The sequence below is a fragment of the Lepus europaeus genome, chromosome 2 (assembly GCF_033115175.1).
Source record: "Lepus europaeus isolate LE1 chromosome 2, mLepTim1.pri, whole genome shotgun sequence".
Taxonomy (NCBI): Eukaryota; Metazoa; Chordata; class Mammalia; order Lagomorpha; family Leporidae; genus Lepus; species Lepus europaeus.
The window spans coordinates 119595243-120171958 of record NC_084828.1 but is presented as its reverse complement, the minus strand read 5'-3'; the positions used below and the strand labels follow the sequence as shown (position 1 = coordinate 120171958).

Below are 576716 nucleotides of genomic sequence, written 5' to 3'. Positions count from 1 at the left end.
CCTATGACTTCGTAGATATACAAACTATTATTGGCATGTGCAGATTTTACATTTGTAGCACTACCTGCCCAAGAGTGTCCCTAAAGTATCTTGATATGTGAGTTTGAATGGACCTGACTGTGGTGGTGTGTAAGCACGTCTTCTCTTTCTGTGTCTGCATTTCTTCACTTATCTCACAGGTAGTAATATTCACTAAGAGCCTCAGGGAATCACTTGCTTTTTAAATGTATATTTGTGACATCTTATGGGAGGAATCACATGCCTGGTGGAATACATGGGCTGCAGATCATGCCCCTGCTGAGACTAAACTCTTTGCCAACGTCAGATTTTCACTAAGTAACACGAATCTTATAAGATTGGACTGACTTCTTCTGTCTAATTCCATGTAAGCAAATACTGTGGCGTTCCATCCCATGAAATGTCATGCCCCATTTATTGGAAGGTTTCATCACCACATCCAGCAATTTTTCTTTCTTTTTCAGATACTATGTTTTCTTAATGATATTCATTAATGTTGTTGTTTAATGAGCCAAATAGAAAAATTTTCACTCTTAATTTAATGATTTATTCCCTCCAGAAAAATTCCATTTGAAAGTTCTGTGAAAGGGAAATGAAAGACTTACCTGAGGATATTTAAGTACTCTTCCATCAGATACTATGAAATTTTTTTAAAAAAGATTTATTTACTTATTTGAAAGTCAGAGTTACACAGAGAGAAGAGAGGGAGAGAGAGGGAGAGAGAGAGATCTTCCATCCGACGGTTCACTCCCTCATTGGCCGCAACGGCCAGAGCTGCGCCAATCTGAAACCAGGAGCCAGGAGCTTCTTCCGGGTCTCCCACGTAGGTGCAGGGGCCCATGGACTTGGGCCATCTTCTACTGCTTTCTCAGGCCATAGCAGAGAGCTGGATTGGAAGTGGAGCAGCTGGGTCTCGAACCAGCGCCCATATGGGATGCTGGTGCTTCAGGCTAGGGCGTTAACCCACTGTGCCAGAGCATTGGCCCCAGATACTATGAATTCTTAATCATAGATGGCTAGAGCATTCTCCAGGCCGAAGCCAGGGGCTAGGAGCTTCTTCTATGTCTCCCACATGGGTATAGGGGCCCGAACACTTGGGCCATCTTTTGTTGATTGAAAGATTCTGACAAGGGAATGAGAGAGAAAATGCACAGATGGACATCTCTAAATTGTGCCGAGAACAACTGTGTATCATGTAGATACCTGTCAAGCAACTCCTTCTGCAGACAAGTGGACAAAATAGTCTTACCCCAGAAATCCAAGTGTTTGTTCAAAAGGCTCATTTAAAGTCTTCACGTGGCAGGGAAGAAGATTATGCATAGATTAAAAATTGGCTTCCCCTACTGGGCTGATTTGGTTACTTCAAATACTGAGTTTCTAACGTAACTGCATCAGTTATTAATATCAGTGCCCTGTTTCCACCCCTGCATATCAACCAGCCATCTAGTGGCCTTGAGTATATAGGCCTCTGTTTTCATCATGCTTTTCCTCGCTGTTACATGTCAGTATTTCTCATAGGTAGTTGTAAATATTTGTTTTCCCTGTGTGCCAAATTTTTACCTGTATCACTAGCCATGGATCTACAGAGTCCCTAATTCATTGATGTCTCATTAACCATTGCTTTTGCTTGGAAACTTGCTTACTAATGAATGAAGTAAAACATCAGCTAATATTATTGAGATTCATTGGTCATATTGTGTAGCCCATCACTCAGAAGTGAATGGGTTTTTAGAATGGTAGCAGGTCCTTTAGGAGACCCAGTAAAAGTAATAGATGGAAAACATTACCTTGTGAGGCTGTAGTAATTCTTTTTAAAATTTTTGTTTTATGTATTTGAATGTCAGAGAGTAAGAACAGATTATGTGGGGCTGGCGCTGTGGCACAGTAGGTTAACGCCCTAGCCTGAAGCACCAGCATCCCATATAAGCGCTGGTTCAAGACCCGGCTGCTCCACTTCCAATGCAGCTCTCTGCTGTGGCCTGGAAAAGCAGTGGAAGATGGCCCAAGTCCTTGGGCCCCTGTACCTGCGTGGGAGACCTGGAAGAAGCTCTTGGCTCCTGGCTTCGGATTGGCACATCTCCGGCTGTTGCAGCCAAATGGGGAGTGAACCATCAGATGGAAGACCTTTCTCTCTCTCTCTGACTCTCCTCTCTCTGTGTAGCTCTGACTTTCAAATAAATAAATTAAAAAACAGATTACATATGTATGTGTGTGTATGTGTGTGTGTGTGTGTGAGAGAGAGAGAGCAAGAGTGAATGAGAGAGTGATTTTCCCATCCTCTGGTTCACTCACCAAATGCTCACAATAGCCAAGGCTGGACCAGGCTGAAGCCATGAGCCCAGAACTCAGTCTGGGTTTGCCACTTGGGTAGCAAGGACCTGAAGACTTGATCTGTTATCTGCTGCTTTCCAAGGTGCATTAACAGGAAGCTGGAATCAGAAGCAGAGCTAGGAAGCAACCAAGGCACTCTGATATAGACTCAAACTCAGGTATGCTAATATGGGATGCAAGTGTTCCAAGGGGTATCTTTTTTTTTTTTTTTTTTTTTACAGACAGAGTGGATAGTGAGAGAGAGAGAGAGAGAGAGAGAAAGGTCTTCCTTTTTGCCGTTGGTTCACCCTCCAATGGCCGCAGCGGCCAGCGCATAGCGCTGATCCGAAGCCAGGAGCCAGGTGCTTCTCCTGGTCTCCCAAGGGGTATCTTAACCCTGCACCAAATGCCCACCCTGTGATGTTGTAAATCTATCAACTAGGATGTAGTAAGTGTATATCTTCCATGGCCTCAATACCCAAGTTCAGGACCAATAGATATGAAGTACAAGTGACATGTCTTACTAATAAACCTATTGACCTACTCCCCAAATTTTTGCTTCCTGTCTGCAATTTTTAATGTTTCTGGTCTAACAATCTAATTAACCAAGTGAGGAGTGACTCCATCAGGGACATAAAGGTGGTTACATTGAACTGAGGGTTGAGACTTACAGCTAATCTTTTTGGACTCCTCATGCCTTGTGAACAAGGGAAGAAAAAGATTACATACATTTGCTGGAGTGCTTGATTCTGATTTCAAACGGTAAATGAAGCTTCTACCACACAGAAAGCAAGGAGGAGAATATTTGGAACTCTAGGACATCCTTTGCTTTGTGCTACTACTATGCCTAGTGGTAAACAAACAGTGTAAAACCTTGGAGACCTACTCGTGTGACAGAGTACTAAAAGGATCAGAGCATTTAGGAGGAGGGTTAGGTCACCTGGGTCACATAATCAAGTGAATAATTCCAACTATTTAAGCTTCTGGCTGAGGGAAAAGGGAGCATATACTAAGCAGTGGAGGAAGGAAGTTAGAAACACAGTAATAGCCTCAGAACTTGTAGTTAAAAACCCTTATTTTCTTCCTTGCTATGTTCTTTTTTTCTTACCCTTTTCACTTGTGGTTAACTTCATAATTTAGTCCATAGATTTCAGGATATCAAGACAGAGTGATGACTTAGAAGAGAAAAAAATCACTCAAAGATAAATGAAGTTATTGATGAAATTCTGTGTCTCAAAGGGAGAGAATGAATGTAGCTTCTTTTGTTCAAGGAGTAATTATTGCAATTTGTGGTTTGAAATTTGAAGTATGCCAAGAAGGGTGAATGGATGCTGAGCAGTAGCAAATATTACTGATGGGCTCATTCCATACCTTCCCATTGTGGATTGATGTCCTGGGCTTTGGAAGCTGCACTGCTAAAGACTGTAGTTCCAAGACTCCCATGAAGTATAGCTAGCATAGCTCATGCTTTCTGCCAGGCAGAAGCACCCCTACCAGACTTGGCAGACAGAAGTGAGCATCACAAGGCAGAGGCCACCTTGTTCTTCTGGCAAGCCCAGCTGTAGAGGCTTTTGCTTTTTCTACTGAAGCTCTTATAGATGTTCTTGCGACCAGATCCTGGATCCATGGGTATCAAACAGGAGGTTGTGGCAGCAGGGACATATCTGCTGGAAAGTTCCCATGCTGTGGGATGATTACGCTGTTCCCATTGGTCATTTCTCCTGGCTCTGTTGTTAGTGGCTGTGCAGGATACAGCTGTAAGCTAATCAACAGCTATAAGAAAAATCTCTTTCTGCCTAGACAAATGAGAGTGTATTCTGTTGTCTAAAACTAGCACTGTAATTAATATGTTTATATTGAGTACCTCATTTAATCATCACTACAGCTCTATGAAGTAGCTTCTATTATCCTAATTTTATGGATGAGGAATTTGAGAAATAGACATATCATTAATTAACAGATATTTGTAAAGGTGTATGTATTTGAAATAGAACTACAGAGAGAAAGAGAGAGATTGATCTTCCATTTGCTGGTTCATTTCCTAAATACCTGCAACAGTGAGTTCAGCTCAGGAAAAAGCCAGAAGCTGGGAACTCAATCCAGGTCTCCCACATGGGTGGCAAGGAACCAAGTATTGGGCCCTCGCCTGCAGTCTCCCAAGGTGAGCATTAGTGGAAATGCTGGAATGGGGAGTGGAGGGAGGACTTGAATCTAGGCATTTAAATATGTCCCAAGTGGTGTGTTAAGCTGCTATGCCAAATGCCCACCTCAATTCACAGACTTTTTTTTCTCCCCCAAAGGAACCTTTTATTTAAGGAATACAAACTTCATGCATTTCTTAAGTACAACTTTAGGAATATAGTGATTCGTCCCACCATACCCACCCTCCCACCCATACTCATACCACTCCTCCTCCTCCCTCTCCCATTCCCAGTCCTATTCTCCACTAAGATCCACTTTTGATTAACTTTATACTCAGAAGACCAACTCTAAACTAAGTAAAGAGTTCAACAATTTGCATGAAAAAAAAAACTGTTCTTCAACAGTTGAGACAAGTATTATTCAAAGTCATTGCATTTTGAAGTTAATTTCACTTTTTTTTTTTTTTAAGAAACTTAATTAACTTTAAAGAAGCACTCAAGAATGATACTTCTTTTGTGAGCACTTAGACAATACAACTCTTTGAGGACAGAGGTCCTGCAAGGGAAGTTAGTGCACAGTGACCCCTGTTGTTAATTTAACAATTAATACTCTTATGTACTCTTGATATGAGCTGCCTAGGCTATGGAAGCCTTTTGAATCCACAAACTCTGTCAGTATTTAGACAAGACCATAAGCAAAGTGGAAGCTCCCTCCTTCCTTCAGAGAAAAGTTCTCCCTCTCCTTCTTTGATAGCCACTTCTTTCCACCAGGGTCTCACCGACCTCTTTCAATTCACAGACTTTTAAAGACTGGTTGAAAAATGCCTGAGTAATTCAGTTAATGGAACTCTTCATCGTACTGACAAAAAAAATCCAGCACAGAAAGCAGGCTGTGTCTTATGAAAAATCATCCAACTTATTGAAGATAGGAGATCTGGATTCACTGGAATACAATGGAAATGACGGGGTGTCTACTTTCAGGGGGAATTCAGATATGATGTTGCAAGAATACTTAGCCCCGGGGGGAGCTCCTGCAGTGAGAAACTGAGACCTCCAGCCTCATGTAAGTGAGCCATTTTGGAAGTGTATCCTAAGGCCCTGATCAAGCCTTCAGATAAACTGCAACTGACAGTTTGATTGCAACCTCAATGCAAAATCCTGTGCCAGAGTCACCCAGATGAACCACTCTCAGATTCCTGACTCTCAGAAACACAGAGAGAGCATATTTATTGTTACAAGTTGGCAAGTTTAAAGTCATTTTTATACAGAAATTGGCAATTAATATCACCTTATCCCACCCCTATAGGGCCTTAGAAGACACTCAAGCGACAGGCCCTGAGGTTTAAGTTGACCTCTGTCTGCACTAATGACCAAGTCTAATAGGTGGCTGCAGCAGAGATAGCTCATTTTTCCACCAAAATTTGTCCTTTCTTCCACCACAGCTGTAGCTAGGTCGTACTGTCAAGCTACAAGGCACACTGCCTAGCCTTCTTTGCAGCTAAGTGTTTCATGTGACTAAGCTCTTGATAATGGAATGTGAACAGAAGTGGTATGTGCCCTTCTGGAATATGCTTACAAGACACTGGTAAAAGGGCTTATTTCCTCCTTCTCACTGGCCAGATGGTAAACAGAATGATCTTGGAGGCCACATGCTGGTGACAACTTCCATCCAGCTGAGTCTCCAGTTGACTACATTGGGCAGAGCCTCTACACCTTCAGTCTGGAACACATTCCCTCGACCATTTTGTTAAGAGAGAAATAAGCAGGCCAGCCCTGTGGCGCAGTGAGTTAAAGCCTTGGCCTGCAGCACCAGCATCATATATGGGTGCTGGTTCTAGTCCTGGCTGCTCCTCTTCTGGTCCAGCTCTCTGCTGATTCGCCTGGGAAAGCAACGGAGGATGGCCCAAGTCCTTGGGCTCCTGCACCCACGTGGGAGGACCAGAAGAAGATCCTGGCTCCTGGCTTCTTATTGGCCCAGCTCCAGCTGTTGCAGCCATCTGGGGAGTGAACCAGTGGGTGGAAGACCTCTCTCTCTCGCTCTCTGTTTCTACCTCTCTCTGTAACTCTTTCAGATAAATAAATAAAATAAACCTTAAAAAAAGAGAAATAAGCTTTTATTGTTTTTGACTGATGATCCTTTAAAATCTACATATTAAAATGTGTTAATGTACTCTGATGATTACAGTTATATTCTTCAAATTTAAGACACTGTATCCCCTCCCAAAGTCTAATCTTGAGGTTCCTGGATTTATTTCTTTATTTGTTAGTTTACTAACTTTTCATTCTGAAAATTTTCAAGCATACAAAGTAGATAGAAAATTGTATAATGAAGTCTCATGTAGCCATAACTCACCATTTCTGTTTAATATCTGTTTCCATATCTTAATTTCTACAAGAGTACTTCATAACACTCACAGAAAATGTGCACCATATTTGAATTTCATCTTCGTGAACTTTTGGAAGTCCCCTTGTATGTGCTATTTCCTACATATATGGGGCCATTCTCATCTCTTTGGTACCTGTGTCCCCTTGTGCCCCCTTTAGAATTATTTTAAAGTAATATTCAGAATCTCAAACATTATATCATGTTGTTGGAGAAGTTTTTTTGTTTTTGTTTTTTTAAGATTTATTTATTTTTAAAGGTTTATTTATTTATTTGATAGAGTTATACAGAGAGAGAAGAGGCAGAGAGGAGAGAGGTTATCATCTGCTGGTTCACTCCCCAATTGGCCGCAACGGCCAGATCTGCGCCGTTTTGCAACCAGGGGCCAGGAGCTTCTTCTGGGTCTCCCACATGGGTGCAGGGGCCTAAGCAGCTGGGCCATCTTCCACTTCTTTCCAGGCCATAGCAGAGAGCTGGATTGGAAGTGGAGTAGCTGGGACTTGAACCTGCACCCATATGGGATGCCAGCACTTCAGGCGGTAGCTTTACCTGTTACACCACAGCACTGGTCCTGTTTTTGTTTTTGTTTTGTTTTGTTTTTAAGATTTTTAAAATTTATTTGAAAGGCAGAGTTACAGAAATAGAGGGAGAGACAGAGATTCTTTATCTGCTGGTTCACTCTCCAATTGGCCACAATGCTGGTGCTGAGTCAGGTTGAAGCCAGGAGCCAGGAACTCCTTAGGGATCTCCAATATGGAAGGGCCATCGTTTTCCATGTTTGTTAGCAAGAAGTTGGGTTGCAAGTGGGACTCGAACCTGCACTCCTATAAGGGATGCTGTGTTGCACATGGAGACTTAATCCACTGTGCCACAATACCTGCCCCATCAGAAAAGTTTTAAATATCATATAAGAAATCTCTTCCACTTCCCTGAAACTCAGTGCCTTTTGTGAAGTTATGGGAAGGCAATTCCCATTGCTTGACAATGCATGATGAGGAAAGAGAGCTGCAAAGTTAAGCTCATGGGCTGATGTGACAGGCACAATGTAAGCCTCTACTTTCATCCAATTCCAGCTGGAAGGTTTGAACTTATAAAGTGACTGGCAGTACCAGGCAGGCTGAGAGTATGGAGCGACCTGTGTGGAAAGTCATGGGAAGTGTTCGGTAGGGTCAAGAATTGAAGCCAGGTAACTGGACTATCTAGTTGTATGCCTTTCAACCACTTAATTACTCAGATCTTCAAACCTTCTCATTTACAAATTGGAAATAATCTATACTATCTGCCTCACTGGACTGATAAGAAAGCAAAACTAAATTTTTAACATTATATACACTTTATATGATAATCAGTTTCTAACATGAAAGTAAACGTCAGCTAAGTTTTAAATTCTTATTTAATGATTGCTTCTAGAGTAGTACTTGGAGTCACTTAAGCAACAGGGACCTATTAAAATCAGTGTTAACAGTGGGAGTGATTATTTCTCCCAGGTAGGTTTTGGATATGAATCAGCTCCACCATCTGTGAAAGGGAAAATGATGCTGCAGTTTGTGGGTATTTCTGAACATTTCATTTGAGAAAATTGGACAGGGCCATGGTGAGCTCCCAGTGGGGAAAGGCAAATAAACCCTTATAGGATTTTCTCCTGAGGGGCTTGCTTGGCCTCACCTTCCAGGGGACGGATTTTGACCTGGAAAGTTCTGCAGAGACTGGGATAAAGAGAGGAAGCACACCCCACATTTCCGTATTTTAATGATTTTCCTCAAATGTCAGAATGTCTCTTTCTGGAATACTGAGCCCATTGCCAACTGGGTCACGGTGGTGGGTGAGGCAGGAGTTGCCTGGGAAAGAGGCTGAGCGTGTTGTTTGCTCACTGCACTATGGGCTCCCGGGCTTGCTGTGCCAGCTGGGCAGCTCTGAACTCTTACACGATCTTAGCTGCCTTCACCCTAACCTCTGACCTTGCTTGTTACTCTTTCTCTTACAGTGTTGCAGTAGTGTTATCATGGAGCTATTTTTACAGAGGAAGTGTACTATAATTAATATGAAAAGTTGGCGATTTTTTCTTCTCTCCAGCTGAGTCCAAATGAGATTGTTTCTCCTTTTTGTCTTTTATTTTTAACTACATTTTAAGCATCTGGTAAGTTAGGACTTTTTTATTTTTAAATCTTAGCATAATTTTAGGTTTATAAGAAAATGGAAAGATAGTACCAAGAGTTTCCATACATTCCTCCCTCAATTTCCCCTACTGTCAGTATCTTACATTATGAGATAACTTTGTCACAACTGAGAAACCTCCATTGTTCTATTGTTTTTATGTAAACTATAGATTTTATTTGTATTTAATTTTTTTTCCCAGTAGTATCCTGTTTTGGGCCCTATCTAGGATAGTGCATTGCTTTTGGTCATCATGCCTCCTTATCTGCTCTGATCTGGGATAGTTTTTTTAGGCTTTCTTTTTTTTTTTTCATGTCCTTGATATTTTCAGGGGTGTGGTCAGATATTTGTAAGAATGGCCCTCAATTTGATTTTTTTTTCCTTTGGTTGGATTTGGATGATGAGTCTTGGGGAGGATGACTACACCTTATCATCAAGATATCTATCTATCTGACTTATCACTTACGTTAACCTTAGTCACTTGGCTAAGGCATTGTTTGCTAGGTTTCTCAACTCTATAGAAACAAATCCCTGAGGGATTCCAAGATGGCTGAATAGGGAAAAGACATGCTGATTTTGACCAGGGGGAGATAGCAGAAGAACAGCAGAGGAAGTGGATTCCCAGGGAAGAGCGGGAGAGAAGAGTGCAGTGGAAATTCTACAGAAAAGAATTCTATAGAAAGAAGAGGGACGCTGTGAGGCAGGAAGGAAACTGCGGATGCACAGGAGAAAGCGGGAACGCCATGGATGATTCGATGATTGGCACAGCCGGGGGCTGGAGGAGAGGTAAGAGCAGACCGCCACAGCCGTTGCGCTGGTGATTCTGCCTGAGGGAGAACCTTGAGGCCCACACTGACTGGGGCCCTAGCCGGGGGCAGGGTGCCCACCTAATCCAGCAAAGGAAAAACATGTTTCTTTCTCTTCATCCCCCCATAAGGGTGCCCCACAACTGGCAGGGAGAAGACACCATCTTGATTCTAGCAGAGACTGCGGCAGCTCTCGTGCACACACGTATGACCAGGGAATCTTACCAGAGAGAAAACTCTGCATTTCCCACTGATTTGGAGTCTAGCTGGAAGGGTTGGCCGGAGGCTGGACACTCACTTAGGACTGTAAGTGCTCCCATGCCCTCAACCTATCACAGGCTCTCGGGCTCAAACTGCCGAGGCAGAGCACCCCCAAGCAGCTGGCTCTGGGAATGTTCCCGCTTTCTCCGTGGACAGGGCGGGGCTGAGGGTCGATCCTCTGTATCCTGTGACTGTGGGAGCCTTGCACGCTGTGACTGCGTGAATTCTGTGACTGCACGATAGGACTTGGGGTGTAGCTGGGTCTCTGAGAAATCACTGTGGCTGGCTTCAGAGGTGCAGAGCTCTGTGACTGCCTTGGGTGTGTCATTGCAGAGGGTTCCATGCTCACACTGAGGACCAAACAGATCCTTTGTGCAGTTCATGTGCCTGTAGGTGGGGGGTTGCTCCACTGTGGGCTGACCCCAGGCACTGATCACATTGGAAGAGAGTAGGTGGGGTTGTGCTGACACCAATAGGCATGATCATACCTCTACACTGTTGACAATAGAAAAGATCTGTTTGAACACTGATCCTTGAGCACTGACCAGAGCTCCATGGCTCAACCCAGCACAAGTCTCTAGATATCCACTGAGGGAGTCAATGCTCTACTCAGCCATGGAGGCATAGCTGAAAGATAAAACCCATCAGAGGAGAAATCCAACAAATGTTTCCACATATCCCTAAAAATAAATGCAGAAATAGAAGAAACAAGAACAAGGAAGACAACATGACTCCCCAAAGGAACACAACGACTTTCAATATGAGAATGTGAAGACAAAGAGATTGATGAAATGCCTGAACATGAATTCAAAAGAATGATCATAAAATTACTCAGAAACAGAGAAGCTGTGGCATAGTGGGTAAAGCTACAATCTGCAGGGCCGGCATCCCGCATGGGTACTGGTTCAAGTCCCAGCTACCGTATTTCTGATCTAGCTCCTTACTAATGCATTTGAGAAAGCAACAGAAAATGGCCCAAGTCCTTGGGCCCCTGAGCCCATGTGCGATACCGGAAAGAAGCTCCTGGCTCCTGGCTTTGGATTGGCTCAGCTCTGGCCATTGTGACCATTTGGGAGAGTGAACCAGCAGATGGAAGCTCACTGGCTCTCTCTCTCTTCCTCTACCTCTCTTTCTCTGCCTCTCTGTAACTCTGCCTTTCAAATAAATAAATAAATCTTAAAAAAATGAAATCCTGTCTTTTTCAACCAAATGGATACAACTGAAAACCATTATAGTTAGTGAAATAAGCCAGTCCCAAACAGACAAATATCGTATGTTTTCCCTGATCCATGGAAAATAATATAGTATAAAAAGTAATGTATATGAGTGAAATTGACATTTTGAAATTTGATTATTATTTACAGCCCTTGTTTCTATAGTTGAGGAACAGTGTTTTTTTTCTGCTTACTTTTTATTGAATTCTTTACTTAGTTGAGGTTTAGGCTATAAAATAAACTAAAAGTATGTCATCATAATGATTAAAAGAAAGAATAATAAAGGAAGGTGTGGGGGAGCGTTCAGAGCTTGGGTGGGAGGGAGGGTAAGGTGGGAAGTATCACTGTGCTCCTAAATCTGTATGTATGAAATTTGTCCACCTTATAAAAATAAAGAACTATTAATAGAAAAAAAAGCAGCAAATCACTAAGTCCAGTCCACATTTAAGATAGAAAGAGGGATTAAGCTCTACCCTTGGAGGGAGAGCACTTACAAAATTATTTGAAATTCCAATGGAAAGAAGACTTGTCTCTTTTCCCTTGTTTGTTTATTTATTTCTTTATCCAATTGTTTATTTACATAGCATAAATTTGTTGGCATTTATTTGAGTTAGAATTTAGTACTGCATTGCTTTTGCCCCCAAATTATTGCAGGTTTGTTTTAGGAGGTCTTTTAGATTGGCTCCCCCACACTTTTTTTTGACAAGTTCTTGTTCCTGTGATTTTTGGTCATGATAGAATCCTTCATCTTATATAAATATTTTCCCTGCCCCACCCCTGAAATCAGCCATTTATTCAAGGAGTCCTGGTTCCATTTGTTAGGGATGTTATTAGAATTCACAATCTGGGCACTAAGAGTGCTGTTACTCAGAAGAATTTGTATATGTGCTTGTTTCATACCAACCATTTGCCTGAACTCTATAAACTTCATGGTGAAAACCCATAGATTTAATCTGTGCATTAAAAATCTGTGTATATTATGCTATAAATCTGTATAAATATAGCCATAAAAGCAATTTCCCATTTTAAAAAAAATTATTTATTTATTTATTTGGAAAGTAGGGTTACAGAGAGAGCAGAGAGAGAGAGAAAGAGAGAGAGAGAGAGAGAGAGAGAGATTTCATCTGTTTGTTTGCTTCCCAAATGGCAATAACAGCTGGAGCTGAGCTGCTCTGAAGCCAGGAGCCTAGAGCTTACCTCCAGTTCTCCCATGTGGGTGCAGGGGCCCACGGGCATGGGCCATCCTCTGCTGCTCCTCTAGGCACGTCAGCAGGGAGATGGATAGGAAGTAGAGCAGCTGATACTTGAACTGGCGCCCACAAGGGATGCGGCCCCACAGGCAGCTGCTTCACCCACTACAACACGGCACCAGCCCCTATTTTTAAAAAAATCATAGCACTAAATCTCCTAAATACATTTAAAATATAATTCAATTTCACAAAATTTAATTTGGGCATGACTTTTCATTAACAAATTTCTCACCCCAGATTCCCTAGCAGACAAAACCTGAGGCCAATCTTACCTGCTAAAGGTTTATTGTGAACACAATCCCAGGGCAGCAAGATAAAAGGAAAGGAAAATGAACAAAAAAGGAAATACAAAAGACAATGTGGTAGTTCATCAAGCTGGCCACAGACCCGCAAAGAACACAAATTGCTCATTTACATGGGCCAGCTATGGGGAAGCCATATAAACCCTTGGGGCTCAGGATGGACCATGGCAGAAGGAACCTGTCTGTTGATTCCTTCTTTTTTTTTTTTTTTTTTTTTTTTTGACAGACAGAGTGGACAGTGAGAGAGAGAGAGAGAGAGAGAGAGAGAAAGGTCTTCCTTTTTGCTGTTGGTTCACCCTCCAATGGCCGCCGCGGTAGGCGCGCTGCGGCCGGCGCACCGCGCTGTTCCGATGGCAGGAGCCAGGTGCTTCTCCTGGTTTCCCATGGGGTGCAGGGCCCAAGCACTTGGGCCATCCTGCACTGTACTCCCTGGCCACAGCAGAGAGCTGGCCTGGAAAAGGGGCAACCGGGACAGGATCGGTGCCCCTACTGGGACTAGAACCCAGTGTGCTGGCGCCGCAAGGCGGAGGATTAGCCTGTTAAGCCACAGCGCCGGCTGTTGATTTCTTCTAACAGAGACTGTGGTCACCCAGGGGAATCTGAGAGGTTGATAGTGGTAGGAGATGGCAGAAATGGTGGCAGGGAGGCAGGTGGGGCCAAGTAGATTTACTGAGGTGCATAGCTGGATCTAATAACGCATGTGGAGCAGAGCAAGTCACCTAGATGTATTGTGTGTTAAAAGGCTGGAAGCAGAGGTGGCATTTAGCACGGTGGTTTTGATGCCTCTTGGGACTTTCACATCCCATATCATAGTGTCTGAGGCAAAGTCCCAGCTCCACTTCTGATCCCAGCTTCCTACTAATGCAGACCCTAGGAGGTGGCAATGATGGTTCAAGTAATCCCTGCCACCCACATGGAAGACCTGGGTCGAATTCTTTACTCCTTGGTTCAAACTGGTATAGGCCTGGCCATTGCAGGCATTTGGGGAGTGAACCAGCAGATGTGAAGTCCCTCATACCCCCGTGTGTGTGTGTGTGTGTGCATGCATACGGGAAGGGGACAGGAAGGAGGGGGAGCGGGTTTTGGTGCAGTGGTTGTCTGGATCTTTAATACAGCTTCTTGCTAATGTGCATGCTGGGAGGCAACAGAGGATGATTCAGGTTCTCGGTCTCTGCCATCCATAAGGGATACCTGGATGCAGTTCCAGGCTCCTGGCTTCAGACTGGCTTAGCCCTGGTTGTTGCAGGCATTTGGGAAGTGAACCAGCAGATGCAAAAATCTCTCTGTTTGCCTGTCTGTTTCTCTGTCTCTGCCTTTTAAATAAAATGAAAATTTTTAAAAAGCCAGCTGCAAAATACATTTAACTTTGTCATCTTAGACAACTGCCACTTCCATATCAAGACTACTACTATTACTAATTTCTTACATTTGTATAGTCGTTCTTGTTCAGTTTCTAAGGATCTTACTCTGGCTTAACTGCTAGTCTCAGCCTCAAATAAGGAAGTCATAATACAGGATTACAATTCAGAACATGAACTTTAGAATTACATATACTTTTTTTTTTGACTGTTTAAAGTAATTTAAAAATGTTTATTTTGAAGTAAGTTGCAAAGATAGTGCAAGAAAGGTTCCATGTTGAGAGGGTCATCTTGTTTCCCCTGTGAATGTATCTTTTGTAATTAGTGATTGTACAATTCCATAATTCCATGGGACATTGATTTCAGGACTGTCTCTCAGATATCAAAATTTGCAGATGCTCAAGTCGCATGTAGAAATTGACGTAGTATTTTCATATAACCTTCTACTATCCTCTAAGATACTTTAAATCATCTCTAGATTATTTTAATACCTAATACAATGTAAAAACCATGTAAATAATTATACTGTATAGTTCAGGAAATAATGACAAGAAAATGTGTCTGTAAATGTTCAGTACAGATGCAATATTTCCTGAATATTTTCCCTTTTAAAAAAAAGAGTTATTTTGTTTATTTGAAAAGACAGAGTGATAGAGAAAGAAGGAGAAATAGAGAGAACGAGATCTCCTATGTGTTGGGCCAGTCTAAAGCCAGAATCCTGGAACTCTATCCTGGTCTCCCAAATGGGTAGCAGGGACCTAGGTACTTGGGCCATCTTCCCCCACCTTGCAATGAGTGCTAATAGGGAACCAAATCTAATGTGGGGCATCCAGGACTCAAACCTGTGCTCTGATATGGGATGCTGGTGACTTAGGTGGTGGCTTAACCCACTGCACCGCAACATTGGCCCCTCCTGAATATTTTTGATCTGCAGTTGGTGGAATCAACAGATGAGGAACCCACAAGTGTGGAGGACCAACTGTAATATCTTCCCCATAGCTTCTTCTGAGGATTAGTGGGATAACATTTATAAAACTGCCTGGCACATAGGAAGGACTCAAATATTAGCAATTTTTATTGTAATAATTATTTTCATTATTACTATTACTTGTGTAGGTGTTGCACTCTGGACAGAGCATCAAATTTGGGATATAAAACCTGAGTTCAAATTCTTACTCTCACTTTTGCAATGCTGTGACCTTGGATGAGTTAGTTTACCAAGTCTTTGTCCTAGACTATCATCTATATTGTTGTAGGAGTTAAATGAGATTTGTGGATAACTCCAACACACCCAGGTGCCCTAATATTTTCATTTTTTATTCTGAGTCTACCAAGGAAAGAGGTAAACAAAACAAAACAAACACAAATGGATGTTTGTTTTGTACTCCTGAGAAAGATAATGGTGTGAGTTTCCAGACAGACCATGGCAGCAGAGCTCACAAGATCAAGAGAGCAGGATTAGAAACCTGAGAAATATTCCCAGTAATTAAAAAAATACATATGAAGATCCATAGTGTCCTACAAGTGACTGAGGTATTCTGAATTAAATTGCCTGGGAAGGCCTGAAGAGTAGCTCTCGTTGGATGTGCTTGGCCTATTACTCCTGCTCCATTTCCCCTGGCCCTTGAGGGTTGTCAGTTACAGTGCTCCATTTCACCCCACTCCCTCCCTGTTTGAAACAGACCACATGATCAAGAATGTCAGTCACCCCTTAGCCCTCCATGTGGAAGAGATGCTGTATGCAACAGGAGAGACTGAGGCAGGTGGCTGTGGAAGTCATGGCAGGAGAATGTTGCCTGAGCTCCTGACCTGGAGCTGCGTTAACTACTCAGACCCCCAAATCTCATGAGCCAGGTCAGACCCTGGTGTTGCTCATAATTACTTGCGTTGAGTTTCTGTAGCTACAAGTGTGCTGAAGAATACAGGGACTTTTGCAGAATGAATGAATGTGGGCTCTAAGTCTGGAGTTTCTAATGTAGTAGATCACAAATGGCACTGAAGCATATGGCTTTTTAACATTTTTATAAACTCTACCTTCTTTTTTGTTCCAGTTGAGAACTATCTTTCTGATGTTTTTAACTTCATGTTTTTAATTTTGAATTCATAGGAGAGATGTGATAATATTCAGTTTATATCATGTTATTATCATTGGTCCATGCAATGTACCTCTCTCAGTTTGTTAATTTCACTTTATTGCCATACTCTTCTCCTATTACCACTGTCCTTACAGACCATCATTCCAATGTATGTATTGAATATCTTCCCTTTAAATGTGTTCTTGTAAAATGCATTTTGTTGTTTTTGTGCATACATTTCTCAATTATTAAAAAAGCATTTTATTATATATTCCATTCTGTTCTTTTTACTATTTTAAAAATATATATTTTATATTTTGGAACCTTTTAGGTTTACAGAAACATTGAACAGAAAGTACAAAAAGTAAAGCCCCCTAAACTGTAATATTCTGCGTTATTAACATGTTGCATTGGTAAAGTACATGTTTTATAATTAAAGAACCCGTATTTATATAGTCATTAAATGAAATCCATGGTTTACATTAGGGTGTGCTGTTTGTGTTGTAGTATACTTCTGTCAGTTTTGACAAATGTAGGTCTCATATCCATCATCACAGTACTATGCAGGATAGCTTCACTGCCGTAAAATCCCCTGTGTTCCATTCAGGCATCCCTCTCCCCTTCCTCCTTGGCAATCACTGATCTTTTTACCATCTTCTTAGTTTTATCTTTTCCAGAATGCCACGTGAGGGGCATTTAATTACAATTCCATTTTCCATGAACTTTTTGAAGCCTTTTTGTATAGTTGGAATTGTGGTATTTAGTTCTTTTAGATTGGCTTCTTTCATATACATTTTTGTAATATACAGTTTAGGTTCCTGCATGACTTTTCATGCCTTCATGGCTCCTTCCTTCCTTCCTTCCTTCCTTTCCTTCTTTCCTTCTTTCTTTTCTTTCTCTCATATTTATTTATTTATTTGAAAAGCAGAGTTACAGAGAGGCAGAGGCAAGGCAGAGAGAAAGGTCTTCCATCCACTTGTTCACTCCCCAAATGGCTGCAATGGCTAGAGCCGGGTGATCCAAAGCCAGGAGTCAGGAGTCAGGAGCTTCTTCCAGGTTTCCAACATGGGTACAGGGGTGCAAGGACTTGGATCATCTTCTACTGCTTTCCCAGGACATAGCAGGGAGCTGGATAGGAAGTGGAGCAACTGGGACTCAAACCGGCACCCATTTGGGCTGTTTGAAATGCAGGCGGCAGCTTTACTCACTACACTGCAGCGCTGGCCCCAGCTCATTTCTTTTTATTGTTGAGTAATATTTTGTTGTCTGATGTGCCATAGTTTGTTTACCCATTTGCCTGTTGAAGAACATCTTGGTTGCTTCCCAGGTTTTGGCAATTACAGATAAAGACACAATAAATATTTGTGTGCAGGTTTCATTTTCTTTCTTTCTTTTTTTTATAAGATTTTATTTGTTTATTTGAATATTAGAGTTACTGAGAGAGAAAGGGCATGACACACAGAGAGAGATCTTCCATCTGCTGATGCACTTTCCAAATGTCAGCAACAGCCAGAGCTGGGTCAGGCCGAAGCCAGGAGCCAGGAGCCAGGAGCCAGAAGTTTTTTTTTTTTTATTCATTTGACAGGTAGAGTTATAGACAATGAGAGAAAGAGAGAGACAGAGAGAGAGAGAAAGAAAGGTCTTCCTTCTGTTGGTTCAGCCCCTAAATAGCCATTACGGTTGGAACTGTGCCCATCTGAAGCCAGGAGCCAGGTGCTTCCTCCTGGTCTCCCATGAGGGTGCAAGATCCCAAGCACTTGGGCCATCCTCCTGGGCACTCCTGGGCCACAGCAGAGAGCTGGACTGGAAGAAGAGCAACCGGACTAGAACTGGTGCCCATATGGGATGCTGGCTCCCAGGCAGAGGATTAACCAAGTGAGCCATGGCACTGGCCCCAGAGCCAGAAGTTTAATCTGGGTCTCCCATGTGACTTGCATGGGCCCAAACACTTGGGTCATCTTCTGCTGCTTTTCCCAGGCTTTTAGCTGAGAACTGGATGGGAAGTGGGGAGCAGGGACATGAACCTGCACCCAAATGGGATGTGGGCATTGCAGGAGGTGGCTTTACCCAATATGCCACAACCCTGGCCCCTCCTTGCAGGTTTCTGTACTAACATTAAGTTTCCAATTCATTTGGGTAAATATTGAGAAGTGAAATTGCTGTACTGTATGGTAAGAGTATGTTTAGCTATGTAAGAAACTGCCAGCTGCCTTCCTAAGTGGCTATACCACTTTGCGTTTCCTTCAGCACTGAGTGAGTTTCTGCTGTCCACATCTTCTCCAGTATTTGTTGTTGTCAGTGCTTTGGATTTTAGCCATTCTAATAAGTATATAGTGGTATCTCACTGCTGTTTTATTTTGCATTTCTCTAATAACATAGCATACTGAGCATTTTCTTCATATCCTTATTTGCCATCAGTATATTTCCTTTGTTGAAATGTCCAAAACTTTTGTCCATTTTTTAGTTGAGTCACTTGGTTCATTATTATGGAGTTTGAGAGTTCTTTGTATACAACTCCTTTATCAGACACATAGTTTGCTAATGCTTCCTTCCAGGCTGTCACTTTCTCCTTGTTGCTCTTGTTCTTCTTTGTTGTTGCTGTTACTCTTGTTCTTTTACAACGTCTTTCACACAGTAAAAGTGTTTCAGATTTTTTTTTTTACTTTTATTTAATAAATATAAATTTCCAAGGTACAGCTTTTGGATTACAATGGCTCCCCCCTCCCCATAACTTCCCTCCCACCTGCAACCCTCCCATCTCCTGTTCCCTCTCCTATTCCATTCACATCAAGATTCATTTTCAATTATCTTTATATACAGAGAATCAATTTAATATATACTAAGTAAAGATTTCAACAGTATGCACCCACACAGAAACACAAAGTGTAAAATACTGTTTGAGTACAGGTTATAGCATTAATTCACATTGTACGACACATTAAGGACAGAGGTCCTACATGGGGAGTAAGTGCACAGTGACTCCTGTGGTTGATTTAACAATTGACACTCTTGTTTATGGCATCAGTAATCACCCTTAAGCTCTAGTCATGAGTTGCCAAGGCTATGGAAGCCTTTTGAATTTGCCAACTCTGATCTTATTTAGACAAGGCCATAGTCAAAGTGGAAGTTCTCTCCTCCCTTCACAGAAAGGTACCTCCTTCTTTGATGGCCCGTTCTTTCTACTGGGATCTCACTAGCAGAGACTTTCATTTAGGTTTGTTTGTTTTGTTTGTTTGTTTGTTTGTTTGTTTTTTGAAAGAGTGTCTTGGCTTTCCATGCCTAAAATACTCTCATGGGCTTTTTAGCAAGATTTGAATGCCTTAAGGGCTGATTTTGAGGAAAGAGTGCTGTTTAGGACATCTGACATTCTTTTTTTTTTATTATTATTATTATTCATTTATTTGAAAGTCAGAGTTACAGAGAGAGAGAGAGAGAGAGAGAGAGAGAGAGAGATTTTTTGGACAGGCAGAGTTAGACAGTGAGAGAGAGAGACAGAGAGAAAGGTCTTCCTTCCATTGGTTCACCACCCAAATGGCTGCTATGGCCAGCATGCTGCACTTATCCAAAGCCAGGAGCCAGGTGCTTCCTCCTGGTCAGGCCCATGTGGGTACAGGGCCCAAGTGCTTGGGCCATCCTCCACTGCAATCCTGGGCCACAGCAGAAAGCTGGACTGGAAGAGGAGCAACCAGGACAGAATCCGGTGCCCCAACTGGGACTAGAACCCAGAGTGCTGGCGCCGCAGGCGGAGGATTAGCCTAGTGAGCCATGGCGCCGGCCAGGGCATCTGCTGTTCTATGAGTCTGCTGTGTATCCCGCTTCCTATGTTGGATTGTTCTCTCCTTTTTAATTCTATCAGTTAATATTAGCAGACACTAGTCTTGTTTATGTGATCCCTTTGACTCTTAATCCTATCATTATGATCAATTATGAACTGAAACTGATCACTTTGACTAGTGAGATGGCATAGGTACATGCCACCTTGATGGGATTGAATTGGAATCCCCTGGCATGTTTCTAACTCTACCGTTTGGGGCAAGTCCAATTGAGCATGTGCCAAACTGTACATCTCCTCCCTCTCTTATTCCCACTCTTATATTTAACAGGGATCACTTTTCAGTTAAATTTAAACACCTAAGAATAATTGTATGTTAATTACAGAGTTCAACCAACAGTATTAAGTAGAACAAAAAAATTACTAAAAAGGATAAAGTATTTTTTTTTTTGACAGGCAGAGTGGACAGTGAGAGAGAGACAGAGAGAAAGGTCTTCCTTTTGCCGTTGGTTCACCCTCCAATGGCCGCCGTGGCCGGCGCGCTGCAGCCGGTGCACCGCGCTGAGCCAGGTGCTTCTCCTGGTCTCCCATGGGGTGCAGGGCCCAAGCACTTGGGCCATCCTGCACTGCACTCCCTGGCCACAGCAGAGAGCTGGCCTGGAAGAGGGGCCACCGGGACAGAATCCGGTGCCCCGACCGGGACTAGAACCCGGTGTGCCGGCGTCGCGAGGCGGAGGATTAGCCTGTTAAGCCATGGCGCCAGCCAAAAAGGATAAAGTATTAAGCTGTTCCTCGACAGTCAGGACAAGGGCTGATCAAGTCACTATTTCTCATAGTGTCCATTTCACTTCAACAGGTTTCCTTTTTGGTACTCAGTTAGTTGTCACCAATCAGGGAGAACATATGATATTTGTCCTTTTGGGACTGGCTTATTTCACTCAGCATGATGTTTTCCAGATTCCTCCATTTTGTTGCAAATTACCGGATTTCATTGTTTTTGACTGCTGTATAGTATTCTAGAGTACATGTCCCATAATTTCTTTATCCAGTCTACTGTTGATGGGCATTTGGGTTGATTCCAGGTCTTAGCTATTGTGAATTGAGCTGCAATAAACATTAATGTGCACACAGCTTTTTTGTTTGCCAATTTAATTTCCTTTGGGTAAATTCCAAGGAGTGGGATGGCTGGGTTGTATCGTAGTCCATATTCAGGTTTCTGAGGAATCTCCAAACTGACTTCCATAGTGGCTTTACCAGTTTGCATTCCCACCAACAGTGGGTTAGTGTCCCTTTTTCCCCACATCCTCTCCAGCATCTGTTGTTGGTAGATTTCTGTGTAGCCATTCTAACCGGGGTGAGGTGAAACCTCATTGTGGTTTTGATTTGCATTTCCCTGATTGCTAGTGATCCTGAACATTTTTTCATGTGTCTGTTGGCCATTTGGATTTCCTCTTCTGAAAAATGTCTGTTGAGGTCCTTGGCCCATCTCTCTCTCTCTCTCTTTTTTTTTTTTTTTTTTTTTTTAATTTTTGACAGGCAGAGTGGACAGTGAGAGAGAGAGACAGAGAGAAAGGTCTTCCTTTTGCCGTTGGTTCACCCTCCAATGGCCGCCACAGCCGGCACGCTGCGCTGATCCAAAGGCAGGAGCCAGGTGCTTCTCCTGGTCTCCCATGGGGTGCAGGGCATCTCTTAAGTGGGTTGTTTGTTTTGTTGTTGTGGAGTTTCTTGATCTCTTTGTACATTCTGGTTATTAATCCTTTATCTGTTGCATAGTTTGCAAATATTTTTTCCTATTCTGTCGGTTACCTCTTCACTTTCCTGACTGTTGCTTTTGCAGTACAGAAACTTCTCAATTTGTTGTAATCCCAAATGTTAATTTTAGCTTTGACTGCCTATGCCTCTGTGGTCTTTTCCAAGAAGTCTTTGCATGTGCCTATATCTTGCAGGGTTTCTCCAATGTTCTCTAATAATTTGATGGTGTTGGGTCGTAGATTTAGATCTTTAATCCATGTTGAGTGGATTTTTGTGTAAGGTGTAGGGTAGGGGTCTTGCTTCATGCTTCTGCACGTGGAAATCCAGTTTTCCCGGCACCGTTTGTTGAATAGACTGTCCTTGCTCCAGGAATTGGTTTTAGAACCTTGATCAAATATAAGTTGGCAGGCCGGCGCCGCAGCTCACTAGGCTAATCCTCCTCCTGCAGCACCAGCACCCCAGGCTCTAGTCCCGGTTGGGGCACTGGATTCTGTCCTGGTTGCTCCTCTTCCAGTCCAGCTCTCTGCTGTGGCCTGGGAGCGCAGTGGAGGATGGCCCAAGTGCTTGGGCTCTGTACTCGCATGGGAGACCAGGAGGAAGCACCTGGCTCCTGGCTTCGGATCGATGCAATGCCAGCCGTAGCACCCACTTGGGGGGTGAACCAACAGAAAAAGGCAGACCTTTCTCTCTCACTGTCTAACTCTGCCTGTCAAAAAAAAAATAATAAATAAATACATAAAAAATATAAATTGGCTGTAGATGTTTTGATTGATTTCTGGTGTTTCTATTTTGTTCCATTGGTCTATCCATCTGTTTCTGTACAAGTATCATGCTTTTTTGATTACAACTGCCCTGTAGTATGTCCTGAAATCTGGTATTATAATGCCTCCGGCTTTGTTTTTGTTGTACATGATTGCTTTAGCTATTTGAGGTCTCCTGTGCCTCCCTATGAATTTCAGCATCATTTTTTTCCAGGTCTGAGAAGAATGTCTTTGGTATTTTAATTGGTATCACATTGAATCTATAAATTGCTTTTGGGAGAATAGACATTCTGATGATATTGATTCTTCCAATCCATGAGCATGGAAGATTTTTCCATTTTTTGGCATCCTCTTCTATTTCTTTCTTTAAGATTTTGTAATTCTTATTGTAGAGATCTTTAACGTCCTTGGTTAAGTTTATTCCAAACTATTTATTGTTTTTGTAGCTATTGTGAATGGGATTGATCTTAGCAGTTCTTTCTCAGCCATGGCATTGCCTGTGTATACAAAGGCTGTTGATTTTTGTGCATTGATTTTATATCCTGCTACTTTGCCAAACTCTTCTATGAGTTCCAATAGTCTCTTAGTAGAGTTCTTTGGATCCCCTAAATAAAGAATCATATCATCTGCAAAGAGGGATAGTTTGACTTCTTCCTTCCCTATTTGTATCCCTTTAATTTCTTTTTCTTGCCTAATGGCTCTGGCTAAAACTTCCAGAACTATATTGAATAGCAGTGGTGAGAATGGGCATCCCTGTCTGGTACCAGATCTCAGTGGAAATGCTTCCAACTTTTCCCCATTCAATAGGATGTTGGCCATGGGTTTTTCATAAATTGCTTTGATTGTATTGAGGAATGTTCCTTCTATACCCAATTTGCTTAGAGTTTTCATCATGAAAGGGTGTTGTATTTTATCGAATGTTTTCTATGCATCTATTGAGATAATCATATGGATTTTCTTCTGTAATTTGTTAATGTGGTGTATCACATTGATTGATTTGTGAACATTGAACCATCCCTGCATACCAGGGATAAATCCCACTTGGTCTGAGTGGATGATCTTTCTGATGTGTTGTTGCAATCTATTGGCCAGAATTTCATTGAGGATTTTTGTGTCTATGTTCATCAGGGATATTGGTCTGTAATTCTCTTTCAATGCTGCATCTTTTTCAGGCTTAGGGGTTAAGGTGATGCTGGCTTCATAGAAAGAATTTGGGAGGATTCCCTCTTTTTCGATTGCTTTGAATAGTTTGAGAAGATTTGGAGTTAGTTCTTGTTTAAGTGTCTGGTAGAATTCAGCAGTGAATCCATCTATTCCTGAGATTTCTTTGTTGGAAGGGACTTTATTACTGATTCAATTTCTGTTTCAGTTATGGGTCTGTTTAGGTTTTCTGTGTCTTCTTCGTTCAATTTAGGTAGGTTGCCTGTGTCCAGGAATCTATCAATTTCTGATAGATCTCCCTGTTTCCATTTCTGATAGATCTCCCTGTTTGCTGGCATACAACTCTTTTAGTAATTTCTTTCTTTCTTTCTTTTTTTTAATTTTTTGACAGGCAGAGTGGACAGTGAGAGAGAGAGAGACAGAGAGAATGGTCTTCCTTTTGCCGTTGGTTCACCCTCCAATGGCCGCCGCAGTAGGCGCGCAGCGGCCGGCGCACCGCGCTGTTCCGATGGCAGGAGCCAGGTGCTTCTCCTGGTCTCCCATGGGGTGCGGGGCCCAAGCACTTGGGCCATCCTGCACTGCACTCCCTGGCCACAGCAGAGAGCTGGCCTGGAAGAGGGGCAGCTGGGACAGAACCGGTGCCCCGACCGGGACTAGAACCCGGTGTGCCGGCACCGCAAGGCGGAGGATTAGCCTAGTGAGCCGTGGCGCCGGCCAGTAATTTCTGATGTTTCTTTTTATTTATGTGGTGTCTGTTGTTACATTCCCTTTTTCATCTCTGATTTTATTGATTTGGGTCTTTTCTTTTTTTACTTAGTTGGGCCAATGGTGTGTCAATTTTGTTTATTTTTTCAAAAAATGAGCTCTTTGTTCGGCTGATCTTTTGTAATTTTTTTTTAATTCAATTCTTTTGATTTCTTCTCTAATTTTTTTATTTTATTTATTTATTTTTGACAGGTAGAGTTAGACAGTGAGAGAGAGAGACAGAGAGAGTTATAGACAGTGAGAGAGAGACAGAGAGAAATGTACTCCTTCTGATGGTTCCTAATGGCCACCACAGCCGGCGTGCTGTGCTGATCCCAAGCCAGGAGCCAGGCACTTCCTCCTGGTTGGTCTCCCACGCAGGTGCAGGGCCCAAGCACTTGGGCCATCCTTCACTGCGCTCCCGGGCCACAGCAGAGAGATGGACTGGAAGAGGAGCAACCGGGACCAGAATCTGGTGCCCCAACCGGGACTAGAACCCGGGGTGCCGGGGCCTCAGGCGGAGAATTAGCATAGTGAGCCGCGGCGCCGGCCTCTTCTCTAATTTTAATTATTTCTCTTCTCCTACTAGTTTTGGATCTGGTTTGCTGCAGTTTTTCTAGATGCTTGAGATACATTGAAAGCTCTTTTATTTGGTGATATGGATATACTTTTATGCAGCTTGATTTCCTCACTATGCAATTGGTTTCTTTCTTCACTATGCCAATTGATAACTCCTACTCTATTTTTGATTTTAAAGCAATTATGTCTCCTTTTTTTAGAACTTAAATTTTAAAGTAAAATCTACCCTAAAAAGAGATATGAAGATAATGAAGATCTACATATAATGTTTTCTCTAAAAGTCATTGCCAACCCACCCAAGAGTTCCTAGGTTTCCTTCTATGTTATCATCATAGTTTTTATAGTTTTTGTATGTTACTTTTCAATCTATGATATATTTTATTTCTTAACCTTTTCATGATTTATTACATTGTTATGGTTTAGGATCCACCTATTTTCTTATATGCACATTTCATTTCAGTATAGACTTTTATGGTGCATATTTGCGAGTTCACCAGTCCACATTCCCTGTGATAGACCTCCAGTTTCCCTTCAGTTTCATGTAATCATAAGTAGTGCTACAGTAAACTCCTCAGAATAGAATACTCCAAAGTTTGTGGAAAAATGGGATTTAAAGATGTGTATTATCTTTACTATTGTACAGGATTTAGGACCCTATGAAAATTCTTTGGAACCACGCTCAAGGTTGGAATTACTGGGTCATGGAATATAATTAATTTAACTAAGAAGAGACAGGGTTTGTTCCTAGGATGACTATATCATTCTGCACTCTTACTTTCAGCTACACATTCCTGTCACATTAAAAAGCATGAGTCAGCTTTCTAATTTTTGCCAATCTAATACTTGTAAAATGTCCCATTGTCATTTAAATTTGTATTTATGTGGAGTCATTGATTTATTGCTGTTCTAATTCTAAGATAAGGTGATATAATGCTATAAAACTTATTCATTCAGATAATTACTGGCTCACTTGTATTTACATTTTAAAAGTACAAAAATATTACTTTATTATTGCAGAGGCCTCTAGGTAAAATACCAAAAAAAAAAATATGATAACTTGAATAGTTCCTTCTTACCTAAGAAATAAAATTTAAAGGACAAATTTCCCAGATTTACTTTATAAATAAACATGAAGAAAAAATTTTCAATGTCCCAGTTTAAGAGCCTTGCAACTCAACTCAGTCTGGTAATTAAAGGAGCCCAGTTGCTGTAGACTTTCAAAACAATATTTGAATGAGAGGTAACCTTTTAAAGCAAACAAATTTCTAGGTCATATAAAGGTTAGATGGCTGACTTTTGAACATTGCTGTTTTAGATATGAAGAGTAAAACAGTGCTGCCTGGAAGGGAACTTCTTTTTTATGATTTTAAAAAACTTTTCTCGGTGTGTTTTATTAATTTAATAGTAACTGGGCTCAATACAAGTAATTTTGTTAGCTTTATTGTTTCTAAACCGGAATCAACTGACATTTGCACACAGGCTACTTTATTTGATTGACTTCAGTTTCTTTTTCTTTCCTTTCTTTTTTTTTTTTTTTTTTTTTTTTTTTTTACCCAGACACCTTTTATTTAAGGAATACAAACTTCATGCATTTTCTAACTACAACTTTAGGAACAGTGATTCTTCTCACATTCCCACATTCCCAACCTTCCTCCTACTTCCTCTCCTATTCCCATTCTTATTTTTTACTAAGATTCATTTTCAATAAGATTTATACACATAAGATTAATTCTATACTATGTAAGAGTTCAACAAATAGTATAAAAAAAAAAAAAACTGGAGAACTTCTTGTCCCCAGTAAATAACAGCACTTTGCTATGAAAACAAAGAGATATCTTGGGATATAGAGACAGATACCACAAGACTCCTGATTGTTATACGAAGGGAGTATGGATCATTTTTTGCTTCTGATTTTAAAACTTTCAACTTGACTTCAAGGTGAAAAAGAATGAAGTTCAGTACAAATAATCATAGTAAGGTTGCAAGTTCTTTAATTTTACACTTGTGAGAACTAGTTTCAAAGTAAGTTCCCAATCCAATTCTTTGAATGAAATTGACCCCCCCCCCAAAAAAAAAAAAACAAAAAAACAACTGTACCAGAAAGAGAGAACATCTAAAGAGAGGTACTTGCATTTCTTCTAATGGTGACTGTCATGTGAAGATATCATAAATTCCTGAGACATTCACAGTAGAAAGAAATTTCTGTCTCTGTGAGGCTGTGTGAAAACAGACACCTTCATGTTTCTGGGAAACATTGATACAAAGCCTTTGAGAGTCATTTTGGAAATATTTGTCAGATTTCTATGTGCATCTACCCTCAGGTCCATGGAAATCCTGTTCAGTGTGGACTCAATCTGGAAGTTATTTCTTTCAAAAAAGGAATTAGATACAAACCTCAATGAAAGCCCAAGTGATGAGAAAACATAGACACTGGTCAAAGGCAGGGCTGTGCATCCGCAAGACAGTGCTGATCTTGAGGAGCAAGAAGGTGGTGGCAGTTTAGCACAATGTTTTCAAGAAAAGCTAGATCTAGAGCCAGCATTGTGGTGTAGCATGCTAATGACTGCCTGCAACACTGGCATCCCATATGAGTGCTGGTTCATGTCCCAGATGTTTCACCTCTAATCCAGCTCCTTGCTAATGTACCTGGGAAGGCAGTGGACAATGACCAAACTACCTGGGGCCCTGCGCCCATGTGGGAGACCCCAGAGAACTTCCTGGCTCCTGGTTTTGGCCCAGTGCAGCCCCTGCTATTGAGGTCATTTAGGAGTGAACCAGTAGATGGAAGATCTCTCTCTCTCTCTCTCTCTCTCTCTCTGTAACTCTTTTTCTTTCTTTCTTTTTTTTAATGTATTAATTAGAAAGGCAGATCTACAGAGGCAGAGAGAGAGAGAGAGAGAGGTCCTTCCATCTGGTGGTTCATTCCCCAAATGGTTGCAATGGCTGGAGCTGGGCCAGTTGGAAGCCAGGCATCTGGATCTTCCTCCAGGTCTCCCACATGGGTTCAGGGGCCCAAGGACTTGGGTCATCTTCTACTGCTTTCCCAGGCTGTAGCAGAGAGCTGAATCAGAAGTGGAGCAACTGAGACTCAAACTGGTGCCCATATGGGATGCCGGCACTGTTGGCAGCGGCTTTACGGCTTTACCTGCAATGCCACAGTGCTGGCCCTGTAACTCCCTTCAAGAGTAAAATAAACAAATCTTTATGAAAGAAAGAAATAAAGAAAGCAAACAAGTAAGCAAAGCAAAGCAAAGCTAAGCTAAATCCATTGGGGCCAGGGAGATATTTGATTGAAAATCTGATTTTATGGGTGGGGGTTGGGCAGAGAGATTAAGTTGCTGCTTGGGATGCCTGTATCTTATTGTAATGTCTGCTGTACTTCTGATCCAACTTCCTGCTAATACACACTGTGGAAGGCAACGAATGATGGCTCAAGTAATTTGGTTCCTATCACCCACATGTGAGTCGGGTTCAGTTTCAGGCTTCTAGTTTCAGCTTGGCACAGCTCCAGGTGTTGCAGGCATTTGGAAAGGGGGGTGAGGGGAGGGAGAGTCTTTCTCTCCTCTCTCACTTTCAAATAAAATGAAAATACGTAAATAAGAATTTTTAAAATCTGATCTTTTGAGCAATTGCAGATGCCCCTTTTGAGAATTTTAAAATATGGTTTTTAAGGAAGCAGTCATTCTGAACAAACAGGTGTGTGACAAGAGCAGAGTATGTTACCTGTAAGAATTTCAGTAAGGCCTGGGTGATGTCAGAAATGAAATCCAATTGAGAACAGAATTCTTTCCTAAGAATTGCCTAATACTTTCCAGCATTTCTTTGGTGAGGAGACATTACATGTGGCACCAGAATGCTCCGTGCTGTATTTGGTGAAATACTTGGTGTGGAAATAACTAGGGAACTGCTTGTGTTTCCTTTTATACTGTGATTCAGTTTGTTTCGATTGGTCCTTGTGTTGTTTTTATGATGCCCCACACTAAAGAACCCCTGCAGAGTTGTTATGTAATGTTAGGTAATGGTCAGGGATGGGTGGATCTACGTCAACCTGTGCCGTCAGTTGTTCAAATGAGGTGACCAGGTGGACTGTGGCTTTGGCAATGTGCCCAGTGTCCTGTCTGATGTGCGGCCTACTCCAATGATATGGGGCAAGAAGTGACGTTCATTATGGTGACTGGCCCCACAAGAAAAGATGACTTAATGTTTGGTACATTCTGTTGCAGAAAGCAAGAAAGTATGTAACTATTATAGAAATAGTTTCACGTACTGAAAATTTTTTCTGACATTTCTATGCTGTAAAACAATGGTTCTCAAACATCACCATGCACCAGAATCACCTAGAGTGCTATTAAAACACAGATTTCTGGGTTCCATCCTAGACTTTCTGATTCAGTAAATTTGGAGTGAGGCCCAAGAATTTGCATAGAAGGGAAATTTGCAGGATAAGCAAGGTTATCTGGACATGCACATGATGCCAAACACTTAAGATATATTGCCAAGTGATGTAAAAGGCAGGGTGCTCATTAAGACCAACCTTATTTTTCCCAGCATTAAAGTCTCCTGGGACTGTTCTGCACATTCTCCATCCTTCCAACAAAGCCAAACCTCAAAATCTGAATCTAAAATGGGAGACCTGTTTTGACTTTCACCCTTTATTAATTGCTGTCTTCACTTTCTTTTATTTCCTTCACTATACATGTGAAACAATTGTGAATAATACATGGCAGAATATAATTGAACAGTTGTGTTTCCAGAGTTCAAAGAAAGGAACAATCAGGACAGCGCCGTGGCTCACTAGGCTAATCCTCTGCCTTGCGGCGCCGGCACACCAGGTTCTAGTCCCGGTAGGGGCACCAATCCTGTCCCAGTTGCCCCTCTTCCAGGCCAGCTCTCTGCTATGGCCCAGGAAAGCAGTGGAGGATGGCCCAAGTGCTTGGGCCCTGCACCCCATGGGAGACCAGGTTAAGCACCTGGCTCCTGCCATCGGATCAGCGCGGTGCGCCGGCCGCAGCGTGCCTACCGCGGCGGCCATTGGAGGGTGGACCAACAGCAAAAGGAAGACCTTTCTCTCTGTCTCTCTCTCACTGTCCACTCTGCCTGTCAAAAAATAAAAAAAATAAAAAAAAAATAAAAAAGAAAGGAACAATCAACAAAGACCATGGTGGTATTGCAATGTAAGCTTGACCTTGGCAGAAGGGTGGCTTTTGGTTGGTTAGTCAGACAGGAGGTGGCATACATTTCAGACCAGAGGCAGGGCAGTAGAGAGATGAGAGGAGGGTGTCCTGGGAGTACAAAGAAGGAGGAATGAATAGGAAGGGTGAGGCTAGAGAGCCAGGCAGAGGTCACAGTTGGTTTAGTAGGACTTGGGAAGGTGCTGAAGGTGGTAGGGTAATTAAAGGCCTGTTTCAGGCACAGTACTTGGGCAATGGACTGTGCGAGGTGGCTCGACAGTGGAGGCCACCTAACAGGCTGTTCTGGAAATTCAAACCTGTTCAAGCCAGCACAAGCCTCCTTAACAACATAAAGTGTGTCTAAGGCACAACCCAAGACATCCTAGATATTATTGCCTCAGTGCATCTGGGCAAGCTGGGCCATATCATGTTCTCATTTTCTTAAACTCTCAAAACGTCACTTTCATTCCCAGTGTTGCATTTAATTTTTCAAACTACTCTATTATCTACAATTATCTATCATCATCTATCTACGTATCATCTAACTATACCTATATCACTTACAGCATTGCCTTTTCAAGTTAAAAACCTCTTTTCATTTCACAATGTTGGTTTATTATTTCCAAGCTGGTCTTTAATTTTCTTGTATTGGTTTTATCATCCCTCCAAACTTGCTTTCCTGCCACAGTAAATTTTCTCTTCAAATGATAATCCAAGCCCGAACTATCTCTGTTCTTTTTCCACCTGGCTTAGTTTAGAGGTAAGCATTTTCTTTGGTTGCTTGATGATCAAACTCACTAAAATATACAGTGACAGATGGTTCTCTACCCTCCCCCCATGTTGCTTTAACTTAATTTATGTCACACATGATTCATAGATCACCTCAGAATAAAACAGGATATTTTCCTCACTTGAATAAAGGAATAAGAACACTGTCCCCGGTGTTAAATGTATAACTCATGTTTCCCTAGGCCATGTTGACAAAGCAGCAGTGTGTGTGGCTCAGTCTTCATCAGCAAACTATGGAGATTCCAGACCTCAGAGCCTCTAAAAAACTCTTAGAGTGCCTGATTCAGAAGCTATCTCCCCATTTGTCCTGCCCATATCTGCCATGTGATTCCTACAGCCCTAAAATCACTCTCCAACGTCAGGGTGTTCTCAGTTGCTCCTCAATTCAGTTCTCAATGGCTGTCTTGCCACCCCTTTCTCCCAGCTTGCTTTCTTCCTGGGCTCCAGAGCAGATGCATTTTGTGCTCTGTGATTTACGTGGCTCTGTTCTTTATTATCACCCCTTTCCAGGAACAAAGCATGGGTTCAGAGGCTGGGCTGAGCAGCAATCACGGAGACACTTTGCTGTGCTGCCTTGGGCCATCCTCCCTTTGATCTCTTCCAGTGTGCCCAGAACTAGTGTGTGTGCCCTAAGTCTCCTTTCAAGGGACAAACAGAATCAGGAAGTACGTTGTATGATTTATGCAGCTGATTCATAAACTGTGGGCAGTTTTAACATGCCTTCGGCAACTACAAAACCTTATCTTTGGGAAACTTGGGATCGTTCCCCAGCCCTGCTGTTTCTTACTCTCTCTGCAGATGCTGTACAATGGCCCCAGTGTATCCGTGTGTGTGGTCTGAGGTCCTTGTTAAAAACTATCAGCTGTCAGCACCCAAATATCACCCAAATGTTTAGATTTCCAACACACACAAATGAGGTCCTATTCATCATCAAAAATATACTTTTTGAGCATCTACTCTGTGTCAGACATTTTTCTCAGCACTTGGATTATGGCAGTCAATGAGACAGACACAATCTCTGCTCTCAGGGAAGGTATGCTTTTATAGAAGGGCGAATAAATAAATTCAGAGAGTGCTGAGTGCTGTGAAGAAAATAATACAAGGCGATATGATAGACAATGATAAGGATGCAGAGGGAGTCCTCTCTGAAGAGGGAACACTGATGACAAACCTCTGTGATAAGCAAGAGGCAACCATAAGATGCCACAGGCAGAGAATATTCCAAACACAAAGAAGATTAATGGTAAAGGCCTGTGTTGGAAGTGGGAGCGCATCAGTGAGCCTGGAATGTAATATGACTAGGGGATAAGGAGTGAGGGGAGGGATGGGGGATGAAAGAAGAGGCAGATAGGGGTTCATATCATGCAGGGCTTTTTAAGGAAAGAAGGTTAGACTTTATTTGAGTGCTACAAAAAGCCACTGAAAAGTTTAACCAAGGGAGGAGCATGATCTGATGTAAGTTTCTCATTAACATTTTTTTAAAAATTGAGTTGTAGAGGACAGTGCTGTGGCACAGCATGTTAAACTGCCACCTGCAAAGCTGGCATTCCATTTCAGAATGCTCATTTGAGTCCCTGCGGCTCTGCTTTGGAGTCAGCTCCCTGCTAATATGCTTGGGATGATGGTCCAGGTACCTGGGCCTCCGCCACCTGCATGAGAGACTGGTTGGAGTTCCAGGCTCTTGATTTATGCCTTACCCAGTCTTGGCCATTGTGGCCATTTGGGGAGTGAAACAGAAGATGGAAGATCTCTTTCTCTGTGTCTCTTCATCTCTGTCACTCTATGTATTTCTAATTTATTTCAAATAAATTAATAAATCATCTTTAAAAATTGAAATTGAAATTTAAAAAATTGAATTAATTCACATCACATAAACTTCACCATTTTAAAGGGCACAGTTAGTCAACTGTTAGCATTTCACAATGTGAACAACTACCACCAAAAATTCCAAAACATTTCCACCACGCCACAAAGAAACCCCATAGCTGTTAGTAGGTTCTCATCATTTCCTCTTTCCCTGGTAACCACTAATTTATTTTTGTCCTCTATGGATTTGCCTATTGTGAACATTTCTTTTTTTATTTCTTTAATTTTTAAATTTTATTTATTTTTATTTTATTTTATTTTTTGACAGGCAGAGTTAGACAGAGAAAGAGAGAGAGAGAGAGAGACAGAGAGAAAGGTCTTCCTTCTGTTGGTTCACCCCCCAAATGGCTGCTACGGCTGGCATGCTGCACTGATCCGAAGCCAGGAGCCAGGTGCCTCCTCCTGGTCTCCCATGCGGGTGCAGGGACCCAAGTACTTGGGCCATCCTCCACTGCCTTCCCAGGCCACAGCAGAGAGCTGGACTGGAAGAGGAGCAACCGGGACAGAATCCGGTGCCCCGACCAGGACTAGAACCCCGGGGTGCCGGCGCTGCAGGCGGAGGATTAGCCAAGTGAGCCACGATGCTGGCCATGAACATTTCATATAAATAGAATCATAGAGCCTATTGCATCTGCTTTGTTTTGTTTAGTGTAATGTTTTCAAGATTCATCCATATTGTTTCATGTAATAATACTTCATTCCTTTTAATTTCATAATTATATCCCATTGTATATATGAGTATATACCACATTTTGTTTATCCATTCATCAGTTAATGAGCTTTTGGGCTGTTTCACCTTTTGGTTGTAATGAATAATGCTTCTGTGACCACTCATCTATAAGTTTTTTTTTTTTTTTAATGAACATATGTTTTCATGTCTCTTGTGTACACAGCTAGGAGTGGAATTGCTAGGTTATATGGTAATTATTTGTTTAACTTTCTGAAGAACTGCCAGGCCCTGTCATGGTGGCTGTACCATTTTATATTCCCTCTACTAATGTTTATGGATTCCAGTTTCTCTGCATCCTAGACAACACTTACTGCTTTATGAGCTTATTGGCTATTTGCATGTGTTCTTTGGAGACATGTCAATACAAGTCTTTTGCCTGTTTTAAAATTGTATTTACTTCTTTATTGTTGACTGTAAGGGTTCTTTTTACATTCAGGATAGTTGGCTTTTACATGACTTGCAAAAATTTTCTACCATTCTGTGAACTGTGTTTTCACTTTCTTGACAGTATTCTTTTTAAAAGATCGCTCTGACAGCTATATAGAAGATGGACTCTTGGAGATGAGAGGGGTCCTAGGGACATGAATTAGGAACAATTTCATGCTTGGTTGGTAAATAGGTTCTGGTTTTAAATTATTGTTGCCAGCTTTAGGTAGGCAGTGTTATAGCAGATGTATGGAATTTTATTCCATTTCATTAGGGAATCTTCAGAAGTTTGTGAAAATGGTACATTATGAACAAACTATGCATGGATTGCAAAATTTTTTACACCAAAATAAATATCTTTTAATTCCATTTTCCATGAGATTTTTGAAGTGCCCTCATATATTGTTTTCATACTAAGAGAGAAAATTGTGACACAACACATGTATTTTGACTTTAGACTCAAGAATCAGCCCTAGCATGTGGTGACAGTAGTTCTGGACTTGTTACATAAATTTTGACCATGATTTTAGATTTTGATAAATTGTATTATTAAATTCATAGGCAGGAACGAAAGCTCTTATGGTAAAGAGAGCACACTATTTTGGGGGGATGAAGTAGAAAAAAAGGGCCTGTGCTTGGACACTCCTTCCCCAGCAAGGAAGTTTTCTTGGGAAATCAAAGAGGAAATTGGGATGATTTGAAAGAGGAAGAATGGAAACAAAGAAAAAGAAAACAATTAGCTGCAGGGAGCATGAACTTAGGAAACAGAATGGGCTCTTCGTGAAGCGACTAGACATGCTCCTAAAGGAAGGTCAGGGCAGATATATGTGAAAAGAACAGAGGCATACTCAAGTCCACTTAGAAAGGTAAAGATGTTTTAATTAACATTAGTGACGACTGGGCCCAATGAAAACAAATAAAAAGAAGAAAGACCATGGGAGGAAATCTTCCCCTGCCTGCAAGAAACCAGATCCAGGAACAAACAGAGAAGACCCTGTGAAAGTGCAGATAAAGAATCCACAGTAAGTTGGCCAGCGTCGCGGCTCAATAGGCTAATCCTCCGCCTGCACTCCGGGTTCTAGTCCCAATTAGGGCGCTGGATTCTGTCCTGGTTGCTCCTCTTCCAGTCCAGCTCTCTGCTGTGGCCTGGGAGCGCAGTGGAGAATGGCCCAAGTGCTTGGGCCCTGCACCCGCACGGGAGACCAGGAGGAAGCACCTGGCTTCTGGCTTTGGATCGGCGCAGTGCGCCGGCCGTAGTGGCCATTTGGGGGGTGAACCAATGGAAGGAAGACCTTTCTCTCTGTCTCTCTCTCTCTCTCTGTCTAACTCTGCCTGTCCAAAAAAAAAAAAAAAAAAAAAAAATCCACAGTAAGAGCAATTGGAACAATTTTGTGTGTACGCACCCTGACCTCCCAGAGCCCTTGCTGACCTCCTGTGTGAGCATGTATAGTGTCTCCACTAAGCCGTCATTCTGTTTCCTAAGAAAAGTGTACTGACCCTCTAGCTAATTGTCTTCCCTTGTTTTGTTTTTATTCTTCCACTCTTTCTGTTCTGATAGACTGAAGCATAACTGGTGCTGTTAAGCCAAGTGGTCAAAAAAATTTTGGATGGATTTGAGAGGGGAAGACCTGGTAGATAGGCTTACAGTATTCAAATGGTTGTTAACACAGGCAGGATCAGACAGAAAACTAAAGCAGGTGCAAGCAGGTTTTGCCTGTGTCTTGAGGGCGTGTGTCAGAAAAGCTTATGGAGGTGGCATTCTAAGGGAAGGTGCAACAGAGATGAAAAATATAAATGGAGAGCCAGACAGAACAATCATCATCCAACACTAGGACCAGAAGGGATGTTGGTTTGATGGTATAATATCTCCCAAGGAGTCTCCCATGTAGGAGAAGGTGGACAAATTATTTTAGCAGTATAGCTTTTGGTAGCCTTAGTCATTTTTTATTTCATCTGTTTCACAAAGGTGGACTCCTACTCCTCAAACCTAGAGGAATAGGCTAGAAAAAACATTTTTAGGCAACTTCCAGCCTTACATGTATAGAAAGGGAAGGAATCAATTAATAAATAGGTTAGGGGTGGGTATTGTGGTGGAGCGGGTTAAGCTGCTACTTGGGATGCCTGCGTCTCATGTCAGAGTACTGGTTTGAATCCAGGCTATTCTGCTTCCAAGATCCCCACTAATGTACCTGGGAAGCAGCGGATGACAGCTCAAGTGTTTGATTTCCTGCTGCCCACGCGGGAGATCTGGATGGAATTCCTGGCTCCTTGGCTTCAGCCTAACCAGGACCTGGCTGTTGCCACCATTTGGGGAATCAGCAGATGGAAGATCTTTCTTTCTTCTCATCAAAGAGTTGGCTCATGAGAGTTAATTGTAAAAGTTGATTGCGAAGGTGTACCTCATTTTAATCTATTAAGTGGAGGGTCTTATCTATGTCTCATAAGCTATAGCAACATCTAAGTGCTTGCAAAAGATGCACCATTCTTGGGTTCTTCTCCAAAGTTAACTCTTGAAAAAAAAATATACATATAGAGAGAGGGCCACTGCTGTGAAATATATTTTAAAGCCGCCGCCTGTAGTGCCAGCATCCCATATGGGCACTGGTTCGAGTCCCGGCTGCTCCACTTTGGATCCAGCTCTCTACTATGGCCTGGAAAAGCAGTAGATGGGCCAAGTCCCTGGGCCCCTGTACCCGCATGGGAGACCCAGAAGAAGCTCCTGGCTCCTGGCTTAGGATCAGTGCAGTTCTGGCCCTTGTGGCCAATTGGGGATTGAACCAGTGGACAGAAGACCTCTCTCTCTCTCTGCCTCTCTGCCTTTCAAATAAATAAATCTTAAAAAAATAGATAGGTAAGTCAAACCTCAGAAAGGTTTACTTTTAATGAATTAAAAAGTAATTTCCTTATTGTAAAAATAATCTTGTTGGTATTCTATTGCATAGTAGGGTAATAAGAGTTAACAATAACATACTGTACTTTTCTAAATAGCTAGAAGAAAAACTTCTGAATGTTCACACTGCAAAGAAAACTTGAATATATGAAGTGATGGATGCTAATTATCCTAATATGATCATTAAAATGTATGCATGTATCAAAATATTACATTGTGTCCCATAAATATGTACAATTACTGTTTGTCAATAAATAAAGGAAATATTCACCTTTTCATCATCAAAAAAAATCTCTCTCTGTCACTCTTTCAAATATATACATATAAATGTTTATATATATATATATATATATATATATATATATATAAATGTTAAGAAATGTTAAGGGGCTGGTTCTGTGGCATAGTAGCTTAAGCCTCTGCCTGCGGCGCAGGCATCTGATATGGGCGCCGGTTTGTGTCTTGGCTGCTCCTCTTCCCATCCAGCTCACTGCTTATGGCCTGGGGAAGCAGTGGAAGGTGGCCCAGATACTTGGGCCTCTGCAACCACATGGGAGACTGGAAAGAAAGTTCTGGCTCCTGGCTTCAGATTGGCTCAGCTCTGGCCATTGCGGCCATTTGGGGAGTGAACCAGCAGATGGAAGACCTTTGTCTCTTCCTCTCTCTCTCTGTAACTCTACCTCTCAAATAAATAAATAAAATCTTTAAAAAAAGGAATGTTAACATTTTAGAAATCAACTGAGTCTGGAAGGAACAGGATAACAGCAGAAGGAATGAAGCTCTAAAAGCACATACTTCTATTTCACTGAAAGACATTGCAGGCATAAATGATACTCAAGGCCTGCAATGTTCAACGGGGAAGAAAAATAGTGAATCTCCATTGGAGAGGAACAACTGATTCTGATAGAAGACTAAAAACACAAGCTCTGAAGCATCAACAGTAATTCGGTTCAGAAATCTGCTAAGGCTGATTTCTTGGCTGAATTAAATATGACAACTAGTTGAAAATCCCTTGCACAGACAGATTTTACAGTCCTAGGTGATTTCATAGTAAGAGGCAAGAGAAACACCCCTTCTGGCTCAGACTTGAATATGTCTGCTCATGGGTTTTATTTACTTGATTGTTTATTTCAAAGACAAGGGAGAAACAGAGACATAGCAAGAGTGAGAGCAAGAAAGATCTTTCAGGGGGCCGGGGCTGTGGTACAGCAGGTTAAAGCCCTGGCCTGAAGTGCCAGCATCCCATATGGACACCAGTTCTAGTCTCAGCTGCTCCTCTTCTGATCCAGCTCTCTGCTATGGTCTGGGGAAGCAGTGGAGGATAGCCCAAGTCCTTGGGCCCCTGCACCCACATGGGAGACCTGGAGTAAGCTCCTGGCTCCTGGCTTCGGATGGGCGCAGCTTTGGCCGTTGTGGCCATCTGGGGAGTGAACCAGTGGATGGAAGACCTCTCTCTCTGTCTCTACCTCTCTGTAACTCTGTCTTTCAAATAAATAAAATAAATCTTAAAAAAAAAAAAGTAAGGTCTTCCATCCACTGGTTCATTCGCCAAATGCCTGCAGCAGCTGGGACTGGTCCAGGATGAAGCCAGGAGCCAAAAGCTCGGTCTGGGTCTCTAATGTAGGTGAAGCCCAGTACTTGGGCTGTCACCTGCTTCCTCCCACACTGCATGCATCTTATTAGCAGAAACCTGAATCAGAAGTGGAGGCAGGACTCAATCCCAGCAGCAGTCTGTTTCTGTGCCACAACGCCCGCCCCCTTCTCACAGATGATTGATGAAGCCTACATAAAATTCCACACTAACATCCCAGAAACATGGAGTTCAAAGGGAAAATGAAAAATTAGAGATTCTGAATAAATAGAAAGGCAGAGGCACACACACACACAAGCCTAGTGAATGGGCCACAACCAAGTTCAGTTTCTAACTTTAGAAGATTGTAAAGTCTCAAATGCTACTATCTTAGAAAGAACCTCCACCGCCATCCCCCTGCGCCCACAGTTCCCCAGCACTGCCCCCTGTGCACCCCCTCACCAAGTGCCAAATTTAGCCACTGGCTAGGAGGTTGGCCCTGATTCAGCGTACAGTAGTCCTTCCGCGTCTGAGCTTTCACTTCTCACAGTTTCGGTTACCCAGTTTTGGTCTGAAAATAGTAAATGGAAAATTTCGGAGATATACAATTCATGAGTTTTAAATAATTCTATTCCAGTGTATTACTATAATTATTCTGCTGCTATTGGTTATTAATTTTCTGTGCCTAATTCATCAGTTAAACTTGTCACCGGTTGTATGTAGGGAAAAACATAGTACATGTAGAGTTCAGAACTACCTGCAGTGTTGTCCACTGGAGGTCTTGGAATGGGGTTCCCTGTGGATAATGGAGGAGTTCTGTAAATTTAGATTGTGGACGTCAGGGAACCTTCCCATAGTGGCATCCTGGAGGGGTTAAACCAAGTTACTTTCTTAGTCTGACTTCCTTCCATCCAGTACCATTGAATCTCTTTGCTGTGATCTTTGGCAACAGTAATTTGGGGGTACTCTGGGAACATAATTTTACTTATAATGACAAGATTGTCTTACTCTAGATTTGGTGGGTAAGAGTCTCATACTGTGATAGTGTTTGTGTTCTGTTAAATCTTGGAGCTTTTCAACCCTGGCAGTAATAGAGACCAACTCAACTTCCAAAGTCCTAAAGGACCTATGTCCATTTCATAGGAGAAAGTCCAGGCTGCAGATACCCATGTTTACCAGGCAGCATAGGCTCTCCTAGGCAGAACGAGAAACTGAGGAGGATAAAGTTTGGACTTCAGTTTCTCTGGATTTTAAACTTCCAAGCATGTGAGAATGTGATTTTGGACTTCCACTCTTTTGATCTCTAAAATATATGCACTAATTTTTATGGAGGCTTAAATTATAACCTTAATTTCCTCCCAGGAAAATCCATGTTAAAAAGGCCATTAGTAACCAAATCTGGGACTTTGTATGTTTGGGCATTTTTATTATTGGAGTGTTTTTATGTTGTTATTTTAATCTCATTGCCAAACTTTTGATGAACCATGTTGGACTATATATTGGACAGAGCATGGGAAGGGAAATAGAGAAAGATTTTCTAGCTTTAGATGCAGGTTTTTAGAATTAATTTATGTACTATTCTGAACCATTTTACAGCCTCCTAGGGCTGAAAATAAAACGCTTCCCCAGTATCCCAGAAGAGCCATAGTTGGTGTTGGGAGAATCAGGATTGCGAGCAGATTGCCCTGGACCAGGACTGCCCTGGTAGAGTTTGAATCTTGTCCCTCAAGGAGGGCAGCCAGCCCGTAAGGGTTAATGGTTCACCGATGGCAGCAGGAGAACAAAAATCCAGGGAATGTTGGAGGAGGGGAATCTTTTCTCCTGTGATTTGCTGGTAACTTTCCTGCCTCTTTCTTCCTCGTCATTTTCTCCTCCCAGAACTTGTCAGACTGACAGCTGGGCAGGCAGGGCTGGATAAGGCATGCATGCTCCTCCCACCCTCTCCTGCCTTGGATCTGTCTGCTTGTAAACTGGAAATGTGTATCTTGCCCGGTTCTTCCACTCCGTAAATATTACAGGAGCAGGCCCTGTCTATCCTGCACAGGAAAGTCTGCATTGGCCCCTGTCTCCTGGATTGGGTACGAGATTGTCTAGCTGTAAATGCCTTCTCACCTGCAGAGAGACGAATAAACCATCCCTGTTAGCTCTATTATCAGGTAGTATTTTATAAAGATAACATTCTGACCTCCACTTGTCTGACTTCTATGTCTTTCAGTTGATTCTTACTCAGGGTTGGGAACAGAAGTGTCAATTATTGGGCTCTCTTAGAATTACTATACATTTTTGGAGGAAGAGCTGACTGGGTTGCTGATTAATTAAGTTAGAGTATAAAGGAAAATGACAAATCAAAGATAATTCCCAGGTTTCTGGATTGAATGACTAGATTAAAGTGGCACTATTTTATGATATACTAACTAGTATGTATTGGGGGGAATGATTTAGTGAGGGGAGCTATACAAACACAGTAGTTCTCTCTTATGCACTTATGATAGTCAACAAGAAGGGTGAGTGTTAAGTTAGTGAGATAGAGAAAGAGAGACCACATTCACATACTTTTATTACAGTATATTGTGTTTTTTCTTATTATCAAATTTTTCTGTGCATAATTTATAAATTAAACTTTATCCTAGGTATATATGTATAGAAGAAAGCAGAGTATATATAGGGTTTGGTACCATTTATACTTTTAGGCATCCACTGGGCATCTTGGAACATACCCTCCATGGATAAGGGGGGAACTGCTGTAATGTGAATGACATAGCAGAGGATGGGATGGCTTTGTGGCAAGAAGAGGAAGTGGGAAAGAGGCTGATGATACAGCTTAGGAAAGACATAAGAGCTTCAAATAGGATACAGGGTTAGAGAAGGGGTATTAATGTCAGAGACATTTAATGTAGAATTAATAGAATTTGGTGACCATGGAATGGGTGCTATTAAGCCACCTCTTTGGAACATCCACATCCCATATCAAGAGTGCTGTTTTCAGTCCTGGCTACTCCACTTGTGACCTAGCTCCTGCTAATGCAACCTGGGAGGCAGCAGATAAGGATTTAGTGCTTGAGTCCCTGATACACATGGAGAAACCAAGATTGAGTTCTTGGTTCCTGGCATTGATCTGGCCCAGCCCTGGCTGTTGTAGGTATTTGAGGAGGGAGCCAGTAGATGGATGATCTCTCTCTCCATCTCCCTCCACCCTTCTCTGTTTCTCTGCCTTCCAAGTAGATGAAATTAAATAAATAAACAGTAAAAAAGAATTTGGTGACCACTTAGGTATGAATAGATGGATGTGGACAGAAGTTTCAAGTTTGTGGACCTGTCTAAAAAAATCAAACTTTAGATAGTGATGTAACAAAGACATAAGCCTCAACCATTCTCACTCATTACCCAAAACATAGATAAAAATTTATCCCTTGCCCCTGAATCTCAATTTGGTCTCACAGCCCCTATTATCTGTACACCCCACCCCACATTCTTCCCTAGGTTCTGAAGCCCTGTGACCACTTGAAAGAACTGTGTGGAGGAATTCACCTCTGCCTGCTGCCCCTATCTCTGCCCCCACCCCAGCCCTCCTAAGATATAAAAAAGCCCGGTCCCTGGGGTCTGGGCCTTCTGCCACATGTTCCATCAGTCGGTGGTTGGTCACCCACCTCTGTGGATTTATTTTCTCTGGATAAATTCAGACTGCTTGCAAATCCGTACTCTGCTTCCTCTCTGTTCTGTGCCTCTTTTCCTTATATTTTGGTGCCCCGTGTGAGGAGGCACCAGTCTGCACTCTTTTCCTTACAGATAGTAACACAAAAATTTTATATTATAGATTCTGCCATTTTAACTATGACAACACTTGTAACCATAATAAGGGCATGCAGGAAAATGGAATGATAAAATTTTCTGGAGCCTAACTCTTCTGTTCAAGAGAAAACAAAATAAAAAGCCTGCAAGTGAGGCAGGAGTTTTAGACGGATTAATTCACTGCTTGTGGTGCTCTCATTCAGTATTAGAGTGCCTGGTTTGAACCCAGCCAGCTTTCTCCTAATGTGTACCCAAGGAGGCAGCTCAACTACTTCAGTCACTGCCAACCACATGGGAGAGCCGGATTGAGTTCTGGGCTCCTGGCTTTGGCCTGGCCCAGCTCAGTCGTGGCTGCTGTGGACATTTGGGTAGTGAACCAGTGCTTGGAAGATCTGTCTCTGTCTCTATCTCTTTCTCTCTGTGCCTTGCAAATAAAATAAATTAATTAAACAAACATAATTGCATTTTTAGAAAGATCTATTTTATTTTTATTTATTTCAAAAAGTTACAGAGAGAGGAGGCGAGACAGAGAGAGATACCTTCCATCCACTGGTTCACTCCCCAAATGGCCACAATGGCCAGGGCTGGGCCAGGCCAAATCCAGGAGCCCAGAGCTGCTTCTGGGTCTCCACATGGGTGCAGGGGCCCAAGTAATTGGGCCATCCTCCACTGCTTTCCCAGGTGCATTAGCAGGGAGCTGGAGCGGAAGCGCAGAAGCCGGGTCTCAAAGCGGCACCCATATGGGATACCAGCATCACTGGTGCAGGCTTAACCTGCTATGCCACAGTGTTGGCCCTGACCACACATAGTTGTATTTTTAAAAAGCCCACAAGTATCCAAAACCCTTTGAGCAGCAACTAAAATAAATCCTTTTGGTTGGGGTGATTTTGCTTTTAGATTTGATACACTATACCAAGGGGATTGGCAAACTTTGTCTAGGGAACCAGACAATAAATATCCTAGAGTTGGTAGAATATGGTCACTGTTGGGGGCAGCACTGCGGCACAGAAGGTTAAGTCTGAAGCAGCAGCATCTCATATGGGTGCCGGTTTGAATCCCTGCTTTTCTCTCTCTCTCTCTCTCTCTCTCTCTCTCTCTCTCTCTTTCTCTCTCTCTCTCTCCTTTCTCTCTCTGTAACTCTGAGTTTCAAATAAATAAATGATTTGTTTTTAAGAAAAGAATATTGTTACCCTTGCAACTACTCAACGTTGCCATTTTGAAGCAAGAGAAGAAACAAACAACAGAAATATGAAAGAACATGGCTGTGTTCCAGTAAAGCTTTACTTATAAAGCAGGAGGCCACAGGCTAGATTTGGCTCACAGGCTATTGCCACAATTGTAGCCTTTTGCAGCTTCACGTGTGGTGAGGTTGCCTTTCCCTCGGCTATCAGCAGAGAGTAATGACAAGTCAGTGCAAGACTAGTGTGTAAAAAGAAGCCATACAATGTTGCACAAGATTGGGAAGAAATCAGTGCTCTTTTTACTGGTAAGTTACAGTAGCAAGGGGGATATGACTCCCATGTACGCACCTGTTGAGAGATATTAGCTCTCTCATGTAAGATGTCTGAATTTTTTAAAGGATTGGCCAAAGCAGAGCAGGGGAAGACAAGCACAAAAAGACAAATCCTTCCTGTCCAGATGCTGTGATTTATCTCCACATTCAGCATATAAAGCTCCTGTCTCCTCCTCCCCAGCAGCGGGAACAGGTAGGAGTAAAAAAGGTTGTGAGCCCAAGCCCCTGCCTGGTACTGAGAAGAGTTCCAGTCCACAAGAGGACGTCTAGGGCCACTCCTGGAGAGGGAAGTTAGGCATGAAGAGGGAGAAAGAGAAAGACAGTGAAAGCACATGGAGGATAGAGAAGGGGTGGTGTGATGAGAGACCGGGGTCTTCGAGAACACTTCCCATTGCCAAGGGAACATCAAGAGGAACACTGTCAGGTTTGGTCAGCGAGTGAAATGCTCACAGACTATGCTCAGAGATGAAGCAATCTGATAAGGAGGGAGGCTTACACTCAGTTTGGACTCTCTCAGAATGTTTGAGTTCATAAATTGTTTGACCCTTGTGTGTTTGTGTGTGTGTGTGTGTATGTGTTCACTTGGCCAAAGAAGAAGTATGGGCCATTCTCTAGCCCCACCAGTCAATAATAGGTACCAGAGACATTGAAGATATGAATGAAAACAAGAGAAGCCAAGAGAATTCTGATATGATAATTGTCTCAGGATTGTAAAACCACAGATCGTGAAAGACTATGAGAGAGTATCTGAACTAGGCTTACGTCTTTAGAAAAGCTAGTCTTTCTTGTTAATGTGCCTGACCAAAGATCAGGCCTTCTCTCTCAAAAATCCTTTCCAATATTTTTTCATTCTCCCACTTTAGAAGTCCTTTATATCCAATAGAAAGCTCTCCTACTTTACTCCCATTTTCCTCTTATTTTAAACCTTCAGTAGTATAGACAAAACAAGAGCAAGTCTTTCAGGAACCTTTTATCATTTTTTTAAGATTCAGCAGAAGCCGGTGCAGCGGCTCACTAGGCTAATCCTCCGCCTTGCGGCACTGGCACACCGGGTTCTAGTCCCTGTCGGGGCGCTGGATTCTGTCCTGGTTGCCCCTCTTCCAGGCCAGCTCTCTGCTGTGGCTCGGGAGTGCAGTGGAGGATGGCCCAAGTGCTTAGGCCCTGCACCCCATGGGAGACCAGGAGAAGCACCTGGCTCCTGCCATTGGATCAGCGCAGTGCGCTGGCCGCAGCGCGCCAGCCGCGGCGGCCATTGGAGGGTGAACCAATGGCAAAAGGAAGACCTTTCTCTCTGTCTCTCTCTCTCACTATCCACTCTGCCTGTCCAAAAAAAAAAAAAAATCAGCAGAAGATAATTTATTAGGGCATTCAAACACTAGGAACTTCCAAACAACAGAATTGTGATGATCATTCCCTCTGCCAGTGTTGACCCAGTGGCCCTGTCCACTGTGTGCAGATAGAATATGGCAAATTATAATAGACAAATAGGCAAATAACCTTGTCAGTGGCCATTTAAGGTGAGAAAAGTCTTATACATGTTATAAAATAAAGGTCAGTTAGCATTGAACAGAAAAAACTACTCCTGTACAGGCCAAAAATGGCATTCCAAAAGGAAAAGAGGCACAAAGCTAGCAGACATTGATGAATCTGTTCAAACAAGTGTTGCATTCACATCTCCTTTAGTTTTGCCAGAAACAACTGCAGCAAATTATGTTGGCAATTTTCTCACACTTCTCTCTGCAGACGAACGACAATTTCATGATAAATAAAGATGGTTTACTTTTTATTATTGCATACTGCTTTTGAAATTGGAGATGACCCCCTAAAATCTATACAAAAATGTGGTCCTTTAGAGTTCCCCAGAAGTGTTATCTGGGGTGCCACATATGCTACCGGAATTTGGGGTGCCATATGGTATTGCTATATGCTTATTAATAAATCCCCAATATTAATAAGCATGAGAGGGTTCTTGCCTAATATTTAGAGAAGAATTCTAAATACTGGCATAGATAAACAAGGCAGCATGGTACATTTTAGGCTTTTATTTAGTGCGAAAGGTGCCTAGGAAAATGAGGGCTTTAGTTCAGTTTAAAGAGAAGGGAAAGTCTGGAAACTAAGGTAGCGTCCATACCAAGGAGAGCAGGCCAAAAGCCACGTGCAGCAAGCGCCTTGAGCTGCTATCCACCGCTTATCACCAGCAGCAAAGCAGAGGCAGAGAGCCTTTTGGGACGCTCCTTGCCTTTTATATATTTTCCACAGGGGAGTGGCTTGTGGGCAGGTGGACACTCAGGTATGGTCAGGTAGAGCCTGATGTCACATGGGGGCGTGGTGAGGGTATTAGGTAGGATGTGAGGTCACACAGGGGCATGGTGAAGGTATCAGGTAGGGCATGAGGTCACACAAGGGCGTGGCAAAGGCATGGTCTTTCAGCTCACAAACCTAATCAATTTCAGCCTGTATGCCTGCCTACTTCACTTTGAGGGGAATTGTATTAAGGAAACTCTTATGCATCAGAAATTTTTTTCTTTTCATGTGAAAATTGAAAAGTGTAATCTATGTGTTATTTTTAAACATTATTAAATATTTAGATATTTCATAATCTGCTACATTTTTTGTCACTGTTGTTGCTTTCAGGTAAACTCTGATATTTTTGATTAATGCAAAGTGACAACAAATCCTTAATCTATTCTTTGTTTGATTTGTGTTCATTGAATAAAATGTTCTCTAAGACATAAAAAGCTTTACATTTATTTGTTTATTTTGGTTGTTAAACACATTTCATTTTAGAAGTGATTGTGTATTGATCAGACTATAGTAGAGTATGCCATATAACAAATTAACTCCTACATCTCAGTGGTCTAACATAGCAGGTTTAGTTCTTACATTATATGTTTTATTTGCATCTGTAGGGGGCTGTTTTTCATGCAGTCTCTCAAGTACCTAGACTGACAGTGACTCTGATACTTTTATAACCATGTCATCTGGAACATGGGACTTCCAGGGTTGCTACAGCAGGAGCAGGGGGAGATGTCATCACACAGCAACTCTTGAATGCTTTGCCTTGGAAGTGACACTCATGGCATTTACTCATCAAAGGTTTTTTTTTTCTATCACAATGTCTTTTTGAAGTTAAGATATTTAAAATTGTGACTTTCACTTACGTCAGAACCTTCTGGTTGAATTATGTCACCCGTCATTCACCTTTTCTTAGGCAATCTCCAGTTTTGTAAGATTTTTCTATCAGCATTTTCTTTGAGAGAGAGAGAAAGATTCAGCATGCTTCCCTCTGCTGGGTCACATCCCAAACGTGCACAATAGAATGCTATTCAGGTCTCCCATATGGGTGGCAGGACCACAATTACTTGAGTCATCACACTGCTTCCTAGGGTCTGCATTAGCAGGATGCTGGAGTCAGGAGCCAGAGCCTGCAATCAAACCCAGGTACTCCAACTTGGGACATGGCCGTCTTAGCTGCTAGGCTCAACACAGCTCCCATATCTGTCAATATTTCTAGTTGGAGACAGAAAGCTCAAGTCTAGTTTTTTGTTTTTTTTTTTTCAGTTGGGAAAGGAATTATTAAGGGAGCTTAGCAGGTCCAATTAGTACTGGAAAGGCTCGAGGAAGAGATTCTAAGTGGAGCCACCACCAATCCCATAACCACACTTTTTTTCCCACAGGGAAGCTGCTGCTCCCACTGCTGACCCCAGAAACATGACACAGAAAGCACCTGTGCCAGCAGAGTAGATGTCTGGATCCTTCCTGTTCCTCAGGTACTCTAGAGTCTGGAAAGATTAGGGTATGTTAAATTTTAGAATTTGCTTTGGGATGACAGCTAATAAACTATCAAAATGTAGGGTTGTTTTCAGAAGATTTGGGAGTGACAAAAATAACAGATGTTCATTATATTTTCTTTTATAGAACTTGTTTACTTGGATGTAAAGAATTTTTTTGTTATGGAAGTAATACGATTAGAGATAAGAAAGAAATGCTTATACTGATATCACTCTAGCAGAGTTATTGTCATTATTCTGGTATATTTCCTTTTTCTGTGCAGAATTCTTTCATATCAAAGCATATGACAATGACCATCAGTTTTCTAGTAAAATATTAGAATATAAACATTTTCCACATGTTGTTACATGATAGTCAAAGTCATGAATTTTCATGGCTGTGCAATATTGTGACAGTGGGAAGGGTTACTATGTAAATATATTGTGATGCAAGCTGATGTATATGACTTTTCTGATTATAGTTGTGAGTTATCATTGCCTTTATACTGGAATCAAACTAGCATCTTATGGTTACCTTATTTCCCAGTTTTTATCAAGATAAAGGACCTTCTAAGATATAGTCCAACACTGAATGTAGATAGGGAAAGGAACATGAAAATTTCAAGCAATTGCTTTGTAAGTACAAGAACCTTATTTTTCAGAGTCCACTCATATGAGATACCCAGAGAAGTGAAATTCATGGAGACAGAGTGTAGAATGGTGGTTATCTGGAGCTTGTGAGTGGGGGAGTGGGGAGGGAAGTAGGAATGGGCAGTTACTGTTTAACAGGTAGAGAGTTTCCATGTGGGAAGATGAAAACTTCTGGAGGTGGATAATAGTGACGATAGCACAACATTGCAAATGTCCTTAATGTCACAGAATTGTTCAACTAAAAACATTTTAATGTTAAACTTTATGTTATATATATTTTACCATAATTTAAATTTTTTAAAATAAAAAAAACTATAGGCAGAAAATAAACTAATAAAAGGCTAAAAACTCTTTCATTCTTTTGAAAAAAGAACTTTCAGTATGTATCATCCATGCAGGCAATCTGTCTTCCTTTATATAATCTCAGATAATTTTTTTTAAATTCCAGATAACATTTCCATTGTTCATTCACCTATGTCATCAAAAGTCTAGCATAGTATCTAACCACCATAGAGAGAAAAATTCACTTTTTGTCAAACTGCCAAAATAGAAAAAGAAAAAAATCATGCACACTATAGCCTGAAAAAAAAACCATTCATTTGAGACATATACAATGGGAATTCACCATGTCAAAGAACTTTGTCAGGCCGTGTGTGAACACCAAGATGTATAACATATGATTCTGATGCCGTCCTGATTATTAATATTTTTCAACGTTAATAAGCCTGTGGGCTCTTGCCACATATTCAGAAAATAATTCTGAATACTGGCTCAAATAGACAAGACAACATGGTAAGTTTTTAAGGATTTTATTCAGTGAGAAATGTGCAGGAGAGTGAGGGCTTTATTTAGGGAAGAAAGAGAAGTCTAGAAGCTAAGCTGGGTCCATACCAAGCAGAAAGCAGGCCAGGAGCCACGTGGAGCAAGTGTGCAGGCAGGAAAACAGGGAGCCACGTGCCCTGAAGACATGGGGCAACACGGGCAACTAAAAAAGGAGGGGTCCTCTGGGGTCCAGGCCTTTTATTTACTCCCAAAGGGGAGTGGTTATGTAGTCTGATTGGCAGGTGGGCATACAGGTGGAGTGAGGTAGGGGCATGAGATCACACAGGGAGTGTGCTGAAGGCGTGGTCTTCCAGCTCACAAACCTAATCAATTTTATCTTATCTGCCTGCCTACATCAATTCTGCTAAGGAGATATTTACAAACGCTCATTAGGATTTTTTTTTTAAGCAACAGCGTGTTGCCTGCCTTTTAAATTTTATTGAAAGACACTAGAAAGACATTGGATTTAGTCAGGAGAGTTGACCTTTATTCACAATTATTTGGATAAGTTACCCAAACTCTCTGGTCTCTGTTTCCTCGTCTGGAAGAAGAGGTTCTTAGACTAGAGCTCCAGATTTCTCATCTTTAACACCCTGAAAATACATGGAACACCCCACAGGCTGTCTGTCAGGAGGTCTTTGCCAATGGATTTAATTAAAAGACAGTAGTTACTATTTTTGAGAGCCTAGTGGACTCAAAGCCAGGCCCCGAACAAGACAGCCCCAAATGCATGTTCATTTGACCCTCTTAGCAACCCAGTGAGGGAGGTGTCCTCTTGCTTCGCAGTGGAGGAAACTGAGTTTCAAGGGCAAAAGAACCTGTTGGAGGCTTACCAGTGGCAAGTGGCAGAGCCAGCTTTTCAACCCAGGTCTTCTGACCCCAGAGGCCTGTGCTTACCATCACAACCTGTTTTGTAGACTTCTGTCTGGACTTAATTACTATGGACTATCCTCTTATTGTAATAATCATACCTTATCTGAACTAATTTCTCATATACTGGTCATTACTTTTGGGTGTGGTTGAACCCAGCAAAATCATATAGAGAAGTGAGATGATTCTCCAAATAATTCACGTTAAAAAATTTCTAGAGTTCTTTAAAAATTTATATATTTTTTAAATTTGGAAGGCAGCATGACTGAGAGACAGACAGTAAGGGCGAAACACCAAGAGTTGCAGTCTGTTTGTTCACTTCCCAGATGTCCATACTGGCCCTGAGAGGTGGCCTGAAACCCACACTGGGACCTGAATCCAAATCTCCCGTGAGGGTTTAGAAACCCAGCTACTTGACCACTGCCTTGCAGGGTCTGCACCACCAGGAAGCTGTAGTCAGGAGCTGGAGGTGGGCCTTGAACACAGCACCACTGGATGGGATGCTGGCACCTTAACCGGCTTCTTGGCTACCAGGCCAAATGCTCACCAAATGCCCCCCCAATACTTTCAATTACATTATTTGGATATTTTAAGCAAACCTTCCTTTTTTGGAGGGAGTGTGATTCTAAGCTACTAGTAAAACTCTTGCCTCAAAAGAAAGCTAGAATTATTTAAATCTATATTTATTATATAAAACATACTATACATAAATAAAATAGATAATAAATAAGTAGATTTTTATCCATAAGTCATTTCATTTATACACTGTTCTGTCCCTAATATCTTTCAGAAATGAGGTAAAGAGCTTTCCCTCCTGAATCTTTAGCTGCTCAAGAATATTCCAAAGTTTGAGTCTCAGTCATTATCAGATGAATCCTAATGTAGTTCTTCTCTTTCTAAGTTGCTTTTAAAGGATATCCTTTTTTTTTTTTTTTTTTTTTTTTTTTTTTACAGGCAGAGTGGATAGTGAGAGAGAGAGACAGAGAGAAAGGTCTTCCTTTTGCTGTTGGTCCACCCTCCAATGGCAGCCGCGGCCGGCGCACCATGCTGATCCGAAGGCAGGAGCCAGGTGCTTATCCTGGTCTCCCATGGGGTGCAGGGCCCAAGCACTTGGGCCATCCTCCACTGCACTCCCGAGCCACAGCAGAGAGCTGGCCTGGAAGAGGGGCAACCGGGACAGAATCCGGTGCCCTGACCGGGACTAGAACCTGATGTGCCAGTGCCGCAAGGCGGAGGATTAGCCTATTGAGCCGTGGCGCCAGCCAAGGATATCCATTTTTAAATCATTTTTATTAAGCATGCAACTAGTACATGAAGCTTGCAAAGCTTTTACAAGTATTATCTAATAAATTCTTCCAACAGTTTCTGGGGAGACCAACAGTTTACCAAAAAAGTGAAAGAGGACACAGATTTGCTTTATTTAATTTACTTGGCCAGATAGACACAGTGACTTTTTGCATACATAGTCGTGGAAGAATCAAAGTTGTCTTGGGTTATGGGGACAGAAACTCTGCTCCTTGAAGGACAACATTTAACAGATGCACTGGTCCTATAATCGCAGAATAGCCCACTTCACCTTGTAAATGAGCCAGGGATAGAGGTGACTTGAAACCGAAGTAGATTTCCCTATTTACTACCCAGAATTGATTTCACTGGTTTTCCACTTACTCTTCTTCAAGTGTTTGCCCTTAATTTAATTGGTAAAAGGCTGTGTTAGTTCTTCATTCTTATCTTTAATTTTAGCACTGTTTGAAAAATGAGACACAATGCTATCCCAAGCGAGTAGGCTTCCTTTCTACTATTTTAGCTTGCTGCTTTAAGTTCCTTATTAATATGAGGCTTGATGCTAAATAAGAAATACGAGAGAAGTCGCAGCTCTCCCCATAAACAGATGCCCTTATGTATCTGACTTCTAGCCAGATTCACCTGAGCATAGGTCCCTGTTATTAAATCAGTATTTTCTGATTCATTTTCCTGTTCAATCTTGGCAATGGAAGCTTCGGTCTTTTAACCTTTCTGATGACTAAGCTGAATGTTTCTTTGGTTTGGATGAATAATTACATAGTTAAGAGAAGATGGTAATTCTTTGCTCTATGGCTAATAAATAAGACCATGCTATTTTATATCTGAATTGGGTTTGGAGTTAATTAGCAGACTCTCCAGCATCATATTTCAAGTGAAATATTAGCTGTATTTAAAATTTTATGTTGGGCCATATGATAATTTGACAATAATTTTGAATAGCTACAAAGGAAATGAAACACCAGCAGAATCTATTGAATAAAGCTGTGTCATCCTGTACATTTATAATCAGAAAATTAAAACTCCAGTAATAGAAGCATTAACACCTTTTATTAGGTAAAATCTGATCAACAGTCTTAGATTGACATATTGGTAATTTTTAGATGTTGCTTATTACTTTTTCTGAAGTATAAACTTGGAAAGTATAGAAGAAAAATGATTTCATTATTTGACAAATACTGTCAGTTCCCCTTGCAACTGATTTTTCTCTGAACTGTCCTTTAAGGATATCGTCTTAAAGTTAATTATGAAGACATTTTGTTTGGTTAGTTTAACCAAACTTTGAATTAAATTACCTCTTTCAAAATATTGATGGAAGGCCAGGTTGCTTAGGAAATCCAGATTAAGTGGAACTGAATTTATGGAGCTGAGAAATATAACATATAGATACACAAACCATACATAAACATGAATTCAAGCCTTTCTGTTCAACAGCTCTATCATGACGGGCATTAGTGTTTATTGAACTAATTGGGAAAAGAATTGAGTTAATAAAAATGATGTTTCAGCCTCCGGCTTAGTCAGGTGACTCATTTTTTGGCAGAGGAAACGAGGCTGTCCATATGAAGTAGCCACTGGACTGGGGACGCAGAATGACTGGGTCCAAATCCTTCGCTGTTGACGAAGAGTCACTTCACCTGTGCAGCAGATCCCTCCTTAAAGTGCTGGAAAGATATTTTTAGACTTGGATGGATAGTGAAGAATTTTTAATCAAGTGCTTATAAAATGCTTTGAAGTTTACAGATCCTGAATGTTATTAGACTACAATATTTAAGATAGGTAGGGCATTTAAAAGCTGCTTTCCCATCACTGTCATGTCTGAATGGGTTTCTTGGGATTGGGAAATGTACTTAGCTAAATATAGAGCCTTGTTGCTGGCATCCAGAGGAAAACTGCTATGTTGGACTCACTATGCAATAGGAAGCCTGTCTCTAATGCAGCTTTGATGTAGACTTACATATCCTACTGGACTTTACCATTTAGACCTCTGGAGATGTCATCATTTTAACTTCAAGTCATTTATTTTAATATTACTCTGGTCCCATTCAGTCCTTGAGGGCAGGGAGATACTTGCTTGAACCCAATCACAGAAGCATAAACAGTTTTGTTATATATTGGTTTGGTCATGGCTCTTTCAAGCTGACCTGAGTACATGTATTTTACCATTTTCCCCAACAGGTAACAGTACTGGGAATAACTTTTCCTCTCTAAACCACCATTACAAAGATAGTTTAATTAATAGCCCACAGAGAATTTCCAAAGTAAAACAAAGAACAAATACAAAGCCTCAAAATCTTGAATATTATCAGGCATATTAAATTATATATGATCAGGTGTGGGCATTTGGCCTAATGATTGAGACACCTGCATCCTATATAGAGTTCCTGAGTTGGATCCCTGGCTTGTTCTCCACTCTAGCTTTCTGCTAATAAGCACCTTGAGAGGTAGCAAGTGATGTTTCAAGTAGTTGAGTCCCTGTCATTCTTGTGGGAGACCTGGATTAGGTTTCTGGCTCGTGGCTTCAAACCAGACTAGCCTTGCCTGTTGCAGGCATTTGGGGGAGTGAACAAGTAATTGGAAGCTTTCTCTGTCTCTGTCTCTTCTATCCTGTGTCTGTCTCTCTCTGCCTCTTGATGAACAACAAAAATTGTATTATCATTAAGGTCCCTTCTAGCAATAGGTCCAAAGTGCTGTAATTTACCTGCCGGCAGTTTCTACCAGTGGAACCACCAGGCTGTTTTGCACAGATGCATGCCAAAGTGCAACAGTGTGTGCGTGGAGAGCTGTGGGGTCCTGAGGCACAAACCATGCAGCTGCTCACAATAACAGACCACAGGAGCACCCAGCAGCGGGGAGGAAGCCTGCAGATCTAGGCCAGGGTGAATCTTGTGAGGCACCTGGGGCTAAAAGAAGCGCTCACTGCAGGGAGCAAGTTGAGAGCCAGGACTTCTTAAACTTTGTACCCCAGTGGCTCCAGTCCTGGGAAGAGATCTCAACAAGGTTTATGCCATAAACCAGCCACAATCAAGGAAGGGAATGCGAGCTGGAAAAGCCAAAATCAAGCAGAGAGCTAGGAGGCAAAGGTCCTTGTGTTTTCTTGTGGTCAGCCTCTGACTCAGAGTGCTAAATTCTAGCAGTTTCACTGCAGCCCGCCTCCCACCCTTCCAGAGCACCCAAAGAGGAAGGGCTACTTCTTGGGGTCAATATGGAGACAGCAGAGAAGAAATAAGGTGGCAGAAGGGAAGCAAGTCAGTGAATTCTGTAGATAGGTTTGACCGCGGGGTTCCTAGGTCCATATGCCCTCCGCTAGGCTGGGCGTGAGTCCATGAAGGAGTCCTCCCTGCCCAATGCTTTAAACCCTGCCTACTCTTTGTGAAACCTTCCCACCCTTTTCGAGTTACTGCTTGCCTTTGTACAGATCCAGGGTAGCCATACTTGGCTACAACAAATAAATACATTTAGCAAACTTATTTAACAAAAATAACTTTTTACAAATAAAAAAATTAATTAATTTGAATGCAGAGAGAAACACACATGCACCACAAATATCAGATTGAGAGAGAGATCTCCCATCTACTGGTTTACTCCCAAATGCCTGCAGCAGCCGGGGCTGGGCAAGGCTGGGGTCAAGAGCTTAGAACTCCATGCAGTCTCCAGTGTGGGTGGCAGGCACCCAGGTACTTGAGCCATCACCTGCTGCCTCCCAGGGTGTGCATTAGCAGGAAGCTGGAATTGGGTGGGGAGTCAGCACTAAAATCCAGGTACTGCAATGTAAGATGTGGGTATCTTAACTACTAAGCCAATTGTCCACCCCTAGACTTGTGTTTTCAGTCCACAAAACCAAACTTAAAAATCTTTAACTGAACTTGAATTTCTATTTCAAGCTTCTATTTTGTCTGACAGCAGAAATGTAGTTCATTAGACTGCAGACAAACTTACTGTTTTCCCCACATCATTCTGGAAAACCTCGTGGGTTCACAATTTGCTTTTTATTGTCTGTCTCCTCATGTGGCATCTAAATTCCCGGAAATGTGTGGTGATGCTGACTGCCAGTGCCCCTCCAGGCTGGCATTCCCTCGTGATATGCACATTCCCATCATCTCCAGTCATCACTCCCAGCCCTGGCAGCTTCCTCACCTTGACTGTGACCTCTCTCCCTGAGCCACGTCCTTGGCCCTCTTGGGAACATGAGGAACTGCTGGATGTTCTCCATGCCACTCTGGAGGATTTCATGGGGCGGCTCTCTCAGACACACTTCTCTTTTCCATCTCCCCTGGTCCCATATGAGAAGTGAGACAGTAGGCCCCTCTGCTCTTGGACCCCCAATCTAATCTGAGGATTCTCTTAGGCCTAGTGACTCCCAGCTCAGCTGCCCTTCCTTGGAGTCTCAGCTACATCTTCTAGTGATTCTCTCTCCCCCTCTCATTTGACCTCTCTTTCATCAGCTTGGAAAATTTTCTAATAGTACAGACCAGCAATACAGTAGCCACTAGTCATGTGTGGCTATTGTTCCTTTGAAATATGGTTAGTTCACATTGAGTTGTACTGAAAGTGAGAATGTACACAACTGCAAGTCTTACTATAAAGAATAGATTGTAAAACAGAGATGACTTTAGTATTTGAGTGTTTCTTGTAGCAGTTAGGTTGCCCTTTGGGTTGCTTGCATCCCATAAAAAAGGGTGCCTCAGTTTGAGTCCTAGCTCTGCCTCCAGTTCCAGCTGTTTGCCAATGTGCAACCTGGGAAGCAGCTAGGGAGGGTTCAAGTATGTGGTCCCTGCTACCCACTGGGAGACCCAGTCTCCTGGCTTCAACCTTTCCCAGTCCCAGCTGCTGTAGACTTTAGGGGAATGAACCAGCAGATGGGAAAATCTCTCTTTATCTGTCTTTCTCTCTCTGTGTCTCTGCCTTTCAAATTAAAAAAGTTCATAGAAAAGTGGAGTTAAAAGATAAGTTAATTTTAAAAAATTTAATATAGCTTACATGTCCAAAAATATTTAGGAAATGTTGAATGAAGTAAAATATAGTATCAAAATTGATTTCACTTATTTATTTTTACGTTTTAAAAACATGACTACTATAGAAACTCCAATTGGACTGTATTCCTTTTGGAAAAGCTGACCTAACAAATTTAGGAAGTGGTAGTGACTGAGTTGTGTCCTGTTAAATTCATTTGTTGGAGTCCTAACCCCCAGAGTGACTACACTTGGAACTGGGACTCTTAAGGAGGCGATTAAGGTTAGCTGGGGTTATAAGGATGGGATGCTAGTCCAGTAAGACTGGTGTCCTTAGAATAAGAGGAAGAGATAGCAGGAGCTTGTACACTGGGGAAAAGCCATGTGGGACACAGCAAGAACACATCTGTCTGCAAGCCAGGAAGAGAGGCCTCACCACAAAACAACCTCACCAGCACCTTGATCTTGAACTCTCAGGCTACAGAACTGTGAGGAAACAAATTTCTGTTGTTTAAGCCACCTGGTTTTTGGTATTCTGCCCTGGTAGTCCTACCAGATGAATACAGAAAGGAAAATTCATTCTGATATTATGCATTCTTCCAAGATCAAAACGCTTATGCATTAATTTTAGCTTTGATCCTCAACAAACTATTATCTTAATCTATTGTCTGTGCCAGGAGTTTTTTCAAAATTCTATTTTGAAACTCAAAACCTAAGAGAAAATTGGCAGTTCTCTGTTGTCTGTCGTGACCTTCTTTTACCAAGGCTATAGAAGCAGCTGCCCTCTGAGCCTGGAATTGAGGGAAAGATCACAGAGCAAGAGGGAGATATAGAGAATGAAAAATACACTGGTTACCATCAAAATATCAGTCTGCTATTGCAGTTACATTTTTTTCTTTCTTCATTCTACCAAAACTTGAGGGAATCTGATTTAATTTATTTTGCCAATCATTAACTTGTTCCATATTTATTGCCTGCAGATGGATTTTGTATACTTTAGTGGAAGTTGTTTTCAGGCAGCATTTGCATTAAAAACTTCAGGTCTTTAATTTCATAATGAGAGATATTGTTCTTTGTTGAATAAAGAATAGAAGGTATCATAGACACTGGGTGTTAGTGGTAGAGGGAGATGGTTGAGGATACTAAAGTTCTGCTGTCTGTGTCTCTACAGTTCAGGAAATTTTGTTAGCTAAGGGAGAGACGTCAGTGCCCACTTCAGCACAGGTCCTACTTTCCCAGAAACTCTGCAGTTTCTCATGTAGTTCATCTGGCGCACACAAAGTCAGTCTTGGCATCAACCAAGGCAGTGTACCAGGGGAGAGCAGAAGGCCAGAAGAGTCTTTCCCTTGAAGGGACGCGGTGGCTTCTCCCACCTTTTGTACTCCTCTGATTCACCAGACACAGTTGGGTCTTACGGCCGATCTTGCTGCACTATGAATGTCTGGTTACTTCTCTGTGAATCCCCAGAGGGCAGGGACGTATAACTGTCATCCCCAAATGTTGCTCTGCACAATGCTGCATATACGTAGTGGGTGATTGATAAGTTTTTGAAATTTTACAAAATGAATGCCAAATCCAACACAGTCTGCCCTCAGATCCTCACTTCAGGCTCTCTCACCACGCATCTCCATTGGCCTGGACCCAGCTCAGACACCCTCCTCTAGTCCCTTTAATTGGAGCCAATCTGTCCTCTTCTTTATAAAAACTATCAAAATAGATACAGTTCTGTGTGAGAATATGTGTGTGTGCATAATACATACACAAATGAAATGTCATTTAGGTTAATATATAAACATATGTATGTATTTAATCTAAATAATTTTATGCTGCTGTATGCAATTGTGCAATTTCCTTCTTTTCACTTAACCTGATACCTGTGACTACGCATGTTTATCCCACCTTTTTATTCTCCTTTCTAAGATTTATTTTATTTAGAGTTCGGTGCTGTGGTATAGCAGGTAAAGCTGCCTGAGGTGCTGGTATCCCATCTGGGCACAAGTTAGAGTTCTGCCTGCTCCACTTCTGATCCAGCTCCCTGCTGGTGTACCTGGGAGAGCAGCAAAATGGCCCAAGTCCTTGCGCACTTGCACCCACATGGGAGACCTGGACCAGCTCCAGCTGTAGCAATCATTTGGGGAGTGAACCAGTGGATGGAAGATCTCTCTCCCTCTCCCCCTCCCCCCCTCCCCCTCTCTCCCTCTCTTCCTCTCTCCCTCTCCCCCTCTCTCCCTCTCTCCCTCTCCCTCTGAAACTCTAACTTTGAAACCACTGATTCACTCCCCAGATGGCTGCAACAGTCAAGCCCCCAGCTTTTTTTTGTTATAAATAGCCAAGAAAAGAACAACCATCATATCTGTGCTTCTTTAGACATGTTCAAAGCAATTTTTTTTTTAAATGATAGAGCCTTAGAGCACGAGTTACTGGGTTAAAAGGTAAAGGTACATGTAGGTGTAGGGAACAATCCCAAGGAAGGGACTTTCTTGGACATTAGTCATACAATCTTTTCTTATTTGTAAGCCAAAGGACTTTGCAAGACTGTACTAAGACAGGAGGCGCAGCAAGACCTAGATAGTTCCGGATGAAGGGGGATCGTTTGTGTAAGCTATGTGATCCTAGGATAGATGACGAGGTCCTTCAGCATCTCTGGCAATCTTCTCCCACTTCTCAGCAGCATGAACACTATCCTTTCAAGTTCTTTCCCATGCACTTGCATTATGTCTCAAGGGCTTTTTTATGCCTGCTGCTTTGCAATACGTCTGCAGTGAATAGTATCTTCTATACTCTAAATGAGGAAGGAAATGTTATTAGGTGTCATTGTCATTGCTGTTTATCATTTTGTTCACAAGGGGGAGGTGGATCATTTCAAAAGGAGCAGTGAGCAGGTGATGTCAAGGGGACAGATCTAGACTTCTGTCTGCTCCGTGGATGCAGTTCACTGGTCAACAAGGACACTCCACATCTGGGTGCTGATGAACCAGAGGGTACAATATGTGAAGGTTATCTTGAGAAGGTAAAAAATGGACTTTCCTAAAAGACTTTTCTAATTGATACCTGCCTCTTTGAGGTCAAAACCCTTTCACTCACTGATTTAAAGGAAGAAATTATTAATTACTAGGAATTTGGCAGCAAGATGGTCTCTCTTTTAAGTACTGGCTCAAAATATCCAAAATAATAGGTTTAAATTTTTAATCAATGTATTTGCCAAACTGTACTCTGAAAAGTCTGTATCAATTTGCACTCCCACTAATAATGAATGTGTCTAGCATATTATCAATCTTTTAAATTGTCATCTGATAGATAAAAGATGATCTCTCACTATTCTAATATGCATTTATCTGATAATCATGACATCTAGCATTTTTTATACACTTTTTGGCCATTTGAATATTTTCTCCTGTGATTTGTCTTTAGTATGCTTTGTTAATTTTCAAATTGGTGTTATGCAATTTCTTCCTTGTATGAATTCACTATAAATATAAAGTGTACATGACTGACTCTGTCATTAAATATTAATTTCTCTTTTCTTTTAAGATTTTACTTACTTATTTGAGAGGCAGAGTTACAGACAGAGAGAGGGAGACACAGAGAGAGAGGTCTTCCATCCACTGGTTTACTCCCCAAATGGCTGCAATAGCCAGAGCTGGGCTGTTCCAAAGGCAGGAGCCAGGAGCTTTTCCTAGGTCTCCCACACAGGTGCAGGGGCCCAAGGACTTGGGCCATCATCCATTGCTTTCCCAGGCACATTAGCAGGGACCTGGATTGGAAGAGGAGCAGCTAGGACATGAACTGGTGCCTATATGGGATACTGGAACTGCAGGCAAAGGCTTAGCCCACCATGCCACATTGCTGGCCCCCAACATTTTATTATGTTTTAAATGTATTTTAAGGGCTGGTGCTGTGGTGCATTGTGTTAAAGCCCCTACCTGCAATGCTGGCATCCCATACGGGCACTGGTTTGAATCCTGGCTGCTCAACTTCTGATCCAGCTCCCTGCTAATGTGCCTGGGAAAGTAGCAGAGGATGGTTCAAGTCCTTGGGCCCCTGCACCCATGTTGGAGACCTGGAAGAAGCTCCTGGCTTCAGAATGTTTCAGTTCTGGGTGTTGTGGCCATTTGGGGAGTGAACCAGCAGATGTAAGACTTCTCCTGTAACTCCATCTTTCAAATAAATAAAATACATTAAAGATAAATAAATAAATGTATTTTAAAGAAAATTTTTAAATGTAAGTGCATTCTCTTAAAAATTACAACAATTTTTAGTAATATGATGAACTAGGCCTTTAAGTAAAATACTTTCCAGTATGGCATCCTTAAAAATGCAGCATTTAGGGGTCAGCACTGTGGTGTAGTGGTTTGGGGCAGCAGTGGTTACCAGTTTGAGTCCCGACTACTCCACTTCTGATCCAGCTCCTGGTTATTATGCATGAGAAACCAGTGGAAGATGGCCCAAGTGCTTGGACCCCTGCACTCATGTGGGAGACTGGAATAAGCTTCAGGTCCCAGGCTTTGGCCTGGCCCACCCCTAGCCAGTGCAGTCATTTGAAGAGTGAGCCAGTAGATGGAAGATCTCTCTCTCTCTCTCTCTCTCCCTTCATTCCCTGTCTCCCTCCTTCCTCCCCTTTGTAACTCTGTCCTCCTCCCTTTGTAACTCTGCCTTTCAAATAAATTTTAAAAAAATTTAAATTGCAGTATATGCTATTAAAATAAGCAAACAAGAAAAAATAATCTGTAGTGTTAGGCAAAACCCTGACTAAGTTTCTGTAGTTGTTAGTGGCCACCAGCCTCAGCTGTAATGAGCCCATTGTGCCAGGGCTGAAGACAAATCCTGAGCCTCAATCAAGGCAACAGATAAAACAGGGCACCTTGAAGGATGACCCTTTCAGTGGTTAACACTGTGTGTCACTTTGACTAGGCCAAGAAATGCCGGGATTACACCTTATTGCTAGGTGTGTCTGTGAGAATGCTTCTAGGCGAGATTAGCATTGGAAACCGTGGACTCAGTAGATTGCTTTCCCCAGTGTGGGCGGGCATCATCAGATAGACACCTAGACATATGACAGTGAAATTTTAGACTACTAAGAACAATGAGACTATATTAGAAGTTTCTAGAGAGACAAAAGTTATCTAAAAAAGAACTATATTTAAATGAACAGATTTCTTAAGAGCAGTAAGGGAAGCCAGAATGTAGTGGAATGATATATTTAATGTGCTGAGAGAAGGTGAACTGTAGTGTTATATACAGCAAAATAACCTTTCAAATAGTAGATTAAAATAAAGTAGTGGGTTTTTAAAAAATATTTTTTCTAAGATTTATTTATTTATTACTTGAAAGACAGAGTTTTATTATTTGAAAGGCAGAATTACAGAGAGGCAGAGGCAGAGAGAGAGGTCTTCCATCTGTTGGTTCACTCCCCAAATGGCTGCAACCGATCCAAAGCCAGGAGCCTGGACATTCTTCTGAGTCTCCCACATGGGTGCAGGTACCCAAGGACTTGGGCCATCTTCTGTTGCTTTCCCAGGCCATAGCAGAGACCTGGATCAGAAGTGGAGCAGCCGGGACTCAAACCAGCGCCCATATAGGATGCTGGCGCTGCAGGTGGTGGCTTTACCCACTATGCCACAGTGGTGGCCCTGAGATTGTTTTATTTACTTGAAAGTTAGTGTTACAGAGAGAGGGAGAGAGAGAGAGAGCAAGAGCGAGAGCAAGAGAGAGAGAATCTCCCATCTGCTTGTGTATTCCCTAGATGGCGACAATGGCCAGAACTGGACAAGCCAAAGCCAGGAGCCAGGAATTTCATGGCATTGGAAGGGAGATGGGAGATGGATTGAAAGTGCAGCAGCAACCAGTTTCCATATGGAGTGCCAGTGTTGCAGGCAGATTTACCTGCTATGCCATTTTTTTTTTTACTAAAAACAATCAAGAGCCTTTATTAACAGTAAACTCTTATTCTAAGATCTATAGAATGTGCTTTGGGATGATGGATAACAGATCTAGGGGAAAATCTGACTGTAAGAAGGAATATAAGCAAAGACACGATAAACTGGGTAAATCTAAGCAAGAACTTACCGAATAAGAGGATGATGATCCTGTTTACTTTATGGGCTAAATAAATCAAGCCAAATATACCTGGACTACAATAGAATTCATAAAGAAAGAGTGATAAAACCCTCTAAGGTCCTGTATTTTCCTAAAAGTGATAATGCAGACAGTAGGGTTCATTTATTCAAATGGCTGCAATGGCTGGGACTGGACTAAGCCAAAGTCAGGAGCCAGGAGCCAGGAATTCAATCCAGGTCCCTCATGTGGGTGTCAGGAATCCAAATACTTGAGCTCTCACCTTCTGCCTCCCAGAGTCTGCATTTGCAGGAAGCTGGAAGAGTGAAGAATCAAGTCCGTGCACTCTGCTATGGGATGCAGTCTCTTAACCACTAGCCAAACATCAGCCCCTAATCTCCCTTCTGATGGACTCAGAGCCTACCAATGTGAGACCTTAATTATATCTTCAAAACTTCATTTGCTGGACTTCCTGCAAGATGGCAGCTAAATTAGATGCTTGGGTGATCACCCTCTACAGACACCAATTTGAGCAGCAGTTTTTGCACCATGTCACCTTCACAAGAGCTGTAGAAACCAGGAGAGAGACCACTTGGTTTTAGATAATAATAAGAAAAGTCTCATTGAAGAAAGCAGGAAGGAAAGAGCTGCTTGTGTCACCCTGTCCCCAGCTCCAAGCAGCTCAGCGTGGACAGAGATGTTTTGCTTCCTCTAAGAAGAGGGAATGAATTAAGTTCAGACCTTAGACTTGAAGTTCAGTGCTAGACTTGCCGCAATAAAAACCGGTGCTCAACAGGGCCCATAGCCTCTGCCACCACATCCTTACCTGCAGACTGAGATTTAGACTCTCCTTAGAGGCTAAGGGACAACCTCCATCACCTGTCTCCCAACCTCCAGCAGACAGCAGCACAGGACTCCAACCCCTGGGGAGAAGAGCAGGAAAGGGAACAAAGGACTTTATCTTAGAGCTCAGAGCTGGACCTACAGTGTTGAGACCCAGTGTTTGATAAAACCCAAAGACTTCTATCCCTAGGCCTGTGCTTGCATATGGAATATTTTGGGTGGCCCCAGCATTGGAGATCATGGTGTATTTCTGCTAGTCTTGTCACCGGAGGAAAGACCATGTGGGGTTCTTGTCTTCATGCAAGAAAGAATTCAGACGTGAGACAGAGTGGAGGGATAAGGCTTTATTGGGGATAGGGTATCCATCAGAACAGAAGGGACAGAGAGAGAGAGAGCCCAATTGCTCGGACTGGGGAGAGTGAGTTTACATGGTTGAATGGAGAGTACACACCTGGGCAGGCCAGGTGGGTGGCTCAGTGGAGAGGCAGAGGACTGAGTACCCCATCCGTTTGGACTCCCTAGGGTTTTTTTTTAAAGATTTATTTATTTGCAAGTCAGAGTTACACAGAGAGAGGAGAGGCAGAGAGAGAGAGGGAGAGAGAGAGAGCGCGAGAGAGAGGTCTTCCAACCGATGGTTCACTCCCCAATTGGCCGCAATGGCCGGAGCTGTGCTGATCCAAAGCTAGGAGCCAGGAGCTTCTTCCCGGTCTCCCATGCGGGTGCAGGGGCCCAAAGACTTGGGCCATCCGCCACTGCTTTACCAGGCTGTAGCAGAGAGCTGGGTCAGAAGTGGAGCAGCCAGGTCTCCAACCAGCGCCCATATGGGATGCCAGTGCTTCCGGCCAGGGAGTTAACTGCTGTGCCCTAGGTTTTTAAAGGAGTTTGTTTACCCATCTTCCCCTCTCCTCCAGGACAAAGGATGGGAAGTCCTAGAGGAAGAGTTTGCTGGGTGAAAATTAGCACATTCCTCCCCAGAGTGCTGGCACCTGGGCAGAGCAGAGAGGCTTCCCTTAGGGTGTCTGTGAAGGTTTTATTGCCCCATGTGATGAGGTCAGCTAACCCATTTGGTCCTGAGGAGAGAATTCTCCTGGAAGCTTTCTTTGGGGGAAGGGCTGACCCCACCTGGGAGGTTATTAGGGTCTGGGCAGGACTTTGAAGAGCAGGATGCTGGGCTTCTGGAGCTTCTGCAGTAGGTGCTGGTCTTCAGGCCTGTCTCCACACACACATAGGCTAAATTAATTCTGACTTCCTAGCTAACAGTCTCACATGGGCCTGTTGTGCACTGCTGAGGTTGCACAGGGCCTAATGATTGTGAGACCAGTTGTGACTCAGCTTAATGCCAGCCTGAGCGGCCACGAGGCTGCCTTTATCACCCTTACTTGATCTTTGGGCAAACAACAAAGAATCATGGGGCTGTGCCTTAGGACTCACAACCAGCCAGGCTGTTAAAAACTAACATTGGACAGAACCTAATGGTTCCTGACCCAGTCCAGCACTAGTGGACAGAGCCTCTGGACCTACCCCTGTTGCTAACAGGTCCTATGGCCTCAGTTGATCCAACTTATTTTCCACTCATCCTCATTTGTAGCTGTTTGCAGTGACCTTGGGCTGTGTGTCCATCTCAGTAGCATGTAGACCATAGCTATGTGGACTTTGGTCCTGCTCCCACGCTGTGCTGGGCTGGATGGGCTGTGGACTCTGAGTATGATCTAGCATTGCAGTATTGGTGGCTACACGACTGGGTGCCCAGGGCCTGCCCTGGCCCCAGGGAGGCTCATAACGACCTCCCCAGTTCATTCTGAGTGGCACACCAGCTGTGGATCGGGAATGAATCTGAGGATGTCACTGAGGCAGTGATGGTGCCTGGGGCAGTGGACTTGCAGCAGACCTCAACTTAAGGTGCCACCTAGTGCTGGGGTAGCAGAAGTGGCCATCAAGAGAAAACAAGTGAATGACTTAGAATTTCCGGAAGGACAACCACAAACAAAGCCAGATTGCAACAACTGGGGAAAAATAAAAACATGATCCTTCAATTCATAGAGGACATCTTATGCCAGCAAGTGTGAAGAACTCTCAGGGTACTATGGGCTGACCTAATGAACAAAATAAAGCACCAGAAACCAACTACCTTGGATCTGACATTGGAAGATGCTTAGATCAAGATTTAAAATAGCAATTTTAAAGAAACTAAATGAACTTCAAGAAAACACAGAGAAAGAATTTAATACTCTAACTTGTCCACAGACTTGACAGAGAATAATTTAAAAAATCAATCAAAGACTGAGCATTTAGGCTAATGATTAAGACATTGTCATCCATTTTGGAGTACCTGGGTTCAGTTCCCAACTCTGATCCTAGCTTCTTGCTAATGCAGATCCTGGGAGGCAACAGTGATAGCTGAAGTAATTGGGTTCTTGACACCCACAAGGGAGACCTAGCGTCCCAGCTCCTTGCTCCAGCCCTGGCCATTATAGACATTTTGGGAGTGAATTGGGTGGGGTGAGGGTGGGGGTGTCTCTCCCTGTCTCGCTATTTCTCAACTAAATAAATAGAAAAAATTTTAAATTGTACAGAAATATTTCAAATGAGACCTGCATTAAGAGAAATTAAAAATGATAGAAAGCATCAATAGCAGAATAGATCAAACAATAAACCATCAGCTTTCAGATCGGCTATTTGAAAACACATAATTGCAGAAGAAGAAAAAAAGAATTATGCAGAATGAGGAAAGCTCACAGGGATTTTGGGACAGCCTATAAGAATAAAATATCCCAAGTTGTTAGCGTTCAGGAGGGACTTAGGGATGCCAAAGGGGGTAAAAGCATCTTCAAAGGATGGTAGCAGAAAACTTCCCACACCTAGACAGATATACCGCCGTCCAGGAACAGGAAGGTCAGTAGGTCTCCAGTCAGATTAAACTCAACTAACTCTATCTCAAGACATATTTTCACCCAGTATCTGCAAGGACAAAGATACAAAGTAGATTCTGAAAAATTCCAGAAGAAAATGAAACAAATACAGACTTCTCAGAAACCTCATAGGCCAGCAAAAAGTGGATGAGCCTCTCACATTCCCAAAGGAGAACAATCCTAGCCAGGAGTACTGTACCAAGCAAAGCAAGCCGTGGAGATGGAAGAGAGAGACATACTCAGGTAAACAAAGCTGAGAGAACTTGTCATTACCAGACCTGTCTTACAGGAAATGCTAGAGGGAGTTCCTCAAACTGAAAGAAAGATAAGCTAATCAGAAAGAAAATATCAGGAGAAAGAAAACTCACTGATAAGGGTAAATATATACACAGTTTCAGAATTCTATACTTTACTAAACATGATACATAAACTATTCACACTTTAAAAAGTTTAATTTATTTGAAAAGTAGGGTGGGGGCTAGTGTTGTTGACACAGCAGGTTAAACTATTGCCTGTGATGCTGGGATTTTATATCAGAGCACTAGTTTGAGATCTGGCTGCTCTGCTTCTGATCCAGCTCCCTGTTAATGCTCCTGGGAATGCAGTGGAAAATGGCCCAAGTACTTGGGTCCCTGCGAGTACATAGGAGACCAAGATGGAGTTCCTGGTTCCTGACTTTGAGAGCTTGTTTGGAGGTTCTAGCAGGGGAGCATGGCTGCTTGTATACCCTTGACTGAAGACTGGTCCTCCTCTAGTGGGGAAGGTTGTCCTCTTCTTTGACAGAGAGCACAGCTTTGAGAGGGATGCACATGGAGTGGTGAGGGAAGAAGGAGACACCTGCCCAGCCAGCCAGGTCAGCCGAATCAACCCTGGCAATCAAAGGGGTGATAGATGTCACAGCCAGATCACCCTCACATCTGTGGCTCCTTACTTTGGCTTGGATCAGTTCTGGCTGTTGTGGCCATTTTAGGAAGTAAACCAGTAGATGGAAGATCTTTCTCAATTGCTCTGCTTTTCAAATAAAAAAAAAATTTTTTAAAAGAAAGGTAGTGGGGCCAGCATTGTGGCATGGTGGGTAAAGCTGCTGCCTGTGATGATAGCATCCCATGTGGGTGCCAGTTAGAGTCGCAGCTGCTCCACTTCTGATCCAGCTTCCTGCTAATACATCCAGGAAAGCAGCAGAGGATGGCCCAAGTGCTTGGACCCCTGCACCCTCATTGGAGACCTGGAAGGAGCTCCTGGCTCCTGGCTCCTGGCTCCTGGAATCAGATCAGCCCAGCTCTGGCTGCTGTGGCCATCTGGGGAGTGAACCAGTAGATGGAAGACCTCTCTCTCTATCTCTGCCTCTGTCTCTCTCTCTTTGTACCCCCGATTTTTGAATAAAATAAATGTCTTTCTTTTTCTTTTTTCTTTTTTTAAAAAAGGGACCTAAATGTGTGAGTCATGAAACTTTGAAACTACCTGAAGAAAACATAGGGGAGATGTTTCAGGACAGTGGGATGGGCAAGGATTTTTTGGATCAGACACCAGAAGCATAGGAAACAAAAACAAAGTAGACAAATGGGATCTTATCAAACTAAAGAGCTTCTACACAGTGAAGAAATCAATCAACAGAGTGAAGAATCAATCTATAGAAAGGGAGAAAATATTTTCATGTTATAGATCCAACAAGGGTTAATAACCAGACTATATGAGGAACTCAAGCAACTCAACAGCAAACAAAGAATCCAACTAAACATTTGCAGTAGTCCTAAACAAATATTTCTTAAGGCAAAAATATACTATAGTTGCATAAAAAATGCTTAATGTTACTAATATTCAGGGAACTGCAAACCAAAACCACAATAAGATAATTGTCTCACTTTAGAATGATCATTACCAAAAGATAACATTCACTGGCAAGGATATGGAGAAAAGCGAACTCTTGCATACTGCTGATGGGAATGTGAATTAGTATAGCCATGGTAGAAATAATAAAAATAGAACTACAAGATGATCCAGCAGTCCCACTATGGGGGATATAGCCAAGGGAAGTGAAAGCACTCTGTTAGTGAGACATCTGCACTCCCACATTTATTGCAGCATCATTTATGGTAGCTAAGAAATGGAAGCAACCTAAGTATCTGCCAACTAATTGAATGGATAAAGAAAATGTGGTCCATATATACAATGGAATATGACTCAGTCATGACAATGATGAAATCTTATCATTTGCAACAACATGGATGGGACTGGAGGTTATTATATTAAGTAAAATAAGCCAAGTACAGGAATACAAGTACTACAGGATCTCACTTATGTATGGAATATAAAAAAGCGTATGTGGGGGCCGGCTCTGTGGCGTGGTAGGCTAAGCCTCCACCTGCGGTGCCAATATCCCATATGGTGCTGGTTCATATCCTGCTGCTCCTCTTCCAATCCAGCTCTCTGCTTATGACCTGGAAAAGCAGTGGAAGATGGTCCAAGTGCTTGGGCCCTTGCACCTATGTGGGGGACCTGGAAGAAGCTCCTGGCTCCTGGCTCTGGCTGTTGTGGCCATCTGGGGAGTGAACCAGAGGATGGAAGACCTCTCTCTGCTTCTTTCTCTGTCTGTAATTCTGCCTCTCAAGTAAATAAATGAAATTTTTTTAAAAAAAGTGTTTGTCATAGAACGTAGGAGTATAATGGTGGTTACCAGAATCTAGGCAGAGGAGGGAGGAGGGAGGTATAGGGAATACTTGAGTATCAGGTACTAAGTTGTAGTTAGGAGTAAAAAGCTCTGGATATGTTTACTCTGATTGCACATTATGCAGAGTATACATGTACAGAAGCATCACATGATACCACATAAATATACAAAATTTTATGTGCCAGTTAAAAGTAAAAATTTAAAAAGTCCTATGTTTTTGTCATATAATTTAACCATGACAATAACATCTGTTATATGTGCAGTCCCATTTGCATTCAAAGGGAGGGAACTACAAAGCAGGGGGTGGGAATTTATGTAACTCAGAATTCTGCCTATCACAGTAACTATTGAAAAGTAGAATCAGATTGTATCATTTCCAAACCCAGTAGCGGTCCCCCTCCCCCCAAAAAAAGACAATGGAAATGTTGTAGGCAGGCATATGAGATAAAATTGATTAAGTTTGTAAGCTGGAAGACCATGTCTTCACCATGCCCCCCGTATGATCTCATGCCCCCTACCTGGCCACACCTGTGCGCCCACCTGCCAATCAGACTAATTAACCACTCCCCTTTGGAAGTGGATTAAAGGCCTGGGACACAGTGGGACCAGCTCTTTCGCTCTTTTTGGTCATTGCAGACCTTTGCTGCCTCTGCGCCTTCGGGGCTCTTGGCTTTCCTGGTCCATGCTTCCCGGCTTGCATGCTTCTCCACATGGCTGGCTCTTGGTGCTCAGTATGAATCCAGATTTCCCTCTCTCTTTTAGATAGGGCCCTCACTCTCCTATGCATTTCTCTTACTGAATAAAAAGCTTCAGACTTAACCTGCTACCTGGTCTATTTGTGGCAGTATTCAGAATTCTTATCTGAATATGAGGCAAGAACCCACACAGCTTATTAATTTTAAATTATTAATAAGCAAATCAGTAACAGAAAGATTAGAATAAAGGTAAGGGTAAAAATAGAAAATACTGAAAAATTGAGGAAATTTATAACATAATACAAAAAGATATATAAAATACATCATAAATCACAACCTTTGTTAAGAAACTATATTTCCCACATATGTCAAATTGAATTTTTAAAAAATGTTCAATTCTGTAATATTAACAAGAGACACATCTAAAACCTAAGGGCAGGAGTGGGGAGTGGTGCAATGAGTTAAGTCTCTGCTTGACATGCCTGTATGTCATATCAGAGTGCCTGGTTCAAGTCTTCTTTACTCTGCTCTGATCCAGCTTCCTGTTATTGCACATCTGGGAGGCAACAAATGATGGCTCCACATGGGAGACCTGTACTGAATTCTAGACTCCTGGATTCAGCCAGGCCCAGTTTTGGCCATTGTGGTCATTTGGGAATGAACAATGGATGGAAGATTTCTTTGTGTCTATTTTTGCCTCTCTTGGTCTCTGTCCTTCTGCTTTACAAATGGAAAAAAAAGAGAAAATAATAAAACATATGGACAGAAAATTTGAAAGGTAAGTCATGCAAGCATTAACCAAAAGAAAGTTGAGGCAGCCAGGCTACTACCAGAAAAACTCAACTTTAAGGGAAAAATATTACCAGAGATCAAATGGATCACTACATATTGAAAACAGTGCAATTCACTAGGGATAGATAATAATTCTATACTTGTCAGCACTTAATAAAATAGTTTCAATCTATAGGACACAATAATTGGCAAAAGTACAAGAAGAAATTATCATTTTACCATTAATTTGCGAAGGTTTACTATTTCTCCCTCTTTATCAATAAATCAAGCAGACCAGATCTGAATCAGCAATGATCACACTTGGTTTAAGGATCAGATACAGAATACTGTATAAGGTACACATTCTTTTCAAAGACATGAAATTATTTATAAAAATTGATTATATACTAGGCCAAGAAGCATCTACATACCAAAGAATCAGTGTCTTTGACCACATTCTTTTACCAAAATGTGGCTAAGTTAGAAATAAATAAGTAAACAATAACTTAAAAGTTTTGTACTTTCATAAGTTTGGAAAAACTGATAAATAACTGATGATGAAAGAAAATATTGTAATGGAAATTAGAAGATATTTTGAAATAATAATGAAAGAATACTGAATAAAATAACATGTGGTAAACAGTATGTTAAAGTAATAAATGTGTATTTAAAGGAATGGCTTAACTGCATTGTGCTGGTTCAGGGTCTCTCATAAGGTTGCATCAAGTTCTGAATTGAATTCCTGGCTCCCAGCTTTGACCTGCCTCAGTCCAGCCAATTGCAAGTATTTGGGGAAGCAAATCAGTGGAAGGGAGCTTTCTGTCTGCCTCTCAAATAAATAGATAAAGGTTTTTAAGAAATGACTTCAGCTGAGGCTGGGGGATTAACCTCCAGGATGGATCCATCACTTACCCGGCTGCCAGATCAACCCTGCCTGTTCATGAGAGGCCACAGCTTCTTCTCACATGAACTTCCCTGTACTGCGCCAGAGTCCTCATGAGGTAGCAGCTGGCTTCCTCCATAGAAGTGATCCAATAGAGAACAACGCAGAAGCCACAATTTCTGTTATAGCCTGGACTCATCCTGTCGTTTACATGATGTCCTTTTGGTTACACCAGTCGGTCCTATTTGGTATAGAGAAGGCTTGAAAGGATGTGGATACGAGGAGGCAAGGGTCTTTGGGAACTGTCTTGGAGGCTGATTACTACAGATGTACAATAGCAACAAAAATGTAAAAATAAGAATCTAACCAAAGGTTTGCAAGATACTTATGAAAAATTTAAAACCTTATTGAGATATATTTATGATATAGTATAAAAATTTAAGAATATGATGAAGTAAATGGAGAAATATAGTGTGTCCTCCATGTTAAAAACTATCAATTCTCCCCAATTAATTGTGGATTTGATGGAATTTTACTTTTTTCAAAGATTTATTTTATTTATTAGAAAGACAGAGTTACAGAGAGGCAGAGGCAGAGAGAGAGAGAGAGAGAGAGAGAGAGAGGTCTTCTATCCACTGGTTCACTCCCCAGTGGCTGCAATGGCTGGAGCTACGCCGATCCAAAGCCAGGAGCCAGGAGCTTCTTCCAGGTCTCCCACGTGGGTGCAGGGGCCCAAGGACTTGGGCCATCTTCTACTGCTTTCCTAGGTCATAGCAGAGAGCTGGATCAGAAGAGGAGTAGCCGGGACTAGAACCGGCTCCCATATGGGATGCCGGCACTGCAGGCTAAGGCTTTAATCCGCGGCACCACAGCGCATGCCTCATTGATGGAATTTTAATCTACAACCTAACAGGTTTCTTTTTTTTTAAAGATTTATTTATTTATTTGAAAGATAGAGTTACACAGAGAGGGAAGGAGAGGCAGAGAGAGAGAGAGAGAAAGAGAGAGAGAGAGAGAGAGAGGTCTTTTATCCACTGGTTCACTCCCCATTTGGCCGAAACAGCTGGAGGTGTGCTGATTCGAAGCCAGGAGCCAATACCATTTGACTTAGTGCTTATGACAGTTTAGGATGTTTACATCCCATATTTATGTGTCTGGATTCAAGTCCCAGTTCTATTTTCCATTCCAGCTTTCTGTTGGTGTGCACTCCAGGAAGGAGTGGTGATGGTTCAAGTAATTGGGTTCCTGTCACACATGTGAAAAACCAAGATTGTGTTCCTGGCTCCCAACTTCAGCCTGGTCCAGACCTCACTGTTTGATTGATTGATTGATTGATTGATTGCTGGGTAGAGTTATACAGTGAGAGAGAGAGAGACAGATAGTTACAGACAGTGAGAGAGAGACAGAGAGAAAGGTCTTCCTTCCATTGGTTCACTCTCCTAATGGCTGCCATGGCCGGTGCTGCACCGATCCGAAGCCAGGAGCCAGGTACTTCCTTCCAGTCTCCCATGCGGGTGCAGGGACCCAAGCACTTGGGCCATCCTCCACTGCACTCCCGGGCCACAGCAGAGAGCTGGACTGGAAGAGGAGCAACCGGGACTAGAACCCAGGGGTGCCGGCACCGCAGGTGGAGGATTAGCCAAGTGAGCCATGGTGCCAGCCCAGACTTCACTGTTTTAAGAATTTGGGGAGTGAATCTGTGGGTGGGAGCACTCTCTGTCGTTCAAAATATATTTAAAAATTAGTAATTTCATTATTAAAAGATATCATAAAGGCAGTGAAATGACAAATCCCAAACTGAAAGGAGATGTTTGAAACACAAGCAACAAAGGGTCAGTATCTAACACACACACACACACACACAGCATATATGTTAGCAACTCTTGCATCAGTAATAAAACAACAAAGAACTGAACAGAAAAGTAGATTGGAGACATGAATCGGCAATTCACAGAAGGGGAAATATGAGTGGCCAATAAATATTCAAGCTGAATCGCAATTAGTAATCAGGGGAATGCAAATTAAAACCAAAAACTTTCATATAGCTTCACCCCCCACTAGAATGGCAACAATTGAAATTTTTTTTTGTTTGATGAAGATGTGAAGCAAGAGAACTCTTATACATTGCTACAGAGTATAAATTGGCACAATCTCTTGGGAAGAAATTTGGAATTACCTAGGAAAATTAATTAATTAATTATATATCCTCTGATCCAACATCCACTCCTGCATGTGTGTATATAATAAACTTGAAAATGTATAGTAGGGTATATGTACAAGTATATTTGTAACAGTATTATTCATAGTAGAAAAAAACTTAACAAAGTCCCGAATATTCATTAACAGTAAAGTGAATAAATACTGATATAATATTCTGGAATGAAAATGAATGGACTAATTTACATGAAATATTAGAGGTTACTGTTAGGAATGCAACTGTGAATCAAAAAGGAATTATATTTTAATTCATTTGTATAAATTAAAACTCATAAGTAAGTAACATTGCATATATATATGTATACATTTTTTTCTTCCTTTAGGAAAAAAGACTAGCGCCAAATGAGTGTTACTCATTCCAGGTTGGTGGTTGTCTTTCTGGGAGACAGGGAACCCTATAGACATTCAGAGCTACACAGAGGTCTTCAGTGTTATTGGTGCTGTTCTATTTCTTAAGCTGAGTTGTAGACAGACTTGTGATTATTTTAAGTTTTATATCTCTTCCTTAAATGTACAAATATGGGGCAGGCACTGTGGCATAGTAGGCCAAGCCTCTGTCTGCGGTGCCAGCAGTTAGTAATCAGGGGAATGCAAATTAAAACAAAAAACTTTTATACAGTTTTTCACCCCAAACTAGAATGGCAACAATTGAAAATTTTTTTTTGTTTGATGAAAATGTGAACCAGCACCATATGGGTGCTGGTTTGAGTCCTGGCTGCTCCACTTCTGATCCAGCTCTCTGCTGATGCACCTGGGAAAGCAACAGAAGATGGCCCAAGTGCTTGGGCCCCTGCACCCACATGGGAGACCTGGAAGGAGCTCCTGGCTTCAGCCTGGCCAAGACCTGGTCATGCGGCCATTTAGGGAGTGAATCAGCGGATGGAAGACCTTTCTATCTGTCTCTCCCTCTCTCTCTCTGTAACTCTGATTCTCAAATAAATAAACAAATAAAATCTTTTTAAAAAAATGTACAAATATGAAACTAGTGTTGTGGCTTAGTGGATTAGGCTGCCACTTTTGGCACCAGCATCCCATGTCGAGCCCTGGCTGCCCTGTTTCCAATTCACCTTCCTGCTAATGCACCTGGGAAGGCAGCAGATGATGGCTCGATTACTTGGGCCCCTGCCACCCACATGGGAGACCAAGATGGAGATCTGGACATCTTGCTTAGGTCTGGACCAGCTCCAGCTATTGTGGTCATTGAGGAATGAACCAACAGATGGAAGATTGATCTCTCTCCCTCTCTCTGTCATTCAGCCTGTCAAATAAATAAGAACTTTTTAAAAAAAAAATTGGAATACACTATAGAATTTCTTTCATATTTGTGATGCTTCATTTTTTAAGTTGTAAAATTCAAAGTCCACAGATAAAGCAAAAGAAACCCTTTTAGCCAAGCCTCCTCCAGAGGTAACTGCTCTTATCAATTTTATGTATATCTTTCTAAATTTTTCCTATGCATTGACATATATATGTCTGTAGAAATGCCTAATTTGTTATTTGTGGTGTGGTAGTTAACTTTAGTGGTATTATACTGAATGCACTTTTTTAAAAAGATTTATTTGTTTATTTGAAAGGTGGAGTTACAGAAAGAGAGAGAGATCTTTCATCTGCTGGTTCACTCCCCAAATGGTTGCACCATCTGGGTCCGGGCCAGGCCAAAGCCAGGAGCCAGGAGTTTCTTCCAGGTTTCCTATGTGGGTGCAGGGGCCCAAGCACTTGGACCATCTTCCAGTGCTTTCCCGGGGCATTAGCAGGGAGCTGGATTGGAGAAGAGCAGCTGGGACTCGAATCAGTGCCCATTTGGGATGTTGGTGTTGCAAGCAGTAGCTTAACCCTGTGTGCCACAATGCCAACCACTCTACTATTTTAGAATTTGCTTTTTTCCTTAAAACTCTTAGCAAGCTTGCCACATAAGTACATGGACACTTATATCATTAGTTTTATTTTTAAAAATTTATTTGTCTGTTTATTTTCATTTTATTTGAAAGGTAAAGGGACACACAGAGAGAGACAGACAGACACAGAAATCGTCTATTTGCTGGTTGACTCTCCGAATGCCTGCAACAGCAAGGGCTGGGCCAGGCCAATGCTGGGTACCGAAAACCCCATCCAGGTCTTCCAGCTGGGTGGCAGAACCCAAGTACTTGAGCCGTCATTGGCTCCCTCCCAAGTTGTGCATTGGCAGTAAGCTGGATCAGAAGCAGAGTAGCCAGAACTGGAACAAGACATTCCAATATAGGATGCACTGGTCCCAAGCAATGATGTAATCCCTGAACCAAACACCCACCCTTATCTTATTATTTTTACCTGCTGCACAGTATTATATGATTTGGGGACATTCTTTAAAAGACCGGACTCCTTGCATCAGTCAGAATAAGTTAGGTTATGTAATAGTAGCAAATAACTCTAGAATCTTGGAGACTTAAAACAAGAGCTGTTTATTTTTGTGTTCATACTACTTCTCTACCATGAGTTGACTGAAGCTCTGCATCATATTTGCTTGTTCTGGGACCCCGGCTGATGGAGCAACCACTCCAACAAACATTGTGGCATATGGGTAAGAGTGCAGAAGAGTCTAACTGGCAATTAGATACTTGGGCCAGAAGAGTGTGCCTACTAATTCCACTCAGCTCACTGGCCAAAACCAGCAGCATGGTCCTAGCCAGCCTTAAGGAAGTAAGAAGTGCAGTTCCAGTCTGTGCCCAGAAAGGGAGCAAACTGGATCTAGCAGTCAAATAGTACTAACGACCACATCACCCTATTGAGGATCTCAGATTTTTTTTTATCATTCTGCTTTCTTAAATTTAAATCTAAGAAATTTGTCTGGAATTTATCTTATGCACCATATGATTGATTTCTAAATGCACAGTAAATTTTTCCAGCAATATTGATTCAAAGTACTCTTTGTTAAGAATTGTTTTTGGTTTCAAGCAATAGAGACCAAAAATCTTCCAATGGGTTGGCCATATGAGAGGCTTTATCTGCTTTCATATAAAGAATCTAGAATCTAAGGGAGGCAGTTCGGAGAGGGAGGCTACAGTGTCAGCAAACACTCAGCATTTTCTCACCGTCTTTAGTATATGGTTACTTCTATCAGCAAATGAGAGTTGAAGATAGAGAGATTAAAACAAAGGTCATATTGTATTCCCCCTCCAAGTATATCTCTGTGTGTGATTGTGTGTTGTGGCACAGCAGATTAAGCTGCTGCCTATGATGCTGGGATCCCATATGAGCACTAGGTTCGAGTCCTGGATGCTCTACTTATGATCCAGCTTCCTGCTAATGTGCCTGGAAAAGCAGCAGAAGATGGCCAGAGTGCTTAAGCCCCTGCCACCCATATGGGAGACTTGGATGAAGTTCTAGGCTCCTGCCTTCAGCCTGGCCCAGTCCCAACTGTTGCAGCCATCTGGGGAGTGAACCAGTGGATAGAAGATCTCTTTCTCTCTGTTTTTCCCTCTCTCACTATCACTCTACCTTTTGAGAAGTGAAAAGCATGTTTACCCATGCTGTAATATATTATAAAGGTTCAATACTTAAAATGGTAATTGCTCCTGGCTACTATTTTTTCAGTGACCTAACCTAACCAAATAGAAAAGAAAAAAGAAAAAAAAAAGGAGTACGACAAATTGAAAAGGGGAAAGAGAAAGGAGGAAAGCAAGGAGCTTGGAGGAGGGTAGGGGAGTGAAAAGAGGAATGAGAGAACCTTAACCCTGACCAGCATCTCCCCACTGCTGCCCCTTCTCCTTGGGGGCAGCGTGAAGTCCTAACAAGCCCAGCAAGCACACATCACTGCTATTACCCTGCTGTGTCTTTTTACCACTTGGGTTTCTGATCCTCCAGAGAGACTGGAAAGGAGTATGACATTCATGTCTGAGAAGTGGCTGTGCAGACCCAGCTCTGTCACCTTTCATCGCTGGAGCTTCCTCTCATGGAGGGGATGAGTCTCACGTGGCCTGAACCAGGGTGGCTGCTCCACCTTGCTTGCCCAGGTAAATCCTGCTTGCACCTCGTTGCTTGTATACACATTGCCACTCCTTCTGCTTTCCAAACTGTGCAGCTTTGAGCTCCCCATGGGGAATCAAGTTTGCAGGAATTGGAGTAACTGCCCCCTCTGCCTATACTCCAGAATCACAGAGCTGCTTCTAGTTCCCTGGATACAAACTGCTGTTTTGCTCTCCTTTTTGATGACTTCTGTGCTTCCTTATGGGCTATTACCTTATTTACAGTAATGTTCACACCACATTGGCATCCATCTCCTTCATTAGACTCTTAGCTCCTTGAAAATGGAGGCTGTTTTGATAATGCCCACGTCACCGTTGCCTTGTAGTATACACATATTACATGCTGGCTGGAGGCTTGGCGAGTGAATGAGTAAAGCATGTAAAAATTATACCTAACTTTTTTTTTTTTTTTTTTGGACAGGCAGAGTGGATAGTGAGAGAGAGAGAGAGAAAGGTCTTCCTTTTTGCCATTGGTTCACCCTCCAATGGCCACTGCGGCCGGCTCATCGCGCTGATCCGAAGGCAGGAGCCAGGTGCTTCTCCTGGTCTCCCATGTGGGTGCAGGGCCCAAGCACTTGGGTCATCCTCCACTGCCTTCCCGGGCCATAGCAGAGAGCTGGCCTGGAAGAGGGGCAACCGGGATAGAATCCGGCGCCCTGACCGGGACTAGAACCCGGTGTGCCGGCGCTGCAAGGTGGAGGATTAGCCTGTTAAGCCAAGGCGCTGGCCAAATTATACCTAACTTTTAAAAATGCTTATAATGAAATCTTCCTTTTCTAAAATAGCAAACTATGTATAAAATATTTTTTAAAGGTTTTTAAAGAAAATGGTTCCCACTGGCACTGTGGTTTAGCTGGTAAAGTTGCTGTCTGCAGTGCCAGTGTCCCATATGGGCACTGGTTCGAGTCCCAGCTGCTCCACTTCCAATCCAGCTCTCTGCTATGGCTTGGGAAAGCAGGGGGAAGGTAGCCCAAGCCCTTGGGTCCCTGTACACATGTGGGAGACCCAGGAGAAACTCCTGGCTCCTGGCTCCAGATCGGCCCAGCTCCTGCTGTGGCAGCCATTTGGGGAGTAAACCAGCAGATAAAAGATTCTCTCTCTCTTTCTCTCCCTCTGCTTCTCTGTAATTCTGCCTTTCAAATAAACAAATAAATCTTTAAAAAAATAGGAAAATGATTCAACCCATAAGAGTGAACCTCAGTTATTCAGAAAACAGCAGATAGAGTGCGCTTATTAGTAAAGTTGAATGAAGAATTACAGACTTACGGTGAATCTGAAGAGTGATGATCAGCTTTTAAGAATGGAGACCTATGCAAACCATTTGGCTTTCTTTCCACTGGAATGAAGAGGGGCCCAGGCAGGTTGACGGTTGCACAGTCCAGTGCTTTGGGGGCTTCCTTGCTCTTTTCAGAGGTTCAGCTGTGGCTAGAGGCAGATATCAGAATCATCTGTCCCTGAGCCCTCTCTGTTCACCAAGACAAAGGAGTGTGGCTGCCCTTCCCGAGCTCCAGACCTGGACTTCAGACCACCCCTCAGTGTTACATTATCCTCCCATTCTTTTTAATATCATGAGGTAGAGAGAGATAAAAATATTGGATCACTGGGGAAAAGTCCAGCATCCTGTGGTTTATCCTCCCCAGTGAATATACTTGTCATAATGATGAAATTGTTCTTCATAAGCAAAAAGTTAAGAAGCATGGGTATCTTTAAATGTTAGTTAATGCACAAGAATTGTGAGAAGAGAGGAAGACTCTAGTTGTGTGCCAGGGCCTGGGGGATGTGTTTCACATTTATTTTATGTGATGTGATTACCACAGCATCTCTGTTTTTTATCACCACTCAACACTTAGTGAGTGCCAGAGGCTAGATTTGAACTCAGATGTGCCATGGACCCACAGGAAAGAAAAACCATCCACCTTTGGTGGCGGTGTGAAAGTAGTGTTCTGTCTAGGAGATGGCACTTGGTAAAGCCTCATAGTCTGGAATATTTCATCCTTCACAGCACCAAAGAACCTCAGCTAGGATAAACAGTGACTGTCTTTTGGAAACAAATTATATTCCTTACAATTGAGTGTAAAAACACTTGATGTCTGCATTTTTATTTATAAAAAAAAAAGAAAAGGAAAGTGAGAAAGCCTGGACTCAGCAGTGGTTACATGGTATTTTCAGTTTGTGATAACTCACTGAAGTATATGTTTATCATTTTATATATATCACTTTATATATATTATATCATCCTTTATATATATACTTAGTAAGTACAGTACATAGTTGAACTTCTTTTTTTAAATATTTATTTATTTATCTGAAAGTCAGAGTTACACAGAGAGAGAAGGAGAGGCAGAGAGAGTCTTCCATCAGCTGGCCCACTCCCCAGTTGGCCGCAATGGTCGGAGCTTTGCCGATCTAAAACCAGGAGCCAAGAGCCTCTTCTGGGTCCCCCAGATGGGTGCAGCCCCAGGCCATAGCAGAGAGCTGGATCAGAAGTGGAGCAGCCGGGACTCAAACTGGTGTCCATATGGGATGCCGGCACTGCAGACGGCGGCTTTACCTGCTAGCCACAATGCCGGTCCCATAATTGAACTTCTAATTTAGTACTTTGCCTCTCATCTTCATGGTAAAACATAGAATGCACATGTTTCTTTCAATCCTGTGTTTTACAAAGAGATTCCCCGTGACACCAGGAATCCTGTCAGTAGCCCACTCACAATCCTGTCTTTCTTTGCATTATCTTAAAATGATTTACAGAAAACAAATGCCCTGACTTTCTTCAGGTTTCACTAGGACAGGTGAATCCACAGATGTTTGGCACAGTGGGAAGGATGTTGAACCATTTGTAGACTTTCAAAAAATTAACATTGAGAGAGAAATTATTTTACTCTCTTTCACAAGACAGAGAGTCTTATTTTCATTTGTATATAATAGTCATCCAAGATTTAGCCCCTACTTTGTTTGGTTATCCTGAAAACACGGTGCATTTGTTCAGATGGGAAACGGGGAAGAAATATATATGTGTGATCATCTTCATAAATAGATCAAAGGATGCCTCCGGTACCAACAATAAACATATCATTGACTTTATTTTTTTTATTTTTTATTTTTTGACAGGCAGAGTGGACAGTGAGAGAGAGAGAGAGAGACAGAGAGAAAGGTCTTCCTTTGCTGCTGGTTCACGCTCCAATGGCCGCCGCGGCCGGCGTGATGCAGCCAGCGCACCGCGCTGCTCCCAAGGCAGGAGCCAGGTGCTTCTCCTGGTCTCCCATGGGGTGCAGGGCCCAAGCACTTGGGCCATCCTCCACTGCACTCCCGGGCCATAGCAGAGAGCTGGCCTGGAAGAGGGGCAACCAGGACAGAATCCGGTGCCCTGACTGGGACTAGAACCCAGTGTGCCGGCACCGCAAGGTGGAGGATTAGCCTATTGAGCCACGGCGCTGGCTATCATTGACTTTAATATGAAATAAATGTTAAACTTTTTGTTTTACAAAAGGAAGTTATCAAAAACATGAGTTAGGGAAGAACTTACGTGGTAGTGCAGTCAGAGTCCCTAAATTTACCTTTTTTTTTTTTTTCATGATTTTATTTATTTATTTGAGTGGTAGAGTTACAGATAGTGAGAGGAAGAGACAGAAAGGTCTTCCACTGGTTCACTCCCAAAGGGCCACAACGGCCAGCGCTGAGCTGATCCAAAGCCAGGAGCCAGGATCTTCTGGATCTCCCATATAGGTGCAGGGACCCAAGGACTTGAGCCATCTTCTACTGCTTTCCCAGGTCATAGCAGAGAGCTGGATTTGAAGAGGAGCAGCTGGGACTAGAACTGGCACTGACATGGGATGCCAGCGCTGCAGGTGGGGGATTGACCTATTGTGCCACAGCACTGGCCCCCCTAAATTTACCTTTATGAGTACAGTCTTCCCCTGTATGTAAGCTGATTCCTTGCTCTATATTACTATGGACTGTAGCCCAGTTTGGTTTGCTTATTTCAGTTATATTCTGTTTTCTCCCAACATGTTATTTAAAAAATTTTTAAACCTACAGGAAAGTTAAAAAGCAATACAATGAACACCTAATCCCCTCATCTAGATCTACCACTTGTTATCTATCGCGATATTTTCACCAGTTGTTCCCCGGCATGCTCCATTTGCTGATTCAACTGAAATTAGGTTGCTGATATCACTCCTAAGGACTTAATTTTTTATTTGTTTTCCTCTTGTACAGTATTAGGAGTAAGACTCTTTTTAATATTATTTATGTGAGAAACAAGGAGACAAAGAGACAGAGACAGAAACAGGGGGACAGAAACAGAGAAAGAACTCCCTCCTGCTGGTTTATTCCACAAATCCCCCAGTGGCTGAGTCTGGGCCAGGCTGAAACTTGGAATCAAGCACCCTTCAGGTTTCCCACATGGGTGTCAGGGATGAGGCATTAGCAGGAAGCTGTAATAGGGAGAGGAGGGGAAAATTGAACCCAGGTACTCTGACGTGGCTTGTGAGTCTCCTGACTTGGTACCTTAATAGCTAGGCCAAATTCTTGCCCCATTCCTAAGTACTTTAGCACGTATCTCTGTACACCAAGGATATCCTCCTATACAGCAATATCACCAATGCATTTAAGAAATTTTATAGGGGATTGGTGCTGTGGCACAATGGGTTAATCTGCCATCTGCAGCACCAACATCCCATATGGGTGCTAGTTCAAGTCCCCGCTGTTCCACTTCTGATCCAGCTCCCTGATAATGTGTCTCGGAAACCATCAAAAGATGGTTTAGGCCCCTGTACACACGTGGGAGACCTGAATGAGATTCCTGGCTCCTAGATTCGGCCTTACCCAGCCCTGGTCGATATGGTCATTTGGGGAATGAGCCAGTGGATGAAAGACTTCTCTCTCCCTCTCTCTCTGTCTCTTTCACTCTGTGGCTCTTTTGAGGAAATAAAGAAATCTTTAAAAAAAGAAATTTATCATTGATAAACAGTATTATCTAATACCAGCTCATAATCAAATCTTTCCAATTTTCATGATCATTTTTATAATTAATATTTTGGACACATGATTTAACCAAATATCACAAAATATATTTAGAAATCATGTCTGTTTTAATTTAGAATTTCTTCCTTCTGTTTTTTTCTTCTGTATTTCACACCATGGACATATTTTGAAAAAGAGTTCAGATCTGTTGTATCATGTCCTACAATCTAAATTTATTTGAGGGTTTTTTTCATGACAGTTAAACTCCTTTACAGGAAGAAAGACTACATATGCTGTTGGTTTTCCACATACATCCCATGTTTTCTCATTTCTGAGACTTTGCTCACACAGATCCCTCCCGTTTAATGTACCCTCTATCCTCCACTGAATCTCGACAAGACTAGTTCAATATTTAACCTTCTTCAGAAAGGCTTCTCAAATACTCTCCCTCCTTCTCAAGAAATCTGTGAATATCCAGAATACTTTGGATTTTCTTTTCTTACAGCATTTGTAATTTTTTATTTAGTATTATGATTAATTGCTTATATATCTTTTACCTTTTCCTGAATGAAAGCCATTTAACACATAAGTGTATTCTATCTTTATACTATCCTTGGCATTTAGCACTTGGTGGTTCACACAGTAGACAATCTGAATGAATGAATGAATGAATGAACAAAAATGGTATCTCTGCTTTCAGAGATATAGTGAGTTGATTAAGAACTTCATTTTTAAAAAGGTTTACCTAATTTTGTCACAATTGTTCTCTCTGCTTTCAAAATACTTAACCTAATTTTTTAAAATAATTTTTTAGGTTTAACTAAAATAAAATATTGATCTTATGTGCTTCAGTATAGCTGTTTTAAAAATCATATTATTAAGCATTGAGGGAAGACTTTCAACCTGAAGAGTTCATTCTTTTAGTTTAGAAAATCATCCCATATTACTCGTTGAAAAATCTCGATTTGGGATAACTCATTGAGCTGTACATTGTTTGTTTGATAATTTCTTCTTGCATATTGTCCATTCTCTGGAATAAAGTCCCATAAGTCTTATCTTGAAACTTATAAGTTAATCTAAATAATCTTCTCTTTCATATTCTCTCTTCTACTTTCTGGAAGATTTCTTCAACATTGTCTTATAACTTATTATCAATCTTTAACATTTTTGGAATTCATATTTTTAATTTTTAGGAGTTCTGTTTTTACTTTCTGATCAGTCTTTTTCCTCATTTAAAAATATTTTATTTATTTTTATTGGGAAGGCAGAGTGACTGAGAGAGAAGCAGAGATACAGAAAAAGAGATAGATCTTCTGTCCACTGATTCACTCCCCAAATGCCCACAACAGCCAGAGCTGGGTCAGGCCAAAGCCAGGAGCCAGGAACTCCATGCAGGTCTCCCACATGGGTTGCAGGAACCCAAGCATGGTGGCTATCATCCACTGCCTTCTGGGGCCCATTAGCAGGAAGCTGGATTGGAAGTGGAGGAGCTGGGACTTAAACTGGGTGTGGAGTCCCAAGCAGCAGTGTAATCCACTGTGCTACAGTGTCCACCACAGTAATATATTTTGTCATAACCAAAAGTGTCCCCTTGCAATTGCTTCTCTGAGACAAGCAATATGTGAGGAAAAATGTGATTCATTTTATAAAAGTATGTTTGTTTATAAGTAACTTTTCAGGAATAGTTCTTCTGCTTAAGACAGGAAAAGAATTGTATTTACAACACAGATCTGAAATACCTACATGCTTTTCTGTATAACAGAACATGTTTTTGGTTGACACAATGTTTTATCTTCATATTTGAGCAGGAATTTATACATAGGTCATTCTTGGTATTTTGGCCAGAAAGATTTAAATATTGGCTTTGTTTTAGGGGAATGTAACAGCACAAAATATCATGCTAATCTTTCCAGTTTTTCACAAGCACATAAAAAACTACCCTCTGAAGTCTTCTTTAATTCAATTTTCAGTTTTATTTTTCCCCTGGTCTTCTACTGGTTTTTATTTTCTGCGTCCAAAATGTTTTCATCATCCTTGCCATGGCTGTTCAATATCCACTGTAGCTTCTTACTCTCTTCCATGAATTTTTTGGCAATCTTGTATTTTCTGCATGACTTTGAAGTACTCCTTTGTTTGACAGTTTTTTTTTTCCAGCTCAGTAATAAGTGTAACCAGAAGTCTTAATACTAGCCCCCAAAATAATGAAAATCCAGAAATGTAAAGATTTCTTTGAGACCTGAAACATTTTATCAGTGTATGTTCATAGCCACCAGGTCTGGTGGCTGAGCCCTTCCCAATGGCCTGAGCAGAAGAGTATTACCTTACTTCTTTCACAGCACCAGGAATCGAGAATCAATAGGATTGTAAGAAAGTTGCAATTTTACTGGAGACATCAAGTGAAAACAAAATCCTTTGTCATCTGTGAGGAGGAAGATTAAAATGAGTCTTGTTTCAGTATAGAGGAAAGTTGCAGCCACTTCCCGTTGGATTGTCATTTTTTTTCCTCTTCATAAGACTATGAAGGCATAAGACTACGTACGCCTGTGGCCCACCTGGCTCCCCAAGCTGCTGCCAGCCACTGACCTGAGTAGTCTTTAAATAGCTTGTATTTCTTGTTATGTGGAGGTAATGTTTCCTGAAATCTCTACAAAATTATTAATTAGGACTTGATGAAAAGTTCTTTTATACCCTCCATTACATCTGTGTAAGCTTTCTTAAGGCATTCTTATTTTTACCTTGGCCTCAGGTGACTGTCATTCATATGGAAGGTGCACTCTATGTTAAGTAACTTATGTGCACTGAAAAGTCCGTTGGTAACTCTGTATACATGTAAGGTTTGCTAACTACCAAGTTGGCTACAGTTTAATTGAATGTTGAGTTAGGCCTTATACTATGGAAACTCCCAACTTTCAAAACATGGTGGTCTTTTTTATCTGGGATCATTCAATTAAAACAAAAACAAAAAACCTTCAGTTTTTTGCCTGGTGTTTAACCACCTCATTAAGAGTAGTGTGTGTGTGTGTGTGTGCTGTTCCTTACGTAGACTTTCTGTTACACCTCTCTGTTTAGTCCCTTATTTCTCCCTTCTCTTTACTGTTCCTGACTTCTCTTGTCTGTCTCCTATGTACCAGCACCCCAGTCTCATATCCTCCTACTCTATAATCTTCCATCTTCCAGACTGTTAAAATCTCACTGATGGACTCCCTTACTCATCTTCTTATGAATTTATGTTCTTTTTATTTCTTTTAAAAAAGATTTATTTATTTTACTTGAAAGGGTTATACAGAGAGAGGAGAGGCAGAGAGTCTTCTATCCACTGGTTTACTCCCCAGATGGCCGCAACAGCCAAAGCTGCAGAGCTTCGCCAATTGAAGCCAGGAGCCAAGAGCTTCTTCTGGGTCTCCCACACGGATGTAGGGGCCGAAGGACTTGGGCCATCTTCTACTGCTTTCCCAGGCCATAGCAGAGAGCTGGATCAGAAGTGGAGCCGCTGGGACTTGAACCGCTGCCCATATGGGATGCCATTGCTGCAAGCGGCAGCTTTACCCCGCTACACCACAGTGCCGGCCCCTGTGTGTTCTTTTTAGTCTCCTATCATTATTTTGATGGATACTTAAGAAGGAGTTAATTGTATCCAATTTGTGATCTTTAACCAGACTGCTTGCTTTAAAAGTGTTGTAATACAAACATCCCCCTGAAAAGTTGGTGTTGTGGATACTGCAAATTCTCTACCTAGAAGATTAAAGACATAATAACCTGATTGTGGGAGTCAGGTTCAGATATCATACCCTTGGCTTGTTTAAAGTTCCCTACTGAGTAATCCGGACAAAGGGAAAGTACTTAAGATACTAAGGAGGGAGTGGAGATAAACACTTTCTTCATGATAGAAGAAGCCTAGTTACTTATTTACTATTAGGATAAGATAGCCGACCAACTAGAGAGGTTCTACAAAAAGTTCAAGGGAAAACTTAAAGTTAAAAGTTCAGTTAAAACAAAAAGTTAAGTTTCATTGTGCTGCCAGGTCTTGTTGATGTGCATGTTGTCTGAACCTTCAGTTTCCTCCTGATTCCTAGCATCTGCCAAGGAACAAAACTGCAGCATCACCTGGACAGGCCATGCCCCACCACACTCACTCACAAAGAATTTCCCCTTTGAGCCACTATGACATTGGCTGGTTATTCACACCACGGATTCCTCAGGATTGGCTAGGACTACAAATAAAATTCTGTTTGCCTATAATCAAGTTGATAAGCCACCATATAAATATGGGCAGGATCCTGTTCCTGGAATATAGCATGAAGCATTCGCTTTCTTCTTGCCTCACGTGAGACTCGGAAACAACATATTGTCTCACACCAAAAGAAAAAGGTCTTTAAAGAACGCAAAAGCCCAAAATGGGTCTGCTGAGTTCCAAAAACCTGAGGGCCAAGCAAGCCCAAATTCTGCTCCTGGGACTTGATTCGGCTGGGAAGTCGACTCTCCTTTACAAACTAAAGCTTGATAAGGATATTGCCACCATCCCAACGATAGGCTTCAATGTGGAGATGCTCGAGTTGGAGAAGAGTCTCTCGCTCACAGTCTGGGACGTCGGAGGACAGGAAAAGATGAGAACTGTCTGGAGCTACTACTGTGAGAACACTGACGGGCTGGTGTATGTTGTGGACAGTTCTGACAAACAGCGCCTGGAGAAGTCCCGCAAAGAGTTTGAACACATTTTGAAGAATGAACACATTCAACACGTGCCAGTTGTCCTATTAGCCAACAAACAAGACGTGCCTGGAGCTCTGAGCGCCGAGGACATTACCAGAATGTTTAAAGTGAAGAAGCTCTGCAGTGACCGGAACTGGTATGTTCAACCCTGCTGTGCCGTCACGGGGGACGGGCTGGCGGAGGGATTCAGGAAATTAGCCGGATTTGTGAAAAGCCACATGAAACCAGGAGGAGACACATTAGCATTCTTCAAGCAAAAATGAGACTATGAAAAGGTCCACGCCTCCAAAGAGACTGAGGAAGTTGAAACGGTAATTTTTTTCCCCATGTCAAGTGGGACAAACAAGTTATTGAATTGGCCAACTTCTCCTGAGATGTTATTTCACTTAAATTCAGTTCAACAAAGAATTAGATATAAAAAATATTTTGTTTTTAGCCAGGAACCTTTGCTAACTGTGTGATAATGATCCTGGAGAATGAAAAATTTATAATCTGTAAAATTTGAACACGTTGGATGATTCAGAATAGTCATATTTGCAATGAAACTAAATCTTGCTTTATTGTGACTACTAGAACAAAGCTAAAGGTAGCTGTCAACAAACAGAGACATAATTCTTTCCAGTTATTTCCAGCTGTTACAGGCATTGAAATGCCACCATGCTTTTATGTAATAACCAAGTGGTGTGAAAAATGAACTTTAAATTATAGAAAGAAACAAGTTTGATGTTAAAATTTTGTAAATATTTATTACCTAAATTAAGCTTTTCTTCTGGATTCCTGATAGCTGTTTGAAATCTATTACTGGGAACTTTGTCCAATGTGTCTTGAACAACAAACTGTCAGAGAGAGCACAAACGTCTAACTTAAAACTCTGGGGAGCAGGTTAGCGACTTAGGGTAAGATCTACTTCTAGGGCTCAGCTCTAAGCTGCAGCCCCAAGACCTGCTTCAGTGGAATTCAGTGTAATAGTCATTATGTGGGCACCTCTGCACAGCTCATTGTACTGATCCAACAGGAAGCAGACCCAGACTTTGCTCCCTGAGAACTTGCAGTTCACAGGAGGAAACAACATAAAGCTAGGGCTCGAGTAGGGCAGTAAATGCTCAGACTATTGCAGGAGAGACTGTTTTGATCTGGAAGGACAAGGAATGCTAAGGCAGGAGATGGCGTTTAAGCGGTCCCTAACTCCCAGGGACTAAGAGGAACCCTAACTCCCTAACTCTCAGGGACCCCCATGAAGGTGCTGGTTAGTCACTGGAAGTTCCCATTGCTAGGAATCTCTCTAGAGGGCTGTGTGACAAGGGGAGGGGAAGTGGGCAGAGGAACTGGAGAGTGAACTGGAATTCCCCTAAGAGGCTCAGGACACCCAGAGGGGCACAAGAACTAACAGAGAACACTCTTCCCTGCTACCCCACATCTAGCAAGGCTCATTTGAGCTAGAAGCAAGCCTCAGACCTCATAGCAGCCCCCACAATCCCAAATCTTAAGGTCACATAGGAAAATAAAAGTACACTTAACCGAAGGTGCCAGCTCCTGGATTTCTCTCATGGTTTTCTTCTCTCATCTTAGCCATACTTTTTTTTTTTTTTTTTTTTTTTTTTTTTTTTTTTTTTAGCAAAGATTTGAGCACTTCCTTCAGTGCTACATGAATTATGATTCAACTAATAAAACAGACATACACATAATAATAGTTATCATGGGTTGAATACTTGTGTTTGCCAGTTATTGTGCTAAGCGCTTTCACATATCTTCTCATTAAATGTTCACAACTACCCTGAGAAAGGTATGGGGGAATTTTGGGTAGTTTGTGGAAAAATGGAATTAAAAGATAGGTTGATTTTGGTGTAAAATTTTGGAAATCTGTGGCTAGTTTTTTCAGAATATGTATTTTCCGTGAACTTCTTGAACACTGCTTGTATGCATGGGTTCCCAATTATTTTGCACCAAAGTAAACCTATCTTTTAATTCTATTTTTCCAGGAACTTTTTGAAGAAGCCTCATAGTTATTACTATTTCAGTTTTACAGATGAGAGTTCTGAAACTAAACAAGGTTAAACAACAACAACCACACAAAACTCCTTGGCATTTTAACTGAGGAGCAGCAAGGCTAAGATGCAAATTCAGGTGTGTCTGACTCCAAGGCCTGTGCTGTTAATTGCCATGATACTGTTTTACAATAAGGTATAGTATGGTGTCTGTCTTCAGTGAGCTTACAACATAAGAAAATTAAGCCCAGGCAAACATATATTACCCTTACAATAAAAACATTCTTAGAAACAAATAAGCCAGGCAGAGTAAATGAAGTACAAATCGTGATGTAAGAAGCATGTAGACAAACCTTCGAGTGGAGCTGATGCTGAAGTCAGAAAGATCTGCGGGAGTCACAGGGTGAAAAGCTTCGGAGCAGAGTTTTTCCTAAATTTCACCAAGATGATTAAGACCTCAAATACACATCTTCCCTTACAATTTCTGTATTTTTTTTTTTGACAGGCTGAGTGGATAGTGAGAAAGAGAGAGACAGAGAGAAAGGTCTTCCTTTGCCGTTGGTTCACCTTCCAGTGGCCGCCGCAGCTAGCACGCTGTGGCCGGCACACCGCGCTGATCCAAAGGCAGGAGCCAGGTACTTATCCTGGTCTCCCATGGGGTGCAGGGCCCAAGCACTTGGGCCATCCTCCACTGCCTTCCCAGGCCACAGCAGAGAGCTGGCCTGGAAGAGGGGCAACCGGGACAGAAGCCGGTGCCCTGACCAGGACTAGAACCCGGTGTGCCAGCGCCGCAAGGCGGAGGATTAGCCTATTGAGCCACGGCGCCGGCCTACAATTTCTGTATTTTTAAAAATTGAATCTACCTAGTTAATCTCAGAATTAGGAGTCACTAACTTCCATAGAGGATGTCTCCTGGTGTTCCTACCTGTTTTGGTATATCCAAATTTTCAAGGTCTTTGTGGCCTAGTCTCCCTCTGCCCCCAAAAGAAACCTTTTATTTAATGAGTATGGATTTCATAAGTACAACTTTAGGAATATAGTGATTTTTCCCACTATACCGGCCCTCACGCTCCCACTCCCATCCCATCTCCTCCTTCCTCCCATCCCCAATCCCATTCTTCATTAAGATTCACTTTTAATTAACTTTATACACAGAAGACCAACTCTGTACTAAGTAAAGATTTCAATAATTTTCACACACACACAAAACTATTTGAGAACAAGTTTTACAGTTAATTTTCATAATACAACTCATTGAGGACAGAAGTCCTGCATGGGAAGTAAGTGTACAGTGACTCCTGTTGTTAATTTAACAATTAACACTCTTATGTATGACATCAGTGATCACCCGAGGCTCTTGACATGAGCTGTCAAGGCTATGGAAGCCTTTTGAATTCACAATCTCCTTCAGTATTTAGACAAGGCCATATGCAAACTGGAAGTTCTCTTCTACCTTCAGAGAAAAGTATATCCTTCTTTTATGGCCACTTCTTTCCAGTGGAGTCTCACTCACAGAGATCCTTTATGTAGGACATTTTTTTGCCACAGTGTCTTGGCTTTCCATGCCTGAAATGTTCTCATGGGCTTTTCAGCCAGACCAGATGCCTTAATGGCTAATTCTGATGTCAGAGTGCTATTTAGAGCGATTGTCATTCTATGAATCTGCTGTGTGGACTGCTTCTCATATTGGAACATTCTCTCCTTTTTAATTCTATTATTACCAGACACTTGATATTATTTATATAATCCCTTTAACACTTAATCCTATTTATATGACCTCTTTAACACTTAATATGATCACTTTAACACTTAAGATGGCATTTTTACATCAGGCTTAATGGGATTTGGGGGGGTCCCATGGCAAGTTTTAAAACTGTACCCTTAGAAGTAAGTCTGGGGTCTGGTGCTGTAGCACAGTAGGTTAATTCTCCGCCGGCGGCACTAGCATCCCATATGGGCACTGGTTCTAGTCCCGGCTGCTCCACTTCCCACCCAGCTCTCTGCTGTGGCCTGGGAAAGCAGAAGAAGATGGCCCAAGTCCTTGGGCCCCTGCACCCATATGGGAGACCTGGAAGAAGCACCTGGCTCCTGGCTGTGGATTGGTGCAGTTCTGGCCATTGGGTCCATTTGGGGAGTGAACCAACGGACGAAAGACCTTTCTCTCTTTCTCCCTCTCACTGTCTGTAACTCTACCTCTCAAATAAATAAATAAAAAAAATTTTTTTAAAAAAGAAGTAAGTCCATAGGAATGTATGCAGAACTATACAGTTTTTTAGTTACAAACTTCCTCCTCCCTCTCTTATTCCTCTTTATTTTTTACTATTTTCATTTGATCTATTTTCAATTGACTTTATACATATATGATTAACTATGTTAAGTAAAGAATTCAACAAACAGTACTAAGAAGATGAAAAAAGAAACTGTTTCTCGACAGGGCTGTTCAAGTCATTGCTTCTCAAAGTGTCAATTTCACTTCTACTGATTTCCTTTTAGGTACTCAGTTATCACAGATCAAATGGCTCAGTCTTAACATGATATAAAATTCAAAGAAAACAGCTGGGAAAAACAGCTAAAGTAGTTCAGATTTTTCACTTCAGAGAGTCCCTGGGTGGATGCAGAGGGCAGATATATACATTATACACACACACACACACACATTTATACATATATATACATATATATTTAAAGGTTTATTTGCTTTTTGCTTTGAAGGAGTTACAGAGAGAGGGAGAGACCATCTGTTGGTTCACTTTCCAGATGACCACAACAGCCAGTGCAGGGCCAAGGAGAAAGGAGCCAGGAGCTTCATCCAGTCTCCCTCAATCATTCACTACTTTCTCAGGCCATTAGCAGGGAGCTGGATCAGAAGTAGAGTAGCTGAAACATGAACTGGCAACCATATGAGACACCTGCATCATAGGCAGTGGCTTTCCCTCCTATGCTACAGTGCTGGCTCCAAGGGCAGATAACATTCTTATTGTAGAGCAAAACTTCATTTTTTTAAGGTTTTATATATTTATTTGAGAGGTAGTTACAGACAGAGAAAAGGAGAGACAGTGAGAAAGATCTATCTGCTGGTTCACTTCCGAAAAGGCCACAATGGCCAGAGCTGGGCCAATCCGAAACCGGGCGCTTCATCCAGGTCTCCTGTGTGGGTGCAGGTGCCTAAATACTTGGACCATCTTCTACTGATTTCCCAGGCCATAGCAGACAGCTGAATCAGAAGAGGAGCAGCTGGTACACAAACCAGCACCTATATGGGATGCTGGCACCGCAGTTGGAAGCTTAGTCTACTATGTCACCGCGCCGGCTCCTAGATTGTGATTTTTTTTTCCCCAGAAACCTTGTATTTAAGGAATACAAACTTCATGCATTTTAGAAATACAACTTTAGGATATAGTGATTCTTCCCAGCCTCCCACCTACGAAACTTCTAAAGTAGACCTTTCCTCTGATTTCAGTGTCTGTCCCTATACTACGAGCTGCTCTTTACAATCTCTGCTAATGTTCTCCCACAAACTTGTGCACTCTCATTCTTTCCCCCCTTTTCTCCTTGGGATCCAATCTGTTTTCTTGCATCAGTTACTTATTCTCTTTTTGAAGTTAATTTCACCAGTATTTCCTTTCTCTGCCATTTCCCTCCAGCTCTCCCCAGCATGTTCCTCTCTATCCTTAAACACACGCAGGTGCGCACACACACACACACACACACACAGCCACCTGAATGCTCTTTACCCTGATCTACTAACAAAGCCCCAAATTGAGAGAAGGTAAACAGACCAGATAGAAAACAGCAAAATATGAGTGTTCCTTAGCAGGTGACAGGAAAAGGCCATGGATATTCATATTTTGCTATTTATTATTTTCATAAATTTAATTTTTGTACATTCCTTCCAGGCATTTCACCTGCATATTTTCATTTTTTAAAAGCAAATCTTGTGTAAATTTGAGGTTTACAACATGTTATGAACTACATACAGACAGTAAAATGGTTATTGTAGTGAAGCAACTTGACATATTTATCACCTCATAGAGTAACTTCTTGTGTATGTAACATTGATACTGATTTGTTTATTAATATTCTGAAATTAATAAGCTGTGTGGGCTCTTGCCATGAATTCAGAGAAGAATTCTGAATACTGGCTCAAATAAACCAGGCAGGAATGGAAGTTTTTAAGCTTTTTATTTAGTGAGAGAAATACATTGGAGAGTGAAGGCCTTAGGGGAGAAGGGAAAGTCCGAAGATTAAGTTGGGGCTATACCGAGCAGAGAGCAGGTCGAGAGCCATGTGCAGCAGGCCTTTGGTTAAGAGCAGCTATTGCTAACAGCTTATCACAGGCAGGGAAGCAAAGGCAGAGCAGGCAACAAAGGTCCCGAATGGTGAAAAAGGGTGAGGAAGAAAAAAAAGGGCCGGGCCCACTTTAATCCACTTCCAAAGGGGAGTGGTTATATAGCCTGATTGGCAGATGGGCATACAGGTGGGGTCAGGTAGAGGGATGAGGTCACACAGGGGTGTGGTGAAGGTGTGGTCTTCCAGCTCACAAATCTAATCAATTTTATCCTATCTGCCTGCCTACATAAACATGAGCCCCCAAAACCTCCTTGTTTAACAAAAAATTCCAAACACTACACAGTCGTATCTTGCCATTTATCTGTTCACAAGACAAATTTTTATCGAAACAATATACTGCCATGGAACGGACAGCAACCACATGGGAGACTTTATAGAGTTCTTCGCTCCTGACTTTGGCCAGGCCTACCCCAGACTGTTGAGGGTATCTGGGGGAGTGAACCAGCAGATGCAACATCTCTCTCTTTCTCTCTGACCCTCTGCTTTTCAAAAAAATAAAACTTAAAAAATAAATAAGTAAATAGGATGCCCTGGCCAAGTCCCTCCCCTCAATGTGTTATAGCAGAATGAAAACAGGCTTTGGGACCAAAACTGAGTGGGAATTCTTTCTTGTTTGGGCTTTGAACTGACTGCCTCTGAGTCAGTTTTCTCAAATAGAACAAGAAATGAACTTCTGTTGTGTTAAACCACAGAGATGTGGAAGTTGTCACAGCCCCCACTGCTGAATCACTCTACTAAGCTAGGTTGATGCCCCTTGCTGCTCCCTGTGTACCTAAGCCCATGTCTTTTTTCAGTCTTTTCTTCCTCCTAAATTACTTCTTACCTGTCTCTTTACACCCCTTCTAGTACCCTCATTTGACTTCTCTGAGAATAGGCAGGAAATAGGACATTTAATTTTTCTTCAACTTTTTTTTGAGAATTTCCAAACCTTCATAAAAATTCAAAGTGTAGTAAAATTAACCCAGATGTACATTTCACTTAAATTCCTTATGATCATTTCAAATATGTTGCCATATTTGAGCTTTTTCTATTTTTGATTCTTTCTCTGTCTGTGCCTCTCATCACTACTGTCTCATGGATACTTTTTTTATTTTTTTTTGACAGGCAGAGTGAACAGTGAGAGAGACAGAGAGAAAGAGAGAGAAAGGTCTTCCTTTTCCGTTGGTTCAACCCCCAATGGCCGCTTCAGCCAGCGCACCACACTGATCCGAAGCCAGGAGCCAGGTGCTTCCTCCTGGTCTCCCATGCGGGTGCAGGGCCCAAGCACTTGGGCCACCCTCCACTGCACTTCTGGGCCACAGCAGAGAGCTGGACTGGAAGAGGAGCAACCTGGAAAGAATCCAGTGCCCCGACCGGGACTAAAACCCGGTGTGCCGGTGCCGCAGGTGGAGGATTAGCCTATTGAGCCGCGGCGCTGGCCTCATGGATACTTTTTAAATTAAAAGTTTGATCACACAGTGCTGCTTAACTTTGCTTCTTGGAGCAACATCACCAGCATCACCTGTTAAGCTGCTCAGAAGTGAAAATCCTGTCTTAGCCCAGAATGATGAATCAAAATCTCAGGGCGGACCTTGAGGTGTATATTCAGAAATCTATGTTGTGACCAAACCCACTATGAGCTGTTTCTGTCATTGTATTTTTGATGCTCAAATTGTCCCCAAATTTCCCATAAGTTCCTTCAAGCCAGCTACTATGTCCTTTTAAAAATTAAGGCTTTCTTAGTCTTTGAGTACTTCAATGTTTCAGGGAACACAGGGTTTTTTCTAGGTTTGGTCTTTCCTTAGACTGCCTCACACCTGTATTTAGACTTTTATTCGAGGATCCCCGATTCCTTTGAGGAATGGTATTTTTGAATTTAAATAATGAATGCTAACTGTGCTGTTACTAAGGTGTCACTGCTTATGGGAAATGTGGGAGTGTTGTAGACAAAGCAAGGAAATACATGTATATTTAAAATATGTTTATCCCTTAAAGGATTCTGTATTATTACTTTAAATATGTATATTTAAAAAAATACTGACACCTCCAGATGAATCCACGTCATAGTTGTTTCTTACCCATCCACCCTGTTCCTTCTTTGCATCTCTCTTCTACCAGTAATCACCTGTCCCATCCTATTACACAATAACATATTTTCAGAATCACTAGACCAATACCACAACCTCTAATAAAACCGTTCAGGAAAGGTTCACAATTTCCTTTGAGTTTTTTCTGCTCTGACTTAGAGTGTTGTGTTAAAAAGTTACTTGAACTGATTTTTGTGATTAAGTTTCTAAATATACTGTCAGTTTCAGGTTGTTTTTTTTTCTGTTGGTATTTTAAGAACTTCTTACTACTTTTTAATATTTATTTTAATTTTTGAACTTACATGTCTCAAAAACCAAAACTAAATTAAAAAATATATATATTCAGAGCAGTCTCACACATCCCAAGCCATTCCACCTAGTCCCACCTATAACCACATCCAGTAGTTGTATTATTCCTTTGCAAAAAATAAAAAACACATAATTATACTCTTATTTTCCCTTCTTTTTAATCCAAAAGTCCACTTTTGTACACAAAGAAGAAATAGCCGTAAAAAAAAGATGCTTCACTTATTTCCTTATTAAGGAACATGAAAGTCTCTTTAGTACAACAAACTGATTCTCACCCATTCCTCTTTAAGTAAAACATACCGTGGCATTGTATTTCTAAGAGTTTAATTTTCTTTCACTTTAAAGCATTGTTCCACTGGAGTTCAATGTACGTACTTAAGTTGCCTATTAGTAGGGAGCATGAGAGATTTAGTGACAAGATACCATCTTCAGTTTACCATTAGATAACCCGTATTAGTCACTTAGTTTTATTTCCACTCTTATTTTCTTTTTCTTTTCAGTCAAAAGCTTTATTTCCATTTGGTCCATGGCTTGGGAGAGGGCTCCAAGGTTGTTGACTAGCTGCCTAGTGGCTGGAGAGAGGCTCTGATTAGCAAGATCCAGAGAGCCCCTAGAGGCCGCTCACTTTGTGAGCCTTTCAAAGAGATACTGGTCCAGCCCTGCCTGGGGGCCTACCAGCCTGCGGAGGTTGGTCAGGTGATTGCCCATCTTCTCCTGGAGTTTCACCTCCTCATCCAGGAAGTGGTTCTCCAGGAAGTAACGGAGATGATGGTCTGTGTGGGCAGAACCCAAGGCTTGCAGATCCAACAGGGCCTCGTTCAGGTTCTTCTCTAGGGCCAGGGCAGCTTCCATAGCGTCTAACGGATCCCCCCAGTCATCTTGCGATGGTTTCTCCACCTCTGGGAAGAGGGCGTGACCGCCGCGCTGATTTTGCATCTTGACAAGACGCTTGGCGCCCTGGCGTTTCTCCTCAGCCAACATGCGGAAGAAGTGGCCCAAGCCTTCCAGAGCCACATCGTCGCGGTGGTAGTAGGAACCCAGAGAGAGGTAGGTATGGGAGGCCCGCAGGTGCAAACTGACCAGGCGATTGATGGCAGCCTCCACCTCCGTGGAATAATTCTGACGAATCAGGGAAGTCATCATTGGTCTGCAACAAGATGACCACAAACGCGTTCTCTGCTCCCAGAAGCAAAAGATGGCGGAGAAGTGGGCCCGGAAGTTGCAGCTGGAGACGGCAATCAGAGGTCACTCGAAAGCCGGAAGTCAGAAGCCGCATGAGATAGAGCCCCTGGGCCTGCACAAACATAGTTGGAGCTAGAGACAGGTCAGCAGGTCTTCAAGTGCACTGCTGCTTGTTTTCTTTTAAAAGCTATTTTTTGACTTGAGAGGAAGAGAGGGCGGGAGAGGGAGCGATCATGAGCACTTCTGTCGAAGGGCATTCACTTCCCAAATGTCCACAATGGTGGGGCTGGGCTGGGCGCCAAAGATGGATCCAGGAACTCAGTCCAGATCTCCCACAAGGTGGCAGGAACCCAATCTCTTGAGCCATCACTGCCACCTCTTGGGTTGTGCTTTAGCAGGAAGCTGAAATTTGGATCCAGAGCCAGCTATCAAACCCAAGTATACTGACATGGGATGCAGGAATCTTATTGGTGTCTTAACATCTAGGCTAAACACCCACCTCAAGGCTCTAGTTTTAAAGCAGAAAGTACATTGTACATTTAGTCTGACATTTAATCTTGTGTAAAAGATCCACGGACTCCACTTTGTAAAACTCACATATCTATATACATATAAATGTAAACATACATAGAAAATATAGAATATACTAAATGTTTATGGGGCTGGTGTTGTGGCCACTCGGGTTTCTCATATGAGCGGGGAACTGTGTCCTGGCTGTTCCATATCTGATTCAGCTTCCTGCTAATGGCCTGGGAAAGCAGCAGAAGATGGCCCAAGTGGTGGGACCCCTGCATTCAAGTAGGAGGCCCAGAGGAAGCGCCTGGCTTCCACCTGGCCCAGCCCTTACTGTTGCGGCCATTTGGAGAGTAAACCACGGATGAACGATCCTTCTCTCTCTCCCTCTCTCTCTAACAATGCTCCCTCCCCCCAGAAAGAAAAGTATGTTTGCATTATAATGACTAGGATTCCATTCAGTCCTCAGTGTTTTCCAGATTGTCTTCAGTGAGCATATGCTTTTATATTCACAGATAAAAAACAGTTTTTAAAAGAGCTTTCTAATCTTCATAGCCTATATGAAACAAATGCACAATGACAGTGCTGCAAGAACCGTCATTTCAAAGGCTGAAGACCATACACATTACAATGTTTGGACACATGGGGGCACTGAAACCAAGTTTTAATAATTTAAGAAAAAAACGAAACTCAAAAACTGAAACAGCTGACTTGTGTTAGAATTCACTGAAGGCCAGGTTCTAGTCTAAGCATATATATGTTATCTTTGCATTTAATCTTAACATTAACTTTGTGGGACAGTGCTGTGTCATCCCCATTTACAGAGAAGAGCTCCGAGACTCAAAGCCATGCAGCTACTGAAAATTGTGAAAAGCATTTACTGTGGTCTTTGCCTATAATCATGCTCCTACTTGCAGTTGTTTGGTGAGAATTCTATACTATACCTCTGAGCAAAGGCTTAATTCTCTCTTAAGCCATGACCTACTTCAAATTATCAAAAGCTTTATCTCTGTATCTGAGTGTAAAACACTTCCAAAGTAGAGAATGGATATATAATAAAAGTTAGCTTTTCATCAGAAATATATCATAAAACTGAAATGGATGTTTGGCTTAATGGTTAAGGTGCCAGTCAGGACTTTTGTGTCAGAGTGCCCGGGTTCAATAACCAGCTCTGCTGTTGGCGCCAGCTTCCTGCTAATGCAGACTCTGGGAGGTAGTGATGGTGGTTCAAGTACTTTTCTTCCTGCCACAAATGTGGGACCCAGATTGAGTCCTAGCTCCTGGCTTTGGCCTGGCCCTGTCCCCGTTGTGACAGGCATTTGGGGAATGAACCAGTAAATGGAACTACTTCTATCTGTCTCTTTCAGTCTGACTTTCTGCCTCTCAGATAAATACAAGTTTTCAAAAATCTATTATAAAATTTTGGGAAGTAGGGAAAATTAGCATTTTGCTTTATTTTCTCAGTCCTTATTTTTTCTCCAATGTGTATATATATATATATATTCAGTATAAAGTCTTTTGAGATTTATTTTTAAGTGGCAAATATTGTATATATTTATAATATGCCATATTTTGAAATGGCATAGATTGCCCAAATCAACCTAATTAAATGAAAAATGTTTCAGCTTCTTCTTGCATTAGAGAAACACAAATCAACATTACATTTTGTACCTATCCTGTTTGTAAAAATGTATGTTTGATAATATACTCTAATTCTATTGGTGAGATGGTGGAAAAATGCATACTTTCATACAATCCTGGTGGTATGACTCCTACTATGATTTGAATATTGTTTATCCCCGATGAGACTCATGTTTAAATTTAATACCCATTATTGAGATATTAAGAGATGTGACTAAGTGAGATCTTTAAGAGGTAACTAGGGCTCTACCTTCATGAATGGATTAACGAGTTATCTTAGTAGCAAGCCAGTTTGGCTGGGTCTCTTGTACACTCCCTGTCTCTCACCCTGTGATGCCTTGGAACTCTGCCAGAAAGTGGGCTATCACCAGATGTGGTCCCTTCGACTTTGGACCAAAACCTTGAGCAAAAATAATTCTCTCTCTTTTTTAAAGATTTTATTTATTTATTTGAGAGAGTTACAGACAGTGAGAGGAAGAGACAGAGAGAAAGGTGTTCCATCCACTGGTTCACTCCCCAAATGGCTGCAATGGCCGGCTCTGAGCCAATCTGAAGCCAGGAGCCAGGCACTTCCTCTGGGTCTCCCATGCAGGGGCCTAAGCGCTTGGTCCATCTCCTACTGCTTTCCCAGGCCATAACAGAAGAGCTGGATCAGAAGAGGAGCAGCTGGGACTAGAACTGGAGACTGTAGGGATGCCGGTGCCACAGGTGGAGGATTCATCTATTGCGCCACAGTGCCGGCCCCTCAATCTCTTTTAAAACTTACCTGACCTGTGGTATTGTGTTATTAGCAACGGAAAATGGTCTAAGACAACCTTCATGGAGAAGAATTTAGCAAAATCCAACAAAGTTACCTTTGCATTTACTTTTAATCTAACACTCTTTCTTGGGTCAATTTTCTTTGAAGATACACAACCATAGACCTGAAGCAACACATATGCAAGTTATTCATTGTCTCATTATTTGTAATGGCAAAATATTGGAAAGAACCTAAATGTTCTTCCATAGAAGACTGACTGTAAAAGAGGTGTATTTCCAGAATGAAAGTGTTTAACCAAACAAAATCATGAGGAAGGAAATTTGTCAAAGAGAAACTAAAAGGGTTAAAAAGGTAGTGACTTCTAGTAATAATGAATATACCTAAAGCTCAAATCTTGGTTTCTAAATATTATAGCCCCTTCAAAGAGACCACAGTTCCTTGGAGAAATGGCATTTGAACTTTGGGACAGGTAAAGTATAAGGTGAGATTAAAATATCCATGCTGAGAAGAAGAAAAAACTCAGAGACTGATGGAGATAGTTTAAAAGGTTAAAGCAGCAGCTTAATGGGAGTCCTACTGGCTAAATCTGAGACAATTTAAGCATCAAAAAAGAATACAGACAGTAATGGATTACAGCATAGTAAGTAAAACAAACAAAAATAAGTTTATAGTGATATTCATTAAGGATAAAGCAAGAAAAGGGAAAGGAAAGAAAGATTTAGAGATAGTGAGGAAGCCTCTTCTATGCAGAGAAATATATACAGAGGATGTAATAGAACTGGAAAGCTGCTTTCACAGATATACACTAATAACTGCCTCTGGGCCCAAGATTTATTTATGTATTAAGATTGCAAGGTGATTTCCTAAAATATCAGACTTGGAAATGGAAAGCCTTGATCAGATATGGAAAAAGCTGTGAGATCTTTACTTTAGTATGTTTTTATTTCACACCAAAGCTGAAAATTACCTCTTACAAATCTAAGAGGTAGATCTCTAATTTCCTTACTTGAATTTTTAAAAATCTTTTTTTATATGGTTACAAAGACATACTGGAACTATGTACTAAAAGAGGCTTCATCACAAACAAAATCAAAAGATAAATGTCAAACTGAAAGTTAATATTTGCAATATGTATCATAAAGGTCTAATTTCCTAACATAAACAATTCATTGTTTATATATCCTTAAACTATGGAAGAAAAAGGTTCTTCTTAGTCTCTTGGACCACATATCTTATCCATAGCCTGAAGCATGAGTTTAAAGAGAAAAGTAAAGCCTTCCAGTATCTTCCCCTTGATGCCTCTCTAAGAGGCCTGGCTAAAGAATGGCGCAACACACATGTTGCAGCCAACTCATGGTAGGCTTGCCACAGAACACACACTCGTTTCATCTTGCTGCTTCTGGTCAATCCTGGTATAAATGGTAATAGTGCTCCCTTTCATTATTAAATGTCTCAATTTAAACAATAAATTATATGGTTACCTGCCATGGGTTGAATACGATATGGCTCTTGAACAGAAACAGATATTTAAACCCCGAAGTCTAAGCAGGTGCAAACTTAATCCAGTTGTGGTGGATTAAGACCCGGTGGGAGGTCTTTGGAGGTGTGCCCTCAGGAAGTAATTCTCATGAGGGGATTCGTTATAAAGGCCGGGTCAAGCCCACCCATTCGCTTTGCTTCCTGCCTTGCCATATTATCCTTCCTCTGTGCATGCTCTGCCATTGCTCTCCTCCAGCCTTGCTAAATACCCAACCAATGGGACCATTTTATCTTGGGCTTGAAACTCCAGAATCATGAGCCAAAACAAACCTTTTTTGCTTATAAAGTTCGCATCTCTCAGGTATTTCACTGTAATAATGGAAAGCTGATTAATACATTGTTTCTGAGAAATTCCTGCTGCTTTTTAGAGAAGTCTTCATTTGGCTGATGTTGAGTAGGTAAATGCCAAGCTAGCCAGGGAAGCAAGGAAAGACTTTGGAATCTGGTAGACAGAATCCCCGCCCCTGGGATAAAATATCCAGGACAATCTCCCTATCTCAACATCCTTAACTACTTTTTCCTGGATTTTCCACGTAGGTCCAATCTAATCACATGAGTGCTTTACATCAGAGAAACTTTCTGACAGTTAGGAGTTAGAAGGAGATGTGACTATGAAAGGATGCTGCGGTTTGCAGGCTGCTTGGAGAGATGCCACATTGCTAGCTTTGAAGATGGAACATGAGGACCATAAACCTAAGGAATGTGAGCAGCCTCTTGTGGAAATAGATTCTCTTTTATATCCTCCAAAAAGGAATGCTGCCCTGTAATCACCTACAAAACTGCACAGTAATAATTTGGTATTGTTTGAAGACATTTATTTTGCAGTAATTTGTTACTGTAGCAATGGAAAACTGATACATGGAATTAATAGCATTTTTAATGAACCTTGAAGGATCCCAATGAGCTATTATTCATTTAATAAATATTTAAGTCCTTAAAGTGTATATACCTGACTTAATGGGGAAGAAGCCCTGGAAGAAGATAATCACTGAAGCATGTAATTAAGATTGTGACACGTGTACTAAGATTTATAAAGGATGGCGTGAGGTATCTAACATGCCCAGGGTAGTAAGGCAGGACATGCAAACATGGGCAGAAGGCATCCCAGGTTAAATGTATGATGTAGAAGGTTTTCCAAGGGACTGGAAAGCATATGAGTTAAGGCAGTAAATAGCCAGCAGGACAGTTTGGCTGGACTAAACAATGAATGGAGGTGGGGAATAGAACCTGAGTACAGTTCGAGACCAGGTAGAAAAGAGCCTAGAATACCAGTCTATGAGTTTAGACTTTAACTTTCAAAGAGTGGGAAGGTATTGACAGTTTGAAGGCAGGTAAAGGCATGGTCAGATTCATGTTTTATGGGGATTGCTCCTGAAAGAAAACAAATTTGGTTTTGCTCAGCAATGTAGGCATCTACAGAGGCCACTTTGTGCTATGGCAACCACAACCCCCGAGGTCTCTGTGCCTTAAAGGAATTTATCTTTCCTATGGTACACGTTGTTCACGGATCAGTGCAGCGGCTTCTCTCATCCTGACCATGGAGAGATGCTGCCTGCTGCAGCTACCACTGTGTAGAGGCGACCTGCTGCCAGGCAGGCAGGAAGGAAAGAGCTCTGGAGCTTCTTCAAGTGGCAACCAAATGCTGTGTCTGAAAGAAGGAGTGTGTGTGTGTGTGTGTGTGTGTGGTGTCACAGTGGGTCACGTACACTCCTGTTTCCTTGACTGGGGCCTGGCAGTATAATTCGCATATGCAGGGAAGGGGTAAAATTGGAAATGCTTGATTAACTAAGCAATTACTAAACATCAATAAATATTAATCGAACAAATGAATCAATTTGAAGAAGTCAGAGGTCATTTGATGAGGCTGTATCTAGGGGAAATTAGTCTAGGAAAGGGGCCGGCACTGTGGTGTAGTGGGTAAAGCCACCACCTGCAGTGCCAGCATCCCATATAGGCGCTGGTTCGAGTCCTGGCTGCTCCACTTCCCATCCAGCTCTCTGCTATGGTCTGGGAAAGCAGCAGAAGATGGCCCAAGTCCTTGGGCTCCTGCACCTGCGTGGGAGACCTGGAAGAAGCTCCTGGCTCCTGGCTCCGGATCGGCCCAGCTCTGGCCGTTGTGGCCAAATGAGGAGTGAACCATTTGAAAGACTTCTCTGTTTCTGCCTCTCCTCTCTCTGTGTAACTCTTTCAAATAAATCAATAAATCTTAAAAAAAAAATGTCTAGGAAAGAATAGGAGATGGAGGCAGCATCAAGGCAAGAAAGAGCAGTTTAGTAACAGGTTTCAGTCTGAACGAGTGTGGGAAGGATGCCCGTAAAAAAAAGAGAAAAGGCAATTTTGGGTGTATGCCCATGTGTGTGCTTGGTGAGGTGCAGCCTAGACACCTACATTTGGCCTCACCTCTTGCTTGAGAGGATCTGTCTTGGCGTCAGGCTTTTTGCTTAGGGTACTCGGTTTTTCTTTCGTGTCAAGGTGCTTGGCACCCCGCCGGAAATCAGAACTGCTCCTTGCTGGAGTGGATGGACAGACTTACAGGGTTAAGAAGGGCATGGAAGGATTTTAGTGTCATTTACAAGTTTTACATGCATCACGTTAATCTTTAAAATATTTTAAGATATAATTATATCCTTTTCATAAAAACATAATACTATGTAGAAGCTAGTTCTGCTGTGTAATCTAGCAGAAGTTACTTCTACTCTCTGAGTCTTTGGTTCTTCCACTTAAAACGCGAATACTTTTCCACACCGAGTGGTAAGGACTACGCGCAGCTGAAGGGACTTCACCACGCCTCCCTGACTTCTCGTCGCACCTGCCGGGGCGACACAACGAAGGCAAGAGCGGCACCTGGTCCCGCCCCTGGCCGGCGCAACAATGTGACGTCACGCCTCGTCTTTCCACATTAGCGCCGCCGCGGGCACGCAAAACCTGGGAGACACCACACGGGGCCCGCGCGGCTCACTGACGTCCAGCTCTCCCGCCCTGCACTGCGTGCTGACGTCACCCCGGCCGTTCTGGTCCCCGGGCATCGCGGAGGTTTCATTCGGTAAAAGGACGTGCTGGCGTTGATGGCGATGGGGTGTACCTGGAGTCAGTGTGATATCAGCCTTGGTGAATGACGGCTTCAGTCATTCAGTCCGAGTCAAGGGAACTCCTTTGAGTCAGGGGGATGCCTACGGTTGCGCTCAGATTGTATGCTGTAGGGGTTGGGTAGTCCTCTATAGCAAATCAGGCGCTTTTTGGCAGGGAATAATGGGGCAAGAACTTGACCTCTAGTCCAAACCTTTTTTTTTTTTTTTTAAACAGTTGTATACACGTGATGCCTCTACTGATTTCCCATTCTCTTCAATAATCTTCACTTTAGTCTCACCATCTCAGTCTGAGCCAAATCACCTGTGGACCTGACTTCCTGCTTTCCAGTCAGTCTCAACTCCACACACACCTTGAAATCGGACATGACCCCCTAAAATTTACACCAAAATGTGGCCCCTTAAAGTTCCCTAGCAGTGCTATCCGGGGTGCCACATGTGCTACCAGAACTTGGGGTGCCATACAATTTCACCATGAGCCTATTAATAAATCCCCAATATTAATAAGCATGAGAGGGTTCTTGCCTAATATTTAGAGAAGAACTCTAAATACCTGCACAGATAAACGAGGCAGCATGGTACATTTTAGGCTTTTATTTAGTGAGAACGTTGCATAGGGGAGTGAGAGCTTTATTTAAGAGAGAGAGGTGAATAGGGGTTCATACCAAACACCAGGAACCAGCCACATGGATGAGCATCTAGGCCAGGAAGCCTAGAGCACATGGCCCGAAGGCCATGCACCCTGGAGGTGCGGGGCTACAGCAAGCCCCCTCCTGGCAAGAGGTCAGGGAAGAAGAGCAGAGCTGGCCCACACCATGTCCCGGCTTTTAACGCACTTCCAAAGGGGAGTGGTTAATTAACCTGATTGGCTGGTGGGCACCCAGGTGTGGCCAGGTAGGGGGATGAGGTCAACAGGGGCGTGGCAAAGGTATCAGGGCATGAGATCACACAGGGGCGTGGCGAAGGCGTGGTCTTTCAAATCTAATCAATTTTAGCCTGTATACCTGCCTATTTCAACCCCACTCCAATCTACTCTCCACAGTTTCCAAAGTGATATTAGAAAAGAAATAAAAGGAAAATAAAACTCTGTCATGTTGTTCCCTATAGAGCCAGGAACACTTTGACACAAGATTTACTCAGTTGTTTATTGTCCATCTCCTCACCCTCAGTTAAAATGAAACTGCATACATTCAGAGAGAAAAGTCTGGTCTATGCTGCTTAGTACTGGATTCTAAGCTAAAAGAACACTTAATGAGTTTAGCATGTTATCATCTCTTAATTGGGATTTTACTTTTTAAATTAAGTGGTTAATTGTTAAAAGATCTAATTATTTAAAACAAATGTTATGAGATTATGTCTACAAAATATATTGAGTTTTTAACATGAAAATTACTTTGGATTAAAGAAAAATGCTGTTAATATTTTTTGTGCTTGATTTCCAAAGGTTACTATTAAAGATTTTCATTTCATGGATGCTAAGAGTCCTTTTTATTTTTTTAAATAATTGCTTAAGTCAATTCTAAAAAAGAATTTCAGTTTGATAATCCAATCTAGTTGTCTTAGAATGAAACTTTTCAAAACTCACTTAACAGACATTGTTAAACTCCTGCCTCTGCCAAAGTTCTGTGTTGGATGCTTACACCAATGTCTTGAAGTATTTCCCTTATTTTTCTTTGGGCAATTTTGTAGTTTTAGGTCTTATATTTATACATTTGATCCGTCTTGAGTTGATTTTTATATATGGTCTGTGACAGGGACCTAATTTAATTCTTCTATGCATGTATGCCTAGTTTTGCCAGCACCATTTCTCTAATGAATATTTTTGAAACTTTGTTGAAAATCAGTTGGCTCAATGTTTATTTTATTGATTCTAGTTTGTTCTTCTAGTTCTAGCTTATTAAGGTGTAAAGTTCTGCTATTGATTTGAGATCTCACATTTTTTAAAAATAGGTGCTTATAGTTTTCCCATTAAGAACTGTTTTCACTGTATACACCAGAAGTTTTTGTATGCTGTGTTTTTGTAACCCATTTGAAAATATTTTCTAATTTCTTTTGGAATTTATTCTATTTCATTGCTTATTATTGTGTTTTTACTTTCCACATTTGTGAACTTTTCAGTGTTTCTCTTATTATATGCAAGTCTTTTAGTGCCTTGTTAATCTTCTGTTTAGTTCCATCCAATATTGAAAGTGAGGTATCAAAAACTCCAACTGTTAATCTTGAAATCTCTATTACTTTTTTTTTTTTGGTGCCAAACATCACAGTTTATTCAGGAGTTGAACATCTTTATGTCAAGTACTCAGCCTGCATTTGCTTAACTCCCTAAGAACCATGTTCTAGAAGGTTGAGGTTCCCTATGTCTAAGCTGAGCAGTAGTAGCTGATACCACATGATTTAATTTAAAATAGGCAATGAGCTGGGACCAAACATTTTCCTCTTGACACCATCAATGACTGTAAAATCAGTTGCATAGTTTGCAAATAATTTCCCCCATTCTGTTAGTTGCCTCTTCACTTTCTTGAGTGTTTCTTTTGCTGAACAGAAACTTCTCAATTTGATGTAATCCCATTTGTTAATTTTGGTTTTGGCTGTCTGTGCCTCTGGGGTCTTTTCTAAGAACTCTGCCTGTGCCAGTGTCTTGCAGGTTTTCCCCAATGTTCTCTAATAATTTGATGGTGTCAGGTTGTAGATTTAGGACTTTAATCCATGTTGAATAGATTTTTGTGTAAGGTGATAGGTAGAGGTCTTGCTTAATACTTCTGCAAGAAGTAATCCAGTTTTCCCTGAACCATTTGTTGAAGAGCCTGTCCTTGCTCCAGGGATTGGTTTTAGCTCCTTGGTCAGATATAAGTTGGTTGTAGATGTTTGGATTGATTTCTGGTGTTTCTATATTGTTCCATTGGTATATTCATTTATTTTTATACTAGTACCAGGCTGTTTTGATTATAACTGCCCTGTAGTATGTCTTGAAATCTGGTATTGCGATGCCTCCAGCTTTGTTTTTGTGGTATAAGGTTGTTATAGCTATTCAAGGTCTCCTGTGCCTCCATATGAATTTCAGCACCGTTTTTTGTAGATCAGAGAAGAATGTCTTTGGTATTTTGATTGGTACCACACTGAGTCTGGAAATTGCTTTTGGAAGAATGGACATTTTGATGATACTGATTTTTTCAATCCATGAACGTGGAAGATTTTTCCATTTTTTGTATCTTCTTCTATTTCTTTCTTTAAGATTTTTGTAATTCTCATCATAGAGATCTTTGACATCCTTGTTTAAATTTACTCCAAGGTATTTGATTTTTGTAGCTAATGTGAATGGGATTGATCTTAGAAACCCAATCTCCCAGGCAGGTAAAGCCACCGCCTGCAGTGCCGCCATCCCATATGGGTGCTGGTTTGAGTTCTGGCTGCTCCACTTCCAATCCAGTTTTCTGCTATAGCCTGGGAAAGCGGTAGAAGATGGCACAAGTCCTTGGGCCCCTGCACCCATGGGGAGACCCAGAAGAAGCTCCTGGCTCCTGGCTTTGGATTGGTGCAGCTCTGGCTGTTGCGACTGTCTGGGGAGTGAACCAGTAGATGGAAGACCTTTCTCACTCTCTCTCTGCCTCTCCTTCTCTCTGTGTGACTCTGACTTTCAAGTAAATAACTAAATAAAAAAAAAGAAATTCAATCTCAGAGCTGGCATTGTCTGTGTATACAAAGGCTGTTGATTTTTGTGTATTGACTATATATCCTGTTACTTTACCAAACTCTTCTATGAGTCCCAGTAGTCTTTTAGTAGAGTCTTTTGGATCCCCTATATATATAGAACCATGTCATCTGCAACTAAGGATAGTTTGACATCGTACTTTCCAATTTGTATCTTCTCTTTGATTTCTTTTTCTTGCCTAATGGCTCTAGCTAAAACTTCCAGGACTGTATTGAATAGCAGTGGTGAGAATGGGCATCCCTATCTGGTACCAGATCTCAGTGGAAATGCTTCCAAATTTTCCTCATTCAATAGGATGCTGGCCATGGGTTTGTTACAAATTGCCTTGATTATGTTGAGGAATGTTCCTTCTATACCCACTTTGCTTGGTCTGGGTGATCTTTCTGATATGTCATTGGATTGTATTGGCCAGAATTTTGTTGAGTTTTGCATCTATGTTCATCAGGGGAATTGATCTGTAATTCTCTTTCTCTGTTGCATCTTTTTTAGGTTTAAGAATTAAGATGATGCTGGCTTCATAGAGAGAATTTGGGAGGATTCCCTCCCTTTCAATTGTTTTGAATAACTTGAGAAGATTTGGAGTTAGTTCTTCTTTAAATGTCTGGTAGAATTCAGTAGTGAAGGAATCCAGTCCTGGGCTTTTCTTTCTGGGGAGGGCTTTTATTACTGATTCAATGTCCATCTTGGTTATAGTTCTGTTTAGGTTTTCTGTGTCTTCATGGCTCAATTTATGTAGGTTGAAATTGTCCAGAAATCTGTCCATTTCTTCTAGGTTTCCCAGTTTGTTGGCACACAGCACTTTGTAGTAATTTCTGATTATTCTTTTTATTTCTGAGGTGTCTGTTGTTACATTTTCTTTTTCATATCTAATTTTATTGATTTGGGTCTTCTCTCTCCTTTTTTTGGTTAGTTGGGCCAATGGTATGTTAATTTTGTTTATTTTTTCAAAAAGCCAGTTCTTTGGTTTGCTGATTTTTCATATTGTTTCTTTGGATTCAATTTTGTTGATTTCTTCTAGTCTTATTTCTTTTCTCCTACTAGTTTTGGGTTTGGTTTGCTGTTGTTTTACTAGATCCTTGAGATGCATTGATAGCTTATTTATTTGGTACTTTCTAGTTTTCTTGATGTAGGCACCAACTGCTATAAACTTTTCTTGTAATACTGCTTTTGCTGTATCCCATAAGTTTTGATATGTTGTGTTGTCATCTTCATTTATTTCCAGAAATTTTTTGATTCCTCTTTTGATTTCTTCTATAATCCACTGTTCATTCAGGAGTGTGTTGTTCGGTCTCCATGTGTTTGCATATGTTCTAGAGATTCCTGATTTGCTGATTTCCATCTTCATTCCATTGTAGTCCAAGAAGATATATGGTATGATTTTGATTTTTTTGAATTATCTAAGACTTGCTTTGTGGCCTAGCATGTCATCAATCCTAGACAAAGTTCCATGCACTGGTGAGAAGAATGTGTATTCAGAAAAGTTAGGACTATTTGATCTGTAGTGTCAATTAACTCTGCTGTTTCCTGTCTGATTTTCTGTCTGGTTGATCTATTGCTGAAAGTTGGTATTGAAGTCCCCCATTACTATTGTATTGGAGACTATGTCTCCCTTTAGATCCCCTAACATTTCTTTTAAATAGCCAGGTGCATATATACATTATAATAGTCACATCTTCCTGTTGAATTGTTCCCTTACTCATTGCATAGTGCCCTTCTTTGTCTCTTTTAACAATTTTTATGTTAAAGTCTATTTTGTCTGATATTAGGATGCATACACCAACTTTTTTTCAGTTTCTGTTGGCATGGAATATCTTTTTTAATCATTTCACTTTAGGTCTGTTTGTATCTTTGTTAGTGAGATGTGTTTCTTGTAGGCAGCAAATAGATGGGTTTTGCTTTTTAATCCATTCAGCCAGTCTGTTTCTTTTACCTGGAGAGCAGAGGCCATTTACATTCAAGGTGACCATTGATAAGTAATGACTTTGCCCTGTCATTTTCCCAAAAATATTACTATTTTTTATTTTGAATTTCCTTTGAACTTTTTTTTTAGAATTTATTTGACAGTAGAGTTAGACAGTAAGAGAGAGAGAGACAGAGAGAAAGGTCTTCCTTCCGTTGGTTCACCCCCCCCCCCCAAATGGCCGCTAAGGCCGGAGCTACGCCGATCTGAAGCCAGGAGCCAGGTGCTTCTTCCTGGTCTCCCACACGGGTGCAGGCGTCCAAGCACTTGGGCCATCCTCCACTGCCTTCCCAGGCCACAGCAGAGAGGTGGACTGGAAGAGGAGCAACTGGGACTGGAACCCAGTGCCCATATGGGATGCCAGCGCCTCAGGTGGAGGATTAACCAAGTGAACCACGGTGCCAGCCCCTCCTTTGAATTTTTGCTGAGACATTCTCTTCCTTTACCATCTTTCATAGTGATGACCATGTTTCTGTGTTTCTGTGTCCAGCACATCTTTAAGCATCTTTTGTAGGGCTGGATGGGTGGCGACGAATGTGTTATGGAAGGTCTTTATGTCATCTTCATTCATGAATGAGAGCTTCTCAGGGTATAGTGTTCTGGGTTGACAGTTTTTTCTCTTAAGACTTGGACTATATCTCGCCATTCTCTCCTAGCCTGTAGGATTTCTAATGAGAAGTCCACTGTGAGTTTAATTAGAGATCCTCTGGCATTTCTCTTGTGCACATTTTAGAATCTTCTCATTGTGTTTTACTGAGGGTAGTTTGATTATAATTTGTCGTGGTGAAGATCTTTTCTAGTCATGTCTGTTAGGAGCTCTGGATGTCCCTTTTTCCAAATTAGGGAAGTTTTCTGTTATTATTTCACTAAAAATGTCTTCTAATCTTTTCTGTCATTCTGTGACTTCAGGAACTCCTAAACCTGTATGTTGTGTCATTTGGTAGATAGTATCCTGTTGGTTCCAAATAGTGTGTTTTAGTTTTCTAATTTCTCTTCTTGTTTTTGGGTTGACTGAATGAATCCTGTGCTTCATTTTCTAAGTCCGATATTCTTTCTTCTGTGTCACTGATTCTGTTGTTATGGCTTTCCACTGCATTTTTTATTTATTCTATTGAATTTTTCATTTCATTTTTATTTCTCTTAAAGGTCTCAATTTCATGGGAGAAATTTTCATGTCACATACTGATTTCATTAGTTTGTGCGTTTGCTTCTGATTACTTCTATGTAATCTTATAACAGTTTTTTGAATTCCATTTCTTTCATTTCTTCCATCTCATCATCTTCACAGTCTACTGTTGAAGTGTTGTGTTCTTTTGGGGGCATCATATTGTCTTCCTTATTCTTGTTTCTTGAATTGGTGAGGTTTTTTCCCCCCAGCATTTGTGGAGATACTCATTTCTCGTTGGTTTCTTCTTTATTTTTGTTTTGTTTTGTTTTTTGCTGTGGCGGGTTTTATCTTTGTACTATGCCCTTGTAGATAAATGGAGTGTCTGCTTTCAGTGAATATCTAGAGGCTTGTAGTCGATGTGACCAGGGAGCTCTGTTCAGTTCTCCAGGGTGAAGGGCATGTCTAAAGTGACACACCCAGGTTTGGTGTGGTAAATCTCCTTTTTTTTTTAAAATCAGAAGGAAAGTTTATTCTGCTCTGCTGAACTCCTCTCCTCAGACCTATGCCTGAGTGCTAGCCTCAGTGGGTATAATATTTGTCTGCTCTGCTCCAAGGACCATACCAAGCATCTATGCAGTCCTCAGTATAAGTTCAGATTCCCCAGCAATGTCCCTTACCAGGTAACCAGGAAGCCCTGAGCATATAGAGTCTCCCACTATTACTGCCCAAAGTCTCAGCCACACTGTATCCTCCCACACGGCCTCAGTTTTTTTTCACAGTACTGGCACAGAAGCCTGCCATAGTCATGAGCTCCCAACTTTATTTGTTCTCCCCATCAGAGTAAAGAGTCTCCACATGGCTGGTTGCTGAGCATGGACACGGGCTGGCACAGCTATTACATATGTCCAAAATGGTGCCCACTCTATCAGCTTGTTACAGGATGCCATTGTAAGGTGATCAGGGAGGGAGAAACGTGTCCCTCCTTTTTATTTTTCCTCCTCTAGTTTCAGGTACATTATCCCCCACAGGGCTCCAAGCCAGGTTCCCTCTAGGCTCTTCCTGCAGCTTTATTGCCAGTGTCTTGGGCTGCTGAGGTCTGGTGTCACCTCACTTTCCAACACTGGCGTGTAGGCCTCGGCTGCTGGAGTCCTGAGTCGTAGGCATCCATGCCCTCCATGTAGGTCCACTGTGTCCCTCTAATGTGTGTATAGTTTCCTCTGCTGTTTTCTCCCTAACTCTTCCCTGAGATTGCACTCTCCCCACGTTTCTTAAACTATCTTCTCCTGGACTAGAGCAGTAAGCTCCCTCCCTATTCTGCCATCTTGGAACTCCCCCAAAATATAAATTCTTAGCAATATGCTTTAGATGATAAGTGAGTTCCCTGGTAATTGGTGAATCCTTGCTAGGATATATTCTCCATCACCTTTCATTTTGTTTTGTTTTCATTGTAGAAATTCCAAAGCATGTTTTCCCTTAGATATATTTTTATAATAATATTTTTAGCTAAGGAGAAATAAGGAGTAATCACCTTAAGATAAAATTGGAAGCCTTGTTCACTCTAGGGAAACTTAGCCAATTAACAAGAGGTAAGGGCTGAGAAAGAGCAAGAGAACAATAATGACTATTTCTTTTGAAAAGTAAAACAATAACCCCTGACCCAAACAAATCCTTGGAGAGCAATAGACAATGCTCTAGCACTATGGACCAATCAGTAACTTAACTCCATTTTTAAAAAAGATTTATTTATTTGAAAGGCAGAGTTACAGAGAGACAGAGGCAAAAGAGAGAGAGAGAGAGAGAGAGAGAGAGAGAGAGAGAGATAAAGAGAGGTCTTCCATCTGCTGGTTCACTCTTCAAATGGCTGCAGTGGCCAAAGCTGGGCCAATCCAAAGCCAGGAGCCAGGAGCTTCTTCCATGTCTCCCACATGGGTGCAGGGGCCCAAGGACTTGTGCCATCTTCTACTGCTTGCCCAGGCCATAGCTGAGAGCTGGATCGGAAGTGGAGCAGCCAGGACTCAAACTGGTGCCCATATGGGATGCCGGTACTGCAGGTGGCAGCCTTATCTGCTATGCCATAGTGCTGGACAAGTAACTTAAGGAAGTCTTATCCAGTATTAGGACCCATACTTGGGGAAGGAGGAAGATGGAAATGGTGAAGGGAAGCCTTCAGCACATTCCCTAGATGTGACTACACTCTTCTGCTCTATCTCTTTCCAGATGTTTTCTTCTAAAAAATATTCCTCTGCCAATGTGAACTCCATCTCCTTGATACCTTAAATTTGTATAGGCACTGTAAAGATCCTGTAAGGGCTATTTCAAGAAAACACAGGAGCAGCAATATTGAAGTTGGGTGATTTGGGACTGGATCCTTTAAGAAGAGGAATAACCACTTGAGTGTCTGCTGTGGTAGATTTGTGGATCTGTTTGAATACTGAGAAAAATTTAATCAGACTTCCAAGTGTTGGCCCTTTGGGCTGTAGAACAACATTTTCTTATACTTCCATACCCTGTATTAGTCAAGGTTTTTGTTTAACTAAAATACCTGAGGAGCTTATTGTGGCTTAAAGATTGAAGGTTCACAGTCCGAAAGCAGATCGCTCCTGGTAAGGCCAGAGGACAGTAGAGGGAAGATCACAGGTGAGTCAGAATGCAGAGACACAGTAGCACTCTCTTCCTCTGTCCTGTCTATAGCATCTCCTTATAAAGCCATCATAATTCAGTGGTGGAGTTCCTTTCTACCAGCTTAATCCAAGCCAATCACTTCCCAAAGCTCCTACCTTGAGACCCAATAACTGGATCAAGCTTCTACCATAATACCTAAACTATTAATGTAAGACTTCGGGGTTTAAATCCCTGCATGAGTTTGGGGAACAAAATTGTGTTCAAACCATAACAATTCTCCAACCTCCCCCTGTTCTTCTATCCAAAATCTAAAAAGAGTCTCATGGGCTGGAATGCAAGCCCTATGCAAATGACCTGTGCCCAGTTATGGAAAGGGTGTTTTTGGAGGGTAGTCAGGGTGGTATGGGTATAGATTATAACTGGCACCAGCACCAACAGACCCCTAGCACCAAGCTAAGGTTCTCATTTGGTGAGGACAAAGGCGTTTCCCAACCCATGACTAACTTTGTAGCTCCAAGGCCCTGAACCTCCATGACCACTGTTTATCCCACCCCTAATGAAAGTTGTCAGTGTCAGAAGTGGCTTTTTCTATTGTATTAACTTCTATGTAAGCTATTATTCTTCCACCAGTATTTTCTGCTGTTTCTTTTCCAGATGAAAATAACTGTAGTAACTTTTGCTTATTAATGGTTTGTTATATATTGCAATAGATCATTTTTGTATGTACAATCTCTAGTTCTCCAAATAATCCTGCAAATCAGCTAAAGTTAGAAACTGGCACTTGAACAGCATAAACAGCTCATGGGTTGCCTAGCCAAAATTTGAGGATAGTTGGATCCTACAGAACAAAATGAGTCCCCAGTAGTGCCTGTCGCAAATTCTGGTCTTTCCCAGTGGCCCTTGCTCCTCCCTGTACCCTCTGCATTTGTGCTGTTCCAATCTCCAGCAGTCTTCTATAGAAAGAGATAATGCCTTTGCCTTCCACATCTAAATGTCTTCAAGTCCTGGCCTGGAAGAAAGCAAAGTCCCAGAATTGTGCCATGGAAACATTAAACCATAGCCCAGGCGAATGTGGCCATAGCCAGCTTACTTATTAATCACAAGCTGTATTCTCACTAGTTTAAGGCAGAGACTGTGTACACTGAAGCTCTAGTGCAGTGCCTGGCATATAAATATTTGTTGGAGGAAATGAATTAATTATATACAATTTTTTGGTTTGTTCACATTAGGAAACAAAAGCATGTGCATCTTTAAAAGCATTAGTATGTATTAAATTATTAATGATAAAACAAGTTGAAAATTAATTCACCAGCAGCATTCTATTATAGACTAATAAATTCTCTATTTCCAGTGACAGAGTCACATGCATATAGATTCCTTGATACATTCATGAAATCTTGCAAGTAGAATAAGCACAGGTTACATTTCTTTTTAAAACTATGTAATATGGCTGGCGCTGTGGCTTAACAGGCTAATCCTCTGCCTTGCGGCGCTGGCACACCGGGTGCTAGTCCCAGTTGGGGCGCCGGATTCTATCCCGGTTGCTCCTCTTCCAGGCCAGCTCTCTGCTATGGCCCGGGAAGGCAGTGGAGGATGGCCCAGGTCCTTGGGCCCTGCACCCGCATGGGAGACCAGGAGAAGCGCCTGGCTCCTGGCTTCAGATCAGCACGATGCGCCGGCCGCAGTGGCCATTGGAGGGTGAACCAACGGCAAAAAGGAAGACGTTTCTCTCTGTCTCTCTCTCTCACTATCCACTCTGCCTGTCAAAAAAACAAACAAACAAACAAACAAACAAACAAAAAACCCCCAAAAAACAAAAAACTATGTAATACATGCTTACAGTAATAATTCAAAGAACTCAGAAGTACATATAGCCTTCTTCAATATCACCCTCCCCATCTTACTTTCATCACAGATAAGTTCTATTAATAAGATTTAATGTGTTTATAAATATGCATAGTGATTTTACATAAATAGGATTAAGATCTACATATTGTTCATCATTTAACATTTCAAGGATCAACTTTCCACTTCACTATTATTTAACTTTACTGATCCAGCTCTCTGCTATGGCCTGGGAAAGCAGTACAAGATGACCCAAGTCTTTGGGCCCCTTCACCCACATGGGAAAACCCAAAAGAAGCTTCTGGCTCCTGGCTTCAGCTCAGCTCAGCTCAGCTCTATCTTTTGTGGCCAACTGGGGAGTGAACCAGCAGATGGGAGACCCCTCTCTCTCTCTCTCTCTCTCTGCCTCTCCTTCTCTCTCTGTGTAACTCTGACTTTCAAATAAATAAATAAATCTTTTCAAAAATAAATAAATCTTTGTTTAAAGAAAGTCATGATCCCTTTTCCTAAGAGATAATTTTCATATTTTCTGAATTTACCTAAAATTTCTAGTGTAACTGTGTCCTCCTGTGCCATACTTGTAAATATAAATATATTTTGTTTTCTCTTTTTAATTAACAAATAGAAATTTGAACTTGAGATAGAAGGAAATTGAAAACAAGGGTTTGGATTACCATTTGATGTTTTGTGATTTTTAAATTGCTTCCATTTCCATCCTCTGAATGTTTTGTCTTGATTATAAGCAGTGCTGAATGTTGACTCATGTATCATGTTTAAAACAAGTGAGTGAGGTTAGCGACCCTGTACTAATGATAATGACCACTTGGAAAGTGATTTTTGCCACATGATTACCTTTATGGATGATATCCCAGTCTTGAGGAAAATATTTCATTGATCATGCCACCTTGGCATCTAGATGTGACATTCAGATGCTTCTTATTTCTCACATCTGTGGCTGAATGTGTCCACATGGCGGTGTTGCTGGCCGGGTTCCTGTTCTATGGCTTCTTGTCTCTGAATCTGTTAACCATTGTTGATTGCCCTGCAGAGAAAGGGAATTTAATTCCTTCCACTCTTTATATTCCCTCTTTGTTTTCTGCCCTTCTAAGAAAATTTCTGCCTTGACTGTCATTTTCCTTAAAATTTAACTTACTCTTTTCTTGAGAAATTTCCTCTAACCTCACTTCTAATATCTCTCGCTAGACTCTCTCTCCATTTAGCAGCCTTGTTTCAAGGAGAAGCTCATCTGTTCCTTTCCTGGCTGTATTCTAGTACATGTGAGCCTGGGGAGGTGATAAAGTCAGGCTTCCAAGTAAAATTCCAAATTAAAAGTGGTCTTCATTCATGAGTTTATGAATTCCTTCTTCATGCTTCCATTCATGTTTTCACACAGGTGTCATTCATTTGGTTATTATGCAATTATTCATGTATGAAAGAGTAATATATTCTACATGTCTACATTTGGTTCTCAATACATTCATTTCAACACTCCATTCATTTATTCATCCACTCATTTATTTGCTCATTCATTTGTTCATACCTTATATAGTTATTGAGTCCACCCATTAATTTACATAGAATTCATATATTCAATCATTTTTTATTTATTAATTTCTTATATATCAGGAAGTCAGAAACCAATTAGTACATTCAAACTAAGATTGTTTTAAAATACTGATTTAATTATTTGAAAGCAGAATTAGAGAAACAAAGAGATCTTCTATCCTCTGATTCACTCCCCAAATGGCCACAATGACTGGAGCTGAGCTGGTCCAAAGCCAGGAGCCAGGAACTTCATCTGGGTGTCCCTACTGGGTGACAGGGGCTCTGGGACTTGAGCCATCTTCTGCTGCTTTCCCAGGCATATTACCAGGAGCTTGATCTGAAGTGAAGCAGCTGGGACTTGAACTGGTGCCCATATGGGATGCCAGAGCTGCAGGCTGTGGCTTAACCTACTGCACAATAGCACTGGCCCCTACGATGATTCTTTAAAAAAAAAGATAATGTGACTATTCTTTTTCAAATATGAATTATTTATTTACCAAGTAGAAGGATGGAGAGGGAGACAGGGTCACACACACACACACACACACTTGCACACACAGGGAATGCTCCCCTCTGTTTGTTTATTCCCTACATGCCTGCAACAACCAAAGATGGGTCAGGCCAAAATCCAGAGCTGGGTACTCAATCCAGGTCTCCCACATGGATAAAAACAACCCAACTCTTTGAGCCATTACTGCTGCCTCCTGGGGTCTGCATTAGCAGGAAGCTGGACTCAGGAGCCAGAGCTGGAGTAGAAGCCAGGGGTTGAACCCAGGCGTTCCAGTGTGGAACATGGGTGTCTTGACTGGCTAGGCCAAACACCCACCCCTAAACTAAGATGATTTAAAGAGATTATTTACAAAGGTATGAGTAGAATGTACAGAAAGCATAAGGATAAATGCAGCACAGAGGGCAAGGAGCATATGTGCACTGTTACCATGTCTGGTCTGAAAGGGGAAGGGGAAGGATAAACGGAGGCCTTTTATTGAGGCAGTGAACCACACATGACCTGGCTGGGAGGGAATTTGGGTATAAATACCATGATCTAACTTCATCTTGCATACCTCCTGCCCATGCCTCCTTACCCCCAGTATTGTCTGAATGGAACGGGTAGTCAGTGCGCAAGAGAGTAGAGGCGGTCCATGCTGGTCACCCTTCTGGGGCCTAGAGCAGTGAGAAGCAAAGGGCATATTTCATGTATCCTCTGAGCTTTCAAGGCTGGTCAGCTCTTTGTCTTCTCTACTAGTGGAAAACGAGAAGCAGGGAAATCCTGCAAAGGAAGCTGTTTTCACAGTGGAAAGCCACGTACAATGGAGTCAGCCTGGCTATCCATGAATCTCTGAATTATGCCCTTTGCGGAAAAAGTATTTTGGGTTCTTCTACTGCCTCCACCCAAGAAAGCTGCTCTCTTCTGTGACAGTATATTTAGCAACATTTTGTGTCTAGATGACTGTACAACATACCTTGAGGACATAGACTGTGTCTTCCTTAGGTCTCCAGAGCCTAGCCAGGGGCTGGCATAAGGTATGTTGAATGAAAGCATACGCAAATGTGTGAATGCTTGAATGAGGATGCTAAGTTCAGGGAGATAATAGAATCTTGACTTTCCTTCACTGTCCCACAAGGTGGCAGCAATTACCATCGTCCAGTTTTCTTTCAGCTTTTGGGTGTACCTCTTCATTAAAGTCCTTATGAAAATATCTGTTTTTATAACTGAACGTTTGCTAATATATAAATACCATACATAGATAAGATAGAAATGGTAGAAGTTTTCTTTTAAAAAAACATTTAGAAAACACCCATTTCTAAATTTATGAAAGAAATAAAAATTTTCCTTGGGTGCAAATGTTTGACAAATTAATTTCTCTGCACTGTGTGGTGTCTTTATTACTTGATTACTTCAAAGGCCATTTGGCCAAGTTCTTTCTACACACCTAGACTTGTTTCTTTTTCTTTAAAAAAATTATTCATTTTATTTGAAAGGAGGTAGGGGAGAGAGTGAGGAAGGAAGGGAGACAGAGCTTCCATGTGCTGGTTCACTTCCCAAGTGCTTGCAACAGCCAGGACATGGCTAGGCTGAAGACAGGAGTCTGGAACTCCATCTGGGTCTCCCAGGTGGGTGGCAGAAACCCAAGTATTTGAGACATCATGTGCTGCCCCCAGGGTACACATTAGCAGCAGGCTGGATTGGAAGCAGAGGCACTCACACCAGGCACAAATGGATACATATACATGCACATATGGATACACATGGGATATGGATATCCCAAGTGGTGTCTTAACTGCTGAACCAAATGCCCACTTCTGCCCTTACTTCTCCATCTCCCATTTAAAACGTTCCACAGATTCTAGTTTTCAGGCAGCTTGATCCTTTTCTCTCTTCTTTCTACCCTGTGCAGGGACCATACATTGTGCTTCATATCCTGAGCTGTGAATGCTTGAATTCATTGCTCTTTCGGGTCATATTAATTCTGAAAAGGACACATATTTAGAAAATTTTCATTTTTAGAAAACTGCTATTTTGTATAAGCTCAGGCATGATGGTGTCTTAGTGAGAGCAGTAATCCCTTAGTTTTCTTGGAAGTACAATCCCTCATTGTCTTAGAAAACAAGAACCTCATTTCTGCATTAAAAAAATGTCTTTGGAGAGATCTTGCTTAGATTTTTTTCCTACTTTTGCACCATAGCAAAGATTGCCAAGATTGCCTTAGAATTTACCACTATTTCTGGATGTAACATAAAATTTCTCCTACACCTTTATTTAATTTTAGCTCCCACGTATAAGGGAGATCATGTAACATGTCAAAACTTATGATGAGGCCGGCGTCGTGGCTTAACAGGCTAATCCTCCGCCTTGCGGCGCTGGCACACCGGGTTCTAGTCCCGGTTGGGGCGCCGGATTCTATCCCGGTTGCCCCTCTTCCAGGCCAGCTCTCTGCTGTGGCCCGGGAAGGCAGTGGAGGATGGCCCAAGTCCTTGGGCCCTGCCCTGCATGGGAGACCAGGAGAAGCACCTGGCTCCTGGCTTCAGATCAGTGCGATGCGCCGGCCGCAGCGGCCATTGGAGGGTGAACCAATGGCAGAAAGGAAGACCTTTCTCTCTGTCTCTCTCTCTCACTATCCACTCTGCCTGTCAAAAAAAAAAAAAAAAACAAAAACAAAAACAAAAAAAAACTTATGATGAGGTACACCAAAAGCAGTGTTAAGAGGAAAGTTTATAGTAATTGGTGCCTACATCAAGAGATTGGAAAGGTACCAAATAAATGAGCTATCAATGCATCTCAAGGGTCTAGACAAACAAAAACCAAACCCCAAACTAGCTTTTATATGTTGTATTGTCATTTGCCCTTGCCTCTCGGTAACTCTACCTTTCAAATATATAAATAACTAAATCTTTTAAAAAAGATTAAGAAAAAGAATGTTAAACAAACAAACAAAAAGACTTTATAACCAAGGGATCACTTCAGACGACCTATAAGAACCCATGGCATAGTTGTCTGGGCTAGGAACAAATTCCTGGGTTAAGGGCATCCACTTTAGTAATAGAAAAGAACAAAAAGGAGAAGAAAAATTGAAGACAATAAAGGAAAAAAATGAAGTATGTGACACAGGTGCTTTGATGTTTACTGGCTCCTTGGCAATGGAAAGAATGTCTAAGAGGTTGCATCTCCCAAACCTCCCATGGTTTTCTTAACCACTAAAGAAAAACTCAAACTTGGCTGGTGCTGTGCCTCACTTGGCTAATCCTCCACCTGCGGCGCCGGCACCCCGGTTTCTAGTCCTGGTTGGGGTGCCGGGTACTAGTCCCAGTTGCTCCTCTTCCAGTCCAGCTCTCTGCTGTGGCCTGGGGGGGCGGTGCAACGGAGGATGGCCCAGGTCCTTGGGTCCCTGCACCTGCATGGGAGACTGGGGAGTACGTACCCAGCTCCTGGCTTTGGATTGGTGCGGTGCGGTGTGGCGGCCATTGAGGGGTGAACCAAAGGAAGGAAGACCCTTCTCTCTCTGTCTCTCTCTCTCTCACTGTCTAACTCTGCCTGGCAAAAAATAAAAATAAAAAAATAAAAAACCTCAAACTCATTTAACACCTACCATGCCACAAGAACCAAATCTTTTAAATTAAATCACTTAAGCTTCCCTGTGGTTCCAAGCCAATGTATAGTATTCAAAAAGTTGAACACATGGCATATGAAAATAAAATGAACATGTCAAAAATGTACTTCATTCGCTATAGCAAAGCTGATGCCCAAGAGGTATTTGAGGAACATGGGCTTATTTGGCCAACAGGAAAGGAATTTCGAAAAGCAAAAGGATGTCCTACAGGTAATACAGTTACAACCTTTGATACTAGACAAATCTACAAATCAATATGTAGCTCCTTAATGGAGCTGTGATCCAATAGCAAATGGCAAAGTCAAACAAAAAGTACACTCTCCCAGGGAATCAAACTCTCCTTGAGCAGGCCTGTTAAATAATGACCTAGCATGACATTGGAAGGACATGAAGTCCCTTTCTTTATTTCTTATGATCTCTTGTTTGACCTACTTTTTTCTTTCTAGATTGAAAGCTTCACGAGGTCAGGGGCTGGCTGTAACTTTCTCACCATTGTGAAAAACATGCCAATAGAGTATGTGTAGTGACAGGCACTAAGCACGCATGAATAAATGTTTGGTTTGCAGATTTGAATGGAGTTTTGGAAAGGTTAGTAACTTGCATAAAATCAGGCAGTAGGTAAGTGTCAGATTCCCTAAAATCTCTTAAAACCTCTCAATAGGGAGGTGTATTTTCCTGGGGCTGGTGAAATAAATGATCAGAAACTAGGTACCTTAACACAGCAGGAATTCATTCTTATAGTCCTGGAGGCTAGAAGTCTGAAATGAAGCTGTTGTAGTGCTGTGATATCACTGCAGGCTCTAAAGAACAGTATTTCTTCACCTCTTCTAGCTTCTGGTGGGTGCTTAGAACCCTTGGCATTCCTTGCCTTGTAGGTACCCTTACTTCCTGCCTCTGCCTTCACATGGTCTTCTTCCTTCTATGTGTCTGGCTCTCTTATAAGGACACCAGTGATTTGATTTCGTAGTGTCTCTAGTCCAGTCTGACCTCATTTTAAGTTATATAGTATTAAGCCCACAAAGACTATTTTCAATAAGGTTACATTGACTGGGGATTAAGACTTGAGCACACACACAATTCAATCCATTACAGGAGGCATTGGAGTCAGGAGGTGTTGGATTTGAATTCTTTAAGCGAAGATGATCTCTCAGCTTTGTCTGTAGACTTTGTGCTTCCTCAGGTGCTGAGGAAAACTGTTCTTCTTAACCAGACAGAATTTCAGGAGCCCTAGGCATTTATCATGTCTATTTTACATCAAGTTCCCTTGTTTTGCTCTTATATGCCTTGCACGACTAAGAAATCCCTTTCATGTTCTCTGGAACAAAGTGCCTGCCTTTTGCCCAGGTTCTTTTAAGTGGATTCTTATCTTTTCCCTGCCATGTCTGAGGTTTTGGAGTCTGTCCAGACCAGTTTTCTGGAACCTCGTCCATAGTCTGCTCTTGCCAGAGTACCCCAGTGTCATCAGTGGTTGATGAGCAACATGAATTACTAGAGATCCAGGGAGGGAACAGACACTTCACTCTGATTGGCAAAGAGAAAACTGGCCTGGGGTAGCCTGCTCCTTTTTGGGGCTGGCCTGGCATTCAGCAGGGGTGGGGGTGGCATGTGTCAAAAAATTTCTAGGGACCAGCGCTGTGGTGCAGTGGGTTAATGCCCTGGCTGAAGCGCCAGCATCCCATATGGGCGCTGGTTCAAGACCCGGCTACTCCACTTCTGATCCAGCTCCCTGCTATGGCCTGGGAAAACAGTAGAAGATGGTCCAAGTCCTTGGACCTCTGCACCTGTGTGGGAGACCCAGAGGGAGCTCCTGACTCCTGGCTTCAGATCAGCACAGCTCTGGCCATAGCTGCCAACTGGGGAGTGAACTATCAGATGGAAGACCTCTCTCTTTCTTGCTGCCTCTCCTTCTCTCTGTGTAGCTGTGCAACTCTGACTTTCAAATAAATAAATGTCTTTTAAAAATACAGAAAAAAAGACAAAAAATTTTCTAATCCAGGAGGCTGTCAGTGACCCAGGCATCCCATCCCCATCAAGGTGTCAGATAGACCTTTGGATATTTGGGGGAAGCAACAGTTTTCAGCACCTTGGGCTGTAGAGAGCAGTAGTCTTTAAGCTTTTAGCTTAAGCACTTCTGGGGATGTACATTTGGTGTAGCAGTTGAAATGTCACTTGGGGTGTCTGTATCCCATATTGAAGTATTTGGACTCCTAGTCCTGGCTCTGTTCCTGATTCCAGATTCCTACTAATGTACACCCTGGGAGGCAGTTCATGGTTCAAGTACAAGGGTCCTTGCCACATTGAATTCCTGCTCCCTGGTCTCAGCTTGGCGCAGGCCTGACCATGTGGACACTTGCGGAGTGACTGAGAAGATGGGAGCTCTCATTGTCTGTCAGTCTACCTGCATTAAAAACAAACAAAAATAAACATTCCCAGTTAATTTGGGAATTCCATGAGTACCTTCACATATATTTTTTAAAAGATTTATTTATTTGAAAGGCAGAGTTACAGAGAGGTAGAGGCAGAGAGAGAGAGAGAGAGGTCTTCCATGCTCTTGTTCACTCCCCAAAAGGGCACAACGGCTAGAGCTGTGCTGATCTGAAGCCAAGAGCTTCCTCTGGGTCTCCCACATGGGTGCAGGGGCCCAAGCACTTGGGCCATCCTCTATTGCTTTCCCAGGCCATAGCAGAGAGCTGGATTGGAAGTGAAACAGCTGGGACTTGAACCAGTGCCCACATGGGATGCTGGCGGTGCAGACTGGGGCTTTAACCCACTGCACCACATCGCTGGCCCCACATGTTATTTTTTAAATTGGCATCTGAGTTTTTTAATCTTAGGTTAAATAATTGCAACAGATTTCTTTTTTGACATTTTAAATCTCTTAACATTATAAAATAAAATTTTAAAAATTTTCCAGTGAAATCTAAACACATAATGATTGTATATTTACTACTTTATGTATTTGTGAACCAGTTTATTAAAAATGGTTATAATTTTGCATAGTTATTTTTTCCTTCTCAAGCTCTTATTCATATTTTATTTCTTCCACAGAATTTACCCTTCATGGAATAAATTTTTTTAGCATATAAGATCTTTTATTGTTTACTGTGCCCTACTTCTCTGCAAAAACAAAAACAAAAAACCTAGAACATCACATTTTATAATTGTCTTAATATTTGATTTTAAAAATTTATTTATTTATTTATTTGAAAGGCAAAGCAACAGAGAGAGAGAGAGAGAGAAAGCAAGAGCAAGCTTCTATCTCCTGGTTTACTCCCCAAATGGCTACAACAGCCAGGTCTGTGCCAGGCTGAAGGCAGGAGCCAAAACTCCATCTAGGTCTCCCATGTGAGTAGCAAGAGCCCAAGCACTTGGGGTATCTCCTGCTGTGTTCCCGCAGAATATTAGTAGGAAGCTGGATCAGAAATGGAACAGCAGAGACTTGAACTGGAACTCTGATACAGAATATTGGTGTTGCATTAACCAGCTCCCCCCCAATGCCGGGCCCTGTAATTGTCTTCTTGACAACAATTTGAGGTTCTGAGGGCTAACAAAATTTTATTTGGTTTGAGTTACTATAACAATTATAATATTATATATAGTATTATACATAACCAAAACAATATAAATATAATAAATTTTGATGCATATTTGATATTTAATAAAGATTAAATAGGGCCAGTGCCGTGGTGCAGTGGATTAATCCTCTGCCTGCGGCGCCAATATCCCACATGGGCGCCCATTCTAGTCCCGGCTGTTCCTCTTCCAGTCCAGCTCTCTGCTATGGCCTGGGAAAGCAGTGGAGGATGGCCTAAGCCCTTGCACCCCTGCACCTGCATGGGAGACCCAGAAGAAGCTCCTGGATCCTGGCTTCGGATTGGCGCAGCTCTGGCCGTTGCGGCCATTTGGGGAGTGAACGAATGGAAGGAAGACCTTTCTCTCTGTCTCTCTTTCACTGTCTGTAACTCTACCTCTGAAATAAATAAATAAAATCTTTAAAAAAAAGATGAAATACAAAATTTTACTGGAAATCCAATATCTAATGAAATAACTGCCTTCTCCCATTAGTTTGTATGTCTATAAATGATTATTACTTATTGCTGGACAGAGACAGTTTTATGTTAATTCTACTACTTTTTCATTTTTGTAGATAAAATGCTAAGAAATATTATTTATACAAATAAGTAACAAAAATCTAAAAAAATTACACAACAACAATGTCATTTCTTCTATTAGATTCTTGAATTATGTGCCAAAATAATGAGTAATTGTTTAAACTCATCTATTATCTGGAAATTTAACTAGAGCCTCTTTTAGATTAGTGAAATTAATTGGAAACCACATGACTTTACAAAATGATTTGTTGCCCATTCATCAGAAGGCTTTGTTGCACAAATTTCTGGAAAATGTATCAAAACAGCTGTACTAAGTCCTAACATGATATTATACTTATGACTCTTACTCTGATACACCTTGATTAACTCAATATAACAAAAGAAGATTGGGAAAATTGAAATACTGTTATTTCTTATACCTTTGCCAATTCAATGTTTTATAAAATGTTTTTATATTTTCACATCATTTAATCATATTTTCATCTAAAACTTGGAGATAACAGTTTTCTTCATTCAGGGAATGGAGGGAGTTGACTGCCTGGCAGGTCAGTCATTTTTATTAATCCCACCAGCTCTCATCAGAGTTATTGTCTATCAAAAAAAGTATGACCTCATTTCCAATTTAAATATATGTGTTGTGCCTTTTAAATACTAGTATAAAAATTACTGAAATAAGATTATAGGATACATTTTATAAGATAGATTACTAAAACCAAGCAAGTTTAAATGATGTATCTAACATAATTAATTAATATTATAACAAGTTATACGAAGGTAATAAATCAAATTGCTATTTCTGATTACTTAATTTATAGTGATATATTTGTACTTTAAAATGTTACTTATTTATGAGAAAGAGAGTATGATAAAAATATGCTCATAATGTTAGTGTTCAGCTTTTGGGATTAACTAAATATGAGTCATATATAAAATTGGAATTAACTCCATTAATTTTGTTTGACATCATGATCAAGCTTTTAAAAAACTATATGTTTGAATAAAAAGAAATGTAAATAGTCCTGTTAAAAATAATCAGTTCAGGGGCTGGTGCTGTGGTGTGGTTGAGTTAGGCTGCCACCTACTGTGCCAGCATCCCATATGGGCACCAGTTCAAGACCTGGCTGCTCCACTTCTGATCCAGCTCTCTGCTATATCCTGGGAAGGCAATGGAGGATGGCCCAAGTCCTTAGGCCCCTGCACCTACGTGGGCGACCCAGAAGAAATTCCTGGCTCCTGGCTTCGGATCAGCGCAGCTCTGGCCATTGCGGCCAATTGGGGAGTGGACCAGTGGATGGAAGACCTCTCTCCCTCTTTCTGCCTCTCCTTCTCTTTCTGTATAACTCTTACTTTAAATAAATAAATAAACCTTTAAAAAATTAGCTCACCACTTAACTTTTTAAAAAAATAAATAGAAAATATTAAACATTTAAAAAGATGAAATAAGAACAGAATTATGTAAGTGCAGTAAATATTTCATTGTGTGACTATACAAAAATAGATTGTGACCCCATTTTGAATAATATACACCAATTCCATAAAAACTATAGAGTTTCATGTGTAATTTTTATCCACTAAATCTTTTTTTTTTTTAGAATTTATTTATTTGAAAGTCAGAGTTACACAGAGAGAGGAGAGGTAGAGAGAGAGAGAGAGAGAGAGAGAGAGGGGGGTCTTCGATCCGCTGGTTTACTCCCCAGTTGGCCACAATAGCTAGAGCTGGGCTGATCTGAAGCCAGGAGCCAGGAGCTTTTTCCAGGTCTGCCACGCTGGTGCAGGGGCCCAAGGACTTGGGCCATCTTCTACTGCTTTCCCAGGCCATAGCAGAGAGCTGGATTGGAAGTGGAGCAGCCAGGCCTTAAACCAGCGCGCATATGGTATGCTGGCACTTCAGCCAGGGCGTTAACCTGCTGCACTGCAGCGCCAGCCCCCCACTAAATCTTAAAAAGTTAGGTAGTTCAGCCGGCGCCGAGGCTCAACAGGTTAATCCTCCGCCTTGCAGCGCCGGCACACCGGGTCCTAGTCCCGGTCGGGGCACCGGATTATGTTCCGGTTGCCCCTCTTTCAGGCCAGCTCTCTGCTATGGCCCGGGAGTGCAGTGGAGGATGGCCCAAGTCCTTGGGCCCTGCACCCCATGGGACACCAGGAGAAGCACCTGGCTCCTGGTTTCGGATCAGCGCAATGCGCCAGCCGCAGCGCGCCGCAGTGCGCCGGCCACGGCGGCCATTGGAGGGTGAACCAACGGCAAAGGAAGAGCTTTCTCTCTGTCTCTCTCTCTCTCACTGTCCACTCTGCCTGTAAAAAAAAAAAAAAAAAAAAAAAAAAAGTTAGGTAGTTCAAGAAAAATTTGAGTTAAATTAAGAGTCAGTTACTATCTCTTTAGCATCTAAGGTGACCCCACGTGATCCATGATTTTATGTAATTCCCTTCCTTAGTCCTAACCACAGATGACAGCAAAGGTGATGGGAAGTGATTCTGTGATCACATAATTGAATAGAACCCTTTTGCTAGGAAGTTCACTCTAGAGCCTTTCCTTGCTGTTCAGATGAGGTAATTGGCCATGTTGAGGAAGGCCATGTTGAGGAAGTTGATGTGGCAGGGAGCTGCTAGTAGCCTTGAGGAGCTGATTATGGACCCACAGAGCTGAGGCCTGTTGCCAGTAAAGAGTCAGCAATCAAAGTCCTGTGTCCTGTAACTGCTAGGAAATAGATTCTGCCAGTAACCTGAAAGAGATTGGATGTGAATTATCCAGACGCTAATGCAGCGCAGCTAACACTTTGATTGTAACTGGTGAGATGCTAGGTAGAAGATGTGGCTAAACTTTGACCAGACTCCTGACATATACCAACTGTGAAATAACACATGCATGTAATTGTGGCTGCTGAGTTTGCAGTGATTTGGGTGTGTCAATAGATAATTTGCATACTAATATATTAAGCTTTGGCATTTTGAAATGCTTTTATTTATAAATAATTGCATGTCTCAGAAACAAATATTAAGAATAGCTAGATGGACAGGATTTTATGTGATGGTTAAGATGCACTTAGGACACCCACATCCCATGTCAGGAGTGTCTGGGTTTGAATCCAAGCTCGACTTCCAATTCTAGCTTCTTGCTCATACACAGCCTAGGAGGTAGCGGATGATGGTTCCAGTAATTGGGTCCCCACCACAGAATTGAGTTTCAGGCTGCTGGTTTCATTTTGATTTAGCCATAGCTATTGTACGCATTTTTTTTTTTTTTAGATTTTTAAGTTTTCTTATTTAAAAGGTAGAAAGAGAGAGAGAGAGAGAATTTTCTATTCACTGATTTACTCTTCAAATGGCCACAATAGGCAGGTCTGGGCCAGGCTGAAGCCAAGAATCAGAACTCCCACCCTGGGCTCCCTGAGTGGCAGGAACCCAAGTACTTGAATCATCTCTTGCTGACTTCCCAAGCAAATTAGCAGGAAACTAGATCAAAAGTGGAGCAGCCAGGACTCCAACAAGCACTCAGATATGGGTGCAGATATTGCAAGTATAACACTAACCCTGTATTGTGGGCATTTGGAGAGTAAACAAACAGATGGAAGATTTTTCTCTCTCTGTGTATCTCTGTCTTTCAAATAAATAAAGTTAAAGCAACAACAACAGAATAGTTGGAAAGAATTGCTTAGGTTTAGATATGTGAGAGGGGGCTTTTTTGGAAAAAGCATTCAATATCCTTCATTGGTTGTTTCTTTGCTTTGTTCCCATGAAACTCAGAGAAATCCTTTTTATGTTTTAATTTTTATTTTTTGTCAGCAGATAGAAGATTGAAGAGGTAAAATTTTTAAACCAGAATTTTCGTTATTCCTACTACTTCCCTGGAGTTAGCAGAAACTCTAGGTCAAAATGCTGTGTTTAGGGGCAGGTGTTTGGTGAAGCAGGTCAAACCATGACTTGAGACACCCACATTCCACAATGGAGTGCCTGTGTCCAAGCCTTGGCTCTACTCTCCAGTCCAGCTTTCTGCTGATACAAACCTTGTGAAGCATCAGGTGAATGGTGCAAGTTCCTAAGTTCCTATGGCTGCTTATGTGAGAGGTTCACATTGGGCTCCAGGCTCCTGGCTTTGGCCTGGCCCTGCCTTAGCTGTTAAGCGAACCTGTAAATTGGAGGTCTCTCCCCTTCTCCCTTTCACATAAATAAAATCAATGAATAAATTTTAAAAAGTTAATGTTCTGTTAATAACCCAGTGCTTTATTCTTTTTATTATTATTATTAATTGACAGGTAGAGTTATAGACAGTGAGAGAGATGTAGACAGAGAGAAAGGTCTTCCTTCCATTGGTTCACTCCCCAAATGGCTGCCATGGCTGGCACTACGCTGATCTGAAGCCAGGAGCCAGGAGCTTCTTCCTGGTCTCCCATGTGGGCGCATGAGCCCAAGCACTTGGGCCATCCTCCACTGCCCTCCCGGGCTACAGCAGAGGGTTGGACTGGAAGAGGGGCAACGGGGACCTGTCGCCCATATGGGATGATGGCGCCGCAGGTAGAGGATTAGCCAAGTGAGCACTGCACCTGCCCTAGTGCTTTATTCTTAACCAAAATGTGCATATGAGTGGAAAGACAAGAAGCTCTAAGGATTTATGGTGTCCTGATTAACCATTAAAGGAATCTACCCCTTTGTTTTGTCCTCTGGAGGATTTTGCACTCAAAGAAATGCTTCATTGAGAGACTTGGTATGGGTGTGGTATGTGCCTTTATATTAAAAAGTAAGAGAAGGGCTAATGCAAACACAGACATACTGTCTAGGACTCTGGTTTTTGGGAAAGAGTTCCTCTGATAAGTAAACATCTGGAAATTGATTCCCCTTGCATTTCCTCTGCCAGCACACCCCTTGGAAAATTTTAGGTCTGTAAGATTAACCAGAGGCATCACTAACAGTACAGGGATACTGGGGCTTAGAGCAAGGCTTTAGTTCTCATGGGTAAGACAAAACTAAAGGAAAGAAAAAAACTCTCTACTCTCCTGAAGACTGTATCTTGGTGGGGGGATAAGTTATGTTGTATGTTAGGAGAGAATACATATTAGTGAAGAAAATAAAGCAATGGGTTGGAGGTGATGTTAACATTTCTCTTTAAAGAATTGGCCAAGGGAGCTGGCATTTAGCATAGCAATCAGGATGCCCACATCCTACATTGGAATACCTGGTTGTTTTTCCTGGTTCTGGCTCCTAACTTCAGCTTCCTGCCACTGCATACCCTGCTGGGGGTGGGAGGTTGTGATGACTCAAGTGATTGGGTTCCTGCAACCTATGTGGGAAAACGGGGTTGTGTGCCCAGCTCCTGACTTTTGCCTTGGCCTGACTCTTGTTATTGAAGGGAGCAAACCAGTGGATAGGAGGGGAACTCTCTCTCTCTCTCTCTCTCTCTCTCTCTCTCTCTCTCTGCTTTTGAAGTCAATATATTATATTTAAATGAATGAAGAGTTGGATAAGCAAGTCTTCATTGAGAAGATTAAATTTCTGGAGAAGGTGAGGGCAGGAGCTATGTTAATATCTGGGGGAAGAGTATCATATAAAGCAAGGTGAGCCTAATTGGTATTGGACTTATTATCCAGTAACATTATGTACTTGAAAATAATGGGTCAAAAAAATTTTTTTAATTAATTTATTTGAGAAGGGAGGGAGGGAGGGGGAGTGAGAGAGAGAGATCTTCCACCTGCTGCTTCCTTCCTCAAATATCTGTAACAGCCAGTTCTGAGTCAGGCTGAAGCTGGAAGCTGGGAGCTCAATCCAGGTCTCCCATGTGAGTGGCAGGGTCCCAGTTACTTGAGCCTTCATCCACAGCCTCCCAAGGTATGCATTAGAGGGAAGTTGGACTTGGGAACAGAGCCAGGACTGGAGCCCAGGCATTCCAATATAGGATGTGGGTGTCCCCATTGGTGTGTTAACAACTAGGCCAAAGCCTGACCCCCAATTTTTTAAAAGATTATGAACTGTATCTTTGGAATTCTGTACCCAGCTAAGTCATCACCATTTGCATATGGGGAATGATAAGGCAACTTCATATATGTCAGAACTTATGTCTACTTTAAGAAAAATATACTTAAGAAAATTATTTAAGTAAAATAAATGTAAGTCATAAAAGTTATTCAAGAAAAAAGAAATATGAGAAGCGGTGAGTGATAAAACCATTATAATAAGATCTACATAATTGTTGAGACTGTGGTTGTAGAGTTTAATCTAGTCATTTAAGAAGAGTTTTAAATGTAAGGATACTATGAAAAACTTGAAAATAAGTGTTGGTAATTTTAAATTCAGATTTTCAAAAAAGGAAACCTTGGAAATGGCACAGTCAATAAGTGGGGAGAACAGTAGAAAAGGATCAAGTAAATGTATTCTAAGATTTTTATATTCCTTAGGAAAAGACAGAAACTTTAATTCTTGACTTTTTTAACATTTAAAGCTTAATACAATCAGAATAAAGATTGGATATGAAACAGTAGCCTTCCAATGAAGGGCAAAAGGAGTGGCACTGAAAAAGATTATTGCCTTACCTTGAAGCTTCATGTTGCAATAATAGTAACCAGTAACTAAAAGAAGGCAGAGAAAATGTGAGTGAATGTGCATGAGTTAAATGTACACACAGTGTCTTAAAATACCACCAGTCATGGGCCATCAGTTGGAAGTCTTTTGTGGAGCACCTTCTCTTTGAGTCTTTCCTTTTTGTCTCTGGCTGCACTTGGCCACAGGTGTGTCAGCTGGCTGTGTGCATTGCTGAGGAAGGGTCCAAGGACTCAGGTGATTTTTTCCAGGTTATGAAACAGAAAGGGCAGTAGACCAGCACCTCCTTGTCAGTAATCATGGGTGGTAGCAGCAGGAGAAAATCAGACAGGAAAGAGGTCACCTACTCACTGGTGATGCTGACCTGACACTTGGATGCAGCAGACCTGATATTTCTGCTTGAGTAAGACTGGGATTCTTTGGCGAAATGAGGAGCAGAAGGGGCGAAAATTTCAGGAGGGAGATACTGGGCTTTCTGCTAGTAGGAGCATACAGGGGCCCAGGTGATTAAAGGGAAAGTAATAGATGTTACTGTGGTTGAACAACAATCTGTTGAAGTGGGCCAGGTCTGTTGCATTCATTTCTAATTGTTTGACTTTAAAAGTAATGTTTAGGCCAGCGCCATGGCTTAACAGGTTAATCCTCCGCCTTGCGGCGCCGGCACACCGGGTTCCAGTCCCGGTTGGGGCGCCAGATTCTATCCCAGTTGCCCCTCTTCCAGGCCAGCTCTCTGCTATAGCCCGGGAAGGCAGTGGAGGATGGCCCAAGTGCTTGGGCCCTGCACCCGCATGGGAGACCAGGAGAAGCACCTGGCTTCGGATCAGCGAGATGCGCCGGCCGCAGCGGCCATAGGAGAGTGAACCAACGGCAAAAAGGAAGACCTTCCTCTCTGTTTCTCTCTCTCACTATCCACTCTGCCTGTCAAAAAGAAAAATAATGTTTATAATGACCACATTACTTTTGTGACAGAAAAGAGTATACAAAAATTTCCATGCATTTCATGAATGATATTGTCTCCCTCATGTGGCCTGGATTCATATATCTTAGAATTTTTGATGAATGTAGAATCTGAGAGTGAAGAGACCATGGATTACCTCAACCCAGGGGACATGTCTTTAAAAAGAAAGGGAGAGTGGGATCCCATACATTATTATCCTTTGGCTGTATTTCCCATGACTCCAGTGGCAGTAAATTGGTAACACATGCTCTGCGTGTATGTTGCTCAGGACACTCCTGAATGAAGGGATAACAAGACCAACACATACCTGGAAACAGGTGCATTCAAACTGTGTAATCTCAGTAGTGTCAGGAGCTGGTGGACTGCCCTGGGAATTCTGGCTCTGGAGGGAGGATTTGTAGCAGAAATGAAGCATGGGTGCTTTATTCAGTTTTTCATGTTAGACTCCTCTTCCTTTTTCGAACAAAGGGATTCAATCTAACATAAGCGTGAACAACATATACTATTTATGAACAAACTTGTTTAATATTGAGAGAAGTGTCGGATGAATGGAACATATGTTACTGACTCTCTGACAAGGGTACACAGGTCAAATGTGTGATTCCTCAAAGTCTGCTGAAGGAGAAGGAGCTTACTGGATGCTGGAGAACTCTCACATATCACTGGATTATATAATTTCCAAAAAGCTGATGGAAATGCATATTATGAAAAAACTAAGGATACCAAGGTTTTTTGTATCAAAATAAACTCATTCTGACTTGTTATATCATGTCTGAACAGGATCTAGTTGGAGTTACTAAAGAAGGTAAGACATCAGTTAGAAAAAAAGCCCCTATCAGAAAAATATGAAGTCTGTTAACACTGAAATAAGAGTGAGCATCAAATTTATGGTAAGGTTGGGTAAAGAATGGTGAAATCATTGACTATTTACAGAAATATTACAAGGACAATGACCTGAAGAAGTCAGCAGTTTACAAATGAAATTTTCAGTTTTAAAAAAGATTTATTTATTTAAAAGAGTTAGAAAGAGAGGAGAGACAGATAAAGAGATCTTCCATCTGATGGTTCACTCCCCAAATGGTCACAATAGCCAGAGTTAGGCCAATCTGAAGCCAGGATCCTGGAGCTTCCTCCGGGTCTCCCAGTTGAGTGCAGGGGCCCAATGACTTGGGCCATCCTCTACTGCTTTCCCAGGCACATTAGCAGGGAGTTGGATCAGAAGAGGAGCAGCCAGGAATTGAACCAGTGCCCATATGGCATGTGGGCACTTCGGACTGCAGCATAATGCTATAGTGCCAGTCCCTGAATAATTCATTTTAAGAAGGGATTGGATAATGTTGAAGATGAAACCCACAAGTGGTAGATCATCCACATCAATTTGTGAGAAGATGAATCTTTTTCAAGCCCCAAATGAAGAGGAGCAATTATTAATGGCAGAAATTAATGGCCAACACCGTGGAGATTTCATTTGGTTCAGCTTATGCATTTCTGTCTAGAGCAAACTTTCTGCTCAATGAGAGCAAAAACTGTTGTGCTCAAGCCAACTTCAAGCAAGAGCAGAACTTTCAGTAGAAATTTTAGGTAGGTGGGGTCAAGATCCTGAATAACTTCTTGGAAAAAATTGAAATAGGAAATGAAACATGACTACATCAGTATGTCCTGATGACAAAGCACAAGCAAACCAATGCCTAACACAAGGTGAAAGTGATCCAGTCAAAGGCAAAGCAGACTGGTCAAAAGCAAAGGTGATGGCAAGAGTTTTCTGGAACTCTTCTGAGACTGCACACCATGAAGACACCTGTCTCCCAGGCAAATGTTATTCCTGTTGATCCTTCAATTCAGCAGTCAAAAATAATACAATCTCCAAGCACTATATACTCTGAGCATTCATTACCAGTTTATGGTTTAAGGAGGGCCAAAAATGATAGCATCTGCTTACTAGGAGAGTATTCTGAGAAGTGAGCCAAAGCTCTAGCAGAAAAATGTCAAGCAAAACTTTTCCAGAGTGTCCTCTACTGTGACAATGCTTCTGCTCTTTCGTTTCATCAAATAAGGGCAATTTTGCAAGAGTTTTGATGGGAGATCATTGGGCATCTACCTCACAGTCCTAATTTGGCACTTTCTCACTTCTTTTTGTTTCTTAATCTTTAAAAATTTTTAAAGGGCATCAATTTTTCTTCAGTTAATAGCATATAAAAGACTTCACTGACATGGTTCAATTCCCACTTCTTTAGGGATGGATTAAATGGCAGATATCATCACTTATAAAATGTCTTGAACTTGATGGAGCTTATGTTGAGAAATAAAGTTTGTATTTTTGATTTTAATCTTTTAATTCTGTTTTTCCCCGCAAACTCTTTGAAATCTCTATACATCACTGCAAATGTAAGAAGATGGAAAAAGTCTATACAAAATACTTCTCTGGGAGAGATGACTCTAGTCATTGGAAAGCATTCATTCATTTGATCATTAAATATTTGCTGAGAGCTTTCTGTTTGCCTCACATTGTTCCAGATGCTGGGGTAAGCAGTGAACAAAAGAGAGCATCTGCTCTCGTGGAGACTACATTCAGGTAGAGAATACAGGCAGTAAAGCATAAGTATATAACATGTCAAGTAGCGATGAAGGCCATAAAAAGTAAAGCAGATTAAAGGGACAGAGTGGGGGGCTAGGAGCATTTTGTACAGTGTGGAGAGGGAAGACTTCTGTTACGGTGACTTTAAGTGGAGATCCGAAAAAACTGAGGGAGCAATGGGGAAAATATCCCGGAAAGAGGAGGCAGAAACACAAGCCATGTGACAGGAGCTTGCAGGGCAGTTTGAAGAACATTAAAGAGGTCAGGGTGGCTAGAGTGCAGTAAGACAGGAGAGGGAGGTAAGGTCAGGATACTTTAAAAACGTGCGTGTGGGACAGATGACCTTCAAGGAAGCTTGCTCAAGGAGCAGCAACAAAATATGTTCTAAAAATGTGCAGCTCTGTGTGCTTGTTTTTTGAGTGGGGCTGTTGTTTAACTGAATGGGGCCTGAGGGGATCCTCACTGAGCGTGGAAGCCACATAAGCCCTGCCACCAGGCACTGTCCCTCTGTACCCTCCCTGCACATCACTCTCAGTCTCTCTAATCAATACTGAAAGAATAAAGATTTGAAGTATTTTGAAATTATTATTCTGCCTAGATGCCTACCACTCCAAAAATAATTTTGCTGATGGTCATATGAGCTGAGAAAGGCCTGAAAATATAGACAAAGCAAATTCCGTGACTCGAGCATCCCTCTGTCTTCAAAGCCAGCAGTCGTGGACGGCTCTGTCTCTGGGAACCTTCTCTTTGACTCTGACTCATCTGTCTTCTCTTTCCCATTTAAGAACTCCGAGATTACGTTGGCCACCCTGGATAATCCAGGATCATCTCTGTACTTTAAGGTTGACTGATTACCAAATCTAATTCCACTTGCAATCTTAATTCCCTGTTTTCATGTAACATGGCACATTCACAGGTCCTAGGGATTAGCATGTGGACATTTTTGTGGAATCATTAGTCTGCATACCACCATGATATTCCATAGATGCAAAGTATTCATTTTCTATTTCAACATTAATTTTATGTTCTTTAGTTTTATATTTATATTACATTACATTTATATTTATGTTCTTTAGTAAAAGCTGCCTTTTTTGAATCTAAGGCAACTAAAATGGGCCTCTGAAATCGAAAAAAGATACTTGGTCTTTTCCCTTGGCTCCTGGCATGGAGTTTCTAAAACCTTGGAATCTCCTAAGTAGTAAGGGTGCCCTGCTGTGCCAATGGGATGACTCCTGATTGAGGGCTCCTAGGTGGCTTCAGCATGGGGGCTGGTCATCAGAAACACCAAGTCATAGAGGGTTGGAACTTTCCGCTTCGGCTCTACATTCAGGGAGGGGACGGGGATTGGAGATTGAACTATCATTCACCAGTGGTCAATAATTTAATCAATAGCGCCTACATAATGAAGTCTCCATAAAAACCCCTACATGAAAGAATATGGAGAGCCCTCAGGTTAGTAAGCATCTCAAAAGTTCTGGGAGGGTGCCAAGCCCTGAAGAGGGCATGGACACTCCGTCACTGCCCTGTTCCCCCCTACCTACCACCTTGCCATGTACATCAGTTTCATTTGGCTATTTAATTGTGGCCTGTATAATATATTGATGGTAGTAAGTCAAGAGGCTTCCTGATTTCTGTGAGCTGTTCTGGCAAATTATGGAAGCTGAGGAGGGGCTGTGGGGATCCCTGGCTTATAGTAGGTCTGTCAACAATATTGGTGACCCAGAACTTGTGATTGGTATCTAAAGTGGGGGAAGTCTTATGGGACTGAGCCTTTGGCTTGTGGGGTCTGAAATTAATAGTGTCAGAATTGAATTGAGTTGTAGATACCCATTTAGTGTCTGGAGTGTTGGAGTATTGGTTGGTGTGTGGGAAAAACCCACACATTTGGTATCTTAAAATAGTTTGACCTTTATACCCTTAACAAATCCTATTTTTGGACAGATTATGTGAGTATGGTGGTGGAGAAGCCAGAGAGTTGCTAATGGTTTTCAGCTTACTCCATTCTTACCTGATTGTTAAAACAAAAGGAGTGAGGCAACTGCAAAAATGTGAGTTGATAACCTTGAACCTCTTTTTCTCTCTATTTTTTAGAGCTGACAGTATATTTGCCAAAATTCTCAATGCACATTTCTGGGGGCGGGGTATGAGTTGGTTACCATATTAATATTTATTTGTGTTTAACAAGTTGCCTCAAGACTTAGAGGCTAAAAACATAAAACATTTACTATCTCATCATTTCTCAAGTTACAGCTTGGATGTCAACTACAGGTGTGACTAGAGGAGGATCCATTTCCAAGGCCAGTCACGTGGTTGCTGGCAGAGCTCTGCTCCTTGTGGATTGTTGGACTGAGTACCCAGTTACTGTCTGGCAGTAGACTAAAGGCCTCATTTCCATGCTACAGGTTGCTCACAACCCAATAGCTGCTTCTCCCAGAATGATAGATGTTGTGAGGCGGGAGGGCCCAAGATGGAAGCCAGTGTCTTGGCCACCTAATCTCAGAAGCGGCATCTCCTCACTTTTGCCACTTTCTGTTCATTAGCAATGGGTCACTGGGCCCTGGCCACCATCAGAGGGAGGGAATTTCTCAAGTGCATGAGTACCAGGAAGAAGGCATCAGTGGCAGCTATTTTAGATGCTACCTACCACAGCCACCATCTGAGAATTTTTTTGGTGAAACATGAATTTTAAAATGTCATTTAAAACATTTACCTGAGATTGTGGCATTCAAAATTTTGGAATGCATCCAACATGTAGACACAAAAAAATACGTGTCAGTTTAGTCCCCATCAAAGAGAGATGAATGTGGAGGATGGGATTAGAAAATGCACCCCAGAAAGAATAAGTTGTAATTTTTTTGCTATTAAACTTCTGATTAACAAGCATAAACTGAGTTATATGAAACAGCGAGAAGTCACAGTACAATCACAATATAATTACAGACAATTTCTCAGACCTATTTTTCCCCCCACAGAATTTGTAATTGGCATTATAAACAACAACAAAAAAAGGAAGGCAGGAATTGAAATAAGTGGAATCTATGAGCATGTTATTAAAAAGTGGAAGTATTAAATAAACCAAAGTCAACCTCTCCATTACTAGAATCCATTCTGGGTAGCAGGAAAGCCACCATATCAGTAAAAATAATAGAACTAAAGGAAAATCATAAATCAGAACATGCATAGAAACCCACAATATATATTTGATTACTGCTGGAATGATTTAATGCGGAATAAATAATAAAGTGTGACATATTAATTTCTCTAGTGGCATGTTGATACTATTAAAAAACTTCCAAGAAATAAGTATTATATGACTATAGTAGTTCTGAAAGCATAGCTATCACTTATATTTAGTTGATATTTTTGTAGGGGTACACTCCATTTTTGAAAAATATTTTTACTGCTCTCCTTTTAGTTTTTTTTCTCCAGTTCAGTTTCCTTTTTTCCCCCCTATTTAATGTTTTCTATCTGACATTGCTTAAGTTATTGATCGTTAAACTTTGCTTCTGGTCTTAAAAATGTCAGCAGTTTTTTAATCTTCATTTTCTTTGAACCCCAGAGAGTAGACAGACATACAGCAAAGAGAGATCTTCATCAGCTGGACCACTCCCAGATGCTGGCAGCAGGAATGAGATATGTGATGAGGAGACATGAGGGCTGAAGCAGGGCAAAGCCAGGAGTCTGGAACTCCTTCCAGGTCTCCTGCATGGGTGGTAGGGACCCAAGCACATGAGTCATCATCTGCTACCTTCCCCGGGCGCACGTTAGCAGAAAATTGAATTGGAAGCAGAGCCAGAACTGAATATGGGATGCAGGCATCCAAACCTATATTAACTGCTGTGCCAAATGCCTGTCCCATCATCAAGTTTTACATTAATTTACTTTGAATCACAATTATATGCAACAAATATTTTACTTACTCTCCAGGCCCCAACTTTTTTCCTCAAAAGAAGGTATTGAGAAGATACTAACTTCTGCATCTGATATACCTTGCCTTCCTAACATGTTACCTGAACATTTTTTGTCTGTTTAATAATACCTCTAATGTTTAATTCACCCAGTTCCAGGGCTTTGTGTTTTAATATCAAAACATTGATCAGGTAAAATGGTTATGTTTCTACCTGAAATAACAACTTGAGAGGCTGGCACTGTGGCATAGTGGGCTAAAACCTCTGCCTGTGGTGCCAGCATCTCATATGGGTGCCGGTTGATTCCTGGCTGCTCCTCTTACAATCCATCTTTCTGTTTTGGCCTGGGAAAGCAGTAGAAGATGGTCCCTGCACCTGTGTGGGAGATCCAGAAGAAGCTCCTGGCTCCTGGCTCTTGGATTCTGATTGGCCCATCTCTGGCTACTGTGGCCATTTGGGGAGTGAACCAGAGGATGGAAGACCTCTCTCTCTCTGTCTCTCCCTCTTTCTATCTGTAACTTGACCTCTTAAAAGAAAGAAAGAAATAAACAGATAACAGCTTGAATACTTTAACAACTTTATTGCAATATATTTGACATATAATAACCTGAAACTAAAGCTTGAATTTTAACGTCACTTTTTTCCTTTTACTATATGACTGCACTTCTAACATTTTCACAGAAAAACTTCTTTTAAGGAATAATATAGGCATATTTGGTTTTATCTATGTGTGGATATGCCTATATATATATGTATAGTTATATATTTGGTATATATATTTCTATTATATTAGTGACTTGTCTCTTTTTTAAAAATCATTTATTTATAATTTTATCTGAAAGGTAGAGATAGATAAAGAGATATATATACACACAAACACAGAGATCTTCTATCAGCCGCTTCATTCCCTAAATGCCTGTAACAGCTGGAACTGGGCCAGGCCAAAGCCAGAGCTGGGAATTCAATCTGATTCTCCCATTTGGGTGGCAAGGACCCAAGTACTTGAACCATTATTTGCAGTCTTCTATGGTGCACATTAGCAGGATATGGAATCAGAAGGACAGCCAAGACTCAAACCCAGGCACTCTGATATGGATGTGAGCATCTCAAGCAGACTTCTGAACTGTTACACCACCGTCCACGACCGTACTAGATCCCTGTATGATAACCTTGGTGATATGGCAGATGCTATTAGTTGCCAATGCAGCCTTGTTGAAAACCCCAATTTTGTTCATATTGTAGGTAGTAACGTGTACAATGAAGGTAGGATCTCTCCTGAGTCCCAAAATATGAATTTAGATTCATCCAGTCCCATTTATTTTTGCTTTTGAGTGGACAAGTGACCCAGTTCTGATCAGGAAGATGTGAGGTAATGTTTTCTTCTGAGAAAAATTTTTCTCCCTGTAAACCATCTTGGAAGTATAAGAGACCAGGCCAACCTACTGTGGATGGAGAATGAAAGGATGGAAAAGTGTAGGTCTTTAAGGATCTTGGTGAGTTGCTAAATTAGCCAACCTGCATCGGTCCTACTTCTGAGATTCTTGTTAGTGATATTATAACTAGCTTTAGAAAAACCTCTGTGCTATGTAACTCCCAGGAGGTCCATTCATATTTTGTGTCATGGTGGGTCCTGGATATTATTGTTTAAGCCACTTTTAGACAGATATTCTATTGCTTGCAGCCAGAAGCTTCCTACTTTCTAGAATGAGGCAGAGAAGTTTCCAATACTAAGAAACTTCCTTTGCACTAGTTTACACCTTGTAAAAGACTATCATTACAAAGTCTTTTGTACTGGCAATTCTTGTATTTTTAAAACATTTTCTTTAAGCTATACAAATTTCCTGTATATCATATATACAGATTTAGGAACATAGTGATACTGTACACCCTCCCCTTCCTCCCCCACATGTTTCAATCCTTCCTCTTCCCTCTCTGATTTCTACCCTTAAATTTTTTAAAAAAGATTTATTTTATTTATTTGAAAGACAGAGTTACAGAGAGGTAGAGACAGAGAGAGAGATCTTCCATCCACTGGTTCACTCCCCAGATGGCCGCAACAGCCTGGAGCCAGGAGCTTCTCCTGGTCTCCCACGTGAGTGCAGGGGCTCAAGAACTTGGGCCATCTTGTACTGCTTTCCCAAGCCATAGCAGAGAGCTGGGTTGGAAGAGGAGCAACCGGGACTAGAACCAGTGCCCATATGGGATGCTGGTGCTTCAGACCAGAGCGTTAACCCAAATGCAGCACACAGCTCTGGCCCCTCTACTCTTAATTTTTACAAAGATCTACTTCCAATTAACTTGATGAGTATAAAGTTAACCCTACACTAGGTAACATAATTCAGCAAATAGTCTGATGAAAAAACAAAACCAAACCAAAACACTGTTCTTCAACAGAAGAGAAAAGGGCTGTAAACCATCATCAAATCTGAAAATGTCCATTTCCCTCTGATAAATTATGTTTTAGGTATTCTATTAGTTACCTCGGATCAGGAAAAACATAAGGTATCTGTCTTTTGGGGACTGGCTTATTTCACTAATTATGATGGTTTCTAGTTGCATCCATTTCATTTCAAAAGATAGTATTTCATTTTTTTACAGCTGAGTAATACTCCATAGTTTATATATACCATAATTTCTTTCTTTCTTTCTCTTCCTTCCTTCCTTCCTTCCTTGCTTCCTTCCTTCCTTTTTTAAAATTTTATTTATGTATTTGAAAGGTAGAGTGAGAGGGAAAGGTCTTCCTTCTGCTGGCCCACTCCCTAAATGGTGTCAACAGCTGGAGCTGCACCAATCCGAAGCCAGGACCCAGGAGCTTCTTCCGGGTCTCCTACATGGGTGCAGGGGCCCAAGCACTTGGGCCATCTTCCACTGCTTTCCTAGGCCATAGCAAAGAGCTAGATTGGAAGAGGAGCAGCTAAGTCTAGAACTGGCACCCATATGGGATGCTGTTGCTTCAGGCCAGGGCTTTAACCCTCTGCACCACAGTGCCGGCCCCAATAATTTCTTTATCCAGTCAGAAATTGATGGACATCTGGGTTGATTTCATATCTTAGCTATTGCGAATTGAGCTGCAATGCACATGGGGGTACATATAACTCTTTCATATGCTGATTTCTTTTCATTTGAGTAAATTCCCAGGAGTGGGAAGACTGGATCATATGGTAGGACTATATTCATATTTCTAAGATATTTCTATACTGTCCTCCACTGTGGCTGTACCAGTTTACATTCCCACCAATAGTGGATTAGGGTACTTTTCCCCCCACATCCTAACCAGCATTTTTTTTTTTTTTGACAGGCAGAGTGGATAGTGAGAGAGAGAGACAGAGAGAAAGGTCTTCCTTTGCCATTGGTTCACCCTCCAATGGCCGCTGCGGCCGGCGCACCATGCTGATCCCAAGGCAGGAGCCAGGTGCTTCTCCTGGTCTCCCACGCGGGTGCAGGGCCCAAGCACTTGGGCCATCCTCCACTGCACTCCCAGGCCATAGCAGAGAGCTGGCCTGGAAGAGAGGCAACCGGGATAGAATTCGGCGCCCCAACCGGGACCAGAACCCGGTGTGCCGGTGCCGCTAGGCGGAGGATTAGCCTGTTGAGCCACGGCGCCGGCCCAGCATTTTTTTTTGAAAAAATTATTTTATTTATTTGAAAGACAGAGTTACAGAGAGAGGTAGAGACAGAGAGTGAGAGAGAGAGACAGGTATCCCCTCCACTGGTTCACTTCCCAAATGGCTGCAATGGCTGGAGCTGAGCTGATGCAAAGCCAGGAGCCAGGAGCTTCTAGGGCTCCCATGTGGGTGCAGGGGCCCAAGGACTTGGGTTATCTTCAACTGCTTTCCCAAGTACATTAGCAGGGAGATGGATTGGAAGTAGAGCAGACAGGGCTTGAACTGGCACCCATACGGGATGCCAGTACAGCAAGCCAGGGGTTTAACCCAGTGCACCACAGTGCCAGCCCCAACTAACATTTGTTGTTTGTTGATTTCTGTATGAGAGCATTTCTAACTAGGATGAAGTGAAACCTCATTGCGATTTTTATTTGCATTTCCCTGATAGCCAGTGATCTTGAGCATTTTTGTAAGTGTCTGTTGGCCATTTGAATTTCCTGTCTTGAAAAATGCCCACTCACGTCCTTTGCCCTGTTTCTTCAGCTCTTTATAGACTCTGGATATTCACCCTTTATTAGTTGTATAGTTTGCAAATATTTTCTCTCATTCTGTCAGATGCCTCTTCATTTTGCTGAGTGTTTCTTTTGCAGTGCAGAAGATTCTCAGCTTGAAGTAATCTCATTTGTCAATTTTTATATTGATTGCCTGTGCTTCTGGGTTCTTTTGCAAGCAGTCTTTTCCTATGCTTAAGTCTTGCAGAGTTTCCCCAATGTTCTCTAGTAATTTGATGGTATCAGGTCATAGATTTAGGTATTTGATCCATTTTGAGTGGATTTTTGTGTAAGGTGTAAGGTAAGGGTTTACTTTTTTACTTCTGGACATGGAGCTCCAATTTCCCCAGCAACATTTGCTGAAGAGACTCTCCTTGCTTCAGGGATTGATTTTAGCTCCTTTGTCAAAGACAAGTGGTTGTAGATATGTTGATTGATTTCTGGAGTTTCTGTTCTATTCCATTGATCTAAATGTCTGTTTATGTGCCAGTACCAGGCTGTTTTGATTATAACTGCCTTTGTTTTTGTTGTATAAGATTGTATAATGACTTTGTTTTTTGTGGTATAAGATTGATTTTGCTAATTGTGGTCTCTTGTGTTTCTTATAATTTTAGCATCATTTTTTTCTAGGTCTTAAAAAATGTTGTTGGTATTTTTATTGGGATCACATTGAACCTATAAATTGTTTTCAGTAGTATGGACATTTTGATGATATTGATTCTTCCAATCCATGAATGTGGAAGGTTTTTTTCATATTTTAATGTTTTCTTATACTTCTTTCTTCAGTGTTTTGCAATTTTCATCAGAGATACTTCACATCTTTGGTTAAGTTTATTCCAAAGTATTTAATTTTTTGTAGTAATTGTTTTATATCAATTGTTAAGAGTTCTTTCTCAGCATAGCATTGTCTGCATATACAAAGGCTATTGATTTTTGTGTGTTGATTTTATATTCTGCCACTTTACCAAATTCTTTGATGAGCTCTAATAGTCTCTCAGTGGAGTCTTTTGGATACCGTATATATACAATCATGTCATCTGCAAATAGGGATAGTTTGACTTCCTCCTTCCCAATTTGTATCCCTTTGATTTCTTATTCTTGCTTAATGTTTCTGGCTAAAACTTTCAGGACTGTATTGAATAGCAATGATGAGAGTCAGCATCCTTGTCTGGTTCTGTATCTTAGAGGGAATGCTTCCAGCTTTTCCTCATTCAATTGGATGCGGGCCATGGGCTTGTCATAAATTGCTTTGATTGTGTTGAGGAATGTTCCTTCTATACCCAATTTGCTTAATATTTTCATCATGAAGGGACATTGTATTTTATCAAATGATTCTCTGCATGCATTGAGATAACCATATGGTTATTATCTTCAATTTGTTAATGTGATGTATCACATTGATTGATTTGTGAATGTTGAACTGTCCCTGCATAACAGGGATAAACTCCACTTGGTCTGGGTGAATGATCTTTCTGATGTGTTGTTGGATTCAATTAGCTAATATTTTGTTGAAAATTTTTGCATCTATGTTCATCAGGGATATTGGTCTATAGCTCTCTTTCTCTATTTTTTTCTTCTTCTGGTTTAGGATTTAAGGTGATGCAGCCTTCATAGAAGGAGTTTGGGAGGATTCCCTCCCTTTCAGTTGCTCTGAATAGCTTGAGACAAATTGGAATTAGTTCTTTTTAAATGTCTGGTGGAATTCAGCAGTGAAGCCATATAGTCCTGGGCTTTTCATGGGAGGGTCTTTAATACTGATTGAATCTCCATTTTGGTTATTAATCTGTTTAGGTTTTCTATATCTTCATGACTCAATTTTGGTGGTTTGTATGTGTCCAGGAATCTATTCTTTTTTTCTAGGCTTCCCAATTTGTTGGCATACAGCTCTTTGTAGTAATTCCTGATGATTCTTTTTATTTCTTTGGTTTCTGTTGTTACTTTTTAGTTCATCTCTGATTTTATTTATTTGTATTTTTTTGGTTAGTTGTGCCAATGGTGTATCAATTTTGTTTATTTTTTCAAGAAAAACTCTTAATTTTGCTGATCTTTTAGTTTTAGCTTGATTTATTTCTTCTCTAATTTTAATTATTTTTTTCCTCTTACTCATTTGGGGTTTGGTTTGTTGCTGTTTTTCTAGATTCTTGAGATGCTTTGATAGCTCATTTATTTGGTACTTTTCCAGTTTTTTCATATAGGTGCCAATTGCTATAAACTTCCCTCTAATACATATATGATGATTGTCATCTTCATTCATTTCCAGAAATCTTTTCATTTCTCTTTTGATTTCTTCTATGAACCACTGTTCATTCAGGAGCATGTTGTTCAGTCTCCATGTGTTTGTGTATGATCTAGAGATTCTTGAGTTGATTTCCAGCTTCATTCTGCTGTGGTCAGAGAAGATGCATGGTAAGATTTTGATTTTTTTTAAACTTTTATTTAATGAATATAAATTTCCAAAGTACAGCTTATGGATTACAATGGATTCCCCCTGCCCCCAAACTTCCCTCCCACCCGCAACCCTCCCCTTTCCCACTCCCTCTCCCATTCCATTCACATCAACATTCATTTTCAATTCTCTTTATATACAGAAGATCAGTTTAGTATATATTAAGTAAAGATTTCAACAGTTTGCACCCACATAGCAACATAAAGTGAAAAATACTGTTGGAGTACTAGTTATAGCATTAAATCACAATGTACAGCACATTAAGGACAGAGATCCTACATGATATTTTTTAAAAATTGATTAATTTTCTATGTAATTTCCAATTTAAAACCAAGTTTTTTCATTTTCAATTATCTTTATATACAGAAGATCGATTCAGTATACACTAAGTAAAGATTTCATCAGTTTGCACCCACACAGAAACACAAAGTGTAAAAATACTGTTTCACTACTAGTTATAGCATTGATTCACATTGGCCAACACATTAAGGACAGATCCCACATGATATCCTATTACTATTTTTTAAGTTTATCTTTTTTTAAAAAAGATTTTATAAAAATTTATTTGAGAGGTAGAATCACAGACAGAGAAAGGGAGAGACATAGAGAAAGGTCTTCCATCTGCTGGTTCACTCCTCAAATGGCTGTAATGAAGCCAGGAACCAGGAGTTCCTCCAGGTGTTCCACAAGGGTGCAGGGGCCCAAGTACTTTGGCCATCTTCCACTGCTTGCCCTGCCCATTAGCAGAGAGCTGGATCAGAAGAGGAGCAGCTGGGACTCGAACCAGCACCCATATGGGATGCTGGTGCCACAGGAGGAGGCTTAGCCCACTCTGCCACAGTGCTAGCTACCCTACTCCCCATTACTATTGTATTGGAGTCTATGTCTCCCTTTATATCCAATAGCATTTCATTTAAATAGCCAGGCACCCTGTAATTAGGTGCATATACATTTATTATAGTTATATCTTACTGTTGAATTGATCCCTTAATCATTACATAGTGTCCTTCTTCTCTTTAATAGTTTTTGAGTTAAAATCTATTTTGTCTGATATTAGAATGATGACATATGCCCTTTTCTGCTTTCCATTAGCATGGAGTATCTTTTTCCATCCTTATACTTTCAGCCTGCCTGTATCTTTGTTGATGTGTTTCTTGTAGGCAGAAAATAGATAGATCTTGTTTTTTAATCCATTCTGCTAGTCTTTATCTTTTAACTGAAGAGTTGAGTCCATTTACATTCAAGGTGACTTGATAAGTAATTACTTGGCCCTGCCATTTTCCATAAATGTTCTTATTGTTTACCTTGGATTTCTTTTGTACCTTTACTGGGGGATTTTCTGCCTTCACATTCTTTCATAATGATGGCTATCTTTCTGTGTTTCTATGTATAGCACATTCTTAGGCATCTTTTGTAAAGCTGCATGAGTGGTCACAAATTCTTTCAATTTCTATTTGTTATGGAAGGTCTTTATTTCACCTTCATTCATAAATGAGAACTTTGTAGGGTAAAGTATTCTGGGTTGACAGTTTTTTTTTCCTCTTAAGACTTAGACTATGTCTTGCCATTGTCGCTTAGTCTGTACAGTTCAGATGAGAAGTCACCTGTGAGTCTAACTAAAGATCCTTTAAAAGTAACCTGATGTTTTTCTCATGCATATTTTAGAATCCTTTTTTTTTTTTTTTTTTTACTATTGAAAGTTTGCAGTGTGTCGTGGTGAAGATCTTTTCTGGTCATGTCTGTTAGGAGTTCTATATGTTTCCTGTACTTGGATGTCCTTTTCTTTCTCCAGATTGGAAAAGTTCTCTGTGATTATTTCCCTAAATAGGCCTTCTAGTCTGTCTTCTCTTTCCACACCTTAGGAATTTCTAAGACCTGTATGTTATTTCATAGAATCTCATAAGTCTTCAAAATTGTTTTTTAGTTTCTAATTTCTTCTTCATTTTTTAAAATTTTTTTTGTGTGACTGAAAGATTCCCAGATGTTTGTCTTCTAGTTCACATATTCTTTCTTCTGCCTCACCAAGTCTATTTTTAAGTCTTTCCACTACCTTTTTTTCCTTTGATCTATTGAATTCTTCATTTCTAATATTTCATTTTGATTTTTATTTAAAATCTCAATTTCATGGGAACAATTTTCATTTATGTCATTTACGGTTTTCTTTAGTTCATGGATTTGTTTTTGAGTAATCCTATAATTCATTTGTTGAATTCTCTTTTGGTGTTTCCTCAATTTCTTCATCTTCACATTCTAATATTGAAATGTTGTTGTGTTCTTTTTTGAAGGGGTCATGATGTCTTCCTTATTCTTGTTTCTTGAATTTCTGTGTTTATTTTTAGGCATTTGTGGAGATAATTGCTTGGTTTTTTCCTCTGGTGGCTTTTGTCTTTGAACTATACCTCTATGGCTTAGTGGAATGTCTGTACTTTCAGTGAATAACAAGAGGTATGTGGTGGGTGTGGCCAGGGATTCCTGGTAAGTGCTCCAGGGTGGGGCGAGTATCCAGGATAACACCCAAATTCTTCTTGTCAACAGAAGAGGGGGAATGGTCATATCTGTTGGTGTGATTAGCCCCTCACCTCCTCTTTTCTAAGCTGAGCAATGCCTGGGTATTAACCCCCAGTGACTTCAATACTCATCTGTGCCACCATATGAACTACACAAATGATCTGCATAGTCCTTATTCTGAGTGCTGTTCCTGTTGCAGTGACCTGCCCCAGGCAACCAAGGAGCTCCTGAGTGTGTGGAGCCACAACCAGTGATTGCCCAGAGACCCAGCTACACCCTGCACCCTCTCATGCAGCCACTGAGTCCCCACAGTTTCAGCACACAGAGCTCCCACATTTGTTGGGTACAGAGGTTCCACTCTTCCCTGCCAGCCTGTTGAGTCCACAGAGAGACAGATGTTCCCTTAGGCAGCTCTTCCTAGTTGGCTTGAGCCCTGGAACCTGAGGTATATTTAGAGGCTGGCTGAGCCTCACAGTCCTACATGGGTACCCAGCCACCTGTCAGTCCTCCCAGCCAGGCTCAAAGTCAGTGGGGTCTGTGGATTTTTCCCTCTGCTAGAATTTCTTTTCTTTTCTTTCTTTCTTTTTTTTTTTTTTTTTGACAGGCAGAGTTAGACAGTGAGAAAGAGAGAAAGACATAGAGAAAGGTCTTCCTTTTTCCATTGGTTCACCCCCCAAGTGGCTGCTACGGCCTGCGCGCTGCGCCAATCCGAAGCCAGGAGCCAGATGCTTCCTCCTGGTCTCCCATGTGGGTGCAGGGCCCAAACACTTAGGCCATCCTCCACTGCACTCCCTGGCCACATCAGAGAGCTGGACTGGAAGAGGAGAAACCGGGACAGAACCTGGTGCCCCAACCAGGACTAGAACCCAGGGTGCCAGCGCCGCAGGCAGAGGGTTAGCCATGTGAGCCGTGGTGCCGGCCTCTGCTAGAATTTCTGGATCACACGTATATACAAGAGCCACTGGCTGAATTTTGCTCTCTTCCCACCACTGCTGCCGGTACTGCCGAGAAGATGGTGTCCTCTTTCAGCCAGATGCTGTGCACATGCACAAGAGCTTCCACAGCTGCTGCCCAGGCCCAAATGGCACCCACCCTCTCAGCTTGGCAGCAGGCACCATTGTGGGGAAGATGGGGTGAGATAAATGTGCCCCCTTTACTTCCACTGGGTCCGCAGGTAACTGCTAGCCCCTAGGGCTATAGGCCAGGCTCACACCATGCTCTCCCTCCAGCAGTATCACCATGGGTTGCTACAGTCTGGTCTCATGTCCATCTCCAAGTTGCCACCCACTCCAGCTCTTGGCTGCTGCAGTTGTGTGTTGTGTCTGGGTTCGTGCTGCACGTCCGCACCTTCCACACAGGTCATGACATTCCTCTTCCTTTTGTAGAATTTTCAGTGCAGTGTTCTCTCAATTCTACCCTGAGAGTGCATTTCCTATGCTTTTTTTTTTTTTTTTTTTACTATTTATTCCTAGCCTAGTGCAGTATGTCATTCCCTATTCTGCCATCTGTGCTTACAATTTAAAAGTAACAGAAGCCACAACTCAATCCTAAAATAAAAGAAATTCCATGTCTCACATCAGTGAGAAGTATGGAGGTAGTGCAGGCTTCAAGCGGTTTGATATCATCAGTAATCTGCCTTTTTCCCTCATGATTTTTCAACTCTGTCTTCCCATGTGTTGGCTTCTTTTTCAGAATGATTTTCTTTATGGTAATAAAAACATTTGCAGTAGTTTCAGGCTTCATGTTTCCACACTGCATCCTTCAAGCTCTGATTGAGTTGTCTGTTTGGTCAGGGAGTTGAAATGCTCTGGTTGGTTTAACCTGAATCACATGCACAACTCAGGAGCAAGCATAAAATCAGATCACTGGGAAGTTCACGAGTCCTTAAACGTAAAGTAGAAATGAAGTGCTGGGACCCAACTCTGAGGTGTCTGCTCCATGGGCTGAGAATTATAATGGAAAGGGACTTTTTGGATTTTGTTTTTAATGCTCTACTTACTGTCCAGAGAAGGTGAGATGGTGATAACCAAAGATGTTAGGTCTACAGCTCACCGTTAAAGCCCACGATTCAGTTAGCTCTTTGGAATCTAGGGATAGACCTACTTATCTAAAAATCTGTGCTAAGTCATGGTTTGAACACTAGTGAGATAGGAGTTCTGTTTATTTCTAGAACTAGATGTCAAGGCAATCAATAGCGACTTAAAGCAGCTGCTTTGGGAGAAATGTCAAACTCTTTGCTCTTTCAAAATGTTAATGGGAAATTTCAAAATCTGTGAACTCTTTTCAACACCTTCACTCTTCTGAAATCCAAAATTACTAGTATAAAAAAAGAATGCAATGCAATTCAGTTAAAGCCACAGACACTTACTGGCACAGCTGTCATTTGCACCAGAAAATGAAGCAGAATTGGCAGGATACACAACTAGCTATTTACAGAGGCACTTGAAATCTACAGCCTATGTTTGCATGGATTCCTGGCACATGATGCTGCAGAGCAAACAATGGTCATCGGAAAGCCTGGCTTCAGTACTCATCACTTCATAAACCATACATTTATTTCACACCTGCTTTTGAAACCTAGCAATACTGCCAAGTTGTTTTCCCAGTGGATTTGGCAAAAATTCCTGTGTACTGTACATTATAATCAGAGTAAATCTACTTCTCAAAATCATTGGATATCTGGAATCAGTAAAAAACAAAAACAAAAACCAGCGATGTCTACTTCAGAAAGAATCTGATGCCCTGGGAGGCCCTTCTCATCTGGCCAGAGCAGTGCCATCTAGAAATGGAGAAACTGTGAGCCCAGGGGTTGCTTGCCCTGGATTCTCCTCTCCAAATCAATGCCGGGCCAGTGAGACTATCCAGTCCCAAAGCTATAGAGACTTTGCTACGTTCTCGAAGAAAAACCATCCCACAAGCTAATTGCTTTTATTATGGAAATATGTTCCCAAACTGAACTGCAAGGGTGATTTTGAAAATTCAATGTGGTGCAGTCTGTGTATAAATAAGCTGCTTAGGAGGGGGAAGAAATGAGGCAGCCATTGATCATTCCGTATTAATGCTTTGAAATTGTCCATGGTTTAAGCAATTAACCTTTTAGTTTTTTTTCTTGAAGTTCTATAAAAGACAATTTGGGCACTTTGAACAACCACAGCAATGGTATGGTCACCCTGTAAGGAGAAAGTGCAAGTAATGGAAACATCAATATTGCAGCTGCTATAAACTCCAGCTTTTCTCTTTCATGTACAAACAAGGCATATTAGGGTAGTTGATAAGAGCTTGGGTCTAGGACAGGCTGCATAAACCCTGTGTCTGATTCCTGGTTCTACTGTTAGTTAATTGGGTGACAACTTCTGATAGTTCTCTGTGCCTTGTCTTCTTTATCTGTGAAATGGGGACAATATTTGTACCAGTGACAAAGGACTATTAGAGATGAAATGAGTTTACATGCATAGAGCATTTTGAATAGTAAGCCCAATGTAAATATCAGCTGGAGTAATTAATAATGTCTTAGATACATTTACTGAAGGAAGTTTTATTGGAACCCTGAGATAATTGAATATGTCCTTCTTCCAAACTATTTCTGTAGATAAAAGTATCTTCTTTGACTAGGTTCCTAACGTTGTATTTATGAGATACATACTAGAAATAAAGTCACTTGAAAAAAAAGTCATTTAACTGCTGGTGAGGATATGGGGGAAACAGTACCCTAATCCACTGTTGGTGGGAGTGTAAAATAGTACAGCCATTGTGGAAGACAGTATGGAGATTCCTCAGAGTGACCCAAACATCCCACTCCTGGGAATTTACCCAAGGAAATAAAATCAGCATATGAAAGAGTTATTTGTATCACCATGCTTATTGCAGCTCAATTCACAATGGTTAAGATATGGAATCAACCCAGATGTCCATCACCTGATGACCAGATAAAGAAATTATGGTGAAAATATATATATATAATGAAATACTACTCAGCCATAAAAAAGAACAAAATCCTGTCTTTTGCAACACAATGGTTGCAAGTGGTAACTTTTATACTTAATTAAATAAGCCAGTGCCAAAAAGACAAATACCATATGTTTTTCTTGATCTATGTTAATAGAACACCAAAAATGTAATGTATAGGAATCAAATTTACCTTTTAAGATTCAATAATTGTTTACAGCCCTTGTCTCTACTGTTGAAGAACAGTGTTTTTCTTTTCTTTACTATTTGTCGGGTTCTTAATGTAGTGTAGGGTTAATCTTATGAGTATAAAGTAAGCAAAAAGTAGATCTTTGTAAAAATTACAAGAGTGAATAAGAGAAGGCGGAGGAGGAGGAAGGGTGGGAGTGTGGGCAGGAGAGATGGTAGGGTGGGAAATATCCCTGTTCCTAAATCTGTATATGTGAATTACATGAAATTTGTTTACCTGAAAAAGTTAGAAAAGTCATTTAGCTATTATATTAAAAATGAATGGCATACTATTAAACATGTTTTAAACTATAAGTAGTATTCTTCCGTACAAACATTCCAAGATATATACTTTCTGAAGATTCTACAATTTACTTAATAAATATTAAGCACCTACTATGTGCAAGGCACTGTTCTTACATGGAGTTGATGATGTGTGAGTCTGTGCACATAAAATCCTTGTTTACATGGAACTTAAAGATTTTTAGTAGGGCACACAGTAAATAAATAAATAACATATAGATGGCCGTAAACTCTAGGCAGAAATATAAAGCAGAGTCAGGGGTAGAGAGGGATGGAGAGTAGGTGGGGAGGTCCCTCTGTCAAAGCCACACTTGAGAAATGATCTGAAGAAGAGAGGGAATGAACCATGTGACTGTTTGAGGGAATAGGTATCTTAGATGAGGGAACAGCAAGTGCAACAGCAAGTGTGGTATGTTTAAGGAATGGCAGTGTGGAATTTAAATCCAGTAAATCCAACTCCAGCGCTCACATTCCATATTCTCACATTACCTTCTGTACTTTACTGCATAAACTCTGCTTCAGACAGGAAGATTATAGGAAGAAATGACCATCATAGTTAAATATAAGCTATACAGTCTGATATCTGGCATTTCTGTTGATTTTATTGGGTTCTAAAGAATCAGCATTGCCAACAAATTTTACTTTCCCTGCCCAAAAGCAGTTTAGACTAGGGAGCTAGGTATATAAAATTAAGAGCAACAAGTAGGACATCCTCAAATACATTAGAAAGATCCTCAACCTGGGGGTTTTGCATACAATTTTACACATCTGTGTCCTTTTGTGGGGTGAGTGCTGAGCCCCTGTCTGAAGAGTCTGAGGTTAAGAATCACCACCTCGGGGCCAGCACTGTGATGTGGTGGATTGAGCAGACGCCTATGATGCAGCATCCCGTATCAGAGCACAGGTTCAAGTCCTTGCTTCTCCACTTCCGATCCAGCTCCCTGCTAATGCATCTGGGAAAGCAGTGGAAGATGGCCCACATACTTGGGTTCCTGCCACCCATGTGGGAGCCCGAGATGGAGTTCCAGGCTCCTGGCGTCAATCCAGCCCAGCCCTGGATGTTGTGGCCATTTGAGGAGTGAAGCAATAGATGGAAGATTCTCTTTGTGTCTATCTCTGTTGCTCTAAAATCTAAGGGAATTACCATGTCAACAAATAGCATTGTAGAACCTAATTTTTTTTTTATAAAAAAAGGCTCAAATGGACAAAACTATAGCAGAAAAATAAGCATACTTTTTCTTCTCTTAATTTGTAAAGGGAAATATGGAGGAAAAAAAAATTTTTTTTTTTGGACAGGCAGAGTGGACAGTGAGAGAGAGAGACAGAAAGAAAAGTCTTCCTTTTGCAGTTGGTTCACCCTCCAATGGCCGCCGTGGCTGGCGCACCGCGCTGATCCGAAGCCAGGAGCCAGATGCCTCTCCTGGTCTCCCAAGCGGGTACAGGGCCCAAGCACTTGGGCCATCCTCCACTGCACTCCCTGGCCACAGCTGAGAGCTGGCCTGGAAGAGGGGCAACCCGGACAGAATCCGGCGCCCTGACCGGGACTAGAACCCAGTGTGCTGGCACCGCAGGTGGAGGATTAGCCTATTGAGCCGCGGCGCCAGCCGAAAATAGTTTTTTAAAATAGCTTTGTGGATATAGCATCATTTAGAAAATAGTTACAAATTAGTTGAACTAATGCTGAGGAGGTAAGTCTGGAAGAACTGATTTTGAGAGCAAATTTTATACAATAACAGAGAACTTCCTAGAAAAGCAGCCACCTGGCTAGAGGAATATTCTGAAAAACATGTACAATGGAGTATTCTAAGCTAGTTCAGAAGCAGTGCCAAAAATTCTGAATAAAGAGAGTCTAAATCAGTGGTTCTCAACTTAGAATGTGTTATTCTGGGGCCTTTTGAGAATCAGCTACCAAATTGGGATTCAACATGCAAGGATTTTATTAGGGGAAACACCTGTGTGAGAGCAAGCAGGGAGGAAGGCAGCCAGGCTGGGCGAGCTGGTGCACCATGATCCGAGTCTGACTGTGAATGGAAGGTGAGAGGGAAGCACCCTAGGTCACTGAGCTGTCTATGGCAGAGAGGAGGGGGTCAACAAGGCTGTCAGGGAGCCCTCAAGCCACAGTCTCGTGTCAGAGCAGTCCCATGTCTCCTGGGACAGGGCCTGCCTTTGTAACTTCATGCTCCTGCAGCGTGAGTCTTGGCTGGGAGCATCCACCTGAAGGCTGGGCTTGGCACAACTCGGAGGCAGATGGTGATGCTGGCGGTGGCCGGTCCTGCTAGGGTTGAAGTTGGAGAGGTGCAGACTCATGAGCACAGGGCAGACCTTGGAATCACTTAGGGAGCTCTCTGTGTCTTCTATCACATGGACCGAACGCCAGCCCCTCCACTCCCAAAGATGTCACTAGCAGGCATAGGAGTCTGCTGCTTGTAGGAGAAGCCCTTCCAGGCAGCCAGAAACTGGTGGCTACGTGTCATGTCCCTCATCTGTGCTAAGACTGCAAACGGCTGGAGATCATGGGAAACAGCCAAATGTCTACTGTTTGGAGGTTTATGTTATAAATGTGTTTTTTAAAAAAGATTTATTTATTTATTTGAAAGTCAGAGTTATGCAGAGAGAGAAGGAGAGGCAGAAAGAAAGAGAAAGAGAGAGGTCTTCCATCTGCTGGTTCACTCCCCGATTAGTCGCAACGGCTGGAGCTGCGCCGATCTGAAGCCAGGAGCCAGGAGCTTCTTCCAGGTCTCCCACACAAGTGTAGGGGCCCAAGGAGTTGGGCCATCTCTTACTGCTTTCCCAAGCTATAGCAGAGAGCTAGCTGGATTGAAAGTAGAGTAGCTGGTACTCAAACTGGTGCCCATATGGGATTCAGGCATTGCAGGCAGTGGCCTAACCCATTAGGCCACAGTGCCGGCCCCATAAATGCGTTTATAGAAAGACATCTTTTGTAAAATGGCTTACAAAGGATTTGTTTCAAAGTTACTTATTAGTTGATATTTGGCTATGTTTGTATTTTTGATTTGTTCTAGGCATTTAGAAAAGAGAGTAGATCAGGAAAGAGCTCCCATGGTTATGTGGACAGAGCCCAGTCTTTTTTTTTTTTTTTTTTTTTTTTTGACAGGTAGAGTTATAGACAGTGAGAGAGAGACAGAGATAAGGGTCTTTGTTCCGTTGGTTTACTCCCCAAATGGCCGCTTTGGCCGGTGTGCACCAATCCAAAGCCAGGAGCCAGGTGCTTCTTCCTGGTCTCCCATGCAGGTGCAGGGGCCCAAGCATTTAGGCCATTCTCCACTTCCCTCTTGGGCCACAGCAGAGAGCTGGACCAGAAGAGGAGCAACCGGGACCAGAACTTGGTGCCCATATGGGATACCGGCACCGCAGGCAGAGAATTAACCAAGTGAGCCACGGTGCCGGCCCAGAGCCCAATCTTGTGGAATCCCAAGACATCTCAGCGAGCCAAAGACAAGTTTAAGTACCTGTCAGTGAAGAGCAGCTCAACAAAATGGCAGTAGCAGTGAACGTCTCAGAAATACATCCCCAGCACACCTCAGTCTTGGCCTCCTCAGCTTTCAGAGAAACACTCTCCTCTGTGGCTATAGCACAAAGGTGCCTCTTAAGCAACTATGGGATCTGACCTAGAGTACAGCATTTGGTTAAATGTAGGCACCTCCCTCCAATCATGAGTACTCCACTGCTGAAAGGCAGATATTAAATGCAAACAAGCACCACAGGGTTTCTACTTGCCATTTTTTGAAATGAGAAAAACTGTGAAGGCTTACAGCATAACACAGTGAAAAGTCTGAATATAATAAACAAAATGTACATGCTGGGATGTAAGTTGTTCAAGCCATTGCTTTGTCATCACTAAAAAGATTAATGCAATTGTTCATTATTGCTTTGTATGCAATCGTGTGCTCAGTTTGCATGTCTCATGTAGCAGACACAAATTTAAAGTTTAAGAAACTCCATCATTGGGGCCGGCACTATGGCATAGTAGGTTAAGCCTCCTCCTACTATGCAAATAACTCATATCAAACTTCTAAGTAAAGAACATCAGTTGATCACTTTAAAAAATTCTTTTCCGAGGGGTCAATGCCGTGGCATAGTGTGTAAAGCAATCACCTACAGTGCCGGCATCCCATATGGGTGCCGATTTGAGTCCTGGCTGCTCTACTTCCCATCCAGCTCTCTGCTAATGACCCAGGGAAGCAGTGGAAGATGGCCTAAGTGCTTGAGCTCCTGTACCCATGTGGGAGACCCAGAAGAAGCTCCTGGCTCCTGGCTTTGCATCAGCCCAGCTCCACTATTGCTGCCATTTGAGGAATGAACCAGCTGATGGAAGACCTCTCTCTCAGTCTCTCCCTCTCTCTGTAACGCTACCTCTCAAATAAATAAATAAATAAATCTTTAAAAAAACTGCATCACATTAGAAAACAATTATAAGTTCAAAAAAGTTTCTCTAGCATGCACAATATTTTCTTAGAAATTAGAGCCAATAAATTAAATAAATTACAGAAAAATAATCTCAAAAGCAAAGTTGTAAAACTCAACAAAAATTTGGCCAAAGAAATTGTATTTAATGTGGGACATGGTACATTTATTTATTTAAAGATTTATTTTATTTATTGTTGTTGTTTTTTTTTGTTTTTAATTTTTGACAGGCAGAGTGGACAGTAGAGGGAGACAGAGAGAAAGGTCTTCCTTTTGCCGTTGGTTCACCCTCCAATGGCCGCTGCGGCCGGCTCATCGCGCTGATCCGAAGCCAGGAGCCAGGTGCTTCTCCTGGTCTCCCATGCAGGTGCAGGGGCCAAGGACTTGGGCCATCTTCCACTGCACTCCCTGGCCACAGCAGAGAGCTGGCCTGGAAGAGGGGCAACCGGGACAGGATCGGTGCCCCGACCGGGACTAGAACCCGGTGTGCCGGTGCCGCAAAGTGGAGGATTAGCCTACTGAGCCGTGGCGCCGGCCCGATTTATTTTATTTATTTGAATGAGTTATAGAGAGAGGTAGAGACATAGAGAGAGAGGTCTTCCATCTGCTTGTTCAGCTCCAAAATGGTTGCAATGGCCAGAGCTGAGCTGATCTGAAGCCAGGAGCCAGGAGCTTCTTCCAGGTCATGCATGCAGGTACAGCATCCCAAGCACTGGGGTCATCCTCCACTGCTTTCCCAGGCACATTAGCAGGGAGCTGGATCAGAAGTGGGGCAGCTGGGACTCAAACTGGTGCGCATATGGGATGCCGGCACTGTAGGCTAGGGCTTTAACCCACTGAGCCACAGTGCTGGCCCCTTTTTAATGTTTTATATGGTGTGGGATAGGATCTCAAAATGTAAGTCTTTGCAGATTATAACAATTTTATTTTATTTTGTTTATTTTTTAAAAGATTTATTTACTTATTTGAAAGGCAGAGTTTCAGAGAGACAGAGGCATAGAGAGAGAGAGGTCTTCCATCCACTGGTTCACTCCCTAGATGGCTGCAAAGGCTGGAGCTGTGCTGATGTGAAGCCCAGAGCTAGGAGCTTCTTCTGAGTCTCCTACGCGGGCACAGGGGCCCAAGGACCTGGGCTATCTTGTACAGCTTTCCCAGGCCATAGCAGAGAGCTGGATCGGAAGTGGAGCAGCCTGGACTCGAACTGGTGCCCATATGGGATGCGGGCACTGTAGGCAGAAGTTTTAACCTGCTACTCCACAGAGTCAGCCCCAGATTACAAAGCAACCCAGTTGACCAGGATCTTAGGCCATTTGGTGATCTTGCCTGCTTGGTGCAGATCTCATTTGCCAGGCTTTGTGCCCAGGTCTGCTCACCTACGGTTACACACTGGGGCTGTGTGTATCTTTTGGTGGTGGCATCTCCTCCCTCTGTCCTATGCTTGGGCCCCAGAACCTGACCTGGGCTCTGAAGGTCATGAACTTGGTGGTTAGTCCTCAGGAATTCATATGACCCTTTCCTTCCCTCCAGGTGCCCATTGGTGTTCATGTTCTCTGGAAATCCTCTGTCCCATTCCAAATTTCAGGTCTGTCCCTTCCCATCAGTATAGACCTTCCACATCAAAGTGGAATGTCTGCCGGGCAGCCTCGATTCCACTGAATGAGCTCTGGGGGCCATCCTGGGGCAGGGAATAGAGGTCTCGAGAGTGCAAGGGTCTTTTTCCATTTTCTTTTTTCTCCATCACCTTCTTCTTTCCTTTTTTTGTCTGCCAAGCTTCCTAGAGCAAAACATAAAAAAAGAAAAAGATGGATAGACTTTTTTTTATGAGTTTTGACTTCCTCCTCCTCTTCTTCTTCATCTTCCTCCTCCTCCTCTTCTTCTTCCTCTTCCTCCTCCTCTACTTCTTCTTCCTCCTCTTCTCCTCCTTCTTCTCCTCCTTTTTCTTCCTCCTCTTCTTCCTCTCCCTCTCTCTCCCTCTCCCTCTCCCCTCTCCCCTCTCTCTTTCCTTCTTCCTCTCCCTTTCTGTCTTCCTCTCCTCCTCCTCCTTCTATTAATGTATTTATCTGAGAGGCAAAGAAGAGAGAGGGAAGTCTTCCATCTGCTGGTTCACTCCTCAAGTGGCCACAACAGCTGGAGCTGGGCTGATGCGAAGCCAGGAGTTTCTTCTGGGTCTCCCATGTGGGTGCAGGGGTCCAAGGACTTAGGCAATCTTCGACTGATTTCCCAGGCCATAATCATGGAGCTGGAATTGAAGTGGAGCATCTGAGACTCGAGCCAGCACCCATATGGGATGCTGGCACTGCTGGTGGCATCTCTACCCACTATGCCACAGCACCGGCCCTGCATTTCTATTTCTAAAAAAAAGGGGAGGCTTAAAAATCTGTCTTGTTAAGCAGCATCCCCCCCTTAATTGGGCTTTTCTTTCTTTATTCCTCTCTTCTTTCCCCCTTGCTCCCCCACGAGAATCATGTTTGTGCAGGATGAAGCTTTATTGTTCAGTAGTTATGCACCTTTGAGATGAAACCCAAATAAGAATAGACTCCCCTTTTGAGCTCCTAAACCACTGGATGTACTTTTGTCTTGGCTATGGATATTTAAAAATTAGATTCAGACATAATCTTAGCAATCAGGCCTTCTCTCCACCTTTTGCCTGAATTCTCATGCAGCAAGCATGGATTGGTCTCCACATTTTCATGGAGTGGTGTTTTCAATCACAATGTAGTGCTATTTTGTACTTGCTTTATGTTTGCTTGCAGCTTTCTCTCTCTGAGAGTATAACCATGATTTCAACATCTGTGCTAAATGCAGTCATATCATGTTCGGATGCCACAAGCACTGAGTTCTGCTGCTTCTTATTGTCCTTATAGATGCTCTGATACTAAACTCATATTAGTTCAAGCGTGACTTCCATAGAGCTTAAATGTGGAGGTGTTAATTCCAGATGTTATCAGTCTGCTTCCAGGGAAGACTCATGTGACACTACCTGTATGTGACTGAGCGTTGATTAGGTTAACAGTTCTTTCAAAAAAGACTCCATGTTAAGAAATGCTGAAGTCACCAACAGCAAAGAATAAGTAAATATTCTTTGCATTGTGGAAAAAAACACATAATAAAATTTACCATCTTAGCTTTGCGCAGTGGCAGTATCATAGCGAATGAGGTTTATCCGAGGCACGATTATTGCTAATTGAAAATTTACCATCTTAACCATTTCTAAGTGGTTCAGTAGTGTTATGTCTAGTCACATTGCTGTGAAACAGATCTCTAGAACTTTTTCATCTTAAAGACTTGAAACTCTATACTCATTTACTCATTGAACAGCTCTCCATTCCCTGCCCCCACCCCAGGTAGCCACTATTCTACTTTCTTTTTCTATAAATATACTTCAAATACTTGCAAGTATTAGCTCCTCATTACTGGAATTAATGACCTGAGAGGAGCTTCTTGGGAAGGAAAATGGCTGTGGCTTACAATTTGGAGGTCCGTAGTTCAGGCTCAGATGGTCCTATTAGTCTGATATCCGCTGGAGACTGGCATGGCAGAGCAGGTGCAGAGGAGCACTCACACAGTGAGCCAGGGAGCAGGAAGGAAGCTAAACTGAACTTAGCTTAATGAAGCAACCCTCTCATGAGAACTATCTTCTGAAGGCATGCTTCCAATGATCTAAAGAGTTACCACCAGACTCACCTACCAGAGGCCATTATTAGATGAAGTCTCTACCCTTAATCCATTAACCATTAACAGACTTTAGGGTTTAAGAATCTTCACAAGATTGAGGAGCCAAGTTCTGTTCAATCTCTAACATCAGATAAACAGAATCATTCAGTATATTTCTTTTGATAATTGGCTTATTTCACTTAGTGTTCAAGATTCATTCATGTTATGGCTTGTGACAAGATTTCCTTCCTCTTTACGTCTGAGCAATATCCCATTGTATGTGTATACCACTTTTTGTTTATCCATTCACCTGTCAATAGACCTTTGGGTTGCTTCCTCCTTTTAGCTATTGTGAATGGTGCTGTTATGAACATGTGTATGCAAATATAAGGTCTAACTTTTGAGTATCTTTTCCTATAATGATGATGGATTTGAGTTAATTTCATCATCCTTTCTTAACCACACTTCTGATGTTGTTTTTCTTTAAAATCTACTACTTTATATGTATGGCCAATGAAATAATATAAACTTATTCAAAGGTCTTCAAAATGCAAAGCCAACTGATTAGTATTACTCATTTCCTGCTAGTTCTCTAAACTTTCCTCTTTCTGAAGCAATGTAAGCAATCAAAATGAATGTCATTCATTCTTTCTTGAAGTCTACTTCCACTACTCCAGAGTTCTTTTTCTGCATGTCAAAATCCTCCTGTCTCCAACTCCCCCACCCCCTCCTTCATGAAATCTTCGTGTTCCTTCTAACCTGATATATTTCATTATTCTAAAAATCCTCACAGTGCCTTGTGCTATACAGGATCCTAACATATTCTTCCCCATGTGTAGAAGAGTTACCTATAAACTTGTACCTATGCATCACCTCCAACTAATAATATTTCACTAGTGCCAGACACTGTTATAAATACCTTGTGTATATTAGCTCATGTAATCTTTACAGTAACCCATGTGATAAACAACAAAAACCAAAATCAAATGGAGTTCATTTTATTTCAACTCATAAATAATGGAAAGGTAAGTGACAAGGTGGGGAAAATATCTACTCTCTAAATGATAGTCTTTACACACACACACACAAATTTTTATACTTCAGATAAAAATAATATAAGCAATAATTATATCCATTTTACAGAAGAGAAAATTGAGGTAAAGAAAGATAACTTGCCCAGTCACACAATATGTATGTGTGATTATTTTTTAGTAACTCTAGGTTCACAGCATAACTGAGCAGAGGTACACAGATTTCTCATATATTCCCTGTTCCATACACAGAGCCTACTCTATCAAACTCCTCACTGGAATAGTACATTTGTTACAATCAATGAACTACATTAATACATCATTATCACCCAAAGTACATAGTCTATATTAGGGTGCATTTTGGGTGTTGTGCTTTCTATAGGTTTGGACAAATTTAAATGACATGCATCCACATTTTAATATCATACAGAAGAATTCCGCTGTTTTTAAAACCCTCTGTGTACCACTTGTGTATCCTTTCGTTCTCACTGACGCCTGGAGACCACTGATCCTTTTACCGTTTCCATAGTTCCACCTTTTTAAGAATATCCTGTTAAGCCCCAAGGTCTGAAGTGGCTGCTGAGAGCCATCTGGAGCCATCTTTGCTGCCTATTCTCCCAGGAGGCCTGTGGTAGCCAAAATGGCAAGGGCAGTTCTGCACCCAGCCAGACATGGGCTAACAATAAAACTCTATCCCTAAGCCTCAAAAAAACAAAACAAACAAACAAAAAACCCAAAAACTGTTAAGCCTGTTAAGAGTGACTTCTTTTTATTTATTTATTTATTTGACAGATAGAGAGAGAGAGAGACAGAGAGAAAGGTCTTCCTTCCGTTGGTTCACCCCCCCCAAATGGCCGCTACAGCTTGCACTGTGCCGATCCGAAGCCAGGAGCCAGGTGCTTCCTCCTGGTCTCCCATGCGGGTGCAGGGGTCCAAACACCTGGGCCATCCTCCACTGCCCTCCCCGGGCCACAGCAGAGAGCTGGACTGGAAGAGGAGCGGCCAGGACCAGAACCCAGTGCCCATATGGGATGCTGGTGCCACAAGGTGGAGGATTAACCAAGTGAGCTACGGCGCTGGCTCCCAAGATTGACTTCTGCTGAGAAATATACATTTATATTTTCCTTATATCTTTTCATGGCTTGATAGTTCATTTCTTTTAGCTGTGAATAATATTCTATTCTCTGTATATGTCAATTTAGCAATTCACCTACTAAAATGACATCTTGATTGCTTCTGTGTCTTGGCAACTATGAAAAAAAATCTAAAAATTCATGTGCAGGCTCTTTTTTTTTAAGTTTTATTTATTTGAAAGTCAGAGTTAAGGAGAGAGAGGGGAGAGCACTAGAGAGTGAGAGAGAGAGATCTTCCATCTGCTGGTTTACTCCCCAGATGGCCACATCTGGGCCAGGCTGAAGCCAGGAGTCAGGAACTTCCATCAGGTCTCTCACAAGGGTAGCAGGGGCCCAAGCACTTGGGCTGTTTTCCACTGTTTTCCCAAGTGCATTAGCAGGGAGCTGGATTGGAAGTGGAATGGCCAGGACTGAACCAGCACCCACATCGGATGCTGGCGTCACAGGTGGCAGTTTTACCAGCTATGCCACAATGATGGCTCCTTTGTCCAGGTTTTTATGTGGAAGTAAATTTTCAGTTAACTTGGGTAAATACCAAGGAGCATAACTGCTGGATTTTTATGAGAAGACTGTTTACTTTTGTAGGAAACTGTCAAATTGTCTTTCAATGTGACTGCTGCATTCTGCATCCCTACCAGCAATGAATAGAAGTTCCCTTTGCTCCACATCCTCTCCAGCATTTGGTATTGGGTTTGGATTTTGGCCATTGTAATTGGTGTGTTATGTGCCTTGAGTGGTGAAGAAGGGCACGTATTCAAGATGCTGGGGTGGACATACATGAGAGCAATAAGGTGTAGTTAGTAAACACTGGCCTATCCAAGAATGGCAATTTCTTCCCCTATAGTAGGACTGCCAACCCCTTTTTTTCTACTTTATATTTGGGCAAGTTGGGACAATCACCATAGAAATTACCTTCTACATGCTTGTATTAACATTGGCCAAGATATAGTTGTGTATGTATGAGTGGCAGATGTTGACGGTCTGTGTTTCTCGCTGCAAGTTCCGTGAAGATAAAGATTGTGTCCCTTTTGCCTGGTTTCCTAGTATAGTGCCTGATACATAGTAGGTATTGAATGACTGACAAGCATATAAATAGATGAATGAGTGAGTCATATCCTGTAGTATATTGGGCCTGGTGGGAAAAACAGCTGGGGGATGTACCCTTGCATCCTAGCAGAATGAAAAGCCTCCTTCCCTCCTATGCATGATATAAAGGGCATAGATTATGAAAGCAAAGGTAGAATTGAGTTTACAATGACAAAATATAAACAACAAAAACCAAAATCAAAAAAGCTAATTTCATTCCAAAACTCATAAACAATGGAAAGGTAAATGGCAATGTGGAAAATACTTACCCTATAAATGATAATCTTCACACATATACACACACAAGTTTTTATACTTCAGAAAAAAGAATATAAATATCCTAGTAGAAAAATGGACACTATTTCTTATACAGAATTTCCATATGTATGTAGTGTAAGCATGATATTAAGGTGAACATGTTAAAAATAAAAATAAATCTGTATAGCCTTCAGTGTTTTCTAGCTGCTAGTAAAATCAGTTTTCAACTATCCATGGATGATTATTCTTTTACTTCTCTTTTATTTGTATTGTTATTATTGATTTAAGATCACATTGATTAGAATCACTAATTATCAGCAAGAGAAGAGAGACTTTGAGACTAAAAAGACAATTTCAGAATAACAACATTCGTTTGGTTACACGTATGGAGAGTAAAACAAGATACTGGGAGTGGGTGAAAACAGACGTTAATTTAAAAAATCATAACAAATACATATTTACAATTTGGATGAGCATGTTGAAGTACAAGTACAGATTGCCATGAAAGGGGGCAGGAAAGATCATACTTACATGGATCAATTGTGAAAGAGAGTTGAGAAAGTGATACATGAATTGAGAACAAAGAGGTAATAGTTAACAAAGAAGAATGTGGCAGGAGAGTGGGCTTGTGAAAGTGTGCCTTCCAGTGCTGCGGAACTTCAGGAGAAGAAGGCATTGTGTTGGAAGAGAACTTGGTGTTTTATAGGAACTGTAGGAAGGCAATATAACTGAAGAGGATGGGCTGAGGTAGCAGGTGGCACGGAGTAAGTCTGATAAAGAGAGAAGGGCCTTCATAAAACCTTTTTGTCTTTATTCCAAGAACAATAGCAGTCATGCAAGTATTTTAAGTCAGATTGTTGCAGGATTGAATTTTTTACTTTAAAAATCACAGGTTTATGATTTTTCTCTTATTTTTTATACAGCACACTCATCCCCCACCTTCCCGTCAGCTCTCTTCCCTGGCTGCTGTATGCATAGGGAATTGAAAGGGTGTAAGACTGACAAAGTATGAATACACTGGAAGGTTATGGCAGTGTTCCAGATGGGAAATGATGGATGAGAGTTAGGGCTGCAGTAGATTACATTAGTGTTATAGCAGGTCAAATAGACAGGATTTGGTGATTTGGATATGACAGAAAAGAAAGAAGAATCAAGAATAACTTCTAGATTTCTGGCTAGTGCAAATGGATACACAGTGCTATTTGCAGAGGGAAAGAACACTTGAGAGGGGCCATGAACTTGGTTTTGAATGTACTGACTTTGAGGTGACTTTTTGCAGAAATGTTGAATGAGTAGTTGGATGCAGAACCTCAAGGAGAGATGTGACTCCAAATGCATTTAGGAACCAATACTGTAAGGAGGGTAACTCATGTCTTAGCCATGGATGGAAACTTCTAGGGTGACAAATGTAGAGAGAATTTTTTAACTTTAACCAAATATTGAGAAAAATTCCAACTCTATTATTACCTCTATTTTTATTATGTCCTTTTATTTTTTACTATAAAACTAAAATTGTTACTTTTTATTCTCACAATTGAGCTAAATTTCTTCAAAAATTTTTCAATTTTCTCTTATTGCTATGATCTCATATTGCTCCCACCCCCCATCTCTTCCTCCAAATAAGTTTCCCCTGAGGTGAACTACTTCAAAATTAGGCCATTCATTTTTGGATTAAGATCATTCAGTAAATTATCTTTGGTTCTAACTTATTTGCATTGGTTTGATTCCATTGGTTGAAATAAAATAAAAATCAGTAAATTAATCTGCAAGGTGAGCAAAGAAGTGGAACATTTAATTGCCCATCCATAGGCTTCTTTACATATCGCATTGCTTGAGAGACTTTGCTATCCTCTGAATAGAGATTGTGAGAAACATTAAAGCATGATGAGCCTCCACAATGTCTATAATCAGACGATACAGATGATAGTAGCTCAGTATGAGCAAACGCATTATCAGGCACAAAGAGAGCAGAAGGAAATGATAAGGGAAGACTGGTGGAATAGCTGGAAACATATATAATGGTTTTTGCCTGCAAGATAATTACATGGGTTTTGTTGGCTGAAACAGAAGACTTCCTTCAGGAATGAAAACTGTTCTGTGGTCAAGAAAAGGTTGGAAAAGAGACGTGCTAAGGCTTGCTGACTAGAATGGGAAAACAAAACAAAATATATGACTGGAAGAGAGACTTGAAGAAAAGGATAAAGTCTATGAAGATAAAAAGAAAAGATGTTTGTAGGAGAAGAGTGAAAACTAGATTTTATCTCATAACAATAACTTCTCCATTTTTGTCCCTCCTCTTCTCTCCCTGGCCCCCTGACAAAATAAAAAAAATGCATATAAATAGATTTATATTGTAGGAAGTAATTTCTGAAAAGAAATTTTTAAATAGTGTATGTAGTAGAATCACAAGGTAAAGCCCATGATTCATTTTTCTAGGTACCCTTAAAAGAAAATAGCAATTTTGTTTGTCTTCCTCAGAAATGGGGCATTCCAATAGACTAAAGAATTGGTATAAATTAAAAATAAAATAGCAAAAAATGATTAGCCATTCTTCACTCTCAGGCTTCTGATGTTATAAACAGTAATAATAGAAGTGAAGAGTTGTTATTTTCCTTTTCCTTCCACTTAACTGAGCATTCCTTTCCTTGACCTTTCCAGAAGGATCTATTGAAAAAAAATATAGAGTAGTAATTGATTTATACCACAGCCACATCTCAGGATGCGAATGAAATGTCAAGTAACATTAGAGAAAATTTAGAATGAAAAACCATATAGGGAAAAAGATTAACTAGACCTGTGCTGGTGATTATTTTGATGCTTCCTTTGAACGTCCTATAAAGAAAACAAGCAGACACCACAGGTACGTGTTCTGTGAGAATTCAGTGCAACAGTCAATGAAACACCTCAGATACTTCTAGGACAATGACTTTTTTTTTAAGATCCACCTATTTATTTGAGAGGCAGAGGCAGAGGCAGAGGCAGAGGTCTTCCAACCGATGGGTCACTCCCCAGATGGCCGCAATGGCCGGAGCTTCGCCAATTCGAAGCCAGGAGCCAGAAGCTTCTTCTGCATCTCCAAAGCAGGTGCAGAGGCCCAAGGACTTGGGCCATCTTCCACTGCTTTCCCAGGCCTTAGCAGAGAGCTGGATTGGAAGTGGAACAGGTGGGACTTGAACCAGTGCCCATATGGGATGCTGGCACTGCAGGCAGCGGCTTTATCTACTACTCCATGGCACCAGCCCTGGAAAATAACATTTAACACAAGGAATTAGATACTCACAAAAGCATAGTAAGGTCCTGGGTAGCTGAAGTCAGGGCCTGTCATTAGGCAGCTTTCTAGCTTCCACAAAACTGCAAACTTAGATCATCTGGGTTGGCCACTCACTCGGTTTACCAGAACTTGAACATCAGCTAACAGAGCTGTAAGAAGAATGATTTTTGACTCTCTTCTGCCTTCCAGATCTCAAACAAGATCATCTCACAGAAGGTCAGTAAACCCTAAATTACTTTCAACATTCTGTCTGCCAGAGATCCTGGGAAATACGGTTTTTATTTTTCCATTTCCCATGATTAGAAGGAAGAGAACTTAGAAGAGTGTCGAAATGATGTTAAAGCTCAACAGGCAATATCTAGAACACACATATTCCCCCAGCAGAAAATTCCCCCAGCACCAAACACAGGCACTATTAAATTTTATAAACCTATAATTAAGTAAACTATACTGAAAAGGTAGTAATCACACCAAACATCAATTATTTACTGAATTCTTCTGTTATCTATGCTCTTAAAGTTATTTACATCCTTTGAATCCTTGGAAATAGTACATAATAGAGTCCTACTGAGAAACTCTTTCCAACTTTATGTTCAGTGGGGTAGCTTGATATCAGCCATGATTAGAATATTTATATCACAGAAACACACCAGTCTTAGTTCTTATCTCCAATCTAGAGAGCAAGTGGTTAACATTTACTAGCATATCACTAATATAAGAAGAGTTGTTAATAAGGAGAAAAATAAGATAAAAGGTTTTAAGGTATCTGGAAATATGTGAGTCATACAAAAAATTGAGAAGTAGAAAAGAAATATAGATAATTAGAATTCAGTACAGTAAGAACTTATTATACTTGACCCTGACTAATGTCTGTCATATGGAATCTTAGACACTATAATATTTAGTCCAAGATGTAGATTTAAGGTATGTGGTTAACTTCTGGGAGTTCTAAGCCTGCAAAGGGACCAAAGAGTCATCTCCATCATTGGGATAAGTATGAGGTGTTTGTAATGATTGGAATCTGTTAAGATTATATTATTTGGGAAATATTTGTGGCAGTATAACACCTTGGAGGGCTGAGTGAGAAGAGAGGAGTTTTTATTTATTTATTTTTTTAAGATTTATTAGAGAGTTACAGAGAGAGGTAAGTCTTCCAATTGCTGGTTCACTCCCCAAATGGCTGCAACAGCTAGAGCTGAGCAGATCAAAAGCCAGGAGCCAGGAGCTTCCTTGGGGACTTGGGCCATCCTCTGCTGCTTTCCCAAGTGCATTAGCAGGGAGCTGGCTTGGAATTGGAACAGCCAGGATTTGAACTGGTGCTCATATGGGATGCCAGTGCTGCAGGCTGGGGCTTTAACCTGCTGTGCCACAGTGCTGCCCCCAAATGGGGAGCCTTTTAAGGAGTTCTCATCAGCACAGGTATGGCTGGAGACAAGAGACTGACCAGCTATTTCGCAAGCAAAGCTATGATGAATTAAGGTCATGGTCACAGTACAAGAAGCTATTATAGGCAACTTGCGTTCAGGTAGCGATGAAGAAACGTTGGAGGTTACTGAAGCACCAAAAGAGCCAGGAAAGAGGAACTCATTTGAAATTACCATGGAAATGGACATATGTCCTACCTACCTTTACCTGTATGTAACCTTAGAGCACATGACTTTTTGGGTCATAAAAATCTCTACCTGGGTCCAGCGCTGTGGTGCAGTGGGTTAACGCCCTGGCCTGAAGCACTGGCATCCCATATGGGCGCAGGTTCGAGACCCAGCTGCTCCACTTCCTGTCCAGCTCTCTGTTATGGCCCGGGATAGCAGTAGAAGATGGCCCAAGTCATTGGGCCCCTGCACCCACGTGGGAGACCCAGAAGAAGCTCCTGGCTCCTGGCTCCGGATTGGCACAGCTCCGGCCATTGCGGCCATCTGGGGAGTGACCTATCAGATGGAAGACCTCTCTCTCTCTGCCTCTCCTCTCTCTGTGTAACTCTGACTTTCAAATAAATAAATAAATCTTTAAAAAAAAAACTTTACCATATATAGATAGGAATAAACTTTATCATATATAGATAGGAATAAACCCTCAAGTTATTGTGTAAATAGAGATTTTCTGGTGAGCTATCAAACATCCTACCAAGAAGAAAGCTACAGGAATGTTTTGTGAATAATCTTATATTCAGTGTACTCAGATTTTCACATTTAGTCTTTTTTCCAGTGATCTCAACATAAAGAAAGCGTTTTGAATGGAAACCATGTAGGGAACACAGGAAAACTGAAGCAAATCCGAATCACTCTCGGGGTGCATAGGTAAGCCATCACAATTTGGAATATAAGAATTTGAGTTGATTCTACTAGTTAGGTGCCACTTAGGATGCCTGCGTACTGTATCAGAGTCCCTTTTGGAGTCTCAGCACCTCGACTTCCAATCCAGCTTCTGGCGACTGTGTCTAAAAAGGCAGTGGATGATGATTCAGGTGCAGGGGGCCCTGCCATGCACGTGAGAGATACAGATGGAGCCCCCAGTTATTGGCTTCGGCCTGCACCAGCCCTGGATATTTTCGGCATTTGGGAAATGAACCAAGGGTGGAAGATTTCTCTCTCTCTCTCTCTCTCTTTCTGTCAGTCTGACGTTCAAGTAATTAAATCATAAGAATAAGAATGTAGGCATAAGAATGGGATATTAAGCTTAGTCTATCTTGGGCATCAAGCTTGAATTAACTGCAACAACTCTCAAGGGCCCTATTCTTACTTTACTTCAAGACTACCAGAGTTACTTGTGTTCTTGAGTTTGACTATTATTTTCTTCCTTTTGAGTTGCTCTAAAGAAAAAAAAAAAAATCCCTACCTCCCTTGGGGAGAGAAGCAGAATTTTGTTTTCCTACCTATGCTGTATTTTGTCATCAGTGGATCCATCACAAAACAATTTTTCCCAGTGTTTCACAGTACAAATTGTCAAGAATATTGATGTCTGTTGATTAGCATATAAAAATACATGAAATGCTTTAGATTAACATTAGAATTTAGGAAGCATGCTTGATGATTATCAGAGAGAAGCCTAGGAAAATTAAATGAAGGATTCTAGGGAATGGGTAGGTACGGTTTATGTAAATAGATTTGGTACAATAATATAAAAGTTTTACTCAGAAAACAACTATCCTTGATATATCTCTGTAATTACTATAAAAACCTGAGTTGCAGAAAGCAACATTGGGCTGTCATGTTAGTTTTTCATTTTACAGAAAATTTGAAATATTAAACTAAGTCCAAATTGATATATTATTGTATTTAAATAGATCAATTTATTTTCTTAGCTGTTCTACTAAAGCATCCATTTTTCATGCAAGGGACATTTAAATTAGAAGACTATTAAATTTTGTATCTAGAAAGGTTTTATGAGAAGCACTGAAGATTTAATATGTTTTAATAATCATGATCATGGCCAACCATTTATGGAAAATACCAATATTTAGTAACATTTAAGATTGAATTTATAAGGTCCCTTACATTAAGAAACTTCAATTATACTGTTGGTGGGAGTGTAAATGGGAATAATATATTCTCAAAAATAATTTGGCCCTGGCTGGTGCCGCGGCTCACTTGGCTAATCCTCCACCTGCAGCGCCAGCACCTGGGGTTCTAGTCCCGGTTGGGGCACTGGATTCTGTCCTGGTTGCTCCTCTTCCAGTCCAGCTCTCTGCTGTGGCCCAGGAGTGCAGTGGAGGATGGCCCAAGTGCTTGGGCCCTGCACCTGCATGGGAGACCAGGAGGAAGCACCTGCCTCCTGGCTTTGGATCAGTGCAGCGCGCCGGCTGCAGCGCACCCCGGCCGTAGCGGCCATTTGGGGGGTGAACCAATGGAAAAAGGAAGACCTTTCTCTCTGTCTCTCTCTCTCTCACTGTCTAACTCTGCCTGTCAAAAAAAATGTAATTAAAAAATAATAATTTGGCCCTAAGTTTTAGGGCTGAGCATTTCATAATAGCAGTTAAGATCTCTGCCTAGGACACTCCATATGCCATTTTGGTGTGCTTGGCCTTAAATTGTAAAGTGGAACATTTTTATTCTGTACTACCCAGAATTTTTACTTGTAGGTTTATAGCTTAGAGAAACTTCTATTTGTGCACTGAGATAGTAAAAAAAAAAAAAATCATTCATGGGATCGTTGATCATAATAGGAACAATTAGAATTTAAAAATCCATAGAAAGATGAATACATAAACAATGGACTATTATATGGCAGTAAAAATGACTGAACTATGGGTAAAAACATGGGAGGATCTAGAAATTTAATAGTGAGAATACACATACTGGAGGATTATATTGTAAGATATCATTTTTATAAATGTCAAAGCTAAGCAAAACTAAAAAAATTATTATTCAGGGATACAGACATATGTGATTAAGGTTTTTATTTAAGATTTCTTTATTTGAAAGGTAGAGTACTTGGGCCCTGCACCTGCATGGGAGACCAGGAGGAAGCACCTGGCTCCTGGCTTCGGATCGGTGCTGTGCGCCGGCCGTAGCGGCCATTTGGGGGGTGAACCAATGGAAGGAAGACCTTTCTCTCTGTCTCTCTCTCTCACTGTCTAACTCTGCCTGGCAAAAAAAAAAAAAAAAGAAAAGAAAAAAAAAGGTAGAACAGCTGGGCTGGTATTGTGGCATAGTGGGTAAAGCCCCCACCTGCTACACCGGCATGCCGTATGGGCATGGGTTTGAGTACTGGCTGCTTCACTTCCGGTCCAGCTCCCTGCTAATGCGCCTAGGAAAACAATAGAAGATGGCTCAAGTTCTTGGGCCCCTGCACCCATGTGGGAGACCGGAAGAAGCTCCTGGCTTCCGACTGGCCCATGTCTGGCCATTGTGGCCCGGTTTGGGGAGTGAACCAGTGGAGGGATGATCTCTCTCTCCCTCTCATGCTCTGCCTTTCAAATAAATAAATACATCTTAAAAAAAAAAAAAAAAGGCAGAGCAGTGGCAGGGTATGAGGGAGATCTTCCATCCATAGCTTCAATATTCCAGTGTGCCCATGCCACCCACATGGGAGATGTGAATGCAGCTCCAGGCTTCTCTCTCTCTCTCTCTCTGTAACTCTGTTAAATACAACTTAAACTGACTGATAATTTTAATTTAATTGAAATTTTAAAATATTCAGAGAATTTCTATACATATAAAAGTTTTACTTAAAATGTATTATTTTAAGGTATTTTAAAATCAGATACATCAATCAGAGGCTCAGCTGATAAGTCACTTTACATTTGAGTTTTATAACTTCGTATGAAGTGGCAAAAACAAAAATAGATGAGGGCATCATGGAGCAACATCTTACTGGAAAATAGATTCACTGGTTAAAACTTTTTAAAAATATTCCTTAAACTTAAGAGGTAGAACTATGAAATTTTTTTCTGAAAATATTTTTTAGATTTATTTATTTTATTTGAGAGGCAGAGTTACAGAGAGAGAGAGAGAGAGAGAGAGAGAGAGAGAAAGATCTTCCATCCGCTGGTTCCCTCCCCAAAGGGTCACAATGGCCATAGCTGAGCTGATCTGAAGCCAGGAGCCAGGAGTTTCTTCCGGGTCTCCCACGTGGGTGCAGGGATCCAAATACTTGGGCCATCTTCCACTACTTTCCCAGGCTCATTAGCAGGGGACTGGATCGGAAGTAGGGCAGCAGGGACTCACACCGGCACCCATAAGGAATGCCAGCATTGCAGGTGGCGGCTTTACTTGCTATGCTACAGCGCCGGCCCTTCTGAAAATAATTTTTAAAAGTGATATATTTATGTTAGAAGTTTGACATGAGTTACTTGCATAGTTGAAAATGGTAATTACCTGGAAAAGATTTTATCACTATTGTAGTTCATGAAAACCTAGGATTGTCATTAGCTCTCTATTCGTTGCCATGTTACTTATAGTAGTAAAGCATTGGTATAATGTGCACTTATCCTACCTTTTTCCTCTCTGTGAAATTTAGACACTATCTCACTAGCAACAGATCTTTTGGATCAGTTTACTGGCACTTGGCTTCTGCCCCACAGATATTTTCAATGAGTAAGGGAAATATTCATAGTGCAGTGCTTGTCCCAAAGTCTAAAATCAAAATTGTGGAATAAGAATTCCATGTATTTTGTGGCTGGTGTTATGGAGCAGTGGGTTAAGCCACCACACCATAAAGGAGTGCCGGTTCCAGTCTAAGTTGCTCCACTTCTAATCAAGTTTCCTGCTAATGTCCCTGGGAAAGCAGTGGAAGATGGCCCAAGTACTTGGGCCTCTGCCACCCATGTGGGAGACCTGGTGTTCTTGTTCCTGGCATGTTGCAGCCAATTGGATAGTGAATCAATGAATGGAAGATCTCTGTCTCCCTCTCTTTGTGTCTCTCTAACTCTCTGTCACTCTGCCTTTGAAATAAACAATTAATAAAAGAAAGAACCCATGTATTCTTTTTGATATTTCTATGGCAGAGATCTACTGAAATGTTACCACAGAAGTGTAAAATTAGTTATCTCAGCATCACTAGGCAATCGGTGTGGATGTTAGAGTATGAAACTGGTGATAAGAAGAATGGAGTTATTTGCTGAAGTATGATATTCATTTGACATCTTTGTGCCTCACTTCCCTTACATACATAAATGGAGACGACAGCTTCTCTGTTTGCCTCAGAGGATTGTTAAGAGAATGGAAATAAGCTGCTATACATAAAAAACCTTTGTAGTCTCAAGAAATTTGCAAATGTTAGTCACTAGAAGAAGGTCTTTTTTATTTCTATAATACATTAAATTTCTTTTTTACAATGATTTTTAAAAATTTATTTGAGAGGCAGAGTTACAGATATAGGGAGAGAGAGAGAGAAAGGTCTTCCATCTGCTGGTTCACTCCCCAGATGACCACGATGGCTGGAACTGGGCCAATCCGAAGCCAGGAGCCTGGAGCTTCTTCCGGGTCTCCCACATGGGTGCAGGGGCCCAAGAACCTGGGTCATCTTCTATTGTTTTCCCAGGCCATAGCAGAGAGCTGGATCGAAAGAGGAGCATCTGGGACTTGAATGGGTGCCCATTTGGGATGCCAGCACTTCAGATGGAAGGTTAGCCCACTATGCCACAGTGTTGGCCCCAGTACATTAAATTGCACAGTAAACTATAACAAAAATCTTATTTAGTCATTTTTTTTAAATTGACAATGTAAATTACATGAATTTCTTAATATAAATAAACAAGTGCCTGTAGATTCTGCTTGAAAAATTATTTTACTGGGGGCTGAAGTGGCATAGCAGGTAAAGCCAAGGCCTGCAAAGCCAGCATCCAGTTTGAGTCCTGGTTGCTTCACTTTCAATCTGGCTCCTTGACAATGTGCCTGGGAAGGCACTGAAAGATGTCCCAAGTCTTTGGGCCCCTGCAGTCATGTGGAAGACCTGAGAGAAGCTCCTAGCTCCTGGCTTCGGTCTGGTCCAGCCCTGACCATTGATCCATTTGGGGAGTGAGCCAGCGGACAGAAGATCTCTGTCTCTCCCTCTCTCTCTAAGTATGCCTTTCAAATAAAATAATTCTTAAAAAAGTTATTTGATTTTTCACAGGATGAACCACTTATATGTAAATGTCGACACATATCTCCTTAGATTCTCAGGATATGTAGATTTCTTAGTTAATTCATCAAGTCAAGCCTTGCTGTTTAACTTGCAGAGTGATCCGTAAGATAATTTCTCCTCTTTGCTTAGGTATGGGGAAGCAGAGCTTCTGCTCTTCCTAAGCATCTATTGTGTGATTATCAATACAGGAATGTTGTGGACAGGCCTGGTGGGCCTCTGGGTTTGATTTTACTACTATTCCATGGCCCAGTTTGACTTGTAGTTCTGTAATCTTTGTGATAAACATATTCATATATAGATTGATAAGACACCTATAAGTGATTTGCTAATTTATAGTAAAAAAAAGTTGGAAACTTGAAAGCTTATTTTTATTTGAAAGGGAGAGAGAGAGAGAGAAAGAGAGAGAGAGAGAGAGAGAGACTCCTTTTATCTGCTAGTTTACTTTCCAAATGCCCTACAACACATGAGGCTGGGCCAATCGGAATCTAGGAGCCAGAAACTCAATCCAGATGTCTCTAGCAGGTGGCAAAATCCCAAGTGCTTGAGCCATCATCTGCTGCCTCCCATAGCGTGCAACAGCAGGAAGCCAAATCTGAACCAGAGGTGGGACTTGGACTCCAACATGTGATGGAGGTGACCCAAGTGCCGGCTTAACATCCATGCTACAATGTCTGCCCCTGAAAACTTATATCAATAACACTAATGCATCACCTTCTTTTACAGTTCCTAAAGGATTTTGAATTGTTACCTCATTTTGGAATCTTTCATTATTGAACACACAATTTGTTTTAGACTTTTATTTTCTGTATTTATTAGGTGGAAAACACTGAGCAGTGCAAAGCAGAACAAGAGACCATATCCTACATGTCAAAATCACAATCTGTCAACAGTTCTTTGTATTTTCTTTCTCTTTTCTATGATTTTTATTATTGATATTATACTGTATATGCTATTTAAATGTGTAAATTCCCATTTTTTTCTGGTTATGATGGAAATCTATGCCTTTTGTGGCAACTTTGGAAAAGTTATGGAAAATAGAAGTCTAAAACAGGAAATGAAAACCACCCATAATCCACTAGAGCAGTTAAACAGTGTGAATATTTTGGTGCTTTTTCCTTCCAAAACCTTTTATTTTACTTCGCAAAACACAACCAGGATCATAGCAAGGCAGAACTGCTTGAGGGGACAGGCCCTGCCTTGGCTGGGATGGCGCAGCCTCTGCTCTCCAGGCCCGCCGGCTTCGGAGGCAGATCAGCACTCTGGTACGTGGACAGGGGTGGCCGGAGTTACTGTCGCCCTTTAAGGCTCGCTCGTCCCTGCGGTCTAGGCTGACTTGTGCACTGTTCCCTTCTGGAACCGATTCCCACCTTCAAGGAAGATCCATCTCCCACATTTCAAGTTAGGGTTGAAGGCTTCTGGAAGCCCGCACTCACTCCCGCTTATTCACAGACCCTCGCCCCTAGGCCATTTCCTGCGACGGCTGATGCGGGATAGGAGGCCGCCGCTTAGGAGGGTCAAAGGGACCTTCATACCAAAGGGTAGAATCACAGCCCTGGACCCGCGGCTCCATTCGGAAGCTGCCTGTCTCCTTCTGGCAGGGTTGCGACTAGGCAGGGCTTTAGTCAACTCCTGATCCCAGCGTCGCGGCCAGACCTTCCTCGCCGCTTCTGAGACGATCATCAGCGCACGCTTGATGGGACTCGAGTTCTCCCATTCTGTGGTTCTCGGGCAGGAGAAGGCCGTTAGGCCTTCCACTCCGGCAGGCCCCGGTAGCAAAACGCTCAGGCTGCCGCCAACTACTTGAGCGTCTCCGTCTCGCTTTGCGAAGCGGGAGAAGTGCGTCCCTTCTCGCTTGCCTTATGCCTGGCGATGCCGGGACCGCACTACGGTGCAGCCTGCCGGAGGGGGGAACGCTCACGTGCGCTTCTCTACTTCCCAGCAAGCAGCTGCGGCTCCGAGGAAACCAAGGCGAAGGCTGGCAGGGTCCGCATTATCTTGACCTCGGAGCCGTACTGGCGGCGGGGACGGCCAGCTGCAGGAGCCGGGCGGCGGACGCCTCCGTGGCCTCCCCCCCCGTGTTCCTCTGGCCCGCCCAGGGCTGCAAGCGCGCGCCAGCAGCGCAGCGCTTCCTTAGCCTCTGACAGCTCGCTGGGAGCATCGCAGGGTCTCGAATCCCCGCTCGAGGGGGCGGGACGGGGCGGGGCGAGCGCACAGGGCGGGGCGAGCGCGAGCCGGGGCGCGAGGAGGGAGCTCGCGGGCAAAACCGAGCCGAGCCGAGCCGAGCCGAGCGAGGCTGGAGGTGCCGGGGAGAGTGAGGCAGAGCCGGGCCGGCCGCCTGCGGCTTAGCGCCGATCGTGCCGCGTTGCCGGGCGCCGTGTACCCCGCCTTTGCCCAGGCTCCAGCAAAACTTTTATTCTCTGGGGCCCCCAGGGGGTGTGTGTGAAGGAATCGGAGCCCTCGGGTGTCTCGGGGCGCCCCTGCAGCGGCGACCGAGGGGACGTGCCAGCCCTCGCCAGCGCGGCTCTCGCGCCCTGCGCCTCTTCACCTGCCGATCGCTCTCCGGAGCCGCGAGGGGACACCCCCGGAGGGGGCAGCGCGGGCGCCGGCGTCCCCCTACCCTCCTGCTCGCGGCGGCAGACCCGCCCGGCGCAACTTTCACTCGATTCCTCTCACTCCACCGAGACACCCGACGCTGCCGCTGCTGCCGTCGCCGCGGTCTCACAAAGGGGGCGCGGGAGGGGAGGCGGCGCGGGCGGCGGGCACGGGCCTCCGGGCCGCCGGAGCGGGGAGACAAAAGGAAAACTGCCTGTGCTCGCGGTGCCCGTTCGGGGCCGCCTGCCCGTCCGCCGCCTGCCCGGCTCCGCGCGCCTCCTCCCTCCCGCCACCCTCGGCCGCCGCTCCGCCTCCCTGGTCGCGGGCCGGCCCCGCAGTGCTCTGGGACCCGGCGAGCCTTCGGGGCGCGCGTCGCTGCTGGTGGTTGGGGCTCTAGGGATAATAAATGATAGAGGATACAATGACTTTGCTGTCTCTGCTGGGTCGCATCATGCGCTACTTCTTGCTGAGACCCGAGACGCTCTTCCTGCTGTGCATCAGCTTGGCGCTGTGGAGTTACTTCTTCCACACGGACGAGGTGAAGACCATTGTCAAGTCCAGCCGGGACGCCGTGAAGATGGTGAAGGGCAAGGTGGCGGAGATCATGCAGAACGACCGACTCGGGGGGCTCGACGTGCTGGAGGCCGAGTTCTCCAAGACCTGGGAGTTCAAGAGCCACAATGTGGCGGTGTACTCCATTCAGGGCCGCAGAGACCACATGGAGGACCGCTTCGAAGTTCTGACGGATCTGGCCAACAAGACGCACCCGTCCATCTTCGGGATCTTCGATGGGCACGGCGGTGAGGTAGGAGCTCCCTGGGGGCTTTGTTTTGGGGTGTGTATGTGTGTGTGTGTGCGCTTGTGGGTGTAAACAACAGGACGTCGTGTGCGCCACGGGGAAGGACCCTGGTGTGGTGGTGATGACCCGGTGCCAGACTGGACAAATGCTGCTCAATTCGCAGGGTTGGGATGGAGGGTCCCATTTAGCGGAGGCAGATGGAGAGTCGTGCCTCTTGCCTTAAGGTTCCTAAGGCCGGACTCCAGCAAATGACTGTGCTTGTTTTTTTGGGGGGAGAGTTAGTGGTATTTCCAGTGAACTTTGGCTCCTGGCCTGAGTTGCCCCTGTTTTTAGTGTTTGAGGCTGAACTGGACACTGAGAAGACAGACCGTATCTCTGGTGTTACAGTAGGGAAAAAGAGTCAATCTGCAGAGCAGAGCCGGGCTCAGTGCGAGCGAAGGGAGCTGTGATTCTTGGTGTCGCCTTCGCTCTAGGGTGGAAGCCCAGGGGGCAGCTCAGCGCTTCTCCCCAACTCCATCAACTTTGCAAATGCAACCCGGCCGTTTGACAGGAGCCCCTGGCTGGGCGTCTGTTTTTAGCCGGGTCGCAGCGCGGGACCGGGATGCCGCTGGCCTTTGCAGTGCCAGTGCCCGCAGAGGAGGCAGTGCCCCGACCTCACCCCTTGCACCCGGGCCTGCGCGTCGAAGCGCAGGCGTCTCCCTGCTTCTACACTCTTTTGTTTGGGGTTCGTTCAGGAGAAGGAGAGGGGCCTAAGGGCCGGTTCAAGTCCCTGTGCCACATTTCTGCTGCACTAGGTTGCGCTCTGAATCTCAGGTTTCCTGGAGGTCGAGGGAGAGTTTGGCGCCTGTCCTTGAGCCTTGGCCCAGACAGTGGTGAATTTAGCTCCAGCGCCATGCACTAAAGAGCACCAGACCTGTCACCCCCATCTCTCTCAATTTGGCCGTTGTAACTAAGTTCCATCGCTTTTTCTTCCTTTGGGCAGCATGCTTTCTTGCCCTTCTTCCTCTGCCCCCTGCCGCCATTCCTATCCAACTTTCCCCTCAACCCCCTCAACTCTCTTCTCTGCCCTCTGATCTCCGAGTGGGCTGAGTGGGCTGCTGGGAACCGAAGGGAATGCCATTCTCTTTGAAGCTTTTACTTGTTCTTTGGCCTTTGTTTTGGGTAAACATTGAGAAGGTCCTCAGTTAGTTGTCTTACCTGCCTTCTCCACCCCTCACCTGCTAATATTTCCACAATACTATTCCAACTGCTTTGTAGAACTGACTTTGCCAAGAATGACAAACTCAGTAGGAAAACTTGTTTGATAGAACTGATACCAGTTTTTGCTATTTTCCACCCATCCCAGCCTTTTTTGTAATCTGTCTTTCAGAAAGACAGTTTCTCACAGGTTCTAATTTTTGTAGCCTCCTGTGCAGTTGGGTTCTTTTTCCTCCTTGGTCACAGGGCAGGTTAAAGATGTGAAGTTAATTGAAGGGAGAGACACTGTGTACTTTGGCAAAAACGTACCGGAATGACATGGTTGCCAATATAATAACTGATTTGTTTTCTTGGCTTGAGTCAGACAAAGCTGTATTTTCATTTTATGTGCCTAGATTCATATAAGCTTTGAAAAGGGGCCTTCAAAAAATTCATGGAAAAATGAACTCAAAAGATGTAAATTTTCTACAAAGTTTTTGAAGCCTTGCATTTTAAAAAACATTTTTATATTAAAATTACTGACATAATTTTTCTCATCTTTGAAGCTGCAATTTTAATTTAAAGGTCCAGATAGACTATTATATTGTTGTGAAACTTTGGGTTGTAGATGTCTGGCTGTGAGGTATTGTCGTGTTTTGAGCCTGCTGCACGTGTAAGTAATTGCATAATTAAATTTTTTTAAAAAGATTGATACTCTAAAACTTGAAAGATCATTTTCCTGAAAACGTTTGCTATTTGTAAAATAGTTTATATTACCTTTAAAAATACCTCTCTCTGTAACCTGCTGTGTGAAGCCAGTTCACTTATCGTAGCTTTGTTTTACGGCACAAGCAAGTGCTCTGAAAGGAATTATTTAGTTGCTATTCAGAGTGTGATAGTAACCAATAATACTAGGTTATTTTGGTCTTATTTTTTTCTTATATATTAATCAAAGAACATCCTGCCACCTAATTCTTGTCTTTTGTGTGGTTTAGCTCCTTTTAACATTCACCAGAGGAGGGTGCCACCGTTTGATTTTGGTATAGATGTTAATTGACTCCTGAAGTCTCTTGTATTTAGAAGCTGTATCAAGAGTGTTGCAAAAGATACAGGAAGGATTTAATTTTATTTCTAGTAATTCACACGAATAAGATGGAGCATAAAAAACCAGGCACCGTCTAAGTTATAGTGCTTTTTAGATCTGAAGGGGACTGTGTATATCCTTAACTATCCACTTCATCCTTGTATATTCACTTCATCCCATTTGTTTGGATGAGATGCTGATGGTTGGAGAAATTGTGACCTTCCTAAGGCTACATGGCCAGTTCGAGACTTTTGTTTGTTTGTCTTTGTATGAAACTACTGGACAAATTGTTTTGTGTATTTGCTTTGATAAATGGCAACCTGGGGGTATAAGAGGGCATGAGATATAAACTCTTTACTTAAAGTTTCAGTCTAGGCAGAGAGAGAGAGAGAGAGAGAGAGAGAGAGAGAGAGAGAGAGAGAGAAGCATACACATACCTGTACCAAAAAAATTATAGTCATGGTATGCTTAGGGTGTTATGGGGACACATAAGTGGGTATTTAAGTCCAACTTGGGGGATAGGAGGCCCAGGGAAAAACACCTGGGAAAAAAGCATTATTTACTGCAAGATTAAAAGGCAGACTTTATTTGAGATCTAGCTTTGAATCTCTGCTCTGCCTTTTACTAGCTGTGACCTGAGGCTTGTTGCTTAAGCTGCCTATCTGGGAGTTTCTTATCTAAAAAACAGAGATAATAATGCATGTCAGGTGTGCCCTTGTCAGTTGTATCATACCCTGTCTAGGGACAGACTCAATGGAGAGAAAGATACAGAAGAAGGAAGCTCATGGACCAAGAAGTATGCAGTGTTGGGGGCAGCAATATCCAAGGGAGAGAGATTCTACCTGTGGAAGCCACAGTTTGATCACTGTTAGAAAGATGTGGATTGGGCAAGGATAATTCATTAGATATTCCTTAAACTGTGTCTCTGTTGTAACTTCTGGTGAGCTTTTGGTTACTAATTCAGGATTCTAGGTATAATTGGACATTGCAAAAGCAGTCTCCTGGCTTTGGGTGCATATTTTCTGATTAGTTAAAAGGGATAGTCTCTATGATTAGTTAATAAATTGGTATTCTGATTTGTACTTCAGTCCCTTAAGAGTTAGGTTAGCATGAGTTAGTTTTCTGGAACATATTCACCTGCAGATTCTTTGACAAAGATAAATTTCTGGACTTGTTACGCTGAGGATCAGTCTGGGTATGACTGTGACTTTTCTTCTTCTAGATGAATTATTAAAGAGTTTTGTCTCAGTGGTCTCACAGGCCAGCTTCTTCACCTGATGCTCTCGGGCCCTTGAGACATCTTAGCCACAATACCCTGGGTGGATTGACTGTGAACAAGGGTATTTCAAAAATTCTTAGAAAATAGAATTAAAACATCCTTATTTTGGTGCAAAAAATATTGAAATCCATGCATATCAGAGGTGTTCAAAAAGTTAATCAAAATGGGTATTAGGAAAAACTATGCATGGATTTCAAAGAATTTTTGCACCAAAATAAACTTATCTTTTAATTTTATTTTTCCATAACATTTTTGAAGTTCCAACATATGTGCCTAAAGCTTTGACAGTGATTGTTTTGTTGTATAGCATACAACAACAAATAGGTGAGAAAACCTCTCGGATTTTTATGCATTTATATGGGAAGGTTGTTATTTTTGAAGTTCAAAAATAATATATAGGAAATGATTGTAGTTGTGCTTAACTGTAATTTCTACCCACAGGCAAAAAGGATGTGTGTGTGTTTCTTTTTATACCGTCTAGAAGAAATATTACCTATCCTTTGAGACAGTTTTGTCCCTGTTCACTGCTGAGACCTATCTAGGAGAAGGGATTGTTCTGTACTCCATATGCTTATGGGCATTTCTGTACTAAAGGTCAGATGTATCTTGACAGTTGACACACAGCTTGACCAATGGTTACAGCTTAGTGGTACTCATTTTGCATCAGAGAAAAGTCACAGTTCAGGCGCTTGTCAGGGCCTGCAATCTTGAGGCTCAGCGCTTAGAAGGGAAACTGCTTAGAGAGGATTGACACCCAAAGGATATACATAGACAGTTCTTTAGATCTGTAGTTCTCAACCTTTCTTGAGACTTACTACCCTTGGAGAATGCTATGAGACTGCAGATATGTGCCCCAGAAAAATGGGCATGCACAGCAAATTTTGTTTGTAATTTCAAAGGCAAATGGATACGTGAGGGCTGCAGATTCAGGGATGGGGAACCTTTTCTCTGCCAATGGCCACTTGGGTGTTTATAAAATCATTCATGGGTTATACAAAAATACCAGCTTAAAAATTAGCCTTTTATAGATTTATTGAGTTTTGAGTCCTGCCTGCACTTGCCTTGCCAAGACTGGACTAGGTGATTTCATGAGTCTTTTATGACCCATGGGCCAGATGCTACCCACCCCTAATAGAACAAAAAAGAGTTCCTGATGACCTGCAAGGAGCTGTGTGCCTGACCCCTACCTTGGTACTAATCTTGCCTTTGCCTCCTGCATTCCCATGTGTAGACTGTGTGCTGTCATTGCCTATTGAGGTTGCTATGCTGAATGGTCTCCCAAAACTCTCTGCCAAATAAGGATGCTGTTGTGGAGGACTTCGTTAGGTTATGTGGCATCTTCTTTACGAAGACTAAGGGAGAAAGAGGACTCTGAAACCTTTTGGTTTTAAATCTTAAGGATGCTGACTCAGGTAACTGATTGAGTCATCCAGTGTTTGTTAGCTTCTAGAACTATTAAGAGGCAAACCTCTGACCTACCTCTAGCAAATGCCTAGAATTTTGTAGAATACATTCATTGGTACGTGAGCCCACTTCCAAGACAGCTCATCTTTCCTACATTCAGTTTTCCTCTGTCCCATTTTCCCCTTTCTCTTCTTACATATGTCTTTTTATCTTGTTGAGTTATATATATGTATGTAAATTTTACTGAATCTTTCTGAAATGAGATGTTACTCTGAATACATATGAGTGGCACAGCTAATGGTCTGATTTTCAAATATTACGGCTACTGTTAGTCAATGTTTGATTCTCACATTATGATGCACAGGAGGCCTGGGGGATTAGTGTGGACAAATACTTTATGGTTTAAGAGAAAATCCCAGTTATTTTGGCTTAAAATGATACATTAAAATCAATGAAAATGATTTTCTCCCTAGTGAAACCTCTTCTCTTGTGCTTAGGTGAATGTGACAGCTTGTAGGTGAATGTAGGAGCCTGAGTGCTAACCTTGGTGCTTCTTTCATACAGGCTGTTAAGAAATTCATTCAATTAAGCCAACGTTTTCCTTGTCGTGTAACACACGTGAAAACAGAATATGCCCTGTGTGTGATGTCCAAAGATGAATCAGTGTATTCTCTGCCCTCAGGGAGCATTCTGTTTACTTGGAGAGATGAGCTTTTTACAAATAGGAGAGCTACAAAGATGCAGCTGTATCTAGCAGAGCTGTACGATGCGTATCTCCTACATGGCCTGCCTGAGGGAGCTTGGGGAATCTTGGGTAATTTTGAAGAGGAACTGATATTTGAGTGTATACTAGTATTTCAGTAGACAGAGACTGGGGGGAGGGAGGAGATGATGACATTACAGGTGGGAGAAAAATGTGGAAATGTTACAGAGGAAGTAAAATGCAGGCATAGTTGAAAGAGGCAGTTAGCACCATTTGTTTAGATGCTACTTTCCCCCAATTGCAGTCATTCTAGAAGCCCATTCATTCCTTTTTCCGTATTCAAGTACCCTCTGTATTTTGAAAGACTTAACATTGTTTTTAGATTAGATATTTTTTAAGTATATTTATTTGAAAAGGAAACCTCATATCAGCCCTGTGAATGGAAAAATCCATGAAATGAAATTCCTGGCCTTCAACCTGCTAAGAAGTTGTCTCCATTTTTATGGAGTAGAATAATTCTAAAAGTTTCCATCCAGTGTCTCATTGCCTCTGGAGTCCTTCTATTTTCCCCCACCCCTGCCCCATGGTTTTGATGAACAGAAAGTTGGATTTTAAAATTTCAATTTTGACCATCAGCATTGATGGCTTCTTGTTCCCTTCGAGATGTTGCTCTTTGAGGAATCCTGGTTTGGAGCATCTCTTTCCATCGTCACACATATTCCAGGAAAGATTTCAGGTGTAACATACCTTCATGGGGAATCCAGGGTCATAGGCCGTTCCCAGTGTTCTGGTATAAATTCTATCTTCTGGGCCATCGCCGTGGCTCACTTGGCTAATCCTCCGCCTGTGGCACCAGCATCCCATATGAGCGCCGGGTTCTAGTCCCGGTTGCTCCTCTTCCAGTCCAGCTCTCTGCTGTGGCCTAGGAGGGCAGTGGAGGATGGCCCAAGTCCACATGGGAAACCGGGAGGAAGCTCCTGGCTCCTGGCTTTGGATAGGCACGGTGCTGGTCGTAGCAGCCATTTGGGGAGTGAACCAACGGAAGGAAAACCTTTTTCTCTGTCTCTTTCTCTCACTGTCAATTCTACCTGTCAAATAAAAAAAAAAAAAATTCTATCTTCATTTCTAATGCAGGGAGATGAGAACTTACAAATGTAGGAAAAATTTGAATCTTTTCTAGCTTAGTTGAAAAAATGCAATTCACAAGTTTTGCTACTGGAAGCATTATTAGTTGTAAACTGTTTGTGACATACTTACAATGACAACATGTGCCAGTTTCCTAGGACTCACAGTTGAGCTTGGCCTGTAGTTTTAGGGCCCACAGAGGTGAGAAAAGCTGGAGATGCTCCTGCAACTGATATTGAAAGTACCAATATTGAAAGCCAAGCTGAGGAACCTGGGCCATGTTCGTCAGATATTGGAGAACTAATGGATAATTTGAGCAAAGGAATAGCATAATATCCATTCTTTAATAAGCATGTCAGTCTGATCTATATAGAGGATATAATGTGAATGAGCAAGACAGAAAGATGAGGGTGAGGATCTGTTGGGAAGCTTGGGCCCGGCCAGTAAAGATGAAACCTAGGGATTTGGGCCATTGCTAAAAGAGAGAGGATGGAATGGAGACCTCTTGAGCTAAAGAGACTACTGTCAGGGGGCCAGACCTGTGGTGCAATGGGTTAATGCCCTGGCCTGAAGTGCCAGCATCCCATATGGGTGCCAGTTCAAGACCCGGCTGTTCCACTTCTGTTCCAGCTCTCTGCTATGGCCTGGGAAAGCAGTAGAAGATAGTTCAAGTCCTTGGGCCCCTAAACTCGTGTGGGAGACCTGGAAGAAGCTCCTGGCTCCTGGCTTTGGATTGGGGCAGCTCCAGCCATTGCAGCCAACTGGGGAGTGAACCAGCAGTTTGAAAAACTCTCTACTCTCTCTACCTCTCCTCTCTCTCTCCTCTCTGAGTTTCAAATAAATAAATAAATATTTTTAATAAAAAAAAAAAGACTACTGTCAGGGTTCCCAGTGTGGCACCATCAACATGAGAGAGGGTGATTGGCTGCAAGAGCAAATTTGGATGATAGTGAGTTAGACTACAAATTTGTTTGCTTGCTCCCATAAATTTAAATATTGTCTGAGATTCATAAAATACCCATTGATCATTGAGATCGCCAATTTGTAAAATAGTTCATCTGGTGTATCTTATCTAAATAGGTACATTTAAAAATGTAAATATTATATATATATATATATATATATATATATAAACATCTGCTCTAAAATGGAAAAACATTTATGATTTTACCTTGTTACCAGGGATAATTTAGATTTGGTTACAAAGTATAGCCTTTCCCAGACCAAAAAACCTCAGTGTCTTCAGCTATAATAAATGATTTCATTACCTTGATGATAATTTTATTTATTTAGTTTAAAAAATATGTTTTTAAAAAAATATTTTGCACTTATCTGTAAAGCAGAGCAATACACACATACACACACACACACACAGAAAGAGAAAGAAATCTTCCATTTATCTGCTGGTTCACTCCTCAAATTGTCAGAGTGGGCTGGGCTAGGTTGAAGCCAGGAACCAGGAACTCCATCCAGGTCTCCTATGTGGGTGACAGGGACCCAGGCACTTGAGCCTCATTCCAGGCACATTAGCAAGAAGCTGAATCAGAAGCACAGAATAGCTAGGACTTGAGCTGGCACTCTCATATGGGATGTGGGAGTACCAAAGTGCCAAACACCTGCCCCATTGTGTGTTTTTTAGTGATAGAGTAATGTTTTTTTGAATAGATTTTGATAAATTATGTAACTGCTTATATATTTGTATACTGTTAAGTTCCTTATTATAAATAACATTCTTATAAATCCTTTTTTGTTCCTACTATAGTTAGGATTATTTCTCCAGAGGGATATTTCTGAATCAAAGGAGAAACAAATCACCATTGTTGGTAATAATAATGATAATGGACAACATTTATTGAGTATGTTTAATATGCCAGTCAATGTTTACCTAATTTGAATTTTCATAATGGTTTATGAGGTAAGTACCACATTATTGCCATTTTAAAGATGAAGAAATTAAGGAATTGAGAGATTAAGTGATTTGCCCATGGTCTCTCAAGCTTTTTCATGGTTAAACTAGAATTTGAAACTGGGATTTTGAGTTGAAACTGTTCATAAAGCTTGTATTATCATTTTCTGGTTGAAGCGCTTCAAAACTCATAATTTGGGTGATAACGTGCTGAAAGCATTGTTATGTGGATGCTGCCTGGTCTTTTGTTTTTGCTTAGTAAGACTTTGGGTTTCTCATATGACCCCGGTGGTTGTGTCCCTATGATGTACGGGGTTGTTCTTGAAGACCATATGTTGCAAACCTTGCTGAGTTGTGGATCTTATAATTACCTAGGTAAGTTTTTTTAAGTAAAATCAGAGCAGGTGATACAGTCAAATAGTGTTCATATCTACTTCCTTTGCTGACAGAATCTCTCTGCCACTACAGAGTATCCCTAATATTTTTGTTTGTTGGCTCATGAAAGACTTGCAAAGAGGTTATAGTGACATTAGATAGACACTAACAGTAAACAAAAATGATCCATGTTTTATTTTATGTTAAAGTAGCAAGGACTCGACTGTATGTGCATGTGTCTTCATGGTTTGTGTTTATATTAAAGCATTGACATTTTCTCATCAAAACTAAAATAATTTCCTGATATATAAATGATTGTTAATTTTAAACAGCAAAACATTGTCTCATTGGTTTATAAAAACTGAGTCAGTTTATTTAGTTTGAGTAGATGTTAAGCCTAAATTTCCTTCCCGAAGGTTACTTAATAAATTATATTCTTGGGGCCGGCGCTGTGGGGTAGTGGGTAAGACTGCTCGCTGCCTGCTGTGCTGGCATCCCATATGGGCGCCGATTCAAGTCCTGGCTGCTCCACTTCCGATCCAGCTCTCTGCTATGGCCTGGGAAAGCAGTAGAAGATGGCCAAAGTCCTTGGGTCCCTGCACCCACGTGGGAGACCCAGAAGCTCCTGGCTCCTGGCTTTGGATTGGCGCAACTCTGGCCATTGCGGCCAATTTGGGGGGTGGACCAGCAGATGGAAGCCCTCTCTCTCTGCCTCTCCTTCTCTCTCTGTGTAACTCTGACTTTCAAATAAATAAATATATCTTTAAAAAATAAATTATATTCTTAGCAATTCTAAGTCAGTCATGATTAGTCATAATCTGATTTTAATATAAATATTCAAAAGGAAATTTTAAATAAACAAAGGGAGCCATACTTTCTAAATGTCTAATGGAACTATAATGTCCTTAATAGCTTTCTTTTATGGCTGTAGGCTTTCTTTTGAAATGTACAAAGCATTTTAAGTAAATATTCATGTAGGTGAAACTTATGCATAATGACAAACTGATATCCTTTCAATAAAAGTGAAGTCTGTGCTATAAAAGCTGTGCTTAAAAACTGAAAACATAATGCTTTACTTCTGAAAAATTAATCTATAGCACTTGGTCACTTGAGCTCTCTGGACATGAATTTTCTTTTTCTTTCTCTGTTCCTTGAGGATAAAGTCCAGTTTAATGGAAGTTTTACTGTCTCCAATTTGCCTAGAATGAGGGAGGGCTTTCGTAGTTGACTCTGTTAAGAATGAGATTTAAAGGTCAGGGATAATGGTACAATGCGGTAAACCATCCCTTGGTTGGTCAGAGTCTCTGTTCTGGTTCTGATCCAGCTTCCTGCTAATGTATCCTGGGAGGTAGTAGATGATGGCTCAAGTGTTTGGGTCTCTTCTACCTGCATGGGAGACCCAGATGGAATTCCAGGGCCCTGGCTGTTGTGGGCATCTGGGGAATGAATCAGCAGATGGAAGATTTGTGCTCTCCCTGTCTCTCTCCCTCTCTCTGTGACTCTGCCTTTCAACAGGTAAACATTAAGAAAAAAAAAAAAAAAAAAGAGAGAGCGATGGGACATAGTCTATATCCCTTCATTCCTAAAAGACAAGGGAGTTCCTGTTTGCTAGTAGGCATGCAGCTGAAGGTAAACTTGGGACCATTGCATATAAGAGTGCAAGATGTAAACTGAACAATAATACCTAGTGACAGCATTTTCTAATGTGTGCAAAAGAACTGTTTGCTACCAAAGCAAGGAATTTATGGGTCTACAATAACCTGGAAACTTTCCATGTTTGTATGAAGATATAAGGCCCCATATCAGTAGGCTGTATTTGACTCATAGTCTTTGTACCTTACCATCCATCATTATTACCCAGTCTTATGTGAGCAGCTGGCAGATGATCTATGTGTCTTAGATGCCAAATCAAAGGCCAGTTATCCATTGCATCTCACGTCACCATACTGACTTCTCTAAAGAAGTGAACACTTATTTGCATTTGCTTTTCAACATTAATAGTCTAAGCTTGGGTCATTATAAATGCAAGTTGGGATTTAATGCCCTCTCTCAGTAAATCTTACCTATTTCAAATCGTGTTTTTTTTTTTTTTTTTTTTTTGACAGGCAGAGTGGATGGACAGTGAGAGAGAGAGAGAGACAGGGAGAAAGGTCTTCCTTTGTAGTTGGTTCACCCTCCAATGGCCGCTGTGGCCGGCGCACCATGCTGATCCAAAGCCAGGAGCCAGGTGCTTCTGCAGGTCTCCCATGCGGGGCAGGGCCCAATGACTTAGGCCATCCTCCACTGCACTCCCGGGCCACAGCAGAGAGCTGGCCTGGAAGAGGGGCAACCGGGACAGAATCCGGAGCCCCGACCGGGACTAGAACCCGGTGTGCCGGCGCCGCAGGTGGAGGATTAGCCTATTGAGCCTCAGCGACATCTTCAAATTGTGTTTTTATTAGGAGAGTCTGTATTGAACATTAAAAGTTTTTTTTTTTTTTTTTTTTTTTTTTTTTTTTTGACAGGCAGAGTGGATAGTGAGAGAGAGAGACAGAGAGAAAGGTCTTCCTTTTTGCCGTTGGTTCACCCTCCAATGGCTGCTGCGGCCGGCGCACCGTGCTGATCCAAAGCCAGGAGCCAGGTGCTTCTCCTGGTCTCCCATGTGGGTGCAGGGCCCAAGTACTTGGGCCATCCTCCACTGCCTTCCCGGGCCATAGCAGAGAGCTGGCCTGGAAGAGGGGAAACCGGGATAGAATCCGGCGCCCCAACCGGGACTAGAACCCTGTGTGCCGGCGCCGCAAGGCGGAGGATTATCCTGTTAAGCCACGGCGCCGGCCTGAACATTAAAAGTTTTTAACCTGAAACATTTTTTTAAAAAATCATTCTCAGTTATAGAATTGCCATGGGGCAACTTTTATTCTGCTAAGTATATATTGCTTTTTTTAAAAAGTAGTAACTGCTTTAATTTATCTTTTTAATCAAATAAACAAACTTCCAGTTAAATTAGTCACTGGAAATTTTCTGGTCAAATAAGTCTCATGTTGACATTGTCAAGGTTTTATGAAAAATGAGACATAATAGGATCTTTGATTATACTATTTATCTTTTTATGCCCTAATGTAACAAAGTGAATTTTCTATAACAACTGGTTTGCTTAGATATAAAATAAATATGAATGTTCCATGGCTTTGGATTAAGCAGTTTTTATGTCTTTTTTATTTTAACACATACATGTTTTGCTAAATTACTCTTTAGAAAGAAGATGAATTTTCTCTGTAGATACGTCAGAGACTTTGAATTGTCACATAATCCAAATATAGTGCCTACGATTCACAGCTCCATGAAATGTCTATTTTTAAAGACTTTCACCAGGGAGATCCCACGTTGTCCCTGGAGAATTTTTTCCCTATAATCCATTCTTAGGAAATTCATTTTCCTATGTGAACTTATATCCCTTTAGTTTAAGCCCATTTCTTCTTGTCTGGCCTTTAGCACAGAGAGATAAATTAAGATTAAGCTGTTCCTATTTTTAAGTCAGTAAGACTACTATAATTAAAAGTTTCCTCTCATCCTATTTTAAATCATTACATAAAGTTTATGGGAGAAGTACTCGCTTAGAAAAAAGCAAGATACAAAGTAATTTCTGCCACAGACATATTTTCCAGATGATCAAAAGTAGCTTCTCTTTGTAAAGAGCAAATTCTCCAATAAAGGCAATGTCCTCTTCCAGTTTGTTAGCTTGTGTTTTATGTCCATTGGCTGAGGCTGATGCTACAGGGGAGTATATCTTGATGGTGTATTATTTGGAAGTTCTCAGTTGTAAGTGACAGAAAACTCAAGTGGAAACCACTTGAACATGAGGGAAAGTTATTATCTCACTTAACAAGGGCTGGAGATGGCTTTTGATCTAGCAACTGAATGACTTGAAGAAACTGTAGGATTTTGTGTTCTTTAAGCCTGAAGACAAACCTTTCTAGAAGGTACTCCTCACATCTATCCATGTCCATGCCTAAGCCAGGGACTGGACCAGGCAAATGTGATCAGTGTGATTCACAGACCCATCAGAATTCACCCTGAATCTGGGAGGAGCCCAGCCTGCTGGAGGATCTGTTTGGAAAGTTTCGTAAGACAGGAAGAAGGGGAAGTGGAAATGGTTGTTTGGTGGGTCTCCCAAGTCGGAAGGGAGTTTGAAGAGAGTGACCTGGAACATTCCTTATTCTGCACTTACCATTCTAAGAGTGCTGCTATAAAGTTAACACTTAAGTGGGGAAAATCAACTTTAGAAAAGGGTGAAACACCTTATTTTTGGATTAGTTTAGAGAGTTTTGTCTGGGTGCTGAGATATGAGGGAGGTATGGTACTTCTAAAATTAATGGAAAAACAATTAAAAATAGTCTATTTTGGTGCAAAAAATTGAAATTCATACATAGGTTTTTCATAATATGCACTGTTAATAAGCTTTTTGAAGACCCATAGTATGTATGGATTTCACAGGTTTTTATTTCACTAAAATAAACATAAATTCTCTTTTTAAAGATTTTTATTTATTTATTTGAAAGTCAGAGTTAGAGAGAGAAGGAGAGGCAGAGAGAGAGAGAGAGAGAGAGAGAGAGAGAGAGAGAGAGAGAGAGACAAAGAGAAGTCTCCCATCTGCTGGTTCACTCCCCAATTGGCCTCAATGGCTGGAGATGCGTCCATCTGAAGCCAGGAGCCTGGAGTTTCTTCGGGTCTCCCACGCAGGTACAGGGGCCCAAATACTTGGTGTATTTTCTACTTCTTTCCCAGACCATAGCAGAGAGCTGGATCGGAAGAGGAGCAGCTGGGACTCAAACTGGCGCCCATATGGGATGTCAGCACTGCAGGCGGTGGCTTTATTGCTATGCCACAGCACAGGCCCCTTAATTCTCTTTTTAGAAAACTTACTTTTTGTAGTACCCTTGAGAAATTTGTTTTTCTAAGGAACCCAACAGATCTTAAGAAACTGTTTTCTAAATCGTTTTCTCTTTGTTCTGAGCAAATTAGCAGTAAGGTGGGTCCTGAGTGGGCTGCAAAGTGTTTTTTCTCTCTCACATACGACTATGTATGCAATAAGCACAATTTATGCTACTGATGTATGTGGAACTGTCACAGCAGTTCTTCTGTTGGCTATTCATTGCTATTTTACTAGCATCTGTTTAGACAGTGAATTTCCTGGTCAAGTTCAGTAGAATTTTTATTCCTTAACTCTTCAGCATCATAAATTTTGTTATTTATTTATTTATTTATTTATTTTTTACAATATTCTAATTTGCTCCTGGTCAAAGATGATTCCTAGGAAGTTCAGATTTTTTTATATTATTTATGGGGAGTTGCATTGCTTAGCAGTGGTCTAGGCTGTGATGAGGGTCGAGAGCAATAAAAGCCTCCAATTTTCCTGTGAGACAAATGTGTGCATATGGGGTAACTTAGGTAAGGAAGAAGTGCTTATACTCCTGCCTCTGATAAAAACTGATTAAAATGAGGCCATCTTTTCATTTTGTTTCCTTGTCTCATTATTGCCAGTTTATAAAAATGCTTACTCACTTCCTATTTAGTTTTAGTAGCTTTTCTGATGATTTATTTTGTCTCTCTTTTTTTTGACACCATATGATTACATTGTCTGCAAATAATGTAATTTTGTCTTCTAATTTCAGATAGTTATGCATTTTTGTTTTTGTTTCCTGCATTATTGCATTAACTAGTACTAGTAGAACAATAATTCATAATACAGATGATGGTGGATACTGTCATGTCCCTGGAGTTGAGATTATTGAAAAAAATTATGATTGAAAGCACGTGAAATGGCTTCGGTTTATGGGTAATAAGGCTAAAGCTTCTTTACTGATATAATGAAAGAGGAAAACCGGTGGAAGATAAGAGGGAAAGAAGAAAGAATACTGAAGGTGCAGTAGTGGAGAATTAACAGTCACAGGGGTGGACCAGAACATGATGTGGATGTGATGCAGAAAACCAGCAGGCATTGACTGCATGAAGGGGTGAAGAACAAAAGCTTTCATTTGGGAAATCATCATCACTAGATTTACCTCAAGGAAATTCTTAGCAGGCATTAGTTTCACCAATAGGTGCATCAGGATCAGAGTATCTGCTGTTGACTCTGTGGGTTGGGGAACACCTAGCAAGAGAGATGCATGGTTCCTTCTCCCTGGTCCAAGGAGGAGAAGGTCTGGAGGGGAGATCTGCAGCTCTCTTCTTCGGGCACTTCTGCAGGCTTTGGTGAGGGTTGTCCTTATTTTATCTAGAATATTCCTGGGCATAAAATCCTTGTACTAATGACTGCTGCCTGTCCCGTAAGGAATCTCCGGCTGTCCTCAGAAGAGCCTCATACTGAATAATGTTGGGTTTAAGTTGGTATACCAGACAATATCACGCTTAGTCAACATTTCCCTTTAAAGATCCCTTAAATTGTCTGTGAAGAACAGTATGCATGAGTTTTTACATCTTGCCCTGTAGGATAATATGTGGTTATAATTGTGTAAAATCCAAAGTAATATGTACTATAGAATAAAGTATATATAAATAAAATATGGGATCTTAAATGATATAAAAGAATATCTTGAATTAGTGTGAATTTGTGAATGGTACCATTTCACTGCCCCTTTTGAAACATAATAGAGGGACTGGCACTGTGGTGCAGTGGGTTAAAGCCCTGGCCTGAGGTGCTAGCATCCCATATGGGCTCCAGTTCTAGTCCTGGCAGCTCCTCTTCCCATCCAGCTCTCTGCTATGTCCTGGAATAGCAATGGAGGATGGCCCAGGTCCTTGGGCCCCTGCACCCACGTGGGGGACCTGGAGAAAACTCCTGGCTCCTGGCTTCAGATCTGCGCAGCTCCAGCCGTTGCGGCCAACTGGGAAGTGAACCAGCAGATGGAAGACCTCTCTCTCTGTCTCTACCTCTCTCTGTAATTCTGTCTTCAAATAAATAATTTTTTTTTTAAAAAAGAAAGATAATAGAGTAAGTAATTGAGGAATATTTTGAGATTTTTCAGGCAGTGATGAGATTTTTTTTTTGTTTAAAGAAGAATATATTACATATTTTTGTGTGTGATCACTTTGAGAAAATTTAGTCTCTTAAAGTTTTAAACATGCAATGCAGAGTAAACTTGTGGCTTTTTGGAGTTAACAATAAAATTAAGTTAACTTGATTTTTGCTAAAGTCAATTTTAGAAAGATAATTATAATGTGATATTTAATTTTTAATCTATGTGCCAGCCATAACTTTGATAGGAATTTATGAGTTGGGCATTCAGCCTGGTAACTGATACTCATAGATACATAGGAAAAGCTTTTATTTGCTCTTTATTTCTTGAATATGTCTTAAAATCTTGGGGGATTTTGTTCTCCAATGATTTCAGAAGAGAGATCAGATGGGGATTCTAATCTTCCCCCTGCTTTCTTGGCAACATTTCTGAGCATGTGATATTCAGGCCTAACCTGTTTGGATAGGCATCTGATCCTGTAAGAGTGAGACTCCCCAAGCAGCAGATAATTCTTAAAAATGAAGCACATATTTTTATTTCATTATTTAAAAAACTCATTTCTTTGAGAGGGAGGGTAGTAAATTGCTAGTTCACTTCCCAAATGCATGCAATGGCTGACCAGGGCTGCACTGGGGCTGGAACTAGGAGCCAGGAGCCAGGAACCCAATGCAGGCTTTTCATGAGGGTGACCTGGACTCATATACTTGAGGCATCACTACTGTTTCCCAGAGTGCATTGGTGGGAAGCTAGTTAGGAGTTGGAGCCTGAAATCCAACCCAGATTCTCCCATGTGGAATGCTGGTATCTTAACTGCTAGGCTAAACGCTTACTCCAGAAGACCGTATTTTTAACATCTAGGGGATCCCAGTGATTGATGCTGAAGAAAGGATAGAGTGAGGAACTGAAATCCTGACTGTGGCCAGAGAAAATCTCTACATCTTTCTGTTAGAGCCATATGTCCTGCTATGATCCATGGAGCTATGTAGAGACAGAAATTGTTTATCCCCAAAGGATTATGTAATGCAAACAGATTTAGACATGAAAGAGTACAGGAGGTATGCACTTTGGAATTATTACCTAAGAGGGAATTCTCTGACAAAAAGACAACTAATTTTTTTTTTCTCTGAAAAATAGTGGGTGCCTAAATTATGTTCTACTTTAGACTGAAGTCCTTGCACCCTGCCTCCATGGTGCGTTTATACTATAGAGATAAGGCATCCACTTTATTCATGTTTATTTATTTAAAAATGTTTATGCATCTTCATGTACTTCAGGGAGAGAGAGAGAGAGAGAGAGAGAGAGAGAGAGAGAAAGAAAGTGGGAGAGAGAGGTATCTTTCACCGTTGGTTTACTACCGAGATATCTAAAACAGTTAGGGTTGGGTCAGGTAAAGCCAGGAGGCTGAAACTCCCTCTGGGTCTCCCAGGTGGTTGGCAGGGGTCCAAGCACTTGAGCTATCATCTACTGTCTCCTAGAATACATTAGCAGGAAGATGGATCTAAAGCAGAGGTGGCAGGACTTTAACCAGCACTCTGATATGGATGTGAGTGTCTCAAGCAGTGGCTTAACTCACTGTGCCACAAAGCCAACCCCTCCCTCTTCATTTAAAAAACAAAATCTAACATTGAGAAAATAATATTGTCTGACACAGAGTCCATGTTTGTATTTTACTACTTGTCCAACTATCCCTCCCTTTTTTAAAAATAAATATTTATTTATTTGAAAGGCAGAGAGAGAGAGAGAGAGAGAGAGAGATCGATCTTCCATCCATTGGTTCATTCCCCAAATGGCTGCAATGGCTAGAACTGAACTGATCTGAAGCCAGGAACCAGGAGCTTCTTCTGAGTCTCCCACATGGGTTCAGGGACCCAAGAACTTAGGCCGTCTTCTGCTGCTTTCCCAGATGCATTAGCAGAGAGCTGGATCAGAAGTGGAGAGCTGGGACTTGAACGGCACCCATTTGGCAGGTGACAGTTTTACCCACTATGCCACTGTGCCGCCCTCCTCCCCAACTATCCTTTTTTATTTTTTTATTTTTATTTTTATTTTTTTATTTTTTGACAGGCAGAGTGGACAGTGAGAGAGACAGAGAGAAAGGTCTTCCTTTGCCATTGGTTCACCCTCCAATGGCCGCCGCGGCTGGCGCACTGCAGCCGGCGCACCGCGCTGTTCTGAAGGCAGGAGCCAGTTGCTTATCCTGGTCTCCCATGGGGTGCAGGACCCATGCACTTGGGCCATCCTCCACTGCATTCCCGGGCCACAGCAGAGAGCTGGCTTGGAAGAGGGGCAACCGGGACAGAATCCGGCACCCTGACTGGGACTAGAACCCGGTGTGCCGGCGCCGCTAGGCGGAGGATTAGCCTGTTGAGCCACAGCGCTGGCCCCAACTATAATTTTTAAAAGCAATTTTACTGAAGTATGGTAGACATAATCAACTATATATATTAAAAGTATTATTTAATGTATTGAATTTGATCAGTTTTGTATATACCCAAGAAACTATCACTGCCATTAAGATAATGAACATATCCATCACCCTCAAAACTTTCCTCATGCTCCTTGGTAAATTCCTCTGTTCTGTCCTTCTTCCGCCTTTCCTTCTGTACATCCCTAATCTGCTTTCAGTTTTGTAACATTTTTTTATAAATGGAATTATACAGTATATACTCTTTGGTTCCTCTACTCCCATCAATCATTTTGAGACTCATCCATGTTTTCCATTTATCAATAGTTCATTTATTTTTTATTGCCAAATAGTATTGCATTATATGGATATATGAAAATTTGTCAGTTCAATTGTTTGACATTTGAGTTGTTTGAATTTTTGGCTGTGAACATTCAGGTGCAGGACTTTTTATGATCATAAGCTTTCATTTTTCTTACACAAATACCCAGGAGAGAAATGGATGGATTTTTTGGTAGGGTAGCAGTTTCTTTTAAAGAAACTGCTGAACTGTTTTCCCAAATGGTTGTACTATTTTACATTTCCATCAGCAGTATATCCGAGTTCCAGTTGCTTCACATCCTCTCCATCCATTTTAGTGTTGGCCATTCCAATAGGTGTGGCATGGTATCTGACCATAATTTTAGTTTATATTTTCCTAATGCCAATGATGTTGAGCATATTTTCATGTAGTTTTTGGAATGTAGCTCTCTACTGAAGACACAGAGAGGAACACTTATCAGTCTTAGTTATTTTGTGAAATCTTTTGTCCTTGCCTCTACAGTGTAAATGAAAAGAGAAAAAGGGATGAAAGGGAAAGGTGTGATTGGATATGACCCAAAGGAGAGAGTCCCAGAAATACAGCCTAGAAATAAACATTAGGAGGTTACATGAGGTAACCAAGAAATCAGATGAACTAAGGACAGAGAGAAAGAAGAGAGCTTGTGAGCACAAAAGACAGTTTGTTATCAGCTTCCCCCCCACCCATTTCTTAATAACTAATTTTCTTAGACTTCATGTAAAATATCTGAGTGAGACATCTCTCAGTAAAGTGCTTCAGAAAGCATAGACTATACGATGCTTCTGTTTTCTTTCTACTTACCTCTTTTCCTTTTGCCATCAGCACTATTTTGAATCTTGGTGGTCTGCAGGGTCCTCGTAATTGCCATGTGTGATGGCCTGTTTTCTACTCTTAGGTCCTTTTATTTCTCTGTAGGATTTGGCTTTCTTGACCACCTCTGTCTTTCAGATACTCGCTTTCCTGGCTGTAGTGGCACCGCTTATATCTCTTTGCTCCTTCTCTGCCTTTTGTGTGAGGGTTTCATTTCTTCACAAATCTGGATTTTGCAGAAGTTTTATTGCATCAAAATCTTTGCAGCTTCCATGGATTCAGCCATCTTTTCTGAGCACAGCTAGCCCACTCTTTATGTGCTGACATTTCTTTTCGGGTGTCACATTGATAACAATCTATCTGAAACTAATTTGCCTACTCTGTTTCTTGATTTATTTCTTCTCCAGAATTGTCTCTTCCTGTCACAGTGCCACTATTCTCTTGGTCTCCTTCCTTCTCTTGCTTCTTCCCTCTTCATGCAAGTCTGTGAGACTTTCTAGAATGACTCTCACCCTTCTCTGTTTTTATAGTCACACTGCCACCATGCTATTTCAGGCCAGGATCATGACAGTGGCTTCCTTATTGGTCACTTCTCTTCCTTCTTCTTCAAGATTTATTATTTGAGCAGGAGAGTCACACACAGAGAGATGGAGAGAGACAGAGAGAAGGCGTGTGTGTGTGGGGAGAAAGAGAGAGGGAGATAGAATCTTTATCCACTTGTTCCCTCCTCAAATGCCTGTAACAGCTGGGGCTGGGCCAGTGTGGAACCAGGAGCCAGGAAATTCATTCGAATCCCCTATGTGGGTAACAGAGACTCAAGTACTTGGGCCATCTTCTGCTGCTTGTCAGGTGCATTAGCAGGGAGCTGGATCAGAAGTGCAGCATTGGAGTCTGGAACAGATACTGACATGGGATGCCAATGCCTGATGTGGCTTACCCTGCTGTGCCTCAACACCCACCCCTGATCTCTTTCTTCTTCAGTCCACTCAGTGATGTCTCTGATAGATCAGCCTTCAGAACTCATTGGGCGGCCGGTGCCACGGCTCAATAGGCTAATCCTCTTCCTGCAGCGCCGGCGCCCCAGGTTCTAGTCCCGGTCGGGGTGCTGGATTCTGTCTCAGTTGCTCCTCTTCCAGCCCAGCTCTCTGCTGTGGCCCGGGAAGGCAGTAGAGGATGGACCAGGTCGTTGGGCCCTGCACCCGCATGGGAGACCAGGAGGAAGCACCTGGCTCCTGGCTTTGGATCAGCATGGTGCGCCGGCTGCAATGGCCATTTGGGGAGTGAACCAACAGAAGGAAGACCTTTCTCTCTGTCTCTCTCTCTCACTGTCCACTCTTTCTGTCCAAAAACAAAAACAAAAACAAAACAAAAAAAAAAAAAACAAAACCAAAACTCATTGGGCTATATACTTTGTTTCTTCTCAAAAATCTGATTTCTAGCAATCATGATTTGTTTCTCTAAAACTGGCTTTTTTAATTGTCATAAAATTATCTTTGCTCTGTTTAACTCAATCTTCTGTTACTCCCCTATGCAAAATTCTGTGCTACAATAAAATTGGTCCTTTATTGTTCACCGAATGCCTGATGGATACATATACCTACAGCTGCACTTTATTAACTCTGCCTATTCTCTGAGAGTTCTCATTCCTCTTTCCCCATAGCTATGCTTTATCCTTGTTTCAAGGCTCCCCTCAATTTCCAGCTCTTCCATGAAGTTTTGATTGGTCATGTGAGCTTTAAGTAATCAGTCCCTCCAAATTTGTGGTCTCTTGTGGACAGACATCTTGTGTTGTTGTAAAAAAATATATTTATTTGAAAGTCAAAGAGAGAGAGAGAGAGAGAGAGAGAGAGAGAGAAATCATTTGCTGGTTCACTCTCCAAATACCCACTACCTACAAAAGCTGGATCTGGGCCAGACTGAAGCTGGAAGCCAGGAAAGCAGTCCAGGTATCCCATGTGGGTGCAGTGACCTAACCACTTGGGCCATCACCATATGCCTCCCCAGGTGTGCATTAGTAGGAAGTTCAAGTTGAAAATGAAGGTGGAACTCAAACCCAGGGACCCTGGGTATAGGATGTGGGTGTCCCAAGTAGTTTATTAGCTGCTGTGCCAAATGCTCCACTCCATTTTTAAGGTACTTTTCTTCCTCAACTACAGATTCAACATTCTTGAGTTTCAAATGTCTGTTAAATTTCTATGGTGTGCCCTGAGCTGTCCCAGGTGCTTGAATTCTCGTGATGATGATCCCTTATAAAAATCCTAACAATATGATGCTTGACAAATGAAAAGGAAACACCAGACTATACAACTGCATTTCCCATTACTTCTACCTTTTGGAAACCAAAGGCTTTTGCTCATTCTGCAGTGCCCACAATGTACTGGTTGCTTTCACTGATATTCCTTCACGAACCCTAATGACATTTATACCTGGGAAAGCTGAGGCCCTGACTACTGTGAACACAGGGTTACACAACTGCTCAATTACAGAACTGGAGTTAGAATATTTTCCATGTCTGCCTGATTCCAAGTCATCTACTTCCTGGTACCATGCTGTCCTTTGCTGTGTGCCAACAGGCCTGGTTTGGCAAGGCATTCATATAGGTATTGTGCTCAGTTTCTAACACTGTAGATGATCTGTGGTAAATATTTCAGGTTCATGGGAATGAAATGAATTTGAGGAGGTAAATATCACTCTCTCATAAATATTGTCATTGTTTTTCTCATTATCTCAGAGCTTGTGTCATGCATGGTCTATTTAGAAGTCCTTAAAATAATGACCAAGGAAAATGTAGAAAATTACATAGAATTCTGAAAGCTATCCCAGGCAAGTGGTTTTCATCAGTTTGACAGGTAACTGTTTCTGCTGTAATGCAGGAGTTTTGAGAATTGGGGCTGGCTCCTCAGAGGAAATGAGGCAAAGTTCTCAGATTTAACTCTGCCTTCTCTTCAAAGGATAGTTTTATACTTGGTTAAGGGTGTTACAGTTTGCAATACTCCATTTTCAAGCATTAGAAGTACAAGAACAGATCCTGAAACTCAACCAAACAAAAAGTCCATTCTATAGTTTTCTTTCCCAAAACATCATGCCAATACAAAACTGTGCATAGTATTTAGTGAGCATCAAAGAGTGGGGAAAAGTAAATAGACAATTGCAGCTGACAGAGGGCAGAATCAATGACTCACAGACTTGAGGTTTGGGACACAAGTATGCTTGATTTACACTCAAAGGAGAGAGTCCTCATATACTTTGCATATCGTAACAGAAAAGAGCTTATTGGTAATGCGGGAATACCTTAGCAGGGAATGAAAACCACCCACTTTATCTGATTTTACTTAACATCACATATGTGTGTGTGTGTATTTGATTTCCATTCATTAGTAATTCAGTCAAAAGAATAGCATTTTTAGAAAACATGCAACATGAATAATTTGTAAATTCTCCTGTACAACGTGGACACTTTCTACTTTGGGGAGCTTTATGAACCATATTGAAAACCAAAGTAACTCAATTTTTAACAGGTAACAACATCATAGCCATTCTTTCTAAGCTTCTCCAACCATAGGAAATAGAAGTTGATGTATGTTTTGTTCACCTATGCAATTATCACTGATCTACATTGGAGAGAAAAATGGTCTCAGGATGAAAATGTGATGTTTCCTCGAGGATTGGATTAAACTTCTTTTGCTAGTGTTGAATCTAAGCTGGAAACATTTTGCCTCCCTTAAGTTGAGTAAGAATTAGGACTGTGAGTAGACTTGCATTATGTCTCTGATTTTATTGTTCAGTTATTGTATGCCTGCTTTCAGCTATACGATCTGCCTTGATGCTTGTGATGGAGTGGGTGTCCCATAAATGTTTGTCACATGAATCTCACCAGGGAATCAGAGATTAGTGCTCTGAAGAGTCTTTAGTGGCTTCTCCATTTCTTCTAGTATGAGGATTTAATGTAAATGAGTTCTAATATATGCTATTTTTAAATTTTCAATTGTTGTAAAAATCACATAAAAATTTACTATCTTGACCATTTTAAGTAACAGTTCAGTATTGGTATTGATTTTTTTAAAAGGATTTATTTATTTATTTGAAAGGCAGAGTTACAGAGAGGCAGAGGCAAAGGCAGATATATATATATATATATATATATATATATATATAGAGAGAGAGAGAGAGAGAGAGAGAGAGAGACGAGAGACAGGAACAGGTCTTCATCTGCTGGTTCATTCCCCAGATAGCTGCAATGGCCATAGCTGCACCTATCTGAAGCCAGGAGCCAGGAGCTTTTTCTGGGTCTCCCACGTGGGTACAGGGGCCCAAGGACTTGAGCCATCTTCTACTGCTTTCCCAGGCCATAGCAAAGAGCTGTATTGAAAGTGGAGCAGCCAAGACCCCAACTGGCATCTATATGGGATGCCAGCACTGTAGGCAGCAGCTTTATCTGTTTTGCCACAGTACTGGCCCCTTATTGATGTTGTTTTCCAACAGATATCTGGAGCTTTTCTTTCTTTTTTTCTAATCTCGGAGAGCAGAGACCATATATCTTTTTGACAAAAACTTCTCATCCACTACTCTCAAGCGCCTTTAAAATCACCATTCTACTTTCTCTTTCTTTGACTAGATACTATACATAAGTGGAATCATTCAGTATTTGTCTTTTCATGACTGGTTTATTCAGTTAGAATGTATCCCTAAGAATCATCTCTGTTGTAGAATGCAACAGGATTTCCTTCCTCTTAAAGGTTGGGTATGATTTTTCTGTGTGTATGTACCACATTTTGTCTATCCATTCATTCGCTGATGAATATCTGGGTTGCTTCCACCTCTCGACTGTTGTGCATAGTACTGCTGTGAACAGAGGTTTGCAGATATTTCTCTGAGATCCTACTTTCAATTCTTTTGGATGTATGTCTAGAAGTAGGATTGCTGGATCATATGGCAGCTTTCTATTTTTAACTTATGAGGAATTGTGGTACTGTTTTCCATAGCAGTTGCACCATTTTTCACTCCCACCAACAGTGCATAAGGGTTTCAGTTTATCTACATCTTTGGGAATACTTATTATTTTCTATTTTTTGAAAGTAGCTGTCCTAATGGGTGTAAGATAACTTATTGTGCTTTGATTTGCATTTTCCTTAATAATTAGTGCAGTTGAGTTTTCATATGCTTGTTGGTTATCTGTACATCATCTTTGGGGAAATGCTACTCAAATTCTTTGTTCAGTTTGTGATTGGGATAGTTATTTTTGTCGTTGTTGGGTTGTAAGAATTCTTTGAATGTTCTTGATATTAATCCCTTATCAGATATATGATTTGCAAATCTTTTCTTCCATATTTCTACTTTTGTAACTTTTAGTGTACATACACTTTCAAACTTAAGAAAAACTGCAAGCCTAGTACAAGAAACTCCCATATGCCATTTTCTTCTGTGTACCTAACCCATAGTAAGAGGGCTGTTGGTCTGCTTGCTCTGCATTTTCTGTAATGAGCTGTATAAAATTGCTTTCCTTGGTTTTCTTTTGTGTTAAGTCACTTATAGCTATTGCACTTGTATCACATATTCCTATTGATGTAGTTAATGTTACAATATTATTACATTGTCTTTGGTACTTCCTGCTGTAAGAAAAATTACCTAAATTCTGAAAAAAGCAAATGTCATTATACAAAAGATCTTGAAGTATAGAGGAAGAAAGAGGCAGTGTTAGGAAAATGTGACACTTTAATGGCTTCCTTTCAAGTCTCAGTTCACTATGGGGAAGTTTGATTTCAGTATTGTTTTATCATCAATTTCAGTAGGCTGGGAAGGCAATGAATAATGTGGACTTTGAAATCCTATAAAGCAGGATTTGAATCCAGGCCCATCCATTGCTTGCTGTCTGACCTCAGACAAGTATTTTCTTTTTCTTTTTCTTTTTTTAAGGTTTATTTATTTATTCGAAAGTCAGAGTTACCCAGAGAGAGGAGAGGGAGAGAGAGACAGAGAGAGATCTTCCATCTGCTGGTTCACTCCCAGATGGCCGCAACAGCTGGGTTGTGCTGATCCGAAGCCAGGAGCCAGGAGCTTCCTCTGGGTCTCCCATGCGGGTGCAGGGGCCCAAGCACTTGGGCCATCTTCTACTGCTTTCCCAGGCCATAGCAGAGAGCTAGATAGGAAGTGGAACAGCCAGGACTCAAATTGGCGCCCATGTGGAATGCTGGCACTGCAGATGGTGGCTTTACCCGCTACGCCACAGTGCCGGCCCCCTCAGACAAGTATTTTCCACATCCAGAACTCAGAATCTTCTGGGGAAGGACTGTGAAGTCCGGTGGTTAATGCTATAGGCTACCACACCTACTGCCTGACTTCCAATCTTCCCACTTGCTTCCTCTAGTTATGTGCCCTGTGGGAAGTTTCTTAGCTTTTCTAGTCCTTGGTTTCTTCATGTGAATAATGAGAGTGGTTCTCATGGTATTTACCTTGGCTGTTAGGTCATCAAATGAATTTATATGTGTAAAGTACTTAAGGTGGTGCCTGGCACATAGCAAGTAGGCACTCAGTACATGTTAACTATTTTTAGGAGTAGTTTGAGATAAAGAATCTTAAGAACCCTCAGGGTCTGGCAGTATCTAGTAAATAGAAAGTGCTTAATAAATGATTTTTAGAAATTTTAATTTTGATAGCAATTTGTTATAATGCAATTACATCAAAATTTCATTTGTCTCTGAAGGTAAATTGATTTTTAAAAGTATTCGGGAAAGTTTGGCATGTGGTACAGTGGTTAAAACACTGCTTGCGACACTTGTATCTCATACTGGCATGCTTGTCTTTGAGTCCTGGCTCCACTTCTGATACAAACTGCTTGCTAATGTGTACCCTGACAGGCAGCATGTGGTGGCTGGAGCTCTTGAGTTCCCCACCACCCAATTGGGAGACTTGGATTGAGTTCCTGGCTCCTGTCTTTGGTCTGGCCCAGCTGCAGTGTTGCAGGCCTTTAGGGAATGAACCAGTAGACAGACGATCTCTCTTTGCCCATTTCTCCTCACCCCTCCCCGCTTCCACCCTGTGTCAACTCTGCTTTCCAAATAAATAAAACTTATAAAAAGTGTTCAGGATACAATAAAGGAAACTGTCATTCTTTTGCTTCATGCTTGTACCTGGAGAAGACGCCTTTGAATCTTTGTTCAAAAATGTACTTAAAAATTTTTCAGGCCTAGCCAGATTTCTGTGGAATTATAAGAGGCTACTAGAATGTCCCCTTGAATGCATGGAATGGTGAGGGAGGTTTGGTTAGAAATAGTTATTTTTTTAGTCAAGCTTTCATGACAGCACCCTCCATGGAGAGGAAGTAGAGAAATAGCAGGAAAAATCATGACGTTTGATTGCATCTAAAGTCCTTGGGTATGAATGTGTGTCAAGGTGGTAAAAAGTTCTTTCTTTCCCTCTTCACAGCATAGAGGATTAAGATTAGCCAAAGGTAGCTTGCAGTGGAACCACATGTCAGTTTGTACCAGCTCCTGCCAGGAATTGCATTGTAGATAGATACACACATACAGGAATATCTTGTTTTAAGATAAAGTGGGTGTAAAGGGTTTAGCACAGTGCCTGCCCTTGTCATCCTTTATTGAGTTAGTTATCATCAGCATCATTGCTCTTAATTTGATATATATATATATATATTTTTTTTTTTTTTTGGACAGGCAGAGTTAGACAGTGAGAGAGAGAGTCAGAGAGGAAGGTTTTCCTTCCGTTGGTTCACCCCCCAAATGGCCGCATGGCCAGTGTGCTGCGCTGATCCGAAGCCAGGAGCCAGGTGCTTCCTCCTGGTCTCCCATGTGGATGCAGGGCCCAAGGACTTGGACCATCCTCCACTGCCTTCCTGGGCCACAGCAGAGAGCTGGACTGGAAGAGGAGCAACCGGGACAGAATCCAGCGCCCCAACCGGGACTAGAACCCAGGGTGTCGGCGCCACAGGCGGAGGATTAGCCAAGTGAGCCGTAGCGCCGGCCTTAATTTGATGTTTTAATTTACTTAAGGGACTTAATGTAGTCTTAACTCTTTATTCAGCAACTATTTTCCTTTTTAAAATTTAAAACATATTTATTTATTTGAAAGGCAGAGTGACCGAGAGGGGGAGAAAAAGTGAGAGATAGACACACAGACACACACACACACACACACAGAGAAAGAGAGAGAGAGAGAGAGATCTATTTGCTAGCTTGCATCTGCCAGCTACTGCAACCCCAAATGTTTGCAACAGCCAAGGCTGGACCAGGTTGAAGACAGGATTCTGGAACTCCATCATGGTCTCCCACAAGGGTGCAGGGGCCCAAGTACTTGGGCTGTCTTCTACTACCTTACCAGGTGCATTAGTAGGAAGCAGGGTCTGAAACAGAGCAGCCAGGACTCCAACCAGCACTCTGATACAGAATGATAATGTTCCAATTTTGGTTTAACCCGCTAAACCACTATGCCAGCCCTTGTGTTTTATTTTTTACTTTTTATAGAAGTTCACACTCTCAAAAAGTGTACAATAGAATTCTACCTCTTGATGGATTCTCATAAACTGAACATACTCATGCTATCAGTGCCCAACAAAAGCAACGGAACATTGCTCTGGAAGTCTCATTCAGGTTCCCTTCTGGTTACTGTCCTTTATATTTTAGATATAGTAACCAGATAGCTTTTTTCCCCCTCTAGTGATAACCAGAGCTCACAGCTGACAGCAAAAGCCTCAGGGATGGCGTTATTATATGCTTTTATTTTTCTCTGCTTTAACAAGCGTGTTTCCTGGAAAGGGATTTCAGTTCTGCAGGTTGTTATATTTGGATGGGCTGAGTGATCCTGTAAATCTTCTTCTCCAAATAGGTGATGTGTTCTTTGCTTTTATTTGTCTGTACTATAGAAGTCCATTGAAACTCAAAAGTTGTCCATTGTACTAAAAGAAAAGGAGAGTGGCTCAGCAGTACAGACCTCTTAGATGTCGTCTCTAAAAGCTTTCTGCCTTCTAAAGATCTCAGGGCACAGGAAAGAAATCCTGTGGTGGGGGAAGGCTGCACAAGGCTGGGTGCACTCTTCGGCAGTAGGACGAGGTGATTAGGCCGGACGTCGGCAACTTCTAGAAGTAACGGTCTCCAGTGCCTGTACCTTGCTTTTCTCCAGACATATTTAGAAAACCAGTGGCATATTTTTATAAGGCAGCTTCTCAAAGGAAGAATAAAGATTCGGGGGTTGAGTTTGAGGTCCTTTTTTGTCCTTGTTTTGAAATCAAAGCACAGAACACATAATTTTGAAACTCCCTGTATGTTTTGTTTAACTGCCTGTGCTTACCCGTGGCTCTAACATATTGCACGTGCATTTTAGAATGTCAGTACTTATTTTTAGCTAGTGTTTGGTTTCTTGAGATTTATTTATTTTGTTTCATTTGCATTGAATTATAATTCACATTCCATAAAATTCACCTTCTTAGGATGTAAAATTCACTAGTTTTTAGTACATTTTTAAAATTACGCAGCTATCATCACCTTTCTAATTTTGTGTTCTTCACTTTAAGATGAAAGCCCACACCTATTAACAGTCACTCTCCCCATTGTATTTGTGCTGTTGGGCCAAATAAATGTTGTCCTTGCTGTCTGTATTTTATAGGATGCTTTCTTTCACAAGGTTTCCCAGCAGCTTGACTCTTTGAGTGGAAATCTGTCCATCCACCTTCTATTCTAAGATTGGTGTGGGGTTGTATTTTTCAGCAACCAATGCTGTGTTGACTGCAAATGTTGTAAAATAATGGTGTGTTAGTCACAACTGCTTATGAAAGCTTCAGTGCATGTGAACAGCAGTTTGATTCACACAAAACCAAGGATGGTGCCAATGGCTTGTGTTTAAGATTAATGGATTCAGCAGTTAATTCTTCAGTCCTATATGGAAAGATTGAGATTTATTTGTTTCTTAAACTAACTAGGTTTTTTTTGAAGTGCATAAGTTGTATTTATAGTTATACTTCATTGGGTTTTGAAGGATTGGTGTTAATTTTTTCCTAAATTAACTTGGTTGACTTTCTTACAAATTAAGGGGGGGGGAGGGGCTGGCATTGTGGCACAGCTGGTGAAGCTGCCTCCTGTGATGCCGGAATCCCATATGGTTGCTGATTCAGGTCCTGGCTGTTCCACTTCCGATCTGGCTCTCTGCTAATGTGCCTCTTTGTAGCAGAGGATGCCTGGGTGCTTGGGCCCCTGCACCCACATGGGAGACCTGGAGGAGGCTCCTGGCTCTTGGCTCCGGACCTGCGGACCTGCTCAGCTCTGGCTGTTGTGGCCATTTGGGGAGTGAATCAGCGGATGGAAGATTGATCTCTGTCTCTCTCTCTCCGTAACTCTGCCTTTCAAATAAATAAATAAATCTTAAAAAAAAAAACCAAAACAGATTTAGATTCTAAAAAGCTTTTGAATCTATATTTTCATTATTTTGAAGAAATATATTTTTTTGAAAGATTTTAAATGCACAGAACTTAGAAGAGTTGTTGAGTAAAAGAAAAGCTTTCTTTGCCATCCTCCTTCTCACTTTGTAGAATTTATGCTTCAAGTTATTCTATTCCTAATGCCATAACCTGCTTAATCTTTACTTAATTTTAAAATATACTTCAGAAATGTTTGTTTATTAAATTATATTATTCTATAATTTACCACTGTTTAAAGTTGATAGAAAGCTTTAAAATTTTTACCTTTCAAGGTGGTGATTGCTAAGAAAGTTTCCTAGTAATCTTACTTAAAAATTTCTTTGACTTCTTCATGGGTCAGTGGAATTTCTGAGCAACTGTGAAATGTACACATTTCAAGAGCTGGGTCTGTTTATCATCAAAGAAGGCCACAGGAGCCCAGAACCCTTAAAGGGCCTTCTTCCCTCCGAACAGCTTTTATAGGAAGGCTTTAGGACCAAATGACTTCCAAATTCACATCTGCATCTTTTCAGGCACAAATATTTCATCATGGGGATGCTGCCTGCAATTGTACTTGTACATTTCCAAAAGTAGTTCTCAGGAAGAAAGTGGCCTTTATCATATACTATATACAGAACTTAAGTAATGGAGGCATAAAAATTCTGTGGTTCAATGAATTTACTAGCCAAGGTAAGTAGTTTCCATGTCCCCCTCTCTGGATATCAAATGCCTCTTTCCTTTTTCTTGCATGAATCCTGGCTTTCTGTATTATTTCCTGGAGTTTATCTAAAGCTCTGTTTAATTGTGTAGGGATGCTCGACTTTAGAGCTGCATTCTGGGGAAATCAGGTCTGGAAGTGAAGAAATATCTTACAGATAGAAGAGATGACTCTAGTAGAAAGGTTTTTTTGAAGATACCAAAAAGTGATTTGGAAGAAAATCCTAAATTTATTTTAGGCCAGAAGTATATAGGCAGACTGTAATGTATGTAAACTGCTACTTAAACAGCTGGATTCAGCTATTTGCCTGAATCTAATAATGGCTTGAACATCTTTGGAAGTGTTATGATGTTCTCATTCTGCTAGGTTAACTTGTAGCAAGTTATTAATTTTATTATACTTAATACTATTGTTGCCTTTGAAAATTGTATCTGTATATCTCTGTATTCTGTATCTATAGATATATATGAGGTCGTATTTCGTTGCATTGTAATACTGTTCTCATCTACTATACTGTGTCATTCACATTATAGTAACTCACTGGAGTCATGTGGTTGTTAGAATGTGACTTGATATTGGTAATGGATTGGAAAACATTGTAAAGAGTCAAGTAAACTAACTTCTACTATATGAATAGTTAATCAGGAATAAGGGTATTTTGAAAATTCCTGAGCTTTAATGGATATTAGATAGCTTGCTGTTGAAAGAGAAAATGAAAAGAAAAAAGTCACATAGTGTAAAATGAGATTGTGTTATCCATACTCTGTTGTCCCAGTAAAAGAGACAAGAATTTGTAGGCTCTAAAGCTCACCTTGTGTGCTTAACAGTCTGTAAAAGATTGGATTTAATACTTTTTAAGTGTTTTTTTCTTAAATTGTTCTTGTGTTATCTTCTTACATGTTCTCTCACCCAAAAACAAATTCATCTCCTCTATAGTCACCTTGTCAAACTTTAATTTGTTACAACAAATTCTTATTACATACCTGCTATGTATTAAGCACTGATGTTTGCATAAAGCAATGATCAGTTGATTAGTTAAAGGGAAAAGGATTGATTTTCTTTGTCCCAGATAAACCTCACCCAAGAAAGAATTGGGAAGCTGAAGAAAAGATCAACAAGCTAGGATTGGAAAGGCGGAAGTGGTTGTTGTTTGGGAAAGTGTGCATCAAGGAACCACTCTGACCAGTAGATCTGACTCTATAGTTGTTCTGAGGGGAACTGGAAACTTTCCAAACCTTTGGCACAACCAGAAAGTTGTTTCTCATATTTGGAGGCTAGTACTGGGGAGTATGTTTTGTTTTATCCGATCATTTAAAAATTTTATTTAAGGAAAAATTTTTAAAATTGTTTTTGTTAACCACTTCATTAGTTGGGTATTTTAAATTGTGGTTAAACTGTTTGAATTGGGCTTGATGGTCTAAGTATGTTCATAGGAAAGAATTTTAACAGTTACTTCCTATAACATTTTGAATGTTCTATGTAATTTTAAGCATTTTATAAGAACTTATATTTAAAAGGAAAAACTTATTTTAAAAGTAGATTTTTGGTAGTGTAAGTCTGAAAGTAAAATGAAAGACATTATTTTAATTATTTAAAATGCTCAAACTAAAAAATTGGCAGTGTAAAAGTACGCTCAATGAAAACATTAAATTCCTTTCTATTCCAGATCTCTTACCCCCTCCCCAGAAGCAGCCATTATTATTATATACTCTTACCTCTTTTGAATAATATTATAAGCGTGTGCAAATATATCTGTTTCTATTTCTCTAAACCTTTCATCGTGTACTTTTCCCACTTACTGTGTTTTAGAGATTAATTCAGACTGATATAAAGCATCATTTTTCACTGGCTCCTTACTATTTGCTTGTATGGATGAATCAGTCTTAATTAACTATTCCTTACTGATGAACATTTAAATTTTCCACACCTTTTTTGCTTTTGCACACAGTGATACACTGATTAATTGAAAGGAAAAGTACTTATTTATTTTTTATTTTTTGTCCTTCCCCATGCTTATCTTTTGGATAAATTCCTAGAAATGCAATTTCTGGGTCAAAGGGCAGGTACAGGTCAACCTTTAGAGCTCCATGGGTGGCTTACTAATGTATAGTTCTATTAGTTGCTGTATGAAAGTTTCTGAATCCCCATTTAATTGTGGGTAAAAATATGTTCTTATGTATTAAAAAGCTACTTGTTGCTATTTATATTTTGTGAACTTCCTGTTCATGGCTTTTCACCCCTTTCCTGTTGCAATCCTGCTCTTTTCTGATCAAGTTGTGGAAGTTCTTTTTTATTATTTTTTTTTATTTATTTTATTTATTTGAAAGACAGAGTTACAAAGAAAGGTAGAGAAAGAGAGAGAGGTCTTCTTTCCGCTGGTCACTCCCCAGATGGCCACAAAGGCCAGAGCTGCGCGGATCTGAAGCCAGGAGCTTCCTCTGGGTCTCCCAGGCGGGTGCCGGGGCCCAAGGACTTGGTCTATCCTCTACTGCTTTCCCAGGCCATAGCAGAGAGCTGGATTGGAAGCAAAGCAGCCAGGACTTGAACCAGCGCCCATATGGGATGCCGGCATTGCAGGCAGTGGCTTAACCGCTACACCACAGCACCAGCCCCTCTAGGTGGTTTCTTTAAATCATCTTTTAGTTTAGTTAGAACTAAGTGTTTTGGCTAGTAAAACTTTCAAAAAGCCTTTTTGAGTTGTAAAATTCTTACCAGCTCCCAATATCTTCATTTGTTGTACCAGGCTAGCTCACAGTATTTCTCTTGGTTGTTCCCAGCTGATTACACTGTACTGTCTTTTGGTCTCACTAGTTTTGTCAGGCTCAGATCGTAACTGCAGTCACTGCACTTGACATTGTACTGGACATGAGTCCATTTAAGAGAGTTGTAAAATGAACTATTGGGTTTATACATAAAGGAAGGAGTAGAACAGGCACAGGTTTCAATTCAGTCAGATGTGAAGTAGTGTCACTTCTGCTTATTAGACTTCTCTCAATCTCTATTTTCTCATCTGTAAATAGTAAATAGGGGTAATAATAAGTACCTTGCAGTGTTTTTTGCAGACTTAAAATATATAATGTATCCATGAACCTGGAACATAGTTATTTTAACATACTTAATGAAGTTTTTAATCAATTAATTTCCTATTAATAGCTTTCATTTTAGTCTTATTGCATGATTTTCTTTACATCTATTTCCATTTCACTCATTGGAAACATGTTAATTGAGCACCTACTCTGTGTTAGGCATTGTCTAGGGGCTGGAATTAGGACAGTGATCAAGACAGGCAGGGTCCTTGTGCTTATGAAATTTGTATTCCAGTGGAAAGGTAGAAAGATAAAAAACAAATTGCACTATAAAATACCAAGCGGTGATTAGCAATATGATAAAAAATATGAACATAGTCTTAGGAGTATTTCTTTAGGTTTGATGGACAGGAAAGGTCTCTTGGGTAAGGCAACATTTTACTGAGACCTAAATAGCAAGAAGGAGCTAGCCATGTTGTGCTATGTAGGACGAACATGCCAGGCAGGGGGAATAGCTGGTGAAGGGTGACAGTGAGTTTGTTTTGTTCCAGAAGGGAGCTATTATGGAGTTATTCAAACAAGGGCTGGATCTTGAGGATTTTCCTGGGCTATGCTATATGGGAATATTATGGGACGTATATGGGACGTTTAAAGTTTCTTATCGCTCTAACATATATAGGTGTGTGTTCATTTGGATAAACTGTTGTGGTACTAGTCTGATGTCAGCATAACTTGGATAGTACTCATAATCCTATCCTTTGGTGGAGAACGAGAATGGAAGCCTTTTCTTAATAGAGTGAAGTGGATTAAAATTCAAAGTGAAGCTTAATATATATATATAACTAATTTTTGTGTTAGCTAATGAAAGTCGATTAAAATAATATGCTAATATAATTAACTTAATTATTAGTGCCATTTAGTTTATGATAATTCTTATGATATTGTGGCATATGAAAAGTTATGCCCACTCAGGTAGCGAATTTGTACTGAACATCATTCATATTTAATGGTAGCTTAGAATTAATGTGTAGATATATTTTTAAAAATAAACTTTTAGTTTAAGAGTAGTTTTGGGTTTGCAGAGAAGTTGTGAAGATGGTATAGAAACTTCTTGTATGCTGAACACCCAGTTTCCATTATTATTAACATTGTACATTGGTATACTTGTAAAATTAATGACCAATATCGATACATTATTAACTAAAGTCAGTACTTGCATTGCAGTTCTTATGCTGACTGCCTGGAGTTAGTGCAGCCTTGGTGGTTGAGGTCATGGCCCTGAGTAAGACTCTGTGTTTCAGGCACTTGCAACTCTGGGGTTTTGACCAACTAGTGAAAATTCAGGGCCTTTGACTCTCCCTTTGGACTCAATAATTTGCTAGAAAGACTCATAGAGCTTAGGAAAAATCAATTCTTATGCTTATGCAGGGCAAGAGCTGGGAGGGTTTGACTGGTGGAGCCTGCCTGTCCTCAGAACGTGTCCCCCTCCCAGCACATTGACATGTGACTGCCAATAGGGGAGCTCCTTGTTTTTTTGTTTTTTTAAAGAATTATTTTATTTATTTGAAAGAGTTACAGAGAGAGGTAGAGCCAGAGAGAAAGACATCTTCCATCCACTGCTTCACTTCCCAATGACAGCAACGGCCAGAGCTGAGCTGATCCAAAGCCAGGAGCAAGGAGCTTCATCCAGGTCTCCCACGCGGGTGCAGAGGCCCAAGGACTTGGGCCATCCTCCACTGCTTTCCCAGGCCATAGCAGAGAGCTGGATTGGAAGAGGAGCAGCTAGGACTAGAACCGGCGCCCACATGGGATGCTGGCGCTGCAGGCTGGGGCTTTAACTTACTCAATTTGTGTGTCTTTCTGATGCTTTTCTCATGTTTCTATTGGGGTTATGTTTTTTTTTTTTTTTTTTTTTTCCTGGAGGAAGATCACTTTAGGTAAATGTATATAGCTAACATGACTTAGGACTGTTGATGTTAACCCTGATCATCTGGCTGAGCTGTGGTGTTGGCCAGTTTCTCCACTGTAAATTTCCCCTTCTCCTTCCTCCCCCTGTCATAGTGCAGTATTTGGAATGAAGCCACTATGTGCAGCCCATCCTTAGGAGCAGAGAATAATGTTCTACCTCCTTAAGAATGTAGTTAAGGGAGAAGGAGAAGAAATATGAAATTTGAAGGTCATTAACAATCTGTTAGCTTTTCTAAATATTAGAAGAATAGATTTGCAGAGCTGGATGGGCCCTTCTTTAATAAGGAAACTCATAGGGCCATATAATTACAGGGGAGAGGGGCTTTGATAATTGAAGTACTGGATCTACATGTTTCTGTCTCAGGTTGTTATGATCTGTGGCATGAAGTGACCTATGGTAACCCTGTTGAATAAAAAGCCAGTCCCACCTCCAGACTTTCTAATATGTTTTCAGATAGAAAATTAAGATGAGAGCTGCTCCTTTCTTTGTAAGTGGTATGTATATTATTTAATTTCAGCTCAGTAAAGTGATGTGCATGTGGAATTCAATGAAATGTAATTCTTCCATGGATTGACTTTTAGAAGTTGAACTTTGGAAGTTTAGTTATTATTATTTTTTTTATTTTTATTTTTTGGACAGGTAGAGTGGACAGTGAGAGAGACAAAGGTCCCCCTTCTCCGCTGGTTCACCCCGCAATGGCCGCTGTGGCCGCCGCACCGTGCTGATCCGAAGCTCGTTATTATTGTTTTATCCACATAGATTCTATTTTTGGTTTGTAGGAGGATTACTTTAATATATAATATATATTCAGGTTCTATGGTCTGGGATGTCATATTACTACTTACAGTAAAAGATCACTATATTAAGTAACTCTATACTAGAGATTCAATCTTAACACTACTGGCATTTTGGGCTCGATAATTCTTTATTGTTGTGGGGTGTCTTGTGCATTTTAGGATCACTGTATTAAAAGATGGTCAGTTGCTGAATGTGGAAAAGTAACAATCTGAGTTGACTGAGGAATTGAGAACCTTACTATGACTGGTATCCCATGTCCAATAGCTCTGCTCGCAATAAAACTCTAGCTTCTGGTCATATGTAAATGATACATTTTAGGTCAGAATATTCACTGAGATATATTCCAGAATATATCTGGAAGAGGGGGAAGGAGGCTGTTCACCTTGTAGTTTGATTTGCATCTTTTTGTCATTATCCTTTAAGTGCCTTAAGCAGCAAGCAAGCATCTTTGGAACATGTAAAAACACTTAGTTCCTTTTGTCCTCATTATAAAGCATGATTTTCCGAATGGGCTGATTAATCCAAATGGCATCCACTGAGAGCAAGATAAACTTCATTTTATGGAAAGAAACCCAGGGGGCGTTGGTGAAATGATTTGATTTGAGGTCATGGCTGAACCTGGGAGACTAGCTTGGATTGGCTTGACTGGGTCCTTACCTGCTTAAAGAAAGTACAAGCTGCTTCTTCAGCATTAACAGGTGCAGCCTTACCCCCCAGGCAGAGATAAGACTTCTAGGGAGGAAGACATATGACTTATACACTAGAAAATCAGATGAATGGGGAAGTACTACCTAGCTAGCAAATGAGGGAATAGTATTGGCATGGCTTTTCTTGAAATTCTGAGTGTTTTTTTTTTTTTTTTCCCTCCAGTAATTTTTCCTACTTCACCAAGTTTTCAACAAAAATATTCCCACTTTTTCCTAAGTAACTGTAGACCAAGTATTTCAAAACCTTCACACCGCTGTTTTTTGGGGCCAGATAATGATGATTGTGACAGCCATGCTGTGCATTGTAGGTGGGGTCTTTAGCAGCATCTCAGGCCTCTATCCATTAGGTGCCAGCAGCAGCTCCCGCCTCTGGGTTGAGGCAAACAGAAAAGGCCAAATATCCAGTGAGGGACACAATTGCCTTTAATTGAGAACCACTGCTCTGGCATTAGCTAAACGACCTTCAGACCCCAGTTTTGATTGTGAACTTGGCAGTGCCAAGCATCGCCACCAGTCTCATTTTCTATGGCTGCAAAATGGGAGACATTGTTTATTTCTTTTTATGTTTCTAGATCTGTTTTAGCAGATAAAACACTAACAATTAACTTCATATAGCAAATTTGCCTTGGAACAATAATACTGAACAGCTTTAAAGGAATTCAAACCATATTTACAGGTCAGGTACATTTTTCCAGGTGAGTTTCAACTATCCCCAATCCCTGCTGCATTTTATCTTTGTTTATCTTTTTTACTTTCAGGAAAGTTGCGAACTTTCCCCCACTTCTCTTTGTGAAGGCTCCCAGAGTTCCTGCTGCAGTTTAGTCTGTAGCAGTTTGATCTCGCAGCGACTTTGCTCACCAGTCAGTACTCAGTGCTAGTGACCTGAACTATCAGAGAAAGACTGAAAGCTGATCACAAGGAAATCCCTTTAGTGATTTCCTCTAAATCTGAACTTAAAGAAGGGAGGAATACCTCAGGAAGTCCATGGAAAATGGATATTATGAGAAAACTATGTGTGGATTTCAACTATTTTTTGAACCTGAAAAAACTATTCATGAACTTTATGACATCCCCTTGTGCTCTCTTTTCAAATAAAGGAACCAAGAAGCAACCAGGGATGTCCTCCCGTCAACCTCCTCTTCCTAATTGAAAGCTGAAGGCCTAGAAGAACCCTGGGCTGGTAATACTTAAAGGGATAAACCTCTGCTACTTTCTTTGAACATTTCATGCACATTTTATATAAAAGCCATCTGGTGTTTGCTCAAATGCCCTTAAGTAAAAATGGAGTAGAGGGAAAGAAAACTTGTAAGGCCTCCAGCGTCTTCTTTCAGATTTTCCTATTTGTTAATCTTTTGGGGGGAACTTATTTCTGCAGAGAGTCTGGAGACAAGGAAGGGGTAGAATGAACTGCTTAGATTTTGTGACAGGTATTTTTGGGGTATGTCCCTGCTAGCCCTTTTCCCGTTCCAACCATCATTCTCAGTTTTCAAAGATATCTTTTACATTAATTGTCACATACATTTCTTCTTTTCAGTGATATGCAAAAATAAACTCTGAACAGAATGTATACATAGAAGTTTCACAAGGGTATAATCTGGTTAATGTGACTTTCCTCTTTGTGGGGCCTCAATGGATTTGACTACTCTCCTGTTGACAGCTGGGATCTTGGGCTGTGTCAGGGAAGCTGAGCAGCATGAGTAAGGATTTGAACTCTGGAGTGGATGGATCTGCACTGAACTTTGGTTATTCCTGGACTAGCTGTCTCCTGATTTCTCTGTGCCTCATCTGTAAAATGGATATAACAAACCCCACAGTTACAGGATAAAAATGTGGATTAAATGACATAATGTCCTTTATTAGACACCTCGTAGGAGCTCAATAAAATGTAGTTCCTATCTTTTTACTCCCCCTTCCTGCCTTTCTGAACCTTCCCTTACAGAAGCCAGTAGATTCTAAATACTTTTCATCATCCAGAATAAGCAAGATAATAACCGCTCTCTCATACTTGCTCTGTTTACTTTTTCTTTTTTTTTTTTTTAATTTTTTTTTGATAGGCAGAGTGGACAGAGAGAGAGAGAGGTCTTCCTTTTTCCATTGGTTCACCCCGCAAAGGCCGCCGCGGCCGGTGCACCGCGCTGATCCGAAGCCAGGAGCCAGGCGCCTCTCCCGGTCTCCCATGCGGGTGCAGGGCCCAAGCACTTGGGCCATCCTCCACTGCACTCCCGGGCCACAGCAGAGAGCTGGCCTGGAAGAGGAGCAATCGGCACAGAATCCGGCACCTGACCGGGTCCAGAACCCGGTGTGCCGGCGCCGCAGGCAGAGGACCAGCCCAGTGAGCCACGGCGCTGGCCTGTTTACTTTTACTAATCCTCAACACCCCAAGTCTATATCTGCTCTAGGCCTTTGCATTTCATTCCTTTTGCCTGAAACATGTGGCCCCAGGTATCTGCAAGTCTCGCTTCTTCATTTTCATCTGGGTCTCTGTTGTATGTCACCTATCAGAGAAACCTTCTCTGACTCTTGTATGTAAACTAGACTTGTCCTGTATTTCCTGGTACTTTCCATCCCTCTTGTTCTGTTCTGTTTTCTTCCAAGCCACTCAGTATCTGTTGGCCTATTAGTTATTTCTTTGTGTATTCTCAGTCTCCCTCAACTAGTAGAAAAACCTCATAAGCACAGGGACTCCTTGTTAATTGCTGTATGCTCGTACCTAGGACAGTGCTTGGCCTGCACTTGGTAATCAATAAACATATAATGACTGCGTGAATAAATGAATATTATTTTTCATTTTCCTTGAGTTTTAAAAGTAGTTTTTAAAATTGTCACCTATTGTTATCATTATAATATTGTTTAATTTAAAGGTGACCATTTTTAGCCTTCAATGTTTTATATTAAAATGTGATTTCTTCTGAGGCTTTTTTCATTTATTCACTTTTAATTTTAGAGAAGTTTTAATTGTATCATTAACATTCCTATCTGTAGGTCACTGTTGTGTGGTGGATTGGGAAAATGGGGAGAGACATATGATCTACTTATGTCAATTCTTTTTCACCTTCTGCTGCTTGTCATAATGTTTGGTACATTTTTTAAAAGATTTATTTATTTATTTAAAAGGCAGAGTTACAGAGAGGCAGAGGCAGAGGCAAGGACTTGGGCCATTTTCCACTGCTTTTCCAGGCCTTAGCAGAGAGCTGGATCGGAAGTGGAACAGCCGGGACATGAACTGGTGCCCATGTGTAATCCCAGCACTGCAGGCGGTGGCTTTACCCATCATGCCACAGCGCCGGCCCCAGTGCTCAGTACATTTTTTAATGGAAAAGTTGAAGATACACGATATATTAAACTAGGCTTTTCTTAATAACTTAAAATGGTATCAAGAATTTTTTTTTTTTTTTGCTAAAGATTTTATTTATTTGAGAGGCAGAGTTACAGACAGAGAGAGGGAGAGACAGAAAGAGGTCTTCTACCTGCTGGTTCACTCCCCAAATGGCCGCAATGACCAGGGCTGGGCCAGGCAGAATCCAGGAACTGGGAGCTTCTTCTGGGTCTCCTACATGGGTACAGGGTCCCTAGTACTTGGGCCATCTTTTGTAGCTTTCTCAGGCACATTAGTAAGGAGCTGGATTGGAAGTTGAGCAGCTAGGGTTGAACTGGTGCCCGTAACAGATGCCAGCATCATAGGTGGTGGTTTAACTCACTGCGCCACAACACCAACCACTAAACAAGCAACATTTTAAAGAAGCTTTGGTTAGATACTTTTTTTATGTGATAAAAGTGAGATTTAAACTTTCCAAATTTAAACTTTCTACCATAACCCACTACCTTCTTTTTTTTTTTTTTTGGCCAGGCAGAGTTAGACAGTGAGACAGAGAGACAGAGAGAGAGTTATAGACAGTGAGAGAGAGACAGAGAGAAAGGTCTTCCTTCTGTTGGTTCACTCCCCTAATGGCTGCTACGGTCAGTGCTGTGCCGATCTGAAGCCAGGAGCCGGGGACTTCCTCTTGGTTTCCCATGTGGGTGCAGGGACCCAAGGACTTGGGCCATCCTCCGCTGCCTTCCTGGGCCACAGCAGAGAGCTGGACTGGAAGAGGAGCAACCGGGACTAGTACCCAACTCCCCAATCAGGACTAGAACCCGGCGTGCCGGTGCCGCAGGTGGAGGATTAGCCAAGTGAGCCACGGCGCCGGTCCCCCACTACTTTCTAATATAACTTTATTAGCCACATGTAGAATTTGCAGTGTATGGGGCCAGTGATGTGGTGCAGTAGGTTGAGCTGCCACCTACAATGTGCCACTTGAATTCCTGGCTGCTCCACTGCCTATCCAGCTCACATGTTCTATGTTTTTTTTTTTCTTTTTTTCTTTTTTAAAGTAAAACTGCCTAAAATTTTTCATTTTCTATTTATTACTGTGTATAAAGCCTGTTCAGAGGGTATTAAGTTTTGCTGTTCAGAGAGTATTAAGTAAACAATTACAGTTTCTTTGCAAAAACTTAGGAATATAAACAGGTCTGTTTTTCACTGTGGAAATGGTAAAATTTACTAAATCCTTACTGGTATTCATAACACAAATTGCTTTTTTTTGTCCTTTCAATATTGAAGGGAGAAATAGCAGAAATATTTCTCAGGTTATTTGCCAACTTATTTATGGTCTGTTCCAAACATAGATGATTGTATCCAGAGGAATTACCCGTTTGAAGACTGAAGAGCATTATCTGAGTAGGGAGATAAAAAACTTTTCTTTGAAGGACATTTTGTACTTGGAACAAAGCAAAATTTGTTATGTAAATGGATGTTATATGGTGTAGTACTGGAGAAGGAGCAATAATTCATTTCTGGCCACTTGGGAGAGACTACTGTCCAATTTAAGGCAACCAGTCCACAGCCCTTCACATGGTGAGGAATATTTACGCACAATCATCTATATTTTCCAGGCTTTCCATACCTCAGCAAATGATTCAAACTATGTTTGTTCCCACGTGCCCGGGGCTTCTTGTGCTGATGTGAGGACATTTGGAAGGAGCACAGTTCTCAGGCAGGGCAGTGCCTGTTTGTGCTGGGGTAACCTGCACTCTCTTCACTTTGCTCAGAGGACCTCTGCAGTGGAAGTTTTTTTTTTAATTTTTATTTTTTTTATTTTTCCTTTCTAAACTGTGACACTGCTCTTTTGGTATTTTGTCTCTGCCAGTGTCTTAGCCTGAGATAATTTTAAAAAAAAGTTTTATTTAAAGATTTTATTTATTTATTTATCTGAGAGGTAGAGTTACAGACAGTGAGAAGGAGAGACAGAAAGGTCTTCCTTCCGTTGGTTCACTCCCCAAATGGCCGCAATGGCTGGAGCTGTGCCGATCCAAAGCCAGGAGCCAGGAGCTTCTTCCTGGTCTCCCATACAGGTGCAGGGGCCCAAAGACTTGGGCCATCCTCCACTGCTTTCCCAGGACATAGCAGAGAGCTGGATCGGAAGAGGGGCAGCCCCGGGACTAGAACCAGCACCCATATGGGATGCCGGCGCCTCAGGCAGAGGATTAACCTACTGTACCACGGAGCTGGCCCCAGCCTGAGATAATTTGAATCTGTATAATGTTTGGGAGTTTGGGGCTTTGCATTATCTACAGATTAGACACATTATATAGGTTCCCATCACCCAATCTTGTTGGCTCAATGTCACACACAGTTGGAATTTATATAATTGTTTCCAACTTTCCTTCCAATTTTGCCTTACTTTCATCCGCTGTCTAATCTGGGCTAGAGCTATTTCTATCCATTGCCTTGGTGGCTGGGAAAGTACTACCCCCTTTACCCCCAGAACCCTTAGCTTCAGAAATGCTTTCCTTCTGACTTCATAGAGGCATCTTAGTGGGTAACCCGACATCCCTTATTTAGATAGCATGTTCTAGGAGTTAACCCTATAAAACTCCTCCTCCCCGAACTACTTCCTCATGTTAGAAAGGCTCATCTTAGATTCTTCAGTTCCACAAAGGTTCAGATAACTGTAGTTTTCTCAACTCTGCCCTCATGGTTTTGCCCTACCCCACATCAGGTGTTCTCTGGGATCTGTGACTGTACCTGGTGATGGAATCAGGAGAGAGGCGTCTGATCATTATGTGGCTAGGCTGTATGCCATCTGAGCAAGCAGCTAGAAACGTACAAGCCAGAGCTCAAAAGTGAGGTTTCAAGATGGCTGTGTGTGATCCTAAGTAAGTGAGCAATCCATTCACTTGTGAAAAAGTAGGCAGCTGGTCTCAGATGATTGTTAGGAAGACCACTAATTAATTTTGTATGTGTGTGTGTTTTGTATTGCAGAGAAAGACAGGGGGTGGGGGTGGGGTGCTCCACTCTGAGGATTCACTCACTCCCCAAATGCCCACCATGGCCGGGGCTGGGCTAAGGCCAAAACTGGGAGCTGGGAACTCAAGCCAGGTCTCCTACATGGGTGATGGGAACTAACAGCTGAGCCATCACTTGCTCAAGACTCCTGGGATCTGCATTAGCAGAAAGCTGGTATCCAGAGTGGAGCTAGGACTTGATCCTAGGCACTCTGATATGAGTTATCAGTGTATTATCTGATGTCTTAATCACAAGGCCCAACACTTGCCCCAGAGCACTGATGTTTAAGTGACCTGTGTTAGACACTTAACATTCTCAGGCTCTTTTTCAGACCTCAGAGCATTCCTGTGGTACAGCAAGTGAGTGACAGATGCACTTAGGAAAACATAAATATGGGTACATGCATGCACACATATTATTATACTATAAAATATTTATTTATTTGAAAGGCAGAGTTACAGGGGGAGAGAGAGAGAGAGAGAGAGAGAGAGAGAGAGAGAGAGAGGAAGAGAAAGAGAGAGAGAGAGAGAGAAATTTCCTTTCTGATAGTTCACTTCCCAGATGGCCCCAATGGCTGGGGCTTAATCTGGGTATCCCATGTGGGTGCAAGGGCCCAAGTACTTGAGCCATCCTCTGCTACTTTCCCAGGGGCATGAGCAGGGAGCTGGATACAGAGTGAAGCAGCCAGGAGTTGAAGTGGTGTGTTGCAGGTGGCAGCTCAATCTGCTGCACCACATCACTGACCCCATATACTGCAAATTCTACACATGGCTAATAAAGTTACATTAGAAGGTAGTGGGTTATGGTAGGAGTATGGGATTTGGAAAGTCACAAAATCCTGAGTTTAAATCTCACCTTGCGCCGGCGCCGTGGCTCAACAGGCTAATCCTCCGCCTTGTGGCGCCGGCACACCGGGTTCTAGTCCCGATCGGGGCTCCGGATTCTGTCCCGGTTGCCCCTCTTCCAGGCCAGCTCTCTGCTGTGGCCCGGGAGTGCAGCGGAGGATGGCCCAAGTGCTTGGGCCTTGCACTCGCATAGGAGACCAGGAGAAGCACCTGGCTCCTGCCATTGGATCAGCGCGGTGCGCTGGCTGCAGTGCGCCAGCCGCGGTGGCCATTGAAGGGTGAACCAATGGCAAAGGAAGACCTTTCTCTCTGTCTCTCTCTCTCACTGTCCACTCTGCCTGTCAAAAAGAAAAAAATCTCACCTTTATCCTAGCAAAAGCAATAGCCCTCTTGGGGCAATCTGCTTTTTAAAAAATTATTATTATTATTTTTTATTTATTTGAAGGGCAGGGTTATAGAGAGAGGAGGACACCCCCCCCCCCCACACATACATATTTTCCATTCCCTGGTTCACTGCCCAAATAAATGTCTGAAATGGCTGGGTTGGGCCAGGTCAAAGCTAGGAGCCAGGAGCTTCTTCCATGTTTCCTACGTGTGTAAGGACCCAAGCACTTGGGCCATCTTCCGCTGCTTTCCCAGGCATGATAGCAGGGAGCTGGATTGGAAGTGACACAGCCAGTTCTGGAACCCACTTCTGTATGGATACAGGTGTCACAGGCGAAGATTTAACCTGCTACACCACAATGCGGCCCCCAGGCCGTCTATTTTTTTTTTTTTTTTAAGATTTATTTATTTATTTGAAAGAGCCATTCAGAGAGTGGAGAGGCAGAGAGAGAGAGAGAGATCTTCCATCCGATGGTTCACTCCCCAGTTGGCCGCAACGACAGGAGCTGCACCAATCAAAGCCAGGAGCCAGGAGCTTCTTCCAGGTCTCCCACGTGGGTGCAGGGGCCCAAGGACTTAGGCCATCTTGTACTGCTTTCCCAGGCCACAACAGAGAGCTGGACTGGAAGAGGAGCAGCCGAGACCAGAACCGGTGCCCACATGGGATGCTGGCGCTTCAGGCCAGGGCATTAACCCACTGTGCCACAGTGCCGTCCCGGTGTCTACTTTTTGAAAGCTAATTTCTAAATGAAGCAGATACAGAGTTTTGGTGATGAAAAATCCATAGTTAAAAAACCTTTTTTTTTTAATTAAAAAAATCTCACTACACCTACTACTATACTTATTGTACAGGCTCTTTGAAAATAGAACATGGACTCTATTAAGAGAGAATGGCAAAATTCCTTTTATGGGTTCCTGGATTCTCAGCATTTCAGTGTAAAATAGAGGTGGGGGAAATTTCAGGTGCTACTCAAAAGACGATCCAGGAGTAACAGAAAGAGGTAGGTATGTGTTTTTTCCACCAGTCACATAATTATATAGTTCATTTTTCCTTCTTTCCTACATGGTTTCATTAATCTAGGCTTCTCTGCTTGGCAGGACCATCTCTATTTTAGCATCCAGTGATTTATTTAATCAAAATTATATTATGTTGGGTAATATAATCTTGAGTATATTATCTTGGGTAATATAATGTAATATCTTGGCACTGTGGCGTAGTAGGCTAAGCCTCTGCCTTCAGTGCTGGCATCTCATACAGGGCAGGTTCATGTCCCGGCTGCTTCATTTCCGATCCAGCTCTCTACTTATGGCCTGGGAAAGCAGTGGAAGATGGACCAAGTGCTTGGGCCCCTGCCACCTGTGTTAAGACCTGGACGAAGCTCTTGGCTCCTGGCTTTGGATCGGCCCAGCTCTGGCCATTGCGGTCATTTGGGTTTGGGCCAGCAGATGGAAGATCTTTCTCTCTGTCTCTCCCTCTCTCTCTCTGTAATTCTGCCTCTCAAATAAATAAATAAATAAAAACTTTGAAAAAATTACATTAATTTCAAATTAGGCCAGAAATTATGAACTTGACCATATTTCAAAGAAAACACTAATTTTCACATAAATGTTAATTTTTGTATTAAGAAAATAGAAATGAAATGTCAGGCAAATTGAGGTCAAACCTAATGAAAATTGTTCATTACTGATACATTCTAATGTATATATGCTTGATGCATCCACTAAGGTGATTATTGCTCCAAAACAACTTCTAGTGACTTTTACTGGTATTTATTTATTTATTTAGCTGTTTAATTATGTGTGACAATTGATGGAGAATGATTTTTCAAGTTAAGCCTTGAACCTGCTTGTTCAAAGTCTTTTCCCTTCTCTGTCAGTTTTTCATTATTTTAACATATCTGAGAGGAGGAAGGTTTATGGAGGAAGATGGTTTTTGTTTGCTCATAGTGTGGTGGTTCATAGTTCAGGGTCTGATCGTCCCATTAATCTGGCGTCTGATGGAGGCTGGCGTTAGCGGAGCATGTGTGGAAAGACAATCATGTGATGAGGCAGGAAGCAGTGTGGCAAGGAGAGCACTCGGTGAGAACTGCCTTCTGAGGGCGACCCTCAGGGACAGAAAGACCTCCCAGGTGCCATGATTAAATCAAGTCTCCACCCACAATGTGTTCCATTGACCATTAACTCAAGACTTTGAAATAAGCATCTATGTGAGTTATGGTGCCAAATCCTGTTCAATCTTAGCATTTGCCTTTAGATACCTTTTTTGTTTTATGTAATATTTAATCTTTAACAAATATTTGAGAGACCCTTAGCATAGAGATTGTTAACTGCAATTTAACTTTTAAATAGCCTATTCCTTTTCAAAGAAAAGCCCACTGTTTTGGTTGAATTATGTTTCTGAATAGTTTCAAGCTTCCAGAGACTGTGCTATCTCCAAATTTAACATCTCGTCTTTGAAAGTCAGAATGCCTGAGAAAATCCCATTTCCATATCTAAAATTAGAAATGGCATACTGAGACTACAGGCATTTTACCAGACATAGTAATTACATATTTTCTTTTTTGGAGAAAACCTGAAGAAAAAATATCCAAGCAGTTAGGTTTTATTAAGTAAACAGTCTCTTTTTGGACAGTATTTCTGACCATTTTTGATTTAGGGTTTTATTTTTCACTAATTAAAATATATGAGGTCATATACTCTCATTTTCTAGTTTTATTTGTGGATCACTATGCTGGTGAAATATGCCTTTGTCAATTTCTTTCTTTTCTTTTATTTTAGATTTATTTATTTGAAAGGCAGAGTTACAGAGAGGAGAGAGAGGGAAACAGAGAGGTCTTCCATCTGCTAGTTCATTTCCTAGATGGCCACAACAGCTGGGCTTGAGCCAGGCCAAAGTCAGAAGCCTGGAGCTTCATCTGTGTCTTCCATGTAGGTGGCAGGGGCCCAAGTACTTGGGCCATTTTCCAGTGCTTTCCCAGGTGCATTAGCAGGGAACTGTATCTGAAGTGGAGCAGCCAGGACTCAAACCACCCATATGGAAGCCACCACTGCAGGTGGTGGCTTCACTTGCTGTGCCATGACACCGGCCCAACCTTTGCCAAATTCAAGCCAATTGGTTTTTACAAGTGCTCTTTTTGCAATGCCTGGCGGGCTAATGTACACTCCAGCTTTGCTCTGTGAGTTTGAATGGATGCTAACTTAAACAGTGTGAAAAGAATTCACATTTGCAGTTGGCTGCTATGGTATTTGAAAACTATGTTCATCATGTGTAAGGGACATGCCTCCCCCCTCACATTTGGAAAATTGACCTTGGGAGGAGGTTGAAGCTGGTCCCACATGGAGGCAGCAGAGTCCTCTTTGGGGTCAGGGCAGCCTTCTGGCATCTGGGTTTTCCACCCCCTGCCGTCAGGCTGCCGTGCTTGGGCACCTGGCTGTGTTCCCAGGCCACAGAGGATTGCTGCCCAGGGCCTTGAGTCCTAGCCCAGCCTGGCAGGTCATTTGTGATTTTTGATCACGACCTCTGTATTCCACTAGCATATGTAATTCAGAACCGACTGTAATTTACATCTCCTTGAAGCCTAATAAATGTGGTCCTCACTTGCATCTTAATATTTGCCACAGTGTTTTTCCCCCTATAGTTAAAAGAAGACTTGGTATTAAATCGGAAAGATGAAAAAATAGAGGGCTAATTTCAGAACAGTGGTACCTCAACTAGCATGTGGAGTGACACTGTTGGACTTGTCAGACTGCTGTCTGAAATACTGGAGTTCAGTTTCACAATGAAAAATGTACTTGTATCTAAATTGGATTCTAACCATTTTCTTTAAATTCCACAGTAGTTTTGTATCACGTAGTGAGAAGGTGTTGCCCATACCTGCAGTTCATAGGCAGAAAATCTGGCCTACAAACTTATTTGTCCTGCTTAGCATTTAAAACCTACGTATTTCACATAGTGACCAGATTCTTAGTGTTCCTTGAAAATCTGGAAAATGTGTCAATATTGATCCCTAATTCTTGCATGGATTGGAGTTAAAAAGCAACAGCTCTCTGGACCCTCCACCTTGGTTTAGGCAGTCTGCCACACCAATTTATGCCTTATACTCAACCTGCTTGGCCATTTACATGACCAGTCTGGGCTATCTAGATACCTTGGAAAACCTCTCTGCCTAATTTCCTTCTTGTACCCATATCTACTGTCTTCCTCACCCATAAAGAATGGAGTCATATTCTCCAGCCTTTGAACCTTTGCACATTCTTTTTTTTTTTAAAGAAAAGTTATTTATTTATTTATTTATTTTTGAAAACCTTAGAGACAGAGAACTTCCATTTGTTGGTTCACTCCTCCAAAGCCCACAATAACTGGTGCTGGACGAGGCTAAAGGTTACAGGAGCCCAGAACTCAATTTGGGTCTTTCAGGTGGACGGCAGGGACCTGAGAACTTGAGTCATTAGCTGCTGCCTCCCAGCGTGTGCATTAATGGGAAACTGCTGGGGCCAGTGCTGTGGCACAGTGTGTTAACGCCCTGGCCTGAAGCACCGACATCCCATATGGGCGCTGGTTCTAGTCCTGGCTGCTCCTCTTTCAACCCAGCTCTCTGCTATGGCCCGGGATAGCAGTAGAAGTTGGCTCAACTCATGACTAGAGCCTAGGGAGATTACTGACGCCATAAACAAGAGTGTCAAATTGTTAAGTCAACAACAGGAGTCACTATGTACTTACATCTCATGTGGGATCTGTCCTTAATGTGTTGTCTAATGTGAAGTGATGCTATAACTAGTACTGAAACAGTATTTTTACACTTTGTGTTTCTGTGTGGGTGCAACCTGATGAAATCTTTACTTAGTATATACTGAAGCGATCTTCTGTATATAAAGATAATTGAAAATGAAAAAAAAAACACCTGGTGTTAAATTGGAAATTGCATAGAAAATTAATCACTTTTTAAAAAATATCATGTAGGATCTCTGTCTTTAATGTGCTGTACACTGTTATTTAATGCTATAACTAGTACTCCAACAGTATTTTTTCACTTTGTGTTACTATGTGGGGGCAAACTGTTGAAATCTTTACTTAATATATACTAAACTGATCTTCTGTATATAAAGAGAATTGAAAATGAATGTTGATGTGAATGGAATGGGAGAGGGAGCAGGAAAGGGGAGGGTTGCGGGTGGGAGGGAAGTTTGGGGGGGGGAAGCCATTGTAATCCATAAGCTGTACACTGGAAATTTATATTCATTAAATAAAAGTTAAAAAAAAAAAAAGAAGTTGGCTCAAGTCCTTGGGTCCCTGCATCTATGTGGGAGACCCAGAAGCTCCTGGCTCCTGGCTTCGATTGGCACAGCTCTGGCCATTGCAGCTATCTGGGGAGTGAACTAGCAGATGGAAGACCTCTCTCTGTCTCTACCTCTCTCTGTAACTTTGTCTTAAAAAAAAAAAAAAAACCAAAAAACAAAACAAACAAACAAACAGGAAACTGCAATCAGAAGCAGAGCCAGGACTTGAACTCAGGCACCCCAATATGGAATGTGGGTCTCCCAAGTGGTGTCTTAATTGCCGTGCTAAATGCATGTCCCTTGCCCTGCGCAAGGCATGGCGGTTCTAATTCCTCTTGTTGAAATGCCATTTCCTGGCTTCTTCCTCCTGACTGACTCTTAGCTTAGAAGACCCGCTTTGATCGTGGTATTTGCAAAGCCCTTTCCTAATACTCCTCCCTCACTCACAGTTGCATTAGATGCCCCTCTGCATGGCACCCTTCACTTCTCTGCACTCCAGTCGTAGCATTTAACAATTGAGTTACAATCTTTCTCCCCTTGTGATTGAGGGCCTTAAGGGGCAGGGTTTGTCCTACACTGAAATACACTAGTATTGTCCAAGGCAGCGATTCTCTATATTGGACAGCTTTAAAAAGTCTGAGTGTTCAGGGTGTGCTGCAGACCTATTTCATCAGAATCTCTGAAGGTGGGGCCCAGACTTCAGGCATTTTAAAAACTCCTCTGGCAATTCAAACTTGTAGCCATGATGGAAAGCCAAGGTTTAGGGCATTTAACTAGATTAATCTAAACAAAAGCAATTTGGTGATGATTTCAGGAAAACCAAACTGGGGATGCGCATTTTTACTTTGACTTTGGTACCACATGTGCATTTAAACAAGTTCCTGTCTTCAAGAAATCACTTTCTCCTACAAGAAACAACTCAGCAAGCTGTGTCAATAATGCCATCTGCAGTATGTTAGGAGCTTTTTATAGTTTCTGTAGTTTATGTTGTGTAGCTGTGTGGCATTTTCTGCCTTGCTGACTTTTGATTTAAATTTCAAGTGGATTATGTTTCAGGTACTCTAAAAATTAACTTAGGTATTTATTGAATTTCTACTGCCAACTACTTCTCTTTCTGGCATATTCTTCCTTGTTTTATATTGAGTCACTAGTTAACAAACAAAAACAAAACATTAATTGGTGTCTATTGTAGAACACACACTGGGGATGAAAGCCATTCTCACTTGGTGAAAGCTTTCCCCAGCTGCATTGTCTAATAGTTAAATGATGTGTCAGTCCTGAGCTCATGATTAGTTTGGAAAGGCTTCCAAAAAAATGAAAATAGTGAATGACTTGAGAAGGTGTTTATTGATTGGGATTGTCTTGTCTTTACTTTGGAGAATGGTAGATTGAGGTGAAAAAAAATTTTTTTTAAATAAGTATTTCTTTTTTAAAATTTAATTTTTTTATTTTTAAAAAGATTTTATTTTATTTATTTTAAAGACAGAGTTACAGAGAGAGGTAGAGACAGAGAGAAAGGTACTCCATCCACTGGTTTACTCCCCAGATGGCCTGCAACGGTCAGAGCTGCGCCTATCCGAAGCCAGGAGCCAGGAGCCTCTTCCGTGTTTCCCAAGTGGGTGCAGGAGCTCCTTCCGTGTTTCTCAAGTGGGTGCAGGAGCTCAAGGACTTGGGCCATCTTCTACTGCTATCCCAGGCCGTAGCAGAGAGCTGGGTTGGAAGAGGAGCAACCGAGACTAGAACTGGTGCTCATATGGGATGTCGGCACTTCAGGCCCCAGCCCCAGCCCCTGTTGTTGAGTTTTTTAAGTTGCTGATATATTCAGGATATTAATCCTTTGTCAGATAGGTGACTTGCAAATTTTTCCCCTATTCTGTCGGATGTCTCTTAACTCTATTGATCGTTTCCTTTGCTGTACAAAGGCTTCTGAGGTTGATGTAGTCCTGTTTGTTCAGTTTCACTTTTGTTGCCTGTGCTTTGGGAGTCTTATCCAAGAAGTCATCCCCTACACAATATCTTGGAGTGATTCCCCTCCCTGCTTTTTTCTTCAAGCTTCCTAGTTTCAGATCTTAAATTTAGGTCTTTGATCCATCTTGAGTTGATTTTTGTATATGGTGAGAGTTATGGATCTAATTTCATTCTACAACATATATACATTCAGTTTTGCCAGCACCATTTGTTGAAGAGATTATCCTTATTCTACTGTATGGTCAGAGCACTTTTGTCAAAAATCAGTTGACTGTGTGTGGATTAATTTCTGGGCTCTCTATTCTCTCCATTGATCTATGCATCCGTTTTTATGCCTGTAACAAGCTATTTTAATTAGGTGAAAAATTTTTGTGTCCCCCCCCCCCTCCTGTTTTTGTATTTCCACTGAGAGTGGGGTAGTAGGCTCTTGACTTGCAATGTAGGGAGTTTTGGAGACTTATGTGTTCAAAGAATGATTACAAACAATAATGAAATCTCAAAATGTTGATTATTGTTTTTAGCCCTCATCTATACTCTTAAGGAACAGTGGTTTTTCTACTTACCATATTCTTTATTTAGTGGAGGGTTAAGCTTGTGATTGATTATAAAGTAGATTGAAAATATTTGGGGGGTGAACCAATGGAAAAAGGAAGACCTTTCTCTCTGTCTCTTTCTCTCACTGTCTAACTCTGCCTATCAAAAAAAAATATGTCATTGTAAAAACTAAAAGAAAAATAACAAGAAAGAAGAGGGAGAGTAAAGGGATGGAGGGTGGGTGGGAAGTATAATTCTAACACATATTAAAACTATATGTGATAGGCCGGCGCTGTGGTGCAGCAGGTTAACGCCCTGGTCTGAAGCACCAGTCAGGGTGCTAGTTTGAGACCTGCTGCTCCACTTCCAGTCCAGCTCTTTGCTATGGCCTGGGAAAGCAATAGAAGATGGCCCAAGTCTTTGGGACCCTGTACCCATCTGGGAGATCCAGAAGAGGCTCTTGGCTCCTGGGTTTGGATCGGCATAGCTCCGGCCGTTGTGGTCATCTGGGAAGTTAACCAGCGGATGGAAGACCTCTCTTTCTCTCTCTCTGCCTCTCCTCTTTCGGTGTAACTCTGACTTTCAAATAAATAAATAAATCTTTTTAAAAAACCCATGTGAAATACATGAAATTTGTTCCTTTTCTTAAATAAAAAAGTAAAAAAAAAAAAAAAAGATTGTTGGAACAACTGTGATCTCTTTTCTGGAGAGCTTTATGAAGAGGAGTGACTGACTACTGGATGAGACCAGAATATGTCTTGAGATTTATCTCTGTGATTGGAAAATCTCTTCCAATTCATCTTTTGTATCTGAAGTAGCAAAATGCTCCTCTATCTTATTGATAAAGCTGATTTGTCTACCTTGAATCGTACTTTGCTGATGTAGTAATTTAGATTTTCTAAGAATTTTCTCCTTATTCAACTCTGTTTTCCCCCTTGAACTGAGACTAGGAGGGGTGGATCTGATTGTTCCAACTTCCTGGCCAGGATTCTCATCCTCATGGGACTGGGCATGAAGTGTCGATGCTAAGCTTCAGGACAACTGTGGAGTCTTAATGTGGTAGAGTCCCATGAGTGGGGGCCTGAGCAACCCTGGCTTAGAGCTGGAGGCCTCACCTTCCCTCTCTGTCCTTTGACTGGAGCTAGTTAGTTCCTAGGCCAGAAACAGTGGTATCACTTGACTTGAAGAGAAAAACAACCAGCCCAGAAGAGCCTGAAGCTCTGTCTGGCTTGGCTGTCACCTTGAGGCACACAAGGATAACTGCTTTTCAAATAGATACATTTTCAAATAAAAAATTTTCTAGTCCTTGCCTTATAATTCCCACCTCTACTACTTTTTCTCTGCACTGAGTTTCTCACTTGAAGTCTCAATTTCAGTTCCCAGGGCAATCTGGAATCAAGACACATCATATTTAAATAAGTTCAACTCCTCAGCTGGTGGTGGCTGGAATACCTTTTCTGACAGGTGATCTCTAGGATTCTAGACTTGCCAAATGAGCCTCAGCTCTCCCCATCTCTATTTTGTGCCATTGTTTCTAGCCTCATAGTGACAGTGCTAGTTTCTGGGCCCTGACTTTCAGAAGATCATTGGTGCCAAGTGTGACATTTTTAGCAGCTCTGGCACCTGTGTTCTGGTATGTGTTTGTCATTTCTACCACGGTGCAGTAGAGTCTTGGCCTGAAGGTAGAGCCCTGCTGCTTACCAGTACCATGTACCTATCTGACTACTGAATGTGGTCTACTCCAATGCAGTGTTTTGTGCCTTTTTCTTTGGGATGCAGCCTGACAGAATGGAAAGGACAGGCTTGGTCCTGAACAGACCTGGTTCAAATACTAGGCCTGGCACTTCCTACTGTGTGATCTTGGGTAAGTTTCTTTGAGTCCTGTTTCCTAGCTCCCAAGTTTGAGACGGTATATGAACTTCAAAAAGTTTGCAGGAAGTGGAATGAAATGTTTATTTTGGTGCAGTCCATACACAATTTTATCATTGTACACATTTTCCATGAACATTTTGAAGACCCCCTTGTGTGATGTATGTATGTCTGTACATATCGTACATATATGTGTATGGATAATACCTATCATACTTCCAAGTCCTGAGGAGGAATCCTTTCCTTTTTCTGCTGTCCCTGCTGCATCTTTTGCATCATGAGTGAGGTTGCCATTCCCTCTGTACGCAGGAAAGCACTTCCCTTGCCTGACTGACCCTCTGTCATTGGCTTTTGCAGTTGGACACTTTTCTCAGTCTCTGCTTAATGTGTGTTAGTAGGTCACGGGGCAGGTCTTCTTCTCGACTCTCTTGGTTTTCCTCAAGAGGGGATTATGCAATTGGACAAAAGGGATAAAATCCAAGAAAGAACTGCTTTTCTTCTTCTCACTCCTGTCCCAATTTGCTCTCTGTTCCTGTGATTTAAATCATCCTGAATCTATGTACCAATAAAATAGGCCATATGGTTCTCCATGTAGCCCTGTGAAAGAAGTTATTGGCCTTTGGAATGTAGAGTGTTCTGGATTCCAGCTTACTTAGCTTAGCAATGAAAATAACATTTGTTGCTGTTAAATTGGTCCCTAGGGGCCATCTTCTTTTTCCACTCTCTAGCTACTAAGCAGCTGGGCATGAATCAGCAAAGCTGAAAATATTTTAACCTGAGACATTTGGACCAGGTACCAGAGTTGTATTATTGCCCACACCAGACAGAGGTCAGCCAGGAGACTGACAGAGAACATGGCAAGCATTTGCTTATGGATGGCCCAAGTGCAAATACTGGGTGCAAGTTCAGCATCTAAGGGTAAAATTAAGAAGGTCATAAACTGTAGATTATTTTGCCTTGCATAGCAAAATCTGAATATCATTTAAAATGCATCTCATGATGTGTTCTAGTGTTGATGAACTGGATCTAGTTTTCAACAGCTGTTAGGATGACTGGATGGTTATTACAAGTTTCAGGGAGTATTCAGAAGCCTGCTTTCCAAGTGTTTTAAATGAATGGAAAATATTTTTTATAATTTCAAATAATAGAACCCTAGAGGCCTGTGGTCATATTGAAATAGCCCACATGAGCTTAAATATTCCCTGGTTTCTGTATATTATGTTATGGCCCTCTGAAGTAGTTTTAATTATACTGCAGAAAGCATTGATTTCCAGTGATAAATTAATGCCTAAGTTAGAATATGCAAAAGTTTGGGAATAGAGAAAATAAACGAAATAAATACATGATAGTTTTTTAGACTGCTCTAATGAAGGTGCCTAAGTAAGGTGCCACTATTCCTTATACTGTCCCTAATAATGGAATGTGTATAAAGTGATTAGACTGAGTCCTGATCCTGTTCTCGCTTCCTTTTTTCTCCCCATCCTGTAATAAACAAGCACTGTAGTAAATCAGGACATTGAACCAGTGCTATAGAAATCATGCTTTAGAATCATGGAGCTTTGCTTGGACCATGTTTATTTCCTTCCTTCCTTCCTTCCTTCCTTCCTTCCTTCCTTCCTTCCTTCCTCCCTTCCTTCCCTCCTTCCTTCCTTCCTTGACTTGTTTTATTTATTTGAAAGAGTTACAGTGAGAGGTAGATAGACAGAGAATTCACTCCCCAATGGCTGCAACGGCCAGAGCTAAGTCGATCTGAAGCCAGGGAGCTAGGAGCTTCTCCTACGTCTCCCACGTGGGTGCAGGGGCCCAAGGACTTGGGCCATCCTCTGCTGCTTTCCCAGGCACATCAATAAGGGGTTTGGATCAGAAGTGGAGCAACTGAGGTTTGAACTGGCACCCGTATGGGATGCTGGTGCTGCAGGCCAGAGCTTTAACCTGCTGCACCACAGTGCTGGCCCCTGAACCATGTTTGCTAACACAGGAGTCTGCAAACAGTGGCCTGCAGCCAGTTTTTGTGCACCCTCATAAGCTAGAAATTTTTTTTTTTTTAAGCTTTAAAGGGGAAAACATGAATATTCAACAGAATACCTATGTGGCTTGTAAAGTCTAAAATATTCACTATCTGGTCCTTTAGAAAAAAAATTTGCCAGCTTCTGTCTCAATAGGTAATGAATGAAATCTTTCTCTCTGTGAACTTCATGTGAACATCTAAATTGAGCTCCCTCTGAGGTTAGCACCACGGAAGAGTGCAAATGTATGGGTTCCAGAGCTGAAGTGACCTGGTTCTGAATCCTGGTTTTGTGACTTTCGACCTGCAGAAACTATAGAAGTAACTTGAGTCTTCTAAGTGTCAGCTTCCTTGGGGTTGTAACTCAGTGCCTTTTATTTAGTAGAATCAAAGCAAATGGTAATTCTATGGTTAAAAAAGTGATAGATCACCTAAAGCTCATGGGCAATTGTAAAAAGACTGAATCAGGCTTACAAATGGGCCAAGGGGGAAGAAAGCTTTTGTGATCATCCGGGACTTGCTAGGCAGTTGGTGTGGCACTGAGAAACATCTTATCACGGCAACCCCAAGGCAAGTTTCCCTGGACTGTATTGCCATTGCTCCTCCAAAGCTGGCCTATGTGAGACCTTGACAGGGGACCTGTTCTCTAGCTTACAGCCTTGGTGCCCTTGAACTGCCTGAAGATGTTAGGTCTTTGGGCTTATTCCCATGGTTTTATCTGAATGTAAAGTGAATATCCAGTCCTTGGGTAGTGATTTGCTGATGAGAACTGTTAATCCCCTCTTACCTCTTTCCCCTTTTCTTTTTTAAAAACAATGCATTAGGGGCTGGCGCTGTGACATAGCGGGTAGAGCCGCCTCCTGCAGTGCCGGCATCTCATATGGGTGCTGGTTTGAGTTCTGGCTGTTCCACTCCCTATCCAGCTCTCTGCTATGGCCTGGGAAAGCAGTAGAAGATGGCCCAAGTCCTTGGTCCCCTGCACCCATGTGGGAGACCTAGAAGCTCCTGGCTCCTGGCTTCTGATTGGCGCAGCTCCAGCCATTGTGGCCAGTTGGGGAGTGAACCAGTGGATGGAAGACCTCTCTCTCTCTCTGCCTCTCCTCTCTGTGTGTAACTCTGATTTTCAAGTAAAATAAATAAATCTTAAAAACAAAAACAAAAACAAAACCAATGCATTAATTATGTCAAAAAGAATTTGATCCTTCTTAACTGACCTTTTCCTGAATTGTCACTGTGATTTCTAAGTAACTTTAGACAGGGGATTTGAACCATCCTGCCTTTTGCTTTCTTCATGAAATGAAATTGACAATGTTTCTGCCCTGTAACAGGAAGACTCAAAAGCACTGCATTCCAGACGAGAGCCTCTAGTTACTTTTCAATGGAGGCAGAAGTTGTGGCTGTGATTATAGAAAATGTCTTTGGGCTTGCTGTTCTGAAATGAAATGAGTGGAGCTGGAAGGTCTCTGATGTGTGGTCACCACTGCTTGATTTTTCAAGAAAAACTTTGGTAGGATTATTCCTCTGGAGCCCAATATTCAGCCTGTGAGACTCTGAGCGGAGGCTGTTAAATGGAGTGTAAAGACCAGGCTGCTCCCCCTTTCCCTGGAAGGGTGAGACTGCCTGGCAAGTCTGGCTGTGGAGGAAGTGTTGTAAGTGACGTCAGGGTGGGCTGCTGGCCAGGGTTTCTAACAGTGTGGTTACAGGTAGCAAATGCCAAATTAGGATTCTGTACCCCTAGCACGTAGCTGCAGGCAGCAGGAAGGGAAGAAACCTGAATGTGAGAAAGTCCTTGACAGCCTTATATGAAAGTAAATGATATTCATAATGCCTTTTATTTATGTCACTTTTTTCTTTCCAGGACAGAATGTCTTTGTTAAGATGTTTCTTAAATATCCTATTAGGGTATTCCCTTTGTTTCTTTGGGTTCTATTAATAAGCAGTTTTTGTTGTATTTGTTTAATGGGGTTTTTGATTTTTTTAAACTGTCTTCTGAAGTTTTCTGGATGTCAATATCTATTTTGAATACTTAAAAATGCTTAAGATGTTATTTTTTTCCCACAGTTAACAAAAGCTATTTAAATCTCCAAAATTTTGGAGAGAGGATAAACTTTCAGTATTGTCTCTTGGTAGTTTTAATTTTCTTCTTTGGTCTTTTTACATTTTCCATTATTTTTTTTTCATTAATAATAAATATACTACTTATATAATTAGATAAAATTTAAAATTATTTTTTAGCATTGTCCTATGAACAGTAACAAATAATGCTCTCTACTCTCTTACACTTCTATGACAAATTTACCCATTGCTTTAACTTCATGCATGCATTTAAGCCATATGTTTTTGTTTTTGAATTCTGAGATATTATTTTCTAGTAATTCCTGCCTCAGCAATTCAAATATGAAAGAACTCAGTTTGATTGTAATGGAACAATGTGCACATACTGTAGATCTACTTTATTCTAGAAAGTGATGGTTTCTGACAACTTGACTAAACAAATCTCTGCATCAGAAATAAGTAAAAGTGGCAATGGTATGGTTTATACATTTGAGAAACTTTGTTTATACATGCATAGAAGAGTAAAGATTTTTTTGTTCTCCAGAGTTTGTCTTTTAGAAATGGTGACTGGCAAGATTGTGTTAGCACGCTTAGCCCCAAAGAGATTTACAGTAAGGGAATATTTGTTTTTTTTTTTTTTTTTCAGAGGAGTTAGAATTTTTTATTTTTTTATTTTTTTTTAACTTTTATTTAATGAATATAAATTTCCAGTGTACAGCTTATGGATTACAATGGCTCCCCCCCCCCCAATAACTTCCCTCCCACCTGCAACCCTCCCCCCTCCCGCTCCCTCTCCCCTTCCATTTGCATCAAGATTCATTTTCGATTCTCTTTATATACAGAAGATCAATTTAGTATAAAGATTTCAACAGTTTGCACCCACATAGAAACACAAAATGAAACATACTGTTGGAGTACTAGTTATAGCATTAAATCACAATGTACAGCACATTAAGGACAGAGATCCCACATGAGGAGCAAGTGCACAGTGGCTCCTGTTGTTGACCCAACAAATTGACACTCTAGTTTATGGCGCCAGTAACCATCCTAGGCTGTCGTCATGAGTTGCCAAGGCTATGGAAGCCTTCCAAGTTCACCGACTCTGATCATATTTAGACAAGGTCATAAAAGACAGAGTGAGGATAGTAACCAATGATCCTAAGAGTGGCATTAACCAGGTTTGAACAATTCTACAGCATTAAGTGGGGAAGAGGACCATCAGTACACACAGGTTGGGAGTAGAGCCATTGGTGGTAGAGTAGAGGTTATGATTACAAAGGAATGAGGCCCAAGTGCACTAGACAGGGCCTAGAACAAAGGACAGAGTCATTATTAGAGGAGCTAAGAAAGGTGCTGTCTAAGCTACAATTAAGTTTTCTGATTGAGAGGCAAATAGAACCTGATAGAAGGGGCTTGATAATAATCTGGTGGGCTTTAGGCCTTGTAAATTCAGAGGCCCAGACCTATCTATCTCTTCACATGGGGTATATCCTAAGGGAGGTGTGAACCTCCTAGGGGAAGGCACTCTGTTGACTTTCATTACTTGGCTGGGCTGGGAGGAGAGCTGGCCAGGTAAAGGCAGGGGGCATCTCTAACAAGAAATGTACAGTTCTGCCTGCAATGTTGCTGACCCTACTTGGCCATCCCCTCAGCTGCAGTGGTCACTTTGGAAGTTGGGCTGAGTGAAGGGCTTTTCAGCTTAGAGCCAATAAGATCTGTGGCTCTGACCTGGGCATCCTTCGACTCCAGGGCAGGTCCATTTCCAGTGATCCAACTCTTGGCAGAGCTGCCAGGGCTCTTCACAAGCTGACTTCTGCTGAAGCCCAGGCTTACCACATTGAAAGCCACTGCAGTGGACTGGCCTGTTGGGTCTCCTTGAGGGCAGATCACTGTACAGATCAGCCATTAATAGGCCTGCCACCCACTGCTTCTGATGCCGAGCTTTCTTTTCCTCCTGGTTTGTGTTAAAGCAGACCAGAGGATGCAAGTCAAGGGAGTGCCCGTGTCCCATCTCTAATCTTCGGTGGCCTGAACTACAAGTCTATAGTCACAGGCATGTTCTGTAGTAGTTTTTCTAAGGTAGACAATGCCCATGAGGAAAATTATATTCTCACTTTAAAACTTTCTTTCCCTTTGGTCTGAAAGGGAGGTTTTTTCTACTTACTGTATACTTCGCTGATGGCGAAGTGAATCAAGCTATGAGATTATTATTTGAGTTCTTATTTTGGCTATGCTATTGCAGAAAAATGTTAGCCATCTCTTTTATAAGGTCTAAAGATTAAATTGTGCATCCTACAGATTCCTTCATAATAGAATTAGTTTCCTACCTTGAAGAGAATAGAGAAATGAAAGAACAAGTTGGGCTTAGAATAGAGAAATGAGGGAGCAAGTCCTAGATCGCTTGCTGACAATAGCAATATCACATGAATACTTAGCAAACCGTTTCAACCATTAGATAACAACTTAAGAAAACATTTACCAGAAGGTCCAATGCCTTCTATACATTTTACGAATCATGTATTTGAAAACACCTCTTAAATATCTAACATGGTGTAGTTTGTTTAGCCAGTAAACTTAAGCACAACCATCTAAAATGTTTTTAGTTTCTTTCTACCAACAAGTCTAAAACATATGATACACAGATTCAGGTCCCACAAATTAAAATGTATCTTTGATTGATTTTAGCAGCTTAAATTTATGGACAATCTTATCTATAAGCCATTTAAAATAAAACTCTTAATAAAATTTCCCCATGTGGACATACAATATGTACACACATATAATATAGCATAATAGACCAATATAGCAATTTTAATAATAGCTTTTAAAATCTTTAACTCTTTTTGTAGATTGCCAATTGATTTGAATTGCTTTTTGTTTTTAGTAACCTCAGTTAACCATACTTTCTCTCAGTTGGTACTGTTAATACATTATTGGCTTCATCTGTTTACAGAGCCATCCCAAAGTACTGAATACAATAGAAGTGGCTGGAAAAAGTCCATAGGAACCTATAGGAGGACAGCTAAACACAGAACCAACAACGCTTTAGTTTTATGAGCAGCAGATATTCAAATTTTTGAAAAAAGCACATATTTAAATAACTCATAGCTCTTAATAAAAATTCAGCTGTTTTTGAACAATTAGAATTTAACAGACATCAAGAGAACATAATAGATTACTTTAACACATTGCTTTAACAGAGCATCAGAGTTTAATTCTATGTCAAAGAGAAATTGAGCTTCCTGTGATCTTTTGCTGTGAGGTTTCCTTCCTTTACCTTCTTTCATATTGGTGACCATGTTTCTGTGTTTCTGTGTGTAACACATCTTTAAGCATCTTTTGCAGGGCAGGATGAGTGGCTACAGAATATTTGGAAGGACTTCACAACCTGCTGTCTCCAGAAACCTGCCTCTCTTCTTCGACCTAAAATTTCATTTCATTGCCAGTCCTCTTCTGCAGAGTTGTGTCTTCATGTCTGTCTGGGCAGATGTGTCCTGACGGGGTCTGCCCAGTCAGTACTGCCCAAGTCCAGATTGGAGCAGGTGCAGAGGGCAGGGTGTGGAGTAGCTTCAGTTTTGGTGAAGTAGAGGGTGGCTCAAAGAGACCTGGGAGGCGCTGTCTACAACCTGCCCAACACTTGGCTTCCTCGGTGCATTTCTTACCATTTCTGCACACTCATGATTTACCCTTCTTTCAGGACCTGGCTTAAATGCTCTTGCAGAAGCTGGATTTAATTCTTCCACTGCCTTCTCTGAATTTGCAAGCACAACTTATCCCACATCATTTTGTGTAGGGGTTAATAGGTGCTCATTGAAAGTAATTCTATTCAAGTAAATCCGGGAATCCCTGCATGTCAGAGCTGCCTCTTGGAGTCTCAGGTGCTTATTGACTTTTTTTTTTTTTAATTTATTTTTTATTTTATTTTTGACAGGCAGAGTGGACAGTGAGAGAGAGAGTGACAGAGAGAAAGGTCTTCCTTTGTAGTTGGTTCACCCTCCAATGGCTGCCGTGGCTGGCGCCCTGTGGCCGGCGCACCACGCTGATCCTAAGGCAGTAGCCAGGTGCTTCTCCTGGTCTCCCATGGGGTGCAGGGCCCAAGCACTTGGGCCATCCTCCACTGCACTCCTGGGCCATAGCAGAGAGCTGGCCTGAAAGAGGGGCAACCAGGACAGAATCCGGTGCCCCGACCGGGACTAGAACCCCGTGTGCCAGCGCCGCAAGGCGGAGGATTAGCCTATTGAGCCACGGTGCCGGACCGCTTATTGACATTTAAAGTGTGTGGGAAACTTGCTTCAAATAACTTTCAAATTTATTTATTTATTTATTTGGAAAGCAGAGACAGAGTCAGATAGATCTTACATCCACACTGGTTCATTTCTCAAATGCCCACAACTGGGATTGGGCCAGGCTGAAGCCAGAAGTCCAGAACTCAGTCTGTATTTCCCAAATGGATATCAGGGACCCAAGTATGTGGGCCATCACCTGCTGCCTCCCAGGGTATGCATTAGCAGGAAGCTGGAGTCAGAAGAAGTAGAAGCTGGACTTGAACCCAGGCATTCTAATGTGGAATGCAGAAATTTTTAAATGCTGTGCCAAATACCTGTCACCCAAACTTTTGATTATAGAATTTTTTTTCCCCAGACACAATGATTGATATTTTGAGAAAGTTTTGAATATATAAGCTTAACAAATATTCTTTCAAGGAATAGCTCTCCTTATTCACTTTATAATATCTGACATTCAGCCACTAGAAATTATGCCCAGGGGCTCTGCAGAACAGTGGGTTTCAGGGACATAGTTAGGATCACAGAGAAGAGGGAGGGTAAAGAATGCACAAAGAGAAAAATAAACTTTTGTCTCTAAACCAAACATTCTGCATTTTGCCTAGGGCAAGGCTCTGAATAAAGGCACATATTCAGTCGTATGGATGGATACTAGGGCAGTGAAGGTTTCTAAGTGCTCTGAGTTCTTTTTGTGTCTAGCTTAGATGCCAAAAACCCAAGGGAAGAAAAATCCTAAATGGAAATTCTATTCAGTTACTTGAAAGTCATGTTCTCACATTCTTCTTTCCCATTCTCTCAAAAATATGCACAGAGTCTCCAATTTTTCCTTCAATAGGGAAGAGCTAGAGGAAGGGAGAAGTTTAGAAATATCTAGATTTTGATTAAACTGCTTGTCTCCTCTCAAGAGTAAATGTGTTGGGCACAGGGAGAAGGAAGTGGGTTGTATATATTCGTATATATGTGTGAGTATATATGTGATCAACTGCAATTATTTTTTGATGAAACTCGTGTACATAAGATTGAGATTCTGAGTATTTGTGATTAGAATGAGGATTGTTATATTTATTTTCTGTGAAAAAAACAGAAAATTGTATGAAGCAGGAAATACATTTTTTGAACATGTAAATGTGGCCTAAGAAAATGCTGTCAAAATGTAAGATTTAAGAAAGAGAATCTGCTTTGTTTTTTTTAACCCAACTAAATATAGGCTTTGCAAAGACAAGATATTTTAAATTTGATGTTAAAAATTTCTCCAAATTACATAATTTTATATTGAGGATATTGACCAATAGAGTTCTTTTCTGTCTCATAGCTATCAGCACTGGAAGAAAACCCAGGCCCTATTTAGCTTCTTGTGAGAAATAGGGAACAATCTAGGAAGCTATAATGGAAGAAATTATGTTCCTTTTTTGAGGATATTTTAAAACTTTATGGAAAAATGGAATTAAAAGATAAGCTTATTTTGGTGCAGAAAGTTTTGAAATCTAAGCATAGTTTTTCATAATATACATTTTTCAATGAATTTTAAGGACCCCTCATATGCTAGGATTTAAAATTATTTTACATTAAAATGAACTAAGAATCAAGAATTATGATTTGCAGAACACGATCACTGTTAGTAGATGGAAGGCAAAGTTTTTAAAGACAGAATTGTGGGAAGACCAGGAATGTCCAAGTCAGGGATGCTCAAAGAGGAAAGAATTTGACGAAAAAGTTCAATATCACCAGATGCTGGAAAGATATCAAAGTGAACTAAACACACTGGATTTGGCAAGAAGTTTGGAATTCTTCAAAAGCAAAATCAAATACAAAAGAAAAATTATAGAGCTTAGAAAAACAGGAGTTAAGAAAGATTAGTGGTGAATTTGAAACCAGTATAAGGTTAATGAAAAGAACAGTCAATCATATGTCTTGTATTAAATTAACACCTCACTCAGATTGTTGGGATGTCGTGTTTGTTTGAAAGCCTTTGTCTGGTATTTATATCCTAGTCCTGGTAAATTGGAATGACTTTGATCTGATGTCAAACTGAGTTATTGAGTTTACTGTCCTACATTTCTTTCAATTCCTTACACTACATAGTAGTACATCCAAATAGTGACTAAAATAACGAATTGAGAGTTTTAAAAGCTCTGAAAAATAATATGCCCACAGAAAAATGCAGCAATTGTACTATTAAAAATCTGATTCCACTCGCTAGGGTCATGTTCACTCTGCTTGTCTTCTAGTTTCCATTGATTTTTGTCAGACTGTTCTTGTTATCATTTCGTGGTGTCATCTGATATGTTCTGGGACAAGGAAAAACAAGTCTTCCTTTGTTTTCTTTGGTCATGGTCCTAGCTTCTGTTGCCCTCTTTTGGTGAACTGTTAGAAGTCTTGATATTTGGAATTTGGTCAAAAGTGATTGATGTATTGCTATCTAAAAATGTTGGTGGCAAGGCTTGAACTGTAGGTGAGAAAAAATACAATAGTATAGACTGATTACTGTGATTATGGTACAGGGTAAGCAGTGAACCTAAAATGATATGAATCCAAGAATTCTAAAGCAGTATTTGATAGGTCTAACTTCAGGCAAATTATTTAACTTCAATTGGCCTGTGTTTCATCTTTTAAATTATAACAATAAAGAAAAATTTGACAAATACATGAAATATACTGAACTTTTTGGATTAGTTACAGTGCCATGTGTCTTTCAATATCATGTAAGAATTGTTTGAGAGTGGGTGGTTGGCCTACCATTAAGATGCTGGTTAAGACATCCATGTCCTAGTTAAGAGTGACTGTGTTCCCCACCTGACTCTACTCATGACTCCAGATTCCCGCTGTTGTAGACTCTGGGGGATGATTGGGGTGATGGTTCAAGTAACTGGGATCCTGCTACTTATGTGGGAGACCTGGATTGAGTTATTGGCTCTTGGCTTTGACCCCAGCTAGGGGCCATTGCATGCTTTTGGGAAGTCAACCAGCAGATGTGAGTGCTCTCTCTCTCTTTTTTCTCTTAAATAAGTAAATAAAAACCAACCAAACAAACAAAAATCATGTAATTGAAGTCTAGATTCTGCTAGACCCAAGTTTTCATTTGGATTTCAGCATTGTTGAAAGCAAGAAAAGGGAATGTTACTCTATTGATACAATGATAATGACTGGAACAATTATTAATTAAGTACTCATTTTGCCAAATATTGTTCATTCATTCATTCAGCAAGTATTTATTGATTATTTAATGTGTGTCAGATGGTAGGTGTTGAGGATAGAGAGATAAAAAAATTCTTACCCTTTTGGAATTTATATCCCAGGGGGTAATTGATCAGTAAATAAAATAAGCAAAATTTCACTGTTTTATATACTGTGTGTTTGATGTACTTTTTGTTAATTGTTTTGCATGAAGGAAGGGAGATTAGCCTGGAGAGGTAGTTTATTGCCACTATTATTATTATTATTTAAAAAAAATAGACAGTAAGTTTATAGAATTAGTCATAATTTTTCCTTCATGACATCATTTGCCATTTTATTGTTAGTTTATTTAGTAATGCAAGGAAAACCTATGAACTTATCACTGATGTCCAATAACTAGAACACTGACCATAATTTTGATTTAAGTTCTTCTATTCATACTTTTTTAAATGTGTTTAAAGCAGGGCAGTAGGGGTCATGTGGAGTCCAGATAGGAGGTAGGAAGACCAGTTGGAAGTAGTAGTTGAGGTTAGAGATAACGAACCATAAATTTAACAGTGACAGTGGAAGGAAGAGCTGGATGGGAATGGGTTTAAGAAAGAATACATTGGATGGTGTTTTGGCCCAGTGGGTTAAGCCACTACTTGTGACACCTTGCATCTCCTATTGGAGCACTGGCTCAAGTTCTTGCTGCTTCACTTCCAATCAAGCTCCTTGCTAATGTGCCTGAGAAAGCAGTGGAAAATGGCCCAAGTACTTGGATCTCTGCTTCTCATGTAAGAGACATGGATGGAATTCCTGGCTCCTGGCTTTGGCCTGGACTGGTCCTAGCAGTTATGGCCTACAGTTTAACCAACAGATGAAGGTATCTCTCTCTCTCACTCTCTCTCTCTCTCTCTCTCTCTGTCTCTCTTCTTTCTCTCTACTGTTATGCCTTTCAAAAAATAAATAAATTTCTTTCTAAAAAGAAAGGATACATTATTGCATTGCCTTTATGGTAGAGTTACATATTATTCACTAACTTCATATGTATTTAGATGTAAGTATGTGATGAAGCAATCATATTTGGTTTCTTTGCTTCCTTTTTTTTTAAACGTTTATTTAATGAATATAAATTTCCAAAGTACAGCTTATGGATTACAATGGCTCCCCGCCCCCATAATTTCCCTCCCACTTGTGCCCCTCCCATCTCCCACTCCCTCTCCCATTCCATTCACATCAACATTCATTTTCAATTCTCTTTATATACAGAAGATCAGTTTAGTATTTATTAAGTAAAGATTTCAACAGTTTGCCTCCACATAGTAACACCAAGTGAAAAATACTGTTGGAGTACTAGTTATAGCATTACATCACAATGTACAGCACATTAAGGACAGAGATCCTACATGATTTTTTTTTTTTTTTGACAGGCAGAGTGGACAGTGAGAGAGAGAGACAGAGAGGAAAGGTCTTCCTTTTGCCGTTGGTTCACCCTCCAATGGCCGCCGCGGCTGGCGCACTGCGGCCGGCGCACCGCGCTGATCCAATGGCAGGAGCCAGGTGCTTCTCCTGGTCTCCCATGGGGTGCAGGGCCCAAGCACTTGGGCCATCCTCCACTGCACTCCCTGGCCACAGCAGAGAGCTGGCCTGGAAGAGGGGCAACCGGGACAGAATCCAGCGCCCCAACCGGGACTAGAACCCGGTGTGCCGGCGCCACAAGGTGGAGGATTAGCCTAGTGAGCCGCGGCGCCACCTACATGATATTTTTTAAAAATTGATTAATTTTCTATGCAATTTCCAATTTAAAACCAAGTTTTTTTTTTTCATTTTCAATTATCTTTATATACAGAAGATCGATTCAGTATATACTAAGTAAGGATTTCATCAGTTTGCACCCACACAGGGTTTCTTTGCTTCTATTCTCTAAACAATGCTACCAACAGGAAATCTCAAAATTTTTATTTCAGGTTTAAAATTTTATTGTAAAATATTTAAGAAAATATATAAAAATTCAAAACATAATGCATTGAGCCTCCATGCTTCTACTATCTAGCACAAGAAATTAAATATAAATATATTTACCTCTTGATTTAATTTCTTTCTCCTTTTTTTTTAAAAAAAGAATTATTTATTTGAAAGTTAGAGTTACACAGAGAGAGAAGGAGAGGTAGAAAGAGAGAGAGAGGTCTTCCATCTGCTGGTTCACTCCCCAATTGGCCTCAATGGCAGGAGCTACGCCAATCTGAAGCCAGGAGCCAGGAACTTGTTCTGGGTCTCCCATGTGGGTGCAGAGGCCCAAGGACTTGGGCCATCTTCTACTGCCTTTCCAGGCCATGGCAGAGAGCTGGATTGGAAGTGAAGCAGCCGGGTCTTAAACCGGTGTCCATATGGGATGCTGGCACTGCAGGCAGTGACTTTACCCGCTAAGCCACAGCACCAGCCCCTCATTTTTCTCTTCAGTCCCACTGGTAACTCCACTATTTAAATGTTTCTTATAATTCTCTTACTTTAAAACAACCACAACAATTTTTCTACATTTGTATAAATGAATCTCTTTAAGAAATTTATAGTATTATTTTGTATGGTCTTAAACTTTATGTAAGTGGTATTATGCTGTGTATATTTCTTGGCAACTGTTTAGCTCTGAGTTATTTATGAGACTCATTCATGTTGATGCAAATAGCATTAATTCACTCACTTTCCCAGCTGCCCATTGTGTGAATGTATCCTGATTTGTTTATTCCTGTTTCCATTAATGGGCATTTCAGTGTTTTCCATATTTTGGTTCTGTAGTTAATGTTGCTATGAACATTCCTGTGCATACTTAACTTGTGGTTCAACACCTGTATCTTGGATACAAGAGCCATTCAAAAATATATTTGTAATAGTAAAATTGCTAGGTGATAGGGTATATACCTTAACCTTTATAACTATTACTGAATTGTTCTCCAAATTGATTGAATCAAATTATGCACTCCCGTTTATAGTGCATTACAGAGAGTGTTCCTGAATTTTACAGCAGGGAAGAGAACCTATGTTTTGTAGAGCAGTGTTTCATAATAAGGGCAGGGCTGTATGTGATGTATGAGAATCACTTCCCTCATCCTCAGACCTTGTTATATGTGTGTGTTTTTGATCCTGGGATCTGGAGAGTTTAATTATAAAGTCTTGCTGGGTGAGCCTAAGTTACTTTCTGAGAACTGTCAATTTAATGGTTAATTGATTTGCTGGATTATTACCATACCAAAAATCATGGTAACCTCTTATTTTAATTAGTTTTTTTACTTATTCTGCTGAATCCTAATCAGTTTTGTTTTCGTAGCTAAAAAATTGAAATATGATAGAATCTTTGTCTCCAATGTTATTGCCATATATTGTCTGAAGCAATGTATTGCATTTTTCATAGTAATCTTTAAAAAAATTTGCTTAGCTGGCATTTTAAAGATGAATGCTTTCATATAAGAAAGTCATAAAGAATAAGGAGTTTGGGAATTTTTATTTCAAACAGTGCAGCTAATAACACTGTAGTGGACCTAGATTTCAGTTTTCTCAGCTCTTCTCGGTTGGTTTTGACTCATCCACTGTCTTTTCTGCCTTTCAAAATGTTGTTATTGTCTTTTCTTCTGTTTTCATTGTATGAGGTTACTTTCAAGAAAGTTAATAAAAAATGGTACTAAGGCGTGGCTACTTGCCCTGGTGGTTAAGATGCCCACATTCCTTATTGGAGTATGTGGGTTCAAGTCCTGGCTCTTCTCCTGATTCTGGCTTCCAGCTAACACACATCTGGGAGGCATAAAGTGATAGCTCAAGAAGTTGGATCCTTGTACCTGACATGGAAGACCTGGAGTGAGTTTCTAACACTTACGTTCAGCCTAGACCAGCCCCAGCTATTGTGGACATTTGAGGAGTAAACTTTTGAATGGGATTTTTCTCTCTCTCTTTCTGCCTTTCAAAAAATGAAAGAATCTAGAAATAGACTCATAGGTATATGGGCAACTGATAAAAATGCAATTAAATGATAAATTTATTTTGATACAGAAGTTTTTTGAAATCCATGCATGAATGGTTTAAAAAAAGTTATGGAAAATACATATTGTGAAAAACGATGGCAGGTGCCGTGAACAGGCTAATCCTCCACCTTGTGGCGCTGGCACACCGGGTTCTAGTCCCGGTCGGGGCGCTGGATTCTATCCCGGTTGCCCCTCTTCCAGGCCAGCTCTCTGCTATGGCCCGGGAAGGCAGTGGAGGATGGCCCAAGTGCTTGGGCCCTGCACCTGCATGGGAGACCAGGAGAAGCACCTGGATCCTGGCTTCGGATCAGCACGATGCGCCGGCTACAGCGGCCATTGGAGGGTGAACCAATGGCAAAAAGGAAGACCTTTCTCTCTGTCTCTCTCTCTCACTATCCACTCTGCCTGTCAAAAAAAAAAAAAAAAAAAAAAAAAAGAAAAATGATGCATAGATGTTAAATTTTTTTGCACCAAAATAAACATTTTAAAAATCCATTTCCCATGAAATTTTTGAAGGACCTTGTATTTGTGGGTTTTCTTATCTAATCCCATTACATTCTAGTAGAATTTTGGGAAGGTACAAAACTAAGCATATATTCAATTTATCTTCTTTTAATAGAAATAGTATTATTATTATTTACTGAGCACTTAATGTGTGTAGGATACTAAATATATTGCCTATGTACTTTCATTTAATTTTCTTGATAATCTTAGGAGTAAAGAAACAAAGGTAGAAATAGATCTGAGGACTTCTGTCTGCCAAATATATATTCTTCAAGCTACATGTATGGCTGTCAGCCATATACAGCCATATACAGCGTAATGCTGTATATTTTATCTTATTTATTTGAAAAGTAGAGTTACAGAGAAAGAAAGGGGAGGGGGGTGGAAGAGGAAGGTCTTCCATCCACTGGTTCATTCCCTAAATGGCCACAATGGCCAGGCAGGGCCAGGCTTAAGTCAGGAGCCAGGAGCTCCATCTGGGTTTCCCATATAGGTGCAGGGCCCCAAACATTTGGGCCATTTTTTTTAAGGATTTATCTATCTATCTATTTATTTATTTATTTATTTATTTTAATGGCAGAGTTTCAGAAAGAAAGGGAGACACACACACATACACACATACACACACACACAGAGAGAAATTTTCCACCCACTAGTTCTCACCAAATAGCTGCAATGGCCTGGAGCTGGGCCAATCCGAAGCCAGGAGCCAGGAGTTTCTTCTTGGTCTCCGACATGGATGCAGATGCCCAAGGACTTGGGCCATGTTCTGCTGCTTTTCCAGGCCAGGATTGGAAGTGGAGCAGTCGGGACTTGAACCAGCGCCCATATGGGATGCCAGCATCGCAGGTGGGGGCTTTACCCCTTATGCCACAGCACAGGCCACTGCTTTCCTGGGTGCATTAACAGGGAGCTGGGTTGGAAGTGGAGCAGCTGGGACATGAACCAGCTCCATATGGGATTCCTGGTCTCACGTGGCGGCTCCATCCATTATGTCACGATGCCCTTCCCTGAATATTTTTGTTAAACTTTGTTTTATTTAAATAAAGGTAAATTATCTTTATTTGAAGAAAGAGAGAGAGAGAGAAAGAGTGAGCGAGAGAGATCATCCACCTGCTGGCTTGCTCCCCAGATAGCTACAACATCCAGGACTGGGCCAAACCCAGGAGCGGGGAACTCTGTCGGTGTGTCCCATGTAGACGATATGGACTCAAGTCTGTGAGCCATCATCTGCTGCATCCCAGGCACATTAACAAGAAGTTGGATCCAAACAGTAGCCAGGGCTCAGCTGATACTTGGAGATGGGATGTAAATGTTGTAAGTGGCAGCTTAATTCTTTGAACCACAGTGTTCACGCCTCCAGTAAGATATTCTTTGCAGTGTTGTTTTAGTGAAAGTATGAGGTTATCCTAGGATTCTGTTTCTGAAGAAGAACTGCAAACCCATCATTTGAATAAACCATAACTTCTTATCTTCTCTCATCTTTGCTTCTTCAGTTCCTCACAGGATACTTGTCATAATTAAGAGTTCTCAAGGGAAAATGTTTCTAACTATATTTAGTGTATGTTAAAATTAAAAAAAAAAATGTAACAGGAGTGTTTCTGTGTCTTAACATAGTGAGTTGTGCATTTTATGTTTAATGTTATGCCATAATATTTAGGTTCTTTAAAATTTTATCTTTTAAAAAATTGCCTATATAATCTACATAAATAAGTTTCCTTCCTGGCTTTATTAGGTATCATGATAGCAATTATCCATGAGCAGTAAAGATTGGAAGGCATATTTCAATTTTGAAATGTTGTCAAATAGAAATTACCCTACTGTGAGTGGTAATTTATGTACTTCTGTGATGACGAAAATGTGTTAGTAGTAATAAAAACTAGATGCATTCAAGTCCAAGAATGTTATAAATGGCTAAGCTGGCCATAGATCTTTGCTACATTTATTAATGAACTTGGTGTCTATAATGTTCAAGGCACTGTCCTAAGCCCTGGTGCATAAAATTCAATGTAAAATTTAAAAGTGTTGAATGAGAATATCTAAAGGGAAGAATGTTTTAAGAAGGATTATATTTAAGGAGAATTAAATGACATTCAAAGGGGAAAAACATACAAAAATGGAATAAGAACAGTGGATATTTGAAGACAAAAAGTTAAAAAAGTCACTACTCAAATAAGATGGAACTATCATCTCTCTTTTCTTTAAGAAGATTTATTTAATTTAAGGTTGCAATTACAGAGAGAGGGAGAGAGAGAGATCTTCTATCTGCTGGTTCACTCCCCAAAAGGCTGCAAGGCCAGGGGTATGCCAGCCTGAAAACAGGAACCAGGAACTTCCTGTTGGTGGCCATGGGTGGCAGGGGCCCAAACACTTGGACCATCTTCTGATGTCTCTCCCAAGCCATCAGCAGAGAGCTGGTTCACAAGTAGAGCAGCTGGGACATGCCCATATGGGATGTTGGTGTTGCAGATGGCAGCTTTACTTGCTATACCACAATGCCCACCCTGAAACTATCTTCTCTTAAGAGAAAAGTAAACTTGCTTTATGTAAAATAGTATGAATAATTTGTACAGTCACTGGACTTCTGGATGGTAGCCAGGGTAGCTTTTGGTGAGACTAAAAGTTCTTTGGGGAATTCTTACTTATATGATATTAATTAATGTTTTACTTTCTCTATCTACTTGTTTACTTCATTTTAGTTTTTTTCCTATAGTGTTCTTGATTACAGATGACTAAAATAATGAGAAATTATTTAAAATAGTTGATTTCTGATATATTAGTGCAATGTAATGTTCAGGCTCTTAATCTATTGTGCAAAGGTATGTGCAAAAGTTACTTTTGCCCAACCTAATGCCCAGTGTGAGACTATTTGGATGTGAGGCCTATGGGAGATAATTAATCATGAAAGAGGAGCTCTTAGGATTGGGATTAGTGCCCTCATAAGAAGAGACCAGAGAGCCAGTCAGATTTCTCTGAGCTATCTGTGGATACAATAAAGAATCAGCAGTTTAAACCTGGAAGTGGGCCCTAAAAACAGCCTAACAATGCTGGCACCCTGATCTTGAATTCTAACCTCCAGAATGATGGGAAATACATTCGTGTTGTTTTATAAGCACTGTGGTAGCCCAAATTAAGAGTGCTTATTAGAGTACTGAATCATGTTGTTAACGGGCATTTTAAATGCTTGTTTTAGTACTGTTAGATTGTGATTAGGGTGGGGAATTTCCTAATGAGAGAAAGGTCATGGGCTAGAATCCTGTGGGTAAGAGCTTGCTCATTCTGTGGTCAAAGTCTGAACTTTTAACCCTGGTTCCCCTTCCTGATAATAGTGGGCCCACGTACATAAGGAATGCCAGGTGAAAAGATGTTAAGGGATCAGACTGCTGGAATCAGGCCAAAAATCAAGCTTTGTCTCTGAAAGCCTCATTGGCAACTGTTCAGTCATCCTGTGTCTGCATATACTATGTGTATAAATTTATGTCTTTCAAAACAAGTGAGCAAGAGATGGTTCCATTCTAGTATTATCAGCCTAGTTTTTTTTTAACTAGTTTTTTTTTTAAGATTCATGATATATATATATATATATATATACACACATACACACATACACACACACATATATGAGGGGCCTTCAAAAAGTTTGTAAAAAATAGAATTAAGAGAAACTGCATACAAACCAAATTTGAAATCTATGTAATGCACATTTTTCATGAACTCTTTGAAAACCCCTCATGTTCATGGATTTAAAATTTTTTCATGCCTCAATAAACTTATTTTCAAGTCAATTTTTCATGAACTTTTTGAAGTCCCCATGAGAGACAGAAAGAGAGAGAGAGGGAGGGAAGAAGGGAAGGAGGGAGGGAAGGAGGAAGAATACTTTTAAAGTATTATAATTCTGTACTCCACTTCCTGCTTTGGGTCTCATTTTGCTTTCTTTGAATTTAGGTTTTTATTTTTGAAATTCTTCCTTTTGAGGATCTTAAACATCGAAATTTTCCTTGATTTGGAATTTCATTTTATGCTTCGTGATCTGGGACAGTGCCATAAATGTGGTAATGGCTCAAGTTACTAAACTATGTAGCAAAAAATCCTGTGGTCAGCTCAGTCATTTGTAGCATCCTTATATCTTGACGTTGGCTGGTTGTTCTTATTCTTGACTTATCTTTATAGGAAGTTAGACAAATATAAATACAGATGATAAATAAATAACCACTTGCAATTTCTTATGTTCATGTTTCTCAGTTGATATCTGAGCATTCAGGAGCCTAAGCTAGACCCCTAAGAGTTAAAAGTCTTTTTCAGTGATAATACTATTAATATTAGTAAATCATTCATAATGAAATTACGACCCATATGAAATTGCCAGTACTGGTCCATTTTCACCTATAGAAGTGACATTTTTGATGATTTAACCTAAAATGCTGGTGACAACAAAAGCTGCCTTGTGTTAATTGCTTACTATGTGTCAGGACTATGCAAAATGCTTCTATATGTCACTGTATCCTCCGACCCCATGAGACAAGTATTGTTACTTCCCCCATGTTGTACATAGTGGGATGGGTTAGAGAAGCAACTTTTCAAGTCATTTAGAACAGTACTCTTTTTTTTTTAAAAAAAAATTTATTTATTCATTTGAAAGGCAGAGTTACAGAGAGGCAGAGGCGGGGGTGGGGTGGGTCTTCCATCCACGGGTTCACTCCCCAAACGGCCACAACCACTGGAGCTGCGCTGATCCAAAGCCAGGAGCATCTTCTGGGTCTCCCATGTGGGTGCAGGAGCCCAAGGATTTGGGCCATCTTCTACTGCTTTCCCAGGCCATAACAGAGAGCTAGATGGGAAGTGGACAAGCTGGGACTAGAACGGGTGCCCATATGGGATACGGGCACTACAGGCGGCAGCTTTACCTGCTATGCCACAGCATCAGTCCCTAGAACAGCACTCTTAACTAATATTTAACTCCTTTGTTATTTTGCTTGAGTGTGCTGATTGAGTCCATAGAATATGTGTGGATGCCATATTAATTACAATATAGGTAGTTATAAGTGTTGTCTTCCTGAATTATGCCCTATATATTTAATAATATATTCTTCTGACTTTATCATCCTTATGAATCCTGTGTTATGTGACATTAATATCCCTGCTTTAGAAAAATAGTATGTATGTGTATTAAGTAACATTTACATGTGAAATGAATATGGAAAATTGTTGAAAATTGTTAAATCTAAAATCCATAGTTTTTAAAAAGGCTACACCTTTTTTGAGCCGATATTATTAAATCTTTTTATCATCAGAGAGGAAATGCACAAAAGCGCCTAGCTTCATTTCGTCTCGGGCTAATGTTTGTGAACCCTCAACATCCATGCCCAGTAACTGCTCCAAAGTGGGGCAGGGTGCAGCCAGCTTCTATAATATGAACAGAGATTATTATTCCTTCTAATTTTGGTTGCTTTTGCCAACCTTTGAATTTTCTAGTTGAGAGCTTGCCTTTGTTTCAACTTTTGGCACATGACTGCTCCTTCCGACCTAGTAGATCTGCATGGATCTCATCACTTTCTGCCTAAACTTATGGCACCTGCCAAACTCTGTGCTGCAAGATGATGGTAGCTTTTCCCCTACTGGTTGGCCTGACTGCCAGGTTTTGACATGACTGGCAGGATTCCGTATTTTAAAAAACTTGGCCCCACTGTATGTAAAATAATAGAATTGCCTATGAATTGAGTCAGACTACACATTTCTTATTATGGACATTTGAATGTACTGACACTTGGATGTTCAAACTTTTAATTGTTAAAAGAACACGATAAATTACAGTTTGGGCTTTAACATGGAATTTGGCTCAGAGTATGGTTGGAGAGGGGTTTTTTTAGATCCTGGATTAATTGTACTGTTTTTATTTTACTGTACTTTAAAAATATCCTTGGAGGCCACTAGAAAACTTGGTAAATTGAGTGTAATAAATGAATAATGTATTTTGTAAAATAAATGAAAATGAATATATTGCTAGCAACCAAAAAGTTACACTTGAGTACTGCGTTATAAATACATTTCTTCAGCAGTTTTACATATCAATTTTTATCAAAACTGATAAAAATATATCAGTACATTTTACATGATTCTTCCTATCACATACAAATGAATTTTCTCCCTAATATAATCATAATTCAAAATCTATTTAGATTTATTCTATAATTTTGTGTTTTAAGTTCATGTTTTTAAGGTAATGTGATTTTGGGGTAGGGAGTGAAGCAGTTTGTAGCAGTGTTATTTCCTTATACTACTGAGTATGGGTTTTAGCTGATTTAAAAGTACTATGCTTAAAAGAAAATATATATTTACAACACTCATTGAAACAAGTTTATTGGATAATGGAAACTATCTTTGGGTGGAAAACAATGCTGCAAAACTTGACTTAATTTTATCACTCCCAGGAATTTTCATTAGAGCCCTTGCACAGAGTTATCAGCTATAAATAGAGATCAGCTAATTTGATGAAGAGGCTGTAAGTCTACAGATAATTGAACAAATATATCATGCTTTAAAAAAACTCACATGAGTTGACAGTAATAGTGAATAGGGCAGAGGAGAGCAGAGAAGGGGGAGAAAAGGAAAGGAAAATGTAAAGGCACAATGATGGATTTGTGTGCAATTTCAATACAGGTTTACTTTACAGTCTTTCTCACCAGGAGGCTATTTTTGTTCTCAAACTCTGCTTGGCTGTTTTTCTTCCCCATTCAGAAGGAGGACACCTCTCCCTCTTCCTCTGGTCCTTTGACCAAAGACTGATGTTGGCGAGATTGTTAGAGAAGTAATGAAATTTTGCATCTGTAAGGTTGGCTTTCAGCAGAAATCCTCCTGTTATCTTCTGAGATTCTTTTTACTGACTCTCCTTTTTTAAAAAAATTAATGTTTAATGAGACTTTTAAAGATAGATCACAAATACACTCTTTTGTTACTCTGTTTTTTCTTCCCTCTTTTAGGGTTATGCATGCTTTGATATACAAAATGAACACTGGGCAAAGTGTCTCAGTGTGAGGGTGTAAGGGGTATAAGATACAGGTGTGTGTGAGTGTGTATGTGTGTGTGTGTGTGTGTTTTAAATTCCAAGTACAGGAGTTGCAGAACTGGGGAAAATATATGTATACGCTAGTATCCACTAGCATATATATATATATATATATATATATATATACATATATTAGTATCCATTTACATTTTTTAAAGATTTATTTGAAAGAGTTACAGAGAGAGAGAGAGAGAGAGAGAGAGAGAGAGAGAGAGTTCTTCCATCCGATGTTTCAGTCCCCAATTGGCCGCAAGTGCCGGAACTATGCCAATCTGAAGCCAGGAGCCAGGAGCTGCTTCTGGGTCTCCCATGCGAGTGCAGGGGCCCAAGGACTTGGGCCATCTTTTACTGCTTTCCCAGGCCATAGCAGAGAGCTGGATTGGAAGTGGAGTAGCCGGGTCTCAAACCAGCACCCATATGGGATGCCTGCGCTTCAGGCCACGGCGTTAATCCGCTGTGCCACAGCACTGGCCCCTCCATTTACTTTTAAAGAAGACATTTTGAGAGATGGGTCAGAAAGTATTAAAGTATGTGGCTAGCTCAGTGCCCTGTAAGGGGATAGTTACTAGATCATGTTTTTCAACAGGCCTCTGCACACTCCATCCAACTGACTTATGACTGAATCAGATTAGTGTATATAGAAACTACATGAGTTAGGGAGTTATTGCTTCTTGCTGCTACATAACTATGATGTGCACACCTCTCTACAAGTAGCAGATTTGAAGGTACTTTACTTATACATATGTGTAGTCCATGCCTTGCTTGACCATATTTGCTAAACCCTGAGTCAAGACACATGATGGAAGTAAGAATATGTTAATGGGGACAGTGAGACAGTATTTAGAGTGGGGGCTATCTTCTGGAATTCACATAATTAGCATGCATTTACCAAGTCCTTACTGATTGCCTACTGTTTGCCAGGCATTGTTTTGGATATCAGGGATGCATTAGTAATGAAATAGGGAAAATTCCTTATTTTCTGGAGGGTAGGAATAAACAATACAGAGATAATAAGTAAAAGGTAGGGTAGGGTAGATAGTAGGATAGATAGATAAGGAGAAAGTGAAGCATAACAAGGGGAAGCAAGTGTTGCTGGGGTGGGGAGAGATTGTAGTTTTGGGTAGGAACTGAGGCATATTCCTATGTGTGTCCCATGGCTATGGTGCCACTGACATCCTGACCAACCTACAACTCTGGAGTTCCCTGCATTGTTTCCTTAGACTCCATAACTTGCTCAGACTACAAGAAAAGAGAACCTTTCAGCATAGATAGATAGAACCACTGAAAACTAAGGCAGACCAAAGCATCCCAAAAGTTTTTATTTACTGTAGGTTCCCAAACCAGCTTAAACAGCTAAATCTCAAATATCTGGATATCCTGAGAAAGATACATAATTCAAAAGCAAAACAAAGCAGAACTCCTAATTTAAACACGTGAGCCTGGATCTCTGCACCTCCAGGAGGATTGTCTTTTTTAGTTTAGTTAAGGAGAGCAGTGATTAGAAAGAAGCAGCAGTTCCACATAGCAAAAAACAGGATGCATTTATTGGCCCAAGGAAGGGCAATCAGTAGAAGAGTCCTCAGTGTTCCAGAACATGCCCTGTTCTTGTGCCTCTGTGGTTTCCCCTGCCTGTTATGGGGTTTCCTTTATGTGCAATGCCCTCCCTGCTTGTTTATCAGACCTCCCCTTCTCTCCTGGAGGATAGGAACTCAGCTTTTCATGTTTGTTTATGTGCTATGTGGCCTGAGAAACTGCCCAATAAGTGTGCAGTGATGAATCAAGTGAATAGGATGAAAGAGAGGTGCACAGCTGGCCTCCCTCCTTCATTTGTCCACAGCTGTGGGAAGTGGCATTTCCAGGGTTTGTGCCATCTCTGACTTGATTTAATCTCTCCTTCCTTTCACATCCCTCTGATTCAAACAGAGCAAAACTCTGGCTCGGGAGGCTTCCAGATGACTCACTGAACTGCCAGAGAGGGAGACATTTTTGCTTTCACGTTTCTGCATGGATATCATACACAGTTGACTCTTCTGGCTACCTTTTAGGAATGGCTGATTGTCCCTTATGGAGGCCTTCTGTTTCCTTCCTGCCTCACTAACTCCCTTCTCCTCCTGGAGCAGATAGGCTGGAGCAGGATTTCATTTGTATCCTGTCAGCTCTTCTTGTCAGCTAGCAGAGATGGGGTTAAGCATTTAGAGGGGCTTGGGAGGTAGAGTTATTACGGGAACAGCCACTTTGGTTAACTGGACATCGGGGATAGGGTGGGAGGTAAGGTGAGGGATGAATACACAGATCCTTTCTGGTTCATTAAAGAGAGCAGAAGTCTTAAGCTTTGGTGCCATTGGCTTGCTTTTCCTGGCCTGTTCTCTAACACATTAGAACACATTAGAGTGTCCTTCACACACACTGCACTCAGCCTCCTGCAAAGGTACAGCAGGGCAGCTGCTTCTCAGCCTTGGGAAAATCAAGTGGATCTGCCTTTCACATACAGGGCTGAAATCCTTCGGGCACTTGAGAGAACAAGAAGAAATCCCCAAATGTTGGCATGGTGAATCATAACTTTGTGAGCTGACTTTGTTTTCTACTTAGACATTGCTTTGTATACAGTGGTTTTTAGTTTAGTTTAAAGCAAAAATCTAAGAATTTCCTGTTGTTGCTTATCTTTTGTCATTATCTTTGTGGTCATCATCATTTCTGCTGTTATTGAATACCAACTCTGATCCAGCCATGGTACTTGTGCTTTCCATGGATTAGCTCATTTATACCCCTATAACCTTACCAAGAAAGGCCTGGCCATGAACTTTTAGCCAGAGTGTAGAACTAAATTAGAAAGCACAGCCATATACATTTTCGTATGGAGGCATCAGCTCTAAGGTAGGGTTAAGCCATGAAGGGAAGTCATCTGTAAGCTGGAGTGTTTTACATTATTTTCATCTCACCTTGAAAGATTTGTGTATAGTTTTCTAAATGAGACAGAGAAGTCTGGATTTACACAGAAGATAAATAAGTCAAATCATAATTATACTTTGTTGCTCTAAAAATGAAACTCCAAGGATTTTCTATTTATTGGTGAATTTTATGGTCTCAAAATCCATGTTGATAACAGATCTGATTCTGTCTCCTGTTTATAGTTGCACATAGTATACTGGGTAAAATGAAGGCCTTCTGATTTATACTGGAGGCCTTTTAAGAAAAACTGATGAATCTCAGGGTCAATTCTGTGGCATAGAGGGTAAAGCTGCCATCTGCAGTGCCAGGCATCCCATATGGGTTCCCATTAATGTCCCAGCTGCCTCACTTTAGATCCAGCTCTCTGCTATGCCCTGGGAAAGCAGTAGAAGATGGCCCAAGTCCTTAGGCCCCTGTTACCCGCATGGGAGACCTGGAAGAAGCTTCTAGCTCCTGGCTTTGGAGCTGTACAGCTCTGGCCGTTGCAGCCAACTGGAGAGTGAACAGTGGATAGAAGACCTCTCTCTCTCTCTGCCTCTCCTTCTCTCTGTGTGACTCTGACTTTCAAATAAATAAATACATTTTAAAAAAATACCCTGGTGAATCTTAATGTATTTTCTTGTACAATTTCAGTACTAGTTTAAGTCCTTTAAAAATAGACTTAAGTTTCGCCTTGCGGCGCTGGCACACTGGGTTCTAGTCCCGGTCGGGGCGCTGGATTCTGTCCCGGTTGCCCCTCTTCCAGGCCAGCTCTCTGCTATGGCCCGGGAAGGCAGTGGAGAATGGCCCAAGTCCTTGGGTCCTGCACCTGAAAGGGAGACAAGGAGAAGCACCTGGCTCCTGGCTTCGGATCAGTGCAGTGCTGATGAACCAACAGCAAAAGGAAGACCTTTCTGTCTCTCTCTCTCACTGTCCACTCTGCCTGTCCAAAAAAAAAAAAAAAAAAAAATAGACTTAAGTTTGCTGCTTGTAAGCATGCATAAGATTACAGCAGTGGATTTAAGAGTATTTAAAAACTATTTAAAGGAGCTTTTTAATTGCCCACTTTAGTATAGATTGTAAATGAACAAACATTTTCTGAATTCCTGTTCTAAACCAGGAATGGTGTTAGGTGTTGAGGATGAAATTCAGTGAACAGCACCAATGGAAGCATGCACCTACCTTGGACAGCACCCAGACAGCTTAATATTGGACACACTGGAATGCTCTTGTTTAAACATGTTTCATATATGTTGCCAGGGAGAATCCAGGTTTTTCATTAGTGGTCACATGATTAAAAATCAACTTATGTGTTAAGATCAGTGATGAGTTGAGGGCAAGGGGGTATTAAGTATGGTTTGAATACAAGTTGTTGATAATAGAGGCTTTGTCCATATATATTTTACCTTTATCAGTAATCCTTCATAATGCGCCAGTATCATGATGTAATTTGAGTGGAATTAAGTTTAAACAGCTCAGAATTATATAGTTAAGATGTTTTGTTTTAAATATTATTCTAAGTTACCCCAGGCCAGCTAAGATGACCCCTGCTACACAAAGCTGGCACAAAATGGAAAAGAGACAAGTGGGGAGGTCTCTGCATCTCTGCATTGCTGGTTCATTAGAACTAATTATGTGTCCATCCCCCGTACCCACCAGCATTTGTTAGGCACCTTTTAAGGTCAGATAAGCTGTTTGTGGATGTTCAGGATCTGTGTGAAGCGATAAGCTGAGATATAAAAAGTCTTGTGCCCTCAAAGTCTCTCAGTTTTGGTTTTCATCATAGTGAAATAGATGTGACAGTACTTAGCTTGCTGTTAACATTAAATCCAAAGCACCTAGGAAAATGCCTGACATGTTCCAGGCATTTTTGGCTGTTTGTTCTCAATCCCTAGTGATTCCCAGGTGGGAAATGATGCCAGAACAGGGAACCTGTATTGTTCTACAAGTACTATTTATGTAGTTAGGTTTTAATTGCTGCTTGGGATATAGTATTTTCAAGGTAAATTCTTTCTTACTTTTTGTTTATTTTGGTCTTCTTACTTAAATTTTACTTAAATGTAAATTTAAAAAAATATTATCTCAAAAACTAAAAGAAAGGGAGAGGGAGGGAGGATGAGAATATCATTATATCTTAGAATTGTATATATGAAATATGTTGAATCTGTTAAAAACTAGTTAAAAATTAAAATAAAAAATTAGAGGTAAATTCAATATACAATAACTTCTAGTGTGGTAAAATGTTTTACTCGTGAAATATGTACACTGCTATGTATTGTTCTGGATGTGTTTGGTACTCTGCCTGATGATATAAGGGAGTCAGGCCTCCCAAGGCTTCTCAGAGATTTCATTGACCTGGAGTTCAGAGAGACAAGATGGAAAGGATCGTGTGAAAGGCTTTCCAGGCAGAAGAGTCAGTCTGAGGTGAGGCATGGAGCTGAGAAGGGACTGGGTATATTCTTACAATATGGGGAATCCAGTGTGGTTTCATTGTAAAATATTTTGGATTGTACAGGTAAGACTGGAAAAGTAGCTCAAGGCCTATCTTGGTCTTAATTTTTGGAGTTCTAAAACTAATGCATTTTAAAACTTATTTCAAAATGATTATAGCTTCACAGAAAGCTGCAGAAATAGTGCATAGTCCTTGAACTCTTCACTCAGCTTCCCCCAATGACTTCCTGAGTATCCCTAATAAAATCAAGAAGCTAGAATTTTATATGTGTGTGTTCCACAAAGGATCTCCCTTGCACTCCATTTGTAGTCGTATCTCTTTCCATCTTCTGGCCACCACTAATCTTTTCTCTATCTTTAGAATTTTGTCATTTTGAGGGTGTTATTGATAGAATCTCTCAATGTTTAACCTTGGAGATCGGTATTTTTCATCAAACTTAATGCCCTTGAGATCAATCCAAAATTTTTCATGCATTGGTTTTTGTTTGGTTTTATTTCTGAGTATTGTTCTATTGTAGGATGTGTTAGAATATGTTTAACCATTCACCCCTTGAGGGACATTTGAGGTATTTCTAGTGATAGGTTATTGTGAATAATGCTATCGCAGGCATTCAGGTACAGCTTTCTCTGTGAACATAGGTTTTCATTTCTCTGGGATAAATGTCTAGAAGTGCAATAGTTAAATCATAAGGTAAGCACATGTTTACTTTTATTGCTAAACTCTTCCAGAGTGGAGTTTTGAGTGTTTGGGAAGAATCCCAAATCCACAATGTGTAGCTCTTCATACTTTGTTTCAGACATAAATTTGAGTCCTGTTCTGAGAGCTCAGGGTACAGTGGTCAGTCCCTTCGTCTGTGAGCAAGCACAGCATCCAACACCTCGGTTTTAGTATCCTCTGTAGTGACTCTTGGTTGTAGTTTTTAAGGGCCAGTCATGGAGATTGGTATGGTCAAAGAAGCACATATCAAAAGCCACCAAATACTTTTCAGAATAACTCATATTTTCTACTTGTATTTCAAAAATAGCATGAAGGACATATATAGCCACATTAATATTTCACAATTCCTCTCTTTGCTCACTGCTTAACCACGGTCAGGCTTATGGCTTTTTTATTCCCCTTCTCCATCATCCGACCATTTTATTTCACCTAGTCCATTGTGCTCTATTACCCGCTGAACTCTTATAGTATCGCATTTCCCTTCACCATAGTCTCCTTCCAAGAATTTCTTATCTATTTTGCTTCTTTTTTCTGTAGATTATATCCCCATCTCTAGTTGCACCTCTTAGCAGGTTGCCAGGTACTTGCAGTTGTAGGCATCACAGAAGTCAGTTTAGCAGGTTATTATGAATGTGAATATGCTTTTATTTGAGTAAAGAATATGATCAGGAATTTTATAATCTCTTTCCCAAAGCATTTTAAGTTATGTACTTATTTGAAAGTTATTTATTTAATTTTTATTTATTTGAAAAAAGCATTTAAAGTTATTTATTTATTTATCTGAAAATGTAACAGATAACGATAGAGCTTGGTTGAAAGAGAGAGACAGACAGAGCTGACTCACCATCAAGTGCCCACACTGCTGAAGCCTGGTCAGGCAGTAGCTGGGAGCCAAGAACTGTATCCCAAGCGATGTCTTAACCACTGCACTAGTGCTTGTGCCTAAAAAAGCTTTTTTTGGAGGCAAGTTCTTTCTTCTAAACTTTCATTGTGGAATATCTCTGTCCTTACTCTAAATCACAGCAACATTGTACAGAGGATGTCTGTGGAAGAAAACTTGAACTCGTTTTTTTGAATGCATTCCTTGATTTATTACTATTTTCTGTTCTGGCCAGAAATTGATTTGTCCATCTTTTCTAGGGCAGCTGCCCTTGCAGCTGTCACTTGAGGACTCAAAAATCTCTCCAGGTATCCTATTAGTTAGAAATACATGATTGACTCTAACTCTGGTAGGAAATCTGTGCTCATAAGCACTCATCCCAAGGAAACAAAGCTGTGAAGCTTTCCAGAAACATTTTTGAGAAATAGGAAGCTGCTCTTGAATTTATTACTTCTCTCTGGAAAGAAGCAAAGAGAGACACAGCTCAGCTACTTGAGCGGGGCGTGGGCTGTGGGAAAAGGGAGACTCTGGAGTCTTCTGTTCTAGTACTTTTGTATTATAAATGTATGTCTTTGAGCAAGTTATTTTACCTGGTTTTCATCATCTGTCTAATGAAGGGCCTGAGTTGAGTTTTTTCAAACTCTAAAATTTCGCCCACAGATATAGAACATCTAAATCTTAATATCACATGATTACTTACAGCAGAGCCAGCACTTACACTCCAGTATGTTCCCCCTCCTCTCTGATCTGGATCCCTGTGACACCTGTCTAGGTAGTTGATGAGCTGAGTGGAGGATGGACACCTGTGCTTTCTGAACACCTCATTCATCTTTTAGTCACCCAAAGGCTTTTGGATATTATCATGTATATTTGATGCCTTTTTGGGTTCCTTAAACTGGCCTTTTTGACCTGTCAGTGAAATGTTTCCAATCTCATGTGATAAGAATTGTGGAAGCCCTAAATAATGTCCTCTACAATCCCAATGCAAATTGGCATTCTACTTCTTTTCATAAAGGCACATTAACTCCATTAGAGAAGAAAAGACACAAATTTTATTTCATCTAAAAAAATCAGTTATTTTCCAATGAAAAGCAGTATTTTCCACATAAAATTATTTGTTTCACCTTGACATTTTTTCTCTCTGAGCACCACTTCTACTGTTCTTTGTTTAGGATATTTTTTAAAAATTGACTTACTATATTTGACTTAAATACATTTAGAAATGTAGTAATCGTGAACTCATAGGTAGATTTATTTCATTACATTGTTTTAAATTGTTTAAAGTAATTAACTATGTATATAAAAAGCATCCTCATGCCATCTAAAACTGCATGTATATGGATTATGCTTTGGAAAATCTTACTTAAGACCAATAGGACCTATTGGTTGGATGGCTAGAGATGGGTAGAATAAAAAAAATAAGCAAAATGTGCTGTCATAAGGTTATAAGGTAAATGAGAATGGAAGCATGAGTTTTTAAAGGCAAATAAATGAGTTCCCTTGACTTTCAGAATCTACTATTGTCAAGGTAAAGTTGTGCATGTAAAGAAAGAAGTCAACAAAATGACATTGCATTCTGTAGTTTAAAAAACTGCCCCCTCTCTCCTTTTTTGATGACTCTTGCATCATTGAATAGCATTTGGATCATAACATCATATAGATGTAAATGCTATGCTGTATATCTTGTCAAGAAGGCTAGTCATATGTCAGGAAAAGAAATGCTTGTCCTTGTTGCAGGAAGGTAAAACAGTCAGAAGCAAACGAGATCAGATTCAGATTGCTAAACCAAGGGCAGGGCTCTTAGAGGCCAGACTATGTAACAGATAACAATAGAGCTTGGTTGAAAGGAATAAGGCTGGATTCACAGGCATATGACCTGTGTCTTAGGTGTTCCTGTACTTAGAAGGGCCCTGTACTTGGTTTAATATTCTGCTGTCACTGTCTTGAAATTCTTAGTAGTTTTTGAACAAAGGACCCTGGCATTTTGATTTTGCACCTGCCCCTGCGAATTATGTGGCCAGCCCTTGGTGTGTGATAGGGAGATTCTTATAGAAAGCTTCATGATGTAGGTTCATGGGGTAGTACCTGAAGAGTGAGAACTAGATAATGAGTTGCCTGAAGCAGAATTCAACTACTGGCTGGCGGTATCTCTTCTGATTGACTTTAGTTCACAGATTAAGGGATCCAGCATTGAACTCTAGGATTCCCTTTGTCTTAAACTCCTAGGCCAGCTGGCTTCCTGTCTGTCTTTCTTCCATGATTATAGGGTGGTAGAGGAAATGGCAAATTATACAATGAAGACTTCAGCAATGCAATGGACTGACCCCTAAGAACTTGAAAAAAATTTATGTGGTAAGATTATTTTCATTGAGTTAAATTGTCAAATCAACCCACAGAGGATCAAATAGGGAGTAGCACGTAAACGCCCAGCAAGAGTGGATATAAGACAACAGGAAGCGGTGGGCAATAGGAATGGTGGTGAGTACTAGAGGAAGCATGGCCTATTTAAAGGAAAAGCTGATTTCAGTTTTAGCATGTTATTGGCAAATTATGCTCAGCCGTGTTATTGTCTAGTGTGACTAAAAGCATTCCAGGTTTATATGGAGTATCTGGAGATCTGGATTTTTTGACTGTGACATTTTCCAACTAAAAGAAAAGTTGTGTGGACTAACTTAAACATGTCTAAGTTCATTTCAGTTCTTTAGCAGACTTTAAAAGGAAAGTTATTTCTAAAGGTAAACATGCAAAGTGACCATTTAAAGTATTGTTTTACAGGAGGCCACCATAACAATGCGAGGCATCACTAGTAAGGGGATAGAGCTAGGTAAGAGTTGCCAAAGGATGTTGAAGGTTATAATATAGATGGATCACCAAATTTTCCTTTATTGGAGGAGCTTTGAGAATAAAGGGAGGGTTAATTTTTGAGGATTATTTTGGATTTGTTTTGCATAGCAAACTCACTGCTTTTACTTAGATTATGTGACCTAGACTGTAAGACATAGCCAAAGTTTCTAACACATTTTTCCCACACATTGAAAAAAAAAAAGCAATTGTTGTCTCTTGGAATGGGTGGGAAGAGCTTTAGTGCTGCTAAGATTACAGGTCAGTAAAAGCTCCTCAAACCCTCAGGCCAATTTTCTTGCCCACTACTTTTATGGTTTGTTGTTAATGCAAGGTCCTCAATATCATGTGATGGACATACCAGGATTTCTTAGTCAGATATTATGAAATATGCAATTCATCTGTTACCACCACTACCACCACCACTGTATGCTCACCTTCTGAATGTGATTTGAATTTCCAAGTGGAAATGTCCATTTCCAATTTCCAAGTTCTGCAAGTTAGTATATAGGTATTAATCTGACTACTGATTACTAATTTTAACTTAATTAATTGACATTCTGGTTTGTATAGTAGTCTAGTGACTGTGCTTACTGTGAATCTGCCAGGGAAGTTGGTATACTGACAGTCTGTTTTGAACTTAGGTAGCTCAGCATCAGATCCTAAATTATGGCAAACTCATCAAAGTGGTGATTTTCACTGTGAGCAGCCCCTTGAGAATCCTTTCCCTAGGTGATGTTAAAAATATACATCAAATGTATGCATCTTTCCTATTTGAATTTCTTTAGTAATAGAAATGAGGCATATAGTCTATAAATACAGTGGGGTAGAGCAGGAAAGCCCCATGGAAATGTTAATAGGATTTCAGATACGCTTGTGGAGTTCTGGCTGGGGTGAAGATAAACTAATTTCTTTTTAAGAAGATGTTATCAAACCATTTAATGTTCTAATGAGTGATCCAGGAGGGACACATGTTAAATAGTATTTCTCAATTTCATTTGCTAATGGTAACTTTAAAATGTTTCCTTGGCAATGCTTTTGGAAAACACCAGGAAATCTTTGCAAAGCATGGTCTTAAGAATGCAATGAAATGTATTTTTGGAATTCTCCTGGGGCAGGGATCTGTGTCTAGTCAGTTTGGGAAAATTGTTGCTGAATCTCAGTTTGCAGTGGGTTCCATAAGACCTACCTTAAGTGTTCTGGAATCCACAAGAAGCTCTGACATGACCATTTGCTCATTGGATATTTGTATTAGCGTTCTCTTGGAGAGACAGACCAAAAGGAGCTAGCTAGATGGATAGGTGAAAGGGGGTTTATTAGGGGAACTCTCCGCCCAAGTCCACTTAGACTGGGTAAAACTCCTTCCTTTAGCTCTGTTAAGAGTTAGATCTCTTGGGGCCAGTGCTGTGGTGTAGCAGGTTAAGCTGCCACGTGCGGTGCCTTCATCCCATAAGGACACTGGTTCTAGTCCCAGCTGCTCCACCTCTGATCCAGCTCTCTGCTATGGCCTGGGAAAGCAGTAGAAGATGGGCCAAGTCCTTCGGCCCCTGCACCCGCATGGGAGATCCAGAGGAAGCTCTTGGTTCCTAGCTTTGGATTGGCACAGCTCCGGCCATTGTGGCCAATTGGGGAGTGAACCAGCGGATGGAAGACCTCTCTTTCTCTCTCTGTCTCACACCCTACTGCCTTTATACCCACCCTGCATTCTTTTCCAGGTTCCCAAGGCCCTGCCAGCTCCAGGAATTCCCCTCTGCCTGCTGCCCCCTACACCACCCCCATACCTAGTCCTCCTAAAATATAAAAAGGCCCGCCCTTTCACCCCGGCCTTCTGTTAGGTGTTCCATCAAGTGTATACCAGCAGTTGGTCACCCACTTTTGTAAATTTATTTTCTCTGAAAAATTCAGTCTGGCTGTAAATTCAAATACTGCCTTCTCTGTATTCTGTGCCTCTTTTCCTAATAATTATGGAGCCGAGAAGATAGGCCATCTGCAACCTGGAGAGACAGGGAAGCCAGTAGTGTGACTCCGTCCAACCTAAAGACCTGGGAACTAAGTCCAATGGTGTAACTCTATGGAGAAGTGGTCTTATTAACAGCCATGACAGATTCTGCCTTATTCTTACAGGTAGGACTCAGGGAACAAAGTGGTTAAATCTCAACAGAAAATGTTTTCAGGGGATCAAAGATCAGATTATAGAGTAATATGTCATTTTCTTTGATTTTAGAATAAGGAAAATGAATGCGGAACTGAATTTCCAAATAGGAAATGGTGTTTGCCAAGACAACTCAATTGTGTAGTCTCTGTATAATGACAATATTGAAAGGAAAATTGATTAGTATTTTTAAAACAGCAGGAAAATTATTTCTGCCCAAACATTGATTATTCTTTGAATGGGATTTCTTGTAATCCTTTTCTTCCATAGACTGCAGGGAGCAGCAAAGTCATATTTTATGCAGAATCAAGCAGAGAAACCCACTTGCCACAATTAAACTTAATGCTGCTTTTTTCAGCATGTACAAATAGCTTTGCCTTCAGTAGTTAAACTTTCCTGGCATGATATAACATCAGGACTTCTTTTGTTTCATTTTGATTAAAGAGACTATAGTCTTGCATGAAATGTGGAAGAAATGAAATTTTGAAATTTTCTTATGATATGTATTGCTTCTTTTGGCTTATAATAGCAATTTGTTTAGTGTCCTTGCATGAGCACTTTAAAATCCTATTTCCTGAAGATCAGGTAACAATAATTTGTTCTGGTTAGATGCCACATAAAATACAGTGACAAAGAAGATTGAGGTCTTTGCCTTCAGGGAACTTATCCGTGTAAGGATTTAAGACATGCCAATAAGATAACGAAATATTATGGGCCCCAAAAGAGTGGTTTAGGATATTCCATATTAGAGGGAGAGAGACTGTGCAACCTAAGGCTGTTAGGGTTGACTCATGAAAGAGCTGGTGTGGGTGAGGTGGGCTCTAAAACCTATTCCAGGTCCTTGCCTTTTACCTATAGAAACAGCCTAAGTACAGGCACAAATATAGTGCACAAAGTGATAAAGTTTATTTAAAATGTGAGGAAAACACACACACATACACACACATACAACAGAGGTAGCGGGGGAGAACCCTTCTCAGTTGTCAGCCTCTTGTGAGATTGGAAAAGGGAGTGGTTACATGGTGCCTCCCTTGGTCCCAGGTGGGGGAGAAACATCTTGGGAAAGGAGATATTTGACTAGCAGGTAGGTAGATAGGATTACATAGATCAGGGCAGGTATGGCCTTCGTCTAGCTCTCTGCCTTGTCCCAATATTATTGGGGCTTGAGCTGGTCCTTAGAAATGGGAAAGATGGAACCAGGTAAAGGAGGGTAGCTGATGGCTTTATCACAGGTGGCTAGGTCAGAATGTGCTTGCTATTTCAACAATGCAGAAATCTGTTTGGCTGTAATAGAGGACTCAGGAGAGAGAGAGAGAGAGAGAGAGAGAGAGAGAGAGAGAGAGAGAAAGAGAGAGATTTGATTTAAATTGAATAGAGCTTTTAATGCCAGGTAAAAGAATTTGAACATCATTTTGTACAGAATGGGTGAATAGTAAGGGTTCTTGGACAGTGAACAAGTGGAAACTTTAAGAAATGGCCTTGCAATGTGTAACTCTGAACTCAAGTGCCTTATGATGGAAGACAAGGGCAAAAAGAATGGTATGCAAACTCCATCTTCACTTCTGATGAAGATGTAGGTAGAATTAGTTGCTTACTTTTCATTCTTCCCTTGATTTCTCCATTTCTCTTTTAAGTCTTGTATAAAGCCTTGTTTTTAAAGCCTTAAACTGTATTAATTCAAATTTGACCTTCCTTACTGTGTGATAGTTTGAATACCCAAAGCTATTTTCAGTTGTTCCAGATTGTTAGAAGAGTTTGATGTCCAAGTGCCAACTGGAAGGGCTAAACCTGGCCTGTGGAGGATTGTTTTTAAAATCTGATTCTAAATTAAGCACTTTGGGACAGAAAGATGAGATGTGGCCTAGTTCTAACTCACCATTTAGCTAAAAGTATATGTGTTTTGCTTCTCTGCCTAAATATTTATCTGGCTCTTTCAGACCTGAAAGACATATAACTCAGAGCCAAGAATATTTAGATTCTCCTTCATGTCTTAATTTTTTTTTCCTCAGGGTGGTTTTGGGCTTCTAATCTATGCACTTAAAAAGTTATACTTATAAAGGAATTTTTCTGCCTGTGCTGTGGCATAGGGGTAAAGCCACTGCCTGCAATGCTGGCTTCCCATATGGGTGCCAGTTCATGTCTGGTTGCTCCACTTCTGATCCGGCTTCCTGCTAATGGCCTGGGAAAAGCAGCTGAAGATGACCCAAATGCCTGGGCCCCTGCCATCCATAGTGGAGACCGGAAGAAGCTTCTGGCTCCTGGCTTTGGCCTGACCCAGCCCTGGCTGTTGCAACCATTTGGGTGTGAATCAGCATCTAGAAGATTGTTTCTGTCTGTCTGTCTGTCTGTCTCTCTGTCATTGGCTTTCCAAATATTGGGAAATAATGTATTTTTCTTTGCTTTAAGTTTATGACCCTCCTCATATCCTGTATCTTACAAATAACTGGAATGCATTTAATTTTTGTATTTTAAAGTTCTAGTCCCGGTCGGGGCGCCGGATTCTGTCCCGGTTGCCCCTCTTCCAGGCCAGCTCTCTGCTGTGGCCCGGGAGTGCAGTGGAGGATGGCCCAAGTGCTTGGGCCCTGCACCCCATGGGAGACCAGGATAAGCACCTGGCTGCTGCCTTCAGATCAATGTGGTGCGCGGCGGCCATTGGAGGGTGAACCAATGGCAAAGGAAGACCTTTTTCTCTGTCTCTCTCTCTCACTGTCCACTCTGCCTGTCAAAAAAAAATTATATTTTAATGTGTGAACAATAAATAAAACTTAGACTTCTCAATATATAACATTAAGTTCTAAATCACAGTGGGCATTTTGGCAGCTGGAGTCATGGCTATAGGGAAATAGAATATAGTACAAACTTTACAGTCAGAAAAAAATTAGCTTCAAATTCTCTGTCACTCACTACCTGGGTGATTGAAGTGTATTACTGTGACTGCATAATTTGGTTCCAAGGGTAGAACTCCAAGCAGGTTATTTTCTCAAATATGTACTTGGATTTTATTCTAAGACTTATAGTGACAGAGTGTGCATAAAAACACAATTAGATTCTTAAGTGTATGCCTTAGCCTTTAGACCTCTGAGACCTGCTGCAATATGGAGGAGAGGAAATGGAGTCTCCTGCCAAGAGGGGAAGTTGAGGGTTATGGCTTCGCAAGGTCTAGGATCTCAGCCTGTTTGAAGCTTAGCTTCTTCACCTTCAAAATAGAAAATATTATTTAGGGCTGTTATGAAGCTACAGATGCTTTTAGCATAATGCCATGCCTATATTAGGCACTCAATAAAATAGTAGCTATTATGATTGCTGGGTGGTGGGGTTTGATTTTTTTTCACAGCTATGTCAGTTTCTTTTCTGTGTTTTGCTTTTTTTTGTATCACCTAGAGGTTGTGGATATGTTCAGAGTCTATGCTATTTGAACTCAGAGAAAGAACAGGACAAAATAAAACAAACTACCACAAATAAACCTTAGGATTCCAAGGAGTGTTTTTAAGGTGCACAGAAACTACCATGTGATACTCAGACTGCATCTGTGGGCTAACACTCACCTGACTGTAGTGGAGGCTGAGAGGTAGAGTTCACTCTCTGGGTATCCATTATTAGGGGAGAGAGGAAAATCAGATTTTGATGGATAACTGACTGTCTCTACCAAGGCACTCAAAATAAGCTTCCGTGACTTAGGCCAATGTCCCCGTGGAAACAAAACCTATTATGATGTTTTCTTAAGGGTTTAAAATAATTTTGAATATTCTATATGTGTTTCTTTCTGTGATATCTATCACATAGTTTGTTTCACCCTTAATTTTTAATCAAATTATAAAGTACTTTGACTTTCCAATTAAACAGATTAAGATTTTGTAACTATTTAGTGTAGTATTACCATGATTCCTTTTTGTAGTGGTGAGTCTTTTTTTTTTTCCTTAATAAGCTTTAGACTACAGCCTTCTCCTTTTTTTTTTTTTTTTTTTTTTTTTGACAGGCAGAGTGGACAGTGAGAGAGAGACAGAGAGAAAGGTCCTCCTTTCGCCGTTGGTTCACCCTCCAATGGCCGCCGTGGCTGGCGCCCTGCGGCCGGTGCACCGCGCTGATCTGATGGCAGGAGCCAGGTGTTTATCCTGGTCTCCCATGGGGTGCAGGGCCCAAGGGCCTGGGCCATCCTCCACTGCACCCCCTGGCCACAGCAGAGAGCTGGCCTGGAAGAGAGGCAACTGGGACAGGATCGGTGCCCCGACCGGGACTAGAACCCGGTGTGCCGGTGCCGCTAGGCGGAGGATTAGCCTAGTGAGCCGCGGCGCCGGCTTCCTTTTTTTTTTTTTTTTTTTTTTTTAAGATTTTTATTGATTTATTCAACAGGTAGAGTTACAGACAGTGAGAGAGATAGAGGAAGGTCTTCCTTCCGTTGGCTCACTTCCCAAATGGCCGCTACGGCTGGCACTGCGCCGATCCGAAGCCAGGAGCCAGGTGCTTCTTCCTGGTTTCCTACGCGGGTGCAGGGGCCCAAGGACTTGGGCCATCCTCCATTGCACTCCCGGGCCACAGCAGAGAGCTGGACTGGAAGAGGAGCAACCAGGACTAGAACCCAGTGCCCATATGGGATGCTGGTGCTGCAGGTGGAGGATTAACCAAGTGAGCCACAGCGCCAGCCCCTGTGGTGAGTCTTAAAATAAGGGATCTGATCTTTTCAGCAATCTTGCCCTGAAGTCTTAACTGGCTTACAGTTTGTGCCTGTTTCCATTTTGCAGTCACAGATAGCTGTGTTAGTCATTATCTCTAGAGTTTGGAGGGTGAGTGCAAATAAATAGACACCATGATCGCAGAAACAACAAATGCATAAAAACAGAGATCACATGTTGAAAAATTTCCACTTGTGTACCAAAGCTACTGTCTTTGTTTAAAATCCTCCAATTGGGACATTAAATGGAATTTTTAGGTTTTTTTTATTTTGAGACAGTTCTAGGTTTATGTGCAGTTGTAAGAAACAGTATAGAGAGATCCCACACAGCCTTCTCCTAGTGGTTATATCTCATGTAACTGTAGTACAGTATCACTACCAGGATATGGATATGATCCGCAGTCCTTTATTAGATTTGACTTGTTTTACTTGCACTCACTTATGAGTGCACATTTGTGTAGTTCTGTGCATTTTTGTCATGTGCATAAGTTCCTATGACTACCAAAGCAATCAAAAGTCAGAATACTTCTTTCAACACTAGGCTTCTTTTTATTACTCTTTTTAGCCACAGCACCTCTCTCACTCCCCCTTACTAACTCATGGCAGCCACTAATCTGTTTTCCATCTTTGTCATTTAAAAAAATTTTTTTGTATTCCATAGGTACTATTTCAAGAAGACAACTATATTTTATTCACTCTCCTGCTATCCCCCAACCCCCTCCCTTTCTCCTCTCTCTTCATCAGTTTTCGCAAGAACATAATTTTTACCCACTATGTATTCACAGGCCAAATTCACCACCAATTATAATATTTAATAAGTAAAGTAGAAAGAACATAGTTCTACAAAAGTATAAACATGAACTAAAAATGAGTCATAACCCAAAGTGACCATTTCATTCCTATACATTTTTTTGTATTCTATATTAGCTACCACATATCAGAGAAAACATACAATGTTTATTTTTTTGAGAATGGTTTATCTCACTAAGCGTAATGCAGTTGCATTCATTTCATTGCAAAAGACAGTATTTCACTATTTTTTTATGGATGTGTGGTATTTAGTATTGCATATATACCACATTTTCATTATCCAGTCATCAGTTGATGGACATGAGTTTATTTCATATCTTAACTATTGTGAATTGAGCTGTAATACACATGGGGGTACAAGTAACTCTTTCATATGCTGACTTTGTTTCCTTTGGGTAAATTCCCAGAAGTGCGATGGCTGGGTCATATGGTAGATCTGTTTTCACATCTCTGAGGAATCACCATACTGTCTTCCATAATGGTTGTATTAGTTTACATTCCCACCAACAGTGGATTAGAGTTATCTTTTCCTCTACATCCTCACCAGCATTTATTGTTTGTTGATTTCTGTATGAGAGTCATTCTAACTGAAGTGAGGTGAAACCTCATTGTGCTTTTGATTTGCAATTCTCTGATGGCTAGAGATCCTGAGCGTTTTTTCATGTGTCTGTTGGCCATTTGAATTTCATTCTTTGAAAAATGCCTGTTCATGTGCTTTGTCCATTTCTTGACTGGGTTGTTTGTTTTGTTGCTATTGAGTTTCTTGAGCTCTTTATAGATTCTGGATATTAATCCCTTATAATGCACCTAGTTAACAAATATTTCATCCCATTCTGTTGGTTACCTCTTCACTTTGTTGAGTGTTTCCTTTGCAGTGCAGAAGCATCTTAGCTTGATGTAATTCCATTTGCCTATTTTGCTTTAATTGCATGTGCTTCTGCAGTCTTTTCCAAGAAGTCTTTGCCTATGCCATTGTCTTACAGAGTTTCCCTGGTGTTTTCCCCTAGTAATTTGAGGGTATCAGGTCATAGATTTAGATCCTGGATGCATTTTGAGTTGGTTTTTGTATAAGGTGTGAGGTAGGGGTCTTGTTTCATTCTTCTTTACATGTAGATCCAATTTTCCCAGCACCATTTTTTAGGAGACTGTCTTTTCTCCAGGGGTTGATTTCAGCTCACTTGTCAAAGATGAGTTGGTTGTAGATATGTGGATTAATTTCTGGGATTTTATTCTGTTCCATTGGTCTACATGTCTATTTTTGTGCCAGTACCAGACTGCAGTATGTCTTGAAATCTGGTATTGTTCTGCCCCCCAGCTTTGTTTTTGTTGTTTAAGATTGTTTCAGCTATTTGGGTTCTCTTGTGTTTCCATATGAATTTTAGCATCATTTTTTCCTAGATCTCAGAAGAATTCCATTAATTTTTTTTAAAGATTTATTTATCTATTTGAAAGTCAGTACACACAGAGATGGATATTACAAATAAAACTACTATGAGCATTCCTGTACAAGGGATTTGTGTGAACATTAATTTTTACTTTCTATGGGATTAATGTCCAAGAGTGTAATTGCTTATTTTTAGTTTTGAAAGAAATGTCCTTATTTTCTTTACCGAGTGCTTTTGCCATTTAAATTTCCTCAAGCAGAGTCTAATGATTTAATTTTTCTACGTTCTCTGAACCCTCACTAACATTATTGTTATTGGCCAATTTAAAAAAATTTAGTTAAGTTATAAGTGTGTAGTGATATCTCATTGTGATTTTAATGTGCCTTTTCCTAACAGTCTGTTATGTTAACATCTTATTTGGTGCTTATTTGCAATTTGTCTATCTTATTTGGTGAAATTTTTGTTCATGTCTTTTGCTTACATTCTAATTGCGTTGTTTTTTTTTTAATTGTTGAATTTTAAGAGCTTATTAAACACATGTTTTAAATCTTGTCCTTTGTCAGATATCTGATTGCAAATCTTTTCTTGCCATCTTGATTTTTTAAAATATTTATTTATTTGGAAGTCAGAGTTACACAGAGAGGAGAGGCAGAGAGAGAGAGAGAGAGAGAGAGAGAGAGAGAGAGAGAGAGAGAGGTCTTCCATCAGCTGGTTCACTTCCCAGATGGCCACAGTTGCTGCAATGGCCAAAGGGGCACCTATCTGAAGCCAGGAGCCAGGGGCTTCTTCCGAGTCTCCCATGTGGGTGCAGGGGATCAAGGACCTGGGCCATCCTCCACTGCTTTCGCAGGCCATAGCAGAGAGCTGGACTGGAAGTAGAGCAGCCGGGACTTGAACCGGCGCCCATATGGGATGCCGGTGCTTCAGGCCAGGGCATTAACCGACTGAAACCATGGCGCTGGCCCCATCTTGATTATTTTTGCATCCTCTTTGCATGGTTTTTCACAGAACAAAAGATTACAATTTTAAGGCAGTATGATTTTTCAGTTCTTATGATTTATGCTTTCAATGTCAAGTCCTAGAACTCTATGCTTGGCCCTAGGTTATGAAGATTTTTTCCCATGATTTTTTGAAAAATGTGAAAAAATATAAAATATAATTCAAATACCATAATATTTACTCACATCAAGGGTATAATTCAGTGGTTTTAGTATGTTTCGATTTATGCAAAGATCAGCTCAATTTTAGAACATTTTCATCACCTTGAAAGAAACCTTGTACTCAGTAGCAGCCCCTCCTCATACTCCTCAGCTTCCTTCTCCCCCAACCTAGGTAACCATTCATCTGCTTTCTATCTTTATAGATTTGTGTTTTCTGAACATTTTATATAAATGGAATCATGTAATATATGTAATGTTTTTAGAGTTCCTCCATATTGTAGCATGTATCTATTTCATTCCTTTTTATTGCAGAGTAATATTATATTGTATGGATTTTGTTTATACTCTCATTAGTTGGTGGACATTTGAATTGCTTCCACTTTTTGGCTATTATGAATAATACTTCTATGACATTTATATACATTTTTTTGTAGACATGTTTTCTGTATATCCAATAGGCACATAAAAGAATCATATATATTCTTTGGGAGAAGTATCTATTAGACCCTTCACCCATTCTTATTTAATTATTTATTTTCTTTTTGAGAGAAAGAGAGACAGAGAGTTCATTCTCAGTTGCTTGTTCACTCCGTAGATGTCTGTAATGGCTGGGCTGAGCTGGGCCAAAGCCTATAGCTGGGAACACAATCCAGGTCTCCCGCATGGGTGGCAGGAATCCAACTGCCTGAGCTATCATTGGTGTCTCCCAGAGTCTGTACCAGTGGGAGGATGGAGTCATGATCTGGAGCTGTGTATTGAACCCGAGTACTTAGATGTGGGACATGGACATCTTAACCAGTGTCTTAACTGCTATGTTACATTCCTTCTACCTTTGCCCATTTTTAATTTGAGTTTTAATCTTTTTGCTGTTGAGTTGTACAAATTCCTTATATATTCTTGATACAAGTCATCAGATATATACTTTGCAAATATTTTCTCCCATTCTTTGGATTATCTTCATTTTCTTGATGGTATCATTTAAAGGATAAAATTTTTCAGTTTTGATGGAGCCTGATTTCTCTATTATTATTTTTTATCTCTTCTATGCTTTTGGTGTTGTTTGTAATAACCTATTGCCTAACCCATGGTGACAAATTTATTTAAGATTTTTATACTTTTTACTGTTTTGTGTAGTCTAGGTCCTGTTTTGAATTGATTTTGATGTACATGTAAAGTTTTCTTATGCTCTTTTCTGAAAGCTTTATAGCTTTAATTTTAGTTATAAGCCTGTAATCTACTTGAATTAATTTTAATGAAAGATGTGTCAATTGTGCTAGTAGCATTTGTTGAACTTAAATTGGATTTTTAGGTTAAGATTTAAATGTCCTGTATGCACTTAGACTTCAAGCTGATTTTCAATCTGAGAAGGAAATGCATTTGAAAAGCAAACTTCTACCTTATTAACCTTTACAAAAAAAGGGAAGTAGAAGTATCAAGAAACTAAAAAGTATATGTACACCTCAGTTTTTCCAGCTGCTAAAAGAATATAGTGTTAATTCATTGCCAAAATAAAAATTTGAAGATTAAAACCAGAAATATCAATTTCTGGTTTTAAAGTTACTTTATAAAACCCTATATTGTTTACAGCCCTTGCCTATACTCTTGAAGAACAGTGGTTTTCTACTTGGTATTTGTTGAATTATTTATTTGGTAGAAGGTTAAACTAGTCATTATAAAATAAACTAAAAGGAGAGAGCGGCAAGATGGTGGAATAGGAAGGGAGCACACTGATAGTTCGGCAAGACACAGGTTAATAAAAGTGGACATACTGCAGGGTCAAGGAAGAGTAGGGTAAGAAACAGCAGAGGAAACTCTTCCGGAACTAGTGATTCACAGTGGACCTGCGTGGAGAGCGTGGGAGACCAAGTTCGGGACACCAGTGGCAGACTCAACACACCAGCACTGGAACGCGAGGTGAGCCGAACCTCAATAGCCTAAGACACCAGCGGGCAAGCGGAAAGAGGAGACTAGAGGGAACGAGGCTTGAAACTCCGTGGGGAAAAGTTCAACAGGCTAACTAGAAGAGAGAGAGGAAAAAAAAAAAAGTGACCGATACGGACATGAGTTTCTCTCTCTCCGCTCACCCCTCAAAGGCAAGCAAGACAAAGAGCAGGTGCCATTTTGGAGATACGTCATAAGCAGGGCGACCTCAGGTCTGCACCGGCCCTGAGCCTAGCAGAAAAACCTGACTCTGGGGGGAGGGGTGAAATAACAGGAGATTAGGATCTGACTTGGCAACCCAGTGGGAGACTGCAGGAGAATTGGAGCCCACACTGAGGGCAGCAGAGATTCCCTGTGTGGTCCTTGGGAAAGAGCTTCCGATCTCTGGCTCCTGTGGGTATATCATTTGCCTGCTAACTACCTCCAATTACATTCACCTGTGTGGAATTACTTCCCTTTTGAATCAAAAAAAAAAAAAAAAAAGAAAGAAAGAAAGAGAAATTTACCAATTTACCACGCCTAACCTGGGAGTGTCATCTTTGACACACCCGCAACCCTGAGGAACCAAACACAGCTCTCAGTCCAAACTCATCTCAAGCCTCTAAGGCTCCACTGAAAGCAGACAGTCCACTTAATATAGAGCCATAGTGTAACAAGAAAAAACACCACAGTGAAGAAACCAAATATCTCCAACATGCCATACAACAAACGCAAAAACCGAGGTAACAAGAACAAGGAAGACACTATGACGCCCCCAAATGAAAAAAGACACCCCAACTCAAGATTATGAAAACTACTACAGAACATGCCTGTGACTATAGACTTGTAGTTCAGGCCACCAAAGATTAGAGATGGGACTTGGGCACTCCCTTGACTTGCATCCTCTGGTCTGCTTTAACACAAACCAGGAGGAAAAGAAAGCTCGGCATCAGAAGCAATGGGTGGCAGGCCTATTAATGGCTGATCTGTACAGTGATCTGCCTTCAAGGAGACCCAACAGGCCAGTCCACTGCAGTGGCTTCAATGTGGTAAGCCTGGGCTTCAGCAGAAGTCAGCTTGTGAAGAGCCCTGGCAGCTCTGCCAAGAGTTGGATCACTGGAAATGGACCTGCCCTGGAGTCGAGGGTTGCCCAGGTCAGAGCCACAGATCTTATTGGCTCTAAGCTGAAAAGCCCTTCACTCAGCCCAACTTCCCTAGTGACCACCACAGCTGAGGGGACGGCCAAGTAGGGTCAGCAACATTGTAGGCAGAACTGTAAATTTCTTGTTAGAGATGCCCCCTGCCTTTACCTGGCCAACTCTCCTCCCAGGCCAGCCAAGTAATGAAAGTCAACAGGGTGCCTTCCCCCAGGAGGTTCACACCTCCCTTAGGATGTACCCCATGTGAAGAGATAGATAGGTCTGGGCCTCTTAACTTACAAGGCCTAAAGCCCAACAGATTATTACCAAGCCCCTTCTGTCAGGTTCTATTTGCCTCTCAATCAGAAAACTTAATTGTAGCTTAGACAGCACCTTTCTTAGCTCCTCTAATAATGACTCTGTCCTTTGTTCTAGACCCTGTCTAGCATACTTGGGCCTCATTCCTTTGTAATCATAACCTCTACTCTACCACCAATGGCTCTACTCCCAACCTGTGTGTACTGATGGTTCTCTTCCCCACTTAATGCTATATAATTGTTCAAACCTGGTAAATGCCACTCTTAGGATCATTGGTTACTATCCTCACTCTGTCTTTTATGACCTTGTCTAAATATGATCAGAGTCGGTAAACTTGGAAGGCTTCCATAGCCTTGGCAACTCATGACGGCAGCCTAGGGTGGTTACTGGCGCCATAAACTAGATTGTCAATTTGTTGGGTCAACAACAGGAACCACTGTGCACTTGTTCCTCATGTGGGATCTCTGTCCTTAATGTGCTATACATTTTGATTTAATGCTATAACTAGTACTCGAACAGCATGTTTCACTTTGTGTTTCTATGTGGGTGCAAACTGTTGAAATCTTTTTACTAAATTGATCTTCTGTATATAAAGAGAATTGAAAATGAATCTTAATGCAAATGGAAGGGGAGAGGGAGCGGGAGAGGGGAGGGTTGTGGGTGGGAGGGAAGTTATGGGAGGGGGAAGCCATTGTAATCCATAAGCTGTACACTGGAAATTTATATTCATTAAATAAAAGTAAAAAAATACTTTACAATAGAATATGCAGAAAAGTAGGTTAGCAAATTGAAGCTAAGTTTAAAGACTCAAGCTAAATTTCTCTTATATTGAAAGTTATTTTGATAATTCTGATAAAGTGACTGATTCTGTTTAATCAGTAATATATTTTGATTAAATCTTTATAGTGTCACATAAAAAAATAAAATAAAATAAAAATATGTCATTGAAAAATGCAAATAGAATAGAATCTAATATTATCTTCAAAAAAAGAAAAGACAACAGAAGTTTCTTACTTGAAGGTGAAAACACAAATTATTTTTAAACTCTGAAATCTTCAAGTTAAAATAATAAGCCACAATAAAAATGGTTAGGTTGTTCATATATTCATTTTTCTTTTCTGGAATTTTCTTCATTCATGGCCTTTTTAAAGATTTATTTATTTTATTTGAAATTCATATTTACAGAGAGAGCAGAAGAGGCAGACAGAGCGAGAGGTCTTCCAGTTGTTGGTTCACTCCCCAATTGGCTGCAATGGCTGGAGCTGTGCCCATCTGAAGCCAAGAGCCAGGAGATTTTTCTGGGTCTCCCACATGGGTGCAGGGGCCCAAGGGCTTGGGCCATCTTCTACTGCTTTCCCAGGCCACAGCAGAGAGCTGGATTGGAAGTGGAACAGCCGGGACTTGCACCAGTGCCCATATGAGATGCTGGCACTGCAGGTGGTGGCTTTACCTGCTACGCCTCAGTGCCAGCCCCCATTCATGGCTTTTATTAGGTTATGAACAGTTGGTGCACATGTGGTATAGTCATACCTCATTAATTGACTATCAGTCTTCTATGTAGTTTTGTTACCTCTTTGCAGTTATTTTGCTTCAAGATAAACTTCTGTTTTATGAAAGTTTTACCCTTCTATCTAGGGGAAATCTCTGCAAATACTTTGTTTGAAATTATTTATTATATTTTTTAAAAAAAGATTTTTATTTTTTTTATTTGAAATGCAGAGTTACAGAGAGGCCGAGGCAGAGAGAGAGACAGAGAGAGAGAGAGAGAGAGATCGTCCATCTGATGGTTCACTTGCCAAATGGTTGCAAAGGTCATAGCTGGGCCGGTCCAAAGCCAGGAACCAGGAACTTCTTCCAATTTCCCTCATGGGTGCAGGGGCCTAAGCATTTGGGCCATCTTCTACTACTTTCCCAGGCCATAGCAGACAGCAGGAAGTGGAGCACCTGGGTTTTGAACTGGTACTCATATGAGATGCTGGCACTGCAGGTGGAAACTTTACCCATTATTCCACAGCACTTGCACCAAATTATATATTATCTCTTAAGTTTTGTGGTCGTACTTTATAGATCATTGTGTTCCTTTAAAAATGTGTATCATTAGCTTGCTCAGTTTGAAAGCTATATTTCAGAAAAGGATTATTACACATGTGCCAAAGCTCCACATTATACCTCAAAATTTGTATAATTATTATTTGTCAATTCAAAAGACAAACAAAGAACAATATAACAATATCCTATTATCTAGGTTAGCTGAATAACTGAGGATTAACATATACATTATAAGTAGGTTTTCTGTTAAATCAGTTGGTCAGGTATAAAAGTATATTTTGACAATGCACATAGAGCTTTGTGATGTTCTTTAAAAATTTTTAAAATTAGCATATAATTTTATAATTCCCATACCACAAAATTCACCTTTTAAAACATACAATTTAGTGGATTTTATAATGTTCACAAAGTTGTGCAAGTATCACTATTAATCCCAGAGTATTATGATGTTGACTGTCAATCCTTTATAATTTATTTTTACTAATTTTATATGTCTAGCTTACTTAAAAATAAATTTATGACCCGTGATAACAGGTACAGTATGATGTGAGAGCTAAAAACCATTAGTAGAATAGGAGGAATAAATATACCAAAAACTCAAACTGACACTAATATGGTGTTGCCATTAGCAAGACATGTAAATCTGGAACTCTGAATCTGGTGGTGATCACTTTCCATCATGGTACCAAAATTATTTTTCCTAGAACCTTATTTTTATTAAAAGCAAGTCACATCACAATGCTGTCCTCTTTAAAACTCCTTCTGATTCTTAAAGGCAAAAGTCATGTTTCAAGTTAATGTATGAGACTCTTTTAAGGTCATATTTATTGAAACTGGTGGGTGGGTAGAGATCTGTTTGGGATAATGAAGGTGCATCAATTTACCTACAAACTTTAGAGAAAATCCAATAGTTTCTACTACTTTGAAAACATTGCTTAATTATTAAAAATCAGTTGGCTGGAATGCAGAATTTGCTTGAAATACAACATAAGCCCTCAAATAAATGTTGTATTTGATCACAGTTGATAACATGGTCTCAGGACCTCTTCTGCCATTCCCAGTACATGTTCTGTCTCTGAAACTAGTGATTCTGCCTTGGAAACAACTGTGAAGTTCTGGCACAGCAGTAAGCAAAGCATTCACCAGAAGACCAAAGAAGAAACTTCAAACTAAGCCTCTCTTCCAAATCCTTAGATTGATTACAAACAGAACAAAACAATAAAACCCTTCCCAATATGCCGAACTTCTCAAAGATCAGGGCCAGTGATCCAGCCCTTTCCAGAATCTTTCTGCCTGAAATGCCCCGCACACCTCCACTTGCGGGGCCTGTCAGATCCCCACCTCCCTCCATTCCCAGCTCCTGTGTAATTTCTTTAAGATATTCTCTGTTGCTGCGCTCTCTAGGTGCTCCTCCTCCCCCCCCCCCCCCCCCCCGCCCTTGCCCTAATCAGCACAATGTATTTTTATGGCATGGGGATGGGGGATGGGAAAGCAATCTGGTTGAGCAAAGAGATAGTAATGGATGTGAATTCCTCCATGCCTGAGACTGCTCAGAAGCAGGGCTACTTTATTTTCTCTTTTTAAAAAATATTTTATTTATTTGAAAATACAGAGTTAGAGAGAGAGAGAGAGAGGGAGAGTCAGAGAAAGAGAGAGGTCTTCCATCCACTGGTTCACTCCCCAGATGGCTGCAATGGCTGGAGCTAGGCCAGGTTGAAGCCAGGAGTCAGGAGCGTCTTTTGGGCTTCCCAAGTGGGTGCAGGGGCCCAAGCACTTAGGCCATCTTCTGCTGCTTTCCCAGTTGCATTAGCAGGGAGCTGGATAGGAAGTAGAAGAGCTGAGACTCGCAGGCAGTAGCTTTATCCTCAATGCCACAATGCTGGCCCCAGGGCTACTCTTTTATTCTTTTTATATCCCTGGGCTTTGTATTATTTCTGACACATAGTATTTAATACATATTTTCTTGAATTAATGAATAGATTCTGAATGGCAATAATGACATGTTGAAGTTTCAAGTAATTCTGTTTATTTGAGCTCAGGGGAAATTTTTGTTTTGTTTTGTTATTTCAGAATAAATGCAGTTTTTGTTGTTGTACTGCATATTCCCTCCTCAGTGTACTGCAGTAAGGCCTCTAGCACCCATCAGAGTACCGAAATTGCCCTTGCTGTGTCAACAATGACCTAGTTTCCAAATCTAGTGGACCATTTTTTTTCCCATTGCTATCTTTCTGGGGCTTTCTCCCTGCATTTAACAGTATGCAGCTTCTCCACTTTTAAAGTGTGTTACTCTCTTATTTCTGGAACAGTGCTCTCCTCACGTTTCCTTATGTCAACCATGCCATCTCCTCTGACTAAATGTGAAGTGTTTGTGGTATTTCCAGGTCTGTCTTCAGCACACACCCTTCTCTGTACCTCACTGGGGTGTCTCAGCCATGCTCCCCATATCTCTTCTCTGACCTAATCCCCAGGTTGTGGTTCTTAATTCACTCCCCTGTGTGAGCATCCTTTACATCTCTGCAACTTGGTCCTTGGCATTGGCACTGAAATCCTCCAATGCTTCACAAACTGTATACATCGAAAATCAAATTCCTGTTCTTTCCTGCTAAACTACTTCTACATCCTCTCCTTCTCATTTGGCAAAAGCACACCATCTCCTCAGTTACTGAAGCTAGAAAGCTGGCAGTCCTCTAGGATCCTGCTGCCTTACTTTCACCCTCAAATTAACCTTGAAGGGCTCTCAATTTTCCCTGGGTATTTTGAAAATTAACTTTGTTATTTCAGTATCTACTTGGAGACAGCATCAGATCTCACAGGTTAATGGCTCTGTCTCACAGACTGACCCCACCTCCAACACCAATTGGCAAGTCAACGTTGTTACCTGTATTTCTTTTTCTTTTTAAAAATGAATTATTTTATTTATTTGAAAGGTAGAGTTACACAGAAAGAGGGAGAGGCAGAGACAAAGATCTTCCATCTACTGATTCACTCCCAAATGGTTGCAATGGCTATAGCTGGGCCAGGCTGAAATCTGGGGCTGGGAGATTCCTCTGGGTCTCCCATGTGGGTTTCAGGGACTCAAGCAAGTGAGCCTTCCTCTGCTGCATTCTCAGGTGCATTAGCAGGGAGCTGGATCAGAACTGGAGCAGATGGGACTGGAACTGGCACCCATATAGGATGCTTGCATTGCAGGCAGTGGCTTTACTCACAAAGCCAGTCCCTGTTACCTGTATTTTCTGATTGGCAATAAATCAGGGGAGTCCATGATGGCCTCCTTGTAACTGGTCATTTGCTAGAATGGTTCACGGAACTTGAAGAAACACTTTACTCATGTTTATCTGTTTATTAGGAAGAGATTCATAGGGCAAGGTCTGGGGGAATCTTCCATGTGAGCTCCAGGTATACTACCTTTCCAGCAGCTTCCTGTGTTCACCAGCATGGTGCTCTCCAAACTCTATGCTTTCGGATTCCTGTGGAAGCCTCATTGTACAGCCAGAATTGATCAAATCATTGGGCCTTTGTGATTAGGTCAGCCTCCAGCCTCTTCTTCCTTCCTGCACTTTGGGGGCTAGGACTGAAAGTTCCAACCCTCTAATCACATAATTGGTTCTCTGAGCACACAGCCCCCATCAGGAGGTTATCCAGGCACCCCAGCCACCTGTCATCTTATTAGTGTACAAGAAAAAACGTATTACTCTGAGATCCCAAGGAAACTGAGGCAGAGGCCAAATATATAGAGGACAGATCTGCTGGGCAGTGTGTGGCTCCATGTCATGATCCACTGCTGCTTCCATGGAGGGAATGAGCTTACTTCCCTTAGTTTTTTTTTTTTTTTTTTCATATTGTTCTCCCTCTGTCCTTTACCATACAGGCTGGGGAGTAAAGTAAATTTTCCTCCCAATTATTCCTATAAGGATTTCCATGTCCCTTCACTCCCTTAGTACTCATCCCTCTCTAAAAATATCCCTGTAAATATTATAGTTTTACACATTTATTTTTGTTCTCTTCCTCCTGTCACAAAAATACAAAACTGATGGATTTTAAATTTCATTACCTTGTAGGCAAAGAATTTTGCTTTTAACAAAAGAATGGGATGATAGAATCTCATTGTTTAGGAAAACAAAGGAGTAGTTCCTGCCATCAGAGATGATTAAAAATTAAAGATAGTATCTGCTCTTGAGTCATCTGTATTTACTTATGGAGACATATTTTTTGATTGTCTATTTTCTGGGGTTATAAAAGGCATTGATGCAGTGTTCCATTCTTTTCTTTGAAAAAAGTTGACGGCTGTATCCAAAGTTCAGGCCAAACTATGGTGAAATAGGTAATTTAAATGCCAAGTTTTGTTGTTAGAAATAAATTACCTCTGCCAGTAGGTTCCATGGCTTGCTTGGCAGAGGTAATTTGCTCTAGTACAATTGCTTTCCAAATTGAGGTAAATTATTTCTTTTAGGAAGTTAGATCTTCCTGGAAGAAGTAAACATTTTATCTTTGAGAAGAATATTTTATTGAAGTATTAAAAACATTTGTTGAACATCCAACATGAAGCTTTGATGGGGGAAAAAAGGAGGTAAATTTTAGAGAACAGGGCTTTTTACAAAATGAATAACTTGGGTAAAGTACATAGTAAGAATGTTAGAAAAGGTCCCATACTTGGAGAATGAAGAGAGGCAAGTGGTGTAATGGGAAGGAAGGAGGTCTGGGGGATGTTACCCAAGATATACTCTGCCATAATTCCTTAGAGTAAGCCTTGCTGGAACCTGTGTTCTTTGAGCCAAGACCTTCCATTATCTTTCTTTCATTTTCTTTCTTTCTTTTTTTTTTTTTAAGATTTATTTATTTACTTGAAAGTCAGAGTTACACAGAGAGAGAAGGAGAGGCAGAGAGAGAGGGAGAGAGAGGTCTTCCATCTGATGGTTCACCCCCCAGTTGGCTGCAATGGCCAGAGCTACACTGATCTGAAGCCAGGAGCCAGGAGCTTCTGCAGAGTCTCCCACATGGGTGCAGGGGCCCATGGATTTGGGCCATTTTCTACTGCTTTTCCAGGTCATAGCAGAGAGCTGGATCAGAAGTGGAGCAGACAGGACTTGACCTGGCACACATATGGGATGCCATCACTGCAAGTGGTGGCTTTACCCACTATGCCACAGCACTGGCTCCTCATTCTCTTTCAAATATCAGTCTGGGTTTTACTCTTTGTACAGAATGTATTCTTGTTTTTGACATAAGGTCAATTTTTTCCCCTTAAGGAATAGATAATTAGAACTCTGATGAAAAAGATCCTATGTTCTGTTTTATAGATAGTCATTTTCTGAACCATCAAGTATAATCCAACTTCAATTTCAGGGAAATAAAGATTAGTTGGAATTTATTAAACTATGAATTTAATGTTCATGACTAGTGTTTCATAACAGAGGACACTGGCTGTTGTCCTTCCTTAGAAGGAAATAGATGGTAAGAAACTGTTTTGAGGAGTAAGATTTATGGCAACTTCAGAAGCTTGAGGTGCTGGGCAGCTGAGTATCCAGGAGAATCAGGGAAACTGGGATGATGGAGTTAGTCTTTTCACAGATTTGCATAGCCACACCCTAAAAGCAATTAAGGAAAACATTCACACATTAAAAAAAAAAAAGATCCTCTATTTAATGAAGCATGTCAATATAAAGGGAGAGCAGTGAGAAGCTTTTCCTTACTCTTTTCTTTCCTCTCAAATAAATAAAATCTTTGCATTTGAATAATCTATTGATTCCAGATGGTGCAGGTGGGTAATTTTATCTTGACCTTACTCATCTGAAAAAGCATTTTTCCCAAATGCAAAATATCATACCGTCATGCTGCAAAAACCACTGCTATTTAAGCAGGTGAAGTTCATTCTACTACTTCCTTTGAACATACTGGCTGGAAGTGTCCCAACTTTTCAATGACTGCACAGTCAGCAACTGTGATTTTAATTAATGCACTGTACAATGTAAATTAATGCTATAGCTAGTTCTCAAACAGTACTTTACACATTGTGTTTCTGTGTGGGTGCAAACTGTTGAAATCTTTACTTAATATATACTAAATTGATCTTCTGTATATAAAGATAATTGAAAATAAATCTTGATGTGAATGGAATGCGAGGGGGAGTGGGAGATGGGAGGGTTGCGGGTGGGAGGGAAGTTATGGAGGGGAAAAGCCACTGTAATCTAAAAGCTGTACTTTGGAAATTTATGTTTATTAAATAAAAGTTAAAAAATCATTATGTAGGTCGGCGCCACGGCTCAATGGGCTAATCATCCGCCTGCGGCACCGGCACACCGGGTTCTAGTCCCGGTCGGGGCACCGGATTCTGTCCCGGTTGCCCCTCTTCCAGGCCAACTCTCTGCTGTGGCCCGGGAGTGCAGTGGAGGATGGCCCAAGTCCTTGGGCCCTGCACCCCATGGGAGATCAGGAGAAGCACCTGGCTCCTGGTTTTGGATCAGCGCAGTGCGCTGGCCGCAGCGCGCCGGCTGCGGCGGCCATTGGAAGGTGAACTAACGGCAAAGGAAGACCTTTCTCTCTGTCTCTCTCACTGTCCACTCTGCCTGTCCAAAAAAAAAAAAAAAAAAATCATTATGTAAAAAAAAATTGTACTTTTCCAATTGAATTCTATGGACAATTGGAAACAATTGGAAAATTCTGTGGGCAAGTGATCTTTAAAGGTACCTCGGAAAGTTTACTGTTTATAGTATAATGCTACCTTTTAATTCTGTTGGGTTTGACCAAAAGTGTTGCTGTTTCTCCAATTAACTGAAAGCAGATATTCTTTAGGGTATGGCTGTATGAGTTTCCTGTGCTTCTGTTACAAATTACCATAAATTTGATGGATTAGAAATTTATTCTTTCAGTTTAAAGAAATCTATTCTTTCAGAATAAAGACATTTATTCTTTCAGAGGCCAGATATCTGAAATTAAGGTGTTGGCAGAGTCACACTCCCTATGTAAGTGACAGGGATGCACGTGTTCCTTGATGCTTCCAGCATTCCTTGGCTTTTGGCATCGTTCAGATCTCTGCCTCCACATTCGCATTGCATCCCTTCTTTTGTCTGAAAATTCCCTCTGATGGATTGCTTTTGGAGTCTGCTTGAATAATCCAGGGTAAATGCCTGATCTCATGATCTTTTACTTTGATCATTCTTTTCTGGCTACAAAGGGTAATATGAAGGGATAGGGTTGTAGCATAGCGTGTGGAACCACTGCCTGCTACACGGGCATCCCATGTGGGTGCCCGTTCATGACCTGACTGCTTCAATTCCAATCTATCTCCCTGAAAATGGCCTGGGAAAAACAGTAGAAGATGGCTAAAGTGTTTGGGCCCTGGCAACCCACAAGGGAGACCTGGATGAAACTCCTGGCTCCTGGTTTCAGCCTGGCCCAGCCCTGGTCGTTGCAGCCATCTGGGGAGTAAAACAGTGGAGGGAAGATATCATCTCCCATCTTTCCCTCTCTGAAACTCTAATTTTCACTCAAAATAAATAAATAAATCTAAAAAAAAAAAAAAAAGAAGGTAACACGAGGGTACTACAAAGAATTCTTGGAAAAATGGAGCTGAAAGATTAGTTTGTTTTGGTGCAAACAAATGAAATCTAATTTTTCTTGAAGATTCCATTTAGTCACAGTTTCTGAGGATTAGGATATAGATGTGTCTTTTTGGAGGCTATCATTCAATCTACTACAAATACTCTATGCTTTTTATTGGTCAATAAGATTTGGAATGTTGTCTACTTATTTTACCTACATTAAGAATATATCATTCTAAACTTCAAGTAGATCTGGATAAAAGTGAAAATATACACTTTTTTTTTTTAACCTATTCCAAGATCAACCTAAATTTAATTATTTGTGCTATGGACTGTAGTTGTCAAAAGAAAAATGGGGTATCAGAAAGGGAAAATATTCTGTTTCATTTTTAGTTGGTCAGCCTCCTTAGTCAATTATAAAAGTGTAAGTGTTAAAATCACTAAAATATTAAAATATTTTCCTATCATTTTTATATAGTTGGCAAGTGCTAATACTTCATAAAGAATACATTTGCATTATACTGATTGAGTGTTGAAAATCAATGAAATACTTAAAAATAATTTATTGAAATTGAAATTTTGTTGCTGAAATAATCCATAAGTTTCATACAGGACAAGCAAGTTAACAAGAGTATTTTTGTACAAAATATTTGTGAAAATAAAAATTTTCACTGGATTTTTTCAAATTTAATTCATCTTTACAAAATATTTCTTTTTGTAGTGTGCAGAAAGAAGAAAGCAAATAATTGGACTTCCTACACAATTATGTATTTGTGTGATAGCACTGCCAAGTTAGTGTGTATCCAGTCTCTATATGTTACTAGATTTTCAGGTGGTCTTGATATGCTGGGCAGGTAGTACCAAGTGTTTTAAAGCGATCTCCCTTTCAGACCTTATGAATGTTTTTTAGGTGTAACCAGTTTGATGCCTTGATTGGTTTAGTTAGTTTAAAAATGAGGATTTGAGCCTAGGGAAGGGTTACCTAGTTGCCCATGTTTACCTGAGATTCAGGGAACACATCTTGAAGGAGCCAGAGCCAATTGGTCTATCTCTAAAAACTGTCCTTGAACTCTTGGCTTGGTGGTGTTTTTCCAGTTCTTCTGGAGAAGGGGTAAAAGTTGTGTAATACAGAAGATAAGGTGATTTTTTTTTAGGATATACCTGTCTGGGTACCACAAAAGGCTTGGGTATGAAACAGCAAAAGATAAAGGCAGAACCATTCATTGAATCCTAATCATGGGACACCTGGAATACGAGGCGTAAAAGTTTGGATTTTCAGGCCGGCGCCGTGGTTTAACAGGCTAATCCTCTGCCTTACGGCGCCGGCACACCAGGTTCTAGTCCCGGTTGGGGCGCCGGATTCTATCCCGGTTGCCCCTCTTCCAGGCCAGCTCTCTGCTATGGCCCGGGAAGGCAGTGGAGGATGGCCCAAGTCCTTGGGCCCTGCACCCGCATGGGAGACCAGGAGAAGCACCTGGCTCCTGGCTTTGGATCAGTACAATGCGCCGGCCGCAGGGGCCATTGGAGGGTGAACCAACGGCAAAAGGAAGACCTTTCTCTCTGTCTCTCTCACTATCCACTCTGCCTGTCAAAAAAATAAATAAATAAATAAATAAATGAAATTAAAAAAAAAAATTTGGATTTTCTTCTTCTATCTTCTTCTCTCAGTCTTTTTCCTTAAGTTTTTTCATCTTAGATGGCAGTAGATTTACTTCATTATTTTTGTAGTTGAATTTTTTTCTTTTTCTTTTCTTTTCTTTTCTTTTCTTTCTTTCTTTCTTTCTTTCTTTCTTTCTTTCTTTCTTTCTTTCTTTCTTTCTTTCTTCTTTTTTTTTGAAAGACAGGGGCAGGCACTGTAGTGCAGCGGGTTAACACCCTGGCCTGAAGCGCCGACATCCCATATGGGCACTGGTTCTAGTCCCTGCTGCTCCTCTTGGTTCTAGTCCCAGCTGTTCCTCTTCCAATCTAGCTCTCTGCTATGGCCTGGGAAAGCAGAAGACGGACCAAGTTGTAGGGCCCCTGGACCCATGTGGGAGACCTGGAGGAAGCTCCTGGCTCCTGGCTTCGAATCAGCACAGCTCTGGCCATTGCGGCCAATAGGGGAGTGAACCATCGGATGGAAGACCTCTCTCTCTCTCCTGCTTCTCTCTCTGTGTGTAATTCTGACTTTCACATAAATAATAAATCTTTAAAAAAAAAAATCCAGAGTTACAGAGAGAGGTAGAGACAGAGAGAGAGGTCTTCCATCTGCTGGTTCATTCCCCAGATGGCCACAACAGCTGGAGCTGCACCGATCTGAAGCCAGGAACTTCTTCTGGGTCTCCCACATGGGTGCAGGGACCCAAGGACTTGGGCCATCTTCCACTGCTATCCCAGGCTATAGCAGAGAGCTGGATCGGAAGAGGAGCAGCTGGGACTAGAACCAGTGCCCATATGGGATGCAGGCACTTCAGGCTAGGGCTTTAACCCGCTGTGCCACCGGCCCCTGAGGTTTATTTTCAGTAATGTTTTCTTGATAGTTTTAAAGCAATTTCTGCAGCTCCTTACCAGAAATCTACTTTTATTCTAAATTTCCTGTCCTTTAGTTGGCCAAAAGCCACCAAGAAAAAGCCTGGGTTTTGAATTTTAGGTTTGTACCGCTTTAAAAGGAAGAGGTTAATATTCCTGATGTTGCACTTCTTTTTGAAACTGCCTTTTGTTTCCAGGCAAAATATGGAAATTGTGCTTCGAAAAGGTCATGGTTTCTTCTTTCTAATTACATTCTTTAAAATTCTGACAGTTGGCCCTAAAAGTTATACTACTCTAACTCTTAAGTATGCTTTTCATAAAATTCAACACATTTCATCTTTAGCCCCAGCAGAACTTAGGAATTAAACTATTCAGAAAAACTGTAGAACTTCTGATTTGCTCCACAACTAAAATTGTTTTGGTTGTGTTTCTGATTGGATCATCCAGATCAGACTCTGTAAGAAGTGAAATTAAAGTGGCTGTCTTAAAGTACAGTGCCCAAACCCAGTCATCACTTGCCCTTTTGTCCTGCAACTGGTACCATATGGTTTTTTGAATTTCTTATATATAACAGTCTCCTTTTGTGCGGTGCCCATTCATTTATATTCTGTTTATTCATTCTTTGATTTTGAGTGTCTATTCAGTACCAGCTTTGTGAATCCCGAAAGGCAAGGCATGATCCCTGCCCTTGCAGAGAGCAAAAGTTTGTGGGAAAGGCAGGCATATAAACAAATAATTATAGCCTAAAATAATAAATGCTATTGTAGTGGTAAGACAGAGTCTTTCTTGTAGCTTAAACTCTGTAGTCCACATTCTCCAACTGATTATTTTCTTCTGTGTTTTTTTTCTCTTTGTTCTTTAACATCTTTTTTCAAATACACACATATGCATATTGTTTGCTTGCTCTTTTCTGCTTCCGGGTTTCCCCATTAGGCAGTGGAAGTCTTTTGCAGCTTCTGCTTTCTTTGCTGACTCTTTGGGTTGCCCTTTTCTGTATTACGGCTTTGTCTTTTTATTTTAAAGCTTTTATCTAATGAATGCAAATTTCATAGGTACAACTTCAGGAATATAGTGGTTCTTCTCCTCATGTCCACCCTCCCACCCCCACTCCCATCCCACCTCCTATTCCCTCTCCCATCCCATTCTTCATTAAGATTCATTTTTAAATTAACTTTACATACAGAAGACTGACTCTATACTAAGTAAAGATTTCAATAGTTTGCATCCACACACACACACACACAAAACATATAAAGTACTGTTTGAGAACAAGTTTTGCAGTTAATTCTCATAGCACAACTCATTAAGGACAGAGGTCATACATGGGGATAAGTGTATAGTGACTTCTGTTGTTAATTTAACAATTAACACTCTTATTTATGATGTCAGTGATACAGCTTTGTCTTAACATGTTAACAGAGAAAAAATAATGTATCTCATTATTTGTGAAACATTAGGGTGTTCCAGTTGATATTTAAAATGCCAGAGCCTACTGCCCTAAAAGGAAAATTAGTTTGTAGAATATGGAATAATAGGGTATGTATTTGTATGTATATATGTAACATATACAGCAATGACTCCATTTTAGGACAAATAACTTTCAAAGCATCTTCAAATGTAGTTAATCCTAGTAGAGTCTTATCTCCTTTTTATTTGTTTTTTTTTTTTAATTAATGAATGAAAATATATTATCCTCCAAAAAGTGGGGAGATTTCCCCCTTTACTTCTTATTAGTTAAATTTTAAGTAACAACGACAAGGCTTAGAGTATTTGCTAGACAATGGAGTACAGTGGTGGTATTCATTTGTCTGTTTATCCTCCTGGAATCATTACGTATGAAGTTGCGGAATTAGGACGTGGCACTTAGGTAGATAAAATCGTTGAATTTTTATCTCAGAGGAACCTGACTCAGACACTTTGGGATGCTATAACAAAACCCTGTGGACTGAGTGCATTAAACAACACACATTTTCTCTCAGTTTTGGAGGCTGAGAAGATATTGGCAAATCCAGTGTCTAGTGAGGATTGGATTTGCAGGTAGCTTCCTTCTTGCTGTTTTCATGCATGGAAGAGAGGAGAGAGAGAGACTGATCATTTCTCATGTGTCTCTTCTTATAAGGACACTGTTCCTTCATAAGGGCTCTACCCTCATGACCTAATTACCTCACAAAGCCCCACTTTGGGATTATGGATTCAACATATGGATTTGGGGGTAGGGGTGGGGGACACAAGCATTCAGCGCATAACAGTCCCTAAAGACATTTGGCTTTGATTCTTTTTTCAGATGAGATTCAAAGGTTCACAGTGGAAGGTCATGTAGTATATTGCTATTAGAATATAGCTAGGGATAGAATCTTTATTTGCTAACTCCAATGCCTGTGTACTTTCTTTACCATCACATATCCGTGGCATAAACCCAAAGATTACAATAGAGTAGGGATTATAATAAAGACCAACCATGTGCTAGGCAGAATGTAGTATAATTTCCTAGTTTTGGCTGGATACAACTCTGAAGATACTGATAGCTTTGACACACAAAAAAGCCAAGGTGTTAGATTAAGCAGAAAGGGTGGATGACCCTAGGGAAAATCTGGCATATCAAATGCTTGGCAGTTGATATTAAATCACTCTTATTCTCATTCCAATTGTTCTTAAAGCCACTGTAGTGTAATTATTTATGACATGAATTTTGATGCTAAACAGTCTTGTGTTCAATTTCTGGTTTCGTTATTTGCTGTATGAGACATCTTTGAGCATCAGTTTCCTAATCTATAAAGTGGGCCAGTGACAGCTTCCTCATAGGGTTATTATCTGTATATATTGATTATTACAGTTAGTTTCCAACTGCTGTGATTGTGGCTGAAAACAACACAAGTTTATTGTAACTATTCTGGAGGTCAGACTTATGAAAAAATAGTTCTTTTGGGGTGAATCAGGTTGTCAGCACAGCTGTGTTCCTTTTGGATATCTTAGGGGACAATTCACTGCTTGCCATTTCTGATTTCTAGAGACTGTTCCATTCCTTGGCTTGTAGCCCCCTTCTAGAAATGGCATCACCCCTCACCCCAACTTGTGTTTCTAAGGTCACATTTCTTCTGACTCTAGCAGTCCTGTTTCTCTCATTCTTATAATGGCCTTTGTGCCCACCTAAATACATTCAGTGCTCACACAGATGATCCAGAAGAATACTCCCATCTATACAGGTAAGGTAACCTATCCACAAATGCTATGGATAGGATGGGAACATCTCTGGGGAGGGAATATTATGTTGCCCACCAGACTGATTATGATGATATTAATGAAGATGATGAAGAAGGGTAGCTACTATCAATATTTCACTTGCAGTGTTTTAGCAAAGAAAATAAGTTCTTCTATCCCCAAACATGTAAGAAGCTCATAGCTGGCTTACTAAGGGGAATAAACTTCTGATGTGATAAAACTTATTGACCCTGCAGTTCAAAGTGGCTTCCCTTACACAGCTGCCTGGGAGCCTCTGAAATGTTCCCATTAGTCCCTCTTGATTTAGATGTTGAAAGACTAGCAAAATATAATTATGTTCCCTGGAAAGAAACCAACTATCAATCACTCACAAGTGAGTGTTAAGAAATCAAGTGAGATGCTGAGAGGACATGAAACAGGACAGGTGAGCTGATTTAGAAGGATATGAAGAATTGCTCATAGCAGAGAGTCTGTTTGGCTTGGATCCTGGGGAGGGGCGATCTTACATGAAAGTTGTACAGAAAGTTTCAGTACATCTCTGTTCTCTCTCTCTCTATTGCTCTCACTCTCGCTCTCTCTCTCACACAATTCTGAAGCCCTAATGCTGCCAAATCCCTTGTGAGTTCTAATTTTCTGGGAATACTATGGATAAAAACGAGCAGATTTAAGAAAGTAGTAAAAATTAAAAAAAGCTTGAGTGAAATGACAGCAGAATTAAATGATTATCAGCTTTTTACGAAGACTAAAGAATACCTCTAGCTTTAATTTCCCTTCTAATTTATTATAAATTATAGGTCTGCTTAAGAGAAAAATAAAGAATAGGCTGTCATTTCCTTTAAAAAGCCAAGTCGAGCAAATTGTTACACAGAAGGAGGATACTCTGCTAGTTTTGACAACCACTGCGTGTATTCACTCACTGGTCTTCAGGTTCAATACCAGTGTGGCTTTTGTTTTTCCAGAATTTCCAGGGACACATTTTCATATATTTGGTGTTTTTTGTAAATTAATGACAAGTATGCATTAGAATGTTTTTACTTATGTAAAATGTCACATATTAAAATATTTGTTTTAAACTGAAGTTTGCAGAATATTTAAAATATAGACTTGGAGACTCTACGCAAAATACTTCATGGCGAGTAAGAGTCCTACAGTTACCTAGTCCTACTTTTACCTTTCTAGCCTTCCTTCTCAGCCTTTGGAACACCCAGAGGCTCTTTGTCATCCAACTAAGCTAACTCACTCCTGCTTACATTTGTTTATATCTCTTCCTTTGTTATTTATTTAACTCCATTCATTATTGCTACCCAGAGAGATTTTCTTGCATCATCCAGTGGTGAAACAGGTTGACATTTCTCATTAAAGTTCCAACCCCAGGTCCTAGGCTTGTTCTAAGTCATGTACTATTGTGGAAAATGTCCAGTGCCTGTGCAGGGTGTGACTCTGAAATTACTAGATGAGAGGGTACTTATAGAGTGGATAGCTATCAAGTATGTTGCTACAGTTTAACCACTGGCAACCAATAGTTAGCTCCTTGATCACACAAATCAACCTAATTTCTCAGGTAAATTGTTTCTTCTGCATGAAACCATCATATTGGATTGTTGTTGAACACTCATCTTCCAGGTACCAAGGGTGCAATTACAGGGTATCATAGCCCCCTGCATGCCTTGTAAGGATCTGAGAACTTGGATAAGAACATGCTATGTGAGAGTGAGTTAACTAATTGAGTATTTGTATGGAAAAACTTGCTTGATGGATGTGAGTAAATAAAGAACCCTGGATACATACAGGAGCTGATTTCAGCAACACCTGAAGTCTCCTTACAGAACACCTCTGAATCTCTACTTCCCTTATGCAGAGCATTTGATGAAATTTGCTACCACCCATTATTGAACTGTAGGGGTCTCATTGCCTCTTTTACTATTTTTTTTTTTTTTAAGTTAGGATCTCCTTCTCGCTTCACTACTGTCTGCTTCTGTCCCAGAAGGAACATGTGGAAGGATATATAAATGAAAACTGGAATTCCAGAGCAATCCATTTATCTCCATTTAGTTACAGTTGGTTTAAAATCTTATAAGTTTTTTTTTTTTTTTTTTTTTTTCCCCCAGCAAATTTGTGTTGAGCTTCTCTTGTCTGTCAGGTACCAAATGTAAATAAGTGAGTAAGACATGACTCTCATCCTCCGGAGTAATTGTTGCTGCTGAGGAGGCACAATTTTCATAAGAGATTCTTCCTGTCCTGAGAGAAGGGTCAAAGGTTCAGTCCTCATTGGAATATTAGATAGAATGCCTGATTTATAATAGGAAATAAAAGATAGAAGGTTGTAGAAACTTCTGGATAAAGTATTAACCAGGATTTTCTGGGAGGCTTATGTCTTTATGAGTGGTAGAAAAATTGGCAATGAATTCAGAGTTGCAAATGAAAAGAAATATATGTGGGAAAAATTCAGTTATATTTATAAAAAGATGAGCTATAACCTACAAGACGTCCAAGTTCTAGGTAAAAGTCCAACACTGTTATCTTTTTTTTCTTTTTTTTTATTTAGTAAATATAAATTTCCAAAGTAGTTTATGGATTACAATGGCTCCCCCCACCATAATTTCCCTCCCACTCACACCCCTCCCATCTCCCGCTCTCTCTCCCATTCCATTCACATCAAGATTCATTTTCAATTATCTTTATATACAGAAGATCGATTTAGTATATGTTATGTAAAGATTTCATCAGTTTGCACCCACACAGAAACACAAAGTGTAAAATACTGTTTCAGTACTAGTTATAGCATTACTTCACATTGGACAACACATTAAGGACAGAAATCCCACATGAGAAGTAAGTACACAGTGACTCCTGTTGTTGACTTAACAATTTGACACTCTTGTTTATGGTGTCAGTAATCTCCCTAGGCTCTAGTCATGAGTTGCCAGGGCTATGGAAGCCTTTTGAGTTCGCCGACTTTGATCTTATTCCGCTAGGGTCATAGTCAAAGTGGAAGTTCTCTCTTCCCTTCGGAGAAAGGTACCTCTTTCTTTGATGGCCCTGTTCTTTCCACTGGGATCTCACTCACAGAGATCTTTCATTTAGGTTTTTTTTTTTTTTTTTTTTTTTTTTTGCCAGAATGTCTTGGCTTTCCATGCCTACAATACTCTCATGGCTCTTCAGCCATATCCAAATGCCTTACGGACTGATTCTGAGGCCAGAGCAACACTGTAATCTACCAAGTGTCTTCAGATTAAGACAGTGCATTGTCTCTAAAGTGGCTCCAAAATTAATGATAAGACAGGAAGATTGACTTTCCAGAAAGACAAAGTCTCAAAGGAGACATGATCTGGGTTTATGAGATCATGAAGTATGAGAATAGGACAAATGTGAACTAGTTTATCAAATCCTAGAAACATTTTAAAGCTTTGAAAAAGTAATGGTAGGGCAGATGGAAGGTCAGGAATTATATTTTGTTGTTGATTTCAAGGTCTATGTTATAGGATTGCCAAATATAAAACCACTTTAAAATAAATATATTTCCTGATTGCAATTAACCCTGCTGGATTAGTTTTAAAATTGTTCTGTCTTCTTTTGGACTTAGTTATAAGGCAGATTGGTTTATTAGCATTAGATATAAGTAGGAAATTTATTTCAGTGACTGATATTGACTTGACATATTTATACATATTAATAGTACCCACCAAGTAGTGGGTAGTAGATTCATAGTGGGTTATTAAAGAAATAGATAATATTAAAGGTGTATTCCTTAGCATTAGAAGTTGTCATGGAGGGCAATTTTATTATTCCCATAAAATTTATTTTGCAGAGTGGGCCTTTGTCCTAGTGGTTAAGAAACCAGCTACGCTATCTAGCCCATATTAGACTATCTGAGTTCATATACTGGCTCTGCTCCGGATTCCAGCTCCCTGCTAGTGTGCACCTGGGAAGCAGCAGATGGTGGCTCAAGTACTCAGGTCCCTGCTACCTATGTAAGAGACCCAGATTGAGTTCCTGACTCCTGACTTTGGTCTGGAGCCTGAGCCCAGCTTTTATGGACATCTGGGGAATGAACCAGTGGAAGGTAACTCCCTGTCCATCTGTCTGTCTTTCTGATTCTCAAATAAATAGTAAATCTAGCTTTTAAAAAAATGTATTTTGGTATGTCCACCAGAGATCAAATACCAAGTCAATAACTGATCTTTGTAAAACACATGTTAGATTTTCCTGAACTATCAGAGCTGCTATAGCTTTCTTTGCTCTCTACTAGACATGGGGAATTTGTCTTCTCTCAATGTCTAAAAAGTGCTTAGATGAAACTCTGCTGAATTGTAAGAGAGTAAAGCCTCCTACTTTCTATCTAACTGCTTTGTATTTACTACTATGTAGAATGATCACATAGATATACTCTTTGGGATTTAATATCAGTGAGGTGGTTTCAGTTTATTGGTTTTATAAATTATAAAGGCTATTAGAGTTGTTTGATAGATCTTACCATAGGCTCAATTTAGTGAGGCCTGGGTCTATAAAAACATGAAAAGCTTTTACAATTTTATTCTGCCTTGTGGTAAAGAGAAACGTCCCAGGCACACTTTATGACTTATATAATATTCTGAAATATTTAGCATTTAGTGCTTAATTCTTACTATTTCAAATGATGGTATAGTCATGATTAAAACAATAACTTGGTAATAATGATATATATCTTCACATAACATAAGCATCAAATGTCTTTGAATTTTATGATTTTCAGCTTAGAACCAATTTAATGGATCTCAGTAAAGTCAAATATGATTACCATAGAACTATACTAATGTGTAATAATAGTAAACCATTTTTTTCAAAACAAGAAACTCATTCTTCCTCATATTTCAGATGCTTTATCTATATTCATGTATTTTTAGCAATTAATATAACAGCTATTTACCTCTATTTTTCTGATTCATAATCTCTCAAGACTAATTTTTAGACTCAAATGGAAGTTTCTTTTTGTTGACTTTTTATACTCTTAGAATCAATTTATCTTTTTAAAAAGAACTTAGAGGAAAGGTGATCAGCAAATAATATGCAGTTACTGGAAATTGATCTGTTTTTGAATTTTTAATGAACTCTTAAAAGTACCTATGGTATTAACTGATTTGGCAGGAATCTTAAATTGAGGTTCCTATTTACTATTTTGGCCTAAAATCAGTTCTATGTTCTATTTCTTACATTAAGACAAAGAGACTTGTTAAGTTGTTTATATTTCTCTCGTTTTATTTCACATTTATTTATTTATTTTGAGAAGGTGGGGGAGAGAGAGAGAGAGAGAGAGCAAGAGTGAGATATCGAGTACTTCTTATCCTCTGGTTCACTCCCCAGTTGCTCACAGTGGCTGAGGCTTAAGCTGGGAGGCAGGAACTCATTCCAGGTCTCCTGTGTGGGTGGCGGGAACTCAATTACTTAGTCATTGCCACTGGCTCCAGGGTGTACATTGATAGGAAGCTGGAGACAGGTGCTGGAGCGGGCACTTGAACCCAGGCACTGTGATATGGGATTTTGGTGTCTTAACTGGTAGACTACATGCCCGCTCCCTTTTATTTCAGAGTTTAAGGACACATAATCTGTGTTCCTCTAGGTTTTCTTACACCTCTTCCCATGCTGTTTTGATGTTACTGAAATTTTATTAGTTATAGGTAGCTTTCCTTCACACTTTACATTTCCTGGCTTTCTATCTTTCCTTTGAATTTATAAGAAAATTTTGTTCCGAATAAAATATTTTTTAGTCCATATTGCAAACAGGCCATTGTAAACCTCAAATCTTTGTTGATGAAGTACTTGAAAATAGGATTCATTTTTTTCCTTTGCTATTGTGGCTAGAAAATAGTGATAATGTTTTGATGAATGGCTGATGAAATGCAGCTGACACCAGTACATTTGGTGGCCTGCTGTCATTCTACACAGCTGTGTTGAAAAGAGTCATTTTGGCTTAATGTTTTAAAAACTGGAACTTTTTTGGAGACTGAGTTCCATGACAGACTGTCTAGTGTACTTTAACATATTTAACATATTCACAAAAAGCATCAGAATTCAGACTCAATAACTTAAACCACTTGACTTCATACTGGATTGTCTTTTGGTTTTCAAGAAAAAATGAAATTGATTTCCAAAAGAACAGGCTGGTCTGCAAAAGGCAACGAAGAAATACCAACCTTTGGTGGAATCTGAGAAGTGTCATATAAGCCATAGGCTGATATTGTTGAGTGGTTTCTAAGACAAGGGATTGAAGGTGTCCTGTTTAATCCTTTGTAACCCAGCCACATGCGTCAAACTGAACACTCTTGGTATTTGATACTTTTAAAAGGACAAGAAATCTGTTTTTCTGTGTGCACATATGAAAGTGACACCTATTGCCTGTACCCTCTTTTCGTGCTACCCTGATTTCATGGAAGGAGGGGGCTGGCATTTTCATTTGGAAATATGGGCAGCTGGCTGCAGATGCACCTTGGTGACTTCAGGGACTATGTCTTGTCCTCAGGGTATCCTGCCAAGACTTCATTGTTGGAAGAGCTGGAGGAGTGGGGTCAGATTTCAGGATCTCCCTTTTACATCAAGGCCATAACTTTAACTCTAGCAGCGCTGGAGTGTGCCAGACCATTTAAAACCACTTTCCTTTTGGCCATCAGAGCAGGGCTGTACATTGCACTGAATCTTCTTCAATGGATGTATGTCAATTAATGGAGTTTTGTATTTTTGCCTACAACCCAGTCTGAGAGATAGGGATCCACTTATTTTTGGGTGCAAATGCTTTATTTTAGGAAAAAGTTTAGTGATACTTAAGAATTGAAGTTTGTTTTTTTGATTTGCTTTATAGTTACGATTTTGATAGTTGTACAAAGTTATTGTATTTTAAATCAAAGATACTTAATCTTTGAATTGAAATGTATTGGGTATGTCTACATAACTTACTATTTTCAGAAATTTCAGAGAAAATTTCAAATAACTTTAAGAAATCTCTGTGCAGCTGGATACAAACATTGCTGCTTCATGACATGAGAGTAACCTTAACTTAAGAGTAACAGAGTAAGAGTAAGAGTAACATTTAGCGTTTTGGGTTTAAAACTCCAAGGTGTAGCCCCTTGTTCTCAGGGGCGTATCTTTTCTCTGAATAAAGTTTCTAGAATTGTGCTTCGATCAGAAGTTGTATAACGCCTCTGAACTTGGAATCCAGACTTTATCATGCCTGCTTGGACTGTTTGCTGAAATTTCTCAGCTTCTCTAATTCTTGCCTTCCTCACCTGCACAGTGATAGCAAGCTCAGGGTTGTTGTGAGGCTCTCATGCTTCTGAGATCTAAAAGGACAGTACCTGGGAAAGAGGAGGTTCTTTCCTTTCTCTCCCTTTTTTATTCAGCCTAAATTAGTAAGTGGGCTTTTAAGAGCACTGGTATAGAAGTAAAGCTGTGAGATAATAATAGTAATAATATCACTATATATAAAATTTTTCTGCCTCTTTTGTCAATTTCCTGTTCAAATCCTTTGCCCATTTCCTTATTGTTTGCTCAGTTTTGGTTTGACTTCTAAAAACTCCTAGTAATAAAGCATGTAAACCCTATGTTGGGCATGTTGGTTTTTTTCCGGACTTGCTCTTTAACAGTGTCTGAGGCACAAAAGGGGCTTCAGAAAATTCACGGAGAATTTATATTATCTTTTAATTTAATCCGTTTGTGAATTTTCTTGAAACCCTGTTGCATTTTCTGCCATTTAGAAGTTTTGAGTTTTGTTCGCCTGTCATCAATTTTTTTCTTCTAATGAACATCAATTTTATGACATATATTGATTTCAAAGATACAAAAATATGAAAAACAAGCCGGCGCCGCGGCTCACTAGGCTAATCCTCCACCTTGCGGCGCCGGTACACCAGGTTCTAGTCCCGGTCGGGGCACCGATCCTGTCCCGGTTGCCCCTCTTCCAGGCCAGCTCTCTGCTGTGGCCAGGGAGTGCAGTGGAGGATGGCCCAAGTCCTTGGGCCCTGCACCCCATGGAAGACTAGGAGAAGCACCTGGCTCCTGCTATCGGATCAGCGCAGTGCACTGGCCGCAGCGTGCCTACCGCGGCGGCCATTGGAGGGTGAACCAACGGCAAAGGAAGACCTTTCTCTCTGTCTCTCTCTCACTGTCCACTCTGCCTGTCAAAAAAAAAAAATATGAAAAAACAAAGCCTTAGATTTAATGAAATAGAATTTCATTTTTTTTTAATGGTTTCTGCCTTTAGTGTTTTGTGTGTGTGTATGTTGGTGGGGGCACAAATGTTTGTATGTATATAAATTGGGCTCATCTTCTCTACTCAAAAGAATGATACTATTGCAAACATGACTGGGTGTAGGAATGTTTTCTCCAGCCAAGAAAACTACAGGAATAATGTAGCTGCATGGAGGTTATAAGCCCTGGCATGCACTACAAGGCATTGCTATGGAATACTTTAGCATTGGCTTGTAGTTGTTGCCAGAATCATATGCTACCTCGACTGCTCTTCTTGTCCAGCTGTCACTGTTCACTCAGTTCCTCTTGATGCTTATCTCTGTGTTAGCAATAATTCAGTGTTTGTGCAGAGGACAGGGTTAATATTTCTTTTTAGCACCTGCTACTTTCCTTTCCAGAACCTGATTTTTTAAGAAAGGTGGGGGTGTGGAGGGATGCCAGATCCTGTAAAGCAGAACACACAGTAGAAGGTTGACATGCCAGGTGAAGGTTCCGAGGGCTGAGTACTATACTACTCCTTAATCACTATAAAGGAGTCATCCCACTCCGACTTCCAAAAAAAAGAGTCAAGGTTGGTCCAAGGCCAGGAGTCAATTTTCCTCCTGAAGTACCATGAGAATATAAGAATATGATACAAGATTGTTTGGGAGTCAAGACATTAGAAGTATCCAAATAGTTAAAAAAGAATTTTAAATGTATTTTATGTCTAAAAAATCATGCCACTATAATAATTAAGAGCCACTGTCTCTAAGGTTGGGCATAGTATTCACTAGCAAGTCATTAGTGATATCATAGGGACATAAGACCCATAATACACCAGGGTGGTGAGAACTGAGATGGGCATTCACAGCAACATTGCTATGTCTCCGTGGTGATTGATAATTGTGGCTTTAAAGCCATTGAATCTAAAGCCTTAAAATTGTACATTGTTGTTCTGAAGCTGATTATTGAACTTTCTGAGATCCTACATGTAAGACAGGTCTTTACACAGTTTATAAAAATAGAATAATTAATACAGAATTATTTAGAATTTTCTTCTGTAATATTTCATTCAAACAAATGTTGTAGCATGATTTTAGCTTTTGGCAAATCCTGAAATAATAATAAAAATGAGTGAAGGCAGCTGTGAGAAAGAGTAGTTATTTTTAAATCTTGGTAGACAAGTGGGACTGGCCTACTCGTCTGTTGAGAACACCTCTGTAATTTCTCAGAAATTAAATAGCATGACCCTTTGATTGGAATCCAAAGCTGGAAATTTAAATAGATAGCTTCAAAGTAATTGGCTTGAAATCCAAGGATCTATTCTGGGATGGTTTAGAAATTTTTATTCCCTTTTCACCCCAACTTTGAAATATATATAAATGTCAAGGCTTCAGTTTCAAAGTCTACTCTTGTACTTCTCTAAGCTATTTTCTTATAATTGGCACTGTTCAAATCCTTTTTGTAATATGATTTGAACTTGAGTGGGAAGAGAAGATAGTTTGGAGGAATCAGGAAGTATATAGCAGTGGGATCTAAAAATCAAAACAAAAAGATCTTATAGAGACAGTTCTGATCCATTTCAGGCTAGCAAGAGTATAAAGATGATTATTATTGAAATGGTCTTCATGCACATGAAGTGTTCTATTCCTGATGTTGGGAATAGCTGTTCTTCATCTCTGTTAAGGAAAAAGTAAAAAAGAAATGATTTTAAGATTGGACTATAAAGAGGTTAAGATTAGAGATGGATTCATTGAAAAATACAAGTTTGTTAGCTGAGAAACTTAACCATCTGAACAACACCAAATAGACCAGTAATTCTGTACTAGTCTGATTAGGTTCAAGAATCTTGAATTTTCCCGTGATAGCTTTGAAATTGATGTGGGGAGGTTAGGATTGTCTCAATGTTCTTTCTTTCTTTCTTTCTTTCTTTCTTTCTTTCTTTCTTTCTTTCTTTCTTTCTTTCTTTCTTTCTTTCTTTCTTTCTTTCTTTTTTATTTGACAGATAGAGTTAGATAGTGAGAGAGAGAGAGACAGAGAGAAAGGTCTTCCTTCTGTTGGTTCATCCCCCAAGTGGCTGCTACAGCCGGCGCGCTGCGCTGATCCGAAGCCAGGAGCCAGGTGCTTCCTCCTGGTCCCCATGCGGGTGCAGGGCCCAAGCACTTGGGCCATCCTCCACTGCACTCCTGGGCCACAGCAGAGAGCTGGACTGGAAGAGGAGTAACCGGGACTAGAACTCTGCGCCCATATGGGATGCCAGCACTGCAGGTGGAGGATTAACCAAGTGAGCCACAGCACCGGCTTTCCTCAATGTTATTTCTAACCCTAAGATTTAGCGATTTACTTTATTTCAGCAGACACTGCAATTCTTATGGGTTCCCCTCCACTTTCCTACCTTCCTCCACTTTCTTATTTTGCACAATATCAAATCAAAGTATTTTTTACAAGATTTATTTATTTACTTGAAAGGCAGTTACAGAGGGAGGTGTGGGAGAGAGAGGGAGAGAAAGAGAGCAAGCACTTTCATCTGCTGATTCTCGCCAAATGGTTGCAAGAGTTGGGTCTGGGCCAAACCAAAGCCAGGAGCCAGTAACTCCATCTAGGTCTCCCATGTGGATGGAAGAGACCCAAGTTCTTGGGCCATCTTGCACTGCTTTCCTAGGTACATTAGCAGGGAGCTGGATTGGAAGCAGAGCAACTGCTACTTGAACTGGAGAATGCCACTGCTGCAGGCAGCAACTTAACCAGATACACCACAGTGTGGGTGCCCTATAACAAAAAGTATTTTACATTTACATGTCATTTAAAGTACTAAAGCATTTTTAAACTGTGGTTCACATTGTATATTCCCATAGCATAGATGGAACACTTTTACTTAGCAAAAAATGACCATTTTGTGTCATTTTTAAAACATCTTTTTTCCCTGTTATTTATTTTCTCAGTGGTCCCTGAAAGCTAAAGCTATGTTATATGCAACACAGATCTTTTCTCATCTTACTTAGAACATTCTCGCAGAAATGAGTCTTTGCCCAAAGCTAGACACTACAGCATATTGAAAAGTGATAGGGGTTTCCAGTGTGCACTGAAGCTAACAGCCAGCAGTCACTCAGTGGTTTGAGAAGTGTATATTGGCCATTTGCTGTCAGTTTTGGTGGACAAAGAGATGAAGCACTTAAATTTTGGAGGATAAAGGCTTAGAGAGTTATTTATAGCATCTAGCTATCCAGGAGAAATGAATGAGCAATCCTAAGATTACCATTGGCTCAAGTATCTTTTCTAAAATAATCCATTACTGGTTTCTTTAATCTTTTTGCTCTTTCTTCATCCTCTCCCTCTTTTATCCCTTTAGCACTCTGACAACAAGAAAAAATGTTTCTTGAGCTCATGCCCCACATACCATGTTAGGAACTGGGTATGGAGCAATGAACCAGACAGGCCAGTCATGTCCATTGCCCTCATGGAGGTTATAGCTCCATCATTTTGTGCTCTTATATGACAGGGAACAAACCAGAATCAAGGGCCTGAGACATAGCACATACTAAGCATTTTCACTGCATTTAAATGTGTTGTTGAGTAATGTAAGAAAATCAGTGAATGTACTTTTAGTCTTACACATTTGAAGTTTATATAAAGATGTTAGCTAAACTATTTAGGCTTTTAGAAATATTTGTTATTTGTCTAACAATCTTTGCATTCAAAGCTTTCTGAAGGATTTAGATAGATTCTTTATTCTAGTATATAGTAATATCTAAGATGATTAAAAAATAATCAGTGTTCAAAATTTTCTTCTTTATGAATAGCTGGCTTGGTATGGAATCTTCTTTCAGAGTGCCTACTACCTTCCTGCACCCTGTAAGCCAAGGCAAAGGAGGGGCTTTGTGTTGCCAAGGCTGAGGAAAGGGCATTCTAGGTTCCAGTGAGCACATGGCCTCCCTCCCAGTAAAAATCATGTTAAAAAATACTGCTTATTTTCTGCAAACAGAATGAATATATAACTAACCACAGTGAACTGTATGAATTTTTAGACTAGTTAGAGGCTTATGTGCTAATCTGGCAATTGGATCATGCTTGAAAAATTTTGTTCTAAGTTCAAAATAACTGACCCACTGGGTATTTACAAGTCTATTCCCTGTGAAGAGAGCAAGTACATTTCTATCTGTGGAATGTCCATCATGTTAGAACCAACCTTGCTCCAGTAGAATTATGATCTTAGTGAATTTAATGATCATCACCATGAGGAACTGAACTTGCATTATAGAGTAAGGATTTGGCCTTTGTCTAGGTTACTGACTAGTCTCTGTTCTCATCCTTTGGTTCCAGAAAATGGTACGGTCTTTCAGATGAAAATTGTCCTATACAGGGTTATTAGTTTTCTCTGTATCTGAGACATTTGCTGGGCTCCTTGCTACCCAGAGTCTGACCCTCTGTTCTTATTTGTGATGATGAATTTACTGTCGGCACTGTTGTGGAAGGCAGGATTTCTCCTCCAGAGGAGGTCAGACCTCCTTGACCCTGGCAGCTAGGCCTCAGGCATCCAAGTTAGCTAAGTCAATTAGAAGTACTCACCCAGAACTTTGAATCTTGAGGCTGTGGCCCTAAAATGCAGATAGTATCCTCTTGTTAGCAGTGGTGGTGTTGAGATGTCAGCATCCTTGTCCAGTCACAGCAGTGGTGATGAAAAAGGTGTGTGAGCTCGTGTGGCTGAGACTCCTGTTTCCCAGCCTCCCTTCAGCCTCACTTGATTCTGGCTCATATCCAGGTCAGGCTTCCAGCATTGCTTTTGGGTCTTATTGTATTTGATGTCCTTCAAGTACACTTTTTGCCTCACTTAAATTTGTCAAAGTTGATTTCTTTAAAAAAATTTTTTTTTTTTATTTTGAGAAGAAGAGGGAGGGGGTGGTGGAGAGAGTTAGAGAGAATGAGAATCTTCCACAAACTGGTTCACTCCCCAAATGTCTATAACAGCCATGTATGGACTAGGATGAAGCCAGGAGCCAACAACTCCATCCTAGTCTCTCATATGATAAGGGCTCAGGTACTTGGGCCATATTCTACTGCCTTCCCAAGTTCATTAACAGGAAGCTGGATTGGAAGCAGAGTGACTGGGATTTGAACTGGCACTCAAAATGGCTGCATCTTCAAGTTGATTTTAGTAGCTTGAAACCATGAACCCTGACTGATATACTGTGAAAAGGAGGATAACTATGGCATATTTAATTTTTTAAATGATTCTACCAATATATGTCCCATGCTATGTGCCTGCCCTTTTTTTGTGTGTGAAGATTTTATTTATTTATTTGAGAGGTAGAGTAACATACAGTGAGAGGGAGAGACAGGGAGAAAGGTCTTCCATCTGCTGGTTCACTCCCCAAATGGCCCCAACAGCCAGAGATGGACCAATCTGAAGCCAGGAGCCAGGAGCTTTTTCTGGGTCTCCCATGTAGGTTCAGGGGCCCAAGCACTTGGGCCATCCTCCATTGCTTTCCCAGACCATAGCAGAGAGCTAGATTGGAAGAGGAGCACCTAGGACTAGAACCGATGCCCATGTGAAATTCCCGCACCGCAGGGAAAGGAATTAACCCACTGCACCATAGCATCATCTTCGTGTGTGCCCATCTTGTGTGTGTGTGTGTGTGTGTGTGTGTGAGGTACAACAGATTTTATTGATGGGGCATGAGAAAGAACAGCTCTCTAAGCGCCTCTCCTCCATGATGTCTGGAATGGAAATTGTGAAGAGGGGAGATTCTCAGTGTGTTGGGGACTGAGTGGAGACAGGGACTTCCCGACAGCTGAGGACCTGTCTTCCTCTGGTGCACTTGCTGAGACTGGTGTTCCAGGAGCTCTTATTTTTAGAGGCCATTCGGACCATTAAGTCTATTACCCTGTTGTGATAGCTAAATTAATTGTCTTACCAGGAAATGATTTTGACCAAGTGGTCATTAAGCCCCAGTATTGAAGTCTAGAGGAGAGGATATCACTGTTAAAATCACAGGAGACAATATAATTCTCAGTATAGCCCACGATGCATTTCACCTTCTTGTTGTCATCTAAGTTGGCTTCACCACTTTCTTGTTATCAAAGTTGGCAGCTTTTTCCAAATGACAGCTCATATTTACAACTTACATGTTGGGGGTGGGTACATGGAATGCCATGCCAGTATTTCCCATTCAGCTCAGGAGTGTCCTTGCCCATGGCTTTGGAGTACCAGTAGATTCAAAGATGATGTTCTGGGCAGTCACATCAGAATTCCCCTGAGGGGTCACCTACAGTCTTCTAGGCGTAGACTGTGGTCATGAGCCCCTCCATTATGCCAATTATTATGGATGATCTTGGCTAGGGGAGCTAAGACATTGGTAGTGCAGGAGCATTGCTAATGATCTTGAAGGAGTTGTGATACTTCTCATGGTTCATACCTGTCACAGAATGGGAGTATTAGAATAGGGGACAGAGGTGATGACCCTTTTGGGTCATCTCTAGCCTTTTCCATGGTGGTAAAGACATCTTTGGATCCCACAACATATTCAGCACCAGCATAACCTCATTTGGTGTTGGGGGGAGCTCACTCCTGAAAGATGGAGATGGTTTCCCATTGATGACAAACTTCTTCTTTTCACCCTTGAGCATGCTTATACTGGATCATGTAGACTACATAGTTGAGTTCAGTGAAGGGATCATTGATGGTAACATCCAGTTTGCCATAATTAAAAGCAGCCCTGGTGACTCACCTTGACCTTCACCATCATGTCTAGGGGACATGCTGGCACTGAATGAGAGGACACAGTTGTCTTGTTGAATAGGGTGGATCTCACATGCTCTGCTTACAGTTTGGGTTCATTTTCCTCTGTCAACAGCTGAGAATGTTTCTATTCCTTAGGCCTGGGTGAAACAATAGAATGTGGTAGAACTGATAATGGGTTCTGAGTTTGAAGGTTGGGCCATAAATGACAATACAGCTTCTTCTTGGCCACCTTTATTTCATGTAACATGTGCATGGGAGCCCTGAGCCCAGGTACCATACCCTGCCATGTTAGAGAGAGCATGTGGAAGGACTTCACAGAGTTAGAGGGCAATACTGGAGGGACTCCAGCTGTTTCAATTTTCCTAGTTTAGATGACAGGGCAGACATGTGAATGAGCAAGCTGTCAAATGATTTCTCGGCCCCTAATCTTCAGGCTGGCCTAGCTGGGGTAGAAAGAAACCATTTTTCTTGAGCCCTTTTCTAGATTGTAGATTCATGAAAAAATAAATGTTATTACTGTTTTAAGCTACTGTGGGCTTATTATGTAGCATTATATACCTGGAAGAATGGCTATTATAACTTTTGAACTGGAACACCTAAGTTGTATCTCTAGGGTAGAATTTGTGCTTTTAGACTCTGAAGATGCATTCCAAAAGTGTTTTTTTTTTTTTAAATAAGAATAGTCTTATTGTGAGGATCTGCATTGTGGTGCAGCTGGTTGAGCTGCTGCCTCCAATGCTGCCATACCATATAGGTGTTGGTTTTTTAGTCCCAGCTCCATCACTTCAGATCCAACTCCTTCTAATGTGCCTGAGAAAGCACCAAAAGATAGCCCAAGTGCTTAAGCCTCTGCACCCACATGGAAGACACTGATGACGTTCCAGCTCCTGGCTTCAGTCTGGCCCAGCTGTTGTGGTCATTTGGAAGTGAATTAACAGATGGAAGATTTCTTTCTTTCTTTCTTTCTTTCTTTCTTTCTTTCTTTCTTTCTTTCTTTCTTTCTTTCTCTCTCTCTCTCTCTCTCTCTCTCTCTCTCTCTCTCTGTAACTCTGCCTTTCAAATAAATAAATCTTTTTTTTTTTTAAAGAATAGTCCTGCTATTAATATGGGATGAACTTCTTGCTCTAGTTTGCCCCATTTGCAGTTTAAGAGAGTGGTATTTAGGCCGGCAGCATCGCTTAACAGGCTAATCCTCCGCCTTGCGGCGCCGGCACACCGGGTTCTAGTCCTGGTTGGGGTGCCGGATTCTATCCCGGTTGCTCCTCTTCCAGGCCAGCTCTCTGCTATGGCCCGGGAAGGCAGTGGAGGATGGCCCAAGTCCTTGGGCCCTGCACCCGCATGGGAGACCAGGTGAAGCACCTGGCTCCTGGCTTCGGATCAGCGAGATGCGCTGGCCGCAGCGGCCATTGGAGGGTGAACCAATGGCAAAAAGGAAGACCTTTCTCTCTGTCTCTCTCTCTCTCTCTCACTATCCATTCTGTCTGTCAAAAAAAAAAAAAAAAAAAGAGAGAGAGTGGTATTTAGTCTATTGTAGAATTACTTAGCTGGGATAATATAGAGCTTTATTGTCACTAGGAATACAAAATTTCAAGACCATCTTCTATATTGAGATGTTAAAAATACTAGTTTTTTTTTTATATATTTGTAGCAGCACTACAGCAGATTCCACTATGGCTATGACAAGTTGTTGAGAGTCTCTACAAATATGTCTCTAAATGTAATTTTATTCCCTCTATTAAGATCCTAACACACATTTCAAGAAAGAAGATGAAAATGCTGCTTTTCTTTTGGGTTGGATATTCTATCTGACAGGGATATTTAGAAGGAGTTTCAGTAATTCAATGAAGATGGCTAAGAGTGACTAATAGTTATTGAGGATTTACTGTGTTCCAGGCACTGTGGTGACTGAAGGTCTTCTCACTTAATCATCATATCAATTTTATGAGGCAGATTTTATTTCTCTCTCTTTCTGTAGGTGATGAGTCATATTTGGATTAAATAAAACTTGCCCAGGTCATCTCTAGTAGTAGGAAATTGAGTCTAGGACTGTATGTGACTCCAAGTTCAGTGTGTTTGTAACCACCATGCTATGCAGCCAGAATGGCTGTAACTAGAACTAGAACATTTTAGCTTCTGTCTTCTCCTTACTTTTCTTGGTTTATCTTTAAGGCTTCTGATATTTAAGGCTGCACACACAAACTCTGTAGGTTTTTTTCATGCCCTTCCTTTCTGGAGTCAGGCAAGGTAGTTTTCATACCTTCTCTCATTTGCTGTGAAGTCTTGGTCTTTGTTTTAAGGGACTCCACTTAATCTGTTAGGACAAGTGTGGAAACATAAGCTATATGGGAATTTTGACAGCTTTAATGGCATCTTCTTCCATCAATTCTTTTATACTAAGTGTATAAGTTGTACATGGTACAAAAAAGTGTGTCTTTCAAATGACTTCAATTGCACATTGTTTAAAGTAGAAGATTCATAGCTCTAATACTTCAAATCTGAGTGGCTTGTGACAGTCAGTCTTGAGTCGACAACTTCCAAGGGGAGAACCTGAAGACTGTTCTGGTTTTGTGTGTGTGTGTTTGCGTTCTCCCTGACACACTTCTTACCATAGAAAGATGGCAATTTGTATTGCCCTAGCATTGAAGGGGTGCAGAGAGTTATATTGATGTTAGATAAGAACCTGGTTACCTTACTGTTTTATATGTACACCATTCCTCACTTCATCATCACTGATTTTTTAAAAAGATTTATTTATTTATTTGAAAGGCAGAATTGCAGAGAAAGGGAGAGAGGGAGATCTTCCATCTACTAGTTCATTCCCCAAATGGCCTCAACAGCCAGAGCTGGGCCAGTCTGAAGCCAGGAGCTTCTTCCGGATCCGGAACGTGGATGCAGGGGCCCAAGCACTTGGGCCATCTTCCACTGCTTTCCAAGGTGCATTAGCAAGGAGCTGATTGGAAGTGGAGCAGCTGGGACAAAAATTGGTGCTCATATGGGATGCCAGCACTTCAAGCAGTGGCTTTACCCACTGTGCCACAGAGCTGGCCCCATCATTGATTACTTACAGGAGAAAATTGGCAAACAAGATGTTAGAAGAAATTCATCTCTGTGTTCCTCACCAAAACTCAGATCTCCTCTCTAAAAGTGCTCTTGTATATTACTGCAGATACTACACGATTGCTACATGTCGGCACCACTGAATCTTATATGGAGAAGAATTGATTTCCTAGCTAACAACAGGCCCTGGAAACTCAACAGTCCTATATACTCTGCATTGAATTACCAGAAGTCCTTTTAATTCAGAGTCTGTGTGGGCACCAGTGCAATGGTTGGAACACCATGTTGGGCAGGGGATCCTGTTTTTCCTAATGACACAGAAAATAATTTTTTTTGAAAAAGGCTTCATGTCATTTTTGAAAGGCTTCATGTCATTTTTGAGTTGTGTGCACAGCTGCTTGAGCCTAGCATGTGACAAAAAAGCCTTTGCTATTTTAATATCCTTTGGGAAAGACTTCTGCACCTAGGCAACCAATCATAAGCTGAGAACCCTCAACCATAAAGGAGAAGGATAGTTTTACTAATTAGCCACAGAGAAAAGGACATTGCCACATTGTAGAGTCTGTGTTTGCAGGAATCTAGCCGAGGACAAAGCTTTGCATTTTTCCTTAGGTCTAACGTTTGTTCTGGTCCTTCGCTGTAGAGACCTAGATTTAATTTGAATACTTCTCTGAGGGCTATTTGTCATTAGCCATGTGTATCTTGGATATAAATATGTATTCAAACTCAGGTCTGTAAGCAATATTTATGGCCACAAAATTGTTTTGGATAGCTTAATTTCTAGCGGTAGACTTTTCCTATTTTTACCAGCCTGGAGAAAAACTTGACTTTTGCTATCTTTAGAGTTTTTCCCGTCTCCAAGGTCATGGCAGGCTGGTGTTGGCAGTTATCAGTGAAGACACTTCTTTCTCAGTGGGCTCATCCTGTTCAGATCTGGCAACTTTCTGTTGCTTTCTGATTGTGTCTGGTTACAGAAATAATTTTGTTTTCTAAGGATGGGCACTAGGTGCCTGGCATCTCCTCTCCATTGGCCATCACACATTGGCTCTGTTGGACTGAATTCAGATAGTTCAGCTTACACATGCATTGGCATACATCAACAAAAATCAAAAGAATTTTTTTAAGTGTAATAAGGATTTTTGCCCAGAGTTCTGGTGAGAGGGCATTGAAGAGAAGTTCAGAGTTAGGACCTGTGTTAGACTGCTTGGGTTGCTATGATAAAGTACCATAGATTGGGCAGTATAAGCAACAGAACAGTGTAAGCAACAGAACAGACAGTTCTGGAGGCTGTAAAGTCTGAGATCAAGGTGCTGGCTGATTTGGTTCCTGGGCAGGGCCCTCTTCTGAGCTTACAGAAGGCTGCCTTTGGGCTGTGTCCCTGCATGGTTTGGGAATGGGGTATAGTACATGAGAGTAAGTGCTCAGGTGTCTTGTCTTTTTTTTTTTAATTAATTTTTCTTTATTTGAAAGGCAGAGTGATGGAGGTGAGGGTGGGAGGGAAAAAAGAGAAAAAGAAGAAGAGAGAGATCTTCCATCTGCTGGTTTGCCCTCCAAATGCCCACAGCAGCCAAGGCTGGGGCAGACTAAAGCCAGGAGTCCAGAACTCCATCCAGGTCTTCCACATGGTGGCAAGGACTCAAGAACTTGAGCCATCATCTGAAGCCTATCAAAATGTATGCTAGCCCGAAGATGAATTGGAAGTGGAGGGGGGACTGGATCTCAGGCACTCCAGCGTAGAATGCAGCTGTCCGAAGCAGTGGCTCAACTCACTGTGCCACAATGTCCAGCCTTCAGGTGTCTTTCTTGCCTTATAATGGCACTTACCACATCATGAGAGCCCCATTCTTATGACCTCATCTAAACCTAATTACTTCCCAAAGGTCTCAGCTTTTCATTTACTTGTTTATTTCATCTACTTAATAGCAGTCACACACACACACATACACACCCAAAGAGAGAGAGAGAGAGAGAGAGAGAGAGAGAGAGAGAAATCTTCCAAAGCCCATAACATCCAGGGTTTGGCCAGGCTGAAGGCAGGAGCCCTGAACTCCAACCAGGTTCTCATGTGGGAGGCGGGGCCTCTGAGGATGCATGAGCAGGAAGCTGGACCAGAAGTGAAGCAGCCGGGACTCAAACAGGGACTCTTATGTGGGATGTAGCCAGGCATCACTGCACAGCTCAACCTGCTGTACCACAGCACTCATCGCCCAAAATGCCATCTCTAAATACCATTGCACTGGGGAATAGGGTTTTATCATGAGTCTTGAGGGGGCCCTAACAGGACACCTTTCAGACTGACTGAAGAGCCTATGGATGTATTAATTGGAGAAATGGATGAACCCAGGAGAAACCTTGCTCTTAAGTGTATAGCCACCTTAAACAAAACAAAACAAAACAAAACAAAAACAAAAACAAAAAAGACCAGACCCAGGACATGGAAGGTGCAGGTGATTCTTCTTTCTGTCATAATGTGGAACATATTTGCACATTCAGCTTGATAGGATTCATTCTCAGTGCTCACAGAACACATTTGAACATATTTGCTTTGTTTATGCCAGATTTAATAAGAATGTCTCTGTGGTTGAGTCCTTCCCAGAGGCTACTGCTAAGCTCCCATACCCCAACATTTATTAAGCTCAGAACCTAAATCATTAGGAATAGCATCTAGTTCCACTTTTGGTCAGGGAATAGTGAGGACACCCTATATGCAAGGGGAAATATTTACATTTTATGCTTTAAGTGTAGCAAAGAGAAAGCAAACAGCAAAGAGAAAGCAAACAAAGCATTTCTGTATTAAAAGAGCTTGTAAGGTTACAGGGGTAATGAAACTTCCCATGTGTATGAGCCCTGCTGTGTGCTTCTGAGAAGGAAATGCTGCCCGTTCTCCACCTTTCCCTTTTCAAGGTTGCCAAGCCTTTGCCATGGGGAGGGGTATTTTATGCACCCTTTACTTTGTTTCCAGTAGAATTACTCAAATTCTGAAGCTTGATATAGAACTTAAGATAGAACTCCTCCCCAGAGACTGTAGATTAGAGGACTAAGGTCCTTTACCCTGAATCATAATTAAAGGGAATAGATCTTTCAGGTGGATGAGAATATCATGTCATAGAGAAAGAACTCCATCAATGAAGGCCCCTCTCCTGGCTCTTATCATTATGAGTGCCCATTATATTTCCTTTTGCTTATTAGTTCTGTGTAAGGTACTGGTGGGTGAGGGAAAATAAGGAAAACAAGGCAAGGGGTCAGGGGAGAAAGATAATTTTTGCCTCCAAGGATCTCATAAACTAGTTGGAGAATATATACACATGAAAATAGGAACAATTCTGAATTGGTAGATAGCAAATTTGTCTAGGACACTGGAAAATCCGATCAGAATCCCATGGAATGCTGCTAAAACAGATTCCTAGGTCCTGACCCTAGATTTCCTGGTCATGTGGATTTAGGGTCCAATAATTTGGATTTCTAACAGGTTCCCAGGTGGTGTGCTTCCTGGGCACTGAGATGGTGCTATATTCACCTGCTTGCTGCAGTAATCCCACACTTCTCTTTTCTGAGCCCATTTTAAGGGGGCAGCTTGTAGCACCTGTTAAAATACCCACTTTTGATATCATAGGCAGAGAGTATATGCTCTTTCCTATAATTGGGTACTTCAGAGGGAGAAAAAATTGATACCATCTTCTTGGCAACAGTATAAACAAAGGAATAATACTTTTGTTTCTACTTGATCATTCTTATTTTATCTTTGCCATTCTCATGTTCTAGCACTCACCCAACATGCCCTAATGTACATTAGGAATTTCTCCTGCAGTCTAATGCAAATAGGAAACAGGAGTTTTCTGATACAACATCAACTAAATTAAAAATTAGGGAAATGGAGAGGAGAAAATTTGAGATGATGTAGGGTGAAGAGTTCAGAAAACAAGCTTCTTGGGGGAAGGGGTCACTTGGTGCTGTTGAGAAGAGTATGTGCTGATTGAGTATATATATTTCTGGAGTAAAGTTGCAATAACATTTTCCCATCCTCTGTATGGGACTTTGATATAATGTTTTACTGCAGTGAAGTGGGAGGTTTCATTGCTATTAAGTTAGCAGCAAGCCAAAATATTCTACTTCTAAATATGTGTTCCTACCACTTTATATTTCTGAGGAGATAGACTTCTGAAGATTTTTTAAAGATAAGAAATCTAGGCCGGCGCCGTGGCTTAGCAGGCTAATCCTCCGCCTTGCGGCGCCGGCACACCAGGTTCTAGTCCCGGTTGGGGTGCCGGATTCTATCCCGGTTGCCCCTCTTCCAGGCCAGCTCTCTGCTATGGCCTGGGAAGGCAGTGGAGGATGGCCCAAGTCCTTGGGCCCTGCACCCCCATGGGAGACCAGGAGAAGCACCTGGTTCCTGGCTTCGGATCAGCGCGATGCGCCGGCCGCAGCAGCCATTGGAGGGTGAACCAATGGCAAAAAGGAAGACCTTTCTCTCTGTCTCTCTCTCACTATCCACTCTGCCTGTCAAAAAAAAAAAAAAAAAATCTTTACTTAATTTCATGTTATTTACAGTTTCTGTCAATACCAGTACGAACAGAATAAACACTTTTCCTACAGTCTCTCTGCTCTTTGCTGAAACCAGCTCCTAATGTGCCAGTAACTTAATATTAACCTAATCAAGTTGACTTTACATTTTTTTTTGTGATTTTTTTTAACTTTTATTTAATGAATATAAATTTCCATTGTACAGCTTATGGAATACAATGGCTTCCCCCTCCCATAACTTCCCTCCCACCCGCAACCCTCCCCTCTCCCGCTCTCTCTCCCCTTCCATTCACATCAAGATTCATTTTCAATTCTCTTTATATACAGAAGATCAATTTAGTGTAAAGATTTCAACGGTTTGCACCCACATAGAAACACAAAGTGAAACATACTGTTTGAGTACTAGTTATAGCATTAAATCAAAATGTATAGCACATTAAGGACAGAGATCCCACATGAGGAGCAACTGCACAGTAGCTCCTGCTGTTGACCCAACAAATTGACACTCTAGTTTATGGCACCAGTAACCACCCTAGGCTGTCGTCATGAGTTGCCAAGGCTATGGAAGCCTTCCAAGTTTGCTGACTCTGATCATATTTAGACAAGGTCATAAAAGACAGAGTGAGGATAGTAACCAATGATCCTAATAGTGGCATTTACCAGGTTTGAACAATTATACAGCATTAAGTGGGGAAGAGGACCATCAGTACACACAGGTTGGGAGTAGAGCCATTGGTGGTAGAGTAGAGGTTATGATTACAATGGAATGAGGCCCAAGTGCGCTAGTCAGGGTCTAGAACAAAGGACAGAGTCATTATTAGAGGAGCTAAGAAAGGTGCTGTCTAAGCTACAATTAAGTTTTCTGATTGAGAGGCAAATAGAACCTGACAGAAGGGGCTTGATAATAATCTGTTGGGCTTTAGGAATTGTAAGTTAAGAGGCCCAGACCTATCTATCTCTTCACATGGGGTATATCCTAAGGGAGGTGTGAACCTCCTAGGGGAAGGCACTCTGTTGACTTTCATTACTTGGCTGGCCTGGGAGGAGAGCTGGCCAGGTAAAGGCAGGTGGCATCTCTAACAAGAAATTTACAGTTCTGCCTGCAATGTTGCTGACCCTACTTGGTCGTCCCCTCAGCTACAGTGGTCACTTTGGAAGCTGGGCTGAGTGAAGGGCTTTTCAGCTTGGAGCCAATAAGATCTGTGGCTCTGACCTGGGCATCCTTCGACTCCAGGGCAGGTCCATTTCCAGTGATCCAACTCTTGGCAGAGCTGCCAGGGCTCTTCACAAGCTGACTTCTGCTGAAGCCCAGGCTTACCACATTGAAGCCACTGCAGTGGACTGGCCTGTTGGGTCTCCTTGAGGGCAGATCACTGTACAGATCAGCCATTAATAGGCCTGCCACCATTGCTTCTGATGCCCAGCTTTCTTTTCCTCCTGTTTTTTTTAAAGCAGACCAGAGAATGCAAGTCAAGGGAGTGCCCGTGTCCCATCTCTAATCTTCGGTGGCCTGAACTACAAGTCTATAGTCACAGGCATGTTCTGTAGTGGTTTTTCTAAGGTAGACAATGCTGATGAGGAAAATTATATTCTCACTTTAAAACTTTCTTTCCCTTTGGTCTGAAAGGGAGGTTTTTTTCTACTTACTGTATACTTCGCTGATGGCCAAGTGAATCTAGCTATGAGATTATTATTTAAGTTCTTATTTTGGCTATGCTATTACAGAAAAATGTTAGCCATCTCTTTTATAAGGTCTAAAGATTAAATTGTGCATCCTACAGATTCCTTCATAATAGAATTAGTTTCCTACCTTGAGGAGAATAGAGAAATGAAAGAACAAGTTGGGCTTAGAATAGAGAAATGAGGGAGCAAGTCCTAGATCGCTTGCTGACAATAGGAATATTACATGAATACTTAGCAAACCGTTTCAACCATTAGATAACAACTTAAGAAAACATTTACCAGAAGGTCCAATGCCTTCTATAAATTTTAAGAATCATGTATTTGAAAACACCTCTTAAATATCTAACATGGTGTAGTTTGTTTAACCAGTAAACTTAAGCACAACCATATAAAATGATTTTAGCTTCTTTCTACCAACAAGTATAAAACATATGATACACAGATTCAGGTCACACAAATTAAAATGTATCTTTGATTGATTTTAGCAGCTTAAATTTATGGACAATCTTATCTATAAGCCATTTAAAATAAAACTCTTAATAAAATTTCCCTATGTGGACATACAATATGTACACACACATAACATAGCATAATAGACCAATATAGCATTTTTAATAATAGCTTTTAAAATCTTTAACTCTTTTTGTAGATTGCCAATTGATTTGAATTGCTTTTTGTTTTTAGTAACCTCAGTTAACCATACTTTCTCTCAGTTGGTACTGTTAATACATTATTGGCTTCATCTGTTTACAGAGCCATCCCAAAGTACTGAATACAATAGAAGTGGCTGGAAAAAGTCCATAGGAACCTATAGGAGGACAGCTAAACACAGAACCAACAATGCTTTAGTTTTATGAGCAGCACATCATATATAACTATGGATGACAAAAGACTTTAAGTCGCCATGTTTAAAATTATAAACTCATCAGCCAACAAGAGGCACTTGCTTACTTCACAGTATTTTTGAAAGCACCTGTAGGATTTTACAAGTGTTTAACCCTTTAGGCCTCTGGGGCTTTCTCATTAAGATAACTATCATATCTAGTAACACAAGATCATTAGACTTTTTAATTCTCAAACATTTGTATTAATAGCATTTTCCATTATAGAAACTTAAAATTTGGTACCACATCACATCTTGACAGTACTTCTAATATAATCCAAATAGCCTGATTAGTTGGTGTCTCTATAAGATGAGAGACATAGGTCCTTCGATTTTTTCAGTTGGGCCCAAACTGGAAAAACCAAAGTCCAGGATTTACTGGAAATTTTAGAGACCAGATTGTTTGAAACTTTGATTTTTTGAATGCCTGTCAAGAATGCCAAGAAGGCTCAAAATCCAAAATATCTGGTTGAAATAAGATTCCTTAAAATCATGACATAACATAGACCAAATCTGATCATTGTTACAAGGTAATTATTCAAATCTTTGAAAATAACACATTGTTTGATGTTATCCCATAGATCCAAAACATTGTTTTTAATCTTTATACTTTTTTTCTGTTTGAGATATTGCAAAAGACCCATCTTCTAGATTATTCTTTCTTCTGCCTCACCAATTATGTTGTTAAGGCTACCTACTGTATTTTTTATTAGTTATTTAATTCTTCATTTCTAATATTTGTTTCATTTTTCTTCAATATTTCTATCTCTTTGCTGAATTTCTCATCCATATCATGTGGATTTCCTTATTTCATGTAATGGTTTATCTGTATTTTTGAGTAATTTTACAATCATTCTTTTGAATTCCTTCTCAGGCATTTTCTTAATCTCCTTATCATCACAGTCAAATATTAATGTATTATTATGTTCCTTTTGGAGAGTTATATTGCCTGCCTTGTTCATATTTCTTATATTTCTATGTTTATTTTTATATACCTGGACAATCATTTGTTAGTATTCTGCTCTGAAGGTTTTGTTCTTGGAAGCGTGCCTGAGGCTTACTCTAGAGTCCCAGAGGTGTGTGCTGGGTGGGACCAGGGAGCTCTGGCCACCATTTGTGGGTAAGGAAATAGTCCAGGGTCACACCCAAGTTGGGCCTGATGGAATTTCTCTGATTACAGTCACTTGGGGTAATGATGTTGGTGCTGAGTGGTATGTTCATGGACCTAGCCATTCTCTGTGCTGAGGTGAACCAGGTGATTCACTGCCTAGAGTGAACTCATGGTGCCATTACAAACCACCTGCATAGGCATGTGAATGATAAAGAGCCTTGAAGTGTTCTGTAGTGTGACCCCCAAGCCTTCTGCAAGATTTGTATCCAGCATTCAGGGAGCTCTGAGTTTCTGGAGTCAGGCCAGGTGTGTGCCCCAGGAACCCAGCCACTACCCAAACCCTCTCAGCTCCATGGCCCATGCCCAGAGTTTCTACAATCTTGAGGTACAGGGGATTTGCTCTCTGCCTTATGTGCTGCCACAACCCTGGATCAAACTTCTTACTCTTCTCCAAATCATACAGAGATTGTTTATAATTCCACCTCAGGAAATTGATTCCGGTGTTTTGGTGGTGGTTGTGGTGGGGAGGCAGGAAAGCAAAGAGACCTCCCTTCGTGGAACAAAGTGGAAGCCTTGATGCCTGCAAGCTCCACAGACCAGACTCCAAGTCAGCAAGGAATATGGAATTCTACCTCAATCAAAACTGCCAGTGCCCCATGCTGTGGCAGCCTCTTCTCACCTTGCCCTGGGAAGATGGTGCTTCCCACTGGATGCCAGCCTAAGGAGTAACTGGAGTGCAGCAGGCTTCTCTATGTCTGTCCTCTCTCCTGCTGCTCCACGAGACTCTGAGCTGTTCTGTCCATTCTCCACTGAAAATTTTTCTCAGTCAGTCCTCTGAGACCATGGTCCTTCCTTTGTTTTTCTGGTATTTATATGTGACTGAAATTAGTGCATCTTCTCACTATTCCATCTTTGTCGATTCTATCAAATTATAGCTCACCAAGGTAATGTTTTTTTATCCTCAAGAATATCAATGCATACATACAATTAGGCAATAAGTAGTACCTATTATGTTGCAAAGATGTTAGTGACAAACACTGGGCAATAATTCTTTTTGATGTGAAGATGCATGTTACATGACATCTATTCCATTTATTCTGTGTACTTCTAATATGATTTAAGACTTGGTTCCAAAAGATGTTACTTTTAAAGAAAGTTTTCTTCCATTTTTTTTTTTTCAGGATGGGGAAATGACTGAATTATAATGTCAATTTCTAGAAACTTGAACCATTAATTTTTCTTAATTCAGAATAAGAACAAATGACTAAGAGAGAGGGTAGTGTAAGGGAGTGCAACGAGTGTGATTTATACATAATGCTTTTCTTTGGCAGTGTATTTTCAGAATAATTTTTAAGATACCTCTTCCTTTTCTTCATGTGTAAAAATCCTCTAATGTAGCTAATTCATGTCCAATTTTATTCTTTTTATTTTGTAAATTTATTTTATTTATTATTAATATAAAGAGAACAGTTTCAGGTATTTTGTAGATACAAAAAATATGGAGTGCTTCACAAATTTGCATATTATCCTCATGTGGGGGCCATGCTAGTCTTCTCTGTAACGTTCCAATTTTAGTATATGTGTTGCTGAAGGAAGCCCCAATTTTTATTTTTAATACTAAACTGTTGGTGATCTCAGAATCCACTTCTTTCAACTGCTCTCCTCATGTTGTATATATACATATATATACACATAGTATATATGTGTGTATACATATGTATATGTATTTATATATGTATACATGTGTTTATATATATAAGTACATAAAGTGTGTGTCTGTGTGTGTTTTTAGAATCTTGATATAGTCAAGAGTATGCCATGGGACATATACAGTAACCTCACTCTCATAATTTACGTCTTATCTCCCAAGATGCTCCTGAACCAGTCAAGTAATTGATATGTATTCCATGTCATTAATCTCTACATCAAGGGAAGGAGAAAAATCTTCTACCTCATATACATGGTTGAATACCACTTAAAAAAACTAGATTTTATCATAATTACCCAGTTTCCATGAATAATACTTCCATTACTGCTTGATATAATCTATTTCCTCTACAATTATTTGTTAGAACAGACATCATTCTAGAGGACAAGTTTCTGGTTTCTGAATACTCTAGATCCTTTCTTAGGCTACGATATCAGGCACAGAGCAAGCCTGTGGCTGAAGTTTGAAAGAAAGAAAGGAACAGATGGAGAAAAATGTAAAATCTTGTAGAAAATCGTGTGTGTTTTAGTCACGAATTCAGGATGGTTATGAAACGATAATATGAAAAACTGCATAACTTAAATCTTTTATTTAATTTTTGCAAGTATATATAATCATACTATATGAAATTAGAAAGGTGTTAATTTCCTAGAAATGCTATAATTAAGCTCATCCTAATTGACTATAACCTTACTTTCATTTGATTACATCTGCAAAAGCCCAATTTCCAAATAAGATCATTTCACAGTATGCGGTTAAGACTTGAACATATCTCTTCTATCCACAGTTCTATCTATATAGATATAAGGGTATGTAAAAAAATTTTCCTCTCATTGCTGTTCCCAGGTCACCTAGTTGCTCTCCTCAGAAGTCACCTATGTTCTCTTAATTCATTTTTAAGAATTGCAAGTAGTCTAAAAATGATATAAAGGAAAAAGAGTCTAGAAGAGTCAGTCCTGTTCTCATCTGTTTCATTCATCAAAACTTTCTGATTTTAGTTTTCAAATTTATCACATATCCTCGGCTGGGTTCAGGAATGGAGAAAAAAAGGTGAAACATTCAAATAGAAACTAAATATAGTGACCATATATTAGTCATTGAATGAAACATACTCTATGTGCATGTAACTCATTTATTAAATGTCAGACATTGTGTGGGTAGGGCTTAATCACTCACTTGCTGGCTTAAAGTAGATTGTTGCTACTGTTAAATCCTAGTAACGTTATATCTTACAGTATCTAGTTGTGAGATTTCTTGCTTAAATGCTTGTTTTAAATAGTCTTGAAATGAATTTGTTGCATGTATGTATTGTGAAAATGATACAGTTAAAATAAACTTTGTTTTGAAAAACTGCTATGTTGAATTAGATGAAATGTATGAAAAGGTCGTTGGGTTCCATGTTCTTAATAAAAAGGTGTTAATATCTTGGACCTTCTAAAGATATGAAATACACACACACTCTCACACACACACATAAGCTATAGATATTGCTTCAGAGTGGCATAGTAAATGATTGGAGAAGCCCTACTATAAGCGATCAATAACTGTTTAACTTTGTTTTGCCTACCATTTTCCATAAATTAAAAAAAAATCTTGCATTACTATTGTTCCACATAATGCACTTTGAGAAGTGAAGGTCTTCAAGCCAGATTCAGAGTTAGAATTTTGAGTTAGAAGTCAAGTGGTAAGTTAGGACAGAAAAATAGAACTTTGTGCTATCTGCTTCCACTAGGTGGTGACTTTCGTCTTTTGGGTTGCCATAGGAACCATTGATTTACTGTCAAAGGGGTGAGGGGGACAGAGTTAGGGAGAAAAGCCTGTCTTTTGAGGCTTGAGTTCGGAGGTGAGGTAGATCTGTTATGAATGCCAGCACCACCACTTACTAGACGAGACTTTCAACAAGTTGCTTCATTTTTCTATGCCTAAATTTCTTCATCTAAACAGAAGGAAGGTATAGTTCCTACACCTAAAGAATTTACCATCTAATTGGGGGATGGGATTAGAAGACCTATGGTAATGGAAAAAGCTATGATTATTGCTTTAAGAGGCACGCAAAGTGGATGGGGGTTTTAAAGGAGGGAGAAGCCAGCCAGGTGTGGACAAACAAGAAATGATTGTGGGGGAGTTGGCATTTAGGTGGGTGGGTCTACAAAGGTTAGTGAGATTTTAACATTTGGAGATCTGATATTGAGAGCAAGGCCCAAGGAATTGGGAAAGGAAAGACATTTACAGAACAGCAAGTGGCTTCATTTCTCCAGACAGTAGCGATTAAGCATCCATTTAAACTTTGTGACCTATGGGATATAAGGGACCCAATGGTACTGAAAGTTTTAGCAGTGCTGATGTGGCTTTTGAGTAGACTAATGAATTTAATAATCACTGTGACACTGTTACCAAGTAAACAACATTGTGCTTGAACAGAATTTAGCTTTTGCTGGATGATCTTAAAAATTTGATCATGGTACAAGGTGCATATTTTAAGCCGGCACAAGGGTCCCATGCAAAGGAATATTTCCATAAATATTTCAGTGTTTTGAAATTATTTTCTAAGAAAGTAATTTGCAGGAAAAGTTTAGAGATAAATAATATGTTAACATTATTCAATGAAATAAAACAGGTTTCTTAAAATAAAAATTTATTTATTTGACAGGGACTAGCAGGGAGCTGGATTGGAAATGTAACAGCTAGAGCTCTGAAATGGTACTCATATTGGATGGTAACGTCAGAAGTGGTGGCTTAATCTGCTTCTCTACAGTGACGAACCCCCAAACAGATTTCTTTACTCATAAATTTCTGACAAAGTTCACTGTGCTAACATGCTGTGTGAGGCCTGTGGTGAGAAATCAGTGGACCCTAGAGCCCTTTCCCCGCTGTGCTCATATTAGTATCAATCCAAAGATGTTTTCTTTCAGTGATCAAGGTCAGTGTTCTTATTACCTGCTTTTTCAAAAGGCAAAAATCTCCTCTTGCTTTTGCTTATTCCCTTCTGGCATATCAGACTCTTGGTGAGGTGGAGTGGGACAGGCACTCAGTAGGGTAGGAGTAATGTGGGCTCCCTGGTGGTGTTGATGATCACCTGTCCACTCCTCCTGTCTCCCTTTCCCTACTTCCACTATTTATGACCTGATTGAGGTTTTAGGAGCCATTCTGTCAGTCTTGTGAACAGTTCAAGCCCACTCTCCTTATGCTAACTGCTAAATTTTTGGAAGAGAATGATTGTTTTTTAAAAACTCTGAAGAGACATATAAATACAAACATGTAAAACAAGGCAAAGTAGGTTTTAGAGCACTTGTAGAAAAGCAGCAGATCATTGGAACAGAGGTAACATGCCCACACTGATGTCATGCAAAAGGAATATGTTTTGTAATTTATCAGTTGATTTCTAAGCCTAATTTACCTTGGTACAAATATTTTAAACCTGAATGAATATGTCATCAGATAATACAGCATGCAGAAAGCTTTGCTTCAGATTTGGGGGTTTGATATTATGAATGGTAAGCAAAACAAATGTGTAATTTGGCTCAGAGTTCTCAAGGGTCTGCTCTGTGACTGATATTACTGGTCGTTGCATGTTTCTTTTTGTTTATCAGTGTCTGGGTACTTTTTAGGAGACTAGAGAGAAGATAATATCCAAGTTTTGTGAAAGCTTTTATTTAATAAATATAAATTTCATAGGTACAGCTTTTGGAATCGAGCAGTTCTTCCCCCCATACCTGCCCTCCCATCCCTACTCCTGTCTCATCTCCTACTCCCTCTCCCATCCCATTCTTCATTAAGATTCATTTTTAATTATCTCTATATACAGAAGATCAACTCTATACTAAGTAAAGATTTCAACAGTTTGCACCCACACAGACACACAAAGTATAAAGTACTATTTGAAGACTAGTTTTATCATTAATTCTCATAGTACAACTCATAAAGGACAGAGGTCCTACACAGAGAGCAAGTGCACAGTGACTCCTGTTGTTGATTTAATAATTGACACTATTATTTATGACGTCAGTGATCACCTGAAGCTCTTGTCCTGAAGCGTTTTGAGTTCACAAACTCTGACATTATTTAGATAGGGTCATAATCAAAGTGGAAGTTTTCCCCTCCCTTCAGAGAAAGGTGCCTCCTTCTTTGATGGTCTTTTCTTTCCACTGGGATCTCATTCACAGAGATCTTTAATGTAGGCTGTTCTTTGCGATAGTTTTCCATGCCTGAAATGCTCTCATGGGCTTTTTAGCCAGATCCAAATGCCTTAAAGGCTGATTTTGAAGCCAGAGTGCTGTTTAGGGCATTTGTCTTTCTATGAGTCTGCTGTGTAGCCTGCTTCCTATGTAATATCCAAGTTTTTACTACATTTTATCATCTTGAGGGGCTAGGGAGATTACAGTTAATAATTAGATTTCTGGAATTCATTGGTGATATAGTATGATATTACTGTATGATTGCCATTATAATACTTTATTGTACAATCATGGCATATCACATGTAGTATCATATAGTAGAACAAAAAAGGCTGTAGTAATTCTCAGAAACAAGCAAGTTGTCTTAGCTTCCTGATTGAGTATCTCAAAATATATTGAACTTGCTCTCTTCTCATCATCAAAATGCATATACTTCTTTTTGGAAGTGATAACATCTCTCCCTATTTTTGTAATGGGCAAATTTTTTTCTAGCAAAAGGCAGGAAACTAATATAGGGAAATGCCCAGAGGAATTTATACAACTTGCCAAAATTTATACCTCCTGAGATGTTTCTAAAAGCATCATAAATAGTATATAGTGATTGCCTTCCTTCCAGTTGAGCTTTTGAAAATGCTCACTCAGCTCTTTTCTTAAATAATATCCCTGGGACATGAACCAAATAACATTTCCTGTTCAGTCTCATCTGTCATTTTCCCGATTCCACAAACCAGTCTCCACATGTCAAAATATGAAGGTGAAAAGAAATGAAATTGTTTTTAAATCTGAATGTTCCAAACCAAATAGACCAAGAGTACCCTCTATCTCCCATGCCCCAACAGAGTTGTCAGTCAATGGTCCCAAAGTCTTGGCCCAATGAGTTTCTAAGTCATCTTCAACCTTCATGATAGTTTAAAACAAAAATGTAAACTACATTGGAGGTCAATTTATCTGTGTTATATAAATTGCTTTTCTAAAATTTTCCAGAGTAAATTTATGATAAACCTTAGATAATAATTATAACATATACTTCTAGGGCCTATGCAAACCTACCTTGAAAGTCTGTTATTATTTAATGTCTCCAGAATCCTATTTTTGAAATTTAAATTTAGCTTATATTTAGACCATTGGTTTCTGATTTTTGTTGCAATAACCTACACTCATTGCTTACTAACAGAGATACATTTTGAGAAATTCTATCTACATGATCATTTTAACACTTTTTATTTTTTAAAGATTTATTTTTTTATTTGAAAGTAAGAGTTACATAGAGAAAAAAGGAGAAGAGAGAGAGAGAGAGAGAGAGAGAGAGAGATCTTTCATCTGCTGGTTCACTCCCCAATTTGCTGCAATGGCTGGAGCTGGGCTGATCCAAAGCCAGGAGCCAGGAGCTTATTCCAGGTCTCCCATGTGGGTGCAGGGGCCCAAGGACTTGGGCCATTTTCTTCTGCTTTCCCAGGCCATAGCAGAGAGCTGGATAGGAAGTGGGGCAGCTGGAACTTGAACCAACGCCCATATGGGATGCTAACAGTGCAGACTGGGGTTTTACCTGCTGTGCCACAGTGCAGGCCCTTCACTTTAACTCTTAATATGGTAACTTTAACACTTAAGATGGCATTTTTACCACCCAGTTTAATGGGATTTGGGGGCCCATGGCAAGTTTTCAAACTATACCCCTTTGAGGCCACAATGCCGGCCCCTCTTTGTTACTTTTTATACATCTCCAAGTGGAAATTCCTGCATTCTAGTTGTACAAGCCAAAAAGTTTGGAAATCATCCAGTTCATCAGGGAAAAAAAATTGGGGTTTTTAAGTTCATTTGGAAATCTTGTAGGTTCTACCTTCCAGATTATTGCTATTATTTCATAACCTTCTAGCTGGTTTCTCTGCTTCTGTCTTTTGCCCCCAACAGCTCATTCTCCAACACAACATCCATTTTGCCCAAAGTTCATATCCTTATAAGGGCCCAGAAGATTTGTGTATACCTTATCGTCACTCTAAACTTAACTTCCCTTACAACTCTCCTCTTCAAGCATTTTTCTTAGCTACATCAATCTCCTAATGTTCCTCCTTCATAGCAAGTATTTATGTCAAAGTTTTGCACTTGCTGCTCCTTCTACCTGAATGCTTCCCTAGATTTCAGTATAGCTTCCTCCCCTATTTCTTTCAGGTCTCCACATACAACTCACCTTACCTCCAGTTCTTGAACATGCCTCACATGTTATAGGTCCTCAGTACATATGTGTTGATGTCTGTGCGTAAATTGAAAAATACCTTTTATTGTGTCTGGATGTAATATTTTGTCCTAATCTTTTTTCCTTAGTACTACAGTCAGACTAAATGCTATTAGTCTTTTTGGGAAACCTTTCCACCTTACCTCATAGGGTGGGAGAGATCTTTTCTGTGGTTAATTTGGGTGGCAGATAACTTTGCATTAATTTGTTTTTGTGTAAGTTGATTTCATTTTTTCATGTCTTCCAAAAATTTCTTATTTATATATGGTTTCCTGATTTGTAATGCTTTCTTTTTAAAATAATTTTTAAAAAGATTTATTTATTTATTTGAAAGGCAGAATTACAGAGAGAGTGGGAGAGACACAGAGAGATCTTCCATCTGTTGGTTCACTCCCCAGATGGCTGCAATGGCTGAGACTGGGCAGACCAAAGCCAGGAGTCTGGAGCTTCTTCCGGGTTCCCTACATGGATGCAGGGGCCTAAGCACTTGGGCCATCCTCCACTGCTTTCCCAGGTACATTAGCAGGGAGCTGGATCAGAAGTGGAAAAGCTGGTACTTGAACCAGTGCCCATATGGGATACTGGCACAGCAGGTGAATGCTTAACTTACTATGCCACAACGCTGACCCCGGTACTGTATCTTTTCAACAGAAATGCCTAAAATGTGTTTGGGTTTGGCCATTCACAACCATCTCTATCCATTTGAAAAATTAGACATTTCCCTTTTTATGTGTTTGTATATTTTTAAGTTTATTAGTAAATTTATTAGTAAATGACAGTGATCAGTGGTATATATGGATTTTTAGAACCACTTGCAAAAATTCTAAAGCCCTAGAATTTGGAAACTGCTACTATGAATATATAGCAGAAACTGTCATTAGGAATGGTGGACACATTGGTATCAGTGAAGGGCAGAGTAAGATTCATTTTCAGCTAGCGGAACCCAATTTTTTTTTTTTTTCATGTTTGAAAATCATCTTGCACTATCCCCTGGTAACTTGGAAAAGTCAAAGTCAGAAACATAGGTGCAATAGAAGAAAAGGGCAGGCAGAGATGCAGTGAAGATTACATTTTCCTTCACTGCTGCAGAGAAATATTCTGCAGAGGAATGGTTAAGAAAGCGTATGTAGATGTGAGCTGTGATTGCTTGTGACATATATCTTACTTTTCCATTTTTGTTATTGTCTAAACAAGGTAACGTTCTCCATTAACTGGACTTCCGGAGACAGTTCCCACTCAGATAGTTCTATGATGTCTCAGCAATTTTAAAAATATGTTTTGCAATTTTTAATTTTTGTTTATTTGTTTATTTTTTGACAGGCAGAGTTAGACAGAGAGAAAGGTCTTCCTTTTCCGTTGGTTCAACCCCCAAATGCCCGCTGCAGCTGGCGCGCTGTGCTGATCCGAAGCCAGGAGCCGGGTGCTTCCTCCTGGTCTCTCATGTGGGTGCAGGGCCCAAGCATTTGGGCCATCCTCCACTGCACTCCTGGGCCACAGCAGAGAGCTGGACTGAAAGAGGAGCAACCGGGACAGAATCTGGTGCCCCAACCGGGACTAGAACCCGGGGTGCTGGCGCTGCAGGTGGAAGATTAGCCAAGTGAGCCGCGGCGCCGGCCGTTTTGCGATTTTTTTTTTTTTTTAATTTGTTTTCACATGTTATTTGAAAGGGAGAAGGAGGGAGTTGAGGGAGAAAGGGAGAGAGAGAGAAAGAGAGAGAGAGAGAGAGATCTCAATGCAGCTCAATCCAGTCTCCTGTGTGGGTGGCAGGGACAAGTACTTGAGCCATTACCTGCTGCTTCCCAGGATGCACATTAAAGGAAGCTGGAATTAGAAGCAGAGCTGGAACTCAAACCCTGGCACTTTGATTTTGGATTCAGGCAATTCAAGCAGCTTCTTAACCACTGCTCCAAATGTCAGTACTGTGTTTTATGATCTTTCTGAGTATGGAATTAACATGTCCTAAAGATATATTTTGGAAGGAGGCAGTTTTTCAAAAACAGTTTTGTCCATTTACTTACTTTTGTATATATTTAGTTTTTCTTCTGACATTTTTAGACTTAGGCTCAGCTCCAGCCATTGCAGCCATTTGGGAAGTGAACAGTGGATGAAGGATCTCTCTCTCTCTCCATCTATATTGCTTTCTCTCTCAGTGAAACTTTTTCAAATAAATAAATAAATCTTAAAAAATGTTTGCTGTAGTTTTAAAAGATAATATTTTCTATTACTCTATCACTTTTTATTCAATAAATATTTATTGACAGTCTACTGTATACAAGTCATTGTATTTGGGATGTGTGTGTGTGTGTGTGTGATTTTTATTGCCAAATAACATCTCAGATAACTTCCCTTTTTCTCCTTTAAGCAAATAATCTCAGTTTCAAACAGATTATTTTACTTCTCTGTAAAATAATCTATACTTTGGAAGACATTTGTAGCCTGTGATGCCTTCACATATACGTGATACTTTGGATAGGACTTTATGTGGAGGATTTTGTGGATTGGCACAGAAGGTTGTGAGGTTGTTAGTTTGAAATCCTAGGACTCTTTTGCTTCCTATTTTTAGTTGTTGTTCTATAGATCAGGCCTGGGCTTCACCCTGTCTAGACATTTAACACATTTTAATGGTACTTACAGTATCATCATTAACAGCAACAATTACTTAGAGCATATGATGTGCTAGACAGTGTACTAGACAAGTTATATTTATCTTCATAGCAATCCTATTGCAAAGGGTTATTATTGTCCCTATTTTGGAAAGGGAAACAGAATCCCAGAAAGGTTAGTGACTTGTTCAATGTCACAGAAAATGAAAGCTCTTGGATTTGAACCTTGGTCTACAGAACTTCAGAGTTCAAGTCATTAAGCAGTAGGCTGTAACTCCAAGAGATTCATAATGTACCAGAAAATAAGATTTCAAAGCATGATATAGTAGAAGATTAAGTACCCCAAAAAACTAAACATTATAGAGTAGAAAATTGAGATATAAGCCGGGCTTACTTTAGATTACTAGAACAATGTATTTTTTAAAAAGAGAAACTGAGACATAGAAACGTTATGGAACGTGCTCATGTTCACACACCTAATAGAGCGTAGAGCTAATCTAGACCCCGGTTCTCATGACTTTTAGAGCAGTGCTATTTCCATCCCTGTTGGTATGTCTGTCCTCCGTGATAGGCGAGCACGTGCTGTAATCCCAGTATGCAAGAGGAACAGATGGTAAGGGTGTGACCCTTGTTGCATTGTGTTGAGAAGAAGAACTGAAGCCAGCAGTCCAAATTCTTTTTTTTTATGGTTGTTTTTAAGATTTGTTTATTTATTTGGAAGGCAGAATTACAAAAGTAGGGGAGGGGGAGAGAGAGAGAAAGATATTCCATCCACTGGTTCACTCCCCAAATGGCTGCAATTGCTGGAGCTGGGCCAGTCCAAAGCCAGGAGCTTCATAGGGGTCTTCCACATGGGTGCAGGGGCTGAGCCATTCTCTGCTGCTTTCCCAGGCACATTAGCTGGGAGCTGGATCAGAAATGGAGCAGCTAGAACTTGAACTGCACCCAGATGGGATACTGGTGTTGCAGGTGACAGCTGATACTCCATACCACGGCGCCAGTCCCCCACACTCTTAGTGACCTTGTCTTTTAAAAGTATCAGTGCTACATTGTTGATACCACAAAATTAAATCTTTCCCACGATGTTCAATGGCAGTGGCTTATTAGATATACATTGTATTGTGGCAATGGAGAGGGAGAGAGTGGAAAGAAGAGAAGGAGAAGGAAGGGTGGGCGTGAGGGGACATCTTTCATGATAGGATTAATTTCCAGTGCTATTCCTGGTAGGAGACTGGGATGTGAAGCTGCTTTTCTGTCATTTCAGTTGCCATGTGTCTTTCATGTTGTGAGCCTCTTGCCATCCTGGGTGTGATTTTGGTGTTGACAGTATGCAGTTTTGTATTACATGATCCAGCTTCTTACTTGGTTTGCAATAGAAATATAAAGATCCGTTCTAGTGCCAGAAGGAGGACTGGCTGAGTTAGACTCCTTGAGAGATGTTACAATCTTTGTTTCCATAAACCTTTTATGGGATTATAAGGTTAATTTAGACTGTGTGATTTTTTTTTTAATTTTTAATTTTTTTTTTTATTTTGACTGGCAAAGTTAGACAGTAAAAGAGAGAGAGAGAGAGAGAGAGAGAGAGATAGAGAGAGAGAGAAAGGTCTTCCTTCTGGTGGTTCACCCTCCAAATGGCTGCTACGGCCAGCGCGTTGCGCCGATCCAAAGCCAGGAGCCAGATACTTCCTCCTGGTCTCCCATGCGGGTACAGGGCCCAAGCACCTGGGCCATCCTCCACTGCTTTCCCGGGCCACAGCAGAGAGCTGGACTGGAAGAGGAGCAACTGGGACAGAATCCGGCGCCCCAACCAGGACTAGAACCCGGTGTGCCAGCGCCGCAGGCGGAGGATTAGCCTAGTGAGCCGCGGCACCGGCCTGGACTGTGATTTGCTAATCTAACCTCATATGATATTACTCGAATGACTTTCTTTTTACATTTTTGGTATCAATTCTAATACCTAACTGTCTCTCTGAATCAATATTCTTGGAAAGTGAACCTGTGGCCTTATACCTTGGTATAAATAAAAATATAAAGAATGTGGAATGCCAATCAGCTATTCTCAACGTTAGTATACCCAAACTGAATCCTGTTAACTTTAGAATGTTATGTTCTTACACATTGACCCTGATTCATTGATAATCTGGGAATATTGACCTTTTGGTCAGTGCTTCTTTGTTGGCAATATACCCTCCCCATACCATTATTGAAGTTAAACTTGCAAATCAATAATTTCAAGGGCTATCATTTTAATAATTATTTTTAAAATGATAATCAAATTTATAATTCCCATGTGCGGCATGTTCTTTGTTTTGAATAACTATAGTAAGTGATCATCAAGAAACTTGCTTACATTTTTAAAAAAAATTTATTGATTTATTTATAAAGGTGAATAAGAGAGAGAGAAAGAGATTTTCCATCTACTGCTTCACTCCCCAAATGGCTGCAATGGCCAGGGCAGGTTCAGGCTGAAGCCAAGAGCCTAGAGCTTTTCCAGGTCTTCTATATGAATGGCAGGGTTCCCAGTACTTGGGCCATCTTCCACAGCTTTCCCAGGTGCAATAGCAGGCAGGTGAATTGTAAGCAGAGCAGCCTGGACTGGAACCTGCACTCTAATATGAGATGTTGGCATTGCAGGCAGCATCTAGCTCATTGTGCCACATGTCAGCCCCTTACACAATTTCTGTAGTGTCTTAAAAGAAGTCATCAAAACCTACAGACTGAAACCTAAGGAACCTTTTATATTATCTTTCATTAGTTCTTTTTCCTTTCTTAGTCCAACATAGCTTTCTTTCTGCTGAATTCTACTATTAGGGGAGTGTGCATTTAGCTTAGTGGTTAAGACACCCACGCCCCACATTGGAATACCTGGGTTCAGTTTCTGTCTCTGACTTCTGACTTCTGACTCCAACTTCCTGTTAATGCATACCCTGGGAGGCAGCAATGATGGTTCTCAGGTGATTGTGTTCCTCTCACTCCTGAGGGAGAGCTGGATTGAATTTCTGTCCAGCTCTGGCTATTGTGACCAGGAGACATGGGTGTTCACTTTATCTTTCTGTTTTTGTTTCTCTGCCTTTCAAATAAATAAGTAAGTAAATAAATAGCATTTTATAATTGGTTAATGTTATTTCCATTTGCGTTTTGGTGGAAACCTTTCAGAAATTTCATTTTTTTAAAGTAACTTTTTCTGGGAGATTTACATTTTAATTTTTCATTCAATTTTTTAAAATGCCTCCAGTTTTCCTTAACTAATCAGTTTTTGCTTCTCATTCCTCTGTTTTCTTTAAGATTTATTTATTTATTTGAAAGAGTTACACACAGAGAGAAGGAGAGGCAGAGAGAGAGAGAGAGAGAGGTCTTCCATCCAATGGTTCACTCCCTAATTGGCTGCAGTGGCTGGAGCTGCGCCGATCTGAAGCCAGGAGCCAGGAGCTTCTTCCGGGTCTCCCACATGGGTGCAGGGGCCTAAGGATTTGGGCCATCTTCTACTGCTTTCCCAGGCCACAGCAGAGAGCTGGATCAGAAGTGAAGCAGCGGGGTCTCAAACCATGCCCATATGGAATGCTGGTGCTTCAGGCCAGGGCCTTAACCAGCTGCGCCACAGCGCTGGCCCCCCTCTATTTTCTTTTCTTTCTTTCTTTTTTTTTTTTTTTTTTTGTAAGATTTATTAATTTATTTGATAGGTAGAGACAGAGAGAGGGAGAGACTGAGAAAAAAGGTCTTCTGTTTGCTGGTTCACTCCCCAGATGGCTGCAACGGCTGACGCTGTGCTGACCCAAAGCCAAGAGCCAGGAGCCAGGAGCTTCTTCCAGGTCTCCCACATGGGCACAGGGGCCCAAATACTTGGGCCATGCTCTACTGCTTTCCCAGGCAATAGCAGAGAGCCGTATTGGAAAAGGAGCAGCCAGGACATGAACCAGCGTCCATATAGGATGCTGGTGCCTCAGGAGGTGGCTTTACCCGCTAAGCCACAGCACCGGCCCTGATGTGCTAAAATTTAATATTCTTCCCTTGGTGCTCTTCTGCTGATTTCTGTAGACTATGTTTCTATATGAATATATAAAATACATATATACATATAGAACTATTTGAAATGTCTAGATCAATATGTAATCATCTATGAGTTATCTATTACTACATAAGAAATTACTCTAAAAGCAGCTTAAAACAGTGAAGATTTATAATCTCACAGTTGTAGTGCATTGGGAATCCAGACGCAATTTACTGGGTGCTTCCTGCCTGAGACATTGCATATAGTTATAGGCTGATTGTTGGCTGTGGCTGTAGACTTATCTGAAGTCTTGATTAAAAAACAATTCCCTCTAAGTTCATTCTTGTCATTGGAATTAATTCCTTGTGGGGCTATTGGACTGAGGCTTGCCGTCTGTTGTTTGGAGGTCTCTCTGAATTGCTTGATATATGACACTCTATAGGGCAGCTTATAATATGGCAGGTGATTTTGAAATCTTCAGAGCAATCAAGTGTGACATCCAGATAGTGTACCCAAGATGGAAACTATAGTCTTTGTGTAACTCTGGAATTATCACTTTGCTATGTCCTATTCATAAAAAGTAGGCTATTGCTTATATTAGTCCAGCTTATATTCAAGGAGAGAAATTACCCAAGGGCATAAATACCAGGGTCAGGGGATTGTTGAGGAACAGTTCAGGGGTTGCTTATCACTGTGTTGTTAACAACAGAATATGATATGTCTTTGGAAGCAACAACAGCACAGCTTGAAGTTCTTTCTCTCTCTCTGTTGTTCTGCCTCTCAAATAAATATAAATGTTTTAAAATATTTTTAAGAAATAGTTAAAAGAAATCACACTAAAAACTGAGAACAACTGATTTACACACAAGAATTTATATGCCATTATTTTAGAAAAGCATCTGCATGCATTTTCTTTTTCTCACAAGTTTGTATTTTTGTTATGTGCACTTCATTTTTCTTAAATGGTAATATAGTGTTTTCCCTCTTGGGCATATAAGTGCGTTATAGTTAATTGCTGATATGTAACATTTTTCTTCATCATATCCATCTTTCTAAATTTCTTTTTAAGTATTGTCACTATGTTTAATGAATGACTACTTACAAAGGTGTTTGCAGAGTTAAGGAAATTCATAAAGGGATAGTGAAGCACCCCTGGGCTAGCAACAGTGGGAAGCTGTCCCTGCTTCAAGCATGAGGAGGTAAAAGGAGAGAATAGTGTTCCTGGAAACCAGTAAGAGCTGAAGATATAAGGGATGGACTGCTCAATTGGAGCAGGAATACAACCGCTGCTTGTGGCATGGCAGAGAGGAATCCAAGGAGATAAATGTGCCAACTTAGCTTTCCTCTTGCCCTCTGATCTCTTGTTTCCCATTGGCCAAACCCACTGAAAAGCCAGAAGGCAAGGGAGCCCAGGCCATGCAGGGCAACTTTTCAGGGCAGAACATAGCAGACAAGAGAAGGGTACAGAATGATTCTGGAGGGGCAAAAGGAGATTATTCAGCAAAGAATGCTCTTTATATTTCTTTGTATTGTCTGTGTTTGAAAATGAACCTATTTGAATTTACCTACTGTCTAAAAGTTTTAGTGTTGGCTAGTTTTTCTACTTGAGTGACTATTGACTATGGTCACTTTCTTAGGGAACTTGGCAGTGGGTTTTAAAGTATTCTGTTGATTTTACATTCCATTTAGTATAAGACTCCCTCTTCCAGTGGATGTTTAACCTTAAAATCACCTGCAAAGAAGGACTATACATCCCTGTTAAGGTTTGAATATAATATTGTTCATACACTGGTTTTGTTGGATAGTTAGCAGTTTACTTAAGCCCTACTTTATAAATACCCATAAAGTTGGAGAAAAAAAAAATTCTGCTTGACAGAAGTTAAGACTATATGTAATCTTCTTTTCACTAGTTTCTTTTTGTAAATATATATCTTATATTTAGAAACAGTTATCATAACACAGAAGCAAAGAGGATTGATGAAATGTATTTGCCAAATATTTATGGAGGCCTGTCTACTTAATTTGAATGCACAGAGATAAATAGTGTCAGCATAGTTTACCAAGTTAGACTTCTTGTTCTGAAGCAGTTCACCTCCAAGTAGGGCAGTTAAATACATAAACAACTAATGCTGGGGACAATTAAATCAAGAAGATATAATAGACAACCTGAACAGACCCAGAACAGGCAACGAGACTGAAGCACTAATCCAAAGCCTTCCATCAAGGAAAAGCCTGAATTCTACAAAATATTCAAAGAGGAAGTAACTCCAATACTTCTCAAACTACTACAAAATATTAAACAGGATGGAACACTGCCAAACTCTTTTATGAGGCCAGCATCACTTTGATATCAAAACCAAAGACACGACAGGAAAAGAAAACTACAGACCTGTATCCTTAATGAGCATGGTTGCAAAGATTCTCAACAAAATACTATCAGATTTAATGCTAAACTACATCAAAAAGATCATACATCACAATCAAGTGATCTATCACAGAAATTCAAGAGTGGTCTAGCATTCATAAATCAAAAGACATCATAAATTATATCAATAGAATGAAGAACAAAAACCATATTGTCATCTCTCTTTCTCTCTAACTCTGCCTTTCAAATAAATAAAATAAATCTTTTAAAAAAACTAATGGTAATGATGAACAGAGTCCTGTAAATATCCTTTTAAGGGTATAAACAGTGGCAGTATAGTGCTAAGTGATGTCAAAGGGGCTCATGTTTGAGCTGAACCTTGAGTGTTTAGTGCAGCCTTTTGGAAAAGGAGAGAATTCCTGTGATACACAGGGAATGGCATGACAAGGTACAATTGAATGAAAATACAAATGAGAAGAGAGGGACAAGAATCATTGAGTTCATAACCTTGGTGAACTCCTGTGAGGACAAGCAATGGCAAGAGTGAAGGATGCTCAGAATAATGTGGTAGAAAATTAGGCTGGCAAGAGAGAATAGCACTGGGTTTCAAGGATGGTCCTGAGTGCTTTGTAAGAACTTCACATATCCTATGTAACCTGTAAGGATTTTTTGTTTCAAATCCTGGTTTCCCATGTGGGTAGCAGGGACCCAGGTACTTGGGCTATCATCTGCTGTCTTGATAGTCACAGTAGCAGAAATCTGGATCAGAAGCAGAGAATCCAGGACTCGAACTTGCACTCTAATATGGGATGTGGGTATCCCAAGCACAGCCATAATGAGGCTTTTGGCTGTTGGTGATAATGTAGGAGAGAGGAGGATTTGCCTGAAAACCATTTCATAGTAGTGAAGTGGAGATCACAAATGTGAGACATCATGGGGACTGATAATAGACATAAGAGGATTCTGAGTTTTGTTTGGATTGACAGAAGGTGATGAATGCTGTTACCTAAGAGTCAATAGGATAGGAAATGTTGACTCTGGAAGGTTAATAAGTTCAATTTTAGACTTGTTGAGTTTGAGATATTAGAGTATTGGTCTATCATAGATGTCTATTTAGACTCAATGGAAATTTTAGTTCAGAACTCAGGAGTTGCCTGGGTCTGGGATGGAAATCTAGGAACATCAGCTTCAAGGTAATTTTGAAAACCATGAGAATGAATGAGTTCTTTCTCATGGATTGAGTTCAAAGTGAAAAGAGGATGAAGCAAAGAACCATTTAAGGAGATGTTGGACAAAAGGCCATAAAAAAGACTGAGAAGGAGACATCAAGTAGCTATGAAGAAAATCAGGTGACTGAAGGTGTTGTAGAAGCCAAGAGGAAGGAGAATTTTTAGACATCAACAATGCAACAATAAGAACTGTTTACAGCAACTTGTAAATTAGTCCCGCTTTCTTTCTCCCAAGGAGCTTTAAATTCTGCCCACAAGTGTGGATTGAAGGAGACATTGGCATTTTCAGAAGTAACCCTGGATCTCTAAAAAATGTCAAGGTGATTCTTGTAGATGAAGTGGTATGCCAACCTAGTTAATACCGCTTAGTCTTGGGAGGAAGGAAGGGGCCACTGTGAAAGAGTTTGTTTCTTGTCTTGACCATGTCGTGTTGTGTCAGATCATGTCATGGATGTTAACCATTTCCCCTTTCAAGTCACAGGTGAAAGAGGAGCTTGGCAAGTCTGCTGAAATACTGAACATATAGGAACAACTCTAATGATTGCTATCATGGTTTCTCAATTGTGAACTATATTCAAAACTTGAAACTTAATCTTCCAATTCAAGTCCAAGGTTTTTCTTTCTTCCTTCCTTTTAAAACTAAGCTGTTTCCTAAATCTAACTGGGGCCAGCGCTGTGGCTCAGTGGGTAAAGCCACCACCTGCAGTGCTAGCATCCCATATGGGCACTGATTCACATCCTGGCTGCTCCACTTCTGATCCAGCTCTCTGCTATAACCTTGGAAAGCAGAACAAGACAGCCCAAGTCCTTGGGCCCCTGCACTGCGTGGGAGACCCGGAAGAAGCTCCTGGCTTTGGATCGGTACAGCTCTGGCCGTTGTGGCCAATTGGGGAGTGAACCAGTGGTTGGAAGACCTCTCTCTCTCTGCCTCTCTGTGTAACTCTGGCTTTCAAATAAATAAATATTTAAAAATAATCTAATGTATTTATTTTTGTATGTATGTGTTCAAAAGGCTTCTTAACAACTTATTATGAAGAGACTTCCAAAACTTCTTGGGAAAATGGAATTAAAATATAAGTATTTTTGGTGCAAAAATATTTGAAATGCATGCATAATTCTTTCATGATATGGATTTTCATGAAGTTTTTATAGACTCCTCATATACTAAATGGCCTTTATGAAGTGTTTCTTTTTTTTTCTTTTTTTTTTTTTTTTAATTTTTGACAGGCAGAGTGGACAGTAGAGGGAGACAGAGAGAAAGGTCTTCCTTTTGCCGTTGGTTCACCCTCCAATGGCCGCCGCGGTAGCGTGCTGCGGCCGGCGCACCGCGCTGTTCCGATGGCAGGAGCCAGGTGCTTCTCCTGGTCTCCCATGGGGTGCAGGGCCCAAGGACTTGGGCCATCCTGCACTGCACTCCCTGGCCACAGCAGAGAGCTGGCCTGGAAGAGGGGCAACCGGGACAGGATCGGTGCCCCGACCGGGACTAGAACCCAGTGTGCCAGCGCCGCAAGGCGGAGGATTAGCCTAGTGAGCCGCGGTGTTTCTTTTTTTTTTTAAAGACTTATTCTTATTTATTTGAAGGTGGCTTCACCTGCTATACCATTGTGCCCCTATCTTTTGTCTTTTTGAGAACAGGCAATCTTCACTATAGTGAAGTGATATTTTGTTGAGGTTTTAATTTGCATTTCCCTGATGATTAGTGATGTTAAACATTTTTCTATCTATCCATTAGGCATTTATGTGTTTTCTGTTGATAAATGTCTGTTTAGATCTTCTGCCTATTTTCAAATTGAATAATTATTTTCACTATTGAGTTGAGTTCCTTATTTATTATGGTCCTTAACTCTTTGTTGGTTTTTCTTCCATTCTGGACGCTGTTTCTTCACTGTATGGTTATTTTCTCTTTTAATCTGATGAGATCCCACGTGTCTTATTTTTGCTTTTGTTTCCTGTGCTTTTGGATTTGATGCAAAAAATTCTTGTCCATTCCAATGTCATGAAGCATTTCCTCTACATTTTTCTTACATCTAGGTCCTTAATCCATTTTGAGATGACTTGTGTACATGATGAGAGATAGGGGTCTAGTTTCATTCTTCTGCATGTCAATATACACTTTTCCTCAGCACCATTTATTGCATATTGTTCTTTTTTCCAGTATGTCATCTTAGTACCTGTGTGAAAGATCAAATGCCTATAGATGCATGGGCTTACTTCTAGGATCTCCATTCTTTCCCATTGGACTATGTGCCTCTTTTTGCCAATGCCAAGCGTCCTTAAATACTATAGCTTTGTAATATATTTTAAAGTCAAATAGTGTGATATCTTCTGTTTTGTTCTTTTTGCCCATGATTGCTTTGGTTGTTTAGGTTTTTTGGTGGGACCATATGAATTTTAGTCATTTTTTTCCTGTAAAAATGTTGTTGATATCTTGATAGGGAATACACTGAATCTATAAATTGTTTTTAGTAGTTAAGGATATTTTAATGATATTGATTCTTCTACTCAGTGAACACAGCATGTCTTCATTTTTTTTTGTGCCCTATTAAATTTCTTCCATCAATATTTTGTAGTTTGGATTATAGAAATTTTTCATCTCTAAGGTTAAATTTACCTGAAGTATTGGAAATGAGACTATTTTCTTGATTTCCTTTTACAAATTACAGAGGAATAAATTGGAACATTATCAGAATAAAGCCTCTTTCCACAGTTGGGACTCTTTATATAATCATAGAGCTGCTTCTGTTAATGGGAAAGCAAATCTCTAAAGTAGGGATAAAGATAGTAGGATGCAGCTGTCTGAGGGATTCTAAAGGCATTCCCTTCCCCTAGTTAGGCCTGAAATTCCATCAATTCTAGTAGTTTACTGCTCTGAGCTTCTTGGGGGGGGGGGTGCTTCTTGTTAGAATGTGAAAATCCCTGCAAGAGAGTTATTTGCTCAAATTGAAGTGTGTCATATAGAAATTCATGAAGTGGTGATTTAAGCAGATTGATTGACAACTTTATGTACTAAATCATTTGACAAACAGTTGCTAAGAAATTGCAAAGTTCAGGGCATTGCTATAGTTACTGTGGAAGATAAAATGTTGATGATAAATAAATAAATAAATAACTCACCCTTTCCCCTAACTGTTTAACAGAATGGTAGGAGATCCCCCGTGAACAGAGGGAGAGATTTTGGACACAGAGTGGCCGTGGGAAGTGACAAATAGTGACATAAATAACTCTAAGCTTATTTTGTTTTCAGTAAAAGTTGGCTTTGATAACTACTTTGAGACTTTTACTTGGTAGCATTATATGTGGTAAAGGGGGGTGTTGAATATGAAGCAGTCTCTCAGAAGGAAGATGAAATGTTTTATAGGGTGTTCTGTGGATAAAATCCATTCAGATTGCATGTGAATGTTTGGAAATAGATGAGTATTCCTGGTGCCATCCATGTTTAAAAGGAAAAATAGAGGTTCTAATAATAACACATAGAATTATAGGCCCCTCAACAGCTAGTAAAATTAGAGAATTGGCTTTTGAAGGAGCTAATACACAAAGAATTAGTTTACAAAGTTGCAAAAGAGATAAGTTCTATATTTTTCACAACAATGTAGGGAACTTAGACCACTTGGTGTCAACAGTGACAGATGATGTCATAGGTTGAAGAAAATCTGATTTCACATGCAACTAATTTTAAAAATCAGCTATATTGAGGTATCATTTATTTGCAGTTAAGCCCATATAAGTGAGTTTTGATGAGTTTATGTATATGTATAATCACCATAACCCAAGCTATAGTACATTTTATCACTCTAACAAGTGCCCTGCAACCCTTCCCTATCATTGCCCACATCAATCAGTGATGTTACTGTAGATTAAATTTATTTTTTCCTAGAATTTCTTATAAATGCAATCTTACAATGTGTACTGTTTTGTGTCTAGCTTTTTGTAACTGTTGTTTAGCATAGAGTTTTTGAGATTTATTCATGTTTGTGTGTTTATTCTCTTCCTGAATAGTTTTCCATTGAATATGCTATAGTTTTTGTTATCTGTTTGGCTATTGATGGAATTTTGGGTTGTCTCCAGTTTGGGGCTACCATTAATAAAGTTGCTGTGAACATTCATTTACAAATCTTTCAATGGAAATATATATTCATTTTTCTTTGGTAAATACTAGGAGTAGAATTGCTACCAAGTTTATGTTTACCTTTATAAGAAATACCCAAACTGCTTTCCAAAATATTTGCACCATTTTTTATTTCTACCAGCATACAAGAGTTCAAGTTCACTTATATCTTTGCTGACACATGGCATAGTCACTCTTTTTTAGTTATTTTTCTGATAGTATATAGTGGCATATCATTTTGCTGTATTTTGTATTTCCCTTATGATTAATGATGTGTATTTTGGGTATTTGCTTATTTTTTTTTTTGGCAGGGGGCTAGGTTCTGCCTGTTCAAATCTCTGATTTTTTTTTTTTGTATGTGTTATGTCTTCTTATTATTGAGTTGTAAGAGTTCTTCATATATTTTCTATTTAATTTTTAATCTCTAGAAAATACTGAAAATCTTGCTGCAGGTGGTTTTAATGCACAGTTGAAATAAAACTAATGATTTAGATGCTAAAATATACCACATCTGCTATGATATAACTCATTTGAGTATGATAGAAAAATATAGACTAAAATATTCTTTTTGTATCTTCAATTTTCATGATCTCAGATTTCAGTGAAGGTGCCTGCCTATATCTTTCTTTTCAGTATATTCTGCTATGTGCTTAATTTTTTTTTTTCTTTTTTAGACAGCTGCCAGTTCAGTGCCAGCTTCATATTCCAATTTTTTTTTTTCTGGCAACTCCTTTGAGAAACATATGCTTCTAACTTCGGTTACTGCTTTTTCTTCCATATGTTTCTTGTTCCATTTCTAGGTATCAGAAAGGCATTTGTGTTGAGTATGTTTGTGATTAAGAACAGGGAGCTTACTGCTAGAGTTAGGCCCTCCAAATAGGAAAGAAATAAATAACCTCACCACCACCAGTGTAGAAGTGACTTAGAAATATACAACAACAATTTGACACTCTTGTTTATGGCGTCAGTAATCTCCCTAGGCTCTCTAGTCATGAGTTGCCGAGGCTATGGAAACCTTTAGGGTTCACCGACTTCGATCTTATTCCGACAGGGTCATAGTCAAAGTGGAAGTTCTCGTTAAATCATCAGGAGTCACTGTGTACTTACTTCTCATGTGGGATCTGTCCTTAATGGATTGTCCAATGTGAAGTAATGCTGTAACTAGTACTGAAACAGTATTTTTACACTTTGTGTTAATGTGTGGGTGCAAACTGATGAAATCTTTACTTAGTATATACTGAATTGATTTTCTGTATATAAAGATAATTGAAAATGAAAAAAAAACTTGGTGTTAAATTGGAAATTGCATAGAAAATTAATCAATTTTTAAAAAATATCATGTAGGATCTCTGTCCTTAATGTGCTGTACATTGTGATTTAATGCTATTACTAGTACTCCAACAGTATTTTTCACTTGGTGTTGCTATGTGAGGGCAAACTGTTGAAATCTTTACTTAATATATACTAAACTGATCTTCTGTATATAAAGAGAATTGAAAACGAATCTTGATGTGAATGGAAGGGGAGAGGGATCGGGAAAGGGGAGGGTTGCAGGTGGGAGGGAAGTTATGGCGGGGGGGAAGCCATTGTAATCCATAAGCTGTACTTTGGAAATTTATATTCATTAAATACAAGCTTTAAAAAAATAATAAAAAAAGAAATATACAACAACAAACTCTGTTGTGCCACTAACTTTAATAATCTGTATAAACAGGCCGGCGCCGCGGCTCAATAGGCTAATCCTCCACCTTGCGGTGCTGGCACACCGGGTTCTAGTCCCGGTCGGGGCACCGATCCTGTCCCGGTTGCCCCTCTTCCAGGCCAGCTCTCTGCTGTGGCCAGGGAGTGCAGTGGAGGATGGCCCAAGTGCTTGGGCCCTGCACCCCATGGGAGACCAGGAGAAGCACCTGGCTCTTGCCATCGGATCAGCGCGGTGTGCTGGCTGCAGAGCGCCTACCGCGGCGGCCATTGGAGAGTGAACCAACGGCAAAAAGGAAGACCTTTCTCTCTGTCTCTCTCTCTCACTGTCCACTCTGCCTGTCAAAAAAAAAAAAATCTGTATAAACACTTGCTTATCAATGATTTTTTTTTTGGCATGCGGGTGGGTGTCATCTTTGTGGTGTTCCAGGCTAAACTTCCCGGGACAGAACATAGGCATTCCTCTTAGGAGTTCAGAGAACAGGTGCTGTGGACAAGAGGGAATTAGGACTCTTGAATGCTTCTAATGCCATTTGTTTCTGGTCTTCCACAACTTCATGTAATTTGTCATCATCTCTTATAAACATAGAGGCTTGCCTGACAGTATTTGGTTCAGTGGCACTGAAAGGACATTTTGAAAATGAATTAGTGGGACAAATTTGGCATCACAATCCCACTAGCGCTTAAAGGTATTAAGTAGGTATTCAAATCTACCAACAGAAATAGTTTGGTCTAGCTTGTTGTATAGATTCACCTAAACCTATGAATTCTATTTTTAAAAAAGATTTATTTACTTATTTGAAAAATCAGAGTTACAGAGGCAGGGCAAGGTTGATGGTGGGGAAGAGACAGAATATTCCATCTACTGGTTCACTCCCCAAATGGCTGCAACAGACAGGGCTGAGCCAGGCTGAAGTCAGGAGCCTGGGGCTTCATCTGGCTCTCCTACCTGGGTGCAGGGGCCCAAGAACCTGAGCCATTTTACATTGTTTTCCCAGGTCATTAGCAGGGAGCTGGATCAGGAGTGAAGCAGGCGGGACTTAAACTGATGTCTACATGGGATACTGGCATTTCAGGCGGGTGCTTAACCCTCTATGCCACAGCACGGGCCCCTGGTGTGTTTCTACTTTTAGAAATCATTCACTTTTTCCAACTTTTTTTCCTTACATTATTTTTATTTAATTGAAAAAGCAGAGAGAAAGAGACAGAGAGATTAGCAGAGAGCTAATCTTTCATTAGCTAGTTCACTCCCCAAATGTTCACAATAGCCAGGGCTGGCCCGGCTGAGACTTAGAGCTGGGAGCTCATTCTGGGTCTCCTCTTGGGGGTGGGGGGGTCAGGGACCCAATTACCTGCATTACCTGCTGCCTCACAAGATGTGCGTTATCAGCAAGCTGAATCAGAAGTGAAGCCAGGACTCAAAGCTGGGGACTCCAGTGTGGGTTGGCAAGCATAACTGCTGTGCCAGACACCTGTCCTTCTTCGCCTTTGTAGAACTTACATTTCTGCCCTTTATCATTTTCTGTGTAATAAATCAATGGGCAGTGAGCAAAGTGACCTCTGGATCACCAGTGTAGATGCCATAAGGTCCTTTCCTCCTGTTACATGCTACCGGCACAGCAGAGTTCCTGTATCCTCAGGGAGGATTTATGTATTCTTATATTAGACATGATTCTCAAAAAGCTGTTTATGTTTTCCATATCCACAGCTACTAAAAGCAAAAAGGTAAGTGGATTAGAGAGGAATTCCTATTTGTAGAAACATTGATTGGAAGAGGAGAGCACCATATTAAAAAAAAAAAAAGACAATTTCAAAGAAGGCCAATTTGGGTTCATTTAATGTAGATGTAGCAAATCCCAGTGGACCAAGAGGGCATCCCTGTTTTATGGGACATACCAACAATGTGATGGTCCTGATTTATAAGGCAGATACTGAATTATCATCAGTGTTTCTTTTGTTTGTAATACAATTGCAGGCAGATTTTAAACCAAAATGATTAAATAAACAAATCAAAGTTGTTGTGAATCAAGATTTAAGGCCTTGACCACCTGGAAACCTTTGTCCTTCTCTTTATCCTGATACGTTGATTCCCTCCCTCTGCTGCCCAGACACACATACTTCCTCTCTAACCTTTCTCATCCTCGGGCATTTTTTTTTTTTCTGGAAAAATGGGTTTAGCTTCCCCTCCTTTGTGCCCGTTTGCTTGTACCTGCATAGTTCTCACAACCTAGACGGTGATTGCCTGTTTACTTGTTCATCTTGAGTGAAAGAGCCCTGTCTTGGGACAAGCATTGTGGCATACTGGGTCAAGCCACTGCTTAGCATGCCTGCTTTCCACATCAGAGTGCTGGTTTGAGTCCCAGCTACTCCACTTCCCATCTAGCTCCCTGCAGATATGCCTGAGAAGCAGCAGACGGTGCCCAAAGTACTTGGTTCCTTGCCACCCTTCAGGAGACTGCGATGGAGTTCCAGGCTCCTGGCTTCAGCCTAGCCCAGCCCCAGCTGTTGCAGCCACCTGGGGAGCAAACCAGCACATGGAAGATCCTTCCCCCCAACTCACTGTGTGTGTGTGTATATGTGTGTGTGTGTGTCATTCTGCCTTTCAAATAAATATTTTTTAAAAAAGAAAAAATTACCTTTTCTTATTCACTATCATATATGCATAACACTTAGCAGAGCAGTACTTGGCATTAGTAGACTTAATAAATAGTTCTTAAATAAATGGATAGCTGAATAAATGTTGAATGATTCCTGAATAACTTCTGGGTATACAAGATTTGTCAGTATAGTGCTTCAGAAAAGCAGCATGCCAAAAATTCTGAAAATGTGTGCTCTAATATGTTTAGAAACCATCAACAGTTGGTAAGAGTTCAGAATAGGGTCAAGGATGTCTTTTAGATGTGAAAATCAAAACTGAATCTAAACAGTGAAAATGTACATAAATATTCTAAGAAGATAGAAAGACATGGATTAAATGTATCTTCCCCTAAGAGTTCTTATTTGAAATAGAAATAGCTACATCAAGTTGAAAAATTGGTTAGGCTATATATTTCTATAACTTAAAAATTATTTTGTAAAATGAACTTTGAGAGTCATTTATAAATCACCATTGATCTAAAATAAAACAATAAAGATCGTGTTAGTTCATGGATCTAGTAACTGATAAAATACTATTGTCTGGAATAATTTGAATCAAGAAAAGAGAAAAAGCTCATTACTGACAAGTTTGCTAATGATCACAAATTAGATAGCGATAAATAACATTAGGCAATGGCATTAAGTTGCAAAATACTATGTTCTAGTCATTAAACTTAGAAGTGCAGTGATACATACCAATGAAGAGGAGACTGGGTTTCAAGTATAGTATCAGGAATAAAACAGAGATTGAAGAAAAGGATTATTCACCACTGAGATGTTTAATGAAAAGATCGCTACATCTCCTCAGACTAGGATAATGGCTTTGACATTCCTTCTATTTGTTTGAGTGGGAATCATAACCAGTAATGCTATTTAGCTTTAAAATAAAATGGATGAAGCCACTAAATACATCAAGAATCGGGTTAGACTGAGTGTTCTGAAGGCCAGCTCTGCAAGCTTTTACTTGAGCTGGCTGACTGCCCTACCAGCCTTCTCTGAGGGCCTCTCTTTCCCTCTTCTTGTTCCCTCCCTCTGGCCTCTGTCAGCCATGTTCTTCTGCTTTCTCATTTATCTGAGATCATCACTGAGCCAAATACTAACTGGGCTTTCTTCCAAAACAGGATATTTGCTTGTGGCTATTTAAACAGTGTCATCTTAAAGATAAAAAAGCGTATTTCAAAAAAGAATGACCGATGGGCATAACAGGTGTGCCTGGGCCTCAACCTCATGCTACCCTACATGGATCAAGGAAAGGTTTTGAAAAGTAATAGGATATCTGTTGCACCTACTGTATTGCATCTTATACATAAGCCAAAAGTTGAATAGTTTGTTTCTCGATTGAAGGAAAAAACTCTCCTGTCAGAAATAGCTTCATCAAAATGTCACAAACCTGCCTTTTCTTGTTTTGCATTAGAAAATTAACAAGCAAGTAGCTTTTGTGAATTGTACCATGAGACTCAAACTCAAGAAAATATTTCTTAGCTTTATTTTTAATCACTCAAATCAATTGTTGAGTCTTTCTAGCTGGTGAGAAATCTGATGTAAGTCATTATTGGTCCCCTTCTCTGGCTACACACTCATACACACTGTATTGTCCTGGCCTCTTGGGGCTTAGATGGGTCCTGGAAAGATGGCGAGAAGCCTGGTCCTGAGCCCTCTTCTGGGTCACTGAGACTCCCTCTGTCCGCTTTGGCGAGGCTGAAGTGGCGCCCTACCTCCACTCCTGGAGGCTGAGGAGCTCTCAGAGCCTACTTGCAAGCAGACTCCACAGCACCAGCAGAGGGCAACATGCTCCAGAGCCAGCAAGGGTCTGCTTCCTTTAGTGGGCACGCCCAGAAGTCTGCCACCTCCAAGAGCTGCATGGCAATAAGGGCTAGTGCCTCAAGGTTCCAGTGACCTACTCCACCCCCAGCTTGTCCCTCTCCCCTTCCCAGCCTTCTAGAAGGATTTTGCTTCGTTTTCTTTCTTTTTTTTTTTTTTTAATATTTATTTATTTGAAAGACAGAGTTACAGAGAGAGAGGTAGAGAGGTAGAGAGAGGTCTTCCTCCCGCTGGTTCACTCCCTAAATGGCCATGATAGCCGGAACTGGGCTGATCTGAAGCCAGGAGCCAGGAGCCAGGAACTTCTTCTAGGTCTCCCATGTGGGTGCAGGGGCCCAAACACTTGGGCGATCCTCCACTGTTTCCCAGGCACATTAGCAGAGAGCTGGATTGGAAGTGGAGCAGCTGAGACTCAAACCAGTGCCCTTATGGGATGCTGGCACTGCAGGCAGAGGCTTTACGCACTACACCACCGTGCCAGCCCCAAAGGACTTTGCTTTCACAATGGGAAACCCTAAATGGATAATCCCCAAAGACCACAAAACCTGTTTATCTTTCCTGTGCATAAAAAAAGACTTTACTCTGTCAAGCATAAGAGAAAGTATAATTGGCATGCCAAGGCTAAAATATGAAATACTATTAGGACTGGTTGAAGGAGACACCTAAATGTTGTATACCACAGATTCAGGCATGGATTCCATAAAGGAACAACACCTAAGGGGGCAGCTGTTGCAGCATCCAGTTCATCTTGAGAATTTCAATGATTAGTCATGCAATAAATGTTCTGGTTTTAAAATATGTTAAAAAAAAAAAAGGGTTAGGTTTTAGGAATGCAGTATAAAATTTCCCATTACCCCAGCATGGACTGCGTATTCCTTGAGGCAATTGAAACTCAGCAATTGCATTTATGCATTTAGTTTCCATATCCTGCCACATTAAATTCTCAGTCACCTGCTTTTTTCCCCCAAAATTTTTGCAAGGTTATCATAACATGTTCTGCAGCTTAAAGATTTAGGTTCCATACGCCTTGCAAATGTGTGGCTATTGCATAGTCTGAACAAAAGGTTCACTTTCTCACTCTTCCTGGTCTCTCTCAGAGATAGCTGTTACATACATACACATACACACACACACACTTGTAAAAACCCAAGAATCTTTGTTTTGGATACAATCTCTTTTGGCAACAGAAAGATGATTTGGAGGGAAATGTATCACAAAAATGCTAATGTGATAAAGTAATTTTACTCATTCCCCAGACTTTCTTCAAATACTAAAAACTGACTGTAACATGGTGTCATTGTCCTGTGAGATTTAGCATACCTGGGGCCCCCCAGCAGCTCAGAGTATAGTCACCTGAAGGCCCACATTCGAAGATGGCCACACATGTGAGACAGCAGCACAGTAGTGACTATGACAGCATGACCTCATACCTGTATTCAGCTTTCTATCCTTATCTTGTTTAACCTAAATCAGAACTTTATAAAACACTTAACTTGCTCCAGCCTTGCTGAAGATGGAAATCTCATCTGATTTCACCAGTCAAAACTCACTGAAACTCCCCCAAATTAATACAGACCGTCCCTGTCTTTCACTGTAATCGGTTTTTGTAGAGGATGTCAGAAATCCAAAACAGCTCTATGTGTATAATTATAATTACTGGTGAGCCTACAGTGGCCCTTTAAGAGTACTAGCTGCCTGTTGGCATTCGGAGCTGCTGTGAAGACTGGCTGGTCATCAGGCTGGATGCTAGGGAGGTAGGGATACAGGCAGTGGGGATGTGAGATTTTTTATGTTCTCAAGGGAGATTTTTGTGAGTGACAGAAAGAGTATTCAGAAGATTGAATTTTGATTTTAAAAACTGTCATTCAATTTTTAAAATTGTAAGCCTAAAATTCTAGTTCTTCTTAAAGCCTTTAAATTCAATTTCCAACTCTAGTTTTGTTTTCTCCTTCTTATTTCTATGTCAAACAAAATTTAGAAACAATTTTATGGGAACTTGGAATAATATCTGGTCTCCTTTGCACAACTGGGTTGATAACCATTTAAACTGTGCTTATAAACTTAATATAATCTGTTTTCTTTTTAAGTATTTAAGTTGTCTAACTTAAAATGTCAGTGGGTGATAAATATGAGGGTACTCTTAACACTTTGCATAAAAATGAAATGAAAATATCAGTTTACTTTGGTGCAAGAAAATGTTGAAATCTATGCAAGGTTGGTTTATAATATTCATTTCCGATGAACTTCTCCAAGATGCTTTCAAATCTATAAGTATGGTGGTTTTTTTGATGCTCCAGATATATAATATGTCCGAAATGAATAGTTTTATGATCAAGAAATTATTATTTTATTTTTAAAAAACTTTACATCATTACATTTAATGTTTCCAACTTCTGAGGCATTGCTGAGTTTCCAACACAGCCCTTTTTAAAGAAGGCATCTCAGTTCAGTAAGGTTACTCCTGACCAGGGATTTCAGTCAGGCCATGACCTAGAATTGCAGGGACCTAACGCACCTCTCATTGCTAGGGAAACCACCAAGTGGTTCAGGGCTGTGAAGGTTACGAATGACCAGTGATTTCTTTCTGCTGCTTAGATTCGCAGCGGTTAGATTCCAGTCTACCTGGGGGGTGCTCCCAGAACCCATTTTTTAAGTTGCTCTTTCAGGGACTTCCGAACAGGCATTTAGTCTCCCAGGGTTTAGATTATTTATGATTACCAAGTTCTCCTGATTACCCACATTAATTTGTATCATCCATCAGGTTCTTTATGTGCATCTTCTTGGTTCCTAAGTTGCATAAATGACTCTTTCATGTTCGTCTAAAGACTTGAACTGGGTGAGATCACATATTCTTTTATATTCTTTAGGACCACACAACTTTAACTGATACTAACATGAGACAGATTGAATTTAAGTATCTCAGTATACTCTCATGAGGCCATGGTTCCCATAGCAGTGAAAAGTTGACAGGATTTGTGCATTCTTGGTATTTGCTGATCAGCAAAATTATGTAGTAGCTTTGTTTTTTTTTTCCCCTAAAGAATGATTTATATGTCAGGCACTGTGCTAGGTATAAGGAATGTAATTGTAGTTAAGACAGACATCAGTTCTTCCCTTGTAAAGCATGTGATCAAGACAGGCTGACCATATCCTAGTAGTGAAATTTTAGGACCATAAGTGTAGGGATCTAAATATTAGACCTAGGGGGTGGATATTTAGCCTAGCAGTTGAAATGCTGGTTAAGGCATCAGTGTCTCACAATGGAGTACCTGGATTCTATACCCAGCTCTGGCTCCTGACTCCAGTTTCCTGCTAAAGCAGGTCCTGGAAGGCAGCAGTCATGGTCCAAGTAATTGGGTTCCTGCTACCCATGTAGGACCCCTGAGTTTGGTTCCTGGTTTCCTGCTCCTGGTTTTAGCCCAGCCCAACTTTGGCCAGTGTAAACACTTGGGGGATGAATCAGCAGATAGGAGTCTATCTATTCTATGCCTGTCTGCCTATCTGTCTGCCTCTCTCTGTCTCTCTCTTTCTCTCTCTGCCCCTCAAATGAAATAAAATTAAAATACATATTGGACTTCATTTCTAAAAGTGAATAAACTACTAAAGGTACTAATTTTCCCTTTTTTTCTGGAATGAAACAAATGCCTGTTCAGTTGGAGTTGCTATTGGTTTAACTTGAAGGTTATTACTAGCAAGGAACTAGAATCTGTGGCAGGTTACATGAAGTGACCTCAGAAAACAGGGAAAAGGTTCACTTCTAAAAGCAGCTATTTCTTTTTCTATTCAGTAATGAGGCTTATTTTTAAATGAAGCGACACTGCCTTTTAGGATCTAACTGTAGATACTACAAAAAAGCTTGATCATGAGCTTGATGCCCTTGAAGCCAGTCAGGAAACTGGAGTGAGTCATACATCGAAGAAACGACTTAGGCTGATTCCTGCCTTATTTCCATTTGAAGATATTTTCTGAATGAATATTTCATCTTTCTGAAAGAGTTTCATGAAAACCACATGTTTTATTTCCTGTTTCTCAAGAAATGGCTTTAGAAGTTGTTCTAGTCAATCAAGATGACTTTAAAAATATGCCTATTTTAGCAAGTTTTAGGTCATTGAATAGTATATTCAACTGGCTTCTTTTATTTTATTTTATTTTTTTGACAGGCAGAGTGGATAGTGAGAGAGAGAGACAGAGAGAAAGGTCTTCCTTTTTGCCATTGGTTCACCCTCCAATGGCCACTGCGGCCGGCGCATCTCGCTGATCTGAAGCCAGGAGCCAGGTGTTTCTCCTGGTCTCCTGTGCAGGTGCAGGGCCCAAGGACTTGGGCCATCCTCCACTGCCTTCCCGGGCCATAGCAGAGAGCTGGCCTGGAAGAGGGGAACCGGGACAGAATCCAGTGCCCCGACCGGGACTAGAACCCGGTGTGCTGGCGCCGCAAGGCGGAGGATTAGCCTGTTGAGCCATGACACCGGCCTTCAACTGGCTTCTTAAATGGGCTCAACTCATAGTAACACTTTGGAAATAGTGCTACTATTTCCAAATAGCAAAGTAGTTGTCCATAGGAAGATCTCAGTTCTTCTGTCATCCTTTGACTTGACATGAATTTTGAAGCTGGCCTGGAAATTGGGATGGTGAAGGATGATATGACAGAGAATGAGTCTCTGCAGGGCATAATTGTCTTTTTCAACAAAGTATATGGAGTTGCATTTGTAACTATGAAAATCATAAAGTTTCAGAAAGTCCCTTCCTTGGGATCTGGGATTTCAGTCACCTCCATGGGTGATTTTTATTTTCTTTTCAGGGAAAACAGATGGAACCAGCAACCTCTGTCTATTTTCTGCTATTCTTAGGCCATAAACCACAATCTTTGTGCCCATTTTCAAGATGAGCAACTTTAACAACAAAAATAGTTATAAATTTGCTGCACATGTCCATTAGAAGTTTGTCTTCATTCAGAAATTATATTCACTTATTTCTGTTTTTACCTTACTTATTTATGCTTTTAGAAATAAAAGGATAAACTTCATCCTTACTCCCAAGTGTTGGAAGAGTGTGCAATTGAATGACACCATTCTGCCATGATTTATGCCCCAAGAAAATATCCTCTTGGAACCATCAACTAGTTGCTCCCCCAAAGCTTGGCTACAGGTGTATGAGCAAAACCTAACCTTTACAACTTGAAGCCTCGAAATTTTGAATATATTAAAGAAGTTTGCAGAGGGTTAGAATCAGTGTGGGCAATAGCTAAATAAATATTTGATAGACAGTAGAAACTTTTGGTTGCACTATGTTTCTTTATATTCTGAATATCCCAGAATCAAAAGAAGATCTAGAGGTGGATATTTGGCCTAATGATTAAGACAACAGCTAAGATGCCTATGTCCCCTATTAAAGTCCATAGGTTCAAATTCCAGCTCCACTTCCACTTCCAGCTGCCTGCTTAATATGCCTTCTGGGAGGCTGAAAGTGATGGCTCAGGTAATTGGGTTCCTAACACTCACCATTGCAGACATTTGGGAAGTGAATCATTGGATCAGAGTGCCCTTTCTCTATCTCTCTGTCTCTTTCTCTCTTTGCCTTTCTACCTCCAAAATGAGAAAGAATGAGAAGATCTAGTCCAGAAAGGAAATCTTCCCTAATTTTGGCAGGTTCTATAATAAGGAAAAAAAATCAAATATACTTACCAGTGAAATATAGCCTAATAATGAATGGGCCAACTTCCAGATGTGGAAGTCAGTGCCTGCCTCCCACTGTTTTTCTATGATTATATAAAATAGTTGAATAAGACATGGGGCTTAAGAGTTAGGAAAATGCAGCATCCTCACTGTTGCTGGTGTTTGGAAAACATTTGCTACTTCAAGGCTTGACCGAGGTGCTAGTATATGCCTCCTGCAATATAAATGTAATAGATAGCACTTGATGACCTATCATAGCAACAAAAATCTTCAGAGCAGAGGGAGCAGTGGTGTAATAGTTAGGATAACTTCTCCATAGGGAAAAGAGATGGGTCAGTTATGATACTTTTGCAAATTGAGCCAAAAATTACAAGTTAAAATCTGCCTTATGGCTGATGATAGGAAATAAATTGACTTTAGATTTCCTTTCAGATATGTTGTCTTTCTGTAAACTCTTTACTGACATAAAACCTTGTAGAAGTGCCAGAGGTTCTTTTTTTCCTAACTCAGCAAAAATATGTGAAATATCCCCTCCTGTTTGTTTTATATTCCCTTTCAGAATAAACTGCATCCATGAAAACAAACTCAACTTGCAAGAAGTAGAAAAATCAAAAGCTATTCCTAATCATTGAAATCAGCTTTCGGAATCCTGAACATGGAGACTGCATGTTATTAGACTAGAAATGGTCGTGACTATTTGCAATAGCTGCAAATCTGACTTACCTGGCACCAAAACCTCCATTTATAAGTGTCACATTTGCATACACAAAATTGAACTTCTCATTCCAATTCCTACTGGTTGTGGGTTTTATAAGTAGGAATTATGACATTTTTGAAAAGTTTTTTTTTCTTATTGTTTGTTTAGTATCAATATTTTATAGAGTAAATAGATGGAAATAAAATGGTTTTACTATAAGCCATTTTGGTGATCAAAACAATTCAGTTGAGCTTAGCATATTTTTCTTATTTGTTCATTATAAGCAAAATTTTGGGTCTTGAATTTTTATACTAATTGTAAAGTGTTTAGTAAATGAGTCATTATGTTCTCAGAAGGCTGGTTTGCTCTTACCTTGTCCACCATCATTGGAAGTAGAATGCAGGTGTAGTATCTTTTATCTGAAATGCTTGGGACCAGAAGTATTTGAAATTTTGAATGTTTTTGGATTTTGAAATATTTGCATATATGTAATAAAATATCTTGGGGATATGATCTACTTCTAAACATGAAATGTATTTATGTTTCATATATACTTTATACTCATACACCAAAGATAGTGCTATACAATATTTTCAGTGTGCCTGCATTTTTTTCTATAATCTGTCACATGAAGTCAGGTTGGCACCATGTTGGCCCTGAGAAAGTTTCAGGTTTTGGAGTTTTCTGAATTTTCATATTAGGGATACTCAACCTATTTCAAACACATCTCACTAAGTCTTCACATCTATACCATTAATAGTAAGGATAAAAATATTATGTTGGGTCTGGTTTTGCATGGCAGTTTAAGCTGCTGCTTGCAATGCCAGTATCCTATATTAGAATACCTGGTTTGAGTCCTGATTGCTCTGCTTCCAAACCAGCTTCCTGTCTGGGTGCCTGGGGAAGTAGTGGAGGATGGCCCAAGTGCTTGAACTTCTGCCACCCAGGTAAGAAACCAGGATAGAGTTCCTGGATCTTGCTTTGGTCTGGCCTAGCCCTGGCTATTGCAGCTACATGGGGAGTGAACCAGTGGATGGAAGATCTCTCTCCCTCTCTCCTCCTTTCCCTCTCTCCTTCTCTCCCTCTCTCCCTCTCTCCTCCTTTCCCTCTCTCCTTCTCTCCCTCTCTCCCTCTCTCTCCTTCTATCTCTCCCTCACCTTCTCCCTCTCCCTCTTCTTTCCCTGTCCCTCTTTCTCTCCTTTTCTCCCTCTCCCTCTCCCCCTCCCTACCTCTGTTTGTAGGAGTTGGAGTCTTCTGTACTCTGGCTGCTTGCTTGCTATGCTCCCCTGGAATTTATGACCTCCTGCCCCCCACCAGCTCCCCTGGGATTTATGGCCCCATGCTTCCCGCCAGTTCTTCCCCGTGCCATCTCCTTTGTATGGCCTTCCCGCCCTATAACTAAATGAACCAATGAACATGTTAGGTCCCAATATCTTGCCATATAGAGAGTAAGAAGGTAACCTACGCAGGAGATGACCTGCACCCTTGTGTGAGGCTATAAAAACCTCTCTTATGCAAACGGGAGGGCCTTTTGCCTGTGCATTGCTAAATGGCTGTGTGCGGGTAGGGGTCCCTGCTGGCTGGTAACAAACAAACCTCTGCTTTTGCATCTGGGACTGTGCCTTGTGCATTGATTGGGAAATTCAATTCGGACACAACATGTTGCTCTGCCTGTCAAATAAATAGATATATACATACATAAATAAATCTTTAAAAATTATGCTACTTATGTTTTAGAGGACCTTAAGGTTCAGATATACTTACTTTGTCATGTAGCTTCCTCAAATTAGTGATATAAGTAAAGCAGCTATTTTGAAGGATAAAAATGAAGTCTAGAGAGTTAAGTCTGTGGTCCAGGACTGAGGAGCTGGTTAAAGATGGGGCCAGAGAGAGGATAGATACTACTTTCTTGTACTACTCATTGCACTCTTTAACAATGCTAGCATTCTTTAAAGGATCTTCTTGAGAGGGTTGATGGTAGTAGATAAGTAAGTCTGCTCTACTTGTAAGGCAGCCACAAACCTCTGCATTCTGAATTCTGCTACCAAGGAATACTGCTGATAGCAGGAGTGGAGGCTGAGGTCGGGGGAGCAGGCTGAGGGAGCTGTTTCCTGCATCTAGGAACTTTGAGAGGAAGGTTCTGACTGAGGGGTTCCCTCCAGGGACCTCATGTCGATAAATCCTGTACCTCCCTGCCCCTTTGCCCCTTTCTTCTGCTTACTTTACTCTGCCAATTCATATGAGTGGAATCTTTTCTTTTTTGGAGTGCTCCACCAGCTCCCTTTATGATTTCTGAAGTTCAGTAGGTTGCACCATACACTTTCATGTCGATGAGAATTCTAGAGTTGGGAATGGAAGTTTACGGAACATCCACCTAGCAAGGCCCTTGTTTGAAAATGAGTGGTGTGAGAAGACTGCTGTGGAACCAGAAGTCCTAGCTCAGATTTCTTTCCACTGCTATGTGCCATTGCATTTTGATAAGCTGGTCTCCACACCAAGAGTGTAAGCTATTTGAAGACAAGGACTTCTTAGATCTCGCCCACAATAGCTATACAGTGCTGAATGTGTCCTAAGATCACAAAAACGCATAGAGGGACTTTGGAGCAGAAGAATTCAGCTGGCCATACTGGCTAGGACTCCCTCCAGCCAAGTAAAAGAATGCTCATCTCAGTCTGAAAAACCCTTTTTTGGCCTCTGCCACGAATGTGCTGTGTCAGTGGTGCTTGTTGGCAGCGGGTACAAAGTCAAAGTACTAATGTCACAGGATGCATTCTGACCCAAATAGATAGTCACTCCACAGCACTTTCCTGAGCTCTCCTGACTAGGATTGTTGAGTATGCAGAGCTTGAATTGATAAGGGGAGTTCTTTAAGAGGCAAGGCGCTTTTGCTTGTTCTATTTCAAGTATATTCCAAGGAGCTTGTTATAGCCCTATAAATAATCATTGATCCTCCCAGGATGCCTCACAGCATGTATTATTTCTGTTTTGCAGCTGAATCTAGAAAGCCAGAGCTGTTAGGTTTTCCACCTAAGGCAAATGGGTTGGCATTGTGCAAATAGTTGCTCTGAAGGACGATGGGACAGGAGGCCTTTTGCTGCATTTTTGTCCTTGCCAGATGTGTGTATATGGAACATCCATGACTAAAAGCAATGGTAGAAAGCCCTAACCTGTGTTACTTTAAAACGCTAGCATCAGCAAAGGCCCAGAATCAAAGCTGGCCTTTGTTATCGCTTCTAACCAGAGCTCTCTCGGATTGGTACAGATGGAAAGCAAAGTAATTTCCAGTTGTGTCTTTGAAGTTGCCTGGTGTGATATGCTGGGTGTTTAATACATGCTGTGGATATTTTTAAAACAGAGAACAGTCATAAAGTGATAACATAAAGGAACTGTTTGAACAACTACATATAAGGGCCTAAAAAATAACCTACATAAAATTTTGTTTTCCCCTTTTCTTTTATAGATATGTCTGTGTTCTGTTGCTGATACATTTTTCTTTACAGATTAGAGACTTACACATGTTCGTGGTGAAACTGTTATACCTCAAGTCATTTTTATACCATGAAATTTCTCATTTTCACAAGCTCTATCATTTCACAAGCTATTTTGCCTTTGTCTCTCCCCATAGCTAGTCAAATGAAAATTGTTACTGATGGCTAGTTTTAATTGGTCACGATAGGAATTTATTATACTAATTTTCCAAATTTTTTTTTTTTTTTTTTTTTTTTTTTTTGCTGTGTGTGTCAGGCGGCTGCTCTATGGTTCAGTGGTTTTGATTGCTTTGGGAGCTCCTAGATGAGCAATACTGCCAGAGAAGAGTGCCTTTCAATAGTAGATAGGAGGTGTTCTGTGGAAGCGTATTATGAATTAAATAAATAGGGGGATGAATGACCTGAACTCATGCCACAAAACCTGGAAAAAAGCTGTTAGTGACCTCTTTTAGCATGCTAGAATGTTAGAGGTAAAAGTGACATTAGAGGTCACTTAATCTAGTTTCCTGTTGTGAGATAGCAAATGAACTTGATCTATTTTCTCTAGAAAATATTTTAAAAGAGAGATTTGGGGTTTGGGAAGGACACCAGACATATGGTTAGGTGAGCTGGGTTCCATAGCCAGCAAACCACTTTCTTTTTGGCATGACCTTGGATGTTACCCAATTTCCCCTCTGTGAAGTAAGGGTAAACTGAGGCAGTGGATGTGAAGTTGTGAGGTTCATATTTTTACTCTTCCTGCACCCTTCCTCACTTCTGGAGAAAGCCCACACTCCCATCCTGACCATAGGGCATATGGCCTGGTAGCTCACCCCATGTGAACACATGGACTGGTTCAGGAGGTGGGACATGATTGAAGCAGAGCCAATTCGTCTTTCTGTGTAATTCTTCAAACCAAACCTGACAGGGTCTTTTCTCTAGTATGGTATTGATAGAAGGATCTGAACTTGGAGCTGCTAATAGCCAATCCCCATCTCCCTGTTCGCACTGTTAGAGGGAATAAGATGAATGCAGAGTATTGCCAGATTTGAATGTATCCCCTCCACAATTCATGTTGGAACTTAATCCACAATGCAGTCATATTAAGAGGTGAGGCCTTGGGGCCAGTGCTGTGGCATAGAGGGTATAGCCGCCTCCTGGAGTGGCAGCGTCTCATATGGGCACCATTTTGAATCCTGGCTGTTCCATTTCCAATCCAGCTCTCTGCTGTGGCCTGGGAAAGCAGTAGAAGATGGCCCAAGTGCTTGGGACCCTGCACCGACATGGGAGACCCAGAAGAAGCTCCTGGCTCCTAGCTTTGGATAGGTACAGCTCCGGCCATTGTGGTCATTTGAGAAGTGAACCAGCTGATGGAAGACCTCTTTTTCTCTCTCTCTGCCTCTGCCTCTCTATTACTCTGTCTTTCAAATAAATATATAAATCTTAAAAAAAAAAAAAAGAGAGAGGTGGAGCCTTTAGTAGGCACTTTGGTCAAGAAAGCAGAGCCCTCATGATTGGAACTGGTGACCTTGTAAATGGGCTGAGAGCTAGTAAGGCCCCTTTTGCCCTCCTGTCTTTTCTTTTATGTGAGGACACCTTCACTAGGCACTGAACCTGCCGACCCCTGGTTCTTGGATGTCCCAGCCTCCAGAACTGTGAGAAAGTAAATTTCTTTCTTTCTTTTACTTTATTTATTTGAAAGGAAGAGTGACAGAGACAGAGAGGGAGACAGGGAGAGGGAGAGAGATCTTCCATCCACTCATTCACTCCTCAAGTGGCTGCAGGAGCCAGAAACTCCATCCGGTCTCTCACGTGAATAGCAAAAGCCCAAGTGCCATTGTCTACTGCCTTCCTAGGCACATTAACAGGAAGTTGAATCAGAAGCAGAGCAGCCAGGACTCCTGGGACTCTGATATAGGTTGCCAGCATTGCCAACATTGGCTAACCCACTGCACCACAACACCAGCCCCTAAATCTCTTCTTTATAAATTACCCAGTCTATGGTGTTTTGTTATGGCAGCACAGCTACAGGGCAGAGATGCAGGGCAGATGGGGCCTAAGTTCCTGGTTTCAGCTGGCCCTGAGGCAAAGCTAACTCCTATAGTCATAGTAGTTTTGTTTTTAAGCTCAAAATTCCCTTTTATAGGTTAAGATAGTTTGTTGGGTTTATCTGACTTGCTTGCTGAATGAGTTTCAACTAATTTTGTATCCAGTAAATGGATCAAACAGAATTTATGAGGTCTAATCAGAAAGCATCTTTATTTTTGTTTCTTGCTGTTCTATTAGGGTGTCTTCAGTAGAGGAAGTTCTTTCTTACTCCAGGATGAAACTTCGGGCAATTTCAGGACTTCTGTAATGATTCTAAGTGGCACACTTTATGACAAGGATTTGTATGTTCCATATAGAGTAGAATGGTCAGGTTACCAAAATTTCAAGTCCGATTTGAAGTGAAGTCTTCTCCCTGCTTCCATGCCCTAGCTAAGGCCCTTGCAAACCCAATCTTGTTTTCATTTGATAGCCATATTTTCTGAGCCTGTCATGGTCTAAGCTGGAAAAAGAGAGAGAAGAAAAGTGTTGGGGCTATAGTGGTGGTCAGGAAAGTGCTTATTTGATAATAAAACACAAGGCTTCATGTTCTCTAAGTCTTGCCAGTGTTCAAAACTCTGTACTGATGACTTTTCTGAGTTTTCAGCCACACCTACCTTTATTTTACTTATATGTAAACAATGCATTTTCCTTACCTCCTGGTTTTCAGCAATCCATTCCATAAAGACTCTGGTGGGTTCTTTCCACCCCTCTAGGCAGTCCTCTTGGGTGGAATCTAAGTGATGTCAGACCAGTTTTCTCCTCTTTGTGGGCCACATCCGTGCACAGGAAGGATCCCTGGGCAGACAAGTGCTGGGGTGCAGGCTAATTTAGCACAGTCACCTACTCTTCCCTCATCTCCCCTCCTCTCTGTCAGCTGTTGCTCTGTGAGCTTTGGTTCCAGGCAGGAGCCAGATATTTATCCACTGTGTACTCCTAATGACGAGGTGCCCTTGCCAAGCTTCGGGGTGGGCCTTTGGCAGTCCTCTCTCCTGACTTGCCCGTATCAACTTCCCTCTGTTACATGTGAGAAAGGATACACAACACAGTGCTCACCCAAGAAACCTTCCTCTGAAACCCTCTCGATTTCAATGCATTTGACTTTTCAGTTTGAGAGCTTTTTTAGAACGGCAGAGCAGGTTGCAAAATGTTGCTTTTACAAATTTACATATGGGCCTGGAACTTCAAGTTGGAATTTCATGACTATATCTTGGTATCTCCGCTGAAGTTTCCAATTTCATAGGTTTTTGAAAACGCTTTGTAAACTGTGAAGTGCTGCACAGATGTAAAGAATTAACTCCCTTTGCCCTGAAGAGGTACCGGACTGAATGAGGAAGAACTGAAAGTAGAATGCAGCTGTTCTTGAAGCAGCAAACATTTGAAGAGATTTATGTAGGCCAGTCTGCTGACTTCGTTTTCTGTCTAGTTAGTGTATACTTTATCACTTAGTTAAGGTGGAATTGTTAATAATACACAGCTTCCAATTTGTGCTGCTCTTCTAGCTAAATGTAAAAATGGCAATACTTAAGACAGTAGGGGATAATCGTTTGAAGTGGAAAATGAGAGCTGTGCAGGGAACCCCTGTTTCTCTTTTAGTTTAGGCAAGCTGCATTTGTACAGACACATACCCTGTCCACACACTTGGTGTCATTTTTTTGTGGTTGTGATATTTTGTTATTGTGTACAAATGGGTTGATCATCCTGAATCCCACTCAAGGAAGTACTTTCTTCAGGGAAGGTGAAACTGACCCCCCCCCCAAAAAAAAAAAAAGAGGTCAAATGGGAGGCTATACCCATGACTTGGGTTTCCCAAGTCCTCATGTATTCAGCGGTTGTTTACTGAACACTTATTATGTTTCCCAGGCACTGTGCTAGCCTCTAGGTCTACTGTGGTGAACTACACAGGGAGATTGTAATCTAATGGGGGAAACAAGCACCAAACATTTAAATCTCCAATTGCAAACTGGATCTTCCACCTACTGGTTCACTCCCCCAGATAGTTGCAACAGCCAGGACTGGGCCAGGCTGGAGCCAGGAGCCAGGAGCTTCTTCCAGGTCTCCCACATGGGTGACAGGAGTCCCAACACTTGGGCCATCCTCTGCTGCTTTCTCCAGACCATTAGCAGGGAGCTGGATTGTTAAGTGGAGCAGCTGGGATACAAATCAGCGCCCAAATTAGATGCTGGTGTCACGGGGGCAGCTTTACCAGCTGCGCTACAGCACCAGCCCCAAGAAGGCATTCTTAACAGAACTATCAAAGGTGGATCTCTGGGTGAACATTTAGCCTAGTGGTTAAGATATCAGTTAAAATGCCCATGTCCCATATTGGAGTACCTGGGTTTAATACCTAGTCCCAGCCCCCTGACACCAGCTTTCCTTCTAATGTAAATCTTGGTAGGCAGCAGATGATAGATCAAATAGTTGGGTCCCTGTCTCTTACACTGAGTTCCCGGCTCCTGGCTTTGATCTGGTCCAGTCCTGGCTATTTTGGGTTTTGAGGGATGGAATCTCTCCCTTGCTCTCGCTCTCTCCTCCTCTCTCCCCTCCCCCTTCTCAAACAAATAAAAAAGAAAAAAGAATAAAAAAGACTACTTTGGGAAACATCACTGTTCCTTGGAATAGAAGTTTTCTCCAAGTGGCCAATTTTGCCCTCAGAGTTTCTTGTTAGCCCTGAGCCAAAGAGCTCTTGCAGAGGAGTAGTTTTCTCACTCTTCCTTATTCTCTGGACACTCTCTGTTTATTGATTCTATTTCAAAGCAGGGATGTACGAGGAGTAGAGGGAGGAAAAAGGATGAGTAAGGAAAGACTTTTGGGCTGTGTGTAGCTTACTAATAAGAACGTTCTCTCCAAAACAAATATCCTAAGGATTTCTTTCAAGGAAAAAAGACAGTGAATATGGTTATGAATGAGTTGTGAACACAGAACAGTCTGGCTTGACAGAAACAGGATGGACTGAGAAAAAACTTGTATTTCCAGTGTAATATGATATCTGCCTATAGTGCTGGCTACAGGAATGCTTGACATTTGTTCCAGCTGTATATGTTTTATTTTGATAAACATTATTTCCTGAATATTGCGTGATATAGGAGAAGTAGCATTGGATGGTGTATTAAAGAACCTTGGTTTCTTGGGGCAGGCATTGTGGCACAGCAAATTAAACTGCTGCTTGGAACACGCACATAAATTAAATACATAAATTAAATCTTTCTTTTTAAAGATTTATGTATTTATTTGAAAGGCAGAGAGAGTTACAGAGAGGCAGAGGCAGAGAGAGAGAGAAGTCTTCTATCTGCTGGTTCACGTCCCAAATGGCTCAAATGGCCGGGGCTATGCCTGTCGGAAGCTGGGAGCCAGGAGCTTCTTCTGGAACTCTCATAAGGAGGTAGGGGCCCAAGGATTTGGGCCATCTTCTACTGCTTCCCCAGGCCATAGCAGAGAGCTGGATCAGAAGAGGAGCAGCCAGGTCCGAGGCCCATATCAAATGCCAGTGCTGCAGGTGGTGGCTTTACCCACTACACCACAGTGCTGCCCCCATAAATAAATCTCTTTTTTTTATTTTTTTATTTTTTATTTTTGACAGGCAGAGTGGACAGTGAGCGAGAGACAGAAAGGTCTTCCTTTTGCCGTTGGTTCACCCTCCAATGGCTGCCGCGGTAGCACGCTGCGGCCGGCGCACCGCACTGATCCGATGGCAGGAGCCAGGTGCTTCTCCTGGTCTCCTATGGGGTGCAGGGCCCAAGGACTTGGGCCATCCTCCACTGCACTCCCTGGCCACAGCAGAGAGCTGGCCTGGAAGAGGGGCAACCGGGACAGGATCGGTGCCCTGACCGGGACTAGAACCTGGTGTGCCAGCGCCGCAAGGTGGAGGATTAGCCTAGTGAGCCGCGGTGCCGGCCCCCATAAATAAATCTTAAAAAAAAAAAAAAAAAAAAAAAAAAAAGCCGAGCTTGGTTTCTAACTTCTCTTCTACCATCAATGATCATCTTTGGGTAAGTCACTTTATTGTTCTTAGTTACAAGATGATATCAAATGCTAATACTTGCCTCACTGCTTCTCAGGGTTGTTGGAGAGATAAATGAAATCATAATAAGACTTTTATAAATGATAAAAAGCTTTACATTTACTGCATGGTTATTATTACCGTTTGTCTGTTTTGAGTTCGGTATTTGTGACTGGTCTTAGCCTTAGCCTATCAAACCTTTTTCCTCAGTCTTATCCTTAGACCAAGATTCAACAAATAGAAAATCTTTTGTGTGTGTCTACTGGGTAAGAGCTTTATAACACAGCTGCCACTAACATAGGTATTCTTGGCAGTTGTATACAAGAATATTAGAAAAATGTGTCTTTCTGAAGCAGGACAGGATGGAGCTTAAATTTCAGCTCATCATTCATTACCTAATGACTCTGAAGGAATCTGATTTGTCTGTGTTTGATTTTCCTCATCTGTGAAATGGCTGTGAGGATTAAATAAATGCTATTTTTTAAAAGATCGTTTTTTTGAATGGCAAAGCATGAGAGAGAGAGAAAGAGAGAGCAAGATCTTCCATCTTTTGTTTCCCTCCCCAGATATTCTAATAGCCTGGGCTGGGCCAGGCTGAAACAAGGAATCAGGAACTCCATCTGGTCTCCCACATGAGTGGCAAGATCCCAAACACTTGGGCCATCTGCTGGCTTCACAGGCACTTTAGGAGGAAGTTGGATAGGAAGTGGAGCAGCCCACAACTGAGCCAGGACTCTGAAAGAGATGGCCTCTCTTCCTCTTTAAAACAAATAGATTGATATCTAGCAAAGCAGATTATTTTATTTATAAAAGATCCACAAGGGATTATAAGTAATACGAATCAAGTTTTTATTCAAATTTTGCTGTATTTGAGGAAGTGAGGCACATTTCCACTTGTTTTCTAATGAAGCAGCTTTTTAAACATTTAAACATTTGATTGTATGACCATCTTTTATGGAGACTGAGTACAGCTGGTTTTTTTTTTATGTATCACAGTAAGCAATTTATTGTTTGGTTTTATTATAATTTAAAATGGTATAACTTGAATAAATCATTTTTTATTTATGTAGGATTTATATCTACCCATTTCTTAAGAAACATTTTAATTGGTTTACAAAATTAAGCCAAACAGAAAACAAAGCATGACAATGAAATTGAAACAAAAAACAAAGTAAGCAGATAGATTTCTTCAGACCCCTGAGGTGTAAATACCTCTTAGAGAAGCAGAGAGTAGGGCTCTCCTTGTTTGCAGCATGTCTTATTGTTCTGCCATCATTTTTCATTGTCCTTCTTTGTGTACTTCCCACACCTCCTTTTCCTGGCTCCCTCATTACTTGAACAAATGGGTCACAGGGGAACTTGGGAGGTTGGTGGGGAAAGGAGCCCCAGCTGACCAAGAATTCGCAGCAACAAATAGAAAGTGTACATTCTTTCTGTTGCCTTGACAATTTTTCCTGAGTTCAAAGTTTCAGACACTGCATCTGTGAATGTGTTACCTCTTCCTGGGATATAACCTAACTCTCTTTCTCTCTTATTTTGAAATGGTTCTGGGCCAGGAATGGTGAAACAAATGACTTCAGACAATCTGATTACACAAAAAAGGATTTTGAGACAGAGGTTTTTGTTTATGAATTTCCGAAGACTGTATCTCTCTTTAATAAAAAGTGCCTCTTGAGGAATGTGTTTGGTGGAGGTTTATGCTGTTATGGATCTTTCAACCTAATGGTGTAATTACCATATGTCATTAATCCTCTTCCTGCAGGGAATCACTCTCCCCTCCCTCCCTCCCTCCCTCCCTCCCTCCCTCTTTTTTTCTTTAAAAAAGCCAGAGGACAACAAGAGCAAATGTTTGCAACTTCAAGCACATTATTCATTTTAAATGGAAGTTGACACATTGTGGATATGAAAAATAAGAACTCTAGATGATCAGTTTTTAAAAAGTGGGAGCCATTATGCTGTGTTCAAAAAGAATGCCTTGTGGCATCCCTCTCAGTGCCGGTATCTGTTAGCATAACTTCCTGAGGCATGTCTCATTTTTAGCTTTTGATTTTCTGTGGGTTGTATCTTTGCCTGCTCTCCTCCTCCCTCACTTCACCCCACCTCCAAATAGGTTTTTGGTAGGTTTCCTGCTGTGACCAAAGTCAAGTGATTGGAAGAGAGGGAAGGTTAACAATTGAGGGGTAAATTTAAGAGCTAATTACGCATTCCACGTTCTCTTGCTCATTATTCTCTAGGAGAAAGAGGTGGTACAATCTATTGTTTCTTCCTTTGCTTCACTTCTTTGCAGCCAACATTGTTGTTATAAAAGTAATAGATATTTATTGTAGAAATTCTAAAAAATACAAAAACCCTAAGGGGAAAATTTCTCCTCCAATTCCTCTACCCTGAGAGAACCATGATTCACCGTGGTTCTGTGTAGTGATGTATCTCCTGTCTGTTATGTGTGTGGGTTCACTTTCTAGGATAGCTGGGTAAAAAAATTTTTTTTTGTTTCCAATATACTTATTACAAATATTTCACATCATTAAAGCTTCTCTTATGGGGCCAACATTGTGATGTGGCGTGTTAAGCTGACACTCCATATTGGAGAGCTGGTTCGAGTCCCTGCTAAGGCACCTAGGAAAGCAGTGGAAGATGGCCCAAGAACTTGGGCCCCTGCACCCTTATGGGAGACCTAGATGAAGTTCCAGGCTGCGGACTTCTCCCTGGCTCAGCCTCAGCCATTGCGGCCATTTGGAGAGTGAACCAGAGTATTGAAAATCTCTGTGTCTTTCTCTGTCTTTATCTAATCTGCCCTTCAAATAACTAAAATATTTTAAAAACTTATTTTACATGATAATTTAAAAGTATGTATTTATTTGAGAGGCAAAGAAAAAAAAAAGCAAAAAGAAGAGGAAGAGGAGGGGACCTCAGATTTGAAAGTTCACTCCTTAAATACCCATAGCTAGAGCTGGGGCAGGCTGAAGCTGGAAGCCAAGAACTCAACCCAGGTCTACCACATGGGTGGCAGGGGCCCAATTAATTGAATCATCACTGCTGCTTGCCAGGGTCTGCATTAGCAGGAAGCTGGAGTCAGGAGCCAGAGTATGGCATTGAATCCGGGTATGCCAATATAGGATACTAGCATCTCAACTGCTGCTACATCACCATTTTTAATGGCTATGTGGTAGTCTCCCTGTCAGTTAACTGTATCTGTGTAGGAATAAAATACAGTTATCAGAAGACCAAAGCTTTCATGCCCCAAACCCTGAAAATAAGGCACAATCCATATTCCCCAGACATGAGTGACTACCTGTGCATTACCCAAGGCTGGGCGGCTGGGACCTCCAGAGAACCTTGGGGAAGCTCGAAGCTGCTCCGTCTGCTTTTTCACACCTAGTGTCTTGCTTCCTTGGCTACTGAGAAAAGCCTTGGGAGAGGCACTCTCAGCCATCATTGCTCCAATAAACAAGAAAATTCATATAGAATTTATTTTTCGTCAAAGTCATGAGAATATGTAGTCTTCAGGGACTCTTTTTAATAATATAATGATGCTTGTGAAGCTAGTGTTGGCAATTATTTAATTCTCTCATCCTGTGGGATGTAGTTTAGATTCTGGTCTATTAATCACATCTCTATTCCAGCTCCAGCTTCTTTAAAGCATGGTGTAATTTGCAACAGCTAGGATATCCTTTCTGGAGGGGAGGAGGCTGAGAGAGTGGGTGTGGTCACCTGTATGTATTCTGGTATACAAACACCTCTTTCTTGGGTTTGCATTAGTGTAGTCAAAAAAAAAAAAAAAAAAAAAATCATGATCCATTAGAGTTTGCTAGTCCAGCAATGCTGCAGTGCAGCAGACATTGGCAAATACGAAGGTAGCATGTGCTTACTCTGAGCCAACGTTGCCTAAGTAGTGGGGGCTGCAGCTCCCCTGTTTGTTTTTCCCAGCTGACTTGTCCTGGGGCCTGAAGCTGTGCACCTCAGGAACGTGAGAGGAGAATAAACTTCAGTGATGGAGTCCTAATTGCACCAAATCAAAGCTCATTGAGTCAGCCAGGTCATTAACTCCTTGATATTTAATTACTAGCTGCTCCTCTGCTGGAAAATGTCATCAGGTCCTTGTACTAAATCTGTTCCTAAGGATTGTGTTTCCCTTTGAATGGTTTGTGTTTTATTGTACTGTAGGAAAATCCGAAAACCATTTTGACAGTTGAGTAAGGCGGGAGATGCCAGCTGCCGTGTCCTCAAGCCACGATTGCTCTTCAAGGCTTGCATCTGAGTGCGATCAGGTTTTGCAGAAGAAACAGATTTATCTGAAGATTTGGCAATAGGTGAAGACTCACCTGGGTCAAATGTGTGGGAAGTCTTTGAGGTGGATCCCTGATCTAGGTGTTTTGTCTGTTAGGGTCCCCTCATCCCTTACCTTTAGTACAACAATGAATGCTGTGTGGCAGATTGGGAGAGAGTTTTTAATTGAATACCATTATTGTAATAATTCAAGATTCATTCAGTATCAGTCTAATGACATGTGAAGAACATATGCTGTGTCTTCTCGAAACAGCTGTGAGTAGTTTCTTAGATGTTTAAAATTCTTTTCATATTCCCAAGTAGGATTTCGGCATCAACAGAATTGTTTCTTAAAATACTGGATATTTTGCTTCTGTCATTAAACCAGTTAGTTTTACATCATAATGTTTCTGCCATTAACTATCTAAAATATTAAGCATAAAAATAATTGAGAGGGTGGGTGTCCTGGTACAGTGGGACGAGCCACCACTTGGGATGTCCATGACCCATATCAGAGTGCTGGTTCAAGTCCTTGCTATTCCAGTTCCTGTCCAGCTTCTTGATAACGAATCCTGGGAGGCAGCAGAAGGTGTCTCAAGTGCTTGGGCCCCTGCCACTCACTTTGGAGACTTTGAGTTCTGATCTCCTGGCTTCTGCCTGGCCTGGCTCTGGCTATTGTGGGCATTTGAGGCGTGAACCTGTGTGGAAGCTCTCTCTTTGTTTCTGTCTCAGTCTCTCTCTATTGCTCTGCCTTTCAAACAGATGAGAATAAACAAACATGTAAAATATAGTTCTGAGATTTGTTTCTCAAATGGGCTTAATAAATCCTATCTGATATTATATTTTCTTGTTTGGAGAGTTCAATCCATTTGTCTCCATTATAGTTATCCTGTTGATTGATAATGGCTTTTTAAATTGCTTTCTTTTATATTTTTCATCATTTCATATAGGTGGAGCCCTATATATGTTGAAATTATGCAACATTTGATACAATATCTCCAAAGTGGAATGAGTTTCTCTTGAGAAAAACAATCTAGTGTAATTTTTTTTTTTTTTTTGACAGGCAGAGTGGACAGTGAGAGAGAGAGAGACAGAGAGAAAGGTCTTCCTTTTCCATTGGTTCACCCCCCAAATGGCTGCCACGACCAGCGCACTGCGTCGATCCGAAGCCAGGAGCCAGGTGCTTCCTCCTGGTTTCCCATGCGGGTGCAAGGCCCAAGCACTTGGGCCATCCTTCACTGCCTTCCCGGGCCATAGCAGAGAGCGGGCTGGAAGAGGAGCAACCGGGACAGAATACGGTGCAACTGGGACTAGAACCTGGAGTGCCTTCACCGCAGGCGGAGGATTAGCCTAGTGAGCTGCAGTGCCGGCCTAGTGTAAATTTTGTGTTAGCCAAATGGATTTCTTCTCCCTCCCAATTTTAGTTTAGTTGAGATCATATATGTAAGGTTCTTAACTTAGTGTCTGGCCTATAGTAAATGCTCCATAAACATTAGCACTCATGAATATTTTCATTATACTAAAATATTTCACTTCTTTTTTTTACCTCTAGTACCTGATATGTTTTTGTTTAAATAATTAAATTTCTGAGTATTAACACAGCCTCACAGAATTTAAAGAAAAGTAAACTCTATGAATAAATTTTAATGAAATGTTTTTCCCAAGAGCTATTGAAATGATTTTAATTCATTTCATAGTCATCTCTGAATTAAAACTCTTCTTAGTTATCATCCATTTCATTTAATGATGAAAGAATACAAAAACACATCAGGGAAATCTTTGACACAACAGGAATAAAATGCCTATTATCTGGCTTCAATACTTTGTACTGTTTTAAAAATTCTATATTCAGCTAGTTCCCCAATGTTTTGTACCCCAAAGTATAATGAATTAGTATAAAGAAGCACTGAATGGTAGAAACTACTATGCTCCAAGTTCAGAATACTTTCCAAGTATATGTATTTCAATATTTACATTACTGTTCAGCTTTACTTTTTGATGATATGATCTATGCAAAATTAACTGTATTTGGTTTAAGTTCGATTATATTTAAATCTAAAAGACTGACATTAAGAGTACTCACCTTAAAATAATGATTGTTTTTTAATTTTTGACAGAAATTCCATACAAGTATTTTCCTTGCTTCATTTTTATATCACGCCTGCTTATTGTCACCACTCTTGTAATGTTGAAAAGCAGTCACACTGGATCTCATTTTTGCTGCTTTAGTTAAGGCTCAGCAAGAGAACTGCTGTTATTTAATAAATGGATTTGTTCATTGTCACTAATGTGACAGCAGGAATTTGAAGCCATCTGATTTCTTAGCTGGTTCTGTTAATTCAGTAATGGCTTCATACTGGCAGCTGGTAGCTGCTAAGTCACTAAAGCTAACAGAGTTTTCAGGGAAACCTCGGTTCCACTGATACATGAAAATAGGCATATTTTTAACCTGGGTAATCAATATGTCTTCTGTTGGTTAGGTTTATGCAAGTTAACTTTGAGAGATCATCACTAGTTACTGTTACAGCTGCAAAACAGTCATATTGGGAACCTATGAACTATTATTTTTTTCTCTGCTCTCTCAGTTTTAGGTTAATTTTCAGGATTTCCAGGATTCATAAAATTTATATATTCTTTATTTCCTTTCTTACATTGCTCATCAGCATTCTCAACATAAGGTAGTAGGGTAGAGGGAAATAAATAAACTTAAAAATGCCTAAAATAAAATCTAAGACAGAAAGGGATCTTGAAGATCTTCTAATCCAGTATTTTCCTACTGTCTACTCCATTGTTTTACAGATGAGGAGAGAGAAGGCCAGTGAAGTTAAGGAATGTGTCCAAGAGCCCAGTCACAGAGCTGACCAATTGTAGTGTGCCTGGTGATCCAGGTTTCCTACTGTTGGTCAGGACTCCTTTCAGAAGCTGGAATAACAGCTTTATCCGCTCATGGCTTCCTATGGAACAATGAATTGCTCAGGGGAAGTATGCCTCAGTAGCCTGCAAAGGTCTTTTAAGGAGGTGGTAGTGGGAAGAGACTATTAGAGAGAATTCATGGACAGAGCAATAGGAGGGCTCTGAAAAAAAAAATGGGTGTAAAAATAGTACATACTGTTGAGAGTCAACATGAGGAAAAAATAAGGATGCATTTAATTGCTTAGCCTAGCATTCAGCATATAAAAAGTTTTCAGTAAATATGAACTATTGCTAATTTTTATTATCATAGAACTAAAATTTTTAAGTATCCTTGCATGGTTCCAGCCTACTGTTATTTCTTCATTTTCTGCCAATTCTTTCACGTTTCCCTCCACATCCAAACACACACACACACACACACATACCACATGCACAGCAACAGCCCTATAACCCAATTTTAGCCTCAAATACACTTTGTTTTTATCATGCCTCTATGTCTTTGTGTGGACTGCTCTCTGCCTAAATTGCTACCCAGCCCATTGTTCAGCAAGCTCTTTATATACCTTAAGACTTGGCTCAAGGCCGGCGCCGTGGCTCAACAGACTAATCCTCCGCCTTGCGGCACCGGCACACCGAGTTCTAGTCCCAGTTGGGGCGCCGAATTCTGTCCCCTACGGCCCGGGAAGGCAGTGGAGGATGGCCCAAGTCCTTGGGCCCAGCACCCCATGGGAGACCAGGAGAAGCACCTGGCTCCTGGCTTTGGATCAGCGCGATGCACCGGCCGCAGCGGCCATTGGAGGGTGAACCAACGGCAAAGAGGAAGACCTTTGTCTCTCTCTCTCTCACTATCCACTCTGCCTGTAAAAAAAAAAAAAAGACTTGGCTCAAATATCCTTTCTGACATGGTGTTGCCAAGGCTTTCTGATTAGAGAATTTATTGTACCCTTTTGTAGTTATCCCTTTGTAAGCTGTCTACTTCCTTAAATCACAAGCTGTTTGAGGGCAAGGACTTTTTCTTTTAGCTCTCTGTATTCACCATAATGTTTGGAGCATCAGAAACTCAATAAATGTTGATAGAATGAATACTTGAATCAATTATCACTCTTGCTTTGTAACCCAGTGCAGCTAGCCTTCTGCTTTGCATAGCTATGAATTTCTACAATTACTCTTCTGATAGGACAACCATCCCTTACTATGTTTATTCAGTATCCTCTTGAAGACCACGGAAGTAGGCATTTTTGCTTGATTCATAGGTGCCATCTGGTGGATTAAAGACTAACTACAGGTGCATTCTTAAAACCATAGGGAAGTTAGGATTACTACTGCTTATTAATATGGAAGTTTCCACTTTTTCATGGTAATTTCCAGAAGCATAGTCAGGAAAAACACCTTGGTAATTATTCTTTCATTCTTGTGCACCAGCTTCTTAAAGAGGTTGATCAATAAGAAGTTGATAAATTAAGTTGAATAATATTTCAAAATATTAATTTGGCTAATAGGATGCATATCATTAAATACACTCATATTGTTTACTGATTAGTTTAATAACTTATGTAATTTAAGATAAACTGATTACATTTTTAGATACTGAGTTTTTAAGATGTTTCTGTGATATTGAAGTCTTTTGATTCATTGATTCACCAAGCATTTATTGAGATACTTACATAAGGCTTGACATTGTACAAAGCACTGAAGAACCAGAGATGAAAGACAGAAAATATTTAGGTTAGATGTGAATGTAAAACTATGTAACTTTTCATAATACAAATCATAAAAACACCATTTAGATTTTTTAAAGAATTCTTTATGTTCATTTAGCCATTCACATTCAGCATTATAAATATCATAAAGTTACCAGTTTTATTTGTGTCATTTGGGTGGATTTTTGAGTATTTGAATCTGAAGGAAAATTCTTTGTGGTTTTTAATAAAATGTAAATATGCACTCAATTTTTACATTTCTTACAATCTATTTACCTAAAGGATAGTCTACTCCCCACATCCCAATTAAACCACGAAGAACAATGTCATAAGCCAGGACATGAACAAAAAAGGACTAAGGGAAAATAATGGTCCCAAAGTCCATGTGCCTTTCTCCAAGTCTTGAGCAAGAGATTGTGCATAAAGTCATCTCTTAGAAGCAGGATCATTTGTTGATGGAAGAGCAACCAGAGCTTCTCACAACAATCCAGGTAATTTGATGTGTGCACCAAACTCATATGCAGGAGACATCCATGTTATAACCCTCCCTTCATGTTCCACAGATGACCTAAAATAATCAAGACAATTATGGATGTTATCTGAGCATTCTCTGAAAAACTCAATATACCCAGGGCAATGAGAGCCATCTGTCAGAGACATCTGTACTCCCACATTTATTACTGCACTACTCACATTAGCCAGAAAATAGAAAAACCTATGTGTCCATCCACTGATGAATGGATAAAGAAGATATAGTACATATTCATAATGGAATATTACTCAGCTGTAAAAATGATGTAGTCTCGTCATTTGAAACAACATGGGTGTAACTGGAAGTCATGTTAACTGAAATAAGCCAAGCACAAATGATCACAAATGATCTCTCTTATATGTGGAGTCTAAAAAAAAATTGGTGATCTTATAGAAGTCAAAAATATAATGGTAGGTTCCAAAGGCTGGAGATGGGAGTGGAAAGGGAGGGTTTGGGAGAGATTGATTGAGGGGTACTAGATTATAGGTAGATGGGGTGTGAAATTCTATGGTTTTATTGTATATAAGGTGAAGAAAGATGATGTTATCTTATTGTATATTTTTCTGTTAAAAATCCTAGAAGATAGGATTTTTAAATTTTTTTCATCATAAAGAAATGTTAAATGCTTGAAAGGATAAATATATTTACTCATTTGGATATTACACAATGTATTCATATATAGAGGTATCACATAATACCCCATAAATATGTACAATTTTATGTCTGTTAACTTCTCAATGAAAAATTTAAAAATGAAGTTAATAGGTCTTCTATATGTATATTTGTCAATGGATTTGTAGGATATATATATTCATGGATATATAATTTCTAATTCACATAAATAAGTGAACATAATTTTAAAAACTGGGTATTTGTGTTTCACTTAAACATATCCATCAAAAAAAGTTCAGATCATTTTTAATCACTTAGAGTAGTAAAGTTGAATGGAACACTCACTTCTGTGGAACACTTCATTCCTGATGGCACTCATTAAATGAGGTAGCATGGAACTGAGCTGCCTATAATTTTCATCTGAAAATTTGCATAGAAACCCACATATATATTCAAAGATAATTTTTTTCTTTAACTTCAGAGCTGGAAAAGACCCAGACCATTTATTTATCCAGTTCTTGGGAAAGACACCATTAAAGTATTCTATTAAATGAGCTATATATAAAATTATGTTTATATAATTTTGTTTGTACTGCTCTTGAAGGAAAGATTTCAGAGTTGGCAGATCGCTTAATTTAAAAAGAGCTATTCAGTGCAAAAATCACCAGCCACCTGTCTTTTAAGTCCTCACTATTTAATTGCCTGATTGTGGATGTATGATCTGTGTTGGAAAAGAAAGTCTGGCTTCTTGCACATGTCTTAAGTCATCTTTATTTAATGACTTATTTATCTTAGGGCACTTAATATGTTTTGAAGAAGAATCACATGTTCTACCTTGGGGAATGTAGGTAAATTATAATTAAGTATTGTAGATGGCAACGTTTCTGTTTTTTTCATTTTTCCATAATGATTTATGACATTTGGAAATTGCTTGTGGCAGCACATGTTTTTCAGTGGATCCCCTTTGGATGTGGATTCTCTGGTTATCAGGCTCCAAGAAAGGACACTGCTCCATAGCAGGTGTCTCTTGTATCTATACATTTTTTGCTGTTTCAGAGACACTATCCCTCACTAAGCAGCTTATTATTTTCTGAGGTTGGAGCAGCTGTGGATTATTGTAATTACAGATTTATTATGTATTTGCCAATGCTCTGGATCCCAATTCCAACTACACATCTCACTTTGGAACCTTGTTCACTTTCTCATGATTTTGTAGTTGCTGATAAATGATAGTTTCAAGAATCCAAAGTTACTTACTTTAGCTTTCTATGGAACATCATCAATTGCCCATTGTTTTTAGAATGTTTCATAACTGTTTCATTTTTAATCTTAAACCAAATGAAGTACTATCCCATTATAATGTCTGGCTGCATTTTTATTCACTGATTTTTTTTTTCCTGAGGTTTGCCACCAAGCTATAATTTCTACAACTTTTAAAAAACTTTTTATGTTGTGTAGTCAAGTAGAAAGCAATCAAATGCTTAAGGAAAATTTCTGGAGTGTTAGAATTTTTAAACCAGATTGTTCACATAGTAAATGGTGCAGAGTTATGTTGCAAAATTTATCAAACTGGTTTTTAAAATATATTTATTTACTTGAAAGGCAGAGGTAGAGAGAGTGAGAGCGAGCAAGCGCTTCCATCTGCTGGTTCAGTCCCCAAATGAATGCACATGCCAGGGCTGAGCCAGGCTGAAGCCAGGAGCCAGGAGCTTCTTCCAGGTCTCCCACGGGCTGCAAGGGCCTAAGCACTTGGGCCATCTTCAACTGCTTTCCCAGGCTGTTAATAGGGATTTGGATTGGAAGTGAGGCAGCCAGGACTCGAACCAGCATCTGTTGCCACAGCACCAGTCCCCAAAATGATTTTGAGTTCTCTACGAGTAATTTCTGCAGCTAGATTGTGAGCTATTTCAAGATGAAGACTATGTGCAACTTATTTTTAATATTTCAGAAATATATCGTATTGCCCCAAACATGAAGGCACATAATAAACATATGCTAAATAATAATGTTAACATGGATATACAAATGTTTGTTAATTTTGCTTTAGTTTGGCCATTCATTTATACCAGGGTTTGGCAGGTTTTTTTTTTTTTTATAAATATGTAAATATTTTAGGCTTTGTGAACTGGTCTCTGTCTCAACTGGTCAACTCTGCCATTGTGCAAAAGCTGCCATGTACATTAGGTAAACAAATGGACACTTAAACTTCATAAATAAAGAACCTGGGCTCTAGTTTACCACCCTGGAGTTAGACCAAAGCTTGTAAACAGGTGTCATCTCATTTGCTAACTTTACTTTGGCCTTGGAATACTGTATTGAGAAGGATTCTGAGAGTAGATCTAGACTCAATTACCAATAATTCTTTGATCAATAATGTTTTGATCCTTCTGGTGATTTATTTTAAGAATGCCATGACTTATGTAGTTGATTGCCTTTATTTCTTTGCATTAGGTGCTAAGAAACTTAGTTTTTAATTCATCTGTAGCAGATAAGAGGGATCTTAATGCATGTATTTGTGTCTCAACTGTACCCCTCATTTCATTGTAATTTTATTGTCTCGTTTTTATTAGCCCTGAATTTCTTTCTTTTTTTTTTTTTTTAAGATTTATTTATTTATTTGAAAGTCAGAGAGGTCTTCCATCCTCTGGTTCACTTCTGATTGGCTGCAACGGCCAGAGCCTGGGCAGGAGCCCAGGAGCTTCTACCGGGTCTCCCACGCGGATGCAGGAGCCCAAGGACTTGCGCCATCTTCTTCTGCTTTCCCAGGCCATAGCAGCGAGCTGGATCAGGAGTGGAGCAGCCAGGTCTCGAACCAGCGCCTTATGGGATGCCTGCGCTTCAGGCCAGGGCATTAACCTGCTGCACCACAGTGCCAGCCCCAGCCCTGAGTTTCTAAAACTTGTCTATTAAAAAATACTTATGAAACTATAGACTTTGCTGAAGAGCAAAGGATTATTGAAAGTGTGCAAGGGTGCATCTGCAAAATGTTTGTGATGATACCTGCCTTGCAGAGATATTGTAAGAACTGAATGGAGTGATTTGTATAAAGTGCCATGCACAGCCCCTTACACAGAGTAAGAAGTAAGTAAATGGTTGCTGTTAAGTATACTTCTTGAGAAGTTCAGCCAGCCCAGCTTGCAGGCTTGGTGAGAAAACCCTGGAGAGGTGAATGGTCTCTTTGGATTACCCAGATTTCATTTCTTGTATCTCAACTTTCCTGGTAGGAATAGTAGGTCACAATGTATTTGTCCTCCTTCTGTTTGTGGCAAGTATCCACACAAGAGGATGTCAGTATGGGTGTGGAACCCAAAGGGCTTCTTCCTCTGCTTTAGAAAGTTCCACTTTCTTAGCATACAAGGCAGCTGCCATACGTACCTTCAAAGAGAAAAATATCATTTTTGTTTTAATCCACTAGTTTTGGGGCCAGGAATTTTATAACTTGAGATGGTTTTGAGTTGGTTGACATTAAACATGCTATTGTAGCCCACAGTTCTCTTCATAAAAGAACAACTTTTCTGACTTTTCTTAACAACTGGCTAATACTAAGTCACTCAGATGTGTTATGACTCTGGTTAAAATGGTATAAGTTCAACACCTGGGAGAAATGTGAAAGGATGGCTAAGGCTCTCCAGTTGCCTATGTGAAAGAAAGTATCCCTCCTTACCTTATGTTCCCTAACAGCCCAGGGGCTAGTATGCAGCTCCCCAGAATGCAAAGTGATCTTGAAATCTTCTCTTCTGTAAAATTACAACTTTAATTCACCCCATCTCTGATTTATTTAGATTTTAAAAATTCGTATCAATAAAATATACGTCTTTCCTTCTTGTGTTAACATCTTACAAGTGTACTTCAGAAACTCTGTGAAAAATAGAATTAAAAGGATGTCTTATTTTGATGCAAAAAAAGATTTTGAAATCCATGGGTAGTTTTTCATACTACAATTTTCCCAAAAGTTTTTGAAGAACGCTCATATGCATGGATTTCAAAATTTTTTTGCACCAAAATAGACTTATCTTTTATTTCCATTTTCCTTGAACTTTTTGAAGTACCCTTGTACTGAGCTATTTGCCCATTCAGATTTTAAAATGTGTCATTTTATATTTACAGAAGCAGGTGCCGTCAATGCTGAAATTACAGCTTCTCCACACAATTAAGTATCCCATTTCTCCCTGGCTAAAATAAGCTGCCTTCCAAACCCTGTATGCAAAGTTACGCAACACTGCTGGGGGTGCTGATTTCCTTTCCCTTCTGCTGCATTTTGCTGCAGCTCTCCGGGACTCAAAATTCTCCCGCAGATCCTGGCAGAGGTCAGGTCAGTGTTCTGATCGTGCCTGGGCTGGTCAGGAAGAAACTGTAGTGTTTTCAAGGTGTTTTGCCACAGGTCATTTTGTAGCCTGTTTTACACAGCTTGCTGAGACTTGCTTGATTGCCCACAAGCTGTTGCGAATGGATTCCAGGTGCTTGCTGGCATCAGAAGTACTCAAGTTTAGTTGGCTTGCTTCAGGGAAGGGCTCAGCTTTTCTAAGGCTGAGCAGACTGGCAATTATAAATGATGATTTAAAAATAATAATAATAGAGCCTGTGGCATTGAGACAGGTTGTGTAGGAATGTCACTGCATACAGTCAAGGCTTTTGTAAGAATTAAAAATATTTACTTGCCAAACTGAGTCTTAGGAGATGCAGAAAGACTATTAACTGTGGAAGATCTGGTGTAGTCCCATGTGTACATCAGAATTTGTTGTAAAGCTTTGTAAAAATACATTCCTAGACCTTATAAAACCAGAATCTCTAGGAGTAGAATCTGGCAATTTTCAAAATGTAATGAGTCTGCTAAAATACAGTGCAATTTTTAAAAATTTATAGAATCCCAGTCTTAAACTTTGTTTCACTAAATCTGGAGCAGAACCTGTGAATCTACAATTTTTAAGTCAACACATTTTTACTTAAGGCAATTTTACATGTGATTCTTTCCCCTGCCCATCATAGTCACCTTAGTTCTTGTATGAATCTGCATTTTGAGAGAAGTCAACCCCCTCTCGCTACTGCATGTGATTCATTCAGAAGTGATTGGCTGGCAGACCACTCTGATCATGTCCAACCCCCTGATTTCATAGAGAGAACAAAGCCCTGTCTTGTTGCGTACTATGCATGGATCTAATCAGTCTTCATGGTGACCTGGTTTTTTAGCTTCTCACCTGAATTGCCAAAATAGGTCATTAAACGTTGTATGTGTTTGTTTTCCTGGGAAAATCATGCATTGCTCACAAAGATTTTTATTCAGGTTCAGAATTATACAAAAATATTAGGAAGCATACTCTTAAGTATGAGATAAAATAGTCTGTGGCTCTGTCCAAACCAGCAGTCCTTGCAAGTGGTTTCTGGTAGCTTAAATAAGATGTGATGCTCAAGGAATGTAAAATAACACAGCATTTACAATCCTTTTGACAAAAGACCTGCAAATGTCAGTGATGGGAAGGAAGACTGAGGGCCTGATCCTTTTTATCTTTGACTGGGGTCATGTAGAATTTTTACTCAGAATGTTAGACCTGGTTTCAAAGCACCCATCCCCTAGCCTTCTCCTCCTGCATGCCTACATTGGATTAGATGTTATGGATCCTCATATATGTGAAAAAGCTTTGCAGCTGCCTTCTATTGCTCGTAAACTAGCGACAATGCAAGGAAACCGGATGGCGATGCTGTACAGTAGTTGGCAGTCGTCCTAGAAGTCTAAACTGAGGCCAGTGCTGAGGTGGCACAGGGAAGGGGAGGAAGCCGTAGTTTTTATTCTGAGCAGCCTAAGCAAGGGCTCCTACCTGAATAGCAGAGGTTTTAAAACTACGTGTATGCACAGATGCTGCTGAATACATTCTTTACTTACCCATGCTTTAGATGAAACAAATTCAGTTCACTTTGTTGGGTCAACCTCGAATAAGCTTTGATCTTAAAGGAAAAAAAAATTTCAAGCAATATATAACTTTGTGTTATTTTCTTTTTTAATATATACAAATTTTATGTATTTCATATATGCAGATTTAGGAACATAGTGAAACTTCCTACCCTACCCTCCCTTCCACTCATGCTCCCACCCTTCCTCCTCCTTCCTCTTATTCCCTCTGTTAATTTTTACAATGATCTACTTTCAGTTCACTTTATACTCATAAGATTAAACCTACACTAAGTAAAGAGTTCAACAACTTTTTGGAAAAACAAAAAAGTGTTCCTCAACAGTAGAGACAAGGGCTGTAAATACGAAGATAAATTTCAGAGTAAAGACTGTCTTTCCTAATCTTCAGTTTCCCACTCTCTACCCTATTCCCAAGAGTTTCTCTGGATGCTTTACTGCTTCTCAGTCTACCTCCCTATATGCAAAAATTCAATCAACTTGTCCACACTAAGACTGGATGTTATGTAGCTTATTGCTCCTCCTAAAAATATCTGCCTTTTGATAGGGAAAGGGTTGGCATTAACCAAAGATTGAAGTAGTAATGATAGACTTTTAGGCATCAAAGAAAACTGAAAGGAAAATGATTTGTGGATTGGGGGTTCTTTGTGGGTTACTCACAGCCCGTTAATAAGACAGGTAACCAGCTCAGTGGACAGAAAGGCCAACCCTCTCCACACCCCCACCACATATACAGAGCCTAAGTATAATACAGGGTTTGAAGGTATTTGGTAAAGGCATGCCATATTGAGTATGTCAGCCCAGTGAGCACTGGTCTGGAGTTTTCCTGCTACCCTGCTCTCTGGAGGGACACCTTAAGGAACCTGACAGGTAGCTGTGGGGTAGAAGCCAAGTGAGACCCAGAAGGCATCCTCTGGCACTGCTCCTGTGTAAATAGCAGCTGCCAGCCAAGGAACATTTTATCTGGCTGTTTTGGCTACCTCCCTGAGGGCTTACTCTACTGTCATAGCTACAGAGCGTCATCTTTTTGATTAATTACTTATGAGTATTTTATAATTCATTTATAGCAGTTAGTCCCATTGGGTTTTTTGAGTCCCCAAGGGTATTTTCAGTTAATGGAACTTTCTCAAATATATTTCTGAATGGAACTTTCTAGAATATATTTCAATAGCATTCATGGAAGTTATGTTTCCCCAAATCTTTATAGTCCAAGATTCAGGAATAGAAGGGAGTTTTATCAGTAATTAACTATAATTCTCTTTGAAATGTGAAACCTTTCTCTCTATAAACAAATATTACTTTGCATCTTTTTTCTATAAATCTCAAGTATATAGCGTGTGAAACAAGTTCTTCTTTCTGTAAACTACTGAAAAGATAGGAATTCACCCATCACAAAAGTTTAGCCAGACTGCTTTGGCTAAGTGCTACTTGTTTTCTCAGTAGATTTATGAATAGTCTGCTGGGAAGCTGTTTTCATATTGCCATCTCTTAGGAAATGCAGATCTGTATGTGTGTTTAAAAAAAAAAGGACCTAAGAGAAGGACAGCAGAACTAATATTACCTGTTTCCCCAGATCACTTGTTTTCACTGGAATCCATATGGTAATTGAGGGACAGAGAATTCACTCATCATCATTATGGTAGAAGATGTCTACTCTGAAACTTAACCTCAACTTTTTAGGAGACCGTAAACATATAAAATGTTTAATCCCTTAGAGTTTGAATGTAGATCTTGACCAACATATTATGATAAGGAAAGTGAAGCACATGGTTAAACAATATTTGATACTTTGGCTAATTATATCTTAATTAAAGGGCATTTTTACTGTTAGTTTAGTAGGGATCTAGAAAAGGGAGATAATTTAGTTTTTATATATAAAAACAGCCAACTGCAGTTAGGGGAGCCATCACAGAAAGTGCAATTTGAGTTTTATTTTCACACTCTGGCCTGCTTGATGCTACCACATAAATATAACTTCAGATTAAATATGAATTTGATGACTGATACACTTATTAAAGATGTGTGACATGTTGAATCCCAAAGGAATTGTCCTGACTAGTTTATAACCTGGCAGTCAGCACCTTATATTTAAATTAAGTCAAAACTTCAGTTTCCATAGTGAGTTATATGATTCCCAATCCTTCACATGCTGCATGCTGTGTTCTCTGCGGTGGTCATTTTGCCTCACAGCTGACTAGCATTTGCATGTCTGCAGCTTAGGTTTTCCAGAGGAGTCTTAAATCTCCATAAAAGGCATTAGATTTCACTTGTGCACTTCTGGTTTAAGCCTGGGACTTCTTTCTGACACTCTTTGTCTTGAAGGAATCCACTTTGCCTTCTTGAGGCAGAATTATGGCTTCACAAGGGCACAATGGGCAGCTCAAAGGTGCTTTTCTTATTTAAACGATCTCTGCAGGTTAGAAGTGGCAGAGACCTAAAGTGGCAAGAAAGGACATTCTGGCAGGCAAGAGAGGAATAGCTGCTCTGCTTTGTGTCCTTTTCCTGGTGGGCAAGGGCATTCACTCTGACTTTGTTTTGAAGTGTGGGAGCCAAAGAGCTTCTGTCAGAAGTTAATGTATGTTACCATAAGAAAGATGGATTCCAAGGTGGGCCCAAGTAAATTAACATGTGGTCTGTGTGCTGACTGCTACCAAGCTGGCACTCACGCATTCACTTCCCTTCAAGGGCAGGGGAACCTTGCCTGCAATGAAATATTACTCCCTTCTCTCTTTGCTCATGCTCTGACATGAATTCAGAAGGATTCCCTGATGATCTCTGCTTTAGCTTCTGAATATAGCTTCTGAGTTACCATTCTCCCAAACCCAGCCCTTTCCCACCTAATACTCTCAGAACCCACTTTGCATCTTGTCTCCCTTGTATGACAATTTCCTTCATGCCAAAGTCTCACTGAGACTCAATAATTGGGTGGCCTTCAAGGCACAGCCAGCTTTTCTGTGTGTGAGATCAGTGTTAAAATTACCCTTAACGTGGTGCAAGGAGCACTGTCTTTGTTTTAGTCTTCTTTTGATCCAGTTTAGAGGCATGTGCACATCCCGAGCAGCAGTGCTGTGTGCTGAAGATTTGGCCTAGATGTGGTATGGATATAAACTGAAAGGCACTGCCCTCAATTATCTGTCTCATTCAGTTGAATAGAGCTTGAGGCTTTTTGCTTAAATTGTGTGTGTGTGCGTGTGCACATGTGTGTGTGTGCATAAAATAAAATAGAGGGTAAGATTAATTTATACAATTAGAGAATTAGAAATATATTAAAATTCTGAAACTTTTTATCTTGGCTAAGCCCAGACCATCCTTGAGGCAAAAATGGGTTTTTCTTTTTAAGATGTATTATCCAGGTTTTGAAATCTTAAAATCCCATCTATTGGTTTTTCAAAGTTACTTTGAAATTGAGTCTTTATATTAAGGCCAACATTTATAATATAACCTGCTACAAACTTAATGGTAAGATCCCTTTCACCCAAGGGAAATGAAATCAGCATATGAAAGAGTCATCTGTACCACAATGTTTATTGCAGCTCAATTCACAATAACTAAGACATGGAATCAACCCAAATGCCTGTCAACTGAAGACTGGATAAACAAATTATGGGATATGTACACCATGGAATACTACACAGTGGTTAAAAAAAATGAAATCCTGTCATTTGCAACAAAATGGATGAAACTGGAAAACATCATACTTGGTGAAATAAACCAGTCCCAAAAGGGCAAATACCATATGTTCTCTCTGATCTATGATAACTAATAGAGCACCTAAAAGGTAATCTATAGAAGTGAAATTGACATGTTGAGATGCAATGACTTTGAACAGCCCTTGTCTCAATTGTTAAGACAAGTTTTTTTTTTCATACTATTTGTTGAATTTTTTACTTAGTATAAAGTTAATTGTATGTGTGTGTGTATATATATATATATATATATATATATATGTTAGTTGAAAGTTTTAAAAAATCCATTTCTTTTAGAAGTACCTTCCAGCCGGCACTGTGGCTCACTAGGTTAATCCTCCGCCTGCGGTGAAGGCACCCCTGGTTCTAGTCCTGGTTGGGGTGCCAGATTCTGTCCCGGTTGCTCCTCTTCCAGTCCAGCTCTCTGTTGTGGCCCGGGAAGGCAGTGGAGGATTGCCCAAGTGCTTGGGCCCTGCACCTGCATGGGAGACCAGGAGGAAGCCCCTGGCTCCTGGCTTTGGATCGGCGCAGCATGCTGGCCCTAGTGGCCATTTGGGTGTGAACCAACAGAAAGGAAGACCTTTCTCTCTGTCTCTCTCTCTCTAACTCTGCCTGTAAAAAAAAAAAAAAAAAGAAGAAGAAGTACCTTCCAAGTAAGAATTTGATTTGTTGAGTACAGGGGAGCTTGCTTTCTTTTGAATACCATACCTAAAACTTTATAAAACTACATATTATATACTAAATCTTTTAATTGGCAATAAAATAGATCATTTGATTAAAAAGGGAACAAAAACAAAAACAAAAACCCTCTGGCAACTATGATATGTAGAATATTAAAAATATAACATGATGAGGCATGTTTTCATAGTTAAGATATCAGAAGCCTGTTTTTAAGTCCACTAATGGTGAAAATGAGTGATAACTTGGCATTTTCAAATTTCCAGAAAAAAAGACTAAAAGTGATTTGAACAGAAGGCTGATTTATTTGTGATATTTTTCTAATGAAGGCTGTAATAGAATTTAATTCTGTATCACTTTTGCCTCCTTGCAGCCCATATGATTGGTCTGGTATGTTTCTTTCAGTTCTACAAAGTGCATCTAACACTTTCCCCTTGTGAAGAGATATTTGAGGGGTGGCGATGGTGGTGGATATTCCCTAAAATAGGAAGAGATGAATAGTTTCAGGCTTACAGTTAAATGTTCAGAAGTAAATGTATTATGCCATTTAGTTTTCCCATTACTCTACAGCTCCACTTTCCTCTTCAGCTTCTAGTTTTGCAACACTGAGTCCAGTTGGCCTGCCTTTCTCTCCATTTTCTCCCCAAGCTTTGCTCATGTGCTCGTTTGTTCTCTTCTCATGGACTTTATCCTAGGCTGGGGCTGCTTTTCCTTGTACAGAGATGACCACAGTTGGCATTGCAATCTTTTTTAAGATTTATTTATTTTAAAAGCCAAGATACAGAGAGAAGGGGAGAGAGAGAAGGGGGGAGAGAGAGAATTTTCCATCTTCTAGTTCACTTCTCAGATGGCTGCAACAGCCTGGGCTGGGCTTGGCCAAAGCCAGGAACCCAGAGGTGCTTCCGGCCTTTCCACATGGATGCAAGGGCCCAAGGAGTTGAGCCATCTTCCACTGCTTTCCCAGGTGCATTAACAGGAGTTGGATTGGATGTAGAGCAGCTAGGACTTGAACCAGTGCCAATGCCTACACTGCAGAAAGCCACCTTTGCCAGCCCTGCAATCTTTTTTTTTTTTTGAAAGTTAATGTCTTTTTTTTCTTTTCAGTTTCAAAAGTGATTGATGTTTCTTGCTACACTATTCCCTGTCTAAGCAAGGATAACTTACTTAACCTCACTGGGTCTGTTTCTTCACCTGGAAACACCTTTTAGGGTTGCCATGAGGATTAAATGAGCTGACATGTGTACAGTGTTCAGGGAAATACTATTTTCATTTAATAAGATTTGGAAAATACAAGAAACAACATAAAAGTCATTCAAACTCTTAGTATTCTTTTTTTTTTTTAAATTTGGCAGATAGAGTTATAGACAGTGAGAGAGAGACAGAGAGAAAGGTCTTCCTTCTGTTGGTTCACGCCCCACATGGCCGCTACAGCCGGAGCTGTGCCGATCCTAAGCCAGGAGCCAGGTGCTTCCTCCCAGTCTCCCATGCAGGTGCAGGGGCCCAAGTACTTGGACCATCCTCCACTGCCTTCCAGGGCCACAGCAGAGAGCTGGACTGGAAGAGGAGCAACCCAGAGCCTATATTGGATGCTGGCCCTGCAGGCAGAGGATTAGCCAAGTGAGCCACGGTGCCGGCTCCGAAACTCTTAGTATTCTTAGCTAACTAATAATACACATTAATATTGTTTATCTCTTTCTCTCTCTCTCTCTTTTTTTTTTTTTTTTTGACAGGCAGAGTGGACAGTGAGAGAGAGAGAGAGAGAGAAAGGTCTTCCTTTGCCGTTGGTTCACCCTCCAATGGCTGCTGCGGCTGGCGTGCTGCGGCCAGCACACTGTGCTGATCCGAAGGCAGGAGCCAGGTGCTTATCCTGGTCTCCCATGGGGTGCAGGACCCAAGCACTTGTGCCATCCTCCACTGCACTCCCGGGCCATAGCAGAGAGCTGGCCTGGAAGAGGGGCAACCGGGACTAGAACCCGGTGTGCCGGCGCCACAAGGCGGAGGATTAGCCTGTTGAGCCACGGTGCCAGCCCCTTTCTCTTTCTTTCTCTCTCTCTCTCCCTTCCTTCCTTCTTCCTTTCCTTTCCTTTCCTTCCTTTTTCCTTTCCTTTTCTTTCATTTTCTTTGCTTTTGTTTTGTTTTCTTTTCTTTTCTTTCTTTCACAGAGACAGAAAAGTCTTCCTTTTCTGTTGGTTCACCCCCCAAATGGCCACTACAGCTGGCGCGCTGCACCAATCCAAAGCCAGGAGCCAGGTGCTTCCTCCTGGTCTCCCATGCGGGTGCAGGGCCCAAGCACTTGGGCAGTCCTCCACTGCCTTCCTGGGCCACAGCAGAGAGCTGGACTGGAAGAGGAGCAACTGGGACAGAATCCGGGGTGCTGGCACCACAGGTGGAGGATTAGCCAAGTGAGCCGTACTGCCAGCCAATACACATTAATATTCAAAGCAGTTTTTTCCTTATGCATGTACTATATAACTACTTTGTAATCTGCTTTTTATTATGAACACATATATTTCACACATAATTTACTATTCTTTTATAGTATAGTTTTTATTTTTAAAAATATTTATTGTCGATTTGCAAGGCAGGTCACTGGTTCACTTTTCAAATAATTGAAATAGTGGGGCTGGACTGGGGCCAAAGCCAGGAGTGGGAACTCAATCAATGTCTCCCATGTACATGTCAGGAGTCCAATTACTTATGCCATCACCACTTTTTCCCTAGGGTGTGCACTAGCCTGAAGATGGCATCAGGAGCTGGAGACTGTGTTGAGCTCAGGCACTCTGACAAGGGATCTGGGCATCTTAACTGGTGTCTTAGCCACCAAATTCTCACTCCCTATTCCCAACAGACACATGATTTTTAGTAGCTACACTGTATTCCGTGGCATACATATCCTACAATTCAACCAATTCTAGATTTGCACATGAATCTTTTCTGCCTACAAAGATTATCTGATTTATTCTCCAACTGTCACAAACCAGCTTTCTGAAATTTCCCTCAGACATTTTTGCTTGTCTTGCTTGAATCTCATTCTGTTTCAGTGCATGTTAAACTCAACTTGGAGCATGCTCTTCCTCCAAGAAGACTTGAGCATTTGTTTCACTCTTTAATATGTTATAGTGGTTTCTTGTTAGTAACCCCTGTAAATCACCCGTCCAACACACACACACCATTGAACAGAGTTGATCCTTCTCTAATTGCCAGACCTCTCATATTCCTAATTTTGTCAAATTCATTTCTTATTATTTTTCCCTATGAACTCTCACTCTCTACTTTTTAGATTGTTGGCTTTCATTCATCCAGTAAGTGCCTCTTGTCTCAAAATTGATCTTGAAACTCTGCCAGACCAATCTCCTGATTATTTTTTGTGTCCTCTCTCCCATCTTAATTTCTCTCCCAGAAGCGGCTCAGCACTTAACATAGCTCATGTGCTAAATAAATTAATTTTATTTCAAGTTTCATGCCTATTTTTGTATTGCATGGTACGCTGTGTTTTTCTAGTATTTCATGTGTGTTTTGCTTGCATCTTGAAATCGCAGGTTCCTTTATGATGGGAGACTTATTCTCCCAAAAGCATCAAGTCTAATGTGCTTTACTCAGCAGACAGTCACTAAATTAGAGTTGGCTGGCTGACAGGTTTTCTCTTTAAGATGTGGTGTGAAGCATTTAGCAGCTCTTGAAATACACTTTTGCACCTGATGCCAAATTCTTTAATAAGTTTCAGTTGTTTCTTAACATACTGCTATAATTAGGAAATAGGCTTTTAGTCTAATGACTAGTATCAGCATCCTACCTACTAAGTTCCCAGAATTTAGATTCATAATCATTCTACTTCTATTCATTTGTCTTTTTTTTTTTTTTAAATAGGGTCTATGCTTGCACTTTGCTGTCTTTCAGACAGAAGCTGGTATGGGTAACAAATGCATGCAAACTCTGTCAGAAGGTGCATTGGGCACCTCATGTGCCCTGATGCATAAGCTCTAGTTCATCTTTTTTTTACTCCAGCTGTTGCAGAAGTCCCAGGTTCTCAGGTCTAACTGGAGGAAACCTGTGAGCTTTCTACCACTTTCTGCCCAGAGGCTTCGCCACAGGATATGTTTGGGAACTTGATCACAAGTTCAGCTAAGTGTGGACTTGAACATCTAGGGAGTGAACTCCCCATAAGGCAACCTTTAACTCAGGTGTGTAGCTCCCAGTGATATTTCTGCATGCCTCCTCCAAGGGCCCCTAGCAGAATCAAGCCCATTGCCAAATGAAGAAATAAAGACAAAAATGGAGAATTTCAAAAGATTATGAATTGGGGGCATTAAATAAAGTATGTAGCTTTATGCATAAAGTAAATTTCCCATTTTGGCATATGAATGATGATTTGAGTTTGAGCTGTTTGCTTTTCTAAAGTAACGGCATCAGTGATTAAAATTAAAGACAGCTATGGTTCCATTTGTCAGTAAACAATCTGACTCTTATTTCCTATCTGGAATCATGAAAGAAAGTTATGTTTGCAGGCAACAAACCAACTGTGAAAAATCTTTCTCCAAAGACTATCTCAAAGTACCTGATTCTTGCCTCCTGTTAAGGTGTTAAGCTTCTGTGGTACAAAGCACTAAACCAGATCCTGGGGGAAACACAATGAGTGATGTGTAAGATCCACTCCTTGTTTCCACCACACTGAGGAGCTAAAATACCTACCTACACACATAACTGAAAGACCGTTGGGTGCTCTTAGGTGTTCATATAAATTAGTTGACGCTAACAGAATATACAGCACATGATTGGCCACAATCGATTTGTCTACCATGACTCAAGAGTCTTGAAGATACAGAATGATAAAATCATAAATTCTTTGGGAAAGTATTAAGTACAAATGCCCAAGACTGGTAATGGTAATAATAATGTTATTGTTTTAGAAATGCTTAGGTTATGAGAGCATGCAGTTTTTGATTTCACCTCTTAGTAGCATTTATCACAGATTAAAGAATAGGTAAATAACCCCATAACTTTATTGTGTTTTTACTTCATTTTTAGAATCTCAGTGGAATTTTTAGGTTTAAAATGTTCATTGTATTATCTATTACTTGTGGAGTGATTCCAATTTCAGTGATGTCTTTTTGAACATAAGCTGATGCTTGAACATAAGGCTTCATTGCCATTTGAGCACATTTAGAAAGTCACCTCAGTAAAAAGGTGATTTCTTTAAAATATCTTAACAGACTTTAATATTTTGCCTAGGGTTATTTCTTTCCTTTCCTCTTCAGGATATTTCCCAATAAAAAGAATGCTATATATGTTATGTTTCACGAATGAATGTCAAAATATGACTCTAGTATAGTCAAAGATAGAGGCTTTGTTCAAAGACCTATTGTCATGATTTTAATTAAAAAAGTAAATTTCATTTTAGGCACAATCAGTATGTACAATTGGAAGGAAATATGCAGTGCACTTTCAATTACATAGAGTGTATCAATATTTGTAAAATGTGAATTATAGAACTATTTCCTCTACCTCATGGGTATTTCAGCATTGCGGGGGGAGAACTATAGACAGATATTATACTGAATAGTAAGGTAACTGATGTTACACTGAATAAGCAAGATGAGTTTAGAAATGGTTATTCTATAGTACGTCTCTTTGTTTTCCAGAGTCAAGAGAAAATTGTTATTAAACTCTGGAGTTAAATATGTTGTGTTAATGTGCTAGGTCTATTTGCATTTTATGGAATAATTTTATTTGTTCTGCATGCTGGCCAGTGAAGAAATTGAACAATGTTTGGTGATCCTTTAAAGTTGTGATTTCATCAGCAACTCACTTAAATATAAATCTGGAAATACAAAGTGTTGTGTACTATTCTCAGCTACTTTAAGGACTGAAATGTAACTCTACCCTCCCCCCTACTTCCCAGTGAACTTTTCCTAAGAAGTCAGTTGTCATTGTTTCAGCAAGTTTTTTCCTTAAATTTTGCTAATGTTTAAAGATAAAGCTATGCACTCTGGCCTCAGAATTAGCCCTTAAGGCATTCAGATCTGGCTGAAGAGCCCAAAGAGTATTTTAGGCCTGGAAAGCCAAGACACTCTGGGGAAAAAAAACAAACAAACAAACAAACAAACAAAAAACAAAACTAAATGAAAGATTTCTGCTAGTGAGATCCCAGTGGAAAGAACAGATCATCAAGGAAGGAGGTACCTTTCTCTGAAGGGAGGAGAGAACTTCCACTTTGACTATGACCCTAGCAGAATAAGATCAAAGTCAGCGAACCCTAAAGGCTTCCATAGCCTTGGCAACTCATGATAAGAGCCTAGGGTGAATACTGACGCCATAAACAAGAGTGTTAATTTGCTAAGTCAACAACAGGAGTCACTGTGCACTTATTCCTCATGTAGGATCTCTGTCCTTAATGTGTTGTACAATGTAAATTAACGCTATAACTAGTACTGAAACAGTATTTTACACTTTGTGTTTCGGTGTGGGTGCAAACTGTTGAAATCTTTACTTAATTTATACTAAATTGATCTTCTGTATATAAAGATAAATCGAAAATGAATTGTGATGCAAATGGAATGGGAAAGGGAGCGGGAGATGGGAGGGTTGCGGGTGGGAGGGAAGTTATTGGGGGGAAAAAGCCATTGTAACCCATAAACTGTACTTTGGAAATTTATATTTATTAAATAAAAGTTAAAAAAATAAAGATAAAGCTATGAAGGTTACAAAGAAACATTCAGAAGATAATTTTTAAAAATTGCCATACTAAGAACAATGGAAAAATACAGAAAATATGGAAAGTAAAAAGTATCTTTTGCAACTGGAATATATCCTTACATATCTTCTCGCATGCAAAATAGTACTTCAAAAATAGTGCCAAGTGCACATTATGTTTTAATTCTATTTTTCATGAATTTTTAAGCATCATCATATGTGATACTAAACCTTAACAATACCTCATGATGTTCCTTCTGGCATGTGTGTGTATACATTAAATCCTCTCTTGTATTTTCCAAAGATATTACGCCATGTGGTTATCATTTCTTGGTGACAGCTCATAACATGCATTCTCTTTGCATTTTCTGTTGTCATTAACTATAGGCATTTTGGTGTGCAATAGAGCCCTTGAAATTTGTTTCTCCTATCTAATTGTAATTATGCATCCTTTGACCCACATCTCTCTATCCCAGCCTTGTCGCTAACCACCCCAGCCTCTGGTAACCACCTCCAACCAAGGTCTCTAGATTTATGAGTTCATTTTTTTTAGGTTCTACAGATGAGTAAGATTATATAGTATTTGTTAGTGCCTGGCTTATTTCACTTAATATAATGTCCACCAGGTCCAGTTATGTTGTCAACAAATGGCAAGATTACATTCTTTTTTTTTATTAAAAACTTTTATTTAATGAATATAAATTTCCAAAGTACAGCTTGTGAAATACATTGGCTTCCCCCCTCCCTTAACTTCCCTCCCACCCGCAACCCTCCCCTTTCCCGCTCCCTCTCCCCTTCCATTCACATCAAGATTCATTTTCAATTCTCTTTATATACAGAAGATCAGTTCAGTTTATATTAAGTAAAGATTTCAACAGTTTGCCCCCATATAGCAACACAAAGTAAAAAAATACTGTTGGAATACTAGTTATAGCATTAAATAACGATGTACAGCACATTAAAGACAGAGACCCTACATGATATTTTTTAAAAATTAATTTTCTATGCCATTTCCAATTTAACACCAGGTTGTTTTTTTTCATTTCCAATTATCTTTATATACAGAAGATCGATTCTGCATATACTTAGTAAAGATTTCATCAGTTTGCACCCACACAGAAACACAAAGTGGAAAATACTGTTTCAGTACTAGTTATAGCATTACTTCACATTAGACAACACATTAAGGACAGATCCCACATGAGATGTAAGTACACAGTGACTCCTGTTGTTGACTTAACAATTTGACACTCTTGTTTATGGCGTCAGTAATCTCCCTAGGCTCTAGTCATGAGTTGCCAAGGCTATGGAAGCCTTTAGGGTTCGCCGACTTTGATCTTATTCTGATAGGGTCATAGTCAAAGTGGAAGTTCTCTCCTCCCTTCAGAGAAAGGTACCTCCATCTTTGATGGCCCCGTTCTTCCCACTGGGATCTCACTCGCAGAGATCTTTCATTTAGGTCTTCATTCCGTTGTTTGTATATATCATTTTTCCTTTATTCATTCATTCTTTGGACATTTAGGTTGATTTCATATCTTAACTGTTGTGAATAGTACTACAATAAGCATGGAAGCACAGATTTCTCTTCAGCATACTGATTTCATTTCCCTTGAATATATACCTCCAGCAGGAGTGCTAGATTATGTAGTAGTTGCATTTTTAATGTTTTTGAGGAACTTCCATACTGTTTTCCATAATGACTGTATTAATTTACCTTCCCACCAGCAGTGTACAGGAGTTCTCCTTTCTACATATCCTTGCCAGCACTTAACTTCTGTCTTTGAGAATAGCCATTCTAATCAGGGAGAGGTAATATCTTATTAAATTTTTGACTTGTAGTTCCATGATGATTAATTATGTTGAGCAGTTTGTCATGTTGGCCAAATGTTTTCTGTTGAGAGTTGTCTGTACAGGTCTTTTGTCCATTTTAAAATCAGAGTTCTTGTTTTGTTTTGTTTTGAATTTCTTTGCTGTTGAGTTGTTTGAGTTCCTAATGTATTCTTGTTTTTAACCTCTTGTCAGCTGTAGAAATTGAAAATATTTTCACTCATTCTGTAGGTGGTCTGTTTACTATGTTGATTGTTTCTTTTGCTGTGCATGAGATTTTTAGTTCGATGCAGGCACATTTGTCTATTTTTGCTTTTGTTGCTTATGCTTTTAAGGTGTTAATGTGGGTAATGAATATTGATTTTTTTAAAATCCAGGTTATTGTCTTCCACAGAGATAGAAATATTAAGTGGATGCTGGTATCATGTGCAAATAGAAACAGAGTTTACTTGGTAGTGAGGGAATAAATGTGTATTCACATGGGAGTGTGGGCCACTCCACACAGAGAAATACCTAACATGAGTGGGTCAAAGAATTGCCTGTAAATGAGAAAAAAGCAAACCTGAAAACAGTACCTATAACTGGGAAGGTGTATCTGAGAGTGTTCCATGGTAGAAAGAGCAAAAATGGGAGAAATACCTCCAAGCAATATCTCCAACCAAGGTCCACTTCTTTTTATAAGGAAGAGGGTGGTACCCCAATTGGATGTGCAAATGGGTGGGGTCTTAACATGCACCGTTTTCCTGGAAGCAGCATGTGCATCTTGGGAAGGTGCATGAATCAAATTGACAGGTAAAGAGATAGTGTTACATTGCAGGAGTATGAAGATTCCAGCTCACCTGAACATATTTCCTGCCTCTTTACCAAATATCAGTGTTAGCCAAAAAGTCATTGCCAGAGCAGGGTCTTGAAACATTTTTCTTTTGTTTTCCTCTAGTAATTTCATGGTTTTAGGTCTTACATGCATTTAAGTCTCTAGTCCATTTTGAGTTGTCTTTGCATATATATTGAGAGATTAGGGTCTTATTTCATTTTTCTGTATATGGATATTCAGTTTTCCCAACACCATTTATTGATGAGACCATGTATTAATAATAATATTAATAATAAATAATATTCTCAAGAGATTAAAATTTCAGAATTCTCGATTCATAGTGCTACTCTATCACTTAACTTCACCCAAAAAATTTGTTTTAACTATTATTATATTCTCAAGAGGGAGAAAGAAGAGTATACCTCTACCCTAGCCCACTAGAGGAACATTTTAGGACCTTTAGAAAGGCCTTTTTCAAAACACAAGTCTTCCTTTCTATGCCCACATGGAATGTGTTTGCCTGATTGAAAATCACTGCATGTAATTTCAGATATTACTAGTGGGAGTGTGTATTCTACAGATAGTGTCCAAGTAAAACAAAACACGCAAAACCAAGTTAAGAATAATATGTTTAGAGACTAAGACACTAAAATGGTGAAAAGTGCTTTTTTTTAAGGTTATGCTAAAAGTTAGTATCATTATTTCTTCACCCATTATTTCAAGATAGGCCCTAGAAGAGGGCTCTCCTTTCTAATCTACAGGAGTTCCTATGTATGCATTAATGAGTGGAGAACAGCAAAGCAAACTAAGGATGTGGATTCTGTAGTATGAGTGGGCTCAGGCTGAGATGAGTGTTGTGACTATCTTCTGGATTCTAAATAAGGGCAGATCAAATTTGTATCCCACAAAATGGCTATCATAAGGCCTTAGGAGGTCAGTGGAATAGTTGAAACCAAGTCTGTGAATATCAAACCAAATGCATTATCTTTTATACATTTAAACTCAGTAGAAAACTCTTAGACATGCATGATTCTGTTTGTTTGACAGAATCTGACATGTCTGGATGTAGTGGAGTCTAAAAGTCATAATGATAAGGACAGGCTTGTCTGGAGAGTTGGTTCCACTATGCTTTGAGTTCTTGCTACAGCACCTGAGGGTAAGTGAGAGGCCTGAGCTGAGTAGGACTAATGGGGCTCTCTGACTGTTTTATCTGCAGACTGCAGCTGAATATGTAAAATCTCGACTCCCAGAGGCCCTTAAACAGCATCTTCAGGACTATGAGAAAGACAAAGAAAACAGTGTGCTGTCTTACCAGACCATCCTTGAGCAGCAGATTCTCTCGATTGACCGGGAAATGCTAGAAAAACTGACTATATCCTATGATGAAGCAGGTATGTTTGCTTTAATACATACATACGTGATTTTTCCCCTGTAAAATACCTTTTATAGACCTTGGTTAAATTTAAACCTTTTCTGAGGTAGAATATTAAGGGCAAACTGGATTCAAAATTATGTATCATGGATTAATAATAAGTTTCTTCTTTGCAGGTTTAGTATCAAAACTTTGTCAAGAGAATCCTAAAATATGGCTCTTAAATATCAGATCTCTTTTAATTTTTGTCCTATTATTTAAATGGATTTTTCCCTGGCCTTTTATCCACTGTGTACTCTTGATGTCATCTTTTAAATTATAACTTCAATTTGGAGTAGCCACTGAAACCTTCCACATCTGATAATCCAAGAACTGTTATTTGGTTCAAGTATTTTTTTTTTTTTATTTGAGATAGTTCTAAAGAGGTACTATTTTTCTTTTGTCTTGAAGTTTTAAGCTTAACCAGGCTTTCTTTTCCTTAGTATGTCAGATAAAACCTAGTCCTTAAAACCACACCACAAACGTTGGTTGCCAGCATCCCATCTAAGGGAGTTTTAAGTCGTGGACAGACTTCCTTGTAACACAATTTTTGTCTATTAATGTAATCTCCCAGCTAAAACCAATTTTAATGAAACTGGTTCAGGATTGCTTAAAATTATTAAAATCTTTAGTAAAATTAAACTTACACAGCAGGAATACCCTGATTAAATTTGCCGCACCACTTCTTCCACTGAGGGGAGGTGGGTAGGTTTCTAATGGTCAAATGTTGGTATTATTAATCCCTATTTTTAAAAAAGATTTATTTATTTGAAAGGCGTATGACAGGAAGAGAGGGAAAGACTTGGGGATGGGGGAGAGAGAATCTTCCTTCTGTTGGTTCACAACAGCCAGCTCTGGGCTAAGAACTTACTCCTGGTCTCCCTCATGGGTAGCAGAGGATCACACATGGTCCATCATCTGCTGCTTCCCTGTACTTAATCCCTATTTTAATTTCAGAAACTTCTGATTTAATTTCCACAAGGTTATTTTTAGCATGCATCTGATTTTCTTCATCATATGGTAAGCGATCTCAACGCTGAAATTAAAAACATTTGATGTTGGCCGGCGCCGTGGCTCAACAGGCTAATCCTCTGCCTTGCAGCACCGGCACACCGGGTTCTAGTCCCAGTCGGGGCACCGGATTCTATCCCGGTTGCCCCTCTTCCAGGCCAGCTCTCTGCTGTGGCCCGGGAGTGCAGTGGAGGATGGCCCAAGTGCTTGGGCCCTGCACCCACATGGGAGACCAGGAGAAGCACCTGGCTCCTGGCTTCGATCAGCATGATGCGCCGGCTGCAGCGGCCATTGGAGGGTGAACCAACGGCAAAAAGGAAGACCTTTCTCTCTGTCTTTCTCTCTCTCTCTCTCACTATCCACTCTGCCTGTCAAAAAAGAAAAAAAAAATTTTGATGTTAAGCTTGGATAACATTTATATGTGTGTGTGTGTGTATGTATGGATAGCATAAGTTATGTGTATATGTGTAGTTATTCTGCTGCCCTGTTTTACATGTCCACCCTTTATATTCCTTTCCTAGCCTGGCTCCAGTACATATCTACTGACTCTGATTTTTTTCTTTGCTTTGTTGATTTTCCAGGCACAGTGGCTCTCTTTTACCTGCTAGGTGGTTGATTATTTGGTATCTATATTTGTCTTGCTTTTTTTTTTTTTTTTACATTTATTTACTTGAAAGAGCATCAGAGAAAGAGGGAAGGAGGGACAGAGGAAGGAAGAGAGGGAGAGAGAGACAGAGGGAGAGCAGAGGGAGAGAGAGAGAGACAGAGTGGGGGGGGGAGAGAGAGAGAGAGAGAGAGAAAGAGAGATATCCTCCAACTGCTGGTTTACTCCCCAAATGCTCACAGCAACTGAAAGTGGGCCAGGCTGAAGTCAGAAGCCTAGGATTCCATCTTGGTCTCCCATGTGGGTGACAGGGGCCCAAACACCTAGACCATCTTCTGCTGCCTTCCCTGGTGCATTAGCAGAGAGCTGGATCAGAAGTGGAGCAGCTGGGACTTGAACCAGTACTTTGATAGGCGGTGCTGGCATTGCACGAAGCTGCTTAACCCACTGTGCAACAACACCAGCCCCTGTACTGCTTTTAATATTTTCTTTGGAATTCCTGTTCATCTGCTCTCTCATCCTAATGGAGATCATAAAACTCCTATATTCTACTCACTTCTTGCCACTCCATGCCCATTTTAAGGTAAGGAAACTGAGGCCCATAGACTTGCCTGAAATAACACAGTTGGTTAGTTGAAAGCCAGAAACCCCAACCTCCTAATTAGTAACCAAGCTGTGCTTTCACCAACTAATGCAGATTCTCACTTGTTCAATAAGTGTTCGTTGAATGCACAGCAGTACACTAGGCAATTAGAGGAAAATGGGAAGAGCATTGAAAAGATAAAGAGGAATGTGAGGTGGTAGAAGACATCCATCTTGCTGAAAGTGTAGCTAGGGAGCTAAGACATGCATGTATGCACTGGAGAAAGATGCCCAAAGAATTTGGGACTGTGTACTATGGTCAAGCTAATAGAGTTAAACTGAGATGTGAAGTCAAGGAGTAGTGAAAGCAGCTCATGTTTTCCTTGGACTTTCTTGGGGAAGGATGTTGTTTTAAACTTTTTGAAGGACAAATCAGAAATGTGGACTTGTGGAGAAAAGAGGGATACAATCCAGTGCATGAAGTGGGCACAACCAGGTACTAAGGTGGGAGTGAACATCAGCCACAATCTCCCTCTGCAAGTGGAATCATTTTCTACCCTGCTGTACTGTTGTTGAGCAACTACTGATCTGTAAGGCTCGCTTGTAAATCACCTTTTTTTTTTTAAAGGCTTATTTATTTATTTGAAAGGCAGTTACAGAGAAGCATTGACAGAGAGAGAGAGGTCTTCCATCTGCTGGTTCACTCCCCAGATGTCCGCAATGGTTGGAGCTGGGCCGATCCAAAGCAGGAGCCAGGAGCTTCTTACGGGTCTCCCACGTGGGATGCAGGGGCCCAAAGACTTGGGCCATCTTCTACTGCTTTCCCAGGTCACAGCAGGGAGCTGGATTGGAAGAGGAGCAGCCAGGACTCAAACCGGTGCCCACATGGGATGCCAGCACTGCTGGTGGCAGCTTTACCTGCTTCACCACAGCGCCAGCCCCCTATACATCACTTTTAAGGGCAAATACTTTGGCACAGAATTGATCTAACAATACACTCTGCAGTGTGAAACACAGGATCGAGAGTTTCAGGATCTGAGTTTCAGGCTTTCCCTCTAGCTTTAGCAAATTAACCATTTGAACATTTGCTTCTTCATCTGTAAACTTGGAGTAATAACTCACAGGGTTATTATAATAATAAAATATATTGTCTTTAGAGAAATTCTTAGAAATCATATTGCAGAGGCCAATGTTGTAGCGCAGCAGGTAAAACTGCTGCTTCTTCACTGGCTTCCATATCAGAGAGCTGGATCAAGTCCCAGCTGCTCTGCTACCCATTGAGCTCCTGGCTTCAACATGGCCCAGTCCCAAGCCATTGCAGCCATTTGGTGAGTGAACCAGCAGATGGAAGATAGATCTATCTCTCTTTCTGTGTGTGTGTGTGTGTCCCTCTCTCTCTGTCACACTACCTTTCAAATAAATAAAATCTTTTAAAATATGTCTTGCAAGTGCTAATTAATGCCTCCAATGCCAAATGAGAACATAGTTGGATTTTTTCTCTCTCTCAAATCAGTTTAAAGTACTCTTAGAGTCTTTTTCATGACACATAGTGTTTGGAAAGGCAGAGGACAACTCAAAAGGATGATCTTCAGATCTCTAAGGAGTCAAGCTACTCTGTTAAATCACCCACTGTGAACTCAGTTTGCCTTTGCTCATCCCTGCATGAGGGGACACAGGTGGTGGATTTGTTGGGGGCTGCGTGAACGTACTTCATGTTGTAAAATCAAAAGGTCACTGCCTCATTCTCCATAACCTAGATATTAAGTGATTTCAATCAAAGACTGGGGAGAAAATAAAAAAGATGTTGCTATTTAACAGAAAATATCTCATGATAATACACAGGAATGAGGCTAGGACATTGGTAATAGCACCTTCTGATATAAACATCCTATATTAAGACACCCTTTCGCTTCAATGCTTGGCTTCTTTCCATGTTAGCCCAGTTTCGCCTTTCTCACATTTTTAATTCAGCTCTTCATTTTAGGAAGCAGTTAATTGTTAGTTAGACGATATCCTGGTCTCCAGAGAGGTTAATTTGTCCTTAATGCTCATCCACTGATAAATCATCCTGAGTGGCTTAATGACAGTTACCACCATCTGTGGCTTCTAAAACTTCTAAAAACCAATTAATGAAAAAAATCCTTATACACTTATCTAAAAGCATTAGCTCAGAACACTTTCTCCCTCACTTTTGTTCCTGCTGTTTACCCTCTCTCTACATGAGTATTCGTGCAAAATGGTCATGTAAAATGGTCAGCAGAATGTGTACCATGAAAGACTGTGCATGCATTCAGAATTTTTTTGCATGAAAACTTCCTTTTTCTTTTCTTGTTTTTAGAATGGCTTTTATTAAAATTTATCTCAATTCCATTTTTCCATGAACCTTTTGAAGCCTTCTCATATAACTGAACACTTTGCCCATCCACAATGTAACTATCCAATAACCCCAAATTCAGCAAAGAAATGAGAATAAGTAAAATCCACATATATACCACCAAAACATGTCACAGAATTTGTGGATTTGTGGGCAAGTTCATAAAATATGGACTTTAGATTCTAACCTAGAACCCATATAATTTTATCTTATATAGTTCACATTAGTTAGGTTTTATTTTGCAATATGATTTTATTTTCAAAAGTTCTTTTTTTGACTTTAGGCATTTCACATTAGTTGTAGTCATATACATAAAGATGTAGAACAGTCTTATAAGAGAATAATGATCTTCCCATTGTAAGCATTTTGATATATTTCCATCATGGCAAGCATTTTCTAAGTGTGGTTGAGGGGCAGGCATTTAACTTAGTGGTTAGGATGCCCACATTCATATTTGATTACTTTACTTTGATACCAGTCTGGGTCCTGATTCCTGCTTCCAACTAATGTGGACTCTGGGAGGCAGCAGTAATGGCTCAAGTAATTGGGGCCCTGCTATCTGTGTGGGAGACATGGATTAATTTTCCCACCTCCTGGCTTCAGCCTCAAGAGACGAGATTTTCTTTGTGAGTCTTTCAAAGAATTAAAGTAAAAATTTTAAAATGTGGTTTATGTTTTGTAGTCTTATACCCTGCTTTTTACTTAACATTATTATATAAATATTTCCACATTCATTAAAGCCTCTTTTAGTGAAGGTAATATTAATGGCTACATAGTATTGTATTTTTAAAAAGATTTTATTTATTTATTTGAGTGGCAGAGTTACAGATAGAGAGAGAGAGAGACTCCCCAAATGGTCACAACAGCCTGAGCTGGGCTGGTCTGAAGCCAAGATCCAGGAGCTTCTTCTGGGTCTCCCATGTGGGTGTAGGTGTTCAAGGACTTCGACCATCTTCTACTGTTTTCCCTGGGTATAAGAGCTGGATTGGAAGAGCAGCTGTTGGGACTCAAACTGGCATTCATATGGGATGCTGGCACCGCAGTGGGAGGCTCAGCCCACTATGACACAGCGCAGGTCCCATAGTATTGTATTTGAAAGCTCTGCTCACTAAATATTCTGCAATGCTGCACATTTGTTCTTTTGTTTTGCTATTATGAGTAATGCTACAGAAATATGATGTGCACTCACCTGTTCACATTACTCTTGAGAACAGATTTCAGAAAACAAGCATTTAGAAATAGAAGAATGATATCAAGAACAGTGAGAAATTAAAGTATCAATCCGTGCAAAGCAGTTATCAGACCCCCAACACTACATTCTGCTCAACACTCACAGACTCTGTTAAACTGATGTCTCTGATTTTTGTAATGTTGACCTTGATCAACAGAGAAAAGGTTCAATAATGCCTATTATATCCTATATGTAAAAGTAAGAATTGTGTAAGCCCGTGTATAAGTCTATTCTGGCTGCTATAACAAAATGCCGTAGACTGGGTGACCTATAAACAACAGAAATGTGTGTGTCATGGTGTGGAGGCTGGAAGTCCAAGTCAGGTGCCAGCTGATGCACTGTCTGCTGACGACCTGCTTCCTCAGGGACAGCTGTCTTTTCACTGTAATCCCACATAGCAGAAGCGGGGACAGGATCTTTCTGGGGCCTCTTTATAAGGGCATCAATCCTATTCCTGAAGGCTGTGCTCTCATGACCTAATCCCCTCCCAGAGACCCTTCCTTCTAATACTATTATATTGTGAATTAGGTTCAACATATGAATTTAAGAGGAAGGAGGGGACGCAAACTCTTAGACCCTAATATCAATTTATAAAGATTTTTCATCTGAATGGTTTGCTTTTAATTTTGACAACTACAGGACTAAAGATGTTTTGTGGTATCATTGCAAGAGGATTTGAAACCAAAAGACCTATATTATATTCCTAGCTCTGCTGCCAACCAGATATATGACCTTGAATATGTCACCAAACATTCCTAAAATCCATTTTTCTATAAAATGACAGTATGAACAGGATCTCATGAGTATTCTCTAGTTCTAAAACTATGCTCCTGGTCTCTTGACAATAGAGCACACAGGTGGCTGTGGTTTCTGCAAAAATGCATGTAGTTGTGAGTTTTCTGTTGGCTCTATTGCCTGTCTCCTCTCTCCTCACACAGCCCACATAATTTGTACCTAATGTCATCACTCAACTTTCATAGCATCTGCAAATGAATATGCTCAGGCATACTCATATTGGTGGGTTAGGGAGTGAGGCTGTATGAGCCAAGCAAAAGAAGTTCTGTGCTGTCATTCATGGATCACATTAAGATAGTTTAGATCCGTTTATTAGCATTTATTAATGCTAAGCAAAATCCAGAGTAAGAAGTAAGGCATGGTTTGCATTTCATGTATTCATATTTTTATTTGATTGAAGTACAGGTTCATACATATTTCAATAGACTGGCCTTAGCACAGAGACATCTCCAAGGAAGGAAGTGGCATGATTTGAGAAGAAGAGATCAAAATTGCGTTTCACATTGTTTCAGAGAGCATCATGAACCTAAATATTCATCATTTGTCAGAGTAGGCCAAAGTTAAATGGTTGAAATTCTAGGAGAGGCAACCTATCCTTGCATTGTTTATTTTTATGCTAGCATAAATAAGAATTTGTTTTAGTAGGTAATTTCACATTATAATTTGATTATTTTTATCTTGGGTATGAATAAATAATGTACATATCCCTTTATTAAGAATAAAGCATTTGGTTTGTAGTGCCTAGTGTTTGAAGGAATTTTAAGCAGAGTAGGCCCATTTATTTCAGAGTGATATTCTCTGTTGCAAACTCAACAACCCTAAATCAATGGGAATAGGGAGTCTGAAACCAGGAGCAAGGAGCTGTCTGCCTTTCCCTTTGGGAAAAGGTGAATATCCCTGCAGTGGGTCCAGCAGTTACCTAACTTGCTACCTAGATCTCCAACATCTCAAATCAGCAGGAGTTTTATTTCTGTTCTTACAGTGCATTTGAAACCCATATAGCTTTCCAACGAACACATGTTTCTACCACACAGAAGGAGCACTTTAGAAATAGGAAGTGAACCAGATAGTGCACATGAGGAAAGGTTGTTTATTGTGTTCATGTGGGCCTCAGTTAAAGCTGGGGACCTGCAGATCCATTTGTAAATATCAAGCAGTCACACACAGCTCTCCCAGAAAAGGCAAAAAAGAGCAGCATTAATTTTTCACCCTTTGCTTTGTGATTCCTGATGTAGCTCTACATTAGAGATTCCTGAGAGATGAGCCTAGCACTGCCATCTGCCATGAAGACATACCATGGACTGAAATGTACTTTTGGAGAAAATAGCTTTTTAAAGGGGTGGGGAAATTGCTGTAAGCAATTTAGGAAGTAGCTGGAGGGTTACCTCCTATTGAGCTTATTTTTGTCGTCTTAACATAGATGATATCTGAAAGTTACATCTTGGTTTTAATTGAGCCATTAGTATCATAGTAATCAGTGATCTCAGAAGGAAAGTCATTTACTGTCGGGAAAAATTGAACACACATCTAGAAACCAAACCCAGTAAAGGGACTGTGAATTATTTAGGACATTCTTAAGAACATAAAAAAGTGCAGAAAAAGGCATTTGTAGGAAGTTCTTCACTCTAACAAATTGAGTGAATTTCTCAAACAGATCCTAAGGGAAAAGGTGACACTATGGTTTCCTTTCTTTGAATCCTCAATCAAGACCCATTTCTGGGCTCAAAATATAACCTCTCTAGGGGATGGTTGATAGGAATTGGAGAATTTGGAAAGAAGAGAAAAACAGAGACCCTAAGAACCTTACAAAGGGGAGTTCAGTATTGACTGTGAAACCTCTAACACGAACTTCTAAATTTCTATAAAATATTAAATCTTTCATTTGTCCTTTATAAGATTAACATTGACATTTTAGAACATTTTTGAATATGGCAAAAAGGATAATCTCTAATTGTACCACTGAAACCTAACCACATTTTATGGTATATTTGCTTATCTTCATTTTTCTGTTGGATTTTAGTTTTTTATGCCAAATGTTCTATATTTTTTCATTTAAAGTGCAGTATAATCTTATCACTCCATTGTCTTATTAACTACTCACAAAAGCAATTTGTAATGGCTGCAGAATCCTATTGAGTAGATATGCCACAGTTCCCATTCCTGCCACCTTTTTTTATTTTTAGCCTCATCTGTCATTTTTATCCACGTTTCAGTTCTCTTTACTACATAGAATCCCTGGATTTTAAGGTCTGTTTCTTTCTTATCTACAAAAACATGAAAATGATAGTGTGATTTCAAAAATACCATAATAATGGCTTTTGTAATGCAGCCAATTATTAACCATGTAACTGTAAGGAGAGAGAAATAAAATTAGTAGTCAGAAATCCACTTACAGCCAGCGCCGTGGCTCAACAGGCTAATCCTCCGCCTTGCAGCGCCGGCACACCGGGTTCTAGTCCCAGTCGGGGCACCAGATTCTGTCCTGGTTGCAGCTCTCTGCTGTGGCCAGGGAGTGCAGTGGAGGATGGCCCAAGTGCTTGGGCCCTGCACCCGCATGGGAGACCAGGAGAAGCACCGTGGCGGCCATTGGAGGGTGAACCAACGGCAAAGGAAGACCTTTCTCTCTGTCTCTCTCTCTCTCACTGTCCACTCTGCCTGTCAAAAAAAAAAAAAAAAAATTAAAAAAAAAAAAAAAGAAATCCACTTACAAAGTGAGACCTTCTCTCTGGCCAATGATATCAGCCCTTTTAAGCCAATTTGAATTTCACTTATAATTCTTTCATTTTCATGGATTTTAAAAGCCAAGTTATCTTTTGGTGGTAAGGAGCAGTAACTAAGCAAGTGACTTTGCATTCCACAGATTGGAAAACCATATGCCATGGCAGTAAATGAACCCACATGTGTGGTTCACAACCCCTGGGTGTATACATGGTGGTAGGAGGGCAGAGGGAGAGCTGATACAGATAAATAGACTACAGTGGATTTGTTAAAATAGGGGAAGTAGATATGCAGAAGATGAGGAAACTAGGTTTGGAATTGGGAGTTCTTAAATAAATGATGAAGTCTTAAGAGAACCCATAAGTCTCTTGAGCTGTTCATCTTGAACTTTAATTAGCTTACATTAGTATGTTGTCAGCATTTCCTGTTTGCTTATAACATCTGCAAAATAGAAAAAATAATTCAGACTGCATCCTGCAAAAGTATGGTGTGTTGAGAATTTTTTGAAAAAAAAAAATTTTCCGAACTTTAATTTACTTTTAATGAAAGGCCTCATATCCACTCTGAAAATACATTGATTCAAGTTTTACAGTGGGAAAAATAAAGTTGTACCTTTTAGGGGGTACATTGTGGTGTAGCCATGAAGCTGCTGCTTATAGCACTGGTTCAAGTCCTGGGTGCTCCACTTCTCATCCAGCTCCCTGCAATGGAGGGGGCCCAAGTGCTTGGGTCTCTGCCACCCATGTGGGAGACCTGATAGAAGCTCATGGCTTCAGCCTGGTTCAGCCCCACTATTGTGGCCATTTGGGGAGTACCACCAATGGTTGGAGGACCTCTCTGTCTCTTCCTCTCTCTATGTAACTCTGTCTTTCAAATAAATAAACCTTTTTTTAAAAAGTTTTACCTCTTAAAGAACTTTGCTGAGAATATTAGAAACCACAAGCTAACACTGAGATTTAGAATCAAGAAGTACCACTTCTAGTGATTAAAACATTGAAACGAGGGCTGTGTTTATCTTTCTAATCAGGTTGTCATTGTTTGTCACAAGGGAAATAACATTACTATCTGTCTCTGAAGTAGTATTTGATTACAAGGACTGAAGAAAATGTGTGTACTTCAAAGAGAATAATTGTACCAGGTGGTCACAATTTAGAGTGCGTTGGCTGGCCTGAGACAGAATTCCAATGCTATCTGTATCCTTCTTTTCTTTACTATCAGGATTTTGTAATCAAGATTCTGGGGACCTTGTTGGAATGCTTGTAATAAATCTTAATGAGATCCAAGTTAATAGTAAGACCTTCAGTTTGTAGAGAAAAATAAGGTTGCTTTTAAAGTGCCAGGATTTCTAATGTATTGTAACTGTTCACTTGTAGTACTAAAAGGTGAACAAAATACATACTCTAGTTGAATTTCAGACTCTGAAGATCTATAATCAGAGGCAGCTGGTCTGCTGTTCAATGTCATTTTGCAAGATGTTAAGTTCAGTCTTGGAGGATCTACCAGCCATTCCCAAATTTCATCTAGTAGATTGCCTTATGAGAAGTACTGTTTTCAAGCTACCTTCCAGTGTCCAGAGGAATTCACAGTGTATTTGTTTCATTCTTTAGTTAATGCCCTTATCTCAAGGCTGTGTGTCTTAGGCCATTTCTGATGAGGCTGGTTTGATGGAGTTTGTATAGTACAAACCCTTGAGAAGTTCCTGAATGGGCTCTTGTAGTTTTGTAATCAATGCAGGGGAACTGTAAGACAGCCATGGAGAAATCAGTGGAACAACCTGAACATTCACCTTGTACCATCTCCAGCTGGGTGCTAAGAGCTGGGAAAGGACAGTGGAGTTGTAGATCTGCTCCCTGTGAATGCATTGCACATGTTTGACTGCTGTATCTATAAACCCATCTTCTAACACCTGCTTCGCACCTTAACTGGCTTCTTCCTGACCTCAGTCAAGGCTTTCCTGTCTCCTTGAAGGAAGGAAGCAATACAGACTACGTTTTTATTATTTATATCCTACTTGTTTCCTAAAAGCTTATTTGGCATATTTAAAATTGTAATGTTGCAATAATAATAGAAAATCAAAGCCATAAAAAAAAGGAAGTATAGGTAGTAACCATGAAGAGTACCTTAGGCTATAGCAATATACTTTAATTAAGCATCTAATTTTCCTAAGCTTTCTGACAGCCAAGACTAGAAGAGGAACCTAATGAGTTACTAAACTTTATTACACAAATGTTTTTCAATGGAGACAGTTTCTCTTTTGGCATTGTTTCTAAACAGTTTGTCACAGGCACCTTGTATTCTGGACATTGAACAACCTGTCTTAGCCTGGGTTCCCTTGAAATAGAGACTGAAGTAAAAGGTTTGAGTGCAGATAATTCATTTAGGAATGTCATTCAAAGGGGTGGAAGGGAGAGGCACTGGAAATGAAACAGGGAACAAGGAAAAGCTAGCATGAGGACACTTACGGAGCTGGACTCCCCTGAGGACTGCTGTTGCTGAAACCTTAGTACTTTATAAGGAAGCTTGTGAAGAGCATCCTGGAACTACCTGGGCCCATTCTCACAGTGGTCAAGGGTAGCTCCACAGACACTAACTTCCCTGCACCTAGACAGAAAAACAGTTCCTTAATTTGTGCTCTTTTTTATGTTTTTTCCCAATGCTTTATATTAGTTATCTATTCCTGTATAATAAATTAATCCAAAAATTAGCAGCTTAATATGCGCACTTTCTGAGGGTTGGGTTGAAGTCCAGCCATCAGCAAGGGAAGGAATCTCTGCAGACTTGACTGAGTTTGAAGTTCTGCTTCCAAGCTGCCTCCCGCGGCTTTTGGCAGAAAGCTCTTCTTACTAGATAGGTCTCTCTATAAGGCTGCTTGCTATGGGATTTCCCTCAGACTGGATATCTAAGTCAGAGAGCAAGGGAGCACCCACGACAGGGTCCACAGTGATTTATAACCTAATATCTCTTGATTGTGAAATGCCCTAATTTCTGCCATATGCTACTGGCTAAGCAGACCAACCCTAATCTGCAGCCAGAGGAGACGAACAGGTATGCTTGTCACTGGGCAGCCCCTGGAGTCTCTTGGAGACTGGCTGCCATAGGCTGCATTGCAAACATATCTCTCTGACTCTACCAACTCCTTCACCTTCCTTCTGTATTCCATCACCTTTTCCTCTCACTTCCTAATCACTGCATACACCCCACTTCCCTTAAGTCCAAAGCTGGAGTGTTCAGTCCCAATCCAGTAGCAGGAAGACTTGAGGATTATTATGACTCAGTTTCCTTTCTAATAATTGTTGCCTGCATTTATTTGACCAATGCCCTCCATATCTCATCTTTGAAATATTTTGAATATCACTTCTGACTCCTCTAACTCATGAGAATAGCACCTTCTAGATCTTCCTAACAGTGCCTGGGTACAACTCTGAAATTTCAGGTTAGTTTATCACAGCAGTATCCTAAATGTCTCAAGATTAAGGTGTTGCTCTTTGGATAATGAAGAAGGCTCTCCCTCTCTCCTCTCTCCTCCTTCCCTGCTTTTATTTCTTTTAGGATGTTCTAAAATTTATGAACTTCAAAATTTTTTAAAGATTTTTTTATTTGAGAGGTAGGGTTACAGACAGAGGGATAGAAAGAGAGGCCTTCCATCCATTGGTTCACTCCCCAAATGGCTGCAACCGCTGGAGCTAGGCCAATCCAAAGCCAGGAGTCCAAAGTCCAGGTCTCCCATGTGAGTGCAGGGGCCCAAGTACTTGGGCCATCTTCCACTGCTTTCCCAGGCCTTAGCAGAGAGCTGGATTGGAAGAGAAGCAGTCGGGACATGAACCAGCACTCATATGGGATGCCGGTGTCACTGCATCACAGCGCTGGTCCCATAAATTTTTACATTTAGTAAATGACTTCATGACTTGGTCTGCTTTTAATTTTTAAAGGGTTGAGTAGGATAGTTAGATAAATTGTTTTTATATTTAACTTTTTTTTTAAAGATTTTATTTATTTATTTGAAAGGCAGAGTTACAGACAGTGAGAGAGAGAGACAGAGAGAAAGGTCTTCTGTCCACTGGTTCACTCCCCAAATGGCCACAATGGCCAGAGCTGCGCCTATCCGAAGCCAGGAGCCAGGAGCCAGGAGCTTCTTCCGGGTCTCCCACATGGGTACAGAGGCCCAAGCACTTGGGTCATCCTCCACTGCTATCCCAGGCCATAGCAGAGAGCTGGATGGGAAGAGGAACAGCTGGGACTAGAACTGGCACCCATATGGGATGCTGGCACCACAGGTGGAGGATTAACCTACTGAGCCACAGTGCCAACCCCTATATTTGACTTTCAATATCTAACCCAGCAGTTGCCCTCAGTAGCAGGTTCTTGTCCTTTGTTGCTCTTGGCTGGCTCCCTTTTCCCTCTTATAGAGAAAAGTAAAGGAGCAAAAATGAGGAAGTCACTGAATGTCTAGTCTGTCTCCCAGTTTTTACAGTGTTAATCTCCCTTATTTGTGGTCACAACCTTTTCTACCAAATCTCCATCACTGACTCTTCCTAAAAACAGCAATAACAAGTGCATCTGTCATCGTGTCAGTGCTAGAGGAGGAGGAATGTGGCTGGACTAGCAAGCAGCCTTCCCTCACTCCTGGGAATTTCTTTATCATGCCTAGATTTCGACAGTTGTTTTGAGGAAACCTTGGTATTCAACAAGTAGTAAGTAGGAAAACCACTGTTCCTCAAGAGTATAGACAAGGGCTGTAAACTGATCAAATCTCCAAATGTCAGTCTTGTTCACATACATTTCTGTTTTTGTGGTCTGTATATTAGTTACCACACATCAGGGGAAGCATATATTTATTTTTGGGGGACTGGCTTATTTCAATAAGCATAATGGTCTCTGGTTACATCTATTTTGTTGTAAAAGATGGGATTTCATTCTTTTTTATGGCTAAGGAAACATTGTTTTTTGGAAGAATCAGGAAACTTTTTAATGTACTTCTCTTTTCATTTATTTGTATTTGTGTGTGTATGTGTGTGTGTGAGAGAGAGAGAGAGAGAGAGAGAGAGAGAGAGAGAGAGAGAGAGAGAGGGAGGGAGGGAGGGAGGGAGGGAGGGAGAGAGAGAGAATGCACACTTGCATCTGCTAGTCCCCAAATGCAGGCAATGGCCAGGGATGGGCTAGGCCAAATACAGGAGCCAAGAACTCCATCTAGATTCCCTATGTGTGTGGCAGAAACCCAATTACTTGAGCCATCACAGCTGCCCTACAGGATTTGCATTAGCAGGAAGCTGGAAACAGGAACTGGAACTGAGATACTGAGGTTCTCTGGTGTGAGACACGGATGTCTTTACCAGCATCTTAACCACTAGGCTAAATGCCAGCCCCCCTACTTCTCTTTTTAAATTGCTTTCTGATCGGTAGGAAATCCAATCTGAGATTACAGATTATAGAATTAGGGAAAATGAAAATGCCCTCACAGAATTAGAGATGCATTTGATTTTTTCTCTCAAGACTTAGCTTGTGAAAAGTATTGGCCTACCTAGATAGCATGAAATAAACAGCCAAATTTATCTTCTAGTCTGCCATCCTACTTATGTTTTAAAATCACACCTGAAAGTATTATGGACTTGGTATAACTGCATTGGCAAATAAAATGCAGAAAGTGTAGGGTTCAAAGTACAATTAGGTATGTTAATTTTCCCATTTTGCTATAATGTCAGTAACTTGAAGCCTCTTCAGTTGACTGTAGAGGAAATCAGTGTTTCACATCCTGGACGGGGGAAATGGGGAAAGCTTTTCTAAAAATACTTGCCTGTTGACAAGATTTGGGCAGTTGTTTTTTTTTTTTTTTTTTTTTTTTGGGTAATCTGGAAGCCTTACGAAATGGAATGAAGTCAAATATGACACATGTGGTCAAATCCATTTCTAATCAGTAAATTCCCATCTCACTGCAGCTGTGCTAATTTTTAAATGGATACTTCAAAAACTGTACTGAGTTTATGACATTCTCAGCATTTCCCCATGTCTCTAAGCATTTACGGGTATTCACTTGCATTCTGTGGGCTGGCAATCAATGCACTGTTCATTGGTGCCCACTGTGTCCCTCTTCCTAGGGTGTCAGGGAAAGGTCTGTTTTGCCCTGCTTTTATCTTTCAGGAATTGTTTTCTAACAGCCCAAAATAATAAAATTAATTTGCTATAGTACTCTTTCCTATACAGCAATGGCTGTCTCCCAAGGGTGATTTGTGGGACTGTCTGGAGCCATTTCAGGTTGTCATAACTGAGGAGGGGGAGTAGGAGGGAGGGCTGGTGGTGTCTCATGGGGAGAACCCAACGGTGCTGCTAAATACCCCATAATACACACTGCAAAACTTATCTGGGCCAAAATGTCAATATTGCCAAGGCTGAAAAAGTACTTTATAGCAATAATTCTCAACTTCTGCAGAATATTAGAATCACTGAGGTGGGGCTGCCCAGGCTGCTCTCAGAGCAGTTAAAACAGGATCTCTGGGCAGGAGGACCCAGACATCTTTTTTTTTTTTTTTAATCAGGTAATTCCAGTATACAGCAAAAATTAAGAACTGCTGCTTTAGAGTAGAAATTTTTAGAGGGCAAGACTAATTTAGACATCATCACAAAAAGTACATGAAAGGGCCTCATTAAAATATGGTTTGATCTATTAATGTCCCATTATCATATTATCATGAGAGTCAAATGGATTTTTAGTATCTTTATATATTAACATATTAAAATTGTGCTTAAAACCTGAGAAATGGCTATTTTGCACTGCCATATTAGAAGTTTGTTTTCCCTTGGTTCTTTCTAATAAATTACATTCTTTCTCCTTCCAGCAAGTGGTGGTAACACGTATTCACTAGTAGATTCAGTCAGTGAAGTTCTCTCAAATTAACATTTGGGCTGTCGGGTTTGTTGTGATTTGTTTTCCTTGAAGGTTTCTTAAGTATCTGTGTTACTAGATGAATAAGTATCATCATTTATTTACTTACCTGTATTGAAGCGATATGCACAGGCATTAATACATGTTTATTGAGAATTCATGGCTACTTCAAAACATTCATGAAAAGTGGAATTAAAAAATACGTTTATTTTTATACAAATTTTTTAATTCATGCATATTCATATTTTATTCAAGTTTTTGCTCTTTCATTCTTTGCTTAACCATTTCTTCTCACCAAAAATCAAATCTTGAAATTCATGAAGAGTCATTCTAGACTAAATAGATAAATATTCTCGAGTTTTATTAATGTAAATTTTTTAAAAGATTTACTTATTGGGCTGGTGTTGTGGTGTAGCAGGAAAAGCCACTGCCCACAATGTCAGCATCCCATATGGGCACTGGTTTGGGTCCTGGCTGCTCCACTTTCAGTCCAGCTCCCTAATAATGTGCCTGGGAAGGACCAAGTATATAGGTTCCTGCACCCATGTGGAAGACTCAGAAGAAGCTCCTAGATCCTGGCTTAGGTCTGGCTGAGCTCTAACCGTTGCAGCCATTTGGAGGAGTGACCAGCAGATGGAAGATCTCTCTCTCTCTCTTTCTCTGTGACTGTGCCTTTCAAATAAATAAAGTAAATGTTTAAAAAAATTATTTATATTATTATGTGTTGTCTAATGTGAAGTGATGCTATAACTAGTACTGAAACAGTATTTTTACACTTTGTGTTTCTGTGTGGATGCAAACTGATGAAATCTTTACTAAGTATATACAGAATCGATCTTCTGTATATAAAGATAATTGGAAATGAAAAAAAAAACAACCTGGTAAAATTGGAAATGGCATAGAAAATTAATTTTTAAAAAATATCATGTAGGATCTCTGTCTTTAATGTGCTGTACACTGTTATTTAATGCTATAACTAGTACTCCAACAGTATTTTTTCACTTTGTGTTGCTATGTGGGGGCAAACTGTTGAAATCTTTACTTAATATATACTAAATCGATCTTCTGTATATAAAGAGAATTGAAAATGAATCTTGATGTGAATGGAAGGGGAGAGGGAGCGGGAAAGGGGAGGGTTGTGGGTGGGAGGGAAGTTATGGGAGGGGGGAAGCCATTGTAATCCATAAGCTGTACTTTGGAAATTTATATTCATTAAATAAAAGTTTAAAAAAATTATTTATTTGAAAGGCACAGTGACAAGGAGAGAGAGAAAGAGAAAGAGGGTTATCTTACATCTTCTGATTCACTCCTAAAATCCCTACAACAGATGGGGCTAGGCCAGGCCAACACCAGAAGCCAGGAAATTCATCTGGGTCTCCCAGGTGGTGGCAGGAACCTACATACTTGGGCCTTCATCTGCTGCCTCCCAGGCACATTAGCAGAAAGCTGGATCAGAACTGGGGAGTAGTCAGGACGTGAACCAGGCCCTCCAATATGGACTGTGGCTTCCCAAGCTGTGGTTTAATGTACTGCACTATGCCTGCTCCTATAATTTTTAAATTCTATTTAGATTTCAATGTTGATGGTACAGTTTCTCAGGGAGCCACCCCAAATTATAAACGCATCACAAAGCTTTTGACAGGGTAGACTGGGCAATTCTTAGTGATGTATTACATAGTTAAAAACTATTCCATTTATTGAAACTAGCACATGCCTGCCTAGTAAGCAGTAAAACTGTCCTCTTCCACATTTGTCCCAAAGCTTCAGTGGTGATCAAGTTGTCAAACGCTGGAAACCACCCAGCTTCTTTGAAAAAAATAGAGGCATTACTCATAGAGAGCTATTGGGTATTTGGTCATTAATCTGCTCTAGTTTGCCGTGCCCCACAAGCCTTGTCAGTGGATGCTGGAGAGTATTTATTTTGGTTTGGATATGATTTGTCCCCAAAGGGTCACCTGCTGTACTCCTGATCTCCAGTGTAGCAGTGTTGAGGTGGTGAAGACTTCAGGAGGCAGGTGTTAGTGGAGGGGAATTAGGCCCCAGGGCCCTACCTCCATGAATGGATTAACACTGTCTCTTCGGATTTTGTGGGGTTTCCTGTGATGGGACTAATTCTCCAAAGAGCGGACTGTTACAGAGTGAGGCCTGCCTGTGCCTTGGTGCCTTCTCCAAGCACCTGGTGCCCTCTCTGCTTCTCTGCCATGCTGTGTTATGGGCAAAAGGTGCCCTTGTCAGGATGCCAGCTCTGAGATGTTTGGACTTTTCTTGCCACCAGAATTGTGAGCCAAAGAAACCTCTGTGCTTTACAAAGCATCCAACCCCAGGATTTTGCTCTAGCGACATAAAACGCACTAAGATGGTAGCCCAAAGGAACCAGAGGAAGGAAGGAGGTGGCAGTGACTGCAGAGCCCAGAGGCCCCTGTGCTCTGGAGCAGGTCAGCCAGACCCCTCAGGCAGCACAGGCGCAGGCCCAGGTTTTCTGGAGCCTGACTTTTACACAATTTGGAGAACACTGCTTAGGAAAAAGGAGTAAAAACTCGATACCCCATGAAGATTTATTTTTTAATTTAATTTTTTTATTTAGTAAATATAAATTTCCAAAGTACAGTTTATGGATTACAATGGCTTCCCCCCCGCCCCATAACTTCCCTCCCACTCTCACCCCTCCCATCTCCTGCTCCCTCTCCCATTCCATTCACATCAAGATTCATTTTCAATTATCTTTATATACAGAAGATCGATTTAGTATATATTAAGTAAAGATTTCATCAATTTGCCCCCACACAGAACACAAAGTGTAAAATACTGTTTCAGTACTAGTTATAGCATTAATTCACATTGGACAACAAATTAAGGACAGAGATCCCACATGAGAAGTAAGTACACAGTGACTCTTGTTGTTGACTTAACAATTTGACACTTTTGTTTATGGCGTCAGTAATCTCCCTAGGCTCTAGTCATGAGTTGTCAAGGCTATGGAAGCCTTTTGAGTTCACCGACTCCCATGAAGATTTATTTAGAATGAGACAGTAGCTAACAAATACCAGATATCCCAGGACATAGTACAATAACAATGTTTTTATTAACTAATTGCCTGGTATATGCTGTAATCTGACATATACTACAATTTCCCCCACATCTTTTGGTAGCACATTCTTTGGTTACTTCTTCATATAACAAGTTTGTAACTTTGTTTTCTATATGGTGGCAAGGAAGATCTTCTAATATTTATTTTAACATGGTTGAACAAAATTTGTGGGCTTTTGTTTTGCTTTAATTTGTAACTCATATTCATGAACTCTTTCAGATTTCCAATTGTTGTTGGCAATGTCATGTAAATTTTTAGGATGGCTGCCAAATCTGGGAAAACCTCTATCAAAGTTTCTCTTATATTTCTGAGATGCAAGATTTAGGTCACTAGAATTTTTCTTATGCAGTGACAAATCATAAATACTCCTTGAATTTATAACACATAATAACTGATTTGTTGTTACGGTCTGTGCAAATGGTGGTGCATTCAGGAGTTTTATTTATTTATTGTTGCTGAATGTGAGATTATCTATAAGAACCTGTTAAGGTATTACAAAGGGAGGCCATTTCAGGTCAAGGTGAAGGACTAGTGTCTAGGTGGGATAAAGTATTGTGTATAAATAGAACAGTGGTCGACAGAAGGACTAACTAGGTGTGTTGGAGCCCCTGGCAATTGAGAAAGAGTCAAAAGTCAGGGGAGGGGGGGTTGGCTCACAATAGACTGCCTATTGTACTTTTTTTTTTTTTTTTTTTTGACAGGCAGAGTGGACAGTGAAAGAGAAAGGTCTTCCTTTGCCCTTGGTTCACCCTCCAATGGCCGCCGCGGCCGGCGCACCGCGCTGATCTGAAGGCAGGAGCCAGGTGCTTCCCCTGGTCTCCTATGGGGTGCAGGGCCCAAGCACTTGGGCCATCCTCCACTGTACTCCCAGGCCACAGCAGAGAGCTGGCCTGGAAGAGGGGCAACCGGGACAGAATCCGGCGCCCCAACCGGGACTAGAACCTGGTGTGCCAGCGCTGCAAGGTGGAGGATTAGCCTATTGAGCCGCGGTGCTGGCCGACTGCCTATTGTACTTTTAAGTTAAGAAGCCCAAGGCCATTTGTGGGCCAGAAAGCATATGAAAGGCAGCATGGTGTAATTTTAACATCATTCACCTTGGTGCCAGCTGAATTCCTGATAGGCATAGGAAACCCTGCTAGTGGAACAGAGATGGGAGTAACAGCCATCTACATAAATATATTTGGCTGTACCTGAACTTCATGTATCCTTGACTCTGGTTCCTCTTAACTGGATCCCAGCCAGAGGCCAATCTAACAACACAGTACACCAGGGGAAGCACGACCAAGGGGAGTCAGAGGGGAAGAGACAGTCATTTCACTTGATTAATTTTTGCTTCAAATACTGTACACAGAAGGGCCCTCAAGTTTAAGCTTCATGAGTGTCAAATAAATCTGTCCCTGATCTAGGGCCAATTTTTCCTCTTACTATATGACTTTAGAATCAGATCAGTTTTGGTGTAATTATTTAGGCAATTACTATTATTTCTGTTAGTAATATAAGAAGGATCTATTTTGATTACATTTTAGAGGAGGTCCTAGAACCCATGCAAAGGAATATAAATATTTGAGTTCAAGATTGGGCAGAAGGCAGGATGGTTATTCATGGCAGCATGAATCTAGTGCCAGTTGCAACATGGTCAGTCTCCTCTCCCAATCCAGAAGTGAGAAATGATGATAGGTAAAACCCTAAAAGGTGCAACAAGTGCATTGTAATTTAAGCAGCAGCTGATCTTGAAGTTTCAAGAAGAGAGCAAAGTTGTACAAGAGGGTGACTTTCAGCAACTAGGAACCTGGATAGTAATGTAACGCTTAGTCCTGAATCATTCAGGTATGGGCCTGTCTGGGAAGGCTGCTATAACTGGACTTGGCCCATCCTGCTGACTGGAATGTCATTGAAGAGCTCTGGTACCAAAGAAGAAGACTGGCCCAAGCAAGGCAGAGAGCAGATCCAAAGCTGGAACTACTCCCTGGTAATGGGGACACATGGGCACACAAGAAGATCTGCGAGGCAGACTCTGAGGAAGTGCTAGAGACTTGTAACCAGTTCTAGGCTTCCTTGTGTGGTAATTAGAAATTATACCTACCACAGGCCTGGCATCTGAACCTGGACTGGGCAAATGGCCATGAACTTCAGTGGGTGCACCCAAGGGAAGCAGAAGCCAGCCAGGGAAAGGGACTGATGGATACTTTATAGTTGTAGTCTTCGAAAAATTTGCATATCCTCTAAAAGAATTTTGAGATGTATACACTCTTTTTGCACATTTATAGTAAAACCATTAAGTTTAAATAGTTAGTGGCCAGCATTGTGGCACACTGAGTTAAGCCACCACCTGTGACATCAGCATTCCATATGGGCGCTGGTTTCAGTCCTGGCTGCTCCACTTCCAATCCAGCTGCCTGCTAATATGCCTGGGAAACCAGCAGAAGATGGCCCAAATACTTGAGCCCCTGCCATCCATGTGGGAAACCTGTGTGGAGTTCAAGGTTCCTGGCTTCCACATGGCCCAGTGCTGGCTTTTGTGACCATTTGGGGAGTGAACCAGCAGATGGAATCTCTCTCTCTCTCTCTCTCTCTCTCTCTCTCTCCCTCTTCCTCCCTCTCTCTGTAACTCTGCCTTTTAAATAAATAAATATTTTTTAAAATAATTTGAATAGTTACAGAGAATATGCTTTCTGGTATATTATATGAGATTTAAATATTTTAAGCAAAATCTCAAAGTTGCAAATTTAGATCATTACATTTGGGGGAAATGAACACTATTTAGCCTACTTGTCAAAGTCAGTCCTCATTGTCAAATAAAAGGAACAGGCATCAAAACATTTATATCTTCACTTTTCAACTTGCAGTAAGATTTTAAAAAATCATCTTAGGTCTGAATGCTGATTCTAAAAGAGGTAGCTAGGTGGATGGGTGACTGGGTGGAGGGCTAGCAGAAGGGAAGAAGGAAGATGAGTGGACAGCACTATGCCCTTGCCATAAGCGTGTCAGCTATATGAAAGAATACTCCTTCACATTGTCCCTTTAGCCGCCAGTAAGTTTTTACATCCTAGGCAATGCTACATAGTAAGATTCTTGATGGGTGAAGGGCTGCTAGTCCTTTGTAACATGGGAGAAGTGTGATTTTGAAAGGGAAGGTAGAAAATAAGAACCAGCAGAAGCGTCAGCTCAAATAGACCTAAGTTACAAAAGCTCTAGGGAATGGGATCTGAAAATAGGTTTCAGTAAAACTGTTCTGCCTGTCTTAAGGGAAGGCTTCGTCTATTCCTTGGAATACAGTTAAAGAGGCTACTCCAAAATGATAGTTCATACGATGGGTGTTTGGCCCAGCAGTTAAGCCACCAGTTGGGATTCTTGCTTTCTACAACAGAGTGCCTGGGTTTGATTCTGGCTTTCCTTAGCTCCTAAATCTAGCTTCCCACTAATGCACAATCTTGGAGACAGCAATGATGATGATTCAAAGAGTTGGGTCCCTGCCTCCCACATGGAAGACTTGGTTGGAGTTCCTAATTCCTGAATGAATCAGTGGATGAGTTCTCTTTCTCTTTATTTTTCCCTCCCTCCCTCCTATTCTCCCTCCTTTCCCGCTAAAATACATAAGTAAGTAAATAAAATAAAATACTAAATCTTTTCCTAGTTAACATTGGAGTTAGAGGTTTATAAGGAGGTACTACCTAGATAAATTTGTTTTATTATGTTTTTCAATATTAGAAGAAATATGTGCAAATCTTATAGTGGTAACAAGGTGCTCATATCATATCATAGAATGTTTGTTAATAATAAGCCTAGTTTGGGGCCTGTGCTGTGGCTCAGCGGGTTAACGCCCTAGCCTGAAGCGCCGGCATCCCATATGGGCGCAGGTTCGAGATCTGGCTGCTCCACTTCCAATCCAGCTCTCTGCTATGGCCTGGGAAAGCAGTAAAAGATGGCCCAAGTCCTTGGGCCCCTGCACTCACGTGGGAGACCCGAAAGAAGCTCCTGGCTCCTGGCTTCAGATTGGCACAGCTCTAGCCATTGTGGCCATCTGGGGAGTGAACCAGCGGATTGAGGACCTCTCTCTCCTCTGCCTCTCCTCTCCCTGCGTAACTCTTTCAAATAAAGTAAATAAATCTTTAAATAATAATAAGCCTAGTTAGTTGGAATAAGTGTTCCTAGTTTAATCTCAATTGGCTTTAAATCCTAGTCCAAACTCATTACTAGCTTTATCACCTTGAGGTAATGCTTAAATAGGGTAATAAAGAACTGTCCTTATAATACAGGATTGTCATTAAAGATAAATGACATGTAAATCAGTGTGCAGGAGTTATATATGGGAGATTTTAAAATTTTTTAGTTAAGGGATGGAGTGGAATTCCTGATGTGTGGGATGGATGTGTAATACAGGACATTGGAGAAGAGGTGATGTCATGCCTGGGATGCCTTCTGAGTCATCACTTGGTGTGTCCCAGAATGCATGACAAAGTCGCAAGCTTCAGATATAAATAGGCTTTATTAGGGAAAGGAAGAATTTCCAAGGCCAAGGCTGGCAGGAGGAGATGAGGTTTTCCACACTCCAGCACCCCAAAGAGATACAATAAGTGTCTGCAGCCAGAGCACTCTATTGGACACTTCTGGTGTCTATATTCTGCAGTGAAAGCACACCTTTATACTCCAGGTCATTCTCCTTGTTTATAAGGCAAGCATGAGAACAATATTCTCAGTGCAAGGACATGTAGACTGTGTAGACTCTAAGCACTGTACATTTGGGTATCATCCTTTTACAGTATTAGCTGGGAATACCAGCTTCCTAGCCTCTGGAGACCTTGGGTAGCTGTAGGCTGCCTGGCTGGAAGAGGCAGCTCCAGATACTGCAGGAGACTGAGTCTGGGTCAATCTCCCTTGCTAGGAGAATTGTTAATCCTACCTCATTATCCAAACAATTACAGTGACCCCTCAGCTTAAGTTGTCCATAATCCTGTTCCTCCAATTTCAGATATCATCTGCCCTCATTTAACTGATAAATTCTGAGTCCTATTGGGAACAGGGATTGGGGCCAGAAATTCAAAGGAATTTAAAGTCTGTATCTTGTGAGAGAGTATGTAAGAATCCGGACATAGAACTGCTTTAGGACCTAGGGGTCAAGGTGTGGCAGAGTAGAGGACCAATCTGACATCACCGCATAGCATTGTCCCGACACACCTTAAGAATTGGCAGGTTTAGTGGTAACAAGCAATAGCACCTATGTCATTGACAACATGGTGATGGTATTCCTGTAGAACATCTTTTTTTTTTTTCTTTTTTTTTAAAGGATTTATTTATTTATTTGAAAGTAAGAGTTACACAGAGGAGAGGAGAGGCAAGAGGGTGGGGGAGAGGTATTCCATTCTCTGGTTCACTCTCCAGTTGGCTGCAATGGCCAGAGCTATGCTGATCTGAAGCCAGGAGCCAGGAGCTTCTTCTGGGTCTCCCACACGGGTACAGGGCCCAAGGATTTGGGCCATCTTCTACTGCCTTCCCATGCCATAGCAGAGAGCTGGATCGGAAGTGGAGCAGCCGGGTTTCAAACGGGTGCCTATATGGGATACTGGCGCTTCAGGCAAAGACGTTAACTCACTGTGTCACAAGTGCCGGCCCCAGAACATCTTTGATGATACAGAAGAAACTTATTCCACTTATCTCAAGGGGTAAAAAGGAGATTTGTGAGAACAGAATCTTTTTAGAATGTAAGGGAAAGCTCAGTAGAGCTTGAGAAGGTTTTAACCAGGACATCTGTAGAAACTCTCACTGAAGTGTAAGGGATCTTCATTGTGGTGCAAGGTCATTCATGTAATTTGGTGTTTCAGTCATTACTGCTGTGTAACAGAACTACCCCAGACTCTGGTGAGAAAGAACAACCCCCTCTTTTTTTGAATGTTCATGGATTCTATGCATCAAGGCACGAAGGGAATGGCATGTCCTTATTCCTTGATGTGGGAGCCTCATCTGGGGAGACTTAAGTGGCTGGGAACTGGATCAGCTGTGGCAGGAAAATCCACTTCCAAGGTGGCTTCCTCATTTAAATTTTTAGCACCTCGACAAGAATGACTAAAATGACAAGAATGATCCATTGACCAGAGTGTTTACACGTGGGCTTGTTAGCGTGGATGCCAAACCATAATCAGATCTTTTTTTATGTAGCAATGCAGTGTTTTCAGAGTGTCCTCAGAGGAAATAATCAGGGGATGGTTATGCAGGAGGCTTTGTGGATGTTGCATGATGTATTTAAACCTAGACTGGGAGCAAAGCCCCACCTAGATTCAAGGGGAGGAAACAGACCACCTGTTCATAGGAGTGTCAGTGTTTTTTAAAATTGTCAGACTGAGCTACCAGCTCACACTGTTTCTTGTTACAAATTCTTAAAGCAGAGATTGGCTTAGCTCATTCCATGGATTGGTTCTGCTGGTCTATCAGCTGTGGCAAAAGGGGAAGTCTCACAATCTTAGGGTTTTTTTCCCTTTCCAGACTCTGGAAGACTCAGATTCTTTCAGAAAAGCCCATGACGGGGGAGGAAATAAAGGGGTCTCTAATGTAGAGAGACCGCCAAGAATGGGAGGCGTATTCCTGTCTTCCATGAGCAGTGTGGTAAACATGGCAAACTTGGGCAAGCACAGAGGAGGAAGGCAGATGCCGTGGGGTGACTGCAGTTCATGAGAGGTGCACCTTTTCAGCTCACACAAACGCGAGTTCTGTCAAGAGCATGACACTTGAGTTATTGATGTTTATATAACATCCAGAAAAAGATGATGTCTGGAAACACTCAGGTTAAGATGTTAGAGGATGATATGAGAAAATCAACCTTGTTTTTAAATGAGAACAGATTTGACCTTGAGCAAAATCAAAGAACGATACAACCACATCGCAGCTGCTATCGATTTCTGCGTTTTAGAAGCAGATGTTAAATATCAGATTTTCTTGGCTTTTAGTCTGTCAGTCCCAGTCAATAATTAACAGCAGTAGATGAGGCAGCTTTACTCGGAGAGCCTCAAGCTGCTTAACTGATCGGCTTAGCTGAGCATCCTGAGGCAGTAAGCGAAGGGAAAATCTGCCTCCAATTTTGGTATGTGATCCTAGAGCAGGCATTACAACAGAAATAGGAGGTTTTCTAATCATCTTTTATGCTTGGGGGAACCAACTTATGGGAAAGTTAAGTGACTTTCTCAGGGTCTCAGAACAACTTACTAGAATAGAATAGTCTTTAACTACCAAAACACTCCTGGGACCCACCATGTATGTTCCACTAACCTCCTTCCTCAGCTCAAATGAATTGGCAGTGATAGTGCAGTTAGCCAAAGACATCTGTGTGAATATTTATACTTGGGAAGAGGCCAGGCAATGTCTATGATCTCAGAAACTAGTTCTGTGGATCTTGTGAGTGGCAGATTTTAAGAATGTTAACACCTTAGTCATCAGAACCTTAACTAGAAAAATTTGCTCTGGAAAGGGGAAACCGTGATTCTCTTATAGAAAAGGTAAAAACCATAGCCAGCTGATACAAAGTCTGATGCACTGATTAAATTGAATGTCACACTGAGCAAAATCTGACAAGTTTAGAGCAAGCAGGACTTCAGTACTTCATATTGAAATCCTGCTTTCCTATCAATATTTCTTAACCTGCTTACTTACCTTTCTCATTTTTTCCTTTAATTATTGTAGCACCAAGTCCTGTACAGTAAAACCAACATAATGATTTCCTGGTATTAAGCTCCTCTTTAACGGGAATGCTTAGGGAAAAACAATCTGAATCTTTCTTCTCTGTTAATATTCTGAATGAGTAATTCTCATACTTCCAGGACCAATACTTATTTTTGTAACAATTTTTTTTAAAGATTTATTTATTTATGTGAAAAGCAGAGGCAGAGAGAGAGAGAGGTCTTCCATCCACTGGTTCACTCCCCAATTGGCCACAATGGTGGGAGCTGTGCCGATCCAAAGCCAGAAGCCTAGAGCTTCTTCTGGGTCTCCCACATAGGTACAGGGGCCCAAGGACTTGGGTCATCTGCTGCTTTCCCAGGCCACAGCAGAGAGCTGGATTGGAAGTGGATCATCTGGGACTTGACCCAGTGCCCAAAAGGAGTGCCTGCACCGCAGGAGGCAGCTTTACCTGCTATGCTACAGTACCGACCCCAAATATTTTTTTTAACATTTTAACATCCTGGAATGAAATGAAATTCATAGATAATATGACCTATGAATTTGCATAATGTTTTTAAAATTCAATGAAATGCCTTACAATATAAAGAGAAAAACAAAAGGAAACCACTGTGTAATAATATCACAGGTATTTCAGTAGGCAGACATTGAGGTTCCAATACATTGGAAGCCACAAAGGACTTGTCAGATGCTTGCACTCAGATGCTTACAGTATCTCCACAAGCACAACAGCTGCAAACGCAGACTGACAGTGGATGATTTTCACGGCTCAAACACATGAAGTGGTGTTGTCCTGGGGGAAATGGTTTTTCTCATATGCAAATAAGCTTTCTGAAGTTCTAAACAAAACACAGTGCAGGCTCCCCTTAATGTATACAGTAATGTGTTCCTGAAAAATTCCAGGTATAATAAAATCTTTCCAAAAATACTCTTTGTTTACCTGTAAAACAGAAGGCCCAGGCTCATGTGATTGTGAACAGGTTTTTCGCTTCTATTATTTGAAAGTTATGTGGGATGTGGGAAAGTTGTTGGTTTGCAGGACTGTCTGTTACATACAGAATCTCTAGTTTCCCTTACACTATTGTGACAACCAAAAATGCACCCACACATATTCAGAACACCCCGATTTGGAACCATTGCTCTCAAGGCTGGAACAAAGGTAAAGGATTAGGTTCAGGTAAGAGATAAGTATCGTTCTGGGCCCACTCACAAATCATTTGGTTTGTTTTCTTCAGTTTTGAAGTGTTGAGAGCCATTGTTTTCATTTTCCGATATTTGAACCTTAAAATCCTGGATCTTCTCAGGAAAAAGAAAGATGGTGATGGCATAATTATGACACATGACAAAGTTACTACTTTCACAGAGCCACTTAAGCATCCATCAGAATCCCTAAGGAAAGTTGCAAAAGGGAAAGAAGCTTCCCACTTGCAGATACTGGTTTAAGCCTAAGTAACATCTTAAGAATCCTGGAAAATGGGGTCAGTTATCTCTTGGGCAATTATGTGTACCTTTTTATAAAAATAAATATTGTTGTTTCTATTATATTTTTTAAATATTTATTTATTTATTTGAAAGTTAGAGTTATGCAGAGAGAGGAGAGGCAGAGAGAGAGAGAGAGAGAGAGAGAGAGAGGGAGAGAGAGAGAGAGAGAGAAAGGTCTTCCTTCCGTTGGTTCACTGCCCAATTGGCCACAACGGCCAGAGCTGTGCCCGATTAGAAGCCAGGAGCCAGGAACAACTTCTGGGTATCCCACGCGGGTGCAGGGGCCCAAGGACTTGGGCCATCTTTTACTGCTTTCCCAGGCCAAAGCAGAGAGCTGGATGGGAAGTGGAGCAGCCAGGTCTCGAACCAGTGTCCATATGGGATGCCTGCGCTTCAGGCCAGGGCATTAACCCGCTGTGCCACAGCAGCAGCCCCTGTTGGTTCTATTATTAATATAGATCTGCCATATTAAAATCTCCTGAACATCATGCTTTCATTTGCTGAAGTCCTTGAAACCAGGGCCTTAATTATAGTCCCAGGGGCTGTGGCCTTAGACTAATCCACGAGAAGAGCCTAACACAATCCATATACCAATAATAACTAAAAATATCTAACTGGAATTTGACCAACCGTGTTTTTACCATCCATCTCATTTATACTGCATTCTACCTATGTGTGATGCTTTATTGTAAATTCATAAAGGCAGCTCAATCTCTGTGTTCCTCCAGGTAATGTGAGACAACTAGTAATGACAACCAACAATTACTGAGCATTTCTATGTACTGGGCACTATTCCAGGTTCCTCACATGTATGAGCATGTTTAATTCTTTCAACAACCCTAAGAGGTAGGCATTATTATTACCATCCCCATCTTACATGGGGAAACAAACGCAGAGAAGTTAAGTAACTTGACTATGGTTGTATAACTAGTAAGTATCAAAGCCAAAATGTGAACTCAGGCCATCTGTGTCAACCATTGTTAGGCATATTTAAGAAACAGTAAGGCTTGGTAGAGGATACAGGTTGGTAATTAATAACGTAAGGGGCTGGTGCTATGGTGTAGTAGGCTAAGCCTCTGCCTGTGATGCCAGCATCACATATAGGCACCAGTTTGTGTCTGGCTGCTCCTCTTTCGATCCAACTCCCTGCTAATGGCCTGGGAAAAATGGCCCAAATGCTTGGGCCCCTGTACCCCTGTGGGAAACCCAGAAGAAGCTCCTGGCTTTGGACTGACCAAGCTCTAGCTGTTGCAGCCATTTGGGGAGTGAACCAGTGGATAGAAGACCTCTCTCTCTCTGCCTCTGCCTCTGTCTATAACTCTACCTCTCAAAAAAAAAAAAAAGTATGAAGAAGGGCCTCTTTAGATACCATCATGCTCCCAATTCTCATTAAGCTGAGCATTTAGAAGTAATAATGGTTGAGAAAACTGGTAGTACTGTTACAAATTTATACCCTAAATGTCTACAGGGAATTGCAAGGATTAATTCTGGGATAATCAGAAGCACATGAACAGCATTATCGGTAAAACTGAGATGATGGCTTCACTCAGATGTAGCTTTCACTCAAATCATCAAAATTCAGATGCATGACTCCATTCCAACTGACAGAAATCCATTTCAGATAGTTGTAATCAAAAAGAAAACAAACAAAACCAGAAATGTGAAAGCTATTGGTTCCATAAATGGAGAGTCTGGGGTATACACTTGATTTAGTCATGGTTTGATATGAGTTTCAAATGATGCCTAAAGTCTATCACTTCCTCTTTCACTTGGCTGCTTTGTCTTATTCTTTTTCTTTTAATGAACTTTGTGGGTTTTTTAAAGATTTACTTATTCAAAAGACAGAGTTATAGAAAGAGGGAGAGACAGAGAGACAGAAAGATCTTCACTTCCCAAATGGCTACAATGGTCAGGAATGGACCAGCCCAAAACCAGGAGCCAGGAGCTCCATCTAGATCTCCCACATGGGTGTAGCAGAGGTCCAAGTAGTTGGGCCACCTTCTGCTGCTTTCACAGGCACTTTAGCAGGGAACTGGATCAGAAGTGGAGTAGCTATGACTCAAGCCAGTACTCATGGGATCCAGTGTCACAGGCAGCAATTCAACCCGCTGTGCCACAATGGTAGTTTCACCTTATGCTTGTCCATTAAACAACTTCCTCCTTAAATCCATAGATGTTCACAGTGATTCCAGGGACAGAAAGAAAGATCCTCTGTTTCCTGATATTCACAGGGAAGATTTGGATTACCAGTTCGGGTCACATGTTCATCTTTGAACCTAGAACCATAGCTATGGAGAAGGAACTCTGATTGGCCAACCTCAATCATATGCCTGCCTGCCTCATCTATCTAAACGAGGGTGGGCAGACACTGTAAAACTCATGGCTTTGAAGATGGGTGGGTCTCAAGGGACTGGGGATGCTGGACAGATAAAAACAGTAGGTGACTACTTCAAAGATCCAAACTGCCCCAGAATGTGACTGCTACTGCTATTTCTGCATCGTCAGACCATGGTGCCTCCAATTTCTAACTGAACTGTTCATCCAAGTAGTGTACACTGCTATCTTCTTTCTTTGTTTTATATACAAGGATATAGAATTATAAAGTATCTGGTATAGGTTAATCATGCAGTAGTTTTTAGCTGATAGTATTATATGATAATAAGTAAAAATTACATGTCTGTTATTGCTTGGATAATGAATATTTAATAAAAAACTTACTATAATGTACAGTGGTCTGTGAAACCCAGCCACAATATTCCAAGGCTTGTCAGCCACTACATGATTTACAGAGTAGCATTTTCTTTTTTTAAAAAAAAAGATTTATTTATTTATTTGAAAGGCAGAGTTACAGAGAGGCAGAGGCAGAGAGAGAGAGAGAGGTTTTCCATCAGCTGGTTTACTCCCCAGATGGCTGCAACAGCCAGATCTGGGCTGATCTGAAGCCAGGAGCTTCTTCCAGGTCTCCCACATAGGTGCAGGGGCCCAAGGACTTGAACTATCTTCCACTGCTTTCCCAGGCCATAGCAGAGAGCTGGATTGGAAGTGGAGCAGCTGGGACTCGAACCGGTGCCCATATGGGATGTCAGCACTGCAGGTGGCAGCTTTAACCACTACACCACAGCACTGGCCCCTGGAGCAGCATTTTCTAATCAAGATTACTCTTGAGCTTGATAAATTATCTGCAGCAGAGTTGGGGAGGAAAAAAAGAAATCTGGTAAGAAACCATGGGAACTGAACCTTTTATATTACAAGAGGATGAGAGTAAAAATAGTCATTAGGTGATTAAAAAAAAAAAAAAACCTGCCTCTTGCCTACTAACAGTTGGAAAACTTTGTTCTGGTGATGATTCCAAGCATCAGTAGCAATCTTCCTGTATTAGGAGACTTGGGTAGCTTTGCAAAAGTAACTTACAGGTGTCAACCCTGGAGACTGATGTAAATGGAGAGGGGCCCAGATTCCCAGGCTGAGGCTGACGGGCAGCTCGGCATGAAAATTGCAGCGGTGCTCGCTAATTTATACAGAAGGAACAGATTCTGTAGTCAGAATGAACTGCAGCTCAGGCACACTCAAAACTGAAACAGACAAACACAGATACACAGCTGTTCATTCCTTGATCCTCCTTTCGATAACAAAGCCATTCGTGGATCCTTGGCACAGCTAATATTTCTTCCTTAGTTTCTCATTTTTCTCCCATGGAGGGACTGATACACAAAGCCTGCTTCTCCTTCTCCATTTTCCCTCCTTTTTGTTTTTCTGCTGAGTTAATTTATCTTTGAACCGTTTCTTTCTCATGCATATAAGTAAATTCATCCTGATACCTTTTCTAATCGCTTTTTCAAATTTTACTCAAGATTTATTTTGGGTGAAGAACTTTATTTCTTCTCTCTATTCATGACTAAAGATAACCTTAAATATAGCTGATAAATTTTCTTCATTCATTCAAAAAATAGTTTTGGGGATACCTACTCTGTGCCAGGCATAGTTCTAGGTCCTGGAAACTCAATTGTGAACAAGTGTTACAAGATCCCAAGCTTATAGTGTGGTAAAGTGAACAAAAAAAAAAAATCAATAAATGAGTGATAGGATGCCAGGTGGTGCTAAGTACAATGGAGAAAAATAAAGCAGAATAAGAGAACAGAACTCAATGGTAGGGGTGAGAGAGGCTGCAGAGAAAGCCTCTGACGGAAGTTTGAATGAAATGGAGAAGTGAGCCTTTCTAAGATCTGCAGGGAGAGTATTCAAGGCAAGTGAGTAGCAAATGCCAGGACACTGAGACAGGAATGGGTTTGGCCTGTTCAAGGATAGCAGATGGGCAAGGCAGAGGAGGGTAGGACACAAAGTAGGAGAAGTGATGAGGACAGTTGTGGCTCTGTTTCAAATGCTATTAAACAGTGATATGAGATAAAAAGCAAAGAGTGACAACTGGATTGGCAAGTTGAAGCTCTCATTCTTGGCACTGTGAGAACAAAAACCTCTCTGAAGTGAGGTAGGGGAAAATTGTGCAAGATGAAAAAGTAGAGATTCCAAGTAAAGACAAATTTTCTATGAAGATGATGATGAAAGAAATGTACCAGTAGCCAGAGGATTTGTGCTATCTAGGTAGAGATTGTTTTAAGATGGGAGGGATGGGGTGGGCCACATAAGATGGGAGCGATAGGGGTGAGCATTGGGGCCCACAGGTCGAGCCACTGCCTGGAAATGCCTATGTCCCGTTTTGGAGCACTAGGTTGAGTTCTAGCTGCTGTGTTCCAATCCAGCTTCCTGCTAATGCTCCTGGGAAGGCAGCAGATGATGGTTCAAGCATTTGGGTCCCTGCCACCTACATGGGAGACCTGAATGGAGTTCCTGGCTCTTGGCTTCACCCTGGCCCAGCCTCAGCTTTTGCAGGTATTTGGGGAATGAACCTGCTGACACAAGATTGTTCCCTTTCTCTCTCATTCAAATGAATAAAGACATACCTTTTTAAATGAGAGATATAACAGCATATTAATATGAAAATGGAATGATTCTTAAAATGGGAGAAATTGATGATTCTGGAGAGAGAGTTACAAGATCAAAGCTCTTGAGTAGGTGAGGAAGATAGAAACAGGAAAAACGGAAGACAGAGGTTTTTTTGTTTTGTTTCTGTGGTTTAATGAGTTGATCACAGAAAAACACCTGCATTTTCTCTGATTTTGTCTTTTAGTAAAATAGATGAGATCATGAGTAGACAGTGACATAGGGGAGATGGTTTTGAAAGTTTGAGAGAAGGAAATATGTAAAATAGTCATCTCAGAGACTAAGACTGAATTAACTAGAAAAATATAGTAAAAATACAGAGATGCGTGTCCACCAGAGATTCATGGTCACAAATTGAAAGCAAGCACAACCAGGAAGATTGTGTCTATAAAGCACAGACATCACTTCAGAAGAGGGTTGGATTGAACCAGAGTGGGAGTTTTTCCAGGCAAGGCCACATAGGAAAGATCAAGAGAGAAATCTCAGTGATGGGCAGGCTAGGGGGGATATGAGGACTTTTAGGAGGTGAGAAACAGTGAAAGAGTGATGGGACCAATGGATTGGAAGCCCTGTGGGGCTGAAGAATTACTGGAGTCCAGGTGAGAGTGATCCGGAGAGTGAAGAGAACATGGTGGTGGGACAGTGAGAAGTTTCAGGTAAGATTTTCGGGGTGGTTCAAGGAATTGAGTGGCAGGCAGTCTAATGGATGGTCTTTGAGGATTCTAGCAATGATAATGGTAGAGAAGGTGACAGAGAAAACTGCTAGTCCTTACGTGGATGAAGAGGCAAAACCAGGAGGACAGGGCAAGGAGCTAGGGTGGAATCATCCGACTGTGCTTGCTTCAAAGGAACTGGACATTTGCAGGAAGGGAAGTAGCACTGAGGAATGGGGAAAAGCCCTGGCCTGCCCTCAGAGCCTTTGGAATTAGGCATATGGGAGACAAAATGGTCATGACTTTATTTGGCTGAGAGCCGGGTTTGAGTTAGAACAAGATAAAGGAAATGTTCAAACAAGTGTTTTGACCATCAGGAGATTTTACTGATAACAAGTTGTTGTGGACACAGTGGAAAGGCATAAGTAGCAAAAGGGAGAAATGGGAAACGAGGGGCATAAGGTGTTCCCTGAAGCAAACAGAAGAGTCCAGGTGATGAGGCTTATATTTTCAGGACAGTAAACAAGGGCATACAAAGTGATGATCTTTGGGGGAATATGAGTATATTCTCTTTTTGGGGATTTTTTTCCCAGGCTAGAGACTGCTGGTTACCCACCCTAATGTCTTAGAACCTTTGATATTTGGGCTCCGTAGTGTCAGCTTGGCTTGCAGCCAATGTTCCCTGCAGGCCTCTGCATCACTGCTCTTTGTGTGAGTCTAGGAAGGTACATCTGATTGCCAGGCCCAGACTTTGTATTGGTTAAGGGAGCTGGACCAGTTAAGCTGTCGAGGGAGACTGTGAAAGGGAGTGTTGGGGGCTATTGGTAATAGCATAAAGTCCAACAGTCTGTCCACCCAACAGTAGGAGACAATTGGAGAAAACTGGAAGTCCAAAACAGCCTGATAATCTCCCTATTGAGGATTAGTTGGAAAAACTTTAATGCTTTGAAATAAAAGATAAGCTAGAAAAGTAAGCTATCTAATAATAAGAATAACCTAAATGTACTTCAACCTAATTCATAAAAAGCAGGGTAAGCAAACATACTTATTTTAAAATGAATTAGAAAAATTCTTAAAATAGAAAATATACAATGAATCCCCCATAATCTCAGACTTTGGAGGGATATGGCTTATTGTTAAATTCATGGAAAAGTGTATTTTTATGAGAAAAACTATGGGGCAGGTATAGTACAGTGGGTTAAACAGATGCTTGTAACACTGCATCCTGTATTGGAATGCTGGTACAAGTTCCAGCTACTCCACTTCCAATGCAGCTCCTGCTAATGTGGCTGGAAATCAAGAGATGATGGCTGAAGTGATTGCGATTCTGCCACCCATGTGGGAGACCCTGCTGTGAGTTCCTAGCTCCTGGCTTTAGCCTGGCCTAGCCCCAGCTGTTGGGGACATTTGGGGAGTGAACCATTGAATGGAAGATCTCTCTCACTCTTTCTTGCTGTCACTTACCTTTCAACTAAATAAATATATTTTAAAATTCATGGGTTTCAAAAAATAATTGTACCCACATAAACATATTTTAATTTCATATTTCCATGAAATTTTGAAGTACTCTTGTATTTCATCATATATAATAAAATAATATTAAAATTATGAGGGTATCCTCAGGTATATTATATATCCACTGGAGATGACTTCTGAGCTTATGACCTTGAGTGAAAGATAATACTATTGGCAGAAATGTGGATGTGACAGGGAAAACCAGACTGGGAAGCCATGTGTTGGCTTCTTTTATGACTTTCAGTTATGGCTGTTTATGTATGGCATAACAAATTTCAGCAGTTCCAGGCAGTCACTTTGTCAGATGCCAGACAACCTAGTTTAATGGCTAAGTTGTCATCCTCTTATAGACAACCCTTGGATAAACCTGACAAGACTGAGAATACTCCAGGTCTCAGTAGCTGGCCTTTGTGGCTCATACTCTTTTGATAGGAAGAGGGACAAAGAGTCCATTGGAGGAACAAAGCAGCAGATCTACTTGGCAATTTCAAGTCTCTGGTATTACATATTGCTTCCTTTCTTCTAGTTAAATATGGACAGCCTATTGCTAACAGTCTCAAAATAGAATTATGTCTGTCCCAAGGAATTTACCAGGATTTAGAAGGGCTTGGAACTATATGAAGCAGGATCTAAATCTCATTCACAAGGAAATAGTTGTGATGAAATGCCTTCTGAAGCCCATGTCAGAGAACCTGTTGGGAAAGTACAGTAGAAAGAAAATAGCAGGTAACAAAAAGCCCTTATTGTACATATTACTTTGAATATAAAAGTAGTTTTTGTATTTCAAAAACAAATAGCATTACTGGGAAAATTTCTCTTTGTTGGAAAACATTTCCATATTCCAATTTCTACATTAAAACATAATGAAAAAATAATGAAAGTATCTAAAATTGTACTGAAATGACTACAAACGCCATACTTAGGCATAACTGGATTAATTTTCACCTGGAACTCGCTATTCTGGTTGTGTCCAGCCAGCATCTGTTCTAATTTTTTAGCATCTATGCTTTGCTACTTGTTAAGGTCTAGCTAGCTATTAATGCTCTAGCTTTTACCTCTGCTAAGATATATATTTATTTGCCAAATAGCAAAAAACATAGAAATTCATAAAACCAGTACAAAAAATTTTAATGTAAATCCTGTGTGGTTCTTATCATTGTCATTCTTGTACCTTTCTCCCATTTTTTTTCTTTTGTGGCAAATCATAAAGGTGACTTTATCACCACTTTCATCGGGGTCACAGAATTCAAAAGGACTTTTTTCCAGGGAGATTTTTTGACAGGTATCTTTGAAGAAATGTCTAGGGAGACTGGGAGCTACTGGATGCCATTTTAGGAAGTTGTACAAGAATAACTAAATATTGGCAGCATTAGAAAGACTGTTAGAAGTCATTTCTTTAGTGTAAATTTTTGTGAAGCAAGAATAAATACTGACCATTAAGTTGTATCACTGTCACACAGGATCAGTTGTGAAATACTGTGGGTGGAAAGGAACATGATCGAGGTAAGCCCAGAACTGATGGGTGGACCTGGACATTATTTCATAATTGTACTTATTATTAGGGTGTTACAAAGGTACATAACTTTTTAGCAAAGAACTTGACATGGTAAGAGAATGAATTTCAGTTTTCATGAGTTTTTTGTTTTGTTTTCTGGTTTTTTTTTTGTTTTTTGTTTTTTGTTTTTTTTTTTTAGGGCTGGTTGTGGAAAGAACCATGTTTTCTCATTCAGGATTATTCAAAATTTGACAAGGTGGCTATTAGGATTAAGTAAACTGCTCAAGGCCACACTACTTGAAAATAGTAAGCCAGTTTTCTACTACACACAGTCTGATTCCAGAGACCACAGTCAGATAAGCTTAAGATCTATTGCGATTGTGCCTGGTAAACTGTATTTCACTGCTTTCCAGGGTGCTGCTTCTCCTGTGTCCATCATTTTCTGTCCAGCCTTCCCACCTTGCTGCTGTAGCTTCTGCTACCATATGCCCTTAGGAGGATGCTACTCTGCCAGTTTAGCCATATTTTGGATGCAGTCATCTTAATGTTCCAATTTGACCTCAGGAAGGATGTATTTCCTGTAATTCCAAAGAGTTACATGGAGATCAGTCAGTGACTTTCAGTAGTTGTGCTCACGTGCCCAGTTTCCAATGCTAGAACCTCAAACTGAAGTGAAGTATCCATGATTTAAGTCATTTTGCTGTGTTCAGAACTTCACCAAGAATAAAGCAAAGGCACGGCCCTTGGCTTCCCAGAAATGTGGTTTCCAGAATCAAGAGAATGTCAAGTGCAATTCTAATTGCTGCTTTAAAAGGGACAGTGTGTGTGCTCGCGACCCCTGAAAGGGCTGTTTCGAGGTTTCACAATGTTGTGCGTCTGTATTTTGAGTCTTGATTTATAGTCATTTTTCATTCCCAAGACTCTGAGGTGCTTCAGATTAGGAACTATCTTGTTCACCTTTGTATCCATGGAATCCAGGACATAAGAGACATTCAGGAAATGTTTGCTATGTGAACAGGTGGTTGAATAAACAGGCCACAGAAAGGAACAGCTCTTTGGTAAACCAAGTTCTGTTTTGGATTTGACTAATTTGTTATGATGTGCTTTAAGTAATTAAAAGCTAGGAGTCAGAAATTGGGTCAAGACCAGAGCCACAGATGACAGACACCCAAACTCCCAATAATAAATTAACAGTTGAAGCTGTAACTCAAGATTGGCCTTAGAGTGGCTGGTGTTGTAGCACAGCAGGTTAAGCCACTGTCGGTCACACTGGAATCCCGTATGAACAACAGTTCCAGTTTTACTTCCAACCCAGCTCCCTACTATTTTTGTCTGGAAAAGCAGTGGAAGATGGCTCAAGTACTTGGACCCCTGCCACCCATGGAGTTCTGGGTTCCTGGCTTCTGATTGTTGGGGTGAAAGAAAGATTCTCTCTCTCTGTCTCTCTCTCCCCCCTCCCTTCTTCCTCCTTCCCTTTCTCCCTTTCTGTAACTGCCATCCAAATAAGTAAATAAGTCTTCAAAAAGAGACAGGTCTTAAAGAGAAAAGCATTGAAGGATGGGGAAGCAAAGAGCCAACCTTGAAGAAAATACAAATATGGACGGGGAAGGTGATCCAGCAAAGAAGCTAGTCTAAATCAACATTCAGAGATGTTAGAAGCCATTCAAAAGTAGGCATGCATCAGAAACTAACAAAGAAGTGGATTTCAAACGTGACCAGTAAAAAATACTGATGAAGCACACGACCAGCGGTAGGGTCAGATATATAAGAGAAGTCAAGAAAAATGAGGAGAGGATCAGTGGGTTTGGAAGAGAGGGAAGGATGGGAGAAAGTTACTAGAGACCTTTATTTTTTAAGTGGGTAATTTTTTTTTAAAACTTTTATTTAATGAATATAAATTTCCAGTGTACAGCTTATGGATTACAATGGCTTCCCCCTCCCATAACTTCCCTCCCACCCACAACCCTCCCCTCTCCCGCTCCCTCTCCTCTTCCATTCACATCAAGATTCATTTTCAATTCTCTTTATATACAGAAGATCAATTTAGTATAAAGATTTCAACAGTTTGCACCCACATAGAAACACAAAGTGAAACATACTGTTTCAGTACTAGTTATAGCATTAAATCACAATGTACAGCACATTAAGGTCAAAGATCCCACATGAGGAGCAAGTGCACAGTGGCTCCTGTTGTTGACCCAACAAATTGACATTCTAGTTTATGGCGCCAGTAACCACCCTAGGCTGTCGTCATGAGTTGCCAAGGCTATGGAAGCCTTCCAAGTTCCCCGACTCTGATCATGTTTAGACAAGGTCATAAAAGACAGAGTGAGGATAGTAACCAATGATCCTAAGAGTGGCATTTACCAGGTTTGAACAATTATACAGCATTAAGTGGGGAAGAGGACCATCAGTACACACAGGTTGGGAGTAGAGCCATTGGTGGTAGAGTAGAGGTTATGATTACAAAGGAATGAGGCCCAAGTGTGCTAGACAGGGTCTAGAACAAAGGACAGAGTCATTATTAGAGGGGCTAAGAAAGGTGCTATCTAAGCTACAATTAAGTTTTCTGATTGAGAGGCAAATAGAACCTGATAGAAGGGGCTTGATAATAATCTGGTGGGCTTTAGGCCTTGTAAGTTAAGAGGCCCAGACCTATCTATCTCTTCACATGGGGTATATCCTAAGGGAGGTGTGAATCTCCTAGGGGAAGGCACTCTGTTGACTTTCATTACTTGGCTTGCCTGGGAGGAGAGCTGGCCAGGTAAAGGCAGGTGGCATCTCTAACAAGAAATTTACAGTTCTGCCTGCAATGTTGCTGACCCTACTTGACCATCCCCTCAGCTGCAGTGGTCACTTTGGAAGTTGGGCTGAGTGAAGGGCTTTTCAGCTTAGAGCCAATAAGATCTGTGGCTCTGACCTGGGCATCCTTCGACTCCAGGGCAGGTCCGTTTTTTTTTAACATTTCTGTCTGATTTATATCAAGCACATTTTTTTTTACAACAAAAGCTATTTCCTAGTATCTAACCTTTCATGATTTTTATAAAATACACTAGAGAAATTAACCAATTAGAAATAATCATTTGGATGTGATCCTGGGTTCGCTGGAATCATTTTTAGAACCTTCTCCCCAGGAGCACTGTTGTGGAGAGTACATTGTTTACTAGGTCATTGGAGCTGTCTTCTGTAAATACTTTGAACAGCTCAAAGCTGCATCAGATTAAAATCTCATTAACCCATTAGTGACTATGCTTGTTAAAGGCTATGCTCAGTGCTTTCTTTCAGGAACTGGTAAGAGAACAGATCATTGAAGAATTAATTTTACCTAATACGACTCAGGCAGATTTTAAACTCTTCCTAGAATTTAATTTTGAGAACATGACTTGAATCTACTTCAAACTTAGATTTGAGCCCTTACATAACTAACTGAATGTCTGATTAAATCTAGTGACAATAATTGTTTGTTCCTTGTTTTTCTACAAATCACAGACCAGTTATTTATTCAGTTCTCAATGCTTCTAATGAACTAGGTTACACGAAAATACCCAAGGAACTAAAAGGTATGATTTTAAAGCAAATAAAACCAACTTTTCTCAATGGTAGGAAAACATATGAAACTCAATACCATATGTTCACATATCAGGCCCAGCCATCTAAAAACACATATCATAAATAAATAAATACCCTTGGCTCCTCATTTTCTTCCTGTCAAAGCACCACTAGTTATGGAGGCCCTCAAACTCTCTTTTCCTCTTATTAGAATTTCGAATCAGAAATGTGTCTTCTATAATGTGAATTTAATACAGGCCTCCATAAGGCATTTACATTTTAAGCCTCTAATCTATTCCTCTGGCCACGAGATATTTGTTGAGCTTTTGGCACAGAGCTGGTTTCTGTGAAAGACGTAAGATGAATTAGATATGGAAACTGCCTTTTAAAATCACATGAATTGTCTGTTGTTAACCATGATCTCAAATGTAGAAAGTGAAGTGTACCATGAGAAATGGTGGTGTCCCAGAGTCTGGGGGGAAAGAGATGTCATCTCGAGCTCCAAGTGGGAAAGCATTATAGAAGAAATGGAATTTAAGAGGGTAGCACAATGTAATGATTAACAGCAGGCGAGTCTGAAACCTGCTTTGTGTGCATATGAATGCTGGCTGTCACTACATGACTTTGGGTAAGTTACTCAGTAAGCCCTCTATCACTCAGTTTTCTCACCATGAAATGAAAACAGGGGTATATACGTTATAGATCTCTTGTGAGTATGAAATGAGTTATGGTATGTAAACCACTTAGAACCCAATATAGGACCCCCACAAAGGTTATTTGTTATCCTTTAGACTGGGCTTTGAGAGACAGGATAAATAGTATTTAGACATGTAAAGATGAGTCACAATTAAATAGTTGAAGGAACACAGATAAAAAAATTAAGCCATAAAAGTCATAGGGGCCAGCACTGTAGTATAGTGGGTGAAGCCACCACCTGCGGTGCCAGCATCCCATATGGGCACTGGTTCATGTCCCAGCTGTTCCACTTCTGATCCAACTCTCTGCTATGGGAGAGCAATAGAAGATAGCACTAGTGCTTGGGCCCCTGCGCCCACGTGGGAGACCCAGAGGAAGCTCCTGGCTCCTGGCTTTGGATCAGTGCAGCTCCAGCCGTTGCGGCCATCTGAGAAGTGAACCAGTGGATGGAAGATTCTCTCTCTCTATCTCTGTCTTTATGCAGATTTCTTCTACGACATTTTTTTTTTAATCTTTACTTAAAGTCTCAGGGTCAGGAGGCCTCCCTAGGTAGGACTCTAGACAAGAAAGCTATGAATGGTAGATTGATCAATTTACAATTTTTAAAAAATACGCTTTAAACATAACACTAAAATTTTGCTAAATTGACCAACAGATAATTCTAAGTATTAACTGCTTACTTGATTATTTTTAAAAGTATAGTTTGAACCCCAAAACAAAAAAAATTTCCACAAGAAAACATAGAAAAAGCTTGGTGACATTAGATTTGGCAATGATTTCATGACTGACACCAAAAGCAGAGGAAACAAAAGCCAAAATAGACAAATGAGACTACATCAAACTTCAAAGTGACTGCTCATCAAAGGAAACAACCAAGAGTAAAAGATAACCTACAGAGTAGAAGAAAATAATTGCAAATCATTTATCTGATAAGAGGTTCATGTTCAGAGTAACAGCTTCATGGGATTGGGAAAGAGCAAGGAGGCCACTGTAGTTTGAGGAGCATGAGCTAGGGAAAGAGGAACAGATGAAATCAGAGAAGGAGTGAAGGGCAGGGCACTAACTTTCTGGGCAGTCCTATAGACTGGTTTTTATCGCAAGTGAAATGGGGAAGCCATGGGAGAGTGCTGAGCAGAGCAGTGACACTATCTTTTTTAATTTTTTTTTAATTTTTAACTATTTATTTGCAAGGCAGAGATACAGAGAGAGGAGGGGTGGGGGACGAGAGAGAGAGGAATCTTTCATCTGCTAGTTCACTTCCCAAATGGCCATAATAGCTGCAGCTGGGCCAGGCCAAAGCCAGGAACTAGAAGCTTCTTTTGGGTCTTCCACATGGGTGCAGGCCCAAGCACTTGGGTTATCCTTTGCTGCCTTCCCAGGGTACATTAGCAAGGAGCTGGATCAGAAATGGAGCAGCCAGGAGGTCTCAAACCAGCCTCTATATAGGATGCTGGCACTACAGGCAGAGACTTCGTCTACACCACAGTGCCAGCCCCAGTGACACTATCTTATGACAGATCAGATGATGCTGTCAGAGACCCAGTGTAGCAATGGAGGCGTGAGGACTGGTCAAATTCTTAGTACATTGTGAAGGCCAGTGGGGATTTCTAATGGATTGAATGAGAAGTGTGGGAGAAAGATAAGAGTAAAGAATGATCATGGGGCTGGTGCTGTGGCGCAGTGGGCTAACGCCCTGGCTTGAAGTGCTGGCATCCCAAATGGGTGCCAGTTCGAGTCCTGGCTGTTCCACTTCTGACCCAGCTCTCTGCTGTGGCCTGGGAAGGCAGTGGAGGATGGCCCAAGTCCTTGGGCCCCTGCACCCACGTGGGAGACCCAGAAGAAGCTCCTGGCTCCTGGCTTTGGATCGGTGCAGCTCCGGCCGTTGTAGCCATCTGGGGAGTGAACCATTGGATGGAAGACCTCTCTCTCTCTCTCTGCCTCTCCTCTTTCTGTGTAACTCTTTCAAATAAATAAATAAATCTTTTTTTTTTTTTTAAAAAAAAAAGAAAAGAATGATCGTGAGGATGGGCCTTTGGTTAAGATGCTGCTTGAGATGCATACATCCCATGTCACGGTGCCTGGGTTTTAAGTCCTGGATCCAGTGCAATTCCAGCTTCCTGTTGCTGCTACCCTGGAAGACAACGAGTGATGGGTCCCTGCCACCCATGTGGGAGACCCAGATGGAGTTTCATGGTCCTGGCTTTGGCCTGGCCCAGTCCCAGCTACTGTGGGGAACTGGGGAGTGAGCCAGCTGATGAAAGATGTCTGTCTTTCAAATAAATAAACATTAAATAAATTTTAATTAAAAAATAAATAAGTTTTTTTGGACCAAGCAGCTATTGGGAGGGTGTTATTGTATACTAAGGTAGGAGTCTGAGTTGCTGTGATGATACTCACCAATACTTACATGGGTGCCGTTGATCTTCGTTTCTCTTGAATGGTACAACCAATGTACTGGATAGTTTGTCCACAGTGTTTTCTGCATAGATGTTTTTCATTTGAAATAGAATGTCTGCCATCATATAATTAAGCTTAATATGGAAATTTAAAATAAATTCCTCCAAAAGTATAGAAAGAATGTGACCACTTACTACTCATACCATTTAGAGATGCAATATTCAGGGTTTTTAAAAAATAATTTTATTATTTAAAAGTTTCTACTTCATATCAATTAAGATTTTAAAATCCCGGTGCTACTATGTTTGTTAACTAATCCTTCTTTTCATTCATCACTCCTCCTCAGTAGTCAATAACAGCCTTTCTGTAGCATCTTAAAATGCAGTGAATCTATTTATTTCATTGGTTATTAAACCTCCCTCCCTTGCCTCTCGCTACAAATTACTCTGAGTCAGAAAAGCTGATGCAATAATAAGGCTATATATAGACTGTCCTTTTCTATTCTTACTAAAAAGTTCATTTATTTTCTTTCTTTATGTAACTAGAATGTGATAGAAGCAAATCTCAGAATCAGCTATGGTGCAAGCTCTATGTCCATTCAAGTCCTTTGTACTTTAAAACCAAATATTTTGGGGCTGACACTATGACTCAGCAAGTTGAGCCACAGCCGACAGTGGCAGCATCCCATTTGGGCACCAGTTCAAGTCCCAGCTGCTCCACTTTTGATCAAGATCCCTGCTGATGCACCTGGGAAAGCAGCAGAGGATTGCCCAAGTCCTTGAGCCCCTGCACCCATGTGGGAGACCTCGAAGAAGCTCCTGTCTCCTGGCTTTGGAGCAGCCCAGCTCCGGCTGCTGATACCATTTAGGGAGTGGACCAGTGGATGGAAGACCTTTCTCTCTCTCTGCCCCTCTGTAAATCTGTCTCTCAAATAATCTTTAAAAAAAAAAAATTGGCTTGCTATACCCTGTTAAGCACAGGAAGCAATGCTTACCATGATTCATGTTTTCTAAAAAGCATATTACAGAAGATATTCAAATTCAGTGTGTCGTGTACAGAAGTAATTATGTGTCTAAAAAAATATTTGTTTATTTGAAAGGCAGAGCATCAGAGAGGGAAGGTGTTGGGGGCTGGGGAGGAGGGAGTGGGAAGGGGGAGAATATTCTCTGTGGGCTCACTCTCCAAATGGCTACAATAGCCAAGGCTGGCCCAGATCAAAGCCAGGAGCCAGGAACTCCATCCAGGTCTCTCACATTGGTGACAGGCACCCAAGTACATGGGTCATCTTCCCCTGCTTCTCACGTACATTAGCAGGGAGCCAGAGCAGATGCTGAGTAGCTGAAACTAGAACCAGGCACTAGGATGTGGGTGCCAGTGCTGCAAGCAGCTGCTTAACATGCTGCGCCACAATGCTTGTACCAAAAGTAATTGTTTCTAACATTAATCCCGAAATGTAAAATATCCATGTTGGTTATTTTTTTATGTTTCTAGTCTCTAATGTAGGGAACAAATTGACACTGTGTACTCATAAAGCCAAGTAATATCACCTTTTATTATTTATTTATTTATCGACAGGCAGAGTGGACAGTGAGAGAGAGAGAGAGAGACAGAGAGAAAGGTCTTCCTTTGCCGTTGGTTCACCCTCCAATGGCTGCCATGGCCAGCGCGCTGCGGCCGGCGCACCGCGCTGATCCGAAGGCAGGAGCCAGGTGCTTCTCCTGGTCTCCCATGCGGGTGCAGGGCGCAAGCACTTGGGCCATCCTCCACTGCACTCCCAGGCCACAGCAGAGAGCTGGCCTGGAAGAGGGGCAACTGGGACAGAATCCGGTGCCCCGACCAGGACTAGAACCCGGTGTGCCGGCGCTGCTAGGCGGAGGATTAGCCTGTTGAGCCATGGCGCCAGCCTAATATCACCTTTTAAAGTCAAGATTTCTAACAGTAGTAGAAAGTAGCATGTGTATTAATGCTTCAGCTACCTCTGACCTTTCCTTGGCCATTTTGTCTGAGGTGTTTTGGGGTTACATCGTGTTGCCTCCAAGCAACTGCATGGAACCAAATCATGTGCCTGGGTTTCCCTGGTGCTGGGTGTAGACAACTCCACTTCCATGGACAGGAGCCAGCAAAGAGGAGAGCTGGGACACAGGGAAAGTCAGAGTTGTACATCAAAGAGCATTAAATCTCCTAGGTGTGTGTGGAGGGCAGTTGGTAGAGGGAGGCATAGGGCCAGTGAATAGGGAAAAATGTTAATGAGTTTTCTAACACTGCCCCCCCCAACATCAAAAGCATCACAATTTACATTTTTATTTGGAATATTCTGATTTTTAATTAAATATTGTGCCCTGCTTTAGATTCTGCTTTCCAGGTTTTGACAATTGGACCCTAGTATTCCACCGGAGACCCCGTGCCATTTGTGAGATCCTGTTACTGGTTTTTCTCTCACTTCAGTGCCCCTAAACCAGCTGGAAAGTGAGTCATTATTTACAGGGCACCTCAGTGAAATCAACAGGAGACTGAAACAAGACTGTGCCACTGATAGATTCAAGTTCTTTTTCAATCCTCATTGCCAGGGCCTGCAGATAATGCAGTTGTAGTAAAAACAATTTGTCAAATGCGATCTGAAACCCTATAGGGGGTTTTCCAGCAGATGAATTCTGTTAATGCTGTTGCTGAGTTGGTCACAAGATGCCAGCCCGCATCTCTAAACTGCTTGTTCTTATGTGCTTCAGCTGCAGTCACTAATTAAATCCCCTGAGTTAGCCCAACACCTACCACCTGGGACTCGTCTCCAGACAAAGGCTTTCTTGTGGCACACAGCTGAGCCAGGTCTGGACCCTTCTGTTTCATGTCAGAATAAATATTTTAGCTCTGAGACTTTTCGTCTAAGTGGATTCAGTGGTTGTCTTGGTTTGCTTTAATTCCTCAGTTCAAACCAGTTTACCAAGCTAGCTGTTGTTTGGACTGGCTAATTAAAACCAGCGTGTTCAGTGTGTGTGCAGGCAGCCTCCGAGCCAAGTACGGCCCCATACAGAACTTGAATCATAACATGGCATTTTTATTCATTGGAACAGATGGGCATTGAGAGTTACCCTCAGCCAATCTGACCTCTGTGTTTGCTTTTAAATTGCATGTCCCTGTGAAAATGTGAAAAGTAGGAAGTGTCTAGAAGTCCCAGTCTTTTGGGTGTCCTATAAAAGAAGGATGCCTATTTCTGAAAACGGACCTATTGACAATTTCATAGGTGGCAAGGTCACTTGGAGATAGGCCTGTAGCATATGGTTTATAGCATTTGGCCCTTGAGTCACTTGGAAATTAGCTATTTATAAGGTTACATGCAATGTGGATAACTAGCTAGGGAACTGTTGCCAACACTAACATTCCTTTGAGTGGAGGCCCTCTGTGCAGCCAGTAAAAACAAATATTGCTTCAGGTAGTTAATGGAAATAGGCTTTGATCTCCATCCACATCACACATTTATTCATTTGTACAGTACTGTGTGGTGCTGTTTTCAAGGAGAGGCCCATCATAGTCTCCTGAAGAACTCACAGCTTTGTAGATGAAATAGAAACACAAATAACTGTACTTCAATGTGATCAATTGTCTCTCAAATAAGTGGGTAGATACTGATGCCCTAGCCAAAATCTGTAGTTCTGAAGAAGGCACAGGTTATGGAAGGAGTAGAGATGGAGGGGGATGGTAAATTGACTTTAAGGTGCTCATAGGGCATTCAGGTTCAAGGATCAAGTGGACAATTTAAATAGGGTTCACAAGACAGATGAGAGCCTGCTACTTGCAAGAAAATAGTATTTCATCATGTCCCTATTAGAGAAGGCAAGGCATTATGGGTTTTGATAGGAGACAGGGATAAACAAAATGTGAAGGGTAGAGACCATAAGGTAGGACACCGGGTTAGGGAAAAGTAAATTTTCAAGAGCAACTTTACTAATTAATTCTCTATTTAATTTAGAGTGGACTCTGATTATGGCAATATGTCTGCTATTTGTAAATTTGGGAAATTAACAAGTGAATGAGTTTTTAAGAGATCAGCACTTGGTCATGGATTGGGTATTCATTTGGAAGATAATATCCTGTTTTCCGGTTTCTTAGAAGGTGATAGCTGGAAGATTGTTTGAACCAAATAGATTTCATCAGTTGTTTTCTTGTTATGCTTGTCTTGTTAGATCATGAAAGAGCCAACTTACAGTCTTTCAATTGGTATCTCTAGTTGGAAATGAGCAGATTTGTAAAATACATCATTCTTTATAAAGTAGGACTGTGGATAGAGTTGGTTGGTAACTTTTGTTTTTACATGCGACTTCTTAGAAACACAGTTGAAGTTGGCTAGGGGTGAAATTCTCTCTCAAATTAAAAAACAGCTATGAAATCAGTGCCATGATGAAATTTGAAGAGGAAGAGGATGTTACAGAACACAAATTAATAGAAAATTACCAAAACTCCAAGGAGTTTGAAGGTTAGATAGGAAAAAAAGACATTTTCCCTTTTAGGCCAATTATGGAATCTGAGCATCTTGATGCATCTGATTAGGTTGATTGGCTCTTCAGGTTTTCCTTTCTCCTTCTCCCAAGCCTTTCAAGTGTCTAGTACCAGCTGAATGAACTGCCTACACTTTGGTGCTTTATTGAAGGTCCACAATGTACCACCTTCAAAGGTAAATGGAACCTCAGAAGTAAATGCTCATTATGTCTACTGTATTACGATTTTGCTAAGACCAGAATTTTCCTAGGATGTTGAAAACATTTCAGTGGTCAAAGAAAAAGGGCAATGAGCTCATTTTAATTTTTTTCCATGTCGCCTCTGTCCCTGGTGCAAAGGTGCCAGCCTGTGTTTATAAGAATAAATGGGGGCCGGTGCCACGGCTCACTAGGCTAATCCTCCACCTGCGGCGCCAGCACTCCGGGTTCTAGTCCCAGTTGCGGCACCGGTTCTGTCCCGGTTGCTCCTCTTCCAGTCCACAGCAGTGGCCTAGGAAGGCAGTGGAGGATGGCCCAAGTGCTTGGGCCCTGCACCCGCATGGGAGACCAGGAGGAAGCACCTGGCTCCTGGCTTCGGATCGGCCATATTCGGCCATTTAGGGGGTCAACCAATGGAAAAGGAAGACCTTTCTCTTTGTCTCTCTCTCACTGTCTAACTCTGCCTGTCAAAAAAAAAAAAAAAAAAAAAAAACAAAAAAAAAGAATAAATGGGATGCATCTATTTGGAGCAGTTACTGTCTGCTGCTAAGGTTTCCACCAGATATGCAAGAAAAAAGTGTCCTTCCACCTGCTGTCTCTCTCATTGTGGCAGCAAAGACTGAATAGGGGAAAACATGGAGAAAATTTTTGCAACTCAGGAATAATCATGTAAGCGGTGAAGAGCCTGTTGTACTCCAAAGAAGAACCCAAAATTTCACACCAGAAGTTTAAAAACAAAAAAAGAATAAAGAGGGACTTACAGCCTGGTTTTATTTAATTCATCTGTCAATCCTTACAGAAACTGAACAGATTATAAAGCAAGTCAAATTTGCATTCAGACTGTAGGTGAATGTGTTAGCCTCCTCATACATCACATGCTGGCGGCCGCCTTCTGTACAGCTGCTCACCAGGAAGGGCCGTTTTATGAAAGAATTCTCTGTGGCAGATCAAATACAGGATTTGCATTTACACATAAAAGACCATAGCAAGTCAATTTTAAAGAGAGCTCTTTTCATTTTACAAATAAATTGACTCTAAATAAGAGTATTTCAGGTAGAAACCTTCAAATGTTTTGTGTTTATTTAACAGTAATAGTTATCAAATAATTTTCAAATCTTTTCTAATCTTCCTGTTAACATGAAAAGTAACATAGATATTTTTCTAAATAGAATTCCCATAATTGCTTTTGGATTTTTTTTTAAATCACAGTTTAAGATACTATATTATGTGAAATGTCAAATTACAGTTGATGACAAAGAACATCAAATTACTTCAGAGTTAGATTTAATTAGCATTTTAATGAATTTCAACCTGTGTCTTTTTAATATTTATATGAAAGGCAGAGTTACAGAGAGGAAGAGAGGGAGAGAGTGAAGGACAAAGAAAGGGGGGTGGAGAGAGAGAGAGAGAGAGAGAGAGAGAGAGATATCTTCCATCCACTGTTTCATTCCCAAATGGCAACAATGGCCAAGGTTGGGCCAGGCTGAAGCTAGGAGCCTGGAACTCCATCCGGGTCTCCCACATTTGTGGCAAGGACCCAAGCACTCAGGCCATCTTCTGCTTTCCCAAGAGCATTAACAGGGAACTGGATTGAAAGTGGATCAGCTGGGACTTGAACTGGCACTCATATTGGATACTTGGTGCCACAGTGGTGTTTTAGCCCCCAGTGCCACAACACTGGCCCCCAACTGTATCTTTTTAGAAAGAAATTTTGTAGTTTCAGGATTGTGAATATTTGTTCTTATAGCTTATTTATTTTACAATGTCCAATTACTATAAAACTGACATAAAATTTAAATCCAAGAACATAATTTCTCAGTATCAGTTAATAAAAAAATTAAGAAATTAAAAAATCTTATTTTGCCAATGACAACAGAGTCAAAGCTGCATAGCACACTTTCCAATGTATTTTCCTTCACACCTATGCATTCAGGTATTTTGAGAGGAGAAGCACTGGGATATGTTGCATATCATAGCTCCCTTTGGGATCAACCAGTTGACAGTACCTTGAAGGCTCTTGTAAAGACTGATTGAACTTTGATAACCTGATGTTTCCCAAACTCTGCTAAAGTATGAATCATTTTACTGAATAACTCCAATTTCTATCCAGTTGAATTGGCACTCTATGGAAACCACTTATGGAAACAGTGAAATAGAGGATAACATTATTTGATGAATGTAGTCTTACCTATTTTAGATGGCACTATACTTGTATGCAATTGAATCAAGTTAATAAGTTCAAAGAAACTTATCATTTAACTCCATTTTCCATGAATTTTTTGAAGTACCCTCATATGTGATGCTCAAAATTTCATTTCAAGTTTAAACATTTTTTTTTAATTTTGGTTCTTTTTTTTAACTATTAAGCTAAGTTCTAGACATTATTTGGTGAGGTCAGTAACTGGTTTTTAGATACGATAAACATGGAAATTCAGAACCAAAATAAAATCAAAGCAATGTTTACCAGTAATAGTTTTATGTATAGAACAAATTCTCAAATAGATAAATTTGAGTAAATTTGTATGATCTCATTATGTCAGCTCATGTTTGCTGAGCATGATGTATGTCCACTAGGATGACAGTAACAGATGACAAGATACTATGTCATAAAACAAGTTGGCCTTGGTCTCTAAAATTATAAGCCAAGCCAAGTCTGAAATGTTGCCATACACCTAGAAAAGCAAGCCATTGCATGACTCAATTTATGTCATAATATATTCTGGCACTTCAAAATATTTGAACCTATGTTTAAGTCCTAAACTCCTTATCTGATCAGATTCTTTCATTGGTTCTTTCTGCAGCAGGATATCTAATACCCTGTTTTCCCCCTCTTAAGTCTATAGGCAATTGAAAAATAAGACATAGGAGACACTCAAGTAGTAATCAAAATAATAACTTTATTTATGATAAAGCTGATTGCAGAATCTTACTTTAACATGACCAGGCATTTCAAAGAACAGGAAGGAAAAATATCTCTTAAAAAGATACTAGACCTTATGAGCTAATCAGAGAAATGTAAATTAAAATCATAAGGTACCATTCTGCCTGCATCAGATTAGCAAAAATTAAAAAGCCAGCAATATAAAGTATTGCAGAGGGAGTGGAGCAAGGAGAAGTTTGTGGTGAGCATGAGATTTGGTTGAATCACTTTGAGATACAATTTGACCTTATCAGTAAATTTGAAACAGTACAAACACCTTGACCCAGCAGATTCATTCCTGGGTACATTTTTTAGAGAAATGTATGTATTTATAACAGAAAACATATTCCAAGCATATTCATAGCTTATTCATAGTTTATAATTAGAAAAAAAAAACCTGAAAACAAAATAGTCCTCAACAAGAAAATGGATAAAATATGGAGGTGGGCATTGTGGCACAGTAGATTAAGCCACCACCTGAGCCACTTCCATCCCACATCAAAGGGACTAGGATATCAAGTACTGCCCTGTTTCTGATCCAGCTTCCAACTGATGTGCATCCTGGGAGGCAGGAGGTGATAGCTCAAATACTAGGATCCCTGCCATTCATATGGGAGACCCATGAGTTGTCTCTGGCTTCTGGCTTTGGCCTGGCCCTGCCCCTCTGCCTTTTAAATAAATTTAAATATAGTATATACAAAGTATATATATATACTTATATATATAGTATATACATATATACTATATATATATAGTATATACAAAGAATGGAATGTTAGACATCAGTGAAAATGAATGATTTACAGTAATATGTATCAACATAGATAAATATAATATGAAATGAAAAAGCAAGTTGAAGAAAAATACATACAAAAGAATTCTACTTTTGTAAAGCTTTATCTTTTTTTTTTTTTTAAAAAAAGATTATTTATTTATGTGACAGAGTTACAGGCCGAGAGAGACAGAGAGAGAGAGGTCTTCTATCCACTGGTTCACTCCCCAAATGGCCACAATGGCCAGAGCTGAGCTGATCCAAAGCCAGGAGCCAGGAGCTTCTTCCAGGTCTCCCACGCGGGTACAGGAGCCCATGTACGTGGGCCATCTTCTACTGCTTTCCCAGTCCACAACAGAGAGCTGGATTGGAAGAGGAGCAGCTGGGACACAAACTGGTGCCCATATGGGATGCCAGCACTGCAGGCAGAGGCTTAGCACACTATGCCACAGTGCTGGTCCCCCATTTGTACAATTTTAAAACATGACAAAATTAAAAATATATTGCCTAGAGAGCTATCCAGGTGTGATTAAATTGTAACTAAACAAGAGAATGATAAAAACCAACTTCAGAGTTGGGGAGGGCAGGAAGAGGTCAGAGGAGGACATAGCTAAGGTGCCCAGTCCTGCTGGCATGCATCCTCCTTAGTGACTGGTATGCTACCCTGGTTTCAAACAATATTTAGGTCTGCTTTTACAGCTTCAAAGCTAAAAAGTGATGTTTTTTAGTGAAGTCCTGGTAGGAAAAAAAAAAACAAACAAACAAAAGGATTTTCCTTTGTTGGGGTTGAGAGAGTAGATTCTTGCCCCATAATCCCCCTACAGTATCCCAAAGTTCTGTTGCTCTGGTTTCTTAGTTACCTGGAGTTCTTTCATAGGTGAGTTTGTGGATTCCTGACACACAAAGAAATAGTTTTAATGACAAATAATAATAATCTGGAGCAACCACAAGAAAGTAAGATCTGTAACTTTTTCTGTTCAAGTGATGAATGAGGGGCCGGTGCCGTGGCTCACTTGGTTAATCCTCCGCCTGCAGTGCCAGCATCCCATATGGGCTCCGGGTTCTACTCCTGGCTGCTCCTCTTCCAGTCCAGCTCTCTGCTGTGGCCCAGGAAGGCAGTGGAGGATTGCCCAAGTGCTTGGGCTCCTACACTTGCGTAGGAGACCAAGAGGAAGCACCTGGCTCCTGGCTTCGGATTGGCGTAGCTCCGGCCGTAGTGGCCATTTTGGGGGTGAACCAACAACGGAAGGAAGACCTTTCTCTCTCTCTCTCACTGTCTAACTCTGTGAAGTGGAAAAAAAAAAAAAAGTGATGAATGAGTCATCCCTCCTTTGTCATTTGCCAAAACCTCCTGTGGTGGTCAGAACTCTAAGACTACCTATCCCCATCAGGATTCCAGCCCCTAGGACACATGCTCTGAATATATATCTAGTGACAAGACCTAGGAATATTCAGGGCTGGGGACTCCCTTGGTTAGATTATAGTATATGAACAATATAATGGTGTAGTGATCCTGTGATGTTATTTTATAAAACACTGCTATGTCTGCGAGCTTTGGAGCTGCCATGTTGTAAGAGGGCCTAGAAACAGAGGGTGGCCTCTAGGACTGAGAGGAACCCTTTGCCAAAAGCCAGAAAGAAAATATGGATTTACAGCTTCAAAGGATTGAATACCTCCACCAATATGAATGAGCTTACAAGAGGACCTCAGACTTCAGATGAGAACCACAGCTCTCTGATAATTTTGTACCCTTGGTAGACTGAGCAAATGATCTGGAAAAGCAGTGCCTAGGCTCCTGGGACCCATGCAAATCATGTGACAATACATCTACTTATGTGTTGTTTGAAGCTGCTAAGTTTGCTGTATGTTGTTACATAGCAATAGAAAATGAATATACTCCCAATTATTGTATCTCACTGCTAAATAGCCTTGGCTACCAGCCTATGTGGGCCCCTTCTTCCTTCCCTTTCCTCAAATTTCCATAGGGTTATCAGTTGCTGGGTCTAGGTTAGAGTTACTATCCTTTTCCATCATGCCACATTTATACCTGCACTCTAAGCAGTCCTCCTCCTCCTCTTCTCCCCAGGAGAAGCCCCCATCTTGTGCTAGGGAGGCTGCTGAGATGGTCGTTTCAGTCACTGAGAGACAGGCAAGTTCTCTTCCCTCCTTGCTTGCTCCCTCTCTCTCCCCATTCTCCCAGCCCAACTGTGATATGTCTCATGCCTACAGAGATAATGAAAATACAGTATTTTTCTTTGAGGACTCCACTATTTAATGGTAGAGAAATAACTACATGGTAATCACTCTCCTCATGCACAACTAAAAAGTAGGAAGCAGAAGGTAATTATGCTGGAACTTCACCCTTACCTGTTGTGTATACCCAGTCTTCCAATTTTCTCACATTCATTAGCATCCACATGTAAATAAAATCTGTGGTTTCAGTAGAGGTTGATTATCAGTTTAAATCACTCAGTGGCCATTCAGAAATGATAAGGATCTGGTAAACTGGTTTGTGAATCATCACTTAGAAGGAAATCAGGAAAGGGATGAAGCTGATTTGGTTTTCATATTTGCATTTCCTTGGAAGTTTGAGCCAGATTACTTACAATTTCCTTTGTGCTTTATTTTCCAAGTGTGGTATTTGTTTGTCCTAATTGTTAAATATGATTTCAGAAACACTATTTTGAAACATTAAAAGTGGCAAGAGTACAAAAGAACCATTTGTCTCTAATGTCTGCTGCTATTTCTGTGGCTGATGTTTCCACAGTTGTATAATAAGAGGAATTTACACTTGCACCATGGCTCATGTCTAGAAATGGCCATGTTAAGCAGGATGTTGAAACTCTGCTTTTATAACAATTGGTTTCTCTAGGTAGTTAGAGCACACCTGGGCAACTCTTTAAATTTTATTTATATAAGGTGACAAATTTCATGTTTCTCATATATACAGATGTAAGAGCATAATGATACTTTCCACCCTGCCCTTCCTCCCACCCATGCTCTGAAACTCTTCCACCTCCCTATTGTTTAACTTTTACAATGACATACTTTCAGTTTGTTTTACAATCACAAGCTTAACCCTCCACTAAATAAAAAATTCAACCAGTAGTAAGTAGAAAAACCACTGTTTCTCAAGAGTATAGACAAGGGCTATAAACAATAATCAAAAATCAAAATGTCAACTTCATTCATATGCATTATAATTTTTTGTACTGTTATTAGTTACAAATCAGGGCAAACATGATATTTGTCTTTTTGGGACTGGTTGATTTCAGTAAGCATAATGGTCTCTGGTTGTATCCATTTTGTTGCAAAAGATGATTTCATTAATTCTTTTTTATGGCTGAGTAGTATTCCATAGTGTGTATATACCATATTTTCTTTATCCAGACATTAGTTGATTGACATCTGTGTTGATTCCATATCTTAGCTATTGTGAATTGAGCTGCTATAAACATGAGCATGCAGGTAACTCTTTTATATACTGATTTCTTTTCATTTGGGTAAATTCCTAGGAGTGAGATGGCTGGGTCATATGGTAGATCTGTTTTCAGATCTGAGGAATCTCCATACTGACTTCCATAATGGTTGTACTAATTTACATTCCAACCAACAAAGTATTAGGGTACCTTTTTCCTTACATCCTCACCAGCATTTATCGTTTTTTGATTTTTGGATGACAGTCATTCTAACTGGGGTGAGGTGAAACCTCACTGTATTTTTTTTTAAGATTTATTTATTTATTTGAAAGAGTTTACAGAGAGAGAGAGACAGAGTGGGATCTTCCACTGCCCAAATGATTGCTATGTCCAGAGCTTGGCTGATCCAAAACTAGGAGCCTGGAGCTTCTTCCCATCTCCTACATTGGTGCCAGGGGCCCAAGGACTTGGGCCATGTTCTGCTACTTTCCCAAGCACATTGGCAGGGAGCTGGATCAGAAGTAGAGCAGCTGGGTCTCAGTTGGCACCCATGTGAGATGTGGGCATTGCAGGCAGTGGCTTTATCCACTCTGCCACAACACTGTCTCTGACTCATTGTGGTTTTTATTTGCTTTTTCCTGATGGCTAGTAATCCTGAGCATTTTTTCAAGTGTCTTCTGGCTGTTTGAATTCCGTCCTTTGAAAAATGTTCAAGTCCTTTGCCCGTTTCTTAACCAGATTTTGTTGTTCATGAGTTTCTTGAGCTCTTTATAGATTCTAGATATTAATCCTTTATCAGTTGCATAGTTTGCAAATATTTTCTCCCAGTCTGTTGGTCGCCTCTTCACTTTGGAGTGTCTCCTTTGCAGAGCAGAAACTTCTTAGCTTGATGTAATCCCATTTGTCTATTTTAGCTTTGATTATCTGTGCTTCTGGGATCTTTTCCAAGAAATCTTTGCATATGCTAATGTCTAAGAGTTTTCCCGATGTTTTTCTCTAGTAATTTGATGGTATCAGGTCATAGATTAAGATCCTTGTTCCAGTTAAGGCTGATTTTTGGAATCAGTGTCAGGTTAGGGGTCTTGTTTCATACTTTTGCCTGCATAGATCCAGTTTTCCAAGTTCCATTTGTTGAAGAAATGTCTTGTCTTTAGGGATTGATTTTAGCTTGTTTGTCAAAGATTAGTTGATTGTAGATGCATGAATTAATTTCTACACCTGGGCAATTTTAGCCAGAGACCAAATTAAGTAAATATGATGAAAATAAGTTGTAGTCCACAGGCATGCACCCCTGAATGCATCTGATCTTGGAAAATAATTTGTAGCCATCAATAGGAATTTGTTTATAATGTTTAGATTTGCAAGTAAACATAGGGTCCTGTCAAAATCCCTGGGTTATAGCTAAGCAAAAACAGACAAAGAACTAAGCAAACTCAAACATTTATTGTGCTTTTTAATTCTCAGACCTGTATGTCCAATTGCTTTTAGGTGACATTTTTTAAAAGTTTTAAAATATACATATATCTTATATAAACAGCTATAGAAGAGAGCTTAATTTTGGCATTTGGCCCAAGGACTGATTTTTATTACTGTGCTTTACTGATGTTCAAAAATGAACTGCTTGATGCCTTTGTGGGGTGAACATTCACCCAAACATGAAGAGTCTGCCCCCAAAGTCTTTCCATTACTTAGGCATTAGCTTTCTGGACTCTGCTACGTAAGATTTCACAGAAAGGTCCTCTTATGGTGGCCTTTTTGTGTCATTTCACAATGATCACTTTGCCTTCCAAGCTTTAATTTTAGACACTCTACTACTGGTTGCAGCCCTCTACTTTCTCCTCCTCCATTTGATTTAGATTGGCTAACTGTGGCCAGGCTCTACTTGCAGAGGCTAGAAATGGAGGGAAGTGAGAGGCAGCCTCTACACAAGAGGTCCAGTTCACATTAAGTGTGGCCATACAGATATTAAATGTAAACAGCCACAGAAAGCATGGGACAATGGAAGGAAATTCAGATTCACAGCTGGAGTACTTAGCATCTAATTTACAAGATTAGTACTCCTGCCAGATTTGGTTTTCTAGAGGAACAAATGTGTATGTCTGACTTTTGCTTCTTGGCAGGAATTATTTAAGGTCTCAGGAGAGCCAAATAATTTGAAATGCACATACTTTTTTTTTTTAAGATTTATTTATTTGAAAGAGTTACACAGAGAGAGAAGGAGAGGGAAGGGTGGGGGGCTTCCAACCACTGGTTCACTCCCCAATTGGCTGCAATGGCTGGAGCTGCGCCAATCTGAAACCAGAAGCTTCTTCTGGGTCTCCCACACAGGTGCCATCTTTTACTGCTTTCCCAGGCCATAGCAGAGAGCAGGAATTGAAGTGGACCAGCCAGGACTTGAACCAGCACCCATATGGGATGCTGGCACTGTAGGGTGATGGTTTTACAGGCTACGCCACAGCACCTGCCTCCACATGCATGTTTATATGCAGTCCCATCTAGTCTAACCGTGTCACAGTCTGAGAACTGTATCATAAAGTGAGTTTTGTCATTGTGAGAACATCAGAGTGTGTACTTAGACAAACTAAAATGGCTATGATGTCACTAAGTGATACAATCCTATGGGACCCTTGTCATATACATGATCTGTCCTTGGCTGAAGTATCATTATGTAGTACATCAGTGTAAATAGTTATTAGATACATGAGAGGTCTATAAAAGTGCATGGGAAATGTGTATTATGACAAATACACATTGTCAATATTTTTGCACCAAAATAAACCCATCTTCTAATTCCATTTTTCCAGAAACTTTGTTTGAAATAAAGTTCATGGAAAATGGAGTTTAAAATAAGTATTTTGATACAGAAAAATTGAAATTCATGCAGTTTTTTCAAATAGGTATTTAACACGAAATTTTGTATGTAAAAAACTGTTGGCTGGCGCCGCAGCTCAATAGGCTAATCCTCTGCCTGCAGCACCAGCACACCGGGTTCTAGTCCCGGTTGGGGCGCCGGATTCTGTCCCGGTTTCTCCTCTTCCATTCCAGCTCTCTGCTGTGGCCCGGGAGTGCAGTGGAGGATGGCCCAAGTCCTTGGGCCCTACACCCGCATGGGAGACCAAGAGAAGCACCTGGCTCCTGGCTTTGGATCAGTGCGGTGTGCCGGCCACAGCGGCCATTGAGGGGGTGAACCAACAGAAAAAGGAAGACCTTTCTCTCTCATTCTGTCCACTCCTGTCCACTCTGTCAAAAAAAAAAAAAAAACCAACTCATTAAGTATATAATTCAGACTAAGTAATTTATGCCTTTAAATTATACAGTTTAGTAGTTTGTACTATATTCACATAGTTGAGATTATCAGCACTAGTTTTGAATAATTTTCATCACCCCTAAAAGAAAGCATTGATGTTTTTCATTCTTTTAAATTTCTGTTTCTCAGAAATAATCTCAACTGACCTGTCTTCAAGTTTACTTAATGTTTCTTATCCTCCTTATATCTGGGCATTGAACATTTCCACTGAGTTTTCCATTGCTATGCAAATGGATAACAAAGTTTTTATTTGGTACTTGGTAATCTTTTAATCATTTCTATCTTTTTATTGATAGTTGATATTTCATAAATAACATTCTCAAACTTTTATTTTATGGACAAAGATTTCTTTAGTTCTTTTTTATTTTTATTTTTTTAACTTTTATTTAATGAATATAAATTTCCAGTGTACAGCTTATGGATTACAATGGGTCCCCCCCCCCATAACTTCCCTCCCACCTGCAACCCTCCCCTCTCCCGCTCCCTCTCCCCTTCCATTAACATCAAGATTATTTTTTAGTTTTCTTTATATACAGAAGATCAGTTTAGTATATATTAAGTAAAGATTTCAACAGTTTGCACCCACATAGAAATACAAAGTGAAACATACTGTTTGAGTACTAGTTATAGCATTAAATCAAAATGTACAGCACATTAAGGACAGAGACCCCACATGAGGAGCAAGTGCACAGTGGCTCCTGTTGTTGACCCAACAAATTGACACTCTAGTTTATGGCACCAGTAACCACCCTAGGCTGTCGTCATGAGTTGCCAAGGCTATGGAAGCCTTCCAAGTTCACTGACTCTGATCATATTTAGACAAGGTCACAAAAGACAGGGTGAGGATATTAACCAATGATCCTAAGAGTGGCATTAACCAGGTCTGAACAATTATACAGCATTAAGTGGGGAAGAGGACCATCAGTACACACAGGTTGGGAGTAGAGCCATTGGTGGTAGAGTAGAGGTTATGATTACAAAGGAATGAGGCCCAAGTGCACTAGACAGGGTCTAGAACAAAGGACAGAGTCATTATTAGAGGAGCTAAGAAAGGTGCTGTCTAAGCTACAATTAAGTTTTCTGATTGAGAGGCAAATAGAACCTGACAGAAGGGGCTCGGTAATAATCTGTTGGGCTTTAGGCCTTGTAAGAGGCCCAGACTTATCTATCTCTTCACATGGGGTACATCCTAAGGTAGGTATGAACCTCCTGGGGGAAGGCACCCTGTTGACTTTCATTACTTGGCTGGCCTGGGAGGAGAGCTGGCCAGGTAAAGGCAGGTGGCATCTCTAACAAGAACTTTACAGTTCTGCCTGCAATGTTGCTGACCCTGCTTGGCCGTCCCCTCAGCTGCGGTGGTCACTAGGGAAGTTGGGCTGAGTGAAGGGCTTTTCAGCTCAGAGCCAATAAGATCTGTGGCTCTGACCTGGGCATCCTTCGACTCCAGGGCAGGTCCATTTCCAGGTTTCCAACTCTTGGCAGAGCTGCCAGGGCTCTTCACAAGCTGACTTCTGCTGAAGCCCAGGCTTACCACATTGAAAGCCACTGCAGTGGACTGGCCTGTTGGGTCTCCTTGAGGGCAGATCACTGTACAGATCAGCCATTAATAGGCCTGCCACCCATTGCTTCTGATGCCTAGCTTTCTTTTCCTCCTGGTTTGTGTTAAAGCAGACCAGAGGATGCAAGTCAAGGGAGTGCCCAAGTCCCCTCTCTAATCTTCGGTGGCCTGAACTACAAGTCTATAGTCACAGGCATGTTCTGTAGTAGTTTTTCTTTCTTTTTTTTTTATTCGTTTTTTTAGTGGGAGGTAAAATAGCAAGGTTTATTAGGAAGGAACATCTGTAAGGACGGATGGGCACCTCTACAGACAGGACCTGAGAGTGCCCAGTCCCTCAGACTGGGGGAGAGCAGGGCTGCATGGGTGAGTGGAGAGTACACCCGGCCAGGCCAGGCGGGCGGCTCAGCAAAGATACAGAGAGCTGAGTGCGCAGTCCAGTTGAGGCTGGGGGTTTTAAGGAGATGGGTCTTGCTTCCCCACCTCTGCTCCTCTTGGAACAAAGGGCTTTTTGGATGTAAATAGAAAAACTTCTCTTGAAGGTCTGAAACAAAGGACTTTATGGATGCAAATGTTATCAGACCTGAGGAAGGGAGCAGGGTGTTTGAGATGCAGATACTGGGCTGCACTTGGGAGATTGTGGAAGATTTATCAGGCAGGAAGCAGGAGGGGTGAGGGCCTCCACCTGGCATGTAGTAGTTTTTTTAAGGTAGACAATGCCCATGAGGAAAATTATATTCTCACTTTAAAACTTTCTTTCCCTTTGGTCTGAAAGGGAGATTTTTGCTACTTACTGTATACTTCGCTGATGGCGAAGTGAATCTAGCTATGAGATTATTATCTGAGTTCTTATTTTGGCTATTCTATTACAGAAAAATGTTAGCCATCGCTTTTATAAGGTCTAAAGATTAAATTGTGCGTCCTACAGATTCCTTCATAATAGAATTATGTTTCCTACCTTGAGGAGAATAGAGAAATGAAAGAACAAGTTGGGCTTAGAATAGAGAAATGAGGGAGCAAGTCCTAGATCGCTTGCTGACAATAGCAATATCACATGAATACTTAGCAAACAGTTTCAACCATTAGATAACAACTTAAGAAAACATTTACCGGAAGGTCCAATGCCTTCTATAAATTTTAAGAATCATGTATTTGAAAACACCTCTTAAATATCTAACATGGTGTAGTTTGTTGAACCAGTAAACTTAAGCACAAATATATAAAATGTTTTTAGTTTCTTTCTACCAACAAGTATAAAACATATGATACAGAGATTCATGTCACACAAATTAAAATGTATCTTGGATTAAATTTAGCAGCTTAAATTTATGGACAATCTTATCTATAAGCCAATTAAAATAAAACTCTTAATAAAATTTTCCCATGTGGACATACAATATGTACACACATATAACCTAACATAATAGACCAATATAGCAATTTTAATAATAGCTTTTAAAATCTTTAACTCTTTTTGTAGATTGCCAATTGATTTGAATTGCTTTTTGTTTTTAGTAACCTCAGTTAACCATACTTTCTCTCAGTTGGTACTGTTAATACATTATTGGCTTCATCTGTTTACAGATGCCATCCCAAAGTACTGAATACAATAGAAGTGGCTGGAAAAAGTCCATAGGAACCTATAGGAGGACAGCTAAACACAGAACCAACAACGCTTTAGTTTTATGAGCAGCAAATCATATATAACTGTGGATGACAAAATACTTTAAGTTGCCATGTTTAAAATTATAAACTCATCAACCCATAGCTCTTAATAAAAATTCAGCTGTTTTTGAACAATTAGAATTTAACAGACATGAAGAGAACATAATAGATTACTTTAACACATTGCTTTAACAGAGAATCAGATTTTAATTCTATGTCAAAGAGAAATAGATTAGTATACTTGTAACATTTTCCATTTGCCAATGTCCTTGATTTACATTTTGAAATAAACTGTTAAAAATCTCCAAATTATGATAACGTTTTGAATAAGAAAACACAAATTTTAGCCTGAGCTTTTTTCATTTCTGTTGGCATGGTATATGCTTAAAGATGTGTTACACACAGAAACACAGAAACACGGTCATCAATATGAAAGAAGGTAAAGGAAGGAAACCTCACAGCAAAAGATCACAGGAAGCTCAAAGCATATATTAGAAAATATCTTTGGCAAATGGCAGGGCAAAGTTACTAGTTATCAATAGTCACATTCAACGTTAATGGCCTGAACTGTTAAAAGACACCGATTGGCTGATTGGGTTAAGGAACAAAACCCATCTATTTGCTGCTTACAAGAAACACATCTTTCCAACCAAGATGCATACAGACTGAAAGTGAAAGGCTGGAAAAAGATATACCATGCCAACAGAAATGAAAAAAGCTCTTTAGTTCTTTTTTAAATGTTTATTCATTTTGAAGGCAGAGAAACTGATCCATCTTCCATTCACTGGATCACTCCTCAAGTGCTCACAACAGCTTGGAACTCTATCCAGGTCTTCTGTGTGGGTGGCAGGGATCTGAGTACTTGAGCCATTATCAAGAAATTGATTCGTAAGTGGAAGAGGCAGGACTTGAAGCAGGCACTCCAGTATGGGATGCAGGTGTCCCAAGTGGCAAGTTAACCCACAGCAAAACAGTGCCTGCCTCTCTTTAGTACTTTAAACATGCTTATAATAGTGAATTTAAAACTTTTTTCTAGAAAATCCAGCATCTGAACTTCCTTAGGGACAGTTATAATTATCTTTTTCTTCCCAAGTGTGGGTCATAATTTCCTGTTTCTTTGTATGTCTTGTAATAATTTTATTTCTTTCCTGCGTAGACCCCCAAGGTCAGCTGGAGGTGATAGTTTTTTCTAGTTTTTCTTGAGCATGCAGACAGCCCTACACATGCATTTTACTCTGTAGATCTACAGGAACATGGTGGAGTGTTTTTTTTTTTTTTTTAGAAGCAGAGTTAGTGAGAGAGAGAGAAAGGTGTTCCTTTTCTGTTGGTTCACCCCCCCACACACACAAATGGCCGCTATAGCTGGCACGCTGTGCCAATCCGAAGCCAGGAGCCAGGTGCTTCTCCTGGTCTCCCATACGGGTGCAGGGCCCAAGCACTTAGGCCATCCTCCACTGCACTCCCGGGCCACAGCAGAGAGCTGGCCTGGAAGAGGAGCAACCAGGATAGAATCCGGCACCCCGACCAGGACTAGAACCCGGTGTGCCGGTGCTGCAGGCGGAGGATTAGCCTATTGAGCCACGGCACCGGCCAAAAGATAGAATCTTATTATCACGTCTTTTGCTACCCCTCCCACATGAGAAAACAGGATACATGACACCAAAGACAAAAAGGCTTTCCCAGATGGCAGAGTGTTAGGAAGAGGGTACCCTAGGCCTGAGGCAGTCATTAATAAAAAGCTTATCGTGATGCTGACAGAATGCCAGTCTGCATGCCCTTTGAAATTTAATTAGTAAGATAGTCGTCTGTAACATGCATCTTGGTGTAATAGTAGTAATCTTGATGAACTGTGGTCAGTGTGGATTCAGGGAGGTTGTCTATACTAATAGAAGTCTCATTTATCACAGCTAATAGACTTGTGGTTTGATACTGCACTCCCAGTGCCTTTGTGCATTTATAGTGGTCATAATGCTTCCTGTTTTCTCACCTCAAGTCTAGTGTCAGAGCCAGCAGCAGTTAAGCAAATACAAAAAGTAACTGTACAACCTGCTGGCAGCTCATACAGGAAAGGGCAGGTGTGGACTGAAATCTCACACATAATGAAACAGCCTTTATTGAGTGCTCACTGCAGCCAGGTTTTACATAGCTTGTTTCATTTTCATTTTATCTTCTTTTTTTTAAAACTTTTATTAAGTAAATATAAATTTCCAAAGTACAGTTTATGGATTACAATGGCTTCCCCCCCCCCCATAACTTCCCTCCCACTCGCAACCCTCCCATCTCCCGCTCCCTCTCCCCTTCCATTCACATCAAAATTCATTTTCAATTATCTTTATATACAGAAGATCAGTTTAGTATCTATTAGGTAAAGATTTCATCAGTTTGAACCCACACAGGACATAAAGTGTAAAATACTGTTTCAGTACTAGTTATAGCATCACTTCACATTGGACAACACATTAAGGACAGAGATCCTACATGAGGAGTAAGTGCACAGTGACTCCTGTTGTTGACTTAACAAATTAACACCCTTGTTTTTGGCGTCAGTAATCTCCCTAGGTTCTAGTCATGAGTTGCCAAGGCTATGGAAGCCTTTTGAGTTTGCTGACTTCGATCTTATTCAGACAAGGTCATAGTCAAAGTGGAAGTTCTCTCCTCCCTTCAGAGAAAGGTACCTCCTTCTTTGATGGCCCGTTCTTTCTACTGGGATCTCACTCGAAGAGATCTTTCATATAGGTTTGGGTTTTTTTTTTTTTTTTTTTTTTTGCCAGAGTGTCTTGGCTTTCTATGCCTGAAATACTCTCATGGGCTCTTCAGCCAGATCCGAATGCCTTAAGGGCTGATTCTGAGGCCAGAGTGCTGTTTAGGACATCTGCCAGTCTATGAGTCTGCTGTGTATCCCGCTTCCCATGTTGGATCATTCTCTCCCTTTTTGATTCTATCAGTTAGTATTAGCAGACACTAGTCTTGTTTGTGTAATCCCTTTGACTCTTAGACCTATCAGTGTGATCAATTGTGAACTGAAATTGATCACTTGGACTAGTGAGATGGCATTGGTAATGCCCTCTGAGGCAGTTATGGGAAAGAGCCAGATTTTGTGAACAAATGAGGAAGCTGTTTCACAAGGCTATTGACCTGCCAAAGTAACACAAATAGTAGGCTAAGATTTGAAAACCCACTCATCTCACATCAAAGTTTGTGTTATTTCCATTATCAATGCCAACACAGAATCACTGTTAAATTAGCCTGAATGTGCTTTGAGGATATCATAAAATTTAAATAAATAAGCTAAGTGAAACTCCTTTTAAATTTTAAGGAAAAAACTACATAAAACCTTAAAAAGTCTTCAAAATAATGTTTAAAAATATATGCTATTTTCATTAACAGCCTCCCAAAAGACAATATTATTATATTATCATTTTTATCACTATCCCTGGGAGCTTATTTTCATATTTACCACTTTATGGGAAACATCCTCCCCTCTACCATCACCCTTAATACACACCCCCTCCTCATTGAATTTCTCCCTTCCATGCTTTTTTACTGAAATATAGAGCAGTGCTGGCAGGAGGAACCAACAGAGAGTGAGCCTTTAACCCCTGTGTGCCTCAGCGTCTTATAAAGTGAAGTGACTTGGTTATATTCCTGGTATCTGGACAACTCCCACCCTGTGGCCTCCCTGAGGTTCTGGGTAACTATAGAGAAATGATGGAGCCTTAGCTGTCCCATCGAATCTGGGGAAACCTTGACCTCATGCCTTCCAGTACCATGGGAGCAGACTCTTTCATGCCTGTTGAACAAAACAGTACAGGCTCTGCCTTACTTTCCATTTTATAATAGCCTTTCCTATCCCAGCCTAGTGAGCAACTGCTATGGTGTGAATGTTTCATTCAAATTTCGTGTGTTGAAACTTAATAATGAATATGTTAATAAGGGGTAGGGCTTTTAGGAGGTAAGAACAGAATTATTTGCTTTATAAAAGGGGTCAAGGGGCTGACATTGTGGCGTACCAGGTAAAGCCACTGCCTGTGATGTCAGAATCCCATATGGGTTTATGTCCTCACTGCTCCACTTCCAATCCAGATCCCTGCTAATGGCCTGCGAAAAGCAGTAGCAGAAGGCCCAAGTGTTAAGGCCCCTGCCACCCACATGAGAGACCCAGATGAAGCTCTTGGCTTCAACTCTGACCCAGCCCTGGCCATTGCAGTCATCCGGGGAGTGAACCAGCAGATGGAAGATCTCTCCCTCTCTGTCTCTTCTTCTTTCTCTGGAACTTTTTCAAGTAAAATAAAATAAATCTTTTAAAAAAAAAGTGGTTAAGTGAGTATCCTAGTGCCTTTTGCCCTCTTATCTCGTCTGCCATGTGAGGATAACACAAGAAAACACTTTATAAAACTGTGAGAAATGTATTTCTGTTCTTTATGAATTACCTTGTCTCAAGTACTTTGTTATATCAGCACAAAGGGACTAGAATAGCAACCTCCTCCTTTGTTGTATTCACATCTACTATCAAGTGTAAATTTGGTTATTTTTGTCAATTAGAGGACTGCCCGTTATAGTCAGACTTCTAAAACCCAGTTTCCTAATATTTTTGTTTCCAGATATGTTTTTCTCAAATCCACACATGCCCTCCCCCATTTACAGCATTCATACATTAACATCCTAGGTTGAGATGAAATACGATCACTAATGTACCTAATATACTCTAATCACAACACAATTTACAGTAACAATATCCCTTGAGTGAAAAAGGTTTCCAGAGTTCTTTCTCTGATAAATTCCTTTGGTGTAATCCACCAGACTTTAGACGAGGGAGGGGATGTCAGAGAACTTTTTTTTTTTTTTTGGACAGGCAGAGTGGACAGTGAGAGAGAGAGAGACAGAGAGAAAGGTCTTCCTTTTTGCCGTTGGTTCACCCTCCAATGGCCACTGCGGCCAGCGCACCGCACTGATCCGAAGCCAGGAGCCAGGTGCTTCCCTGGTCTCCCATGCCGGTGCAGGGCCCAAGCACTTGGGCCATCCTCCACTGCACTCCTGGGCCACAGCAGAGAGCTGGCCTGGAAGAGGAGCAACAGGGACAGAATCCGGTACCCCGACCGGGACTAGAACCCGGTGTGCTGGCACTGCAGGTGGAGGATTAGCCTATTGAGCTGCGGCGCCAGCCAGAGAACACTTTTAAGCAAGAGAATGGAGGGAGAAAGAAATTTTAGACAATTAGGCTTAATCCCAAATACTGCTATCCTCCCTCTCTCCCGAAGGGGGACCCAGAATGGTTCACCACCATCCACTTTATCACCTTATGAATGCTGTAGATGATGAGCAAGTTCCCTTCCAGCAGAAATTCAGAGGTCGGGAGACTGTGTTTTTGAAAAGCACCAAGGATTGGAATAATCAGATGTCCTTTGCCTGTTTGATAAGGCAAGAAGTCAGATGCAATTAAGGCAGAAAGTTCAAGAAGATACCACAGGTACAAGCTAGCAGTAGAGGGTACAGTGGCCTTGTAGAGTCCAGGAACCTGGAAAGAAAAGCATATGGAACAAACTGTCACTGGGCAGCGAGCATGTGTTTTGATACCTATTGCTGAAGCCAGTAGAGGCTAGATCACTTGTCTGAGGGCATTCAGCTAACCTTACAACTTCTCTTTGTTGTTAATGTAGAAATACTTGCTGAAAGAAGGAATAAAAAGTAGATACAAGATTAAAATAGCATGAATAGGAAAGGACATATGAGGGGACTTCAAAAAGTTCATGGAAAATCCACATTATTTTCTAATTCTGTTTTCTCACAAAGTTTTGGGAGCCCTTTAGTACAAAGCTAAAACTTACCCCATGTCAGAAATATTGGTTTATTTTCTAACTAAGTAAAATCAAGTCATATATGATTGTAAATTATGGTTCTTGCTGCAATACCAGAGTTCAAGTGACTTTACAGGTTGTTTCCATTTTCCCAGGTCCTGAACATTCCCCACAGATGATTTTTTTCCATCTTCAGGACATACTTGAGGTTTGAACAGGTTATTTCTTCTTGTAGCGCTTTTCAGTTCATGGCCAAGCATACTCAAGAAGGTTCATGGTCAGTTCAGCCAGCTGATTTCAACATTTGTTGTCATCTCCACTTAATGAGCTGTGCATGTAATGTTCTCTTTTATTTTCATTACCAGAAACTACAGACATAAAAGGGCAGTAGGATACCAGCAAGTCCAAATGAAGCTATAATTCAGATTTTCTAAGACAGAAAAGATCAGAAGCCACTGTGACCTTTTCTATCCTAAACTATGACTTTGGAGGCAGCATTACTTATCAAAGTTGGTAGAGGGGAAGAGCAGATCTTCCATGATTGTCATCTTATGAACTACCTACTGATTAGACATACATGTAGTTCACCACTGCAGAAATAATTATTCTAAGTGTATATGAATTGTAATATAGGGGGAAACCAAAACCAAACGATCTGGGGGAGGTACAGAGGATTGTGCTGTATAAAAGTTAATAGCATCTGCCTTGGAGCCAGAGTGACTGGGTTCATATTCCACCTTTGACCATGGGCAAATTACTTATGCTGTTTGTCCTTTAGTTTCTCCAAGTATAAGATGGGGAGAATGAGACAATTAGTAATAGAATTAGTGTGAAGAATATGTGAATGCTTATGTGTAAATCACTTAGACTGATGCTTGCTACAGTGTAGGTGCTCAACAAATGTGAGCTATTATTATTATTACCTTTCAGTAAATGTTAAATTTTATATTTATACTGGTAGAGTTTCACTCTTAAGCCAGGTTATGTGCCATTCAAGATGTTGCAGAGTTGTGGTGGTGTTTTTTTTTAAACTGTATATGTACCTTCATGTCTACCTGAGATATCCTCTCCCTTTTTAATGTTGCTGTCGGCTCCCTTGCTATCAATCCAAGTCTCCTTGCTAGTTTTATCAACCTATGATATGAGTCAAGGCATTCAACCTACACTTAACATTTCAAATTCAAAGATGTATCCATAGCAGAGATCTGTGATTTTAAGGGATTCCTGTGAAGGTTAAAAAGACACATTACAAGTCTGTTTTTTCCTGCCAAAAATATGAGGTTTCCATATAATCCTAAGAAACTTATTACTAAATGAAAATTAGTTATTTAGGAAGCACCTCATTTTTAATCATAAGAGATCTAAGTCAAAATATTTTTAAAAAATCTTTAATATTCTGAACTGTGCTTTGCTAGCCCTTCTTTTTGTCAGATGCTATGATTTTTTTCTTTTTTATGCATAAAATTATATATTAGGTAAGAAGCAAAATTAAAAAGAAAGCAGCTGATAATATTCCTGATAAACCAGAGTTCCTAAATATAAAAAGAACAAATGAAAGTGTCCTGTCATTTAAAAAATTAGTACAACCTTTACTTGTGTCTGAGGAAATAAAGATTGTCAGATGCTATGATAACCATGAGCGTGGTTTTTAAGCAATGTCCACAAACTCTGATATTATTCTTATCAAGAGGTGGCCCTTAATCCTCTCCCCTTAAGCATGGACTAGACTTAGCAATTCCCTTGTAAGTGAATGATATGGTAGGCATGATGGAATGGTACTTTTGATATTAGGTTATAAAAAGACTGTGACTTCTGTCTTAGGGTCAGGGTCAGGGTCAGGTATAAAGATATCCTGCTATCTTTATCTCTGGGGGAACTCACTTGCCAAGTGATGAGGACACTGGAGTAGTCACTGGAGAAACCCATATGGTAAGGAACTGCTGCCCTTCAGAAGCCAATGTGAATGACCTTGGAAGAACACCCTTCACTAGTTAAGCTGTGAGGTGACTGACAGGTTGACTCCAACCTCCTGAGAGACCCTCAAGGCACAAGCTCTGAAACTAAACTGCTCAGGATTCTTGACTCTCATAAACTATGTGAGATAATTTAAGCTGCAATTAAAATGACTGAATCTAACATGTACATTTCTTCAACAAGATTAAGTCACATTGCTTCATATAGCAGAGGGCTGGTCATAGGTTCCATAGAACAGTAGGTGTACTTAAGAGGGTTTTTAATGTCTTCCTTTCCTTTTAAAACAAAACTGACAACATTCTGACTTCTTTCTCATTATTTTTTGTCAACACATTATTTTGGTCTATAATATAGTCTAGTCTCCCCTCTCCAGTGATTGTGGAAATCATGCAAAAACTATTCCATTTTCTTCAATGCTTCTGCCTCTCACCAATTAAGGATGAAACCACTCTGAAGATTTTCCTTATGGAGAAATGATCAAGGTTCTTGGTGCTCTGCCCAGTTAGAAAGTAGGAGGCAGAGAAATTGAACAGGAAAACAGTAATGAGGAAGCACATACTTTTTCTTCTGAAACTATTCTAGTACTGGAACTTCCAAGGTTCACTTCTTTTAAAATTTTATGAAACTGCTGCCTCCTTTATTTTAGTAATAAACACTGTCATTTGGCAAATTCAGGTAGAATGCATTGAATGAAACTGCTTCCCATCTGCTGATCTAACTGGAGCCTAAATCAAATAAACTTATTCAATATAAATACTACAGTCTTAGGAGGATATTGTGGCACATGGGTTGAGCTACCACTTGGGCCACCAGCATTCTCTGTTGGAGTGCCCCAGATTAAGTCCTGCCTTCACTTCTGATCCAGCTTCCTGCTAATGTACATCCCCAGGTAACAAATAATGGCTCAAGTACTTGGATCCCTGCTACTCACATGGGAGACCCAAACCCAGATGGAGCTCCTGGCTCCTAGCTTTGGCCTGGCCTAGCCTATCCCTGGCTTTTGTGAATATTTTGGGAGCAAACTAGCAGAGGCAGATCTCTCTCTCATGAGGAAAGATAAATTTCTAAATAAATACTAGATGAGATTTGTGCAAGCCCTTTGGACCTTCAAAACTTGGTTTCCACAGGTGGTCCTGAAAGACAACATACACTCTCTTTGGAAGCTATACATAAATTGACCAGGTTTGGGTCCTGGATGGGTTATTACATTTGTGTGTTTCTCTCTCGGGCCACAAAAATTTGCTGGTTCATAATCATAGTAGGAAAAATATTATCTGGCCAATTACTGGTATTTAGTGAAATAGATTCTTTTATTTCTGGATAACCCTTTTCTTTCTTCTTTGTGGTAAGATATTTCAAGAAGTGACACTCTGGCTTTTTTAGTTAAAATTTTTTAAACACAAGACATACTTTGATGATTATTTCTAAATTATGGCCTTAGAGGTTTCATTCTTGAGTTAAGACATTCCCTCACCTTTTATAAAACTCCTCAGCTGGCTGTCATTCAGCCATAACATCAAGAGACTGACATAACATGTTCTTAATTTAAGATCCTTATGGCAGGGAATTTTCCATTGCACATTAGTTAACTTTGCAAGGAAGTAAGAGCAACATGTTCGCTGACTCTCCATGTGAACTGAAAATAGACTAAGAAAAAAATCAAGTACGATAATTTACTTTCTACAGTTCTGTAATTGGGCACTGTAGCATATGGTCAAAACCTTCACTATTAATTAAGTAATCAAAGGAAATGCCATATGGATGATTTGTGAACATTTTTTAATTATTTAAACTGGGAATTTACTTTTTCATGTTTTCTCTCTAAACACAATTTTCTTAAATGGTATATGGCTCTCTATTAATATTTACAAACTGGCAATGTTTAAAAGCTTTGACAAAAACTTTTTAAAATGTATATGTTTATTTAATTTGAAAGATAGACATAAAGAGAAACAAGGGATCTCCTATCTACTGGTTTACTTCCCAAATGTTTGCCAAAGCCAGGAGCCTGGAACTCCACCCAGGTCTCCAATATGGGTGGCAGGGGCCCAACTACTTGGGTAGTCACCTGCTGCCTCCCAGAGTGTTCATTAATAGAAAGAGTGAAACCCAAGCACTCTGATAAGGAATACAAGAATGCCAAGGGGTATCTTAATTCTAGATCAAATGCTTGCCTCAATGTTTTTTTAAACATTTTTTTTTACCTTTTTATTTTTATTTTTATTTTTTTTAACTTTTATTTAATGAATATAAATTTCCAGTGTACAGCTTATGGATTACAATGGCTTCCCCCCCCATAACTTCCCTCCCACCCGCAACCCTCCCCTCTCCCGCTCCCTCTCCCCTTCCATTTGCATCAAGATTCATTTTCAATTCTCTTTATATACAGAAGATCAATTTAGTATAAAGATTTCAACAGTTTGCACCCACATAGAAACACAAAGTGAAACATACTGTTTGAGTACTAGTTATAGCATTAAATCACATTGTACAGCACATTAAGGACAGAGATCCCACATGAGGAGCAAGTGCACAGTGGCTCCTGTTGGTGACCCAACAAATTGACGCTCTAGTTTATGGCGCCAGTAACCATCCTAGGCTGTCGTCATGAGTTGCCAAGGCTATGGAAGCCTTCCAAGTTTGCCAACTCTGATCATATTTAGACAAGGTCATAAAAGACAGAGTGAGGATAGTAACCAATGATCCTAAGAGTGGCATTTACCAGGTTTGAACAATTATACAGCATTAAGTGGGGAAGAGGACCATCAGTACACACATGTTGGGAGTAGAGCCATTGGTGGTAGAGTAGAGGTTATGATTACAAAGGAATGAGGCTCAAGTGCACTAGACAGGGCCTAGAACAAAGGACAGAGTCATTATTAGAGGAGCTAAGAAAGGTGCTGTCTAAGCTACAATTAAGTTTTCTGATTGAGAGGCAAATAGAACCTGATAGAAGGGGCTTGATAATAATCTGGTGGAAACATTTTATTAAAACACAGTATACATATCAAGAAATGCGCTTCAGTAAACACATAGATAAGTTTTGTCATCTTATCACATGTATAACCAACACCCAAATTAAGAACAAAGCATTACTAGTTACCCTGAGTCCTTGCTATTCTGCCTCCTAATTTTTTTTTAACATCTGAAGTAAAGAGCATATTGTCATTTACATGGTATGATTCAGTGAAGCAATATTTATAACTCTATACCCAAATTATCTGATATCCACAGAATTTTTATCCTTTATCTATCTATATATTAACTACAATAAGAGAAAATGTGATATTTTTCTGTTTGGGTTTTGCTTATATCATTTAGCATAATGATCATCAGTTGCATCCATTTTGTTGCAAATGTCAGGATTTCGTTCTTTTTATGGCTAAGTAATGTTCCATTGTGTATAAGCACAATTTTCTTTATCCAGTCATCAGTTGATGGACATCTGCATTGACTCCATATCTTAGTTATTGTGAATTTAACTGATATAAACATGGGAGTGCAGGTAACTCTTTAATATGCTTTCATTTCCTTTGTATATTTTCACAGGAATAGGAAAGATGGATCATATGGTAGATCTATTTTCAGATTTCTGGGGAATCTCCATATTGTCTTCCAAAATGACTGCAACAGTTTACATTCCCAACAACAGTAAATTAGAGTACCTTTTTCCTCTACCTCCTCTAGCATTTGTTTTTGATGTTTGGAGAATAGCTATTCTAACTGGTACAAGATGATCGCTCTGTGTGGTTTTTATTTGCATTTCTCTGATGGCTAGTGATCCTGAGCATTTTTTCATCTGTCTGTTGGGCAATTGTATTTCACCCTTCAAAAAATGCCTGTTCATATCCCTTGCCTATTTCTTAACAAGATCATTTATTTTGTTGTTGTTGAGTTTCATGATCTCCTTATATATTCTGGATATTAATCTTTTATCAGATACATATAGTTTACAAATAGTTTCTCCCATTCTGTCAGTTGCTCTATGTCAACTGTTTCCTTCACTCTGAAGAGCTTCTTAGCTTGATGTAATTCCATTTATTTTTGCTTTTATTGTCTCTGCTTTTGGAATCTTATCCAAGAAGTTTTTTTCCCATTTTCCTATAGTAATTTGATAATTTCCAGGTGTTAGGTTTAGATCTTTGATCCACTATGAATTGACTTTTGTGTAAAGTATAAGATGTAAAGTAGAAGTCTTATTTCAGATTTTTGCCATGTGGAAATTCAGTTTTCCCAACACCATTTGTTGAAAAGACTGATTTTAGCTCGTTTGTCAAAAATTAGCTGGTTGTAGATGAGTGGATTAATTTCTGAGGGTTCTGTTGTGTTCTGTTGGGATACATGTCTATTTCTGTGCCAGTACCAGGCTGTTTTTATTATAACAGCCCTGTAGGATGTCTTGAAATCTGGTATTGATACCTTCTGCTTTATTTTTGTTTAAAATTGCTTTGGCTATTTGGGGTCTTTTATATTTTCATATGAATATTAGGATCATTTTTTCTAGATCTGAGAATATACTTGGCATTTTGATTGGGACAGCATTTAATCTGTACATTGCTTTGGGTAGTATGGATATTTTGCTAATTCTTCTAATCCATGAATGTGGAAATTTTTCCATATTTTGTGTCTTTTTTCTATGTTTTCAAATTTTCATTTTGGAGATCTTTTACATCCTTGCTCAAATTTATTTTAGGGTATTTAAAAACTTTGTAGCTATTGTGAATGGGACTGATATTATAACTTCTGAGAGTACTGTTGGTTCCAGCAGTCTTAGTGGAGTCTTTTGTTTCCCCTTCATGTAGGATCAGGTCATCTACAAACAGGAATAATTTGATTCCTCCTTTCCAATTCGTCTCCCTTTGATTACTTTTTCTCACCTTATGGCTCTGGCTAAAACTTCCAGAACTATATTGAATAGCAATGATGAAAATGGGCATCCTTTCTGATTATGGATCTTAATGGGAATGCTTCCAACTTTTCCCCATTCTCCATCTTATTTCCCTAATAAGATGCTGGCCATGGGTTTGTCATACATTGCCTTGATTGTGTTGAGGAATGAACTTTCTAGACCCAATTTTCTTAGAGTATTCATCATGAAAGAGTGCTACATTTTATCAAATTCTTTCTCTGCATCTATTGAGGTAACCATTCGGTTTTTGTTCTTCAGTTTGTTAATGTGATATATCACATTTATTGATTTGCAAATGTTAAACCATCCCTGCATACCAAGGATAAATTCCATTTGGTCCATGTGGGTGATCTTTTTGTTGTGATTTTGGGTTGATTTAGTTTTTTGTTGAATATTCTTGCATCTATGTTCATCGGGGATGTTGTTCTAAAGTTCTTTTGTTGTATCTTTCTCTGGTTTTGGAATTAAGGTAATGCTGGCCTCATACAATGAATTTGGGAGGATTCCCTTCCTTTCAGTTGTTTTGAATAGTTTAAGAAGAACTGGAATTAGTTCTTCCTAAAAGTTGGTAAAATTCAGAAATGAAGCCATCTGGTCCTAGGCCTTTGTTTGTTGGGAGGTAGTTTTTAACTGATTCTATCTCAGTCTTGGTAATTAGTCTCTTCAAGTTTTCTATGTTCTCATGCCTCCATATTGGTAAGTTGTGTCCAGAAATCTATCCATTTCTATTTTCTAGTTTACTGGCATATAACTGTTAGTATTAATTTCTAATTATTCTTTGTATGTTAGAAAATATCAATTTTTGCCAGTGCCGCAGCTCACTAGGCTAATCCTCCGCCTCGCGGTGCCGGCACACCAGGTTCTAGTCCCGGTCGGGGCACCGATCCTGTCCCGGTTGCCCCTCTTCCAGGCCAGCTCTCTGCTGTGGCCAGGGAGTGCAGTGGAGGATGGCACAAGTGCTTGGGCCCTGCACCGGCATGGGAGACCAGGAGAAGCACCTGGCTCCTGCCTTCGGATCAGCGCGGTGCGCCGGCCACAGTGCACCTACCGCGGCGGTCATTGGAGGGTGAACCAACAGCAAAAAGGAAGACCTTTCTCTCTGTCTCTCTCTCACTGTCCACTCTGCCTGTCAAAAATTTATAAAAAAAAAAAAGAAAATATCAATTTTAACATCTTTTTCATCTCTAATTTTACTAATTTGGGTCTTCTTCCTCCCTTTTGGTAAGTTAGGCCAGTGGTTTATCAATTTAGTTTTTATTTTTGCCAAAAACCAGCTCTTCATTTCACTATTTGTATAGTTTTTTTTTTAATTTCTTGTTTAGTTCTTTAATTTTTATTATTTCTTTCCTCCTACTACTTTTGGGTTTGGCTTGTTTTTTTCCCCTAGGTCTTTGAGATGCATTGTTGGATCATTTATTTGATACCTTTCCAATGTTTTGGTGTAGGCACTGCTTGCTATAAACTTTCCTCTTACTACTGCTTTTGCAGTATCCCTAATTTTGATTTGTTGTGTTTTCATTTTCCTTCATTTCGATCAGTATTTTTATTTCCTTTTATTTCTTCTGTGACTCACTGTCCATTTAGGAACATGTTGTTCAATCTCCATGTGTTTATATATTTTCTAGAATTTCTTGTTAATTTCCAGCTTCATTCCACTGTAGTCAGAAAAGATATATGATTTTGTTTTTTGAATTTGAGACTTTTTTTAAAAGGTTTATTTGAGAGTGACAGAGGGAGGAAGGAAGGGAGAGAGAGAGAGAGAGGTCTTCTATCTGCTGGTTCACTCCCCATTTGGCCATAATGTTCGGAACCACGCCAATCTGAAGCCAGGAGCTTCTTCCAGGTCTCTCATGTAGGTGCAGGGCCCCAAAGACTTGGGCCATCTTCTATTGCTTTCCCAGGCCATAGCAGAGAGCTGGACTGTAAGTGGAGCAGCCAGGACTTAAACTGGTGTCCATATGGAATGCAAACACTGCAGGTGGTAGCTTTACCTGCTATGCCACAGCACTGGCCCTGAGACTTATTTTAGGGCCTAGCATGTGGTCTGTTCTAGAGAATATTCCACGCACTGATATAAAAATGTGTATTTTGTAGCTGTGGGATGAAATGTTCTGTTGATATCTGTTAGATCCATTTGATCTATAATGTACATTAAATCTGTTGTTTCTTTGTTGATTTTTGTGTGGTTAAATTATCCATTGACAAAAGTGATGTGTTGAAGCCCCCTGTTGTTATTGTATTGGTGTTTATCTCCCTTTAGATGCCTTACCATTTGTTTTATCAAATTGGGTACCCTGGAATTTGGTGCATACTATATGACATTTACTATAATCACATGTTCTTGTGAGTTGATCCCTTCATCAATACATAGGGAACTTGTTTTTTTATTGTTTTTTTTTCTTAAAGTCTATATTTTGTGATATGTTTCTAGCAACCTCTGCTTATTTTTTATTTCCATTTGCATGGAATATCTTTTTCCATTCTTTCACTTTCAATTTGTGTGTATCTTTGTTGGTGAAGTGTGTTTCTTATAGGCAGCATATAGATGGGTCTTTTTTTTAAAAAAAATCCATTCAGCCAGTCTGTATCTTCTAAATTGGAGAATCTGGGCCATTTACATTCAAGGTTATTATTGATAAGTAATGACTTGGTCCTGCCATTTTTCCATAAATATTCCTATTGTTTGATTTGAATATCCTTTGTTCTTTTACTAGGATGTTGTCTGCCTTCACATTCTTTCTGATGCTGATTATCATTCTCTGTTTCTATGTGTAGCACATCCTTGAGATCATTTGTAAGGCTGGCCAGGAAGGCTTAACCTGGAAGAGTAGGAGCTTCGCTGAATACAAGTATTCTGAGTTGGCAGTTTATTTCTTTTGGGATTTGGACTTTATCTCTCTATTCCCTCCTTGTAGTAGGCTTTCTGTTGATAGTTTTTTTTTTTAATGCTATCTGGCATTTCTCTCTTGTAAATTTTTTTTTTTTTTTTTTTTTTTTGCCGTTGGTTCACCCTTCAATGGCCGCGGCGCTGTGGCGGCGCACCACGCTGATCCGATGGCAGGAGCCAGGTGCTTCTCCTGGTCTCCCATGGGGTGCAGGGCCCAAGCACTTGGGCCATCCTCCACTGCACTCCCTGGCCACAGCAGAGAGCTGGCCTGGAAGAGGGCAACCGGGACAGAATCCGGCACCCTGACCGGGACTAGAACCCGGGGTGCCGGCACTGCAAGGCGGAGGATTAGCCTATTGAGTCGCGGCGCCAGCCTGCCTCTTGTAAATTTTAGGATATTCTCTTTGTTTTACTTTTGAAAGTTGGTCTGTAATGTGCCATGAGGATCTTTTCTGATCATCACTATTTGGGGTACTGTGCACTTCCCATATTTGGATCTCCCTATCTTTCTCCAGATTGGAGAAATTGTCAACTATTATTTCACTGAATAAGTTTTCTAAGTCATTCTTCTTCTCCATACCTTCAGGAACTGCTAAGACTTGTGTATTTGGTTGTTTAGTTGTGTCCCATGGATCCTAAACACTGGTTTTGGTCTGTCTTCTAGATTGGATATTCTTTCTTCTGCCTTGCTAAGTCTGTTATTAAAGCTTGCCATAGTTTTCTAATATTCTCAGTTTCTTTGCAGAATTTCTCATTCATGTCATGTACAGATATCCTTATTTCATGTAACTGTTTCTCTATTTTTGAGTAACCTTATGATCATTCTTTCACATTCCTTATCAGGCATTTCATAAATCTCTCCTTGTTCAGTCCAACAAGGTGAAAGGGCTCTGGGAAGGGAGGGTAGCCCAGGATGTGGCTTCCTGAGTTTTTCTGTCCTGCTGCTGCCCCTGAAGGAATTGTAAGCTCAGGGTGGCATTGTATTATTGTGTTCTTTTGGGGAGTCACATTGCCTTCTTTGCTCATGTTTCTTGTGTTTTTACATTGATTTTTACACATCTGAGGGAATCATTTGTTACCGTTTCCTTTGGAGGATAGTTAGTTTGCTAGAAAGCATTCGTCTTAGAAATGCATCTGGGGTGGTAGGGTAGGGGAGGCTGGAGTTTGTTGGAGTGCCTGAGTGAGGCTTACACTGGAGTTCCAATGGTGTGTACTGAGTGGGGCCAAGGAGCTTTGACCACCATATGTAGGAGGGACAACAGACCAGAGTGACATCTAAATTGGGCTTGGTGACCTCTGGCTACATGTTGGAGTTTGATAGTGTGTTCACAGTCCTAGTCCTTCTATGTGCCAAGGTGAACCAGTTGATTCACAACTTAGAGGGAGCTCATGGTGCCCATGCACCCCACCCTCCCAGGCTTCCACACTGTACAGAGCACTGAGCCCACCACAAAATCTGTCCCCAGCACACAAAGAGCTCTGAGTTTCCACAGTCCAACCAGGTAGGTGCACAGGAATCCAGATACAATCTGAATTCCTCTCAGCTCCATGGCCTATGCCCAGAACTCCCACAGTCACAGAGAACATGGGGTCCACTCTCTGCCAGGCAAGTTGTCTTTTCTCCAGCACAAACTGCCTGCTGTTCCCTGAGTCAGGACAGGCTTGGCTGTAGCTCCACCTCAGCAAATTGAGTCTGTTGCTTGGTGAGGGGAGGAAAGGGAAGCAACATAGAGCAAAGTAATCACCTAGCCCCACTCCAAAGGCTGGACTCAAGGCCAGTGGGGACAATGGAATTCTATGTCAAAGCCACCTGTGGCAGAGACCATGGCAACCTCTTCTTACCTTACCCAGGGAAGATGGTGCTTCCCAGCCAAGTGCTGGCAATGTATATACTGGAGTCATTTGGGGAACATAACCAGTATTTGCCTGTCTGTCCGTTCTCCACTGAATTTCTCAAATCAGTATCCCAGGATCATAGTCCTTCCTTTATTTTTTCTGGTATTTTTCTGTGACTAAGGTCAGTGTGGTGTTTCACCATTCAGCCAATTTTGCATCTCAGAACATTCCAAACTTTATCTCTCAACATTTCTTAATGTTGGTAACTCTCACAATGAGATTTGACATGTAGTAAATTGGATCAGCTAGTCATAATCATTTAAATTTGTTTCAGAAATTCAGTATGTATGGAAGAAGGGGAAAAAAAACCCTCTCATTCATTTATGAATTCAGCTCTCACCATCAATCCCTCCTCATACACTAACATATGCAAACATATACAAACCCAAGTCTTTAGGAGCTGACTTCCTAATTCCCCAGTTAAAACTCAGCTCAAATAACTTTTCCTCATGCCACCCCAGGTTGGTTCCTGTGCTTGCCTCTGTCAGCTTCCACTGTAAAACAATTCTTGTTTTTCTATTGTGTCCTTCCACTGCCTTTGACTCCCCATTAAATTGTGAGTTATTCACCTAGGGACTACATCTTTTGTTTCTAAGCCCCCAGAACATACCAGAATTCCTGACGTAGCAGAAATGGCTTGTTAATGCCAGCTGAATGAATAAATTTAACCAACAGACCAGCTAGCAGATGAGTTCAGAGGCTGTATAAACATCACTCGTAAGCTCAGCAAGTCAGGGACAATGCCACCCTGAGCTGACAATTCCTTCAGGGACAGCAGCAGGACAGAAAAACTCAGGAAACCACATCCTGGGCTACCCTCCCTTCCCAGAGCCCTATCACCAAGCACTTTTCCCGTGGCTGTGATCCTGGTCCAACCCAGCATGAGGGAGGCCCCTGACAACTTTCTGCTTATTCAAGAACTTCAAGAAGCAAAATAGGTAGAGAGACACATTTTCCCTGGTGGAGCCCTGAAAAAAATTCCAATTACATGAATCATGCTTAATGTTTTTTATTCAAGTCAGAGGTTGGCTTCATTACCTATGCTTGGAAAATAGACTGGTGGCAAGTGTGGGGGGAAAAACTGCCTTCAGAAGCCATTCAACTTAGGGTGGATCCAAAAGGGAGTGTGGCTGTGACAAGCTTCATTTTTTAGCTTTCCAGGGGATCCCAGGAGGAGGTTTTAGATAAATGGAGGTTGTGTCCCTTGAAGTGCTTTTATTTCTCAGTTCAAAGATGCCTCCTCCAGTCCACATATTAAGCAGTTAGGGTGAAGAGGGAATTTAGACCTACTTAAAGCACAATCTTCCCTATTTAATTATGCAGTCTCCTTATCCTTAACTGGCCAGCCCCTGTATCAGTTATGTTCATACTTGTGCCGTAAGTGTCCATTTAAGCCTTTGGGGCCATATTGCTCTCTTTTCGCATTTGGAAAATATTAGCCTTAAAGCTGTATATAGCAGACACTCAAGCTCGCAGCCTGGAATGTACTCCAGGTCCAGGGAGGTACTGGGATTGAGCAGCTGAAATGAAGCTTAAGTTCTTACTCCCTTGCAAACCAGCCACCATCTTCAATTGGTTTCTTAGTCCCTGAGCTTAATGTCTCATTTGATAAATGGGAATTAGTCCTGGGAAGTTCCCAGGTCCTGGGAAGAAGTATTTGATATTACTTTTGCAAACTCTGAAGATTGTTCAGCCCTCTCTGATGCACTGAGAACTTCATTCTAAATACCCCAACAGCCCTTTCTGTAATCTTTAGTCTCAGGGACTTGGAGAGGGTATGTTTGGTGCTGTCTCCAAATTGATTCTTGCTTACCCCTTGGCCATGAAGTTAAAACACAAATATTTTATACAGCATTTGCATCCTATAGCAGAAAGATATTGCCTTGTATTATTTTTTAGTGGAAACAAATGTAAACTTTAAGGAACCTTTAAATAAATCTATTTGCTGCCCAAACTGAATGCCTCTTAGCTATACTCCTGATAAGGTTAGGGTGGCAGACTTAGGTTTTGAATAGATGAGCAGGATTCTGAACCCATGTGATGCTGGTGGGTGAACTTCTTTTTCCATCTCTGTAAAATGGGGAAGGGGAATAAAAACAATAATCAGGTGTACCTTGCAGGATTTTTGTACAACTAAATGAGGTCAGGTATCTGTGTGCAACAAGTGTAGTTCCTGGCTCATTACTGTTTAGTTAATACCATTTTCTGTTGTGACATGATATCTGGTGTGGGAGTTTGCCCTCCTGTAGCAACACCTCTTCACCATCCCCCATAGGAGAAAGGCCATCACTCACCTGCTGCCTTTGGAAGCTGGCACTCCCTGATCAAGGCTTCCTATGCAGCATCTGTTTCACAGCCTATTCCCATTGCCCCTTTTCTCCATCCCTGTCCTTTCCTGGACAGCAGTGTTTAATCATGTGGCATCATGGTATCACAGAAGCAGGGTGCTGACAAACCCAGAGCTTTTTCAACCCACTCATGAAGAGTCTGGGTCCTGGCACTCACTGCTAAACAGGGAGGCAGTAAGGTTTACCATTATTTCACTTGCATGGCCACAGTATTCATTACTGAACTGCATTTCTGTCCAGAGACCCCCAGTTTAATGCTTAAACACCAAGGAACAGGAAAGAAAAATCACTAAATTCTGCAAAAGTGAAGTAGTGTCTATAAATGAGTCACTAATATACTCATTTTCTTAATTCAGAAAGATATTTACAATTTTTTAAAAATTAGAACTGCCAATGTTTTTATTGTCTTCTAACCTTTTTATATAATCCTTTATGTACAGTAAATAAATGAAATTGGAATATTTTAGTTTTAAAGTGCTGTTATGTTATATAATAGTTTTTGTTTTATTTTTCACTTAACATGTCATAAGCACTTTCCCATGAAAATATATTCTGCACATCCTTATTGTGCTTCATTATTTGCATTTTCATAATGCATTTTATCATCCTGTATGTACTTATTTTCACTGTTTTCCTGTTTTGTTAGCCTCACTGATCATGTCCTTAGAATACAAATAAAAGATTTGCATTCTGGGGTCAAAGAGGATAAATACATATGTGTTCTTTGTTTTGTAAATGAGTTATAAAGGAATCAATTCTTTAAATCTACTCTTTTCAGTTGTAGTTGGGAGTTTCAAGATGGCAGAATAAGGACAGGGGACTCTGATCTAGGCTAGGTGAAATCAGTAGAGACAAAGTGTAGAAAGTTCACTCTCAGGGTAAAGCTACAGGGGAAACAGCAGTGGGAGGCCCTGGGAAAGCAGTAGAAATATCCTGGACCTGTATGGAAGGTGCAGACACACAAAAATGAGCACGGACACAACAAAGAACCAAACATCTTGGATCTGGAAAAAGCACCTGCTCTGGCCAGCAAGGTGAGGTCAGACTTCTGGCCTGCGCCACTGTTCATACAGCTCAGGGGACAGCCTAGTGGACTACACAGTTTTTGAGTCCAACCCAGAACCCTGAGGGGAACAGGGCGATTGCTCACCCAGAGCGGGAAACAAAAAGTGGTGTGTGTCTCTCTCTCCCCCATCTCCCCCTCCAACTCACAACAGAACCCATGGCCAGCTGTGGGAAGACTGACTCCATTTTGGACATATGGAGGTAACAGCTGCTCCAGCTCTCTGCACACACCCAAAAACTAGTAGGGCTGACAACGGCAGTTCAAGTACAACTGGCAGGGACGATTTCCACTTGACATCTGCACTCACCCAGCAACAGATGGAGAGGGGGAGCCATCCCGATAGAAGGGAAATGCTACCTGCAAAGACTCTTGTATGTGCCCAGCACAACTGTGAAGCTAGTGGGGCCACAGCCAGCGGGCAGTGTGGATGCATGTGATACAAGGATTTTACCAGAGGGAAAAACTCACATTCCCCACTGACTTTGAGTCTGGCTGGGAGGATTGGGCTCCATCCACTGGGTGGAACACACATGGGCAAAGGCTCTGGGAACCCTTCAGTCTCTTGGTGTACAGGAAAGGCTAGCAAATCAGAGAGCAGAGTAGACCCTCTTGCACTCCTTGACAGTGGGAGCCCCGAGTGCTGAGAATGTGAAAACACTGTGACTGCAGGAGAGGAGGCAGAGTGTAGCTGGGTTTCTGGGCAATCACTGGGTGCTGATGCACACTCTTGGAGCTCCCTGATTGTGGGGCAGCTCATTGCAGTGGGAACAGTGTTCATAGTGAGGACTGCACAGATCATTTGTATGGTTCATATCGCAGTGCAGATGAGTATTGAACACTCTGCAGGTTAACATAGCTTGGAGGAGAAGTGAGTGGGTGGTCACACCAACAGAGATGACTGTCCCCCTCCTTCCCATTAACCATATGACAGCTACTATGCCCAACTTGAGTGTTACCCTGGAGACTCATGCCACACTGGAGCACTGAACAGAGCTTCCTGGCCACACCCACCACACAACTCTTGGTATTCACTGAAAGTGCAGACATTCCACTAAGCCACAGAAATAGTCCAAGTCTTAGGAGAAAAACAACTGTTAACCCAGAATATTGTACCCTGCAAAGCTCTCATTTATGAATGAAGGTGAAATAAAGACCTTCCATAACAAACAAATTGAAAGAATTTGTCACCACTGCTCCAGCCTTACAAAAGATGCTTAAGGAGGTGCTACACACAGACACATGGTCATCACTATGAAAGAAAGTGAAAGCAGAAAATCTCCAAGTACAAAGGAAATCCAAAGTAAACTATAGGGATATTTATGGAAAAATGGCAGAGCCAAGTCATTACTTATCAATAGTCACCTTGAATGTAAATGGCCTCAACTCTTCAGTTAAAATATACAAACTGGTGAAATTGATTAAAAAATAAGACTCATCTATTTTTTGTCTACAAGAAACAGATCTGACAAAGATACACATAAACTGAAAGTGAAAGGATGGAAAAAGATATTCCATGGTAACAGAAAGCATAAAAGGGCAGGTGTAGCTATCCTAATATCAGATGAAAGAGACAGAGAAGTGCACTATGTAATGATTAAGGGATCAATTCAACAGGAAGATGTGACTATAATAAATGTACATGTACCCAATTATAGGGCACCTATTTAAAATAATTGTTAACAGATGTAAAGGGAGACAGACTCCAATACAATAGTAACAGAGGACTTCAACATCCACTTTCATCAGAAAATAGATCAACCAGAAAGAAAATCAACAAAGAAACAAAAGAGCTAATTAAAACTATAGACCAAATGGACTTAACAGATATCTACAGAATTTTTCACCCCACAGTTACAGAATATACATTCTTCTTATCACTGCATGGAACTTTCTCGAGGCTAGACCATGCACTAGGCCATACAGCAAGTCCTAGCAAATTCAAAAAAATCAAAATCATACCATGCATCTTCTCAGACCACAATGGAATGAAGCTGGAAATCAACAACTCAAGAATATCTAGAACATATGCAAACACATGGAGACTGAACATCATACTCCTAAATGAATAGTGGATTATGGAATAAATCAAAAGAGAAATAAAAAAAATTTCTAGAAAAGAATGAAGAGAACATCATATCAAAACTTACAGGATACAGCAAAAGCAGTGTTAAGAGGGAAGTTTATAGCTTGGTGCCTACATCGAGAAACTGGAAAGCCACCAAATAAATGAGCTCTCAATGCATCTCAAGGACCTAAAAAAACAAAAAATGGATAGATTCCTGGACACACACAACCTACCTAAACTGGGCCATGAAGACAGAAAACCTAAACAGACTGATAATGAAAACAGAGAATGAATCAGTAATAAAGATCTTCCCAACAAAGAGAAGACCAACAGCTTCACTGCTGAATTCTACCAGACATTTAAAGAACTAATTCTAATTCTTCTCAAGCTATTCAAAGCAATTTAAAAGGAAGTTATCCTCCCAAACTCTTTCTATGAAGCCAGTATTATCCTAATTCCTAAACCATAAAAGGAGAACTATAGACCAATTTTCCTGATGAACATTGATGCAAAAATCCTCACCAAAATACTAGTCAATCAAATTTAACTACACATCAGAAACATCACTTACCTGAACCAAGTCAGATTTATCCCTGATATGCAGGGATGGTTCAACATCCGAAAATCTAACAAAGTGAAGAACAAAAGCCATATGATTATCTCAATAGATGCAGAGAAAGCATTTGATAAAATATAACACCCTTTCATGATGAAAACTCTAAGCAAATTGGATATAGAAGCAATATTCCTCAACACAATTAAGGCTATTTATGACAAACCCACAGCCAACATCTTACTGAATGGGGGATAAACTGGAGGCATTCCCACTAAGATCCAGAACCAGACAAGGATGCCTACTCATACCATTAGCCAGAACCATTTGGCAAGAAAATGAAATCAAAAGGATACAAATTGTGAGGGAGGAAGCTGAACTATGCCTATTTACAGATGACATGATTCTATATATAAGGGATCCAAAAGACTCCATTGAGAGACTATTGGAACCCATAAAGGAGTTTGGTAGTGTAGCAGGATATAAACTCAGTACAAAAAGATCAGTAGCCTTTGTATACACAGATAATACAATAGCTGAGAAAGAACTTCTAAGATCAATCCCATTCACAATAGCTACCCAAAACTTTAAATACCTTGAAATAAATTTAACCAAGGACATCAAAGATCTCTATGATGAAAATTACAAGACATTAAAGAAAGAAATAGAAGACATAAGAAAGTGAGAAAATCTTCCATGTTCATGGATTGGAAAAATCAATATCATCTAAGTGTCCATACACCTGAAAGAATTTATAGACTCAGTGTGATCCCAATCAAAATATCAACAATATTCTTCTCAGATCTAGAACCAACGGAAAAAGGAAGACCTTTCTCTCTGTCTGTCTCTCTCTCTCTCACTGTCTAACTCTGCCTGTCAAAAAAAAAAAATGTTTTGTCCTAAATGTACATAACTTCCCAACTTTTTTACCTTTTTAAATGGGGCTATCAATGACTATGTTCTGTTTGGATGGAAAAGATCGTCTGGAAATAATTTATGTAACTACAGGAACTGCCAATGGCATGTTTCACAAGGACAAACTTAGCTATGGAAACTTTTGCCTTCCAGCTGGAATTCTTCAATAATTGGTGTGTGCTAATTAACTCAGTGGCCTAGGGAGTCATGTTAGGTTGCCAAACATTGTTGCTGTTGGCTATAGCATTCTTTAGATTGTATTTCATGATTTCTAGCCAGGATAAAATTTAAGATGTATAATGTACAGAACTAATAAAGTCTATATGTAAGTGTTCCTGTATATGAGTATACACACACACGCACACATATATATACAGATATTACACAACTACCAAAAAAAGCACAGGTAGAAATATAACTTAGTTTATCTCTCTAGAACTGAATGTAACTTACCTTTAGAGTCTATGTTGGATCTGATACTAAAATATTGCTCCATTCAATTCCAGGTGTATTCCTTAATTTTTTTTTTTCAGGTTCTTTTGTGTGAATGCTAAGATAAGTTCATGTTTTTTGTCACCCCTCTCCTCTAAAGGTTATATAGATGTCTGGATATTGTTACTGTCCTAGTGTATGCTAGGATGATCTGAGGTTGCCGTGCCCTATGGCTGGATGTTCCACTCCAGCCCTGAAACTTCAGGAGTTGCATTTCTCCTTCAGCCAGAGTCTAGCCTTGATGGACCGTTTTCTCTGTTTCACACTAGATTTCCAAGTTAGCTTCTCATTCAGCCATTGCTTCTCCATACTGGAGCAAAGGTTTACAATTTCTTGAGCTATGCCCTGGAAAGCAAGGTCTAAATCTTCTGTGTTTTGAATGCCGCATGATTCTTGCAGTTTCACACAAAGACTCCCTCTTGTTTTCTTCTTTGTTTCTCTTAAATCTCCACCTCCTCCACTATCTTCCTGTCTGGCTAGCCTTACAGGTCAGGGGAAACATGAAGAAAGGACTCGTGGGCTGGAAAACTCACTGTTTTCTCCATCTTCATACTCAAATGGTTTGATACAGAACTTTGGCTAATGGCATTGTGGCATAGCAGGTTAAGCTGCCCCTGTGACACCAGCATCTCGTATGGGCACTGGTTCAAGTCCCATCTGCTCCACTTCCAATCCAGCTCCCTGCAAATAGCTTGGGAAAAGCAGTGGAGGATGGCCTAAGTATCTGGGCCCCTGCCATCCATGTGAGAGACCCAGATGAAACTCTGGGCTCCATGATTTGGCCTCACCCAGCGTTGGCCATTGTGGTCATCTAGCTAATGAACCTGCAGTAGAAGATCTCTCTCCATCTCTCCCACTCTCTCTGTAACTCTTCACGAATAAATAAATTAAATATTTATTTAATGTCATTTTATTGGAAAACAATGAGAGAAAGATCTTCCACCTGCTTGTTCATTCCCCAGATTTCCACAATAGCCAGAGACAGACCAGGACAAATCCAGGATCTCAGGACTCCAACCATGTTTCCTACATGAGTGGCAGGGGCCCAACTCTTGAGCTATCATCTGTTGTCTCCCAGGGTGATAATTAGCAGGGAGCTGGATCAGAGGCTGAGAGGTGCTGAGACTGGAACTAGCAGTTGAATATGAGAGCAGGTATCTCAAGCAATGGCTTAAATCATTGTGCTACAAGTCCACCCCATCAAAAGCACTTTTCTCTTGAGAATATTATATCTTTGTGAACTTTCACAGTTTCCTTGAGACTCAAAGGCCAAGCATAACTATTTCTTTCTCTTTGCATTTCGACCATAACAACCCTAATCCTCCCTGGGACAGTAAGTGCTTCGGCTGAATAGAGAAGGGAGCGGGAACATCCATTAATATTTCCAAATATCCATCCTGCCAATGCACATTTACATAAATAGATTTATAGCTATCTGGTAATTTAAATAAGGGTGTCTTAACAACCTCAAAGGCCAGGTTTGTTTTCAATTGAAACTCTAGGGAATAAGGTTGATTCTGTACTCAGAGAAAAAAAGGTCACAGAAAATGTAATTCTCTTTCAAGCACCAGATAAATCAGACTGCATTTCTTGTTTCTTGTCTTCTCTCCTTTTCCTCTCCCTGCCTTCTACTGAAAGGTAAATGCGTCTTTTATTAAAGTTCATTTTCAGAAGTTTCTGTTATACTCCACTCCCATAGCATTCATAAAGAAACGGAGAAAAGTACTTGTAATTTGCTGGGAACTCTCCAGAGAAGTGAGACATCCCCCTGAATAATCCTCAAATAACATGAGGACATGAAAAAAATATAGCCAGTGCTTCTCTGGCTTATGTTGGAAGAATCAAAGCAACCATGAAATTAATTTTATTTACCATTAAAAGATAATGGACTCAGAATTAAGGTTGTAATTATGGAATTATAAATTAATTTCAGTAGCATGCTATAATCTGAAATAAATGCCAGCAATTGTTATGAGAAGCATGTTAATGAGTAACACCAAAACTTGTCTGCTTGCTTGTACCTGAAAATACTCATGCCCAGAAAGTCTATGCTACAGCAGGCAGCCCTGCTGCGGTTTTTCTAGGACTCCTCAAAACATGATCCATTTAGTAGGAAGCCGCTCTCTTTAACATGTACATACTTAATGTGAAAGGGACCAGAAGGGTGCCCACAGGCCACACCCAAATGTGAAATAAACATTACTGCTGCAGCAATTGAAAAGTGAAGAACATCTCAGTTTCAACATGGTATTCGTGAGAATCAGATGCCACATCTATAAGTGGTGAGGTGTGAAAATCAAACGAATATACCATCAGATTCTGACAGATTGAATTGTGATTCCTCCATCTTCCACTACACAGGCTGTTTCTTCACATGTACAGTGGCATACCTCATTTGTGTAAAAGGCCTTTCTGGCACTCATATGCTGTTTCCTGTTTCTTCCAGTCACCTTACTAATTACTATGTTTCCTGGGGAAAAGCCCAAGGATACCTAAATCTAGAATTAAACTCTATTGCACTTGGGTTTAAAATAACAGAACTTGTTATCAAGTTGACTGCCTTACATTCTGCTGATATTCTTGCTTATGTAAAAATCTCAGAAAAAGAAAATTATAGTCTATAATAAAACTGTTTCTCCCAAAATATTATTCCTGCCACTCTGCTCTTCAGCATGTGATGAAGGGGAAGCTAAGGCAGCCTTAGTTGCAAAGGAAGACCCAAGGAGGTACCACTTGGGGGAACCTGCTGTTCGTATCCAGTCTGGGGAAGTCACATCAACCTCCCTACATATATGGATGTTTCCTCCTCTCTTTGGAAGCCTACACGGATATTGGCCATCCCAGGGTCTCAGGTCTTATTGGAGGAAGGCCTTGGTGTTCATAGTGATATCCTTTCACTTAGACACATCACTGTCAGTGTTTCCCTCTTCCAGATCAGTGCTGCTTCCAGTCTGTGTGTGAAACAGAAACCCTCCAAAGTGCTGGTCTGCTCAACTTCCTCACTGACTGATGCTAGCCTATGGTATCTTTCTTCCTGGGGCAAGTATGGTCAGGATACAGCCTACAAGGAGGGTTGCCCATGTCACTGTACATGTTTGGACTACTGTATAGCTCTAGGAGGCAGCATTCACACTGTGGTCATTGTCCATTTGAATACATTTTATGGAGATATTAGTAATGTGTCTTGAGGAAGAGATTTCTGCTTTGCACAAAATCATTAGATATGGGTTATCAGTGGTCTGCCTCAAGGTTGAAAGCAATACTCTGGCACCTGACTAGTTGAGTTATGCACCTTACCAGCTGTGTGAACTTGGGCTTATCACTTAATCCTAGTTTAATCATCTGTAAAATGAGGATAAAAGTAGACTATTAGGAAGATAAAATGTTGTATGTGTGTGTATAAACAAGGACTGAGCATAGAGCCTTACACACCGTGAATGCTCACTACATGCCAGCTCTCACAATTTGGCCTCTAAATGTCCTTTGTAGGTGGATCTCTCTGTAGTCGCTTTCTATAAAGGCTCTCTCAACGTAAAATAACATTTAAATTCATTACTACAAGAGTCCTTATGATGGAGCTACTTGTTGTAGTATGAATCATTAATTAGCATTAATTTAATGGCCTCTTGCAGAGTTAATCAAATGAGTCCAGTGGAAATCATGGCCCAGCTGCACACATTAGTATAACTCTGAAGAGGGCCTACCTTGAAGAGAATTTGGAGCTGGGGGGGATGGGAGGGAAGGCTTGCAAGGACTGAGGCAACAGACAAGTGGGAAAAGGAATAAAAGAAGAAAGATTTTAGCTTACTGTTTAGTTTTCCAGGCAAGGCATCATTCCTGACAAGTCTATCTCCTGCATTACGTTAATTATTAGAGGACTAGTGAGAAGCTCTGAACAGGTCAAACTTTGGCAGACTTAGAATGGCTCTCATTCCGAAATCTACCAACAATAGATGTTGGAGAGGATGTGGGGAAAAAGGGACACTTGGCCGGCGCCATGGCTTAACAGGCTAATCCTCCGCCTTGTGGCGCCAGCACACCGGGTTCTAGTCCCGGTTGGGGCACCGGATTCTATCCCGGTTGCCCCTCTTCCAGGCCAGCTCTCTGCTATGGCCCAGGAGTGCAGTGGAGGATGGCCCAAGTGCTTGGGCCCTGCACCTGCATGGGAGACCAGGAGAAACACCTGGCTCCTGCCATCGGATCAGCACGATGAGCCGGCCACAGTGGCCATTGAGGGTGAACCAACGGCAAAAAGGAAGACCTTTCTGTCTCTCTCTCTCACTATCCACTCTGCCTTTCAAAAAAAAAAAAAAAAAAAAGGAAAAAGGGACACTAACCCACTGTTGGTGGGAATGTAAACTGGTTAAGCCACTATGGAAGTCAGTCTGGAGATTCCTCAGAAACCAGAATATAACCCTACCATTCAACCCAGCCATCCCACTCCTTGGAATTTACCCAAAGGAAATTAAATTGGCAAACAAAAAAACTGACTGCACATTAATGTTTATTGCAGCTCAATTCACAATAGCTAAGACCTGGAACCAACCCAAATGCCCATCAACAGTAGACTGGATAAAGAAATTATGGGACATGTACTCTATAGAATACTATACAGCAGTCAAAAACAATGAAACCCAGTCATTTGCAACAAGATGGAGGAATCTGGAAAACATCATGCTGAGTGATCTAAGCCAGTCCCAAAGGGACAAATATCATATGTTCTCCCTGATCAGCGACAACTAACTGAGCACCAAAGGGGAAACCTGTTGAAGTGAAATGGACACTATGAGAAACAGTGACTTCATCAGCTCTTTCCTGACTGCTGATGTACAACGTAATACTTTATCCATTTTGGTATTTTTTTGTTCTAGTACTAGTGGTTGAACTCTGTAATTAACACACAATTATTCTTAGGTGTTTAAATTTTAACTGAAAAGTGATCCCTATTAGGAATTTGGAAAACATTATGCTGGGTAAAATAAGCCAGTCCCAAAGGGACAAATATCATAAGTTCTCCCTGATTGGTGACAACTAACCGAGCACCAAAATGAAACCTGTTAAAGTGAAATGAACAATATGAGAAACGGTGACCTGATCAGCCCTTTCCCTGACTGTTGATGAACAACTTAATACGTTATCCCTCTTAGTATTTTTTTTTGTTCTACTTAATACTTTTGGTTGAATACTGTAATCAATACATAGTTATTCTTAAGTGTTGAAACTTAACTGAAAAGTGATCGCTGTTAAATATAAGAGTGGGAATAAGAAAGGAAAGAGATGTGCAATTTGGGACATGCTCAAGCTGACTTGCCCCAAATGGTAGCGTTAGAAACATACCAGGGGATTCCAATTCAATCCCATCAAGGTGGCATGTACCAATGCCATCTCACTAGTCCAAGTGATCAATTTTTGTTCACAATTGATCATAATGACAGGACTAAGAGCCAAAGGGATCACATAAACAAGACTAGTGTCTGCAAATACTAACTGATAAAATCAAAAAGGGAGAGAACGATCCAACATGGGAAGCGAGATACACAGCAGACTCTTAGAATGGCAGATGTCCTAAACAGCACTCTGGCCTAAGAATCAGCCCTTAAGGCATGCGGATCCAGCTGAAAAGCCCATGAGAGTATTTCAGGCATGGCAAGCCAAGACACTCTGGCCAAAAAAAAAAAAAAAAAGAAAGACTTAAATGAAAGATCTCTGGGAGTGAGATCCCAGTGGAAAGAACAGGTCATCAAAGAAGGAGGTACCTTTCTCTGAAGGGAGGAGAGAACTTCCACTCTGACTACGACCTTGTCTAAATATGATCATAGTCAGTGAACTCAAAAGGCTTCCATAGCCTTGGCAACTCATGACAAGAGCCTAGGGTGATTACTGATGCCATAAACAAAAGTGTCAATTTGTTAAGTCAACAACAGGAGTCACCGTGCACTCACTCCTCATGTAGGATCTCTGTCCTTAATGTGCTGTACATTGTGATTTAATGCTATAACTAGTACTCAAACAGTATTTTTCACTTGGTGTTGCTATGTGAGGGCAAACTGTTGAAATTTTTACTTAATATATGCTAAACTGATCTTCTGTATATAAAGATAATTGAAAATGAATCTTGATGTGAATGGAATGGGAGAGGGAACGGGAAAGGGAAGGGTTGCGGGTGGGAGGGAAGTTATGGGGGGAAGCCATTGTAATCCATAAGCTGTACTTCGGAAATTTATATTCATTAAATAAAAGTTAAAAAAAAATTACTATCCTGATATAGCAAGAAAAAAAAAAAAGATTATGCAGCCAGCAGGGTGGGGGACCAGGAGTCTAATCTGAGAGCCACCAGATACTTTATCTGCATTTCAGGACAAGGCTGAGCACAGTGTTGGCTGTGGGAAGTGGGCCTGGAAGCCTTAGCTGACAGTGATCTTACATTCTTATGTGATGCTTTCAATAATGACTGGCTTCACTTGCTCTTTTTTCAATATGTTGCACACCAATATAATTTCTGTCAGTTATCAGGCCTTTGTGTTATCTAGGCCTTAAAATTGTGTTATTGAACCAACTTTCATTGTCAAACCTTTACAAGATAAACCTATTTTATTTCTCCTCATCCTACAGACATGTTCATTCTCCTATGATGTGTGTATAATGAACAACCCCTTGGCTACTGCAACTCTTCCACTGAAATCCCTGAAGTGTGTGTGTCTGTCCATCTGTCCCTCTACCCACTTTCTCCTCTTCCCCCTCCATCCTTTGGTGCCCCCTTCCTTATCCTCCTCAATTTTTTTCTGTTTCCTAAAGAATAAAAATGGCAATTTCTTTCACTCTTGTACAAAAGCATGTGTCACAGAAGGGAATCACTATTAGCACAGGTAATCTGGTATTGTATGGGTGAGTGCCCACGTGTATTTTTAAAACAAAGCTTATCAGGTAATGTTAATCCCACACAGCTTTCTCCACTCTGTCCAGTCTCCTACCCCTACCCTAACAACAACAAAAATGAGATGTCACTCACTTAAGAAAATGTTAGAGGAAGGTGAACTTTTGTAAAATAAGATTCTTATGACTCTGATATTTAAATCATGGTTTTGTGCCTCCAGCAAGTGAGGGTGTTGAATGCAAGAGAGTGAGGTAGAGTATTTTGATTGGCACCCAGGATAGTGCCCTCTCTGAATAGAAGTGTTAGGTGGTGCTGCTCAGAGATGTGGTGCCATGCAGGGGAAGGCTGAAGGCGGCTGAGGCTCACCTGTCTCACTGACACACTGATGGGAAGTCAGGCACTGACAGTTGAATCAGTCCTACTCTCATCAGTGTCACTGCTATTTCTCTAAGCCTTTTTCTATCTGTGCCTTCTTACTCTTTGTTACCAAGATTGCTAATTCTGATTTTTTCCTACTTTGTATCTTGTACACTTTGTTTTATATAGTAAATGTGCTACTGAAACACTGCAACTAAATATTGTCTTTAAATAACCTATTAATAAATTCATATTAATACAGAAAAGTATTAAGAAGCAAAGATTCAAAGTCTCATCAACTAAATAAGCCTGGAAGTATCTCTAAAATAAGAGCATATATGTATTTACATAGTTAAGAGTACAGATATTTACATCCATCATACCAAGGTGTAAATTGCAAAGTACGCCATTTCCTTTACCCTTTCCCAAATATAAGCCTTTCCCCCAGCAATGAGTCTGTGCAGTGCACAAACAAAATCAGTGGAGTACAACATTTAAAGCTAAAAAGGTAATGAATTGATTAAAAAAAAGTATGGGAAAAAAAAGAGTACAATAATAAATGAGGCATCGCCCTGGCCCTAAAAGGGACAGCTATAGTTTGAAGATAATTTGTCTCTCAGACTCACACAGGAATTCCCATTTATGGTGTTTAGGAGATGGGCCTAGTGGGAGTTCATTCGGTGGCTAGGAGTGTGCCCTTAGAAAGCAATTCTCAGGAAATGGTTAATTAAAAAAACCCGAGTCTCTGGTTATAAAATCCACTCTCTGCTTCCATTTGATCCTCCCACTGCCTGCACTCCATTGCCCTCGCCAGAGCCCAAATTAAGGGGACCCATCAATCTTTGACTTGAACCTCTGACACTGTGGACTAAATAAATCCAGATTTCTCTTTATAAGGCGAGTTTGCTTAGGAATTTTGTAACAGTAACAAAAAGCTGATTAATAAAGGGACTTTGAATCTAGTGGGTCAAAGAATCAAACAAGACATGTACATGGAATTGTAGGTGATGCACAGTCAGCTAGCAGCTGGGCAGCCATAAAAATGTAATTCAAACATTACCCTCAGCTGTAGAACCCAGGTCATTGCTCTTTACCCAACTAAACACATGACCTTAAACAAATAGCTAAGATCTCTTCACCCAACTTATGCCTCTATAATATGGGTTCGATAATTCCTTTCTATATGATGAGTTTTGAGAATTAAATGCCAAAATAATTACTAAAACACTTCAGAACCCATAAGGTGGACCAGAAATAGAAGTTTCATTGTCACCACTATTGGTACACAAAGGTATACCATGAAGAATCATTTTTCGAAAGTTCAAGAGGACAGGGTCACGAATTGTTAGTCTGAGTTGACCTACTATTGCCTTGTTTGACTTGCACCAGTTTTTAACAAAGTTGCCAAGATTTAAAAATCAGAAGAGTTGACTTAAAAATTACTTCCCTGGGAAACCTGAGAAACTATTCACAGTGGACCTGCCTTACCACATGGCAGCCATTCCTCTGTGCTGAGAAACTGCTGCCCTTCGATATATGTTCCCCAGTTTACTACAAGCCCCTGCCCCCGACTCCCTTGTGCAGTCCTAGTACTGAAACCCAATACTGGTTATCACTTATCATTGTGTATACTTTTTCCTAGATTAGAAAAATGTTTCAAAACTTATGTCCTATCAAGAGTAGTCAAATAAAGCTACTTCAAGAAGGCCACAAGATTTTTCTAATACACAACCTACTTCCCTACAGGCATTGGAATTTGCAATTCCAATTCAGGACCAGCAAAATTTTCAAGCTGAGGGGGTCCTGGAAGTAAATTTATTGAAGCTTCTTATTTTGCAATTTCAGTGAGGTTAAAATAAAATGTTTAGCATTAAAGTGCTTAAGCAGTAGGGTCTATCATTGTTACTATTACTCGGGTAATAATTCCAGGTTCCCAGGTGTTTTAATCATTTAGTCATTCAGCACATATGTGTTTGTAATCATGGATATTCTTGAGGTTTCTGAGTGCCACTGTTCTCATCTGTTTAATAGAAGAAAAAAACAAAAACAAAAACAAAAAACCCTGCCACCCTTCATTTTAAAAAATCAGTGGCAAATATGACCATGAGCCACTTAGTGGGGATGCTCAGGATCACTAGCCATCAGGGAAATACAAATCAAAACCACAATGAAGTTCCACCTCACCCCAGTTAGAATGGCTCTCATACAGAAACCAACAAACAATAAATGCTGGTGAGGATGTGGAGGAAAAGGTAACCTAATTCATTGTTGGTGGGAATGTAAACTGGTGCAGCCATTGTGGAAGACAGTATGGAGATACTCAGAAATCTGAATATAGACCTACCATATGATCCAGCTATCCCACTTGTGGTAATTTACCCAAAGGAAATGCAATCAGCATTTAAAAGAAATTATGATACATATACATTATGAAATACTACTCGGTAGTAAAAAAAGAAAAAAAGAAAAAAAAGAAACCCTTCTTTTGCATCAAAATAGATGCAACTGGAAACCATTACACTTGGTGAAACAAGCCAATTCCAAAAAGATTGATACCATGTTTTCCCTGATCTGTGGTGATTAACTGAGTACCTAAAATGTGAAGCATTGGCGTGAAATTGGCATTTTGAGATTTGATGATTTAGTTTATAGCCCTTGTCTCTACTGTTCGGGAACAGTGTTTTTTCTTCATACTATTTGTTGAACTCTACTTAGTGTAGGGTTAATCTTATAAGTAAACTGAAAATAGATCTTTGTAAAAATTAAGAGTGAAAATGGGAGAGGGAGGAGGAGGAAGAAGGGTTGGAGTATGGGTGGGAGGGAGGGTAGCGGTGGGAAGTATCACTACATTCCTAAATCTATATATATGGAATCTGTATACCTTAAATAAAACTTTTAGACACTGGAGAGACCACAAGTAACTTAACCTTCATTGGGATTTACATTTTTCTGAAGCTTACTCCTCATATAAATTAAGTCCCTACATTACCCAAACAAAATAGAGAAGTCCAGAAGAATTTGTCTTGCATAATTTTATCTGTATTCCAGAAATTAAAGAACAGGAAAGAATGCTAGTTTGGAGGCAAAGACTGATGAATAATTTACATCTGTGCGTTTTCCCTGAAGAAACAGGAATTCTAATGACCACACAGAACTATGCCTATTGTTCCAAGGAACCAAAACATCAGAAGCAGACCCAGGTTGTTCAGATAATGACTATGGTGAGGCACTGTGATTACTTCACAAGATATCACAGCTTTAGAACGTGTGATGAGGATAGAAGCCCACCCCATGTTGCATTTGCACTGCACTGGCATCTCAGTCTAGAGCAAAGAACTTAAAACACACCTGCGCTGGAGTTCTGTTGATTAGCATGCGTGGGAGCGTGTCTTAGACACATACAGGTTTTGGTCAATGTATAAAATATATTTTTGCTACGACTGAGTGGTATCCTCTACGGCAATATCTGGAAGATGATGTTCCCTGTCCGACCTGTCAGAGCAGAGCAGCAAGAGCATAGCATATCAGGTCAAGACATTATGCACGACTGCTTATTCATTCACCTATTAATTTGTTTATTCAGCAAATAGCGCCTGTCATATTCTAGACATCTAGCATTATACAGGGAACACAAACAGATAATGTCCCCACCTTTCTGACATTTTTATCTATATGGGGAAGATTAACATTAAATAAATCATTTTAAAAATAGCAAACTATCTACATAATTGTGTATTGCAAGGACAATGAAGGAAATAGAGAAGATCTCGGTCAAAGAAGGTCTCTCTGAAGGTGTAACACTTGAGCTAAGACATCACCATATGCATTAATCAACCAATGTGAAGGACAGGGGAACTTATAAGGCAGAGGGAACAGTGAGTGCAAAGGCCTAAAGACCACAAAAGGCTTGGCAGGTTGAACAACAGAAGGAAGACCTTGAACAAGTGAGAGTGGTGTGGTATGACATTGAGCAGTTTGCTGGGATGTAGATTGTGCAGGCTCTGCTGCCCTCTTAACTGGACTACTGATACAGCCAGCTGGCTGAAATGATAGTGACTTGGACTGGAGTCAATACAACAAGAGAGAACTACAAGAGTTGAAGATGTATATATTTTAGAGTTGAGAGTACAAAACATGATGATGGATTGAATCAGGAATGAGGGAAAGAAAAGAATGAATCCTAGATTTCTGTCTTGAACAGCTAGTTAGGTCATGGTGCCATCTTCTGAGGCTTAATAGTGAAATAACTTTCAGACCTGACTCATCTGGGACACTGAAGTCTACCTGGTGTGAATTTTTTTTTTATTTCCTAGTTTTTCTTTTTTAATCTGTGACATTAGGTTATTCGGGTTAGACTTCCAATGTGTCTTCCAGATTTGCAATTAAATTCTCATCTGGATTAAATTACATATATAGAAACACCCTGAAATTCAGAATTAAGTAGTATTATCAAGCCCTGATGTTTTTGATACATATTACATATTACTATTTTTCTTTCAAAATTAGCCAAGGGTGTTGTAGCACAAGCTGCTGCTTGAGAAGGCTGCATCCCCTCTCAAGAGTGCCTGGTTCGGGAACCAGCTACTCCATTTCCATTCCAGTTTCCTGCTCATGTGCCACCCACACGGAAGACATGCATGGAGGTCCTGGCCCTTGTCTTCAGCTATTGTGGGCATTTGGAGAGTAAATCATTGGATGGAACATCTCTCTTCTCTCTTTCTGTGACTCCCCCTTTCAAGTGATGAAAATAAGTAGCTTTAAAAAAAAAAAAACAAAACAAACAAACAAAAAAAAAACTAGTAGTCAGAATCTTGGTGATTTTTCTCAAGTACAGAAAAGAAAAGGTGACTTTGTGGACTTTCTGTTGGGCTCAATATTTTTCTGGAGTTTCTCAGCAATAAAGCAATTTCCTGTCAAATCAGATTAATTATAAACTCTTTCTTGGAATCCCACACAAAGACTGCAAAGCCAAACCGTAAGTTGCTTGTGGAGAAGCACCCAGATTTGCTGCAGATCACCCGTGAGCCTCCCACCCAAGCACTGTGCTTTGAACACTGCTTTGCAGAAATTACTGTCCAGATTCATAGGCTCTACCAGAATATGGTAGAGAGAGGAATGGAAACATCTCAGTAATCCTATATGCTTGTAACTCTAATTCTGCCTTCTGGGCACATCCTTTTGGGCATGACCTAAGATTCTATCACTAACATAGGCAGCAAATTCCTGTAGTCTGCATCATCAGGTAGATCTTAGTTTGCCCACAGAAATGGTGACATTGCATTCTTGATAAAGGTCATAAATATTAAGAATGCCCAGCAGGATGTAAATAAAGCAACAGCTATAGTAAATCTCTCATCAAAATATCCCTTACTGGACTATACTTGTAAGCCCCTAAATAAACTAGGATATTACAAGGAACAACAAAATTGAAATCCAATCACCTCAAACAGGAAAGATACTTAGTATGTCACAGAGCAAGGGCAGGTAGTCCCAGGCTGCCTCAGCAGTTCTCTGATGTCCTCTGAGCCTTGAGTTCTATACCTCTTTGCTCTTCCATCCACTGCTCCTGGAGTCCTGGACCCTCATACCTGCCACAGTTTTGGGAAACACAGGGGCCAACATTGAACCAAAGAAATGGGTCACTTTATGCTCTATGTCTTTGAGTGAAAGAAAATGGATGCTCCAGAAGTCCCCAGCACACATCCCCTTGGGTCCTTATCCAAGGGGTACCCAGTGTCTCTCACTGGGATAAAAGGGCATTTCATTATCCCAAACTTTTTTGCTTTGCCTTTATCCCTCTCAATCTCCATGATCTATCCATTCTGGTGGATTTCTTTTAGCCCTATGTTTTACTGTGTTAACTGAGATCCTCATTGATTCCACCTTTTCTCACTGCTTCTACTTTTTCTGTTTCTACATTGCCATCGGAATGTTCTTTTAAAACAAATCTAATTATGCTGCCATCCTACTAGAAACCTTTCAGTGATTCTTAATCACACATGGGATTCAATTGCAATTTCTTTTTTAGCTACAGGAATTATTCCTTCTCTCTCTTTTAAAAAGTCTTACCAAGCAGTTGACTGCAACCACTAGATTAATGTAGAGCTTCTCTGAATGGAATAGGGGTGAGGAAGGGACCCATAGCTTAACCAGGTAGATCCTTCTCTTCACACCAAGACCCCTAAGCCTTTCCCTGGTCTACCTGTTGGTACAGGCAAATGAAAATGCCAACTAGCAGTGGGTATAGGTTTCAGGAGTATCAGCCAGGCTCACGGCATAGACTTGGATGGGATAGGAGCTGAGGTCAGGGACACGCTCACCCAGAGATCACAGAGAAGAGGGCCCTACAGAGAGATGTCTACAAGTGTCATATGATGTAGTGCCCACAAGGCATATAACATCTAGTAAAGCAAAACAATGTCTCTATTTCACCTTTCAGATTCTAGGAATGTGCCTTATAAAGAAATTCATACTCTGGGGCATAAGTTAACACAATCAGATGCTTAAGGACAAAGTAAGGAAGCCCAAATGCAACCAATATCAATAACTGAGAATAGCAATTTCTAATTGTATGAATTGTGTTTCTGTTTATATTTTTTTCATTCTTATAGCTTTTTCATAAAGAGTTAAAAAATGCTTTGGTAGTACTTAAGATTCACACTTCTCTCTCCCCTCCTCCACTACTCAATAATTTTTGTATTAGAAATCCTGAGTTAACCAATATTTCATGTGTTTTCATTTCTGAACAAGGCAGTTTTGAGTTAAATAGGCTCAAGGATGGAATATCAATCAGAATTACAGTAAGTGAATATGCTTATTATTCTAATTATTCCCTGCTCTTGTTACCAACCTGTATTTCTTCTTTATATTTATTTAAGGATTCAGTCTTTTTTTTTTTTTTTGTACTTCTGTAAAGAGCTATTTAAATGCAGTTTACATTCTTGTTATGGAATATGACCTTTTTAATGAGGAGGGAAATGTTAATGAAGACTAATTAATGAATAATTTTAACAAGTAAAGGAGTTGTCAGTTTGAGGCAAGAGATGAATGGGTTGTGCACTGCAGCAGGTGTTTGCATATTGACAGCGACATTGTCAGAAGGGGGGGGGAGGAGAAAGGAAGAGAGCAGAACAGAGCAGGCGCCAACCAGACCAGACTGTTCAACTCTGTTTGCTTGTATCTATTCTCATTTCCAAAAGGATTTGAGGAACGATTGTCCTCTTGTGTATTGTGTGGATCCCAGGCAAACAGATCTTCAGTCTTGCTTCCCTCTCTACTCTGACAATCCCACCCTCTACCTCCTGTCTACCTAGACCTCATTTTTGTCGTCACTGTGGGTTTTTCTGCTTCTACCTTTATAGTCTGCCCACACTACACCCTGGGGCTGACCTGTTTCTGCCCATGGGTCATTGCAACCTCTCCTGATACCAGCAGCTTCTTCCTGATCCAAGGATCTGGTTGTGGGAACACCATTTCTTGTTTCTTCCAGACCTGCAAACTGAGAACCCACCCAAACCGCAACCTCTCCACTGTCAATAGGGACTTCATAGAAACTTAGTTCCAATGAGAAGCTGAAAATAAGTATCCATTATCTGGAGCTTCAAAATGATGTTGACTTCTCTGCTGATCCTTTTAAACATGATATGAGCTTAAATTAACAGCAGCAGAGACAAAGTGATTTAGGAAAATGATAATGTTATCCTATCCTATTTCAATGACACTCTAACATGGTTAAGAAAATTGACTGTCAAATTTGATCAGTGTTGTTGCAGTGAACAGCTATCATTCCCGGAGTGGTTAGAGTCAAATTCTTACCCAGAAGTGGTTTTAATGACAGAATCCAGTAACTACAAGAAGCAACTGAATCTCAGTGCATTGCTGACCTCCTATATTGCCTCTCTCTTCTGTTTTTCAGGCACAACATGTTTGATTGCTCTACTGTCAGATAAAGACCTCACTGTGGCCAATGTGGGTGACTCACGTGGTGTCCTCTGTGACAAAGATGGGAACGCCATTCCTTTGTCTCATGATCACAAGCCTTACCAACTGAAGGAAAGAAAGAGGATAAAGAGAGCTGGTGAGCTTCCGAAGGCTTGTGAGAAGTCTGCCATCTTGTTTGGTGGCCAAAGCCCTTGCTTAGAGAGCTTATGAAGGATCAAATGTTTGGGTACCCAGTGGTTAGCCCCTCAGGACCGAGGCTACTACTGAGGGAGCTTAGACTTGACTTTGTAATGTTTTCTATCAAATAAATACCCTCCTTCATGGCCAAAGATTTCAGAAGGACCCCCACAATCCCTTCACCAATTTAAGTGAGAACTTTGGGCCTCTGCTTCCCACCTCCTTCTCATCTGTTATCATACCTTGCTTCCTGCCAACTACTAACAATTCCCCAAATGAACCTTGTTTCTAATACCTCTGTGCCTTCGCAGGTGCTGTTCCTGCTGTCTAGTGCATGACAGTTATTTTGTACCTGAAGATTCAGTTTAAGGGCTCCTTTTGGAAGCCTTCTTATCACACTGTGGCTAAGGCTCCCCTAATGTGAGTTGTGTGCCCTTTCTTTCTCCCACCATCTTATGTGGACCCCTTGGGTCATCTCTCACAATGTATACACATACATGGCCCTCTTATGTGTCTTGCTTTCTTGACTATGAACTCTTTGAGGGAAAGAGGTCTTGACTATCTTTGAATCTCCAGCACTTAGCTCAAGTGCCTAAGTAAATTTACTTATTTATTCCAACTCTGTCCTCCCCAAAATAGCCTCCTGAGAAATTTACATTCTGAAATATGGCTGGAAATGAGGGATGGAATGGACATTAATGAGATAAAATCAATTTAAAACTAAGTTATATTTCAAGATGATAACTGCTATGGAGACACAAAGTAGGTGAGGGAATGAAGAGGGACAGGGAGCTGCAGTTTTAAGTAGGGAGTGCCAGGTAGGCAGCACTAAGGTGACATGTGGACACAGACTTGAAGGAGGATTATCAGTTGATTATTACACTTTCATAATTAGACTTGGGGGCATTTCATTCTACCTGTAGAGGGCAGGTTACGTTTACTCCCCAGACAACTGCAGCATGCAGGCTCTGTACAATATGCCAGGCAGCAGGCCAGCTGCTGGCTGGGGGCCAGCAGGATGCTCAAGTACCCTGGTCTCTGACCAAGACAGTCCTCTGTTATCTGCACTGTCAATCTACAGGTCAGCTTCTGCCCAGTGAATAAATGATGTGAACCTAATCAACATTGGAGTTTTCACAGGAGGAAGCTTTAGTGTTGAGTCAAAAAGTGGTCACTTTCATTACAACTCCCTGCTTCAGTGACTGCTTGAGATGCAGAATAATTTTGAATAAAAGCTTTGGTCAGGTTTTCTGTTGATGGGGTGGGACAAATGATAGTTTAGGAGCATCCAGCTTTGATGAGCTCCAGACAAAAGGAGCAAAATATTCTGGCTTCCTTACTTATGAAGATACCATATCTTCAGTAAGATTCTGCTGTGATCCTAGACTTAAGATACAGTTACCTATTCCTTCACAAAGACAGGTGAGTCTGTATACCTGATAAACCTGGAAATGCCACCACAGCATCCAATGCTGTCTTGTGAAATGCCACTGCTATTTTACCCTCCCTCTTTTTCCCTGCCAGACCTTCCACCCACACCCTCATCCTACAGTGATTCTTCACTGAAGCAAATTTGGACACCACATCTCCAAAGAGACCTCTCTAACCTCTTCTTTTATATAATTCAGTCAAGGGTATATTTTATAGCAGAATTTAAGGAACAATGATTAGTTTTGCCATCTTTATGTGTTTTCTCTGATTCTAGCCTTCCTTTCAGGACATCTTTCCCCCTCCCATTAAGCATGAGAATAAGCTCCAACCACTCTGGCCAAATGTCATTCATGTTGGACTGTCTCTGCTCCTTATGCTGCTTATGCAGTAGCATCAGCTGTCATTCATTGTTTGTACACTCAATGCTGGGAGTCAAGCATAGTGCTTCATGGACACTTGCCCTTTATCTGTCTTTTGAGGTTGATAATATTATCAGCATTTAACAGAGGTTTGGAATTGGAGTCCTAAAGAAGCTTATATACCCAAGGACACAAGGCTAGTAAATGGGGAAATCAGAATTAAACCCAGAATTGTTTGACTCCTGAGCCCATGCTTTTGCCCACTAGGCAATACTTTTTGGATTATCCCCTGCATTCAGCCCACAGAAATTCTACATGTCATTTGGACTCCAGGTTTAACACTCATTCCTCCCTGGTCACCACAACCAGAAATCACTGCTCTATCCACCATCTGCCTGCAGGATTTAGCAGGTCCTGTACTCCCCTGAAAGAACACTACACTCTGCATGTACCATTTAATGTATAGGGCTTATCTCTCCTGTCAAATGACCTACTTCTTCAGATAAAGATATCTGGATTTTGTTTTCCTTAATCCTGATTTGGGGGGGGGGGGTGTTATTGTGAGATACAGGAACACTCAAGGGTGTCCTGTGTCTAGTCTCTGGTGCCCATCTGCCTTTCAGCATTTCTTTGACACTCTCCATGAAACCCATGCTAGTGCTCTCTATTATTAAACACTGAGCTGCCATGGTGCCCCTCGCCATACCTATCCTAATTGATATGGTATTGAAAGCCCTCTGGATGCCAAGGATGAGGACATAAGGCCCTACTGGTAGAGTCAAACTGCAAGCCATACAGCAAGATGCTGCTTGGTCCTGGCAGTGTCGGGGTTGGGAGAATGCCAGTGGCCCAACTCACATGCAATGGGTCAGCCCGTCGTACATGTATCCAGACTGTACTGGCCATGGGGAGAATCAGCTGGGTAAGCTAATGGGCTCATTCTGTCTTTCCAGGTGGTTTCATCAGTTTCAATGGCTCCTGGAGGGTCCAGGGAATTCTGGCCATGTCTCGGTCCCTAGGAGATTATCCACTGAAAAATCTCAACGTGGTCATCCCAGACCCAGATATCCTGACCTTTGACCTGGACAAGCTCCAGCCTGAGTTCATGATCTTGGCATCAGATGGCCTCTGGGATGCTTTCAGCAATGAAGAAGCAGTTCGATTCATCAAGGAGCGCTTGGATGAACCTCACTTTGGGGCCAAGAGCATAGTTTTACAGTCATTTTACAGGGGCTGTCCTGACAATATAACAGTCATGGTGGTGAAGTTCAGGAATAGCAACAAAATAGAAGAGCAGTGAACCCTTCAGGGGTCTCAGCTGCCTTTGACTAAAGGACTACAACACACTGGTCTCTTTTAATGTAGTAAAGGTGTGGGAGTTGTAATTAGGATCATCTATCCCAGACACGGAATCCCCCCCTCCATGGTGGCCATTGGTTTCTATTCAGTGAAGAGAGGGTGCTCTTAGCCAATGTAGTTGAGAGGCTGGAAAATGTTTTCGCCACATTTTCCTAAGTCTTTCATTCAATGTCCAAAATATAGAAATAGATAGCTGTAAATTCACATGTGTGAGGTGAGTGGCAAATGTACCATGTGTTCTCCCTTTTCAGATTCTTTCAAGATCCTTTTCAGGGTCCTCCAGGTATCAGCCTTTGTGTCTCCCCTTGGAAAAGTGGGCAGGGCAGGCCGCCCCGGAAGCAGGAGGCAAGCCACTGCTTCACCCGTGAGTCCGGGGCTGACGTGGCAGTGCCCTCTGCTGAGAGGCGGAGCTGTCCTCCAGTGTAGGTTTTGTGCTCAGCAGCAGCCTGCGTATACATTTGGAATGGTTCGCTATTCAGTGGCCGATCTTGGAGACAGAAGGCAGGATGGGAGATCCATGGCAGCCACCTGCACAGCAGAGACAATCCTTTTCCCTGGTCCCCATTTTGAGTTACATAGACTTTGTATAACACCTGACCTGCCATTGTGCTTTATCCTGATTGTGCATGACCTTAACCTTACCGTATGTAATAGGCAGCTGTTAATGTCACCACCAAAACACTACAATTTTTCATCTTATGTTACCAAGAAACCATATCAGGGGAAATAAAAAAAAGCAAATCGCAATGCCCATCTCTAAGGACAGACAGAGGAAAATAATGCTGAAGCCACAGCTCCCCTGGGAAGTCAGCTGTTCACAGTGGGAGAGAAAGGTAGGATCTGGGGAGGTTACTACCCAGAACTGAGCTCCAGCTGCCAGTTTATGCGCAATCTTTCCTCCGCCCCTATCTTAGTAGCTTTCAAAGTATCTTTCAAGCAGTGTTCTGAGAAACAGCAGCCCGGAACTGCATGTGTGTTTCCTGAAGCCTCGTACAGAGTTCCTAGCCACCACAATTTGGAATTTGTTGGTAAACTAGTGAGACACTGCCCCTTGACAATGGAAAAACAACAGCCTTTTAACATTTGGTTGCAAATCTCCGTCTACACTGGGTAGCGTTCCTCAGATGCACGTGAATCGCCCCACACAGCCTGCATGGGAGGCAGCAAAGGGACACCAAGGGACCTGTGTGCAGTGACGACAAAGCTGGTTGGGAATGCAAGCATGAACCTGGCTTGCTGCTCTGCTTCACCATCACCAAAGTCACATTTTCTAACTTCGGTATTTTATAAATTAATTTATAAGACAATGCTGGGTTATCATCTTTGCCTGGCTGAAGTGGCCCAACAGTCAAGCAAGATTTTCGTTGCATTCCTACCCATCTTGTGTGGTTTTGTTCTTTCTGAGTGGACATTTGTTGTTACAGCTACTTGCAGGCCCCATCCACTGGCCATCTCCCAGCAGCCATGCCCCACCCTCTGCCTGCCATCTGCTGTGGAACTTTCCTGAAGCATTGCCAGGAGGGAACTCAGAACTCAGGAGAATGAAAGGATTGTCTGTGGCTGCCAAGGAGTGCCATCCATCTTGATTCATCCAAGCACTCACCTTTGACTACTCTGAGAATTAATGATTTCCCAAGAGATTTGCTTACTTTTGTGTGCTGTATTTTCCAAGAATAGAATTAGAACCTTGGTTGTTTTTAGCCATAGAATGTTCTAGTACAAAATATATGCCACCATTTTAGATATAAGCATTTGCCTATTGAGATGCTGAAAATTTGGAGGTGTGTTTTTAGGGCAGGCTGGGGAGAGAGATACATGCAATCAATGCTGGGTAGCTGAGTCGCTCGAGATTTAGGTTCTGATGCTGCAGATTAGCTGTACCCACTGTCTAACAGAAGTTCCAGCATTTTACAGACCACAGCTAGCTTGCCTTTTTATTTTTAACATAAAAAATGCTTCATAAAAAAGGAAAGACATTTTTAAATCCCACCATCACTTGTATAAAATGAAAAAAAGTTATGTTTTGGTGAAGATGAAAAAAAAAACTAAATTAGAAAATTAGTATGTACCTATCCTGCAGAATTCCTTAATGGACAGTGCTGAGTGCACAAGTTACCTAGCTTGCTCTGAGATTCACAAAGCTTCTTGCAAGTTTGAGTTTGCATAATTCATTCATTTCTCATTTTAATCAGAGGGTATACCTCCTGCTCCCTTTCTGCCTCCCCCACCACACAATGGCTTCTAGATTTTTAAAAGATATAAGTTCTAGGCAAAAATCATAGTCATTTGGTGAATAGTTAAGTCAAAAACCAGAGTGCTTTGTCCCCTTCCCCCATATCGTCTTGCAGCTGTCTCCTTCTGACCCCATTCAGCTCTTGGGGTCTGCAGTCATCACAACTGGGTTGCCCAGTGATGCACTGGCTGCTCCCCTTCTCTAGTGGCCCATGGAGGAGAATTTAGCCATTAGGGAAATTGATTTAGGAAGTCTGAACTTGAAGCTTCCCTAAACAGCACTGCCAAAGCTTTGGAATTGTTGCCCGAGACTGCCTGGACTCTCTAGCTAGCCTGAGTTCAAATTGCCAATAGTCCCCATGGTGCCAAATTTTGGGAAGCTTTTACAATGTTTTAGAAATGAAGCTGGGAATGATCACTTGCTTATGAGCCCCCAGCAATTTGCCAAGCCCAGGTCCTCATTTATGCGCTGCTCCGCTACTGTTCCACTGGCAATTTGTACTCTTCAAGTGGGTTAGGGTTGGCAGGGGAAGAAGGGCCAGGGAAAATGTTTTTAAAATTCATTGTATTTGATATTCTTTAATCACAGGAATAAACAATACTTAGATAGTTCCAAAGCTAGCTCTATGATCTGAGTTTATTTTATAGGACCAACTTTCCCAAGGGAATTAACTGAGTCACTGTTCTAACACAACATGACTATGCACGTGTCCACATTACTACTGGTAACCAGTGGCTATGTTCTATTCCTTGCTGTGGATTGAAGGTATTGGCCTCTTGATTTTGTATTTCTGATGAGAGAATTACACAGAGAACATTACAGTGAAGGAGCATATGCAAGCTGGGCAGTTTAAAACAGGCCTTATTTCCTACAAATACAATAATTGCAATATTTTGTTCAGGTAACAAACAGGATGGCATGAATAATAACATCATAATTTCTATCCAATCTGAAATGATTCCAAGAAATTGATTATACTATTGGATTGGGTAACTGGGGTGTCTGGAACTATAGAAGGGATTCAGAAGAGGAGCCATCACTTTTCCTTTTGTGAGACGTACCTTGATTTTCCTGAATTTTTCCCTGAATTGTTGCCAGATCTAAATTTACAAAGGGCAACATTTCAGTGTATATTTGAAAGTACTATGTAGGAATACATACTTTGTATAAAGCTTTATTTTCCCATAATTTCAGAAATTCTTTTTTCTTCCTTTTGACCCATTATTAGATTGGTCTTCCCTTACTGTTGCTCTAGAATTGCCATAGCATCTCACACCAGCATTCCTGCTCTGGCTCTGGAGAACTGCTATGGCTGTTAGAATTCCATGATCGCGCCAGTTTAATCACACCTGCATTATTTAATTGACTGATCAATTATTTAATCAATTATTTAATTGATATCAAGACTCTTGAGCTAGTTAGCTGCACACTGCAGGAATAAAAGAATCCAATGTTCCTCAAAATGTGTTCCCAAGAACACAAGTTCCAAAGATGTTCAAAATACTAGATTCCAAATGAATTTGGGAAACACACACTTTCTTAGAAAGTTAGTATATTTAGGCACACTGAAGGTTGTGGGTTAAGAGTCCCGCAAGGGAGAAGGAAACATCCACATACACAGTTTACTAGTTCAGTGTTTTCCAGATTAATCTGATCACAGAAACTTTTTCTGAGTAATACCTAGTGACATTCCATGGAACTTGTGTTCCACAGAACACAAACTTTGGGAAAGTCTGGATGTTGCAAAGTTTTCTCATTCACCATGACCCTTATTAGTAGTGGCGGTACAATTTGCAATTTAGAGGCACTAATCGTTTCACAGAAGAGGCTGACTTTAATAAAAGCACTATTAAGAAACAATAGTATGATTTAAGATGACCACCAGCAGCCTCACATTGATAGCAGAAGTCCAGTAATCGTACTTGAAGCTCTCAACATTATCTCCCAACTTTACATGGATAACAAGCTAGAGTTTGCCATAGTGAGGCATTTCTCAAATTCATTCTATGAGCTTTTAGGTGCTTTTTTTGCACTTATTTTTGCTTTCCAGATTGAATCAAAACATTTTTACATTTTATCATATGATAGTAAAGAATATACAGAAAACAGGATAAAGAAAAAAAATACTTGGTTTTAATTCATTTTTCTTCAATGAGATTTTTAAATTATTTGTTATCTAATAATGGAAATGTAACCTATTAATATTTACTCTTTCTTATATTCTCTCCAGATTTAATAAGTTGAAATCAATTAGAGTTCGTATGTTCTAAAATTCCTACCCTATGACATCTCACTTTTCACACTGATGTTTATAGTTAAGAGTGTTGAGTTATTTCTTTCTTAAAATGGCAGGCTTATAGTTCCAAAATAGTAACCCTTGGCCTGGGAAATGTGTTTGGGAAACTATGAGAGATAGCCGCAAAATGATGGGTGAAATAAATCTAGTCGAAATTCAATGGTATACATTGAATTTAGAGTAAAATCATTAATTTAAAATCATATGGAATATTTACACACCCCTTTGGATGGACATTTTAACCAAAGTAGTAAAAAACTAAAAGACTCCTTAGGCTAGATGACATGTTGCAAAAGGCAAGGCAGAGTCTACACTATTAAGCTGCCAGTAGGTATATGTTACTAAATGTGTTTCCTAATGTGTACTTTTTTTTTTTTTTTTTTTGCTGATTCTTAGTAAGGTTAATGCTTTGTCTATTATTTGTTCTTTTTACCACTGTTAAACTGCAAACTGTTAAGCCAAGGGTTGACTGTGATCATTTTTGTGTGTTTAGTCATAACCACACCATCATATGTACAATCACTTTAATAAATCCAAGTTAAGGACTTTGAGAAGTACATAGCAACTGTTCATTTTAACAAATCATCATAAGCAGTTTTACTGTTTAAAACTCCACCAAAATAGCAAAAAGTGTACATTATATTTAGAAAAGTGTTCCATTTACTCCCTAAGTCCCATATCTGACAATACTTAACCACAAAATTCCAACTGACATTTGCCAAATCCAAATTAAGCTTGAAAACCTCCAAGATCAGCAACCCTGTTTCGGAGCACAAGCAAATGACTATCATGGTTCTGGAGGCAGATTTTGGTGGGGGAGGAGGGAGAAGGCAAGAAAATCTGCCTGGGTTGCTCACCACCTCTGCAGAAGATGGACTATCAGCCAGATGTTCTCACCTTTTGTCATGAGGCAATTCAGAAGTTACATGTCATACTATGCATTATCTCAAATACTTCAATAGTTCACAATTTAAAATATCCCAGATATTAATATAAAAAGTAGGTTATCAAAATTTAATTATCAGACTTTTAAATTAAGATTGTAGATTTTATTCAATAGCAATTTCTGACATCTGCACATAGTTCAGTAGTAATCAGTTGTTACGACTTTTCCCTATTCAAAAAACTGGCCTCCCTTTAAGAATATTGGCTAATGCTTTTCCTGTATGTTAATGAATACAGCATTTTTAAGAATGTAAATTTTTAATATATTTTTTTAATTCATTTGAGAGTCAGAGAGAGAGGGAGGGAGACAGAACTGCCATCCACTGGTTCACTCCCCAATGCCTGGGACCTAGGAACTTAATCCAGGTCTCCCAGGTGGGTGATCAAAGTTAGAAAGTAAAGAAATTAAGGGCCAGTGCCATGGCTCACTTGGTTAATCCTCCACCTGCAACACTGGCATCACATACGGGTGCTGGTTCTAGTCCTGGCTGCTCCTCTTCCAGTCCAGCGCTCTGCTGTGGCCTGGGAAGGCAGTGGAGGATGGCCCAAGTGCTTGGGCCCCTGCACCCACATGGGAGACTGGGAGGAAGCACCTGGCTCCTGGCTTTGGACTGGCACAGTTCGGGCCATACCTCCATTTGGGGGGTGAACCAACAGAAGGAAGACCTTTCTCTCTGTCTGTCTGTAACTCTACCTGTCAAATTTTAAAAAATGTAAAGGAATAAAAAAAAACACACAAAAGGTAAAATCAAAGAATATGAAAGGAAATCTTTTAAATTAAGAAAATAATGCATTGTATTTTAGTACATCATGATTCATGCTTTTTGATATTTATGCTTACTGACACTAAGGAAATAACATTGAAATGAGCATTCAGAATTAGTAAATTACAGTCCTTATTTAATTTTTTCTCAGTGAAAATGCATAGGTTTGGTCTCATTCACTGTTGTCCTAAACACCTTTATTATCCTAGGTTTTGCCATTTTCATGTTTCCTGGACATGAGTTTACCCTGAATCATTAGAATTTTTGCATTTTCAGAGAGTAAATACCCCTTGTTTAGGATTTTTGAAGATACTAAGATGTGTATAAGATACTAAATGGTTGGAATCACATTTTAGAATTCCCAAGTAAAAAAGTCAGATGGGGGCTGGTGCTGTGCTGGCAGCATTTCATATAGGTATGCCAGTTTGAATTCCTGGCTGCTCCACCTCCAATCCAGCTCCCTGCTAATGTACTTGGGGAAAGCAGTGGAGAGCAACCCAAGTCCTTGGGTCCCTACACCCATATGAGGGACCTGGGAAAAATTTCTAGCTCCTGGCTTTGGCCTGGCCTGGCCTGGCCTGGCCTGGCTTGGCCCTGGCCCCGCCCCAGCTATTGAGGCCATTTTGGGGAGTAAACCAGCAGATGGAACGTTTCTTTCTCTCTTTCGCGCTCTCTCTCTCTTTTCTTCCATCATTTTCTCTCTCCCCAACTCTGCCTTTCAAACAAATAAAGTCATAAAATCATAAATTTTAACATACTGATCATTTTCCAAATGCCAACATGAATACTAGTATTTGATTTTTTTTTTTTAGATATTTATTTGTCTAAAAGGCAGAGTGACATTGAAAAAGAACATGCTCATCCATTCACTGGTTCACTCACCAAATGGCCTCAACAGCCAGGGCTGGGCCAAACTGAAGTCAGGGTCCAGAAACTCTATCCAGGGTGCAGAACTACAGTGATTTAATATTTAATTTAATGTTCTTGCTACTTAGAGAGTTTTCCAATCCATGTAATGCTCATGTTGCTTATATATTTTTTCAAAACCTTACAGAAATGATATATCAGACATCTCTAACCCAAGAGAATGATGTAAGCTTAAAATCTTAATGTCTTTAGTATATGTAAGGACAAAGAATGGTGTAATGATGTAAAAGTATAAATATATAAATCTAGCTACATGGGGAGAAGCTAGAACATGAAACATTAAGCAAGAATTCTCCTGATTTGGGCTCCAAGACTACAACCAGTATATATACATTTGTCATCTTGATTATCCTCTTATCCCAGGCATGTATTCAGAAAATGCAATAATAAATATACCAATAGAGAGGACTTTTGCTTCTATTCTGAAACGTAGTGTTCAACCTGGTTAATTTACCACTGTGTTGATGTTGCAACATTAACATCTGTAACACTGACTTTTCATTTGCCCTATAATTACTAAAGCAAGTGATTTTGATGTAGAGCACCTACAGAACTCTAAGTCACAGAGTTGAAATCTACAAGAATTCCCCAACATTCCCATGGGCAACCAGAAAAAAAGAAAAAATTTTAAAGTGGGAAGGCATTTAACATAGTGGTTAAGAAGCCCACATTCCATATCAGAGTAACTGGGTTTGATACCTGGCTCCAGTCCTTGACTCCAGCTTCCCACTAATGAGGACCCTGGAAGGCAGCAGTGATTAGTCAAATGATTGAGTTCCTTCCACCCAGGAGAGACACCTGGATTGAGGTCCCTATGTGTCAGAGACCCTAACTGAATTCCTGGCTTCCAGCTTCAGCCAGTCCAATCCAAGCTATTATGGGCATGTGGGGAATGAAGCAGCAGATGGAAGAGCTCACACTTGTACACACACACTCCCTCTCTGCCAACCCCTCCTTCCCCCACAGTTAAAAGTGAGGAAATGCTAGTGAGTTCAGAATTATTCTGACAATCTTGGAAAATAGTTATCAGTTAATTCGAAAGGATTCCAAAGTAAATTCTGTCCAAATGCTTATTCCTATAAGTAAAATATATGAGATATTTAAATAAAAGGAAGAAAGAATCTTTGTATTTACAACAGATTGATCTACCTAATGAACAGATTGCATTGGTAAGTCACTATTTTTGCTCTAAGTAAGTATGATTGTATTTTTAAAACTTATTTGAGGCACAGAAAGAGAATACTCTCATCACCTGGTTTACTCCCCAGGTTCTTGAAATGAGCAGGACAATGAGTCAGGAGCTGGGAACACAATCCAAATCCCCATGTGGATGGCAGGAACCCAATTATTTGAGCCATCATAACTGCCTCACAGAATCCACATTGGCAGGAAGCCTGAATCGGGAGCCAGAGCTAGGAATTGAACCCAGGTACTCCAGTATGGTATGCAGGTGTCACCCCATTTGCCTTTAGTCTTTCCTTTATTAATTGTTCTTCCAGAGGATCCAACACATGCCAGGCAGTGACTGTGTAAGAATATATCCAGGAGTGAGCACTCAGGTGCTATTTGTTGCTGCCTCCTTGGGGTTTATAGCTTTGTGTGGGGCCTCACAGATACTATATGGCTCAGTACTGGCAGAATGAGGTAAAATTCAATATCCTTTGTGATTTCCTCTGATCACATGTTAGAATTAGAATAATTTTTATCTAAACATAATAGAGGATGGTAAGCAATTGGAGATATCTAGCCTGTACCCAAGCAAACTTCAACAGTTGCTCCTATTTTCTTAAGAATGGAGTAGGAAGGTAAAACCTCAAAGCCTCTGAGGACCAAGAAAGGCGGGCAGGGCAAACCTAGTGGAAGGACAGTGCAACCTATGTGTGACAGAAGCCTGATAATCCAAATTTCTGATATCCTACTTTTATATTTGTCTAGGTGCCCAAAAGAGTATTTCCCCTCTTAGTTCCTTAACTATGCCTTCTACCTCTGCATATGCATGAACACATTTTAAATGCATGATATCTCATTTAACTTCTGAACTACCTCACAACAAAAGGTGATGCCAAAACGTATGACTGACATGGTCACCAGAAGCTTCCACACAAGGAGGCAGCTGTCAGGGCTCGGCAGGAGTCTGGTCAAAGCCAGGCTGTCTATTCTTCCAGAAAAGGAAACCAAGGAGGAAAGAGAATGTCTATGACCTATTTTTATTTTTGTTTCCATGAGACTATAGAGTGTAACAACTCCATGCCCCAAAAGAGAACCCTGAACCAAAAGTTATTTATCATCAGTATTCTTGAGTCTATGAATTAGCAAATCCATTATATGAGAAATTAGCATATTTTAGAGGCAAAATTATTCCTTGCCTTCAAATATGAACACTAAATACTAGATATTTGTATCTATAGTTACTTTATACATTTATACATTTGCCTGCCTGCTCACCTTCCTTAAAAATCTCTTCCTGTTTGTGCCAATGGCTTCTTTATCCAAGTAATATTAGCTGTTGCCAAATTACATTAGAATCCTGCTAATTAGAATAATTCTTTCCTATGCATAATAGTATATGGTAAGAGATTAAGAATATATCATTGTGACCCAGGATTAAGACTTTTGTTGTTTTGTTTTTATCATGAGAATTTATCAAAGGGAATTCAAGTTAAGTCAAGCAAATTCTGATTTGGTGAGGTTAAAATGACAGGTGTAACCTAGTTGTTAAAGAAGGAAAGAAGAAAGATGTGGGGAGAGAAAGAAAAGGGGAAAAAAAAGCAAAACTAACTACCTTTTTTTGTGGATGCTATCATATCGCAAAAGTTTTAATCTCTTATCCTGCTGAATTTTGAAAGTTACTCTACAAGCTTTTTTTTAATACATATTTCAACCTCAGGAAAAATTTTTCCAACACCATTTTCTTGCTACTTTAAAAATCACAGGGAGTTGTTATTAAAAAGGTACCAGAATCCATAACTTATTAGCAATGGTTCTTTTAGGAATCTTCACTTTGTATTAAATAATCAAGTCATGGATCAAAATGACTGCTCAAATCAATTGGGCTTTCTGGTAAGTTAGTCCTTAAAATCTATGTATGATAAATATATAAAAAAAAAACAACCCTGGCATTCATTATCTTGGTTTTCTTCAGAGGTTTTTATACCCACTATTCTATAATTGTCTCTAAGAGACATTTAAGACAAAATCACAATGTTAGGTGTACAGCCGTACCTGTAGATGAGCTGAGTATGTGGCAATGTGTGGTCACTCAAGATGCATGGTGTGCCATTTGGGTCCTCTTGATGTGTGCTGAGGTAGAGTTAGCCTTGTAGAGACTGATGTGTTCATGCAACCAGTGATTCTGTGTTATTGTATACAAAATGAACAACTAAAAATTCACCCTTGACGACACAATTTAAGCAAAAATAAACACTTTAAAGTTACACTTTACACATGGGGCTTCTGCTGTTTTCTCTTGGTTCAAACACAGGTACATAATTTCCCTATGCTTGTGAGTTGGGTAAGTGTTGAGTTGCTATGTAGAAACCAGAAAAACCATTCATTCATGGGTGGAGGACAGGACCAAAGCATAACAAAAGAGATAGAAGATATTGAGACTTTGAGTGCTTTCATTTGGAACACAAATAAGCCTGGCTCTGGTTCAAAACAAGGACTTTTACAAATGTGTGCAATAAACATGTTTATTGTTAACACAACTCTTACCCAGCTTTCTAGTAACACTGACAAATTTTATGTAGTGTAATTAGGTTAATAAAAGATTTGCAATGTATACATGTAGATTCCAGCAACATGACTTGCCACACCTGTGAGAAAAGTGCTCAGAACAAAATACCATCTGCTAAGATTTTTCTCAAAGTGCAGTAAGAAACAGTGGGGAATTTGGAGACATTTAGATATCCTGAAAATTAAATGCCTAAATGTGAGCAGGGCCCAGGATCTTGATGATTAAAAAAAATAACAATAAAGTCAATCCACCAGATTGCTGAATTTGGAGTTGGGCATAACAAACCCCAAAAATAAGATCTGACAGCCAGAGTAAACTGCATCCAACAAATTGTGGTCTTCTACTTCTTTCTCTAGGTAGAAAATTTTCAACATAGAAATGTGGAGGGGGCCTTGTTGTGGCTTGGTGGGTAAAGCTGCCACCTGCAATGCCAGCATCCCACACGGCCCAAGTAATTGGGCTCCTGCACCCACGTGAGAGACCTAGGAAAAGCTCCTGGCTTTGATCTGGCCCAGCAGCAGCCATTTTGACTGGAAGATGGAAGATATCTCTGTCTCTCCCTCTCTGTAACTTTGCCTTTCAAATAAAATTTTAAAAATGTTTTAAAAAATGTGGAGATAACTAAAAATTTCAGGATGGGTATTTGTCAAGTAGGTTAGAATACCGATATGGAGGTGTTTTTTTTTTTTTAAATTATTTATTTATTTGAAAGGTAGAATTAAGAGAGAAAGAGGGGTGAGGATCTTTTATCTGCTGGTTCACTCCCCAAATAGCTGCAATAGCCAGGGATAGGCCAGGTCGAAGCCAGGAGCCTGAGACTCTGGGTCTTCTAACTTGGGCCATCTTTCATTCATCAGGAGTGTTAGCAGGGAGCTAGATTAGAAGTAGAGCAGCAAGAACTCAAACTGGTGCTCATATGGGATGCTGGTGTTGTAGGCAGCAGCTTAACTCACTGTGCAACAATGCTGGCCTCAAGAATATAGACTTTTCCAACCCCTGACACAGACCTAAAGACATGAGAATCGAGGGCCGTACATGTTGCCTTCACTTCCAGGGATGGGGTACAGGCTGAGTATCCCTTACCAAAATTCATGGAACCAGAAGTGTTTCAGATTTCAGAGTTTTAGCATTCTGTAATATCTGCAAAGCTTCTACCAGTTGAGCATTTCTAATCCAAAGTTTTTTGAGTTTGGGACATTTCAGATTTCAGATTAAGGATAATTAACCTACATTTATATTTACTCTGTCTCTCCTCCTCTCCACGTCTCTCCTTTTTTATTTTAAAAAATACAGTAGTGATAATTTATCAGTTTTTGAAGTAATAGCAAATCCAGCAACTTAAACTGAAAGAGGACTTCAGTGTAAGAATTTTAGTGGTGTCTCATAGAATCCCTGTGAAATAAGTGTTTCAATGGGGCCTCAGGATCAGTTCACGTCGAAGACTCAAAAACTATCAAGGAATCCAAAAGCCTTCCTCTCCCAGCTGTGACGGGTTGTCTGGGATTGTGCAAGGCCAAACTCTGTAAATGATCATAACACTAGAGAGAGTGTAGCTGGCAAGTGTGTTCAGCCTTGGGACAATAGGCAGTAGAAAATAGCCATCCTGGCCAGAAGTCACAAGTTGTCCATAATCACCTCAACTCCTATGTAGAGACGATTTTCTGATTGTGGCATAGAAGGCCAGAGTACACAAGTAGAATTGGACTGAACTGAGTTTATGGAGGTCGGAGTTGGGAAAAAGGGAAGTGGCTAGAATCTTTTCAGTTGTAAGGGGGTGGAAGGGGGAAGATTCAGAAATCCATATATAGGTCCCTCATGAATCCTTAGCTTAGGGCTTTACTGCATGTGTTCAAGGTGAACTGAGTTTATGGAGGTCGGAGTTGGGAAAAAGGGAAGTGGCTAGAATCTTTTCAGTTGTAAGGGGGTGGAAGGGGGAAGATTCAGAAATCCATATATAGGTCCCTCATGAATCCTTAGCTTAGGGCTTTACTGCATGTGTTCAAGGTGAACTGAGTTTATGGAGGTCGGAGTTGGGAAAAAGGGAAGTGGCTAGAATCTTTTCAGTTGTAAGGGGGTGGAAGGGGGAAGATTCAGAAATCCATATATAGGTCCCTCATGAATCCTTAGCTTAGGGCTTTACTGCATGTGTTCAAGGTGAACTGAGTTTATGGAGGTCGGAGTTGGGAAAAAGGGAAGTGGCTAGAATCTTTTCAGTTGTAAAGGGGTGGAAGGGGGAAGATTCAGAAATCCATATATAGGTCCCTCATGAATCCTTAGCTTAGGGCTTTACTGCATGTGTTCAAGGTGAAACTACCCAACGCTTAACAGTGGTTGCTATGGAATTGAGAGCAGAATTGAGATGCTTGAGTTTGTGCATTGCCAGGAAACATCAAGTTCTGGCCCAAGCAGAGTGAAGTGACATTATTATCACATGTTTTAATAACTAGACATCCAGCTGAGACACTTGAAAAGACTGTATCTGAGAATAAGGGCCACTCTCTGGATTAAGGCCTACTTCTGAACTAGCCTAAAATGTAGTGCTGACAAGATCTGCAAAGTACGGAACTGGGAGTTAAGGTCCAGCAATTTAGAGGGGTTTGGGACACACTTTACTTAGGCTTTCACAGACTGGCTCCAACAAAACATCACCTGTTCTCCTCCCAACTTTGTGCCCCTCAAAACACCATGAAATCAAGATGATCAACCGATAACTGAATGGCTACCTAGAACAAAAATCAATATTCTTCAGAGGAAGATAATAGAACTCAGAATATGTACTTGTTTGTAACACTTCCCCCCATTATCTGGGACATTAGACAATCAAGAAATTACCAGACACACACAGAAATAAGAAAATGGCCAAGCATGAGAAAACAGCAGTCAATACCAACCAGCATTGAAAGGGCTACATATTGAACTTTGCAGCTTCTACAATAAATACATTCAAAAAGTTAAAGGTAACTGTGGACTTAATGGGAAACTACATAAGAAAACTCTCTGGCTAAGAAATGGAAAATTAAGAATGAAAGTATGGGAATATACAAGCAAATAACGTACATAAAAAATTCACTGGAAGGGTTTTTATAGAACTTGGAAGTAGCAACAGAAGGAGTCAGTGAACTTGATCAACACATATTAATCTGAAGGAAAGACTGAAGAAAAATTAACAGACTGTCAGGGACATGCAGTACACTATAAAATATGCATTCAAATGCCAGATAAGAGTAAGAATGGGCCAGGGAAATTTTTAAATAATGGCCATACATTTCTCAAATTTTATGAACAATATCAACAAATAAAACCGGTAAGATCAGCAAACCATAAAGAAACTAAATACAAAGAAAGCATATCCAACAAGGAAATTTCTAGCCCAAAATGTCAATAGTACCAAGGTTGAGAAGACTTACCCTAAGTGGATCAATTTTTAAAAATAATATTTTTAAAAAGAGATACAGCACAGACAAGAGAGCAAATTAAATGCAATGCAAATTTATAATACCCAAAAGAAGACAGGATGGAGCCATTAAGGTGCACAAGAGGACAAATATAACTCCAGCCTAACAATAACTACATTAGATATAAGTGTCTTAAAGATTCTCCAATATCTTTTTTAAAAAATGTTGCTGAGACAACTAGATATTTGTAAAAAAATGAATTTCAAACCATTTTTCAACCTTAATAAAGCTTACAATTTGAGATGGAAATACATCTGAATTTGAAACCTGAAACCATAAAGCTTTTAGGAGAAAATATCTGAGACTTCGGGAAAGGTAAAGATTGGACACAAAAAGCATGAGCCATAAAAGCCATAAAAAGGATTTTAGGAATGCACAATGGTACAAACAGCTTTAAGAACCATTTGAGCTATATGGCAACAAACTGGAAAGTCTACAAGAAATGGATAGATTTCTGGACACATACAGTCTACCTAAATTGAGTCATGAAGACACAGAAAAACTACATAGACCAATAACACAAGATGGAGATTGAATCAGTAATAAAAACCCTCTTAACAGAGAAAAACCCAGGACTGGATGGTTTCACTGCTTAATTCAATCAAACCTTTAAAGAAGAACTAATTCTAATTCTTCTCAAACTATTCAAAACAATGAAAGGGTGGGAGTCCTCCCAAACTCTTCTATACGGCCAGTATCACCTTACTTTCCAAACCAGAAAAAGATAACAACAAAGAAAATGAACTACAGACCAATATCCCTGATGAACCTTGATGCAAAAATCCTCAACCAAATACCAGCTAATTGAATACAACAATGGTGAAAGATCATTCACCCAAACCAAGCGGGATTTACCATAGGGATACAAAGATGGTTCGACATATGCAAATCAACAAATGCGATATATCACATTAACAAATTAAAGAATAAAAACCATACAATTATCTCAACAGATGCAGAGAAAGCATCTGATAAAATATCATTTCATAAAAAAACCTTAAGAAAATTGGGTATAGAAGGAACATCCCTCAACACAAGGCAATTTGTGACAAACCCACAGTCAGCATCTTGAGGTGGAAAGCTGGAAGCATTTCCATTAAGATCCAGAATCAGACAAGGATGCCCACTTTCACCATTGCTATTCAATACAGTCCTGGACATTTTAGCCAGAACCAGTAGGCTAGAAAAAGAAATCAAAGGGATACAAATTGGAAAGGAGGACATCAAATTATTCATATTTGCAGATGACATGATCCTACATGAAGAAAACCAAAAGACTCCACTAACAGACTCATAAGAGTTGCAGGATATAAAATCACACAAAAATCAATAGCTTTTGTACACACAAACAATCTTGTGGCCAAGAAAGAACTTGCAAAATATTTAAATAGCTTGGAATAAATTTAAGCAAGGATGTGAAAGATCTTGACAGTGAAAATTATAAAATATTAAAGAAAGAAATAGAACACACACAAAAAATGGAAAAATCTTACATGGTCATGGATTGAAGAATTAATATAACCAAAATGCCCATACTAACCAAAGCAATTTAGATTTCAATACAATCCCAATCAAAATACCAAGGACATTCTTCTCAGATCTAGAAAAACTGATGCTAAAATCCACATGGAAACACAAGAGACCCTGAATAGCTAAAACAATCTTAAACAACAAAAACAAAGCTGGAGGCATCACAATACCAGATTTCAAGTCATACCACAGGCAGTTATAAACAATACGGCCTGGTACTGGCACAAAAACAAACACACGGATCAACAGACCAACAGAACAGAAACCCCAGAAATCAATTCACACATCTACAACCAATTCATCTTTGACAAACGAGCTAAAAATCAATCCCTGCTAGAAGGCAGTCTCTTCAGCAAGTGGTGCTGAAAAAAGTGGATCTACACATGTAGAAGTATGAAACAAGACTCTAACCTGACACCATAAACAAAAATCAACTTAAAATAATCAAGTATCTAAATCTACAACCTGATAACAATAAAATTTACTAAAGGAGAACACTGGGGACACTCTGTAAGACAATGGCATAGGCAAAGACTTCTTGGAAAAGACCCCAGAAACACAGGCAACCAAAGCAAAAATAGACAAATGGGATTGCATCAAGCTAAGAAGCTTTTTCACTGCAAAAGAAATAACCAAAGAGGCAACCAACAGAAGAAAATATTTGCAAACTATGCAACTGATAAAGGATTAATATCCAGAATGTATAAACAGCTCAAGAAAATCGACAACAATGAAACTAATAATCCAGTTAAGAAATGTGCAAGGTGGGCCAGTACTGTGGCATAGCTGTTAAAGCTGCCACCTGTGATGCTGGCATCCCATATGGGTACCAGTTTGAGTCCAGCTGCTCTACTTCCAATCCAGCTCCCTGCTGATATGCCTGGGAAAGCAGCAGAGACTGGTGCAAATCCTTGAGCCCTTGCACCCATTAAGAGACCCAGATGAAGCTCTTGACTTCTGGCTTTGAACCAGTCTAGCTCCACCCCTTGAAGCCATTTGGGGATTGAACCAGCAGATGGAATATCTCTGTGTTTTTCCTTCTTTCTCTGTTACTCTTTCAAATAAATTAAGTCTTAAAAAAATCTAAAATCTATAAATGCTGGTGAGGTTGTGGGGGGAAAAGTACCATAATACACTTTTGGTGGGAATGTAAACTAGCACAACCATTATAGAAGACAGTTTGGAGATTCCTCAGAAATCTGAAAATGGATCTACCATAAGACCCAGCCATTCCACTTGTAGAAATTTACCTGAAATTAGCATATCAGAGTTATCTGTACTCCCATGTTTATTTTAGCTAAATTCACAATAGCGAAGACACAGAATCTACCCAGATGCTCAGCAACTGATGACTGGATAAAGAAAATGTGGCATATATACAATATGGAATACTACTCAGCCATAAGAAGAATGAAATCTTGTCTTCTGCAACAAAATGGATGCAACTGAAAACCATTATGCTTAGTGAAATAAGCCAGTCTCAAAAAGACAAATATCATATTTAATCTGTTATGTGGCAGTTAATATAGAATACAAAAAAAAAGTATAAGAATGAAACAGACATCTTGTGAAGTGATTGTCTTTTTTAGCCCCTGTTTATACTTCAATGGGACTGTGGTCTCCCTACTTTTTACTTGAATATTATAATTAGTGTTGAATTAAACCTGTGATTATAGAGTGGATTTAAAATATGGCTCTGCAAAAAATAAAAAAAAGAAGGGAGGGAACAAGGGGGATTGGAAGAAGGTAGGGTAAGGGAGGGAAGTATGGTTATCTTCTTAGAACTGTACCTATGAAATACATGAAATATGTTCTCTTTATTTAATAAAAAAACTGTTTGAAGTTTGTAATAAAGGTAACCATCCATCTACCTAGGGCCCAGAAATTCCATTCCTCTGTATTTACACAAGAGAAATGAAAACATAAGCCCACAAAACAACTTGAGCAATGATCTTTATAGCAGTCTGATTCACAATAGCCTTAATCTAGAAATAGCTCAAATGTATGAACTGCTGTTTACTCATACGTTACAATGTACTCAGCAATAAAAAGAACAAACATATAAAACATGGATTAGTCTCAAATATGTTAAGTCAAAGAAGCAAGATCTAAAATAATTTGCATGAATCCATTTACATGAAATCCCAAACAAGCAAAACACAATCCACAGTGACAGAGAACAGAAAATGGTTCCTCTTGGTGCAGTTTTGATAGGGATTGACTGGAAAGCAACACTCACAAGCTTTCTGGGATATGGAAACGGTCCCCATTTTGTTTTAGGTGGTGTTAGTTATACAGTATAAAACTGTCACTGAGTATCTAAGTTCTGTGCATTTTATTATGTTAATTATACCTGAATTTTAAAAATATTATATTCTTCCAGTAAGCGATCTTAGGTGATCTGTGAAAATAGTTTGGCTATTCATTTGACCCGGAAAACCCCATAAAGTCATGTAAATCAAGAGGTTCAGATCATTATGTTTACTTAAGAACACCTAGAAACTTTCCAGGCCACCAAGGGTTTGCATATCTAAAAACCCACAAGAATCTAATGTCCCATTAGAGAAGCAATGTGTGCCATTCCATCATTACAACGGCTGAATTGGCAGGTGTGCCCAGGCCAAACAGTGGGGCCAGAAACAGGGTGGGTGGCCCAAAAAGAGCACTGAATTTTTGTTGCCGATGCTTAAAAATGCACAGAGTGATGCTGAACTTAGGGGTTTGGATGTAGCTTCTTTGGTCATTGGACACATGCAGGCAAACAAAGCACTCAGGATGCACCACCGTCTCTATAGAGCTCATGGTCAGATTAACACGTGCATGTGCTCCCCTGCCATACTGATTCTCACTTAATTCCTAAACCAGAAGAGAAGGCAGCAAAGAAGAAGAGAGTATGCAAGAAGAAACTGAAGACACAAAAACTCATTATTTGGGAATAAATTCAGCATAACATAAATACAAAGTAAAAGAATACTGGTCTTCTTTATTAGCTAACATTTTATGTTCTCAAAGATGCATCAAATGAGTTTCCTTAGGATCAAAATTCAAATCAGACTTTTGTATACCCTGTGCCATTCATTTTGATTCATTTTGCTGCTTTGAAAAAAAATTATATAATAGCACCAAAAGCATAAAGCACTTAGGGAAAAAAATCTAAAGAAAAATATGAAAGACAGCTACATTGAAAATTTCAGAATATTGAAGAAATTAAAGATCTGAAAAATAGAGAAACCGCATTTATAAATCAGAAGACTTACTGTTGTTAAAATATCTTTTTTGCCTAGTTTGAACTTTTAATGCAATCTCAACCAAAAAACCTGAGAAATTCTTTCATTGAAATTGACAATGGATTGCCAATTCTACATGGACCTATAACAACCAATGCAACTTTGTTAAATAGCATTGGAGAACTTACATAACTTGATTTCAAGATTGACTACAGAGCCAAAGTAATCAAGATAACAGGACTCTGATGCAGACGGACTTAACGAGCCAGGAGCAGAATTAGAAAGGTCAGGGACAACAAGAATCACAGATACCTAGCCAATTCTCTGTTGATGTTGAGGTAGTTTCACGCCTCCGCTTAGAAGGCACCACCTGCGTGCAGCCTGTCTTCCCGGCTGCCGCTGGCCTTTCCAGACCCTGGCCCGGGGTGAGGGCAGAGCAGTGTGGCCGCACTGCTCCCGTTAGGAACAAATGATTTCACGACGTTTCTCGGTTATTGAGCACCTGCTGCTGGCTGGCTCCACCTTTACAACAAAGCCTCACAAAAGCACTGGAAGGCAGACGCCCCTACCTCCTCGCCACTTGTAAGGAAAGTGAGGCTCAGAGAGAAGAGTAATCCAGCCAGCAAGCAAGTAGCAGAGCTGGGATTTCAACTCAGGTCTGTAAGACTCAAAGTTCATGCTGATATCAATTAGTATATATTACTGAATGTATTATTCCAGCCCAGGTCCTTGCCTCCCACAGAGATATATCGAAACACTAAATGGAGCCTAGTAGTGTGTGTAAGTAGGACCAGAATTATTTAACCGTGAGGGAATAAACACACATTCACATGCGAGTGTGGGCCGCAGCCCCACAGTGAGAAACACCCAACATCAACCAGCCAGAGTCGCCCGTAAGAGAAAGAAAAACGGAAAACCAGTACCTCTAGACGGGAGAACACATCTGTCTGAGCGAGAGAGCTCCTCTAGAGTCCTGACCCATCCCAGGCGCAAAGAAAACAGTCGGCCCCCTTCCATCTCCTTTAAAAGGAAGAGCTGGTGCCTCAATCGGAAGTAAATTAGGCTGGGGTCTGAGCGTTCGCCCAGGCCCCGGATGAGAAGGGTGCACCTGGGGAGGCAGCATAGCGAACTGACAGTTAAAGAGATAGGGTTACATTGCCGTCCTACAAGAATTCCAGCTCGCCTAAATTCTAACTGCCTAGTTACACCCTATCAATGCTAGTGTTTCTCTCAGAAGCAGACTTTCTTTTTTTTAAACTTTTATTTAATGAATATAAATTTCCAATGTACAGTTTATGGATTACAATGGCTTCCCCCCCTCCCCTGTAACTTCCCTCCCACCCGCAACCCTCCCCTTTCCCGCTCCCTCTCCCCTTCCATTCACATCAAGATTCATTTTCAATTCTCTTTATATACAGAAGATCAGTTTAGTATATATTAAGAAAAGATTTCAACAGTTTGCCCCCACACAGAAACACAAAGTGAAAAATTCTGTTGGAGTACTAGTTATAGCATTAAGTCACAATGTACAGCACATTAAGGACAGAGATCCTACATGATATTTTTTAAAAATTGATTAATTTTGTATACAATTTCCAGTTTAACACCACGTTTTTTTTTTCATTTTCAATTATCTTTATATACAGAAGATCGATTCAGTATATGCTAAGTAAAGATTTCATCAGTTTGCACCCACACAGAAACACAAAGTGTAAAAATACTGTTTTAGTACTAGTTATAGCATCACTTCACATTGGACAACACATTAAGGACAGATCCCACATGAGACATAAGTACACAGTGACTCTTGATGTTGATTTAACAATTTGACACTCTTATTTATGGCATCAGTAATCTCCCTAGGCTCTAGTCATGAGTTGCCAAGGCTATGGAAGCCTTTAGGGTTCGCCAACTTTGATCTTATTCCGATAGGGTCACAGTCAAAGTGGAAGTTCTATCCTCCCTTCAGAGAAAAGTACCTCCTTCTTTGATGTCCCATTCTTTCCACTGGGATGTCACTCACAGAGATCTTTCATTTAGGTCTTCTTTTTTTTTTTTTTCCAGAGTGTCTTGGCTTTCCATGCCTACAATACTCTCATGGGCTCTTCCGCCAGATCCAAATTCCTTAAGGGCTGATTCTGAGGCCAGAGTGCTATTTAGGACATCTGCCATTCTATGAGTCTGCTGTGTATCCCGCTTCCCATGTTGGATCGTTTTTTCCCTTTTTGATTCTATCAGTTAGTATTAGCAGACACTAGTCTTGTTTGTGTGATCCCTTTGACTCTTAGACCTATCAGTGTGATCAATTGTGAACTGAGATTGATCACTAGGACTAGTGAGATGGCATTGGTACATGCCACCTTGATGGGATTATACTGGAATCCCCTGGCACGTTTCTAACTCCACCATTTGGGGCAAGTCCGATTGAGCATGTCCCAAATTGTACATCTCCTCCCTCTCTTTTTCCCACTCTTATATTTAACAGGGACCACTTTTCAGTTAAAATTTAAACACCTAAGAATAATTGTGTGTTAATTACAGAGTTCAACCACTAGTACTACAACAACAACAACAACAAAATACTAAAAAGGATAAAGTATTACATTGTACATCTAGAATCAGGACAAGAGCTGATCAGGTCATTGTTTCTTATAGTGTCCATTTCACTTCAATGGGTTTCCCCTTTGGTGCTCAGTTGTCACCGATCAGGGAAAACAAATGATATTTGTCCCTTTGGGACTGGCTTAATTCACTCAGCATGATGTTTTCCAGATTGCTCCATCTAGTTGCAAATGACCGGGTTTCATTGTTTTCAACTGCTGTATAGTATTCTATGGAGTAAATGTCCCATAATTTCTTTATCCAGTCTACTGTTGATGGGCATTTGGGTTGGTTCCAGGTCTTAGCTATTGTGAATTGAGCTGCAATAAACATTAATGTGCAGATTTGTTTGCCAAATTAATTTGTTTGCCAAATTAATTTCCTTTGGGTAAATTCCAAGGAGTGGGATGGCTGGGTTGTATGGTAGGGTTATATTCAGGTTTCTGAGGAATCTCCAGACTGACTTCCATAGTGGAGAAGCAGACTTTCTGAGTCTAAACACTGTTAAATCTCTAGTTCCTTAGCTTCTGTACCGGAGGACTCTCCACGTTCTATACTATCCTTTAGGACTGAGGATTCACTGTTGACTGAAGCAGCCTCATTGGCCACGTATCTTCTCTGATCCTTTGCTAGACTCTCCCTGCCTCTCCCTACACAGCTGTAGGTTGTCTTGCAGGGTCGAGGAAGGATTTGAAGTGCCTGAGAAATAACGGGCAGGATGCAGACTGGTGTGCAAAGCCTGGGGCAGAGGTTGAGGAGTTCGTGGTTTTGTTTGCTGTTTGGAACTGTGGTCACCTGGAGATTCCCGGATCCTTACAAAGGCTTTGCCATCCTCCATGTAGAGACAACCCTTTCTTTTATCCTTTTGGCCATGCATGGCCTGTCTGATCATGCAGCCAGTCTGGGATGAGCAGCTGTAGTTATCTCTGTCTCTTGCAATCCTAAGTGTCTCTTCTCTGAATGGAGAAGCAATGTGTTGAGTCCTAGGCCTACTAGCCTGGCCTTGTGTCAGCCATAGAGAAGGAGAACTGGCCTTAGTTAGGGGCCTATTTGAACATGGGCATTTCTCTGCTTTGTATGCACCCACTGACCTTTCATAAAGACTCCAGCTCTGAAGCTCCCCCCCCCCCCCCCCGCGGAATTCAGAATCAGCCTCCACTGAGAGTCCACCAAATCTTATGTGAACTCTGGATAACGATGTGTCAGTCTAGGTTCTTTGAGTCTAATAACTGTAGCATTCTGGTACAGGATGTTGATAGTGGAGGAGGTTGTACCTTCTACTCAAAAAAATAAAATAAAATAAAATAAAATAAAATAAAATAAAATAAAATAAAATAAAGTCTATGGAGCAGGTGTTGTGTAGCAGTTGAAACTCCTTCTTGGAATGCCTACATCCCATAGCAGAATGCCAATTCAAGTCCCAGCTCTTCTGTTTCCCATCCAGCTTCCTGCTAGCGTATTCTGGGAGGCAGTAGATGATGGCTCAAGTACTTGGGTCCCTGCCACCCACATGGGAGACCCAGATGAAGGTATGGAGTTCCAGACTCCTGACTGCAGCATGGCCCAACCTTGGCTGTTGCAGGCATTTGAGGAATGAATTAGCAGATGGAAGGTCTCTCTCTGTCTCTCCCTGTCTCTGTGTGTTGATGTGCCTTTCAAATAAATAAAAATAAATGAACATTCTTTTAAAAATAAAGTATTTTTAATACTAGCATTTTCTAGATTTATGGTGGCATTTCCAAAAGTTCATGAGAAATGGAATTAAAAGATAAGTTCATTTTGGTACATTTTTAAAATCCATGCACAGAATTTTTATGTATTTCCATAACTTTTGAAGATCTCTTACCTATGTGAACTTTAATTTTTTTGTGCATGAAAATAAATTTACCTTTTAATTCCACTTTCCCTGAACTTTGTGAAATACGTCCATATGTATCCTTAGTTTGAGAAAATGCCTGGACTTAGCTTGGGCTGCTTATTCTTAATTCTAAATGCTTTGAAATGGACTTTGATTGCCTGGGTAGCATCAACTGGGCCAGTGGACTGTCTCCAGGGTTCTGAGATCTTTGGAGGGGAGGGAATCCTCATAGCTGAGCCACACTGTACTAACATGGTGACTTATACTAACCATGTAGATGGAGTTAGTAGCAACATTTTCAGAAGTGGAAGTTTCTTGAAAAGGAAGTTGCTTGGCAGACAAAACTAACTGCCCACTCTACTGGCTTTCAAATTTACAATTGAGAAATAAAAATTCTTTTCTACATACAAAATTCTTTTTAAAAATTTTACTTCAATATTCACTAGACAGAGAAAAACACTGGGCAAATCTTTGAAAGTACATCTAAGAAAAGAAGTTCAATAACAAATATGAAGTTAAATTGCTCTTCTTATTCTATTATTCACTGGGCTATGATAGAGCTGATTATCACTTAACCTTTGAACACTAAATTAACCTCTATTTACAGCCTTTCAACTCTTCTTGTCCTGAAACCTAGAAACTTCATTTTGAGTAAGTCAATCACAGCATCTTGAAGGAGGGGAGGACTGCAAGGCAGTGTTCAGGGCACTGGTCATGTCACCATGAATTCACGGCCGGAAACTTACCAGTTTCTCACTCATGAAGATGGCCAAATGAACCTTGCCACCATCAGGCCCCAAAAACTGCGTGCCAAATTCACAAAGTAAAACTCCCCCAATGGTATTCAGTGAATAAAAGACAAGCAAACGTGACTCTGACTTTTTTTTTTAATTGCAGTAGAAATTTTTTGCTCATTTAGCCCATCTCATCAAAGTGAGGTACTTCCTCAGGGACTTATACTGATTCCTCCATCTTCAACATACAGTTTCCCAGTGTTGATATCTGATTAACAGACAAGTACGGACACCACATGGGAGACGTTTATGGGCCAGGCAGGGAAGCTGCCTATATATATAGTTCAGATGGCTAGAACACAACCACGTGGCTCCACAGAATGCAAGTGGGAAATGCACTACCTAACAAAACAGCCACGTCCTGGCAGCTACACACTTTGGTGCAGCTCCACATAGCTACTGTTTTCAATGTGACATTATTACAATCATATCATTTTGTGTCCTGTTTTTACATTAATATTGTAATAAATCCTCTCCTATTCATGTAATTTGCATAATAATTTTTAGTTGTCATGTCTTATAGTATTGATGAATCCTAACTTCTCAGACCATCCTTAAGTTGAACATTTATCTCTCTGGTTTTGAAGATTACACTTGCCTGCTATAAACATCCCTTTGCTTCAAAAATTTTCTCCAAATTAGCAATCTATCTATCTAATAGGAGATGTTAATAATAGGGGAAGCTGGGTGTGTCCCATTGTGACAAACGTATCATGCAAATATAATATGTTAATAACAGGAAGCTGGGTGTGGGGTATATGGGAACTCCCTGAACTACCTCACAATTTTAGTTTTGTGTATCCAAAACCATTCCAAAACAAAATGTTTGTGGAAAACATTTTTTGTTCTTGGTGCAAATGAGAGGACCTGGTTTCATGGCACGTTAGCATCACTGGGGAGAGACGGGCAGACTCTGCAGGCCTACAGTCCTCGGGTCTTGGGCTCTGTTCTCTCTGCCCTCGCTGGACAGAACCATAGAACTGGCTGTCTGAAGTGGAAGGCAAGCTCTTGTGAAGGAGGCGGTGAGAGGCCATTTGTTACTCCCTCCATTTCTGTTGCAGCAGTGTGGGCTTCTCACTCTGGGCTCCTTTCTCTAGCAGAATCTTCCCGGTCACAAGGCAGCTGCCTCCTCTCCCTGTAGGAAACCAGATTTGACTTCTCTCTTCACATCCATCACTTACCAAGGACACCTCCCCTCAGACAGAATTGCTCCTTAACTCTATAGTACGAAGCACCTCAGCCCGGGAAGGCCTGTGCTCACGACAGAGGTCGCTTCAAAAATGCAGTCCCTGGCAGGTTGCTCAGGTGGCTCAGCACTGTCAACAAGAACACGGCTCAATTGCTCAGCTGCTGCTCTGGCCTTTAGGCTGCTCTCCTCTCCTCAGGGGACCCACAAGTTTACTGAGGAGCAGATATCATCTCTGGCCAAACAAAAAGGGCCCTTCACCCATGTGTCTTTTAATTAGAGAAGGACAGTCCCAGAAGCCCACAAGCTGGGGTCCCACTGGGGTCCCTTGGGGTCTCACTGGCTGCAACAGGTTCAAATGCCAAAGTGTGAGAAGCAAGAGAGGCAAATGAAAACTGCCTGCACAGCAGAAAGCAATGGTGGGGGTGGGGGGTGATGGGTGGCGGAAGTGGTTGGAGGGCACAGAGTGACTCAGTGGCAAACACTGCCGGTCCTTCCCTGTGACATTTTCTGACTCTTTGACCTTTGCTTTGATTTGTTAAAGTTTTCATAAAAGTAATTAACCCTCACCATTGAGAATAAAGAAATAAGTGGTACTTCACAGGTAGGAGTCTTTGAGGGGCAATGTTAGCACATTTTTCATCCTGCTTCTGTAGTTTCTGCATATGGAGCAAGAACAAGGAAGTGTGGAATTAAAACTGTCCCAGCAGCCGTCTTCTCAGCAACGGCAGCATCTGTCTTAGGGAGTTTTTTTATCTGGGCAATTCCTGCAATGGGCTTCAGCGGGCTTGGGCGTGGGACTGTCGGGGGAAATGCAAATAGCATTGCAAATAGCATGCACCACTACCTGGACTCCCATGGGGTCTGAAGTATAAAAAGGACTAAACTGGAGGGTATTTGGGAATTATTCCTTGACAACCTGACAGGATAAGGGCCTGCAGGTATGGAAATGGGATTATAGGTGAGAAGGCTTGGCCCCTGTTCTGTGCAGGACTTCAGTCAATGGGGAATTTCTTTGATGAGAAATGCCGGATGTGTGTAAAAACAAGCCCCCGGGAACCTTGGTAGCATGAAACAAAATTTATTATTTCTTAGGGCTCTGTGTGTTCAGAGAAATCCACTGGGAGATCAACTCGACATGAAGAAGTCTCTGAACGCTCAAAATTGAGCCTTCCACTCACATGACTGGTGCCTCAGCTGGCATAGCAGAAGCACTGGGGAGCTGGCCAGGCTGCTCTCACTCCACAGTCTCTCCAAGGGGACAGCCTGGGCTCCCTCCCAGTGAAGTTGTGTCAGGGCAGTCATACTTTTCTTTCAAAAGCCACTATCATATGATACACACACACAAATACCTTCCATCTGTTGGTTGCTGGGTCAGGCTGAAGCCAGAAGTCAGGACCTCCATCTGGGTCTCCCACATGGGTGTTAGGAACTCAAGTATAGAAGCCATCATCTGCTGCTTTCTCAGGTGCATTAACAGGGAAATGGTTCAGAAAAGGAGACAGGTTTGGATCCGAAGCACTCAGACATTGGATATGGGCATCCCAAGCTGCAGCTTAACCTGCTGTGTCACCATGCCCGCCACCAGTCACACTTGTCAAGAAAGCACGCAGTAAAACAGCAAGGCTTCTTTCGACCTGGCCTTGGGAGTCATGGGGCATCTCTCTCACCATAGTCAACTGCTTAGAAAGGGCGTGCACAGAGTCCTTGTGGGTAGGAGCAACACACACAAGCTCAAGACTGTTCCCTGAAAGAACAGGTCATCAAAGAAGGAGGTACCTTTCTCTGAAGGGAGGAGAGAACTTCCACTTTGACTATGACCTTGTCGAAATATGATCAGAGTCAGCAAACTCAAAAGGCCTCCATAGCCTTGGCAACTCATGACAAGAGCCTAGGGTGATTACTGACGCCATAAACAAGAGTGTCAATTTGTTAAGTCAACAACAGGAGTCACTGTGCACTTACTCTTCATGTAGGCTCTCTGTCCTTAATGTGCTGTATATCATGATTTAATGCTATAATTAGTACTCAAACAGTATTTTTTCACTTTGTGTTTCTGTGTGGGTGCAAACTGTTAAAAGCTTTACTTAATATATGCTAAATTGATCTTCTGTATATAAAGAGAATTGAAAATGAATCGATGTGAAAGGTAGGGGAGAGGGAGCGGGAGAGGGGAGGGTTGCGGGTGGGAGGGAAGTTATGGTGGGGGGGAAGCCATTGTAATCCATAAGCTGTACACTGGAAATTTATATTCATTAAATAAAAGTTAAAAAAATCCAAAGGAGGGAGATATATATATATATATATATATATATATATAAAAGGCTGTTACCTGGAGGATTATCTTTGGAGACCACTACCCCTAAGAAATAGTGACATCAGACACAGAACTTAAAGAGCTTCATCTCCCTGGGTACCACTATCTTTTACTAACTGCAAAATAAGTGAAATTATTTTCAAAGATGTCTTTATTTATTTGGAAGTAAGGAGGAAGGAAGGAAGGAAGGAAGGAAGGAAGGAAGGAAGGAAGGGAGGGATGGTCACAATAGCCAGCACTGGGCCAGGATGAAGCGAGGGGCCAGGTGTTCCATCCGAGTTTCCCACATCAGAGGCAAAAACTCAAATACTTCGTCTATCATCTGCTGCTTTCCAATTGCATTAGCAGGGAGCTGGGTCAGAAGTGGAGTAGCTGGGGCTCAAACTGGCACTCTGATATGGGACGTGGGCATAAGCTACAGCTTATCATGCTGAGCTGCAACGTCTGCCACAAACTAAGTGAAATTCTAAAATTCAAATAAGCTTTTTAGGAGGCTTTGGGAGGGAAACAAACTAGGTGGCAGTATCCATGAAAAGTGTGGGAAGAGATAGCACAGCTAAAGCCTGAAGGGCTGTAGTCAGAAAGGGGAAGCAGTGGAGAAGCAGGTGGCGGCACGGACTCAGGGAAGCACAGGCCGTATCTCCACCTCGGGACCTTCAGGGCCTGGCAAGAGGGGCTGCCTACAGTTTAGTATATGGAGATGCAAGCTATTCTGCCTGGATATAAATGGGAGAGTTAAGTATCAAGGATTTGGCAGTATCTGGACACACATAGTTCAGATCACATAAAACACACACACACTCACATACTTTTTATTTTAAATATATTTAGGCTCACAAAAATCACAACAAAACTTTTTATAAACATCAGTATATGCCACTTATTTTGATGGACTCCTTGAAGAGCTGGTCCCATATAACTGCAAGTGGGATAATCAGGAATCTGACAAAGTAGTAAAGAGCCTGGTGAGAGTCAGTCATCGGCTCACTCAAAACCCAGGTGAGTTGCTTTAATTTAAAGGTTAAGTCTTAGTGGATTAAATGATGTAAGAACCCTGAAGATGGCAGGACAAGTCCACTGTTTTTCCTGCAAGCATACTTCTCCCCTCTTAAAATTAATCCCTTCCAATCCCTCTATTCTGCAATAACTGCCCACCAAGCCCCAAGTAAAAGAACTTGACCCCTAACTCATGCTCAGAAATACATCAGATATATAGCTCAGTTCTGGCTGCTCTGCATCAGGAGGATGGTTGAGGGGAGGGAGTTGATGGGAATATGGTAATATCAAGAACATTTAGGGTGGAGCCTAGAAAGATTAAGGAGGGTGAAAAGCAGAGTTTTCAGGAAAGGACTAAAAGCCCAAAACACCAATGCCAAGTGAAGCAGAAAAACTCTGACCCACTTGATCCAGTCTCAGAACTGTACACCTGGGGCCGGTGTTGTGATGCAGTGGGGTAAGCTGCTGCCTGCAACCCTGGCATCCCCTATGAGTACTCATTTGAGTTTCAGCTGATCCACTTCCAATCCAGCAGCTCCCTGCTAACCTGCCTGGGAAGGTAGCAGCAGATGACCCAAGTGCTTGGGCCACTGCTACTCACATGGGAGATCTAGAAGAAATTCCAGGCTCCTGGTTTTGGCATGGCCCGCCTCTCCTCTCTCTGCATAACTCTGACTTGCAAATAAATAAATACATCTTTAAAAAAGAATCTAATCCAGGTTTCCCATGTGGGTGGCAGAAACCCAATTACTTGAGTCATCAACACTACCTCCTGGTGTCTGCATTAGCAGAAAATTGCAGGCAGGAACAGAAGCAGGTATTGAACCCAGGCAGTCTGATATGAGACACAGGTGTTATTTTAATCACTAGGATAAACACCTACCCCATTATTGTTTTAAAAATTCTAAAAGTCCTTTGAGTTAGCTTGCAAAACATCAACGTAATCTTCTGCAAAACCTATCAAATCTAATCATACCAAAAAAAGAACCACAACTATTTGTCTTAAAGGAAGTGACTCCTGGGGCTAGTGTTGTGATACAGTGGCTAAACTGCTCACTCAACACTGACACCAGCAAACAGAGTTTCAGTTTCCTGGCTTCCACCTGGCTCAGTCTAGCTGCTGTGGCCATTTGGGGGAATGAACCAGTGGATAGAAGATCTCTTTCTCTATGTCTCTCCCTGTCTCTGTAACTCTGCCTTTAAAAAATGAATCTTTAAAAAAAAAGTTAATTCCCACAGAGCTAGGAATTAGCAAAGACACAGATTAATTTCACAGAATATTTAATTGATTTTATTGTAACTGGATCAGGCTTGGTTCCAGGGAAACAGAAATAACCAGTTATAGAGAATCATACATTATAGTAGTTTTAATTGTAGTTAGATTTCTCCTATAAGAGAATCATGAAACTCTGAATCAATTTCAAGATCTGACTACCTACTTTCAAGATTTGATCTTTGTCACCGTGTAATCAGAAAAAATGAATCACTTGTCCCATAACAACTCTAATAGAAAACTGCATAATCCTACGAGTATGGGAGCAACATGAACTCCTCTTTCACTAGCCAGTTGCTGGTCCAACAAAAGATACTTTACCACTTCTAAAAGAAATGTCCTTCTATGAAAACACATGATATTGGGGGCCAGTGCTGTGGGCAAAGCCTCTACCTGTGGTACTGGCATCCCATACGGATGCTGCTCCTCTTCCAATCCAGCTTCCTGCTGTGGCCTTGGAAAGCAATGGAAGATGGCCCAAGTGCTTGGGTCCCTGCACCCATGTGAGAAACCCAGAAGAAGCCCCTGGCTCCTGGCTTCCTATTGGCCCAGCTTCAGCGGTTGCAGGCATTTGGGCAGTGAACCAGCAGATGGAAGACCTCTCTCTCTCTCTCTCTCTCTCTGTCTCTTCCTCTCTCTGTCTGCAACTATGTTGCTCAAATAAATAAATAAATCTTCTAAAAAAAATTACACATGAGATCTGAATCAGAGTTAACTCTACACATTAGGGCTTTCATTTTGATGAAAAACTAACAACAGCTTTTCTCTTTTTTTTTTTTCTCTTTATTCACAAACTGATTATTAATGAGAAAATACAGGGGGTCAGATTAACAGTGCAACTTGAATCTTCACTCTTCTTGGAATTCCAGTGCTGGGATGACACTCTTCATAATACTGTGGCATTATTTTCTCTCCCTTCTTTTTTGCCCAGAGTCCTTTCCAAAAGGAAACATACTGACTGGCATTCTACATTATTCCTAATTTTCAGGTAGAAAACTGAGATAGAAGAAGTGACATCTAAAAACACTGGGGACTATTTTTTTTAAAAAAAGACAATAATTCAAATTTTCTTGACTTAATCATTCTCTATATTACCACAGTAAAATATATTACAAATTCCAAGAGATTATTGAAATGCAATAATAACCTATGACTTCACATTGATGAGGCTATTGATAACAAACTGACCAGTGAAGTAACTAGAACAAAGTTCAAATGTAAAAAAAGATTCATTGTTCTATTTTACAATATAGAAACCACCACAGCATGTAAACACACACAAAGTAATAAATAATAATTTATAACTATAAAATACTGCAATATTTGGATGGCCAAAACCATGAAATTTTTGTTCAGTATAACTTCAGGGAATTTTCTCACACAGAAATACAGATTTTTGTAAATTGGAACTCCATGTAAGAGACACATGAAACCCTTAAGTGACTGGATTGTTCAATAAACAGAACTCCACACTGCTTTCTTATAAAGGCCTAATGAGTTTAGAATTCAGTGAAATCTTTAAGAAAGTCTAACCTATAGAATAGTGTGTTTAAATTGTTTGGTCCTAGTTTAAAAAAAAAGCAAATTCCTTTGTAAGATATTTTATTCATCTGAATATTACCTTTAAAGGGCCTGACTTGATTTATATCCAAATAAATCACAGTAATGTATAACTTCCAGTCTCCAGTCTATGGGTTCTCCATGACTTTTGATTCAGTGTAAGTCAACACACTGACCTTCCTATGAGTTTCCCATAGTACCAGCTTCAGCGCTTTCCACAGTTTTCTGTCCTCTAGGTTTTGATGGAGTGTGAAGTTAGTAATGGCATGGGCATGTGGTATTTCTGAGCATAACCTGCCAAAAGGTGATGATTTCCTTAGAAGAAAAGCCATGTGCTGCAATCACACGTCTAAGCTGACAGACATCCAAATGGATTCTATATAAAAAGAAAAGGTTTATGTCTTCTGGAAAATGAATGTCCACCTTTAACAAATTCAAACAGATCCCAACATAAACATCTTCAAACTTGATAGGTTTTACGTGACCCATCATGTCATAGATCCTTGGTACCAAATCTTTGGACATTATATAGCCCAACCCACTGCAATAAGGAGGGAATACTTTGAAAGGATATTCCTGGTATGAAATATGGGTCTTTTGGTAAAATCCTCTGTAGGAATAGTTCTCAATTAGAGGATAACCTGTGAAAAATTCCTCTGGGTTGTTTAAGTTTAAAAGATACTTCACTAAATTGCCAGTATTGATGAAAACATCAGTATCTGTCTTCATGATGTACTTGGCATTGGGACAAAACTCAGTGACCCACCTGAATGCCATAATGGTTTTCAAGGTCAGGTTATTATAGGTGTCTAAAAAATCTTGTCGTATTATGTCACCGTAAAGAAGGTGTTCATCCTCTAAAGACAATGCTAACATTTTGTCTTCCTTTTCAGCCTGTTGGCCCAATAAGAAAAATGTAAGAACCTCATATCCCCACCAAGACTTTTTTTCACCCCAAGTAACTCTGATGGCCTGTCTGGCTTTCACATCTGAGGGATGAGAAGTTACCAGGATGACCAGAAATGGGTTTTGATGAGAGCAGTTTGAATGCTCCCGGAGAGTGAAGCGGAAGTTCTGTCTGTAAATTGGCTCGTACTCATAGAAGTACATCAAGTTTACACGTTCAATCACATTGTACTGAGGTAGGCTGAGATACCACATCACCAGGAAACTCAGGAGTGACAGTAGCAGGAGGCTCCATTTGAGGGATCTCAGTGACATCCTACTTGGAAGGGCAGTCAAGAGAGCCAGGTCCATCCACAGTAGCTCAAAAACACGTAAGCCGCAGGTTCTGGAGGATTTATAAGAGATCAGGTTAATGTTCTGTAACTTCAAACACATTGTTCAAATAACACTTCATTTATCTGCCCTAGGACAAAGAACAGAACGAAAGTTCTAAAGAAAAACCAAAAATTCTGTCCTGAATCTCATTTAACAAGCCAATGGATATCAACAACCAAAAATATATTTTAGCTTTTCACATCCAGATTAAGGTTGAAACATGTCCTTTATGTTGGGAAAACCAATCCTTGTTCTAAACAAGTAACAACTTATTACCAACTATGATTTTTGTCCCAGCTGCCTGGAAGGACAGGAAGGGATAAGGGATGTATAATTGTGAGTTAAACATAAATCTACCATAAAACAAACAAAAACTGTCTCTTCTTTACCATGATGAAAAAACAAATAAAAAGATTTTGGGCCAGCATAGGATAAGCAATGGCCTGCGACACTGGTATCCCATATAAGCAGTGGTTTGAGTCTTAGCTATTCCACTTCCAATCCAGCAGCTCCCTGCTAACATGCTTGGGAAAGCAGTAGAAGATGGCCCAAGTGCTTGATCCCCCGTCACTCACATGGGAGACCCAGATGGAGTTCCAGGCTCCTGGTTTTGGCCTGGTCTGGCCAGGATATTGTGGCCATTTGGGAGCAAACCTGTGGATGGAAGATATCTCTCTCTCTCTCTCTCTCTCTCTCTCTGAAACTACCTTTCAGATAAATATACATTTTTCTTTATTATAATTTTTTTAATTTATTTGACAGATAGACAGTGAGAAAGGGACAGAGAGAAAGGTCTTCCCTCCGTTGGTTCATTCCCAAATGGCCTCTACGGCCAGAGCTGCAGCAATCCGAAGCCAGGAGCCAGGTGCTTCTTCCTGGCCTCCCAACTGTATGCAGGGGCCCAAGCACCTGGGCCATCCTCCACTGCCTTCCCGGGCCACAACAGAGGAGCAGCCAGGACTAGAACCCGGCACCCATATGGGATGCTGATGCCGCAGGTGATTAACCAAGTGAGCCATGGAGCCAGCCCCAATAAATACATTTTTCCTAAGAAAAAAAAAGTAAAAATAGCCAGCATTGTAGCATAGTGGGTAAAGCTACCACCTGTGACACTGGCATCTCATATGGAGCTAGCTTGTGCCTTGGCTATCCCACTTCCAAGCCTGCTCTCTGCTAATGGCCTAGCAAAGCAGTGGAGGATAGCCCAAGTACTTGGGCCCCTGCACCCACATAGGAGATCTGAATGAAGAAGCTCCTGGCTTCATCCTGGCTCTGCCTTGGCTGTTTTGGCCACTTGGTGAGTAAACCAGCAGACAGATATCACTAATAGCAGGTTCCAAAAACCCAAGAGTCTTTCAGCTATGTGATTTGATATGGATTCTAGAAAATCAAAGAAAACCTCTATAGCAATAATTATGCACAGTGGCTGGTGATGGTGGGTAAGATGAAACTGGAGACTCTATCTGAGAGAGTCTTCCAGAGACAAACAGGATAACCATCTCTTGAGACCAGGAAATGACTTTTATTTGCCCCAAACACCCGAAGTCACAATTTTGCCTCTGGCTGAATCAAAGCTCAGTCTGGACAGCAATCACTTAAAGTTGTGCCTTTAGCACTGAGATTAGTGTCCTAGACCAGTCTATTCAGTAACCATATATCAGATTGGATCACAGACAGAATCTCCTAGGACACTTGCTTTTGCACAAAACCTTCAGCTGAGACAAGGGAATAGAGCTTTGTGACACAGAGCATTCAGACCATGGTGACAACTGAAGCATCAGCTCTGCTCCAGAGGTTTACAATTCAGAATCCCCCAGGGCTTTCCTGGCACCATAAGCACTGGTCTCAATCTAAAGGCATTCATGCATAAGTGGTTACTGGACATCTTCTACAACCACAGAGGCAATAAGGAATTAGAGGTGGAAGGAGAAGCAAATCCTAAGGCAATGTGTAAACATGGCACAGGGAGACCAGAAAGAAGTTCCTGGCTTCTGGCTTCAGCCTGACCCAGTCCTGTTGCAGGCATTTGGAGAATGAACCAACAGATGGAAGATATGCCTCCCTTGATCTCTCTCTCTTTTTCTTTCTCTCTCTCTCTTTTAAATAAATAAATAAATAAGAGTATGAGGAGGGATATGTTGAGGGACTTTTGAAAGGTACCTCTCATTTAAAGTCATCTGGGGTACTGGCTCCTGGGAATCTAGAATTCACTGTGGAGGGTGAAGGTTAATGTCCTACAGGAAGGTGGGTTCACCAAGGGATTGACCCTGGGTTAAAATTAGGGTTAATATGTATTGATCTGTATTGATGGTCCTCTCCACCACTTAATGTTGTGATTGCTCAGAATTTCTCTATAGACAAACCCCTCTACAGGCAAAAGATGAGTGGTCTTTCTCCCAGTCTTGGTTGAGATCAGCTTTAAATCACATCCATCAAACAGTTTTCACAAGGGTCCAGAGACCACCCCCTCATTTCCTCTCTTCTATGAAATCCTCTCATTACTTGGTTGATGACAATCTTAGGATCAGTGGCTGCTATTCTCACTCTGACTTTTATACTACTGTGTCCAAGCATTTATAGGAGTTGATAATGGAACAAACCAAGGCCTTTACCAACCAGGCGGTCAACCAAATACTGCTACAGGGATATACTCGGCTCCCCACCCAGGAGACAGTGGCTTGAGACATCGCCCCATGGCAACAGAGAGTAACTCATCGTCTCCATGTCAGCAGGAAGTAGCTCTAAAGACAGATCATCATCCCTCTACCCCTCCTGTACTTCTGGGACTAATGTAATCCCATACACTCTTGCTTTATAAAAAACAAAAGGAGGGAATGTTAGTAAAATGGCGCAGTCTTGTCTATGGAGTGATCTACACCCCTGACACCATCCTAGGCTCTAACCCCTGCCACCATTGCTGCAAGCCAGGTGACCACATGGCCCATCCATTGGTGTCAGCTACACCCCCATCCTAATGGAATTCGCTGCTCCTACTTCCCTGCCCACCCTCCAGCAAATGTTTAACAGGACCTGTTTCTTGAACATGTGGCTCTGTCGCTCTCTCTCTCTTGATCTTTTTCTCTTTCTCTCCCTCTCTCTTGATCTCTTGATCTCTATGCTCTCCTTCTCCCTTTTTTCCTTCTTTGCCCTTTCCATCTGGTCTGTTGGGTTTCCCACAGGGGTCCAAGCACTTGAACCATCCTCCACTGCCTTCCTGGGCCACAGCAGAGAGCTGGACTGGAAGAGGAGCAATCGGGACAGAACCGGCGCCCCAACTGGGACTAGAACCCAGGGTACCGGTGCTGCAAGATTAGCCAAGTGAGTTGTGGCGCCAGCCTTTCCATATCTTTTTCAATTAATATTTACTTATTTGGGGAGAGCACCCATTGTCTCGTTCACCATCCCCAAACGCCTGCAATGGCTACATTCACAGCTGAAGCTGGGAGCTGGGGACACAGTCCAGGTCCCCCATCTGAGTGGCAGGAAACCAGATGCTTGAGCCATCACTGCTTCCTTCCAGGCGCTGCATTAGCAGGAAGCCAGATTCAGGAGCAGAAGTTAGGTACTGACTCCACGTGTCCCGATGTGTGACATGGCTATCTTTTTTTAAATTTATTTATTTATTTATTTATTTGAGAAACAGTTACAGACAGAGAGGGAGAGAGAGAAAAGTCTTCCATCCACTGGTTCACTCCCCAAATAGCCACAACAGCCGGAGCTGCGCAGATCTGAAGCTGGGAGTCAGGAGCTTTTATCGGGTCTCCCACGTGGGTGCAAGGGCCCAGGCATGTGGGCCATCTTCCACTGCTTTCCCAGGCCATAGCAGAGACCTCGATCAGAAGAGGTGCAGCTGGGACACAAACCGGCACCCATAAGGTATGCCAGTGCCACAGTGCCAGCCCCTGGGACACAGGTTTCTTAACCGGTGTCTTAACTACAAATGCCTGCCCTACATTCTGTATTTTAAGTCACACAATACAATGTGATAATTTAGCAAACTCTCTAAAGTTCAGTTCCAGGTGTATGTGTGTGTATATATATATATATATATATATATATATATATATATATGTCTTACTTCTCCATTTATATTCTATATCCTTATTAGCAAAGACAACTTTTTCTCCCAAGAGTCAAAGTGTAAGACAGAAGGAGGCTGCAGCAAGAGTGAGATTAACACTGAAGTTTGACTTGCTCTTTTTATTACCTACTGCCTCCCAGGGTGACCATTAACAGAAAACTAGGCCAGAAGTGGAGTCAAGACTTAAACATGGCACTCTGATGTAGAATGTGGGTGTATGAAGCTGCGAGTTAACTAATGAGCCATAAGCCTGCACCTCTAAATTGATTTCATTTTCAAAAGGGATTATCTTAAATAAACTTGATGACTCCTTACTATTTGACAAAAAGAACATTTCAAAGCTGTAAATTCATTTCTGTTTCTTACCCTCTTGATTTATTTCTTCTGAGTGAAAGACTTCCGATTTCACCAGCTGAACATTCAGCAGTATGCAGTTGCCAAAAAATAATGCTTGATATGTCTGAAACACATATAAGAAACTTAACAGCATTTACTTAGTGGTCAGGGAATTTATGTTCCAAGAGGGGAATGGAAAAGACTCTTCACTTTTCATTGATTTCTGAACTAAGAATATATGTTGAAATAAATGCTAAAAATACAAGGCTTGTCCACCAAAGTTCATGGCTTCATTATGGAAAGAGAACACTTGATCTTCAAAATTAGTACAGACTCAAAACTCAAATCACGTATCTAAGTTCTCTCATCAACTGGTATCTTATGTCTCCCAACTGCAGTTTTGCTTCCCTTGATAAAAAAACCTCAGAGGTGACTAAGAGAAGAGAAATGGGAAAGAGCTAAAAGACATTCTGCCAGAATCTTAATTCTCTCTTCTATACATACATTCCCAGAAGACAACTCTAAAGGGGGAATGCCAATTACCACTCCCCAGCCCACTCTTTCCCTCCCAACCTGTCTCCACTCATGAATATGAAAGACACACTCATAAACTGTGAAGCATTCTGCCACAATTAAGTCTGCCTGTACCCTGTTTGTTGTTGTTTTGCTTTTTACTGGTCAAGTTGGTCAAGTTTTAAAATCAGAGTAGGACATGACAAATGGGGAGGCAGTGTATTACCACATTATCACTCCTTATGCCAAAAAGTAATCACTATGGATTAGATTCAAAGATGGGAGGAAAACAAACCTGTAAAAACATGAAAATGCAGATGTACATTTTGATAATCTTGAAGTGAGGAAGACCTTTCAATTACTCTATTCTAAGTTAGTAATCTAGAAATCATAAAGGAAATTCTGATCAAATAAATATTTCAGAAAATTAGTGAACAAGGTTGAAAGAGCACAAAAAATGCATGAACAAGGTTGGTATCTTAAAAAAACAAACTGAGTCATTTATGATGAAGAATTTTAAGCTATATAAAAGACAAATTCTTATAGATTAAGGAAAAGATGAACACTAAAAGAGAGTAAATGGCCAAAAGAAAGTTCTCATAAGAATACAAATGGCCATGAAAATAAAAAAAGTTCAAATGCACAAGTAGAGATATTTTAATAAAAGTCTCAAACTTCCAAATATAAAAAATGATACTACACAATATGTATGAAAGAAAAAGGCAGTCCCATTGTATTTTCATGTGCTTCCTGGAGGGAAATTTTGAAACATTTATCAAAATTTTAAAAGTGTAATACCTGTGACCAAATAATACCACTGCTAGCAATTTGTATTACAGCAATAACCAAGGGGGGCCCGTGCCTGGTGCAGTAGGCTAATCTTTGACCTGCGGCACCAGCATCCCATATGGGCACCAGTTCTAGTCCCGGCTGCTCCTCTTCCGATCCAGCTCTTTGCTATAATCTGGGAAAGCAGTAGAAGATGGCTCAAGTGCTTGGGCCCCAGCACTCAAAGTAGGAGACCGGGAAGAAGCTTGCGGCTCCTGGCTTCCGATCGGAACAGCTCTGGCCATTGCGGCCATTTGGGGAGAGAACCAGCGGAAGGAAGACCTCTATCTCTGTCTCTTCCTCTCACTGTCTGTAACTCTACCTCTATAAATAAATAAAATCTTCTAAAAAAAAAAAGAAAATAACCACAGAACTGTGCATTATTTAAAACATGGAATGATTTTATTTAAACAAGTATCATTAGAAAATTGTTTAAATAAAATTATGATATATCCATATAACAGTATGTGTTTACTCACCATATGAAGTAATGCTGATCTATATTCCCTTGATAGTTTACTATGTTAGAGATACAAATGCAAAACTGCATATGTATTATGATTCTTTTTGAAACATGAAAAGTTAAGTATCTACAAATCCATGTGGTCACACATACAGAGTGCAATGTCTGGCAGATGTGTTATAATATGTCAGCGGCCTACATTCCATGGATTTCTGGAAGATTTCCCGCTCTATTCCCTGTTTCTTTTTCTTCCTATATCATTTGGATTTTCCACACTATGTAGTATCTTTGTAAATAAAAACAAAGCACCAAATCTAGATTTTTATGCTTGTTTTGCATGACTCAAAGTTCTTCTGCATGGCAGTAACCTTAAACTGGTAGTTCACGTCTTAAATTTCATCTTATATTTTTTTACCCCCAAAGTGTGACCATTTACATCTCATTGTATTTCTATTAGTTATTATTCTTTTTTTATTTATTTTATAGCTGTGGCTCACTTGGTTAATCCTCCGCCTGTGGCGCCGGCATCCCATATGGGCACCAGGTTCTAGTCCCACCTGCTCCTCTTCCAGTCCAGCTCTCTGCTGTGGCCCAGGAGGGCAGTGGAGGATGGCTCAAGTGCTTGGGCCCCTGCACCTACATGGGAGACCAGGAGGAAGCACCTGGCTCCTGGCTTTGGATTGGTGCAGCGCCGGCCGTAGTGGCCATTTGCGGGGTGAACCAACGGAAGGAAGACCTTTCTTTCTCTCTCTCACTGTATAACTCTGTCAAATAAATAAAAAAAACTTTTAGAAATATAATAATGCTAATATAAATTAAACAGGATTTATATTAGATACCAATCATGGCATATATACATACATAAATCTAACTGTTAATAAAATGTTTACAACAAATGTTATTACTTTGTTCTCCCATAATCCCACGTAGTAAGTGAGCTGTTTTTACTGCACATAATTTATAGGTGAATTTTAGAAATTTTAAATGAAATAACAACACTTTAAGACTAAGCCTTACAGAGTCCATAAACTTTTCCTGAAAGAAGTCTCAAAGAATATATTTTAATATGAAGAAAAATGAGCTAAGGAATTGAAGGGGATGCAAAAAGCAACAAATAAATAGTAACAAAGATAAAAGAACAAGAATAAAAATTTTCCTATATGGTAAAAGAGCAAAACTGAAATACAAGGCACATTAAAAAGTTTATGGAAAATGGAATCACAGATAAGTGTACTTCGGTGTAAACACTGTTTGAAATCCATGCAGTCTTTTTAATAACACATTTTTCATGAACGTTTTGATGACCCCTTGTATGCACAGATTTCAAAAACTTTTTGCACCAAAGTAAGCTTAGGTTTTAATTCCATTGTCCACAGACTTTCTGAAGTGTCTCTGTACTAGGTAAAAATGACATGGTAGCTGCAACAAGATGCTTCAGAGGAAAATTAACATATGCTACCCTTCTTAGATAGTTCAAAAAGAACAAGGAGATACTGATAAATCTTAAAATTTTCCAAAAAATCATTTAAGAATATATATTACCCTTTAGAGTGACCACTGAAGAAACAGATATTGAACAATACCTTCCAAACTGAGAGCCTTGGAAGTAAAAGAAAAAAAGCAAGTGAGGTGTTCAACAGAAGGTAGGAAAAAAAGAGGGCGGGTGGGGAGAAGCAGAAAATGCATGGGAGACAAAACTGAAAAATATGATGGTAGAAATAAATCTAAATATAGCATGAATTAGAGTATACAACTCACCTATTCAAATGTAGAGCTTCTGATACTTGCTTAAAATTCTACCATGCACTGCTTATAAGATACACACCTAAGACAAAATAACACAAAACTTTTAAAAATCAGGAAACAGTAGAAACATATTAAAAGAATGTAAATCAAAAGAAGATGCTATAGTTAATTATTAACATTACACATAAATGAACAGCATTTAAAGGGGATGAAGGAGAATTTTGTTACTAATAAAAGGAAGCATACAACACAATTTAATAATCATAAAGCTAAAGCCATAAAAACATAGCATCAAAATATATAAAGCAAAAATGTGAAAGGTGTCTGTATAAATGTTAAAAATCTTTAATTCTGGGGCCAGCACCATGGCTCACTTGGTTAATCCTCCACCTGTGGCGCCAGCATCCCATATGCGTGCCGGTTCTAGTCCTGGCTACTCCTCTTCCAGTCCAGCTCTCTGCTGTGGCCTGGGAGGGCAGTGGAGGATGGCCCAAGTGCTTGAGCCCCTGCACCCACATGGGAGACCGGGAGGAAGAACCTGGCTCCTGGCTTCAGATCAACACAGTTCTGACTGTGGTGGCCATTTGGGGGGTGAACCAATGGAAGGAAGTTCTTTCTCTCTCTCTCGCTGTCTATAACTCTACCTGTCAAATAAATTTTAAAAAATAAAAAAATCTTTAATTCTAATTGAAGACCTTCAAAAAGATTTTTTTTAAAGATTTATTTATTTATTTGAAAGTCAGAGTTACACAGAGAGAGGAGAAGCAGAGAGAGAGAGAGAGAGAGAGAGAGAGAGAGAGAGGCCTTCCATCCAATGGTTCACTCCCCAATTGGCTGTAACGGCCGGAGCTGCGGTGATCCGAAGCCAGGAGCTTCTTCCAGCTCTCCCACATGGGTGCAGGGGCCCAAGGACTTTGGCCATCTTCTACTTCTTTCCCAGGCCATATAAGAGAGCTGGATTGGAAGTGGAGCAGCTGGGTCTTGTACTGGCACCCAAATGGGATGCAGTCCCTGCAGGCAGCAGCTTTACCCACTATGCCACAGCGCCGGCTCCTATTTACTTATTTATTTATTTAAAGGGCAGTGTTACAGAGAGAAATAGAGATATATCTTCCATCTACTGATTCACTCCCCAAATGGCCGGGACTGTGTCATTCAAAGTAGGAGCCCAGAATTCAACCGGGTCACACACGGGGGTGGCAGGGGCCAAATACCTGGGCCCTTTTCCACTGCCTTCCCAGGTACACCGGCAGGAAGCTGAATCAGAAGCAAAGCAGCTGGGACTCAAACTGAAGCACATCATTCATATGGGATGCTGGCAGCACAGGAGGCATCTCGGGGCACCTCAGAGTTAGTGCCGTAAATGGAGCATTTAAAAAAAAAAGATTTATGTATTATTTATTTGAAAGGTAGAGTTACAGAGACGCAGAGAGAGAGAGAGAGAGAGAGAGAGAGAGTCTTCCATCCACTGGTTCACTACCCACATGGCTGCAATGGCCAGAGCTGTGCCGATCTGAATCCAGGAGCCAGGCACTTCTGGGTCTCCCACGTGGGTGCAGGGGCCCAAGGACCTGGGCTGTCTTCCACTGCTTTCCCAGGCCAAAGCAGAAAGCTGGATTGGAAGTGGAGCAGCCAAGACTCAAACCAGCGCTCATATGGGATGCTGGCACTGCAGGCAGCGGCTTTACCCACTATGCCACAGCACCAACCCCCTAATGGAGCATTTTTAATTCATCTCTCAAAGTGTAATGAAACTCATGTTGAAGACTAGTCTCTAATGTACTAGTGTTGAGAGGTAGCAGAACATTTAAAAGAAAATCAGGTCACTGGGGCTCTACACGCAGGAAAGTATTAACACATTTCCCACCAGAGTGAGTTAGTTATCAAAAGAGCAAGCTGTTACAAGCCTGGCACCTCCCCTCCATCTCTCCTACATACTTGTTCCTCTCATGTGTGCCCATTTCCTTTTCTGCTTTTCCGCCACCCATGGAACAATGCACACCCCTGACCAGAAGCCAATATCATGTTCAATGCACCACCCTAGCCAAAAATGTTTAACTAGAAAGTAATGAAGTTTTTCAAGAAATATACTTGACAGGCTAAGGAATACCACAGGGAAGCACTCAAACAAATCCAGGAGGTGGAGTGTACTGCAAAAAAGCCATCATGGTTCCTTCTCATCAGGGCCATCAAAAAAGGGATAGCTTAGATTAAAAGAGATTAAGGAACACACACAGTTGTAATGTGTAACCCTGGCCTAGATCATGGAAATATCTGAAGACAATATAGATACTAGGTGATGCAAGGAGGATTATTTTGCTAACTGTGATGTTAACTGGCTACAAAAGTAAATGTTCCTGGCTAAACAAAACATGGTATAATGTGGTATATCAACACAATTGAATACTATTCAGCTATAAAAGGAACAATGTATTGACACACACTACAACAGATATCAGTTCTAAAAATTCTTATTTTATTATTTTTTATTTATTTTAGAGGCAGAGAGAAACAGAGCAAGTGAGCTCCCAACCCATGGTTCACTCTCCAAATACCTGCAATGGCTAGGAGCAGGCCAGGGCCAGATTCAGGAGCCAGGAACCTAATCCAGGTAACCTACATGGATAGTAGGAATCCAATTACCTGAGCCATCACCACTGCCTTAAAGGGTCTGTACTGGCAAGAAGCTGGAGTCAAGAGTCAGAACAACAAATTGATCCTGGGCACTTCAATGTAGAATGCAGATGTCTTATCCACTAAGCTAAATATCCACACTGTAAGAATTAAGATGGATGAACCTTAAAACCCTTGTGCTAAGTAAAGGGAGAAAGCAACAGAACACATATATAACATGACTCCACTTAAACAATATATCCAGGGAGGACAAACCTAAAGATAAGAAGCTAGTGGTTCCCAGGATATAAATGGGCATGAGGGATCTTTTGAAATGAGAATATTTTAATATTTGTGGTTATGATTAAAATTACTAAATTGTATCCTTAAATTAAAAATTATGCTTATATAAAAATCACACAGCTAAATAAACTGTATTTATAAAATTATTTACTATGTTCATACATAATGATTAAAGGATCAATTCAACAGGAAGATGTTACTATAATAAATGTATGTGCACTGAATTACAGGGCACCTAGCTATTGAAAAGAAATATTAATTCATCTAAGGAAGACATTGACTCCAATACAACAGTAATGTGGGACTCCAACACCCCACTTTCAGCAATAGACAGATAAGGCAGACAAAAGATCAGCAAGGAAACAACACTACAGACCAAATGGAACTAATGAATATCTACAGAACTTTTCATCCTACATTTGCAGAATACACATTCTTCTCACCAGTGCATGGAACTTTCTTTAAGATAGACCACACAGCTAGGCAATAAAGCAAGTCTCAGAAAATTCAAAAAAATAGAAATCATACCATGCATCTTCTCTGACCACAATGGAAGGACACTAGAAATCAACAACTCAAGAATCCCTTGAACACAGGCACACATATGGAGACTGAACAACATGCTCTATGAACACTGCCTAGCTATGAGGCATACAAGAAATAAAAAGAGAAATAAAAAAAAATTTCTGGAAATGAAAGATAACAATACAACACATCAAAACTTACGGGATACAGCAAAAGCAGTGTTAACAGGGAAGTTTATAGAAACTGGTGCCTACATCTAGAAATTGGAAAGACACTAAATAAATGAACTATCATTACATCTCAAGGACCTACAAAAACAACCATAAACCAATCCAAAATTAGTAGGGGAAAACAAAAAATTAAAACTAGAATATAAACAAAATTGAAACCATTAAAAGCAATACAAAAGATCAGTGAAATGAAGAGCTGGGTTTTTGAAAAAATTAAAAAAAAAAATGATATACCATTGTCCCAACTAACAAAAACAAGAAGGAGAAGACCCAAATTAGTAAAATCAGAGATGAAAAAGCAAATTAATAACAGATGCCACAGAAATAAAATTACTAAATTACTAAAGATACATATGCCAACAAATCAGGAAACCGAGAAGAAATGGATAGATTCCAGTACACATACAACTTATCAAAATTGAGCCATGAAGATATAGAAAACCTAAATAGACCAATAACCAAGATGGAAATTGAATTAGTAATAAAGAACCTTCCAGCGAAGAAAAGTCCAGGACTGGAGGACTTCACTGCTGAATTCTACTATATATTTATTTATTTACTTAAAGATTTACTTATTTATTTGAAAGGCAAAGTTACGTAGAGAGAGAAGGAGAGGCAGAGAGAGAGAGAGGAATCTTCCATCTGCTGGTTCACTCCCCAGTTGGCCACAACAGATGCAGCTGTGCCAATCCGAAGCAAGGAGCCAGGAGCTTCTTCCAAGTCTCCCACACGGGTGCTGGGTCCCAAGGATTTCAGCCATCTTCTACTACTTTCCCAGGCAATAACAGAGAGCTAGATTGGAAGAGGAGCAGCTGAGACTTGAACTGGCACCCATATAGGATGCTGGCACTGCAGGCGGCGGCTTTACCTGCTACACTACAGTGCCAGCCCCCTCTACCAGATATTTAAAGAGCTAATTCCAATTCTTCTAAAGATATTCAAAAAAATGGAAAGGGAGGAAATCTTCCCAAACTCTTTCTATGAAACCTATCAAATGTCCATACCACCTTAATTCCTAAACCAGAAAAAGATACAACAGAGAAAGAGAACTACAGACTTAATTTCCCTGATTAACAAAGACACAAAAATTCTCAACAAAATATTAGCCAACTGAATCCAACAGCACATAGAAATATCATTCACTGAGACCAAGTGGGATTTATCCTTAGTATGCAGGAATGGTTCAACATTCATAAATCAATCAATGTGATATATCTAATTAAAAAACCGAAGAACAAAAACCATATGATTATCTCAATAGATAATTTGATAAAATAATATCCTTTCATGATGAAAACTCTAAGCAAATTGGGTATAGAAGGAATACCTCTCAGCACAATCAAAGCTATTTATGACAAACCCACTGCCAGCATCTTATTGGATGAGGAAAAGCTGAAAGCATTCCCACTAAGAACCAGAACCAGCAAGAATGCACTCTTAGCATTTCTATTCAATATAGTCCTGGAAATTTTAGCCAGAGACATTAGGCAAGAAAAAAAATCCAAGGAATACAAATTGGGAAAGAGGAAGTCAAACTATCCCTATTTGCAGATGATGCGATTCTACATATAGGGGATCCAAAAGACTCCACTGAGAGACTATTGGAGTTCATAATAGAGTTCAGTAAAGTTGCAGGATATTAAATTTACACAAAAAAATCAATAGCCTTTGTATACATAGACAGTGTCATGGCTGACAAAGAACTTCTAAGTTCAATCCCATTCACAATAACTACAAAAAAAAAAAACTTGAAATAAATTTAACTGAGGATGTCAAAGATCAGTATGATAAAAATTAAAAAACATTACAGAAACAAAAGACTCAAAAAAGTGGAAAAATAATTCATGTTCATTAATTATAAGTATAATCAAATGTCCATACCACCAAAAACAATTTACAGATTCAATGTGATTCCAATCAAAATACCAAGGACATTCTTCTCAGATCTAGAAAAAAAGACACTGAAATTCATTTGGAAACACGGGAGATTTTGAATAGCTGAAGCAATCTTATACAACAAACACAATGCCAAAGGCATGATAATATCAGTTTTCGAGACATAGAACAGGGCAGTTACAATCAAAATAGCTGGGTATTTGCACAAAACAGATAGGTAGACCAATGAGATAGAATAAAAACTCCAGAAATCAACCCACACATCTACAACCAACTTATGTTTGACAAAGGAGCTGACATCAATCCCTGGAGCAAGGACAGTCTCTTCAACAAATGGTGCTAGGAAAACTGGATCTCCTCATGCAGAAGTATAAAGCAAGATCTCTGCCTTACATCTTACACAAAAATCCATTCAAAATGGATCAAAGACTTAAATCTACAGCATGATACTATCAAATTATTAGAGAACATTGGAGAAACCCTGCAAGGTATTGGCATAGGCAAAGACTCCTTTGAAAAGACCCCAGAAGCCCAGACAATCAAAACTAAAATTGACAAATGGGATTACATCAATTGAGAAGCTTCTGCACTATAAAAGAAACACTCAGTAAAGAGGCAACCAACAGTATGGGACAGAATATTTGCAAACTATGCATTTGAAAAATAATTAATATCCAGAATCCATAAAAAGCTAAAAAAAATCCAGTTAAGAAATGGGCAAAGGACTTAAACAGGCATTTTTCAAGAGAGGAAATTCAAATGGCCAAAGAACATATGAAAAATAGTCAGGACCACTATCAGCCATCAGGGAAATGCAAAGCAAAACCACAATGAGGTTTCACCTCACCCACATTAGAATGACTTTCATACAGAAATCAACAAACAACAAATGCCGGCAAGGTTGTAGGGAAAAGGTACTCTAATCCTCTGTTGGTGGGGATGTAACTGTTAACAGCCACTGAGGAAGACAGTATGGAGATAACTCAGAAATCTGAATATAGACCTATCATTTGACCCACCATCCCACTCATGGGAATTTACTAAATGGAAATGAAATCAGCATATGAAAGAGATACCTGTACCCCCATATTTATTGCAGCTCATGTCACAATAGCTAAGATATGGAATCAACCCAGATGTCCATCAACTGAAGACTGGATAAATTATCATATATGTACACCATAGAATACTGCACAGTGGTTAAAAGAAAGAAATCCTGTCATTTGCAACAAAATGGATACACCTGGAAAACATTATACTTAGTGAAAAAAGCCAGTCCCAAAAAGACAAATACCATATATTCTCTCTGGTAACTAATAGAGTACCTAAAAGTAATCTATAGAAATGAAATTGACACTTTGAGATGTGATGATTTTGAACATCACTTGTCTTGACTGTTGAGAAATAGCGGTTTTTAAATTTCGTATTATTTGTTGACATTTTTACTTAGTGTAGAGTTAATCTTATGAGTTTAAATTTAATTAAAAATAATCTTTGTAAAAATAAAACAATGGAAATAGGAGAGGGAGGAGGAGGAAGGGGGGGAGTGTGGGTGGGAAGAATAACTATGTTCCTAAATTTGTATATATGAAATGCATTAAGTTTGTATACCTTAAATAAAAAGTTTCTATGTTAAAAAATAAAAAGTTTTGCCAGTGCCGTGGCTCAATTGGCTAATCCTCCTCCTGCAGTGCCGGCACCCCGGGTTCTAGTCCCATTGGGACGCCGGATTCTGTCCCAGTCGCTCTTCTTCCTGTCTAGCTCTCTGCTGTGGCCCAGGAAGGCAGTGGAGGATGGCCCAAGTGCTTGGGTCCTGTACCCGCATGGGAGACCAGGAAAAGCACCTGGCTTCTGGCTTCGGATTGGCACAGTGCACCGGCCATAGCGGCCATTGGAGGGTGAACCAATGGAAAAAAAGAAATATCTTTCTCTCTGTCTCTCTCTCACTGTCCACTCTGCCTGTCAAAAAAAAAAGTTTCTAGGTTAAGAAGTAGGAAATTACGTCAATTTTAACTTATATGCCTTACCAAAGGATGCACTCATCAATAAATTGGGGAAATACAGTCTAAAAAATAAAAATAAAAACCTTAAAGAGAGGAAAATACCTGTCATTATTTTTATAGCATATAATCACCTACATAGAAAAAATAACATAAAAGAACAAATAGGTTTACCAAGATACTGGGTATGAATGCAATACACAATTCAGAAACATTAAAAAACAAAATTAAAAAAAAAAACCTAATGAAAAACACAATACCAACAAAACTGTATAGTATCAAGTAAAGCTAATAAAAAATGTGCAGGATCTTGATGTACAGAAGAAAAATACTAAGAAAATTTTTCTAAATAAAAAAGAGAAAAAAACCTGATGTGAACAAACAGAGGAGAGAAGATGTAAAGTTTCTACTTTCCCAAATTAATAAGAATCATATTATTTTAAACGATGGCTGACAATGGAGCCCACAATTCTCAGAAAATACTGATCCAATATAACCATGACAACTTTAAAAGCAAAGAATGAGGCTGAGGTCAGTGGACTGGGTGTTGCCAATCCGTATGGCAGAGATATAGTAATGAGCACAGAACAGTTTGAAAACAGATTAAACCCCCAAATAGCAACACCAAAAACAGCACCACACATATGTAGGAAACTTGATCAAAGGCAAAGGTGGCATCAAAAACTGAAGCGGAGGGCTGGCGCTGTGGCCTAGCGGGTGATGCCGCTACCTGTGGCGCTGGCATCCCTTATGGGTGCTGGTTGGAGTCTTGGATGCTCTACTTCTGATCCAGCTCTCTGCTGTGACCTGGGAAAGCAGTAGAAGATGGCCCAAGTCCTTGGGCCCCTGCACCTACACGGGAGACCTGGAGGAAGCTCCTGGCTTCAGATCAGTGCGGCTTCAGCCATTGTGGCCAGTTGGGGAGTGAACCATCGGATGGAAGACCCCTCCCCCTCCCCGCCTCTCTTCTCTCTGTGTAACTCTGACTTCCAAATAAATAAATAAATCCTTTAAAAAAAAACTGATGGGGAAATGATTCAAAAATAATACAGGAATAAGTGTGGGTAAAGTAAAATTGTGTTCATATTTATCTCCAAAATAAAATTCCATGTAGAGAAAAGAACTATTATTTTTTAAAAAAATAAAAAAGGGAAACTATTACAGGAAAATATAGCAGAAAATATTTGTGACCTTTGTGTAGGGAAAACCTAGATAAATAAGTCACAAAGAGAATACCTCATATAATGAGAGAAATACATTCATATATTTATATTAACTCAAATAGTGCTCCAAAATAAAATTGAGTAAAAATGACATTATATAATGATATACATATAATATTATTTATATAAAAATTTTAAAACCAAACACACAAAAATTAGCTTTTTTATTTTTTATGAACCTTGGTGGGTTCTGTATTTTATTTTATTTATTTAATAAATGTAAATTTACAAAGTGCAACTTTTGCATTGTTGTGGCTTTTCTCCCATAACCTCCCTCCCACTCGCAGCCATCCCATCTCCCACTCCCTCTCCCATCCCACTCTTCATCAAGCTTCATTATTTTATTTATTTATTATTAAAAATGAGCTTTTAGAAACAGTTATGTATATACAACCATTATTGAAAGTAATTGTGGGGCTGGCACTGTGGTACAGTGGGTTAAAGCCCTGGCCTGGAGTGATGGCATCCCATATGGTCACTGGTTCTAGTCCTGGCTGCTCCTCTTCTGATTTAGCTCTCTGCTATGGCCTAGGATAGCAGTGGAAGATGGCCCAAGTCCTTGGGCCCCTGCATGCACGTGGGAGACCTGGAAGAAGCTCCTGGCTCCTGGCTTTGGATCAGTGCAGCTCTGGCCGTTGCAGCCATCTGGGGAGTGAACCAGAGGATGGAAGACCTCTCTCTCTGTCTCTACCTCTCTCTGTAACTCTGTCTTTCAAATAAAATAAAAGCTTTAAAAAAAAGTAACTGTAGGAATCAAAACCACCAGGAGGTTTCACCTCACTCCAGTTAGAATGGCCCTAATATAGGAATCAACAAACAACAAATGCTGGCCAGGATGTTTGGAAAAGGTATACTAAAATCCACTATTGGTGAGAATGTAAACTGGTACAGCTACTGTGGAAGAACAGTATGGAGAGACTTCAGAAATCTGAATATAGATCTACCAAATGACCCACCATCCTATTCCTGGGAACTTACCCAAAGGTAATGAAATCAGCATATGAAAGAGTTATATGTACCCTCATGTTTATTGCATCTCAATTCACAATAGCTAAGGATATGGAATCAACCCAGATATCCATCAACTAAAGCTTAGATAAAGAAATTTTGGTTTATATACTCTATTGGAATACTACAAAGCTATAAAAAAAGAATTAAATCCCGTCATTCGTAAAATAATGGATGCAACTGGAAACCGTTACTCTTAGCAAGTAAACTACTCCCAAAAAGATAAATACCATATGTTCTCCCTGATCTGTGGTAACTAATAGAGTACCTAAAAGGTAATCTATGGAAGTGAAATTGACACATTGAGATGTGAGGATTTTGAATATCACTTGTCTTGACTGTTGAGGAACAGTGGTTTTTCTTTTTCTTTTTTTTTTTTGTCTTTTTTTAATTCATACTATTTGTTGAACTCTTGGTATAGTAGGTTAATCTTATGAATATAAAGTTAACTGAAAATAGATCTTTGTAAACAATAAGAATGGGAATAGGAGAGGGAGGAGAAAGAAGGGTGGGAGTGCAGGTGGGAAGAATCACTATATTCTTAAATTTTTCTATATGAAATGCATGAAGTTTGTATACCTTAAATAAAATTTAAAAATAAAAAATAACTACAGGAAAACATTTTTGATAGTGTATTTCTATGGAAGATCAAAAGAGACTTACATGTTTAAGGGAAAAGTAGGCTAGCTGCAACAGTAATTAATTCCAAGTGATGGAAATATTAGGTGCTCTCTTATGTTAATAGTTTTCTTTGCATTTTTAAGTCTATCCAAAAAATAAAAATCAGGAAAGACATTTTGGATATCATAATCAGAAGACATATCTTAAATCCTGACCACAACACTTATTAGTGGTGTGACTCTGGGCAAGCTCCTTAAGTTCTCAAGTTCCTTCTTTTTAAACTATAAATCAGACATTACAACACCAACTCAATTCCTATGAGGCATGATGGGAAAAGCATAGATGACATAGTCAGCACAGGCTGTGGCTCAGGTCTGGGGCATTCAGGAGTTTCTGAAGTTATGTCATTCTTACAGACATGTAGTGGCTGAATGAAGTAGCCTCCTTATTTATGCCACATGTATATGGGTGTCATAGAAATCAAACTGGCCTGAGACTTGGAACTGGCTTGTTCTCTGATGGTGGGAGGTGGTCTGCTTCCTTAGGAAACCTGAGTAGTTGGTGACATGAACCATGACTTGTTCTTTTTTTAATATTTTATTTATTTATTTATTTGAGAGGTAGAGTTACAGATAGTGAGAGACAGAGAGAAAGGTCTTCCTTCCCTTGGTTTACTCCCCAAATGGACACAATGACCAGAACTGCACCGATCCAAAGCCAGGAGCCAAGAGCTTCTTCCTGGTCCCCCACGCGGGTGCAGAGGTCCAAGCACTTGGGCCATCCTCTATGGCTTTCTCAGGCCATAGCAGAGAGCTGTATTGGAAGAGGAGCAGCCAGGACTAGAACCGGTGCCCATATGGGATGCTGGCGCCGCAAGCAGAGGATTAACCTACTATGCCACGGCACCGCCCCCCCTGACATTGTTCTAAACTTTATGCCCCAGAGAGGGGCAAAAAATACTTGTAACTGATGAACAGAAAAAAAATTTTAAGGGTCCAACAAACAAGTAGACTATTATTTTATTATTGATTTCTTTCATAATTTCATATAGTCAAGAAATAAGTTCTACTTATACTTCAAAAGTAATTTCCATTGTATAAATGCTAAACCTCATGATTATATTAACTACACATGCAGTCACCAATTACATTATAAATGGTTTCTATTAAGCAAACAATATCTTCTCTCACAAGTTGAATGTAATGTTTTGTACTCAACAAGTCATTCCCTGTTGATTTAGGAGTAGACCCGCAATAGCTGAATAAACATTTTAAACACTAGGAAACCTCTTATAAAACCTCTAGAAACAAACAAGTTAAAAACTTCCAGATTAAATGCACCAGTGCTTCAACCATCAAATGGAACTACCATTCTCAGCTACTAAGCCTTAGAGCTTTACCACAGCAGAAGATATTGCCGTCTTCCCACTACCCTCTTCACTCAGCCCCAGTTCATTCACAGGCAGCATCCACCTGTCTTACCAACAAGTATGACAGCCTCAAAAGGACCTTGTGGACCAAAACAACTGGAACTCACTCAAACATCATTTTTAAAAATTTATTTATCTGAGAGGCAGAAAGAAAGGGAGAGACAGATAGGTATATGCCATCTGCTGATTTACTCCCCAGATGCCCACAAAGGTTAGGAACATTTATGTCATGTTCCAGAGACAGAGGAACTCATTCTGGGTCAACCACATGGATGGCAAGGACCCAGGTACTTGGGCCTTCACCTGCTACTTCCTAAGGTATGCATTAGCAAGAAACTGGAATCCAGAGCTAAGACAGGGTTTGAAGCAGGCACTGAAATATGGGATGTGCTTGGGAGTAGCATTTTTTTTTTTTTAAGACAGGCAGAGTGGACAGTGAGAGAGAGAGACAGAGAGAAAGGTCTTCCTTTTGCCGTTGGTTCACCCTCCAATGGCCGCCGTGGCCGGTGCGCTGCGGCCGGTGCGCTGCGGCCGGCGCACTGCGCTGATCCGATGGCAGGAGCCAGGTGCTTCTCCTGGTCTCCCTAGCGGGTGCATGGCCCAAGCAATTGGACCATCCTCCACTGCCCTCCCGAGCCACAGCAGAGAGCTGGCCTGGAAGAGGGGCAACCGGGACAGAATCCGGCGCCCCGACCGGGACTAGAACCCGGTGTGCCGGCGCCTCAAGGCGGAGGATTAGCCTAGTGAGCCGCAGCGCCGGCCAGGAGTAGCATCTTAAATGGTATGCCAAATGCCTGCCTTATTATTTTTTAAAAGAGGAATTCTTAGAGTTTTTACTATATTAAGGTACATTCTCTGATAAGAGGATATAATATACAATGTTTCTCAAATTTATCTGAACAAAGAGCCTATGTTAATTCTCAGAGCCTATGGCAAGACCAATGTGCTACACTTGGGAAATTCTGTCCTAAGAAATTTCTGTATTCACTGAATTGAGAAACTAATGTCTGAAAATGATTAAGCTAATAAAACTTTAATTAGTTTGGACTAAATATAAATTATTCAATTACTTTGGAAAACTTTTTATTTTTATTCATTAAGGTTGAACATTCATGTCCTTCTTAACACACCAATTCTATTCCTAGGCAGAATAACCAACATTAATATGCATGTATGTAAGAATATCAAGAAATGTATTGGGGTGAAGGCAGCCCAAATCCTTCTGATTGAGCTCCAACCCCCAAAACGTGCAAGAAGGTTCATAAGCACACATTATTCAAGACTCAACACGGAAGCAAAATTCACCCACAACGTAAGAGCTAAATTTACATAACTATGTTATCAAAAATTAACAGACTACCATTTCACATGATATCAGGGAGAACCTCCCATACTGTCAAGCAAAAGTAGCAAGACACACAAAGAACAGACACCATGAGTCCATCTTTATAAAAGTTAAAAAGCAGGCAAATAAATGAAGTTAGAATTCAGGACACTGGTAAGCCCTTGGGAGAGGGTGGAAATAAAATTGGGAGGGGCTGAGGTGCATTTCTAGGTGTTGGCCATCTGTTTGACTCCAGAGAGAAGGCTCCAGAAGTGCTCACTCTAACAATTCATCTTATAACTTGGGCACTTTTCTTTTAGGATGTCTTAAGTAAATGAAACCTCAGCAGTTCAGTTGGTCATGCTGTCTATCACTCACTGGGTACATCAGAGTGCATGCCAGCTGCTGTGGGGAGAGCAACAGTAACTGCTCCCAGGCACCAGCTCCTATAATCTTCACACACCCAGGAATTAGGGTGCTTTAAAATCTTTCCTGCTAACATTTTAACAGTCAAGGAAGCTAAGGTTTAGGAAGAGTCAGTAATTTGCCTCAAGTCACAGATCAGTAACTGGTGGAGATAAAATCAAAGAGGACTCCAAATCTGGGATTCTTAGCCCTATTTCCTAGGGAGTCTGCTGATTGTCCCTGTGCTTCCTCTCCTATGGAGCCCTTTGACCAGAGTTGCCCTGAAAGGGTTTTCAGTTTCGCAAGGCCATTGAACCTTGACACAGTCAAGCAGTGCCCAGCCCTACTGTCTTTATATAGACTCAAGATTTCCACTGTGAAAACCCAAAATACAAGGTATTTACAAGAAGAATAACTAATAACTAATCACACAAATATATGCCTTTTTAAATCAAAAACATGCTTTGGCACTAGAAAATAAATGGGGATGGGGAAAGAATCTGTTCCAAAGCAAAGACTCCAGAGAAACAAAAAGAGAGATTCTGCAATGGTACAATTAGTGAAGCTAAAATAACCCAAAATTCTTTCCTGGGGTTCAAAAATGCTGGCTATTTTCTACAAAAGGAAATCATTTATAATCCTTTAAAATATAAAATATTTATAATTGCAAATCTAATGTATATACATTAGAAAAAAATTAGCAAACAAGAAACACTAAGAGACAATAAAAGCTTAAAAATAAATATGCTAACTTTTTGGTGAAGATTTCTCAAGTCTCTCTGTACACCTGTCCTCATTCCATCTACTACCAGTATTCCCTCCCAAAGCCACTACAGCCACACTGGCTTCTTTTCTGATCCCTGGATATGTCCAAACCTCTGATTCTTGGAAGGCTGGCTCCTTCTCATGCTTCAGGACACAGCAAAATGTCACTTAGAAGAGTACTTCCCTGATCGCTTATGTCAAGTAGTCTCCAGTCTATATTTTCTATTATATTCCTTGTTATTCCCTTCTCAGCAATTAACCCAATCTGAAATTAAAAAAAAAAAAACCTGTTTATTTATTTGTTGTCTACTTCCTTCAAGAAAGGTGAGGTTGGGAGAGGGAAAAGATCTGATCTATCTTGTTCATGACCACATCCCCTATATCTAGCACACGGCAGGTGCTCAATGGCATATTAATACTGTGCCAGAGTTTTGGCAATGTACTTATATCCACATAATAAATGCTCCAAAGAATAAACTGAATCCAAAAATCCAAACATAAACTCCTGAATTTGTTAAGACTACTGTTACTTTTCCTCAGCTATCTTATTCTAATAGGCTACACTGATTCTGTTCATTCTCAAAGTGCCAAAAAGGAAAAAACAAAATTTAATATTAAATTTTAAACCCAACCATGACAGACTCAAGTCATTCAAAGAAAAAACCTGATATCTCTTAAGGATAATTACCAAAGCACTGCCAGTTGTGCAACACTCCAACATTTCTACTATGTAACAGAAAAAGTACTGCAAAGGGGGTGGAAATTCTAATTGCCTAGAAAAAATCCTGGGCATATTAAGTTCATACAAGTCATAATTACACACATCAATCAAGTCCTGCATCCGATTCCTTATAAAGGGGGAAAAAAGTCTTATATCCTGGAGAGAAATTTCCCTGGTAGTACTTTCTCAAACTAAACACATTAATTCATAAGCAACCAATATAAAACTCCAGCATTCAACTGACTCAATTGAATATCTAATTATTTTCACAACCCACCACAACTGCTTGAGGTTGGCAGAAACCAACATAACCAGTGATATCCGACCAATGCTTGACTTTTCTCTCTTTCACCACTGCACCCTCTTCAATTCACTTTGTGCATATTACAATCTGGAGACCATGAAAACCACTGGATCCCAGAGTGACCCCAGACCAGACAAGGCAATCTTAGAAGGTGGTGGGGTGACTCTGCTGCCCTAGACCCAGAGCACAGTGCTTGGGCACCTCTGGAACCCGTTAGGAATGCAGAGCCTTGGTTCCCACCCCAGACCATCTGGTCAGAAATGATACTTTTAACTAAATCCCAAGGAGATACTTGAACATTTACAAGTTGGAGAAGCACTGTATTTCCACTTGGGCATTAACATTTTTTACCTTCAGTTCTTTTATCTGTAAAATGAAAACAACACTACCTTCCTCACGGATGTAGTGATGACTACATGCAATACTGGGTACCAAATATTAAGAGAGGGCTGGCACATAGCAGGAGCCAAGCAGATGATACTGCTGTTATTTAAGTTCACACTGCATATTTCCTCTAATTTATTCTGATTTGCCTATATCCACTTGCAAACTCTGTTGCTAGCTCCCAAATTTGTCTTACATGATACAGCTAAATATGAAAATAAATCCTATTGAGTCCACCATCTCCCTCTAACTAAGTAAGCCTTCTTATGGAGTCCAAGGATTCTGCTTCCTCTTCAATCTTCAAGTGCCTGATGTCCTGCTACCCTGCAGATGCAAGTCTTTAGCACTCTTGGTAGAAGTCCAGATGATTCCCTGCATAATGCTCCTCTCTCTCATGTTCCTTCTTTTTGCCTTCTTTGTGCCATACACTGAAAAGCCTAGAGCTATAGGTACTATTTTTCTTGTGGCCTTGGTTGCCCTATTGGAAAAACCAAGTTTTGTTTTTATTTATGAAGCAAAGATGGATGTGTGTTCCCCCAGGTCCCTAGCCAGTTCCTGGGAGAATGGACACCTAACTCGTCACACAAGGACTTTTGGATGCATGTCACCTTTGTTTAGAATAATTTTTAAAGGAACGTGAGAGGGAGAGACTTTGGAATTTCACCCGTGGAGTGGAAACTCTGCCTGGGACCCTAATCTGGACCCTGAAGAAGCTACTCCAGGATTCTCCAGCCCTAATAACTTCAGGCATTCGCATCTTTCCCTTGACTGGTGATGTTCAAATCTTAACTGCCTATTTCTTTCTCTTTCTCTTCAATTGCAAATAAGTTTCTGATTATTCTACCTCTGCTGAGAGTGCTTTGCTGCCTATGGATTCTTCAGCCCTGCTTAAGAAGAACTTAAGTTAGCTTTTTAATGATACACTGCCCCATAGTGTTCCTATAGCCGGACATAACTTGTATTATCCAACGTTCTACACTTCCTCTGGTATATGGAGGATAGCTACAAAATACCTGAACCTTTTCCAACTGAAATGCAAGTATCCAAAGGGCATCAGGCTACTTTATTTGATGACTGTGCATATCTGGTAAGGTTTACATTCTCCTTACCTTAGAGCACACAGCTGGACATATAAAAGGGAATCAAATTTTATTTACTGAATGAATGACAATCAGTATATCTGCTTAATTTAAAATTAAAAATGAAGTATCTGTCAGGGCAAACAACAGCTTACATGAAAAAGAACTTGCTTTCTACTTTATCCAATGTTTTCACACTCCTCTCTCTAATTCTAGCAAGGGTCTTTCCTTGGTCTTGGCACTATAATAAGCAGTTTTCATTTTTCTACTTGTTTGATGATTGCCATGGTCTGTCTCTTCTTAAACTCCTGTTGAAATTTAATCCCATTGTGAGGTATTTAAAGGGTAGAAACTTAATCTGAGTATGGAGTTTAGAGGTAGGGCCTTGGGAGATTACTGGGATTAGGTAAATCACGAGGGTGGGGCTCCCATGACTGAAAACAGTTGGCTCTATCAGAAGACAGAACAGAGGTTACACATGTGATATCATGTGATCTCTCTCTTATACATACTCCAGCTGGGAGGCCTTCAAAGACCAGCTGAAGCTATTTGGACTTTTTGCCTCTAAAACTATGAGCTAAATAAACTTCTTTTCTTAACAAAGTACCAAGCCTCAGTCATTTTGTTACAGTACTGAAAAACTGACCATTTTGAAAACTCAAAATGATAAAAACAACCTTATGAAGTACACATCATTTTCATAACATGTATCTTCCAACTGACAGCCTGAGTTTTGGAGATTGGCTCCAGAATCCAAGTGTCTTCACTTGACAAGGGGAATCTATGATGGTTGTTGGACAACATTTCCATCCTAGCTTGTTTTATCTTGCTGATCCAGCATCTTCACACTTTTCTCCAGGTAAGGTAGCACCTGTTTTTCCTCAGAAAGATAAAGAATTTGAGCCAGAGGCAACCTCCATGCAAATCATCCCAGATGGGTCTCAGCAAGCCTTCTCCTCCAAGGTCACTTCTCAGCAATGGAGAAATTGCTAAATGGAATAACATTAATGAATGAATACCCCACGCAACCCTGAATAAGTTGGTGACTTAATGAACACTTAGATGTCAAAAACAATGACTATCAGGAGCTAGCAGAGATTCATTAAAAATACCCCATCTTAGTAATCTCATTCCCATTTCAATAGGGTCCCTCTACCAGATCAAGGAAAGCCTCAGGTAACACTCTAAGACTAAGCTCCTCCGGAGAGGACAGGGCACTGAAAGGTCCTGAGGAAAATGGGAGTCTAATGACAGCAGCTAAATGGTTCCAAAATGTGCCCATAATAGCCAATGTATAATGTATTCTTCATACAGTAATTTGCTCAACACACACTTTTGGGATTGTGCTGTACTCCAAGAATATAGTACTGACCAAAACAGCCATGGACCTGCCATCTCACTTATATTCCAAGTTGACTGGAACATCTTTGTCAACCTGGGAGAAAATCTCCACAGTTTAATTATAGGACTATCTTTCACCTTTTTTCATTTAGTATTTCTTTTTTTTTTTTTTTTTGACAGGCAGAGTGGACAGTGAGAGAGAGAGACAGAGAGAAAGGTCTTCCTTTGCCGTTGGTTCACCCTCTAATGGCCGCCGCGGTAGCGCGCTGCGGCCGGCGCACCGCGCTGTTCTGATGGCAGGAGCCAGGTGCTTCTCCTGGTCTCCCATGGGGTGCAGAGCCCAAACACTTGGGCCATCCTCCACTGCACTCCCTGGCCACAGCAGAGAGCTGGCCTGGAAGAGGGGCAACCGGGACAGGATCGGTGCCCCGACCGGGACTAGAACCCAGTGTGCCGGCGCCGCAAGGCGGAGGATTAGCCTGTTGAGCCACGGCGCCGGCCCATTTAGTATTTCTTATTAAAGACAAATGAGTGCAGCCTTAACCAATTTTGCAGACAAGAAAAAGCAGGTGAGGGCTGGTGTTAGGTAAAGTTTCTACTTGTGGTGTTGGCATCCCATATGAGCCCTGGTTCGAGTCCCAGCTACTCCACTTCCAATCCAGTTTTCTGCTTATGGCCTGGGAAAGCAATGGAAAATAGCCCAAGTGTTTGGGCCCCTGCGCCCATCTGGGAGATCCAGAAGAAGCTTCTGGCTTTAAATCGGCCCAACTCTGGCCATTGCAGCTTTTTGGGGAGTGAACCAGTGGATGGAGACCTCTCTCTCTGTTCTCTCCCTCTCCCTGTCTGTAACTCTGCCTCTCAAATAAATAAACCTTTAAAGGAAAATTTAAAAAAAAAGAAAAGCAAGTGAGAAAAAAAAAAAAAAAACACAACAAATTCACTACGAGAAGTAATTACAACCCAAGAAGTCTTCAACAAACCAGAATAGGGATAAAGCAAGGTAAGATCTGATGTGAACAAATTTATTTTTCTATATCAGAATTCAAAAAACCAACTGCACAAGAGCAGGATGGAGGACCATTTTAACAGCAGTCAAAACAGATCTCAAGTTTTCAGTGGAGTACATGTTCACTCTGAAGAAAGACAGTGCTGTGAAGGAATAACTGGAGAATCAGGAAATAAGAATTCTAATTCTAAAAGCAGGTCATCGCAAGTCATTGAATTCAGGGAGTTGCTTTTCTTACCAAAACTTTAGGGAACTGAGTCAGCCTTGTAGAATAGCGGGTTAAGCCACTACTTGTAACATCAGCATCCCACACTGGAATGCTGGTTTGAGTCCCGGCTTCTCCACTTCTGATCAGGCTTCCTATTAATGTACCTTAAATGGCAGCAGAAAATATGTGGGAGACCAGGAGGGAGTTCCAGGCTCCTGGTATTAGCCTGGCTCAGACCTGATTCTTATAGACTTTTGGAGAGTAAACCAGCAAATGGAAGATCTCTATATCTGCGTGTTCTATCTCTCTCAGTAAATAAATTTTTGAAAAACAAAAATACCCCAAAACTTTAGGTGACTGAAATAGGACACCTCTCAGGCCCCACCTAGCTCCATTAGCACATAATCTTTATTTTTGTGCACCACTATGTCCCCAGCACCTATTGGAGGATCTGACATACAGAAAGCACTTAAAGCACTTACGAGTGACAACAGCAACAGAAATTCTGCAAGTTAACACTCCCCCAATACACATACACACAAAAAAGTCCCAATATATGCTTGGGCTCAAGAGAAAAAAAACTTCTAGACAAAACGTCCATAGCCACAAAGGAAGGATTTTTAAAAAGTTCATGAATAAAATAAGCATGAGTTTCAGAAAAGGTTTTACACTAAAATATTACCTTTTGATTCTGTTTTTCCATGAACTTTCTGGAACATATCCTCGGATATGTTCCATTTTAAGAGTGGTTGACAAGATAGGTTTAAGTTACAGGGTGGTAACCCAGTTGGTGAATGGTTTACTGTCTACAAGGATTGGATGAAGGACTTGGAAATGTTCTGTTCTGAGGAAAAGAAAAGCTTAGAAGTCCAGGGTAGATGCTTTTAAATATTTTGAACTCGAGAAAGCAAATGGAAACCCAGAAATAAAAACTAATGAGAGGCTTCAACAGAGACCACAAGATCAGTGGAAGCCATCAAGTGGCTGTGAACAGTGTCACGGAGGTCAATTTCTTACTGAAGTTTACATTCTTCTAGACAACTTGCCAAGTCCCTTCTAATTTCAACAGTCCATAACTTTATTTATACTGTTTAAAACATAGCTTATAGAAAGGTTTTAATGTTGTATAACATTTTTAAGATTGAATCTATAGTATTCCTAGGGTTTAAGAAAAAAAATCCACATGGAACACCAGTCTCTGTGGTGGTTGCACATTTTCAGCAGAGAATGAGTGCAAATATCTATGCTCCATTACCACTTCCCAGCTCTGCCTTGGTAACCCCTGCCGGTTGCAGCAGCAGCACCCTCAGGTATATTCCAAGAGGTATGATATTTCAACAGCAACCTAAAAAGAGCTTAACATTTTGGTTGAGTATGAGTTTAATATGAAACAAAAAATATCTGTCATTCAAGCCTGATGGGAATGGAAGCCTGCTGCCTCAGTGTGCTGAGGGATTTTTAAAGACATTTTTAAATAAGACATATACTGTTTGCCAACAAAGTTATTTCCTGTAGGTAAAACATCCCTGTATTTGGGAATCTTTTATAGATAATTGGGTGTGGCTCACAGAGTCTTTGATATGAGGAAAGTGAAGACCAACCAAAAGCAGTAAGATTCAAGAAAGACACAAATGCACTTTTCTTTTTTCTTCTACTCTATCAGGACTTATATCTCACAATAAGCAATGACATCATTAATAATTTGTAATACATGCTGGGATTTTAAGCAGGGGTTTTTTAAGGCAAAGTGAAATTCAGGGCATCACAGATGTCTATAGTAGTCTATGGCAATTTACAAAGTGTATTTTGCAACCCTGCAACATGAATGTCACTCTCAATCCTATTTTTAGGGACCTGTGCAGACCAGGTATGGATGAAACCAGGACCTAAATACAAGCCCTTCAACTCCGGATGCAATGTTTCTTTTGCCACAGCCCAGTGCCTGCATTAGAACCCAACCTCACACCCAATCCCATAGCCTCAAGATCCCTGGGCAGGAAATAAAGAGTCGAACAAAAGTGGATGTACCTTTGCACTCAGGTATGGGCAATCTGAGGGCAGCACGTGACACAGCAGCCAGTGGGAAGTAGCACCAGAGTGACCAGGTCAGGCAAGCTAGGAAAACTGGAGCAAAGATCATACAAGTCAGGTAGGACAGCAGCAAAAATGACCTGAAAGCTGGGTTTTCTGTCTCTGCTTTGATACAAACAGCCATACCACTGGAGAAGGGGACAGGGACTGTTCTAGTTAACAATGCTTCCCACTGCTGTTGTAAGTTAGGAATATTACTGATCTTTGCTAATCTTCCCTTTCAAGCCATGTTACTGATTATCCTCCCTTTAGTTATGTGGCATATTTCATTCACTCACTCATTTGATATGCTAGACTTTTGTCAGAGGCTGTGGCAGCAGTGGGGAAGAAGACAAGTCATGCCCTCAAGTTGGTGACACTTAGTGCAGAACATGGTGGAAGGTTCTAGATTCCAAGCTTGAGACTGAGCCTCATGAGTGAAACCTACCTGGAAAAGATGGGAAGGTGGCATAAGGCAGCCTACAACTCAAACATCTCCAAATTAGTGATCAAAATCCACAGCAGGAAGCTGAGTTTTCACTCTCAGAATGTGTTAATGCCCAATAAAGGTATAAGTTATAGAACCTGTATCAAAATGTAGGAAGGAACTATTTAATACCATGAGATAATAGTCAGTGATCTTTTTCCTCCTAGAAAGTAGATACCTTCACCTTTGAATATGAAGTCTGTAACCAAAACAGCAGCCAAGTAAAGTTCCAGGTAAGATATGTTTAAGGCCTCACTGTCATGCTGCGGGTAGATGACAGAGACTTGTGAAATGTTTTAACAGGAGCAGGGCTTTTTTGTTCTAACTTTTCTTGTTGTTGAAAGAATGACACACAGACAAAAACATAGCTAGAGAAAGAGATCTTCCACTCTCCAAACAGTCACAATGCCCAGGACTAGGCCAGTCCAGAATAGGAGCCAGGAACTCCATCCAGGTCTCCCATTTGGGTGGCAGGGGCCCAAGTACTTGCACATACACCCACAATTCCAAGCACATTAGAAGGGAGCTGGAATGGAAGCAAGGCAGTTAGGACTGGAACCAGAGCTCCAATATGGGATGCTGGTGTTGCCGCAGGTGGTGGGCTTTAGCCTGCTGCACACCATGCAAGCCCCTGTTAAGAGGTTGTTCAAAATGCAAGGCTTGGTTGTTTAGCAGAAATCCATGTCCAATCCCTGAGATGGGTATGGTGGAATGAGAAGGCTGTGCCAAGATGGTGCTGGCAAGCAAGCGTCAGTTACTCAGGAAATGGCTTTGGGACCCACCTGGCAAAGGAGCCTGCCTGGCAACAGGAAGTGATTGGTTACAGCATAAACTGCCCCTTCACCAGATTGGCTGCCTTGGCTATATAAGTTGCTGCACCAACGGAAATAAATGAGTCTGTGAGCTGCTTGCCTCTAGCCCTTTCACCCTACTCCCATTGTCTGTGTCGTGACTCCACACCTCTTGCTCACACCACGCTCCTTCTCTCAGAACGAATCCACAGCAACATCTGGCACCCAACGTGGCTGAGAGAGACACAGCGTGTTGGACCTGGCAAGGTCTCCCCTTGATATTGGCAAGTAGGTTCCTCGGTGTTTTGTGTGCTGTTTGGTTCTGTGAGGGTGAGCACAGAACCCCCTCCTACGTCCCTTTCCTTGTCCTTGTTCTCGGTCTAAGTGACCCCAGGCTAGGCACACACCTCCCAGAAGCGTAATGCCACTTCTCGGCTCCTCCTTTACTTTCAGTTCGCCTGGCAAATTCACATAAGGGACTGATCATCCCAGAATTCGGAACCAAGTCATCTTTCCTCACTCGAGAGAGAGGTGATGCTCCAGAGACACTGTGTGGGCATACAGCCTTGACCTAATGAATCAAGGAAGTCTCCCACTAAGCACAGGACATACGCACGATCTAATACACCGTCTGTTCATCTAGCATAGGGAACCCCTGCAGAATGCCATCAGCCGCTGAGATGCTAGGGATTTGCTTTGTTATATCAGCAGTGCTGTGGGTGTCTCCTTTGGCTAGAGTTGAAGTGGCGTGCTGCTCTTAGGCGCTGAAACATGGGAAACATAACCCCTCTCAGAAGCCCACATAGACTACCAAACACAATGAATCTGTGAGAGATAAATAAGAGCCTGTCACTCCAGGCCGCTGCCTCACAGGCAACAGTTGATGACTTGGGGAGAAAGAACTCTGACAGTGAAAATGACATGCCAGCAGACAACGCACCAATGCCTAGTCAGCCACCCCCCAAATATCCATGGGATGAACTTAGACAACCTCAAGGCGATAACCCATGCAAGGTCATCCCGTCCACACCCAGTGAGGATCCCCACATTTGTGGCAGTCCCTGGGCACCCCAGGCTCTCAGGGCAGCCCCCAGACCCATCCCACCTGCATGTTTGCCTTTAATGTTGGAGCAGATGCAGAATTCAGGCCCTGGATTCCAAAGCCCATAAAAAGGCTTCTGCTAACCAAGGCCAAGGATATGCTTGTATCATTCCAGAGAATTCAGGACAGCCCATTCAGGTACCAGCCAGAAACATCAAGCCTGCAACTGATAGTCAACCAGAACCAGCTTAACAAGACTGAGAGAACACCTTGTTAGCAGACACACCTGCTACTGATTGTCAAGCTGCTGCCCTATCATTCTGCCCTGAGGTACTGCCTGCAGCCACATCCACTACTGATCTATACCCCAATAGCTCTGGTCAGCCATTCGAACAGCCAACAGCCTGCATGTGGTCACGCCATTCCTGATTACCACTGTTCCTCATTCCTACCCCCCATCTGAGCAAGCACTCCTGTGGTCTCCCGTTTTGAGGGCTGCTTAGTCAACGACGAGTAAGACCCCCTGGGAGACAACCTAAGACAGGCATAGCCACAAACGGAGATCACATGGAAATGGTATGGCCAAATGGTATGGCCAAGGATCATGCCTTCCATTGCTCAAAAATAAACGAAAAGGAGGAAATGTGGTGGAATGAGAAGGCTGTGCCAAGATGGCGCTGGCCAGCGAGCGTCAGTTACTCAGGAAATGGCAACAATGGTAACAATGGTTAGGGCATAAACCGCCCCTTGACCAGATTGGCTGCCTCAGCTATATAAGCTGCTGCACAAATTAAATAAATGAGTCTGCAGGCTACTTGCCTCTAGCCTGCTTTCACCCAACTCCTGGTGTCTGTGTTGTGATTCCTTGCCTCTTGCCCCCACCACACTTCTCTCAGAATGAATCCACAGCAACATATGGGCAAACTTTTTTCCTGAAAAAGGCCATTTAAGGAGCTGGTGCTGTGGCACAGTGGGTTAAAGCCCCAGCCTACAGTGCCAGCATCCCATATGGGCACCAGACTAGTCCTGGCTGCTCCACTTCCAATCCAGCTCTCTGCTGTGGCCTGGGAAAGCAGTAGAAGATGGCCCAAGTCCTTGGGCCCCTATACCCAAATGGGAGACCCGGAAGCATTTCCTGGCTCCTAGCTTTGGATCAGCTCAGCTCTGGCCATTGTTGTTATTTGGGGAGTGAACCAGCAGATGGAAGACCTCTCTCTCTCTGGCTCTACCTCTCTCTGTAACTCTTTCAAATAAATAAAATAATTCTTAAAAAAAGGCCATTTAATAAATGTTTTCTCTTCCTGTTGAAGTGAAAGGGACACTATGAGAAACAGTGACTTGATCAGCCCTTGTCCTGACTGTTGATGTACAATATAATGCTTTATCCCTTTTAGTATTTTTTTGTGCTAGTTAATACTATTGGTTGAACTCTGTAATTAACACACAATTATTCTTAGGTGTTTAAATTTAACTGAAAAGTGATCCCTGTTAAATATAAGAGTGGGAAAAAGAGAGGGAGGAGATGTACAATTTGGGACATGCTCAGTCGGACTTGCCCTAAATGGTGTAGTTAGAAACATACCAGGGGATTCCAATAGAATCCCATCAAGGTGGCATGTACCAATGCCATCTCACTAGTCCTAGTGATCAATTTCAGTTCACAATTGATCATAATGATAGGTCTAAGAGTCAAAGGGATCACACAAACAAGACTAGTGTCTGCTAATACTAACTGACAGAATAAAAAAGGGAAAACGATCCAACATGGGAAGCAGGATACACAGCAGACTCATAGAATGGCAGATGTTCTAAACAGTACTCTGGCCTCAGAATCAGCCCTTAAGGCATTTGGATCTGGCGGAAGAGCCCATGAGAGTATTGTAGGCATGGAAAGCCAAGACACTCTGGCAAAAAAAAAAAAAAAAAAAAAAAAAAAAAAAAAAAAAAAAAACAACCCTAAATGAAAGAATGGGCCATCAAAGAAGGAGGTACCTTATTCTGAAGGGAGGAGAGAACTTCCACTTTGACTATGGCCTTGTCTAAATAAGATCGGAGTTGGCAAACTCAAAAGGCTTCCATAGCCTTGGCAACTCATGACTAGAGCCTAGGGAGATTACTGATGCCATAAACAAGAGTGTCAAATTGTTTAGTCAACAACAGGAGTCACTGTGTACTTACTCCTCATATAGGATCTCTGTCCTTAATGTGTTGTCCAATGGAATAATGCTATAACTAGTACTCAAACAGTATTTTACATTTTATGTTCTGTGTGGGTTCAAACTCTTGAAATCTTTACTTAGCATATATTGAATCAATCTTCTGTATATAAAGATAATTGAAAATGAATCTTGACGTGAATGGAATGGGAGAGGGAGTGGGAGACGGGAGGGGTGCGGGTGGGAGGGAAGTTATGGGAGGGAGAAAGCTATTGTAATCCATAACTGTGCTTTGGAAATTTATATTTACTAAATAAAAGTTAAAAAAAATATTTTCTCTTCAATATCCAGCTCAGCTACTCAACTCTGCCTTTGTAAAGAAAATGAAGGTAATACAAAACAAGTAACTATAGAATGCCTAATCAAATGTTATTTACAAATGGGTACATAATTTGGAAATGTTTGTTCTGGTCCCATGGAATACCACCGATGTACACCAATAAAATCTAGTATCTCCCACCTTTATGTTTCCTTATGACTCCAAAGGGCCATGGTAGAGAAAAGGGTACCCTAATGCTAGTAACACTCTCCCTTCCTGATTTAGTTCCTAGAGGCCAGGCAAGACTGATACGTACTACCTCTAACTATGGATGCTCTAGGGGGAGCAGCAAATGGCCTTCTCTTCCTAGCTAATTCCTTGTTTTCAGGGTCAGAAACACATGGGATGGGAAATTCGAATCATCTACCTTAATCTTCTGGGGTTTGTTCCTTAATGACTCAGAGCTTCAAGGAGCACATGTTACCTCCTTGATATAGCTTTGTCTAACAAAGCAGACATGTCCTCAGGGCTGGCACTCTAGAGTGCAAAATAAACACAGGAAAAAACAAACAAACAAACAAAAAAAACCACCTCATTTCTGCCCAGCAAATCTTTGCTCCCTAGACCATCAGAGAGAAGGGGGAAACACCAAATGCAACAGCCACCCCTGCTTGCTTCTGGCATCTTTCCTGTCCGCTTGGAAAAGTGCGACTCCACTACATCTGTAAGATTGCTTTTCAGATGCCTCTAGTCAATCACGCCTCCCTGGCCACCTGGGGTTGCCTCCTCCTTCTGCCCAATTCCTGGCCTTAGATTCCCCCCCAAGCCCTCCTTCCAGTGAGGTACCATCCACCACTCCCCCCGGGCGGGCCTTTCCCGGCGCCGCGTGAACGCATTTGCCCCAGACACCGACCGGGTCCTCCAATACCCCCACACCGTCCCCACCTCCTCCGGGATTCTCCGCGGATCCGCGCGGGCGTGCGAAGGCCAGCACGGCTCCCTGGGGTGGGGCGGAGAGGGGCGGGGCACGGGGCTCCTTGCAGCCGCGGCCTGGGCCCGCCACGCGCCCGGGGGGCCCTCCGCGTCGCCCACGGCGCTGCTAGGCCCCTACCCCGCGCTCACCGCAGCCGGGAGCTGCTGGCTGCTGAGCCCGAGCAGCGGGGCGACCCCGGAGGAGGGGCAGAGAGGGCGTGCGCGGCGCCTCCCGGCCCCGCCAGGCAGGTTCAGCTTTCCCTAGAAGGTGAGTCCCGAGACAGGCCGGTCCCGGGGCCACACCCGTCCCCCGACACCAGGTCCCCTGCCTCACACTCACCTCAGCCCACGCGCGACGGGCACTCAGAGGCGGCCGGCGCTCCTTCCTCCCTCCCCGCCACGCACACGCAGGCTGCCTGCAGTCGCACGCACGGCCCGGCGCGCTCCGACCACGCGCCGAGGCCGTTGCCGGCGCCCCTCGCTCGCTCGTACGCGCGCGCCCGGGACAGCTCACCAGGGCGCGCGTTCTCGATGCTCGCTGTCACCCGGCCGTGCCGAACGCCCTGGAGTGAGGCTGAGGCCGGCAGGGCGAGGATCTCGGTGGAAGACCCGCTCCTTTTCCCGTCTTGCCATCTTTCCAAGACGTACAGATGCACCACTTGGAGGCAGCCCCGGGGTGATTTCACGGTTGAGCTCCACACCGAGCTGGTTAAGAAAGAGGAACCCTTGGGAGGAGTTCTTTGCGCTCTCAGAGGAAATGCTGGTTCTCCTTCCTGAATTGACCGGGAGTGAAGGGTAGGGATGTGCCAGGCTCCCTCAGGAACTGCTCCCGCAGCTGTCCTGTGATCTGGCCAGTCCCGGACGGCCCACCTCACCCCGGGTCGTCCCCATCCCGGGCTTCCTGGGAGGAGCAGAGCAGCTTTAAGACCGGGAGACTGGTTACGTACTGGTCTTTGGTTGGAGGTGGTTGATTTAGTCAGCAGCAACACTTCCCGTTTTGAATAGGCACCCCTGAAATAGTGCTGTCTGAAACAATTCCTTATTCCAGTCATTGGGTTGTGGGGCTGTGGAGAGCTTGGCCCCACATCGCCTCATAAAAACTGTGTGTGTCTCCAAGATTCAGCCCGGTTAACAGTTTACCAGAATTGCTTTCCCTCTCTCAAATACTTGAGCCTGCACTTCCTTAGATGACATTCTTATGCACAACCACCACACCATTATCACAAGTAAGAAACAAGTTGATAACATTATCTACTATTTAGTACACATCCAGATGTCCCCCCCCCCTTTTTTTTTTTTTGACAGGCAGAGTGGATAGTGAGAGAGAGAGAGAAAGGTCTTCCTTTTTGCCGTTAGTTCACCCTCCAATGGCCGCTGCGGCCGGTGCATCGCGCTGATCCGAAGGCAGGAGCCAGGTGCTTCTCCTGGTCTCCCATGTGGCCCAAGGACTTTGGGCCATCCTCCACTGCCTTCCCGGGCCATAGCAGAGAGCTGGCCTGGAAGAGGGGCAACCGGGATAGAATCCGGCGCCCCAACCGGGAGTAGAATCCGGTGTGCCGGCGCCACAAGTGGAGGATTAGCCTGTTAAGCCAAGGCGCCGGCCTCAGATGTCCCCATTTGTGGAAACAAGTCTGATACATCAGCTTTGTAAAAGTGATCCAATCAAGATTCATGCATTGCATTTGTTATGTTAATCTCTTTTAATATAGGACAGTCCCCTACCTTTTATGTTTTCATGGTATTAACTTTTTTTTTTTTTTTAACAGGCAGAGTGGACAGTGACAGAGAGAGACAGAGAGAAAGGTCTTCCTTTTTGCCATTGGTTCACCCCCCAATGGCCGCTGGGGCTGGTGCACTGCGGCCGATGCACCGCACTGGTCCAAAACCAGGAGCCAGGTGCTTCTCCTGGTCTCCCATGCGGGTGCAGGGCCCAAGCACTTGGGCCATCCTCCACTGCACTCCTGGGCCACAGCAGAGAGCTGGACTGGAAGAGGGGCAACCGGGACAGAATCCAGCGCTCCAACTGGGACTAGAACCCAGTGTGCCGGCGCCGTTGGCGGAGGGTTAGCCTATTGAGCCGTGGCACCAGCCAGTATTAACTTTTTAAAATTTCCCAATTCATCTGCCCTTTTTGTCCTTTAGCTCTCAGATTTCTGGTCAGCTGGAAGGAAGGTTTAGAGACTTAATTTGATGGTGAGAATTCTTCATAGGTTACATGAAGCTTTTCATACTGTTTTCCCTCAGGGAGAATATGAAATATTGAATACATAATATTAGTCATCCCAATATTAATGCTCACTAGGGTAAGGAGGACTCTTCCTGATTTCTTCACTATAAAGAATTATGAAAATGTTTGCATTTGTGGGTAATGACTAGCATGTCAGGTGGAGACTGGAAGTCTCTGGAAGAAAAAGTCATCGCTCCCTGCAAGGAGAATGGAGGTTATATAAGAATGATGTGCAGACAAGAAAAATGTCACTCCCGTGAGAGGTCACTCATGGTGAAGCGTCTCCAAAGGGTGATGGATGGGCTAACATGGCCAGCTATGAGTATGAAAACCAGTCTGTAAGGGCCCGTCTTTGAATCATTCAACTATACAAGTCCTTGTTAACTGGCACCAGGAACAGATCAGTGATTAAGACAGACAAGGGCAATCTTAAGATTCATATTCTTAGAAGGAGATAAACAAATAGGTGAGATCATTTCTGGGGATCTTAAATGCTGGGAAGATAATAAGAGGATGTGATGAACAACTCTACAAACAGAGCATTTCTGGAGAACCATTGGCATTGTTAAGGAAGAAATTACTAATAACCTTTGATCAGTTGTCCCTTCTCCATTGAGTGGCTGTGAGCTTTCAGTACAAGGTATTGTGAACATCAGTTGTGAGTCTTTGAAGACAAATTCATTCAGCTACATAGGTAGAGTAATAATCATCAGGATTATTCTGGCACCTACTACTTCAGATCACCTAGAGGCAGTTGTATCAGAACGTCTGGTAAATTGAGTTAAATGCTACTTTTGTTCAAAGATGGATAAAGCTCTACTCTCTGTGGAGTTTGGTCTGCTTTAGAGTTCCTGTGGATAATTCTGCCAGAAGTAACCATGCTTTCTACAAGGAATTGTGATGTGTGTTTTAAGATTTGTTGAAATCTGGCCGGCGCCGTGGCTCAACAGGCTAATCCTCCGCCTTGTGGCGCCGGCACACCGGGTTCTAGTCCCGGTCGGGGCACCGATCCTGTCCCGGTTGCCCCTCTTCCAGGCCAGCTCTCTGCTGTGGCCAGGGAGTGCAGTGGAGGATGGCCCAAGTCCTTGGGCCCTGCACCCCATGGGAGACCAGGAGAAGCACCTGGCTCCTGCCATCGGAACAGCGCGGTGGCCATTGGAGGGTGAACCAACGGCAAAAGGAAGACCTTTCTCTCTGTCTCTCTCTCTCTCTCACTGTCCACTCTGCCTGTCAAAAGTAAAAAAAAAAAAAAGATTTGTTGAAATCCAGAAATAATTTCCTGGTATACTTGGTGTAAACTCCCAGATCCATTCTAATAACAGATATAAATCAAGAATATGTAACACTATGTGTGTCCTGCCTGAACTCTCTGCCTGCAGTCAACTGGTCTTGGACATATGAACATCTGTGAGGGTGAGTTTATAAGCTGATTAAGTTCTGCTGGAGCAAGAGTTCTAGCAAGTTTTCTCCATTTAACAATGACTGTTTCGTCTTCTACAAGAGAACTCTCAAAGGGCCTCACCTATCCACACACAAGTGTAATGTTTTAAACAAATAACCTGTATCTCCAATTTTCCAAAAAATGACAATTTTAGGTAAATCAGTCCAAGTCAATGATTATGCTGCAGGCGTTTTGTTTGCATCAATGAATTAGTTTCTACTCTTACCACTGCTGATTTATCTGCATTTCATCAGAGACAGCATCGTAAGAGTCCAAAAGAGAAGCCACAAGACAGAAACAAGGGGGCCAGTGCTGTGGCATAGTGGGCTAAGCCTCTGCCTGCAGTGCGGCATCCCATATGGGCTCTGGCTCTAGTCCCAGCTGCTTCTCTTCTGATCCACCTCTCTGCTTTGGCCTGGGAAAGCAGTGGAAGATGGCCCAAGTGCTTGGGTCCGTGCAACTGTGTGGGAGACCCAGAAGTTCCTGGCTCCTGACTCCTGGCTTCTGGCTCCAGATCAGTTCAGCTCTAGCCATGGCGGCCATTTAGGGAGTGAACCAGCGGATGGAAGACCTTTCCGTCTGTCTTTCCCTCTCTCTATAACTCTACCTCTCAAATAAATAAAATCTTAAAAAAAAAAGCGAGGCTCAAAAGTTGTATAGCCTTTTTTGTTTTGTTTTGTTTTGCCATATTCTATTTTTCAAAAGCAAGTATAAGACTGTTAAGGATTCAAGGGGCGGGGATTATACAAGGGCATGAGCTCCAGGAGGTGAGACTGGGGGCTGCTGAGAGTATCTGGAAAGGAGCTACTACACAGCTCCAGGCCAAATGCAAGCTCAGATGTGTATGATTGTACTGGTCCTTTGCTGAAAATCAAGTGTGTCTGAATGATGTATTTCAGGGGTGGGAAACATCTAGCCTACCACTTAAGGTCCATGACATCATTTTGTTGGCCCTGCCAATGCAAGTGCAGGTGGGACTTGAAATTCAACAGATCTACAGCAGGCTAATTTTTAAGTTGGTAACTTCATATGGCCAACAAATGATATTGTAAGTCTCCGGATAGCCCTTGGAAGATTAAAGTTTCTCCACCCCGATGTATTTAATCACTAGCTAAGCCAAGCCGTGACTGCCATCCCCAACTGTGAGCCACGCATTTTCACCAAGACTGTTATGTGACCCACTATTTCTTTTTGTTGACAAATCCCTTGGCACATCTGTTTCTTCCTTATCAAAGCCTTTTTGCTGCAGATGGGAAAAAATAGGAGAATAAAATATAACAAGTCTTCAGAAAGTTCATAGAAAATGTGTGTTGACTTTTTAATCCTCATAGTATTTAAACCTCATGTGGTTAAGATGCTGCTTCTGACACTTGCACCCCATATTGGAGTGTGTGGGTTCAAGTTCTGGATCCACTGTCAATTCCAGCTTTCTGCTAATGCACATCCCAGGAGGCAGAAGCAATGGACTCTGAAATTGGGCCCCTTCTACCTATGTGAGAGATTGGATTGATTTCCTGGCTCCTGGCTTTGCGTTGGCCCAGCCCCAGTTGTTGCAGGCATTTGGGGAGTGAACCAGTAGATGGAAGATCCTCTATGTCTTTGTCTCTGTGCCTTTCAAATTAAAAAATTGATTAACAATTTAAATTACATATTAATTAGGTACTTAATTTAAAAAGAGGTATTCTAAAAAAAGAGGTATTCTTATGTTTAAAAAAACAAAGTCATTTGAGGTAACTTGAAGGTTATCTGAAAATCATAGAGGTGAATAAAAGATCAAAATTGGTATGTGATAAAACCAAGCTTAGACAGTAACAGCTAAGTCCAAGACTTAGTTGGCACTCACTGTATAAATACTCATATCCAAATTATGGTCATGATTCTGTTGCTGGCTCCAGCTCTGGCAGTTTGCTGTGCTCTTTGCAGAGAGTAAAACGATTGCTGCCTTGCTGAATACCTTTATCACAGCCATTCTTCACCTCACCTGGACTGACAGCTCACCTCTCTAAGTGAAGGAGGCCCATTAATAATAAAACTAGGCAGCTTCCATTGCAAATAAATTAATATACTAAAAGAGATAGCCTCTTGTAGTTGGAGTGATGCTTTAGAACATTAATATTATAGTGTACAAATTACATTTTTTTAATTTTAGAAAAGTTATTTTCTGTTACTTATTTTTAAATTGTACCAGAGGTCTCTTGAATAACCAGCAGGTATATGTGCTCATAGCTGCCACAACCTCCCCAGAATGCAAAACAGTCGTGGTCAGCGGATGGAGGTGGGGGTGAATGTGGGGGTAAAAAATTCTGCTGAAGGAAATAAGTGAAATAAAAGGCCCAACATCTTTAAGAGATTATTTCCTTTGAGGCAGTCTCTTTTTTTTTATTTTTTATTTTTGACAGGCAGAGTGGACAGTGAGAGAGAGAGAGAGACAGAGAGAAAGGTCTTCCTTTTGCTGTTGGTTCACCCTCCAATGGCCGCCGCGGTAGGCGCGCTGCGGCCGGCGCACCGCACTGATCCGATGGCAGGAGCCAGGTGCTTCTCCTGGTCTCCCATGGGGTGCAGGGCCCAAGGACTTGGGCCATCCTCCACTGCACTCCCTGGCCACAGCAGAGAGCTGGCCTGGAAGAGGGGCAACCGGGACAGGATCGGTGCCCCGACCGGGACTAGAACCCGGTGTGCCGGCGCCGCAAGGCGGAGGATTAGCCTGTTGAGCCACGGCGCCGGCCCGAGGCAGTCTCTTTTTATTTTGTGTAGCATTTATCAGGTTGTGATTCAGTTATCTCTTGCTGTAGGGCAAATCATCCCCAAATTCAGTTGCTGGAAAAATATCTGTTCCATATTTCTCACAATCCTGAGGACTGGCTG

The 576716-nt window shown here is 40.7% G+C and overlaps 5 protein-coding genes, 1 non-coding gene and 3 pseudogenes across 10 annotated transcripts; 4 read left to right on the top strand and 5 right to left on the bottom strand.

Moving 5' to 3' along the window:
• Positions 1 to 84050: 84050 nt before the first annotated feature.
• LOC133751623 (B-cell receptor-associated protein 29-like) lies at positions 84051 to 84650 on the bottom strand (annotated as a pseudogene).
• A 1899-nt stretch (positions 84651 to 86549) lies between these two features.
• ARL14 (ADP ribosylation factor like GTPase 14) lies at positions 86550 to 87128 on the top strand. The gene has a single exon (XM_062178246.1). The coding sequence runs from the start codon at positions 86550 to 86552 to the stop codon at positions 87126 to 87128; it is 579 nt and encodes a 192-aa protein (XP_062034230.1).
• Positions 87129 to 96196: 9068 nt separating this feature from the next.
• LOC133751617 (ferritin light chain-like) lies at positions 96197 to 96715 on the bottom strand. Its single transcript, XM_062181796.1, has one exon. The coding sequence runs from the start codon at positions 96713 to 96715 to the stop codon at positions 96197 to 96199; it is 519 nt and encodes a 172-aa protein (XP_062037780.1).
• Positions 96716 to 160406: 63691 nt separating this feature from the next.
• On the top strand, positions 160407 to 160566 carry LOC133752568 (U4 spliceosomal RNA; annotated as a pseudogene).
• A 16585-nt stretch (positions 160567 to 177151) lies between these two features.
• Positions 177152 to 178271, top strand: LOC133751609 (skin secretory protein xP2-like). Its single transcript, XM_062181784.1, has 2 exons — positions 177152 to 177612; positions 177728 to 178271. The coding sequence occupies exons 1-2, from the start codon at positions 177152 to 177154 to the stop codon at positions 178269 to 178271; spliced, it is 1005 nt and encodes a 334-aa protein (XP_062037768.1).
• PPM1L (protein phosphatase, Mg2+/Mn2+ dependent 1L) lies at positions 178186 to 507792 on the top strand. The gene is made up of 4 exons (XM_062212328.1): positions 178186 to 178679; positions 396367 to 396541; positions 498664 to 498825; positions 501610 to 507792. The coding sequence occupies exons 1-4, from the start codon at positions 178281 to 178283 to the stop codon at positions 501954 to 501956; spliced, it is 1083 nt and encodes a 360-aa protein (XP_062068312.1). The 5' UTR covers positions 178186 to 178280; the 3' UTR covers positions 501957 to 507792.
• On the bottom strand, positions 308800 to 368963 carry LOC133777216 (glyceraldehyde-3-phosphate dehydrogenase-like; annotated as a pseudogene).
• On the bottom strand, positions 322540 to 322646 carry LOC133752746 (U6 spliceosomal RNA). Its single transcript, XR_009864973.1, has one exon. It is a non-coding gene; the product is annotated as a U6 spliceosomal RNA (small nuclear RNA).
• A 23763-nt stretch (positions 507793 to 531555) lies between the features above and the next one.
• On the bottom strand, positions 531556 to 571066 carry B3GALNT1 (beta-1,3-N-acetylgalactosaminyltransferase 1 (globoside blood group)). Of its 5 annotated transcripts, XM_062212301.1 has the most exons (5): positions 570524 to 570542; positions 564375 to 564470; positions 542974 to 543040; positions 539442 to 539535; positions 531556 to 535004 (listed from the first exon to the last, which is right to left on the bottom strand). In XM_062212301.1, the coding sequence occupies exon 5, from the start codon at positions 534968 to 534970 to the stop codon at positions 533969 to 533971; it is 1002 nt and encodes a 333-aa protein (XP_062068285.1). In that variant the 5' UTR covers positions 534971 to 535004; positions 539442 to 539535; positions 542974 to 543040; positions 564375 to 564470; positions 570524 to 570542; the 3' UTR covers positions 531556 to 533968. The 5 variants fall into 5 exon arrangements, with proteins under 5 accessions (XP_062068285.1, XP_062068268.1, XP_062068277.1 ...); XM_062212284.1 differs by lacking the exons at positions 564375 to 564470; positions 570524 to 570542 and adding an exon at positions 570698 to 570784; XM_062212293.1 differs by lacking the exon at positions 564375 to 564470 and having other exon boundaries at positions 570524 to 570605.
• Between the last annotated feature and the right edge of the window lie 5650 nt (positions 571067 to 576716).

What these genes read in the sequence shown, in the direction of transcription:
- ARL14 (XM_062178246.1), top strand. Translation starts at nt 86,550, where the DNA reads ATGGGTCTGCTGAGTTCCAAAAACCTGAGGGCCAAGCAAGCCCAAATT.
- LOC133751617 (XM_062181796.1), bottom strand. Translation starts at nt 96,715, where the DNA reads ATGACTTCCCTGATTCGTCAGAATTATTCCACGGAGGTGGAGGCTGCC.
- LOC133751609 (XM_062181784.1), top strand. Translation starts at nt 177,152, where the DNA reads ATGCCGGGACCGCACTACGGTGCAGCCTGCCGGAGGGGGGAACGCTCA. An exon ending in AGTGAGGCAGAGCCGGGCCG is followed by an intron (nt 177,613 to 177,727) that starts GCCGCCTGCGGC and finishes GTGTGTGTGAAG; the next exon opens with GAATCGGAGCCCTCGGGTGT.
- PPM1L (XM_062212328.1), top strand. Translation starts at nt 178,281, where the DNA reads ATGATAGAGGATACAATGACTTTGCTGTCTCTGCTGGGTCGCATCATG. An exon ending in TCGATGGGCACGGCGGTGAG is followed by an intron (nt 178,680 to 396,366) that starts GTAGGAGCTCCC and finishes TTTTATCTGCAG; the next exon opens with ACTGCAGCTGAATATGTAAA. An exon ending in TATATCCTATGATGAAGCAG is followed by an intron (nt 396,542 to 498,663) that starts GTATGTTTGCTT and finishes TCTGTTTTTCAG; the next exon opens with GCACAACATGTTTGATTGCT.
- B3GALNT1 (XM_062212318.1), bottom strand. Translation starts at nt 534,970, where the DNA reads ATGGACCTGGCTCTCTTGACTGCCCTTCCAAGTAGGATGTCACTGAGA.